Source organism: Cupressus sempervirens, chromosome 8 (assembly GCF_028749045.1).
Source record: "Cupressus sempervirens isolate cs-2001-9-10 chromosome 8, ASM2874904v1, whole genome shotgun sequence".
NCBI lineage: Eukaryota > Viridiplantae > Streptophyta > Pinopsida > Cupressales > Cupressaceae > Cupressus > Cupressus sempervirens.
Window position 1 is genome coordinate 383,951,856 of NC_143125.1, and position 576,716 is coordinate 384,528,571.

A 576,716-nucleotide genomic window follows, 5' to 3' on the forward strand; every position below is an offset into this window, starting at 1 on the left:
ATTTTCTCATTGAATCTTAATAAGGTCCATCTTCTAACAAGGAACTTATATATGGGTATATTATCTAGTGGGTATCATCCCCACCAGGGTTTTCCCTTGGCTAGGGTTTCCCCAGTTAACAAAATATGGTGTTATGAATTATCTTTGTGCATGGCTACTATTACTATTCAATATTATTTTATTACTTTGTTATGTATGGTTTAAAGTAACAAATAATATCTAGTTGGCAACTAAAGTTTTTAGATTACTGATTCTCACCCCCCTGACAAGTAATTCCCATTTCTAACAAATATTTCATGTTAATTTTGATAATTTGGTTAGTATCAGTAAGATGAAGAGAGTCAAAGGTTTGCCAAAACTAAAGATACCAGACAATGTAATATGTATATGATGTTAGTTAGGAAAGATGACTAAATCAAGTTTTAAAAAGAAAGACTTACTCTTCAAAGGAAATTCTTGAGTTAGTTCATACTAATTTATGTGGGCCAATTGATATGCAAAGATATAAAGGTGACAAGTACATTAACCTATTTGTTGATGATTATTCTAGGATTTTGACAATTATATTTTTTTTAAAAATATGATGCATTTCAAATGTTTAAGTGGTACTTGGCTAGAGTGGAAAAGAAAGCTAGAAAAAGCTTGAAATGTCTGAGATCTGAAAGAGGTGGAGAATTTACATCTAATAAGTCTAAGAAGTTCTAAAATGATAGAGGAATCAAAAGACAAACATTTTCACCTAGAACCCCTCCATGAAATGGAATTGCTAAATGAAGAAATAGATCTATGATGGTTTGTGCAAGAACACTCATCATGGAAGATAATTTTGCTTTCAAATAATGGAGAGAAGTTGTAAGTATAGATGTCTATACCCTAAATTGTGTGTAAGTCAAGAAAGGTACTCATTCAACACATTTTGAATCATGGTATGGATCTTGCCCAATGTTAAATACTTTAAGCGATTTGGAAGAAAATTTTATATTCTTAAGGATAAAAGGAATGGAAAATTTGATGCTAAATGTGAAGAAAGCATATTCTTAAGCTATTCCACAAGAAGAAAAGCTTATAAATGTTTAAATACTAACACTAACAAAGTTGTACAAAGTGCAAATATAAAATTTGATGAATTTATAGAAGTACATGAAGCTGAACCTACAAAGGAATTTGAAGATTAAAAATCTTTTATGTATTTCTATGATGACATGAGTGATGATGATGTTGTGAACCAAGATGCAAATCAACAACAACAAGTTTTAGTGATTGTTAAGTCACATATAGTGAATGCCAAGCTACATTCAAGAATCAAGTTACAATCAAGAGTTGAGTTGCAAAATAAAGCTAAGGTACATTCTGATAATGAGATTAGTAGATATGAAAGAAATATTGAATTACCTATTAACGAGGCACATAGTGATTTAGAAGTTGAAGTTGAGAGAACTAGTGACAACAATAGTTTATATATGAAGACTAAAGGTGGTAAAGATATTTTTCTAGCTGAAATTTTTGTAGATGATATCATATTTGGTGGTCAAGATCTACTTTGCAAGACATTTGCTATTCAAATGAAACAAGAATTTTATTGCAAGTGTATCAATTGCAATATGGTATTTTCATTACCCAATCTAACTATATGAAGGAAATATTGAAAAATTTTGGATTGCAAGATTTCAAATGAGTTAGCACAACTATAGTGACAAGACATAAGTTGTTAAAGAATGATGATTCTGATGATGTGAATGAAACTTTGTATAGGTCTATGATAGGAAAATTGCAATATGTAGTTCATAGTAGAACTAATATTGCATTATCTTTTGGGATTGTTGCAAGATTCTCTGCAAATCCTAAGGAGAATCATTTGATGGTTATTAAGAGAATCATGAGATATATGAAAGGAATAGAGAACTTTGGTCTATGCTACAAGAAAAATGAAAAGTTTGACTGAGAGCCTACATAGATGCCAATTGGGCTAGAAATGTTGATGACAGAAAAAGTACAAGTGGTGGATCATTTTTTTGGGGATGGAAAGTAGTTACTTGGACTAGTAAGAAAAAAAATTACATATCTTAATCTATTGTTGAAGCTAAATATGATGTTGTTGTAGTAAATTGTACAAACATTGTATGGATTAAATAGCTACTCAAAGGAACGAAGGAGGAGATTACTACACATGTTATATTTTTCTATGATAACACCAGTGCAATAAACATATCTAAGAACCCCATGATGCACACAAAGAAAAAACATATAGCTATCAAGTATCATTACTTGATAGAGATAGTTCAAGACAAAGAAGTAAAGATGGAATATGTCAATACCAAAGAATAGATAGCTGATATATTCACAAAAGCTTTACCTAAGGATACTCATGAGTATCTAAGAGGTAAAATATGGGTGATATGCCTATACAAAGCTATTTAAGAAGCATGTGAAGTGCCCTACATTAAAAGATATTAATGATATATGTTACACATTAATGCAGTGGATCATACTTTAGGAGCTACCTAAAGTAATCAAAGAGCTAAACAAATAGATCATTCACAAGTTAGGTGACAGAGGGAGAACCTAAAATTGTTTTTATCTATATGTTGAGATGATAAGTCTTTGGCATTTTTGTCAAAGAGGGAGAATTACTTTAATGAGGGAGAAATTTAGATGAATACAAAACAAAGTGCAAAAGAGGGAGAAATAAGTATAGCACACTAAGACAAAGATATACTTTAAAGGAAGAAATCTCTAATATCAACTCAAATGGAGTAATTCAGACGATATCAAATAGTTAGAAAGAGGGAGTCACAAGAAAGAAATAGTTTTTTAGCCTATACAAAAGATGCTGATAGAGGGAGAGATTTCAATACAAGGTATTATTTTCTTTTTGGTATTGTTGTTGGTATTGTATTTCCATCAATGCCAAAAAGGAAGATCGTTGAAAATAGATTGATACAAGTATGAGAATATGTTTCAATCATTGTTTTGTCACTAATGTCAAACCTAATACTTATTGGTAAGATAATTTCTTAGTTGATTTGAGTACTATCATTTGTTTAATTAATGAAGAGGATTTGATCAAATCAGATAACAAGAGCACCTAGAGGAAAGGTTGAGTTATGGATATGCAAAAGGAGTATAAATATTAGTTAAAATAGTGATGATATAATGTATTGATTATCTACTTAAGGCTAGAATGGATGGGTACACTAATTAAATTTAGAAGAATAGGTAAGAATAATTAAGTCTTCCAAGCTTGCCCGAGTGGATAGTAGGTGGCGAGAAAAGTTAGTGCAAGTTGAGCAAAAAATTTGTTGGAGCTGAGAAAAGTAAAGATTTAGTGTATGCCAAGTGAATATAGTATAATCTGAGTAAAGTTTAGTTGATGCTAAGCACTAGTAAAATTTAGTTCATGCTGAGTGAACTGCTAGTAGATGTCAAGCAATGTAGTATGTGGCAAGCATTAGAAGTTAGTTGATGTTGAGGGACAACATTATGAGTTTGAGTGTAAACTCAATGAATTTGAACCAACAATTTTGATTTCTTGAAATGTGTGAACCATGTGCAAGATGAGTTGGTGGCACAAAATTCAAGGTAAACCATTTTGAGGTGAATTCAATGAGGATTGTGAAGGAAGTTTCTAGAGGAAGAAAAGAAAAATAAGGGTAGATTACATGAATCTTACCTAATCCTAAAATGCATGATTGAGAATGAGTCAAAAAAATATAATTCTCTTTATAAGGGAATCTAGGGCATGAAACAAGGTTAGTGATAGTTAGAAATTAGTGATAGTTAGAAAATGTGAAACACCATAAGTAGACAAGGAGTCTAGGGTATTTCTTCATATGGAGGTCAAACTATAGAGTCTATAATTGGAATGTAAAGAAAGAAGGCTTAAGGGGGAGAAATTCTTGAAGGGAGAACAAGCTATCAGAGATGAAGCGAATAAAGCCAAGTAGAATGGAGGACTGAAATAGTGATATGTAATCTACAAGTGAGTTGTATTGATTTATTAGATCAAGCCTTACTATTACTCTTTAGCAATTGTATTAGCTTAGGTAAAATCCTTTGGATTAAGGTTGACCTAATAGTCATTTGTAAATCCTTTAACTAGGTGACATTCCAAGTGAATGGTCTAAGTCACATTTAATAGTGTATATTGTAACCTTTGATAGGATTTTCCTTTCATAGGGAATCACTTTAGAAGAGTGAGAATTCGTAGCTTGTCACTAGTCATTTTTCCCAAATTGGGTTTGCACATTAAATCCTTGTGTCATATGTGTGAATGATTCTATTATGTTTCATGTTTACATTTCTACAAAGTGGTTTTGACCTAGGACAATAATCTACATGTTTAAGTTTTGGATGATATTATGGATGCATGAAAGATACATGGCTAGAAGGTATATGTATGAGATTTGTTAAGAACTAAAAAGTTTCATTGGGATTTTTTAGGACCTTGGATAACTAATTCACCCCACCACTTATTCATTCTTAACAATTCCAATATGCTTTTGTGGAGATAGGGTCAAGTAGAACCCTAAGTAGAATTTGGTTATAGGGTTGTACATCTACAAATTTGATGTATAACTTGTAGAGGGTTATGATCTTGTAGGAACCTATTTGTAAAGATGGTTCAAGGCAAAGGAAATGTTGACACTACTATAATGGACATGTTGAGAAAAAGAAAGCTAGATTAGATGTTGTAGAGAAAAAATAGATGAGAGGAGTACATCTTGATGATGTGAGTGACGATGAAGTGATAGAATCAAACCCTAATCCAAAACTTGAGGAAGATCAATATGAAGAAAGAGTGTTAGGAGTATGTTCTAGGGTACATTCAATGCCTTCTATAGGATTTGTTCCTTATGATAGAAAATTGGACACCAATGCTATGTTGGATTGGATATCTAATATGGAGAAGTTCTTTGAATTTTAAAACACTCTTGATAATATGAAGGTGAGAATTGTAGTCACTAGGTTGAAAGGTCATGGCTCATTGTGGTGGGAGCATTTGGAAAATGATAGACAAAGGAGAGGAAAGGAGAAGATCAAGACTTGGTTGAAAATGTTGAAGAAAGTGAAGAAGAAGCTCCTTCCTTCTAAATACCAAGTTATCTTGTTGAGAAAGATGCAAAATTTGAGACAAAGGGAAATGATTTTGAAAGAGTATTCTAAGGAATTCTATAGATTGGACATAAGATCTAGACATGTGGATGATGAGGTTGAGAAATTTGTAAGGTATCTCAATGGATTGAGTTCTAGAATTCAAGATTAAATAAGCTTTGTGAAATTGGAAATTGTAGAAGAAGCATACAATATGACTTGAAAGCTAAAGAGATCTTGACAAAGAAGCATGAATAAAGAAAAAGTAGAGATTGTAGACTCTATAGAGGTAGGGGTAGATCTTATGGAGAAGGTGAAATATTTGACAATTTTGTGGAAGATAAGGGAAAATATGAATGTAAAAATGATGAAAAAGGAAAGACTAAATGGAAAGGTGGTGTTCTTACTAAGGAGGTACTAGTTCTTATCGAGGAAGATGTAATTCTTACTCTAGAGGTAATTTTCATGGTAGTTTTTTCATATGTGGTAAAGAAGGGCATAGATCCTTTGAGTGTAGATCCTTTGAAAATGAGAAAGGTAACATAAATGTTATGATTCATGTAGTGGACCTAAGATTGGAGAAAATTTGATGGTGAGAAGAACTCTTCGTAATAAGAGAATTGATTAGGAACTTGTATTAAGGAGAAGTCTTTCCAAGATTAGATGTAAGATGGTAGAAAAATATTGCAAAGTGGTCATTGATAGTGGATGTTTAATAAATTTGACATCAGAAAAATTGGTTACAAAGTTGCAGTTGCAAAAGTTGAAGCATCCTAAACCCTATCATGTTTCATGGATTGAGGATGAGTATAAGATATTGGTAAGTAAATAATGTGTTGTAAAGTTCAAGATTGGCAATTACTTTGATGAAGTTTTGTATGATTTTATGCCTATGGATTGTTTTCATATTATGTTGGGTAGACCTTGACAATATGATGGATATGTAATGCATGATGGAACATTAAATTAATAGACTTTTTGGGAAAATGGAAGAAAAAAAGTATTTTTGCCTTTGATTAAAATTACAAATGAGGTAAAATGTACTATTGTTTGAGTTTGTGTGGTCAATGGAAAGAAATTTGAAAAGAAAATGATGAAGAAGAAAATATGTTTTTCCATAATTCCTAGAAGATCGAGTTGTGTCAATCATAACTATGTGATATAAGTTTGTTGAATGGGTATAAAGATATTGTTGCAGAAGATATACCCAATGGTTTATCACTAGTAAGAAGTATAAGTCATTTTATGGATCTAATCCTTGGAGCTAGTTTTTTGAATAAAGCACCATATAGATTAACACCTACAAAGAATGAAGAATTTAATAGACAAGTGCATGAATTATTGTAGAAAGGTTTGATCAAAGAAAGTTTGAGCCCATCTGTTGTACCTACTATATTAGTGCCTAAGAAGAATGGAGAATGGAGGATGTGTATTGATTCTAGAGTTATTAACAAGATCACCATGAAATATAGGTCTCTTATGCCGAGGATGGATGACATATGGACTGTTTGAGTGGAGCAAAGTATTTTGCCAAGAATGATTTGAAGAGTGGTTATCATCAGATCAAAATCAGTGAAGGTGATGAATGAAAGACTTCTTTCAAGAAAAAATATGGTTTATATGAATCATTCGTAATGCATTTTGGTTTGACTAGTGCACCTAGTACATTCATGAAATTTTTGAATGAAGTTCTCAAGAGATTCTTGGGTAAATTTGTGATTGTTTATTTGGATGATATTTAAATATTTAGTAAGACTAAGAAAGATATCTTGAGCATGTCAGACAAGTATTGCAGAGATTGAAAGAGGAGAAATTGATGATTAACTTGAAAAAGTGTTCTTTATGCAAGAGGAGATTGTGTATTTGGGATTTTTGATTTAATTTGATGGTTTGAGAATGGATCCTAAGAAGGTTAAAGAAATTTTTGAATGGTCTACACCTAAGAATGTGGGTAACATATGATCATTCCATGGCTTGGATAGTTTCTACAAATAAATTATAACTAATTTCAATTATATTTGTAATTCTATGAATGAGATAATGAGAGAATATAAAAAGGATTTTAAGTGGAAACATGGAGCTAATAATAGTTTTGAGACTTTGAAACAAAAGGTTGTTGAGTTATCTGTATTGGCTTTGCCTAATTTCAATAAGGTATTTTAAGTTGAGTGTGATGCAAGTGGTAGTGCAATAGGAACTATGTTGATTCAAGAAGCTAAACCTATTGCTTTCTTTAGTGAAAAGTTGAATGATGCTAAAAGGAAGTATTATGTGTATGATCAAGTGTTTTATGATATTGTTGAAGCCTTGAAGAAGTGGAGACATTATTTGATTCCTAAGGAGGTTGTGTTATATACTAATCATAAAGCTTTACATTATTTGGGAAGCCAACATAAATCGAACCAAATACATGAAGTGGGTTAAGCACTTGTAGAGTTTCAAATTTTTGATCAAGTATAAAAATGGATTTACTAACCAAGTTGTTGATGCATTGATCAAAATATGTTCTTTGTTGACCAAGATAATGATTAAAGTTCTTGGTTTTGAGGAAATGAAAGAGTTGTAGGATATTGACTCTAATTTTTTTTGAGGCATTGAGAGAGTGCAGAGCACCAAATCTATTAGATCACATGAGTAAGTACATGATGAGTATTTCATTCAAGAAGGTATTTTGTTCAAAGGAATTTAGTTATGTATACCAAGAAGTGCTATGAGAGTCAATTTGATTAAGGAAAATTATTGTGGTAGATTGGTTGGACATTTTGGAATTGATAAGACATTGAGTTTGTTGAAGGAAAACCATTATTGGCCATAGATATATAATGATATTCATAATTTAATAAGGAGTTGTGGAGTTCATCAAGTTTGAAAAGGATTAAGTCAGAATACTGGATTGCATACACCTATTTTTGTTTGTAAGAAACCTTGGAGTGATATTGGTATGTATTTTGTTCTTGGATTACCTAAGACAACAAGAGGGTATGATTCCATATTTTTTGTTGTAGATATATTTTCTTAAACAAATCATTTTATATGATGTAAGTAGACATCAAATTTTGTGCATGTTGCTCAAATTTTTTTCAAAGAGATTGTTAGATTGTGTGGATTACAAAAAAGTATTATTTCTAACAGAGACAGTTTGTTAGTTATTTTTGGAGGACTTTGTCGAAGAACATCGATATCAAGTTGAATTTTAGTTCTACATTCCATCCATAGATAAATGGGCAGATAGAGGTTGTAAATAGAAGCTTGGGTAATTTTTTAAGATGTTTAGTTGGAGATAAGACAAGTATTGGTATACTATAGAATAACTAAGAGGGGAGGGGGTGAATCAATTATCTAAGGTCCAAATGTCTAGATTAAAACTTCTCAGCTCTTAACAAATTCATATCCATAAATATCATTACCATGTATCATGCATTCATCTAACAATTCCATAACTTAGTAGCTCAATGTCTTAGGTCAGAATCACTTTGCAAAAATGTAAACATTAAACACTACAAAATAATTCACATATTTTAACACAATGATTTTACTTGGAAACCCAATTTGTGAAAAACCATCAATAAAATGCTACTAATTTTCACTTTTTTGAAGTGATTCCTTGTGAAAGGCCAGCCGGCTCAATTAAAGGTTACAATATACACTATTAAATGTGACCTAGTTAAAGAATTCCAATCACCTTGTTATGAGTGAGCTTTGTTAGAGGAGTCTAGAACATTCCATTAGAATGTCATCCAATTAAAGGACTTAAAAATGAACTTTAGGCCAACCTTAATCCAAAGGATTTATCCAAAATGATATAATGATTAGAAAGTAATAATAGGACTTTATCTGATAACAAATCACAACTCACTTATAGATTATAGATCTCTAATTCTATTCTCCATTCTTCTTGATAATTCATACTATTCATCTCTAATAGCTTGTTGACCCTTCAATAATTTATCCTCTTTAAGCCTTTTTTCTTTGTATACCAATTATAAAATCTTCTATTCTTCCACTATATGAAGCAACATCCTAGAATCCTTATCTTCTTTGGGTTCTTGCACATGCCAACTATAGCTTTTGGACTCATATCCCCTTATAAAGAGAATTTAGGTCTTTTTCATTCAACTATAATTATTCATTTTAGGGTTAGGCCAGATCCATCAAATCTTCTCTCTTTCCATTTGTTTCCTCTAGAAACTTTTACATTCCTCTTTGACTTTGCCTCAAAATATTTTATCTTGAATTTTGTCCCTCGAGCTCATCAAGATTATCTTCCATATGCTTCACACAATTCAAGAAATCAACTTTATTGACTCAAATTTAGTGAATCTTTGATCAAACTCTTACTGTTGTCACTCGACAATAACTAGCTTCTGATGCTTGACACACACTGGGTTACATGGCATCCACTAAAATTTACTCAAAACTTACTATCTTTTTACTATCACTTTGCACATACTAAATTTTCTTGGCATACACTATTTCTTCACTTTTCTTGGCACCAACTAATTTTTTACTCAGCTTAAATGACATCACTCAGCTCTAACTAATCACTCAATCAATCTTAGCAAACACATTTTATTTTTCTTCTTCTTATTGAATTAGCTAGTATATCCATAAACTTTAACTTTAAGTAGATAAATAATACATCACATCATCCATATCTTACTTGGTCTTAGTGATCCTTTTATACACCACATAAATCAATCTTTTTTTAGGTACTCTTGTTATCCTTCCTTTCAAATCATCTTCATCAATCAAACAAATGATAGAATTAAAACCAAAAAGTAGTTGTCTCACCAAAAAGTAGTAGGTTTGAAATCATTAATAAAATAATAATTGTTCATGATAGATTCCACACATCAAACAATATATTTTCAATAATCTCATTCTTTGGCATTGATGGAAAACCAATACCAACAACAATACCAAAAAGAAAATTAATACCTTTTATTGAAATCTCTCCCTCTATCTATATGTGTCCTTCCTCTATGTAATGAAATGTGAGCTTTGTCAATCTCCTTCAATGTAACTCTCTTATCTTCCTCTTTTTGGCTTCCTTTCATATATCCCTCACAATGTCTCTTTTTCCTCTTTTCAGGTATATCTTCATTCATGTATTTTCTCCACGTAGATCTCTTTATCTATTGTTTGATCTCTCCTTGACTATCTCCTTGACTATCTCACTTACTCCCTCTTTAGGTTATCTCTCCATATTTTAATGTATATCACCATATTTGACAATAATGTCAAAGACTTTTCATCTCAACATGTAGATGTTATCAATTCAGGCTCTCCCTCTATCACCTTGCTTGTAACTATAAATCTTTTGTTTCAACTCCTTGATTACTTTAGGTAGCTCCTAAAGTAGGATCCACTACATCAAATTTTAAAATGTGACATTCAACTCAATTGATGTAGGACATTGCTCTTCCTTCTTAAGTAGATTTGGATAGGGGTATCACCCCTAGCTTACCTCTTTGATACTCATGAGCATCCTTAGGTAAAGCTTTTGTGAATATATCAGCTATTTGTTCTTTCATATTCACATATTTCATTCTTACTTCTGTGACTTGAGCCATCTCTCTCAAATAATGATACTTGATTGCAATGTTCTTTATCTTTGTAGGCATCAAAATTTTCTTAGATATGTTTATAACACTAGTATTGTCACAATAAAGTATCACAATTTGAGTAATTTCCTCCTTCATACCTTTGAGTAGTTTTTTGATCCATACCACATTTTTATAATTCATTCCAAAAATCACATATTCATGTTCAATAGTAGATTGTGATATACAATTTTGTTAAAATGCTTCACCAATTGCACTTTTTCTATAATCAATATTTCTAGGCCAATCAACAATATAAGTTCCTAATTCAAACTTATCATTTTTCTTATAGTATAGAGCATAGTCTTTTGTACCTTTACGATATCTCATAATCCTCTTGACAGAAGCTAGTAGTATTAATTGAGTGCCAGTAGAAATTATAAGTTTGTTGAATGGGTATAAAGATATTGTTGTAGAAGATATATGTGATGGTTTATCACTAGTAAGAAGTATAAGTCATTTTATGGATCTGATTCTTGGAGCTAGTTTTTTGAATAAACCACCATATAGATTGACACCTATAGAGAATGAAGAACTTAATAGACAAGTGCATGAATTATTGCAGAAAGGTTTGATCAGAGAAAGTTTGAGCCCATGTGTTGTACCTATTGTATTAGCACCTAAGAAGAATGGAGAATGGAGGATGTGTATTGATTCAAGAGCTATTAACAAGATCACCATGAAATATAAGTTTCTTATGCTGAGGATGGATTACATATGGACTATTTGAGTGGAGCAAAGTTTTTTTCCAAGAATGATTTGAAGAGTGGTTATCCTCATATTAGAATTATAGAAGGTGATGAATGAAAGGCTTCTTTCAAGACAAAAGATGGTTTGTATGAATCATTGGTAATGCATTTTGGTTTGACTAATGCACCTAGTACTTTCATGAGATTTTTAAATGAAGTTCTCAAGAGATTCTTGGATAAGTTTGTGATTGTTTATTTGGATGATATTTACATATTCAGTAAAATTAAGAAATATATCTTGAGCATGTTAGACAAGTATTATAGAGATTGAAAGAGGAGAAGTTGATGATTAACTTGAAAAAGTGTTCCTTTATGCAAGATGAGATTGTGTATTGGGGATTTGTGATTTAAGTTGATGGTTTGAGAATGGATCCTAAGAAGGTTAAAATTTTTTTTGAATGGTCTACACCTAAGAATGTGGGTAAGGTATAATCATTCCATGGTTTGGATAGTTTCTACAGAAATTTTATATATAATTTAAATTATATTTGTAATTCTATGAATGAGACAATGAGAGGAGATAAAAAGGGTTTTAAGTAAAAACATGGAGCTGATAAGATTTTTGAGACTTTGAAACAAAAGGTTGTTGAGTTACCTATATTGGCTTTGCCTAATTTCAAAAAGGTATTTTAAATTTAGTGTGATGCAAGTGGTAGTGCAATAGGAGCTATGTTGATTCAAGAAGCTAAACCTACTGCTTTCTTTAGTGAAAATTTGAATGATGCTAAAACAAAGTATTATGTGTATGATCAAGTTTTTAATGATATTGTTGAAGCCTTGAAGAAGTGGAGACATTATTTGATTCCTAAGGAGTTTGTGTTGTATATTGATCATAAAGCTTTATAGTATTTGGGAAGCCAACATAAATTGAATTAGAGACATGAAGTGGGTTAAGTACTTGCAAAGTTTCACATTTTTGATCAAGTATAAAAATGGATTTACTAACCAAGTTATTGATGCATCAAGAAAAAGATGTTCTTTGTTGACCAAGATAGATATTAAAGTTCTTGGTTTTGAGGAAATGAAAGAGTTGTATGATATTGACCCTAATTTTTTTAAGGCATTGAGAGAGTGCAGAACACCAAATCTATCAGATCACATGAGTAAGCATGATAATTATTTCATTCAATAACGTATTTTATTCAAAGGAATTTAGTTACATATACCAGGAAGTGTTATGAGAGTTAATTTGATTAAGGAAAAGTATTGTGGTGGATTGGCTAGACATTTTGGAATTGATAAGACATTGAGTTTGTTGAAGGAAAAGTATTATTGGCCATAGATGTATAAGGATATTCATAATTTTATAAGGAGTTATGGAGTTTGTCAGGTTTCAAAAGGAGTAAGTTAGAATACTGGATTGCATACACCTATTTTTGTTCCTAAGAAACCTTGGAGTGATATTTGTATGGATTTTGCTCTTGGATTACCTAAGACAACAAGAGGGTATGATTCCATATTTGTTTTTGTGGATATATTTTCTTAAGTGAGTCATTTTATACCATGTAAGAAGACATCAAATTTTGTGCATGTTGCTGAGATTTTCTTCTAAGAGATTGATAGATTGCATAGATTACCAAAAATTATTATTTCTAACAGAGATAGTAAGTTTGCTAGTTATTTTTGGAGGACTTTGTGGAAAAACATTGCATACTAAGTTGAATTTTAGTTTTACATTCTATCCATAGATAGATGGACAAATAGAGGTTGTAAATGGAAGCTTGGGTAATTTGTTGAGATGTTTAGTTGGAGATAAGACAATTGTTGGTATACTTTAGAATAATTAAGGGGGGGTGAATCAATTATCTAAGGTCCAAATGTCAAGATTAAAACTTCTCAGCTCTTAACAAATTCATATCCATAAATATCCTGATCACGTATCATGCATATATCTGACAATTCCATAACTTAGTAGCTTAATGTCCTAGGTTAGAATCTCTTTGCAGAAATGTAAACATTAAACACTACAAAATCATTCACATATTTTAACACAATGATTTTATGTGGAAACCCAATTTTGAAAAAATCATCTATAACATGCTACTAATTTTCACTTTTTTGAAGTGATTCCTTGTGAAAGGTCAACCCTATTAAAAGTTACAATATACACTGTTAAATGTGACCTAGTTAAAGAATTTCAATCACACTATTATGAGTGAGACTTGTTAGAGGAGTTTAGAACATTCCATTAGAATGTCATCCAATTAAAGGAATTATAAATGAATGTTAGGTCAACCTTATTCCAAAGGATTTATCCAGAATGATACAATGATTAGAAAGTAACAATAAGATTTTATCTGATAACAGATCACAACTCACCTATAGATTACAAATCTCTAATTTTGTTCTCCATTCTTCTTGGCATTGATACTATTCATCTCTAACAACTTGTTGATCCTTAAATAATTCATCCTCTTTAAGTCTTCTTTCTTTGTATGCCAATTATAAACTCTTCGATTCTTCTACTATGTGAAATAACATCCTAGAATCCTTGTCTTCCTTGGGTTCTTGTACATGCAACCTATTGCTTTTGGCCGTGTATCCCCTTATAAAGAGAATTTAGGTGTTTTTCACTCAACTAAAATTGTCCATTTTAGGGTTAGGTTAGATCTATCAAATCTTCCCTCTTTCCATTTGTTCCCTATAGAAACTTCTTCTACATTCCTTTTTGAATTTGCCTCAAAATATTTTATCTTGAATTTTTTGCCTTGAGCTCATCAAGACTATCTTCCATATGCTTCACACAATTCATGAAATAAATTTTTTTGACTTAGATTCAATGAATCTTTGATCAAACTCTTACTGTTATTACTCAACAATAACTAGCTTCCAATGCTTGACACATATTGGGTTGCTCGACATCCACTAAAATTTACTTGGAACTTACTGTCCTTTTACTATCACTCAATGAATACTAAATTTTCTCAGCATACTCTATTTCTTCACTTTTCTTGGCACTAACTAATTTTCTACTTGACTTGAAATAACATCACTCGGCTTCAACTAATCACTCAATAAATCTTAACAGACACATTTTGTTTTTCTTCTTCTTCTAGAATTGGCCAGTATATCCATAAACTTCAACTTTAAGTAGATAAACAATACATCACATCATCCATGTCTTACTTGGTCTTAGTGATCCTTTTATACACCACATAACTTAATCTCTCTTTAGGTACTCTTGTTATCCTTTCTTTCAAATTATATTAATCAATCAAACAAATGATAGAGTTAAAACAAAAAAGTAGTTGTCTCACCAAAAACTAGTAGGTTTGACATTATTGATAAAATAATAATTGTTCATGATAGATTCCACACATCAAAAAATATATTTTCAATAATTTCCCTCTTTGGCATTGATGAAAAACCAATACCAACAACAAGACCAAAAAGAAAATTAATACCTTTTATTAAAATCTCTCCCTCTATCTGTATGTGTCCTTCCTCTATGTAAGGTAATGTGAGCTTTGTCAATCTCCTTCAATGTAACTCTCTATATCTTCCTTATTTTGGCTTTCTTTCATATATGCCTCATAATGTCTCTTTTTCCTCTTTTCAAGTATATCCTCATTCATGTATTTTCTCCATGTAGATCTCTTTATCTATTGTTTGATCTCTCCTTGACTATCTCCATCTGACTTTCTCACTTACTCCCTCTTTAGGTTATCTCTCCATCTTTTAATGTATATCACCATATTTGACAATAATGCCAAATATTTTTCATCTCAACATGTAGATGTTATCAATTCAAGTTCTCCCTCTATCACCTTGCTTGTGGCTATAAATATTTTGTTTCAAGTCCTTGATTACTCTAGGTAGCTCCTAAAATAAGATCCACTACATCAAATTTTTAAAATATGTCATTCAACTCAATTAATTCAGGACGTTGATCTTCCTTCTTAAGTAGATTTGGATAGGGGTATCACCCCTATTTTAACTCTTTGATACTCATGAGAATCCTTGGGTAAAGCTTTTGTGAATATATTAGCTATTTGTTCTTTTGTATTCACATATTACATTCTTGCTTCTTTGTCTTGAACCAGCTCTCTCAAATAATGATACTTGATTGCAATGTTCTTTATCTTTGTACGCACCAAAAGGTTCTTAGATATGTTTATAACACTAGTATTGTCACAATAGAGTATCACAAGTTGAGTAATTTCCTCCATGCCTTTGAGTAGTTTTTTGATCCATACCACACTTTTATAATTCATTGTAGCAATCACATATTTATCTTCAGTAGTAGATTATGATATACAATTTTGTTTCTTACTAGTCCATGTGACTAATTTTTTTCCCATGAAAAAATTATCCACCACTTGTACTTTTTTTGTAATCAATATTGCTAGCCCAATCAACATTTGTATAGGCTCTTAATTCAAATTTATCATTTTTCTTATAGTATAGACCATAGTCTATTGTCCCTTTAAGGTATCTCATAATCCTCTTGACAACCATCAAATGATTCTCCTTAAGACTTGCAAAAAATCTTGCAACAATTCCAACAACTAATGTAATGTCAGATCTACTATGAACTACATATTGCAATTTTCCAATCATAGACCTATACAATGTTTGATTTACTTTAGTAGAATCATCAATCTTTGATAGTTTATGTCTTGTGACCATAGGTGTGCTAACTGATTTTGAATCCTCAATACCAAAAGTTTTCAATATTTCCTTCACATACTTGGACTAAGTAATGTAAATACCATACTTCATTTAATACACTTGCAAACCAACAAATAATTTAATCTCTCCAAACTTGGACATCTTGAATTCTTTCTTCATTTTGTTAGAAAATATCTTACACAATGCATTTTTTCCTCCAAATATGATATCTTCAACAAAGATTTCAGGTAGTGTAATACCTGTACCTCCTTCAATCTTCAAGTACAGATCATTGTTGTCATCAATATTCTCTTCATAATATAGTTACGAAGCATCTCATACCATGATCTTGTAGTTTACTTTAAACCATATTAAGCTTTGTGCAATCTACATACTATGTTCTTATTGTTTGTATCAACAAATCCTTTACACTATTCAATGTAAACCTCATCTTCTAGTATACCATTTTGAAATGAAGATTTCACATCGATTTGATAAAATTTGAAACCTTTGTATGTAAAGTAAGCAAGTAGAGTTCTTACTTATTTCAATCTTGAAATAGGGGCAAATGTTTCTCCATAGTCAATTCCTTCTTCTTGAGCATACCCCTTGAAAACTAGTCTTACCTTATTCCTTGTGACTTCACCATTCTCATCTAGTTTGTTGTTGTACACCCACTTAGTTTTAATAACATTCTTGTTATCTAGTCTGGGTACAAGTGACCAAGTTTTTTTCTTCTCAATCTAATGAGTCTCTTCTCTAATGGCTAGACACTAGTCATCATTTTCTAATTCATCCTTTACTAAATTATGCTCATGCATACTTAGAAAAAATGTATCACTTCTCAACTTGTTTCCTGTCATTGGTTTGGCTTCTTTGTCTCCAATAATTTGTTTAGCAGGGTGGTGTCTTCTTACATACATTGACAATCTTGGCTATGCTCTAATCTCTACAATGGATCTTTCAACTTAAGAATCACTTTGCACTTCTCTATTAGGTAACTCACCATTCCTTTTATGTACACTAATCTTAGTATTAGAATTTACCTCAACTTTTGACTTCAACTAAGCTCTTGAATGAAACTCGACTACTAAATATAGCTCAACTCCTAAACGTAACTTGACATTCATAATGTGTGACTTGGTAGTCACTCAAATTTTTTGTTGTTGATTTACAACTTAGTTTGAATAGCTTCATCATCATTCATGTTTTCATAGAAGTATACAAATTTTTTGTAGTCTTCAATTTCCTTCATAATTTCAACTTAATGTACCTCTCTATATTCATCAAACTTCACATTTGCACTTTCCACAACTTTGTTAGTGTTAGTATTTAAAAACATATAAACTTTACTTCTTATGGAATAGCCTAGGAATATATGTTCTTCAGTTTTAGCATCAAAATTTCCATGTCTATTGTTAACTTTTTTCCAAATATCTTAAAATATTTTACATTGGGTGAGTATCCATACCATAATTCAAAGGGTGTGGAATTTGTATCTTTCTTGACTTGTACTCAATTCAAGGTATAAACAACTGTACTAACAACTTCTCTCTAGTATTTCAAAGAAACATTCTTCTCCATCATTAGTGTTCTAGCATAGTCCATTACAATTCTTTTTTGCCTCTTAGAAATCCCATTTTTTACTTGTCACCTTTGTATCTTTACACATTTATTGGTCCACATAAATCAGTATGAACTAATTCTAGAATTTCTTTTGAAGAGTGAGTCCTAGTTTTAAAAATAGATTTTTCCATCTTACCTAATTGACATTGTTTACAAATTCTATTATCTAGTTTCTTCAATTTTGGAAAACCTCTGACTCTCTCTTTATCTTACTAATACTGACCAAATTATCAAAATTTACATGACATAGTCTTTTGTTCCATAGCCACACATCATCAAATTGTACTACAAGAAAAGTGGCATCATTCATGTCAAGATAAAATAAATTACTTTAGTTTGATCACCATTCCCAATTAGTTCTCCATAAACATCATAGATCTTAGATCTTTTCTTTCCAAATTCAATCTTATATCCAACACTATTCAATTGTGACACACTTAATAGATTATAGTTAAGTCCTTCTACATAGTAAGCATTGTCACACATGATGTTATTTGTCAAATTTATTGATCTTTTTTCTTTAATAAAAAAATGTGCATCATTACCAAATTTAACACTATTACCATCATAATGCACAAGAGAATTGAACTTACTTTTATCTCTAGTCATGTGATTAGAAAAACCACTATCAATTTTCCATCTGTCACTTTTGTTCATATATGACACCAATGTAGTTGCCTCATCTTCATCAGAATCATCCTTCATTGCAACATAGACAACTTCATCATCATGGTCATCAGATTTTTCATTGGATTCCTCTTTAGCAATGTAGTAGGCTTTCTTTCCTTTATCCTTGTAGTCTTTGTTGTTCTCATCTCTTTTATATTTTTATTTCTCTCCACTTTTATTGTTCTTCTTCTCAAGACACCTTGCAACAATATGAGCAACCTCATTATAACTAAAACATATAATAGGTAACTTACCTATGTATTTTTGTTTGTCTCTATGAAATCTCCTAGCCAACAATGCTTCAAGCTCCTCTACATCATCATATATATTACTGTCACTAGAAATATATTTGACTTTTTTCTTTTTCTTTTCTTTAGACCCTTTTAGTGATAATTTAGCTTTGAAAGAAGATTCAACATTTTCATCTTTGATATTACCAAAATTAGAGAGTTCAAAGGTAATGATTATAAACATCAATCGTTCAAGGGTTAGATCACTACCAAGTGTGCATCTTAGTTCTTGTATGGAAGAGATTCTAATAGAATAGATAGGAAGTAGGGTACTTAATAATTTGTTGATCACTATCTCATCTTTAATAATATCAATTGCACATGTGATAGAATTAACAACTTCTTTTACTCTTGCACATTATTAAACTATATTCTCAATTTCTTTTATTCTCATTTCATCAAACTTACTTGTGAAACTTTCAGATTTGGCCCTCAACATGTTCTTATCTCCTCCATAGATGTTTTCTATAGTATCCCACATCTTCGTAGCAGAATCAAATCCTTTGATGCCATCAAACTCTATGTAGGGAAGATGCAATCTCCAACATTGCTTGATTGTGTTCTTTCTTTTTTTCAAATCATCAGCAATAGGGGATCTAGTGGGGTCAACATGCTTAGTGGTAATGGTAGATTGTAAATAGTCTACAAGTCCTCCTAGATGTAGATTCATAAGACTCTTCCATGCAGAGAAGTTCTCCTTGTTAAGCTTGGGTACCTCTCTTTTGGACATCATGATATTTTAGCTTTTAGTACCTAATGAGGCTAATTATTGCCTCTATTTTATGTTAATTTTAAATACTCTATTTTAATGTTGTCAAGACATTTGTGAACTTATGCTTAGATTAACTTATGATTAAGTCTAGATAGAAATATTAACCCATGGGTAGATAGTATGTCATATTTTGCCAATAGTATACATATAATGTAGTATTTCATATAACCATCAGAATGTGTGTTCTAATTTTTGGATTTAATTTGATTATGCTTATTTGCAAATATTTATGCATCATAACTAACTTGTTAGGGAGGAAGCTGGAGGATGGTCGACAATATTCAAAGAGGAGCATTAAAGTCTAGTCACAGTGGAAGAACCATAATGGTACCAAGAGACACAACTGCTACAAAGGAGGAGCTATTATTCTAGGAATGCAAGGATGAAGTGTTTCTATATTCCCTCTGCATTTACTATTGTGTTGAATTGGTTATGCAAACTTTATTTGTTGTACTATAAACTATTATATTTTCTTCTTCTTCTCTAGTAGATTTGTAGTCAATTTATTTTCCTTTCTATTTTAGAATAAGTGTTAATCATCTATTTATAGGGATTGGATCAATAGTTTTTGTGGTTAGAGAAAAGTTTATGGAAAAATATTGTTGACTCTCATAGTGAGTTGTTTCATAGTTTTATGTATTGTTCTTATATATTGAGTTTTAGAATATAATGAAGTAATTCTAGGTTTACATTCTATGTTAATAGATTAACATAATCCTACCAAGGGGTCCCACATAGAAGGTGGATTAGACTAGAGTAGTGTAGATTTACTTCCAACATTTCTAGTATTTCTATAAGTTTCTTCCTGTAGCATCATACTTTGTGAGTGTTCCAACACCATTTGCAAGAGCGATTATAGTGGATGGTCTGAGTTGAAATATAAGTTAGCATATAATTTTATTTCCAACATTGATTTCAATAAAGAGTTAAGCGTGTTACTTTCCTACAACACTAGTGCAAGTTCTTTCTTTGCATTTTACTTTCATGTAGCATAAGCATAATGACTCCTTAAGAAACCTAGTGCACATACCATACCAACCATTTCAAGTATACATCCCTGGGTTGACAAACTAAATTCACCTCATGGTGGGCGAGGTAATTCTTATATTAAATGTACTATTCCTAAGTAAGGTCTTGGGCATGATTATCACACACCTATTGTGAGGCAGACCAGTACCTTTAAACTTTTTCTCACAAGCACCAATGTTGTAATACCAATTGTTGGAATACTTTAGAATAACTAAGGGGGGGTGAATCAGTTAGTTATCCAAGGTCCAAATGTTTAGATTAAAAATTTTCAGCACTGAACAAATTCATATACATAAACATTCTTACCATGTATCATGTATGCATCTAAAAATTCCATAACTTAGTAGGTCATTGTTCTAGGTTAGAATCACTTTGTAGAAATATAAACATTAAACACTACAAAATCATTCACACATTCTAACACAAGGGTTTTATGTGGAAACCCAATTTAGGAAAACCACCAGTAACATGCTACTAATTTTCACTCTTATGAAGTGATACCATGTTAAAAGTCAACCTTGTTAAAGGTTATAATAGACATTGTTAAATGTGACCTAGTTAAAGGATTTCAATCACCTTGTTAGGAGTGAGTCTTGTTAGAGGACTTTAGAACATTCATTAGAATTTCACCTATTTAAAGAATTTACAAATGACTATTAGTTCAACCTTAATCCAAAGGATTTATCAAACTAATACAATGATTAGAAAGTAATAGTAGAACTTGATCTGATAACAAATCACAACTCACATGAAAATTATAGATCTCTATTTTAGTCCTCCATTCTTCTTGGCATTCATACTCTTCATCTCTAACAACTTGTTCATACTTCAAGTATTTATCCTCTTCTTTATTTTTAAGCTAATTGTAGGCTCTTTTATTTGGCCACCATATGAAGTAACACCCTAGACTCTTTGTCTTCCTTGGCTTCTCGTACATGCTAACTATTGCTTATGGCCTTGTATCCCCATATAAAGAGAATTTAAGTTTTTTTTTTCAACTACAATCATCCATTTTAGGGCTAAATTAGATTCATTGAATCTTTTGTATTTCCATTTGTTCCCTCTAGAGACTTCTTCTACAATCCTTTTTGAATTCACCTCAAAATGGTTTATCTTGAGTTTCGTGCCTCCATCTCATCAAGCTTATCTTCCAAATGCAATTCAAGAAATCAAATTTGTTGGCTCAGATTTAGCAAATATTTGATCGAACTCTTATTGTTATCACTCAGTAATAACTAGAATTTGATGCTCGACATCCACTAAAATTTACTCAACAGTTACTATCTTTTTACCATCACTCAGCACATACTAATTTTTTTTGACATACAATATTTCTTCACTTTTCTTGGAACTAACATCACTCAACTCCAACTAATCACTTGGTCAAGCTTAGTAGACACATTTTGTTTTCCTTCTTCTTCTAGGTACTCTTGTTATCCTTCCTTTTCAAATCCTCTTCAACAATCAAAAAAATGATAGCATTTAGACCAAAAAGAATTTTTCTCACCAACATGTAGCAAGTTTGACATCATTAACAAAATAATGATTGTTCCATGATAGATTCCACACATCACACAATTTGTTTTGAACATCAAGTAATTAGAAGTTGGTATTGGCATAAGATGAGTTTGCATATAATAATTTTGTAAATAGAAGTATAGGGAAAACACCTTTTGAGATTGTTACTGGAATGCAACCTAGAGGAATAATAGAGTTGAGGGATGTTGCTGGTGAAGAAAAGAGAAGTGTTGAAGAGGAATAGTTTTTTGGTTTTATCAAGTCTTTGTATGAGGAAGAAAAGTTGAAGTTGGAACAAAGTAATCAGAAGTATAAGGAGAATGTTGATAAGTCTAGAAAGTATCATGTTTTTAAGTTGGTGATGAGGTGATGGTTCATTTAAAGAAAGGAAGATTTCCTATTGGAACATACAGTAAGCTAAAAATGAAAAAGTTTGGACCTTGTAAGATCTTGAGGAAGTTTGACAGTGGTAATGCTTATGAAGTTGAGTTACTTGATAACATGGATATATCTCCTATATTGAATTTTGTGTATTTTTATAAATATCATGAGTCAAATGATGAAATTTTTGTATCAAGTGATTATCCTAAAAAGTAGATTGAAGAGGTTGAACAAGTGTTGGATCAGAGAGTTAGTAAAACCACAAGAGGAAAAGATTACTATGAGTATTTGGTGAAGTGGAAGAATAGACTAGTTGAAGATGCCACTTGGATTTCTCAATCTGAATTGGATTTAGCTCAAGTTGTAACATCTTAATGATTTAGGATAATTATTTCTTTCAACCCTAGTTATCTAAATGCATGAGAATACTGGATTTTCTTGCTATCCTTCTCATCTTTTTTTATTCTCCATGTTGGATCCAAGTGGTGGTTTCCAAGTTTTTTTTGTTATTGATCTACTCAGTGTTAGCCGAGTTACTCTAGCTAGTGATGGCCATATTCTAACTAGTGTTGCTTGAGTTTCTATAGCTATTGATGGTCAATTTATTGTAGCTTTCTTGTATTGGTCAAGCTATCTAGTGTTAGAGATGAGTGTTACTTCATGGGCCAAGAAAACTTGATATAATTGATGCTGAGGTTCTTCTTGTAATACCCCAAAATTGGCTCATTGCCATAATCACCAATTTTGGTCTATTCTGATCAACTCTAAAGTCCTATTTCATTAGGCAATTATCATTTTGATTGTTGCTACTTGACTTAATTGTCAAATGCAAAAAACCCTAAATCTACATTAATCATGTTATTTATATTAATTCCTAAAGTATTGACTCATATTAGTCACATTAAACCTATTGATTAAGATTTAATTTAAATCTGAAGTATTTTTACTTTAATTAAATTTAATTATTTCCTAAGACTAATGTACTAAGGAATTAAATTTATTTAATTTAATAGTGCTCTCATTTTAATTAATTAAATATAATTATTAAATTAAATATAAAAGGCATTTATGAGGTCATATCTCATTTTATTAAATTAAATATCTTTCCCAAATTCTATTTCTTAGTTCAAAATGGAAATTCTCAATTAACTACTTGAATTAGAAATGACTTAATTCACTCACTCTCACACTAAAGTGAATATGAATTAACTATTTCTTGCACTTAGGATTTGGGGCAGTTAACTGCATCTATATTGGCAATCTTCCACTTTGACTAGATCTTGACTCCAATCCTAACTGTCGATCAAGGTGATCCTGACCATTGATTCATTCTAGGTATTCTATTTAAGAGGTTCCTAATTCCTCATTACAGATGTTGAATTGAATTGCTATCGAATCATTGCTAAATTGCATACTCATTTAAGTTTAATGCTTTCATAAAGCTCTCATTTTCTTAGATTAATATCATTTAGAATTGATATGCATTCATTTAGTTAATTCTATTTATATGTTCTTAGATTAATTGCATAATCATTTAGACTACCTACACAATCATATAGATTAATCATCTTTAAAACCTTTGTTCTAGAATGTTCTGATTACCTGTACCTCAAACATGAGAGCATAAGCTAGTAAAATCCGCCCAGATAGAAGAGAATAGGTCATCTTGCAAGACTTCGCTGGGGTGAACAATTTGTTGTTCATTCTAGGATGAATCCGCATACAAGGACCATGTTGAAGTGTGTATGTTAAACAGAAGCCACATTTTCACATATACATTTCTGGCGCTCAGCATGGGGCCAAGAAAGACAATTTTTTTGGCCTTATCTACATTAATTTCTATCATTTTCATTGTTCTATCATACTATTCCATATAGATTCCCAAATTTTTATGTGAAGATTTGAAGGGTTTCGCATGAGTCTATAAACTTTCTTGCATGAAAAAGTGCCCTATTGCACAAATTCTTGTGCAACACCTCATTTTCTCATGCATGATAGTGAAAGACTTTGCGTGGGCCTACAAATGATTTCGCACGATTCACACCATTTCTTTGTGTAGGTCTATGCATAATTTCATGTGGTGTACACCATTTCTTCACACGGGTTTGTGCATGATTTCGTGCAAAATTTTGCAACAAAAATACAAAATACAATTTTCCAGTTTTCTAAATAAAATAATTATATTAAAAAAAGAGTATAAAATAAATTTTGACTTTTGATGTTTTCATAGGTTTTGACATTTTCTAAGTTTTTTTATGGGTATAAAAAAGAATAGAAAAATTTAAATTATATTTTTCCATAGTTAAGCTTCCATTTGACTAACGCATTTTCTCTGAAGCATTTTTATTTCAGTTTTTCTAATTTTTTGCAGCCTAATAGTTGTCTGCAGGATGTTTGATGAAGACTCCTTTATAAAAACTCTCCAAACATGAATTGATTGTATGTTTGCAAGACACTATCAAAGATACATTTGTTGAAGATCAAATCTTAAAACCCATAAAACAATGTGTTTTCTTTCTTGCTTTCAAAACATAGTCTAATTAGGGCTTGTGAACTTCCTAGGGTGCAAGATAGAAGAACAAGGGATTATGATCTTCACCACTTAGAGGTCATGACCAAGGGTGAATCAAAAACCTAGATGCTTTTGAAAGACGACTTTCCAAAGAAGGCAAGCAGCTTAGTGGTTCTCTAGTGCTAATTCTTTTCTATGATGAGATGATGGTTTTCTTTCAAGGGAACCAAAATCTTTAGGAAGAATGATTCTAGATTGATTAAGCTAAGTTGGTAGTTAACATGTTCTGCATGTTTGGGTGAGAAAGTAAGGTAGAGGAGTATGCTCTTTCCCCTTGAGAAAAATTAGAAACTTTGACCCTTGCATTCAAACCACCAGTTCGAGTCAATCCTTTAGAGGGCCTACCAGAGTGATCCAACTTTCAAGAACAACCCAAGTGAGCACACTCCTTTCACTAGAGATTAGAACTCACTATAATCAAGATTCTTTGTAGAGTGAAAGACTCCAAAGCTAGAATAATTTCTTTACTTTGATTCTTGATATCACTTTTCAAGGGGAAGCTCTATTTGTTGTATTAGTTGGTGCCAACCCTAATCTTGCTAAGCAAGTGTGTGTACTTTTTAGATGTTGGTGTGGGCTTCTGGTCTCAACTTTTCTTGTAGAGCCACCAAGAATTAATACAAATGGAAGCCAAGTAAAAAACCTCTTAGTTAGAAGCTACCTGATTCACCTCTGAAAGGAGGCATAATCTTTGTGCAAGGAGGGGGAAGAATCTCTCCTATAGAACTCACCATAGGCATGCCACTAGATGTTGGAAGGTGGTATACATGTTTGTCCCTTGCCATAAGGGTGCTCATTTAGCATATACTATTGAGTCTTTTGAATACACCAAAAACATGGGCACCCTCTAGGGGGTGACAGAGCTGTGTAAGGTGCACGCATGCACATAAGATGTGGAACAAAGGTTTTGCCTTCTCTACCATTTTCTCTTTCTAGGGATAAAGCATGTTTTTTATTAAGTTCTAAACATGTCCAAACTTTCTTAAACAAACTAAAAGTCAAGACTCTCTCATCCCTCTGAGTTGCTTTGTCCTTAGTTGGATTATATTTGACTGTTGCTTGCTTCCTGTGTCCTATTGAAAACACTTGCCTTGTTCAAAACCAAATTCTATTTAAACACTTGAAAATAAACCTTGCTATCTACCTATTATCTGTCAAACAAACCTACAATCTATCTAAAAACATCCAAAACTATTGAAAATCTCTTCGAAATCTAATTTTGTTGTTAGTCTGGTCTTGAATTTCATGCACAATCTTGCATTTATTTGCAGGAGAACTCCCCTTTTTGCATGAGCCAGTCCAAATCTTCACATGATAACTTGCATATGCCCATGCGAGATCTTGCTAAGTGTCTTTGTTGAACCTGTCACTTCTTCAAAAAACTTGAAGCACATACTCACATGAGTTCAAATTGTTGTCCTGAGTCTTTGCACGACCCTTTGTACATTCTCATGTGCCTTTCAGAGGATCTTTGTGCGAGATCTTGAGTCTAAACTGTCAAGTTAGTCAATTAGAGCTATCTATGCTCTATACCAAGTCTATTTCCTACATCAATTTATTGCTTCTCTATTTGAAAGTCTCAAACAACAACATTTTTCTTAGCTAAAGATGCATGACCCGTACTTTGACTAGTCTCATCTTTTAACTATCTTGATTCTCATTCTTTAGTGCTTGTCATACTCTACATTACAATAGTCATAATATTTGGTTGTTCTAGCCTTCAAATCAAACTATTCATGCCTTAGTATACAACACTCTTATCTTACTTTTTTGAGACTATGTTCTAGTGTGGTCCTTGTCTAAGCTTTTTCTTTTCATCATTGTCTATGACAATGGCAACTTGAATTATGTTCTAAAACTTGGCTGCCACTACTTGAAACATAGTACATCAAAATAGCTAACAACAAATGCTCTAAATCCAATATTCCTAGTGAGGAAGAAAAGCTACTTATTGCAAACATGAAGCAACAAATCCAATTAATGAGCACTCAACTTCCAAGACTGAAGGAGGAAGATGAAACATCATTGAAAAAATTCTCCTTGAGAGAAATGTCCAAACTTTCTTAAACAAACTAAAAGTCAAGACTCCCCTATCCCTCTGAGTTGCTTTGCCCTCAGTTGGATTATATTTGACTATTGCTTGCTTCCTGTGTCCTATTGAAAACACTTTCCTTGTTCAAAACCAAATGCTATTTAAACACTTGAAAATAAACCTTGCTATCTACCTATTATCTATCAAACAAATCTACAATCTATCCAAAAAAATCCAAAACTATTGAAAATCTCTTCGAAATCCAATTCTGTTGTCAGTTTGGTCCTAAATTTCATGCACAATCTTGCATTTCTTTGCACGAGAACTCCCCATTTTGCGCAAGCCAATCTAGATCTTCAATGAGAACTTTCATATGCCCACGCAAGATCTTGCTAAGTGTCTTTGTTGAACCTATCACTTCTTTAGGCAACCTAGAGCACATCCTCACATGAGTTCAAATTATTTTCCTGAGTCTTTGCACAACCTTGTGTATGTTCTTGTGTGCCTCTCAGAGGATCTTTGTGCAAGATCTTGAGTCTGAACTATCAAGTTAGTCTATTAGAGCTATCTACACTCTATACCAAGTCTATTTCTTGCATTAGTTTATTGCTTCTCTATTTGAAAATAGTCCCAAATAGCAGCATTTTGCTTAGCTAAAGATTCATGACCCGTACTTTGACTAGTCTCATCTTTTAACTATCTTGATTCTCATTCTTTAGTGCTTGTCATACTCTACATTACAATAGTCATAATCTTTGGTTGTTCTAGCCTTCAAATCAAACTATTCATGCCTTAGTATACAACACTCTTATCTTGCTTTTTTGAGACTATGTTCTAGTGTGGTCCTTGTCTAAGCTTTTTCTTTTCATCATTGTCTATGACTGTGGCAACTTGAATTCTGTTCTAAAACTTGGCTGCCACTACTTGAAACATAGTACATCAAAATAGCTAACAACAAATGCTCTAAATACAATATTCCTAGTGAGGAAGAAAAGCTACTTATTGCAAACATGAAGCAACAAGTCCAATCAATGAGCACTCAACTTCAAAGACTGAAGAAGGAAGATGAAACATCATTGAAAAAATGATCCTTGAGAGAAAATCTCCCTTCCTATTGTGACAACCAAAAATAAAATTCTTGTGATCTTGAATCCAAGATATTTGAGAACACTTCACAAACACCCAAGAAATCTAGAAATATCTTTGAAGAAAAACCTTGGGAACCTAAACCAAAGCATGATTTCACCCCTTTGGGAAGATCTTATGAATCAACTTTGGAAGAACTTCAAAAGAAACTCATTGTGTTACCTAAGGTCACTTTGGTGGGAGTTTCCTTTATGAGTAACTACTGTGCTTATAATAGGCATAATTTACATAAAACTTCACATTGTAAGGAGCTGAAAAATGAGATCCAAGATCTCTTTGACAATGACATAATTCAAAAATCTAAGCTCTCATCTACTATAGATTATACTCTCAAGAAGGATCAACCTCATGAAACCATGTCTAGTAATGGTTCAAATGCAACTCCTACTTCTTCCAACATACAACCACCTTCTAAATTTTCCAATCTTTCCAACACATATTTTCCAAAAGAAGAACTTGCTACTCCCCTTGTTGACTATGTTTACCCTCAAGGACTTCCTTTGAAAGAAAATCAAGCCAATAGATACTAGGCTACAAGTCTTTTCACTACCTTCATAGATCATACTTCTTCATGCCCTACTATGCCTATGAAGTCCATTCCAAGTAATTTTCCTTCTGAACTTCAAGAGCATATTATGTAGATGCCATAAATAGATTCAAATACAGATTTAGATACTCACTCATCCTTGGAATTGGTTTCATGTCAAGAAGACTACTTAAATGATGAAGAAACAAGTGTTGATCAAGACCAAGATTTCTTCATCCCCTTTCAAATCTTCCAAGATCTTGTGCCTCCATCTCAAGAGACACATAGTCCTCCATCTCCCATGTCATGCACCTCTTCTAAGCAAGATCAAGATATTCCTTCCATCACCCTTAAGGAGACTATATAAGACCAAGAGAAGGATACTTTTCCTATACTACCTAAAATTCCTTTTGAAGATAAAAGTGTTCCCTCACCCTCTTGTTCTACCTCACTACATTCACTTCCAAACTATGCTAAAGCTTTAAATACTCTTTTCAAAGGGATTGATCCTATAACACTTACTCATAAATCTATTGATGGCATTGGTCATGTTGCTCACTCTAAAGATGCTGATATCTGTACTCATGGTCCATTTAGATTTTCTAAATCTATTCTTGGTCCCTATCCATCTAAGCTAAAACCTTCAAACCTTCCATCCATATTGGGACCTTATGTTCCTCTATCTTCTACTTTCACTCTTAGCTCATTACACATTCCTCCTACACTACCACAAGATCAACAAAGATACACATACTTGAACTCTTCACATCCACCTTTCCATCTAAACTAGTCATATTAGCCTCATTCATCCACAAGTCCCAAGTCCTTTGGAAGCAATTTGGATGATCAACTCAAACACAAGTGCATGAATCCATACTCAAAAGTTCACTATGTCTCCTCTAATCAACATGTGAATGTCAAGAAAGAAAATACACAAAAGAGACCACAAAGGTCCACTATTCAAAGAGCTTAACCAAAGAAAGTATGGGTTCTTAAATTTGTTATTGAAAAAATGCATTTCAAAGCATCTAATGAAAAATCAAAAGCTATATGGATTCCCAAGTCTCTTTTGAAGGACTCGAATATTGAAAACAAATCAATGTTGACATTCAAGCTTCCAAAGGCTTCCATTCCATCTTCTTCCCAACATCTTCCTAAAAAGGTTTCAAAACCTTCTACTCCACCCCTCTCCAAAATGGCTTTACTACCTCATATATCTAAGCCTCAATCTATTTCATCCATGATTTCCCCATAATTCCACTACCTTTCAAAGTCTGTGTCAATGTTGATCTTGCCCACTTTTTCTTCTACCCTTGCACATCCCTTTCAATACCCTATACACTCCACCTTCTATCCTCCACCTTTTATTCTTCCATCCCATTTATCTCATACATAGCCTAAAACCTTATCCTCCATATATCTTTTCTATTATCTCCCTTCCATTACCTTATTAACATCTTTGAGTGTACCTTGTTATGGCCTTGGCTTATCATAACTTATCTTTCTTATAGATGTGCTCTATAGCTTGAGAAAGGCTTGAACTCTTTCCAAAAACTCTAAAAATCTAAAAAAAGAAAAAAAGACAAAAGTGCCTTGGTGAAAACCTAGAAACAAGCGCCTTGGTAGCAAAAGTAAAGAAAAATGGATCCATCCTATGGTGAAAACCACTTCTTGTGGCACCTTGGATAAATACCATGATGAAAACCTGGTAAAAAAGCATCATGTGTAATTGTTCCATCCATGACATCCTATCATGATCTTGCTTATCCTTTAGATGTCCTCATTCCCAAAGTCATTCACTCATAACCTCCATAAAAAACTTTTCTATCCTATTTAGTTAACCCTTTGGTCTTGATCAATGAAAGAAAGAAGAAAACTCAGTTATTAGCAATCTCTTGACATGGGTATTTTTTTTGGATTACTTACATGACACCCTTCATTACATCATGAGCTTATATTGATATATCTCTTTCCCTAGCTTAGGTAATCTTGTGAAGACTTTCCTTGAGGGTAACATTCACTGCTTCATACTCCTTGCCTATCCATCTCCACTTATCCACTAGCTAGCTACTACATCTCATCCTACACCTTGCTAGACACTGCAACAAAATCAAGGTAATCCTTCTTGAGAGTTAGTAATCTCTAAAACAAATTCTAAAAATTTGAGAAATTCTTGAAAAAATCTAAAAAATCAGAAAAAGTCCTGAAAAAAATTGTTACCCTGATGAAAACCTAGCAATAGGTGCCTTGGTAACACAAAAAAATTTGAAAAAATCAAAAATACAAAAAAAGTACAAAAAAAAAAAAAAGAAAAACAAGAAAAATGCCATTGGTAAAAACCTAGAAAGAAGCATCATGGTAGCAAAAAAAAGAGAAATTTCCACCAAGAAGGTGAAAACTTGGTAAACAAACACCTCTTGTTGCTAATGCTCCATCTTGCAGTGCATCTTCTAGCTATCTATACAGTTCTTTACTATTTTTCCCACTTTTTGCTCATGTATCCATGGATTGAGTCTTGTCATAGCTCAGGGGCATTCCCCTTCAGTGCCACTCTTTTTAAGATTCTCCTCATAGAATCTCTTTTGCGACAGTCACCAGTCATTCTGGCTATGTCTGCTTATTGTTGCCAATGTCACTCTTTTTGAGATTCTCCTCATAGAATCTCTTTTGTGACAGTCACCAATCATCCTAGCTGTCTCTGCCTACTATCACCAGTGTCCCTACTTGTTAAGATTCTCCTCATAGAATCTCTTTTGCAATAGTCACTAGTCGTTTCAACTGCGTCTACCTATTGTTGCTCAAGTCATGTTTCTAGATTCCTTTATGGAAGATCTCTTTAGCATCAATCACCAGTCATTCTGGCTGTGTCTGTCTACTATAGCTCAATCCTCTTTAGGTTCTTCATCTTGAAGATTCCTCTTTTGACCTCAGTCACCAGTCATTCTAACTGCATCTACCTATTGGTGTCACCTTACTAAAGAGATTTCTTTAAAACATATTATGGACACTGACACTTGACATCAATCCCAAAAACATTGAACTCAAAATAACATACTTGTTTGGATATGCTGAGCATTTTCTTTGCTTGCTTTGTTTTTTCTCTATCATGTCTCCTCTAGAAACTCAATGATGTCATTTCTAACTAGAGAATTAATGACTAGGGGCATGATCTTTTCTTTGCTTTCTATCTGTGGTTTAGTTCCAATTAGTTGACATATTCCTATAAGAGGGGTGTCCAATATATTAGCCTCCATCTCATATTGGATGGTTAGGTGTACCTCGACTCCTTTTATATAGATACATCAATAACATTGGTTCTTCTCCTTGTTTGTTGGAGTGAACTCTTCATGCTATAGTAAATATCAATACTCGTCCTGCTAAGTGAATGTATGGGTTACTGCAAGTATATCTAGCACACTTATATCTCAAGTTATGAATACAAGGGTTGTTGTGGATAGAATACTTATTGAATTAGCATAAGATGGATCTCTCATGTGTTTGGTGTGTCTACCCTATAAGAAAAATTCTGGTCATCCTAGAATTTATGCTCTGATGCTTATGTTAACTTGCTACATTAAAAGGGATAAATGTTCTGGTCATCCTGGCTTCTTGTGCCTTGAATGATTACATTTAATCCTGATAAATTTATAAAATATTCCTATTCATATTCCCATGATTGTAATGTCAGTGGGAATTGTACAACATATGAGATTTCATCATATGCTCAGTGATGATAAATGGTCGAGGCTTGGTAATCAGACCTAGGGTTGCATTTAACATAGTCTTTCATTGCATACTTCACTTGCATAAGCACATGATTCAATTGCAACTCTCTTTCATCTTTTGTGATGGGGGATTGTGGATCTCTATAAATGTATCAGGATTCTCCATAGTTGCACAAGCATTTGGTTCTTTGATTTGTATTCACGTGCTCCTCGAGGGGGTACATGTCACTATCAAACAAAAACATACAACACTTCATGAGATGCCAATTCATTTCCATATGCATTACATCCATACACTCACTACAATAATAAACTCATATCATTCACATATCCATTACATCCCATTTCACATTTCATAATCAGCATATAAGCATCTCATATTCATTTTCATTAGCACTAAATCCATACATCAACATCACATTTTCATCTCATAATTGTAAGCATAAAAAAATCTCATGTACATCAAAAGAAAAGATAGACAATGACAATGACATGAACACAATGAAAATCAACTCAAAATCTCATATATATATCTTGATGACTGTGTCAGTACAAAAAATGAGCACTACTCAAGTACTATCAATCAAAACTAATACAAAATGGTACTGGCACACCAATGGATACATAGCCAAAATAAAAATTGAGGGTTAGAGTATCATGTAACTAGCTTTGACTTGCACCATCACCTCCAATAGTAGTAGTAGGAGGAGGAGGCAACATATCTGGTTTGGTAGGAGGATGTGCACCCCTAGAATCTCAAGCATACTGTGAAAAGAAAGGCACCTGCTGAGCCTCATTAGGCACAACTATAGAGTACATTGTAGAGTAATAAGCTCCTTGGCCCATATACAATTGGACCTCATCCGGCAGCATCTCTACCCTCTACTTGACAGCCTGTACTCTCTCCCTCAATCTAAGGATCTCCTGATCTCGCTTAGCCAATCATGCATCCCAACTGCTACATGTATCTATAGATCTCTAATCTATCGAGATGCTTGCTAGATCTTCTCCCTCTATCATCAAAATGCATGATGGGATCCTATGGTAGGCTACTCCTACATCTCCTAATCAAGCATCTCAAGTGCCTGCTATGTGGGTGCCTACTCCTCCACCCTTGATCTCTGTCGTTGCCTCTACTCTCTGCCACTACCCCCTGCACCTAGGTCTAACCCCATCTATTTTGCAGGGATCTGAACCTACCTGACTCTCTGCCATACCTCTAGTAGTGGGCCTTGTGGTGCCTACTATTGGGGTGCCTGTTGTTGAGGAACCTCCTACTACCATACTGGTGCCTACTGTGGGGCTGGTGTTGCTCCCCCCAGGGGATCTATGAACCATGGGATGGGTTGACTGATCAAATATGCCTGATACACTACCATCACCCCTACATCTGATACCTCTGGTAGGTAATCCCACTATGTCACAACTAGGTTGTACACATCGATCATAGATGGCCTTGCATCTAGCCTCATAGACCATCCTCATGTCAAGTCCTTCATGACTCACGCATAGGCACAAAACTCCTAGGAGATATCCTATTGTCTCCCATACTGCCTCCACACTCATGTGATGGAAAGCTGCTCAATAATCTATGTGGTCCTCCCCACCAGTAGCTATGAGTAGCACATCCACCCTAACTCCCTAGGAGCATCATCCCAATCCTCTGTCTCTCACTAGGGCTGCCATACAATGGAGACTAGGTCATCGAGATGGGCCCTCTAGTGCTCTGTCTTACCCAAACCTTCTTGGGTAATCTATCCCCTCTATCTACAAATGTATGGCTCTGTAGGCTCCCAAGCATCCTAAAAAATAGGTCATATGAATAGCAAGTGCTCCCATGCCTAGAACTAAAGAACATACACACCAATGGTCATACTCTTCCACTCATGGTATACTATCTCGTACATCTAATAGAACATATGGGCAAGCATGCACTGGCCCCACCCAAATCTCTCTAGAGAATTAAGCATCCTCTAAAGCATAACCCCCCATCCACACTCTAATCCTTGCTATCCTCTTTCAGGAACCAAGATATAGCTGATAAATATGGCCAATACTGAGGCTAATTTGTGTGTCTGCCCATATGAATGGATGAGCTAATCCCAAGTGATGGCTTGTCCAATCGCTAGCTACCTCTGAAAAATGGCACACAAGGCCTCTGTACCTACTCAAGGCACTATGTCATAGGATACCTTTGTTCCATGAAATGGTATGCACAAGATCCTATATATATCCTTGGGAGTCACAGTCATCTCTCCTTGTGGCAAGTGGAAAGTGTTCATTTTTGAATGGAAATGCTCCACCAAGGCAGTCAACAAATCATGATTCACCAGCAACACTGGGATCTAGCAAAGAGAATTGAGTCCCAATCTATCAATATGAGCCATGTCGACCACATCTAGACTCCGCAACAAAGCTTCATAGAGAAGATAATGTGATCTAAATGAGAAATCATCGAATACCTCCTATACACACAAACAACAAAAATGCACAAATAGTTAGTACTCACTCAAAAAGTCAAAGCAACAAAAAAAAAAGCAAAAAATCCAAGCTAAAACATCAAACATGCAATTTTTAATTAACCTACTGTCATGGATTTTCATGCAAAGATTCATTTCCTCACATGAGAATTCACTACTTTGTGCAAGATTGTGCATCTTCATGTGAGAAATCAAGTCCTCACACAAAGATATGTTAACCCATGTGAGAAATCAACTCCCTATGCGACTATCTCACATGAAGAATCAAGTTCTTGCATGAAGAGAGACTCTCACACGTGAAAATTGACAATCGCTCAAGAAAAATTCTTGCCTCTTCGTGCGAGAAGTGGGTATCTCCCATGCAAGAATCCCCACTGATGTGTGCAAACAAACACTAAGTTGGTGAATCTTCATGTGAGAAGAGACCACCTTCATGCGAGAAAGGACAATCTTGCACGAAGATCGATTGTGACTTCCTAAAATGTGCTAAAAAGTGCAATAAATGACATCAAAAAGCATGAAAGTGAAAATATGAAGGATGGTTATCGATCACTCATTGGTGGTCCATAGTCTGCTAGCTGGCTGTGTCATCGAGAGCGCTTGAAATGGTGATATCTTACATTGACTACCATCTTCCTCTTAGAGCTCCTATTCACTAAAGAGAAAAGGCTCAAATGATTTGAAAATGACCCCTTGGGCTCTTATATAGGGGTTGACCTAATTTTTCAAAGTGCTCTAATTCGTGCAAAAATCACCCCCTAGCTAATTTGATTGTTCTTAATCCATTTTCAGGATCGAATTTGAAATTTGACACACCAAAGTAGCTCAAAAACACATTTTAAAATTTTGGGACCGATGTGATCGAAGACTTGTGCAATCCAAATTTTTTTGATACTTTGAGATTCTTGGAATCTTTTCAGCTCAAAATTCTTCATGTTTCAAAATTTATTTGGAAAAAGTCAACTTTGTTCTAACTTGGTCTTTTGGACTTCAAAATCACTTCAAATTGACTCTAAATTTTATTTTGATCATTCTACTCTCTTCTCCATTCTACTGAATCTTGGAGTTCTTTATCATACTACTTTACATCATATTTTTGGCGTGTCATCTTTCAATTTTGCTTCCGAGGGGGCAAGATGATTACATCATTGAACTTGAAATTCAAAACAATCTGAATCCTTATTGCTTGGGGCATCTCATTCCCATCTCATGTCCTCATCACTTGGGGCATCTTGTTTCCATCTTTTTGGCATCTTTGTCATCTATTTCATCTTGTCTTCAATTGTTTATAGGTATCGAGACAATCTAAACCTTGACTCCTAAGGATCAAGCCTCATTTTGGGGATGATTCTATGACTTATAACTTGATCTTGCTATCTGCTATTAATTTTAGGTATCTAGATGTCTTTTTCTAGATCCTTAAAGATTAAGCTCCATTCTGTAGACAATCTTTTTATTGATATTAATCTTAGGTATCTAGATGTTATGTCTAGATCCTTAAAGATTAAGCTCCGTTCTGGAGACAATCTTTTAAATGCTATCAATCTCAAGTATCTAGATGTTCTATTTGGATCCTTAAAGATTAAGCTCCATTCTAGAGATAATCTTTTAAATGTTATGAATCTCAGGTATCTAGATGTTCTGTTTGGATCCTTAAAGATTAAGCTCCATTCTGGAGACAAGCTTTTAAATGATATCAATCCCAAGTATCTAGATGTTATGTCTAGATCCTTAAAAGATTAAGCTCCATTCTGGAGACAATCTTTTAAATGTTTATCAATCTCAAGTATCTAGATGTTCTGTCTAGATCCTTAAAGATTAAGCTTCATTCTAGAGACAATCTTTTAAATGCTTATCAATTTCAAGTATCTAGGTGTTCTATCTAGATCCTTAAAGGTTAAACTTTGTTATGAAGTAAACCATTAAAATTCTTATCAATTTGGGTATCTAGGTGTTCTACTTGGATTCCTTAGGATCAAGCTCTATTCTAGAGATGGTCCTTAAAAGCTTATCAATTGGTCTCCATATCATTAACTTTAGAACCAATCTTATCTCTTGATCTTTGCATCACACTTTCTAATTTTCTTTGAATTGAACATGTTGCTTGCACATTCATTCAAAGAGGGGCAAAATGTAATATCCCAAAATTGGCTCATTACCATAATCACCAATTCTAGTCTATTCTGATCAACCCTAAAGTCCTATTTCATTAGGCAATTCTCATTCTGATTGTCACTGCTTGACTTAATTGTCAAATGCAGAAAACCCTAAATCTTCATTAATCATGCTATTTATATTAATTCCTAAAGTATTGACTTGTATTAGTCACATTAAACCTACTGATTAAGATTTAATTTAATTTGAAGTATTTTTACTTTAACTAAATTAAATTATTTCCTAAGATTATGTACTAAAGAATTAAATTTATTTAATTTAATAATGGTTTCATTTTAATTAATTGAATGTAATTATTCAATTAAATGTAAAAGGTATTTATGAGGTCATATATCATTTTATTAAATTAAATATCTTTCCCAAATTCTATTTCTTAGTTCAAAATGGAAATTCCCAGTTAACTACTTCTCAAATTAGAAATGACTTAATTCACTCACTCTCACACTAAAGTGAAACTCAATTAACTATTTCTTGCACTCAAGATTTGGGGTAGTTAACTGCATCTATATTGGGAATCTTCCACTTTGACTAGATCTTGACTCCAATCCTGACCGTCGATCAAGGTTGATCCTAACCATTGATTCATTCTAGGAATTCTATTTAAGAGGTTCTTAAGTCCTCATTAAAAAGGTTGAATTGAATTGCTATCAAATCACCGCTGAATTGCATACTCATTTAAGTTTAATACTTTCATACAACTCTCATTTTCTTAGATTAATATTATTTAGAATTAATATGCATTCATTTAGTTAATTCTATTTATATGTTCTTAGATTAATTTCATAATCATTTAAACTACTTGCACATTCATATAGATTAATCATCTTTAAAACCTTCATTCTACAGAATGGTCTGATTACCTGTACCTAAAATTTGAGAGTATAAGTAGGTAAAATCCACCTAGATAAAAGGCAATAGGTTGTCTTGTAGGACTCCTCTTGGGTGAACAATTTCATGTTCATTCTAGGATGAATTCGCATACAAGGACCATGTTGAAGTGTGTGTGTTAAACAGAGGCCACATTTTCACATAAACACTTCTTTGATCAATTTTTTCATGATTGGTTCTTAGTTTGATCCAACTTATATATTTAATTTGGATCATAGATTTAATGATGGGATAGTGTCTTAGGATGAGTGCAAATTTCTTTAAGGTTGACATTTCTATTATGTAATGATCTAAAATCTTATGTAATCCATTTTGGCAAGTATAAGTAGAAGTTTTGGTTTAGTTTAGAAGTAGGACTTAGAGAGTCCGTGAAGATGTTTCTAGAATTACAAATTTGAAGCTAGATTGTAGATCTTGAATATGTATTATCTAGTGATAACCCAAAAGGCCTTATAGCTAGGCATGTATGTAGATAATTTGATGAATCAATAAAGTGGTGCTCTCGCTCTCTCTCTCTCTCTCTCTCTCTCTCTCTCTCTCTCTCTCTCTCTCTCTCTCTCTCCCCCCCCCCCCCCTGGTGTCTTTTGTATTTTTTCTTTCTCTATGTTTACTCCGCAGGTGTTTGGATAGTTAGGTGTGCCTTTGGACATAGTTTTTTATACCTTCCTTGAACCAAAATAGAAAAAGGATTATTACAAATATTAAATTAGTTGAAGGGGGTTATTTTTTTAATTATTATTTATAGCACATTTTGGCTAATTTTATGTATAAAGGGGGGAGTAGGCCTTTGAAAGGGTATCCCAGTGATGAAGAAGGAGATAATGATATATAACACTTGTGATTATTCTCATAAAATGGAGAATTATGTTCCTATTGTAGTTGAAGGGAAGATATTCTAAACACTTGTAATCAGATTGATCACCTTATTGTAGAGAAACTTGGAGACATGGTCTAACACCTTAACAAACTTCATTATCAATTATGATTTGTCTTCTATCTCTCTACTCTCTTCCTTTCAGTTCATTGCCTTATTATTCTTTGTTCATTTAATTATTATGTCAATTCACTTATTTAAACCTTCATATCAACTTTATGTATTTATGTCAAGTATTCCTCTATAATCATCCTAGATCCTAATCAAATAAATGAGAAATGTACACCTCATTGTGAATAACAAAAACATAAAAAAATAAAATTGTGTCACCCATGTACAAGACTTAGCATGTTGTGCTTAAATGTGTTACCTATATATAAAATATAGCAAGCTTATACACATTACTCATATATAATATTTATCATATATGTTTGGATGCATTACCCATATATGGGATTTAGCGAGGTTGTATGCATAACCCATATAATAGATTTAGCATATGTGTGTACAAAGGAGAGAGAGACACACACAATGTCAAGGATTCTCACCTCTAAAATTGAAGGTGTACATGGAGAAAAAAATGCTTTAGGATTTTGCATAATCCATAAAGGGATTCAAAAAATATATGCAAAAAAAGGATGAAGCAATAATTCATAGATTTGAGGATAACAAAGGAAGCATACCAAGTGTTCAAATCTAAAGTATTTTAAGCCATACTCAAAATCTATATTTACTACTACATAATATCAAGTAGAATGAGAAGAAATTTTGTCCCCACTTTAAAAAATTTTCTAAATTTTTAGCAACTGCAATGTATTTAATGGAGTATACATGCATCCACTAAGAAATGTTTTCCCTATGAGATATTGTCATTCCTAAAAGAATGTAGAATTACAACATAATAGAAGAAAGACACATAAGAGTAATGATTAAGATTCTTTTTGGACTACTACTGTAGAGAATGAAAATAATAGGTATTACAATATCACAAATCCAAGAAGATAATACAAGGATATGGTTAGGAACATTGGAATATGTACAACATAACCTATAACAATATGTCAAAGAAATGAGATACAAATAGAAGTTTACTATGGTATTTTAATTCACTTATCACCTTGTGCCAATAGAGAAAAAATGATCATCTAAAGAAATCTAAATAAAAATATATAAAGTACAATATAGGGGAAGAATATCAAAACATGAAAACACACAAAATCTACCATGCTAGAGCACTCACTCAAGCATATTTCCCTATTCCCCTATCTCAGTCAGTAGTATGTAGAGAAGGTGGAAAACTTACTAGAGGAGTAATGTAGGATATGACAGTAACAATATATAAGTCTAAAGAAGGCCCCCCTTGAGGGCCACTATGCTCAAGACAAAACATAAGTGTAAGCTACATAGAAAGAATGTTAGGAAAATCAACATCAAGATCAATAGTCTCATGCTCACCATCATCTAATGTATCCTCTTCATCAAGACTCATAGAAATAGAATCCAAAATATGAATGACACATATATCTATCTTATTAGTGGGATTAACTTCCTCTATAGACATGGGTTGATGAGAAGCATGCATATGAACCTTAACACAAGCTTGTTGGTTCTTTCAATGTCAATGAGCATATTGGTTACACTTAGTCCTACTAGAAATTTGTTGAGAAAAAGAAGACCAACATATATAGGTTCCTTGCCATTTCTAAATAGAATAGTAGGAGGAAAAACATCAAGTTGGGAACAAGAAGGAAGAACTACACTACAAGGATGGATTTCATTAGAAGGATCCTTAGGTGCAAGAGGTGGTTGACCACTAGAAATAGAAGAATTAGAAGAAATAGGTGTAGAAGGTGCAAGCAAACAATCATGAGAGATATCACTAGGCATGCACTTAATAATCTATTGATAGGATTAAAAGAGATAATTAGGATGAGTAGGAGGTTTAGTAGAAATAGAAGGCCAAAATAAATCAAGGGTAGCATAATTTCTTGGATTAGAAGGATGATAAAGACTATTTTTATCATCTTTATCTCACAATCATAATAAAATTTTATGCACTAATCAATATGAGAAACAATAGCTTGCATGGAAGTAAAGCAAGGTAAACCAATCTTCCCTTAGAATTTATTAGAAGTAGGAATGACAAAAAAGGTACTATTCACCACTTTACCACAAATTTCAATAGATTAGAAAATGGAACCATCATAGGAATACAATAAACCATTACAACTTTGAATCCAAGTATTAGTTTAATCATTAAAATCATGGTACAATTTCTTAGAAAATAAATGTTCCTCATTGATAACATTAACCATGGAAGTAGGATCAACAATATAACCATAAGGATACTTATAAATTGAAGTATTAATATAAAGAGGTCAATTAGGAGCATCAAAAAATATCAAAATCATCAAATAAAATAGTAAGGTCTTTACCACACTTAAGAGTAGGTTTAGGCTTAGGTTGATAATGAGATTAGATGGAACTTTCTTCTTAGCTAAAGGTGGAGGTTGAGGTACATGTTTTGTAGTATTAACAATATGATCATTCTCTTCTTGTAACCTATCATAAGAAACATATTGATTAGGGGTAGAAGAAAAAGGTTGACGAATTGTATTAGTAATGTGTTGATATAAAGGATTGGTATAGATTTGAAGGTTTTCAATTATGAGGTTCCAAAAATTTGTTTATGTTATCCTTACTATCAATATATTAAACATTAGAATTAATCAAGCCAAGAGTAGTATAGTATGCCTCAATATCATGGCGAGGATGACAATGACATTGACAAAAGGCTTTAGGATCAAAGCAGATACTTAATTTGGTAGAAGGAAGAAGTGGTTTAACCAAGGGAGTGTAATAATATTAGCACTAGCTAACATTCCCATAATGGAATGAAAAGACTCAAAAAGAGGAGTAAACTTATGATTCATCAAAAAATAAACGAAGTAATGATACATTTGGATACACCTATGAGTGCTAATTATTGGACTCTAAATCCATACACACTTCAATGTGATCTTTACATGTTATTGTTAGAGTAAATAATTAATGTATTAATTATTTATTCTATTTACTTAAGCTTACTTAGGTAAATGCATTTATTAATTAGTTGTAGTCTAGGAGTTAGCTATAAGTTGTTTACAATATGGGAGTTTGTTCTCTCCTAAGTCATACTTATCCTCTCACCTTGTTCGAGGACTTTCCACCTAATGTGGATGTATGCTTAGTTGTCACACTTATCTCCTAGCATCTTCTAGCTTGTTCTAGGAGATTCCATGAGGCCTCTATAAGTGGTCTCCCTCTTATTGTATCTCAACACATTCTCATTGTAAATACATTTTTTCTTGTGTTCACATATTTTCTCTCTCATGTCCATTTAGGGTTTTTCCCTTGCTCCATGCTCTTCTCTCCTTGGCTTCTCTTTGATAGGTTTTCACATGTAGGTGATCTTGGGTGTCTTTGGAGTTGAATTTCATCAACTCCAACATAGTATCAGAGCCTCCTTGTTGCTACTTCGTTGAAGATTTTTGAAGCCATGAGTTGAAGTCACAAACCCTAGTTTGTTTGTGCATTTTTTTCTTCAAATCAGGGGAACAAAATTTTTTTGAAGCACTTTGGACCCAAACAGGTGCTGCCATTGGATTCAAAAGGTGCTTTTTAGCTAGGATCCATATAAAATTCATCGATTTTGGAGACAAGGCTTCGGAAGGCAAAAAAAATTTAAATCAAGGGATATCATACAATCATACGGATGATCTGCGCATTAAAAATAATTTACGGGTGCATTGCCCAAAGGCCACTGCAAGGCTGCCTGCGCACCGCTCCCCACGTGGCTCTCCCCAATTTGCTCTACCAACACACCTCCTGCGCTCTGCTTATTTTGGCTATTGCCTATTTTAGTAGCTCTATCGGTGGTGCTTCCAAAATCCTCCACTCTGCCTTTATTCTACGCTCTAGCCTACATGTCACTCACTACACTTGCCACGTGGAATTCTTCTACTCCGCCAGCAAGTCTATTGCCTGCATAGAAGTTGCACAGTCTGCAACTTGCATGGCACTTCTGACAGCCCTCCAGCAGTACACGTTAGCCATTGTGAGGGTGACACATGGCCTAGGTGCCATGCGATAGCTTGCCACATGGACCCGCCACATCACCCCTACCATGTTGGATTTTTCCATGTGGCTATCATATGGACCTACCACATGGTGTGCCACATGGCTCTCTTTTTTTGTTGTGACGGGCTGCAGGCTGTCAATTTTTTTGCCGTAGTTTGTTGATGTTAGCATGATGTCAGCACTACATCATCTCCTATCTTGCCTCTCCTTCAAGGTCATTTTGGACCTACTCGTATTTTTTGGCCATAACTTGAGCATACATAGGTATTTTTCTAATCTAAATGAAGTGCCAGAAAGATGGTTCTGAGATGGAGACATTGGTATAGGTATTTTTAGGTTTTGATGCTTTTTTACTGCCCCTTTTTTTAGTTGAAGTCTGAAGTTATGTTTTTGACTCCGACATGCATATCTTTTGCATCCCATGTCAATTTTTTGAAAACTTTATATTTTTGGAAAGCTGGTTTTGTCACCTTTTCAAAAATGTGGTCCTTTTTTTTATTTTTTAGCCCATGCTCTTTTTATCATATTTTTAGCATTTTTTCTATATGGTGGATATCTTGACTATTTTACACCCGAGGATTGTTTTCTTGGCATGATTTCTCTTGTTTTGGGTTGTACTATGTTTTGTATTAGCTTGTTTTTGGTTTTGATCATTGTAGCTATCATTGTGAAGCACTTTTATGTATCACATTGAGATAAAGTACCACTCTTGCATTTCAAGAGTCATGAACATTATTTTTGAGTTAGTTGTACTTGCGCTATTTTTATAAATCACCATGGGGGGATAGTTGTTTTCTATTTTAGGCATTCTCCCTTTGTCAAGTGAGTGTTCCTTCCACAACATTATCTCCATGCAGTGTCATTATGACCATGTCTTTATAGGTGTATGTACCTCTTTCCCTCTCTCGTCGTTCTTGGTTTGTTTGCAGGAGACTTTGGCCCACCTTCTCAATTGCCTATCATCTCACCTCATCTGCATTAAGGGGGAGTTATGTTGTTGTTCTAATGCATCCATGGTTTGATGGTTCATTAGTGTGAGCTATGTATTTAGTGGTTGATCCTATATACAAGGCAATTGCAGTGGTTGGCTACCTATGCATTTTGGTGAGATGGATCATCTACCATATAGACACACTTGGTTCATGCCTTCTTCTTCCATGGAGGTTCTTTAGATCAGCAATTTTTATTTCTGATGGTAGATTTGCAACTTCTTCAAGCTTTAGTGATGCTCTTCATGATCACTCCTTGTTCATGTTTTAGGGGACATTCCCCTAGTTGGAGGCTTCTTCAGCTCTTCACTAGGTTCTTACCTCTTTTTGGGGGAGGGTTTTTCCTGTGTGATTTTCTCTCTTTCCCCATTTTTAGAGGTTGCATTTTTTTGCATTATTCATGGGTACCTAAAATGGCCTCATTGCCAGGACTCATTCTACATTTCATCTTAGTTTTGTGAGCTTAAGGCATTCCCCTAAGTTACACTTAAGGGGGGGTGTTAGAGTAAATAATTAATTTATGAATTATTTATTCTATTTACTTAAGTTTACTTAGGTAAATGAATTTATTAATTAGTTGTAGTCTAGGAGTTAGCTATAAGTTGTTGAAAATATGTGAGTTTTTTCTCTCCTAAGTCATACTTATCCTCTCACCTTGTTCGAGGACTTTCCACCTAATGTGGATGTATGCTTAGTTGTCACACTTATCTCCTAGCATCTTCTAGCTTGTTCTAGGAGATTCCATGAGGCCTTTATAAGTGGTCTCTCTCTCATTGTATCTCAGCACATTCTCATTGTAAATAAATTTTTTCTTGTGTTTGCATATTGTCTCTCTCATGTTTGTTTAGGGTTATTCCCTTGCTTCATGCTCTTCTCTCCTTGGCTTCTCTTTGATAAGTTTTCACATGCAGGTGATCTTGGGAATCTTTGGAGTTGGATTTCATCAACTCCAGAAGTTAGAAGCATCTCAAAATGAACATGGGTTTTCCATTCAATATGCTTGCACAAAGTGATGTATTGCCTTCTAATTAGACAAGGTTTTTCTACTCAATCTCATAATTGACAGATCAACAACCAGACCAAACTAATATAAAGGATTTGAAAGTACACAAATGTAATTTAATATATATTTTTGATGGTTTTCAAATGAAAATATATTAGATTAATACAAATGAAATTGAAACTAATCTAAGAAAAATGAAAAATAGTAACTAGATGAATGCACTTTAATCTAAATGATTGAGCATGTGAAAGCAAGAACAATTCAAATGCAAGGCACTTGAGTAATCAAATTAGAATAAATTCAATACTCTTCATGTGCAACCTCTAAAATTAGAGATTGAGGGTTTCATTTATAGAATCTTAACATTTGATCAACGGTCAAGATCAAAGCACATGTACAATCCTGATTGAAGATGAGATTGAATCCTCCATTTTTGATGGAGTTGCATGAGAGGAAATAGGAGATAACAATGATCCATTTAATTATGTGCTCATAACTAGATTTTATAACTAATTAAATAATTAGTTTCAATAATAATGATATATATTTAATTAAACCAAAGTATTTTAATTCCTTTTTTTGTGTATTAGCTAAAGGGGTAGATTTAATTAAATTATAAATACTTAAGGATTTATAATTAAATTAATTTGATTATGAGATATATTTAGCTAATTCAATTAATATTTAAGAATAAAGAAAAGTAAGTGATTAATATAGATTAATGAGTCTTTGCATTTGACACTTAGGTCAATTAAAGATAAGTGGTTAGAAATGTCTAGTGCAATAAGACTCTATGAATAAGAGATTGGGATTGTGAGATTGATGCATGAAATTGGTTCATAATACCAATGTACCAATGTGTGAGTAGCATATTAATTGAAAGAAATCAAAATTCTGAGAATATAAATCAAGAGCTAATATTGGTTCCAAGATTGATGACACATAGACCAATTGATAAGATTTTTCAGGTTGTCTCTAGAATGAAGCTTAGCCTTAAGTAATTTTGATTGAACACCTAGTTACCAATATGAAAGAATAAATATTATCAATCTTCATAGAATTATTCCTAGAATGAGATTCATTTCTTAGGAGTCAAGATAAGATTTTCCCAATACCGATCCATTAGAAGCCGACAAGATTAATCACAATTCATAAGATTATCCTCATAACGAGGCTTAATCCTATAGAATCAAGGTTAGATTTCCCTGATACTTGTATATGGAATAGTGATTAAAAGAAACAGTTTAGAATTATCTCCAGAATGGAGCTTAATCCTCTAGAGTCTAGATAGAATACCTAAATACTAGTCCATAATAAAAATCTAATAAGACCTAATTATGAGTTGTAGAATTATCCTGAAAATGAGTTTTAATCCTCATGAGTCGAAGTAGAACACTCAGATACCTATCCATCAAACTATGACAAGGACTATTATAAGGTTGATTAGTTGATCAAAATATGATATAAATGGCATATGATGTTAGATAGAGGAAATAAATATGCCCCAAGTGATGAGATGCCCCTAGCGAGTAGGACATTATATTTAGATTTGAAGTCATATTTGAAAGATTCAAACATGTTCAATGATGTAATCATCATACTACCTCCTCAGAAGAAAAATTGAAAGATGACACATTAGAATGAAGTTGATTTGAAGCATTAGAATGAAGTTGATTTGAAGAATTTTGAAGGTCTAGTTGACCAAATTTGACCAAATTTGACTTGAGTGTTCACTTTTTTTGAAAAGTTAGAAAAAATTGATGTAAAATTGATGATGTTCTAAAATTCACAAGGTATCAGTAAAATGAACTTCACAAGAATTCAATTGTGTTAGTCCTAAAAATTTAAAGTTTGATTTTGAGCTTTTTGAGTGTGTCATATTTTGAATTTGATCCTAAAAATGGATTTAGAGTAGGGAAATCAGCTAAAGTGGTAATTTTCATGTCAATTGGAGCATTTTGATAAATTAGGTCAAAACCTATATAAAACACCAAAAGGTAATTTTCAAATCATTTGTATATTTTTCTTTTGTGATGAAAAGACTAAGATGGAAAGATGGTTGTTCCCTTATAGTCTCATCATTTCGAGCATTCCAAATAACACAGTCGACTGATAAACTATTGACCTCCGGTGAGTAGTAAAAAATCCTTCCTCACATTTAAATTTTTATGCATTTTGATGATTTTTTTCTTTTTTTATTGTATTTTAAGTCATTGTCATCAATGTTCTTATGCAAGAACCCAATTTTTCATGCAAGCCACCAAGGAAACTCATCCAAGGAAGTGCCACTAAGGCACATTCTTGGTAAGGATGTTGGATTTCCTTGCACGTGAGGTACCCATTTCTTGCACAAGAAACCCTTGATTTTTATTTTTTCACATGTCTATACAAGTTTCTTCACATGATATTGATTTTTCATGTGGTCTAGTGAGTTACCTTGTGCGAGGAATTATTTCTTTGCACAAGAATGTAAAATCTTGCATGTACCTTTGTCAGTGTTTACATGAACAGTTTGTCAAGAATGTGATTTTTTAGTATTCAATTAGCATCGTTGTTAGTCATTGGAGCATGTATGTAGTATGTTGTTAGCACATTAGGAATAGTATGGTATTTTGGATGGAATATACTAACCATTTATGTTGTTTGCATGTTTGCAAGTTGTGTTTTCAAGCATTTCTTGTAGATCACATTATCTTGCCATTGGAGCATTGATTAGGTAGTTAGATTCCATAGAGCCAACACATATTAGCACTCTTGGCTTATCTTCTCTATGTGATATCCCTGATTTGTGGGTGAATCATGGATTATTGATAGAATTACTATATTGTTTCCATTTGGAGAGGAACACATTTCATTTGACCATCACACCAGAGAACATCTACAAGATACTTTGGATGCCATTTCACAAAGTTTGGATAGAGTATGATGTTCAATAGAGAGTTGGTACATTGGCATTGAGAGCCATCTTACAAGATGAGATAACTTTGGGTAGAGACAATCCTTAGGAGGAGTTGATTCATCTATATGGTGATACACATAGATTAGAAGTAGTACTTATAGTTTTTCTTAGTTTCTTTCTAATGCCTAATAGAGGCCAGCATGGATTAGAGTGTGGTTGGGGTCAGATGTTATAGAGGATGTTAGAGCAACCCGCACATTTTGGATGGGGTTAATGCATGTTATCTCACATGTATCACAAGATGCATGAGATTTTATATTTGGAGAAGAAGAGCACGGTATTAGGTGTTTATGTTTTATAGGTTTGGGCATGGGAGCACTTGTTGAATACTAGACCCATTTGTGACAATATAAGGCAGCCCCAAGAGCCATACATTTGTAGTTATCAAGGCTAGATAACCCAAACTACTCTAGGTAAGACTGAGATGTGGAGAGCATAGCTAGATGACATGGTGTTAGTGATATGGTGACCATGGAGAGAGATAGAGGCATGAGATGACTCGCAAGGAGAGCTTGGATATGTGTTTGCCTCTCGACCACAAATTGGTTGACTGACCTAGAGAGATTTCTATTGACATGTGTGTGGTGGTAGTACAAAAATTCACAAGATATATAAGAAGAGTATTGCAACTATGTTTGCTTCACTGAGGAGGTGAAGAAGGAGTGGTTAGTGAGGCTAGACCTTGGGAGGTCTATGATAGATGTATGTGCCATCAGCATGATGTGCTAGGATTATATAGTTGTAGTTGCAAATAGGGGGATGACTCTAACATACATGGAGCATTTTTTGAGTCATCCCTTTCCTCAATTTACTAATCCATTTGGGATGGTAGTGTTGATACAATCAGTATAGGTATCACAACAACAAAAACCTAGATAATGGACTACACAGGTTTTGATCCCTTCTTAGTATATGGGAGAGGATCTAGGTGTTAGTGGTAGTAGATGCAGGCATAGAAATACACGAGGCAAGTTGGGGACCTTAGGCATTATTGGTAGAGAGGGATAGAGGTAGCATGTAGAGGACCATCCCCCCTAGTAGCTAGAGTAGGATGTAGGTAATGAAGAGATGCAAGACTAGCCTATTCTAGAGCCACATAGTAGAGAGGCTTAGGTACAGACCTGGGATTCTCTAAGGAGGTTTAAAGAGAGTGTGGATGGCATAGTGACAACTAGGTGAGCTGGAGATTCAAATCATAGTTTGAGATATGCAGATACCGAAGCAAGATTTAGATATTTTTGAGCTTTGGAAGTAGTTGGAGCAACAAGAAGATGAGGCTCATTTATAGGGTTCCATGGTTGCTTATTGATATGCTCAATATATTTCACTAGTGCATGATGTTGTAGAGTAGATGCCTAGATTTTCTAAGTATGCTAGAGCATCAAAGGGTGTATGTTGGCCAAGAAGAGAAGATGCACCTCTTCCTCCTCTACTAGGGGATGGGGGAGAAGGACATAGTTATCTTTATCTCTTCTATCTTTCCTTTTGAGGATGTGTTTTGGATGTATCACCATCATTTTGTATCATTTTGAAATCAATGATGCTTGAGTAGTACTCATTTTTGTATCGATGTACACTTGACTCAATTGGAGAGATTATATATATCAGATATTTTTATTTGAGTACCTTTGTATGTGTCACTATTTCTCTTATAGTTTTTCATTCATGAGATGTTAGTGATATAATTGTGATGAATGTAAATTGATGAAATGTATGAATGTAGTGTATATGATATATATATAAAATGAAAAATGTGAATAAACTAACATCTCATGCAGGTTTCAAGTTTGTTGTTAATGTATAGGTGTTCTATGAAATTTAAAAGAAGTTTAACCAAGGAGTTGACTGCTTATGCAGTCAAGAAGAAACATGGTACTTTGAAGCAACCAACAACCTCTCCTTTCAAATGGTGCAAGTAAAGTATTGATCAAAACATACTCTTATGAAAGTGAAGTGTGAAATGCAACCTTATGCTAGATGTATCCCTAGGTCTAGTCACTAAGCTCATCAAATTATCATCACTAAATGTTTAATTAGATTCAAAAATTTCATACAATTCTCACTAACAATGTAATCATGAGAATATGAATATGACATGTCTTATTTTTTTCATGATTAAATGTAAGCATTAAGGCACAAGAAGCTAGAATGACTAGAAAATTTGTCCATTTTATTATAGCAAGTGAACATAAGCATTAGAGTATAAATGCTAGGATGACCATAATGTTTCTTGTGTGAAAGCATACTAGACATACAAGAGTTCATTCTTATGCTAAGTATTTAGTAAAGATTTTGTTCCCAATGACCCTTGCATTTGTAACCTGAAACAAAAGTGTTTTAATTATACTCTTAGTTAGCTATACATTCCCTTAACAAGATGAGTATTAGTGTTATACTATAGCATAAATAATTCACTCAAACAAGCAGAAACAAAAGAAAAAATCATGCCCCAAGTCCTCACTTCTCTAGTCAAAATAGACATCATCTAGTCACTCAAAGGAGAATGATAAAGCAAAAGAAAAATAAACAAAGAAAATCTTAGCATAGCTCAAACAATTTTGATGTTCCCATTTCATTGTTAATGTCATTGGATTGATGTTTAGAACATATGTGTAAGAAATCTCTTCAGTAGTAGGACAATAGTAGACAAACATAGTTAGGACAACTGGTGACTAAGGTTAGAGATAAATCATCAATGAGAAGAATTTCAGTAAGATACAAAGCAACAATAGATAGATACAACTAGAGCAACTGGTGATTGAAGCTTAAGATATCTTCTTCAAGAGGATTCTTAATAGTAAAGTAGGCAAAAATAGATGGGCACAACTAGAACAACTGGTGACTAAAGCTTAGGAGATCTTTGAGAGGATTCTTAATAGTAAAGTAAGAAACAATAGATAGATAGCTAGAACACCTAGTGACTGAATCTCAAGAAATCTTCTTCAAGAGGATATTCATTAGTAAAGTAAGAAATAGTAGACAAACACATTGTGAGACCTCACCTCGACCCATCATGGCATGGATATTTTATTTACATTTTGATATTTGAGACTTTGATATTTTGACATCTATTCAAGACTTAGATGAATGGTAGATTTTTTTATCTATTGATTTTGATACTTCAGTAGTGTTTTACATTTATGATATGCACTAAGAACTTGCTACTATGTAAGAAATTATCAAACACAAATGGATACAGTTTTATGACATGATAGTATGCAAAATGTTCATTTGATTAAGATGTTTCATGACTTAATGTGATATGCAGATAAATAATAATTTGATTATGATGATTTATGATATGTAGACTTGATATTCTAACATCTTAAATGATTTATTTGAAATGATTAGGAAAGGAAATTTAATTTGAATTTTGTTAATATGGATTTTGTAAAAATTTGAAATTTTATGCATTGATGATATATATGTTATATGACCTCCTTGGACTACTAATGCTCAAGTTTAATGTGCAAAAAGTGGAACCATGGAAATTCTTGGGGGAAACAAGTTCCAAACCTTTGTGAACATAGTTTAACCAAGGAAAATCTTTGGAAGATTCAAAAGCCTTGTTGTGAAAGTTTTTTTCTTTGTAAATGTGAGTTTGCTTGCATGTGAAAATGTTAATCATAAAGATGCATTAGGGCATATCATGGTGATGTGGAATGTTTTTTTATGTGTCACTTGACACTTGTGGAATTTTTTTGTAATTGACATTTCATTTAGGGTTTTGATCATGGTGGCAATTTACCCTAAAACTAACTACCTTATTAATGAGTAAGTAGACCCACTTGACAAGGGGTAGGATGGGTCACAATTAAAAAAAAATCAAATTTAGACTTGGCTAGGGTTTTGATGGATAATTAAGTGGTCCCAAAGTGTCCTTTAGGTGAAAATAAGTTATCCATATGATATTATATCAAGTTAGGGACCTAATTTTGATCATGTGAGTGCCTAGATAGTCTAGGGGGCCCCTTTACCCATGCATTCTTCTATCAATTCGAATTTAGAGATTTCACATATGTTTTCTCCCATGTTCCCACTAAGTCAAATATAGAAAAGTTAGAGGAGACAAGTTTGTGAGAGGAAGTGACTAGTTGTCTTTGTTAAAATAGTTAGTGGGAAAGCCTTATTAGAGAGTCTTGGTCAAATTAGTGGGTTGTTCACCCACTCTCTAAGTTTAGAGATAGTTAGGTTTTAAAGGGAGATTAAGGGAGATCTACTATGACTATCATTGCCTTTGGCTTGGACCAAGGTTGGTCTCTCAAACCATGTTTCATTTTCTTTCCTTTAGTATGGCAAAATAAATCTGTAAGTATGGAGGATTTGACAGTGGAGCATACATTGTATTGTTAATCTTGCATTGTGGACTTTGGTATTGTGTTGTTATAATGTGAATTTGTATTGTGTTATTGAAGATTTCTTGGTTCTTTCCTTCTTGATTTTCTTGTTTGAATTTGATTTTTGAATGTGAGCATGGGTGTGAAGGCTTCACTCACCCTTGGGAGGGAACAAAAGTTTTGGATGAAGGGACTAGTTGGGCTCAACATTGTAGTTGAGAGAGTTTACCTCATGATGAGGAGTTGTTATTTATTTCATGGAGTATGGGCTCCATTGAATCCTTTGTTGTTTTGGGAGTTACAAGGGGTTTTGTGTGAAGAACGAGGAGATGTTTATGATGGCCTTGAGAGGAAAAATGCAATTGCAATATGATGTTTATGTTTGGTTATGTCATCTCCTCTTTGAAGAGCCCACCTTCACCAAATGTGATAATGGTTCCAATGGTGGATCAGAGTGTAAACCTTGGGAGGGAGTGTTGAGTTTTGTTTTTTATGTTTCTCATGCATTATTAAATGTGGTATGTGTGTATCCCATTTGGATCTTGTTTCCCCTGCTTGGTGGGTGACTTTATAGAAGCATAGGATGGGAGATGAGCCTCCATAGTTACTAGTTTTTATGTGTATGTAGGTTCTATGAAGATGGATTCCTTGAAGATATTAGGGTTTTAACTTTGACAAAGTTGAAAAAAATCAAGTGTGTAAAAAGAGACAAATGTTTCATGTCATCTCAAATGTATTGTGATATCAAGCCCATTGTGATTTCATTGTAGTGTAAAAGAGAATTGTTATCATTGTCTATTGTTTGAAATTATGAAAGGAAGGATTAAGAGATGGTATATATTTTACTTGTAAGAAATATCCATTATGAGATTTGATGTATTATGATGAAATTATGAAATAAGATCCTTCTCCCTATTTCATTTGTAAATCATTTGGCAGAAATACTTCATAAATGTTGTGTGAAAACATTTTAGGTATAGTTTTAGATTACGGTAAAAACATGTTTTGAAGGGACCCCGAAACCCTTAAACATTTTAGGTATAGTTGATCAATTCAAATATAGATATTGCATTGTAAATACATATGTTATGAAATGGATGAAAGTTGTCATACTTTAATAGTTCATTTTGTGTGTTTTTAAAATTAGATTATTTGGTTTTCAAGTTCTAAGATAACACCACCTCATCTTTAACATAATCACTAAAATTCAATGGTAGGATAAGCAAAAAAAAAAAAATAGTTGAGAAAAGGAACCACCTAGTCCAAATCTATGAGAAAACTTGTTGTAGGTACCATTTTCCTCTTTGTAAAATTTATGGGGAAAGAAAATAAATCCTTCCCCATAATACAAAGCAATAAAATAATAGACAGAATATACCCTAGAATCTAGTACATTAAATATTAATAGAATGACATATATCCTAAGGGAACTACTTTAACATAACAAATACCTACTCTATAAGCCTTACAAATGGAGACTCAAGTGAATCATGTGACTTTCATGTCACCATCATGCCAATCAAAAAATAATAAACTTAGAAACTTAATGTTAAAACTAGGAGTACTAATGAGAAGTCCCCACAAAATAATAAACTAATTGCAAATAAATATAAAAATTTAAACTCTTGGACCAAACCAAAAATGCTGACATATTCATAAAAAAAACTTAAAACATTGATAAATCTTATATGTTACCTTTTTGCAGCAAGTCCATCATATTTGAATAAGGGAGAAGGGGTTGTGGACCCCACTAGGTGACTTTCCCTATTACATGTAAAGGGGACAATGATATGACATAGAATTCTTCCCTAGGTACCTACAAGTTGGAGTTTTTTTATAAGTTTAAACAAAACAAGACTTTTTACCACCCACCGCGCCTAGGAAGGAGGTCCCATACATTTGGAAAGTGAGAGGAAGGGATTGGTGATTGATAGACATCATGTTAAGTTACCTTGGGTTTAATGCACATCACACCATGAACTTATGTGGCATAAGGTGGAAGGAAAAGTTGTATGGGAAGGATAAATAATAGGCACGTGAGTCTAGGGGTTTGGGCTTGAGAAATTCACTTTGTGGGGGGGAGGTGTGGGATGGTGGTGAAGGAGTGTAGATTTGAGATGTATAAAGTAGTTTGTAGATGTTAGGGGGTAGATAGGTAATGTAACTCTAAAGTATGTTTATATTATTTAATTGATTTGTTTGTTATTTCATGTCATGTGTAGGTTAGGTTAGAGGTAAAAATTAGGACATAGAAAATTTTTGATATTGAATTTAATGAATGAAAGTATAATTAAGGGTTTATTAAATTAATAAAGTATGTTGTTTAATGGAATAATTAGGATGGGTGGGGAATGTATTTCATTAATTGGTATTATTAGGATATCTAAGAAAAGATCTTATCAAAGGGATTGTGGAATGTTGGGGTGGAATATTCTATGTTAGTATTTGGGATGAATATTTCAATAGGTAATTGGGTGTTTATAAGCATAACCTAGATTATTAGATTATGGTGAATAGACATGAAGTTGTAGGGTGCAATTAGTAAATTGAAAGAATAATCATAATAATAATGAATAAATTAATAATTAATTAAAATAAAATAAAATAAATTAATTAAAAATTAATCTTAAAATAAATATTTAATAATACTAAATTAGTAATGTATCTTTATGTTTGAAGTTGAAAAAGGGTAAAATGTAAGAAGTTCATTAAAGGGGAGGTACATATGAACAAATAAATGGAAATTGATGATAAATAAACAAGGCATGTAGTAAGGTTGTAACTTGTACTCAAAACTTTTAGGGCAATTATACAACATCTCTGCGCAAAACCTAGAACCATTGCAACTATTTTAATACAAAAATTGAACTTCACTGCCATATATGGAGTGTCTCAAATGGAGTATAGAAGGTGAAAGATCTATAACAATAACATCATTTTACTCTGTTATTATAACTTGACATTGCAATCAATGAGAGACAACCAAGTGACCCCTTACGAGAAGCTTGAAGTCCTAATTTTTGAATGGAACAAATCTCGTTACATCAACTAAACTTTATCACCTCCAAACTTAGTGAATGATTTAATAAAATCCCAACACCTCGAGGAAATATAAATTTGTTATCCAGACAACTCACCATTCTATGGAACATTCTTATCAAGCATGAACCTATACATAAAATCTATAGTATACCTTCAAAAGAAAATGAAAAAAATTTGGTTGTGTTTGCCTCATAAATTTAAGGCATGACACATAGCTAGAACAATTGGTGACTGAAGCTTAAGAAATGTTCTTAAAGACCATAGGGTGTTTTGCCCAAGACTATGACTAGATTCAATCCATATATATGCATGAGAGAAAGAAGAAAACTAAAGTAAGAAAGCAACTGTATAGGAGCTAGAAGGTGTGTTGAATGATGTAACATTTGAAACAAAAGGTACCTATTTACCAAGTTTTCATCTTCTTCACAAAAATTCTATTTTTGCTACCATGCTGCCTATTATCTAGGTTTTCATCAATGAAACTTTTCTTGTGTTTCAATTTTTTTGTATTTTTGAATTTTTTAGTATTTTTGAAAATTTTCATTTTATCAGTTTTTGGATTTTTAAAAATTTCAATAATTTTTGGATTTTTAAATTTTTAAATTTTTCTTGGTATTACCATGGTGCCTATTGCTAGGTTTTCACCAAGATAACAATTTTTTTTAGGACTTTTAAGTCTGTACAAAGAGTTGCAAAATCATCTCAGTTATAGAACCATTTCAGATGAAGAGTATTTATCAACTCTTTGATTGATTCACCTTCAATTGTCAAGAGTTGATAAGCACTAGATCCAAACATTGTAGTACTATGTATGGACCAACCTAATTTGGTTCAAACTTCCCTTTCTATACTTTTTGTTGTTGATTCTTAGGATTTTCTCTTAGAATGAGGTCACCCACTTGGAAGTCACAAGTTTTGACTTTCTTGTTATATATTTTAGACATTTTCTTTTAAAAATTTTTGAGATGATCATACACCACTTGTTGACATTCATCTAGAAATTGTAGCTCTCAAAGCTAAGATATTCTATAATCATCATCATTAATGAGGCCTTTCAAAGAGATTCTCAAAGTAGGAATCTCAACCTCAATACGAAGCACAATATCCAATCCATATACAAAAGCAAAGGTTTTTTTTCCCATTGGAGTTCTAATGCTAGTTTTTTAAGCCCATAGAGACAAATTGATCTAGAGGTGCTAGTCCCTTCCATATTTGTTGACTTTGTGATGTAAGATCTTGAGGATAGCCTTATTGGATGCTTCTACTTTTCCATTACCTTGGGGATAATAGATAGAAGACCAATGTTGTCTAATTTTAAATCTTTTTTAGTATACAGATTTGTCCTTTACTAGAAAGAAATAACTAAGAACTTCTATGCCCAAATTTGCAAGACAAATACAATTTTCCAACAGTTGAGGAATTTTAATTTTTTAATTCCTCTCTGAATTCTAGTAAAGTATTTTCTTTTGAAAATCTCTGAGATGATCATACACCTCTTTTTGACATTCAGCTAGAAATTGTAGCTCTTGAAGTTGAGATATTCTATAATCATCATCATTAATGAGGCCTTTTAGAGAGATTCTCAAAGTAGGAATCTTAACCTCAATAGGAAGCACAATATCCACTCCATATATCAAAGCAAAGACTTTTGTTCCCATTGGAGTTATAATGCTAATTTTGTAAGCCCATAGAGACAAATTGATATGGAGGTGCCAATCCCTTCCATATTTGTCAACTCTGATGTAAGATCTTAAGGATAGCCTTATTGGATGCTTCTGCTTTTCCATTACCTTGGGGATAATAGTTAGAAGACCAATTTTGTGTGATTTTAAATCTTTGTTAGTATATAGATTTTTCTTTTAATATAAAGAAATAGCTAAGAACTTCTATGTGCAAATTTGCAAGACAAATACAATTTTCCAATAGTTGAGGAATTTTAACTCTTTAATTTCTCTCTAAATTCTATTAAGGTTTAGCTCACTTATTAGATATTTGATCAAAAATTCCTTCTAAATGAGGGTTACTTTTAACCATAGAGTACTAAGGCTTTCCATCTATTCTTGGATAGAGGGTTGATTAGAAAACAACAAATAAAAAATCAAGAAGGAACAAAATAGAGAGAACTCATAGTTTCTCTATCAATCACTTCTCGGAAAGGCATTTAGAATAGAAAACTTATTTAATGTCTACCATGTATCTTCCAAAATAAGAAAGATATTTCAATAGTTTTAAATTAATTAAATACTAAATCAACAATGAATCAATACAAAGCATACAGTCTTCAAATAATCAGATCTTTCCCATTCCAAAAAGAACAATCCTATTCAAGTACAATGCTAGAAAATTAAAAGCATCTACATAACTATTAAAAGTTAGATTTAAGTTCACAGTATGATATCCATCAAAAATTGCCAACCCCTTATACTATTGATTTCTAGTTTAAATAAAGTGATGTCAACGAATCTCCATCAAAGCCTAATTCTTGAATAGTTTAAAAAACATAGTTAAGAAAACCAAGTCATTAATGGGTACACAGCCCCTTGAAGTAACTGATTTAAAATATGAAAGTAAAAAGAGCATAAAGTAAAGACTCCCTAGAGATAATCATCATCATGCTTCTTTAGTGGCTCTTCTTCTTCCTTGTCATCATTTTGAGAAGGAGGTCCATGAACCAATTTCTAGACTCTGTATGCACCAATGAATTATTCTATGGCATTCTTATTTGGGCTCTTTATGCTCTCTAGGCAGTTCTTCCACATGTCCCTATCTTGTTTCATTCTAGTGAAATTGTCTAGGTATTCTAGAAGTTGTTGCTTACACATGCTAATCATAGTTTTGACTTTACCAGGTTTGGTTAGGTCTTCCATAATCAAGTCAACTCCATTTGTAATCGCATATAGTCGTTCTTCGTACTATTTAACCAATGTTTCCACATCTGAACCTCCTTCTTTGAAAGCCATTGAGGGAGTTGAACTAATGGTCTACAAGTATTTTTTTACACCATCTTGGATCATTTTAAATTCTTTTTCAAAAGACTTAATGTAGGAAATGGCCAAACAACAATTGGAGACCCACCAGGCTATGTTCTTTTGCAGTATATAAATCAACCCTTCGTTGACCATCTATAATGAGTTCTCCTCTAGGAATTTATCAAGGCCATATTCTTCCACATTTTGTAAGTTGTGTAACCATGGTGGACAACCTTTTAGATTCTATTTTCCATATTTTCATCTAGATACAAGCCTCAATTATTACCACTTTAGGAAGAGTAAATACCTTATGTAGGTCTCTTACGCACTTAGCAAGCATATTTATCACATGATCTATCCAATTATGAATGTCAAATATTATGACATTCCCCTTCTTTAAATCATCCATAATTTTCTAATTTTCAAGTGCACTAGGATCAAATGTGAGCCAAGAGGAACCATCGCTTGCAATACTTTCCCCTTTTAATGATCTAATGTACTCTGCCATCATATGGATTTTTGCCTTCAATATCTTTTTCTCAATACCATTTTTCTATTATTGTAGGATAATTTTTTTTTCAATGACTCCACCCAATGCTCCTATGTTTCTGTATTAATTACCCCTAGATTGGTATGGGTAATCTCAAAGTTAGTTAGGTCTAGTGTACCAATATCATCATTTGGGTTATAGGTGGCCACCTCATCAATGTTGTAACCTATGTCTTGATCAAAGATTGTCCTAGCTAAACTTTTAGTCCTCTTAGATTTTGGGGCTCTGGTAGTGTATTTACTCACAATGTCATCAATGGGGAAGCACATTGGGACCAAACCCTTTTTCTTATTAACCAAGGCCACTAGCCAATCAAGTGTAGAATCATAAGCTTTTTGAAGTTCCTTATCTTTAACTAGAGTGTGCAAGCTATCTATCCTTTGTGGAGAAGATCCTACTATCATCTGAACATGATGAAGGTTATCAATCAGGATGCCACTAGAATCCTTATCAAGCTTGCTATAAACTTGAATGACTTCACTTGACCCAATGAGAATTGCCATTTTGCTTCTTCTCTAAGAATGGGCTTTTTTCACTAGTGGAGGATTACTACTTTACACCTTCTTAATTCTTGTGGACCTCCAATTACTTACAGGTTTGAAATGAACATTAGAACATGAATCAATTGATTTCCCAACATGATGTGCCTTTTCATTATGAACCAAGAATTGGTCCTTTTAAAAACTATCTTTGTTCTCTCAAGGAGGTTATCCTCTTCTTTAGATTACCAATTAATAATTGCTTTGCTAGAAATTAAAGATTATGTTATTTGAGTGTTTGTTAAAGCTGATTTATCTTTTTTATACAAGAGAATCAATATCCAAATTTAAATAGAAAAGTTTAATCTAGGAAATGTTGAACCTGTCATATTTCCTCCTCCAAACTTATAGTTCATCTCCACAATCCTCCCAGTAGTATTAAATGTTAGGATCATGTAAAAACTTCATGTGAGATTCAAATAGACTATGAGTTATCCCTTTTCTATCAAATTTATTCCTAACACAATAGGAGCCAAGATGGAAATTGGTTAAATCAGAACTTATACACATAGCATCCTCCATACTCTTACAGGTTAGCTTTCCAAGCTTGAGCAAAAAAATGGCATCAGAGGCTTCATCTATTAAAAAATTATTTTTGACTAAGACAATTTGTTGATATACTTTAGCCAATATTAAATAATCAAGGGAAAACCTAGGGAGTCTCAAAGGTTCTTCATCAAAACCACCCACCCTCACATAGGTAAACTTGGAAAACTAGATAAAAATGATGCCAAAGGCTTGAACAAATTTTAGAGATTCAAAAGAAAATGTATGGTGAGGAGGACCTTTCATTTCAAAATACAACTTCCTTGAAAAAGTGTCATGGACTTTCTTGAAATTTTCTAAAACTTTATCTTTGTGAACATAGGGTAATAGTTATATATTGTGATTTTTTTCCCTAGGGTTCATGAGGTAAGTACTACATATCTTGTGTATTGGACAGCATATATACCAAATAGGAAGACATATAAAAATCCTTCTTCATACTTAAATCTCCTCTAAGATGAATTTTTAGAGAACTAGCAATCAATTTGGCCCAGTCTAAGAATTGTGATCCTTTCAAAAAAAATTGAATATAAAAATACTTCCATTCCTCAAGGGAAGACACATCTATGGAACCAAAAATTTGATGCTATAGAACCATGACATCATGGACTTGAGGAGTCATCTAACCTTTCTTGAGAATCTTGGGTAACCTAGAGCCACCTTTATAAAGGGGTTATAGTCCAGCTCTTTGCAATGGCATTTCTATAAAAATCTACTTTTTTCTAAAAATATATCCCATGATAACATAAGAGTCAAATCAAAAAATTATTGCTCTTCAAGGTGGAACAACTTAGACATGGTCTCTCTAGACATATTCAATAGTATACTTTTATCTTTCTTCAAAATATTTCCACTAGGTATATCGTATCTCTGTATGCATTCCTGAATAAACTCTGGACATGGGTAGGCTTGTTTGAAATTGGAGGCCATAAGAAAGTTAGTGTCTAAGACTTTGGTGGAGAAGGGTTGGGCTAGACTTTTACATAATCTCTCCATTACCCTATCTAAATTGACCCCTAAAAGTTTTGTGCCTGATACAATAGGAGATTTATTATACAAACTACAGTTATTCCCAAAAATGTGCAGAGTTGATTTCATGGTTTAAAATTCCCTCCCTTTGCTTAAAATACAAAGTATAATACACAATTTCTTTTGCTAACAAGTGAAAAGGAAAATAATTAAAGGGTTCAAAAATTACCTAAATAGTAGAGATTATCATGACTATGAAAGAAAGTTCCCTTCTTCAAACTCTTGTTGTCGACACTAAATCAACTGAAGAAAAATATGTCTAAAAAGAAGGGAAATTTCATTTCTATATAATTCATATCCAAATCAGGACATTAATCATGGGAAGGAGATAGTTAATTAAACATGTCATAGAAAAAGGAGAATGTGACAAGCTAGTGCTTAATAATAAATGTGAAGCGAGTAACATAAATGACCTGTTGCCTCCACACATCCCAAACTTCTCTTTCACCCTTGGAAAATAACTCTCAACATGACATTTGATCATTACCTTACTTCAATTTATTAACCATCTGTGATTGATGATGTCATAGCTACTTCATGGTAGACCCAAAAAAGAATCCAACTGTAGTGTACTTTCTAAGAATCAAACTTCATGGCATGAAAAGATGTGGCCTATTAACTATATTGGATGTAGACCAAATAAAGGTTTAAAATGATGAGCCAATTGAACCTTTTGAACTTAGTTCAAATGGTACAAGGGGTACAAAAGGTTTGGGATATATCAAAGAAAAATAAATCACTGATAATTGCCTTAATCAAATTGCTTATAAAGGAAACTTGAGGGTTGAACTTGGTGAACAATTAGCTTGAGGAAAGGATGAATTGAAAGGATGAGGTTGGTGAATGGTTAAAGAAAATATTTTCATACCTCAAATTACATTTGATTTTTGATAGAACTGATGGTTCAACATAAATATTTGAAAACAAGAGTGAACCAAAAATAAAGAATTAAAATGGTGACTCTAAAAAATCATGAACTAACATAAGCTTTTTCTGGGGACTGGTTTTCGACTAAAAACTAGAGAACTTAGAAACTCAAGAAGGTAGACCTAAAGTGAGAAAAAGAAAAAGGAAAAAGGAAAATAGAAAAATAGGAACCTAGGCTAAATATGTACAAAAAGAAGGAACAACTTCAATACTTGAATAATTTAAAATCCCGCCTCCCTTTTGTTTCATTTCTCTTATTCCACAAGAGGACTTCATTACTAGGCATAAAATTCCTTGGCATTGCATTACAATCAAAAATCTTTTTTACCTTCATCTAATGCTCTATCCACCATTTTACTTCTTTCTTCTTCCAATTTTGTCAAGTACATAATCCTCTTTTGTAAGGAAGATTGGAAGAAGGAATCTTCCATTATTGTTTGTAATTTTGTAGCAGAAATATTTAAAGGCAAGGAGGCTTGTGCATTAATTCCATACACCAGTTCAAATGGAGACATACCTATCTCCCTCTTAGAAGAAGTCTTGTCCACCCATAGTGCTTCATATAATTTATTATGCCAATCTCTACCATTACTGCTTACCAATTTCTTCATGGTGGAAACCAAGTTCTTATTACTCAACAAGTCTTGACCATTACCCTATGGGAAATAATCTAAAGCATGTGCTAGGGTAACTTCATTTTCATAGAAGAACATAGTGATATCCTCAAAAGAAAAATAAGAGGCATTATCAACAACTATCTTTGTAGGCACTCTAAACCTCACCAGAATATGATTCATAAGAAAGTTGCAAGTTACTTAAGTGTTTTCTTTCTTGGTCAGAATAGCCTTGACCCACTTAGTGAAATAGTTATATGTCATTAGGATAAACATATGCCCTACACTAGATATTGGATATATAGGTCTAATGAAATTGATGCCTCATTGTTTAAAAGGTTCATCAATAACCACTGGTCTTCCAATTTCTTCATGATGGAAACCAAGTTCTTATTACTCAACAAGTCTTAACCATTACCCTATGGGAAATAATCTAAAGCATGTGCTAGGGTAACTTCATTTTCATAGAAGAACATAGTGATATCCTCAAAAGAAAAATAAGAGGCATAATCAACAACTATCTTTGTAGGCACTCCAAACCTCACCAGAATATGATTCATAAGAAAGTTGCAAGTTACTTAAGTGTTTTCTTTCTTGGTCAGAATAGCCTTGACCCACTTAGTGAAATAGTTATATGTCATTAGGATAAAAATATGCCCTACACTAGATATTGGATATATAGGTCCAATGAAATTGATGCCTCATTGTTTAAAAGGTTCATCAATAACCACTGGTCTAAGAGGTAGTGTTGCTAATTTAGGATTTCTTATGAATAATTTGCATATTTCATAATCCTTGACATACAAATAAGAATCTTAGAAAATTTTGGGCAAATAAAAGAATTTTATAAGAATTTTATAAGCTGTAATAGAAGAGGAGAAATGACCTCCACACACTTCTTCATGAAACAACTTGAGCAATTTCTTTTGTGGAGCTTCATCAACACATCTCAGGTAAGTCTCATCTACTCTTTTGTATAACATGCCTTGAGCAATTACATACTTTTTAGCTTTTAATCTCAAATATCAAATCTCTTTGGGGATAATTCCTTTAAGACAATCTCCATATGTTAGGAATATGCTACTTTGGAAAACCATGAGTGAGTGAGACTCACCAACAAAACTTGTGGTGATTCTTCCTTCTCATTTGTAATAGCAATATTTTCAACAATCAACTTACACAAACCTTTTCCTCTTACCAAGTTTGTTGGTTTTATATAAATGACATATTCGTGTAGTTTAACCATCCAAGTAGCCCTTTCATTCAATCCCACAACTTATTGAGTTAAAATACTTTTCATAGTAGTTTCAGGAACATAAAAAACAATATGGGATTGTAGAATGTAATATCTAAACTACTTAACTACATTTATTGCCACAAAGGCTTTCTTTTCAATGAGTGGATACTTCAATTCATGATTTTTCAAAGGTACACTCATGAATGCAATAAGGGATTCCTTACCTTGATTATTTTTCTATGTTAGGATACCTAATAACATATTCTTAGATGCATAACAATAAATGATAAAATCTTTTTTAAAATAGGGAGTCACCAAGGTGGGAACCAGAGTAATAGACATCTTAATCTCTTCAAATGCTTTCTCACCTTCCCTATTCCACCTAAAGACTTCTTTCTCATTCATCATTTTTATTATGTCCTTGGCAAGTTCAAAAAAATTTGGCATGAAGGCTTGAAGAAAGTTGACTTGGCCAAAAAAAGATTTGACTCCACTTCTATTCACCAAGGGACTTAGTTATTGGATAGCCTTCACCCTCTCACAATCTATCTAAATTCTCTTCTTTGACACAATGTACCCTAGCAACTTCCCTTCAAAAAAAAAAAAGACTTTTTAGGATTTAGGGATATCCAATGGTCTCTACATCTCTGAAGCATGGTAACAAACTCTTTAAATCAATCTTTTCTCTTCTTAGAGAACATAGTTAGGTCATCAAGATAGATAACAATGATTTTGTCTCTCAAGTCTATAAAAGAGGAATTCTTGGCTCACTGAAATGTGACACCAAAATTGATGAGACCAAAAGGAATTCTATTGTAAGAAAATGTGCCCCAGGGCATTATGAAAGTTATTTTATGTTGATGTGTCTCTGCTACACTGATTTGGTTGTAACATAAAAAATCATCAAGCATGGACATCATTTTCACTCCTGTGACTTTTTGAAGCAAATTCTCCATTATGGGAAGTGCATAGTTATCTTTGAGGCTAGCCTAATTTAGGTTCCAAAATTCCATAGAGATCCTTATTCTCCATCTTTCTTTCATACCGGGATAAAATTGGCTACCTAGGTAGAGTGGTGGATGGGATAAATGATTCAAGCTTTGAGCAGCTTTTCTACATCCTTAAAAATAGCTTTAGAAACTTTAGGGTTGTAGCTTCTTAACTTTTTTCTGAAGGGAACAACTTTTGGTTTCAATGGGATAGAGTGTCTATACTCTCCATTCTTGAAATTTTTCAAATCATCATAACTCCAAAAAAAAAATCCTTAAAGTTAGTTAATAATGATTTGAGTTTATCTTTTTCATTTGAAGAACATGTTTTCCCAATAGTAATCCACTTTTGATCCTCACTTCTTCCAACATTGATCTTATCATATTCTTTGATTACTTCAAGATCTAGCCCCTTTTTTGGTATAAAACCTTCACTCTTCTATCAAAACATATTTTCTAGAGGGACTAACCCATGAGGGATTTTGTTTCCTTTTAACTGAACTATATCTTGTTTATTAGAGGGACCTAAGTGATCTTCACTTAGTATTTCCAAAGAGCCTTCAAAATAGGAATTAGAAAAAATATCTTGTGCAAGACATGAACTATTCAATCTACTTATCATTGTCAAAGACCTTCTAATGATTTACATTATCAAGTACACTAGGATGATAAACCATCTCAATCCTATATTATTTCTAATCAAATTATAGATGTGGAAGAAGTAATGAAGTTGATATTGCTAGAGAATCCACTCTGGAGTTCTCACTTCAAGGGATTTCTTTGATGTTGAATGCATCAAAGAACTCAATATTGTCCCACAAAAAATTTCAATATTTCTTCAACTAGTGATTCTTCACATCATAAAGACCTCAAACTTGTTTTACAATTAGTTCAACATCTCCTTTCATAGTGAGTGATTTTATTCCTTTTAGAATTGCTTCATGCAATCCTAAAAGAAGGATTTTATACTCTAAAGTATTACTAGTGTTAGGAAAATCTAATTTAAAAGAATGTGCGAACATGTCTCCTTTAAGGAAAATTAGGAAAACCATAGCTCTTGATCTAGAACTAGAGAAACTTCCATCAAACTCCATGTTCCACATTTCTTCTTCCTCCAAGTGAGCTATCACTTCTTTAGACTGAATAAAGTAATTACCAAATTGGCATTCCTAATACAAAATGTGAGATTTTGAATCATCAGAAGGAAATATCGTGTATTTATTTTTCTCTTCAGGGGTTAACCAAACCTTGTTACTAATAGGGATAACAACTTGAGACCAATCAATCTTTATCTCACCGCCCATGTCTTTATAAAAAGTTTGACTAATTAACATCCCATAACTCACTGGTATCTTAGCCACTAAGATAGTTAGTTTTAACCTCTTGTCGAGGTATGCTGCCAAGATTACTTGTGCATCTTTCACCTAATCTATTAGATGTGCCTATTTACCATCCATAGAATACATTTCCTATAATTCTTGGTAAGATTCATTCCTAAGGCTTTGGCAATAGAAGAGGGCATTATGTTATCAGATGCACCAGAGTCAATGATGTAATTACTAAGTTTCCTTCCATTGAGTAATAGGGAGATATAAAAGGATTAGGTTTTCTATCTTGATTGTCTATCTCAAGGATCATTAGACTCTCAAGATCTATATTTGTTTTTGGGATATGTTCGTTAGTTGGGATAGGTGTTTCAAAAAAATTAGAAGTTTCTCCAATTAGTTCTGAATTATTATATGGTTCACCTTTTATAAACTCTACTAGTCTATCTAATTCCTTAGGATTCAATTTTAAGTAATCAATAGTAGATATAGTAATAATAGAAGATTTACAAAACTAAACTATATCAAAGGAAGTGGAAGAACTTGAATTTACAATACTTTTTCTAGGAGAAACATTTTTAGTACCTTTTAGAGGATCTTTGATAGGCAAAGATGAATCTTTCATTTTTTAACCTTGTAAACTCAAGGTTGCCCCCAAAGTAAATTTGGATGCCTTTTGACCTCTTGTTAATATAAAGCATGAAGGATCATTTATGGTTAACAGAACATCTCCACTTCAATCTAAATCTAACTTGTACTCTAGAAAGAATGTGTGTGAGGTAGTCATTTCAAGTGGATCTAATTCTACTTCAGTAATAATTTTATGTTGACCTTCTGTTTCTTTCATCTGCAAATGCCTCACAACCAATCTTTACATGTTTCACCATCATGATCTATAGATGAGAATAACACATTACTCTTTACTAAGATGGACTTCAATCTATAGTTTATTCTATAGACTAGGTAGTTGAGAAGCACCTCTTCCTTGCTGCGTAGGGAAACTGTTCCATCTAGGTTGATTCTGATATTGGTTTGGATAAATACCAAGTCTATCATGTTGTCTCTTCAGGGTGATAACATCATTAACTATCCTTTGGACTATAGGATCTATACTTTTAGAGGACTAAGGATTCAAAGTTTGAACATCCCTTCTCCATTTTCATATGATTATCAAATCATCCTCTAATTCAACATCTAATATTTAGGCAACAACCAAATCAACTATTACTTTCCTTCTCATATGAAAATAAATATTAAGGGGCATTTCTCCCACAAAGAATCATTTCCAATTTTCAAGATTGGGTCTTGAAGCTATAGGAATTCTTTCTATTTTTTTTTTAATATTTAGCCACAAATTTTCTCATAGGCTTGTGCATTTCTTACTTAAGCTATGACAATTGGATAAGCAGAGATTTTCCATCACTAGGGGTTTTGAAACATGCTTCAAATGCAAGGGTCATGGTATCCCAACTAGTTATAGAGGCATGAGGGAGGTGGTTAAACTAATCAATAGTAGCATCAATAAAGGTTTGGATGAAGAGTCGAACATCGACATCTTTAGTAGGGACATCTATTATTACATAAGTGGCCTTGAAAGAGCTTAAATGATCTTCAGCTAGAACTTTTCCATCTCCACTAAATTTGGGCAAGAAATCATTAGCACCCTTAGGAATGGTCCCAAGGTTCACTCCAAGTTTGAGAAGTCCATTTTGTTGGCCCCAAAAAGCCATAACTACAAGGATGATATTCAAAGGTTGGATATTTAAAATAGAGGAGGTAATAGTACTAGGGATATCAAGGGCTTGTAGAACTTGAGAAGATTGTTCTGGTGGTGGTGATATAGGCCTATTAATTGACCAAACTTTCTTCTTTCTTTTATGAGTGTGATCGGGCTTGAAATAAATCGACCTTAAAGCTTCAAAGTCATTGTCATTAAAACCCCTCTCTTTATCTATTCTTATAAATCTATTTTTAGCCAACTTTCTTATTCAGTTTCTCACTAGCCCTTGATCTAATCTATTCACTATGGTGGCTTCTTGAATCATAGGAACTCCTCTCAGTTGCTTGTCAATTTCTTCCTCTCTTTCTAGGGTGCTAGAAACTTGTAACTATTGTTGGTTTCTTGTCCTTTCTCTCCAAGCCACTGCATTCAAACTGGATATGATATCTTCCTAGGTGTAATTAAAGCCAAGATTGGGTTGAAGAATAGGAAAGATGTCATAATGTGGGAGTACCACATTGGAGCATAATCTCAACTTTTTAAATAGTGAAATGCTAGATCTTCTCCAATCAACTCCCCAGTAGAGTCGCCAAAAATCTGTTGGTATGCAATTTTTTTGTTAGAAGTAGTAGATCACCAATATAACTAAGAGGAGAGGGGGGTGAATCAGTTGTGTATCAATCTTTAAAAATTATTAATTAGTCAACCAAAGTAAACAATAATCACAAAGAAATGCACATGCACAAGTACACCAGAAATGTTGACTAGGGAAACCCTTGATTCGAAGGAAAACCCTAATGGGAATGATGTCCACAAAATAATGTACTAATTTGAATATTCCTTATTAGAGGATAGACCTTGTTAGGAGTTTGTTACAATACTTAGTACAAATATTCCCTATTAGGAGACTTTGAATCCTTGTTGGGAGATTCTAACCCTATTAGAAGTTTGTGGAAGGTAGTTGAACCCACTATCCAAATAGCTTTAGGATTAGATCAATGAACCCACTATTCAATTGATCGGGGTATTATTCCAATTAGAATAATAGATGTGAGACATTCTCTTTCTTCTTTCTCTATCTATTACATCATACTTCTTCATGTTCAAATCATGCAAATAGATATGGAACTCATCAGCAACCCTTAAGGTCACTTACACACATTAGCAGATTTCTCTGTTCTTCTACTTTGCAATCTGCAAGTCTTCTCTACTTGTCAATCTCAATCATAACAATCTTCAAAACTCAAAAAACATCTTTCCTTTATACCATACTCAATCATTAATCCCTTGAGTCAGCTCCATACATTTAACATTAATTTGAATTGGCTCCATATTTAATTAAATGAAATACACATTTAATTAGTGTTGTCAGCTCATAGTTATACACAAACTTCCACATGTGTGACTTCCATTCTTGCACACTTGCTGATGTCATTAGTTGTTAGTTTACTTCCTCAAGTTAATGACACAATCCTTAATTCCAAACATAATGTGTTATATCGATCATACAATAGAGACTATTTTCCCTATGCTCTATTTCCCTATGGTTCTCTATAAATCATTAATATCTTTCATACGCTATCGATTTAGGTTTTGCACTCTTGCCCACATGTCAAATACATGTTGTAGTGTATGTTGGAAATTATGCATAGGTAGATACATAATGTGATGTCCTCAATACATAAATCTCAGTCTATTGCTCTATCAATATTTTGCAATCTTATTGCTATGTTGTCATCAATGACAAACAAAGTCATAACATTGTTCTGCGATGTTCTCTCATAGCATCAGCATTCATGCTAACAATCTCCCCCTTTGGCATTGATGGAAACATAGATGAAAAACATCTAGTTCCAAGAATACCAACAAATTTTCTTCATCAATCAAATCTTGCTTCATGCAACACTTCTACAACACTTCTCTCCATAGTATAAATTCTCTCCAATGTTTTTCATGTCATTCTCTCCCCCATTGGCATCAATATCAAAGATAGTACAAAAGTTGAACATATAATAATTTATTAGTATGACCACAAGTCAGTCTGTTGCTTTACAACTTTTGCATATAGTTCTTATAAACAATACAAGTGTCAAAAGACATTGTTGCATACCAATTACCTATTACCAAGAGTCCTTGATTGAATTTGTTCATCACAAATACTCCCCCATTGAGGAAGCATCAACATTTAGTCTAGTCTAACAATGGTGTTGTGTACCTTGGAATGATGCACTTTTGCATCTTCTACTCTAAGCTAGGTAGGGGCATAACCCCAAGCATACCTCAAAGGTACTCAAGTGTATCCTTTGGTAAAGCCTTTGTGAAAATGTTTGCAATTTATTCTTTAGTGCTGATGTGCTCCAATTTGATTTCTTTCTCTGCAGCTTTTTCTTTCAACATATGATATTTTATAGCAATGTGTTTAGTCTTAGAATTCAAAATAGGATTCTTAGACATGTTGACTATACTTGTGTTATCATAGTAAATGATAATAGGTTCTATCCATGTTATTCCAATAGCCTTCATCATTTGCTTCATCCATATGACTTGATTGTGATTGTTTGCTACTGCAACATACTTTGCTTCTATAGTACTCTGTGAGGTACAATCTTTCTTCTTGCTGAGCCAAGAAACTAGTCTTCCTCCAAGGAAAAATGCTCCTCCACTAGTGCTTTTTCTATCATCTCTATCTCCAGCCCAATCAACATCTGTATAAGTACAAAGAGTAAAGTCATTTCTTTTTTCATACCAAATGTTGTAATCTGATGTTCCTTTTAGATATTTGAATATCCTCTTTACTACTACATAGTGATATTCTTTAGGATCAGCTTGAAATCTTGCTATCATTCCAACTGTATTAGCTATATCTAGTTTTCTATGAGTCAGATACTACAATCCTCTGATCATAGATTTGTATTTATTCTATTCAATAATAGGTATCTGATCCTTGAACTTATGACTAGTTACCATAGGAGTTCCAATAGGTTTATAATCTTTTAGACTGAATCTTTTCAGAAAATCTTGGTCTGAGAAATAAAGATACCTTCTTTGTTCTAAACAATTTACAATCCTAAGAAGAATTTCATTTCTCCTATGATGCTCATCTCAAACTCATTCTTCATGTCTTCTAAGAATTTGTTACTGCCTTCATCATTTCCACCAAAAATGATGTTATCAACAAATATAATGATTATTAGCAAACCATTTTCTATTTTATTTAAGTACAAGTTACTATTTGTTGTTCCTTTTGAAAATCCAAGCTTTGCTAAGTACTTGTCCAATCTTACATACCAAGTTTAGGTGCTTGTTTTAATCCATACAATGCTTTCTTTAGTTTGCAAACCATGTCCTTCTCTTCTTTTAAATGAAAACCCTCTGGTTGTTCAATATAAACTTCTTCTTCAAGTTCTCCATTTAAGAATGTTGACTTAACATCCACTTGATATACCTTAAAATTCTTGTTTGTTGCATATGCTAGGAACATTCTAACTTCTTCCATTCTTATTGTAGGTGCATATGTCTCTTCATGATCAATTCCTTCTTGCTAAGAGTAGCCCTTGCGTACAAGTCTTGCTTTGTTTCTGATCACTTCTCCTTTTTCATTCATTTTATTTCTAAATACCCATCTTGTACCAATCGCATTTTTTTCCTTTGGTTTAGGAACCAATTCCCATGTGTCATTCTTGATTATTTGCTAGAGTTCTTCCTCCATTTATTTTATCCAATGATCATCTTTGATTGCTTCATCTACACTTCATGGCTCTACTTGAGATATTAGACATAGTTCTTCATTAATTCTGCTCCTTGTCGTCACTCCTTTTTCTTTACTTCCTATTATCTAATCAGTAGGATGATTTCTTATCATGTTTCTATTTGGGGTAGGAGTTGCTACTTCAATTCTTATTTTAGGTACTATGCTCTATTCTTCTCTCACATCTTCAATTTGCACATTATTCTACAAGTCATTGTTAGTCTTGAAAAATAACTCATTAATTTTGTTAGGAATTCCAAAGTAATCATCTCCATTAGAGTTATAATCCATTATCATTTCCTTGGTACCAAACCTTTCATCAATTTTAACATTTGCACACTCTACTATAGTTTTTGTTCTGAAGTTGAAACATCTATAGGATTTACTTTTTAATGAATAGCTAATAAACATACCTTCATCACTTCGTGGATCAAACTTACCAATATCATCATCTCTTTTGATGTAACATTTTCTTCCAAATATCCTTAAGTACTTTACTGATGGTGAGTGGCTAAACCATAATTCATAGGGAGTTTTGTCTATACCTTTCCTAATCTGCACTCTATTTAGTGTGTATACTGTTGTATTGACTACTTCTCTCCAAAAGGACTTTGGTACATCATTCTCAAATAACATAGATCTTGCTACTTCAACAATTGATTTTTTTATTGTTTCAGCAATATCATTCTACTTAGGCGTATGGGGTGAGGATAGTTGTCTCTGGATGCCATGTTCTTCACAATAGATATTGAATTCTCTAGAGGTGAATTCTCCTCCTCTGTCTGATCTTAAGCTCCTAATTTTAACTCCAAATTCATTCTCAACTTTGTTTTTATATATCTTAAATTTCTCAAATGCTTATAATTTTTCTTTAAGAAAAGCTACTCATATCATTCTAGTGAAGTCATCAACAAAAATCATTAAGTACCTTTCTCCATAAAATCCTCTTGTTCTTGCAAGACCACTTAGATCTGTATGAACCGATTCCATCTTTTATGTAGTACAAAACTGCTTGCTAGGAAATGAGACTCTCTTCTACTTAGCCAAAATACATTCCTTACAAATAGTGCCAGTGGGCTTAGTGATCTTGGGTAAATCTCTCATAGCAAGTGTATTACTCACCTTTACAATGTTATCAAAGTTAATGTGACAAAATCTTCTGTGCCATAACCAACTATTGTCAATCTTTGCTACTAAACACATTTTTTTAGTGGAGTTTAACTCAAATACATTACCTCTAATTTTTTTTCTAGTACCAAGTAGTTTCCCTTCCTTGTTCTTGATAATGCATATGTCATTACCAAAATGCAACTAATAGCCTTTGTCCGTTAGCTATCCAACACTCAGCAAGTTATGCTTCAGTCCATCAATAAAATAAACATCATCAATATATGTTTTAACATCAAGTGTTATAGATCCAATTCCTTTAATATGACAAGCTGCATTATTTCTCACTTTGACAATTCCTCCATCATGGCTTCTTAATTTGACAAACTTGCTCATATCACCAGTCATGTGATGTGAACAACCACTATCAATGATCCAATCTTTCTTTTCAACTTGTGAGATCAGCACACTTCCTTCTCTGATTTCTCTATCAAGATCATCCTTTTTTATAGCTACAAATCCTAATTCATGTTCATTCATGTTTTGATTAGATTTCTCTTCTTTTTCTTCATTGGCATATAAACAATTTCTAGGTCTTCTAGATTTGAACCTTCCCTTAAACTTTCTTTCTCTTTTAGGACACTTAGATGCATAATGACCATACTCATTACAAGTCCAACATTTAAAGATATTCTTACCATCTTTTTCTCTTTCCACAAGAAGAGCCACTCCTTCCTGGATCTTTTCTTCAATGGACTTGCTACTGCTAGCAATGTCTTCCTACATTTTTGTGCTCCTTGCTAAACCAAGTTTGATGTTTAATGTATTGAATGCTATCTCAACTCTTTCCAATTCTATAGACTATTTTAGATTAAATTATATAGCTTCCAATCTACCAAGCAATGTCTCTTTGGTAAAATTAGTAGTATAGGGTACCATCTATTGAATCATTTGAGCTACTGACTTGAAAGGTGGTGTCATACTTTTCAAGATTTTCCATATCACTTTATCATCAAATTTATTTCCATCGTGAGATGTAATTCCTGCAACAATCTCAAATATTCTCCCAACATAGCTTCTTATAGATTCATCTTCCATCATTTTAGCATCTTGAAATGCTCAATACAAATTTTGCAATCTAACCCTTTTTGCATGTGTATCACCTTCATAATTTGCTTCTAAAGTTTTTTAAATTTCATGAGATATTTTGAGTAGTTTTACCTAACTGTGCTCACTTTTAGGTAATGTTAATAGTATTACTTCTCTTGCCCTTATGTTGCACATAAATACTTCTCTCTATTCCTTAGTGGAAGTTTCAAGATTGTCTTCTTCTACAATGTTCTTAGAACTCTTGGTCACAAGCCAATATCCTAGACCCATGTACAAGAGAGGAGTCTTCATTTTATCCTTCCAACTATCATAGTTTGTGCCATCAAATCTAGGACTTTCCTTCCTAAATATATTCGCCATGGATCTCCCAAAGTTGTTAAACTTTCCTTCCAGGACCTAGGGCTCTAATACCAATTGTTAGAAGTAGTAGATCTCCAATATAACTAAGAGGGAGGGGGGATGAGTCATTTATGTATCAATCTTAAACAATTCTTAATTAGTCAACTAAATTAAATGGTAATCACAAAGAAATGTGCATGCACAAGTACACTAGATATGTTGACTAGGGAAACCCTTGATTAAGAGTGAAAACCCTAGTGGGAATGATGCCCACAAAATAATGTACTAATCTGAATATTCCTTGTTAGAGGATAGACCCTATTAGGAGTCTATTATAATACTTAGTACAAAGAGTCCTTGTTAGGAGACTTTGAATCCCTTTTAAGAGATTCTAACCCTGTTAGGAGTTTGTGGAAGGTAGTTGAACCCACTATCCAAATAGCTTCAAGATTAGATCAATGAACCCACTATCCAATTGATCTCGGCTTTATTCCATTTAGAATAATATATGTGAGACAATTTCTTCCCTCTTTATCTATCTAGTATATCAGACTTCTTCACCTTCAGATCATGTAAACAAATTTGGAACTCATTAGTAACCCTTAAGGTCACTTACACGCATTAGCAGATTACTCTACTCTTCTACTTTGCAATTTACAATTCTTCTCTACTTCTCAATCTCAATCATAACAATCTTCAAAACTCAAAAAAATCTTTCCTTTATACCATACTCAATCATTAATCCCTTGAGTTGGGTCCATATATTTAACATTAATTTGAGTTGGCTCCATATTTAATTAAATGAAATACACATTTAATTATTGTTGTTAGCTCACAGTTATACACAAACTTCCACATGTGCCAATTTCATTCTTGTGCACTTGCTGACATCATTAGTTGTTAGTGTACTTCCTCTAGTTAACTATGCAACCCTTCGTTCCAAACAAAATGTGCTATATTGATCATACAATAGAGACTATTTTCCCTATGCTCTATTTCCTTGTGGTTATCTTTAAATCATTAATATCTTCCATACACTGTTGATTTAGGTTCTGTGCACTTGCCCACATGTTAAATACATGTTGTATTGTATGTTGGTAACTATGCATAGGCAAATACGCAATGTGATTTCCTCAATACATAAATCTTAGTTTATTGCTCTATTAGTCTTTTGCTATCTTATTGCTATGTTGTCATTAATGACAAACAAAGTCATAACACTATTCTGCAATGCTCTCTCATAGCATCAGCATTCATGCTGACATTTTTCCTTTAATAGAAAGAAATAACTAAGAACTTCTATGCCCAAATTTGCAAGACAAATACAATTTTCCAACAATTGAGGAATTTTAACTTCTTTAATTCCTCTTTGAATTTTGGTAAGGTTCAGATCCTTTATTAGATATTCGATCAAAAATTCCTTCTAAATGAGGGTTACTTTTATCCAAAAAGTAGTAAGGCTTCCCATCTATTCTTGGATATAGGGATAATTAGAAAAAAATAAAAAAACAAACAAGAAGGAACAAAATGAAGAGAACTCATAGTTTCTCTATCAATCACTTCTTAGAAAGGTATATAGAACAAAAAACTTATTGAACATATCTACCATATATCATCCAATGTCATAAAGAGATTTCAATAGTTTGACATTAATTCAATATTAAATCAATAATGAACCAATCCAAATCATACAATCTTTGAATAATTAGATCTTTCCATTCCAAAAAGAACAATCCTATTTAAGTACAATGCTAGAAAACTTAAAACATCTATGTAACTTTTTAAAACTTAGATTTAAGTTCATAGTATGATATCCATCAAAAATTACCAACCCCTTACACTACTAAGTTTCTATTTTAAATAAAGTGATGTCCGAGAATCTCCATCAAAACTTGATTCTCAGATAGTTTTTAAAAAATAGTTAAGAAAACCAAGTCTTTAATGGGTACACAACCCCTTGAAGAAACTAATTTAAAACATGAAAATAAAAATAAAATAAAGTAAAGAATTCCTAGAGATAATCATCATCATGCTTCTTTAGCAACTCTTCTTCTTTATCATCATCATTTTGAGTAGGAGGTCCATGTGCCAGCTATCAAACTCTACATGCACCAATGAATTTTGACATGACATTCTTATTTGGGTTCTTTATTCTCTATAGGTAGTTCTTCCACATGACCCTATCTTGTTTCATTTTGGTGACACTGTCTAGATATTGTAGAAGTTTTTGGTTACACATTCTAATCATAGTTTTGACTTCAGCAAGTTTGGTGAGATCTTCCATGTCAAGTCAACTCCATTTTAAATCTCATATAGCGGTTCTTCGTACTGCTTAACCAACATTTCCATATTTGAAATCCTTCTTTGAAAGGCACTAAGGAAGTTGAATTGATGGTCTACAAGTCTATTTTTACATCATCTAGGATAAGTTTGAATTCCTTTTCAAAATATTGAATGTAGGAAATGGCCGAACCATAATTGGAGACATACCAGGCTTTGTTCTTTTGCAGTATATAAATCAACCCAACATTCACCATCTATAATGGGTTCTCCTCCAATGATTTATTACTGCTATATTATTCCACATCTACAAGCTATGTAACCATGGCAGATAGCCTTTTAAATTCCATTTTCCATATTGTCATCTGGATATGAACCTCACCTATTACCACTTCAACAAGAGTAAATACCTTATGTAGGTCTCATACACACTTAGCAAGCATATTTATCACATAATTAATCCAATTATGGATGATAGAGATTACATCTTTCCCCTTCATCAAATCATCCATAAGTTGCTGATTTTTAGGTACACTAGGATCAAATGTGAGCCAAGAACTATTAATTGCAGCATTTTTCCCTTTTAATGATCTAATGTACTCCACCATCGTATGGATTTCTGCCTCCAGTCTCTTTTTCTCAATGCCATATTTCTATGATTATAAGACAAATCTTTTTATAGATGAATCCACCTAGTTCTCCTTTGTTTCTTTATTAATTGCCACTAGATTGGTACAAGTAATCTCAAAGCTACTCAGGTCTAGTGTACTAGTATCATCCTTTGGGTTATAAATCGTCACCTAAGAAATGTTTTTACCTGTGTCTTGATCAAAGACTATCCTAGCCAACTTTTAGTCCTCTTAGGTTTTGGGGCTCTGGAGGTGTGTTTACTCATTATTTCATTAGTGAAGAAGCACATTGGGACCAAACTCCTTTTCTTATTAACTAAGACCACTAGCCAATTGGGTGTACAATTATAAGCCTTTTGAAGTTCCTTATCTTTAACTAGAGTGCCCAAGTTATATATCCTTTGTATAGAAGTTCATACCATCATCTGAACATGATGAAGGTTATGAATTAGGACACCATTAGAATTCCTATTAGACTTGCTATCAATCTGAATGGCTTTATTTCACCCAATGAGTGTTGCCATTTTTCTTCTTTTATAAAAATGAGATTTTTTCACCAAAGGAGGACTACTACTTTGTACCTTCTTAATTCTTGTGGACCTCCTATTACCTATAGGTTTGAAATGAACATTAGAACAAGAATTAGTTGACTTCCCAGTATGTTGTGCCTTTTTCATTATTAACCAAGAATTGGTCCTTTCGAACACTATATTTTTTTCTCAAGGAGGTTATCCTCTTCCTCAAATTCCCAATTAATAATTTATTTTCTAGAAATTAAATATTCTATTATTTGAGTGCTTGTTAAATATGCTTTATCTTCTTTTATACTAGAGACATCAATATCCAAATTTAAATAGAAATTTTTACTGTTGGAAATGTTGAACTTGCCATATTCCCTCCTCCAAACTTCTAGCTCATCTACATGGTCCTCCCAATAGTCTTCAATGTTAGGATCATGTAAAAACTTCACACAAGAATTAAATAGGCTATGAGTTATCCCTTGGCTATTAATGTTCTGCCTAGCATGATAGGAGCCAAGATGGAAATTGGTTAAATAAGAACTTATGCACATAGCATCCTCCATACTCTTATAGGTTAGCTTTCCTAGCTTGAGTGGAAAAATGACATCATAGTCTTCATTGGTTGAAAACATATTTATGACTAAGATATGTTGCCAAGATACTTCAGCCAATATGAAACAATCAAGGGCAACCCTAGGGAGTATCAATGGTTCTTCATCAAAACCACCCACCCTCATGTAGGAAAACTTGGAAAACTAGATAAAAATGTTACCAAAGGCTTAAATAAATTTTGAAGATTTAGAAGAAAACCTACGGTAAGGAGGACCTTTCATTTCAAAACAGACTTCCTTGCAAAAGTGTCATGAACTTGCCTAAAATTTTCTAGAACTTTATCTTTGTGCAACACAAGGTAATAGTTATATATTGTGATGTTTTCTACCCAAGGTTGATGAGGTAAGTACCACAAATCTTTTGAACTATCCAACATATATATTAAATAGGAAGACATATAAAAATCATTCTTCATACTTAAATATCCTCTAAGCTAACTTTTGAGAGAACTAGCAATCAATTTGGCCCAATCTAAGAATTGAGATCCTTTCAAAATAATTTGAATATAAAAATACATCCATTCCTCAATGGAAGACACATCTGAGCAACCATAAATTTGATGCAACAAGACAATGGCCTCATGGACCTAAGGAGTCATCTAACCTTTCTTGAGAATCTTGGGCAACCTAGAGCCACCTTTGTAAGGGGTTATAGTCTAGCTCTTCAAAATGGCATTTCTATAAACATCTACTTTTTCTAAAAATCTAGCTTGTGATAAAGAAGGAGTCAAATCTACAAATTCTTTCTCTTCAAGGTGGAACAACTTATGGGTCTCTAGATGTATTCAGCAGTATATTTTGATCTTTCTTCAAAATATTTCTACTAGGTATCTCGTATCTTTGTATGCATTCCTTAATAAACTCTAGACATGGGTAGGCTTGTATGAAATTGGAGGCCAAAATAAAGTTAGTGTCTAAGACTTTGGTGGAGAAGGGTTGGCCTGGCTTTTCACACAATCTCTCCATTACCCTACCTAAATTGACCCCTAAAAGATCTATGTCTAATATAATAGGAGATTTATTATACAAACTGTGAGCATTCCCAAAAATGTGTAGAGTAGATTTCATGGTTTAATATTCCCTCCCTTTGCTTGAAATTCAAAGTATAAAACGCAATTTCTTCTACTAATTGGTGAAAAGGAAAAGAATTGAAGGGTTCAAGAATTACTTGAATAGTAGAGATTATCATGACTATGAAATAAAGTTCCCTTCTTTAGACTCCTATTGTTGACACTCAATCAACTAAAGAAAAATATGTCTAAAAAGAACAAAAAATTCATTTCTATATAATTTTTAGCTAAATTATGGCATTAATCATGGGAAGGACATATTAAATTAAGCATGCCACAAGAATAGGAGAATGTGACGAAGTGGTTCCTAACAATAAATGTAAAGCAACATAAATAATTTGTTGCCTCTACATGTACCAAAATTTACTTTCACCCTTCAAAAATAACTCTCAGCATGACATTTGATCATTACCTTACTGCAATTTATTAGCCATCTATGATTGAGGATTTCACACCTACTTAGTATCAGACCCAAAAAGGCATCTAGTTGTAGCACACTTTCTAAGAAATGGACTCCGTGGTACAAAAAGATGTGGCTTATTAACTATATTTTATGAAGACTATAAATGGTTTAAAATGATGACCCAATTGAACCTTTTGAACTTAGTTTAAATGGTATAAGGGGTACAAGAGGTTCAGGATAGATTAAAGAAAAATAAATCACGAAAAATTGCCTTAAACAAATTGCTTATAAAGGAAACCTAGGGGTTGAACTTGGTGAACAATTAGCTGGAGGAAAGGATGAATTGAAAGGATGATCTTGGTGAATGATCAATGAAAATGTTATCATTCCTCAAATTACATTTGACTCTTGACATAATTGATGGTGCAACACAAACATTTGAAAACAAGAGTGAACCAAAAATAAAGAATAAAAATGGTGACTTTGAAAAATCATGGACTAAGTATCTTGAGAATAGTTCTTTGAGATTCTTGTTTTTAAATTGTCCCCCATTATAAGTGATGATGGAGGATGGTACACCATACTTGAAGATGATATAGTTCAGAATGAATCAATCTATATTCTTTCCATTAGCCTAAAAAAGAGGGACTGCTTCTACCCATTTTGTAATGTAGTCTAAAGCTTTAATAATGAGTTTGCATCCATTTGAAGAAGATAGATGAATTTGACCCACTAGATCAAAGACCAATTGTTGAAATGACCAAAACATGATGACAATATTAAGCTCCTTTCCTAGAGCATGAATCAGATTACTATGGAGTTGGCATTTTTTGTAGGACTTGGCATATTTAATTGCCTCTTTCTCCATATCTAGTCAATAATAACCAGCCCTAATAAGTTTACAAGCTAGCGTTAAGCCATTAGAGTGAGATCTGTAAATGACTTTATGTACATAGATTAATGCTTGTTTTGAATCACAAGGTTTGAGACCCCTAAGGAGTGTTCCATTTAGACCTCTCCTAAACAAGTCATTTGCAATAAAGACATATCTTGATGCACTATGGATTAGGTGACATTTTTCATTTTGGGTTATATTATCCAAATTTATTTGGTCATGTAGGTAAGAATAGATATGATGGTCATGGGATGAATCATGTCCTATTATAGAATAGATCATCTGAGATTCAAGTGAATCATAAGCAAGGTAGTGTAATGTTTCCACCAAGAATTCATGTTAGAAATCATTTTCAGGCATTTGGAGCATGGAAGTGAGAGTATCCATTGTATTAGTCACTTTGTTATTTTCCCAAGGAATTTGTTGAAAAGTGATATGTGCAAATTATTTCTTCAAATCATCAACCATTCTTTTATACGATGCCAACTTCTCATCCTTTGTTTGATAAACATCGTTGACCTGATTGATAACTAGATGTGAATCACCAAAGATATTTATTTCATCCACTCTCCATTCCACTATAATTTTCATTCCATTGATTAAGGCTTCATATTCTACATTGTTATTTGTACATGGATAGAGAATCATGTATGCCTTAGGCAAAGAATATTTTTGTGGTGTTATGAATATTAATCTAGCACCTGATCCTTACTATGTAAAGGAGATATCAAAGAACATTATCCATGTCTGATGTGTTAACAATAGAATTGATTCATTAGGGAAATCAATATTTAATAGTATAAGACTTTGCATTGGTGCATCTACAAGTTGATCTAAATTTTTTTTCCCTTTGATATCTTTTCTTTTGACATATTCAATGTCAAATTCACTAAGAATCATGATCCACTTAGCTAACCTTTTTGTCAGAGCTACCTTGCTAGGAAAATACTTTAATGGATCAATTTTAGCAATTAGTCATGTAGTATGTGCAAGCATGTAGTGTCATAACTTTTAGAAAGTGCAAACCACTACCAAGCAAACTTTTTCAATAACATTGTAGTTCATCTCATAAGATATTAGTGTATGACTAAGATAGTAGCTAGCTCATTCCTTGTTATCATTGTCTTCTTGAGCTAGAAGGATGTCAAGAGATGATTCTATTGCCAAGATGTACAACATGAGAGGTTTCCCATGGATAGGAGGCATCAAGATTAGTCAATTTGCAACATACTATTTTATTTGTGTCAGGCTCTGATCATAATTTTTGTTCCAATCATATTGTATACCTTTATGTAAAGTCTTGGTGAAAGGTTGTGACTTATCCACCAACTATGAGATGAATCTATAGATAGATTAAAATCATCCTTGCAACCCCCCCATTTGATTTATGTTACAAGGTCTCCAAGGCATTTCCACGATTGCTTGAACCTTTTCTAGGTCCACCTTGATTCCTTTTGCAAATACAATATAGCTAAGAAAATTCCTTGATTGAACACCAAATGTACATTTCTTAGGATTTAATCGAGGATTGACTCTTTCCATATGAAGAATTGGCCCAAATCTTGAAGATGAGTTTTGTGCTATGTACTCTTGACCAAGGTGTCATTAATGTAGTCCTCCATTATCTTATGCATCATGTCATTAAAGATTGTTGTTACCACTCTTTGATATGTGTCTTGATCATTTTTTGGACCAAATGGAATGACATTCTAACAAAAGGTACCCCCATGCACATGTGAAAGCAATTTTCTCTTGATCTTCTAGTGTAATTTTAATTTCATTATAACTAGAAAAACTATCCATTAGTGAGTACATTTCATATCCTGCTATCATATCTAATATCATATCAATATTTGATAGTGGAAAATCATCCTTTGGACATGCTTTATTTACATCTCAAAAATCCATACAAACTCGGATAGACTTGTCATGTTTGGAGATTGGAACTATGTTTGAGATCCATTCAACATAATCAATAACATAGATGAAACCCTCTTTTAAAAGGTTTTCTAGTTTAGCTTTAACAAGTAATGCCAATAAGGATGTATTTTTCTAAGCTTTTGTTTGACAGGTTTCACTCTTGGTGCAATAGACAAATGGTGCATGATGAGATCAAGATCTAAACCTAGCATATCAGAGTAGGCCCATGCAAAATTAATCTTCTTTTTTTGGAAGAAAGTAACAAATTCCTCTTTTTCTTCTGTAGATAAAGATTAATGTGCAATGTGTATTACATGAGGATGTTCCACAGTTTCCAAGTTGATCGGTTGTGTAGGTTCTATCAACACTGATTGTCTTTCCTAAAAATGACTTGGAAGCACATCAACTATCTCATCCTTAGGTGCCTCAAAGAGGTTTTCATCTTTGGATATGTCTTTTTTTTTTGCTATTTTTGGTTCTGATAATGCCATAATGTTTTTTTCAACATTGAAACATCTATTTCTTTTTGTTTTAATTGTGTGACTTAGATATTTGATATCAACTTTAGTCATATTGACACTCTATTCATGGGTGGAGGATGTTACCAATTCAAAAACATGTAAATAGTAGGTGAGAGCATAGCCATTCTAGAATATAGGGACTTCAGTAGATGTAGTATTAGAATTCTAGTTTATTAACTTAGGATAGGTGAGTGAGAGAGAGAAGTGGTGGATTCAATGGCTTTCACGGTATAGTCATCAAATACGTTGAGAAGTAATTCTAGACCTAAAGTGATTTGATCCAAAAGTATATTTGAATTCCTTTATTTTCTAATGATGTTAATTAAAGACTCATCAACACTAGTAGGATGAGACTCATCTAACCAAACCCTAGATTTCTCCCCTATTTCAAGTTAATTTTCATATGTATGTACTTGATCTATATGTTTATCTGAAGATGCCTCTGAGAGAGAATCAAATTTTTAATCTTGAGAATTTTTGCTACATGGAGTCAGATTATAGAATTCTCCAATAGTTATGGGAACCCAGTCTCCACTTACATTATCATCTTGATTTTTACAAAGGTGTTCAACAACTATAGTATGACTGGACTCTCCCTATGCTTATTGAAGTTGAGGAATATTAGTAGCATCATTAGAGGAATCATTGTCAATTTTTGTAGTATTAACTTGTGGTACAAAGTCATTTGGTTCTACAAAGAACCTAGAAAATCTAGTGGAATGGGATAAGGAAAAGTATCCTCATCATCAAAGATTTCAACTTGATTACCTAATTCAATTTGTGACTCATATTTAGAAGAACCATCAGATTCAAGTACAAATTTATTAATCCTTAAATGACATCACTAGAGGAATCACTATCAACATCTATAGTATTGACTCATGGTACTAAGTCATCTAGTTCTACAAAGAATTTAGCAAGATCTAGTAGAATGGGGTAAGAAAAAGTATCCTCATTATTGGAGTATTCCACTTGATTATTTGATTTAGCTTGTGACTCATATTTAGAAGAACCATCAGATTCATATACAAATTTATTAATCCCTAAATGAAAGGGCACTTTCTTGAATCCTAATCCATTGTATCTTGTGGTCTTCCAAATATTGCTTTGATTGGATCAATCAAGCCATTATTTTTTATGTCTAATTTGACAATTACCTTTATAACTAAAATGTTTCATTAGATTAAGGCTTGGACCATACTTTTCTAGAGTTATCCCATGAGACTGGTTTGTAAGATTAGATGGAATTTTCTCTTTATATAACCATGTAGTGATAGCCCTATCTTCATCTTCTAGAGGTATAGTAGTTGCGACAAGGTACCATTGTATTTAGTCTCAAGTGGTAGCACAAAAGGTCTCTACACTTCATATGGTCTCCCATAATGTTGGGGAGATTCAGGAAGAGATGTCAAAGATAGTTCACCAGTTTACTGTGATATTCGCCCATCCTAGTTTCCATTAACTTGATTGACTTCTCCATTTATTTTAGCTTATTGACATGATGATCAATAAAATTTGTATTAACAAGAACAAATCTTTCAATAGATTTTAGCATGTGACAGGTGTAACTAGTACTAGCGGGTATAGTGACTTTAGATCCTTGGAACAAAAACTTGACACATTGATGATATGTTCAAGGCACTACTTGCATTTCATGCATCCATGGCCTTACTAACAATATATTGTATGGTAATGGAATATCTAGAACTTGACAAGTAACATCTCTTTCAGTTGGACCAACTCAACGAGGCAATGCAACAAGACCTAGGGATTTCTATTCTACCTTGTCATATGCTTTGATGGTCATTTTGTGAAAAGGGTCAATATATTCTTCATCATAACCTAATTTCTTGAGAAAAGTAATAGAATAGATATTTAGACTAGCTCCATTATCTATAAGCACGTGATGAACATGTTGTTATTGTATCATGACCTCAATGTGCAATGGTTGATTATGAGGACGACTTAATGAATTATTGTCCTCTTTAGAAAAGAAAAAATAATGGGATGAGGTCAAGTGACCTACCATAGATTTAAACCTATCAAGATCAAGATCTTGAGGTATACTTGCCTCATTGAAGGCTTTTTCTAAAATCTTCCTATGAGTAGGCAAGATTTTAAGTAATTCAAAGATTGTTATCAAAGCATTTGTCCATTTTTTAATTCTTCAAGAATATTGTAGTTTGTAATTGTGGAGGATTTTGTAGTTTTCATTTGTCAACTGGACCAGTAATAGGTTTTTCTTTATGTTGAGCTACCTCATAAGCAAAATATGCATGGCCTTTGAGTATTATCTTGGCACAAGAACATGTTACAATGTTGGCACAAGATTGTGATTTTTCATGATCATGTGTAAAAGATGTAGAACCATTTAAGACAAATGGAATCTTAGGTTTCATGTTGTCATTTGTTCCTTTTATTATGATAACATCACAAGATTCAAAGTCCAAAGGTTCAACCATGCTGATCACATTATCACCATTGGTGTATGTATAGTTGACCTTGTTATTGCTCTTTTGTTTAAAACTTTTTCCCTTGTCATAAGGTAGGAATGCCTCCTTAAAAGATTTATGATTTGAATTCTTGTTATGTCCACCTACAACTATTTCACCGTCATCAATTAGGTCCTAAACCTTATGATGTAGGTTAAGATAGATGTTTTTTTTGTGACCCTTATTTTGATGGTACTCATAATATGCATTGTTACTCCACCATGTAGACCATGGTTGTGGACCATAAGGATGAGAATTATCAAGTAGAGTAATGATCTAATTTTGGAGTAACATTTTATAGACCACATCTAAAGGTTCACCCAAAGGTGTGTGTATTCACATTTTGGTTGAGTAGTCCAAGATGAGTTCCTTTTTTTTCCATTTTTTTTTGTTATTTGAAGTAGATTTGTCTATGGTTTTGGATGAATTGATGTTATCCGTAAGATTGGAAGCCACTTTAGTATGTTTAGGAGTGACATTATCTACCACTCCATCATGTACTACTTCACAATTCTTGTTAATGTACTTAGAATTATCTTTGCTAGAGGTAGATCCTAGTTTGATATCCTTTTTGAAGATTTATTTCTCCCTTTTTGACCATGAACTCCTCTATGCAGGTAGCTTGTGTAGTTGTATCTTTGAAGGTATGTGGACCTTGACCCAAAATTAGGTAAAAGATTATGCATGAAGATATCAATTTTTTCTATTTTAAGATTTTTTCATGAGTATTTGGTATACAACTATCACAATATTTGGAGAAACATTAGGAAAGGTTCTCCAACATTTTTTTAAGGTTACACAAATCTCTTATGTTGACTTGGTGTTGTATATTGTGTGAGTATTTCCAAATAAACATGTTAGCAATCTCATCAAATGTTTTGACACCAAGAGGTAGTCTTTAAAACCATTCCATGGCTTCACCACCTAGACTCTAAGCAACCACATAAGATATGTTTGGTTGTGTATGAATTTCATAGACAAAGAACTGATCTCTCACAAGTTGTCTTGGGGATTATATGTTCCTAAGTATTTTTTGTATTTGGGTAACTCCACTCCTCTAGGAAAAGGAGGCATGTACAAGTCCTTGTCGAAAGGAAATGGACAAATAGTGTTATCATGTATGTTTTAGGGTGTTTATATTTACCATGCATCATTTGGGCCAATTTCTCTTGTATGGATTAAAGTTTTTTTTTGTAACTAAGACATTTTAGTTTCTTCTTCTTGTATGAGAATTGTTTCAACATTGAAATTTTGAGGCATTTTTTCTCCTTCTTGAGAAAGTTTGAGGAAATATGTCTCCTTCTCATCATGGAGTAAGATTTCCATCATTTTCTAAAAGTTTTTATCTTTACAAAATTTATCGATGTCTTCGTAGGGTATCTCTTTAGTTTCCCCATATTCATTGGTATAGTTGTAAGGAACTTTCATCCTTTCATTTCATTGGAATTCCTCTCTATTTATTCTCCTACTATTTTTACATTTTTCATGATCTTGATTTGCCATTCTAGGGGTGTTCTAGGTTTTAGTTTGTTTATGTTGTATAGGTGTTTCAAACAAATGTTTAGTTTTTCTATTGAATTATGTAGGTGTCTTATCAATATTTGGATGTTCTTGAAATGAGGGGTTCCTAACTTATCGTAAGTTAATGGAAAATACTCTTCAAGCACCACTTGAGGTAATAGGCGAAGGAGATCTTGAATAATCTTAATTGTACTCAAACTATATATGGTTGAGAATGACCTTGACTATGATTTTTACCTCTACCTCTATCTCATCTTGGTCTATGGGGAGGGAACACATTTCCACTCCTTGTTGGAATAGTCATAGACAATGACTTAGAAGAAAGTTTAATAAAGGATCACACTAGAACATTGTATCAAGGTAAGTGATTATTTGTATATCTAGGTACAAATAGTTAGAGAAATGGCTAGAACAACTAAGATTTTTTACTATTGTGATGCAATGTATAACAAACACAAGAGAGAAAAATAGAACAACCAAGTAAGGAGACTAGTTTGCATGAGAATTGCAAGTGATCAACTAAGTAAGAAATCAAAGTTTTAAAATGTTGTAGACATAGGAATGGCTTAATGTTTATAGATATAGATCAAATTTGGATTGAGTTTTGACAAGGAAGCTCAAAATATCTCACTATTTTAAAATAATTTTGGATAGACTCACATGAGGAAATAACTTTCAGGCAAGGAAGTACAGACAACCAAGTGAGGAAACACGTCTTACAGACTAATTTATACCATTTTATGACCAAATTTTGCATGAGGATTTAGATAGAACTGTGTGAGGAAGTACCATAAACCATGCAAAGGTCCAGAACAACACTTTTGTAGGTGATTTCTCGCATGAAGATTTAGATCAAGCCACACAAGGTAATGATAATTTGGCAACAAAGACGAGGTTTTGACAAAATTTTAGTGTTTAGTAAAATATGGCATGAGGATTCTCAAATTCTCATGTAAGGAAGTATAGAGTACTATGCGAGGAAATGCTAACTGATAATTCTAAAGGTGTTTTCTCACATGAAGTTTTGTTGAAAAATAGGCAAGGAAAGGACAAAACTAATAGTTTTGGACTATTCTCAAAGATATTCTAATGATTTTGATAGTTTCTAAACAAAGTACTAATAGTATTTAGAAGTTTCAATAAAAAAAGGAAAATATTTTCAAATTTTTGAACATCATTTTGGTTTTCATGTAAACTATTTTTTTTCACACAAGGGATGCAAATAGTAGTTGTAAACAATCCAACTAAGGACAAAGAAACTTAGAAGAGCATGGGAGTCTTGACCTTGTTTTGTTTGGACAATTTGGATAGTTTGCAAACCTTAAAAAGACACACTTTTGTCCCTTTAACTAGAAATGGTAGAGGTAGCAAAATCTTTGTCTCACAACTTATGCACACGCATTCACCTCACACAGTCATGCCACCCCACCAGAGGGTGCCCCTTTTTTTGGTGTATTTCAAGGACTTAATAACATATACACTCAATGAGAACCCTTTTGGAAGGGCTCAAGGGTGTGTACCACCTTCTAGCATCTAGGTACATGCCTATGGTGAGGATATATAGGAGAGATTCTTCCCCTCCTTGCACAAAGATTATGCCCCCTTTTAGAGGTGAACTAGGTAGTAACTCTCTTCAAAGTTTTTACTTGGATTCCATTCATATTAATCTTTGGTAGCTTCATGAATGAAGTTGAGGCCAACAACCCACACCAATATATGTAAGTACACACACTTGACTAGCAAGATTGGGGGTGGCGCCGCCCAGTGCAACAGACATAGCCTCTTCTTGATATATAATATTAGAATAGAGAAGAAGAAATTAATATGTCTTTTGAGTCTTTCTCTCTACAAATACTCTTTATTATAGTGAGTCAAAATCATCAGCATTAGGTGCATGCTCACTTGGGTCATTCTTGAAGGTTGGATCGCTTCGATAGGCCCTCTAAAGGTTGACTCGAACTGTAGCTTAGATTCAAGAATTAGAAATATGATTTTCCCAAAGGGAAAAGAGCATACTCTTCTACCTTGTCACCTTACCCAAACACAAAAAACATGTCCATAACTGATTTAGTTTATGAATCCCAACATGTCTTTTTCCAAGATTTTGATTTTCCTAAAAGGAAATCATCATCTCTTCATAAAAAGATTTTCTTGGGAGAACTACTAACTTTTTTCCTCCCTTAGGTACCATCTTCCAAAGGGGTCTAGGTTTTTGATTTACTCTTGGGAATCACTTCAAGTAGCAAAGAGAATGCTCTATGATTCCTTTTTCAAGAGCCCTACAAAGTTCACAAGCTCTATTAAACTATGCGTGTAAGAAAGTATTAAAATAGACACATTGTTTGAGTAGGTATAAATTTATTCTTTGACAAGTGAAACTTTGACTAAATGTTCTACAATCAAACTATTAGTATGGTTTTTATGTTTGTATCAAGGTGTCTTTGACAATCAATCTACAAACCACTGTTAAGCTTCTTCATAAATCAAAAATAAAAAAAAAATTCTTCAAAAGAAAGTGTCTAATCAATTAATAATTATGAAAAATAGAATTTAAAACTAGAAATTTTCCTTTATTAGTGTTGAATATTGTGCAAGACTCTACAAGGTTCCACATGAGGGTATACTATGTAACATGCAAGAAATTGCTTTCTTCATGTAGGAATACACTTTATCACGTGAGAAAGTGTAGGGGTGAATGTGAAGATCCAATTTCTTAATATGAGGAACTACCTTGTCACATGAGAATTCATTGAATTATATTCAGAGAAATTGCAAAATGTCAAAAAAATTCAAAATTGAGGCCAAAAAATTAATTTTACTACCCCATAGTGGGCACTAGAAATGTGAGTGCTAATTATGGGCCTCTAAATCCACACACACTTCAACATGATCTTTACATGTTAGAAACATCATGAAATGAACATGGGATTGTCCATTCAGTATGCCTGTACACAAAGTGATCTGCTGCCTTCTAATTAGACTAAGTTTTGCTACTCAGTCTTAGAATTGAGAGATCAACAACTAGACCAAACTAATATGAAGGATTTGAAACTACGTAAATGCAATCTAATCTATATTTTTGATATTTTACAAATGCAAAGATATTAGATTAATCTAAATGAAATGGAAACTAATCTAAGAATAATGAAAAATAATAACTAAATGAATACACTTTAATCTAAATGATTGAGCATATGAGATAAAGAATTTTTTTAATGCTAGACACTTGAGCAATCAAATTAGCATCAATTCAATATTCTCCATGTGCATCCTCTGAAATGAGAGATTGAAGGTTTCTTTTATAGAATCCTAGAATTTGATCAATAGTCAAGATCGAACTACATGTATGGTCCTGATTGAAGATGAGATTGAGTCCTCCATTTTTGATGGAGTTGAATGAAAGTAAATAGAAGATAACAATGATCTATTCAAATATGTGCTCATAGTTATATTTTCTAATTAATTAAAAAAAAATTCAATAATTATGAGGATATATTTGAATTAATCAATATTATTAATTCCTTTTTCATGTGATATAATATAGGAAATGATATTGATTCATTCAAACATGTTGTCATAATTAGATATTCTAACTAATTAAATAATTAGTTTCAATAATCATGACATATATATAATTAAACCAAAGTGTTTTAATTCCTTTTTATGTGTATTAGCTAAAGGGGTAGATTTGATTTGATTATAAATACTTAAGGCTTTATTATTAAATTAATTTGATTAGAATATATATTTAGCTAATTCAATTAATATATAGGAATTAAGAAAAGTAAGTGATTAATATAGATTAATGTTTTTCTTTCATTTGACACTTAGATCAATTAAAGACAATTGGTCACAAATTCCTAGTGCAATAGGACTTTATGATTAAGAGAGTGAGGTTGTGAGATTGATGCACCAAAATTAGTTTAGAATATGAATGTGCCAATATAGGGGTATTACAACACCAACTAATTTTTCATCTATTGTATTCATAGACTTGTAGATTTTGATGTAGTTGTTAGGATTCTAGATTTTTTTGTGACTAGGTATAGCATCACTCTTATCTATGGGTACATGATCCATTGGAGTGGTTCTCTTAAACCAATTCACTTGTAATTGACAGTGATGAAGTGTTGCACAAAGTTGAAAAAATGAAGTAAACTTAGTAAGTAGAATCTTGTGTCTAATGTCTTTTTATAAATTCACAATTAAAATATGTTAATAATCAATATTAGGTAAGGGATAAGAAATATAAGCATGCAAATGCTTGAATCTAGAAATAAATTCAATCACTTTTTTCATAGAACCTTGTTTACAATGCATCAAATTAGCCAAAGATATTTGAGGACCAATATTATTATGAAATTGTTGGATGAAATCACTAACAAGTTTGTAAAATGAGTCAATAGAATATGTTGCAAAATATCAATACCATTGTAAAGCTTTTTTACAATAAGTGTGAGAAAACAACTTAGCTGAAATCATATGATCATGAGAATAATAACTACATATAACTTGAAAAATATAAGATGAGTCACAAGGTTACCTTTATAAGCTTGTTGAGAAGAAAAAATATGGATAATGTCAAAGGATTAAGGACTAACCATATCATATGTAGACATATTAAAATTGGATTGATTAAGGGAAGCAAGTTACTATTGCACTGAAGAAATGGTTTGAGCAAGACTAGTGATTGTGGAATCATTAAAGGAAATAGGTCGAAACAACACATTTGACACACTAGGAAGAGTGTTTGAATTATCTTGAATTGAAGGTACTATGGGTGGGATACTAGGAATAGCAATAGGAGTATTAGGATGAGTGTAAGGAATACTATTGTATGAAGGCTACGAGGTAGGCAATGAAATAGGTGAAAAACTCATATGTAGAGAAGAAATAGGAAGACTACTAATAGGATGATTAGATGGTTGAATAGAAGTAGTCACAATAGGGGAAAAAAAGAAGTAGGAATGATAGAGATAGGTGTACTGAAAATAGGAAATATGAGATTAATATTAGTGATAAGTGGAGTCATTCCTATTTTAGATGCAATTTGAGCCAAAGAATTGTCATGAGAATAGTCAAGTTGAGTAAGGCCACCAAAAATGATAGTCCAACCTATATGAACTGAATAAAAAAGGACACAATATAATATTATGAAAGTAAATTCATAAAGAAGACAAAGATAATTCAAACACCACAAAAGAAAGAGTTAACAAGTCAAGTTAACCAAAGATGTATGGGTAGAAATGTGAATCAACGAAATTAAACCTATGTTCATCACATAACAACACATGAAGAGTGAGTCAAGGAAATTGATCCTTCCAATCCCTATTCTAACATGACTAGATCTAGAAAGATTAACTTGCAAACCAAGTGATAAAAAAGCACTAATGCAAGGTAGAATCTAGTGGTCAAAATAAGCAAAAAGATGCAAAAGCCCTTGAAACCCTAGTTGTAATAAGAGATATGAAATGAAATTAAGACACAAGATGTAATAAGTAGACATGTTGAAATAAATAAGGAAAGCGAAAGATCCACATTATGAGTAAAGAAACTGATTATTTTCTTGATATGCTACTCAAAATGGATAAACAACATGAGATTTGGGCCTAAAGCCACAAAATTTGCAAGACCAAGAAATTGTTTGACATTTTGACATGAATAAATTTTATGTGAGGGTAACTTTATGATAAAGTAGGGGCTAGTGCACCCTTGATAAACTATGTCCAAACTTGAATTTGATTTTGTAGTTGAATAAAATGATGAAAATGGTATCTGAATTTGTACCCTATTCACCTCTTCCAAATATAAAACCTACAATAAAAAGGGTTTTTGTTTGTCAATAGGGGGATTTGTCTTAGTTAAACACCAATTTAGAAATTAACATTAATTTGAAATAATTGAACTGAAAAATGTAAACTAAATTTACAAATTCACCTTACAAGAGTATTATGTCTCAAATTAAATGCAATGAGCTCTAATTACCATTTTAGTGGATGTAGAAGATGCAACAAAGTACCTTGAATAGATTAAGGGAGATATTGACGATAACCTCCTTTAATTGTTTAAGTTCTTGAATCCTTAATCTTCAATGAAGGAGTTTTCTTGGAGAGTGCTTGAAGACTTGAATGCTTGAGAACTTGAGTGCTTGAATGCTAGTATGAATTAATTCTTGATAAATTTTGAATGCATGACATAGAAACTAGAGAAAATGGATGGGTTTTAGAATTAACTTTATCTCACACATTTACATTACTATTCATTAACTCTAGGGATCAATTTGAACATGTAACCTGAGGGTCAGTCCCAAAATAGATCCCAAGTAGGGATGCACTAAATCCTTTCCAACTAGGACTCAGAACTCTTGGGATTCTTGTGGGGTCTCAAAAAGGGTCCTAGATCCTAGAAAATAGGTACATAATCTAATATATGATTTTTATGATGTGGAAAAGAGATTTCAAGTGATTGGATGAGGAAAAAGGAGGACCTTGGTAGTTAGATCCTTCCTAGAACTTCACACCATGAAAATAAGATCTTTAAAGTGGATCTATTAGGTCATACCCTAATTCTACTTAGGAGAAATAAGACAAAAGGGGAAGAAAAGATGAGAGATGTGATCTCACATTAAATAAATATTAAACTATCATTAAATTGAAGTTCATCTAATTTAAGATGGTACACAATGTTTTACCTTTCATATATTCTAATACTCTTTCAACTTCTTTGAATATTCCATCTACCCCTTGGATGTTCCCTCTGCTTCCTAAAACACAAATGCTACCAAATATAGTGTGTCTCTACCTACTATTTCATCTTCTAATCGCATAATCAATATCTTGCTCCAAATTATCTCAGCTTTGCAACAATAAGTGGTTGAGTTAACTCAATATAAGTACAACATTTCTACATGGGATATTTTTAATTCCCTATTTCTAGACATCTTTCATCCTATTATCTTCTAAAATGTTGAGATACCTCATCTTGAGACTTTTTGTGGTAAGGGTGATCCTATGGTTCATGTTAAGACTACAAGCTATACATAGTAATTTTTTTCATGACAATAGGCTCATGGATAAGTTTTTCACACATTCATTTAGGGATACTACTTTTGCAATAATATTTTTATTTACCCCCTTGTTCAATTGATTCTTTTGAAAATCTTGCTAATTCTTTCTTTAAAAAAATTTGGTCCTCAAATTTCATTAATTGATTTATTATAACTGAAATGTTAAATAAAAAGTTAGTGAATTTATTATTAGATTAAAAAAAAATAAAGATCAAATATCTTATCCTATTCCTGATCATGATATTTGATGTATTTTTATTTAAAATTTCCAAAATATATTAGAGATAAGATTCTTCTTAGTAATTATACTTCATTCTCACATCTTTGTGTAGTGCTTCACCATTATCAATTACAAGTTAACTACCTTAAGAAAACCACTCCAATGGCTTGAATGCCTCTGTTAGAAATAGGGATTACTAGGGGGGGAGGGTGAATTAGTAACCTACAAACTTTGGTTGCCAACTAGATATTATTACTTACTTTAAATCATGCATAATAAAGCAATGAAGTAATGCTGAATAGTAACAATAACAGTACACAAAGATAACTTATGACACCATATTTTGTTAACTAGGGAAACCCTGGCCAAGGGAAAACCCTAGTGAGGATGATACCCACTACATAATATACTGATATATATGTTCCTTGTTAGAGGATGGACCTATTAGGAGTCAATGAGAAAAATCAATATCTTTGAATCCCTATTAGGAGATTTCATCCCTATTAGGAGTTTTAGTATAATGTATGCAAGAAGAGACCACTGCCCAAACATGCAATTTCAACTACAAGAAGAGCTCATTGCTAAAAAAAGTAATTTATTGTTATTTTCCTTCCTTGTCTGATCTTTGATCTTCAGCTCAATTTTGGATCACCAGATAAGACTTCGCATATATCGCTTTCACAAAAGTTTTCTCACTTTGCAATCTTACAAGATGACACTAATGCACCAAGATTGCATACTTCTTATTGCAAGAACTCCTTTGCATAAATACCATGCCTTTACATAAAATATTATTGGGTCATCTAAGACCATAATTCACTTTTCCAAGTTAGAGTTAGGATCTAGGATGTCAATCCTAATTAGACAAGTAAGTTTTTCAATCAAAACAATTCTTTCCTTTAATTCTATTATCTTGCTTCATCAAAACATGATTGACTCTATTAGACTTCTAAGGTTATAAATGTCATCACCAACATGTATACTATTTTCATGTAACTTTGCTTGACATAATATGACATCAACAACATGTTATAAACAAAACAATACACTTCTATAAACCAAATTCTATACTTAGACAATTTTCTGATAGCCAAATACTAAGTATCTTTATTTCTGAGGTATCCTACAACATGTACATCATATGTTACCATTAATGACAAAAATTACATATCACTATTAGCCAATCGTCAACAATCTCCCACTTTGGAATTAATGGCAGTAAAATAGGAAAAGTTGGCTAAGTGACAAAAATAAAAGTAAATAACACCTTATACATGCTAAGTTTTTACATATGCTCCCCCTTACAGTATGCTTTACACTTTTACAATCTCCACATGTGCCTCTCCCCTTCGTATCTTTCCCAGCAATGACATGTATACAATTTTCACATGAATCTCTCCCCCTTTGACATCAATGACAAAAGTCAAAATGTCAAGATTTAGTCAAAAAATGTTGAAACTGTTGTCTTCCCTTATGCTGATATTATCTTCATACAATCATCAAAAATAATCTTTAGGCTATTCATACCTTTATTCCATGTCTCTTTGGTAGACTCTACTGATGTGAGAATTGCACATAATGCATATGATGTAATCTCGATTGCATTGATATCGAAATACAAAAAGTTGGTATATGTGTCCTTGGCCTTCACACATTCTTCTAGCTACTTCTCAATAAATGATAACTTTAGAGCAATGGATTCTCTAAAATTAGATGTTCTCCTTAATATCTACTCTTTTCAAAGTTCCAATTTCCTGATATTGATATTAACATTGGCAACTTGACTCTCAATATCATCAACTTTGCTAGATGGGTGCTAGATTAAGGTAGATAAAGCCTCTAGCTCATTCATCTTTGCCTCTATTTGAATGTCCAAATGCTTAGTCATTTTTTATGATAAGGTACACTTAAGATACAAAGCTTTCCCTTCCTGCTAAATTTTTCAAAGTTCTTTTATGCATGTATCAAGATTGACTAAGTCATTCTTGATGTTCTGGAAGATGGTGCTAAATAGGTTAGCATCATGGGAAATTTGAGCCTTCACCTCTACAAAATTTAGGAAATTAGTAAACTCTTCATCAAAAGACTATAGCACTACCTGTGCTCTTAGTTTAGGATCTGATTCAATATGTTGTAATATCAAAGTACTATGCAATCTGTTAGTCACTTCCATTAGTGATCTCTAGAAACCATTACACTTTCAATTAGCATTTAATTTGTTGTTGGTTTATTGGTATCACCATTTCCATTTATTAGATAGAAGTGTAGTTTAGAGATTTAATCTTTCTCATTACTCGCTTTGTGAGTAAGTGGATTCTTTCCTAAAAGAAAAGAGGAAAGAATATTGATAAACTCGATACAAAATCTCTTAGCTTCTTCCTTACCTTGATTTGATGCAAGAAATGGTGAGAAGGGGGAGCCTTCCTTAATGTAGGAGAGACTTGGTCTCATACATTGTGTCTGGTCTACCTATTTTATGACTGGATTTTTACAAAAAGCGTTGGTTACAATCCTACCAATAGTTTTTGGCAACTCTAATGGGGACATAATGCACATTTGAGAGCCACATGATTTCACTTGAAGTAGACTCCTATCCTTTTTCATTGTAAATATTCATTGTAATTTTATTTCTTGAAGATATTTCAAGGATTTTCTAAGGACATGTAAATGGTCCAAGGTCCTTGGGGAAATGCTTTTGGACTATTGAATCTGGCTCCACCTCTACATGATCTTCCTTATGGCTCACAAAAGAACTTTTCTAAAGTTATATGGTGATGAGAAACAACATCTAGATAAACATATTGTTACTTTCTACATTGCATGTGGTGTTCATGCAATTGAATATGAGGATGTGTATGTAAGGTTGTTCATGAAAACTGTATAAGATGTGGTTGATGATTAGTTCTACCATTTACCACCATTTATTATCATAATATGGGCTACTATCAAAGCCAAGTTTGAGGAAAGTTTCAAGCCTCCCGAAAATGTCCATACATTGTTGGCCCAACTTGCTCAGCTAAAGAAGTCATCTCATGTGCTTATGGGTAAATCTGTTGCTCATTTCAACAAATTGACATGCATAATTTCAATTGTTTCTCAACCTACAACTACCAATTTGAAGTGGTTCTTTTTTAGTCCTCAAATTCCTGGAGTTAGTTTTCTATTAAGGAGAGAAGCCCCGACTTCTCTCATAGTTGTACAAACATTGGTGATTGACATTGAAGATGACCTTATTCTTTCTAGAAAGATACAAATCAAAGAAAGTGGGTTTGAAGAAAGTTACTATCCTTCTAATTCATTTTCTTCCAGTACAAGGAGGGATCATGTAGTGCAAAGGTTAGCAAATGAGTTACCTACCCTCAAAAATCAAAGAGCTGAAGGCATGTTCTTAAGATGTACAAAGGAGGCCTCTTCTAACTATTCCTCATAGTTTTGTTGTTGGGAATAAACAAAGAATGGTTTCACCATCAAGAAGCTTGCAATTGAGGAACCATTAGTGAAGACAATAGTGAACCATCTCGTATCTAAAGTTAGTGATCTTGTTATTCTCTTCCAAGAAAAGGAAGATGTAGTTGATGAATCTCATATATGGTGCCCACAGTCTCAGATGGCCAAATATGAAAAGATGAGGAAGGAAAAGTTTTCTTTCAATAATCATGTCATAAAAAGGGACATGCAAGCAAGTTCTAATCAAGTTGAAAATAATGTATTTATATCTCAAGGTCATGAACTTGAGTGCACTTTGCATATTCTACCTCGAATATTGAAAAGAAATTTTTCATAAACAATAAAGACCTTCCCAAGTCAAATTTTTGTGAAAAGTATGTTGAGGGGGGCAGTGCAATAAGGAGTTTATCAGAAACACCTAAGCGAGGTTTTTATGAGGATCCTGAGATGATAGTAATTGATGAACCAATCAAGAAAGTTGTTGTTAGCAAGAATTTGCTCAATCAAGGCGATGTCCAATTTGACATCTTGTTTGGGTGGATGCTAACATAAAGATGGGCATTCTACATGTACTTGAACCTAAAAATATTACTAAAAAGGAAGTCAAAGAATCATATTTAATTTTGGAGGAGTTGTTTCAATTTATGGACATATCTTGGAGGAACAATACACAAGATTCATTTCAAAAAGTTAAATTCTTCCATCTGCACCAAGAGGTGTTACATCAAGCATTGACATCATTGCTCTATTTTTTTTTTGTTCCATCAATATGAAGTTGCATGTGAACATGCAAGATACCACAAGCTACTTAAAAAGGTAGCTATTTTGTTGAATCAGTAAATGGTTTCATCTAAGAATTTTCTTTTTTTGGCTAGTTTTAATTAGTTAGGTTTTTCTTTGATTTTAATAAGTAAGTTTGCGTGCACAAGTTTCTTTTGTTTTTAACTAGATTTTTTTTGCTTGACTCCCATTAGATCTTTTTTATTTTTGGTCGCCCAACTTTATAGCCCAATGGAATGGATGAAGACACCTAGAGAATTGGACTTTATGTTATTCTTTATTTTCAAGAACAAACAAGTAACATTCCCTAGACAAAAGCTAGTTGTTGTCCTGCATTTTGTCACCACAAAATGTAGGTAATAGTAGTAAACTTTTTCAACTTAGTTTCACATTTCTCTAAGATAAGCTCATTATTTAATCGGCTAACACTGATTAATCAATCGAATCCAATTTGTATGATGAATCGTTTTACTAAAGGCTTTTGTCAAGTATTTTTCATATTTCATTTTAGTAAGCATATGCTTGATTTAGTTTCTTTTTCATCTTTTGGTTGTGTTCAAACCCTTTCTTTCAATTTTCCCTTCAATTTGATATATCTTAGGGCTTAATTGGACTTGGCAATGAAAAAGATATGACAATTTCAGTGCCCAAAAGGTGGCCTCTCTAGATGCAATTGCATATTTAAAATATCATGTTATATTTTAATGTTGACATTCACTTTTTGAAAAATATAACATAAATTGACTTTATGTTATGCTTTTAAGTTACTTTATCACTTAAATGACTATAGAGCACTTTATGTTATATTTTCATGATGAGTTGCTTTTTAAAATTTTCATCAAAGTGATTTTATTATGACATGGTTTAACTTTTTTTAAGTTTATGTTTTATTTCAAAACATCTAAGTTACATATTAAACTTTTTGAATAATATTTGCACATAATATAAAAACTATAGTGTAAACATTGTTTTTGACCCAATTAAGCAACATTCCCTCAAAAACCAATTAAACATATGCTTAATTGGTATTTTAAGATGTGCAAACTCAACTTACACATCAATAACATGTTTACATGTTAATGCATTCCTAGAGTGTAATTTGCACTAGAAACACACGTAATGGACTTCCTAGAGCCCACTTTGCATGGAAAGTCTCCTTTACATGTAAATCACTTTACATGTAATTGCCTCTTGAGAGTGCAATTCAAACTAAAAAGAAATTTCAAGGACTTAGACACATTAAAAACTAAGTTTTTAAAACATGTAAATGCCATCCAAGGGTACTATTTGCACGGAAATGACCTTTTACATGTTAAGTGGTACATGCAATGCCCTTGGGAGAGGGCCTTTTGGCATTTTAAAACATGTGGTTGTATCCCAAGTTCACATTTTTGCCTTCCAAGGCCAAAATTATCCAATGCATATTACATGATACATATTTTCAAAATACGTAATGGAGAATGGAGAGTGTGATTTTTATTCTTTATCATATTACAAGTTTTTAAAATATGCAACAACACATGGAGAGTGCAATTCACATTGTTGGCCAAATACATGCAATTTAATAAATGTGTTTGGGCATGGAGAATGTGATTTGCCTTCTCAACCTCAAAATGCATATTTCTAAAACATGTAAAGTCTCCAAGAGAATGTTATTTGACATTTCAACACATGCATTTGCTATTGGAGACCACAATTTTTCCTTCCAAGGCCAAAAACTCCCATGCTCATGTAAGGAAATGACATTTTTTTGAAGAAAAATGTCCATATTTCTCCATTTCAAGCTATAAAATCCATCACAAGGAGGGTGTTCTTGAGCTTTAATACGTACACATGCATTTAGGGCTTATGATTTTGTATATCCAAAACAAAAATGCGCCATATTTTTTCTTAAAAGTGACACATTTTTGTTAAAAATACCCAGATTCATGTTTCTAGGTCATGTATATGCATTTAGAAGACACATTTTGGGTTTTGGATGTGTGATTTGTCATCCCAAGTACAAGTTTTTGCTCTATTTATTCAAAAATGACTCATTTACATGTATTTAGAGGGGACATTTTCCCAAAAATGTCCCAATAGATGCATTTCATCATAAATGTTTTGCATTTCCAGGTTTGAAGATCACATCTTTGAAATTTGCATACAAAAAATGCCTAATTCATTGACCAAGGAAGATCAGATTTACAAGAAATGATATAGTCAAATATTTGTTTGGAAAATTCAAAATTAAAGAGAAGTTTTTCATTTCAACTTCTTTCTCTTCCACATTTGGCTCTTTGATCTCCAAGCAAGTAGACATTTTCCACTTTGCTTGTTTATTCTTTCTTACTTTTCTATTTGGTTGCATAATTTAGCTTATCATTATACACTTGTTTAAAGACATTCCATGCATTTTGAAAATTTTATTAAATGATATATAAACTTCTATTTACAAATGCTTGGAATTTCCCCAAACTCCAAATTTGAAATCACATGTAGGAGAGAAACTTGATATTTGTCATTAGCCAAAGGTATGTTTTTTTTTTCGTGCGTAGTTTTTCTTGTTGTTTTCTTTCTTGTTTGGTTTCCTTTTTTGGAATAAAAATGAAGATTTTTTCTCAAGAACGTGAGTTCATAGTGCATCCATTTACATTTCACCTTTTCATGTGAGTACATATACATCCTTTCACTTTTCACCAACACATGTCAATACATTTTACATCCATTTGGCATATATGTAATTGCATCCATTCCCACTTACATGTAATTTTACCCTTCAAGCCTAATTGTATGTTTAAATTAAGTAATAGTTACATGTTTTACTTGTAATTCATTTTACTTATAATCACATCTAGAGAACTTGATTGTGGTAAAAGGTCACGCTTTTAAACACCAAATTTACCATTTTCATACATCCATATGTATCCCAACTTGCATTCTTGGCCATACCAACAAAATCCCATCTTTTCCCACATGAAATCCACCCTTGAGAGTTCGATCTTGGCCCATTTGGCCCAAATACATATGCGTTCTAGCTCATTTTCAGCCATCATATGTGCTCCATAAGTATCTAATCCATAGTTCTAACACTCATCCCTCATCGATTCATCACTGTGACTCAAATCCCAAAGTTTTTCATGGATCCAATCTCATTGTAAGATTTTTTCATCTTCATGTTGCGACACACTCTTCAAGATATGACATAAATTCTTCAAAGAACAGAGACATCCTGCCAAGAAGATATGCTTTGATTCTTAGGAAGCAATTATTTATTTGATCTCCATTTTTTCAAGAGTTGTCTGAGAACCTAAGTTCGTGTGGAATGCGCCAAACACTTTTCTTCAAAAAAGGAAAGAGAGAAAAGTTGAAGGTGTTGATGGAAAGTTATTCCAAGTTTACACCAGGACACCATTAAGAAGGTATAAAAAGTGTCAGAGACTCTAGAATGTGCCAATCTACAAAGGAGAGTTCAACAACAACTCAAATGAGAAAAAGCTTGATCACATCATTTTTTCATATGACAATAGACAATTCATCAAAGAGAGTCACAGGCTATCAAAAGATGCAACACCATAGTTATCAAGGTGAATTTAGTGGCACAAAATATAGGAACTCCCAATCCTATGATTATTCAGGATTGCATCATGAAGTATAATGTTTTTTGTCTACAAGATGATTCATTTAAAATCAATAGTTTCAAATTCTACTTCATCTTTTCTTCAAGTGTAGTTTTCTTCCTTGTAGATGTAGATGATGGGTTACATGTAATCCAATCGCATGTAACTCAAATGCATGTAATGCAATCACATGTAATTGGATTATATGTCCTTCAGACATGTAACCTTCAGACATGTATTCCAATAATTCTTCTGACATAGGTAGACTAGGTCAAACTTGGTTGAGTTGCTCCAACTTTTTCCTCCTCTTTCTCACTTCTCTTCCTATATAAGGAGTGCCCCACTCATTGTAAAAATCTTATATTTTTGTATGGAAGAAAGACCTACTAGACTTTTGCAAGCATAACTTTCATTATGTAGTACCAATTTGGGAGAAAAGTGAATTGTGATAGCACAAATTAGAAGCTTTGACTGTAATTTGAGCCTATTTTCTATGATTCATGTTACTATTATGTGTTTAATCATAGATCACAGTGAGTTGAGAAGCAATCAGAGTAGAAGGTTTGATCCGGAGTGGTTGTGGTAATATATAAACTAGATGCTTTGACTGTAGCTTGTGTTACCATCTCAAATTCACGAAAAATAGTTAGAATTTTCCTACTTCTGGAAGTCTTTTTGCCTCAATGGTAGAGGTTTCTCTTATATAATAGATTAAAACTAAAACTAAGTTATAGATCAACTACTTCTAGAAATCATTGTACCCCAATGGTAGTGATTTTTCTTATAAGTTAGAAAAATGGGACTTAGATCCAAAACAGTGCACTGCCAATTGACCTTTAAGTTGGTGTTGGTTTATCAGTATCAAAGTTTTCAGCTATTAGGTAGAAATGTAGTTTAGAGATTTAATTTCTCCCATTACATACTTTGCGGATAAGTGGATTCTTCCTAGAACTTGAAAAGAGGAGAAAATATTGTAACATCCTTTACAAAAACTCTTAGCTTCTTGAGTTGATCCAAGGAATGGTGAGAAGGGGGAACCTTCCCTAATGTAGGAGATAATTGGTCTCGTACACTATGGCCAGTCTACCTATTTGGGAAATGGATTTTCACAAAATCTATCTATTGTAAAATATCCACCCAACATAGATAATTAGGTAGAAAATCCTATGACAATTGGCCTATGAGAGTTAGTTGATTTTGATCTCTATATAAGCCCCTCCATTTTCTTTATTTTGCATAATCCAATCCTCAAGTTTATCATTGAAATATTCAACCATTCAAGCTCTCAAGCTTTGAGCCTTCAAGCATCCTTTCAAGCATTCTAATTAAGATCAAAGATTCAAGCAATTGAAGGAGTTTATCTAGCAAGATCTTCCTCAAGATCCTTTGGTACATTTTCTACATCCATTAAAGGTCATAGTAGTGAATTTATAAAATTTCTTCCTTGTCTAAACTTGGAGGTTAACCATTTTATTCGATGCAAATCCAACTTTCTTACTAAAAATATAAGGACCCTTCTATATCAACCACCACCCTACTATAATTAGTAAACCCTTGAATACCTAATCAAGACAATGGTGCCAAGGGTTGATATTGCAACTAAGACTAATCCAAGTGCCCTTCCAAATATAGAAATGTTGGATAAACAACTTACTATGAATAGTAAGTGTGACAAACTAAACCAAATAAAAAACAATATTGAATACTTTGATGCTCTAATATAAGATTAGGCCTCATGTGTTGCCAACTGCGCCCTCTAACCATCAGTCTTAGCCTACAAGGGCTAATGATAGGCTAAACTAATTATAAATTGTGGTGAGATGAAATAGTGACATTACAATAAATAATTCTCACACTTCCAACACCAAGAAGGTATAATCCATTAGAAAACATACACATACACTTTCAAGAAAGGGAGAGGTCCTAATCATGGATAAACATCTCCAAACAAGGAAAAAATCCACAAGAAGTATAAGTGATTCTATCTAGGAAAGGACACCCTTACAACAGATATAGTTGAACAAAGGTATATTGAAGCCTTAAGAAGGAGAGATACAAGGGAGAACTATCTTTGACTCTAGTATGGAGTCAAGAATATTAAGGCTATTATTTTTCTATCCAAGTATAATATTAGTGTCAAATAATGAGGATAAACATAATAGTGCCACAAAATGCTTAAAACACTAAAAACACTACACATATGTTCAAATTTAGAAATTTAATTAAATCACATGTAATATGAATACAAGATCTATCATGTAAATCTCAAACAAATTCTTCCAGATTTGTACAATCAACAAGAGCATGACAATAACTACAATGAAAGAGAACAAAATGTATCACCATTAATTTTCTTTTTACTTATGTTCTATGAAATGAAAAGTAATATTTTTATCTTTATAAAAATTCTACAAGATTCTCTGTACATGATCTAAGTGGATGTTTGACACCCACTTAGATCTTTTTTTCCTACAAGAAAATAACCCTAGATTATTGATCTCAATTTTAATGAATGAATAGTTGGGTTTTTAGCTTTTTCCCATTTAAGTAATGATGAGGGTTGCTTGGTTCAAAGGTGTTTTCTTACAAAGTTGAATCTCACAAATAAGAAATCACGTATATGGTGTTCTAATTAATTACCTAATAAGTGTTCACCCTATATAATATAATAAGTAATGAACTAAGTTGATGTTTGAATGGAAGTTATAGAGGAGATTATAGCTAAAGCCACCGGTCTTGAGCTGCATATGATCAATTTCTACAGGGATAGGAAGCTGTCTGATCGTATTGTCGATGACTTTGTGGAGACAACCAAGAAGAAATAGGTTGGTGCAAATTGGCAATTCCTATTTTAATCCTCACTCAATTTCTAGACCTTGGATATTTGTGATGTTTGTTGTGATTGAATACCTAACCCTTGATGACTGGTTTACCAAGACTTTTGGGCACCATTTGATGCCGGTAAACCATTTTAGGCATAGAGTTAGAAATAGTTTCTCTTTCTACCTAAGGCAGTCATTGGATAATACCATTCTGGCTATTCAGAACAATCCCGATGGGGGTCATGCTTGCCATGCGGGTTTGATGATGCTTATCACGAATCTTCTTAAAGCCAAAAAAGTGGATAGGCCCCGTATCAATAAAAAAAACCCTGGAGTGTAATACTGAGGGGAGTGATCAGGATGAGGGTTATGAAGATGAAACAGAGGATGAAGATGAGGAGATGATTGACAAGAAGAGGAAAATCCTCTCACCTGGGAGCTCGTTTGCTAAGAAAAGTAAGGGTAAGGAGGTGGATTATGAGATGGAAACAAATTCTGAGGAGGATCTTGAGAAGGTTAAAGGGAAGAAAACCAAAGGCAAATTGGTTGTCACTAAGGAGAAGAAGACTGACAGAGCCTTGAACATTCCCTTCAATGACGAGCCTCTTATTCATAGGATGGTGCTGAGAGGTAAGAAAGTGCATTCTCAAGGGAAGACTAATGACATTGGCACCAAGGACACAGATACTAAAAGAAACACTATGGATTTGGATGAGGAAAACTTTAAACAATGCAAGGACTATGATGAACAGGGGCATATGAAGGGGATCATTGGAAACCTAGATGTGATGAAAAATGACATAACCAGTTTGAAGGATCAAATACATGATATCAGGAGGGACTTCGAACAACTAAGCAAGACTACTAGAGGGGAGAGGACTCTTGGTCAGCATATAGACAAACTCTTTGAGGTTATTGGTAATGCTGAGGAAGTCAAAAATTTAATGAAAAGAGTCCCACCTCCGGAGATGAAGAGCAGAGCTAATGATCAAATGATTAAGGATATGCAAAAAAAGATGGATGCCATCGAAAACAAAGTTGACAACATGGAAAAAGTTAAACAATTTGCTGACCAGAGTTGCTCCATTTTGAAGACTGTTGCGAACAACATCAAAACTTTGTTGGACAAACTGGATTAGGGGAGAATTCATTGGTCTAAGAATAGGACAAAGGATCATGGCCCCAGTAAATGCACCAGAGAAAATTCAAAGAAATTAGAGGTTGTGGAAGACAAAGAAATTGATGACCTAAAGGCCTTTGCGGTGAACATGAATATCCTGGTAGATCAGGTTGTTGATTTATTAAAGACCCTGCAGTTGTCCTAGTGCTATTTTTTTGCTATTTTTTTCCGTTTTTTGTATTAAGGCTTTTGTCTTAGTTTGTTCTGTTTCTTTGGTGTTGATGCACAGTTCCTCATGGGCTTTCTTAGTTGTTTATGTCTGATACTTTGTAAAAGGTTTTAGGTCCTTTTAAACCTATTTTTACTTAATCAAAACAAGTAATGAACTCTTTCTTATGATATTATATATTTGAGAAATATTAAGAGGCACACCATGAGTTATGAACTTCATAACATGAAATCACATTGTATGAGCACCTGTAACTAGAAATTGAGTAGATCAAGGTTGCATCTTTCCTTTCTTCTTTGTATTTTGATGTGTTTTTAGTTTGAATATGGTTGTTGCAGTAGTAAAATGTCCTTATAGATTACACTTAACCAAGGACATTGACCCAAAGTATTGATTTTACAAGATTTGTGCTTGGAAAGTGAGCCTATTGTGTCCAACTTTTATTTCAACTTATTACATGAGTATGAGTTTACATTCTATAGAACCACATTGAGTGGGGTTTTACTATTTTAGACAATGAAAAATTAGTTAAGAGGCAACATGTGTATTTTTTTTTTCCAACATAGTTTGAGTTGTTTATAGTGTGGTGGGTATCTAGTTAGCTATATTTTTAGTAGGGTTCTAGTTCTAGTTTTCCCCTATCCTTGCTTGTTACTTGTTTAGTTAGTGACATTAGATTACTATTTTAATTTTGTTTTAGGTATCTTGGTTTAATGTTTGGTTTCAATTTTGAATCTTTGTTGTCTTCATCTCTTTTCCTAGGTTCTACCTGGTCTCACATTTATTAATGAGAAATGGAATTTTTCTATGGATCGACAATGTATTTATTTTGAATTATTTTGTGATGGGAAATTGATCATTTTCTTAGAATTTTTAGTTTTTACCATTCATACCAATTTGTGTGCTTTTAATCCAATTAGAGTCAAAGTAATTTTTGGATTTGAGATGATGTTTTCATAAAATATTATGCATTCTTACATATTAACTCTTCTTGAAGATTGCTAGAATGAATAGTTATAGGGAGTTGTTGGCTAGAAATTGTAGATTTTTCTTTCCACCTCGGGACCTAAGATTTTTTTTATTTTTTTAAATCTAGGTTAGCCTTAACCCCCAACTTATTGGCAAGTCCCATTGCTTACAAGTTGACAGGTACTCATGAGAGAATGATCTAAAATCGAAAAGCTAAAGGAAAGGAAATTACTGAAAGAAAAAAAGAGAGATCGACTATTTGGATAATATGCATAACCTCTATTAGGTCTATGGATGCGTAGATGTTAACTACGGAAGACCTTGGGAGGGATTAATGATATCATTTTCAAGGCTATAGTCTTCTAGCTAGTAGTGGATTTATGTCCTAGTAATCATTTTAAAGAAAAATCAGCTTCAAGTTATCAAATCTCTAATAAATAATGATAAGTTCTTATATGCTTAAAAAAAGATTAAGAGAAACATATGAACACACTCAAATTTCAAAAGCATTGATATCTAAACTTTGAGTAATATGCTATTAATTTATGTTGACACTCACTTTTTTTATGAGATTTTGGATCTTCATGGTTATTATTCCAACTTGAAATGCCCGAGTTTTTTTTTTTTGATTTGACTATATCACTTGATTAATTACTTTTAAGGTTCAATATATCCAAAGTTTGGCACCACTAAGTCTCAATCACTAACTTGTCCATTATAGGTATTGATTTAATAGTTTTTCTTAAAGGGACTTGCTTGAATGTAGGATGTTTTTATGACTTTTGATATCTTATTAATAGATTTTATCGTGATTATTTGGTTATATGTCAAATCAGAAAGAAAAAGTCAATTAAAAATCTATAGCTAATTTAAGTAAGAGGTCCGAGAGTCCATAAGCCTTCTCAATCTCCTAAAATGTCAAAAACTATTGCAACTTTACTATCAATCTACATAATTCAATCTCTATCTTCAAATTTTGATCACTAATGGTGCATTTAGTGTTGCATTTTTCTAATTTTCCATATTTTTAACTTAAATTTGATGACCACATTTTATTTATAATAGATAATTTTACATTTCAAAAGCTTGTATATGCATGTTATGCATGTCACAAGCTTTTTAAACATATTTTGAACATTTAAAATATTTAAAAATAATTTTTTTAATGTTACATTTTAGGCATCTAATTTCCTCATCATGTGTCCACATATGCGAAAGTGATATTGAAAATTATATATAGTATGTTTTTAATAATTTAGCTCCATTTTCATAAATATTTAGTAATATTGAAATTAATATGTTGTACCTTATTAATAATTTATTTCATGTTTATAAATATTTAATAATATGATATTTTTAAACTATGTGATGTACAATTGACTAAAATCCATTTTATTTTAAATTAAATAACAATTCAATTTGTTGTTCATCACAGCATCATAAATTAAATCTAATATTAGAACATTGTTCATTCATTATAAATTTGCATCCAATACCATAAAGACATAAATCTTTAACTATCTTTAACTCCATAACCTAACTCAACTTTACCCATCTGTCATTTAATGAATTCACTTAGAGATTTTTGCATCGAATGATATACCATAGTACCATCTACATTATTTGCAGTTTGATCTTTTTTAACCCCTTCCTCATTAGAATTCAAAGAACGTGTTATTTTGTTGCTATTATCATCTTGAATTTCTTGCGGAAACCCCTTTCTTTACTGTCACTGGTTTCTGTAAAATGTTGAATTTTCTTCTTCCGATTAATTAAAATCAAAGCACGGGCTGAATATATTGTATTTTACGTAACATGGGGAGGGAAAGATTCATGAAATAATTGATCTTCAACAACTCCATGTGCTATTGGCAGTGTCATTCAACGCAATCGAATAAAACTCCTATTTTAACATTCTTAAGTATAAATGATAAATGTAAGAAAAGAGCACAGCGTGAGCATAGGAGCTGACCGCAATCAAATAAAATTTTGTTGCAAAGTTTCCAGCTTTGGTAGTTAGGCCAGATCCGTCCTGCAGGGACTGTTAATCTTCTGAACGGGAATTAGATTAGCTGCGCTTCATTCTATCGAGTATTGTACTCAGACTGAAATATAGGTCAGATTCACTGTAGTACTAAATATATGTATAAAACGTCCCAATCTCATTTATTTTTATTTTTATCATGGGTGAAGAGGATAAGCCGCTGGGTCTCTAAAATATCAACAGCCTCCCACCTGCTGAAATGAAAGCCACTTGTTTGTTTCAGTGACCTGCATCACGCCTTATTCAATTAACTGCAAATTCCTCAGTCCAAAAGTCCTCTTATTTTCACAATTTTTAAAATAAAGAATCGAAACAGGGGAAAAAGATTGTTTAGTGCATAGTTAATCAAGCCAAGGTTGATAAGAGTAAGTCTTTACAACAGGAAGCAGATTACCTGGGTTTTCCATTTAACAGATTGTAATGAAGAGTAAGGTTGAAGATGAGCGTCAGTCAAAGATCTGTTCTCCTGTTGAAAAGGTGTTCCATATTACAGTTCCAAGCAGATACAACCCAACAGCCACCTTGAATACGTCATCCCAGGACCCTGCACAGCTCAAATTAATACGCATCTGAAAATCAGATCCGGATTTTTGAATTAAATCTGAGATAGGTATATCAAGATACATACCATTTTGTAGAATGTATCCAGTTGCTGCAGTACCAAGAACACCTGCAAGAACTCCCGCGGTATTTGACAAGCCCAGCAATACACCCTGCGCATGCATATATCTCTACATTAGACGGACATCTTATAGATGACAAAAGTGCCACTCCCAGCCTCACGTACAAGCTTTTTTAAGCCGATAAAAGAAGCAACTGATTCATTAGAATTAAACAAAAGAGGAATGTTCTCACTGCATCCACAGGATTTCTCAATTTACACAAACTCAAATTTTGAATCATGGATAAAGGGACAGATGCATCTCGATTTTATATTGAGAATTTCGTAGAATGGTGAATGTTGAGAATCGTATTCATTAAAAAAGATGCCAGGTCTACTTTAATTCACAAACTAAAACTATTAGTTCTTGAGGAATACAATATGCATTATTTCATCTTCTGCTGACGACTGGCCAAGGCACGGGATGTCCTGGCAACCCAGACTCGGCGAATATTCAGCTGTCAGTAACTTCCTTGGTGATTGGTCACAAGCGACTTAAAAGAACCCTTAAGTCTCAACTACAAAATTCCAGTACTTCCGTCCATGACTGGAAAATTGGAAATGATACCCTTCATGTGCAGGCGAGTCAAACATGGTTGTTTGAAACACCAAATGAGTGGCAAAAAATGAAACTACAAAAAATTGAGAGTAAATCATGTGTGCCTCTACTTGTGCTTTCTGCACAGTTCAGGGTTCAGGGCCTACAAATGGTGGAGACTGACGCTATAGTGAGAAAATTGAGTGTAAATCATGTGTGCCTATGCTTATGCTTTCTTTATTTTATAATTTTTTGAGTTGGAGTCCCAAGTCAAGTAAACAATTGGCCAAATAATCAGGAGCTGAATCCAACTCTTGTAATCGTGCATCACACTAAAATTTAGAAAGAAGTGCCCCCCTGAAGCCCTAAATACGGTGCAAGGATGCAAGGTGGTTTGCCTCCATCGTGGACTTGGAAATCTAAATTATCCTCATATACGAGATGTAATGTACTTGGTTTATAAAATGATGAGTGTTCTTCAATGGCTTCAATGACCTGTGCCTGTTAAGGAGCTAAAGACCTAAAAAAATGCTTCAATTGCAAGAAATTACCGCGGACTACCAACTCAAGCCAGGAAATTGAGTAGAAAAAAGCTACCAAATTTCAATACATGTCAAAATTTTATTCTGATTAAATTGTGTGAGATGCTATATACAATTGTGAACCCTAATTTCTCTTCATGTTCTTATCCTACATGTGGTGTCCACTGAAGCATATCTGCAGCTTCACTTCATGAATCCACCCTTTCACAGTGTTCATCTGCCATAAAACAGAGCACGTCTGCCCTTATGCATATCTCATCTACTCTTTTTGAGCATATCCACCATTTAGCTTGGCATTTCCACCCCTTCTCTTGTGCAACCCACATCCACCACCTGCTCGGCAAATCCACAACATTATTCAGCGCATCCGCCATGCTATATTGTCTGTCTATCCACCTGCTTTGAAGCACTGCCCATTAGTCATGTCGCATATGCTTCTTTTAATGAGCAATTCTGCCTTCGTAGCAAATCTGCCCTGCAACTCGTCATGATATACACTATACCACCCATATGCCTTTCTTCTTTGTTTTGTCGGGGCATTCAACATGGTGCTTCCACCAATTTTCAATGCATCCACATGATCGCATGTGGCCCATTTCTGCTGTATTGCAAGGTACATCCAATCCATGACAAGGCATTTCCACTATATTCTAATTCCCTCTTTGCTACTTTCTCCTCTAGTTTTCATTCTTTCATCCTGATAATGATAGATCTGTGTGACTCCAAACATCAGATGAAAAAAACACTTGCACAATCAAATCCATAAGCTACAATTATAGCTCTTAATATATTATATATAATTAATTTTATAGTTAATACATAATTATATTATCTAAATAAATATTTCAATATAATTATATTATCACAACCTTTGTGTTATCTATGTCGGCTTGAAGGAGTCCGACTATAGCTACAATAAAAGTAACACTCCCTCTTAACTAGGGAGGAATCCTTCTCGATAATTGGTTCTCATAGATAACCGATCATACCAACTCAATAGTCAATCATAGGCTGAAGACATCACTTGAGACAATTAGATGTTTCAGATTTGTACTCTCAACACTATCTTCTATACTCACTCTGAAATAGGGAGGATGTACTCAGATATCTATCATAGAGTAATGTCTACCATGGCTTCTCCTAGAGGGTGGCTCCATCATGGCTGCTCCCATGAATAGAAATGCAAACAAACATAAGTGTTCATGACGGTATCACTTACGTGATGTCTTCATTTGATGATGATGGTCACCATAGCTACTTCCAGAGGGTGATGCAACATGAGTGTTTAGTGCAGAGTCATTCAAATGACCTCCACCATGGCTACTCCCAGAGGGTGGGTCCATCATGGCTACTCCCATGCCTGGAAATTAGAATGAGCACAAGTTCCCATCACAAAATCATTCAAAGCGATGTCGTCCTATCATCATGACGTTCACCATAGCTACTCCCAAAGGGTGAATAAACACAAGTGCTAAGTCATGGATTCTCTCACACGACATCCACCATAGGTACTGCTAGAGGGTGGATCCACCATAGCTACTCCGAAGGGTGTAACAAGGGCCTTCACCTCAAAATTTTCCTTTACAGAGAAAAATGCACTACAAGCGCTGATACCTTAGTCTTAGAGAAAAATGCTACAAGGGCTGATACCTCAAATTTCTCCATCTTAGACAAAAATTCTACAAGGGCTTGCACCTCAAACTTCTCTCACAGAGAAGAGTGAATTAACAAGAGATTGACCTCAAACTTCTCCTTCACAAAGAAGAATTCATTAACAAAGGGATTGTACCTCAAGCTTCTCCCTCATAGAGAAGAATTCATTAAAGTACATCTCAAGGAATTACTGATGCTGAGACTTCCTCTTAGCAAGTGATTCATTCTCTACAACTCGAAGCTTGTCTTGAAAATGCACAAACTTCACTTTGGAAAGAGGCTTGATGAAAATATTGGTTGTCTATTCTTCAGTGCTAATGTACTTCAATTGAATAGCATTCCTTTGCACCATATCTCTGTCATGTCCCCTTTCTAATAACATAATTCTAATAGAGAATTTGCCTATCATCGACTCTCGTAGGCAAATGATTTTGGAAAGAGAGTCATTTTATTTTCAGATGATTACATTTTGCTCTCGAAGAATAATAATTCAGTAAGTGGGGCCTACTTGTTCTAATATTAAATTAAGGTTGTACTTTAACTTTATAAAGTTATTTATTTAATTTTATAAAGTTTAATAATTAAAGTACATCATAAAAGATAATTCCGGAAAACTTCCAGTAACTTCTTAGCAAAGTGAATAAATAGAGGACATAAGGCACCCATTTGGACAAGCGACTTTGTGGATTCGATTTGTATTTCAATTGAGGCAATTTGTAGTCATTGGTCTGCAAATTTCCATTAGGTCTTTGGGAATGAAAACTCCCTTGGATCTGTATAACTGAGGTGAAATATTCCCCCGAAGGGTTGCACATTGGAGATGGTCTTCAGCCATTTCATGTTGAAATTATTTACATATTCGGATTATTGGAAGGGTGACGTTTTGGAGTTTTGAGGATTGGCGAATTTGGAACCGGAAAACCCTCATTCAACCGACAAACAGTAGTTCAACGATTTGTCTTGCAGATTGAAAGCATCATTTCGGAGAGGCCAGCAAAAGGATCTAACGGGTTGGACAAATCGTAAATTGGTCTGGATCATCTGAGATAAATTTACAAAGGGCGGAGGCGCACTTGTTTTCCCTATCAGCTTCACCTTACCTTGCAACCAGCGGTCTCATCTTCTGAACAGTGCGGGCAAGAAGCGATTTAATTTTAAATAATTATGGACGGGTTACGAGCACATCACGGGTGTCAAGAAATAATGTAGCCGCAGTGGAAGAAGAAATGATCCATTGTCTAGCGGGAAAGGACCCCGTATTCCGACCTCTCTACGGCAAATTGTATAAAGGAGAGACGGCACCACATCCCGTCCAATCTGTGACGACTTTGAATCAAATTCTGTATTATCCGATTACCAGGTCGAAACTCTGGAAGCAAGCAGTATTAGAACAGAACCATTTTCGAGTAACCACGGCTCAGTCAGTTATCACCCAAACTGTGTGATATTGGTGTCAACGCGGTGTGAGAAAGTGAAATATAAATCGCACAAGACCAGGGTTTCCATATGGGAGTTTCCAGGAAGATGGCGATAGTATGAAGTGCATGAGTAATTACCGCACGGGTCCAGAAAAAAACGGCAGCTTGGGATGAATCAAGTTTGAAAATCTCATGAAATGGAAGATATTTAAGTATTGTTTGTTATGTATATTTTATTTGGATATTGTTATTCAGATTGTCAACATTTGTTATTACTGTGACACTTGCAATAAAATTATTTGAATGACTACTATCAATTTGTATTTGGAAAAGTTTTATGCCAAGTGTTTGTCAATCCGAATTGTTATTTAGTGACTCTTTGAGAGAGGGTCTTTACAGTAAATAACTTTATAAAGTTAAAGTACAACCTTAATTTAATATTAGAACAAGTAGGCCCCACTTACTGAATTATTATTCTCCGAGAGCAAAATGTAATCATTTGGAAATAAAATGACTCTCTTTCCAAAATCATTTGCCTACGAGAGTCGATGATAGGCAAATTCTCTGTTAGAATTATGTTATTAGAAAGGGGACATGACAGTCCGCCCTTCCTGAAATTGCTTGCCCTCAAGCAATCTCAAAGCTGGATGCTGCAAAATTGTTTCATTTTCCCAAGTAGCATCTTCAATTGGTAGATCTCTCCATTTAACCAAATATTCTTTGATTACCCTTCTGCGGAGCTGTTTTTCCCTGCTTTCTAAAATGAATTCCAGCACTAAGATCAATTTCCCTTCATCATCCAAAGGCGTTAATATGGTAGAAGGTACCACATTCTGTCCCAACTCCCTTTTGAGGCGCGATACATGAAACACATTATATACTTTGCTATCTGCTGGAAGTTCAAGCTCATAAGCCAATTCCCCTATTCGCCTGGTGATCCTGAAAGGCCCATAATACCTAGGCTTAAGCTTCTCTGACCCACTCTTTTTGAGAGTAGATTGTCGAAATGGCTGAAACATTAGATAAACCATGTCACCCACCTCAAAGCTCCTCTCTGTCCTCTTTTGATCTGCATATTGCTTATACTGATTCTGTGCCCGTGCTATGTTATCCCAGAGAGTGCTAATAATGTCTTTACTTTCTTGAATCAAATTCCCAGCATGAGGAACCCAGACGTCACCCATTAATAAGTCAATAAAGCTCGGTGCATCATACCCATATAATGCTCGGAAAGGTGTCATCTGAATAGACATGTGAAAAGTGGTGTTATAACAATATTCACACAAATAAATCCATCTTACCCAAGCCTTTTGCTGATCAGCCACGTAATTCCTCAAGTAGCCTTCCACCCATTTGTTTACTATCTCTGTCTGTCCATCAGTTTGCGGATGATAACTGGTACTGGGTGTGAGCTCAGTGCCACTTAATCGGAACACTTCTCGCCAAAAATGACTCAAGAATCTACTATCCCTGTCACTGATAACACTGCGGGGTATCCCGTGTAACCTGAAAACCTCTCTGAAGAATACTTCGGCTACCTGTATTGCGGTATAAGTAGTGGTGATGGGAAAGAAATGAGCATATTTTGTTAGTCTATCTACCACCACATAAATGCAATCACGACCTTGAGCCTTGGGCAACCCGGTAATGAAATCCATGGATATGCATTCCCACTTTTGATCTGGAATAGGAAGTGGCTGTAGGAGTCCTGCTGGGAAGGTGTGTTCTTGCTTATTCTGCTGACAAACAGGACACTCACAGACATACTGCAATACATCTGTCTTGAGTCCCTTCCAAGTGAATCGTTCTTGCACCTGTCTATATGTTTTAAAGTATCCGGGGTGACTAGCTATAGGTGAATCATGAAGAGCTCGCATAATGGACTGTTTCACCCTCGATCCTGGGACTAAAAATATCCTGCTCTTGTAAATAATCAATTCATCCATAAGTGTATACCTGGTATCAACAATTGTCCCATCAACTATCCCAGATGCCCATGGATCTCTAACATATTTTGCAATAATCAGATGCCTCCAATCCTCAAAAATCATTACCATTGTGCTAAGATGTGGTCTTCGTGACAAGGCGTCTGCTACTATATTCTGAGTGCCCTTAACATAGGATATATCAAAGTCGTATGCCTGAAGCTTACTCACCCATTTCTGTTGTCTATCATTGAGATCCCTTTGCCCAAGGAAATGTCTCAAACTGTTGTGGTCAGTTTTTATACAAAACTTACCACCTACTAAGTACTGCCTGAACTTAGCTAATGCATGCATGATAGCTAACATCTCCTTGTCGTAAATGCTGAATGTTTTCTCTGGCCCACGGAGTTTTCTGCTCTCATATGCAATTGGGTGTTTGTCCTGCATTAAAACAACCCAAATACCATCTCCTGAAGCATCACACTGGAGTTCAAATGGTTTCGAGAAATCAGGCAATGCTAGTACCGGGCATGAAGTCATGATCTCCTTAAATCTGTCAAAACAAGCCTGTGCCTTTGCTGTCCAAACGAAAGCTCCCTTTTTCAACAAATCAGTCATAGGAGCCGCGTGTCGCGAATATCCGCAAACAAATCTGCGATAGAAGCCACATAAACCAAGGAACCCTCTCAGCTGTGTCAGGTTCTTAGGAGTAGGCCACTCCATAATAGCACGAATCTTATCAGGGTCCATCCGTACTCCTCCTTTACTGATAATATGTCCCAAGTATAATAATTCGGTCATGCCTAAATCACATTTAGACTCTTTTGCATACAAGGACTCTGCTTGCAAGGTCTTCAATACTGTCTCTAGATGCTCCATGTGCTCATGCCATGTACGACTGTATACCAAGATATCATCAAAGAATACCAACACGAATTTTCTCAGCTGATGATGGAAGACCTTATTCATGGTAGACTGAAAAGTAGCTGGTGCATTGGTCAACCTGAATGGCATCACTACAAACTCAAAATGCCCATAGTGACATCTGAATGCAGTCTTCTCTATGTCCTGTTCTCTGACTCTAATCTGGTGGTAACTTGATCTCAAATCAATCTTACTAAAGTAGCATGCCCCATGTAGTTCATCTATTAGCTCATCAATCCGTGGAATAGGATATCTATTCTTAATGGTTTTCTTATTCAACATCCTGTAATCTATACACATCCGTAACGAACCATCTTTCTTCTTAACCAAAACTACTGAAGAAGCAAAAGGAGACTTACTAGGTCTGATGTGTCCCATTGTGAGAAGCTCCTTGATGGTTTTCTCTATTTCATCTTTGAGCCTCTTTGGATGCCTGTACGGAGTGATCATGACTAGTTTAGCACCTTCTTCTAATTCGATGATGTGCTCAATCCCTCTATCCGGTGGTGTACCAGGTGGAATATCGCTAAATACCTTACTACACTTTTCCCTCAATATCTGTATGTCAGGATGATATTCTGTCTTTTTTTGTTCCTCCTGTGTAGGCATGAGAGTACGCATGGCTGCCCATTCAATATCCTCATGTCTCGCCAATCTTTCTAATCATCTGAGAGAAATCGTTCGGATGTCACTATTCCTGATAGCTCTCAACACATGCTGTTTCCCATCTACTTCAAACTTGATCTCCATGTCCTTGAGTCGAAAAGTGACCTCACCCAATAAACGTAGCCATGTCATACCCAAAACGATATCCAAGTCACCCATATTGACCACATGGTAATCTGCTTTGAACTCATAATTATTCAGGCATAACGGCATGTCTCTAACCATCCTGTTACACTTAAGAATGTAACCATCAGCAACTTGTACTCGAAGACCTTCGAATTCTTTTGTCTTACTACCACGGTGCTCGACCAGTCGTGCATCGATGAAATTGTGCGTAGCTCCTGTATCAACTAATGTGATCACCTTCTGTCCTGCTAAAACACCACGTAACCTAAAAGATCCCTCCTGCTGAATGCTAGACAAACGCCCTTGCTGTAAATGCAATTCAGGTTCCTCTTTTTGCTCTGAATTCCCTGTTTCTCCCTCAGGCTCTGAATCATTGTGATCATCTTCATGTGCTGTACTGTCGGAATCTGATCCTTTGTAATATGCCCACATAACTCTATTGGCTTTTCCTTTAGGTCTCAAAGGACAATCATGATCCCTATCATATGGGCCTTTGCAATAGAAACATAATTTCTTCCTGCGCAAGTCGTTTAATGTTTCTGCATGCAGGGGTGTAGTAGATTTTCCTTTGGTTTCAATGCTCTTCCCTTTATTCTTATCAAACTTCCTATTGTCTCTGAAAGAGGTAGTACTCCGAGAGGTGAACCTACTAGAAGGTGCTGTAAGCTCCATACTCCGTGCTTTCCTCATGGCTTCCTGCAGTGTTGGTGGGTCAAATGCCTTAATCCATCCCTTGAGAGGTTCAGACAATCCTTCTGTAAATAAGATAACTAACCTTCTTTCAGACACGTCCTGTACCATGACTGACAACCGCTGAAATTCACTAATATAAACCTCCAAATTGCCAGACTGTCTCAACTGTGCTAGGTCGCGAAAATAAATCTTTGGATCCTTCTTATCAAAACGCTCAACCAATCTATCCACAAAGTCCTGGTAAGATGTTACCTGATTGTGCTGCAAGGTAACCATCCCATGTGACCACCACTCATGAGCTGTGCCTTCCAGATGCAGGGTAGCGTACCTAATGGCATCTATCTCTGTCATAGGCCTCAATGCCAAGAATGTATCCAACTTATGAACCCAAGCTTGCGCTGTCATCTGACCACTACCATCGAAAATTGGTAAAGTGAGTTTGCTAACAGCTCGCTGCAACTCATTATCATGGCCTCCTCTAGGTCTCCTATTCTGGCGGCTGCTTCTCATATGTTCTCTCCTTTGATTTAGATAGCGATCAAAGTTCAATAGTTCACGCACATGGGGGGTAATGCCTGCCATTCTGTAGTAGCAGCTCTGAGATCATCCTGGAAATCATCTGGTAAGTCATCTTCTCCTATCTCCTGAGCTTCTTCCCTTAGGAAGGTGGGACGAGTAGGCCTATTTGCTGTCCATGATCTGAGCCTAGGAGCCCCCTGTGAGCCTGCCACACTTCTATTATCATGATCAGATGTACCTCTTCCTTGTTCCTGAATCCTGGGCTGAACAATTCTTTCCATTGTGGCATTCAAAGCTTGTAGTGACTGAGCTATTTCTTCCTGTCTTGTAGTCATGAATCTGTAAAACTCTCTGGTTTCATCATCATCAATTTTGGGAAATCTTGGTGGACTCAGTGATTGTCTTTCCCCCATATCTCTGCCTTTATGTCTAGTCCTCCTGCGAATATAATATCTAGTATATGATTGCAGAAGATGTCCTACCCAACAGGATGGCAGGAAACTAGGCTTTGATACCACTGTAAAGATCCTCTCTCAAAGAGTCACTAAATAACAATTCGGATTGACAAACACTTGGCATAAAACTTTTCCAAATACAAATTGATAGTAGTCATTCAAATAATTTTATTGCAAGTGTCACGGTAATAACAGATGTTGACAATCTGAATAACAATATCCAAATAAAATATACATAACAAACAGTACTTAAATATCTGCCATTTCATGAGATTTTCAAACCTGATTCATCCCAAGCTGCCGTTTTTTTCTGGACCCGTGCGGTAATTACTCATGCACTTCATACTGTCGCCATCTTCCTGGAAACTCCTGTATGGAAACCCTGGTCTTGTGCGATTTATATTTCACTTTCTCAGACCGCATTGCCACCAATATCACACAGTTTGGGTGATAATTGACTGAGCCGTGGTTACCCGAAAATGGTTCTGTTCTAATACTGCTTGCTTGCAGAGTTTCGACCTGGTAATCGGATAATACAGAATTTGATTCAAAGTCGCCACAGATTGGACGGGATGTGGTGCCGTCTCTCCTTTATACAATTTTCCATAGAGAGGTCGGAATACGGGGTCCTTTCCCGCTAGACAATGGATCATTTCTTCTTCCACCGCAGCTACATTATTTCTTGACACCCGTGATGTGCTCGTAACTCGTCCATAATTATTTAAAATTAAATCGCTTCTTGCCCGCACTGTTCAGAAGATGAGACCGCTGGTTGCAAGGTAAGCTGAAGCTGATAGGGAAAACAAGTGCGCCTCCGCCCTTTGTAAATTTATCTCGGATGATCCAGACCAATTTATGATTTGTCCAACCCGTTAGATCCTTCTGCCGGTCTCTCCAAAATGATGCTTTCAATCTGCAAGACAAATCATTGAACTACTGTTTGTCGGCTGAATGAGGGTTTTCCGGTTCCAAATTCGCCAATCCTCAAAACTCCAAAACGTCACTCTTCTAGTAATCCGAATATGTAAATAATTTCAACATGAAATGGCTGAAGACCATCTCCAATGTGCAACCCTTAGGGGGAATATTTCACCTCCTCAGTTATGCAGATCCAAGGGAGTTTTCGTTCCCAAAGACCTAATGGAAATTTGCAGACCAATGACTACAAATTGCCTCAATTGAAATAGAAATCGAATCCACAAAATCGCTTGTCCAAATGGGTGCCTTATGTCCTCTATTTATTCACTTTGCTGAGAAGTTACTGGAAGTTTTCCGGAATTATCTTTTATGATATACTTTAATTATTAAACTTTATAAAATTAAATAAATAACTTTATAAAGTTAAAGTACAACCTTAATTTAATATTAGAACAAGTAGGCCCCACTTACTGAATTATTATTCTCCGAGAGCAAAATGTAATCATCTGGAAATAAAATGACTCTCTTTCCAAAATCATTTGCTTACGAGAGTCGATGATAGGCAAATTCTCTGTTAGAATTATGTTATTAGAAAGGGGACATGACAATCTCTAACATAGAATTTTCGATCTCCACATGCTTTGACTTGTCATGAAATACGAGGTTGGAGTTTGCATCACTCAAGCTCACCAAGTATCCATCTATCTAGAAATATCCCAACCTCGGTGTTAGTATAAAGACCTTCTAGCCTACATACACATGAAACTCCATCCCATGAATCATAATCCTCTGGCTGATATAGTTTCCTAATCACTAGAGAAAATATTCGACGTGGTCTACTCTCTTTGAACCAATATGCTCAAGTTCCTCAAATAAATCAAATCTTCTAGGTGCTCCCTCTGAAGCTCAAGTTCTTGCATTAATCTCCTGACGTGTTCGTTCGAGGTTGTCTCTAATGGATTGTTAGCCTCCCTCTTTTGAAGAAGTGTTAAAGTGAACCCTCATAAGGTTGCCAGTGTGTGTAACAAGAGCATGATTGCAAATCTTCAAGAAAGCATGGATAATGGCCTGGAGACACATGAATGGCATCATGAACCTAGAGCATTCGGTGGAGGTTGTTTGCGGGACCAATTGCTACCACTGATTGATTTTGTAGTCCATCCTTTGATGGTGCCCATGGCGTGCATAACTTCAATCTTTCCATAAGAGAGACTTCCTCATAAGAGCAACAGGATCTGACTATGCTACAAGATTTCAGAAGGGATTGATCAACCTAATGGCATTGATGTATTTTTACGAGTGGAATCTTTGAGATTCTCGTGACTCCAAATAGGGCAATGTTTATGTCAGAGTGGTGCAGCAGAAGTTTGTCAACAGTGTGACACAATGAAGTTTTGATGCCAATTCACTTGTACCCTTTGCACGGTTGGTTTGGACCTTGGAGTTGATGACCTTTTGTTCGATTAAAGATTGCTCAAGGGCAATCTATCTTTGGGCGGCGAGGATTTGTGATGTCCCCAATTTTATTGTAATAAATTAGTTAATAAATTGGTCTGATAATTAAATAAAATAATAGACCTTTAATTAATAAACATAGGTCCCAAATTAATAAAATTTATTATATTGTAGATAGCAGTTTTCTACAATCCATTAAAATTGTTTGTCTTTTCTAGGTAGATTGTGTTCCAATTTTTGCATCTACGTTTCAGATTACACTTTGTGATCCATCATTAGGATGAGAGAGCTAAAGGAGAAAAATGGTAAAGATTGCAGACCAAGGGTGAATGAAAGGAGAAAGGAATGGGGGTGGGTGCACAACAACCAAGAAAAGTTTGAGGTCCAAGAAATTAGAAAAAACATGAGAAATGGGGAATAATTTATATATATATATATATATATATATATATAAAGGTTTAAGAATATATATCTATATGGGAGTATAAAATAATATATATTTAAATTATAATTCTAAAAGTCGATAAATATTAGAAACCATAAAGTAAAAAATAAGGACAAACTATATAAACAAAGTGTAAAAGATAAGTAAAAGCCCATGTGTGGGTGTGTGTATATATAGAACACAAATATTAATATTAAAATAATAGCAAAGAACGAAATGATTGCAAAGCAATATATAAATATAAATAAGAGAAAAAACGAATAAAAACCTATAGATATGAAAGCAAAAAGTGCATAGTGTAGTCTCCTCTTATAGCATGTGGTTTTTATGCAATTTTCACTTTCATATCTATAGGTTTTTATTCGTTTTTCTCTAAATTATAATTATCTATTGCTTCACAATCATTTCGTTCTTTGATTTTATATTTATATTAATATTTTTTTTCTACTATATATATATATAATGCACTTTTATCTATCTTTTACATTATGTTTATATAGTTTGTCCTTATTTTTTGACTTTATGGTTATATATACACGCAGAGACACACACGCCCACACACACACACACACACATACACACATGAACATTTATTTATCCTTTAGATTGTTTTATATAGTTTGTCCTTATTTTTGACTATATGGTTTCCTATATTTATAGATTTTTAGAATTATAATTTAAATTTATATTGTTGTATACTCCCATATATATATATATATATCTCTTTTACATTATGTTTATATAGTTTGTCCTTATTTTTGACTTTATGGTTTCCTATATTTATAGATTTTAGAATTATAATTTCAATATATATTATTGTATACTCCCATATATATATGAATTTTTACTTATTTTTTACTTTATATTTATATAGTTAGTCTGCCTTATTTTTTACCTATATATATATATATATATATATATATATATATATATATTCATTTACTTGTTCCCCTTTTCTCATGTTTTTTCAAATTTCTTGGACCTCAAACTTTTCTTGATTGTTGTGCACCCACCCCCATTCCCTTCTCCTTTTATTCACCCTTGGTCTGCAATCTTATTATTTTTCTCCTTTAGCTCTCTCATCTTGATGATGGATCACAAAGTGTGATCCAAAACGTAGATGCAAAAATTGGAACACAATCTATCAAGAGAATACAACAAACAATAAATAATATTGTCTGCTTGTATTTGTAAATCTATAGATGCTTCTTGGAGGCCTTTATAAAGCGATGGCTGGGTATTGCAATTCATTATGGATTGGATTTAAGTTGCCTTTGTGTTTCTGGAGGCTGAATGCTGAAGGTAGTTCGTGCACAATTTCAGAGGCGGAAGATCCTCCCTATGCTGCCCTCGCAGCTTCGGTGGTTCATTGCCACCTTATTATGTCATTGGAGGTATTACACGGATGTCTTACTACTTTGTATCCGTAGATCTTGTCCGATGCATTTGTAACTTTGCATTAGTAGTGGATCTGCAAATATTATTTGGGTTGTTGGCATTTGGTGTTTGTTCTAGGAGTCTTATGTGTGTTGGCATATATCAATGTGTTTGGTGAATATCCTGTTTATATTTGACATTTAATCATTATATTGATTTGCACCTGTATTGGCATCACTGAAGTTGCACACAATACTATCTGCACTTCTTGGCGTAGGCTATTCCCACACATATGGCTTGCAACATCTCTCAATGTTGGCACCTTCACCGTATGGAATACTCTTCCTCCTCCACCATGCAGTATACCCTCTATTTTCACCGTACCTCCCTCCTTCCATATGAACTATCTTACATTGTACGGCCTTTGATATTTCTGTACGACTGTTTCCTTGGCCACTACAGTAGGTAGTAACTCTACTATTAGATTCGTGGGATAGTCAGGATTTGGGGTTGCCTCAGGGACCATCCTAATTGCAATTTCAATAGGAAATCCATCTCAAGAAGATGCCAATTTGGGTACATTACATTTTCACGTGTAGAGATTGTAGGTGCTTTCAGCTTGTAAGGTGAATCCCAAAAACTTTCTCCTGTCGATAGTTTGCAGTAGTTGTGACATTTTTAAAAATCGTTTCCTGGTTAAGCAAAAAAACGTGATTATGAAGTCTGCTTTCCATATTTTCGACAATGCATCTAGCCTATAGTCTATGAAACCCCAATATTAGGAGATACATCCCTCTTGCAATTTGACTTTGAAGATTTTAAGGAAAGGTCGAGAAACACGACGAAAGAAACCTTTATAAAAGAACTTGCAGAGAGTGGCCTAGTTGAAGTTGTCACATTTCCTTTGGCTATTTTGTGCCCATAACTGGTTAGAGAATGTGTTAATAGGTATGATGACAGGCATCCATGCATTTGTAAAGATGATGGAGGAATGTTGTTGTCAATAGACAAGTCAACAATTGTATTTGTATTCAGAATAAACGAGAGAGATTTTTTCTGAGTCTACTCCTTTCCTTTCAATCGCTAAGTTTAGTGAGAGTGTAGATAAACACATAAGTGTCATAGCTAGGAATTGGTTGCTCAAATTTCAGAAAGGTGGCTCCAGGTTGCCAAAAATTCTCACCCAAGAGCATATGAAACTGTATGCGAGGGATTTGGTGGTGTTATTGCATAGGGTAAAGGGAGCTTCTCAAGCCCTTGTTGCAGAATGGATGTGTTTTATACAAATTGTCCTGGAGGGAACTCAATACATAGACTGGGGAGAAGTATTGAGGCCATGCAAAACCAACTGAAAGTCGCATGCCTTTGTAACAAGGATTAATACATGACATCATAACTTATGTATTTCTTAGTCTGTACCAAAGAGTAGGTTGGCATTCCTCGTGAACCATGGTCTGAGTGTGTTAAAATCTATGAATATTACCCTCTCCTACAAAAAGAAAGAGCAATGGAGGACTACATAAGGGTAAACAATGTCTTTACTGGAAAATTGTTCTTTGAAATAACAGATGCATTGACCAAGAGGATGACTAATGAAGCAAAACGACTAGTGAGCATCTGTGGAAGCTATTATATTCAGTAACCCCATTTTACGTACATGTGTGTCGGAGGTTATGAAGGTGAGCCAGTCAAGTTACCTTGGGATGCCTTGGACTGATTTGTGTTTGTCAAGTTATGCAAACAACTGACATATGTTATCAAGAAATACCTACTAGAAGAAGAAAGGGAGAACCCTTTCCCTCTTCAACTAGGCCTTTGTTTGTGCAATACCTTTTTTGATGCATTGAACATAGGATATGATCTGAAGATATTTTATTTTAAATATTATAAAGCCAGGCACTGTTTTGATAAAAAGGGTTTCACTAGAAAACACTTAAAGTTAGGTGATTAGGCTTTGCCCATGCCTCATCTCAAAGATATCTAAGAGGATTGCCTTGATAAAATGGAAGTAAGGAAGAGACATTGGAGTAGATTTTGTTTGCAGAAAACTGTAACCTCTAAGATTGGAGATGGACAATAAAGAAGTTCAAGAAGATAGTAAGGATGTAACTGATCTAATTGATCCAATGTTCAAAGTGATAAAGAATCAACCTCTGCCTAAAGTGAACTGGATAGAAGCAGAGAAAGACGATATACAGATGAGGACTCTTGACGTATTAAAGAGAATTAAGAATTGACTTAGGGAGAAAAAGAAAATGAGAATCCACGATCCCAATGCCATGGTGCCTAAAGTGACTCCTAGATGCCCTTCCCCAACCTTGATTTATGATGATGATTTTTCAATGTGTGATGCATGTAAAACCAGGTCTAGAGCCAAGCAGACAACCACCAGAATACAACCTATGGGTTCTACAGTTACTTGTTTCATTGCACAGGTGACCAAGTCAAAAACAAGAGCTAGGGGGAAGCAAGAAACAAGCAATGACAAGATAGTGGACATAGAATCAAGATATGGAGAAAAGGGGAAAAGGAACAATGTAATAGCCCACTACCAATGGATTCAGACTAACTAAAGGATGATCTCCTAGATTTATACAAACTCTGTACTTAAAGCTGCGGTCATCGAATTCATAAATTTAGAGAAAGAATTACAAGACCTCAATCAATGCCTTGCAAATGATGCATGGTGCGTCAATGCGACCTATGTTTAGCATGATGGCACAGTGGAACACGGTATGTATGCCATTGTGAATATCTTCAAGGCCGAGGTTGGACAGGCAAAGAAAAGGAAACTCTAACCAGTACTGACTTTACCAATGTGGCAAGAGTTGAAGCCCTACTGTACTTATGTTTTGACCAACTGTCGAGGCATGCAGATAGAGTAGCCAAGCTCAAATAGGAGAAAGAGGCATGGAAGTTAAGAATCCTGTACAAAAAAGCCCTCAATATTCCAGTAATCCAGGAATTTGTTAATTCTTCCAAGGAATTGAAGGCCTTACATGACACCCCTCTAACACCAACCAATCCATGGACCAAAAACCAACTCCTGCTTATTAGATTTTTTTGCTTAGTTTTAATAGAAAATTTCTCTCAAACTATGGGATGTTTATCCTTGGACAGTATTAAGTTATAAAAACTTACTCAGACTATACCCTGAGGTTGGTTTTGAAACTTTTGTGGTGTGTGTTAATTATAATTTAGATAGTTCTATATATGCTGAAAACAAGGATATGTAAAGGGTTTGGAATTTTTGGTTCTCAAAAAGACTTTTAGTAGATAATACTGTGAATGTGCTTGGAAATATAAACTTGAGTGAGATTTCTATCTGTGAATGGGAAGCGTTTTGATCTATTGGATAAGTTTAAATTTGTGTGTTCGAACTCATGGAGTAGTTGTTTCTTTATAGATAGTTAACCCTATCCAATGGATCCATTTTATTTCAAGTTTTTGTAATATAGTACACATTTGCATGTTAATTAAATTGACAATCAATAAATGTTCTTGAATGTAGTTATGTACCTTATTTGCTTTCTGGATAAAAGCACATATATGTGTGTGTTAGGGATGATTCATTGAATATCCCACAAGGGAGCTATAGCTTACTTAAAATTCTGAGGGAAACATAACAAATGTTTACCCAATTGTTGTCTAAAGATCTATTTCTTGAGGAGGGACGGAGTCAGTAGATAAAAGTTAGTAAGAGACAAATCTTTTAGCCAACAACGTCATGGAAATCTCTCCATCATTGGGTATGGAAGAAATAGAAAATGAGGAGACTCCTACAAATCTTATTAAATTTCTGCAACCAACTATTTATTTATTTGAACTTTTAAACACGACTCTAATACCATGTTAATTTGCAGATTGTATGTATATAACTCTTGTTGCCAGGTGGTGAAGGTTTACTCCTCCTTTATATCTATAGGTGGTGCCCCTTCACCAAGGGTCACCACATTTCGAAGGGGGCCCAATATAATTATATTAATAAATAAATCATATAAATAATACATAATAATATTAAATATAATATAGTAATATTATCTTGATAATTACAATTCTGATAAATTTTTTTATATTATAACAATAGACATTATGATATAATTATATTATCACAATAATAATATAAGAATTATATTACCGATAATTGTCAATATAATTATCATATCACAATAATTATATCATGACAGCCTTTGTGTTATCTATGTCAGCCTGAAGGAATCTGGCCATAGCTACAATAACATTAACACTTTATCATAACCTTTATGTATATATCGGCCTGAAGAAATCCTACCATAGCTACAATAGCACTAACAGTCCCTCTTAGCTAGGGAGGGATCTGATGGAGTATTGTCATTGATGTCATTTACATTTTCTATAAACTTACAAATCCTAATTGAATACTATGCAGACATAAAGTTTACATGTAGACATATGAAAGAAAGGGTAGGCAATGTATACAGATTTCAAGGTGAAGAATGTGTTGTTATACAACAATAAGACAAACAAACAGTGATGGGTGCTTCCAGAATACAAAAGCATCAAGTGAAACATATACAACAAAAGAACAGGAATTTGTATTGGCATTTGAGCAGCATAGTTCAGTGTATTTACTGGCAATTGTGATATGAACCACTATGAAACAGTTGTTACAAAGTCCGAGCCCTGACATATATGCTTGAAAGAAATATCTGTATAAGGAATAATGAAAATAAAACAGCTATGGTGGTAATGGTCAAACCTAGTGCAGCAAGACATACACAATTCATGAATAAAGTCTTGAACGTAATCAGGACATGTGCATTATGGAGTGCGGTGAAAGACATCAGAGGTTGAAAACAAAGGCTTGATATCAATTTAGAATTTGTCTACTGAAAATATCAGAGCACGAACATATTCTACAGAATAAAGTTGATCCTATATTATTCAGTTTGAAATGCCTTGAATTAACATGATAAAAATATGAACATTACTATGCCTCCACTGAAAATTAAAAGCATGCTTGATTTCAAATCATAGAGAAGATCACAAATACGCCAATCAATAAGGTGGAGTTAGTGACGTTTATAAATAAATACCATTGTGGCTTGCTAGTTTAGAAAGCTTCAATAATCTGGAATGAATCAATCATCTAAAACAAGCAAAACAATGGTTATGAAGGAGAAAGTTTGTTCATACGCATAGTCAAACAACAAAAAGATAAGAATGGTGCCAATAATATGTATGCACAAAACAGTGGTAAAAATCGAAGTCAGCATAAAAAGGAGATTGTTAAAATTCAGTAAATTGAATGATGATAAAGTTGATGTCTGAACATTCACGGCAGCATATCTGACAAAGACAAACCCTTTCAAATAGCAGTGATGGGATTCCACAGCAATATAATGGCAAACAGAATTGATAAATTTGATACAGATAGTCTATGGATTGCAATAAAAGGAAATATGCAATAACCTGTCTATCGCATTCAATCATTGAGACCAGTAGTAAAAAGAAGACAGTGTCATGATGAAAGCAAATCAAAAGTATTTCCATGTCAGTGATAATGGAGTCTACAGCAACAGGGGTCCATAATATTCAAAGATCATGGAAAGTGCATCTTCTTTTTAATAAAGAGATAAGCAGTGATTACAAAGAACAGGGCCAACAGGGGGCTGCGTTCAGATTCAGATTTAACAATGACTGGTCAATAAGGAGATATTTTGCGCTGCCTAGAACAACAAATTCAAATAGCACATAACAAAAATTTTGAGGACAATAATAAGAAAGAGTATATCAGCAACAGTTCGGTAATTCCTCTAATCCTAAAAGCTCTAAAGGGTTGTAAGAGAACAAGATCAAAGAAAAACATTTCAAACACGTTCCCATCAAATCCATGGTATGACGAAGAATGTAAGGCTGCAAAAAGAGGTCTTAAAGGGAGAAAGGAAAGCAAAGCAATAATAAGGGAATACAAACAACTAATCAAATAAAAAAAAAGAATATGTGACAAACTGAAGGAAGGAGCTAATCAAGTTAGGAAAACTTTCCTAAAGGATTCTGGAGAGAGTTGCAACAATTTAGGAAACATGCTGAAAATTAAAATTATGGATTCTCAATAGTTGTAATACGCAAAATTGTTATATGAGAGACCGGAAGGAGAGACCCCCCCTCCTACAGTCAACAACTTGGTTGACTTATTCTCAATCAAAGACATCAACCTAGGGGTAAAGAGGTTAGCAAGTGGAGAACAATATAATAAAGGGCACCCAGAACAATAATCAATCGGGGAGGGGCCTAGAATTTTATGGGCTATGGCGAGTTGGGTTGGGTGGGAGTTAGTAGTTATATAGCTCCTGGGAACAATTCAATAAACCCATCCCCACCAACCACCATAGTTCACCGGCTCGAGCCCAACGATAGTTGGGAACTATGGTTGGGAAAGCCCAAGATATTGATGGGCTGCAGGCAGAATTCTTAAAATGGAGGGCAGATTTATTGGCAGCACACATGTAGAGCATTTTCAACAAAGTCTCACAAGGCTGCTTTCCCAAAAATTGGATTAGTGTAGTTATCCCACTGCACAAGAGCAGGGATGTCAACAACCCCTCCAATTACCACACAATCATGGTGAATCCTCTTTTGGGTAAGCTCTATGGGAGTATGCTAGAGCCTAGAATCAGCACTTGGGTAGAAAAAGAGGAAAGGAGAATGAAAAGGCAGGCAAGATTCAGACCAAAACACTCCACCATAGATCATTGCATTACCTTGAGGTACCTCATCGAGAAAGTATGGGAGAAACAAAGAGATGAAGCTTTTTGCAGCTTTGTCGACTACAAGAAAGCCTTTGATACTGTCCCACAAGATAAACTATGGAGTAGAATGGAAGAACTGGAAGTACCAAAAGAATACAGGGTTGTTGTTTACAAGCTGAATGAATAGGTTAAAGTAAAAATAAGAACTAAAGAGGGCATGTTAGAGTGGGCATGTTAGAGTGCTTCGGGAGTAACATTGGGGTCAAACAGGGATGCTCGCTGTAATGTCCTTGTTTTGGTCAATCTTTGTAGTTGACAGAGTTAGCTTATCATAGCGACCCTCATGAGCTGACAAGGTGTTTGGGGGTCTTAGTTGATTACTTACTATTTTAGTAAGTCTATTATGGGCAGCTACTATTTTCGGTAGTGCAGTGGATGGCTTGGTAGTTGGTCGTCACCTGCAGTTAAGCACGTAAATAATTGCATGAGCTCTTATTTATTTGTTATTCATTAAGCTGCATTATTATAATAATGCTTATATTATTATTATAATGACTTTAAGAGATATTTCTAAAAAGCAAGTTGGAAAGTTTCTAGTGTTGAGTTCTTTTGGGAAACTAACACGATTTCTGAAGTGGAGTTCTGTGGAAACTTCTACCAATGAAAGCTTGTAAATGAGAGCTCATTTCATTGGGAAAGACATGCTTGATTATATATTTGATTTTGTGCCTTCGTAGCTTTTTCCTGGGTTCTGAACTATATGCCATTGCTGATGTATAAGGGTTGGAAATTGTGAGAATCGCATTTGCAATTTAGTTGCTGAGGTATAGCTAAAATTTCCTAACTTCTCTACTGTTCATCACTGTATCTGAGAAGTGTTTTCATTCCATTGCTGAAGTATAGTGGATTTGATGTTTGCTAGAAATTCTCCTATTGTTGTTTGCTGTGACTAAGGAGAGGATTCTTTCAGTTGATTATCTGCACAGCTAGACTCATCGATTTCACCCAAGGGCACTATTACAGATCTGATTTGGCTGCCTGCTCCATTTCAATAGCAAAGTTCTTCCCAAACTGGAACACAGACCTGCATTTTGGAGACCACATGTGAGAAGAGTGAAGTCTGACATTGCGTGAGAGCTGTTGGGCCAAACAAACACAATCAACAAGGAAATCGATCATATTGTTGGACCTGTAGTTGTTTCTTAAGTGAGCTGTCAAATACATATGGCCTGCAGTTGTCTTCCTAAGTGGGCTGTCAAACACATATGGCCTGCAGATGTTTCCTAGGGAGCCTCCAAACTTCATACAATAACTGTCAGCTAATTATCAATTGTGGTAGCTTCATTGGGAATTCAAAATATATTTGGTATGTGGTCAAATATGTTGGGGACTGTAATTGCATTTCAAATATCTAAATAAGCAAGTGTCACACATAGCAGCCAAGTTTTGAGTTATATGTTTTGTTCTGGAAATTTAATAATATAAAACTGTCTCAAGTTTGGTGAATGATATTATTTGTCAAAAATAAGGAATTTGGAAATTATTGTCTGAAAACTAAATAAAATAAAGACACAGTTATATTGCTCATTGACATTGGCAATTTAGCTGGAGGTATACTTAGGGTTTTCTACAGTGGTATCAGAGTGGTTTCCTGCTAGCCTATAGGAATTGGGCTCAATTATTACCTTGGTCAATGCTTGGTTCAATGTGTAGTCAGTATTCGATTTGTTATTTTCTATATCATGGCTGATGATAGGAGGTTTGTGCTGGTTATGCACTATACCCGAAGGAGATATAATTCACCTTCCAGGGAAGGTGAACCAAAGAGTCAGTTTGGTAGTCTGAGTGGTTCTAGTGGCGCTGGACCACAACCCACAGATGTTGAGGTTGATAGAGATGCCCTGTAGGCATTTAGGAATATTGCAACCAAACAACAGTAGATGATAGATGTATTGCAACAATTATCTAATACTCTGCAGCAGATAGCACTTCCTTGAGGATGGAGTAGGGAGAGAGCTCGAGATGTTTCTGTTGGTTCTCATAGATCTCAATTCGAGGATGGAATTCAAGATGCTATTAGTTACAGAGGTGCAGATCGAGTTCAAGTTGAGGATTGTGGCGGATTAATTGACAGAGTGGACATTCATACTGGCACTCATGATAGGCTGTAGAGGCCCACATTTTTGAGACCTGAGATGGATGCAGTCAGTATTGAGCCTAAGGTCGTTCCTTTTGTTGATGACGTGTTGGTACATTTCACGGAGTGGGATGCATTACCACAGGCAAGTAAAGATCATCTGAATTTCGATAGGTTCTTGACTCAGAAACGGGAGTATTCTAGAGCAAGGCCGGGACCTGAGAGATAGTGACCTCAACAGAATAAGTTACAACAAGTTGCCAGTAAGATGAATTTGGAGCACTTTGATGGAACTGGGAGAGTTACAGCTCCAGCATGGATTCATAAGCTCAATACATATTTGCCTTTGTGTCCTATGTCTGAAGTGGACGCTATCAGATTTGGAGTGTTGCATTTGGATGGAGCTGCCCATGATTGGTGGTACCATGGGTTGGTTTCTTTACAACGTGATTAGATCACTTCCTACTAGGAGTTCATGGTTCGCTTGGTTGAAAGATTTGATAGGAAGTATCCAAAGGTGTACTTCCATGGGTTGGCTCAGCTAAAGCAGTCTGGTGGATTGGAGAGCTACATTAGTGAGTTTCAGAGGCTTTCAGTCATGGTTTATGATATTTTGAAGTGCAAACGAGTGATATTATTCATGGAGGGATTACTTGAGCCACTCCGTGGATGGGTGAAGTCATCGGACCCATATTCTCTACAGGTCACAATGAGGAAGGCAGGTGACTTGGAGTCCTCTTCTCGAAGCAAGGTTGCTTCAAGATCTTCTTCTCTTCAACCTGATGATGAGTCCCCACTAGTTCTTGAGGACAAGGGCAAGTTAGTGGGGAGGTCTGATGACACTATTAGAGAGGACTTGAGGAGGTGTCAGCTTTGCTTTTGGTACAGGGGGCCTTTCTCTAAAGGTCATACTTGTGCGTTGAGGGCGAAGGGAGCAGCAAATCGTGGTATGTGGGTTTACACTGATATGATTGAGGATGAGTCATCACAACATGAGGATGATCATACTGCGGATAGAGTTTATACGATGATGACGATTTACAAGGTTGGTATTTGACTCACATGTTCAAGATTTGCACTGGGTACAGAGTTGGCCTAAGCTTAAGTTGGATTGTTCGTAGGATGATTGGGTAGGCATAATGAAGGAGAGTGTGTTGAGATCTATCAATTCACCAGTTAGTGATGTTCAATCAGCATAGATATTCGGTGCCATGTTGTAAGTTATGTTATGGGTCCTGATGATGACATTGGCATTCAATTGGTTTAGTGAGGACAAGGACATCACTTGCTTTTTGTGGGATCCCGGTGGAGGTCTTTTTTCATACTGGATTGCTTGAGAACAAGCAATTTCGGGGAGGGAGGACTATAATGTCCCTGTTTTGGCCAGTTTGTGTAGTTGATAGAGTTATCTTATCATAGCGACCCTCATGAGCTAACAGGGTGTTTTGGGGGGTCTCAGTTGATTACTTACTATTTTTAGTAAGTCTATTATGGGCAGTTGCTATTTTCGTTAGCGTAGTGGATGGTTAGGTAGTTGGTCGTCACCTACAGTTAAGCAGGTTAATAATTGTATGAGCTCTTATTTATTTATTATTCATTAAGTTGCATTATTATAATAATGTTTATATTATTATAATATTGACTTTAAGAGATATTTCTAAAAAGCAAGTTGGAAAGTTTCTAGTGTTGAGTTATTTTGGGAAACTTCCACGATTTCTGAAGTGGAGTTCTATGGAAATTTCTACCAACGAAAGCTTATAAATGAGAGCTCATTTCATTGGGAAAGGCATGCTTGAATATATTTTTGATTTGGTGCCTTCGTGGCTTTTTCCTAGATTTTGAACTGTACGCCCTTGCTGATGTATAAGGGTTGAAAATTCTGAGAATTGCATTTGCAATTTAGTTGCTGAGGTATAGCTAAGATTGCCTAATTTCTCTACTGTTCATCACTGTATCTAAGAAGTGTTTTCATTCCATTGCTGAAGTATAGTGGATTTGATATTTGCTAGAAATTCTCCTACTATTGTTTGCTGTGGCTAAGGAGAGGATTCTGCTAGTGGATTATTTGCACAACTGGACTCATCGATTTCACCCAAGGGCAATATTACAAATCTGATTTGGCTGCCAACTCCATTTCATTAGCAAAGTTCTTCCCAAATTGGAACACATACCTGCATTTTGGAGGCCACGTGTGAGAGGAGGAAAGTCTGACATTGCGTGAGAGTTGCTAGGCCAAACAAATGCAATCAACAAGGAAATCGATCATATTGTTGGACCTAAGGTTGCTTCTTAAGTGAGCTGTGAAATACATATGGCCTATGGTTGTCTTCCTAAATGGGCCGTTAGACACATATGACCTGTAGATGTTTCCTAGGGAGCCTCCAAACTCCACATAATGATTGTCAGCTAATTATCAATTGCGGCAGCTTCATTGGGAATTTGAAATTCATTAGGTATGTGGTGAAACGTATTGGTGACTGTAACTGCATTTCAAATATCTGAATAAGTAAGCAAGTGCCACGCATAGCAGCCAGGATCCGATTTATATGTTTTGTTCTAGAAATTTAATAATATAAAACTTTGTCTCAAGTTTGGTGAGTGATATTATTTGTCAAAAATAAGGAATTTGGAAATTATTGTTTGAAAACTAAATAAAACAAAGACACAATTATATTGCTCATTGACATTGGCAATTCAGCTAGAGGTATACTTAGGGTTTTTTACACCCGCTCTCCCCTACCCTGTTTGGACTTTATATAGATAAGCTGGAGGAATGGATAAAGAAGGCCAATGTGTAATATTCTGTTCTCGTACACAAACTAGAAAATCTTTCTCTAGACAATTTTGGCAACCAGAGCGACTCAATATGTGATTTGGAGACTGGTATGGGATGTTGTGATGGTGTACGGATGGCAATAGCAATCGTACAAGCAAATGGAGGGGCGTACGAAACAATCCGTACGAAATGACAGGGGAAGGGAGTGTACCATACGGTGGCACAGAAGGGGCCGTACGAAAGTTAGACTAGTGTACGGTGAGGGAGGATGATGCCAAATGGTGTTGCCATAGGGTGGTCCGTATCGTGGAGGGTCTAACTAGGCTATATGGTGTCTATGCTAAATTCAAGTGGCCTTGCATAGATAGAATGATGGCGTATGGGGTGACAGCTAGGTAGGTCGTACAATAAGCCATATGGTGAGTGGAGGGAGAAAACAAGGAAGGTATGGAGTGTGGTGGAAGATGTGTGGGAGAGTGAAGGCAGTACGAGTAAAGAGGGAGTCACATGAAAATGTCTGGATGCCACACAATGTAATAATGAATGCAAACAGGTACTTACAAAACACAAGTAGATCAGACACAATATGTAGTGACCCTTATTACAAAGGCCAATAAAGTCTAATTCTGAGCTATGGCAAATTCATTAAATACTTATTATCTAATTGTTAAATTTTAAACAGATTCATCTTATAGATGGCTATAGCAATGTACTGATAATCGGAAGAAAACCCAACAGAACAGGACTGTGACAAACTTCAGTAATAGCAAGTTTTACATTATTTGTAACAATTGAAAATAAAGGATAATAGTGCCCATACTCAGTTTTCATACAATGAAGCAATTTCCAAAACCTGAGAGTTTAATGAATGCTTTTCTCCCTGTCTGTCTGCAAGCTGGCGATTTAGAGTTTATTGATGAATTCGGGTGGTCCCTGTCTGCTAATCAAAATGTGCTGATGCTGTCTCACATATTAACCAGAGCCTAAAAAAAACCGCCTCTATTGGTAGTCCTATGCCTATGAAAGGAAAACTAGTTCAACGATCTTCTGAGCTTCCAATTGTGAATGCCGACCGATCTGCGTCCTCCTGGTATGAGCATACAATTATGCTGGGTCGCATGCCATACGATTCAGTTTATTCGATTCTCCTGTGCAGATTCATTTGCAACGATAGTCTCACTATTGTTACTGAGTTCGCCTCCTTTCAGATCACCCGCAGAAATGATATGCCTTCTTTACCATGGAAAATCGAATTTCAACAAGTAATAATTAATATGAATGACCTCCTTCGGAATAGGGCTCGAACTGGATAGTACTTGGACTTGCCTGGTATCAACCCTAAGTCATATATGTTCAAACATATGTCCTCCGCCTTTGATTCTGAAAACTGACGGCCAGGAAAGAAACACAAACCGCGCTAGTATTCTTTAACATTTTCAGCCCGACCTTGGTTTCTGGTTGTGTCCCAATCTTAAGGTGAATCGATGCCCATAAATGTATCGATACTCCTTCTACAAACTGGTCACTCTGCGATTTACTAGTATAATTTTATTTCTTTATTGACGTGAATGACCAGGCAACAATTTACTTGCAAACTCGACCAGGTATAGGAAATTAATAATCACAATGGTCTCCAGTCCCCTTCAGATTCCTTCAATTCAGTACCGGTTAATTTCTTTCTTCACTGACAACAATCTACAAAATTTGGCCTTAGGCCACAGATTTTGCCCAGATGAAATGACTGAAATGTCACCTCTTGTTGTGCAATAATTCAGGTGATATTCCACACCCTCAAAATTGCTTATCAATGGGAGTTTTTGTTCCCAAGGATAACTCGAGAATTTGCAGACCAAATGACTACAAATTGCTCCAACTAAAATAGAAGTTGAATCCACAAAACCGCTTGTTCTAATGAGTGCCTCTTGTCCCCTTTTTATTCACTTCTTGAGAAGTCGCTGGAAACTTCCAGAACAACTTATTATAATGTATTTATTTATTAATTAACTTTATAAAATTAAATAAATAACTTTATAAAGTTAAAGTACAATCTCAATTCGGTATTAAACAAGTAGGCCCCACTTACTGGATAATAGCTTCTTGAGAGCAAGAATGTAATCATCTGTCAACTGAATGACTCTCTTTCCAAACTCATTTGCCTACGAGAGTCAATGATAGGCAAACTCCTCGGTAGAAGTCATGTTGCTAGAAAGGGGACATGACAGCCCGCCCTTCCTGAAATTGCTTGTCCTCAAGCAATCTCAATGCTGGATGCTGCAAAATTGTTTCATTTTTCCAAGTGGCATCTTCAACTGGTAGATCTTTCCATTTAACCAAATACTCTCTGATTACCCTTCTGCGGAGCTATTTTTCCTTGCTTTCCAAAATGAATTCCGGCACTAAGATCAGTTTCCCTTCATCATCCAAAGGGGGTAATACTGTAGAAGGTACCACATTCTGTCCCAGTGCCTTTTTGAGGCGCGACACATGGAACACATTATACACTTTGCTATCTGCTGGAAGCTCAAGCTCATAAGCTAATTCCCCTATTCGTCTGGTGATCCTGAAAGGCCCATAATATCTAGGCTGAAGCTTTTCCGACCCACTTCTTTTAAGAGTAGATTGCCGAAAGGGCTAAAGCATGAGGTAAACCATGTCACCAACCTCAAAGCTTCTCTCAGTTCTTTTCTGATCTGCATATTCCTTATATTGATTCTGTGCCCGAGCGATGTTATCCCGAAGAGTTCTAATAATGTCTTTACTCTCTTGAATCAAATCCCCGACATGTGGAACCCGGATATCCCCCATCAGCAAGTCAACAAAGCTTGGTGCATCATACCCATATAATGCTCGAAAAGGTGTCATCTGAATTGACATGTGGAAAGTGGTATTGTAACAATATTCACACAGATAAATCCATCTTACCCATGCCTTCTGTTGATCAGCCACGTAATTCCTCAGGTAGTCTTCCACCCACTTGTTTGCTATCCCCGTCTGTCCATCAGTTTGCGGGTGATAGCTAGTACTAGGTGTGAGCTTAGTGCCACATAATCGAAACACCTCCTTACAGAAATGACTCAAGAATTTGCTATCCCTGTCACTGACAATACTACGAGGTATCCCATGTAACCTGAGAACCTCTTTGAAGAATACCTCAGCTACCTGTACTGTTGTATAAGTCATGGTGATAGGAAAGAAGTGAGCATATTTCGTTAGTCTATCCACCACAACATAAATGCAATCGCGTCCCTGAGCTTTGGGCAATCCTGTAATGAAATCCATGGATATGCATTCCCACTTCTGTTTCGGGATGGGAAGTGGCTGTAAGAGCCCTGCTGGAAAAGTGTGCTCCTGTTTATTCTGTTGACAAACAGAACACTCACGAACATATTGCAATACATCCTTCTTGAGTCTTTTCCATGTAAACCGTACCGTTTCACCTTTGATCCTGGGACTAAAAAGATCCTGCTTTTGTAAATGATCAAGTCGTCCACAAGTGTATACCTAGTGTCAACAATTGTCCCATCAACTATCCCAGATGCCCAAGAGTCCCTAACATATTCTGCTACAATCAAATGCTTCCAATCCTCAGAGATCTCAATAATCGTATTAAGATGTGGCCTGCGTGACAAGGCGTCTGCTACAACATTCTGAGTGCCTTTAACGTACGATATATCGAAGTCGTATGCCTGTAGCTTACTCACCCATTTTTGCTGTCTATCATTGAGATCTCTCTGCCCAAGAAAATGTCTCAAACTGTTGTGGTCAGTTTTTATACAAAACTTACCACCTACTAAATACTGCTTGAACTTAGCTAAAGCATGCATGATAGCTAACATCTCCTTATCGTAAATGCTGAATGATTTCTCTGGCCCACGGAGTTTCCTGCTTTCATATGCAATAGGGTGTTTATCCTGCATAAAAACAACCCCAATACCATCTCCTGAAGCATCACATTGAAGTTCAAATGGTTTTGAGAAATCGGGCAATGCTAGTACCAGGCATGAAGTCATGATCTCCTTAAATCTATCAAAACAAGCCTGTGCTTTTGCTGTCCAAACAAAAGCTCCCCTTTTGAGCAAATCTGTCATAGGAGCAGCATGTCGCGAATATCCACAAACAAATCTGCGATAGAAGCCACATAAACCAAGGAATCCTCTCAGCTGGGTCAGGTTCTCAGGAATAGGCCACTCCACAATAGCACGAATCTTATCAGGATCCATCCGTACTCCTCCTCTACTGATAATATGACCTAAGTACAATAACTCGGTCATGACCAAATCACATTTGGACTCTTTGGCATACAAGGATTCTACTTGCAAGGTATTTAATACTGTCTCTAAATGCTCCATATGCTCACGCCATGTCCGACTGTATACCAAGATATCATCAAAGAAAACCAACACAAATTTCCTCAGCTGATGATGGAAGACCTTATTCATGGTGGACTGGAAAGTAGCTGGTGCATTGGTCAACCCGAATGGCATCACTACAAACTCAAAGTGTCCACAATGACATCTGAAGGCAGTCTTCTCTATGTCTTGTTCTCTGACTCTAATCTGGTGGTAACCCGATCTCAAGTCTATCTTACTGAAGTAGCATGCCCCATGTAGTTCATCTATCAGCTCATCAATCCGTGGAATAGGATATCTATTCTTAATGGTCTTCTTATTCAACATTCTGTAATCAATGCACATCCGTAGAGAACCATCTTTCTTTTTTACCAAAACTACTGAAGAAGCAAAAGGAGACTTACTAGGTCTAATGTGTCCCATTGCGAGAAGCTCCTTGATGGTTTTTTCTATTTCATCTTTGAGCCTCTTTGGATGTCTGTATGGAGTGATCATAACTGGTTTAGCACCTTCTTCTAATTCTATGATGTGCTCAATCCCTCTATCAGGTGGTGTACTAGGTGGAATATCGCTGAATACCTTACTATACTTTTCCCTCAATATCTGGATGTCTGGATGATATTCCGTCTTTTGTTGTTCCTCCTTTGTAGGCATGAGAGTACACACGGTTGCCCATTCAATATCGTTATGCCTCACCAATCTTTCCAATCTTCTTAGAGAAATAGTTCGGATATCACTATTCCTGATAGCTCTCAACACATGCTTCTTCCCATCTACCTCAAACTTGATCTCCATGTCCTTGAGACGGAAAGTGACTTCGCCCAATAAGCGTAACCATGCCATACCCAAAACGATACCCAAATCGCCCATATTGACCACATGGTAATCTGCTTTAAACTCATAATTATTCAGACGTAAAGGCATGTCTCTGACCATTCTATTGCACTTAAGAGTGTATCCATCGGCAACCTGTACTCGAAGACCCTCAAACTCCTCTGTCTTGATTCCACGACGCTCAACCAATCGTGCATCAATAAAGTTGTGTGTGGCACCTGTATCAACCAATGTTATCACCTTCTGTCCTGCTAGAACACCACGTAACCTAAAAGATCCCTCCTGCTGAATACTAGACAAACGCCCCTGCTGTAAATGTAACTCAACTTCTTCCTTTTGTTCTGACTTTCCTGTTTCTCCTTCAGGTTTTGAGCTACTGTGATCATCCTCATTTGCTGCACTGTCGGAATCTGACCCTTCGTAATATGCCCACATAACTCTGTTTGCCTTTCCTTTAGGTCTCAGAGGACAATCATGGTCCCTATCATATGGGCCTTTGCAATAGAAGCATAGTTTCTTTTTGCGCAAATCGTTTAATGCTTCTGCATCCAAGGGTGATTTTCCTTTGGTTTCAATACTCTTCCCTTTATTCTTATCAAACTTCTTATTATCTCTGAAAGAGGTAGTACTCTTGGTAGTGAACCTACTAGAAGATGCTGTTAGCTCCATACTCCGCGCTTTCCTCATGGCCTCCTGAAGTGTTGGTGGATCAAATGCCTTAATCCACCCCTTAAGGGGTTCGAATAATCCTTCTGTGAATAGGATAACCAACCGTCTCTCAGATACATCCTGTACCATAACTGACAACCTCTGAAATTCACTAATATAAACCTCCAAATTGCCTGACTGTCTTAACTGAGCGAGGTCGCGAAAATAAATCTCCTGATCTTTTTTATCAAAACGTTCAACCAATCTATCCACAAAGTCCTAGTAAGATGTCACCTGGTTGTGCTGCAACGTAACCATCCCGTGTGATCACCAGTCATGAGCTGCTCCCTCCAAATGCAAAGTGGCATATCTGATGGCATCTATCTCTGACATAGGCCTTAATGCCAGGAATGTATCCAACATATGAACCCAAGCCTGTGCTGTCATCTGACCACTACCATTGAAAGATGGTAAAGTGAGTTTGCTAACAGCTCGCTGCAACTCACTATCATGGCCTCCTCTAAACCTCCTATTCTGACGGCTGCTCCTCATATGCTCTCTCCTTTGGTTTAGATAGCGATCAAAGTTCAATAGTTCACGCACATGCGGGGGTAATGCCTGCCATTCTGCAGTAGCAGCTCTGAGATCATCTTGGAAATCATCCGGCAAATCATCTTCTCCTATCTCCTGAGCCTCCTCCCTTAGGAAGGTGGGATGAGTAGGCCTATTTTCTGTCCATGATCTGCGCCTAGGAGCACCCTGTGAGCCTGCCACACTTCTATTGTCATGATCAGGTGTACCTCTACCTTGTTCCTGAATCCTAGGCTAAACAACTCTTTCCATTATGGTAGTCAAAGCTTGTAGTGACTGAGCTATTTCTTGCTGTCTGGTAGTCATGATTCTGTAAAACTCTCTGGTTTCATCATCATCAACTCTAGGAAATCTCGGTGGACTCTGTGATTGTCTTTCACCCATATTTCTGCCCTTAAGTATTGTTCTCCTGCGAATATAATATTTGGAATTTGATTGCATAAGATGTCCTACCCAACAGGATGGCAGGAACACTGCTCTGATACCACTGTAGTGACCCTTATTATAAAGGCCAATAAAGTCCAATTCTGACCTATGGCAAATTCATTAAATACTTATTATGTAACTGTTAAATTTTAAACAGATTCATCTTATAGATGGCTATAGCAATGTACTGATAATCGGAAGAAAACCCAACAAAACAGGACTGTGACAAACTTCAGTAATAGCAAGTTTTACATTATTTGTAACAATTGAAAATAAAGGATAATAGTGCCCATACTCAGTTTTCATACAATGAAGCAATTTCCAGAATCTGAGAGTTTAATGAATGCTTTTCTCCCTGTTTGTCTGCAAGCCGACGGTTTAGAGTTTATTGATGAATTCGGGTGGTCCCTGTCTGCTAATCAAAATGTGCTGATGCCGTCTCACATATTAACCAGAGCCTAAAAAAAACCGCCTTTGTTGGTAGTCCTATGCCTATGAAAGGAAAACTGGTTCAACGATCTTCTGAGCTTCCAATTGTGAATGCCGACTGATCTGCGTCCTCCTGGTATGAGCATACAATTATGCTGGGTCGCATGCCATACGATTCAGTTTATTCGATTCTCCTGTGCGGATTCATTTGCAACGATAGTCTCACTATTCTTACTGAGTTCGCCTCCTTTCAGATCACCCACAGAAATGATACGCCTTCTTTACCATGGAAAATCGAATTTCAACAAGTAATAATTAATATGAATGACCTCCTTCGGAATAGGGCTCGAACTGGATAGTACTTGGACCTGCCTGGCATCAACCCTAAGTCGTATATGTTCAAACGTATGTCCTCCGCTTCTGATTCTGAAAACTGACGGCTAGGAAAGAAACACAAACCGTGCGAGTATTCTTTAACATTCTCAACCCGACCCTGGTTTCTGGTTGCGTCCCAATCTTAAGGTGAATCGATGCCCATAAATGTTCCGATACTCCTACAAACTGGTCACTCTGCGATTTACCAGTATAATTTTATTTCTTTACTGACGTGAATGACCAGGCAACAATTTACTTGCAAACTCGACCAGGTATAGGAAATTAATAATCACAATGGTCTCCAGTCCCCTTCAGGTTCCTTCAATTCAGTACCGGTTAATTTCTTTCTCCACTGACAACAATCTACAAAATTTGGCCTTAGGCCACAGATTTTGCCCAGATGAAATGACTGAAATGTCACCTCTTGTTGTGCAATAATTCAGGTGATATTCCACACCCTCAAAATTGCTTATCAATGGGAGTTTTCGTTCCCAAGGATAACTCGAGAATTTGCAGACCAAATGACTACAAATTGCTCCAACTGAAATAGAAGTTGAATCCACAAAACCGCTTGTTCTAATGAGTGCCTCTTGTCCCCTTTTTATTCACTTCTTGAGAAGTCGCTGGAAACTTCCAAAACAACTTATTATAATAACTTATTATAATGTATTTATTTATTAATTAACTTTATAAAATTAAATAAATAACTGTATAAAGTTAAAGTACAATCTCAATTCGGCATTAAACAAGTAGGCCCCACTTACTGGATAATAGCTTCCTAAGAGCAAGAATGTAATCATTTGTCAACTGAATGACTCTCTTTCCAAACTCATTTGCCTACGAGAGTCAATGATAGGCAAACTCCCCGGTAGAAGTCATGTTGCTAGAAAGGGGACGTGACATAATAATAGAAACTTGAATACGAATAATCCCATGGTTCTTTACATGTAAAACAGAGCTTTTTCCTCTAGAGTTCTTGCCGAGAATCTTCATTAATCTGAGGTTTCTTCTGAATTGTCTCCTTGTCCTTGTCTTCTTTTGGGGATGGTGTTGGTGTAGCTACATGAGTTTTGGAGGAAGATGTGGCCATGTCACACACCTTCTTAATAGCTTTGTTGAGTGTACATGGGTTGAACCCTTTGATCCAACCTCTCAAAGGCTCCCTCAGCTCATCCATGAATAACACAATTCGGCATCTTTCACAGATGTCTGTGACTAGGACTGACAGCCTTTGGAACTCAGTGATGTAGTTGTCTACGGTGCTCGTTTGCTTTAGTTGAGCTAGATCTTTGAAGTTTAGCTCAGGATCTTTCCCATCAAAATGGTCAATGAGTCTCTCAGTGAACTCGACATAAGAGGTCACTTGGTCGTGATTGAGAGTGACCAATCCATGATGCCACCACTCATGCGCCACTCCTTCCAGATGAAGTGCTGCAAACTTGATTGCTTCCTCTTCGAGCATTGGATTGAGTTGGAAATAGGTATCTGCCTTTAGGATCTTTCTCCAGATCCATCAAATGGTGATAAGTTTACTTTTTTGATCTTTCTCCTGAGATCATCATTAAAATAACCGCGATTTTCCCTACCAGAATATCTCATTCTTAGATCAATAGTCTCTGTAAGATATATCAGCTTCCATATTCGCGTTCTGCCAATCTTCCCAAAGTTTTTCTTGCATTTCCTCAAAAGTGGGCTCTCTTCCTTTGCGTGGTGCTTTCGTCCTTGGAAGGAAGATGGGTATCAAGGGTCGAGACCAAGAGGGTTGAAAATTTGTCCTTCCCGAAACAAAATCGTCACTATGCCCATTTTGTTCTCCTATCTTTCCCTCGACCAATTTTTGTAGAGTTTCCTACATAAGCCTTTGGGTTTCGTTGATTTGCATTTGGTTTCTGTTCAGCTCTCTTAAAAGATCCATGAGTTCTGTTGTGGAATCCTAATGATTTGCCATTCTATCAATAGGATTACTTTGCCTTCTCCTTCGAGTATAAACTTGCATTCACTTCCACAGGCAAGTAGGATCAAAAGCTCTAATACCATTGTAATATTTTGTGCTCGTGCACGAACTAGAAAATCTTTCTCCAGACAATTTTGGCAACTAGAGGGACTCAGTATGTGATTTGGAGATTGGTACGAGGATGTTGTGATGGTGTACAGATGGCAATAGCAATCGTACAAGCAAATGGAGGGGAGTACGAAACAATTTGTACCGTATGACAGGGGAAGGGAGTGTGCCGTACGACGGCATAGAAGGGGCTGTACAAAAGTTAGACTGGTGTACGGTGAGGGAGGATGATGTTGAATGGTGTGGCCGTACGGTGGTCCGTATGGTGGATGGCTGATAGGAGGGCTGTACGGTGGAGGGCCTAACTTTGCCGTACGGTGTCTATGCTAAATTCAAGTGGCCGTGCATAGACAGAACGATGGTGTATGGGGTGATGACTAGGTAGGCCATATAATAAATCGTACAGTGAGTGGAGGGAGAAAACAAGGAAGGTACGGAGTGTGGTGGAAGATATGTGGGACAATGAAGGCCATATAGGTAAAGAGGGAGTCGCATGGAAATGTCCGGATGCTACACGATGTAATAATGAATGCAAACACATACTTACAAAACACAAGTAGATCAGACACGATAATAGAAACTTGAATACGAATAATCCCTTCAGTATATGTTGAAAGATGGTGCTCCAATTTGCCAGATTTGAGCGAAGTGTTACACGCGACAAAATAGGGTGAGGGTTGAATCCCATCGAAACCGGAAAAGCCAAGTAGGGAAGATTTTTCACTTCCGAAATAGCAAGTTACAAAGAATCCCAACAGGAATTCGTAGTACACAAAAAAAATCCAAAATTGCATACCTAAAGACTACCTATAAGCCATGTTTAAATACTTGGGAAACTTTCCGAGGGTGTATAAAGATAGCCGACGACAACACAAACTATGGAAACAAAAATAAAAATGGGTCCAAGATATATTAAATCAATCGGCCCATTAACAAGGTTTAATTAAATACATTTATTATATAATGGAGACATTACACAATGGGGAAGGTATCCAACTTGTTGGTTATGTGATTAGACTGCTTTTTTATGCAGATGACATCATCCTCATCGTTAAGACTGCTAGAGGCTTGAGGGAACCTTTGACTAAACTAGAGAACTTTGGCATGGAGGTAGGGATGGAAGTCAACACATCTAAGACCAAAATCATGATCTTCTCCTTGAAGAAAAGGCAACAGCAACATACATTCATATTTAAGGGTAACACATTAGACATTGTGGAAGAATACAAGTATTTAGGGGTTGACTTCCATTATCAGCTAGGTTGAGAAACTTGCAGATCAAAAAGAATACAGGGGGGTTGCAAGTCCTCTTACCTCCTTCCGAACAGGTGCAGGAAAGCGGAGTTGTGGGATTGGAAGACTAGGAAAACCCTATTTGTGCTTTCGGTGATTCCGGTTGTCTTATATGGCAGTGAAATATGGGGGAGCAGCGTATCAGACCATAAATGGTGACAAATAGAAAGAATTCAAAAACATTTCATTACCACCAACCTCAAAGTCAAGTCAACGATTCCCTACGAGATTCTCCTGGCTGAAGTAGGCATGTTCCCGGTGGAAGCCTATGCAGTTATTCGCTTGCTAAGCTATATAAAAAAAGTAGAAAAGATGGATACGAACCACTGGCCTAAGTTAGTGGTTGGGGAGGAGCTAGACCATCGAAATAAGACATGGATGAAACAAAATAATAAATGGCTCAACAAGTGGAACATTGATTGTCAAGAGCACCTTGAAACCAACATAGAGATAAAAAAATGGGTATTAGAAAAAGTTAGGACTGTCATGTGGAAACATTAGGTAGGTAGAAAAAAGGCCTACTATGTCGACGAATTTAACCACACTTGCGAGCACGGTGACAGAGTACTTAGGAGCCAACATTAGAGGAAAGGAAGGAATCTTGATCACTCGACTGAGGTCCGGTTCACATCACTTGAGGTTCAAAACCAGCAGATGGAAGATCTCTAAAGAAAGGTGGGAGGAGAGAATTTGTAGGTTTTGCAACAAGGGCGTAATGGAGACGGAATGACACTATATCAAAGAGTGTATGGCATACAAAGACATCTGGGTCCAATTTATGGACACGTTACAAGTGAATAGTATAAAAGAGCTTTTTAAGGGGCCAAGACTTCACAAGGTGGCCGCTTTGCTAATGCAGCTCCACAAAAGAAGGAAGAGCTTGGAGAAATCCCAACAGAATATTAGTGGATCCCCTTTTGACCCCATAGAGCTTTGGTCTTGTGGACATTAGTAAAACTCATTTCATTTCATTTCATAAATTAATTAATCCAAAGATTGGTCCAAATATAAGCACAGCGATAGAAGGTGCAGATATATGATTTGAAGATTTCTACCCATTGGTAAAAATATGAAGTACAAGGAGGGTTTGCAATTATAAAAACAAGTGCCACATAGAGACATGTACTTGCCCTTTAGTCATAGTAGGTAGTTTAGAAAAAAATTCTTATGGTTTTATTTCAGTTTAAAAAATATTTTTTTTACAAATGTTAGTAAAATAGTAAAAATCAGTGTATATTGTCAAAAGAGATATAATGCTTAAAAACTTAACTATAATTATTTATTTTGATTAACTTAATGGTAGTAAAATTATATATGTATGCAAGATTGATTTTTAATATAAATGTAATATATAGTTCTGTGATGATTTAGAAAAAATATGAAATAGATTTAATAATAATATTAGTTTTCTTATTAATCTATCTCCTAAAATTGTGCCCAAATTATGGACACAGTCTCTTGGAAAAGGGGTCCTATAACACAAAAGCAAATTGACCAATCAAATTGATAAAAATAATTATTAGAATTTATGAAATTGATAAGTAAATTAAAAAAATTTAGAAATTTCTCAATTGCCCATAAATAATTGGTGGTGATTGTTGTAAATTAATTGAATAGCTGGAGAAAGTGAATATAATAGTACTATTGCCTACGGCAAGTACAATAAAGTGTATAAGTTAACCATTGAAGACTAATTGTGTATTTGTAAAATGGTGCAATCAAGTAATGACCTTCAACATTAAGATATATAAAATAAGGATGATTCATTTGTAAATAAGTATGTAGTTTGAAAGAGAGTGGAGGTTAAAAATAAGGAATATATTTCAGATTTTCTAATCTAATATATATTTAAAATCAGAATTATTATAACAGTGAAAGGAACTTTAAAAATATATTGGCTGACTTCAAGTGAAAGAAGTTTTAAAAGTTTTCATCATCAGGTTGAGAAAGCAACTACGTAAAGGTTGAAGTTCAAATTTACTATTAGAAGTGGGAGTAGGTGCGTCCAATGGATCGAAGCCTGTGAACTGTGGGAGTTGTAGCTTCCAGCAAGTTGGTGCTTGTAAAAACAAGGTTGGAGCCTCTTGTAGGTCGGAGCCTACAAACATTTTGTAAAAGATCAAAGATTATATAAAACCAATTGTTTTGCTATGGTTTTCTCTCTCATTGGGTTTCCACGTAAATCTCGTGTTATTGTGTTCATGTGCATAATTGTTCATTTCAGCATTCAAAGTTAATTGATTGGATAAAAGTTTTAAATTGACAAATTTTCTATTATACTGATTCATCCCCTTCTCTCAGTATATTCATGTGCTCTTCAAATGGTATCAAAGCTTGTGCCTCCTATAAAGCCTAACTGCTTGAGGGTAGATCTAAAAGAGCACAATGGGCGAAATCTTTCAAAACAAAATGCCAATGTTTAATGGGGCAAACTATTCTTACTGGAGCATAAAAAAGGAAACCTATCTAACGGCTATTGGTTTCGATGTGTGGCAATTAGTGGTAGATGGTTACCACACACCACTACAAAACCCACCAACAGATACACTCAGAAAGAGAAAATGTGAAAACAATGCCAAAGAAAAACATATACACCCAACGTAGTACAAAGACAATAAGAGGCATTCCAAGATATTCAATCTAAGGGTTAGAGGGACAAAGACAAATCTCCAGCAGTCAGTGAATAAGAAGAAAAGTAGGAAATTGCATGGATTACAAACTGGCCTCGATATAAGTCTGCAGCCTAGACAGAAGAACAGTTCATTAAATGCAATCAGCACTTTGAAAGGACCTGAGAATACACTCATATTATACGTTTGTTATCCATCAAACTGCCCCGTTATTGTCACCAAAGTCATGGCTCCATATAGATACGGATTGTCACATGGGTATATCGTAAGGACATTTTTTTAAGGCCTTTATCAAATGTAGATGTGAAGATAAGATCATTAAACATTTATATAGATATCCCAACAATATTGCCCCTTTACACTAAGTAGATATCAGCAGGGGTATGTTGATTGATATAATTCAAGATTCATAAACATACCATATCTAGGATCATTAATAATTTTGGGATACAAGTCTTTAGCATGCAAATAAGATATTTCTACAATTGCCAGCTTACCTTAAGATACTGGATTTAGTACAGCTTAAAATAGTCACTCCCTCCATTACAAGTAATTAACACCATCTAAAACTATTGGAGTATAAATTTTAATTGAAAGAGGTCCTTGAATATTGAATTTGTAAGAACATTGCTCCAACTTTTAAGGTGGCAGCATCGGGGACACTACAAGTTTCTTGCATATGTAAATCATTTGTCTTAAGTTAGTTACAAATTACATGATACTTATGCTACAAATTATGCATACATCATAACATGAACAATATGCATACATTGCAAAAAACATAACATTGTATACTTTTCAATTGGTTACCTTTACAAAAAACATATTATAAGTAATCAACACCTAATACATTTCCATTGATCATCTTCTTCGTCCATCTCATCATCATGAACTTTCACCATTATTGCCATCATCATCCAAATCGTCACAATAACCATCGTCAACACCATGATCGTCACTATGACCATCGTTGTCGTCGTCATCATCATACCAAATACCAAAATCTTTCAATCATCTCAGCAGGCTGGCAAGATCACCAGCTCTAATACCATTGTAATGTTCGTTTTAGAGTTGCCTTATGAAGTCCCATACGGAGCCCTTTTGCATGTTATCACTTCATTTTCCATCTTTCCGACAACCTCTTGTACTATCTTCAGTTAGTCCTTTCGTGTGCTTTAGGTAGTCTAGTTGTGTGCTTCAAGTAGTGTCCCTCAATGCTTCGAGTAGCCAGTACTTTAGGTAGCTCTCCCTCAGTGCTTCGAGTAGTCTTTCTTTATGCTTCGGGTAGTCTTCACCAGTGCTTCGGGTAGTCTTCCTCAATGCTTCGAGTAGATAGTGCTTTAGGTAGTTCTCCCTCAGTGCTTTGGGTAGTCTTTATTTATGCTTTAGGTAGTCTTCCTCAATGCTTCGTGTAGTCCTTTTCAATGCTTTAGCAGTCTTCCTCAATGCTTTGGGTAGCCAATGCTTCAGGTAGTTCTCCCTTAGTGCTTCGGGTGGCTAGTGCTTTAGGGTTGTGTGCCATTGAGGTTTTATCTGTACCTAAAATTTTGATTGCCACTGAGGTACTCTCCGTAGAGATTTTCTCTACCAAGGCTCACTTTGTTGAGGTACTCATGGTCGCCGTTCCCTTCGCTGAGTTACTCTCCATCAAGGTTCCCTTCACTAAGGTACTCTTCACTGAGTCTCCCATCATTGTGACACCCTTACCAAAGCTCCTGTTGTCGAGGTATGCACGGCCGAGCCCCCCTTCCCCAACATTCTCACCACTGAAACTCTCTTCGTCAAGGTTTCATCTATCAAGAATATAATAGTGGTCATTGTGATTGTGTCAGTGGCTAAGTTTGTGCCAACATCGACGTCTGTGTGCGAGACCATACCCAAAGAGATTTTTTAACACAATGACGTGAAAGATTTCATCAATGTGTCCTTGGGATCCTACTGAAGGCTACGATAATGTTTACATCAGAGTGGCACACCGGATGCTTAATGATAGTGTGGTGCAAGGGAGGTTTCATGACAATTCACTCATTTCTCCTGCGTGTTTGGTTGGGTATCTTGGTGACTTAGGACACAACAATATTTATATCAGAGTGGCGCAACAAAAGTTTGACAACAATGTAGTGCTATGAAGGATTGATGTCATTTCACTTGTCTCACCTATGCGTTTGATTTGGGACCCTAGAGCTGTTGGCATTTCGTCTAATGACAAATTGCTTGAGGGAAAGCAATCTTTGGGCAGTGAGGGTTTGTCATGTCCCCAAATTTTAATGTTATAATTTAATATAATTAATTAATTAATTAGTCACAGAATTTAAATAATATAATAAAAGGACCTTTAATGAGTTACTTCAATTAATTAATATGGGGCCCAAGTTAATAATATTAGTATTTGTAGTTCCGATTTGATTTTGTTGCACACAGAACCTTGGTTGAAGCCTCGATGATGGATAGAGCTTCGACAGTGAGCAGCATCTCAATGGTGACAAATGTAGCTATTGCGACTGACGCATCCACAATGACGGACACACAATGATGACGGAGACAACCATGATGACGTCAATGGACACAACTACGGTGATGGATACAAACTCGACAATAGATCCAGACTCGTTATTGGTGACGGACACGACATTGACAGATGCAACGATGGTGACGAATATGATGAAGGAATTGACAATAGATATGGCAGCGGTGACAACAACGGACACAATGAAGATAACAAACATGGTGACATGTTGATTGAAACATAAAATGAAATAAAAATCATTATTAAGATCTTGAGCTAATGACCTATGGAGATTATTCCAAGAATATGTTATTTTCTCCAGTCAAGCTATTGTTGTCAATCAAGATTGCGCCTATAGTGAGATGCAAAATCTAGCTATCTTGTTGAAACATGGAAACTCTCTCAGGTGGTGGGTTGTTTTAAAATGAGAGATGAATCTCTAGAAGCTAGGCCGGTTCCTAAATATTGATCACCTAAAACTTAATTGTATACGGGAAAAGGGATGAGAAGTGAATGAAAATCATGGATACTAAACCTAAATGAGGTGATACACCAATGATTTGTATACAACTTCAATTTAATTAACACCAATTATCCAAGATACAAATGATTCACAATACTCAGACAAACATGCAACTACAAAAGTGATTCTATGCAAGGACCCTAAATCTTTTGCTTTGAAAGGAAAACACAGGCTTTACCAATTTTCCAGCAAAAAGAATAAGGAGACAAACAAAGACTTGCAATTACAAGTATTGAGATTCTAACATACAATAAGGAATATAGCTTTAATGAAGGACGAACACAACATAAAAGCAAAGAACCCACAATATTGCACAAGAATCAATGAGAAGGAACCATTGAATCTATATAATCAATGCTAAAAAATCTCTACTACAAAGTACTCCTACAATCAACTCAAAAATATGCAATGTGTAAAAAATCTGAGTGAGAAAGAAGTCTTTGCAGTTTCGATGGTTCATTGTGGCCGTGGGTCTTTCTTCTCTTTCATGCCATGAGCTCTTCTCTCACTTGCTGGTTTATGTTGTGGATGCCATGGTTGCTGTTTGTATGGTCGTCATGTTTGGATTTCTCCCTGTTGTGCTCTATGATGGAAATCGCCATTTGCTGTAGCATCTTCTCCATTTCGTATGTGTTGGAGTTCTTTGCCCTATGGCTGCATTCTTTCTTTCTAGGTTGATGCCGTGAGTGGGTTTCTCCATACCGTGAGCTTATTCTTGTTTTGGCTGGGAAACATGTTTATTCATGGGTCTACTGTTGTAGAAACTATTAATGAGTTTTCGTATCTTGCACTCTATACTCAGTGAAACTGCTTGATAATATCTAAAACTGCTAGAACCATTTCTCCCCAAATACTTCAATCAAGCAATATTTGCTAGGATAACAACTTTTAAAAGTTACATAACTCCAAGATAAGATAGATAAGATAAGATAAGATAATAATACTAATGTCCAACAAAAGACCATTGCAACAATGAAGCTGAAAACAGTAGGAGCACACAAAGGTGTCCGAAAACAAAAGAATACAACAAAACAAATCAAACAAAGAAGCAGATAGAAGGCCGCGAAAAAGACTAGGAGTCCTTTCTAGGCAAAAAGAAATCAGTCACAGAAGGATACGCCTGCCAATTGGTAGAAGCCTTGCTCTGTCTTTGGGAACTTGTAGAGGAGTGTCGCTACTACAAATAGCTGGTACAGGATTTGACAAATCTGGAATTACCAGTAGAGCTGGTGGAACTAGATGACCTTTTCACACCATGCAAAGGAGATAAGGGTGTGAAAAAGGCAATAATGAGATGAATAGATGTATGCTTGTGGGGAAGTAGTGACTGTAGCATACTATCACAGAGCATAGTGACCTCCTGAAGATAAAGTGCAAGACACTGCTGATCATAGTAACTGAAAAAATCATAAAGAGAGAAACACTCCCGGAACAACCAGAAAAATCTCTCTGATCTCATAGTATATAGGGCAATGAAAAATAAAGTGAGTCTTTGTCTCAATCTCATCCAAAGTACACAGCTTACAGATCCGCTCCCCATTGTCAATATGATGGTCAGTCTAAGCCCGAAGACAGTGAGAACCAACTCTGAAGGATCTTAGGGAGATACACAAGGCATGAGACCACCGCCGAGAAAGGTAGCTAGGACGAACAATAATACCATCAAAAATCTCCAAAAAGTGCTTTGCATAAAAGGACATCCTCAAACGTAAACCTCAAGTAGTGGCAATGTACTGTCTATAAATATCAAATCTGACGTGCTCATGTAACTCCTGCCATGAGAGGAGAAGATGAGCAGGGGCATTCAGGAAGAACTGATAAGGGGGGAGGTAGTCAATATCAATCCCAATTGAACCCAACAAAGAAGAAGCCTATGCATACTAGCAGCGAGCATGAGAACAAGACTCAGAATGCGCAATTGTAACCAAAGAACAATATGACAAGTAGGAGTATCAATCACGTTCACCAACCAGATCTGCAAAACCACACAAGCAATGGAGGAACCAAATCAGATAAAAAAAATGGCCGCAAGATTGTAAGGATGAGTGTCGAACTTAGCAAGAATGATACTATGAGGAGTGAACCTGTGACATTTAAAGATGCACCATAAAAGCAATGTCTGAACTCACTCGATCGAGGCCCAATCAAAGCTAAGGAGAGACAGGCCCTAGATTGCAGATCCATAAAGAATTGTCGACCACACAAGGGAGTCCAAAAGGGATAGCTTGAACGAGGTATCTTGAAATTGATGTCTAAAACATTGTTTCTCAAGCATAGCAAGAGAGCCCATACCCTTGTTGACTCTGGGTTGAATAGTTGGTCTCATACTGAATCGTGGTCCAAAAAACACCCAGAAGTGAAGATGAAAAGTCTTTAACCAAATTAAAGATCATGACCCGAGTCTTACACAAGTTGCCGCTAATCACGAAAGGAAGTCAAACCATCAAGAAGCCTTTGTAAACTGTCTAGCAAGGAAGCAAGAAGAACCACATCATCTGCGAAAAGAAGAATGGAGATCAGGTCCTGGTGTACGTAGTAGCCATCACCAGGGAGTGAAGACTTCAAGAGGAAGTCCTCAAGCTCATCAATATAACCCAAACAAAGTAGGAGAGAGAGGACAACCCTACTTGACCCCAATGGTACTATGGATTGGATTAGAAAAACCCTCTGGTGTTCTAAATCTGCCAATCACAATCTCATATAATCTCATAATAGCGGTAAGCAACATCTCATAAATACCAATCTCCCGAAGCCTCTCAAAAAGAGCGATCCTAGGGACAAAATCAAAAGCCTTGCAAAATTCAACAAAGCAACAGTAAGCCTTCGCCAATCTATGTCTAGCCTCCTCAATAATAGCCTGTAAAGTGAAGATGTGATCCATAGTCTAATAGTCGGCCTGGAAACCAGCTTGTCCTCTAGCCCTACAACCTTTCCTGTCAAGTTCACCAGATAACATAGCATTAAGGGCTATTGCATACAGTTTGGCAAACGTGTGTCCAATCATGATGGTTCTATAGTTCCCTGGATCAGAGACTAGGCCAGTCTTGTGGATAGGATAAATCAGATGTGTGGACCAAGAATTTGAAAATCCAGTGTGAATCACTTTATTGAAAATAATAGAGAGATAGGGGCCTAGAATTAAGGCATCAAACTTGAAGAGCTCAGCCCGGAATCCCTCCTCATTTGTAGCTCTACTACATTTCATGGATCTGATGGCCTCAAAAATGCAAGAAGGGTTGAACAAGTGGTAGAAAGGAGGCAGAATGGGGTGGATAGAAGGCTTCCCAGGGATGCCATAAAGAGTCGTCGTGTGAGAGGTAAGGGAGTGAAAATCGAGGGTGAAAGGCGGAGGAGAGCAATGGGGGAAAAGAGTGCGACAAAAAAGTTGGGGGTTGTGGATCAACGTGGAACAAAGGGATTTGCACTAGGAAGCGGTAAAGGAACTTGTCTTATTACGAAGGAAACGAAGGTAAGATGAACGAAGGTGAGCCAAGTCGAGGGAGTGAGCCTCAAAAGAAAAACGCACAGAGCGATGGAAAGCTTTGCAGTCCACATCGAATCATTGGTTCATAGGACAAGTATTACGGTGTTTGTTGCAGAGGGGCAACGAAGGACAATGAGGAATGGAAAGGATGGAAAACTTCTAGATAGCTGTCGCAAGCAAGTTAAACATGGAGGCTGCCTCACACGAGTCAAAGAAACACGCAGGGTTGAGAAATCTTGAAAGATGAGCGGAAAAGAGCTCGCAATCGTCGTTGAGGAAGTGGAAGCGAATGGGTGAGTGAGCAGTGACAGATGGGAGATGAGGGGACTGAAGAGGGGGTGAGACAAGAAGAGAAACATGAGTATGAATACTAGGGAGAGCATGATCTGCAAGAGGAAGGTGTAAGATGGTGAAATTGTGGATGCAAGGAATGAAGGAGGGATAGGTGAGGGCATAATCAAAAACACTAGCACCACCACAATGAGGCTAGCAAGTGAAGAACTCAGATCCAGGAATGAAAGAAAGACCATTCAAGATCACAAGACCAGAAGACTCACATAGCTGCAGCAGATGGCAGCCATAATGAGAATAGCCCAAAAGCATCATCAGAAGAACATTAAAGCCCCAAAGAAGTCGGATCAATCTCAGTGGAGCAGATGGAATCAAAGCTACAGTCATATAGCAGAGTCTAGAGTTCTCTAGTCCTCACATTGAAATAACCGAGAAGAATGATGTACCCTAAAGCAACAAACTGAGAGATAATCTCGTAAAGGTCAATAAAAGGGTCCCCATCATCAGTGCCATGGATAGCATAATGGGAGGAAGTTGGCGGAAAATAATAAGCACTCAAAAAGAGATTCCTTTAATGGTGACACTTACGGTCAGTGTGGACCCACAAGAATCTGGCAAACATACCAGAGTGTACAATAGAAGTGCCACTAAAAATATCATCCCTAATCAAACAAGCCACATCGCCCGAACCACATACCCCACCAGAAGTACGAACCTCCTTCCTATATATAGATAACCATTGATAACCAATAACACACGGAAGAGGACACACAAGACTCTCATGAGTCTCAATAATGACAAGAATATCCGTAGACCCCACAACATTGCACAAAAGACTGGGTGATGACCATATCGAGCCATTACCATTCCAACAATTAACAAGAAGGGAGCAAGTGGGGGTCTTCCTCTTGTTCGACTGCTGGTAGGACATCATTTGGCCTTGGGGGCTTGTCTCTCTTACCAACCATTGATGGGAATCCCGAATAACTGCTTTGAGATTTTTTATAATTGCCCATTTACCAACCCACCTTGCCTTAGCCACAACACCACGAGCATGTTTCAACTCTGTAACCTGAGCCTTCATGAGATCTTCATCGAAGAAAATCTTGGAAGGGAGATAGAATAACTTCCTCTTAGCTCTGAGAACATGGAGCCTATCGACAAGTGAGAGAAACTTGATAAATAGGATGTCACCATGACCAACCCAACACTTGTCCAACATGATGTCAGAAAGATGAAGCTGATCACAAAGGAAAGAGAATCGAACAAAGAGAGGATTGGGAGTAGGAGGGAGTCCACGAACCCATAGATTGAGCTCACAAACCCATTTCACCCGCTCATCCTCAATCTTCCCTTGTACCATCTTGTCAATACTAACTAGAGGTATAGTGTCTGTGCTACTACAAAGGGAGGCCCATGACTTAACTTTTTGTTCGGCTTAAGATATTAGAGAAGAATGCTTTGCTGCAATAATTGACTGTTGTTCTTTGATGGCATCAAGTCCCTCAAGTTGCGCAATAATGGAGTGGATATTGGTTTGTAGACTTGCTGTCTCAAAGGTGAAAGTTTCCGAAAACCTATGGGTCAAAGATGAATTGTGTTACATCCCAATTTTTGACCTAATTTAAAATATAGCCATTGAGGTTCACATGAAGTTAGTTGATAGTTAAATTTGTTATAATCCTGTAAAATTAGCTGTTATAATTTCATGCGAAGATAACATGCTAGTTGATTATTTATCACAAATTTATGGAATTGAAAAGGTAGCTAGCCGTTATGATTATTTATAACTTGTTATGATAATATGATTTAATTGCAGAAAATTTCCTTGCAGGAAACACATCGAAGGGGTGAAAGCATTGTTAGAAAAAAATTAGGCATAGGAGCATCACCATCACTGGACAAATGGGTCGAGGACCTAGCGACTTGAACATCAGGATACAATCAATGAAACTATATGAATTGTTTAAATAAATAATTTGAGAAACATAAAATAATTGAGTTAAAACATAACAACATACCACAAGGGATTTTAATTTATCTTTCATCATATTATTATAATAAATATTTATATACGTCCATATAAATATAAAAATGAAATGGCACCATTATATTATAATAATTTAATAAAGTGATGTCACCCCATTAATATATTTACATGTACTTAAGTAAATATAAAATTATAATAATATTCAAAATATAATAACATTTGAATTATAATAATATTCGAATTATAACCTTCCAGCTCTTTTTCCATCTTTATTCTTTCCTTGTTTATAATCGATTAAACACTTGGCCTATTAAATTGACAAGTAATCTTTTATGTTACGGAAGCCAAGAAGTCTTGACTTGTCTTTTATATGGAAGCCATAAGAGAGTCGGAGATAACATTCATACGCCCGACTTCCTTTTATTTTCACGACTTGTTCATTTCTAACTACCATCTAAACAAGATGCTTTGCATAAACATCCGAATTTCTGTATATTCCATTGGAAATCTTTGCAGTTTGTAGCGGCATTTTTCTTGATACAAGTCTTCCGTACATTGTTTATGCTTGCTGAGGTCATGTATGGAAGACGAACATCTTTTTAATCACACCCAACTACCTTGTTGGGAGAAGATACATTCAATATAAGTTTTGATATTTTGTGCCTATTGCCGCACATATTCTTTATTATGAAGTTGAAGCTGCCATTATACTCTAAGAGATCGATTAAAGAACGACAGATATCTAGTGTCCAACAAAGCTCAGGCAACTCCAGATAATATACGATGCTATTTACCGCATAGGTTAATTAAGAATTGCACACAGATAATGAACCCGAACACGAACAGTAGAACTCTTCTTATTATTATTCGCATATTGCAGAACATTACATTATGCTTGAATGATATGATCTCCTGAATACAATGCTTCCCGAAGGGGTTATAAATACTTTCCGAAGAACTTTCCCGAAGGAGTCCGTCGGCCACATACAACATGTCGCTACATCACAAAAAACCTTTTCGAAGGGACCCGTCGGCTACATAACAAAAACCTTTCCAAAGGGACCCGTCGGCTGATACACAATTTCCTTCCCGAAGGGACCCGTCGGCTGATACACAATTTCCTTTCCGAAAGGACCCGTCGGCTGATACACAATTTCTACCGACAACAGATGCTACTAAAATTTATTTCCTTCATAATCAATAAAGCTTTCTAATTTCTATAACAATAGATTGCAAGCTATATTCGATCTTGAATAATCATAGGAAACCTTGTTATAGTTCATAGTAATGTACCAAGTCATGGAATCATTAAGTATTAAACCAATGTAAGCTAAAATACAAAGTGTTTTTGTAAGTTTTTAATCACAGAAATGTGAAATACTGGAAGCAATCCATTTGCCAATAAATTTTAAAGTCGGCTGATAAATTTTTATGCAAGTCTCTTTCTTTAAAAGAAGATTGTGAAATGCTAGAAGAATGCAATATTCTTGAATCGATAAGAGCCAGATGCTCTAAAAATCTAAACACCTGGGATTCATCGGCAATGTAGCCATGGAATGGTGAAGAGGTGTAAAAGGGAAAAATGCTCATAAACTTCTAAAAACACCTAGGATTCACCGGCAATGTAGCCATGAAATGGTGAAAAGGTGTAAAAGGGTAGAATGCTCATAAACTTCTAAAAACACTTGGGATTCACCAACAGTATAGCTATGAAATGGTGGAGAGGTGGAATAAATCTGCAAGAAAGCAAAAGAGAAATTTCAAATTAGACATGAATAACTTAAATGAAATAGTATTAGTTATGACATAACAATGTTTATCATTTTTAAAAGGAATATTTAATAGCTCATGCATGATCCTGTTTATTGTATTCTCCTGCCGTCAAGTCGAGCAGTGTGTTTAGATACCAGGATGCTCAGTTGTTTGACAAGATGCTGTCTGTTTTGGGTAGGGAGGGCCTTTCTCGTTAAAGATTGTGTGGGGGAATAAGTTAAGGTCCGAGGTCGGGTGGTTAAGCCCTTGACAATGTTTCACCTCTCCCCAAGTTGTCGGACGTACAACAAACAAAGATAAGCTATACATTCAATTGGTTGTCGGAAACAGGTATTTTTACTTTTATGATGTATATGCCAGACAAATGTAAGATTAATTGAGTTATATCATCATTGCAATTATTTTACACTTAGTTACGACAGATAGATTATCTGATGGATTATTATTTTAGTCTTTCATTTATATGAATATTGAATATGAGCATATCTTCTAATCTTAAGTTATTGCCATAGTTAAGAAATGGGAAGTAAAGAAATGATACAGTGGTATCTGAAGCTCTAATTGATTCAGTAATATCTAGAGCCCAAAATGATACAATGGTATCTGAAACCCTAATTGAAGCAGTGGTATATGAAGCTGTAATTGATACAGTGGTATTTGATGCCTTAAATGATCCAATGGTAATCGATGCCCAAATTGATATAGTGGTATGTGATGCCTTAACTGACATAGTGGTGTTTAATGGTAATCGTCATTTGATTCTGATAGAGCGGTATTGGATGGTGGTAGTTATTTGATATTGTTATAGAGGTATTTGTGGACTAACCTAGGCGGTTGCAAAAGCATCCCTAGAATGATTTCTTGGTTCAAATTCCATGGTATGTGGATTTTAATTTCTATAGTAAATTAATTGATGGTGTTTTAAGTTCTTAGTTAAGAAATTTTGTTTAACTGATTTTAACCGTCAATCTCTTTTATATGAATGAAACTAATTTAACTATCTTCCTATGAAAATGAAGTAATAACTGTATTTCTTTGAGTATGTTAGTTGTTAATTAAGACCCAGGAAGACTGGTTGTTACAAATTAGAGGTTGTGGTAGTTTTGAGTTCAAAAATGGTACCAGTCAAAGAGATAACTTGCTCTCTTAACTGCAGGTTGTCCATTTTCATCTTGGAAATCCTATCACCCAGTTGTTGATAGGTGAGAAGTTGCTGGCCTTGTGTTGAACAAGAGCCCCCACTGTCAGCCATATCCAGAATGTAACTGAAAACCAGCAAACGAGGATCCAAGAAAGCACCCGAAGAGGAACACAACTCAATGACGCAAGTATACCTTTGTCACGGTAGGAAAAATCAAGAAATCACATGTACATTCAACAGAGAGGAACCCACAATCGCCAAAAGCCCACAGTCACATCAGCTAGGCCAGCCACAATAGTTACACCTACGAAGACATGAAAATCCCAAAACAGGATGAAAATGGCCATTGGGAGGAGGGACGCAATGGCACAAATAGCATGTAGGGACGGGAAGAGGAACAGAAAGAACTCCCTCACGCCGCTGGACGAAGCCGACACCAAATGAAGCCACCTCGTAGCACAGGGCCTGTAACCAGTGAGAGAACACACCTTCAATGTCAAGTAGAAGTAGCAAAACAAAAATGCAGGTAACACATCGACACTAGACTCCTGCATTAACACTGTCAAACACACCTTTGATAGCAAGCAAAAAATATGAAGAGCAAATATGGGTAAAACTCGGACACTAGGTGCCCATGTTAACACTGTCTCTAGAAGCCATGAACGACTATAGATAGCAGGAATGTGGTGGTGGACGAGGTAATGGGGGAGGTCACGATAGACATTGCGGGAGGAGAGGTCGCGATAGCGGGAAGAGAAAAGAAGACTACGTAAAAATATCTTGTAATCTATAATCGACCAATAAATTAGTTTTATATATTCCCCTCATTTTGAAACTCATTGCGAGAATCATAGAGGACTCACCATATGCTTGCATAAGAATGACCAACTCTTCTTTTCTTCATTCTTTTCATTTTGTCATGACCCTGCTATTACTTGTCACTTTGCTGGTCTTGGACGGACGTCTCTAATGCCGTGAGGGTATTTGTTGTGAGTGCCTTGGTTGTTGTCTATAGTTTGTGCCATATTTTATGATGGGCTATTATTTGCTTTGCTATTTGAAATTGGTAGCCATGAGTGCTTGGACGCCATGATTGGTTGGAAATGCTATTGGTTTTCCTCCGTGGTTGTTAGCTCCCTCTTTGCTGTTTTGCATGCTAATATGATCATATGCACTTTAATGAGCATTGACATTCATGCTATTATGATATCCATATGCATGGTAGCCATACTTGTCATTTTACTGGTCTTAGATTTATCTTTTATCAAATTGCAGTTGCTGAAACAAGGCTTTCACTTTTATTTCTTTGAGATTTTTAATTTCTGGATTTGATTGTGTAGAGTGTTTTTACCATCAACATTTCAGATCATACTACACAATCCATCCTATTTTTGGATTTGATTGTGTAGAGTGTTTTTACCATCAACATTTCGGATCATAGTACACGATCCATCATCAAGATGGATCGTGTACTATGATCCGAAATGTTGATGGTAAAAACACTCTACACAATCAAATCCAGAAATTAAAAATCTCATTTTCATGGATTGTGGAAATCTAATAGATTTGATGTTTTATTTCCTTGATCTCCTGAAGATTCTGTCCACATGAGACCTGAATAGACCCACTCTGCTCATAACCTAGAAAGCATTTTTGTTGATTCTTCTTTGTTTGCCCAAAATGTCAAACACAATAATGAGTCTCATTTTGGATTTATCTCTCACTGTCATATACTTGATGTCGATAACTCATTACATTCACAAGGATGATAGCTCATTTATCTTTTACCATGCTTTGGCCTATTCATGTAAACATAGCTGAAAATAATTATATATTCCAAGCATACAATTACCTATGCTTGCACATAAAACAAAATATTAATTAAAATGGATGATGTTCCAATTACTTTCCCTCTCCTTTACTTTTTTGAATGATGTGATTGAAAACGAGCATGTATGGCTGCCAAATATAGAGATAGGAGTTAAGGTTTATCATTGCTTAGTTCTTTGAGTAATAAGAACTAACACCATTTTATCATCTCACAGGTACAATATCATGAGGACACAAAGCCAAGGGCGCTCAAGGAGTTAGCTTATCCAGATTAACAACTACGTCTGCCATTAATAGGCAATGGAAGACCTTACTTTCTTCCTTTATACTTGACCTCTATACATCTCTCTTTTCAATTTCATTGTTCAAAGAGCTTATTCCACACTTGTGTGAATTCTATGTTTACTTCTCCTTCACCATGTGAATGTAAAAAGTAGTTTGTATCTCCTTTTGTAAATACAATTGAATGAGTGTAATTGTATTAAGCAACTTGCAATAAATCTCCAAATTAATTGGAATGCATATTTCAAAATATAGTGAATATGATCTGCGTTAATACTTCTCTTTTTGTTACCTTCTGCACTTTGGATTTAGTTACATCTAAGTATATGGCTCAAATTGCAACACAAGATATGAAACTTCAAAAATTTCGAACAGTGCCGATGTACCTTAGCTATAACACTTGTATAGGTGTGACAATTTTAGCATGATGCTAAAATTGGTAACAGCTATAATGACCGCTTACTAGGAGTGAGTGTCAGCGAAAACCCTTAGCCCAATTATTTCTAGTAGGTTAACCAAGGTTTTATTGAGGGAATAATAAATAAATCAAAGTTGTCTTAAATTTCTATTTATAAGTTTAACTAATTATTTTTATAAAAAGCAATCTTTTAAGTCTAAAGTGACCTTGTAGGAGCCCAAAATTGAATCAAAAACTAAAAGGGGCCACTCTATGAAATATTAAATAAAGAATTTCTTCAAATCTTGGGAGGGATATAAAAAAGGAATTGCAAAGGACGTTACTCATCTTTGCTCATTTTCATATCCTATTGTGAAATTTGGTTGTTTGTTCAATTAAAACTCTATGATGAAAAACCTAGTAGTTAGAGTTATGGGAAATCTTTTTTCCTAGTCAATCCAATGGTGGATTCATATAGAATTTATACTGGAACTAAATGTGTTAACTTCGAGAAATAGATTGAATGAACATGATATACTTTTCAGGTTTTGTGAGGCTTTACAATTTATAAGTTTATTGAAAATTTGCAGGCAAAGGTGAATTTATAAAGTGTGTTAATTAATTAAGCTGGGCAATGCATTGATTTTTTATAGCTGTGCAATATTTCCCTCTGAAGAATTATAATTATGAAATTGTAAATTGTTAGCCTCTTATCTGGGAGGTCTTGGGTTCAAGTCTACTTGTGCTTAACAAATAATAATAACTTATCATGACAAAAAAAAATCTTGGCTTCAGCATATTATCCATAAAAAAAGTAGCCAGTCCAACAAATATTATACAACAGAAATGAATCAGAGAGATCTTAAAGGCTATTATAGGTTTTAGAAAGGAGTCATAACATGAATAGAGCACTCATTACTCAGCTGCCAGCCTTTAACTTCTAAAATAAACCACGAAAAATATATAGCAGAGCCTATTTCTGATTTTTGTGAACTCTATGGAGGATGTGGCACAGTAAAGCGAATTTCCCATGGGTTTGCAGAACTTCCATTGCTGTAAGATTCATTTTAGGGGAGCTTTGAGGAGATAAAAAGTATTGGTCCATCATAAGTTATAGCTGTATATTGCAGGGATTGAGTCATGAGCAGCATAAGGGAAAAATAATTAAGTGTTTCCACCTGTTGATCAGACTTGGCAGCTAGGAAAGATTATTTTTAATGAGTCCTTTTCAGTAAGGACTCTTGACTCAGCCAGTCCAAGGAAACCATATAATTATTATGGCATGTAGAGAGGTGTAGAGGATGTAAAGGACTACAACTAGCAAGGAGAAAACTTTTGGCAGTCCATCTTTGTAGGATAGAATATTATCCATTGTCTTTTAATATTAAATAGGCTGTAATAAATAGTTGATATGATGACATTGAATGTTGCCATTTGGGTTCTTTGTGACTCTTCATATTAGAGATACACGAACTTTCTTTGTTTTTACATTATGAATGTTGTTACAAAACAAAAGAAGGATCAATGAAATTACACAAGAAATGATCACCACTTGTTTAATGGCAAATCCTCCAGCACTTGCAAACATCTAAAACAAAAATGAGACCAATGTTTCTAACAAACTTGATCTGCATGATTAATACATGGTTCTTGACAAAAAGGATGATGCACAACCTCCACTTGTCTTCCCTACACTATTAGACGTTCATAGTCAGTCAAATTTTTACTTTTACCTTCATTCCTGACTGTGACTCTAATTCACAGTTCATCTCCAACTTTTTCTTTAATCACAAGGATGTCATTGCACTAGTGGATTTTCTTCACCCTTCATTCCACCAGTGTTAAAACAGTATGATCTCTTCAAATTATGATTTCTTCCTGCCTTTGTTTCTCTTTAGGCTTCCACATGAGATCAGCTTCTTAAATGCAATCACACAATTGTTTGTTCCCCTATCTAATAACTACTTGTAATATGAAAATAAATAATAAGCATACAAGAACGAGTAACAGATGTATGCCTTTAATTAGATGATAAACCAAGGATTCAAATGCCTTCACTTACTATATGAAACTTATTTTAAGTACTTGATGTCTCCAACTAGAATGCAACCATTAAAATTGATCAATACATTTGAATCATAATGAATACCCACAAGTTGAAAAGTAATACATAGCTGGCTACAATATAACAAGTTATTTAGTCAAAATTACAATAGTTATAAAATACATATTCTGTCTAGAGTAGAGGTGTTGAATCACCTTAAGCTCGAGCACGAGAACAGAAAGATATGTTTTTCACTTAAGTTTGTTCATATTGCACACTTAAGATCCCATAGGTTCTAGGTTTTGTAGACTGAAAGCACAAGGAAACTTATCATTTCCTTCATTGTCTGAAAAAGGAGCTGCCCCCCATTATTTGGAGAACAATTTTTCCATATACATCATTCCATTTTGTGTCTCTATTGAATGTGTTAATTAAATGTTAACACTACAGTCTTGAAAAGGAAAATTTAAATGCCAATAATACCAATGATTATGAAATAAATTGTTGAAAGTAATTCATCCACTTAACTGATGATGTTCTTGAATCTCTACTTGTGAATTCAAGAAACATTCTAATCAATATTGAAAATTATTCTTTGTCTAGTACATAGGAGAAACACTTCACAAATAGAATACTTAGTTCAAAATTAAAAAAATCCATCAAACAATTTTTAAGGGAATAATCATTAGAAGCCTTAATTGGAATGAAATATCTTTTTAAAGGGCATTAAAATCTTGAACTCTGCCTAATCCTCTTCTTGTAGGAACATGCATCTCCACAAGCAAGCATGCATTGATTTTGTTATAGAGGTGTCTAAAAAATTCATTGAATACTGACATTATTCAAATTTCATACAAATACAATGTGTGTGAACTGTAGTCTGCAGAATATATTAGCTTTGTAGAGAAGTGAAATTTTGAAACATCTGTAGCTGATGCTTTTATCTGTTTGTTTATTCAGGTTCCATATTCTTACACAGAAAAGAATAGCAAATGACTGTTTCATATTCCTAGGCATCAGAATAAGCAATGCATACTCACAGCATAGCGTGGACCAATATCCTGATGATTGGAATAAAGTCCAGACTGAGAAAAGGCATCACATCCCTGCATCAAAGACCAGGTCAATGATCATCATGGATCATGCACAAAAAGCATTCAACCAAATTTAGATTCTATAAAGATGCACATACATTGTGACTATCTATTGACATATTCAAATATTCAAATCAAGATGCTGTTTATTGATTGCATACTTGGCTGCATGTCATGCATAAAACTGCCATCGCTGGAGAATTGACATGGCTCAGTTGAGTCAAGAAAAATGCTGGACCAAGGAAGCCAATTGATTGCATAACCTGCACCATTTGTAACATATGCTCTTAAGAATTCAAACAAGGCTTATGAATCTCTATGGCTGAAATAGGATAATACCAAGTGTTGAATTAGAAACCACACAAATTTAGCTATCATTAAAAGAGAGAAAACTAGAAAATATTATATAGTAACAACAGAGGTAACAGATTGGAATGGTAACAAGGACAGCTTTTATGCACTAGTACCACCATCCAGATGAATCCATATTTCTTTTTGAATCCTAACAGTGAACAAAATTTTCCTATGCGTTTTGAACTTTAGTATACAAGTATCCATGACATATTGGAGCAGTGAAACACTAATATTTTAACAAGATCTAACTAACAAGAACATCAAAGAACCCTTAATTATTCAGAAAGGATACAAAAAACTATAAATTAAATTTACTGAGCACTTTGATCAATGAGATAAAAGGTGACTAGGAATGCCTGTACTTGCCTTCCAAACATTTCAGTGCTAGACACTAAATATTAAGAAAATATAATTCAATAATGATTTCAGGCAACAAAAAAGTCAATGCTTGACAGATATGTTTTGGGTATCTTGTGCTAGTGGCTCCTAGTATCTAGTAAACATTTAAATACACTACTGGAGACTTTGATCAATCGGATCAATTAGAGAGAAGGTGAATAAGAATGCCTTCCCTTTCATTCCAACATTATAGAATATATTAATTATTAAGACAGCATAATCCAAGAATTCTTTCAGAAAAGACAAAAGAACCAATGCTTGACAGATATGGCTAGAGCTTGGCATATCTTGTGCCAGTGGCTTAAAGTCATACATCTGAGCCATTTTCAGATCTGTAACCTGCTGAATTATTTCCAACACAAAGAAGCTCTGTGCAGAGAAATTGCTGTGCTTTTTGGCCACTAACTTCACTGCAGTGCATGGCAAGCTCCAAAAAGTAACCACCATCAAGAAGACTACTATTAAGCTGGAGTGTGCAGATGATCATATATGCTTTTGACCTGTGGAATACACCATGAAGAATATACAATCCTTTGGTTGTGATTATAATGTTCCCATTTTCAGGTTCTCTTGTAGTGCATCTAGTGTTGGCTTTCTAGGTTGGTGTCAATAGAATCAGAGTAGTATTTTGATATTGTCAATGTGTTCAAATGGATTATTGGAGATGAATGATACTCTCTGGAGTGATTTTGGACAGCCTGTCTGAGACTTACAATTTTTAGCAAGTATCAATTTGGACATTGACTGGGCACTTAGGAGTTTTGGACGACTTACTATTTTTATCTGTTCATAACTTAAATAAGTTCTGGGTAACTACTATTTTTGGCAACTAGTCATAGCTTCAGTCTCCTTTCAACTTTAGTATGTTGCATCTTCGACTTTAGGACCTTAGGGGAACATTTTTGTTTTTAGAATATTACTATCTATAGTAAATGTGATAGTTGATAGCTCTCCAACCCGTTCCACTTAGCTATAGAGCACAGTATCTTCAGTTTTAGGACTTGGTGAATTTCCTAAGGCTGGGAAATAATATTTTATTATTTCACTTAAATATTTCGATAGACTTTATCACTTAATTTAAAGTGGGCAACAAACTCCAGTTGGAAAAATAATATTTCTATATCACTTTATGTGGCCTCCTAAAGAGAAAAGAAAATAAAGTTTTAAGTGATTTTATGAAATATCCTACCTGGGATATATAACCAAGTTTCTCAAAAATATAATTCCCAATTTTCCAGAATTACATAACCATGATACATGCACAGTTTCCCGTTTAAACCAGCAAACAGCCAAATATTTCCAGATTTTAAATAAACAAACATTATTGAATTACAAATCAGCAATACAATAACAAACACCAAATATCCAATCTTAATACGGTAAAAAGAGTTAGATTGGGCAAACTATGAAATGCACTTGAACCAATGTGAACTCTGATGTGAATTGATCACAGCGGATGTTGAACCAGGTTTGTGTCTGATTCACGATGAGAAGCCTGCAACAATTGCGTCCTCAAGTTCTAAAAACTGAAAGAAAATGCTTCCACTTTCTCAAAGAGAAATCTTCCTTTGTTACTTTTTTGCCCTCTTTATAACCAAGCATGCTGAAAATGAACAGCCTTGCTTTTTTTCATGCTCAAAAATGTGACCTTTCAACTTCCTTCTCCTATCTTTTCATCTTATTCCTCCTTTGTCACTTTTTTGCCCACTTTATAATATTAAATTGACCTTTTTATAAATTTTCATTATGCTCTCATAAGCCAATTTTAATATTACATGAATGTCCTTAAATTTCCTAATGTCCCAAATAGTGGACATTACAGTCCCTCCTTGAGATTGCTTTCCTTTAAGAAGAGTTCGTAAACAAATACGAGAATCCCATATCCATTTGCTAGCATCTCTATGGCCCATATTAATAACTTTGAAGCTAGGACATGCCGTGCTATGGTACCAAAAGAAAGAATGCAACCCATCTATCACTATGATCTTTGGATCCCATGTCATCTTGAGAGATGCTACTGCTTCTGTATGTTGCACTACTCTGAACCCAACTATTCCCTTAAATAGTTAACCCAACATAACCCACAAAACACAAGGCACTCATCATGTCAACTCCTAGGTCCCATACCATCATGTCAACACAATATTGGGAGTCGTAATGGTGGTCCATCCATCCTCTATCATCTTGTATCATCCAACTGCACAAGTGTAATGTCCCCATTGGTTGCCAACATCAGTATTTCAGGGATTAGCCTAATATTGGATCCTCATAGGCTAATGAGGATGGTTAGAGGGTCTTTTGAGGATTGGTTCATCTCCAACATTCAGCGATTTATGGATTTGGCCTTCGTTCGATGTCATTTGGACTCCATTTGCCATACTTACTATGTATAGTAAGGCAGGGGTAATTGAGATGGACACTTTCTACTTTTAGAAAGTGTATTGGTCACATGGAGAATTATGAGGAGAGATTCCTATTCCAAACGGCATGGCAATCAGACAAGTATTTCAAGAGATATTAAAGTTGAAGTGACTTAAGTGATTTATTTAAATAATTTAATGTTATAAAGTTATAAAGTCACTTAAGTGACTAAAAGACGAAATTGGCTTTTAATCCCACATTGCCTAGTTGTTTGTGTCTTCCCTCATATCGAGCTTATAAAAGTGTGGAGCTACATCGGGATTAAAACAATGAATATATGTTGTTTTCACAATTCCCAAAGGTTGCTTGAATGTGACTGGATATTTCCTAAGGACAAAACCCCTTAAGGAAAATAGTGAGTTTGGACACAAACCTGGTACTCACATTTGCACTTTCAGAACTAATGACTGGATTGATACGTTGATATCAGGAGATTATAGCTCCATGGCAGAATGGTTTGAAGTCAGCATAACACAAAGGTTATTATTTGACAGTTGGAGTTTGGATGGAAAGGAATGAGATCAGTCACCCCATGGCAAAGAGAAGTCACATACGTAAGTACCATTTCCAATCCTAGCTAGGTGGGAACGGCTTTCTTTAGTAGCAAGCTACAGTAGAAGAATGCGTAGCAGTTGGGAGTAACTAGACGACACTCAGTTTTCCATTTGGTAAATCCTGCACGTGATTACCTCCATTCCTAATAGTAGGTCGGGATTAATATCAGGTAGAACTCATAGAGTTTGGAGGGTCTGCAAATCATAAAACATCTGCAGGTTGGGTTCAGTATCAATTATAATGCACAGAGGTAGTAGTGTATGTAAGGGCAATTAAGATTCTTGGGTTTGATTTGGAAGCAGCAAATTCGGTGTTGAGGAATCTTTCTCTCACAAAGCCTGCAGGGACATACATCAATGCAGGAAGTGGTAAATCTGGAGATAGGTGGTGAATATGTTTGCAATCAGATTTAGCAGGTACAGGTGAAAAACAGTACATAAGACCAGCAAACTGGACGTGGATGAAGAACATTCAAAACACAGTCAGACACCTTAGGGTATTGATAACGAGATTAAATGGTCAATTGCCATCCTGCAAATTTAATTCCAGTATGTTCATTTTACTTTGAAAGTTGGAAGTCTGCCATGAGGCATTTTGTAGATCTGCTGGTGGTCTATTATCATGGTCAAAAAATCAGTATTGTAACTTTGTGAATTTCGAATCATCATCTTAGCTGCTTGCTAAAAGGCATGATTTTCTTAGTGTAATGCAATTATTTCATAGCCTTCATGTTATGATCAGTACAGTGGGATGACTGTAATAAATTCAGCATAAGAAATGGGTTACCTTCCAACTGTTTGACGAAATACCATCAGCATAAGTATTGATTTTCTGATTAGATTAGGCAAGGAATATAACAAGTATAGCACTTTGCCTATGCCAAGAATACCTCCAATAATCATAAAAACCCACTCATCAGGTCTCCAAATGCTACTACCATAACCCGCATCAGCAACAAGATTATCAACAATGTTGTCACTAAGCCACTGAATTGGAAGGGTAAACATCTCATATGAAATATATAGCAACATTTGCTGTTTCCACTCATTTGTCTGCTACTCACTAACCCTTTCATGTCAAGCAAAATCTGAAGATGTACTAATAGTCCAATCATGGCAGCCACTGATAACTATAGCATGGATGACGAAAAAATCACCAACCAATAAATCAAACTGCAACAGCATAAAAGTTCAATAGAAAATCTATTAGTGAGCAATGGGGACTTCATTATTCCATGAAGACATTTCTCAAGTCTCTAACTCACTATAAATGACAATAGTCAAACTATCATCTTCACCATTGAGAGGTTTGTCATCAAGTGAGTTTCTAGAATTTGTATCACTTGCTTCATCCTGTACCTCATAATATTGTGAAAACATGCAATTGCTATTGTAAAAATCAGGACTCATGTGTTTGACTTCTTGCTAGTTCTTACAGTCTTAATTAGCAAAATGTACTTCATCAGGATGGAAAATGGTGGAAACATTGTGCTTATTTTCATGCTCACAAATGGTATTGATTCCTTCGACAATTTAGCATCTTAAGACCCCGTTGGAGTTGAACCATCATAGCCGCCTATATATATATATATATATTTGGCTATCCCTATTTTGGAAGGTCCAATGGATGCTGATGCTCTAGAATCTAGATAACTAGGAAAACCTCATTGGATTGCACCATGGATTATGCTGATGTCATGCACTCTTCTTGAGGTGATAATGGAATAGCATTATGTTCGTCTATGGATTCATCAAAGGAGTTTTTCTGTTCACTAGTTTTGTGAATAGTAATCAACAATTCACCGATTAAGAGCTTAAAATATCTATCATTAGTGGCAATGGGTTTTTCGATAATTTTACCCTCAGTTATTTAGAAGTTAACCTCCAGTTTGTTTTCAAGCGTATTTGTTTCAGCTTGTGACCCATGAATCAAGTCTTCACTTATATATGCTTCTATGTCCCTACCAATATTCCTCTGCTTTAATTATTCTTCTTTATTGACTTCACAATTATGAGTGTGTCCAAGACTCACGACATGTAAAGCAATCCTCTCTTCTCATTTGGTTCTTACTCATTTCCGGAGTTCTTGCAACATGTACACCTGGCAACATTAGCTCATTTTCAGTCATAAATCTCTTGAACCTGTCAAGCTTATGTTCCATAAATTCCTCTACGAGCTCATAAGCCATGGGTGAGATTCTATTTTGCTTTTTCCATATAGGAAAAAAATCTAATTGTAATTTCTTACATATGTCATCCTCCTCCTCTAGGCTTAATGATATGATGGTTTTAATGCAAGCTCTCACATTGTTTGGTTGATGTATTTTTGTTTAACCTTAAGAACTATAGGATCATTTCTTGTAACCAAGATGCAACATGAGAATAAAAAATATGGTCTTTGCTATGAGTTCAAAAATTTTGACCTTTGAACCAACAGTGGGGTCCTTGTTATCATGTAGCCCTCATAACTGTCCACAATCAGCTGGAATACCCTTCTTAATATATTGTCATCATAAGGTGTGACTAGTGTTGTTATTCTAATAGTTTCACTAACACATGCAGCGACTGATAGTCTCACATCTTCTCTTGTATGCTCCAATAACCTATGGTGCACTACGACAACCATTGAAGGCTGCAAGGCCCAATTTAGAGCCTCCAATCAGAGTGGTCCATTCTGGATAAATACGATTCCACCTCTTCCAACTTAGCAAGAAGACCATTGAGTGGGCTCATGGACTCCAATTGTAATCAATTGATATACAACTCATTTTCTCTATATTTTACTTTCTGCAAACAACAGTGTTGTTTCTAGTTGAATGTGTCATTAAACTCTTTTGAGAACAAATTGTTCTTCAAATTTTCCATTATCTTGATTTGTTTTGCTTTCACCAAACTAATGCACCGAAAATTATTTGTGTACTAGCACTTCCTTAAATCCGACCTACCTATGATGTACTATCCTTAATCACACACACTCCCTTAATAACACTATTGAGATCACCCATGCCAGTACTGCTGGTTTTGTATAGTTCTCCTGATTATTGCTTCTGTTACTTAAAAGATTTTTAAATGAGCAATTTGTTGGAGATATTGTCCTTATGCCATGTAAATGAGTTTTAGAGTTTAACTTCTATTGCAGGATTTCTTAGTAATAGAATACGAGATTGTGACTAGTAGATAAACAGTTCAAATGTGACTAGTTGATTTCTGATGCAAAGTGTTAGGAAAAATAATTCAATATCAAGGGTGCTATCAAAACTAGTTTATGTTAACCAATAAGAACCCACTCCTTTCATTAGGACTGTTCACTCCTTACCTAGGAATTAGTAATGATTAATAATTGGTTCAACTAAATGAACCTGTAACTCCAAACTTCTATGTGAGTGCTCATGTACTGCTTATAGTTACCAACAATTATTATAAATATATTCTTCGCACACTTCAACCAACGTTGACCCTCATGGAAAATTTTGGAAATACCCAACAGAATTAACTCCACCACCGCCTAGATTCGATCACATTTTTCTTTAATTTTTTAATTTCTTGCTCCACATCGCCCAGCTATTGTTTTTGCTAACTTCCTTGATATTGGTGAATGGAAAGATCTTTGAATTTGTTTAAAGAACACCTAATGTTTTCAATACCTAGAAAGGTCTTCATTAAATATTTGTTGGACTTTATTAATGCTTCCCATATATGTTATAAAGTTACCTTCATTTGTCTTGTGTGAATATTCTCCTCCTTCGATTAAAGCATAACCTGCAATGTAATATTTTTAATATGAATTCACCAATGAGACCAAATAACAAAGCGGGTCCCTTACGTTAATCTTCAAAATCTAATCTTTGCAACATTATAATTTAAAGTCCTTGTGGATTAATGAAGGGACCAGTATGTAATCATTTCCAACCTTCTGCAGGAGTATTTTTTGTCAAAACAGACAACCCTTGAGGATTTTAGTAACACTCATTCTGGAATAATCTTTACTGGAAAAGTCTTTGTTGGACAAAAGAAATAGATGGGAACATGGCTTGACACAATATCTAGAGATAAGGACATGCAGCGTAATAAACATTCCTCTTGGGGAAAGAGGTGGTATTCACCACTTTATCCTTCCGCAATGGATGTGTATTTATATTATTAGTGTTACAATGTCATGGTCTATCAAGGTCTTCAAACCACCAAATCAACTGTTGTTATTACTTTAAAAAATTATACATTGCAATGATAATTGGGGCATCAAGGAAAACATTACAACTCAATGATACACGCTTGAATCGGTTGTACCCTCTAGAGGTTCCCATTGGCTCCCAATTGCTGAGAACTTCATGACAATGTTTAATAGTGGACAATTTTGAATCAAAATAAATACCACTCAAAGTTTGTTATTAGTAATCTGGCCTTGGAATAGGCATTTAGTATCAAGCTCGACCCCTAGCTGAAATTCATGATACTTTCATTAACATGGAACTTCCATTATTTCCAGTTTATATGTCATCTAAGTATAACTTGTTCGAAGCAGCTTGTCTATTATTCTCGACAGAAGTAACGACCAATTCTTGAATCAAAGCCTATTGCACGTTGAAAGAAGTGCTATAAGGCTTAACCAAAAGTTGGAAAAGAAAAAATTGCTTCAACAATAGACGTTTGTTGATAGTTAAATGTGGTCTTTCCAATTCCATCACAACTCTTCCACACAAGTCACAATATCTCACCATAAAAGCAAAGCACTAGCAACATGCAAAGAGCCATTTGACGTGGAACACTGAATCTTCTATTATGTCAATAACCACATTGCACAAGTACTAACTATTTCTGCAAATTCTCAGCACTCTTCAACTTATTTATATCCTTTGCATTAAACCTAGGAAGCTTGACCAATATTATGGTTGTTGAAACAAACCAATAGGAAGGCCCAAATAAATATTTCTTGACTCCACCTATACTTGGCTCCACAAATATTTCAAATATACTCCACGCTAGTATATTGACAAGTCTGCAGCAAAACTTTACACATTCATATAAAATTGAAGCATTGCTCAAAAAAAGGTTAGAAAATTGAAGCATTGCTCAAAAAAAGGTGGCCCCCACTTAATCATTATATAAGATTTCGTGCACCAAACAGTAAAGAGGGAATAAGATCAATACAAATGCATTTCATCTCTAATACCAATGCATCAAATGTACATGGGGAATTCTTCTTTATTTGATTCATAATTAGCCAAATAAAGTCCAAATATCTCTAGAAAGATTTACCGTAAACATAAACATAACTCTTTGCTTTTAATAAGCAGCTACTTTAGGATGCATATCCCAATACACTCAAGCTCTTGGGCCTGATATTGTGTTAAATATAGTTCACCTTCATTCATTTTCCAATCTCATTTTTTACTTCAGGGCTTTTAATGATATATATCTCACTCCTCCAATACACATTCAGACTTGGAACTGCTTTGAACAATAAAGTTCAGAAACAATCAAATGATATTACTTTCAACACTATTCAAAATGATAAAAATCTTTCTTGTAGTTTAATGTCTCTGCTAAAACCTTTATTATTATTCCCAATACGATGGTAGGTCTGATGCTATAATACCACTAAATCATCCCACCTAGGATATTTAACAATGTTTCTCACAAACATAATTTCTAGAATTATAAAATTGTGAATACATGCATAGTTTCACGTTTGAACCAGCAAAACACCAAATATTCTAGATTTTAAATAAACAAACATTATTGTATTATAAATCAGCAATACAATTAAAAAAAAAAAAAATCCAATCTCAATACAGTAACGACAGTTAGATTGTAAAAACTATGAAATGTAACTAAACTTCCAATATGAACTTTGATGTGAATTCACCACAACCGAGTTTGCATCCAATTCACCACGAGAAGCCTGAAGGGATTGCATCATTAGGTTCTGAAAACTGAAAGCCAATGCTTCCACATTCTTAAGGAGAAATCTAAAAACAATATCCAAATCCAACCATACTAAAAATGACCCTTCAACTTCCTTTATCACGTTCTTGCCCACTTAATAAGATTAAATTGACCTTTTCATAAATTTTCATTATTCTCTCATAAGACAATTTTCATATTACATTCATAAGTCCTTAAATTCCTAATGTCCGAAAAAGGGGCCATTACAATTTATGAGAAAAAGGTAGATGTCCACTTGAGGAAAGAGAAGTGAAATATTTAAAAGGGAAAAGGTTATCATTTTATTATGTTTCAGTTGCCTTCATTTCTCATTGAGATTCTATATATTGAGGTTTTGGCCTTCATTTTAGATATGTCGATCTAGTAATTTCTAATATTTCCCTTTGAGAAAATCTTGTATGGTTTCGAAGACTGGATTTGGACAATCGCAAGCTTTGTGAGAACGGAAAGCCTTGCAAGGAACATCTTCTATGTCGATAAAAGTAGTCTTACTGGACTCGACGAGTCTTGAGCCGAGTTAGGGCTCTAGAGATTTTTGGCCTCTAGACTCTGACTCAGCCGAGTCCTGATAGAGTCCTGTAGGGTCTCCTATAATGTCCCCTTTTTTGGGATATGAGAAAAATTAATTGGCCAACCCAATTTATATTAATGTTAACTATTGAGGACTTAGGATAGGATTAAGAAAGCTCAAGAATCACAACTTGGATCCTTTAAAGATGAAGGAATTTGTTTTACACATACTTAGATTCGGGTGTTTTCAGTTTCCCTCTAACGAAGTGGAATTTTGGTTTAATTTTGTGTTCCTGAGGAAGAACACCTTTAGGCTCTTCTTGTGAATCAAATGTAAACCCAGTTCAGCCTTGTGGTGAATTCGGACGGAGTTCACACTATGCATACAGGTTCTTTCTAGGTGTTTCCAATCCAGTTTTAATACTATTTTTGAGATCGGATATTTGATGTGCAACAACCAAATTTTCTAATCCTAAATTACTTTTCATTCTATCAAATTAAAATAAGTTATTTACCTATTCACACACATGGGATTAATGATTGTAACTAATTAACTGCATTCACATGACATGCCTTAACTACCATTTGGAGATTTACTTCCCATATTCAATTTTCAAATAACCAAAATATGTTACAGAAGATGAGTGACCATTATCTAACTAAAATATTTAAACTACCATTTCATATAATTGAAAGAAGTAAATGTAACTACATATATATATATATATATATATATATATATATATATATATATATATAGCTGAAATTGAAATAAGATGTGAAAGGAAATGTAAATACTAAGTAAGTTTGGATCACACTATTGTTAAGAGAAAACCCAATCTGTCTTGTGCAAGTCTTGGCATTATTGTAGAGAAGCATTAATAGGGGCTTAACCTCCCAACCATGGACCTAGTGCAATCCCCACTCACTCTCAATGAAGAATGGCCCTACATTGTATGCGATAAGATATGGGTACACCATCTTGTTTGGTCACCTAAGCATCTTGGTGTTAGAGTGTCAACTACATAGATGGCTAGACTACGAAACCCTCCTAACAGACTATCCATCCAACTGTGAGTTATCCCAACCTCTAGTGATAGAAGCATCATTTGCCACTAAACCTACCTTTGCCAAGGATTTCAAAGATACTATGTGCTCGATCACTCACCACTCGACTTGACAAACCAAACAACACCCTTTTCCCACTATGAGCTAACTAGACTATCATTTTTAGTTTATAATTCATCTTAAGTTCCGGTATATTTCTTTGTTTTCTATATTCATGCTATCCATTCATATGGACCACACCATTCATCTTTTCCATTCTTAGTGTTGATGTTTTGGTAGCTTTAAGAGGATAAACATGTGAGATTGTGATGCAAGAGCATCTTGCATGGGAAAATTATTGGGAAAAAAAAAAAAAAATTTAAAAAAAATTTTAAAAATAAAAATAAAATAAAAATTTGTGGAGGAGAGAGAAAGTGACGAAAATTAGAGGAAAAATAATAAAAAAATAAAAAAGGGGAAAAAGGAGAAAAGAAAGAAAAAGAGGATTTCTATTTTCGAGGTGCATAGGTGGCATAATAGAAAAAATAAAAAAAATAAATGGTTGTCATTCCATTTATCGAGGTGTGTGGAAAGAATTCTAGAAAGTTATGAATATTGTAGAATGTTTTGGAAGTTGTAGAAGGTTGTGGAGGAATTCTAGAAGGTTGTGGATAAGTCATGCATGGGGTGGTAAGTGCCTATTTAAGCAAGGCATATGAGCATTTCTAAATCAAGCTCAAGGAGTAGCTTGAGAAGTGGAAGCTCAAGGGGAAGCTTGAGGAGTAGAAGCTCAAGGAGTAGCTTGAGGAGTGGAAGCTTGAGAAGGAAAAGCTTGAGAAGGAGAAGCTCGGGAAGTAGAAGCTTTGGAAGAAAAGCTTGGAAAGGTGAATGTTGTGGAAGGTGAAGCCTGAAAAGCTTGGAAAGCTTCAAGGTGTGAAAGAGAAGGAGAAAGTGAAGAGTGAGTTTTCCTGAGTCTGTGGACAGAGCGCCGAATGTGAGGCAGTTTACAGCAGGATTGTGGTGGAATTGTGAATGAGTGTGTAGAGTCTGTAGACAGAGTGCCGAATGTGAGGCAGTTTACACTTGGATCTTGGATAGAGTTTGTGAGAAGAGCTAGTGACTGCGGTTTAGAAACAAGGAGGTTGCTTGGTGGCTTGCGAGCACAAGTTGAGATCTCAGAGGTTTCTACCACAGTGTGGATCTGGACTCGCTTGGGCTTGGATTGGATCTTGAAAGATCTTTCAGAAAGGTTATTGTAATTGCTAAGGATTTTCAAGTTTAATAAAAGAGTTCTTTGGGAAGCATTTTATTTTCTTGGTCTTCATGTTGTTCCATTCTTGGTTGTGAGTTGGTAAGGGTGGTGTGGCCTTTCGTCAGTGGTATCAAAGCATACCAACATCAAGTGGTATCAGAGCATATCTTCATTAGTGGTATCAGAGCAGTAACTTCATCAAGTGGTATCAGAGCGGGTTGTTCCTGAGTGTACAAGCAGATCGCCGAAGTGTGAGGCAGTTTGTACCAAGACCTTGGTTGGGCAAAGTTTATCAAAGCTGGTGGATTGCAAATCTGTTGTCCTAGACTTGTGATGTGATTCCTGATTGTTCGTGCGAGGTGGCAAGTTGCGATCTGACTTGCAAACAATTTGGTTGTCACAAGAATTTGTTGCAGAGGGTTTACGAAGATCTTGGGAGATGGCTTCAAGAGGATTGGACCCTAAGATGATTGCAAAAATCCATGATATAGTGAAGAGAAATTTTTCTAAGATGATTTCTCGGTTGGATGCTAGATTGGCTGATCAAGCTAAGAAGGTCAAGGTGGAAGAGGTTGGTTTTGCTGATCAGTTTGTGGAGTCTAATGCAGAACTTGCAGAGCAACTAGAGGTTGTTGTTGAGGATATTCCTAACCTTGTTGATGTTGGGACAGAGGTTGGTTTTCATGATCAGTTGGTTGAGTCTGACATGGAGACTGTAGAGCATTTCGTCATGGATGATCTAGTTGATGTTGGTGGTGACTTGAATGTTGCAGAGCACTTGGTCGTGAATGATCTGATTGTTGGAGGTGAGTTATGTATTGCAGAGCATCTTGTTGTGAGCAATGAGGTTGCTGGTGTTGAGAGTTTGGCATGTGTTGATGGAGATCTACATGTGGCTGTTGATGTGGGGTTTGTTGCTATGGGTGTGAATTCACTAGTTGCTGATGTGGATGAGAGTTTTCTGTTGAAGCATTATGTTCAGTTTGTTTCTGGGAATGAGCATGTTGATTGGATGGTTGAGATGTTGGTGTGGAAGATTTGCATGGTGGTTTTGTTGTCCCTGTTGAGGTGGAAGCCTTTGGTGAAGATGAAAATGGTGGTAGATCTTACTTTTGGCGTCAAAGTGTGGGACACACTTTTCTATCTATCGGGGGAGTCTGATGCAAGAGCATCTTGCATGGGAAAATTATTGGGAAAAAAAAAAAATTGAAAAAAAAAAAAAAAAAAATTTGTGGAGAGAGAAAGTGACGAAAATTAGAGGAAAAATAATAAAAAAATAAATGGTTGTCATTCCATTTATCGAGGTGTGTGGAAAGAATTCTAGAAAGTTATGAATATTGTAGAAAGTTTTGGAAGTTGTAGAAGGTTGTGGAGGAATTCTAGAAGGTTGTGGATAAGTCATGCATGGGGTGGTAAGTGTTAAGCAAGGCATGTGAGCATTTCTAAATCAAGCTCAAGGAGTAGCTTGAGAAGTGGAAGCTCAAGGGGAAGCTTGAGGAGTAGAAGCTCAAGGAGTAGCTTGAGGAGTGGAAGCTTGAGAAGGAAAAGCTTGAGAAGGAGAAGCTCGAGAAGTAGAAGCTTTGGAAGAAAAGCTTGGAAAGGTGAATGTTGTGGAGGATGAAGCCTGAAAAGCTTGGAAAGCTTCAAGGTGTGAAAGAGAAGGAGAAAGTGAAGAGTGAGTTTTCCTGAGTCTGTGGATAGAGCGCCGAATGTGAGGTAGTTTACAGCAGGATTGTGGTGGAATTGTGAATGAGTGTGTAGACAGAGCGCCAAATGTGAGGCAGTTTACGCTTGGATCTTGGATAGAGTATGTGAGAAGAGCTAGTGACTGTGGTTTAGAAACAAGGAGGTTGCTTGGTGGCTTGTGAGCATAAGTTGAGATCTCAGAGGTTTCTACCAGAGTGTGGATCTGGACTAGCTTGGGCTTGGATTGGATCTTGAAAGATCTTTCAGAAAGGTTATTGTAATTGCTAAGGATTTTCAAGTTTAATAAAAGAGTTCTTTGGGAAGCATTTTATTTTCTTGGTCTTCATGTTGTTGCATTCTTGGTTGTGAGTTGGTAAGGGTGGTGTGGCCCTTCGTCAGTGGTATCAGAGCGCACCTTCATCAGATTGAAGAGAAATTAATATGATTATATACACACACACACACACACGACTATAATTAAGTTTTTCATTATAATAATTATATTGATGAATAAACATGTCTCTTCTCTTGGTTTATTCCTCATACAAATACAAGAGGATGCTGCCATTTGGAAAAAACATACCAGACATTATGGCAGTACTTAGTACATTTGCAGCAATCCTGAAAATCAACATGGTATCAAAACCTACTTACTGTACATGTATGCAAGAAGCAAAATCCGATGACATTTTGACTAGAAAAGCCCATGAGATGTTGCTAAGGAGGAATGCACAAACTTATTTGTGGATGAGTCAAGGTTGAGAAGTTCAGTCGTACTGAAGTCATAAACGCAAGGTTCCATGGAGGATTCCAGCAAGACATTATTGCAAGTAATGTCCTAGTGGATCACAATCGTGATGATGATACACCAAGGCAATCTTGTAGTGTGTTGTCCATTGTAAATCACTTGCCATGTCATTGAGTAAAGTATGTCACAAGCTTTCGTCTTCTACATAAACATTGAAAAATATCTAGAAAGAGCGCATTAAGATACCCTCGACGGGCGCATGACTTAGAATGAATTCAATAAAAGGTGGGCGACCTTTCATTGGCTCAACCCGTTCCCGCAAGTGAGAAACATGCTTGGGACCACCCTTATTGGTGGCAAATAAAAAAATTAATGAAAGGTAACTAAGGCACAAGAGTTAAGAAAAATAGACTTAGCAACATGCATTTTTTACAATGAAACAAGCCATGTCTGCACATGAGCTTCCGAACGGTTTTGGTAATGTTCCTGAAAGCTTCGAAGATGCTCCCAAGCGGTTTCTACTTTGATACCACTGTAATGTTCCCAAACAGTTTCAATAATGTTCCCAAAAGTTTCAGAGATGCTCCCAAACGGTTTCTGCTCTGATACGACTGTAATGTTCCGTTCTAGAGTTGCCTTATGAAGTCCCGTAGTATGCTTCAGGTTGTCTTGTCGTATGCTTCAACTAGTCTAGTTGTGTGTTCCAGGTAGTATCCCTCAATGCTTCAAGTAGTTCTTCCTCAGTGCTTCAGGTATTTCGAATTGGTAATGCCACAGTCATGCAATATCCAAGTTTGTACGATACTGAGCAAGCACATAGGAAGGCTGTATGGTGACAGAGAAGGCACAACAGGAAAGTCGTATGGTGACAGCTTACAGAAAGGCCGTAAGGGAATTGACGTACGATGTCAAGATTAGGTCCATACTGAATTGGGACAGGTGTACGGCTATGTCCGTATGGTGATGGCTTTAGTGTTGGATGGGAGGGAAAATGACTGTACGATGGAGTAGGTGCGGTACGGTAGAAGGTCGTATGGTGAAATAGCCAGGTAGTACGGTTGTCTTGGGTGGCCATATGGTACGCCCAGATAGCCGTACGGAATGGTGTTGAGCAAGTGTACAGCGAGGTTGCTACGCCACAGTGATGGATAGTGTATGGACAAAAAGAGAATGCTAAGTTCTGTAACCAAGACACTTATAGATCTGAATTCATAAATCCAAACAAAATTGAAGATTGAACACGTGAAATCCTTCAATTAATATTTGCCAAAAGATGGTGCTCTAATTTGCCAAATTCGAGCAAAGTATTACAAGTGACGAAATAGGGTGAGGGTTGAATCCCATCGAAACTGCAAGAGCCAAATAGGGAAGATCTTTCACTTTCGAAATGGCGAACAATAGAGAATCCCACCAAGAACTCGCAATATAAAAGAAATAATCAAAATGCATACCTACGACTACCTACAAGCCGTGCTTAAATACCTGTCGGGGAAAACCTTCCCAAGGGTGTACAAAGATAGCCGACGACAACACTTACCGACAGAAACTAAAATAAAAATAGGTTCGAGATATATTAAATCAATTAGAACCACAAATACAAATATTAACTTGGGCCCCATCTTAATTAATTAAAGTAACTAATTAAAGGTCCTTATATTATTTAAATTTTGGGACCAGTTAATTAATTAATTTAATTTAATTATCACATTAAAATTTGGGGACATGACACATCTTTGGTCACTAGTAAAGGCTTGTGCTGAGTTGAGCATGGAGGATTTGAGGTCAAGGCTGCAAGAGGAACCTTGTTACCTTGCACTCATAATTTCCATGGGAAACTATACCATGACAAATGATTTCTTTGTCATAGATTTGGTTGATACTGATATCATTTTGGGCATCCAGTGGTTGGAAACTCTTGACCAATATACCCAAAGTTTCAAAAGGATGGACTCTTCATTCAAGACAGATGGAAAGGTGTTGTTAAGAGGAATGTCAAATAAAGGATCAGGGGAAGTCACAATCAAGAAGATGGAGACCATTTTTAAACATGATTTGATCCCAGATGCTGCAAGTAAAAAAGGAAACTCAACACGTTACCCCATTCCTTGGATAATTGGCGGGCCCATCTATTGGTTGAGTACTCCAAGAACACTTTTGCATATGAGTTGACGGATGGCTATGTATGCGATGAAAGATACAAAGTTATTGATGACATCATTTACTTCAGCTAGAAGATCTACTTAGTACCTGACTCGGAATTGAAGAAGTTGATTACGAAAGTTTTCCTAGACCTTGATTTGCATTTGCTCGAGGACAAGCAAATTTTGGGACGGGAGGACTGTAATGTTCCCGTCATAAAATAAATATATTTAATTAAACTTTGTTAATGGGTCGATTGATTTAATATATCTTAGACCCATTTTTAATTTAATTGTTTCCGTAGGTAAGTATGGCCATTGGCTATTTTTGTACACCCTCGGAAGGTTTTCCTGATCGGTATTTAAGCACAACATGTAGGTAGTCGTAGGAATGCAATTTGGATTATTTTCTCTATACTGCAGATTCCTATTGGAGTTCTCTGTTGTTCTCCATTTCGGAAGTGAAAGACCTTCCCTATTTGGTTTGTCCGATTTCAGTGGCATTCACCCTCACCCTATTCCATCACCTGTAATACTTCGCTCGGATCTGGCAAATCAGAGGACCATCTATCTACGAATATTAATTGAATATGTTTGTGTTCACTTCTCCATTTTAGCGTGTTCATGTTTGTATTGTTTTCATCTTTCTCACAACACTATTTTGTCCGTACACCTTGATGGAGCCTAAAATTTAATGTCCATTATTGACAATGATAATTGAAACATGAGATTTGGAAGTTACAGAAACCGTCCCTTTAGAAAGTTGTACTTCATTATTTATTTCAAAGCAATGCTGCCTTTAAGAAAGACATACCAGCACAGTCATGGATTAAAAATGATAAGGATTTGAATTTGAAGGTTTCCCCAGCATGGACGGGCAAAGATGTAAAAAATATGGGATTTGAGAGGAAACCTTTGTGGACCTGGAAGGTGTGAGAGTTGTTGGATGTGTGTACCAGTATATAGAATTTGTTATAATCAAAGAAATTAAATATGCACATAATATGAGTGATCGCTAGTGTTTGCTAAGTCAAGTGTTGAGTTTCAATGGCAAATAAAAACGGAAGTTTAAGACTCAGATCAGTGGTGTATTAGAAATAAGAACTTTATGTCATCATAGACTCCATGGTACCTTCACATATATATGCATTGCCAGCTATGTCTAGAAATAATCAAATTCTTATGAGGAACGATGTTCTCAGCAAAAGTAAAACACAACATACTGTATGAAACAATACCATCAGTTATTCAGAAAAAATTTGGAATGATACCCTACCTCACTATCAACAATATTAAAAGGAACAAGTGATTCTATAAACTGGATACAACAATAAATATATGCCAATCGTTCAAAGTTGTTCACATAACACTGTCCATCAGTTTTAACAAATCAAAATCAAATATTTGAACGATAGATGTCAGTGCTTATAGGGAGACCTGGTCAAGAAGGTGCTAATAAAGGATCTCAATGTTAGGCTTATTGCAGTACAGGTAGTATCATATAAATGACCTAGAAACTTATAGCATTGAGACGAAGTCCAACATAGACAAGTGATAAGATGTACGCACAACTTAAAATTTGAAAGATGGGAGTCCGCTGAAGTTGGTGTCTGTAATCATGCGTGCAAGCAAACCCGCCAAAAGGAAGGGCATGGATATCAGGAAAGCAATGATGAATGTCCAATGGTAACCTTGTGATGAATCAGCATGAAATTGATGAAAGAAAGCTACAGTTATCAATTATCCTTTGACAGATTTGGCATAAAGGAGCAAAGAAAGTAGAAGATATTCTCGACAAATGAAGTATTGGTGTGGCACAATTCATGTTGAAGCGTGGACGCAGGGATTCCAATTTGTGCGATAATGATTATTGATGAGAAAATTTATGGAGTTGTGCTCTCACGCCATAGGATATTTATTTTTGAAAGAGCCCCAAATAAAACCATACACAAATGCCTAGTAATAAAAAAGCTCTACTTCAGATTATTTCTCAAACTATGATCACCCTTTGGAAGTTCACGACAATTATGAAGCCTATGGTAATGATTTTTTATTATATTAAATAAGCTTGCGGTGGAGTTTGTGATTGTTTAGAGGTAGCGATAAAATCAATTCATAGTATGTGTATGTCTTGGATGCCACGGGAGTTGAAAATAAACAAGGGCTTTGAAAAGTTCATTATGTGCCGAAAAAATCAAATTAAAATTAAAAGGTTGAATAGGTGCGATTAGTGCCATGATACTATAATAACATCTGTTGACAGCAAAGGATTTATCATTATGGATTATGAAGAAGTGTGTCTATCCAAAACAAAAAGACAGAACAATATTCGATATTCGAAAACATTCAAATTCATATTCTCAAAGAAGAAGCATTTTATATTATTTTGTATGGAGGGATAAGGAGCTCAATATGGCTTTTCTAATGTAAATTCTATTATTTTATTTTAATAATAAAATAAAATGTTCTTTGTTTATTATTAAAGGCATGGAGATTTAAACTGCAGATGAATCATCATTTGTAATTATTTTTTGGAATTTTGTATACAATTTAAATGGCAGATAAGTGGACATGGTCATTTAGCATTTTAAATTGGATCATCACAAATATTGTGAAATATATAGTTGTTTCCACATTTGTGTTTAGTTTGTCTCTCTACTAAAGGAGTTAAAGTTCAGTCTAGACAAGATTGCGTATATATTTGATCTATCGCATCTTGATTATTTAATTGTTGGTAGTAAAGTGTGTAAAACATTATAAAGTTTTACGTGAAAATTCGCTGAAGTTGACTCTATTGCCTGGATGATTAGAGGCACTGGTCTTTATATTATTGAAATCATAAAATCTATAACTTCCATCCTACAAGCATCAAATCCATTATTAACAAACCTTATACAAAACATTCAAACACTCAACATCCAATTTTCATTTTAATTGAGTTCAAGGACCTTGCCAACTGGAGAACTCCAAAGCTTAAATTCGCTTTAGAAAAGCTCTGAACCAAGTGATCAAGTTCGAGGAGAAGGTCTACCTACCTAGGTGTAGCAGAGCCTGAAGTGCAATGGAATCAAGAAGTATTCCCGTTCGTTGGCCAGAACTGATTGAAAAGTCCTATCGGAGAAGTGGCAGGCTCTTGGATTTCCAATTTGCAATTCTGGGAATCAACACACCTACACCATTGAACAAATTTGGGTTGGCAAACAAACACTGTACAACTCACCCTACTGTACAGCCTTCTAGACATCTTATACACACCATACGGATGCCTTGACATCACACGGGCTTGCAACATATATCATACGGCTTGCAACCATCACCATACGGATTGGCAATAGATATTGTACGGCCTACATCTTCAGTACGGACTCCTGCTTGTGGCCACTGTACAACACCACTTCCCCCCCCACCGTATGGCGTTTGGGTTGTCTCTTCCGTACAGCCATTTACACTAACCACCATACGACCTCAAATTCTCTTCCTGGCATAGTATATCGTACGGTTTCATTTAGGCAAGCTTACCCACTCTCAACCACTATACAACCTCTGTTCAGACATTCCTACGGACCAACCGCCTCCATATCAGTACAATTTTTGACCCTCTGCACTTAGGAACATCACATTATTATAATACAATATATCATATTAAGCATTACACAAGAACTAATAACATCAATATAATATAATAATAATATATGATTAGTACAATATCATATTATAATATATAAATTCAAATTTCTAATATAATATAATCTATCAATATTATATATAACTAATTCGACCCTTCAAATGAATATAACTGCATCCACGTTGGCTGTAGTTTGATGAGTCACATCTCATATAATGGAAGAGACACGACTTAGTTACAGGTATATATCAAAGATTGCCCATCAATAATGGGGGAATATACAGATGGAAGGAAATAGGAAGGCCGTAGGAACCAATATGACTGTGAAGGATAGATAATCCAATCAACACAACAAATATACATTCAACAATTACAAATAGGAAAAACCAATTCATATTGCATATCAACTCCATATCAGGAGGAGACGCTAAAACAACATGAAGAAGCTTCAACGTCAAACTTTAGATTCGGATACATTGATCTTAAGTACTGCTCGATACTTATTATTTGGACATTGATTTTGGGAATTGTGTAGTGCAATATGTATCCTCATAGAGCCATAACAATACCATATTAAGTTAGGATGCATAAAGATTGAAGACATTTCAAACTCTAATCGGCGGATGTATAATCCATATCTATACCTCAAATGAGCTGCTTGAATCACATCCTAGAAGCAATGACATATCATGCAACTTGAGTCCTTAGATGGAAAAAATAAAATTTGCAGATACTACTAATAGAGTGTTTCTAATATCCAACCACCAATCAATACCATGATCGAACTAGAGTTTCTATGAGACCCTTAATCATCGGCAGCAAATACTTAAGCAGTCATCAAGGGATACCACACAATCAACACCAAAAACTAGTCAGCATTGAAGCCAACAATTCATCAACCCATCTCTATCTATATTCTAGACATCCTCACTAGACCACAAAGGAAGTGGAAAAAGAGAATTAGCTATTACTTTGGCATCTATAGGCATCGTTGGGCATTGGATGTCAAATCTGAGAACTAAGATATAAAAAACTCTATACAATCAAGTCCAAAAATCTGATTGATATATATCAGAATAGTAAGAGGGCATTGAATACAATTTAGTTGTCCTCTTTACTAGTTAGAGATCATTAACTGAATGTTACTTCTTCTGATCAACGCACTAAACCAGAGTACTAATAAGTAATCAGATAATCTTATTATACAAGCAAAGTATCCGTGATCAATGCATTGCTGCACTAAACTAAAGCTATACTTCCAATTTTATTACAAACCCTCATATAAAGTAATTCCTATCCATGCATGATATTGATAGGATTGGGTCATTAAGTCATTGACGTTGCAAGTAGGTTTTGGGTATAACTTCAAGTGCACATAATACACACATATATACTAGACATTTTATCCCACAATAGCAATGTTTCTCTACCAGGGATCCAAGTGGTGATGGACAACCATTCTTGCATAATATCAAGATAAGCTCTCTTCGCATTACTTTGTTGAAGAACATTGTCATTATACGTTGGTGACAAGCTAAGCACAAGTCAATAGATTAAAAGGAGTTATTTGTAATTGAAGGAGTCAGTCCTAGAATATTGAATGTCATAACTAGGGTGATCACATACTTTTAGGTACAATTACCAAAGATCAACATATATATGTTACTAGTTTTCTTTGAAAGAAGATCAAGGTTAGAATTAATGTTGACAAAGGAGCATTTGACAATCAAATTGTGGGAAATTTTGCAAGGTCCAACATTTGGGACATTATAGATGGTCAATGGAAGACTCTAACCAATGAACACTGGTGAGCAATTAACTGAATGTATAATAATTCGGTATGCTCAGATTGGAAAAATAATGGAAGAACACAATGAAAAGTAGAGACTATGCTAGTTGAGATTATCAATGATCGAAATAATGGTAGCACTAATTAGTGTTTTTTGGATTGAATAAAAGGATGTCAAGAGAACCATGGGTCAAATACTTGCAAGGTAAATGACACTAAATTGAGGACTGTGTGCGCGTGAACCTCAGTTCCTTTGCATATGCAAGGAATTATAGATACAAGCTTGGCCATCGAAAAGAATAAGAGAGTTGCGTTGCATGCGAAATAACAAGGTGGCAAGGCATGCATTGCTTGATACAATCTTGGCCAAGAAAATATGTAAAACAAAGAAGGCTGAATATTAAATGGCACATAAGAGGCCGCTAGACATTTGTGAAAAAGGGTTATATTAATAATACCCATATTTTTTTCGTATGTTTATATGTGTTATTTATACATTACATATTCGTCATATCTCAAATATACGTAGATATACGTATACATTGCACTTTCAATTTTACGTATACATACATGTACATTGTATTTGAATATACACATACATATATGTAACAAATACAAATGTACATAAGTATTATGGGTATTATCAATGTGATAAGTCATGTCTGGAACTAGAAGAAAATATAGAGCATTTGGATCCAAATTAAAGGTAATCGTCTTTTTATTTTGCATAATGTTCACATGAATAGATTTATACATATTTTTTAGATTAGACAACCTAGTCAGCTCGTAGTGGACACTTGGCATTATCTAGTATGTCCCAATCTGCTTTTCCCTAACCAAGGTGGTTTAACGAGTTACCTGATAACTCAATGGAAGGTGGGTACTCGTGCCTTATATCTTCTCTACCAATGTTTCCCCCCTGCGCCCTATTCCTGCAAGAAGAAAATAACATGCTGAAAGCATATTTCCAAATCATTCCAATTCAATTTAGTTTCCATATCTATAACCATATTAGCTAGCCAAATTCATGTTATACCATAACAATTAACCAATATCTTCAATTTCATATGAAACATAACAAATAATCAATATTTCTATTTCACACGAAATCAAAATGAATAAGCAATTAAGCAACCATTCCAGTGTGCTTAAAGTCTCGATGGTTAAATAGAATATTTAGAATTAACAAAATAGGGGATGTCACATGATGTTTGTTTTTGTATTACTAATGTATATTGCAATAAGATGTTTATGAATAATTTACATGAGCTTTGCTAGTTATGATATTGTATTTCTGAAAATTATGATACAATAGACATTTCTAAGGGTTTTCTATATGCATTTATTATTTATTTAATGGTCAAGTCTGAAAGTTTACTGCATAAGCAATCTGGTTAAATTAAAAAACTTGTTTTTGAGATAAGATTGCAAGAATATCCATTTGAGACAATACAGTGGTATCAGAGCATCGAACTTGTCATCTTGTTGGTATAATCAGATGTTTCCTAAATAACAGAAGCAAGGTTATTGCAGTTCTGATTTTTCTGAAAAGTATGATTAATTGAGGTCACCTTGTTTGATTCGCACAACATAAAAGATTAATGTACCATGAGTTGTATATGAAATGTATTTGGTGAAAGATTAATGGAATATAGAGCTCGATCGGATAAAATCATCACATTTAGAGGAATTTGATTGCCGTAAGAAGTCTAAGGCGATATTCAATGATTTGGAAGGATTATTATTAATAAAATTATTGTTGGTCTAGAGTATTGTTCAGTAAAAAAAATATCATTGTTGAGAGACTATATTTTCCACTAGCAAGTGAAGCTAATTTTCTTGGAAATATTATATGCTAGTAGTCAAAGGTTGAGAAAAATCATATGGCATTTGATAGGTGATTTTTATTTTGTGAGCCATAACTCTTCACGCCTGGCACATTGGTTGAAATATATTTTTTGAGCTGTTAGATAGCGCTAGCGAGGTGAATTGATCTACACAAAAATTATTGGCATTGGTTATATACGCGTAAGTCGGCAAGGACAAAATTTTTGGAAGCCTTCAAAATATTATTTTGAAAATCATTTGCAATTCTAGAGCCCAATTCTCTAGCTTGACTGAGGCTATTTAAAAAATTAAATTGGCTATCGTAAGGAGTTATAAAACACAGAGGAAATATTTTGGTGTATAAGATAAGAGAAATATAGATGGTGGTTTTTACCTAGCTTCGTCTGGGCACCATGGAGAAATGCAAGCCACTGTTGTGAGCTTAGCAGATGGCATTTTATAGCCCACGAGCACAAATTCTACGGATGGGTGCCATATAGTCTACTATTTCCAGTCGTTTGACTCCTCGTAATTGTCTCTACGAACTAGTTTGTGTCTTCTATGTAAACTTTTGATACCGTAAAACTATTGGAGCCATTACTCCTGAAAGAATGCTTGCATTTGATAGCAATCTAGAAATTGGTGTAAATGGTTCTTATCCATGTAGCCAAGTCATTGAAGCAACAACTACAAGATACAAGTGTCCCTTATGTGTCGTGATCATTTCTTTTCGGAGCTACTTAGAGGTAATGAGTAAAGCAAATAAGTTATTACCTATATTGAAAGACATTGTTGTCATCTCATGCATCTTGTCATATGCAAAAGTGTGTCCAAAAGAAACCAAGACTAGATTTGTCACTCATCTCTAGGCGTCTATCAATGTTTGTAATGGTGCATGAATCTTCAAAGGCTGCACACCCATATTAGGAGTGATTCCTAGAGGTGGTCAGGGGATTCAAATGGAAGTAATATTGGGTTTTCTATCAGAGTCAAACACCAGGCATAAACGAATGATGAGATGTAGCTCCTCTTCTTTCATTTGTGCTTCCTGTCAGTGATGTAACTCGTCCTATATGGACAAAGTAGCCAACGTAACATCAATCTGTGATTACAGGTGTTAAGTGTGTTAGGATTAGAGAGACAAAAATATAACCAATATTAGAAAAAGAATAAAGCACACATAAGAGAACACAAGACACAAAGATTTAACATGGTTCACCCAATCCCTAGGCTATGTCCACCAAACAACAAATCCAATATTCTTATTATCAAGTGATTACAATCTACAATCTCTTGCAAGTCAATACCGTCGCAAGCTACTAAATCATCATACATCATAAAATTATTAACCCTAAGCCATTTTATACAAGCTTTTTGCCGCTTACAAAATTAGGGCTAGATTATGTTTTCTTAACAAGTTAGCCCTAAAAAATACTTGATGACTCAACCTTGGGAAATGGTTGACGAGTCAACTAAAAAATCCTGGACGAGTTGAGCAGTCTTAATGAAAAGCTTTATTTGGTAATTTTCAAAATAAAATTATAAATAGTTTTCCAGTCTGAATGTTGTGAAAACAAACTCTTGTTCCCTCTATTAAAAGTTCAATAATTTTCTACCATTACTTGTGTTGAAGATGTATTGTCTCAACATGCAGTCTGGAATTTAAATTGGGCTATTTTAATGCTAAATATTTGGCACCATCTCACCATTGAACCCGAATCAGTGTGAATTGAACATCAAATTGACTGGGTCAGATAAAGTTATTTTTGGTACCAAATTTGGGGTGGCTCATGAAATGACACAGAATCTGAAATATTTTGGGACAACATCAGGTCATCCTCAGGTGCTGAGATTGATGATTAGTAGTAACAAATTATAGAACGCTTGGGTGGCAGTCCTAAAACGGTCTAGAAAGATAGTTTTCTGTGGAGTTTGTTCATCTAACAAGTGAAGTTATGACCTTCCCCAATTCTGGCTCATTTTCAGAGCTAATGAAGAGTTTAGTTTGGATCATATGGTATTTTTCTCCCATTCTAGATGGTTGAATATCTATGTTCAAGTCCTTTGACTGGCATTTGGTTGCAATTCCTTTTGGTCACCTGATTTTATGCTCTGTATGCATTCAAACAGTTTGACATAATGTCCTCTCACTGAACATTGAAGAAAGGTAAAAGTTTTGCATACTATTAGTCATGGGTTCTTACAGATTATTGCTGATTCATTGAGTGTGCAAGGAAAGGAATGGTTCTGTATTCAGTAATATAACTACAGGTAGTGCAGGGGAGGGGCATTAATTCTTCAGATTAAACATACTAGAAGATTAAACGGATGGAAAAGTGCTAAGAGATTAATTGCAGCCAAAACATGAATGTCCTCTATGCAATTTTGTTTGGCAAAATAAGCAGGGAATAGTATGCAGTATATCAGTTCAACTGTATTTATTCTCATTTTCTCTGCATGTGTGTTCCTATGGAAAGCTACCTAGATTTACTTGATTACTGTAACAGCCTTCAGTTAGGAAAAAGAAGCTACAAGATGGACTAATGGAGGGAAAATGAAGGGAAGAGATTCCATTGACATAAGATATGTCCCAGCTCAACAAATGTGTTTATTGTCACTTTATCTACCTGCAGTGCTTGGGGAAATGAAGGGAAGAGATTCCATTGACATAAAGAAATGCCCCAGCTCAACTAATGGAGTAAGAGAAGAAGAGCATAATAACCATAGAACGTTCAAAAGTAAAACACATACAATACCTAACAAATTAATAAAATAAGAAGGTGGAAATAGTATACTTCATGCCCTTTTTTGCAGTCATGCTTTTTGAGAAAAATAAGAGGGAATATGATTGAATGCAGCATAGCAGTAATTCTTTCTTCAAAATCTCATGTTTCATGAGCATTATTTTATATAAATTTTGAACTTTACCCACTCATTGTTGCAGGCTACATGTAAAAGAAAGATGTAAAACTTGGACTTCTGCAACTGTTTCTCTTTGTATCTGCCTAGTGCTTGAAGAAATAAACATTGATTGAGATTATTTTAATTATCTAATAATGTACGATCTGAATTTCTGGGACACAAGAAAATGAGCATAGTATATGACACTTTTGCAAGTTGATCAGAGGTGTATTTAGTTTAAGTTCAAATTAAAGAGTACATTTTCCTGTACAATAACAAAATCTAACACACTGAAATATGTCAATGCACAAAAAATAGACCCAATGCTATACAGTTTGATTACAGATGTTTTTACTTGCAACCTGTAAATTTGAACTAGTAGAATTGACTGGATTCGAAATACATTCTGCTCAGCTTTCATCATTTTAAATGCCTGCATTTTATGGGTATCATATTGAGTATGAAGTACTCATCTGTTTGATTAGAAAATTGGGGCAATGTAATATTTTTTTTGAAATAAAGACTTCATACATGTAATTTGATTATACAATGTAAAAATATTTCATAGTATCAAATAATGATGTTTTACCTTGCGGACAACTGTGATTGACACGCCTCTACTCACTAGTGTATCAGCAATCCATCCTCCCAAATTAGCAGACAGAGCCATGGTAAACCAAGGAAGAACACAGAATAGCCCAGACTCGGTGAGGTTAAACTTTAAAACCTGTCCCCAACCCAAATATAGTAACAGAAGCATCAGTACTAAGTGAAAATAGTTCACATATCTAGGAAAAAATAAAATGAATACCAAATACATAAGACTAGAAACAAGGACAGAAACTGTTTATTCCATTCATTTTACTTTCTTGAAAAGCACGCATCTTGTATTGTAATATAGAACAAGAATTTCAAATAAGGATAATATCAGGTAACTGAGTATAACCCCATGTTGGGGTTTCCTATTAACAACTAGGAAGCATTTTAACAACTTTATGTAGTGCCTTGCCTTACCAGTCTTCTGACTGGGACTTGACTTGCCCATGCCTAGATCTTAAATACATGGAATAGGACATGTATTCTTAAAATGTTGGATACATCAAGAATACGAGTTGCAGATTATATCAGTTCAAGAATTTCTAGAACACTAATAAAAACAAAAAATAAAACTTTGTCATTAGGGGAAAGGACCTAGTAGCTGCACACCCTAACTTTGTGCACCTTTAGATCCTAAATGGTATTTCGGATTTCTACGATTTTTCAGTATGTCTTTGTGTGCGAATTAATTGCTTAAAGCTAAGGTTTCAGTTTTTGGGTATTCACAGATCTCTCTATAGAGATCGTCAAACATAGAGTGATAAAAAAAAGCCCATTCACTCAAAAATGACAGTACTTATGGCCAAATATCCCAGATTCGTTATGAAATGTCCCTACTTTATGTTTTAATTCGAAACATCTAGGTTAGTATTACTTTTTTAAAGATATTTGCACATTATATATTGAAACTATGTAGTGTAAATATTATTTTTGACCCAATTAAGTGATATTTCCTCAAAAATCAATTAAACATGTGCTTAATTGATCACTTAAGTTGTATAAATGCAACTTTCATATCCATTTACATATTTAAATGTAAAGGGCCTCTAAGAGTGTGATTTGCACTAGACATGTATGTAATGGACTTCCTAGAGTCTACTTTGCATGAAAACCCTCCTTTACATGTAAGTCATGTTACATTTCATCCTGAGAGTGCAATTTGCACTATAAAGAAAATATTATAGACTTGGACAAATAAAAGCTAGGTTTTTAAAATATGCAATGGTCCTCCAAGAGCGTGACTTGCATGGAAATGACCATTTACATGTTAAAGTGAAATATGCAATGAGGGTCAAAGAGTGTGATTTGCAATGTTTTCTCATGTTGCAAGTTTTAAAACATGTAATGAGGCATTTGGAGTTAATAACTGTTTCCATTATAATTCAGTGTATGCATTTGGAATTACTATGCATTTCAATTGTCCTTAGTATTTGCAACTGGAATTAAATATCAAAATATAGCTTTTTGATCAGCATTGTGGAAATTTTCGCAATGTCTCAAGTCACATAAAAAGGGACATTACACATAACATACAACTGCTGAATGTTGACATTCACATGCAACTTCTAAACATTGATAAGCCAAAATATTGAACACCCAACACACTTACAATACTTTTATCTATAATACCACTATAAGATGCCAAACCTTTTTTCCTTGCGTTTTGCAAAACGTTTGACAAAATTCCACTATACAACGATATATCTCTATGTTTTTTCTTTTTTATCCTTGTGCTATAGATCACAAATTATTTTATAGGGGCTTTCTAATGAATTGTTCATAAGGCACAACACTTGGTGAAGGTTTTGCAAATGAGGTTGCAAGCTTTGGGTTTAATTATGGAGGAAACTCTGTAGTTAAGCGCGCTCAGGCTGGAGTAGTACTGGGATGGGTGACCTCCCGGGAAGTCCCGGTGCTTCACCTCTGTGAGCATCACCTAGATCCAATGAGTGTTAAGTGTTCCATTTATTCTCATGAGAGATGGATTCATGTTGAATCACTACTCATGAAATATGGGTCAATGAGTTTGACTCAAAAATCACACAGTTAAATCCTGATATTCACATCACAGTATAAAAAGTAGTTTGACGATCAACTAATCCATGAATTTTTAAAAAGAATGAACATAGTAATAAAATTAAAATTCTAAAGCTCATTAAAAAAATATATTATAACGAATGCTAATACAAAGCTGAGCAATTTGTTGTCTACCCTCGATATGTGGAAGAAAACAAGTTACATAGGAAATACTTCCTCTATTAATTGTGACCACTAGATTGAAGGAATTCATGAAGCAAACATACAAGTGGATGGGATCCCACAACCACCTCCAAACAATATGAATGATTATTTTGTTGATATATCAATTAGATATACAGAGCAAGTGGGGCATTCCTTGTAGAGAAACCAAAAGTCAATACTCAATTCTATAATTGAGTATGAATTGGTGTATGCGAAAAATACTTATTCTTTCCACTCAACCTAGGTGTCTATGCAATCCAATGTATATTATTACTGATATTTTGATTGATTTAATGGATATTAAGAATTTCCCTCAATGGTGTTTCCTCTTCATGAGATCTCCACCACTCTTTTCTTATTGTCAGTACGTCTTTAGATGCATGTTCCCCTCTCATTCCTTATTAAAACCCTTAGGTGTACCTTGCTTGAAAAATATATCAGTTGTGGCCCTTATATTGATCCACATCCAATCTCCATTCCTATAACTTTATTGTATGTTTAAACTACCCCTTCTATTGTGTACTGACAAGGCATTCCTCAAAATGGCAACCAGGAATTACAAAGCTAATGACTTACTAAATAATCACCTAATCTCTCTTTTTGTAATAACCCCAATAGGTTATAACTTTTTCAAACACGAAAAATCTTTATACTTCAGTTGTTTGACATTTCATCAAACACTTTGCAAGCAAGCTCTGATAACACTGTAATGGTCCTGCTCAAATCCGACCTCAGAATGCTGATTGAAGGCTTGAAGAATTTTGTCAAACACTTTGCATACAAGGTGTCATATGACGGATATAACTTTTCAGATTGCTGTAGTGACTCTTGTTTCGATTTGCATCAAAGAGAATGCTTACAAAAAAAACTCCAGATTGTCTAAGCAATGACCTAACATGAATGTGCAACTAATTTTGACAATATTCAATACAAATATGTGACTTAACTACTTGCAATATGCAGCTACAACAACTAGTAATTATGACAAATACTTTGGATGCAACCTAAGATGGCATTAATGCACTTACAACCAATAAACATTTAGTATGCAAAAGTATAACATTATTTATGCCAAAAAAGAACTTACAGCCAATTGATATTTTGTCAAACAATTGGAATGCAAACTAATAAGCTGATCATCAACTCTAGGGTTGCAATATAGATAGTCTAAAAATTACAACGCTCTTTCAATTGCAAAATCCTAGCCTTCCTTTGATACCAATAATGCCAAATGGCAAACAAAGACAAGTGCAATGTAAAATAGTGAAGTGTTGATGCTATATTTTGTACTTAGCTGAAAACCTACATTTCTCAGGAAATATGCCAAATGAGAAGTGAAGAACCTAATTGTAGATGGCTGCAATAATTTTCTTCAATGTTACCCCTTCTACTTTTTTTTTTTCTAATCTGCTTTTTCCGCTTGCTTTTTCCGGATTTCCTTTTTTCGTTTTGCTTTTTCGAACTGCTTTTTCGGATCCGCTTTATTGAACTGCTTTTTCGGATCCGCTTTTTCGAACTGCTTTTTTCGGATTTCTTTTTTCGGAGCTTCTTTTTCGGACTGCTTTTTCGGCCTGCTTTTTTGGTTATGCTTTTTTGGCCTTCTTTTTTCGGACTGCTTTAAAATGGCTTCCTATAAATTCAGACCTGCTAGAAATAACCTCCAATAATTTCGGCCCTGCTAAAATTGCCTCCTGAAATGTGAAAATGGCCTTAGGCCCAATGATGCCCTAGCTGAAGTGACTGAAGTATCACCTCCAAATGTGCAACCTTTCAGAAGATATTTCACTTCCTCAGTTATGCTAATCCAAGGGAGTTTTCGTTCCCAAAGATCAATTGACTATCTGAAACCACTTGGCTCCAGAATAGACTATGTGACTAAATCACAATTTGATGTTAAGAGAGAAATAAACAACTAGATGATTAGAATGAAGCCCGGGGTGCCTATTTATTCTTTTTTCTCCACTTTCTCCAGAAGCTTCTAGAACATTATTTTATTTTATCTATTAGGTGACTTTATAAAATATTTTATAATTCAAGTCACTTTATTAAATTAATTAAATATAAAGTTACCTTTTAATATTTATTTATTTGATAAATTTATAAATAATTAACTTAATACCACTTATTTATTTAATTAAAATAATTAATTAGTCATCCTCATAAAATATTCATTATTTTGGACAACCTAATTAATTAAATTAATTAAATCAAATTGCCTCCAAAATGGGGACATGACAGTACCTTTTAATATTTATTTATTTGATAACTTTATAAATAATTAACTTAATACCACTTATTTATTTAATTAAAATAATTAATTAGTCATCCTCATAAAATATTCATCATTTTGGACAACCTAATTAATTAAATTAATTAAATCAAATTCCCTCTGGAATTAATAAATTAATATTTGTAACAATTAAATTTGAAACTCTTTATCTACAACATATTTATCAAACCAAAAATAAGCCTTAAATTGTTCAAATCACCTATGAATCTTAGCTGAGTGCATGTTAACCATTAAACTAAATTCCAAAATGGCTTTCATTCTTAACCTACATAATCTCCTTTTTGAATAAAATGCCAAGAATTTCTTTTCTTCCTCATTCATTTCTTTATATAACTTTTTGAAATAAAATAATATTATTTTCCATATTCTTTTTTATTTCCCACATAAAGTGACCTTTTTTATTTTATTTTATTTTCGAATCCGAAAACCAAGACTCTTTTATTTCTCTATATAACAATCCCCTTTCCAAATAACTATCAATTTTTATTAATGACTTAAATTGGCAATGATCCAATCCAAGTTCTGAGACTTGGGCTTAGTGAGGGTGACACGACACAAAGCTTGGTGAAAAAACTTTACATAGACTCGACAATGTAAAAATCCAAGAAATTTAGATATTTTCAAGGATTAAAATTGTTCATACACCCTTTGTTAATAAACCTAAAGACACAATAACATCATCAAATAGAAGCTAATTTGATCCAAGTACATCAATCATTTAAGTATAAATGCAAATTGTAGCTTAAGTAAAACATAGAGATATATAAATATTGTAAAATGACTCGAATGTATACAAGACTCATGGAACATCAAATCTACGACATTAAATGTTCCAAAAATCTAAGGCCACAATTATATGGCTCAGTTTCTTGAAGGAGCATGCTGTTGTCGATAAAATTATAAAATAGCCGACGGGTAGATTAGCATGTTGTTGGTGAAGTTATAAAATAGCCGACGGGTAGATTAGCCTCCGAAAGGACGTGTGACAGTTGAGTCACCCCTTCAGAATGGTATATGTACACTCTCCGAAATGGACTTTGGATCGTTGTTGTAATCATCATTGGAAGCACTATGTAATCTCTTTGGCATATATGTGAATAATAAAAGGAGTACTTCTGTGTTACATGTTCTTGTCTATTGTCTATATGCATTAAACTATTTACCCCATATGGTAAACATTTGGCACCATTGCCCAATGGACCTGGAACGAAGGCAGAGGAATGAAGATTAATGCGAAATCAGCTTAACAAGGATAGGAATAAGATAAAAGAAAAAGATGAAATACGCACAGCGCAAATTTTTTTAATTTTGGCACAATAAGCCGAGTGTAGACGGAGGCGTCAGCAGATTGCCGATAGACACCGAGAGGGTGAAAGGGCACAGACAGAGGGAGTGCATTCACTTAGCAGACAAAGGAGTGTCCAGGAATTGCTAGAAGAGATTCAACAGCGGTTGAATTTGGTGGAAGAAATAAGGGAGGAATTTCTTAACCTGTATACGCCGAGGGAAGAGAATCCAAACGGAAGGGAATTAACTCGCATGGCTCAGAGTGCCGAGGGAGCAGGAGTGTGGAGTGAACTCTTCATCCATGATACACTTCCAGAATGGACAACTTCGCTTAACGAAGACTCTTTTTCACCAAATAACACGGTTGTGAGAAATAAGACGACTATCTAAAACAGTGCAGGTGTTCTGAACAATGTGGGTGTACAGAATAGCGCGGGTGTGCAGAATAGCGTAGGTGTATAGAACAACACGGGTTTGCAAAATAGTGCGACCACACAAGTACCTCCAATTCGAATAGTAATGGCTGGACCAAAGAAAAAATTGTCAAAGTTTGATGGTGATGAAACAGCCAATCCAATCAAACATTGTAAGACATGCGAAACAATTTCAACGGCGAATGGCGTAACCGACACAAATGAATGGGTCCAATAATTTCTAGCAACCCTAAGGGGTGTAGCAATTGATTGGTTTGCCAATGCCGATCCCCAAAAATTAACATTTTGGGCAGCAGTTAAAAAGGAGTTTATCACCGAGTTTCAATTGTTGCGAGACGACAATGAGATCGTAGCAGAAATCTACACCACAAAGCAAAGAAAAAATGAAACAGTCTGTGTATATGCCAGAAAACTAAAAGAATTAATAAATAAAATGGAAAGTAAGTTGGTAGATAGGTTGAAAAAGCGATGGTTCATTGAAGGACTACGCCCAGAGTTAAGGAAGAAAATGAAGATTGTGTCGTCATCATCATACACCAAAGCATACAATCGGGCAATAAACATAGAGAGCGAACTTGAAAACGAAAAAGAAGAAAAGTAGCTAATCTGATTCAGATGACTCGTCTTCAGAAGGAGATAGCAATGGCGACGAAAAGGAAGTAAGAAGGTCCAAGCTCTCTAGAAGGATATGACTAGAATGATGAAGGAATTTAAGAGTATGCAGAAAGAGACAAAGGGAAATGAACTATGGTGCACAGAATGCAAGACAGAAGGTCACATAAAGGGGTCGTGTCCAAAAAACCAATTTTGTGATATCTGTTAGATTATGGGACATTCCACAAAAGAATACCCCTTCAATATGAAAACAAGAGGGCATTAACAAGTACTCCTGACACAAGAGGCTTCCGCATCAGAAGGGAGCAGAAACACAAGCAATGATGGTGCCACTTCGAGTGGGTACAGAAATAATAGAAGAGGGCAAAACAAGAATACCAACAATAATAATGGGGGCCGTAGCTAAATTCAGTACGATGCGAATGGCCACCCGATGGTTCAATGCCAAGCATGCAATTTGTGGGGCCACTTTGCATGGAATTGTGCATCAACAAACGTAGAAAAGTTGTTATGTAGATGGTGCAGTCCTAGAGATCATGAAGATGCCAAGTGCCCGAAATCAGGAGTGAACTTGACCATCATCGACACAGACAAAGAAGAAGTCTTGGCAATCATCCATAAACAAGCAAAACTGTACCCCGACCCGATGGAAGAAAAGAAGCAATGGAAGAAGCATGGTCAGAAATTGAGAAAGCAACGTAGGCAGAGAAATCACAATTTAAGGACACTACCGGTACCTCAACGAGGAACTGCGCAGAACAAAACATCATAAGGCAGATATTACAAACTGAAATACTAGTCAAGTTAAATGATCTGATCCTCACAATGCCTCAACTACGAACAACACTCACAAACATAGCCTCAACTGCTAAACTACAACGAGAACATGGAAGGGGAAAGGAAAGCGGAGCAAGTGCAGCGGACCCAATGCTGCTAGCCCTCACATCCGGACGACATCCGGCGGTCGTAGAGATGGGTATTTTAGGAACAATCCTCTTTTCAGACACAATTGTGAATGAAGGTTCAAGGGTAAACATCCTACCAAAAGATACTTAGAAAATGTTGGAATAGCCAACATTGTGGCCACCTACATTCCAATTACTAACGGCGGACCAACACGGCATTAAACCTCTCTGTATCCTGATGGCACAACCAGTGACTATTGGAACACAATTGTTCCTACTCAATTTCGTCATCATCCTGCTGAAGAGGAGAGGATATGACACCATTCTGGGCCAAGGATGGCTAGTACAAGCAAAGGTTAAGCATGAATGGAAGAAGAATACATTATCAATGAAAAGCAAAAGAAAAAAATTCATTATTGATTTACATACACAAATGGTGGGCGAAGAAGCTCTATCATCTGATTTCGAAGAAGAGGATGAAGGAAAGCAGTGAATGGAACTGAATGAGGAAGGAGTCCTACAGTTGGAAGGTGAATCGATGGACAATGAGTTGGATTCGATGAACGGATTGTTTCACTGGCAGATGGAGGATTATGAGCTATTCCAGAGCTGCAACATACTAACGATAGAGGAAGGGCACAACGAAGACAAATTTCAAAAAGAATTTAGGCAAATAAAAGAAGGGGATGGATTGCTGGATGAAACACCTGCACATGTATTCGATGAGGGAAAGCCGATAAAATATGATGAAGCCATAGTACAAACCATGAATTTGGGAGATGAGGCCAAACCAAAAAACATACTAGTGGGGGATAACTAAAATCCAGTACTAAAAGTAGCGGCATTTAAAATATTTCTAGAATACAAAGATGTATTTTCTTGGACATACAAGGATTTGAAAAGGAGTACTGCCGGAGCTATGTTTTCATCGCATTCCTTTAGTCGAAGGTGCTGTGCCTATATGGAAGTGACCTTAAAAGATGAATAAAAATTACATGGCATGGGTTACAGAAGAAATTAACAGAATGTTGGAGGTCAGTATTGTTTTTAAGGTTTAGACAAATGAATGGGTGTCACCCATAGTAATATCCCTGAAGAAGGATACCACCCAAATCAGGATATGTGTCGACTTCAGATGTCTCAATGCAGTAACAATCAAGGACCCCTTCCTGATACCATTCACAGATAGTATATTGGAGGAGGTAGCTGGACATGAGATTTATTCATTTATGGACAGGTTCTCAAAATATAATCAAATCTGCATAGCAGAAGAGGACAAACTTAAAATGACATTTGTGGTAGAAGGCGGGGTATACGCATACAATCGAATGCCATTCGGCCTATGCAATGCATCAGCTATGTTCCAAAGAATCATATTGCACATATTCGACAAAATGTCTCTCAGAAATTTCAAAGCATTCCTAGATGACTCGTCCGTGTTCAGCACCGAATACAAACATCTGGCGGCATTGGGCGAATACATGGAAAGATGTCAAAGGGCACAACTCACCTTAAATCCAAAGAAATGTAGATTCATGGTTCCGCAGGAAAATTATTGAGACATATAGTCGATAAGGAGGGATTGAAAATAGATCCAGAAAAAGTCAAAGTGATAATGGAAATGCAACCATCTACAAATGTAGCGGAGGTGAAGTCATTCCTGGGACACAGGATATTATAGAAGATTCATCAAAAACTTTGCCAAAGTATCATACCTGCCAGACAAATTGACATGTAAAGGGGAGCCGTTCAAATGGAAGAAAGAAAAGGATGAGTGATTTGAAGGGTTGAAGGTACGATTGGCTACAACACCTATATTGGCGTACCCAGATTGGAACAAGGAATTTCATGTTCACATAGATGCATCCAATTATGCAATAGGAGCAACTTTGGCACAGACAGGTAACCACGGGTTAGATCACCCGGTATATTTTGCCAGCTGACTACTGTCAAAAGCAGAGAAAAATTACAGTACAACAGAATGGGAAGCCTTAGGAATAGTCTATGTAGTGCAAAAGTTCTGACATTACTTGCTGGCGACACCGTTCGTGTTTTATGTAGACCATCAGGCTCTATTGTATCTGGTAAATAAACCTATCATTCAAGGAAGAATCAGTGGGTGGCTACTTTTGTTGTAGGAATTGACCTTCAAGATCATTGTACGGCCTGGGAAAAATCATGTCAATGCAGACCATCTGTCACGAATTAAAACAGGTGAATTGGCGGACGGAGTGAATGACAATTTTCCTGATGCACAATTATTTCAAATTGCAATACTGCCAAAATGGTACACGAGTATTGGGGAGTACCTTTCCACGGGACAACCACCGAAGGAGATGCCACAAAATGAAAGGCAGAAATTAGTAATAAGGAGCCATACATTTCAATTGATTAATGGATTACTATACAAAATGGAGAAATGGGACCTGATCACATCCTGCAATAGTGTGTGTTAGAGGAGGAAATACTGAGAGTGTTGAAAGAAGCACATGAGGGTCCAACGGGAGGACATATGGGACCTGATACCACAGCACCAAAAATATTGCTGGTAGGACTGTGGTGGCCAATAGTGTACAATGACGCACGCAAATGGGTCGTTGGGTGTAACAGTTGCCAAAGGGCTAGAAAGCTGCTAAAGAGAGACTTTATGCCTCTTAACCCTTCACATCCACAAGAATTATTCGAACGATGGGGATTGGATTTCGTGGGACCCCTGAGAGTAAGCTGAAGCACCAATGTCAATATATAGTCGTAGCTATGGAATACTTAACGAAGTGGGTAGAAGCACAGGCTCTACCAGATAACTCAATAGTCAATACAGCAAAATTCATATATGAAGAAACAATTACTCGGTATGGGATTCCACTTCAGATAACGAGTGATCGTGGTGGGCATTTTGTCAATCACGCCATTAAACTGTTAATGACGAAATTCAAAATATATCATTCTCTATTGAGCCTGTACTACCCACGAGCAAACGGACAGGCTGAGGCTACGAACAAGATCCTGGTAGTAATCATCTACAAGTCATGTGTAGTCGAAGGTGAAGAATAGGAGGAAAAGTTGTCGTCTGCCCTCTGGGCATACCGCACGGCATACAAGGTGACAACGGGACACACACCGTTCCAATTGATGTTTGGACAAGAGGCAGTGGTACCAGCAGAATTTATGATACCGAGTCTGAGGATCACGTTGGAGAATAAGTTAGGCGACATGGAAAGCTTGAGGGAAAGGTTGCATAACCTGAACAAACTCGAGGAGAAGCGGCTATTGGCACAATGGGCCACGAAGGTGACGCAAAACAGGTGCAAAGCGTGGTATGATAAACACCTAAAACTGAACAAGTTCCAACCAGGATAGCTGGTGTTGAAGTATGACGAACAGAACGATATCAAACCGGAAAAGTTTACAATCAAATGGGTTAGGCCATACAAAATCCGGGAAGTAGGTGATAACAAAGCAATAAAGCTATGGACATTGGACGGACAGAAAATTCCAAAAACGGTGAACGGTTCCAAGCTAAAAATATACCATGCCAGAGCTGTTCTCCCATCGACAAACAATAAGGAGCAGTAGTAAAATTTAAAAGAAAAAAAAATGACAGATCGAAACAGTTCAAAATGAGTAATGTATGATACTGAAGGGAAGGGAAAGACATAAAAGGTAGTAAAACATAAGCGGTTGGTTGAAAGAGTATGGCATCGGAAGAAAATCATAAAAATGGTATATTCCATGGACTTTTTGTGTGGGTTTGGGGGTGCTAATTTGGTCTTAGCAGCCCCGACCCTGCCCTGTATCGCGACCTGGGGACCTCACGGAGGCGTTGCACCTCAACCCCACTGGGGGCGTTGCCCCCTAGGCCCCCAATCACTTCAGTTATCAATCGTGGGAAGTATGACCAGTTGATGAGACTTGGAGCTGCTACAAGCATGGAGTGTCCGTATACTAGAGGTGGAGAGAACAATAGAGCAAGCCTTTCGAGAGGGGTGATATTCTTTGAGACACTTGGAGTAGGTGTTGGACGTGAGGTTGTCTTGGTGGATGCATAGAGAGCTCGAGAGGAGCTGATCATCTAGTTGAAGGCAGTACCGCGACACGTGGCTCAGTGTACCTAGGAGTTGGAAGTAGAGAAAGCGGCACGGGTGGCTATCAAGGTCAGCTTGACTAAGGAAACAGTAGTGTTAGCAAAGGCTGCAGATGCAACATATTTTGGAGACCAATTTGATGCAGGCATGGAACGAATGTGAAAGTGGTGTGATGGAAACATGTCTATCTTGTTATAATGTATCCCGTTTTGTTAATCTCTCTTGGATATTTTGTAATTGTCGTTCGGAGACGAATTTCGTTTTTGGGGGAGATGATGTTGTTGGTAAAATTATAAAATAGCCGACGGGTAGATTAGCATGTTATCGCTAAAGTTATAAAATAGCCGACAGGTAGATTAGCCTCCAGAAGGACGCGTGATGGTTGAGTCACCCCTTCGGAATGGTATATATACACCATCCGGAATGGACTTTGGATCGTTGTTGTAATCATCTTTGGAAGCACTATGTAATCTCTTCCGCATATATGCGAATAATAAAAGGAGTACTACTGTGTTACATGTTCTTGTCTATTGTCTGTATGCATTAAACTATTTACCCTATACGGTAAACACATGCATCCTTCCTAAATAGCTAAGTTACCAGATTCTCTCCAACAACCCTCAAAGTCTGGTTCAATTCTGTACAAAGTCTGGTCCTTCTCAAATTCTCCCCAAATTTGCCTACAAAGCCACAGATTCACTGCAAATTCTGTCAAAGGAATTTGAGCAGAATTTGGAGTGAATTTTGAAGAATTTTTTGTCCAGGAACCAAACCCAAGTTGAATTTGGTCTCAATTTTTTTTTAAAAACTGTTTTAATGTATTTTTTTGCTTAATATGATCTATTCGATCCTCCCAACCCTAGAAATGACAACTATAAAGGCCAAAAAAGATAGTATATATGTCATTTATGCATTTGTGAGTGAAAATGAAAACTTGCTTATCAAGGAAATCCAAATTGACGATTAATGAGGAATTTCTTTAAAAAAACAATGATATATTCTTTGAATCCAAGGCTTAAAATCTGAATCTTAACTTTTGATCTAGGTTGGTTAGAAATCCTTTAACCAATATTTTAAAAAATTCAAATAACTGCACTTATCTTTTGATGGTTCCTTTCATTCTCAAACTGTCCCTTGATGTGGAAATATGTCCCATGCATGCAACCAAGCAAGTGTATGATGTTGTGTGTATGGCTAAATGATGCAATTAATATCCTATTGAAATGAAACATAGATATGGTGGTTTGCTTTACTATTAGCAAAGTGGTGTATGGACTAATTTGTTGTTGCATGTTCTAGTATGGATGAACCGAAAACAAATCCAAACCCAACCCAAAAAATATTTGGACAAATTTCAAAACCAAATCTCGAACCCGCATCTGTATTGAAATCCGAACAAACAACTTAGCTAAAAAGATGTATAAGATAAGTCCTGAATGATGTAGTAGCTATATTACTTTTTAACTATGAACATGTAGAGATTCACAACAAAGGATATGTATTATGTAAATTTTTATCATCATGATTCATTATTATCCTTTTTACTTGCTTATAATTATAGTTTGACAGTGTTTTAAGGGAACTATCAAATTAAGGTTGAGTGTGGCACCTCTTGCAAGGATCTGAGGGAGGGAAGGAGGGATGGAGTGGGAGTGGGCGGGAGTGTCTAGTTATTAAGGGGAAGAGAGAGTGAGGTAGAGAGGGGTAGAGAGAAGAAGAGTAATAGGGAGAGGGATAGGTCTAGATTTCAAGGCAAATAAAGTGAATGACATAGAGCGAGAGAATGTTGATAAGAGCTTAATAATTATTGAAATTTGAATAAGTCTAAAATTTATAAAATCTTCTAAATCCTAGAATTTTCTTGGAGTTTTAGGGTTTTTATTTTACAAAAAGCTCACTTTGAGTAGTTGTCAACTTTTTTTAAGTAAACTAAAAAGACACTTTTGGTTTGTTTACTATCCTTGAACCACCCTAGAAAACACACTTGTTAGCAAGTGTATATTGTCTATATTAGAGAATTGGCCAATTTTACGTCTTAGAGGAGTTTCCCATTTTAATTCAAAAAATATTTCAGCTATACACACCATTCCATTTTGTGCCACATTGAAGGTGCAAATTAAAATGCTAATAAATTCAAGATAGTTTTCTATCGTACCCCATCTCAGCATACAATAAATTAAGTGTCATTCTTACAAAGTTAATTACATTATAACCAATGTTCCTAAAAATATCTTTAAAAATGAGCTAGAAATCCTTACTGATTTTTAGAGCTTGAAGCACAAGTCATGACATAAGAATATGCACAGATGTTTTGCAATGATTCAAGTCTAGATCTTCTTTTCCAAAATTATGATTATTTTAAAATTGCAACTTTGTATTATTTAAATAGCATTAGTCATAACATTTCATATCATTTGCTACCTGTATTATAACTATAAAAAACTAGACCCATCACAATGTGCATTAATAACATGATGTTATTTATGTAATAACGCATACTATATAGAGCTAGAAAAACTATTACAATCCAGATTTTCATGCATGAACAGTATTGAGGAAACCTGATTATAATATGTCGGCATCCAAGTGAGGAGAATAAAAGTTCCCCAATTGTGGCAAAAGTGTGATGTTATCAATGCCCAAACAGGTGGTTTTGACAATAACAATCTCCATGGAATCGATTCAACTCTTTCTTTAGGTTTGCTTTTACCCAAGATCAAATCCTTCTCTTCTACACGAATATTGGGGTCTTCAAGAGGTGAGCTGTATCCCTGAAAGATAATTGCAAAAGAAGAAATAATGACTATTCTAGTTTCTACTTACAACCTAGGAAAAATCACATTGCAAGGCTGGCTTTTACTAAGAAATCTCACAAGGCCTCAAATTTTACATTTGACTTCTCTAGGTGGGAAGGTGTTCATTAGAATATTCTGATACAATAAGAAAAATTCAATTTTATCATCATTAAACCTGGAGATCCTGATTTCTATAAAGAAGTAAAATGCTTGCAAAGTATACTTTCATTCATTATGAGAACAAAAGCCTTTCATATCTTAAATTGTTTTTATGCATCACTTGGCTTTGTAATTAACATATACTTTGAATACCATTCAAGAATAGTTTTTTGAATAAAGAGATTACATATCACACTACAGAATACATTTTTCAATTTCAGTTTGCAAAAGATAATTGTAACTGCTAATATTTAAACTGGAAAGCTGTATTAAACGTTGAAATGAGCTTTCCCCACTGAAATGAAATTTCCCCATCCTCAAAGCATTTCATATGTTTGTTTAATCAATTGAATGCTTGAGTTTGTCTGTGGATGTAATCATTAAATGCATGCATCAACCACAAAAAATTGCAATTAAATACAAACAGAAATCATAAAGTATTTGTAAATTATTTGTAATAAATAGAAAGGAAGTTATTACAAACTTATTGTGGTTGCCAGGAAACCATATAGACAAAACATCATCATTCAAAACATATTGACATAGTTTGCAGTTTAAGTCATAGCCATAAACAGAAAACAACTTTTGATCTTAACAGATAATCAGATGGATATGACCCTTTGTTGGATTGGCAGTAGTAACAGTATTTAGAGATAAATCCCATGTTGATGGCACTAGTTGCAGATTACAGTGGTGTTGCAAGCTACAAATTTCCCTTCTCAAGGCGAATTCCAACAAATAAAGAGCTGCCACAATCCCTAAGGTGATTGCTGTCTTGAATTGTGATGCAGAGGTGACTAATAAGCCCACGAACAACCCACAAGATCAACTTGTTTCTTAGTTCAAAGACTCAAGATGAGGAGCATCGCCCTTTAAAGACCCATCCAAACAACTAGGCCTTCTTCTAGGCCACTTGCCCAACTAAGACACCAATCCTCGACAACTTTTACCCCTTCCAAAACTTAGAACTGATGCAGAAGCATCCTTGGACAGCTGGCAATCTTGCATCAACCAAAAATATTTCCTTTTTGATCCTATTCTTATTTGCCATCTTTAGTGTTTCAGGTAGGGAACATTGTAATTGGCTCGTTTTCTTGTGTGATCCTTATGGTGTGTTCTAGACATCATGGTGATCCTACGTCTAGCTTCGCAGCTCAATCCGTTCTCTCCTCGTGAAGTTATCTTAAGAATGGTTTGGTCCTATATTTTTCCTCCTATAATAACAGCCAAGGTGGAAAGATTTATATTGCAAAAGCATTTCATGATCTGTGATGATTGATGACACATTGTTCAAGGATAATATGTGTGTGGTGGACCTCCATATGCAATCACATGATATAGCAACCTTATTTGATGGTGTTCTTATAGATTTGGGTCTTGACTTATATGTTGTAATACGTTTTCTTTATTGTTGGAATTTATAATTAGATAAGCCAACTTGTGGGTGGTGATCTTGTATATAAGTAGGGTAGTTGTTCCTTGTTAGACACTAGTTGAGGTAGTATGGTTAGAAGCTGATTTCCATAATAATCAAGGCCATATGCGTGGAATGTAAGACTGCATATTGGCAGGCCAATTTGATGTAAATTCCTTGGTTCTGTGCCTATGGGAATATTAGTTTAGCTTGTTCATTTTGTTGTTTTTTTTCTAAGATTGTTATTTCCATTGTATGACTCTAATTGCATGATTGGACCATCTCCATTAGGGAAACTCTACCTTGACTATATCAAGTGGTATGAGAGAAAAGCTTCACGATCTTGTGTCAAATGATTAGAGTTCCTAAGTTTGTGAAGCCCTAGATCACTTGGTTGTGAGGTGGCAAAGTGTGGACCTAACTAGCAATTGCAAAGGACTTGCACAAGAGAATTGTAGAAGGATTGTTGGCCTGTTCTAGAGCTTCAAGATTGTTTAAGTATTGTAAAGATGAATAAATCGCCAAATTGGAGGTAGGTTTCAGGAGTGTTGGTAGATTCCAAGCTTGGGTTTGGCAATCAACAAAACAATTAGATCGCTGAAGCTAAGGTTGTTGTACCTAATATTTGGGAAGATATCGCCTAGAAGGATGATCCTAGAAGGCTGGAACAGATCATGGAAGAGTTAAAAGATGATATGAGAACTAATATTGTTGTTCTTCTGCATTTTGTCACCACAAAATGTAGGTAACAATATGAAACTTTTTCAATTTAGTTTCGCATTTCTCTAAGTTGATATATTATTTAATTGACTAACTTTGATCAACTTATCAACCTCAATTAATATAATGAATCCTTTTATTAAAGGCTTTTGTCAACTCCTTTTAGTTTTTCTGTTGTTAAGCCTAAGCTTGATTTTTGAAGCCTTCAAAATCATTTTTCTCTTTTTTTAGTGTTAGTTTTGTTTTGGTCTTTTGGTTTTACTCAAATCGTTGCTCTCGGTTTTCCCTTCAATTCGGTATATCGTAGGGCTTAATCGGATTTGGTAGTCAAAAAATATGACCATTTTAGTGCCCAAAAGGTGGACTTTTGAGATGCAATTGCATAATTTAAAATATCATGTTATATTTTAATATTGACATTCACTTTTTGAAAAATATAACATAAATTGACTTTATGTTATGTTTTTAAGTTACTTTATCACTTAAATTTATCACTTAAGTGACTATATAGCACTTTATGATATATTTTCATGTTGAGTTGCTTTTTAAATTTTTCACTTGAGTGACTTTATTAACTATATAGTTTGATTTATTTTTTGAGTTACTTTATCACTTAAATTACTATATAGCACTTTATGTTATATTTTCATGTTGAGTTGCTTTTTAAACTTTTCACTTGAGTGACACTATTAACTATATAGTTTGATTTATTTTTTGAGTTACTTTAAGTTTTAATTCAAAACATATAAGTTAATATTACTTTTTGAATGATATTTGCAAATAATATATTAAACTATATAGTGTAAATATTATTTTGACCCAATTAAGTGACATTTCCTCAAAAAATAATTAGACGTGCTTCATTGATCACTTAAGTTATGTCAATACATGTATTTCAAGGCATTTACATGTTTACATGCAAATGCCTTTAGAGAATGTGATTTTGCACTAGAGGGGCATTTTGATGTACTTAAAACATGTAAATGCTTGTATTTTAAGACATACATTGGGTCTCCAAGAGTGCAATTTGCATCTAAAGGCTTCAAGACATGAAAATGCATTGTTTTTAAAACATGTAAAAGGACTTGGAGAGTGCAATTTTGCGCTACTTGCATTGTTTTGACAATTTTAAAACATGCAAATGCACTCCAAGAGTGCGATTTGCATCTTGACTCAAAAAGCATGTATTTTAAAACATTCAAAGGCACTCCAAGAGTGCAATTTGTATAAGACACCACGTCTCGTGCATTTTGAAAACATGTAATGCCTTCCCAAGAGTGTGTTTGGACTTTCCTACACATGTTTTTGCAAGTTCAGACCATGTTTTTGTTCTCCAAGAGCAAAACCTCCATGTTCTTGCCCTTAAAGAGCACATTTGTGCTAAAGTCTCTAGATATGCCCTTTCCATGGCATGAAATATCTCCAACCAGGGCTGTTTTTGCATCTTTTTGCATTCCCATGCATTAGACATTTGATTTTTGTAATGTCCCTTTTTGGGACATAAGAAAAGTTAAAGACATAAGTATATAATATTAAAATTTGACGTGGAGAGCATGGACTCAAATTGTTAAAGGTCAATTTAATATTACAAAGTGGGCAAAAAGGACAAGGAGTGATAACACGAAAAGCCAGGAAGGGTAGTCGAAGAGTCACAGTTGTGAAGATAAAAGGAGATGAGACTCTTTTCTTGGGATATGCTTGATTTATTATTCAGATTACAATCTCTCTTGGGAGAATAATCGGAAAGCTTAGCTTTCAGCTAGTGCGAGGACATAGCCCCTCGTGCCGGCAGACAATGGACGCAAACCCATTGTCAATGGAGACGTCATTTCAGGTTTCTCCTATGCACTTACATGTTATTCTCTTAGTGTTCCAATCTAACTATTAAATTGTGTTTAAGATTGGATTTTTAGTGTTGGTTATTGTATTGCTGTTGTATAATGCAATAACATGTTTTAAGGGGTTGTATAAGAGTTTATTGATTTTTAAATTATTGGTTTGTAACGCATGTTCATATGCTCAAATCCTGAATATTATTTTGGAAAGAATGGGTTATTATCTTGTGGAGAATCTTCTGGTTTCATTGTTCTATCGTATTACATTTGCATATGTTTAAGTTATGAACGTATGTTGAGGAAGAAATCGAGTAAGTATCCGGTTTGGTAATTTTCAATGGTATCAAAGCTGGTCTTCCTGCCAGCCTATGAAGTTATAATAGAGTCGTATATGCTGCCATCCTAAAGGGTCAGATTTGCATACTAGAGTTTTAGCAAAGATAGGTTTTCAAAAAAGCTTATCAAAACAAATTTTGTGTTGTATGGGAGGTTCTTAAACATTTACAGAATCTTACTAAGTTCAAGTATTAATATATCCATTGTCTGAGATTTTACATGGCTCTCTGAACATTAAGGGCCTTGATTCTAAGGGAAACTTGGTTGGAGTCTGAAGATGAATCTAGGTGTAATTTTGATATTCGTAGAGCTATAGATGGACATTAATCTCTAATAAGGAAATACCTATTTCTGGAAAGTTTCGATGAGCAAAATGATTGTCAGGAAGTGTTAAAGCTCTGTCGTTTCTTCCCCAAGCCACGAAGAAACTTAACGTGCATGCACAACACAGGTATGTCGATCAAAGTACAATGGTAGCATAAGTCATAAGTCAACCAACATAGCCTGGAAGCAGCCTTCATTGATACCAATGTTGTGGGAGATTGTATCGGCAAGTTTATATCTAGACGAGTAGCCGACTCACCACACAGAGGCAAGGAGGCGTGAGTAGTTGGCATCATCACCATAGGGAGAAAGTGGTGAAGGTCACTTACTATCTCAGTCCATAGGTGGCTTAACTAGAGAATAGGTCAACATGACCATCAGTGTCTATCATGGGTAGTAGAGGGAAATACAAATAGAATACATAATACAAGCAACTCTTAGTTCTTGCTAAGTACGGTGACATTTATGGACTCTCTGAGATTTTGATACGGAAAAGCAGTGTGACTAGGGGTTCTCTATTTAGTCTAATGTCCCCAATAGAGAAATGCTAGTCATTCAAAAAACGAGCAATCTGTGAGTTCATATCATGAGAATGTATCTTTGAAGTTTGGAAGAAGAAAACAAGCAAAGCATAAGGACACAAGATACTACCTCTATATAGGTTGTTTGTAAATTTCGGAGCAATCATAATGGGAAAGAACCGTATTGTGAACATTTTCATTGACTCTAATCTGTGAAAGTATTTTTGCATTATTAACCAGTGTCGAATGATAACCAAGTAATCAAAGATCAACGCAATGATTATTGAAATCTTATTAGGACCGACCATTGTATGTCATAAGTGTTGGAAGGAGGTAATTCCAAGAGTTAGCATTGGCATTATTATCTTTATAGGTGTATCATTAGTAACCGCTGGAGGAATAGTAGATGAGGTGTAAGTAAAATTTTGTGGTTATGACAACTGGAGGCTTTCAACTATCGAATGCTAGTGGAGAATCGAGGGGCACAATTAAGATAAAGAGATGTGTTATAATAATTCCCGACAGTTATAGAAGAGCACGCGTAGAAGAATTCAAAGAGCAGTGCTTAAAATGCTAATCGAGCCTTAGAGGAAAGAAAACATAGGTGAAGGAAATGTAGAGGAAATTTTATTACAAGTGGAAATTGGCATTTTTCTCTGACCTCGTATATGTGGACACCATATTGCGGGCACCAATAGAAGCTCGTATCGTGGAATTCATATTTAAGCTCTGCACTATTTCTATAGTTATTAACCACAAACTTAAAATTATTTGAAAAATATTTCTAAGAGAATAAAGTTAAAAACAAACTCCGGGTCTAAAAGGCATGTGATTTTGTATTAAATCGCCCCAATATATTTTACAAATATTCTTCTCCGAGACCTTGGAATATTATTTAATTTCTGAAAGTTTAATGGAGAGAATCAAAGGTTTATGATAACGCAGAAGTGGTATTCACCAACTATGATTAGGCTTTGAGAATCCCTCCAGAGGCACGCCTTTTTGAAGTAAGTGCAAGTACAGGTCACATACATCTTTACATGTGTGTTATCAATAAGGATTCAAGACCAAGAAAACTTGAGCTGAACTTTCGGCCTAAAGATTTTGAGTCTTCTATAGCAGTAGATGCGTTGGTCAAGAGTTCACTTCCGAAGTGTTTAAGTATAAGCTTAGCTCACAGAGAAATTGTCCTTACGTTCATCAAGGAGTGGAATGGATGCTTGGATATTACAATTGTGCTTGGAGCTATTGAAAAGACTGTAAGAGTGGAGCATTGTGAAAGAGTAAATGTGATAGCTGCTACAACATAGGTGATGCTGAGGAGATAAATGCTCCGTACTTGCAACCTATGACTCCTGAGGATATCCAAAGAACACAGAGAAGTGTTGCAATGGAAGCATATGCAAGTAGTGATGTTGGTGGTGGACAACAAACATACATGGACACCCAACTTCAAGTCTTTGCAAGAGGGAATATATAGAACAATGCTGAGAAAACAAGATCCCACAGGTTTTTGTCAAATGCAATGCTAAGCGGTGCAGATAATGAACATATGGCAGGATTGGGATACAGGTCCCTAAATATTATGCACTAGAAGAACAACATTTTCAAAGACTTGGGTTTGTTTCAAGAACCTTCAGATCTACAAAATAATCAGCTGATGAAGGTCGAGACACTGAACAATGACACCAATCAGCTTTTTGAAAAAGCAACAGCAAACCAAAAAAAATGTTATAACTCATTCATGCTTACAACTTGTGGTGATGGGTTCTCTAGAAAATCATAAGTGTGAAGAAGTAAATCCAGAGCAAGAAATTCACAATTATTCCAAGAGACATGTAAATACAAGAAGATTGTTGCCAACAAGTAATACTAATGTAAAGAAGGTTGGAGGCGGTAGCATAGAATTTGATGAGCATAGATGGTGCAGTCTAAAACATGAAGACACAAAAAGAGATATAGAAAGAGTTGAATATTCTAAATTGTGGGTGCCACAATCAACATTTATAAGAACAAAAATACTCAACATTTATAAGGAGTATTAAAAACTTCCTACCCGAATTCAGAATGATTTATCATTCAATGATTACTTGGGTCTTCATCTAGAGTAGCAAAATAAGACTGATATGGCAAAAAAGAAGTATTTTGAATTAGCTCAGGATCTCCTTGCAAAAGACCAAGACAAAAATGTGCATGAGGAATTTCCAGCAGATCAAAATTATCGAATAGAGGTTCTTGTTAAAGAGAAGTCAACTACCATTGATTTACAACCTTCTAGTGATCATGTAGAGGATGTTACTTAGGGTGAAAGTTTCTATGTTGGTGAATCGAAGGTTAGTGTTGACAAGCAGGTTGATGAGGTCGGTTGCACACAAGGTAAGGTTGGAAGCTTTCTATCATGAACCATATATTTCTAATACCCATGACATGAATTTAGAGGAATAACCTAAGATGACACTACAAGACGATGAACTACTTCAACATGACACTAATGAAATGCACACCTTAAAGAACCAGCTGAAGGTTAGTGAAGACATGATTTTGGCATCTTTGGTATGTTATGATAGCACTCATAAGATGGTTGAAGATCTCTATATTAAGGCTCAAAGGGAAGTGGAAGGAGTTTGTCCTATTGCTGATTTGCAAGTGGTCAAAACAGTTCTTAAAGCTATGAAATCAGATTATTTATATTTGCTATCCGACAGGAATTATATTCTTAAATTTGTTGAATACATGATGATCAGTCAAATAAAGAAAAGAATGAGATTAAGGAGCTCAACAAGGAGCTTAAGTATGTTCGTGAGGCATTGGTTGATACTCAGTTTTCTCTTTAGGAAGCGGAAAATTAGATTCGAAACACATCATTCTAGGGAACATGAGGATTCAAAGAGACAGGAATTTTTTCTAGAGGTAATTGATGAACTTGATAGCATTCAGCAGATGTATGATTTGGAGAGTTGCCCCGAGCGACCAAGTTCCAAAAATTCAGAACACATTCAGCTTATAGACAACCCTTTGTTTGAGGTTGATGTTGTTTGGATTTCCAACAACCCACTTTTTGAGGTAGAGGAGAGAGTTCCTCTTGATTTCTAGGAAGAGGATGACCGTGACTTCAGAGATTCAGATCAAGCTATAGTTTTTAACAGTGAACCTTGGTCACAAGATTGGTGTGGTGAGGTGACTACTACTGCCCCTCTTTCGTACAACCTTTACATAGTTCTGAATTCTTACTTACATATAGGTTGGATGGATTTCTTATTTCAGCATTTAAACAGGTCTTGGTGGAGGATTGCAGAGAGTTATGTGTTGATCATAGAGAATGCATTTTCAGCTTCATTCTTTCTCATGACCCCTATGTATTTAAGGACTCATCCAAGTGATGATGGCAGTATTATCTCTTATGTGCCCTTCGTGTTGATTTCAGCTTTTGGGCAGCTCGTTTCCTACATCATCTATTTAGGATGGGTCATCACCGCCTATTGGGATATGCATAGCTTTTGGATATATTTTTATCTCATTCTATTAGCTGGTTATGCCATCTGTGTTTGGGATCTAGGTGTTGGTCGTATGTATCTATGGCTTGTTGAGAGTTGGGTCACAATTCTATTTAGTTTGAGATTGGATACAATAACATTCCGAGTTTTACAGCCCTCAAGTGCAGTGATACTAACTGGATTAACATGGGATCTAGGAATCTGGTTGATGGATGGATTGCAATTCGACACATTGCTTTGGAGTATGGAAGGACTTGTTCTTAGATCAAGCTACAGAGCTACCTACAGATTTATAGGGATCCTGGTATTAATCACTTGACAAACAATTTTGAGGGGAGATTTGTAATGTCCCTTGTTGGGACATTTGAAAAGTTAAAGACATAAGTATATAATATTAAAATTTAACTTGGAGAGAGTGGACTCAAATTGTTAAAGGTCAATTTAATATTACAAACTGGGCAAAAAGGACAAGGAGAGATAACACGAAAAGCCAAGAAGGGTAGTCGAAGAGTCACAACCGTGAAGATAAAAGGAGATGAGACTCTTTCGTTGGGATATGCTTGATTTATTATTCAGATTTCAGTTTTTCTCTTGGGAAAGTAATCAAATGCACAACTTTCAACCAATGTGAGGAGGTAGCCCCTTGTGCCGGCAAACAGTGGACGCAAACCCATTGTCAGTGGAGATGTCATTTCAGGTGTCTCGTATGCACTTACACGTTCTTTTCTTAGTGTTCCAATCTGACTATAAAACTATGTTTAAGATTGGAATTTTAGGGCTGGTTATTGTATTGTTGTTGTATAATGCAATAATGTGTTTTAAGGAGTTGTATAAGAGTTTACTAGTTTTATATTACTAGTTTCTAGCGCATTTTCATATGCTCAAATCCTGAATATTATTTTGGAAAGAACGGGTTATTATCTTGTGGAGAATCTTCCGGTTTCATTGTTGTATCATATTACATCTGCATATGTTTAAGTTCTGAATGTATGTTGAGGAAGAAATCGAATAAGTATCCGATTTGGGATAATTCAATTTCTTGCAAAAAACGATTCATTTCATGGTGTTTTCAGGGCAGGTTTTAGCAAACAATGTCCATACTCAGCGTTTGAAGCCCACATTTTTTTCCAAAATGGAGTCGTTTCGGGTTTTCAAACCTTCTTATTGTTATATTTGATCATGTTTTTGCCTTTCAATACCAAAACCAATTCATGTAATGGGAGCTTGAGACTATGGTTTTGGTAAAAAAAAACCTAAATACTTGGTATTTTGCAAAAATGTCTTGTTTATTGGGAGTTATTGAGCACATTTTGTGCATTCATATGCAAAAAATGCCCCATGATTGATCATTAATATCCATCATTTGTAAGTATTGAAGAAGTCAATATAGTTGGTTGTGGATTCGAAATTGGAGAGCCATTCTTCAAATCTGTTAATCACCCATATTTGGCTCTTTGATCACTAGTAAGTTGAAGTTTTCATTCCTTGCTATTTCTTTGCACCTTTTTGTTCATCCTTGTACATTTGTCCAAAGATGTGCCATGTAAAGAACATTTTTTCTTTAAATAAGATGAGAACTTCCATTTTTGAGTGTTTGGAACTTCCCCAAATTCCAAATTCGAATTTGCATAAGATAGCAACTTGTTTATTGACATGTTTGAGTCAAAGACCAAAGGTATGTTTTTGTTTTGTATTTAGTTTCGTTGGTTGTTTTCTTGCTGTTTTGTTTTCCTTCTTTTTGAAGAAGTTGCAAGTTCTTTCCCAAGAGCGTGAGATCATTTCACTTCATTACACTTTTCATCTTTTCATGCAAGTGCATCACTTCATTCCGTATTCATCAACACATGCCAAGCACATTATGTCTCATTCTCCATATGCGTTTACATGTAATCTCATTCTCCATCTGCATTTACATGTAATTTCATCATTCATTCCCACTTACATGCATTTCCATCCTCCAAACTTGATTGCATGTTTGCATCAAAAACAACTATTACATGTAAATCACTTTACATGTAATTACATCCGGAGAACCCTATTTAGGTTAAAGGTCACTCTTAAAAAACCAAAAGTTATCATTTGCGCACATTCCCATGTGCCTACCCTACACCTCCCAAAGCATTTACATAAAAACCCACTCTTCAGCCACACACATTCCATCTCCTAAATCTCATTTCAGCCCTTTGCATATGCTTATCATTTCTATTCAAAGACAATGCATAAGATCTTTGAGTATTTAATCAATACCCCGAGCATATTGTCCTTCATAGATCCATTGTTGCAAGTCAAGAATCAACATCTTTATGGAATCGATATCCTCTAATGATGTGTTTACCTTCTAGATTTTTCATGTTGCAGCACAAGACGTGCCCTCACTCACAAAGTCCAAAAGAAAGATGAAGTATCGATATGATAGAGTTAGCTCATACATACCATCTCTCGTCTCGTCTCCTCTGGACCATGTTTCTGACACAAAGATTGGGCATGTTGATATGGCTGATTTCTTCTAAGGGTTGAAGATCCTTCTAATCAAGAAATGAAATGCATCAAGAAAAGTAACATTTATTTGGCGTCTACTTTCCCTATGGCTTCCTTGTAGCCAAAATTCGTCTTAGGATGTCCACGACATTTGAGTCCAAAAACCAAAACAGTCAAGGATGCAGATGGTAAGGTCATCATTAGCCTGAACCCAAAGGTTATTGAACAAATCTTTAAAGTTCCTCAAAGTGTAGAGTGTGTGAATCTATGAAAAGAGACGTCTCTAGAGATATGGAACAATAATAAGTTAGATTATCGAAGGTATATAAATAGATATTGGTTGGAGGTCAAAAGAAACAATTTTTTAAGATGGCCCAAACCCATTCACAGATCTAACTTCAAGTTAGAGCGTAAGGACTTGATTACTCTCCTTAGCAAGGTATGTGGTTTCAAAGAATCTAGCAACTTTGAACCATGGATGTACAAGTTCACCTTTCAAATTTTTGACAACAAAGAACCTATCTTCTAGGGAGAGCTTGTGAGTACTGCACTAAGTGAACAATTGTTCAATGTGGGAACGTCAACACCATTTCACATAAACTCATATTTGGTCTACATTGCTACATCCATGGGATCTTTCTCAGGGTTTTCAACCAAAGGAGATTGGCTTTAAGTTTCTATTTGGGACTACTATGATCAAACCACCTTAGCGCATAGCAAATATGATGCAGGAGCATCCTAGGTGTAAGAGCAATCTTGCATCATCCAAAAATATTTTCTTTTCAGTCTTTTCTATTTTAATAAGGACTAGTAGACAGGGTGGTTACTATTTATGGGAACTTGCTATTTTTAGTAAGTTTGTCATACGAACTTGAAATGTTCTCATTTTCTACATGAAGGTTCGTTTTAGAGTTGTAAGCATACCATAAAAATCTCATTGCTCCAACTTAAGTATCAGAGTTCTTGCAGATTTCCGATGAAAATATTTACAAAAAAATCTTCAGGCTCACCATTGGAGGCCTTAGAGTGCCCGGATGAGGTCTGAAAACTCGACAGAAGAGCACTTGCATGGATCTGAGCTTGTAGATCAAGAGCTGGTATTTCTGAAAAGTGATTATAATAGCCAATCGGAACAACGGTTCGTGAGTTATGGCCTTTCAAAGTTGGGCCACCCGAAATATCTAATATAATTGTCAAAAATGTATTTGGCCAACTCTATATGTATTATTAGGGTCTATCAGCCCTAGGTATTAAGTTTCAATGTTTAGAACCTTCCCAGGCAGCATAAAATTGTCTATTTAAGAAAAGCCCGAACATTGTCTAGAACAACTCTGGGTGATAGTTGGCAGCTTGTCTTGTAGATTACTATAATAAAGGCGCTCATGTGGTTTAGCATATTGTACTTGTGAATTCTATAATTTCGCATTTGTGGCGCAAATAAGAAGTCCATATTTTGTTCTCGCATTTGCTATTGTTTCTTGTTTCTGTTATAAGTTTATGGTTTTAAGGGAAGCACCCTTTATCAAGTGGTATCAGAGCTAGAGTTCTCGAGTGTGTGGACAGATCGCCGACTGTGAGGCAATTCACACCAAGACTGTGGTTTGGGCTGAGCATGTAAACAGATCACCGACTGTGAGGCAGTTTACACTAGGGTTTCAGCAGAAGCGCGAAAATGCCTCCACAAAGAGAGTGTGGCAGAAGAGTTGTAGGTGTTATACCTGAGGGTTTTAGAGCCCTCCAAAGACAAATGCAAGCATTGGAAGAACAAATGCGTAGAGGAATAAATCCTCCCATAAGAGATGAAAGCGAGGATGAGGACAAAGTAAAAGAAAGTGCCGAAGTAGAGGCAATTTTAAATCCAAATGGAAACCGCATCAATCATCACCTACCAATAAGGAGTCTTGTTACATTTATACAAAATATTTTAATTGGCAAATTTCAACATTAAGTCAAGATTATAAAAATTTATTTTAAAAATTGAATTTAAAACTTAAAACTTAAAATAATCAAATATAAATGAAGTTGAAGTACTTGGCTGCTATAAATGGAATGTTGCAAAAATACCAAAACTTGCAAATCGCTCTTCTTCCAGCTTCATGGATCTCTCTATTCTAGAACAAGCTCTCAAGTGAGGGTTGTGCACCAGGAGTGGATCGTGGTACAAAAAAAATTGTCCAACCTAGATTTTCTGACTCTAGGACAAAAGGTAATGCCAGTGCTACTATCAAGGGCAGCTCCACTAGTAGTGCAAGAAATAGATGTAGAAGCAATACCACTAGTAGAAGCACTAGGATCATAAGGGGTAAGGGAAGAACCTTCTCCAACACAACCTATTGAACCTAGGGGTGTAAAACTAGATACAGAAGCAATTTTAGATGAGTGTGGAAGGGAAGTGGAAACAATCTGAGCTAACTCTACTAATTGTGTTTGTCTAATTCCTTTTTTTGTTCATATATTTCATAGGCAACATGACAAAAACGTTGAGCCCCAGGAGTTGCAGCTTTACAAGGCCCATCATCACCACATATGCCAATGGTATGGTATTTCAATCTATTTATCCCCCCACTATTAATGACTTTACAAAATAGGCATTTCGTTTGGGTTCTACCTCTACCCGGAAAGTTTATGGTGTACTTCCAGCACTCATCTTTTTTATTTCCTTTAGAGAACTTGGGGTTTTAGCTAGAGGAGCCATTATGAGTAAGGAAAAATGTCAAGGTTGCTGCAATAAGACATTTTAGACCAAAAATTACCATTTAAGCATTGTATTTTATGAAGATCTCAAATAAAACAAAACTCATAAACATACAAAAAAAAATTCATCCAAAAAATCCATAAGCATAGAGAAAAAAATCATCCAAATCCAAAAAATCAACTCTTGCCTCTTTGAATTGATTTGACAAGTAATGAGAACAGCTCCTATAAACTCCTTGATGATCTAAATGCAAGTATATAGCTGCTCCAACATCACAAATGCAAGCTTTTCTCCTCTTCCTTTCAGCTGGTTGCAAAACAATTGCACTCTATTTCTCAGTGTAACTTGGGTGCGCGCACCTGGGTCAAAACCCCAGCGCACCCGATGCGTGTAAGCACCCGATGCGGGTGCGTCATGCACCCAAGCACCCCCGCTAGGAGTTTTTCCGCCGCCGCACCCCCACCGCACCAGTCAAGCACCCAAGGGGGACGTGGTGCTTCGGTGCTTCTAGGGTGCTCGGGTGTGCGGGTGCTTCCTGGGTGCTTGCAGGGTGCTTGCAAGGTGCTTCCTGGGTGCTTGCGAGGTGCTTCCTGGGTACTCACTTTGATATGGCTATAATACATTATTATTATTTCACTGTTTCATGCTATTCGGCTCATTGTCATCATGAGCATCTTTATGATATATGATATTCATAGAATCATATTTGAACAATGAATTTTGAATCTTGCATATTGAACTAAGTTAATTTGTTAAATGGTCATTAGTAATGGTTATGAAGTTTCAAGTTTGAAGTTTGAACTTATGGTTTGTGAATCACATTTCAGTTTTCTCTATTCATTTTATTCAACTATATTTGTTATGTTAATGTTATATAATATATTGAAGTATCATTTCATAATTAGCATTTTCAGTCATATATATTATATATATACTATGCAACTTGCTCCCCCCACTCCCCCTCCTCCCTCGCCCCCCGGCCCCCCCTCCGCTCCCCCACTGCTGTTCCCCTGCCATCCCAAAATTGAGGCTATTTTTTTTTTCGCACCTGAAACTCGTCCCGACGTCCCCCTGCACCGCCGCACCCCCACGCTGGGGTAACACTGCTATTTCCCCTGTTCCTCTCTTTCTTTTTCTCGCAATACAGTGTTATGAAAGCCCTTTTAGGGTTATAAGGATTAAAAAGAAAAAGAAAAAAACTTTAAAAAATAACCATTTAATATTATTTTTCCTTAGCCGGAATTTGCATGTCGTAGTCGGGTCATAACAATCATGACCCATGAGTCACGCCTTGACTCGTGAGTTAGGCAAGTTAGGCAAGTCACCTGACTTGACCCGCTAAGCCCAAATCATGGATCATTTTGACCAGGCAAGCCTTGCTTGACTCATCAACTCAAGAGACTCACCTGACTCATGGCGAATCTGATTACTCTACATAATATAGCAGGAGTACTGCCATCATAGCCAACCGAACATCATCCAACCATTCAGGCAATGAATGACCCTATTTTTCATGTACGCTTTCTTCTTTGCATACATGTATGCATATTTTGAATTCAAAATGATGAATTCGTTTCTAGCTAGTTTCACTGCTTGCGTGGACCATGTAATGTCCCCTTTCTAGCATTCATAGCATGATGTTGTCGTTGGCCTATTTCCCCACAGTCCCGTAGGCTAACTAGGACATTAAAGGGGCTTAGAGGCCATTTGGCCTAGACCGTTTCAGTTGCAAGTCTTTCTGAGGGGTTCTGAGGCAACTTTGGGCATACTTACTATTTATAGTAAGTCATCTTGGACATGGCCGGACATTCAGTCACAGTGGTATGTCGATGGTAATTGTTTAAAATCGACAGGAAGACTTATTTATCATTGATAAGATTTGTTATGCATTGATAAAGCCATTTTATAAAGTTAAATTTAAATATTTAACTTTATTAATGCATAGACTATAGTTTGTGGAAAATATTTAAATTAAAAGAGTTCCCTTTATTTTTATAACACATTGGAGACATAAGGTACATAAAGGGAGTTATGTTTTATCCCACATTGAGAAAACAAAGGATTGAACTCTTGTGAGAACACTATAAAAGAAATGGAAGAGCTTTTTTTTTGTATGCTTGGATGAGGATTAATGTTATGTTGCTGGATATCTGATTATCGGGCTTGGAGGACAGAATCCCTCTTTGCTAGCATTCTCTTCGTTGTTGGAAGACACAGTCAGGAGGATCAAGGGTGTTTTCACTTCAGGAAATACACTGGGTTTCATTTGGGGCGTTCACATAAAGAAATTTACAAGAGTTTGAGGTGCAGATCTGAAGTTAGTTATTGCTATAGTGCCGCATGAACAGTATTTTGCTACAGTCGGCATGAACAGTATTTTGCTACAGTACGGCATGAACAGTGTTGGTATCAAGTTTACTTGTTTTTCCGGCTGATTAGAAGTTTGGAGGGCTGCCGACTACATCTGCAAAATACTACGGCAACTAATTCCAGGTTTCTTCTGTCAAATTTTGATACTTTGCATAATAGTTGTTGAATACAAGTCTGAATAGTTGTTGCAGCCTTTAAGGCAGCTGTAAGTGCACATCTACATTTAAAAATCACCCTTTTATCAGCAGATTGAAAGAGTTTCCAGATTTTTCATATACTGTTGAATGTGTGCTAAGTGTTTGTGAAAATGTTATGATGTGTATTATGCATTTTAATGTCACTTCATAGTTGTTCGTAAATCTACTCATTGGAAAGCAATTTATTGAGGAAATCAGCTTTATGAGTTTGCATACAAAGTGTTTGACAATATTCCTTAAGTTAAATTTCTACAAGTCAAAGTTCAAATCAGGGGAGGATATTACAGACCAAAACAATATTTTGATAAATGAATATTACATTTTCAGAAAGGAATTTCAATAAATGAGTTGATTTCTATGTTACACTCTTTCCTTCATTAAATGTAATAATTATTTTCATTTGATTGGTAAAGCGCATAATATGGAACAAGTTTGAATGTGCCTTTTTGATTTTGCAATGCAAAGGCTCTACCTAAATTGAGTTGGGGGTGAAATTTATGTAACACTAACCTCCAATGGTATGCATTTCATTTCTAAATCATTCTCTGTTGTGTCTGAAGGTCGGGCTAACAAAGACCATTTATCCCAGTGCTAAAGATGGCAATTCTAGCCAAGCTCTACAAATAAAGAGGTTAACCCAGTCTCCTAACGAGCAATACATAGTTTGTAAATTCAATAATTTTCTCTCCTTGTGAGATGATTCATCCTTCAGGTTTTATTCATGGCTTTGCTGTAACGTCTTTGACTTCCTTGTATTCTCATTATCCCATGGAGTTTCTTCTTTCTTTTCTTTAGTTCCCTTTTATGTGTGTGTGTGTGTGTATTAAACTATAATCCTCCAAAATACTTTATATATATATATATATTTTATTTATTTATTTATTTATTTATTTCATATTTATTAAATGCAAAAAAAGAGGAAAGCATTTAATAAATTTGATCTTAATTTTCACAAACTGTGAGGGGACATTACAGTTTTAGATTGAATTTATTATAGACTATGGTCACATTTCTTGCATGGCAGGAGACCTAAACATATATGATCTAAAAATAGTTGATGAGCTGTAAATAGAAAATACTATAAATAGCATGGGTTCCAGCTAAAAATAGAGTGAACTTTAATAGCATAAGTAGATAGAGAAGAAAATAGAAAAACAAAAATATAATATTTTCTTTGAAAAAGGTGATAGCTAAAATAGTACAAGCTAAAATTTTTTTATAGATAAATGGCTTTGATGACCTTATGATTCTACAACTTCTCATCTGATTTTAAATCCCTTTGATAGGTGTATACTTCTGTTTGAAGCGGGCACCAATACACTATAAAAAAGATCTTAAACTTGCACTTTTGATAAGGTGTCCACTACCCTAGACACATATCTATGTGTTGGTTTTGAATATCTGAGTTTAAAGATTTAACTTTCATTTATGAGGTGTGCAGCGTGCCCTTGCTCCCAAGCACACACCTCTTAACTAGGTTTTTTGAACATTGAATTTTCACTTCTATGAGGTGCAACCCTTCCCTATAAATGTGCACCTGCATATGGAAGTTGTTATCTCTAAAACTGGTTTTCTTCTTCCATGCATGCCCTTTGTCATGCTACATATTTTACAACTAGCCTTTGCAACTTACAACTTGAACAAGACACTTCCTCAATGAATATAAATCTACATAGACTGAATAAAAAATCAAATACTGTTGTGAAGTGCTCTCTTGAACTTTTGATGTATAAATCTATAGTGTGTTTTGTTTTAGACAATAAACTATGCTTTATGAGATGTGCGTGTATCTTCCAGTCTTTTCATAATCTATTAAGTGTATTCTTCCTTTAATGCATGCTCTTAATTTCATCCTTTCTAGCCACCTTTCCATGAGGTGCATGCCCCATAGATAAACATGCACTATAAATAAATGGTCTTTTGAAAGCAATCATTTTGAAATGACCGGAGCTATGGTAGGCGGGAATCTACAAGGAGGAAACTAAGTGGTAGGGACTGACCCTAGAGGGATAGGGAATCGGAAAGAGGGGATCTTGACAGGATTAGCAGGGTCAGACATAGTCTGTGATGGATCCCTAGAAGAAGATAAACTATCAGGATCCTGCTCTGCAAAATGTGGGGACGGGAATGTTCTTTCCGTTCCTTTGTCCAACTGTCACGTTCACAAAAGGGACCCATTGCAGGAAAGGAATTTGTCGAAGGGTGTGGATAAGAATGCAAATGTTTGCAATGCAGAGGACCAAACGAAGGAGAAGTTGGCAATTGATCAACGCAAGTGGTCTTATTTGTTTGGGAGAAAACCTGGAGGAAAATCATCTTTCCCTCCGGTTACATCGAAATCTTGCTAGGAAAAAGGTGAGTTTCAAATCTTTATACCGGATTCGATTGTTGATTATCTCGACAATGGATTTTACTCTAGTTGGAAAATTTCTGGGCGCTAGGCCTAATATTGATGCATTGAGAAATATGATCAAAAGGAAATGGGTTCTTTGTGGTCAAGTGAACATTGCACTTATGATGAACGGGTTCTTTTCCTTTGTTTTTGAGGATTTAAACATGGTGGTATGTGGTGGACCTTGGTTGTTTGGTGATAGTACTCTTACAATTAAAAAACCCAATATGGATTTGTCTGATGCCTTCTTCCTAACTACTTTGGTTTGGGTTAGACTTCCTGGCTTACCCCTAGAGTTCTGGCATGAAGAAATCTTCAAGGGGATAGTTGGATCTTTTAGTGAACTTGTAGCTATTGACAATGGTACGGCTTCAAGATCAAAACTTCAGTGTGCCAGAATCTATGTAAAAGTCGCTCATTTGAAGAACCTTCCCCAAAAGGTGGAATTGAATTCAAAACTTGGTAAAAAATGCAAGAGATAATCTTTGAAGATCTTCCAATTGCTTGTTTTGTTTGTAAAAAACAGGGCAAAAATGTTGTCCTTTGAAAATCAAAAATCAAGCTAAGTTGGTAAATGTGGAAAAACAGAAAGAAACTAAGATCCAGAAAAGGGTATGGAAACCAAAGCAATATGTTTACCGTATGGGGTAAATGGTTTATAAATGCATGCAAACAATAGACAAGAATATGTAACACATAAGTATTCCTTTTATTATTCACATGTATGTCGAAGATACTACATATTGATATGATTGCTCACAATGATGATTACAACCATGATCCAAAGTCCATTTCGGATGGTGTACATATACCATTCCGTAGGGGTGACTCAACTGTCGCAACCATTCGGAAATAATTAATTCTACTCATCGGCTACATAATTATTACCGACTACATGCTAATCTACCTATTGGCTATTTTATAACTTTACCGACAACATCATCCCGCTCAAAAAGAAAAGTCATCTCCGGACGACAATTACAACATATCCACTCGTGCCGCTATCTCTACTTCTAACTCTTGTCGTCAGGAAATAATGTAACGGGATGTTCGTCGGGGTAACGGGATGTATGCATCAGTGTATCGGGATGTTCTCGACAGGGTATCAAGAGGTTCCCGATGGTGTATCAGGATGTTCCCGATGGAGTATCGGGAGGTTCTCGATAGTGTATCAAGATGTTCCCGACAGGGTATCAGGAGGTTCCTGACGGTGTATCAAGAGGTTCCCGATGAGGTATCGGGAGGTTTTCGTCAGTATATCGGTATGTATGCCATCAGGCCGACAGGTATCGAGATGTATCCGGAAGGTTCTATTATTGTAGTTGACATGTTGTATGTGGCCGACGGATACCTTCGAGAAGATTCCTCGGATAGTATTTATATCTCCCTTCGGGATCATTGTAATCATCATGATATTAGAACCTAATGTAATATCTTGGCGTATGCGAATATAATCGAAGGAGTTCTGCTATTCTTATCTATTATTTTGTGTTATTATCTGTATGCATCGTTTCTTTACCCAGTACAGTAAACATTTGGTGCCGTTGCCCGATGGACCTGGTACACAGACAGACGGATGAAGACTAAATGCAGAATCAGTTGAATAAGAATAAGAATAAGTTAAAGGAAAAGGACGAAATACACATCGTGCAAGAAAATTTAATTTTGGCACAATAGGCTGAACGCCGACGGAGATTTCAGCAAGTTACTGATAGAAACAGAAGCATTGAACAATTGTTGGAAGAGACTCGACAGCAGCTCAATTTGGTGGAAGAAGCGAGGGAGGAGTTTCTGAACCTGCATACACCGAAGGAAGAGAATCCAGACGGAAGGGGATTGACTCGCACGGCTCAGAGTGCCGAGGGAGCACGAGCGTGGAGTGAACTCTTCTTCTGAGATATACTTCTGGAACAAACAACTTCTTTTGACAAAAACCCTTCTTCACCAAATAGCGCGACTGTCAAAAACAGCACGTGTTGAAAATAGTGCAGGTGTTGGAAATAGCGCGGGTGTTGGAAACATCGCGGGTGTCGAAAACAAGAGGGTGTTCAAAACAGCGCGAGTGTTGGAAATAGCGCAGGTGTGATACAAAACAACGCGGGTATTCAGAACAGCACGAGAGTGCAAAACAACGCGGGAGCGCAAAACAACGCAAGTACACAACAAAACCCACAACATCTAGTAATGATGGCAGGACCAAAAGAGAAACTGCCGAAGTTCGATGGCGATGGTACCACCGATCCCATTCGACATTGCAAAACATGTGAAACGATCTGGAGGGAAAATGGGATAATTGATGAAGATGACTGGATGAGACAATTTCCGGCCACCCTACGGGGTGTGGCAATTGACTGGTTTACTAGTAGAGATCCACAGAAGCTGGACAGTTGGAATAACATTAAAAAGGAGTTTCTGGCCGAATTTCAACTGTTGCGTGACAATAATGAAATTGTCAACGAGATATTCAATACCAAGCAAAAGAAGAATGAAACAGTACAGGTCTTCGCCAGGAGGTTGAAAGACTTAATAAGTAAAATGGAGAATAAGCCGGCAGATGGGCTCCAAAAAAGATGGTTCATTGAAGGCCTTCACCCGAAGCTGCAGAAAAAGATGAAGATCGTGCCACCATCGACATATACTAAAGCATACAATCAGGCATTGAACCTCGAAAGTGAATAGAAGACAAAGAAAAAGAAGAAGACCAGCTCATCCAATTCAGATGACGATGAGTCTTCAGGAGAAGATAGCAGCGACGATTAAGGCAGCAGCAAGAAAGTTCGTGCTCTTCAGAAGGACATGCTTCGGATGATGAAGGAGTTCAAAAACATAAACAAGGAGACTAAGGGCAATGACCTATGGTGCACGGAGTGCAAGAAAGAAGGCCATATGAAGGGATCCTGCCCGAAAGAGCAATATTGTGAGATCTGCTAGATTATGGGACACTCGGTAAAGGAATGCCCTTTCAAGCTGAAAACAATAACACCACAGCAAGTGTTCCTAACACAGGAAGTGTTCCATCCGGAGGGAGCGAGAACAACAGTACCGAGGGTGCCATGTCGAGAGGATATAGAAATAATCGGCGCAGTCAAAACAACAATAATGGCAGGAGTCGAATCTAGTATGATGCGAATGACCGACCGATAGTCCAATGCCGCGCATGCAATCTGTGGGGTCACTTCGTTCAAGAGTGTACAACGGCGAACACACCAAAGTTGCTATGCCGATGGTGTGGACCTTGCGATCATGACAATGTTAAATGCTCGAAGTCTGGAGTAAACTTGATTATCGTCGAGACGGACAAGGAAGAAGTTCTGGCAATCACTAGGAAACAGGTGAAGCTCTACCCTGATCCGACGGAGGAAAAGAAGAGACTGGAGGACGCACGAGCAGAGATCTAGAGAGCGACGCAGGAAGAAACGCACACCTAAAGGACACGCCTGGTACCTCCGTATGGAACTACGCAAAACAGAACATCGTACGGCAAATATTGCAGGCCGAGGTACCCGTCAGGATAAATGATTTGTTGCTCACTATGCCTCAACTCCATATGGCACTCACAAATATAGTCCCGATTGCTAAGCAACCAGTAGAGCGAGAAAAGGAGAAACAGGGAGACGCAAGTGCAGAAGACCCGATGTTGTTAACTCTTTCATCCGGACGCTATCCGGCGGTTGTCGAAATGGGCATTCTCGGAACTGTGTTAACAAACACAATCCTGGATGGAGGGTTTGGTGTCAATGTGCTGCCAGAGGATACTTGGAGGAAGTTGGGACAGCCGGCATTGTGGCCACCTACCTTCCAATTGTTAACAGCAAATCAAGATGGAATCAAGCCATTGGGAATACTCATAACGCAACCAGTGACGATTGGGACACAACCATTCTTGTTGGATTTCGTCATGATTCCATTGAAGCGAAGAGGATATGATGTCATTCTGAGCCAAGGGTGGCTGATACAAGCCAAGGCAAAACACGATTGGAAGAAAAATACTTTATCACTTGAAAACAAAGGCTGGAAGTATGTCATCGATCTACACACTCAGATGGTTGGAGAAGAAGCTCTATCGTTGGACTCCGAAGGAGAGGAGGCAGAGTATGGAACCCGATCAGGAGGGAGTCCTACGATTGGAAGGAGATGACGATCTGGATTCAGTAAACGGTCTTTACCACTGGCAGATGGAGGATTACAAGCTCTTTCCGAGTTGTAATATGCTAAGAATCGACGGAGGTAAGAAAGAAGAAGGAAATGAATGTCTGAAGCAACATAGACAAGTCGAAGAAGGAAAGGCGGGAATGACTAAAGCTGAAAGAAAGAACATACAGTACGAACCCAAAAGAAGGAAAGATTCCACTGTACGACTGTGTCGGAAGAAAGTATCACATCGAGTCACAAATATAGTAGAAAGGTACTGGCAGCAAGGAAGACACACGATACGGTCTGCACAGGCAACAAAGAGGAAGGGTTCAATAAAAGTTGTAGCAGTACAGAGTGAATGTGTTATTGACGAATAGAAGGGGCAGCTGACAGAGTCCATGGTAGCGAACTTCAGGAACAAACTGGGCGATATGGAGATGACACAAAACAGGCATAGCAGGTATCAACTCAAACAGTGGGTGTTGAAGTACGATGACCGGAATGAGATCAAACCAGGCAAGTTCAAAATTAAATGGGTCAGGCCGTACCATATTCGGGAAGTGGGTGATAACGGAGCAATAAAACCATGGATACTAGATGGAAAGGAGGTGGCCAACGCAATGAATAGGTGGAAGTTGAATGTCTACCATGAAAGAAGTAATGCACCTCCGTGGATGAACAACTGAGACAAGAAAGACTGTAAGTACTGTATATATGTAAATATTGTACAGAGTTATCTGCTATAAAAAAAAAAAAAATTAAAAGAGAAAAAAATATTAAAATAAAAATAAAGGACAAAAAAGAAAAAAAAAGGGAAAAAAAAGAGAGAGAAGAGCATCATATGGTCAGTGACCATACGACATTGTGAAGGAGCAGTAGAAACCGTACGGTGGAAAGGTTGCATCACCGTACGGTATCATCTTATATCACCATTCGGCTTGGAATGAGAACATAAAGGCAAGTTGGAAGCATTCATCACCGTATGAACTTAGAGTCCAAATGGCCACCGTACGGTGTTCCTAGTCACTCACCGTACGGTTTCTAAATTCATATCATCGTACGGCTTGGAATTGAAAAATGAATCCCGTACGGTTTCCAGTCTGTCCAACAAGTCATTTCTTCCTGAAGCACTGAAGGCATTCGTCACCGTACGGACACAACTGGAGTACAAGTTGAACATCATACGGCTTCGAAAGGTGTCCACATTGAGCCGTACAACTTCTTTCTGGATAACAATATTCAGCATTGAAAGTGGTAATCTCGTACAGCGTATTCAAGTTATATCACCATACAGTAGCACATGTTGGAAAATTGAAGAAAGAATCGAGGCACATTAGCCATACGACGATGCAAAAGGACCGAAGCACAGTAGTTGTATATTGGCAATGCAGAATAATGATGACAGGAGGTTTTCAAAAAAAAAAAAAAAAAGAACGTTGAGAAATCAAGAATGCTCAGAATAAGTATCAGATGATGCCTTAGGGAAGGGGAAGTACCAACGGTTGCCAGAAAGAATGTGGGATTAGGAGAAATTGCAAAAATAGTGTGTTCCGTGCATTTTTCTATGGGTTTCGGAGTGCTAATTTGGTCTTGGCAGCGAGGGGCGCTACCCCTCGACCTCGCCCTGTATTGTGATAGGGAGCGCACCTGGGGCGCTATCCCAGGACCCCACAAGGGCGCTGCCCCTCGACCCCGCCGAGGGCGTTGCCCCTTGGACTCCCAATTGTTGCGGATATCAGTTGTGGAAAGTGTGACCAGTTGATGAGACCTGGAGCTACTGCAGGCATGTAGTAGGTGTTGGACGTGAGGTTGTCTTGGTGGATGCATAAAGAGCTTGGGAGGAGCTGATCATCCACTTGGAGGCAGTATAGCGACACTTGGCTTAGTGTACCTAGGAGTTGGAAGCAGACTAAGCAACACGGGTGGCTATCAAGATCAGCTAAGGAGACAGTTTTTGTTGTCTAGTCGTCGAGAGACTACTTTTCTTTTCGGGGGGAATGATGTCGTCAGAAAATAATGTAACAGGATGTACCTGTCGGGGTAACGGGATGTATGCGTCAGTGTATTAGGATGTTCTCAACGGGGTATCGGAAGGTTCCCGACGGTGTATCGGGATGTTCCCGACAGGGTATCAGGACGTTTCCGACGGTGTATCAGGAGGTTCCCGACAAGGTATCGAGAGGTTTCCATCAGTATATCGGTATGTATGCCATCGGGCCGATAGGTATCGGGGATGTATCCGGAAGGTTCTATTATTGTAGTTGACATGTATGTGGCCGACAGATACCTTCGAGAAGGTTCCTCGAATAGTATTTATATCTCCCTTCAGGATCATTGTAATCATCATGATATCAGAACCTAATGTAATATCTTAGCGTATGTGCATATAATCGAAGTTCTGCTATTCTTATATGTTATTTTGTGTTATTATCTGTATGCATCGTTTCTTTACCCAATACAGTAAACAACTCTTGGGTACACTGAGCCAAATTGGATGATCAGCTCCTCCCAAGCTCTCTATGCATCCACCAAGACAGCCTCACATCCAACACCTACTCTGAGTGCCTCAAAGCGTGTCACCCCTCTCGAAAGGCTTGCTCTATTGTTCTCTCCACCTTTGGCGCACGGACCTACGTTTTACTACCTTTTATGTCTTTCCCTTTCCTTCGGTATCATAAGTTACTCATTTTGAACTGTTTCGAACTGTAATCGATTTTTTTTTTTAGTACCTCTCTTGTCACCCTTCTTCTGTGTCATATGGCAGTCCTTCTTGTACTGCAATCCTTCCTTCCAGTCCATATAATATACTTATGATGCACAATTAATACTTGCACTGCTTGGCCGTAAGGTAGATATGTCCCTAGGCCGTATGGTCTTACTGTTGCTAGTAGCCACCTGCTTATCCGTACAAGTTATGCTTGCGATGTCCATCCGTACTTAGTATCTGCTTGATCGTATGGGTCTTCTGTTCTGGTTGTACGTTGTCTTCTGTGCTATGGTGATAGCTTCTTGTCCGTATGTTATTTGGTTGGCCGTACGTTTACCTTAAGCCGCATGGTGACTTTCTGCATCCGTACAGTGTCCTCACTAGCTCCCCATGCCATACTATGTCCTTATGTAGTCGTACAGAGTCTCTGATATGGTTTCAGCCTTCCATACGGTCTTGCATGATATACCCGTACGGTCTTGAATATCTCTGCTTCTGTAATGGACACCCTTGGATGTCCCAAAAAACTAAACCAAATCGCTGAAAGGAATTATGTCAAACAGTTTGCATTCAACTTCTTAAAACCCCTTATAACTCCGGAAATCAAACGTTTATTTGTTTGTTGTGTTTCATGCATGGAATTGGTATCATACAACATAAACAAGAAAGAAACTACAATAATATGCAAAGTGGAAATGAACTGCTGCTAATAAAATGTTATTTTCAGTATTCATAAAACCAAATACATGGCAGATTTATCAACTCACTAATTACTTCAGCAATATTGTCATAATACTCCAGCCCATGCTTACGAACTTGCTGCTACAATACTTTGTCTTCCAATCAGTCCACTACCTTCATAATACCATTCCCTCCAAGCGGCATAAGCGTCGGACAAGTAGTGAAGAAGATATGAGCAAAATATCAAATCTGCCTGTAGCCGAAAATGCAACTAAACTACCTGTTAATGAAGCCAATAAGAAAGAATTCCAAAGGCCAAACCCCAAGGGAATGACGTCTAGAATGTTACAAGAGAGGATAGACGTCCTTAAATGCCAAGAACAAAGCTGCAACTCACACACCAATTTCTTCTCATATTCAACCTATCTAATGAAGCCACAAATGCTTCCTTTTATTCTATTCCCAAAGGTTCGCTCAACTCATATGGGCAATGTGGGATAAAAGATGTGTAATATATAAAACATATATTAAAATACCCCTTATGTCTCCCTTGGGTACACATCACCATAAAATAAATATTAAAGTAACACTTTAATATTTTACAATTAAATTAGACGTTACTTTTATAAAACTTCAGGCATTAAAATGTATTAGCAATCAGACTCCGAATAATGCGAGTGATAGCTCATCGGAAAGCTCTCACCGAGGAGTATCGAATCCAATCACCAAAATTGACCTGCACTGTGTCCTGCCGACTTACTAAAAATAGTATGCCTGAAACTGAGTAAATCAACTTCGTTTTGGCCCAAACTGGAAATGACTAGGCCAAAACACTCCAGGATCCCATTAAACCCTTCGTTAGCCCTTGGGACCATGTAGAACAAGGCTAACGCACACACACACTTGGTCAACTACTAAAAGAACGTGAAGGCCAAAAGATGGGATCATTACAGCTTCAGTCGTATGGTGTCCGTACCCTATCTTTATAACCTTTTTCTTTTTTCTTTTTTTTCTTTTTTTTTCAATAATATTGACCTCTCTTTTTTTTGAGCACTCCATGTCCCCTTCTATCAGTCACCCTACCCCCGTTCAATAATAGTCATTCTGTCCTCTATATGACAATGCCTCCTTCATTCTCCCATGAATCCTACAAGGGTCATACAACTACTTCTTTCTTGGGCGTACAATCCAACTTTTCTCTTCTAGGCCATACGGTTGTACGGAATATTTTCATATGGCCACTTCCATGTCTTTCTGTTGTTTTAATTGCTCCTCCGTACGACATACGGTACTTTCTTCCTCCCGATAATGCTATTACATGTTTATATAGCCCTATGTTTATCTTCTTCCGTACAGAAGTTCGTACGATGCTTTCTCCTTCACAGACAGTGCATGTATGTCCGTACGGTAGCCTCTTCTGGTTCTCCATATGGTTTCCTTGTTTGATCGTATGGTGTTGTCTGGCAATTTGTATCCTCATCTATGGCCGTATGGTTTTGTTCATGTACCATACGGTGATGTTGTACTCCTGTCCATACGGTACCATATGGTACCCTAGCTAGTTCATACAGTCCTTTCCTAAATCCATATGGTTTCTTTGTCTAGGTCATACAGTACTTCCTTGCCTGCTTCCAGAAGGTCGTACGATGGTAGCTCCTTGTCCATATTGAGCCTCCAGTCTGTACGATATTTTTCCTTTGCCCTATGCTTGCCATATGGTGCACCTCCAGGTCTCTTCTTGCAAATTTCCAGCCATACAATGTATTCTTCTCTTCTCTACGTGGGTCAAAGCTCTCTCTTCTCCCACCAATATGTTTTTTGGTTCAATATCATCTCCGAGGTTCATGGTTTGTACTGTGGCCTATTCATATTTTATCGGCCTATCTTTACTGAACGTATGGGCTAGTGTTTCATCCACCCGCGCTTCTCCTTCCTTTAGTTCACTATATTCCTCCAGCAACTCATTTCTTCCTTTTTCTTCTTCGACGCCCAACATGTTTCAGCTCGAGAAAAGTTCATAATCCTTCATCTGCCAGTGAAATAGTTCGTTCATCGAATCTAGATCGTCCTCATTCGACCCTTCTTCCAATCTCAATACTCCCTCTTCATCATTTTCCATTCTCTTCTTCCCCTCATCATCCCCTCCACCTTCGCCTTTGGAATCCAATGACACTACCTCTTCACCTACCATTTGTGTGTGCAAGTCAATTATGAATCTTCTGCCTCTGTGCTCCATTGATAGGGTATTCTTCTTCCAGTCATGCTTACCCCTTGCTTGTACAAGCCATCCTCGGCTTAGAATGTCATCATATCCTCTCCTCTTCAGTGGGATGACGACGAAATCGAGTAGGAATGGTTGTGTTCCAATAGTCACTGGTTGTGCCATCAAGATTCCCAATGGTTTGATCCCGTGTTGGTCTGCTGTGAGCAATTGGAATGTAGGTGGCCACAACATCGACTATCCCAACTTCTTCCAGGTATCTTCTGGTAGGACGTTTACCCCTAAACCTCCGTTCACAATTGTGTCTGAAAGGACCATTCCTAATATACCCATTTCTACAACCGCCGAATGCCATCCGAATGTGAGGGCTAACAGCATTGGGTCCGCTGCACTTGCTCCGCTTTCCTTTTCCCTTCCATGTTCTCCTAGTAGTTTTAGCTGTCGGCGCTAAGTTCATGAGTGTTGTCTGTAGTTGAGGCATTGTGAGGATCAGATCATTTAACTTGACTGGTATTTCAATTTGTAATAACTGTCGTATGATGTCTTGCTCTGTGCAGTTCCTCGTTGAGGTACTGGTAGTGTCCTTCAATTGTGATTTTTTTCCCTGCGTTGCTTTCTCAATTTCCACCCACACTTCTTCCAATCTCTTCTTTTCTTCCATCAAGTCGAGGTACAATTTTGCTTATTTACGGGTTATTGCTAAGACTTCTTCGTCCGTGCCAATGCTGATCAGATTCACTCTTGATTTTGGGCATTTGGCATCTTCATGATCTCCAAGACCGCACCATTGGCATAACAACTTTGTTGTATTCGCTGATGTACAGTTCCATGCAAAGTGGCCCCAAAAATTGCATGCTCGGCATTGAACCATCGGGCGGCCATTCGCATAATACTGAATTCAGTTGTGGCCTCCATTATTATTGTTGGTATTGTTGTTTTGCTCTCTTCTATTATTTTTTCACCCACCCGAAGTGGCACCATCATTATTGGTGTTTCCGTTCCCTCTTGACGCAGAAGCCTCCTGTATTAGGAGAACTTGTTGAAGTCCTCTTGTTTTCATATTGAAAGGGCATTCTTTTGTGGAATGTCCCATACTTTGGCAGATCTCACAAAACTGGTTCTTCGGACAAGATCCCTTCGTGTGACCTTCTATCTTGCATTCTGTGCACCATAGCTCGTTTCCCTTCATCTCTTTTTGCATATTTTTAAATTTCTTCATCATTCTGATCATATCCTTCTAAAGAGCTCGAACCTTCTTGCTGCCATTTTTGTCACCACTGCTATCTTCTTCCAAAAACACGTCATCTAAGTAAGATGAGCTACTTTTCATTTTTTTTCATTTTCTATTCACTCTCTGAAACCATCGCCTGATTGTATGCTTCGGTGTATGACGATGGCGGCACAATCTTCATTTTCTTCCTTAACTCCGGGCATAGTCCTTCAATGAACCATTTCTTTTTCAGCCCATCTGCCAGCTTACTTTCCATCTTATTTATTAATTCTTTTAGTTTTCTGGCATATACACAAATTGTTTCATTTTTTCCTTGCTTTTTGGTGTAAATTTCTTCTACAATCTCATTATCGTCCCATAGTAATTGAAATTCGGTGATAAACTCTTTTTTAACTCCCGCCCATGTAATTAATTTTCGGAGATCGACGTCGGCAAACTAGTCAACTGCTACACCCCTTAGGGTTGCTAGAAATTGTCGAACCCATTCATTTGTGTCAATTATGCCATTCGCCGTCCAAATTGTTTCGCATGTCTTATAGTGTTTGATTGGATTGACCATTCCATCACCATCAAACTTTGGCAATTTTACCTTTGGTCCAGCCATTACTATTCGAGTTGGAGGTACTTCTTGTATACTCGCGCTGTTTTGCACACCCATGCTGCTCTGCACACCCGCATTGTTCTTAACACCCGCACTGCTCTGCACACCCATGCTGCTCTGCACACCCGCATTGTTCTTAACACCCGCACTGCTCTGCACACCCATGCTGTTTTGGACAGTTGTCTTATTTCCAACAGCCACGTTACTTGGTGAAAAAGGGTTTTCCTCAAGCGAAGTTGTTTCTTCCGAAAGTGTATTGCAGATGAACAGTTCACTCCACGCTCGTGCTCCCTCGGCACTCCGAGGCATGCGAGTTGATTCCCTTTCCTCTGGATTCTCTTCCCTCGGCTTATATAGGTTCAAAAATTCCTCCCTTGTTTCTTCCACCAAATTCAACCACTGTCGAGTCTCTTCCAACAATTCCTCGGTGCTTCGGTGTCCGTCGGCAATCTGCTGAAACCTCCATCTACGCTCGGCCTATTGTGCCAAAATTAAAATTTCTTGCGCGGTGCATATTCCATCTTTTCCCTTTATCTTATTTCTAACCTTGTTAAGTTGATTCGACATTAGTCTTCATTCCTCTGCCTTCATTCCAAGTCCATTGGGCAACAGTGCCAAATGTTTACCGTATGGGGTAAATAGATTAATGCATACAGACAGTTAAACAAGAACATGTAACAGCAGTACTCCTTTTATTATTCGCATATATGCCGAAGACATTACATAGTGCTTACAATGATGATTACAACCATGATCCAAAATCCATTTCGAACGGTGTACATATACCATTCTGAAGGAGTGACTCAACCGTCGCGCCTATTCGAAAATAATTAATTCTACTCGTCGGGTACATAATAATTACCAACTACATGCTAACCTACTCGTCGGCTATTTTATAACTTTACCGACAACACAATGCCTGAGAAGGTGATTGAGGGTAAAGGTATCCTAGATAATCAAGATTCAAGAAAGCAAATGGAAGTAGAGGAGACTTCAAGTGTGTAGGAAAAAAAGAAGAATGTAGATCCAATGAATCAGTTGGTTATTTATCAAAAAAAAGAGCTAGAATGGGAAGATTTAGAAGAATTAGAAGAGACAGAGGAAGGAGAAATTCTTGAGGAAAGGAATCGTATTTTGGCTTTAGAGAATACTAAAGGCTATCCAGAAGATTATGAAGATCGATTGGCTGAATGGTGGAACATAAATATTGAAGGAACAGCTCTATTTCGTATGGCTTCTAAACTCAGAAATGTTAAAAAGAAAGTAAAAGTTTGGAACAAAAGATGTTTTAGGAACAGTTTTGATATCAAATCTAAAATTAAAGAGGATTTGCAAGTTATCCAAGACAGAATACAGTGGGAAGGGTACTCTATGGATTTGGTAATGGAAGAAAATTAGACGATGGTGGAGTATCATGATATTGTCACTAAAGAAGTGATTTATTGGAGGCAGAGATTTAGATCTATTTGACTAGATGAAGATGACAGAAATACAATTTTTTTTCATTTGTCAACTTTAAAACATAAAGCCAAAACTCGAATTTCAAGTCTTAATATAGGAAGAACAAAGTTAATTGATGAAAAGGAAATTTCGAAGGAAATGGTTTCCTTTTTCTCTTCTTTGATGTCCTCAAATCCTGGAAATGATTTGACTCATCAGGCTGAATTGTTGGATGTTATTCCTTCTTTGGTTATTGAAGATCAGAATAGAATGTTGTGTTATTCCTAAGGAAGAGGAAATTTATAAAGTTGTTTGCTCGTTAGGAGGGGATAAGTCACCAGAGGCGAATGGTTTTCCCATGTTGTTTTTTCAAAAAGGATGGAATCTAGTTGGTAAAGATGTGTGATGTTAAAGAATTCTTCGGGGCTAAAAGGATGCTGAAGGAAATTAATTCTACTTTCCTATGTCTTATTCCTAAGAAGCTCAATGCAAATTCTCCGGATCAGTTCAGGCCTATCAGTCTCTGCAATTTGATTTATAAAATTATTTCTGAAGTCCTAACTTTGAGATTATTGCATATGCTTCCTTCTCTTATATCTGAGCAACAGAATGGTTTTATTCCTGGTAGACAAATCCTTAACTCTATTATCTTTGTGCATGAGAATATCCATTCTTTATCTCTTTCTAATAATAAGGGGTTTATTATGAAAGTTGATATTGCTAAAGCCTATGATAGAGTAGAATGGTCCTTTCTTCATAAAATTTTATTATCTTTTGGTTTTAGTGTCGATGTGGTTAAGCTTATTCTGCAAATGATCTCTACTACTATGGTTGCTATTCTGGTTAATGGGCGTCCTTCTGCTTTCTTGAAACCAACCAAGGGGTTGAGACAGAGAGATACTTTATCTCCTATCATCTTCACTATTATGGCTGATTGTTTGGGCAAATATATTGGGAAATTGGTTTCTTTAGGGGAAATCAAAGATTGCAGCCTTCTTCTCATCCTCTTATTTGTTCTCATGAACAATTTGTGGATGATACTATTTTTTTGTGTAAAGTTGAGGTTACGGAGGCAAGGAGCCTCAAAAAGGCCCTTAATCTCTATTCTTCTACTTCTGGTCAATTGATTAATTGGAACAAGAGTTCCTTGTATTTTATTAATACCCTTGTTTCTAGATAGGGTAAGATTGCTAATATTCTTGGTTGTTCTATAGGGTCTTTTCCTTGTAAATACTTAAGTCTCCCTCTCGGACCTAATCCTTCGGATTCTTTTTCGGAGGATCTCGTTAAGAAATTCAACAAGAAATTGGCAAGTTGGAAAGGTAATTTGCTGAGTCAAGCTAGTAAAGTTACTCTCCTAAAGACTTTCCTCCAAAGTATTCCTACTTATGCTTTGAGTCTCTTTAGGATTCGAGCTAAATATGCTAATACTATTGACAAAATCCAATGGAATTTCCTCTGGTCTGGTTTTGAGGAGAAGAGAATGGCTTTGATTGCTTGAGAACAAATTTGTAAGCCTAAATTGGATGGTGGTTTGGGTATCAAGTTTGTTAGGAGCATGAATAAAGCTCTACTTGCTAAGAAGGGTTGGAGAGTTTATCATGACAATAAGTTGTGGAGTTCTATTTGCATACATAAATACCTCTTTGTTGCTCCTTCTTTGCCTGATTTTCTTTCTTATCCTAATGTCCAGTCTCCTTTTGCTATTTGGGGTGTTGTTTAGGGAGCCAAAAATATTTTAATCAAGGGTTGAACTTGGAAAGTGGTCAATGGGCAAAAGATTGGGTTTTGGGATCATGTGTGGCTTCTGGATCATTCTCCAATTGAGGATTTTGAGGATAGAACTCTTGTTGACAAATGTAAACAGACTTTTGGTATTTTAGTGGAGCATTATTGGATTAATAATGAATGGGTCAATCTTGCTCAAAGTAATATGGTTTTTACTAGTATCTAGTTAATCTTGAATGCTTTTAGCCTTTATCCTCATATTGAAGATAAAATGGTTTGGGGGACTGCACCAAGAGGTTGTTTTAAAGTCTCTTCTGTTTTTAGAACTAAGGAAAAGGGAATTAGACCTTTATGGACTCAAACTTGGATTAAAGGTCTTATTCCTAAAATTAACATTTTTTTCTAGATCTTGCTTCAAAACAAAATCTTAACTTTGGACAATCTGCAAAAAAATAGGGGTTTATGTGGTCAACAGATGTTGCCTATGCAAAAGGGAATCTGAAGATAGGAATCACCTTTTCTTAAATTGCAGGTACAGTCAAAAACTGTGGAGTTATATCCTTCTCTATTGGAACTTAGATTGGGTTCAGCGGAATAATATTGATCAATGTTTCCAGAGTTGGACATGTCCTTCCAAGGATGCTTATATTGGTTTTCTGTGGAAAATATCTCTACCCCATCTCTGATGGGGAATCTAGAAAGAAAGAAATAATAGAATTTTTAGAGACAAAGAAATTCTTCAATGGGTACTTGGTCATAATATTATCAGAGCTATCAAAGAAAACTTCAATTCTCACAGAAAGCTGAGTGATGAAATCCAAATCAATTATCCTATGAAAACTAAAGGCCGTAAAATTAAAATTGATGATCAAAGGCTGAATGTAAAATGGGATTCTCCTCCTATGGGTTGGATTAAAGGTAACTTTGATGGTGTTGCTAAAGGTAATCCTGGTAAAGCTGGTTGTGGAGGGGTTTTGAGGGACCATACTAGCAGAATTGTTGATGCTATTGTCATTCCTATCGGGATTTCTACTAGCCATAAAGCAGTAGCTACAGCTGCTCTGTATACTATGAGGCTGGCAATGGATTCTGGATATCAAAATCTTTGGTTGGAAGGAGATTCACTCAACATTATTAATATGCTTAATAACAAGAGTTTGGTTACTTGGACAATCGAGGGAGGTATATTGGAAATCAAAAACCTTATTAATAAATTTGATAATGTATTATTTTCTCATATTTTTCGAGAGGGTAATTCAATTGCTGATTGGATTGCCAACCAAGCTGTCTATAGGGAAAGCAAATTGAGGTGACAAGCTGACCTATGAAAGGAAGTGGAGCTGATGGCGATAGTTAATTATGATAAGACACATGCTAGAGAAGAAAAGATTTCCTAAGATTGGAAAATTTATGAAGAGGAGTGATGGGTTTACAAAGGCCAGTTTGAGATTCCCTAGGAAGTACTTTTATGCTATTATGACTTGCATTTGGCAAATAAGTAAGGTTAATAGCTCCTCAGTAATCATAAAAACTTTATTCTTTTTTCTAGTTTCTGCTTCTCAGGTGATTTGCAAGGGAAAACAAGATTTTGAAATGGGAGAGGAACCTAGAAAGCAAGAGTCGAGCAATTGCAGGGAATGGAAGGCAAATGCTTCTATGTGGGAGATTTTGCAGAAGGGAAAAGTGACGACCTACATTGAGAGACTCCATGTGTATAAACCTCACATTATAGAGACCTTTAAAAATTGGTTTGAAGAAAGGGTCACTTTGCATGGGGTCACAATGAACTTGACTGAAGAATTTATTGCTGAGCTCACAGGGCTTCCTATGGAAGGGATAGAATTCAGCAAGAAGACTAGTATCTCGAACCCGGCTTTTAAAAAATTTCAAAAGATGGAAGATGAAGAGAAGAACTTGGAGAAAAATGGCGACTTCTATGACCTGAAACAAATAAAGGTCATCTGGAGGGATGTGTTTCATGTATCCATGAGTATTTTATTCTTGATAGTAGGGCATAGAGAGTCCATAAATTTCACTTTGTTTTCCTAAATCATTTTAGGCACAAAGATAGGATTTCCTTTCCGTTTTATCTAATGTACTCTCTACTTCAAAGCCTATATGCTCATAGGAAGAAAGATTCTCGTCCTATGCTTCATGAAGGTTTAATATACTTCTTGAAAACTTCTATAAAAGTAAGGCTATTAAGCCCTCTCCGGTTTCGAAGAAGAGGAAAGGGTCTGGTAATGATCCTCACTCTAAGAGAATAAAGGTTAAAAGCGAGGAAGGGACTTGTGATAGCAAGAAGGTTTTCAAACGGGAGAGGAATAAGAAAAATGTTGAGGAAATCATAGAATCTGAGAATTCTGACAATGATGACAAGACGGAAATGGGGGAACTTAGTTCCAACCTGGATGGATATTCTGGGAGCAAAGGGGTGTCGACTAGTAAAGATAATGTGGAGGGAAGTAACAATAGAAATACTGACTCATATGTTGGGTTGGAAGCCCTCGGGGAGGATGAAGAGAAACAAAGTGATCACCCTCCCCACTTGAAGAGGAATGCCAGCGAGGAGAAAATGGAGGAGGATATTGGGTAGGAAATTAAGGATAAAGACCTTGCTGTTAAGGACAATAGCCAGAGTAAAGAGGAAAAAGAGGAGAGGGTGGAGAAGTAGGATATCAATATTGATATCCCGATCAATACTGTTACTACTGCGATTGACTCTGAGCTTAGGGCTATGGTAGATGGTAGGGATGACTCTCAAGAAGTGAACTATCCTTTCTTCACACTGCTAAGCTTAAAGTGGAGGTTTCCCTTCAAAGCAATTCTTGGTTGTATAATGAAATAATGTTACTCAAGAAGAAAATGGGGGTTATATACAAAGAGTTGGACTTTGAACACACTAGGAGAGCTCAGATGGAAATAAAAATAACATCCCTAAAAAGCTTAAAGAATATGAGCAGGAGCTTCATTAATTAAGGAAAGTGGTCAAAGAATGGAACGAGTCACTTCTAGTTTGTGTGTTGCAGCAGCCAGTTTGGGTAAGAAGAGTAACAAGGAGATAATGTCTCCTGGTAATGCTGGGATGGTGAGTCTAGGAGGTCCTAGTAAGAGAACTAGATAGAGTGTGAGGAAAAAGATCACTGAGGCTCTTGAGGCTCATGTTCTTGCTTCAGGTGACATTATCCAAAGTACTGCAAAAGCAAGTAAAGAGGTGGCAAACATCATCAAAGAGCTGTTGTAGGTGGTGGTTGTGGAGTTGGTGTGCTAGTTGCTAGTCCAGGTGGTTTTTCTAGTTTTTACTTTTTGTTTTCCAGCTTGTTTTAAAACTCTAGGTTCCAAGTCCTTGTAAAACCTGACTTCTTTTTATGGTTTAAACTTTTGGTTCCAAGTCCCTATAAAACCTGGTTTCTTTGTTTCAAACTTTAAGTTTCAGGTCTTTGTAAAACCTAGTGGTGCTTTGATGTTTATCTTTAGTTTTTTATAAAGGGTTTCAGGTCCCTTCAAAACTTGTTTTTACCTTAATCCAAAACATGCACTATTAAATGAAAATTCTACTTTTAACTTTGGACACATTCCCATTATGATGTGTGAGCCAATTTATTAGAAAAACACCTATGAGCTGTATTTTTCCTTTTACTTATGTGATATCAAAATCTCTTAACTGCACACCAACTTTCTACTTTCTAAGAGTGAGCCTATGCATCACCCTCCAACCAAGTGCATCACTTTACTTTTTGTGCAAGCACTAAAAAAAGAATTTATTTACCAAGGTGTGTCTTTTTCTTGCAAGTGTGCACCTATGTGAGCAATTTTACAAATTTGGAGTTCATTGAATGGTTCTTTGATGAGGTGCACACTTGAATTATTGCAGGAACTTGGGTATTCACCTCAATTTTAGAAATAGAACTCCTCCATCAAGTGTGCCTGTCAACCCCAAGTGTACATGTGTATTGGAGTGTGACTTAATGTCATTTTCCTTTTGCTTGTATAGGTGTGCATCTATTTCCACCACGAAAACCTCTAAACTAGAATCTAATATTGATTCCAATTATTCATGCTTAGATGTACCTCTTCCTCAATTGCATCCTTGTACATTAAGAAATCATGTTACTACTAAAACTCATGCAAGTGTACCCTATAGTGTCACCTTAAAAAAATCTGAACCTGATAATCTCATTCCTTTGAAGCCTCTTTCTTTCCATTAGGTGAGCATTTGATATCACATTTGGTAACTTTTCTATCAATAACCTCACCATTACAAATGAATTGAGAAACTCAGTTCGATGACCCTGCCAAGATCAGAAAAGCACAAGGATGACAAAAGAAAAACAAACTAGAATAGGCCCGACACATGACTTGCACTCGTGATAACAATAGACCACAGTTGGGATGCTTGACACGATATGGCAGTTTTATATGGGCCCAAAAGCATTTTTACAATGTCTTCACTAAATATTTTCTTTCTGAAGTCCCTGGAGTGTATTGATAAGACATAAATTTTCATATGACTAATGCTACCAAACATCCATTATTTTATTGGAAATGCATAAAATTCTTATGAAAAAAGGTTCTACTATAGCTTAAAGTAAAGTAAGAGCAATGACAGAAATCTAACTCAAACATAGAAGAGGGAGAGGGGAATTTGTTTTGTTACATTAAATCAATTATGTAGGAACTATTTCCAATTATCATATGAAAGAGATATACTTAACTCATTGCCATAGGTGTTCTTCCAAAATGCACAAAATCTCTTAATATTCTTTCAGAAAAATAGAATATAAAAAGAAACCTTACATTTTTCTGCCAGGTAGCAAACCAAACTGCACCAAGAGAACCAAATGAGAAAAAGACAGAGGGCCAGCCAAAATTGTGTATAAGAGTTGGAGAGAAGGCCAGCCCTGTTACCGAACCAAGGTACATTCCACTATACACTAAAGCCAATGATCTGCTTCTTTCTTCAACAGGAACCCACCTAGAGAGTAAATTGCTCATGGAAGGCATTGCAACACCCTAGAATGCAGAAATATACCAACAAGATACATGAATTATCAACATTGTATTGCATCAAATTTAACAAAGTTCATGTATAAGTCAACCCATACAAGTATTTGCAATGAATGCATTAGTTCCAATCTGAGAAACAATTTTTTTTAAATCAGGAGCAGCCTTAGATGCAGATCTCTAGACTACCAAGTATGTAAAGTAATACAGGATTCAAAATATTGCATCAGCATTACTATTAGCAGAGTCCAAACAAAGAAAATGTTTTTTTATCAAGATATGATTCAATGCATGTCTGTGTATTTACAATATGCTAGGCCAAACGAAAACTGGAAGGAAATCAACAGCACTCACAAAGTTCTGCATTATCCATAACAAAAGCAAATTGCAAGGGCATTCCTTGTTAAATAATCCAAATATTATGATACTTTATGGAAGTTGTAGCATATCATTTTCCTGTACATGTGTTTTAAAACAGATTATTTTGGCAAAATAATTCTGCAAATATATAAAATGAAGGCAAAAGACCGCAGCTGCTGTTCAGGATTCGGAATCGGATCCTAATGATGAAACAAAGATATCAGTTGTGGGTTTGAAAGGTAAATCTTTCATTGGTAATGATTCTACAACTAATGTTTCATGCACTTCTACTTTCAAAAGTCATATTGTTTTGTTTCATAAAAGGTCGATTTCAAAGAACATTAAGATTGACACTCTCATAAATAGTGGTTCCCAAGTTAATTTAATTTCAGAGGAAATTGTTAAACAGCAAAGATTGGAAACTAAGCCACATCAGAGGCCTTATCCGTTAGATTAGGTGTGCAAACATAATAGATTGCAGACAACAAAGCACTGAAAGTTAAGATTTGCAATAACATCTAAGTTCATAGATAAGGTTGAATTTGATGCGGTGCTACTAGATATCTGTGGGATTGTATTAGGAAGTCCATACTCATACGATAGGAAAGCCATCTTCTACAAGAAGCCTAATAAGTATCATTTGCTTCCGGATGATATTGAAGACATTGTAAAATCTCATCACAAGAATGATGGATTAATTGTAAATATAGGGCATTTGAAAATGATTGTAAATGCGAGCAATAACCGACTCTCATGTCTATAGTAGTTAGTGATGATCAAGCATCATCGACAATGGATCTAAGTATCAATTGCAAGCAGAGACAAGTCTTCAGCCAGAAATGATAAATGAGGATTTGAGTGATTCATTTTCTAATGGAGTTTTTGAGGATTTGAGAGATCTAGGATGTTGATACTTTTTCCATTTCATCGGTTTGTTCAATATCGCTACTTATTTTTCTACTACTTGGTACTATGTGGTTGCTAGATGTAATAATCAATACTAGTGGATGTATAGTTGATAACTTGATTGTATCAGTAGTGGTATCTCATTTTTCACTATGTTATTGATGAGCCAATTGTTTAGAATTCCAACAGGGTGTAAATATGATATTGGACAAGCGAGGAGAACATGCCATCACTTAAATTGTATGTAAAATAGACTTTTGGATGTCCAAGAGATTCTCAGTGGGGAAGAATGAGAAACCTCAAAAGTAAATCTTATAAATACATCTACATGCAAGTAGATAAATATATTATAATTTATCCTTGATTTATAATAACCTTCAAATTCTTTTCTTTATTTATTCAATTCTTCACTAGAAACCGAACTACACACTAGGCATATTATGTTGGCATCCAAGAAGGCAAGACATTCTTTAAGAGTTACGGCTTTTTGAAAGCTTGGAGATATTAAATGCCTCTTTATAGTTGGGAGCCGTGAGAAACCAAGGACATGAACACAGTTCCTCTCCCCATTCTATTCCCGACTTATCTCTGCAATGTTTGTCACATCCTTACCTTCTCTTGTCTACCTCTGCTGAAAATCATGATTATTAATCACTTAGAGCTGTGCGTTCGAAATTTCCCCAATGGAAGAACTGGATTGTTAGCGCCCAGCCAAGACTCTTCCTTCGTCAGCAACCAGTTTATGTGGTTGACTTTCCATAACTCGATTGATATGTTTCCTTTATCAATTTATTACTGCATTTATACTTTCAGCAGTAAGGTGTATTTCCACAAATTACTCTAACTTCATCTTGTTTGGTGTCATTGAATAGTTTCTTTATAAGGCAGATATTCCCTTGCTAAGCCAAGATCATTTGTTCATGACAAGACTATACATCATTAATTTTTACTGTTGTATGACAGAATCGAATTGCAATTGCTGCAAATCTTAAGATTATTTTCCTCAAGTTATAAAGCTGACTATATACTGGAACATTTAATTTTCATACACTAGCTGAGTATCAATAGAATGAGTTGGTTTACTCTGAGATATAAACACTAGGAACTCACCCGGCCAGATGGCCAAGGAAGGAGTAAAGAGGTGATAAAGAAATCTACAATAACATGGAAACAAAATCAGATACAACAACTATACATATTATTTAAAAAAAGGAAAATCATTTAATAGCTCATGCTTGTTTTATTTATTATTTCCTTGTTGTCAAGTCGAGCGATGGTGATCGAGTAATTGAACACATCCGAAAACCTTGGCCAAGGTCGTTAAAGGGCATGTTTGCCTTCATAAGATCACTTGATGTCGGTAGTACCAGTTATTCAAACATGTCCGTCCATAACTGTGCGGACATTGTAAACACCGAAAATGCTCAGGTGGCAGGACTAGTAGTACCCCAAGCCTGATTCCGAGGTAGGGAGGGTCTTTCTTTTCAAAAGAATGTGTGGGGATAGAGATAGTCCAAGGTTGGGAGGTTAAGTCTAAATCAATGCTTCTCCTCTTACCTAAAGCTGGGCTTGCACAACTAGTTAAAGAATCGTCAGTTACTTTTTGTATGTTTCTTCTTTCCATTCCTGATATGCATTTATATTCTTCTTGTAACTGATCATTTATTTACTTTACTATATGCAAGGGAAGATAGTTAATCATTATTTCAGCTACTTCATTTAATTGTTATTTGAGTTACTTCAGTTAATTGTTATTTTGATTACTATCGTCGATAGATATTGTGTAGCCGACAGGTTGATGTCATTGATAAATATTGTGCAGCCGACGGGTAGATTAGCATGTAGTCATTAATTGTTATGTAGCCGATGGGCCCCTTTGGGAAGGTTCTTCAGAAAGTATATGTACACCATCTGAGATCATTGTAATCATCATTGGAAACACTATGTAATCTCTTTGACACATGTGAATAATAAAAGGAGTACTGCTGTTACATATTCTTGTTTATTGTCTGTATGCATTAATCTATTTACCCCATACGGTAAACATTTGGCGTCATTGCCCAATGAACCTGGAACGAAGGCAGAGGAATGAAAACTAATGTCGAATCAACTTAACAAGGATAGGAATAAGATTAAGGAAAAAGATGAAATACGCACAGCACAAGGGAATTTAATTTTGGCACAACAGGTTGAGCACAAATGGAGGTTTCAGCAGATTGCCGACGGACACCGTGTTAGTAAACAGATTTGTCTTCTCCAAAAACACCTTTACAATTGACTCTTGAATACCCAAAAGAAAGAGAAACTTTGAAACTAACAATAGAGTCACTTGCAATTATCTTGTCAAGTGCTCTCTGAATTTTGAAATGAAGGTACAACTCCCTCCTTTTGATTTACAATAAATGATTTTTTGGTTATGCCTTTAACCTAGAAGGCAATAAAGGAATATTAACATCCATTCATCAACATGACTGAATATTAAAATAAGAAATAGATGGACAATTTTAACTTCCTCCCTCAGAACCTTTAAACCCCAAAATACGTTTCCAATATGCAACAAAAGAAAGCTAAACTTTCACATGCAATTAATATCCACAAGAACATGAATCATAGTAGAGTAAACAATAGTATCTACTCCAGAAAGTTTAACATAACATATAAAACTGTAGAATTTTATATACTTTGCCACAACTTCAGAAAATGTATTCAAAGTTTTAAAGCATAGAATACTTAGGCAAAAATAGTTTTGACTCAGTATTCTATGGAGAGATGAACTTTTTTGATACAAGATTCAAAAAAACTAAATTGTCTTCCCCTTCCTTCAGAAGTGCAAACTCCTTCAAAATGGGAGGAACCCATTTACAATAGAGTTTCATCTTTTTAAAGAAATCCTACCCAAGTCATTTCTCAACTACCCTAACTCCCTTTCTTTTAAAATCCATTTTCCAATCCCGTATAACCTTTCCATAAAACCCCCTTTACATTAATAATTAATTCTTTAAAGAATTAATCATTTTTAAAATCTCTTTCCAATTTACCCTACCAATACTAATTATAATAATAATAATTAATTCCTTTTAAAAAAGAATTAATTATTTTAAATCATTATTTTCCAAGTATAATTCTTCTACTTTCACCCTCATATTATAATTAATCCGTTATAGAATTAATCATATGAGAAATTAGAGTAATGGTTTAATAATTAATGACTTTGCATTTAACTTGAATATATTTAATTCATTAAAGAATTAAATAATATAAATGCAAAATAATTTGTAAATTTTAAAGGTTTCTGATTTCTCATGTTGTTGAGCTAAGAGGGGAAATATTTAGGGTTCCAAAACCTTAGCTAACACACCGAAGCACCAAGGAATTGTTGGAAGAGACTCGACAGCGGTTGGATTTGGTGGAAGAAGCAAGGAAGGAATTTCTGAACTTGTATACGCCAAGGGAACAGAATCCAAACGGAAGGGAATTAACTCGCATAGCTCGGAGTGTCGAGGGAGCACGAGCATTCGTCCATGATACACTTCTGGAACGAACAATTTCACTTAACGAAAACCCTTCTTCAGCAAAAAATGTTTCTGTTGGAAATAAAAGGACTGTCTGAAACAGCGCCGATGTTGGAGTGCAGAGCATCGGTATTGGAGTGCAGAGCACTGGTGTCAAATTGCATAGTAGCGCTGGTGATGCAGTACCAAACAACGCCGGTGTCACAGTACTGAACAGTGCCCATACACAAAATCAAGTAATAATGGCAAGACCAAAGGAGAAATTGCCAAATTTTGATGGTGATGGAACGGCCGATCCAATCAGACATTGTAAGACATGCAAAACAATTTGGACGGTGAATGGCATAACCGACATAGATGAATGGGTCCAACAATTTTCAGCAACCCTAAGGGGTGTAGCGGTGGATTGGTTTGCCAATGTCGATCCCCAAAAATTAACTACATGGGCGGGAGTTAAAAAGGAGTTTATCACCGAGTTTCAATTGTTGCGAGATGATAATGAGATCATAGCAGAAATCTACACCACAAAGCAGAGGAAAAATGAAATAGTTTGTGTATATGCCAGGAAACTAAGAGAATTAATAAATAAAATGCAAAGTAAGCTGGCAAATGGGATGAAAAAGAGATGGTTCATTGAAGGACTATGCTCGGAGTTTAAGGAAAAAAATGAAGATTGTGCCGCCATCGTCATACACCGAAGCATACAATCGGGTGATGGACTTAGAGAGCGAACAGAAACGAAAAAAAAAAAAAAAAGTAGTTCATCCGACTCAGATGACGCGTCTTCAGAAGAAAATAGCAGTGATGACAAAAAGGGCAGCAAGAAAGTCCGAGCTCTCCAGAAGGATATGATCAGAATGATGAAGGAATTTAAGAATATGTTGAAAGAGACAAAGGGAAATGAGCTATGGTGCACAGAATGCAAGACAGAAGGTCACATGAAGGGATCCTGTCCGAAGAACCAGTTCTGTGAGATCTGTCAAATTATAGGACATTCCACAAAGGAATGCCCGTTCAATATGAAGACAAGAGGGCATCAACAAGTGCTCCTAATATGAGAGGCTTCCGCATCAAGAGAAAGCGGAAACACCAGTAGTGATGCTGCCACTTCGAGTGGGTACAGAAATAATAGAAGAGGGCAAAACAACAATACCAACAATAATAATGGGGGTTGCAGCCGAATTCAGTACGACGCGAACGGCCGCCCGATGGTTCAATGCCGAGCATACAATTTGTGGGGCTACTTCACACGGAACTATACATCAACGAATACACCAAATTTGTTATGCAGATGGTGCGGCCCTGGAGATCATGAAAATGCAAAGTGCCCAAAATCAAGAGTGAATTTATTAACTATTGGGACGGACGAAGAGGAGGTTCTGGCAATCACATGGAAACAAGCAAAATTGTACCCCGACCCGACGGAAGAAAATAAGAGATTGGAAGAAGCGCAGAAGGAAATTGAGAAAGCAACGCAGGCGAAGAAATCACAATTGAAGGACACTACCAGCACCTCAACAAGGAACTGCGCAGAACAAAACATCATACGACAGATATTACAAACGGAAGTACCAATCAAAATAAACGATCTACTGCTCACAATGCCTCAACTTCGATCGGCACTCACAAACATCGCTCCAACTACTAAATTACTAGGAGAACAAAGGAGAAGGAAAGTGGAGCAGGTGTAGAGGACCCAATGCTGCTAGCCCTCACATCCGAATGGCATCCGACGGTCGTCGAGATGGGAATTCTAGGAACCGTTCTGATAGACACAAGTGTGGATGGAGGGTTAGGCGTGAATGTGTTACCAGAAGATACCTGGAAGAAGTTGGGACAGCCGATGTTGTGGCCACCTACGTTCCAATTACTAACGGCAGATCAACACAGCATTAAACCTCTCAAGGTCCTGATGGCGCAACCAGTGACTATTGGAACACAGTCGTTCCTACTCGATTTTGTCATCATCCTGCTGAAAAGAAGAGGATATGACGCCATTTTGGGCCGAGGATGACTTGTACAAGCAAAGGTTAAGCATGACTAGAAGAAGAATACTCTATCACTGGAAAGCAAAGGATGGAAATTCATTATTGATTTACACATGCAAATGATGGGTGAAGAAGCCCTATCATCGGATTCCGAAGAAGAGGATGAAGGAAAGCAGAGAATGGAACCAGATTAGCAGGGAGTCCTACGGTTGGAAGGTGGATCGATGGACGATGATTTGGATTCGGTGAATGGATTATTTCACTAGCAAATGGCAGATTATGAGCTATTCCAGAGCTACAACATACTAAGGATAGAGGAAGGGCATAGCGAAGACAGATTTTCAAGAGAGTTCAAGGAAATAAAAGAAGGGGATTCACCGCTGGATGAAACACCCACACACGTATTTGGCAAAGGGAAGCCGATCAAATATAAGGAAGCCACAGTGCAAACCTTGAATTTGGGAGATGAGGCCGAGCCAGAAAACACACTAGTGGGAGATAACTGGAATCCATTACTAAAAGTAGCGGCATTTAAAATATTTTTGGAATACAAAGATGTATTCGCTTTGACATATAAGGATTTGAAAGGAGTTCCACCACAGCTGTGTATTCACTGCATTCCGTTGGTCGAAGGTGCAGTGCTTGTACGGAAGCGACCTTACAGGATGAATAAAAACTACGTGGCGTGGGTTATAGAAGAAATTAATCAAATGCTAGAGGTCAGTATTATTTTTAAGGTTCAAACAAGTGAATGGGTGTTGCCTGTAGTCATATCCTTCAAGAAGGATACCACCCAAATCAAGATATGTGTCGACTTCAAATGCCTCAATGCAATAACAATCAAGGACCCCTTCTTGATACCCTTCACAGACAGTATATTGGAGGAAGTAGCTGGACACGAGATTTATTCATTTATCGACGGGTTCTCGGGATATAATCAAATTTGCATAGTAGAAGAGGACAAACTAAAAACGACATTTGTAGTAGAAGGCGGGGTGTATGCATACAACCGAATGCCATTCGGCTTGTGCAATGCACTGGCTACGTTCCAAAGAATCATGCTGCATATATTCAACAAAATGCCTGTCGGAAATTTCAAAGCATTTCTAGATGACTAGTCCGTATTCAGCACCGAAGACAAACATTTAGCAGCATTGGGCGAATGCATGTAAAGATGTCGGAGAGCACGACTCGCCTTAAATCCAAAGAAATGCAAATTCATGGTTCCGCAGGCAAAATTACTGGGACATATAGTCTATAAGGATGGATTGAAAGCAGATCCAGACAAAGTCAGAGTGATAATGGAAATGCAGCCATCTACAAATGTAATGGAGGTAAATTCATTCCTAGGACACATAGGATATTATAGAAGATTCATCAAAAACTTCGCCAATGTATCATACCCATTGGACAAATTGACATGCAAAGGGGAACCATTCAAATGGGAGAAAGAACAAGATGAGTCATTTGAAAGGTTGAAGGTACAATTGGCCACAACACCTATATTGGCGTACCTAGATTGGAACAAGGAATTTCATGTTCACGTGGATGCATCCAATTATGCAATCAGAGCAACTTTAGCGCAAACAGGTAACCACGAGTTAGATTACCCAATATATTTTGTCAACTGACTACTGTCAAAAGCAGAACAGAACTATAGTTCAAAAGAATAGGAAGCCTTAAGAATGGTCTACGCAGTGCAGAAGTTCCGACATTACTTATTGGTGACATCGTTCGTGTTTTATGTACACCATCAAGCTCTGTTGTACCCAGTGAATAAACCTATCATCCAAGGTAGAATCAGTTGGTGGCTACTATTGTTGCAAGAATTCACCTTCAAGATCATTGTACAGCCCGGGAAGAATCATGTCAGTGCAGACCATCTGTCACGAATTGAAATAGGTGAACCAACAAACAAAGTGAATGATGATTTCCCTGATGCACAGTTATTTCAAATTGCAGTACTAGCAAAATGGTACACGAGTGTTGGGGAGTACCTTTCCACAGGACAGCCACCGAAGGATATGCCACAAAGTGAAAGGTGGAAATTAGTAATAAGGAGCCGTACATTTCAATTGATTAATGGATTATTGTACAAAATGGGGCTTGATCACATCTTGCGACCATGTGTGTTAGAGGAGGAAATACCGAGGGTGTTGAATGAAGCACATGAGGGTCCAACAGGACTTATGGGACCTAATACCACAACGCGGAAAATATTGCTAGCAGGACTGTAGTGGCCAACAGTGTACAATAACGCACGCAAATGGGTCGTCGAGTGTGACACTTGCCAAAGGGCTAGAAAGCTACTAAAAAGAGACTTTATGTCGCTTAACCCCTCACACGCACAAGAGTTATTCGAATAATGGGGGTTGGATTTCGTGGGACCCCTAAGAGTAAGCCAAAGGCACCGATGCCTATATATAGTCATAGCTATGGAATACTTAACGAAGTGGGTGGAAGCATGGGCTCTACTGGATAACTCAACGATTAGTACAGCGAAATTCATATATGAACAAATAATCACTCGATATGGGCTTCCAATTCAGATAACGAGTGATCGTGGAGGGCATTTTGGCAATCACGTCATTAAACTGTTAACGACGGAATTCAAGATATATCACTCTCTATCCAGCACGTACTACTCGAGAGCAAACAGACAAGCTGAGGCTATGAACAAGATCTTGGTAGCAATCATTTACAAGTCATGTGCGGTCGAAGGTGAAGACTGGGAGGAAGAACTACCCTCTGCCCTTTAGGCATACCCCACGGCATACAAGGTGACAACAGAACACACATCGTTCCAGTTGATGTTTGGACAAGAGGCGGTGGTACCAGCAGAATTTATGATACTGAGTCTAAGGATCATGTTGGAGAATAAGTTGGGCGACATGGAAAGCCTGAGCGAAAGGTTGCATAATCTGAACAAACTCGAGGAGAAGCGGCTATTGGCACAATGGGCCACAGAGATGATGCAGAACAGGCGCAAAGCGTGGCATGATAAACACCTGAAACTGAACAAGTTCCAACTAGGACAGCTAGTGTTGAAGTATGATGGATGAAACAAAATCAAACCGGGAAAGTTTAAAGTTAAATGGGTCAGGCCATGCCAAATTCGGGAAGTAAGTGATAATGGAGCAATAAAGCTGTGGCCCTTGGATGGGCGAGAGATTCCCGAGGCCATCAATGGATCGAAGCTAAAAATTTAGCAAGAGCGACGAGGCAAAGTAAGTAGTAATCGCCCTATGAAGCCAAGTTAGAAAAAAATCAAAAAAAAATGAAAAATGAAAAAAAAGTGTAAGTGTGCCCCATGGACAAAGGTGTTCTATGGACACCTATGCCCCGCAATAAGATTTCCTCGTACTGTGTTTTAGATCTCCACGGATTGTGTTTTACATTTCCACAGACTGTGTTTTAAACCTCCGTGGGATGTGTTTTAAATTTTTGCGGCTTATGTTTATACTTTAACCTTCCACGGCTGATGTTTTAAAGTTCTGCAGGTTGTCATTGACGGCAAGAAAATTACAGTTGGTAATGTACTTATTGGACTTCCATCAAGCGGAATACATTCAAATGGATTTTCTCGTGTGCAAAGTTTGACAAAGATTACCACCCGAGGAGGAAGGGGATTGGCAGTAATTACAAAGAAGGCATGTATGAGCTTCGATTCGTATATCTAGGCCAGATTTATGAAGGGCATGTGACAACTGTGCACTTGTACTAGGGAGCATTTGTTTTCATTGGCTATGTTCATGATGGGTTGGGTATAAACTTCCCATGGATAGAGTGATGTAATTTCGCAACGACAACATTCCTGACAATTTTCCAGCCGCTAGTTAAAGGAAACGTTGAAGCATATTATCCACACGAAGACAGAAGAAAAGAGGAGAAACCCTACATTATAAAGGCAAAGCAAGAAGCCGTTATTATGAAAACTGCAAGGACAAGAAAGCAGTGGAAAAACCAGTTGAAGACAAATATGGAGAAGAATGCCAGAGTCTTGGCTTCCGGAATTCGAGTTGTAGGGCCAACAGCATCTAGCAGTAAGAAGCAAAGAGTAAGGGCTGACCTCTCACACCTTACGGTTCAGTTTAAAGAACTGAATGGCAACGAGTGTCGGAAATGGTGGCAAGAAACTCCGGACACAGAGGTAATCAAACAAATTCCAGTACGAGCACAAGTGCATTGGGCCATACAGCTTCCAGTATTTTCCATTCGATTGTTTGAATCGGTTTTGCGAACCATGATAGAATCATACAATAGGAACAGCAGATCTAGTACATGTATGTACAAGAAGCACTGCATGACAGTTACTTTCAAATCAAAACATTTCACTAGGGTTTTTGGCATCCCAGGCCAAGGAGGTCAAAAAGTGGAGATCAAGAACCGCAAGTTGTCACAGGAACAAAATGAATATTGGGTGAAATTAGTAGGCCGCGATTTTACGCCAGAGGAAATGGAGTCAGTGCTAAAGGGTACCAAGAGCAGAGGGCTAGGGAGAGATTTTATTCGGGAGGGCCATTGGAGATGAATCATGGATGTCATCAAAAGCAGGTTGACAGGGGCAAGTCGAGCTTCAGATATTGTTGTGCCGCAGGTTACATTCATGAAAAGCATTATGAATGGCACAATGTACGATTGGGCTACAGTCCTCACTGACAAGATGGAGGAGTTCATGACACTCCAGCACCGGACGTTCTTCATGCCACACCATGCCATTGGTTTGTTTTTGGAGGCAGCCATTAATCAAGTGCCACTGGAGGATTGTTAAGTTCCACCAAGGGGGAAGTTGGCACCAAGAGAGCCCCCAATATTCTATTGGAGACATTTGGACACAGGTGGAACAGCGACCAGGTAGAAAAAGGTATTCCAAGTATTGGAGGCATACGAAGACACGGACAACAGACGAGAGGACACTTCAAAGAGCAATGAGGCCGATTCAGAGGAAGACAGTACTTCGGTGGAAGTTGGCAACGACGCAACAAGCAGCGGGTCCACATTGTTCACCCCTCCTTAGTTGCCAACTTCAGCGCATTTGACCGCCACCACTTCCCTCATTCCTCCGTTTGACCAACGGCATGCATTGGTTGTTATGACTCCACTAACAACGATAGATGTTTTCACGACAGCCGCATCAAATGTTGTTCCACCATTGTCCACGACCAAGGGCATGCCTTTCTAGAGTTGTTCACCAGACTCCATTGCACTAGCAGAGCCAGCCTCAAAGATGGTAGAGTCGCCAACGCCAAAGCCCGAACCTTAGGTTCGATTACATGTGATTGGCTCGGATGCTGTGGTCACCATTTCGTCCTCCTTGTTGGCAGACGCTCAGCCAGCACAGTCAGTGCAACTGCAACCAATACAGCCAAATCTGCCAATACAGCCAGCAGAGCAAGATGAGAGCATTGAGTCGACATAGACAGCATGGCTGAAGAAGATGGAGGTGATGGACAGAGCGATTGCATTCCTGTGGCAGCAGTTCCGACTCATTCCTACAAAGGTCGGTCTGTCCATTCAGTCCCCGAGGCATGGAGGGGTCTACCCAGGAACAGCTGCCATATCGGCACCACAGGAGGTGGCAATTCCACAGTCCAAGGATGCGCCCAGAAAGGAGGAGGCAGCACCAAATGTGGACATGGCTACCATAGGAGTGGCAGAGATGGATACTGATAGGGAATGGATGATGGACGATGTGGCAAAGGAGGATTATGGGTCAGATGAGGATAGATGCAGGGACTACCTTAGAGCCATGCAGGTTGTGCTAAAGAAAGGATACACTTGCATTATAGGCTTTGACTTGTAGGAAAGAGTTGCATTTGGTCCAGGCTTATATCTAGGGGGTTTGTCGTAAGCGGTTTCACTCTTGCTTTGAGGACAAGGGATGGCCAATAGTTGAGACACCAGAAATGTTTGCTGATTGGGCCACCAAGCCTGAGCTGGGACAATGCAACACTCCGATGGAGAAGTGTAATGGGCATCCCTGGATGTCCCAAAAAAAAACTAAACCAAATTGCTGAAAGGAATTATGTCAAACAGTTTGCATTCAACTTCTTATTTCTCCGTTTAATGTTTTAAACCCTTTATAACTCCGAAAATCAAACGTTTATTTGTTTGTTGTGTTTCATACATAGAATTGGTATCATACAACATAAACAAGAAAGAAACTACAATGATATGCAAAGTGGAAATGAACTGTTGCTAATAAAATGTTATTTTCAGAATTCATAAAACCAAATACATGGCAGATTTATCAACTCACTAATTACTTCAGCAGTATTGACATAATACTCCAGCCCATGCTTTCGAACTTGCTGCTACAATACTTTGTCCTTCAATCAGTCCACTACCTTCATAATACCATTCCCTCAAAGCGGCATAAGCGTCGGACAAGTAGTAAAGAAGATATGAGCAAAATACCAATTCTGCCTGTAGCCAAAAATGCAACTAAATTGCCTGATAATGAAGCCAATAACAAAGAATTCCAAAGGCCAAACCCCAAAGGAATGACGTCTAGAATGTTACAAGAGAGGATAGACGTCTTCAAATGCCAAGAACGGAGCTGCAACTCACACACCGATTTCTTCTCATATTCAACCTGCCTAATGAAGCCACAAATGCTTCCTTTTATTCTATTTCCAAGGGTCCGCTCAACTCATATGAGCAATGTGGGATAAAAGATGTGTAATATATAAAACATATATTAAAATACCTCTTATGTCTCCCTTGGGTACACATCACCATAAAATAAATATTAAAGTAACACTTTACTATTTTACAATTAAATTAGACGTTACTTTAATAAAACTTCAGGCATTAAAATGTATTAGCAATCGGACTCCGAATAATGCGAGTGATAGCTCATCGGAAAGCTCTCACCGAGGATTATCGAATCCAATCACCAAAATTGACCTGCACTGTGTCCTGCCGACTTACTAAAAATAGTAAGTATGCCTGAAACTGAGTAAATCAACTTCGTTTTGGCCCAAACTGGAAATGACTAGGCCAAAACACTCCAAGATCCCATTAAACCCTTCGTTAGCCCTCGGGACCATGTAGAACAAGGCTAATGCACACACACTTGGTCAACTGCTAAAATGGGGACATTACAGTCCACCCCCCTTGAAATTGCTTGTCCTCAAGTGTCGTCGGTAGAAATTGTGTATCGGCCAACGGGTCCCTTCTGGAAAGTTCTTGTTATGTAGCCGACGGTAAATAGTCTGCAGCGGACATGATGTATCTGGCCGACAAATACCTTCAGGAAGGTTCGTCGGAAAGTATTTATAACCCCTTTGGGAAGCATTGTAATCATCATTATCATATAAGAAAAGCATGATGTACTATTAGTATATGCGAATAATAATAATAGTTCTGCTATTGCTATTCGGTGTTCGTGTCGATTTCCTGTGTGCGTTGCTTAACTAATCCATATGGTAAACATTTGGCGCCGTTGCCCGATGGATCTGGCACACAGGCAGGCGGATATGAATTAAATGCCGAATCAATTGAATAAAGATAAGAGTAAGCTGAAGGAAAAAGATGACATACGCGTTGCGCAGGAAAATTTAATTTTAGCTCAGCAAATAGAGCGTCGAAGGAGGTTTCAGAAGATTTCCAACGGAAAGAAGAGCGCGGAAGGATTGTTGAAGGAGACTCGACAACGGCTTGATTTGGTGGAAGAAGCGAGGGAGGAGTTTCTGAACCTGCATACGCCACAGGAAGAGAATCCTGACGGAAGGAGATTGACTCGCACAGCTCGGAGTGCCGAAGGAGCACAAGCGTGGAGTGACCTATTCATCCGAGACATACTTCCGGAACGGACAGCTACGGTTGACAAACCCTCTTCTTCACCAAACAGCGCGGAAGCAGAAAACAACGCGGGTATTGAAAACAACGCGGAAGCAGAAAACAGCGCAGGTGTCTAGAACAGCGCGGGTGTGCAGAACAGCGCGGGTGTCCAGAACAGCGCGGGTGTGCAGAACAACGCGGGTGTCTAGAACAGCACGAGTGTACAGAACAGCGCGGGTGTGCAAAACAGCGCGGGTGTCCAGAACAACGCGGGTGCTCAAAACAGCGCGGGAGTGCAAAACAGCGCAGGTACACAAAAAAACCCTCGACATACAGTAATAATGGCAGGTCCGAAGGAAAAATTGCCTAAATTTGATGGTGATGAAGCAGTTGATCCCATTCGACATTGTAAAACATGTGAAACGATCTGGAGGGCAAATAGCATAACAGATACAAACGAACGGATCCGACAATTTCCCGCAACCCTACGTGGTGTTGCCATTGATTGGTTTACTGATGCCGATCCACAGAAATTAAATAGTTGGGATAACATTAAGAAAGAGTTCATCGCAGAATTTCAACTTTTGCATGATGATAATGAAATTGTAGCCGAGATATTCAATACCAAGCAAAAGAAGAATGAAACAGTAAGAGTCTTTGCTAGGAGATTGAAGGACTTAATCAGTAAAATGGAGAATAAACCGGCAGATGGGCTCCAGAAAAGATGGTTCATTGAAGGCCTTCACCCGAAGCTGCGGAAAAAGATGAAAATCGTGCCACCATCCATATACAATGAAGCGTACAATCGGGCAATGAACCTCGAAAGTGACCAGAAGACAAAGAAGAAGAAGAAGACCAGCTCGTCCGATTCAGATGACGATGCATCCTCAAGAAATGATAGCAGCGATGACGAAGGAAGCAACAAGGTCCATGCTCTCCAAAAGGACATGATAAGGATGATGAAGGAATTCAAAAACATGAACAAGGAAACTAAGGGCAATTACCTATGGTGTACGGAATGTAAGAAAGAAAGCCATACGAAGGGATCCTGCCCGAAAGATCAATTTTGTGAAATTTGTCAGATCCTGGAACACTCGGTAAAGGAGTGCCCTTTCAATTTAAAAACAAGGACACCACAGCAAGTGTTCCTGTCACAGGAGGCATCCCCGTCAGGAGGGAACGGGAACACCAGTACAGAAGGTGCCACATCAGGTGGATACAGAAACAACCGGCGCGGACCAAACAACAACAGCAATAACAACAATGGTGGCAACAACAACAATGGAGGAAGGAGTCGAATTCAGTATGATGCGAATGGTCAGCCGATTGTTCAATGCCGCGCATGCAATCTGTGGGGTCACTTCGCCCGAGAGTGCACAACGACGAACACACTGAAGTTGCTATGCTGATGGTGTGGACCTGAAAATCATGATGATACTAAGTGTCCGAAGTCCGGAGTAAACTTGATTACCGTAGGGACAGACGAAGAAGTTCTGGCAATCACTCGAAAACAGGCGAAGCTATACCTTGACCCAGCGGAAGAAAAAAAGCGACTAGAGGAAGCAAGGGCAAAGATCCAGAAAGCAACACAGGCAGAAACGGCACACTTGAAGGACACGCCGAGTACTTCCGTCCGGAACTGTGCAGAATAGAACATTGTACGACAAATTTTGCAAACCGAGATACCTGTCAGGATAAGTGATCTGTTGCTCACTATGCCTCAGCTCCGATTGGCACTCACAAACATCGTTCCCACTGCTCAACTACCAGGAGAACATGGAAGGAAGCAGGAAAGTGGAGCAAGTACAGTGGACAAAAAGGAGAAGGAAAGTGGCGCAAGTGCAGAAGATCTGATGTTGTTAGCTCTTTCATCCGGACGCTATCCGGCGATTGTTGAACTGGGCATTCTCGGGACTGTATTGACGGAAACAATTGTGGAAGGAGGGTCCGGTGTCAATGTGTTGCCTGAAGACACTTGGAAAAAGTTGGGACAGCCGACATTGTGGCCACCTACCTTCCAGTTGTTAACAGCCGATCAACATGGAATCAAGCCATTGGGAATACTCACAGCACAACCAGTGACGGTTGAAACACAACCATTCATGTTGGACTTTGTCGTGATCCCACTGAATCGGAGAGGATATGATGTCATTCTGGGCCGGGGGTGGTTGATACAAGCCAAGGCAAAACACAATTGGAAGAAAAATACTTTATCACTTGAAAGAAAAGGCCAGAAGTATGTCATCGATCTACACACTCAGATGGTTGGAGAAGAAGCTCTATCATCGGATTCTAAAGGAGAAGATGATGAGAGGAGGCAGATTATGGAACCCGATCAGGAGGGAGTCCTAAGATTGGAAGGAGATGACGATCTGGATTCAGTAAATGGTCTTTACCACTGGCAGATAGAGGATTACGAGCTCTTTCCAAGTTGTAATATGCTAAGGATCGACGAAGGTAAGAAAGAAGGAAATGAATGTCCGAAGGAACACAGAGAAGCCGAAGGAGGAAATGAATGTCCGACGGAACACAGAGAAGCCGAAGGAGGAAATGAATGTCCGAAGGAACACAGAGAAGCTGAAGGAAGAAATGAATGTCCGAAGCAACACAGAGAAGCCGAAGAAGAAAACGCGGATATGACTGAAGCTGAAGGACAGAACATACAGTACGAACCCAAAAGAAGGAAAGATTCTACAGTACGACTGTGCAGGAAGAAAGTATTATGTCGAACCACAAATATAGCAGAAAGGTACCAGCAGCAACGAAGACACATGATACGGTCTGCACAGAAAACAAAGCGGAAGGGTCTAATAAAAGTTGCAGCAGTACGGAGTGGACGTGTTATTGGTGGCCAGAAGGGGCAACTGATGGAGTCCATGGTACGGAGCTTCGGGAACAAACTGGGTGGTATGGAGATGACACAGAATAGGCGTAGCAAGTTTCAACTTGGACAATGGGTGTTGAAGTACGACGATCGGAATAAAATCAAATCGGGCAAGTTCAAAATTAAATGGGTTGGGCTATACCAGATTCGGGAAGTGGGCAATAACGGAGCAATAAAACAGTGGATGCTAGACAGAAAGGAAGTATTCGATGTAGTGAAGAGGTCGAAGTTGAATGTCTACCATGAAAGAAGTAACGCACCCCCGTGGACAAATAACTGAGAGAAGACTGTAAGTACTGTATATATGTAAATATTGTACATAATTGTTCCAGAAGTGAGATTTCAAAAAAAAAAAAAAGAGAGAAAAATAGCACCGTACGGTTTCTGGGAAGCACCGTACGGTTTCTGGGAAGTACTGTACGGTTCCATATTTGCAGGAGATAGCACCGTACAGGGTTTTCGTCTGAAGGGAAAAGGAAGTAAGTACGGTTTTTTTCATATCTGAAGGAGGGCGTATGGTTTTTCAGACAATCCAAATTGCAGTACGATTTTTTAAGAATGTACGGATTTCATGTTGTACGGTTTTTATTGTCAAGGTACGGATTTCATTAGTACCGTACAGTTTCCATGGCTAAGGTATGGATTTCATTGCTACCATACGGTTTCCATTGTTAAAGTACGAATTTCATTGCTACTGTACGGAATTCATTGCCAGAGTACGGATTTTATTGATACCGTACGGATTTCACAGTAAAGGGCATTGTACGATATTCAGTATATGCAGGAAGGAGCACCACCATACGGATTTCACAATAAAGAAGGAATACCGTACGGTTTTAACATCTGAAGAATGGTGTACGATTTTGTAATACGGTTTTTTTGCAGTATGGCTTTTTTCAGACAAGGTACGGGTTTCAAATTTGAAGTACGGTTTTTAGGCAATGTACGGTTTCCACCTTCAAAGTTGCTCTGTGCCTCAGAAGATTAACGTACGGTTTCTGGAGCCAAAATTTGTTAATTTTCATTGTACAGATTTTCCAAGACGGTGGGATATTGCAGTACGGTTTTTTAAAGCAGATTGGAATCCAGATTGTGTCAAATTGGAAGCCGTACGGATTTCATCATAGAAGGGTGACAGGAGGTTTTCTAAATTTAAAAAAAAAAAAAAAAAAAACGACGACAGAATCAAGTTGTTCAGAATGAGTGACAGATGATGCCAAAGGGAAGGGGACGCATCCGTGGTTGCCAGAAAGAGTGCAGAATCGGCAGATAATGACAGAAATGGTGTGTTCCGTGCATTTCTGTGTGGGTTACGAAGTGCCCCAGGACCCTGCGGGGGCGCTGTTGCCCCCTGGACCTCCAGTCGTTGTGGATATCAGTCGTGGGAGTCTGATCAGTTGCGAAGACTTGGAGCTGCTGCAGACATGGAGTGTCTGTGTATCAGAGGCACTGAGAGTAGGTGTTGGCTGTGAGGCTGTCTTGGTGGATGCATAGAGAGCTCGGGAGGAGCTGATCATCTAGTTGGAGGCAGCGCAGCGACACTTGGCTCAAGGTTCCGAGGAGTTGGAAGCAGAGGAAGCAGCATAGGTGGCTATCAAGGTTAGCTTGAGGAGTCAGTATTGTGTTAGCAAAGGCTATAGATGCTACGGGATGAATGTGAAAGTAATATGGCAGATCAATATTGTTGTATTAGTTGTTTGAGTTTTGTTCTGTAGTCGTCAGGAGACGACTTTTCTTTCTTGGGGGGGATGATGTCGTCGGTAGAAATTGTGTATCGGCCGACGAGTCCTTTCAAGAAGGAAATTGTGTATCGGCCAACGAGTCCCTTCGGGAAAGTTCTTGTTATGTAGCCGACGGTAAATAGTTTGTAGCGGACATGATGTATCTGACCGACGGATACCTTCGGGAAGGTTTGTCGAAAAGTATTTATAACCCCTTCGGGAAGCATTGTAATCATCATTATCATATGAGAAAAGCATAATGTACTGTTGGTATATAAGAATAATAATAATAGTTCTGCTATTGCTGTTCGGTGTTCGTGTCGATTTCCTGTGTGCGTTGCTTAATTAATCCATACGGTAAACATCAAGCAATCTCAGTCCAGCCTGCTGAATAACCTGCTCACTCTCCCATGTAGAATCTTCCTCCGGCAGGTCTTTCCATCTGACCAAATACTCCTTCACTATCCTGTTTCTAAGCTTCCTCTCTCTGGTGTCCAGAATAGCCTCGGGTAGTAACACAAGCTTCCCCTCCTTATCCAACGGGGGTAAATCTGCAGAAGGCACTACACTCTGACCAATGGCTTTCTTAAGCCTAGACACATGAAACACATTGTGTACTCGATTGCCCTCTGGAAGCTCAAGCTCATAGGCGACATTGCCCACTTTGCGAATCACCCTGTAGGGACCATAAAATCTAGGTTTCAACTTTTCAGCTCCGCTCTTCTTGAGCGATGACTGTCTATATGGTTGTAGCCTCAAGTAAATCATATCCCCTACCTCAAAGCTACGCTCTATTCGGTGCTGATCAGCATACAATTTCTGTTGATTCTAGGCCTGTTGTATATTCTCTTTGAGCACTTTCAGGATGTCCTGACTATCCTGCAATAAGTTTTTGGCTTTGGGCACTCTACTGTCCCCCAAAACTAAATCCATGAAGCTAGGTGCTTCATAACCATAGAGTGCCATAAAAGGAGTCATCTTGATGGACATATGATAAGTGGTGTTATAACAATACTCTCCCATATGCAACCATCTGATCTAAGCCTTTTGTTGTGTAGTTACATAGTTCCTCAAATATCCTTCTGCCCATTTATTCACAATCTCTGTTTGACGATGATAACTAGTGCTAGGTGTAAGATCTATACCACACAACCTAAACAACTCTTGCCAAAAAACACTCATAAATTTACTATCCCGGTCAAAGACAATGAATCTGGGCAGCCCATTTAACCTGAATATCTCTCTAAAGAAAAGATCTGCCACCTGTGTTGCTGTGTAAGTGGACGGAATAGCAAAGAAGTGAGCAAACTTCGTCAAGCAGTCCACCACCACATAGATGCAATCCCTTCCCTGCACTCGTGGTAAACCAGTGATGAAGTCCATCGAAATACTTTCCCATTTCCTATCAGGAATGGGCAAGGGCTGTAATAAACCTGCAGGAAATGTGTGCTCTCCCTTATTCTGTTGACAAACCACACACTCCCTGACATACCTCTGAACATCATCCTTTCCATGAAAACCACTCTCGGATCTGCCTGTAGGTCTTGAAGACCCCCGGATGTCCAGCTGTGGGTGCATCATGAAATGCCTTCAGTATCGCCTCTCTCAAATGTGATGGCAGAATCAAATAAACCCTGTCCTGAACTCTGATCAATCCATCTATCACCTCATAGCGATCATCCTGTATGGTACCTGAAATCAATCCAGAAGCCCAAGCATCTCCGACATACTCTGCTATAATCCGATCTCTCCAATCTCCTGAAATCTCTGCCAGAGCACATAAGTGAGGTCTCCAAGATAAGGCATCAACCACCACATTTTTCTTACCTTTGACAAACTCTATGTCAAAGTCATAAGCCTGCAATTTAGTCACCCATTTTTGTTGCCAGTCATTAAGATCATGCTGGCTCATGAAGTATTTAATACTGTTGTGATCAGTCTTGATCACAAAACGTCCACCTACCAAATATGATCGAAACTTGGCCAATGCATGCATTATGGCCAACATCTCCCGGTCATAGATAGAATAACTTTTCTCAACTCCCCGGAGCTTCCTAGTCTCGAATGCAATGGGATGCTTCTCCTGCATCAATACTGCTCCAATCCCATCACCTGATCCATCACAATGAAGATCAAAAGGCTTCATGAAATCCGGTAGAGCTAGAACTGGACATGAAGACATTACCTACTTGAAATGCTCAAAACACCTCTATGCTGCCCCTGTCCACACGAAGGCTCCTTTCTTGGTAAGATCTGTCAAGGGTGTACCAATCTGTGAGAATCCCTTAACAAACCTCCTATAAAAACCACATAAACCAAAGAATCCCTTAAGCTGTGTAAGGTTTGTGGGAGTAGGCCACTCTACAATAGCTCTAATCTTTTCGGGATCAACCCGAACGCCATCTGCACTAATGATATGCCCAAGGTAAAGGAGCTCAGTCATGCCAAACTCACATTTAGATTCCTTGGCATACAATGACTCTCTCTCTAGAATAGATAACACCTCCTCCAGATGATGTAAGTGCTCCTCCCAGGTCTTACTGAAGACCAAGATGTCATCAAAGAAGATCAAGACAAATCTCCTCAGCTGCTTCTTGAATACCTGGTTCATACAACTTTGAAATGTAGAAGGTGCATTGGTTAGACCAAATGGCATAACCATGAACTCAAAGTGGCCATAGTGACATCGGAAGGCTGTTTTCTCAATGTCCTTTGCTCTCATCCTGATCTGATGGTATCCGGATCGCAAATCAATTTTGGTGAAGAAGCATGCCCCATGCAACTCATCAATCAGCTCATCAATCCTAGGAATGGGATACCTGTTTTTAATTGTTTTCTTATTCAGTGCCCTGTAATCGATGCACATGCGCATCGTCCCATCCTTCTTCTTTACCAATACTACTGCTAAAGCAAAGGGGCTCTTACTGGGCCTAATATGCCCCATCTCCAACAAATCCTTAATCGCCTTCTCTATCTCATCCTTGTGTTTCTTAGGATGACGATAGGGAGTAATCATAACTGGTTTGGCTCCCTCCTCGAGCTCAATAACATGTTCCATCCCTCTGTCAGGAGGAACCCCATGAGGAATATCGCTAAATACTTTAGTGTGTCTATCAAGTATCTTCTGGATATCTAGTGGATGACTCTTTTCTTGTGGCTCTGGTGAAGTTGGCATAATGTAGCACTCTGCCGCCCACTCTATGTCATCATGACGAAAAAGTCTCTGCATTCTCCTCAAGGACACTACTCTGTAACCTCCATCTGAAAGTCCTCTAAGTACCACAGTTCTGCCCTCATGCTGGAATCTCATCTCCAATTTCGCTAGATTGAGTGTGAACTTAACTAGTGAAGCCATCCATGTCATGCCGAGGATGACATCATAATCTCCCATGTCCACAACATAGAACTCATCCTCCAACTCGTAGCCATCTCCAAACCTAATGCGAAGATTAGATATCTTCCGAGTGCATAATAACTTATCACCGTTAGCCACCATGACTCTAAACCCATCATGCTCCTCTGTCTGTAACCCTCTCCTGGCTACCAACTGTGCATCTATGAAGTTATGTGTAGCCCCAGTGTCAATAAGAGATATCACTTTCTGCCCCTGGATAGTACCCCTGACCTTAAATGTGATTGCCTTTTGGGCCCCTGTCAAGCATGCCAACAATCTATCATCCTTAGGAATGTTGCTCTCCTCTATAGTGTTACCCTCATCTGAATCGGAGTGTTGATCCTCCCCTTCTGACTCTGACTCTTTTGCTGAAAAATACTCCATTTGATTTGCCTTAGCCTTTAGAGAACATTTATGAGATAAGTCCCAAGGCTCTCTATAATGGAAGCATAGCTTCTTCTTTCGAAGTTCATTCAAGGTTTCATTGTCTAGTCCTTTTGATCCTTCTTTGGGTTTGCTATACTCTTTCTGAAGCGGTTTTTTGTCTTTGTCCTTACGGTAGGAAGAATCTATTGAATGGTTTTTTCCTTTGTATACCTAAGGGGCTAAATCTCGTGCCTTTTTAGTTGCTTCAGCTAAGGTGAGTGGATCATATCCCTTCACCCAACCTCGTAATGGATCAGCAAGACCATCACAAAATAACAACACCAATCTCCTAGGAGAGATATCAGTAACAAGTACAAACAAGCGCTGAAACTCGGCAATGTAAGCATCCACAGAACCTGACTGTTTTAACTGTGCTAGCTCCTTGAAATGTAACTCGGGATCCTTAGTGTCAAATCTCCCAATCAATGTTTCAGTGAATTCCTCATAGGATGTAATCTGATTATGCCCCAAAGTCACCATGCCATGATGCCACCATTCATGTTCAACGCCATCCAAGTGCATAGCCGCATACTTTATAGCCTCCTCCTCAGGCATAGGATTTACTTGCAAGTATGTATCTACCTTCTGCACCCAAGCTCGTACAGTCATCTTCCTTGAAGCATCATAATAAAGTAAAGAAAGTTTTCCAACTTTCTTCCTCAGCTCAAAGTGTTGATTCCTCCCTCCTGCTTTAGGCATGTGTCTCATCCTCAAGTCCATATAATCTCTAAGAGAAATATCCGCCTGAAACTCCGGTCCACTAGCCTCCCAGTCCCTCCTGAACTGATCCTGTAACTCGGTAATCTGCGGTTCGTTTACTGGTTGAATTGGATCTCTGGGTGGGAAAGTGGGCAGAAGAGGTCTCAAGCTCGCAGCCCGCGCTGGGCATGCAACGTGTCTAAAGTTATCAGCCTCATTCCCATTGTTGCCATGTCCATTATTACCATTAATGTTATTCTCAGGACCATTGTTGTTGCCTTGGCCTTCATGGTTATTGTTTCCCTCGTTGTTATTGTTTCTGTTATTGGCATCACCTAGATTAATATTGACACCCATCTGTCTAGCCATGAGCTACAACATCATGTCCATTCGCCTATTCTGCTCTTGCTGCATACCCTGCCCCTGTTCTAATGTATCCAGTAACTGTCTGAACAGTACCTCCCCCTGATCTAGACCAGCATTTCCGCCTTCGCCTAATCTTGTATTCCTGTCATCTCGATCACCCATATTATTGTCCTGATCAAAGAATATCTCCTCTGTGTCTGTATGGTTGGATTCAATGTCCACCTGCACGGATGTACTAGACTGTTTGCTTTGCAAGTTTGAAATCCTATTTTGTTTTGCTCTGGTATCGCGGAAATTATAAGAACCCTGTCGCATGCTCAAACATAAATGCTTAGCCTGTGTTTTTTATTTATTTCTGATTTTAGTGTTTTGACATTTCGTCAAACACTTTTTCCCTCTATCCGGCTATTCCAAACTCCCTATAAGACCTCCACAGGATGGCAGGACTTATAGCTCCGATACCACTGTAATGGGCACCCCTGGATGTCCCAAAAAAAAACTAAACCAAATTGCTGATAGGAATTATGTCGAACAGTTTGCATTCAACTTCTTATTTCTCCGTTTAATGTTTTAAACCCCTTATAACTCCGGAAATCAAACGTTTATTTGTTTGTTGTGTTTCATGCATGGAATTGGTATTGTACAAAATAAACAAGAAAGAAACTACAATGATATGCAAAGTGGAAATGAACTGCTGCCAATAAAATGTTATTTTCAGAATTCATAAAACTAAATACATGACAGATTTATCAACTCACTAATTACTTCAGCAGTATTGACATAATACTCCAGCCCATGCTTTCGAACTTGCTGCTACAATACTTTGTCCTTCAATCAGTCCACTACCTTCATAATACCATTCCCTCAAAGCGGCATAAGCGTCGGACAAGTGGTGAAGAAGATATGAGCAAAATACCAAATCTGCCTATAGCCGGAAATGCAACTAAACTGCCTGATAATGAAGCCAATAACAAAGAATTCCAAAGGCCAAACCCCAAGGGAATGACGTCTAGAATGTTACAAGAGAGGATAGACGTCTTCAAATGCCAAGAACGGAGCTGCAACTCACACACCAATTTCTTCTCATATTCAACCTGCCTAATGAAGCCATAAATGCTTCCTTTATTCTATTTCCAAGGGTCTGCTCAACTCATATGGGCAATGTGGGATAAAAGATGTGTAATATATAAAACATATATTAAAATACCCCTTATGTCTCCCTTAGGTACACATCACCATAAAATAAATATTAAAGTAACACTTTAATATTTTACAATTAAATTAGACGTTACTTTAATAAAACTTCAGGCATTAAAATGTATTAGCAATCGGACTCCGAATAATGCGAGTGATAGCTCATCGGAAAGCTCTCACCGAGGAGTATTGAATCCAATCACCAAATTTGACCTGCACTGTGTCCTGCCGACTTACTAAAAATAGTAAGTATGCCTGAAACTGAGTAAATCAACTTCGTTTTGGCCCAAACTGGAAATGACTAGGCCAAAACACTCCAGGATCCCATTAAACCCTTTGTTAGCCCTCGGGACCATGTAGAACAAGGCTAACGCACACACACTTGGTCAACTGCTAAAATGGGGACATTACAAGAAGCTGGCGCATGAGATAGTTAGGTTGTATAAAGGCATCTATTATGCTCATAGGCACACAGAGGTGGACAGGGCTTCAAAAAGATTACAACTGAGAGATCTCTGACAGTAGAGAGGGAGACTAGAGAAAAGTTAACTGCAGACTTGGCCAACCAGTAGGCAGTGTGGGCAGCTGAGCATACAGCACTGTTGTAGGACAAGGAAATGGCCGAGCAGGAATTGCAAATAGCTAAGGCCCGAGCTATGGATGCAGCGCTTCTTTTGAAGGAGGCCGTAGAGGTCAATACGCGGACTCGGAAGGATTTGCGCATCTGGATGAATCAAGTGTACGAATTGCGCCAACAGAAGAACTCTTTTGGGACGCAACCTCCTCCCTAGTGTGCATTCTTTCTATATTGTATGTTGTTGTCTCCTATTTTATTAGTTTTGAAGTTGCCAGGAGATGACTTTTCTTTTGTGGGGGGATGATGTCGGTAGACATTGTGTAGTCAACGGGTTGATGTCGTCGGTAAATAGTGCAGCTGACGGGTAGATTAGCATGTAGTCGTTAATTGTTATGTAGCCAACGGGCCCCTTTGAGAAGGTTCTTTGGAAAGTATATGTACACCATCCGAAATCAATGTAATCATCATTGGAAGCACTATGTAATCTCTTTAGCGCCTATGCGAATAATAAAAGGAGTACTGTTGTTACATGTTCTTGTTTATTGTCTGTATGCATTAATCTATTTACCCCATACAATAAACAGTTATTTCATTTAATTGTTATTTCAGCTACTTCATTTAATCATTATTTCAGTTATTTCAGTTAATCATTATTTCAGTTACTTCATTTAATCGTTATTTCAGTTACTTCATTTAATCGTTATTTCAATTGAATGGTCATCTTAGTTAATCGTTAATAGTTAAATCAGTTATTGTCTCATGAAAAGGATTTAGAAATGTTTTGTTTCGAAAGCTGGTTGAAGAAAACTCTTTCATTTCTATGTGAAAACAAATACTAGTTCTTTATTTTGTTATGAAAATCTGTTTGTTACAATAGCTCTACCATCTCACAGTAGTCCAATCCCATCTATAAGTGCAACACTACTCTTACCAAGTAGTCCTCAAATTCAAGTGGTTAATCTTGGAGATGGTGGGAGCAGCAAAAGTGAATCTACGAAATCGAATGAAGCAATGAAGAAAACATCTGAAGCAGAGAAGATTCCTGAAGCTCCAAAATTCATTTCCCTTGCCCTAGGAAACCCTTTCTCCTCATCTTTGAAGGCCTTGACTCCTGTTAGGAGAAAGATGTTCAATGTGGACACACTAGGGACTGCGTCCAAAGTAATCGACACCAAGTCATGGCTTGAGAATATTTTAGACAAAAGAGGAAGAGGATAAAAGATGGGGCTCCAAACGAAGAGACTCTATCTCTGGCCATCCGCTCTGGGTCAGCATTGAGAAAAGTGAAGAAGTAGAAGACTTTGTCTATCCTCGGCCGAGATCTAGACACGGGACACCTAACTATGGAGATCACCAAGTCCACCAAAGAATGTAGGATTGAAGTTAGGCATGACACCAAAGTGGGCTTATGGAAATCAACTAATGAAATGATAGAAGAACTTGAAGGCCTCAAGCTTGCCAAAGTCAGGATGAAGGTGGAGGTCCATGAGCTCAACAGCTTCATCAGGCAATTAGTTGCCCCATTAGTAAGCATTTCGGGGGTACAACCCACCATCGATCCCACAGCTAAAGACATTTAGGCGATCATCTCTCAGTTGCAACAAGACAAGCATTTTGGGCAAAACGATAGGAGTTGGAGTGAGAAACTCAAGTCTGAAGGACTTGCAATTATAGATCAACTTGGTAGTGGAGTATTGAGGCTTGAGATAGAAAAAGATAACATCCTAGCTGACCGAGCAACTCTAGCAACAGAAAAGGAAAAATGCGAAGATTGCATCTCTCTCCTGCATATGATCATCCAAATGAAGGCTAAGGAAGTAGTTGAAGCCACGATTTTACAAAAAGGAGACAAGCCTTTGTTTGAATGGCAATAAAGCTTGCATTTCAAAGCTGACATGATCTCTGCAACAAAGGAAGGGCTATAGAAGACAGAGAGAAAAGTTGAGGAACAAGATAAGGATTATGAGTTGTTGAAAGGCCTACACACTAACTCCCAAATAAGTGGACAATGGAAAGGAGTAGTAGGAGTCGTTGTTATGCAAAAGACTTTCTCTAGCTACTCGGATAAATTAATAGAGAAATCTACTAGCCATCAAAACAGGGTTAGATCTCCAATGGTTCGATGGATGAATACACATAGCGATAGAGGAGATGCAAGAGCGGTTGAGCGCAATCAAGGACTTGGCCAGGGAACACTCCAAGTGGCTCATTAGATACATTCACGTCCATGTCAATGGACAAGAGAAGCTCATTCCAATCATCATCACTGCCAAGGCCTATAAGGCGAAATTAGAAAAGGAGAAGAAAGCTAAATGATATTTCTCCCACTCTTTTGTATTCTGATGTGAAATTGTAACTGATAATTGGCTTCTTGCCATTTGTCATTTTTTAGAAGATGAACCGATTCAGTTCCTTTTTGTAACAGTTCATCTCAGAATCCTATATGTACTTGATTGAAAAATTAATGAAAGGTTGGCTAATTTTTGGTGTGAAATACTTCATATTGCAAAGACAAATTGAATGTGTTAGGTATCAATCATTTACGGTTCCATTGCTGGTCTTAGTTAGAAGTGTCGTCAGTAAATATTATGTAGCCGACAGGATGTATGTTGTCGGTAAATATTGTATAGCCGACGGATTGATGTCGTCGGTAAGTGTTATGTAGCCGACAGGCCCTTCGGGAAGGTTTTTCGAAAAGTATATATACACCCTTCGAGATCATTATAATCATCATCATAAGCATTATGTAATATCTTTAGCATATGCAAATAATAAAAGGAGTACTACTGTTCTTGTCTATTATCTATGTGCATTAATCTATTTACCCCATGCGGTAACATTTGGCGTCGTTGCCCCATGGACCTAGGACAAAGGCAGAAGAATGAAGACTAATGCCAAATCAGCTTAACAAGGATAGAAATAAGATAAAGGGAAAAGATGGAATACCCACCGCACAAGAAAATTTAATTTTGGCACAACAAGCCGATTGTAGACAGAGGTTTCAGCAGATTGCTGACGAACACCGAAGCATCGAGGAATTGTTGGAGGAGACCCGACAACAGGTGCAATTGGTGGAAGAAGCAAGGGAGGAATTTTTGAACCCGTATTCACCGAGGGAAGAGAATCCAGACGGAAGGGAATTAACTCGCACGACTCGAAGTGCCCAGGGAGCACGAGCATGGAGTGAACTCTTCATCTACAATACACTTCCGAAACGGACAATTTTGCTTAACGAAGACCCTTCACCAAACAACACAGCTGTTGGGAATAAGACATCTGCCCAAAACGTCGATGTTGGAGTGCCGAGCAGTGGTGTCAGAATACAAAGTGTCGGTGTCGAAGTGCAAAACAGCGTCGGTGTCGCAGTGCCGAACAACGCCTATACACAAAATCAAGTAATAATGGCAAGACCAAAAAGAGAAGTTGCCAAAGTTTGATGGTGATGGAACGGCCGATTCAATCAGACAATGTAAGACATGCGAAAAAATTTGGATGACGAATGGCATAACTAACACAAATGAATGGGTGCAACAATTTCCAGCATCCCTAAGGGGTGTAACAATCAATTGGTTTACCGATACGGATCCCCAAAAATTAACCATTTGGGCAAATGCTAAAAAGGAATTTATCACCAAATTTCAATTGTTGCGCAACGAAAATGAGATCGTAGCAAAGATATACAACACAAAGCAAGGAAAAAATGAAACATTTCAAGTATATGCCAGAAAATTAAAAGAATTAATAAACAAGATGGAAAGTAAGACGGCAGATGGCCTGCAAAAGAGATGGTTCATTGAAGGACTACGCCCGAAGTTACAAAAGAAAATGAAGATTGTGCCGCCATCATCATACACTAAAGCATACAATCGGGCGATGAACTTAGAAAGTGAACAGAAAACAAAAAAGAAGAGTAGCTCATGCGATTCAGATGACGATGCGTCTTCAGAAGACGATAGTAGCGATGACGAAAAAGATAGCAATAAGGTCCAAGCTCTCCAAAAGGATATGATCTGAATGATGAAAGAATTTAAGAACATGTAGAAAGAGACGAAGGGAAATGAGCTATGGTGCACAGAATGTAAGACAGAAGGTCACATGAAGGGATCCTGCCCAAAGAACTAGTTCTGTGAGATCTGCCAGATCATGGGACATTCCACAAAAGAATGCCCCTTCAATATGAAAACAAGAGGACCTCAACAAGTGCTCCTAACCCAGGAGGCTTCCGTGTCAGGAGGGAGCGGAAACACCAGTAATGAGGGTACCTCGTCAGGAGGGTACAAAAATAATAGATGAGGGCAAAACAACAACAATGCCAAAAATAATAATGGGAGTTGCAGCCGAATTCAGTACGATGCAAACGGCCACCCGATGGGTACAATGTCGAGCATGCAATTTGTGGGGCCACTTTGCTCGAGACTGCACAACAACAAACGCACCAAAGTTGTTATGCAGATGGTGCGGTCCTGGAGATCATGAAGATGCCAAGTGCTCGAAATCAAGAGTGAATTTGATCACCATCAGGAAGAACGAAGAGGAGGTTCTGAATATCACAGGAAGCAAGCAAAATTGTACCCTGACCCAATGGAGGAAAAGGAGATTAGAGGAAACACAGGCAGAAATTGAGAAGGCGACACAGGCAGAAAAAGCACACTTCAAGGACACTACTGGTACCTCAGCAAGAAATTGCACGGAAAAGAACATCATACGACAGATATTACAAACTGAAGTACTAGTCAAAATAAATGATTTGCTGCTCACAATGCCTCAACTCTGATTGGCACTCACAAACATCGCTCCAGCTGCTAAATTATCAAGAGAACAAGGAAGAGGGAAAGTGGAGCACATGTAGAGGACCCGATGCTGCTATCCTTCACATCTGGATAGCATATGGCGGTCGTTGAGATGGGAATTCTAGGAACTCTTCTAACAGACACAATTGTGGACGGAGGGTCCCGTGTGAATGTGTTACCAAAGGATGCCTGGAAGAGGTTGGGACAGTCGATGTTGTGGCCATCTACATTCCAATTGCTAATAGCAAACCAACATGGCATTAAACCTCTCAACGTCCTGATGGCAAAACCAATGACGATTCAAACACAGCCATTCCTACTCAACTTCGTCGTCATCCCGCTGAAAAGGAGAGGATACGACGCCATTCTGGGCCGAGGATGGCTCATACAAGCGAAAGTGAAGCATGAATGGAAGAACACCCTATCAATGGACCGCAGAGGTAGAAGATTCATAATTGACTTGCACACACAAATGGTAGGCGAGGAGGCAACATCATCAAATTCTGAAGACGAAGGTGGAGGGGATGACGAGGGGAAGAAGAGAATGGAACCTGATGAAGAGGGAGTATTGAGACTGGAAGTAGGGTCGAATGAGAAAAACCTAGATTCGGTGAACGAACTATTTCACTGGTAGATTGAGGATTACGAACTCTTCCTGAGCTGCAACATGTTGGGCATTGAAGAAGGAAAAGGAAGAAACGAGTTCCCGGAGGAGTATAGTGAACTAAAAGAAGGAGAAGTGCAAGTGAATGAAACACCAACCCATACGTTCAGTGAAGATAAGCCGATAAAATATGAAGAGACCATAGTACAAACCATGAACCTCAGAGATGATATTGAACCAAAATCATATTGGTGGGAGATAATTAGAATCCGGTATTAAAAACAACTGCATTAAAAATAGTACGACCTTTTAGGAGAGTAAAGCAAGTACACCATATGGACATGCATCAAAAGAAATCCTGGCCATACGAGCACGTGTGGAGGAGAGTAGAAGGGCCATAAAACAGGGTCATACAGCCTATTAGGAGCGTAAGCAAAAAATGAAGGCAATAAAATAAAAAAAAAACACTATACAACCTAGGAAGTGTTGGCTCCCAAAACCGCAGATTGGAATCCTACGATCCTTGCCTACTCGATGCTGGGATATCCAACCGGTTGAGGCCAACTTGACGGGATTGATCAATGTGATCTAAATCCCCTGCACTTCCGGCTCTGCAAGACCGAGGCGGGTGTACCTGATCCTGGACGAAACACTTAAAGTCCAAGATGCTTCAAGCAGATCGATTAGAACATGAATACAATAAAAGTTTCTAAATGGCAAGAAATATAGGAAAACTTTAAACTTGCAATTTATGAACTGAGAAGAAAAGTAAATGATTGAAATAATGTTTAAATAAAGAATAAATATAGATTAATACAACAGATGAATATATTAAATCCTCAAAGGCAAGAAATAAAACATTTGCCAACATATGGATTATGAATTAAGAATAAAAGACCAGTGCTTGATTAAATGGGTAATCAGAGTCAATATTATTAGTTGAGACATACAACTTTATAAAGTTTAATATATTTAAACTATAAACAATTTTAACAATTCAAACGCAACGAATCAATTATATAAATGCAATTTAAACTAGTCTAAAATGCACTTTAACTCCTGCAGAGAGAAATTAGACATAAATACGGAAACAATACAATATTTCACAATATCTATGTTTATCAAATTTTAAATGCAATAATGATCTAGTCCACTTATCCGAATATTAAAATATTTATAGAAAATAATAAAAAACACTTATAAAGAACAAAACTTAATAAAAATTTAAAACTCTAATGCAAATAAATTAAATAAATACTTCTTACTGATCCAAAAATAAAATCGTAGTGGAGACACTCCTTGCGGATGATCCATCCAATACAACTCGACTCCAAATCTCGCACAAGAATTCAATCTCAAATCCACCATCCACAGACTTAGTTCAAAAATTTATTTCTCCGCCAATTTGAAAATATAATACATCATGGAGCATAGGATAGAAAAAATTAAAAATATAAGAATATGAATATGAATATTGTCTCTCCGGTTTTGATTTTTACATCTCATATATATAGAGGACCAAGGGGCATCAGTTGCCTTATTGAATCGTTCACACCTTTTCATAACATATAACCGATCATGTTTAATGGTATTATAACCTTTGCAAATTACTTAATATAATTTAAATTATACGCCAACAAAATTGATGGTCCAATAATTTCCACAGCTTATAATGTTGAGACAATATTTCTCACTCCCATGAGCACTCCTACTGTGAGATCATTCACATCCACGCTAAGCCTCCAGATAATTCCCTAGATTATTCATTTTGCACCATTTACTTCTCCGTTCACGCACAAGAAGACCTTTACCCTCCACGTATAAGATTGATGTGCTCCCGGACTGGGGATGCATGGAATGCAGAATAATATTGGAACGAGTACCCTTGCCGCAAGAAGGTTCTCACATCTTCCCACGCACTCAGCCCTGCAATAAAATGAAAGAAAATATTAGAAGCAAGCCATTGGGCAATGTTTAATATAAATTCACGTTTTAATGGCTCTTCTCCAACGAAACTCGTTCACACAGTGACTCCTAGATGCGGGATGACGAATATCATTTATATGAATGTCACTGCTGTAGAAAAACTCCCATATTCTCCCACGAATTCAGCCACATCTCCAGATATCTCCATTTAATACATTCTTGCAGCATTTTAGAAATGATCTCCATGTTTTAACACACCTTGTAAATTATTCCATGCTGCAGATTCATTCTTTTTTACTTGAAACAGGGAAATGATTCAAAGTCTCCAAAAGACGAGAGGTATTTGCATCCATGCTACTCACAGGACTCATCTTCTGGGATTTCCTATATTTCCTCTTCAAAAAATTGCAGTGACTCCTCTGTGTGTGCTTAGAGATCTGGTTCGGACTCCTTGTTCCCATGGTGATTCTTTATACAGCGGGAAACAGTTTTGTCTCCATTTTCCAATATTCGTGACTCCAGTTATCCTAGCGGATTTCTCAGATTTTCATGCACACGTAAACTGCTTGTGTCGTGCTTCAAATTCCTCCCGTATGCATCTCCAAACACAGACTCCACACTCCAGACCTCTGTATTTCTGTACTGAAGTTTAAACTGTGGTGTCCAGATCGTCCGTGTTTATTTATGTTCTAGCATAATCTCTATCTGCACAATATAATACTGCATGAGCACTAACAAGGTTGATTGAAGGGAGTTTTGTGAGAAAGAATTCTCCTAGTGCTTCTGATTCCATCATAGCAGGATAGGAAACCTCTGTTGATTTCCTTTCCATTCTGATGCACTTCAAAATTACATTATCTGTGGTTCCTGATGATCCTAATAGAAAACAATGCAAACGGATCCCCATTCTGACAGAAAAACATACAAATCATCTGATGCTTCAATTACTTCAGTAAGAAAAGTATCCCCGCCTTCAATGATCATTATACAATCTTGGAAAGAAAGATTTAGTGACATTTAGCAGATTATCTGCCACATTTGAAATGCCCATGGATATGGTACACTCCTGTATGGGGAATTTGTAATGCCCAAGCTTTCTTGCAATATACCATACTAGGCAGATAGAAGTGCCAAATATCAGATCAACTGAAAGATTGTACTCCCTCTCTATCACCTGTAATCCCTCTTTTCGAAAGCTAGAAATTCGACAAAAACCAATCATTTCTTCATCACATTCTCTGATGTTTATAATAACTTATCATATGATTAACTTCATTCCCATCAACAAAATATAACTCTCCCAATGAAGATTTCATTGGAAAATCTGCATTTAAACCCACAATATTAACACGTACATTGCTTTCTAGAACCTCACTTTTAAAATAACCAAAGTGCATATAGCATGGCTAGAAAAACACCCATTGAAATGCCTTTCTCAGGCCTCTGTACTGAACTTCACATCCAATAGCCCCAGCACCTACAACTAGCCACTGTCCGTCAACAAGCTTCTTTTGGAGATCCTTCCCAAATATTGCTACATAAGAATCATAACGGGAATCACAAGTAGACCCTTTTTGAAAACAAGGTGCTACTGATGGAACGCATTCTATGGCATCTATGTAAAGCCACTGAAAAAATACTCCTATTACAACTTCCTTATTCGATGATGACACTTCCTTTCTTTGATCATGAAAGCATTATTATACAATCAACAATGGCCAAATCTGTAAACTGCATACCCAAATAAAATGCCAAATATGAATTAAGCATCCTTTTCTACATTCTCCTGATCATGAATTGGGGTTCTAAATTTGCCAAAATAGTAGAGTTCCATCAGTATCTAATTCATATAAATAGAACTCATTACTGCATCATCAAATTTTGCGGGTTCATAAGATGTGTGGATTCATAAATTTAGTTGGTTTTAAAACTGAAATTCTAGCCTGAGTTAGTTCCTGTCTAAGCCTAACTTAGTTTTCCTCTCTTGTTCTCTAGTCAAGAACAAACCCCCATTTTAGAATTGGGAACAAACAAATTCATTGCAAACCACAAACTCAAGAGAGCTGTACCTATAAAATTCAGAGGGAAATTAGTTGTTTAGTTACGATTTCTCAACTATTGTAATCAATCATTGTTCATAGATATTGGGCATTCAAAGAGTTAATTCAAAAAGAACACTCTGTTTACCGACAATAGTTTGATTTATTTTTGAATTACTTTATGTTTTATTTCAAAACATCAAAGTTAAATATTGCTTTTTGATTATTATTTACACATATAATATTTATTATATTGTGTAAATGTTATTTTTGACCCAATTAAGTGATATTTTCTCAAAAAATAATTAAACATGTGCTTAATTGATCACTTAAGTTGTGCAAATACAACTTCCAATCAATTTACATGTTCACATGTAAAGGCCTCCAAGAGTGCGATTTGCACTGGAAAGGCACTTTTAAACACTTAAAACATGTTTTTAAAACATGTAATAGACCTCCAAGGATAGGATTTGCATGGAAATCACCCTTTACATGTTAAAATGTTACATGTAATGCCCATGAGAGAGTGCGATTTTGCATTTTTTAAACATTTAATTGCATCCCAAGTCCACGATTTGCCTTCCAAGGTGAAAAATGCCCAAAGCATATTACATGATACATATTTTTAAAATATGTAATAGAGGATAGAGAATGCTATTTGCATTCTTTATCATATTACAAGTTTTTAAAATATGCAATAACACATGGAGAGTGAGATTTGCATAGTTGGTTAAGTACATGAAATTTTATACTATGTTTGGGCATGGAGAATGTGATTTGCCTTCTCAACCTCCAAATGCATATTTTTAGAACACGTTATGGCTCCTTGAGAGTGTGATTTGCACTTCCAACCATCATATGAATTCATTTGAAACATGAAAATGCATCCATAGACCCTAATTTTGCATTCCAACACTGATGCAGTGCAAGGCGGGAGTATCCCCAAAGGAGATGTCCTAGCCCCAAGCAAATAACCACACAACGGAAACACAGCAACAAACCAAGATCTGATACCAAATCACAATACTTTATTCACAGATATAACCGTTTACATGCAATATGCCTGACCGTAAAGCCTTTCCAGGTTAGGGCCAAATACAACAGCAATTACAAAACAGTTTTGCAAGATCCCACAAGATCCAACTCACAATCCTAGAAATTTGCACTTCCAACCCATATGTTTGCAAATGGACAAGGCATTTTGGAGTTTTGAGAATCACGGTTTTTACCAAGAGCATCTAAACTGACCCATACTTGTGCATTTGGAGGGCATGTTTTTGCCAAAAAACATCCTTCTACACACATTACATCAAAACATTTTTGTACTACATGGGTTTTCTAACTTGCATTTTGCCTTCTACATTTGAAAATGCCCAAGTATATGAGCATGGAGATCATCATTTGCAAGTTCTGAAAAGGTCAAGAAGTTGTTTGAAGATTCGAATTTGGAGAAGAAACATTATTTCAAACCTATTAATCTTCCACATTTGGCTCTTTGATCACCAAGTAAGTCGAAGTTTTCAATCCTTTGCTATTTCATTGCATATTTTGGTTCATCCTTGTACATTTGTCCAAAGATATGCCATGTATTTTGCAAATCTTCTTTAAATAAAATGAAAACTTTCATTTTTTAGTGTTTGGAATTTCCCCAAATTTCAATTTCGAATTTGCATAGGAGAGCAACTTGGTATTTGTCATGTTTGAGTCATAAACCACAAGGATTTTTTTGTTTTGTGCATGTTTTTGTTTTGTTGTTTGCTTGGTGTTTTGTTTTCCTCTTTTGAAAAAGCTAAGGTTTTTTTCCCAAGAATCCAACAGTGTTTTTCACCATTTCACTTCCCACCTTTTCATGCAAGTGCATCACATCTTTCCATATTTCACCAACACATGTCAAAGCATAGTACTTCCATTTCCCCAATATATGCAATTACATTCCAAGAGCATTTACATATAATTCCATCCTCCATCCATATTTACATGTAATCTCATCTTTCATACGCATTTTCATGTAATTTCATCCTCCATACCCACTTGCATGTAATTACATCCTCCAAAACTAATTACATGTTTACATCATGTAATAATTACATGTAATTACCTCCAGAGAACCTGATTTTGGTGAAAGGTCTGTAATGTCCCCATTCGTTGCGAACATCAGAATTTTAGGGATTAGCCTAATATTCGATCCTCATATGCTAATGAAGATGGTTAGAGGATCTTCTGAGGATTGATTCATCTCCAACAATCAGCGATTTATGGATTTGGCCTTCATTTGATGTCATTTGGACTCCATTTGCCATAGTTACTATGTATAGTAAGTCAGGGGTAATAAAGATGGACCCTTTCTATTTTTAGAAAGTGTATTTGGTCATACGGGGAATTATGAGAGATTCCTATTTCAGACAACATGGCAACCAGACAAGTATTTCAAGACATATTAAAGTTCAAGTGACTTAAGTGATTTATTTAAATATTCTAAGATTATAAAATTATAAAGTAACTTAACTAAAAGATGAAGTTGGCTTTTGATCTCACATTGTCTAGTTGTTTGTGTCTTCCCTCATATCAAGGCTCTAAAAGTGTGGAGCTACATTGGGATTGACACCACAAATATATGTTATTTTCTAAAATCCTAAGAGTTGCTTAAATGTGACTGTATATTTCCTAAGGACAAAACCCCTTGAGGAAAAGAGTGAGACTAGATGCAAACCTAGTATCTCACATTGTGTTTTCAGAACTGAGATTCAAACTGATATTGAGCTACAAGAAGTTGGAGTTCCACAACAGGAAGGAGAGCAGGAGATTAAAATCTACACAGAGTTCTTGCATGTATAGGACATTGTCCAACAGTATTGAGCTTGTTTGGCAGGCAAGGTTGGCAAACGTTCAAAATTGAGAGGTAGATACAGCGGTTAAATTTATTTACGATGGCATTGATTCACATTACAGACAGGGAATAGTTTGGCAGCAAATTGTCGAGTGCTAGGGAATATATAGATTGGGAGCAATAAGGAGTCACACCTCATACAATCAACATACTTATTTCCTGCAGCCAAATATTAGTATCACACAAGAGTATAAGGCGTGGCTAGGTAGCAGATAGTGAGGTGGTCACAGCAATTTTCTAACATGACTAGGTCACTCTCACTCCAATCTTGCAGCGGCTCCATTGTGAGCATCACTTATAATCGGGTCCGACAGATAACCATACGTAGGTGAAGCAGTGGTAACGTCATTCCCTTTCAAAAAATAACTCCCTCTTGGCACTCTAATCTCCAAGGAAGTGTTCTTCCCAGATTCCAACCCTTTCTGTTGTCTTTCTGTCGCTAGCAAGCTTCATCAGACTAGATTCTGAAGATCAGAGTGATAAAGGCATTTGTAGCTATATTTTCAGTTGGATCATGGTGAGATGATCAGGAAAGCATGGATTTAAGGCTATGGAACTCTCAGAGCAAAAGTCCAAACTCAAAATCTTAATTCCATACAACAAAACAGAGTTCCATTTGTTCAATTGCTCCTCCTTTGGAAGAAAAACTGTTCAAATATCTTTCTGAAGCATTAGATAGAAGAATTCAAGGTCAATGATTGATTTGATGTTATAAAGAGGTAAACCTAGGGTCAACAATCCACCTTAAAACTCAAAAGGAAAAGTAACCAAAGTGATGGAAATCCTTTTGATTGTTGAGTCCTCTAGAAAGTATAGGTTCCCATGGTGATTTCCGGCCTAAAGAGGTATTTGCAAAGCTTGTCTTCCAAAGGTTAAGAAGATGAAGATTTTCGAAGCGGCATCATCTCAGATGCAAAAGATGTTCTTCGGAGATGCTAATATAATGCCATGTGTTAAGAGTAGTTGCCCAAGCTCGAGCTTGATACAAAGGAAATGTTTCACTCAAATACAAAGCAGAAAGGTACTATCGGGGATTTTCCAAGTCATTGTGATAAAGTGAAGGAAAAGCCTTGTGTGGAAAAGAAAAGAATGAAGTCTCCCAGGTACTACAGGAGAAGCCCGCATGATGTGCTCCCAAATCAAAGGAAATTCATAATAAGCTACGCTTGCAAAGAGATAATATAATGTTGTCGTAAGTAAATATTGTCTAGTTCACAGGTTGATGTCGTCGATAAATAGTGTAGCCGACGGGTTGATGTCATCCGTAAATATTGTGTAGCTGACAGGTTGATGTCATCGGTAATTATTATGTAGCCAATGGGCCCCTTCGGGAAGGCTCTTCGGAATGGTATATGTACAACTTTGGATTATCAGTGTAATCATCATTGTAAGCACTATGTAATCTCTTTGGCATATATATGAATAATAAAATAAGTACTGCTGTTAAATGTTCTTGTTTATTGTCTATATGCATTAATCTATTTACCCCATACGGTAAACAAATGCCTCCTTTCCCATGCTTAATGAGTTTAATGCACATTAATGTTCCAAATTCTACAGCAAAAGAAGTATCTTTCAGAAAGCTTAACTATAAAGGGGTTCGGAAAGGAAATAATCTTGCTACCCCAGGAGATTAAACTAAGTTTATTTGTTCGGATTTGTAAGCCATCATGTGGGTAGGCTTAATGTCAATTTCAGGGCCGTTGATCCACCTACTTAAATGCAAATCCAATTGTTATGCCATTATATATGAGTTATTTGGTTTGTGTGGCACCAACGTTCGAATTCCCGAATCTATATGATCAGATTTCAGCCGAACAAAGTTCCTCATTTCTTAACGGCTATTTTCTACAAATTTGTTAAGCCTTTCATCTTTCTGTGTCAAATATATGCAAATGGCAGTCAAATCAGCTGGGTATTATCGTCTGGTTGGACTAGAAAGTGAACTTAAGAATTGCACTAATAGGTCTCTCAAATTCTTTGATCTTGGCAATTTACAAAGAAGATTGAACGCTCAGCCCATCCATCCAATCACACAAAAGCTAAAGGAGAGTGGATTAGTTGAAGCTGTTGGGTTTCTCATAGCTGTACAAGAGCCAAAATTGGTGAAGGAATGCATCGAGAGGTATAATCCAAAGATGAAGGAGATTATGTTGCTTGATCGATCTATTCTACTTTCAGTGAACAAAGAATTGTTTCAGTCTACCTTCGGAATTCAAGTGAAGGAGGAAAATTTTGATATTGATTCTCCTCTGCATAAATGTTTAATGAGAAGAAAACTCAGAGGAGAGGATATATACAAAGTACATGGTTCCAGACACCTCAAAGTAAGAAGAGCAAAATGCCAAGGACTCTCTTTGGAACTAATCTAAAGAGGGAATTTGTGGATATCTTGGCTCTGTTGCTAAGATTAAAAGGAAAGGAGTAGGTCTTGGATTTCATGGAGCACCATTTTTTTCTTGGTTCAAGTCATTTGTGCTGATGAATTCCAAATTGATTGGGCTCAGATAATCTATGATAAGCTTGCCTCGTGGCTAAATTCAGCAAGGGCAATTAAAAAATTCTATGTCTTCCTATCTGATATATGTCTTAGCCATGCATCATCTATGGCCTGGTTTGCGTAGTATTGAATATTTTGATGAGAATACTAAGTTGTATGAATTCTATCCATCTTTGCAATTGGAGAAGAGCTTTGAGGAATATGGGAAGGTGAATGATGCCTTTACCATGAGGCTATGTTGGGAATCACAAGGATGCCCTGAACAGAGGTTTTTACCTAAAGCCATATCTGTGGTAAGCCAGTTCGGATGTTGTTTTATTCAATTTCCATCTTTCTCCTGCATTAGGATCGGCGCATTCGATGGATTTCCAAAGAGACAACCTAGGTATCCAGAAGATAAGGTCGTAGTTGTTGAATGATGTAGATAAATATTAGAGGTTAACACCTTATGCTCTAATGTGAAGAAGATAGCCGACATTTCTTTTCCAATTGTAGTAGGACTCTATTTGTGTGTCTCTAGGTCTAATGTCCACAATTTAATCCAGGCCCTTGAGAATAGAATTAAACTGATAGATTATGAAGTTACAAGGCACCAATATGATCCTACTAGCTTTGTAAGAGACCATATTAAGCTTGGTTATGCTCATAGGCATGTCTTGGATATAGAAGACTATTGGGCCAGATGTCATAATGAATACCAAACCAAGAGAACTATTGGTCTAGACTGACAATTGACGAGATTAAATTGTATAATGACAATGTTGATGTTAGTGATATCATAGATGATGGTTCCTACATGAGGCTCACTACCTATGACAAGATCAAGGACACTCCCATAGTGTCAATTCTGCCTGATGGTCCTGTGATTGATACAATGGAAGTCCTGATGGATGACATCATTAAGAGGACAGAAAAATGGGTAGAATGGACCAGAGCAAGGAAAAAGATAACTAGAGCCACAAGTTCAGCCGCTGGACTAGCATCTAGAGTAGCTCAATCCCCATCAGCAGCCACTTCCACTACTGGAGCAACATCAACATCAACTGGACCAGCACAATATGTTGGCCGAGGAGACCAACCTCCTAAGAAGAACATTCAAGTCCCTCCAACCTGTGGAGAAGGATCTTTGCCAGATACCAGAAAAGTTGGAGATGAAGATGCAGAAAAAGATAAGCAGAAAAAGAAGGAGAAATCAGTAGTCATGGTTTCCTCCCAAGTGCCACTCATCAATCTTGATGGTGACAACAATCCTCTAGATGGTCAAGAGCAAGGAGCATATGAGCAAGGTCAAACACTAGCCTTATCTGTTACTAAGACAATTGCCCTTCCATTTGCTAGCAAGAGCAAGGTGATACCCCCAGTTGCAAGGAATCACTTTGATCCATCATCATTGTAATCAGCACTCAATGTCCTTTCAACTGAATCTTTGTTGGAAGAGATTATTGATAGAAAGAAGAGGAGATGTGGGGAAAGTGCTCCATCTAAAGATCTAATTGCACAAGCAACTCTAGCCCCAACCAGTGTCATAGAAGGCAAAGAAGCAGAAGACCCTGGCAGCATTGGCAACTAATGCAACTACTGGACACATGCTTGTGGAGATTGCAGAACCTCAGAAGGAGGGTAGATTTCATGAGTTAACTCCAAACCCTTTCCAAATCAAAACTGTTGACATGGGTATTCTAATACATGATTCTATGGTCAACATCTGGAAATCAGCTAATGGGCAGATTGAAGACAAGTTAGAGGAGTTAAGGACAGACAAAGAGGTATTGAAAGCCTCAAACAAAGAATTAATGGATTACATTAGAGAAGCACTTAGAGATACATCTATTAGTACCTTCGACCCAAGTGCAGAGGAGAACAAAAATCTATTGACTAAGCTACAACAAGAGAGGCAATTTGGTCAACTTGGCCATGCCTAGATTGAAGAATTGAGGACCCAAGGTCCCCCTCTCATAGTGAACCTTGGAAATCTGTTGTTAGACACAGAGAAATTGAGAGAGGCAGGGCTAAGTCCCCAGACCTCAATGAGGAAGGGATCAGCAAGCTTAATAGAGCAATTGGCTCTATTACAAGAGGTCATTGATATGAAGACTAATGTTGCTGTGACACATGGGATCCTTAAGTCAAGTCAAGAACCATTGCTTCATTGGAAGTAATCTGTGGAATTTAAATTTGAAAACTTAGTGAAATCAGAAGAAGAATTAAAGGGAGTCTATGATTCAGTAAAGAGAGTTATGGACAAAATATTTGAATATCTAAAGGTTCAACATACTGAATCATATGTCACTAATAATAACCAGCTGGTAGACATTGAGCGAATGAAGACTAAGTTTCTAGCATTCATTGAAGAAACTATTAATCTAGCAAACTTGCAAGTGGCAAAGATGTTGGAACTCGCAACACTTGATTGTGTCCTCAAGCGTATAGCAGAGAAGCTCCAATCAAAGATCTCCAGAGTTGAAGAATTGACAGAAATGCATGATCATTGGGTTATCAAAGCTGAAGACATCCTTATCCCAAGTGTAAAGGAGGTGAAGAATGTAACTGATGCTATGAGGGCACACAGAGCTAGAGTTGTAACTCCAAAGAAGAATCGATGCTCTATTGGAGGTGTTGCATTATTCCCAGAATGAATCTACTACAATATGTGACAAGTGTCACCCCCCCCCCCTCTCTCTCTAATTTTGTAGCCAAATCTGGCATTCTCCTCGCAGGCATAAGCTTTCTAACAAATGATTGACTAGTCAATCCTATTTTTAAATACATCTACTCAAAGATGCTTTGTATTGTAATCATGAAATATAACTAGCCAAAATCTAAGGGCCTATAAATGTAACTTTTGAAGAAGTTAATAAGATCGACAAATTTTGGTGTAAACAAACCCCTGTAGCTTTGACTATTGTGTGAGAATCTACATCTACATTTTAATTTTGTTGTTCAAGTTAGCATAGTTTAGTTTTGTATAGTGCTTTGGAGTGAACCCTGCTGTTAATGAAAGCTTTGAGATTGAAAATAAACTATGTTATTGCTTTCTTTATAGTCGTTTTATGTAGTCTTACTATCATTTACAGTATTATTTCATTTCCTTTGTTCTATGCAAATTAGTTTCATGTACATTTTCATTGTTGTGTGAGACATTAAGGATATACGTGATGTGAGTTATTGAGTTAGAAACAATCTATTGTTGTGGAATCTTAGCAATTTGGGCAATCAATGGGTTGCTTAGTTAATCACATTTTCTCTTCTTATGCAATGTGTATCAATAGTTAGGCTTGCATTGTTCCATCCTGCATTCAGTAGTCAGATTAGATTACATGTTAGGAGTTAGAAGAACTTTAGAAAGACTCATATATATTCATGGTCATGGAGCTTGTGAGTTATCATCAGAAATCCGCCTGGGTTGCTTGAAGTTTTGGGCAATTTAGTCATATCCTGTTCTGCTCTCTTGTTAAGAGCATACCCCTAAATTCGTTGATCCACTAAAAACATTAGTCATTGCAAATTCTTGCACATAAGGGAGTTGTATCTTCCAACTAAGGGGTCCTTGATAGAATACCTACATTAACTCATTATGTTGGTTTCAACTTAATCTTCCACTTCTTTGGGCAATTAAGAATCAGAGTATAAATCAAATTCAAGGAAGACAAATTGTTAACCAAATGTTTTGGGGGACCCTATTGGGGAACAAACCAGAATCCGCCTAGGTTGCTTGAAGTTTTGGGCAATTTAGTCATATCCTGTTCTGCTCTCTTGTTAAGAGCATACCCCTAAATTCGTTGATCCACTAAAAACATTAGTCATTGCAAATTCTTGCACATAAGGGAGTTGTACCTTCCAACTAAGGGGTCCTTGATAGAATACCTACATTAACTCATTATGTTGGTTTCAACTTAATCTTCCACTTCTTTGGGCAATTAAGAATTAGGGTATAAATCAAATTCAAGGAAGACAAATTGTTAACCAAATGTTTTGGGGGACCCTATTGGGGAACAAACCAGAATCTCTAACATCTATTTTGCAACTCATATGTTATCTCATTAAGCTTGTCCATGGCTTCATTGAGAAAACACGAAAGTTTGGCACATCTCACATCTGTTTGAGTTGTATCTAATGACCCATGAGGGAAAATGGTGCTTCCTCATTAAGGGCGGATCCCAGTAATACAACCCAATCTTGGTTTCTAAGATAAACAAGAATATATCATCAATCAATTGAATACACTCGCCTGGAAATATAGAAAATCTATCGAGTATAGATGAGTGAGCTTTGTGCTTAAACAAGAGGAAGCCAACATTGAATACTGGGAAGGCGTGCTTCAGCAACAAAGGTTGAGGCAGGCTTGAAAGAGCACCAATCTTTGAAGAAGCTAGTTCATCCAAGATCCCAAATACAACAGGGGTGTGCGTGATCGTGGTCAAATTGATCTAGTGTATGAAGAACTTAGAAAGCTGATTTTTCTATATTAAAAGATCCTCTGAGGAGTGGAAGAGCTCGCTTAAGGGACCTGATGTTGGAAGATATTTGTGGAGCTTTGTTTCCATAACCTCATCCTGCTTGCAGAAGACAAAGTAAGTCCTCTTCTCCTCCCATTTTTCGAACACAAACTCCGTCATTGTGTAACGCCCTCACCTTACACGGAGTTGTAGCTTGAACCACTGTCACTTTCCTGCCAATACCTATTATTTTTCCTGCATCAATGGCAGTACCATGGGGCAACGTTATTGGTCCTCTACACCTTGTTGCTAACAACGATCTACCAAGAGCTTCCCAGAGGAATTTTCCCAAGTTTCATGGTGATGGGGAAGGTCTCTGGCACTTTGCAAATGAACAATGCAGCTTGTAGTGTTGTGTCCCCTCGACATGAAGATATGGTCGTAAGAATGTTTGTTGAAACACTAGTATAGCAATTAGCATTGTGTGCCAGCTCCATATTCTTTAAGAGCCAAACGTCGTGGTATCAACCTCGTCCAGTCCTTCTTAGCATCCATTTTTATAGACTTTCTTTCTCATCTACCAAATGAGGATAGCAACCTCTACCTGCACAAGGCAATACTCATCCTTCAAGCAGGTTATGCATTATATTATTCCTTCATTTATATTATGGCAGAAGGATCGAATGATGATATAATAGATGTGAATTTTCTATGTTGCCAATTTATTACTGCAAGTAAACTCACCATGCATATGTTACAAAATTCTCTGTATGGTATTGTTAAGTCCTGAAATTTGCAAATGAACAATGGGGATGGTCTCTGGCACTTTGTAAATGAACAATGCAGCTTGTAGTGTTGTGTCCCCTCGACATGAAGATATGGCCGTAAGAATGTTTGTTGAAACACTAGTATAGCAATTAGCATTGTGTGCCAGCTCCATATTCTTTAAGAGCCAAACGTCGTGGTATCAACCTCGTCCAGCCCTTCTTAGCATCCATTTTTATAGACTTTCTTTCTCATCTACCAAATGAGGATAGCAACCTCTACCTACACAAGGCAATACTCATCCTTCAAGCAAGTTATGCATTATATTATTCCTTCATTTATATTATGGCAGAAGGATCGAATGATGATATAATAGATGTGAATTTTCTACGTTGCCAATTTATTACTGCAAGTAAACTCGCCATGCATATGTTACAAAATTCTCTGTATGGTATTGTTAAGTCCTGAAATTTGCACCCAACTAGATTCACTGAAAAGAACTAGAAATTTCAGGTAACATTGAACCACTCATAGGTAGTAGGATTTTCCTATGAAACTGAGTGGACCTCCGAGTTATAGGTTGGCTCCTTGTGATAATCACCTAAGCTCTTGTAAGTAAAATGAACTGAATTTGATAGGAGAAGGGAGGAAGATGCAGAAAATAAAACCTTAAAACTAGACCTAGCTAATAGGTGATACACCAAAAACTTATTGATACTGAAAATATGACTGCTAACAAATAGTGAAACTTCCCTTGTTGATCAACACTTCGATCATATACTAGTTTGCATCAATATTTTATAATATGGTCTTGACAATGAGAGTTAAGGAAAATAAAGACATTCACATAACAATCCCAAACACGGAAGACACAAATTATAACCTGTAAACAAAGTACAAACTGCAACTAGGTGATGACTGAGACAGAATGATAAGGAATCCAAAAATTCAATTTGCCAAGAAATAAGGAAAGAAATAGAAGGAAAAAAGGATATAATTCAAGAAGCAAACTGTCGCAAAATGATCATTCCATATATTAAGTATCCCCAAAACTGAATTACAAAGTATGCAGAAAATACATCAAAGACAAGACTATCACAAAATTTTCCTTTGCATAATCAGAACTCCCTCAACAATAATAGTCCAAAAGACTAAGTACAAACCCCTTGGGGTCGAACCAAAAAGGGAGTCAATCCTCATCAAAAATGATGACAACTGACTGGAAAACTGCACTAAGTCATAAAGGAACCTATGACTCATTTCTAAATGCCCATAAAATAATCCAATTGGTCATAAAGACCCCCAAATTAACTAGGCAAAGTCAAATTCGACCCAAACTAATCCCTAAAACCTCTCTTCATAACTCTATCTTACTCATAATACGAAGTCTTCACTTAATATCTTTTCTCCTTTCCTTCCTTAGACATATGTTAAATTTAAGTGTTAGTCATAATCAAAACAATGAGTCATAAAGAAAGAATCAACACATTTTCTAAGGACTTTGCATAATAATAATAATATAAAATAGCTTATAAAAACACTATTGTATATCTTTATTTGACATATAGCATGCAAAACATAACAAGTGTTATTTAACACTTAAATCAAACCCCATGACTTGTAACCATATAGAAGGAAAATATTTACAGGAAATAGAATGCCACCAAATGCTTCGGATTTCAATTTTTATGAATTTTGACTTAGGGCAATATAACTCCATATCTCACCCTAAAGTCATTATTTCATTTATCAACAGTTTCAAATCTAGCAGGATCGAGAGAGAAGGATACGGTTTGAGCTTCAGTTTCCTTCATCCGCAACATTTGACGGCTGAATCTGAGGTTTTCTTCTTTCTCATTTTCTACCTTCAACTGTAGATCTGCTTTGACCATGAGCTTCTGGAGCTATTTTTTGCGATTTGGAAGAACATTTGTTATTTCCATTGTCATTTTTAACCATTATGAGTACCTCAGGTACTATCGTCACTTGTCTTGTGCGAATGGAGATTTGGTTTTATGGTTACCATCGAGATATATGCAATTTGCTTGGTCATTTTGCTACCGTGGCTGTACATCTGCTAACTTTTCTTATTTCTGAATTTATATGATCTGCTGCTCATGGGTATTCTGAAAGATGTCGTCATTTGCAAGGGTTTTGAGCATATATTTTACATCTGCTACACTTGATGGCTGAATCTGATGTTGGAGTCTTTCTTAGAGAAGTCGCTACTTGTCTTGTGTCATTTTTCTAATCTAAGCCACCACTTTGATGGCTAAATTTGGACTTTTGAGGAGCCGTTCATGTAGCCATGGCTGGCAGTTTCTTTTGGCTGCCATTTCTGAAGGCTCTCTTGTGCTTTTGCTGTCAAAATTGGGGATTTCATGCATTTTTCTTCTCTTGGCACGATTCTCTTGTAAGTATACAGCTTGCAATGGTTCTGTCTAATTGTTCCATATCCTTTAAAAGTTACAGCTACATTTTTACCCTTCTCTGTATTTCTGATATTCAACCCTATGAGTACATTTCATGATGTTGAAGCTGCCATTTTCTGTTCTTGAACTGAACCCGAAATGGGTTTTTAGCTGTGGTTATTTTCATAACCCAAATTGCGTTCTTGCTTTTTGTTGCAGCATTACCTTGGGTTCTCTTCTGCCATTAAATTCGTGAAAGATCTCTCAAATGTGCTTGCGAAATGCTTTCTATTCTGTATATTTCCCTACTGTTTTAACTTTTTGTGGAGCAGCACTTGTGCATTTTTCAAAGCTGGAATTTCTTTGATTCTTTTGAACATTACTAGTGTGAAAACATTTATTTGGTAAATCTGGAACTTTGCTTCTGCTGGTTAGTTGTTTTACAGTTCTTTTGTATGAAATTTTCTTTCCTTTGCTACTATGATTCTTTAACATTTCTCTGTTTTTCTTTTATGTTGACATAGTGACCTAGAGATTCTGCTGTAAAAAGAATGACTATAATCCCCTATAGTCCCAAATATTGTTAAATCAACTTCAGTTTGCTTATGGCTGAATCCCTTTCTTCTCTTTTAATCATTACCCCTCGTCACATCATAATCGTTATCTCTTATCATTAATTCCATCATTCTGCAGCTTTTCATCCCTTATTTTCAAGTTTGTAGATAGTTTCTTGAAAATGTTCACTTGAGAAGGCTTCTTTTTGATCCCTTCCTCCCTCTGTAACTTTTTGTGTTACGAATAATAATGTCAAGATTTCTCTGTATTTGACATGACTAACCAGAAAATGTTGTCTTTAGCTCTTTATTGTGGCGAATCAAGGAGAGGGTCAGATGGAGTCCTCCCAAGAAGGCAATAATGAGAAACAAACTTATTGAGGCATGGAATGCCAAGCAAATGAATCCTCTTATAATCTATCATAGACCATGTAAAGGGTAGGATAAGCCCAGAGATGAAAATGGACAAAATACCCAACAATAGGGTGTCTGATTTTGTTAACGACATTCTTTATAGTGTCCTCAGGAGAGGAAAAGTTTGTAAATAATGTAATTGTAGTTGCAACCCGCAAATTATGCTAAACAAAATAAAATGAATACTTGTTGCATTTAATCTTTGTATGCAATCATTTATTTTTTTTGTAAAACAAATACAAGCATGGTATTGATTAAGAAACAAATACATATTTTAGGACACTTTAGAACTTAAAACATGGCTAGCAACGGAAACATTATAGAAAATGAGGTGACTAGCAGTACCAACCCTCAGAAAACTCCTCAGATCTATTGATCCGAGTTTTGCAAGATATGCAAACGAAGTTAGAAAACATCAAAAAGAGAATGAACTAAATGGCAGCCCAGAATGAACGAGGTCAGGAGGAAACCCACTCCTCAATTCCACCTAGAACTGAACCTAAGAATTCTGGCCACAATGAAAGAGGTATTCAATCCTCACCAACCCAAACTGAGAAACAAAAGAAACAAGAGATAGTGAATTATCCATCGATATTAAAAAGATCAAACCTCCTAGGTTCTCAAGCTCTGAGTCTGGAGAAGATGCAGAGGCCTAGTTAACTGAGATGGAACATTCAAAATCAAGAGTTTTTTTCTGAAACCTCCAAGGCAGTATGGGGAATATATCATCTCTCCGAAGAAGTAGCCACTTGGTGGGGAAACACCAAAATAGAGATCAACATTAAGACAACTGAAATCACATGGGAAAGGTTTGTCTCCATTTTCAAAAACTGATGACTACCCCAAACCTCCTACAATCGAAAACTGTTAGACTTCCAGAATCTTAAGCAAGGGAATCTAACTGTGCACAAGTACTAGGAAAAGTTCACCCGATTGCTAAAGTACGTTCTCCCTTATCAGCATGAGAAAAACCTTAAGGTTAGAAAGTTCGTCATTGGCTTAAATAATAGGATCGAGGGATCTATGGATGTTCTCACTCCATGAACCATAGACGAAGCTCTCAAGAAAGCCATCCGACACAAAAACAAAATCAAAAGGGATGATTCTATTTGAGATAATAAAGAGAAGATTAGATGGAACATAGAAAATCAGATGCAGGACTGCATAAAAAGATTTTTAAGGAACTTTAAGACCAGCAAATTAGAACTCAAGGGAAATAGCTGGAAGGAGTTTAAGGGTCACTCTAGTTTTAACAGAGGCAACAAAGGGAATAAAAAGAAGGGACCACCGTTAGAATGTTTTACATGTGGTAGGGACCACTACGCCAACAAGTGCCCTGATGGATCTCTTTTGCTGATCTGCTGTAATTTTATATTTCTAAATTTGTTTTCCTGTTTATTTATGTTTTCTTGCTGAACTAGACAGAAGTGCAGAAAGGTTTGTTTGTTTTTTATGGTTTTATAACATAGAAAGGAATAGGGAACAGCAACCATGAAACAAGACTGAAATAAATAAAGTATTCAGTAGAAATCAGAATTATTGCAAAACGTACCAGGCAGATTTGTCTGAATTATAGAGCCAAGCAATAAATCCAATGCATTTCCCAAAGCTCACATACAAATTTGATATCAAACTGGAAGGTGAAGATTGTTCTTGAATCCAGCATACATTTGGAGGTGAATACAAGCAATACTCTATACACCACATGGTGTATTTGCTGCAAATGGCGTTCCACAGGCTGCAATAAACCACGTCCCAACTGGAAAGATGATATGCCACGCTGAAACCCCAATGAGAATTGATGCCTCTATTCTTAATCACCATGCAAAATGCCTAACAGATTCGGCACCAAAGATTGCTGAGGGCTACGTCCCAGCCAATCACTAACCTGGGTTTTGCATCCCAAACTAGAAATTGCCCATTCAGAGCAATTTCATAAACAAGTTGTCAAATATGCAAAAGATGATCTTTGAATGAAGCTTCTATCTCATTATAACCCCTCTCAATTGCAAATTGAACCCTAAGTGTCTCCAAGTGGCATTGGGTAGTGAAAGTGTTATAATTTCTTATTTTAAAGTGGTCATGTTACTAGAAAATGACCTTTTTCCTCGTAGACAAAAATCTGTTCACTGAATTGCCCTGAGACGAAAGAGAAAGATTTAGAGAATTTTGAGACCTTTCCAATGAGCTATCACACCATAGGATGCGCATCCGAATTAGGCCAAAAACCCCTTATTACTCCAAAATGGCTAATAACTTAGCCTTATTTAATTATTAAACGCTAACTTAGGAAATATTAAAAATATAACCCAAATAGCCACAAAATGCCCAACTGACATCACAAACCATAAAATCATCCTGTGACTTCTCTGTGACTAAAGTCGGAAATCAAGGATCCACTGGCAGTCTCATTCGTAAAATCTAGGGATGCTCCTAAAATTTAGGAAACAAGCCCTATCCCTCTGAAACTGAACCCAAAGAGTAATCTCATGGAGACCCAACCCTAGGCAAGATCATACCTCCTGAAAAGTAGGAACTGCCTCCTAAAAACACGGAACATCTCCCAACTAATCAATAACTACTAAAACATCAAGTCCCCAACACTGAATAACCATACTGGGTCTCTATCCAACCCTGTCAGCCTACAAGACCCCATAATAAGCTGACTCACATGTCTCTGTTAGACCGAGCTAAAAGAGGGAACATGACAGTCCTTCCCTCTCGGATATGCTTGCCCACAAGCAATACAACACTAATGCTCCACTATCCCAAGCAATCCAAATACAGAGCACTGATCAACCCCAAACCTGAAGTGTCTTGTCAAGACAAACATACTCCCCACTGTAAGGTGTAGAAGTGAAGTAGATCACATCGTCACAATAGAGTATTCGCCCCTGAATACCCTCACGCCCAAGAATCCAAACAAATGGCCATCCTATCCTCCTGTCAAAATTCAAACCAGTAGCCGGTCCCAAAACAATCCTGTTATGCAACCTGTCCCAAACCTCATACAATCTCCGTGGCAAATCTAAGGCACCCGCTCCTGTGTGTTGAGCTTTGAAGGGACATGGGGTTATGATCAAATCACTGTTACTATTTGAGTCTTGATCAGTAATTATACTCCTAGCTGATCCACCCTAAGATAGAAGTGGGCATGCCTTGAGCATGATCTTCCTTCTCCCCACCATTAATTCCAATTGTCTCTTCCTAAAATCTTGGCTATATCTCCCCAAGTATTGCAACCACTGTACACCCAAAACTACATCCGTGCCCCCTAGATCACACATGTAAAAGTCATCTATCAAGGTGTATCCCTTCATGCCTATGCTCAACTGTGGGATACCCTTGACGCATTGCAAAGTAAGACCATTGGCCACAGTCACATCAATTCCTGGAAAATTATGTGCTTGCAAACCACATCGATCTACCATTCTTGTATTTATAAAATTATGTGTAGACCCACTGTCCACCAAACAATACACAGTATGCCCATGGATCATACCCAAGATGTAGAAGAGGTGAATCATCAGTGCACCTGACAACGTAGCCATAGTCCCCTGTGTTGCGACTGCTACCTTAGCATCTTCGAGCTCAATTTGGACACCATCATCTTTGTCATTTATATCTCGAACCTCCTCATCGTCCGCATCTGATATGACCTCAATAAGATGTGCCTTTCCCTGCCCAAGGCACCTATGTCCCGATACCCATGGCTCCTTACAAAAAAAACATAATTTCATCCTCCTTAGTTCATTTCTAGAATCCAGCTCTACTTTGGGAGGTGGAGGTGGCGTATCCTTAGCCTATAAAGGTCTCTGTGGTGCCTGTATATTCCCCGATGGTTTCTTATCAGTCTGATAAGAGGTAGGAGTGGTGTCCAATCTCAATGTCACATCAATAGCATCCTTAAGAGTGGCTGGCTAGAAAGCACGAACCAATCCCTTAAGCCTGTCCTACAATCCCTCAATGAATAGCATCACACTACACTTCTGTGTCATATCAGGTACCATAATTGCAATGTGCTGGAACTCATTAATATAAGCTTCTGCATGACCAGTTTGTCTCATATGAGCCAACTCTTTATAATAAAGTTCTGTATCCTTACGGCCAAACCGTGTAATAAGTCGCTTAGTGAACTTAGCATAGGAATGCACTAAGGCATGATCCTGGGTAACCAATCCATGGTGCCACCAATCACAGGTAATCCCATCTAGATTCAATATAACAAATTGAATAGCCTCAAGCTCAAGCATGGGCCATAATGAAAGATATATATCCAGCTTGTGAACCCAAGCTCGTGCACTCGTATCTCCTGAGCCATTATATGTAGCCAATGTGATCTTCCTAGTAGCTCTATTGAGGTCATAGTTTTGTTGCTGTTGTGGTGGTCTATAACCACGATCTCCCCTGAACCTAGTTGTATCTCTACGCTATGCATAATACTAGGGAAGAGGGAAGACATCCCTAACCTCAGGGGGTAGAGCTCTCCAGTCAGCTATGGCTGCCAAAACTGACTCCTGAAACCCCACCTCTGGTGGTTCCACCTGTGCTGACCGTTCACCTGGTATGAACTAAGGAAGCAATGGTCTATTCGTAGTAGGTGTACAATGGCAATGCCGCCTAGAGGAATGAAAGGAGCTCCCAACTGAAGAATGGGACTGATGGCTATGCTGACTACCGACCACTGAAACCGATCTACTTCACCTGCCTCTATGTCCACCCATCTCCAAACGCTCCAAGGTATCATGTAATCTGTCTAAAGCCTAAGCTATCCTGGGTTGAGTAGTGAATAGGGTTCGCACCATCTCGTTCTCTTCATCATCCTGATTCCCTGTGCCGCCCAACTGTTCTTCTACGATAATAGGTTCCTGGTCTATTCCAAACCCTTGCTCAAGTTGAGCTCTCCTACGCATATAAAATCTGTGTATCTCAGCTCTTCGATGCATAGATTTGTATTCAATCCACCAACTAGTGACTACCCAGATGCTAATATGAATTATCAAAACTTTTTAGCCACTACCCAGTTGCTGAAATGAATTATCAAAACTTTTTATCCAATACCCAAATCTCAAAATGAATTATCAAAACCTTTTAGCCAGTACCCAGATACTAAAATGAATTATCAAAACTTTTTATCCAATACTCAGATGCCAAAATAAATTATCAAAACTTTTTCGCTAGTATCTAGATGCTGAAATCTATTGTGACAATTTCTCACAAACCTTATAGGCTGGCGAGATGTAAGCTCTGATACCACTGAAAGATCCCTAATGGATCTCTTCTACTGATCTGCTGTAATTTTATATTTTTAAATCTATTTTCCTGTTTATTTATGTTTTCTTGCAGAACTAGACAGAAGTGCAAAAAGCTTTGTTTGTTTTTGATGGTTTTATAACATAGAAAGGAATAGGGAACAGTAACCATGAAACAAGACTGAAATAAATAAGGTATTCAGTAGAAATCAGAATTATTGCAAACCGTACCAAGCAGATTTGTCTGAATTATAGAGCCAAGCAATAAATCCAATGCATTTCCCAAAGCTCACATACAAATTTGATGTCAAACTAGAAGGTGAAGATTGTTCTTGAATTCAGCATACATTTGGAAGTGAATAAAAGCAATACTGTATACACCACGTGGTGTATCTACTGCAAATGGCGTCCCACAGGCTACAATGAATCACATCCCAACTGGAAAGATGATGTGCCACATTGAAACCCCAATGAGAATTGATGCGTCTATTCTTAATCACCACGCACAATGCCTAACAGATTCAATGCCAAAGATTGTTGAGGGCTACGTCCCAGCCAATCACTAACTTGGGGTTTGTGTCCCAGACTAGAAATCGCCCATTCAGAGCAATTTCATAAACAAGTTGTCAATTATGCAAAAGATGATCTCAGAATGAAGCTTCTATCTCATTACAACCCCTCTCAATTGCAAATCGAACCCTAAGTGTCTCCAAGCGGCGTTGGGTAGTGAAAGTGTTATAATTTCTTATGTTAAAGCGGTCATGCTACTGGAAAATGACCTTTTTCCTCATAGACAAAAATTTGTTCACTGAATTGCCTTGAGACCAAAGAGAAAGATTTAGAGAATTTTGAGACCTTTTCAACAAGCTATCACACCATAGGATACGCATCCGAATTAGGCCAAAAACCCCTTATTACTCCAAAATGGCTAATAACTTAGCCTTATTTAATTATTAAACGCTAACTTAGGAAATATTAAAAATATAACCCAAATAGCCACAAAATGCCCAACTGACATCACAAACCATAAAATCATCCTGTGACCTCTCTATGACTGAAGTCGGAAATCAAGGATCCACTGGTAGTCTCATCTCTAAAATCTAGGGATGCTCCTAAAATATAGGAAACAAACCCTATCCCTCTGAAACTGAACCCAAAGAGTAATCTCATGGAGACCCAACCCTGGGCAAGATCATACCTCCTAAAAAGTAGGAACTGCCTCCTAAAAACAAGGAACATCTCCCAAATGATCAATAACTACTAGAACATCAAGTCCCCAACACTGAATAACCATACTGGGTCTCTATCCAACCTTGTCAGCCTACAAGACTCCATAATAAGTTGACTCACATGTCTCTGCTAGACTGAGCTAAAAGAGGGGACATGACATGCCCTAACAAGTTGATACCAGCCAGCCACCACAACCCCCACTACCTCCACAACAAGCCATCTATCAATAAAGGATACATGCAACACTGGACAACAAGCAGGTCAAGCAGCAACTGGGTCCTATAGAAACTACAGATAAGATCTATGGAAACCCTATTTCTATATTAATTGATACAGGAGCAACATAATGTTTTATCTCCCCGAAATTGTTGAGTAGATTTCCTAATAGAATTGGATTCATAAAAAAACCAAGGACAATTGAGAATGCAAACTAGACAAGGGCTAGGGTAGAGCAGTTTCTGTTTGAAACCTAAGTAGACTTTCCGAGCTCTCTACAGAGGTAAATTTGTATGTAGCACCTCTAGGGTCCTATGACATCAGTATGGGGATAAACTAGCTCAGTCAGCATAAATCAAAAGTAGATTGTCTTGCAAGACAGTAGTATTTAGATGATCGAGGAAAACCTGTAAACATCCAAGGAATATTACATGAGGTAAAACCTTGTCAAATCTCAACTATGCAACTTAAAATATGCAGAAGAAAGGGGTGTGAAATCTTCGATGTAAAGATAGAAGACTTGAGGGAACCCCCAAAAACCACTTATTAGGATGACTACATCTTTGAAATTAGAAAAAATTGAAAGAATCCTTTTAGGAAATGTATCCATATCTTTAGAAATTTTAGAATGTGTTTCTAGAAGACCTCCCCGGCTTACCTTCGTCTAGAGTTTTTGATTTCACTATAGATTTTGTACTTGGGGCAGAACCCATATCAAGAGGGTATCAAATAACGACTACCGAACTAATGGATTTACAAGTGCATTCATTACCATAACCTTCAGAATTCAGAACTCGTTATGTTCACTATGAATTTTTGTTCATTTTTATTGATGATATTCTTATCTACTCTTGGAATGAAGAGGAACACCAAAGGCATCTAGAGATAGTCTTGCAGATGTTATGGAAACATAAGCTATATGGGAAACCATCCAAGTATTCTTTTTATCAAAAGGAAATTCAGTACCTAGGACATATTATATTAGCCCAAGGAATAGCAATAGACCCTGCCAAGATCAAGGCAATCAAAGAATGGCCAGTACCTAAGAACATGACAGAAATCAAGAGTTTTATGGGTTTAGCAAGTTTCTACAAGAAATTTGTTAGGGATTTCTCCAAGATCGCATACCCTATCACTTTACTTCAAAAGAAAGAGAAGTTCTCACGGACTAAAAAATACCAGGTGGCCTTTAAGTACTTGAAAGATAAATTAACTACTACATTGATACTTAGGTCACATCACCCCCAAGGCCAATTCGTAGTTATAATAAATGCTTCAAGATAAGGATTGGGAGGCGTATTGACGCATGAAGATTATGTTATTGCCTACGAGTCCAGAAAATTGAAAAATTACAAACACAATTATACACCACATGACCTGAAACTAGCAGCCACTATTCATGCTCACCAAATGTGGAGGAACTATCTAATTGGGAAGCCTTTCGAACTCCGGTTAGATCATCATGAACTGAAATACATATTTACTCAGCCTAACCTCAATGCTCGTCAATGAACATGGTTAGAATTTCTAGCAGATTGACTTTGACATCAATTATATCAAAGGTAAAGAAAATATGGTAGCAGATGCTTTAAGATGACAAAAGCATATATCAGCTATGGTAGCAATAAATATTGCGCTCAAGGAGTGAGTAATACAGTGTTTGCCAAGAGACGACCTCTATAGCGAGATCCATCAATCACTTCAAAGGAATCCTCAAGACCCCAGGTATGAGGGATACCAACTAGAAAATTATGGACTCTTGAGATATAAGGGTAGGTACATACCCAAGGACGCAAAACTTCAAAGGATGATCTTAGGAGAAATTCATACTACTCCATATTGAGGACACCTTGGGGTAACTAAGATGTTGGCTCAATTGAGACCCTTGTATTTTTGGAAGGGGATGAAGAGAGAAATAGTGGAATATGTGGCAAGATGCCTCGAATGCCAGAGGATTAAGGCAGAGCACCGTTACTCTACTGGGTTATTACATCCAAATGAGGTTCCAAAATGGAAATGGCAAATAATTACCATGAACTTTACTCAAGGGTTGCCCATGACCCAAAATAAACATAATACCATCCTAATAGTCGTGTACAGGCTAACCAAGGTGGCTCATTTTATACCAGGTAATCTAACAAATAGAGCACCAGAAATTGCTCACAAGTTTGTGAGAGAAATCTTCAAACTCCGTAGAGTTCCAAAGAAAATTATATCTGATAGAGACATCAAAATAACATCCATATTTTGGCAAACCTTTTTCTCAGCCTTGGGAACCAAATTAAATACCAGTTCCGCCTATCAACCTCAAAACGATGGCTAGACAAAAGGGATGAATTAGGTATTAGAAGATTTCGTAAGAGTATATTGTATGGATTGGCAGTACTAATGGGAAATGTATCTTCCCTTGGTAGATTTTACCTATAACAACTCTTACCAATCTACTATCAAGATGGCACCTTTAAAAGCCCTATCTAGGCAGAAGTGCAAAACCCTTGTAAGTTGGAATAGAATTAAAGACAAAATCATCATCGGACCCGAGATGCTTCTAGAGATGGAGGATTAGGTAGTTCAGATTTGTCAGAGGCTAAAAGAGGCAAATAACTGACATAAAAGTTATGTAGATGCAAAAAGGATATTTGGGAGTTCTCAGTGGGAGAAAAGGTTCTTGTGACGGTAAAACCACATAAAAGCACTATCAAGTTTGGGAGAAATGTCAAACTAGCCCCGAGATATGTGGGACCATTTGAGGTGTTAGAAGTCGCAAACTTGGTAGCCTACAGTATTGCTCTATCTCCATCCCTTGCCAAAATGCATAATGTATTCCATGTATCATAGGTGGTGGAAATAGAGTCGCTAAGAACATTCGAGGTCCATAAGCTTAGCTTCCAGAATTGGCACATAACCGAGTGCAAGGTCCAATAAGACCAGTATACTGAGGAAAATGCTACTTGGGAAGACTACGATGAGATCTTCCAAAAATTTCATCTTTTCTCAAGGACTTGAGAACTATGAATAAATTTTGATGGAATACAACATAGAACTTTATATTGTTTTATTTGATTAGAATGTTTCGCTTCTTTTATATTGTAAACATCATCAAGGACAATGAAACACAAGGGGGAGGGTATGTTACATCCCAAATTTTTGTCCAATTAAAATAATCATATAGTCATTATGTAATTCATGTGAATGTTAGTTCACTAGTAAACCACTTGAATATCATGAACATGTGAAATAGAAATATCGTTGTTCATTTTAATTCATGTGAAGATGACATGTGAGTTGTTCATTACAATTTAAACAAAAAAATAATATTTATTATTTTTGGAAAAGTTATTTGCTTATTTGAAATGGTGGTTAGCCATTAGGATGATTATAAAAATGATTTTTTATTATAGTTGCCTTGATTTATATTAAGGAATATGTTATTATCATGGAAATTCTTCTTGATTGTAGAATACGATGTAGGGGGGGAGGGGGTGAAGTATTGCCAAAACGAGAACTAGGGTTGGGGCACCAAAAGTCCACTGATAGGCCATCAAGTATGGATTCTAACCATCTTGGCTAAGGATTTAACGACTAGGCAAGCAAAAGTATACCTTGTAAAACCATGAGCTAACTTGTCAGTTCATGACACTTATCAAGAAAAACATTAAGATTTAAATAATAAGATAAATTTTTACCTTTTCTATCTCAGATCATTATGGAGCCTCTTGTTATACTTAATATATTGACAGCATGATATCATGACATCTATACTTGCACATACATGTATATAAATATCATAGTAACGAGAATCACAGTGATTCACACGATTCGGCAATTTGATTCAAGCCAAACAATTTTTCATGGATCAGTGAATCGAATCAGCGATAAAGGGTTTATGAAATAAGGTACTCACTAAATTTCAAGTTTTTTTGAATTTGCCGATTCATGGCCAATTTGCAATTCAATTTGGCCTTGCCGATTCCAATTCTCGTTTATATATATATATATATATATATATATATATATATATATATATATATATATATATGCGTAAATCAATATAATGATACAAAAGAAATAAATGATTAAATTTATGTATATGTGTACAAACAAATAGAGGTGGCAGAGATACCATGATGCCAATATATTTAAAAATCATTTGGAGGGAGAACCTTTATAACCATCATTATTATTGTTTCCAATGGATTTGGGTGACTACCTAACTTTCCATCGAGCTTTTTATGTTGAAATGTTCTTTTCATATGTTATAACTGATGAAGTTTATTTATTGTTGAGGGATCGATTGAAATGCAATTCTTTATGGAACCAGTGCTTGGCTATGTGTCCGTCACCTTGTCCTTTCTTGTAACCGGGCATGCATATACTAACGCTTTAATATATATCTCTTGCCATAACCTACGAGAATTCTTCTTCTTCCAATTTTTTTAGCTCTGTGATTCTATTTCATTTTTAGAGCATTATACATAAGCCATATATGACGAGTGCAGCAGTTAGCATTGCGTGCAAGCTTCATATTCTTTAAGAACCAAGTGTTGTGGTATCAGACGCAACCTGTCCTCCTTAGCATCCATTTTCGTAGACTTTCTTTTCCATCTACCAGACAAGGATAGTAATCTCTAACTGCACAAGGCAACACTCATCCTTTAAGCAGGTTATGCATTATATTATTCCTTTATTTATATTATAGCAGAAGAATCCAATGATGATATCATAGATGTGTTTTTCTTATGTTGTCAATGTATTACTACAAGTAAATCCGCCATGCATATGTTACAAAATTTTGTGTGTGATATGATGTTTCAGAGCACCAAATTACTTATTGTGCATATTGATAAAATACACTAACTTATACACAGGTGTTGGCAATATGCCTCTGAGATAAGTACGGTATTTGAAGCCATGATGAAATCCCTTTGCAATGACATGGATTTAGAAATGCAAATTGATACTAGAACTAAACTATACTCAAGGTATCTCCTAAGACGCCCCCATAAGGACCAGAATGGTCAAGATAAATCAGTAATGTACTTATAACTATAACAGCATTAAATAATTGAGTCTGCTCATGGTTGTCCAATATATAACTCTTGTTTTCAAGTCGAGCGGTGGGCGATCGGGCGTAATTAGTAGCCCACTAAAATCCTTGGCCAAGCTAGGTTAGTGGCATGCTTGTCACTATGATCACTAGAGGTTAGAATGCTAGTTGACAGAGGATAGGTTGATGGAGGATATCCATAGCTTTGTCTAATTCCCAATCGACACACTAACACCAGAATGCTCAGGTGGCAAGACCATGGTGCCCCAAGCCTAACCCTGGGGTAAGGAGGGCCTTTCTCGGATGAGATTGTGTGGGGACAAATAAAGGTCCTTGCTTGGGAGGTTAAGCCCATGGAAATGCTTCTCCTCTCCACCAAATGTCAAGGCTTGCTCAACATAGTAACCGTTATCTGCTTAATATCTGGTACTTGATTCTTTTGTATTTTTTGTTTATCATTTGATATATTATTATGTAATCATGATACTTAAGTTTCTTATTTCCTTAAGTTATCATTCGAAAGTTTGTATTGGGAGTGGAAGAGAAATAGATATGGAAGTTATAACATATTTCATGTGAATTAAATTAGTTCGTCATTGATCTTTTTAATTATGAATTGCAATATCTGAATAAGTTTGTTAAATTCCTCTTTCATTCAAAGTAGCTGTTACAACTGTCACTTAGTCATTTTGTTATGAATATAGATATATCTTGAATTATAGTTTTAAACGGCTTTGGGAAAATAGCATGTTACAGCTGGGCTTATTTTTCTTTTCCTCTCATTCATGTTGCCACTGTAGGAAAGATTTGGGTTTATCACTGTGCACATTCACATTCCATTTTATCATTTGGGCTCCATGATTACTTTTACAAGAATTTGTTGAGGGTTTGCCATTTCCATTTGATGCTTGTAGGAGTACGCTTAAGTTCTTGTTGTTGAGGATTTTATCTTTCTTTTCTTCTGAACAGTTGCAGCTCTTCTATAGCCTTGATAGCTTTTGGATAGGTTCTCCAACTTTGTGGCTACATTCTTGTGCTCCTATGCATATTCAGACCCAAAACCATACTCCCTTTACCAGATCTGATGATGTTGAGATTTTCTAGGTTCTTAACATAACTTGCATTTTGTCACATGCATGCATCACTTTGAGCATTTATTGTTATAGTCACAAGTTCTGCCTGCGGAAGTTTATATTCAAACTTGGGTTTTTCTGCTACAAGCTATGTGACAGTTTGCATGTTCTTCTTTGCATTCTCTCCACATTCAAACCCTCATTTTCTTGTTGTAATCATTGATATCTTTGCTTGAATGTATAATCAGGAAGAACTCCCTTATTGTTGTGGATGTGCACTCTCTCTCCTGTCTTCCTGTAGATATCACATGATATACCATTTATAGTTGGTCAGAAATACCATTGTACTGATCTTGGACATGCCAAACTATATTTCAACAGAAATCCTCTGAGACACAGCAAATACTATGTTGGATTTGACACCTTTTCCCCTTGCAATCTTAAAAATTCTGGAAAATGGTAGCATAATGACCAATGTATCTTATATCATCATCGTTCAAAATTCATTCATTTGGTACTGATTGCTCTGTTTATGGTTGAAGACTAAGCCTTGTGCTAGATGCTTTAGCTGTTCATATATGATTTTCTGAAAGATTGCAATGACTGCAGAATAAAATTTCTCCAGATTGTTCAAAACTTCACCATTGCATTGTGCTGCGTGCATGAAAACATATAAGCACTGTAATTTTCTGTCATTTCTTTCGCCAGACTGTCTCTTTCTTACACATTTATATCATATATTTTTGTGACACGTGCACTTCCTTCTTTAGTTACTTATCTACTGTTCTTTCTGCAGATTATCTTTGAACATCAATGCCTCTTTAACCATGTTGCTATGTTGATAAAGAAGGATGCCCACTGTCTACTTGCAGCACAAGTTGATGTATTAGTTAAAACTCCTCTGCTGAAATGTGTTTCGTAACATGTAGCTAACTTGCAGCTGGCTGCTATCTTTTGTTCAAGCCACTGTTGCATGAGCTTCATGTTAATATTATGATAATGTTGCTGCATATGCTTCTCACTTTCTTTGTTTACTTATCCTGTGCATTCCAATTTATATTGTTCAAGCTCGAATATATTTGCACATTGGCATTGCGAGGAAGTTTTAACTCTCAATGCTACAGGAACATCATCTTATGCTGTGAAAATATGACAGCATATCTTTAATAGTTTATCATGTAACAATGGAATGTTATATAGTCCCTAAACATATCAGAGATCACTTGCAGCTGGAAAGAAAAAAACCCAAGTTCGTTGTTATTTGTCCTTTCCAGCTGTGATCACCCTTCTTGAAGTTTCAATGCATTCTTTCCTTTTTAATCTGTAATGCTGATATGAATATACCTGTACTGTTGTTGTAATGTATGTCACCATTGGGCTTAGGAACTTTACTTGTTGCAACATACCAAAGCTATATGTTTTTTTCTCTCTTGCACACTTTCAATGTAAGCAATGTCTACATTTCTTTGTTTCAGCATTGTATCATTCATATATCATAGGACTGTAATTTCATTGCTGCTGTAAATGCTGAACATATTACTTCACTAGATTTTCTAATTCCTTTGAAGGATTAGATTCTAAATGTTTTTGTTGTATTACTTACGTGATATGCACCAGATTCCCTTTATTCCTGTGATTAACTCTGTGATGTTCTTAAGATTTTCCACCTCTGAACTCATTCTTATCTCAAATTCATGCACCAATCCACATCAAAATCCCCTCCATCACAGCTATTGAGATTTACATCACTTCACCACTCCCTGCTCTTGTTCCAGTCTATAAGGTTTCAGCATGAGATTGTGTAATGTCCCTTTACTGATTTTTTATGATATTTCCAGCCTCAAATCAGAACTTTAAAATCAAACAACCAATATTACAAAGATCTGCCAATTTTCCAATAAAACCCAAATTGGGTATGTCCAAATTAGTGCCAAAAACTTCACAACTTCACAAATTATTAATAAATCTGAAAATGGACATTTTTACAGAGATTTCAGCAGCATAACAGCCTACAAAATGACATTTCCAGATTTGTATAGCCCTTACACAACAGATCACAAATGTAGGGCAAAACTATGCTCAATCGGGCTCCCGAAATTAACACAAAATGCCCGGAAACACCACAAAACACTCATAAATTATCTCAGAAGTTTAATCACGACCCAATACATATATTCAGCTCTATTTTAACATCATAAAGTCTGAAATACAACAGCAAACCAAACTGATATGAAACACTCAACTGAAAACCCAAATTCAAACCAAAAACAACCCCGAAAACACCCAAATCGGCACTATTCAGCACAAGGGCAAACTCTGTATGAGCATGCACATGGAATGGCTTCAAACTCCCGTCCTTAGCCTTCTTGGAAACCTGCAAACTCCCGTTCTTGGGTCTCCTTCTCCACAGGTTTGGCAGCCTCTGAAGAACTCTGAAGAACAACAAGAAAATTATCAAGAATCAAGATGTAGAATGAGCCCAAAATGCCTCCAAACCCCTTTTAAAGAGAGCATAACCCTAACTCACGTCCAAGAGGGATTAATAAAATATAATTTAATAATAATTTTTATTTATTAGTCCATTGGTTTCCAAAGATTAACCCTTTTTTCCGAAATTTCACCTTTTTGGAGCCTGCCTGCCTTAACAAAGTTTATTTTTTTTCAATTATTTGAATGGGGGACATGACAAGTCCTCCCCTTCCAAATATTGCTTGTCCTCAAGCAATGAAGGTTGGAATTCTCAAGAATATGTTCTCCTTCCCAAGTTGCATCCTCTAGTGGTAATCCTTTCCATTTGACCAAATGCTCTGTGATGCTCCTATTTCTCAACCTTTTCTCTCTTGTATCCAAAATCTCTTCTGGTATCAAAACTAATTTCCCTTCATCATCAAGAGGTGGTAATTCTGTAGATACTATGGTTTGCTGGCCTAGAACCTTCTTTAAGCAAGATACATGAAAAATATTATGTATTTTGCTGTTTGGTGGGAGTTCCAATTCATAAGCTACCTCTCCTACCTTCTTGATGATTTTATAAGGCCCATAGAACCTTGGCTTGAGTTTCTCTGCCCCACTTCTCTTCAAGGTGCTTTGCTTATATGGCTGTAACCTAACAAATACCAAATCTCCCACCTCAAAAGATCTTTCAATCCTTTTCCTGTCAGCATATATCTTTTGTTGGTTTTGTGCATGTTGTAGATTATCCTTGAGGGACCTTATTATGTCTTGGCTTTGCTTGATGAAATCACTTGCTGCGGGTACTCTGCTATCGGAAAGTATTAGATCAACAAAGGAAAGGGCATCGTAACCATAAAGAGCACGAAAAGGAGGCATACCAATAGACATGTGATGAGATGTATTGTAACAATACTCCCCTAGGTGTAACCATTTCACCCAAGCATGTTGTTGATTTGAAACATAGTTCCTCAAATATCCTTCTATCCATTTATTAACTATCTCTGTTTGTCCATCTGTTTGAGGGTGATAGCTAGTACTGGGAGTGAGTTCAGTTCCTGCCAAATGAAAGAGCTCCTTCCAAAAAGAGCTGAGGAATCTACTGTCCCGGTCACTAACAATGTTTCTAGGCAAACCATGTAATCTAAAAATTTCCTTGAAGAACAATTCGGCCACTTGTGATGCCTTGAAATCAGATGTGATAGGAAAGAAATGTGCATACTTAGTCTATCTACCACCACATATATGCAATCCTTACCTTGAACCTTGGGCAACCCAGTGATGAAATCCATGGAAATACTTTCCCATTTTTGTTCAGGAATAGGAAGTGGCTGCAACAACCCTGCAGGAAAATTTTGCTCACTCTTGCTTTGTTGGCATACCATACATTCCTTAATGTGTTTAAGGACATCCTCCTTCATACCCTTCCATGAAAACCGCTCTCGAATTTGCCTGTATGTCTTGAAGTATCCCTGGTGACCAGCCAAAGGTGTGTCATGAAAGGCCCTCAATATCCTCTCCTTAGTTTTTGACCCTGGCACTAAGAAGATCCTGTTCTTGTAATAAATCAATTCATCAACAACCTTGTACCTGTTATCATCCACTAACTTATCCAAAATCTTGGTGGCAAATGAATCTTTAGCATACTCTAAAATTATGGAGACTTTCCAATCAGCAGAGATAGATGATAAGGAACACAAAGTGGGCTTTCTTGAGAGAGCATCAGCGACCACATTATTCTTTCCTTTCATGTATTCAATATCAAAATCGTAAGCTTGCAATTTGCTTACCCATTTTTGTTGACGATCATTCAAATCCCTTTGGTTCAAGAAGAACCTGAGGCTATTATGGTCTGTCTTTACAATGAATCTCCCACATACCAAATATTGTCTAAACTTATGAAGTGCATGCATGATTGCCAGCATTTCCTTATCATAGATGGAGTACCCTTTCTCTGATTGATTTAATTTTCAACTCTCAAATGCTATTGGATGTCCCCTTTGAGTTAGGACAGCCCCTATACCTTCTCCCGAAGCATCACATTCAACAACAAAAGGTAAAGAGAAATCTAGAATTGCAAGCACAGGGCGTGAACTCATTACCTCCTTAAGCTTATCAAATGTTTTTTGTGCCTCTTCTGTCCAAACAAAAGCTCCTTTCTTTGTCAAATCAGTCAAGGGGGCAGCAAGCTGAGAAAATCCCTTGGCAAATCTCCTATAGTAGCTACACAACCCGAAGAAACCTCTCAACTGTGTAAGATTAGTGGGTGGAGGCCAATCCAAAATTGCCTGGATTTTTTGTTGATCAACCTGTACTCCTTTAGAGCTTATAATATGTCCCAAATATAGGATCTCTGTCAAACCAAACTCACATTTAGATAGCTTAGCATAGAAGGATTGCTGCTCCAAGATTCCCAAAACAGTGTCTATGTGCTTTAGATGCTCTTCCCATGTTTTACTGTATATCAAGATATCATCAAAAAATACCAAAACAAATTTTCGAAGATGCTGACTGAATACCTTATTCATACAAGATTGGAATGTTGTTGGTGCATTAGTGAGTCCAAATGGCATAACAAGAAATTCAAAGTGCCCATAGTGACATCTGAAAGCAGTCTTTTCCACATCTTCACTCCTCATTCGGATTTGATGGTAGCCTGATCTTAAGTCAATTTTTGAGAAGTATACAGCACCATGTAACTCATCAATGAGTTCATCTATGCGTGGTATGGGATACCTATTTTTTATGGTCTTCTTGTTTAGAGCCCTGTAGTCTATACACATTCTCATTGTACCATCTTTTTTCTTGACAAGTACCATAGATGATGCAAATGGACTAGAGCTAGGCCTTATGAATCCCATGTCCAGGAGTTCTTTAATAGTTTTTTCAATTTCTTCCTTATAACCTCTTGGATGGCGGTATGGGGTTGTTATAACTGGTTTGGCACCTTGTTCTAACTCTATAACATGCTCAAAACCTCTATCTGGTGGTAATCCTGGAGGCAAGTCATTGAAAACTATACTATGCTTATCAAGAATATTTTGAATTTCAAAATGGAAATTACCTTGATTCTTGGGAGAGCTTGTTGGTTGGATTATGACTCCTGCTGCCCATGTTACTTGTCCTCTTCGAAAAGTCCTCTCCATCCTCTTTGCAGAGACCGCCTTAGGTGCTCCATTCGATAACCCTCTCAATATGACTTCTTTCCCATTGGAATGAAATTTAAACTCCATAGTTTGATGGTTCATGTAATAGCCTCTGATAGAGTGCAACCATTGAACACCCAATACAAGATCTGTCTCCCCAATACCAACCACATAGAAGTCATCACATAACTCATAATCTCCTAAGGTCATCTTGAGTTGTTTCACCACCCGTGTGCAAGGCATAGTGAATCCATCAGCTACAGTAACATTGAATCCCTCAAAATCTTCTGCTTTAAGCCCTCTTTTCATGACAAATCCCTCATCAATAAAATTGTGAGTTGCCCCACTATCAAGAAGAACAGTCAACCTTTGCCCTGCTAGTACCCCTCGAATTCGGAAGGGATGGTATCTTGGGACTCCTGATAATGCTGCTAAAGTGCCATCCTTGCTGATTTCTTTTACTTTCTCTTCTTCTACCTCCTCCTTAGTATCATGAAATTCCTCATGCTCATCTGAATCAGATTCTGAAGCAACTTCAATATAGTGCACTTGACCTTTCCCCAAACATCTGTGTCCTAGAACCCATGGTTCTCTACAAGTAAAACAAAGCTTTTTCCTTCGTAATTCACTCCTAATCTCTTCATCTACCTTCTTTTTTGCCACATTTGTCACATCTTTTGGTGGTAGTGTTGGGAAAGTCTTTTTCTGAAAATTTTCCTTATGTTGCCAAAGATTTGGGGGTTTTTGATTAGTGATTGATTTCATAGGCACGCAAGTTTCAAGTTGCAAGCTTCTTTTGATAGCTTCCTGTAAGGTTGAGGGTGAGAAAGCCTTAACCAAACCCTTAACAGAATCTTCTAAACCATCAAGGAAAAGATAAATGATCCTCTTTTCACTCATATCAGGTACCATAACAGCCACTTTTTGAAATTCTTCTATATACTCATTAACTGATTTGGTTTGCTTCAACTTTGACAATTCTTTAAAGTACTCTTCATCATCCTTGAGGTCAAATCTATCTATCACCCTTTGACTGAAATCTTCAAATGTAGTTACCTGATCGTGACCTTGAGTAGTCATTCCATGATACCACCAATCATAGGCTGCATCTTCCAAGTGTAGACTTGCAAATTGAATAGCATCACTCTCTTTCATGGGGTTAAGTGTGAAGAAAGTTTGTAATTTTTGTAGCCATGCTCTAGCTGAAATTTTATTTGTTCCATCAAAGTAGGCGCTGTAAACTTGCTTATTTTATTTTTGAGCTCTCTTCCACTTGTGTCATGCTCCCTCCTATTCTCTTTCTTGGGCATCAAAGCGTTCATCATATCCACATATTCTCTAAAAGGAACTGAACTACGAAAGTCATCATCTAAGCCATTGTAAGTAGCTCTTAATGTAATCAAATTACCTGTAACCTCTTCCACTGGATTAATGGCTGGATTTGGTACTGGTGGCTCATCTGCAGGCAAGAAAATGGATTTGGTTGATTTAGATGGTGTGGATCTCCCATTTCTCGGCTCCTCTGAAGTGCTCCCTTTCTCATTAATAGATGCAATTCCTTGTAATTTTTCTGTCAATATCCGCAAAGCCTCTCTAGTTTCCGCCAAACCATCCACTGTTTGCTTCTGAGTATTTTGGATGTCTTGGAAGAATTTCTTTGCCATCTCATCTGGATCAGCCATACTTTTTTCTTCCTTGGATTTTGTACTTTTGCTTTCAACTGGGGGTTTAATCAAAATTTCTTTATTCTTTTCTCGCTGCAAATATCTTTTTTCTCTTTCACTTAGTTGCATGCAATCATAAAATATGACATGCAAGATCTGGGTAGTTATCAAAACTTGACATGCAAGATCTGGGTAGTTGTTAAAACTGATATACAACTTCTACAAACCCTCAGGCTGGCAAGATCACGGCTCTGATACCACTGTAATGTCCCTTTACTGATTTTTTATGATATTTCCAGCCTCAAATCAGAACTTTAAAATCAAACAACCAATATTACAAAGATCTGCCAATTTTCCAATAAAACCCAAATCGGTTATGTCCAAATTAGTGCCAAAAACTTCACAACTTCACAAATTATTAATAAATCTGAAAATGGAAATTTTTACAGAGATTTCAGCAGCATAACAGCTTACAAAATGACATTTCCAGATTTGTATAGCCCTTACACAACAGATCACAAATGTAGGGCAAAACTATGCTCAATCGGGCTCCCGAAATTAACACAAAATGCCCGGAAACACCACAAAACACTCATAAATTATCTCAGAAGTTTAATCACGACCCAATACATATATTCAGCTCTATTTTAACATCATAAAGTCTGAAATACAACAGCAAACCAAACTGATATGAAACACTCAACTGAAAACCCAAATTCAAACCAAAAACAACCCCGAAAACACCCAAATCGGCACTATTCAGCACAAGGGCAAACTCTGTATGAGCATGCACATGGAATGGCTTCAAACTCCCGTCCTTAGCCTTCCTGGAAACCTGCAAACTCCCGTTCTTGGGTCTCCTTCTCCACAGGTTTGGCAGCCTCTGAAGAACAACAAGAAAATTATCAAGAATCAAGATGTAGAATGAGCCCAAAATGCCTCCAAACCCCTTTTAAAGAGGGCATAACCCTAACTCACGTCCAAGAGGGGTTAATAAAATATAATTTAATAATAATTTTTATTTATTAGTCCATTGGTTTCCAAAGATTAACCCTTTTTTCCGAAATTTCACCTTTTTGGAGCCTGCCTGCCTTAACAAAGTTTTTTTTTTTTTTAATTATTTGAATAGGGGACATGACAGATTGCTGTCCCATAAATAGCTAGTTAGTTTGTTTTCCTTACAATGTGTATTATGAATAATAAAAGGTTGCATGCATAATAAGCACGTCCCTTTGATATTATATTTCTCTTACTTTTAGCTGATATCTGTTGATTAACGACACGCTGAGCTCAAACCCTTGTGGGAGCCACATATTACATCCATGTGTCATTAATTTTGTTTCTGCTGCACATGACACAAACCAATTAGAAAATAAATCAGGCCTTGGGATTTTGGGATATGAATGTATATGCGGAGTAGGATGGTGAGATAGCTAGTTGTTGCTTAGATCATTTCGATCTAACTCCATTCTATTTCACTTCCAAGATCTGGCATGGGACAAGGAAAAGCAGGACAGAGGGATGCAAGGGTGCAAACAACCATCAACATGGCTAGTCAATCAGGCAATGAATGGCCCCATGAACCTTGTGGTTGGTTTCAGAGCCTATGTGAAGCATTTAATAAACACTTGCTGAATAAAGTTTACATTTTCAGAAAAGAGGATATGGTATCAGTTTCCTTTATAAGATGTTGCTTTACTTTTTGTCGTCAGGAAATGGTGTATCGGGAGGTTCACGACGAGGTATCAGGAGGTTCCCGACGGGGTATCGGGAGGTTTCCGTCAGAGTATCGGGATGTATGTCGTCAGGCCGACATGTATCGGGATGTATCCAGAAGGTTCTATTATTGTAATCGACATGTTGTATGTGGCCGACGGATACCTTCGGGAAGGTTCCTCAGATAGTATTTATATCCCCCTTCAGGATCATTGTAATCATCAGCATCAGAAGCATAATGTAATACCTTTGCATATGCAAATATAATAAGGAGTTCTGCTATTCTTATCTACTATCTTGTTCTATTATCTATATGCATTGTTTTCTTCACCCAGTACAGTAAACATTTGGCACTGTTGTCGAATGGACTTGGAACGGCAGGCGAATGAAGAGTAATGCCGAATCAGCTAAACAAGAATAAGAACAAGCTGAAGGAAAAAGACGAAATACACACAGCACACGAAGATCTAATTTTGGCACAGCAAGCCGAACGCAGAAGGAGGTTCCAGAAGATTGCTACTAACGGACGCAGAAGCGCGGAAGCATTATTGGAGGAGACTCGACAGTGGGTAAAGTTGGTGGAAGAGGCAAGGGAGGAGTTTTTGAATTGGTGTTCACTGAGGGAGGACAATCCAAATGGAAGAGAATCGATTCGCACGGCTCGGAGTGCCGAAGGAGCAAGAGCGTGGAGTGAACTCTTCATCCGAGATCCACTTCCAGAAGGAACAAATTCACTTAACGGAGACCTTTCTTCACCAAACAGCACAGCTGCCGAGATACCAAGTGTGAGCATCGGGATACCAAGTGTGAGCGTCGAGATGACGGGACCAAAGGAGAAGTTACCTAAATTTGATGGTGATGGTACGGCCAATCCCATTCGACATTGCAAAACGTGTGAAACAATCTAGAGGGAAAATGGGATAACTGATGAAGACGACTAAATGAGGCAATTTCTGGCCACCCTATGGGGCATGGCAATTGACTGGTTTATTAGTACAGATCCGCAGAAGCTAGACAGCTGGAATAACATTAAAAAGGAGTTTCTGGCCGAATTTCAACTGTTGCGTGATGATAATGAAATTGTAGCAGAGATCTTCAATGCTAAGCAAGGAAGAACGAAACTGTCCGTGTCTATGCAAGAAAATTAAAAGATTTGATAAACAAAATGAAAAATAAGTCAGCAGACGGACTTCTGAAAAGATGGTACATGGAAGGTTTACACCCAAACTTGCAGAAGAAAATGAAAATTGTGTCGTCGTCGTCATACACGGAAGCTTATAACAGAGCATTGAACCTTGAAAGCGAACAGAAGACAAAGAAGAAGAAGAAGACTAGCTCATTGGATTCTGATAATGACGATGCCTCTTCAGGAGAAGATAGCAACGATGATGAGGGCAGCAACAAGAAGGTTTGTGCCCTTCAGAAGGACATGATTCGGATGATGAAGGAATTCAAGAGCATGAACAAGGAGAGTAAGGGCAATGAACCATGGTGCACAAAGTGCAAGAAGGAAGGCCATACAAAGGGATCCTACCCAAAAGAGCAATTTTGTGAGATCTGCCAGATTATGGGACACTCGGTAAAGGAATGCCCTTTCAATCTGAAAACAAGAACACCGCAGCAAATGTTCTTGACACAGGAAGCGTCCGCGTCCGGAGGGAGCGAGAACAACAGTACGGAGGGTGCCACATCAGGAGGATACAGAAATAATCGGTGCAGTCAAAACAACAACAACAACAATAATGGCGGGAGGAGTCGAATCCAGTATGATGCGAATGGCCAACCGATAGTCCAATGCCATGCATGCAATCTGTGGGGTCACTTCGCCCGAGAGTGCACAACGGCGAACAAACTGAAGTTGCTATGCCAATGGTGTGGACCTGGCAATCATGATGATGCTAAGTGCCCGAAGTCTGGAGTAAACTTGATTACCATTGGGACGGACGAGGAAGAAGTTCTGGCAATCACTCGGAAGCAGGTGAAGCTATACCCCGATTCGACAGAGGAAAAGAAGAGACTGGAGGAAGCACGGGCAAAAATCCAGAGAGTGATGCAGGCAGAAATGACACACCTGAAGGACACGCCTGGTACTTCCGTACAGAACTGCACAGAGCAGAACATCGTATGGAAAATATTGCAAGCCGAGGTACCTATCAAGATAAATAATCTATTACTCACTATGCCTCAACTCCATACAACACTCACAAATATAGTCTCGAATGCTAAGCAACCAACAGAGCAAGAAAAGAACCAAGGGGGCACTAGTGCAAAAGACCCGATGCTGTTAGCTCTTTCATCCGGATGGCAGTTGTCGAAATGGGCATTCTCAGGACTGTGCTAACAGACACAATCGTGGACGGAGGGTCTGGTGTCAATGTGCTGCCAAAGGAAACTTGGAAAAAGTTGGGACAGCCGACATTATGGCTGCCTACATTCCAGCTGCTAACAGCCGATCAACAAGGAATCAAGCCATTGGGAGTCCTGACAGCGCAACCAGTGACGATTGGAACACAACCGTTCCTATTGGACTTTGTCATGATCCCACTAAAGCGGAGAGGATACGATGCTATTCTGGGTCGGGGGTGGCTGATACAAGCCAAGGCAAAGCACGATTGGAAGAAAAATACTTAATCACTTGAAAACAAAGGTAGGAAGTACGTCATCAATCTACACACTCAAATGGTCAGGGAAGAAGCTCTATCGTCAAATTCCGAAGAAGATGAGGATGAAAGGAGGCAGAATATGGAACCAGATCAAGAGGGAGTCCTACGGTTGGAAGGAGGATTGACAAACGACGATCTGGATTCGGTGAACGGTCTTTACCACTAGCAAATAGAGGACTATGAACTCTTTCCGAGCTGTAATATGTTAAGGGTTGATGAAGATAAGAAAGGAGGAAATGAATGTCCGAAGGAATATAGAGAAGCGGAAGAAGGAAAGGCAGTTACGGCTGAAGCTGAAGGGAAGAACATACAGTATGAATCCAGAAGAAGGAAAGATTCCACCGTACAACCACACAAAAAGAAAGTGTTACGTCAAACCACAGATATAGCAGAAAGGTGTCGGCAGCAAGGAAGATACATCATACGATCTGCACATGATACAAAGAGGAAAGGTTCAAAGAGGAAGGGTTTAATAAAAGTTGCAGCACTATAGAGTGGAGGTGTTATTGACGGCCAGAAGGCGCAGTTGACCGAGTCCATGGTACCGAGCTTCAGGAACAAACTGGGTGATATGGAAAACCGGATGGGGAGATCGTGTACCTTAAATAAACTTGATGAGCGACAATTGCAAACACAAGGGGCCACGGAGGTGACAGAATAGGCGCAAAGCATGGCATGATAGACACCTGAAATTGAACAAATTCCAACTAGGACAGTTGGTGTTGAAGTATGACGAATGGAACGAGATCCAACTAGGCGAGTTTCAAGTGAAATGGGTCGGGTCGTACCAAATTCGGGAAGTGGGTGATAACGGAGCAATAAAACTATGGATACTAGACAGAAAGGATGCGGCCAACGTAGTGAATAGGTGGAAGTTAAATGTCTACCATGAAAGAAATAACGCACCTCCGTGGATGAACAACTGAGACAAGAACGACTGTAAGTACTGTATATATGTAAATATTGTACAGAGTTATCTGCTGAAAAAAAAAAAAAAAAGCACCATACGATCTCTTGACCGTACGGAGGAAATGAAACCGTATGGCATAATGGAGAGGAAATGAATACCGTATGACATCTTGTGAGAAGGTATGCTGAAGCGTACGATTGATATAATGTCATTTCTCGTTGGAGGTATTAGTCACGTTCCCGGAGGCAGATGGCTATATCACCGTACAAGTTTTGACTATAGTTGCACAAAAAATACCGTACGACATCCCCAGGTGAAGCACCGTACGGCATTCTATATGAACCGTACGACATTTTATCAGCAACACACACCAAGCACCATACGTTGAGTGGGCGTCAAGAATACTAGCGAACAAGAATGTATGTACGGCGACCAACACAATTCTGGAGGCACTCATGTGAGCACCGTACGGCATCATTTTGGCCTGAGCACTTTCATCACCGTACAGCATTCCTAGTTGAAACACAGTACAGCATGACCATCTTACTCTCACCTACACATATCATCGTACGGATTGAAGGAGTGTATCTCCCACGGATTGGAAGATGTATCACCGTACGCCTTGTAGATTGGAGGCATAGCATTAGCCATACGGCCCCTTTATATCAAGTGAATGCATTCTACAGTATGGCACCACAAGCATAACACTGGCTGGAAGATAGATCTATGGCACTAGTATACATATCGATTTCTACTAGTAGAAGAATTCATGAGGGGCTATGTGAGTGATGGATGACAGGAGGTTTTCTTAAAAAAATATTTAAAAAAAAAAAACGACGACAGATTGAGGCAAATTCGGAATGAGTAACGGATGATGCCAAAGGAAAGGGGAAGCATTAGTAGTTGCTAGAAAGAGTGTAGAATCAGAAGTAAATCACAGAAATAATGTGTTCCATGCAATTTTGTGTGGGTTTCGGAGTGCTAATTCACCTAGGGCGCTGCCCCTCAACCCTGCTGGGGGTGTTGCCTCGTAGACCCCAAGTCGTCATGGATTATCAGTCATGGGAAGTATGACCAGTCGATGAGATCGGGAGCTGCTGCAGGCATAGTGTGTCAGAGGTGGAGAGATAACAGAGCGAAGCAAGTCCTTAGCAGAGTTGATGCTTACAGAGCGAAGAAAGGCAGAGGCTGGGCAGAAAGCTCGAGAGACGGCAGAGAAGGCTCAAGAGGAGATGGCCGACTAACTTACCACCCAACAGCTTGCATGGGAAGCAGAGCGGACAGCCCTGTTAGCACAGCTCAACGAGAATGCTCGAGGAAAGCAGCAAGCAGAAAAGCAGTTAGCTGCAATGGAGCAGCAACTAGCAATAGCTGAGCAGCGATTGGTAGCAGCACTTCAGGAGGACTCAGCATAGCAGGCTCGTGATCAAAAGGAAGCTGAGTACCAGGAGGTTGCGTTGATGTTGAAGGAAATGGTGGAGGAGAACTCTCAGATTAGAGCTGATTTGCAGGTTCGGACAGATCAAGTGTATCAGCTTCGACGCAACCGGTCTTCATAGTCGGAGACAACCTTTGGGCTCATGATTTATCAGTCCATGTTCTTTTGTTTTATGAATAATGTAGTTAGTTGTGAGTTTTTTTTTGCCTCTTCGTCGAGAGACGACTTTTCTTTCTGGAAGCGATGATGTCTTCAGGAAATGGTGTATCGGGAGGTTCCCGACGGTGTATCAGGAGGTTCCCGACGGGGTATCGGGAGGTTTCCGTCAGAGTATCGGATGTATGCCGTCAGGCTGACATGTATCGGGATGTATCCAAAAGGTTCTATTATTGTAGTCAACATGTTGTATGTGGCCGACGGATACCTTCAGGAAGGTTCCTCATATAGTATTTATATCCCCCTTCGGGATCATTGTAATCATCAGCATCAGAAGCATAATATAATACCTTGGCGTATGCGAATATAATAAAGAGTTCTGCTATTCTTATCTACTATTCTGTTCTGTTATCTGTATGCATTGTTTTCTTCACCCAGTACGGTAAACACTTTTCATCATAAAATGTGAACTTATATGCATGGAATAACTCAAGTGATTATCATAAGCTTTAAACATGAAAATTTAGATTACCAGTCATTTTTGCAAGCATGGCTCTACTTGATTGAGCCGATAGGTGAAAAAAAGTAACAGTTCTATGGTGTGGGGTCCCTCTCTCCTTGACTCAGATTGAGCCTCGATCAAGAGGGTTTAGACGTTTTTCCTCCAACTTATCATCAGATGCCATCAGTCCACCCCACACAATATTATTCTTGCTAAGTTTGAAGCCCACCCCTCAGACTTGGAGCCATCTTAGATTTGATATGGCTTCTTCATTGTGTCCATGGTTTTGCGGACTCTTAAGAAGGGTCATTGCTACTACTCCTACTTGGCCTATTGCTCCTCTCTTGTCATCGTTGACTCAATACTGCCACCAGGGCCCGTTGTTGGTACGCTTAGGCCACCACTCCCTTGAGGTTAATTGGGATTGAGATTTACAACCTCCCACCTTCTAGTTTTTGCTAGATGCTCCCGCTCACCTCCTTTATTTGCAACAATTGTTGGACGAGCATATCAGACTTGATATTTATAAACGATACATTACCACAACTTAGAGTAATCCCCCAAGGAGTTTACGTTCGCGGATGGCCCTCTATGCTGAGTAGTTTTTGGATATCCGGGATGGGATTATTACGAGCCCATGCTACATTTCTCGGCACTAGAGCCACACCCTAAGTATACATGGGTTCCTTTCATGTTGGTTCTTACAGGTTTTGGATTTACACTGATCACCACATTAATAGAGGACTGGATTTGTCAGTTTTGTACCTTGGCCAACGTGGAAACAAAGACCCACTTCGTCTTTAGGTACCCCACCTACCACAAGATTAGAGGGAGATACTACTTCTTGTTTAGAGATTGTCAATTTCTTTACTTTTTTCAGATACACAGATCAAAAGTGTCTTGTGCTTTACCTTTGGGAGGCTACACAACTCCGTGATCACACTCTGTAGCTCCCTTTTCCCTAAAGCCAAGCCTCTGATCAGCTTGTCATTGCCTTTTTCTCGCCCTTGCATCCTGCTTGAGGGGTGAAGCATTCGTCCAACACTTTTACCACATATCACTCTAGGTCTGTAAGTCCTTGCAGTAGATTCGCTCGACAGCGCTACCTCTCCAACGGTACTCGGTACTCAAAGATGGGCTAGGATTCTTGGTCACCCTAGACCATACCCTTCAGTGCTACATTTATTTCCACCAAGGAAGGACCCCTCCTTGCCTTGGTGGTTCTCTCTCTTTTTTTTTCTTGTTTTCTCTTGGTTGGCTCTTTCCAGGTCACCATGTGATATTCCTGTTGTTTGCTATCCCCTTGGTTGTATGCTTTCAATCCCTTAGACCCTTTTGTCATGTCCCCAAATTTGAATGTAATAATTTAATTTAATTTAATTTAATTAATTAATTAACTGGTCCCAGAATTTAAATAATATAATAAAAGGACCTTTAATTAGTTACTTTAATTAATTAATATGGGCCCAAGTTATTATTTGTATTTATGGTTTTGATTAATTTAATGTCTTGAACCTATTTTTTATTTTAGTTTCCGTTGGTAAGTGTTGTCGTCGGCTATCTTTGTACACCCTCGAAAAGGTTTTCCCCAACGGGTATTTAAGCATGGCTTGTAGGTAGTTGTAGGTATGCAAATTGGATTATTTATTTATACTACGAATTCCCAGTTGGGATTCTCTGTAATTCGCTATTTTAGAAGTGAAAGATCTTCCCTACTTGGCTATTCGGTGGGATTCAACCCTCGCCCTATTCCATCACCTATAACACTTCGCTCAGATCTAGCAAATCAGAGCACCCTCTTTCGACAAATATTAATTAAAGGATATTCTTGTTGACATCTCCATTTTTGTTTGGTGTTGATAAATTCAGGATTGATAATTTATGGTGCATGATTGAACTTGTTTACCATCTGCACCCCATCTGTCACTCACCCCGCTCAGTGCAATGTCCGTACCACCCTCAAAACCTACCGTACGTCCTCCATTACTACACCGTACGGTATGGACACTCCACACCTCCCATCCGTACGACCTTATTGGCTGCCTTCTACCATACAACCACTACACTGTACGGCTCCTTTGCCTCCATCTACTGTATGACCCTCTTTCCCTCCATCTACTGTATGCCCATCACTAAATACACCGTATGGCCATCAAACATCCATTGTATGACATTCTTGTTTGTCACCGTACAACAACAATATCACTACCAGCACTACCGTATGGCCCTCCCAATCATTCATCTCTGTATAATCACATCGTCTTTGCAGTCACCAATGGAGGTCAGGAACATCATAGTGGTATCAGAGCAATTGCCTTCAAATCGAGTTTCCCTTTGGACCGAGTTCCCCTCTGGATCTAGATCCCCTTCAGATCAATTTCCCCCTTCGGACTGAGTTTTCCCTTCGGATCAAATTTTCCTTCGGATTGAAATCGCTTTCAGGCTAAGTTCACATTGGGAACATTATAGTGGTATCAAAGTTGGTGATCTTGCCAGCCTACTAGGATGATTTAGAAATTTTGGCAATTGGATCACACTATGGCCCCGAACAGCGATGGACAGTGGTGGTTGAAAGCACTACAAAGGATTGGCAAAGAGCTCAGTGAGAGTGTTGATCTTCCAATAGATATATTGGAAGTTTGTTTGTATCAGGTGAACCAATTACCTTCAAGATTTATACAGAGAATCCTCTCGCCAATTAAGGAGGCTTTAAGTCAACCCAGGCTTTTGAGACACCATGATAAGGATAAAAGATTGGCAGTTGCAGCATGTCTCAGTGAGGTCTTGAGAATTTTGGCTCCTAAAGCACCATATGATGATAACACCATGATAGAGATATTGCAATTGATAGTTGACAGCTTTCAGAGTCTTAATGACTTCAGTAGTGACCCTTTTGGTAGGAGATCTACAATATTGGAGAATTGTGCAAATGTCAAAGTAAGTAACCTTCTCTTAGATCTCGAATTGCAAAATTTGGTCAACGATATGTTTCATCACTTCTTGGTCACCATCAAGGAAGATCATGATACTAAGATTCCAATTGCTATGGAGAGTCTTATGATTTCGTGCATTGAAGAGATGGATGAAATATCCCAACCCATCACATCTATGTTATGGGCTATTCGTAATCTAGAATGTATTCCCTCTATAGCAGCATATAGATCGGTCAGTAATGTTTTCAAGCATTGTGAAGAAAAACTAATATCTCATTTGCACAAGTGGGAGAAAATGACCGACAACGATAAGGGTGATGCTTTATGTGAGGAGAATAAAGGCATGATTACAACACCCCTATAGGAGGATTCGCTAAATCTTTCTACTACACGAACATGGGGAGAACAAAAAAATGAAGTTGCTTGCATGGATCTTATGAAGACATGCACAGATCAAGTTGTGCCCCCCATCACCAAAATTGTGCCCGATGTTGTGTCTGTCACGGAGGTTGTGTTTGTTGTCGAGGCTGTGTCTGTCATTGAAGCAATGCCCATCATTGTGGTCTTTCCCGTCGCTAAGGTTGTATGTCTATCACCATCCTTGTGTCTGTCACCATCATGTCCATCATAGTCATGTCCGTCATCGATGTCGAGTTCGTCTCCATCATCGAGTTAGTGTCTGTCACCGTCATGTCTGTCACCGATGCAGAGTCCGTATCCGTTGTCGAGTTCATGTCCCTCACCGTCATCATGTCTATCACCGTTGTTTACCACATCGATTATTTAAGAAATGCATACAGATAATGAACACGAACAGCAACAGTACTCCTTTATTCGCATATGCCAACAGGTTACATACAAAGCATAAGATAAGATCCGATAAGATAAGATGATTTACAATTTACCCAGACGAGGTATAAATACTTTCCGCCGAACCTTCCAGAAGGGGCCCGTCGGCCACATACAATACTAATCTATTCATCGACTACAAATCTTTACCGATGACATGAACCTGTCGGCTCGTCGACTACAAAATCTTTACCAACGATAACACCCTGTCGGCTACAGTTTCTACTGACGACAACCGTCGTGTCCGTCACCAATGCTAAGTCTATGTTCGTCGTCGAGTTCATGTTCGTCACCCTCCTTGTGTTTGTCACAATCATGTCCATCACCATCATGTCCGTCACCGATGCTGAGATTGTGTCCGTCATCGAGTTCGTGTCCGTCACCGAAACTAAGTCCGTATCAGTCGTCGAGTTTGTGTCCCTCACAGTCATCATGTCTATCACCGTTGTGTTCATCACCGATGTCGAGTTTGTGTCTGTCATTGTCATGTCTGTCATTGACGCTGAGTTCGTGTCTATCACCGTTGTGTCCGTCGCCAATGCCGAGTCCATGTCCATCGTCAAGTTCATGTTTGTCACCATCGTGTACATCACCGATGTCGAGTCTGTCTGTCATCAAGTTCATGTTTGTCACCATCGTGTTAATCACCATCATGTCTGTCCTCGATGCCGAGCTCGAGTTCGTCACCATCATGTCCGTCACCAACACCGAGTTCGTGTCCATCACCATCATGTCCGTCACCAATGCCGAGTCCATGTCCATCACCGTCGTATCTGTCACCAATGCCAAGTTCGTGTCCATCACTGTCGTCGTATCTGTCACCATTGTCTCTATCACCATTGTGTTCGTCACTGTCGTGTCTCTCACCATCGTGTTCCTCACCCTTGTGTTTGCCACCATCGTATCCATCACTTTCATGTCTGTCACCAATGCCAAGTTCATGTCTAACACCGTCATGTCCGTCACCAACGCCAAGTCCGTGGCCATTGTCGAGCTTGTGTCTGTCACTGTTGCCATGTCTGTCACCGCCGTGTTCATCACCGAAGCAAAGTTTGTGCCCGTCATCGTCGTGTCCATCACCGGCATCGAGTTCCTGTTCGTCATCGAGTACATATCCATCACTGATGTCGAGTCCGTGTCCATCATCAAGTTCGTATCCATCACTGACAAGTCCGTGTCCATCATCAAGGTCGTGTCTGTCACCATCATGTCTATCACCGTCATGTCTACCACCAATGCCGAGTCCGTGTCTATCATCAAGTTAGTGTCCATCATCATCATTGTATCCGTTGTCATTACTGCCGCCTTGTCCGTTGCCTTTTCTGACATCATTGTCGTCATCATGTATGTCATCTTCATTTTTTCCATTGTCGTCACTACAGCGGTGTCTATTGCCAAGTCCATCATCATGCTTGTCTCCATCATTGTGTCCATCATCATGTTTGTCTCCGTCTTTGTGTCCATCAACCATGTCAAGTTTTGTAGCCGTCACCGTAGTTGTGTCCGTCAACAATGTCATGGTTGTCTCCATCATCATTGTGTGTCCGTCATTGTGGTTGCATCGGTCGCAATAGCTACATTTGTAGCCATTGAGACATTGCTCATCAAGGCTCTATCCATCATCGAGGCTTCAACCAGGGTTCTGTGTGCCATTGAGGTTTTATCTGCAACTAAAATTTTATTTCTCACCATGGTACTCTCTATTGAGGTTTTTTCTACCAAGGTTCCCTTTTCTGAGGTACTCTTTGCTGAGGCTCCCATCATCACGGCACCCTTCAATGAAGCTCCTGTCACCAAGGTACTCACAATTGAGGCCCCCTTCGTCGACATTCTCACCACTAAAGCTCTCTTTCTCAAGGTCTATCAGAAATATAATAGTGGTCAGTGTGATTGTGTCAGTGGCTAAGTTTGTGTCGACATCACCGTCTGTGTGCATGACCATACCCAAAGAGATTTTTGAACATAATGACATGAAAGATTTCATCAATTTGTCATTGGATCCTAGTGAAGGCTACGACAATGTTTATATCATAGTGGCACAGCGGATGCTTAATGACAATGTGGTGCAAGGAAGGTTTAATGACCATTCACTCATTTCACATGCGTGTTTAGTTTGAGTTCCTAGTGACTCAAGATACGACAATATTGATATCAGAGTGGCACAACGAAAGTTTGATAGCAATGTGGTGCTGCGGAGGATTGACGTCATTTCACTTGTCTTGCCTGCACGTTTGATTTGAGACCTGGGAGTTGTCGGTGTTTCATTTGATGATGGATTGCTTGAGGGCAAGCAATTTTGGGCAGCAAGGATTTGTCATGTCCCCAAATTTGAATGTAATAATTTAATTGAATTAATTAATTAACTGGTCCTAGAATTTAAATAATATAATAAAAGGACCTTTAATTAGTTACTTTAATTAATTAATATGGGCCCAAGTTATTATATGTATTTGTGGTTCTGCTTGATTTAATATGTCTCAAACCTATTTTTTATTTTAGTTTCCTTTGGTAAGTGTTTCCGTTGGCTATCTTTGTACACCCTCAGAAAGGGTTTCCCCAATGAGTATTTAAGCATGACTTGTAGGTAGTCGTAGGTATGCAATTTGGATTATTTATTTGTATTGCGAATTCCAACTGGGAGTCTCCGTAATTCACCATTTTGGAAGTGAAAGATCTTCCCAAATTGGCTTATTTCTAGTTTTGGTGGGATTCAACCCTCACCCTATTCTAGCACCTGTAACACTTTGCTTGGATCTGGCAAATCGGAGCACCCTCTTTCAACAAATATTAATTAAAGGATATTCTTGTTCAAATCTCCATTTTTGTTTGGTGTTACTTGATAAATTCAAGATTAATAGTTTATGGTGCATAATTGAACTTGTTCACCATCCGCACCCATCTATCACTCACGCCACTCAGTGCAACATCCATAACACCCTCAAAACCTACCATACGGCCTCCACTGCTACACCGTATGGCCTTCCCTGTTCCACCATACGGACACCCCACACCTCCCATTTGTACGGCCTTATTGGCCACCTTCTACCATACCAACACTACACTGTACAGCCCGTTTGCCTCCATCTAATGTACGACCATTACACCATACAACCCTCTTGCCCTCCATCTACTGTACGCCCATCATGACTACACCGTACGACCATCAAACATTCATTGTACGACATTCCTATTTGTCATCATACAACAACAATATCACTACTTGCACTACCATACAACCCCCCCAGTCATTCATCTCTGTACAATCACATCGTCTTTGTAGTCGCTTATGGAGGTTAGGAACATTATAGTGGTTCAAAGTAATTGCCTTTGGATCAAGGTCCCCTTCGGATCGAGTTTCCTTGCGGATCTAGATCCCCTTTGGATCCATTTTCCCCTTCGGACTGAGTTTTCCCTTCGGATCAAGTTTTCCTTTGGACCGAGATCACTTTAGGTTGAGTTCACCTTGGGAACATTACACTTTTGGTGGTCTCTTGTTAGACATTAATAAATTTATCTTATCTTATAATTTCACTTAAGTTGAGGCTTGAGTCATCATTGGAAGGGATCATTCATTTAATCAATTAATGGAAGCCTATGTCAAGGTATCAATTAAAAGGCACATGGAGTAATTATATTTCAAAATTCAAGTATTCAACCAAAAAGCAACATTTGTATTTAAGTGAAAAGTGTATGGAGGAAGCTTTTAGTTGTTGGTGTGTTGAAGAAGATTTTGGTCTTAATTGTTATTAAAGTAGGCCTCTAGATTTGGTTTGTTCATTCAATTGCATTTTGATATTTTGTGCTTAGAAGTTACCAAGGGTTTGAGCATTTTTTCTACTGAGGGAATGGTGAATTCTTTTAGTGGCGTTTGCACTTTGAGTTAATGATCGTTATGCCAATGAATCGAGCCTAGATTTGATATCTACACTACAGATCGACCAAGGGTTTGGAAGGGGAATTTGTGCAAAATACAGATTTAATATTACTGCTATCTACTTGGTACATGGAAGGCTCACATGTTTGATCATACCACTACATTTAAGGGCCGAATCTGATGAGTTTATGATTTCCAGGATTGGTAGCATTTGTCTTTTCTGAGGCAGCATTGGGAATTCAAATAGTTTCCTTTTGTATACTACTGCATCCAAGTGTGAGAAAGGGTATTTTCCTTAGTTGGTGGCTTCATAATTCTTCTCCAATATCCACGCCAACTCTGGGAAAAGAACTAGTTGCAGCAAGGAGCTAATGTCAACATTCTACCACTACCAAGTTCTTTGAAAATTCCGAAAATTAAATGTGTGCATTATTTGTTACTTTGGCATTGTAAATATTTGCAAAATCTCATACATTGAATAAAATTGGCGAGCTAGTTCTGATTGCATTTTAATTTCATGCATTATCTTTCAAAATTCTAGAACAAAACAAAAAAAACATATGTATTAAGAAACACAAAAAAATTGCAAACTTTGCAAAGGAAAAAAACAACCTACTAGCATAGAACCAGCAAGGCTCTTACACCAATCACTATCTATGCTTAACCATCCAACTCTGGTCTGAGGTTTTTTCTTCTCAGACTTCATCTGAAGTCTTTTTTTGTGAATCGTCATCTGTGCAGATCAATGTCTATGCAAAACAATGTCTATGTCTGAGCTCCGTCATCTCCAACCTCACTAGATTGGGTCTTTTCCAGACTTCACCAGTTTCCAATCAAAATCTATGCAAATCGACATCTGCACAGACCAGTTGTCATCTATTCCTGTCTAATCGACGTCTCCGCCCAGCATTAATTTTTTTTCTAGTTTTGAGTTGCAGGCTTGATTTGCAAACTTCTATGTTTGATTCCCAAGTGTCCCTCAGTGTCACGAGAGCCTTCTTATTTCTCATATGATTGTTTAGTTAAATTTTTGCAGTTAGGATGTGATTTAAAAAGGCAAATGAACTTGAATTCTTAACCATCGTAGAAATTTGTACTTTGGGCTTTAAATGAACTGCTGTTCTGCAGATATCTCTGCAATAAGTTCACTTATCATGAGAAGTTCTAGGGTGTGAGAAGTTATGTAACTTTCTTGCAGGGAAATATCACAGACAAACTGACAAAATATCAGCCATAACTTGATATTTTATAGCAATAAGTCAGAAATTTATCATGTGTGGATATATATACATAGCAACGGCCCAAAGAAAGGGAAAACATAATTTTTTTGATTGCAAAAACAGGTTTAGAGAGGAGAGAAGGTGTAGACTAGTTTGATATTGTACTTGTATCTGCTAATAGTTTCACAAAGACAATTTTCTATTTTTAATTTTCTTCGGCATTCAGACTGTGACTACTAGCCACCAGCATTCTACATTAGGATGCCATTATGTTACCTATGTGCATTTATATAAATCTATATCTTTTTTGGTTTGTTTACTCATTTACTAACTCATTAGATGCACTTATTGAATTTTGGAAAAAAAATGCATTTCTAATTAAATTTATGCAAAAATTCCCTATATTTTTCCAATAAGTTTCTAACCAATCTCCGATATTTCCTAATATCTTTTTTCTTGCCCTTGGCGATAAGTTGTCGATAACGCCATCCTGAACTATGACTGTTGAGATTGATGAACTAGTTGTGGCTTGGGAATCTTTGGAAGTGTAGTAAGGCTTCCACTTGTTTAAGGACAAGTGAATGTATGACATGTTCCTTATGTTACGTTTATGCCTGTTACATTTGGATTCTTCAATGTTGTTGTAATGTAACTTAACAAAAAAAATATTGAGTACATCGTTTAGTGTTGTTTCCCAGGTTCTTGGGTGGGGCATTACACCATGACTTGGACAAATGGACTTTTTTTGCTTGTTCAAATTGCTTTCAGTCCAGTTTTCCAAGTGCTTTGATATGGTGCTGAAATCCAGAGTTTGGGAGACAATTTTCAGTGAAGAAGTATCCCACAAATCAAATAAATACCTGGATCCATCTGATCATGGATATTTGAATAAGTTATAAGTTGTTTTTTAGTTTTTTATTGTGCAACTCTATGGTTGGGTTGTACAATAATACCCCCTACCATGACTATGTCAAAGCTCAAAAGATCTTATTCAATCATTTTGTTGTTTTTTGTATGCATTTTTCCTACATTTAAGGAGGTTTAAATTTACTGAAATGACTGAGTTTTGTTATTTGTATTTTCTAACTTTGATTACCCTGTACCTCATTTATCTTTTAGCTAAGATTCTCTGGAATCTACCTACTTTCTTACAAATCATCACACACTTTACAATGAATATAGAAGTATTAATCTTTCCTTAGATGTCACCAAATTCTTTGGAAAGAATATCGGAGTTAGACTCTTTTACTTTGCACGCATGTGTGCATAGCTTTTGTCATGAGGAATAAGACACATACCCACACAAATGCAAAGTGACAAACCTAAAGGATTGGAGTTACATGCATAACTCCCCTTCACCTTCATAAAATAGAGTTTCTCAATCCCTTTTTTTGTGGCAGTATATAGGCATCTTTTTATCTTAAAAATCATGTATTTTAGTGGACAAATTGTAAACATCTCAACATTTCATGTTTCCATCTTCATCAATGCATGTGCAATTGTGTTCCGTCAAATAGTATCTCCAATTCAAAAATATAGTCTTACCTTTGCTATGTTTCTTTCAATTACTTGACTTATTTGTGTTTATTATGATTCAAATTGACAGATTTTTTTTTTCTTACTATTCAGCTTCATATATTGTTGCATAAGTTTAGCTTTCCTCATCCTCCTTTTAATACTGAGACCAGTGTTGAAATGTTGACACTCTATACAATCGATTTAAGCCTTGTAAGGCTTATGACTGTTCACTAGCAAAATTATTCAAGAGTACACTGGAATTTCAAACCTTCACCACAAAGTTTGTATAAAGTTAGAGAGAATTTGGGGCACTCCTTTTGAACCATAGAGAACACATTTTGTAAGGTGCCTTTTAAACCAAAATATGATTTCTTGGGAAAGAATCCTATCCACATAATATGAGTTCCACTGTATATAAGAAAAAAATGTGAAACAAATTTTGAATAAAGATCTTCTAGGCAGAAAGCCAACATATTAACCAATTCCATGAACTTGAGTCAAATATACTGACCTCACCAATCCCCATGCAGGCACGAACTAAAAGCAATGCTGGAAGTCCAATTTTTGCAGCTACTGGTGTCAGCATTGTAGCAATTGACCACCATATTACACCAAAACCCAACACTAACTTCCCTCCAACTTTGTCAGCCCATATTCCTCCAGCAATCTGCAATTACATCCATGGACTAATATCATCAGAGTATTATAGAGTAGATTGTGGAAATTTGTTGCATTATGAACTTTTGCAAGATGGCCAATATCCTTTTGAAATAAATGTAGTACAGATTAAGCATAGAAGTTGTGAAGCTAACAAGTACTCCTGATGTCATTGTTTTCATTATTATTATTTTATCTTAAATCAAAGTTCAAGAGAGCAGCCTTCTCCCCACAAATAGATAAATAAAGAGGAGATTAGCAAAAATAATGATGTTTTCTAACAAGTTTTCTGTAAAATGTTAAGAAGATATCAGAATTTTAGATTCATATTCGACACTGAACTTTTCCTAGGTTTGATCACCTATTTCAAAAAAATCTGATACTTTCCATTCATGGAAATTGGTGTTTTGTCATGATTTACAGTCCTTTTCAAATCTCATGCTAACAACCAGAGATGCCATATCTTGAGAAATCTGTAGTTAAGTTTCTTATTTGCATTGGATATTGTTCATGTTATAGAAATCCCCACTGGCAGTGATCACGTATTTGATCAATTACCATTTTAATTTGTCCCTTCAGTACAGCTCAAAATGAAACAGCATCTAAGGATGTACCTATCTTCAATTAGTAGGTGAAGCTTCCTTATAAATAAAGAAAAACTAGGCCTAGAACTATTGAAATAGATTTTTTCTTTCGCTGTGTAAACAAACACATATTAAACCCATGTTTATGCTTTCAAGTCACAAGGCTCATCAGCTCTTTCGTAAAAGATGAAATTTTATGGCTTTGTCTAACACAGAAAAACCTTATCTGTAGAAAGTAAAGAACACCTCAATTTCTCAAGATTTAAAAAAAATCCAAAAGGAAATTAGTACAAACTAGAATAATATTGAAGAAAATACACATATTTTAGCAAATTCAACAAAGGAAATTGCATGAAAAGCTCCAGTTATTTAATGAAAACATCAATACGAAGCCTTTTGTCTGCAATACAAGCTATTCAATTCACTAAACACAAGATAACACAAAGCCATCATGAACAATAACAAGTAAGCATAAAATTACCATTCCATCCCAAAAATATAAATGCAGAAGCATTTATTTATAAGGATTTTCTAAAGCTTTCATGGAAAATATAAACTATTTGAAATAGGTCATCTAGAAAGAAAGCCATGAACCATGAAATAAATGTCACTAAATAGATCTTCTAAAAAATCTCAGAACAGAAACTCTCAAATAACAGAAATACCAAAAAAATTAATCTAATAGCTTCCTTCTCTTAGTGATTATGATACAGCACCTTAGTTCTAACCATAGTTTTAAAGCTTGCAACTTTAAAAACCTCAGTGAGCCCAATATGGACAAAGACTGGGCAAAAACTCAAATCAACTTGACAATTAAAATACATAAAGTGAATATGCACCAAATCAATGCCAGAATTTGAATCGTTGTCAATGTTTGTTGTGCAAGGATGACAATCCCTTTCTGATCAATCTACCACCATAAGCAGATGAAATCAGCTTTCCAATAAAATATTTTGGTTATGCAATGTTAATATTATATGCTCAAGTTATGAGCAAAAAACCAACAGCTACTTTTTATAGCTTGGTGATCGATTTAGTCAGCTAAGCTGACAAGGAAAATTTTGATCGACATCAAACCATCATGGAATATTCTGGGAATATTTTTTTCTACCAGAATATTTCCTAAGCTACTGGAATAGTTTTCTCTTGATGGAATATGCTAACAGATTATTTCCCATTATCTGTAGGGTGTCTTTCTAAAAAAAATTCTCTTTTTAAAAGACATTGAATAATTTAATAAAAAATGTAAGATCCCTGTCTAACTGATCTTATATTCTCAGTCTGGGGTCATATGTATTTCCTCAAACAGTTTTTATGTGAAGTCTGTTATAAATTTTTCTCATTGTATTGTCCGGTTTCAACTGAGATTTAATGCCAAATAACATATAGAGCATATAAAATGTAAAGTGAAGTACATGAACAATTGTAGTAATAAAAAGTTCCACTCTTATTGCTTCAAATCAGTCAAAATTAATACATGACAATTCTGATAAAATGATTCCCTCTCACTATTATTATTCTTTGATTGCAAGAGTTGTTTGAATCATGTATTTCACGTACCCAGAGGTTGTGCACAAGTAAGGACTGCATATGAGCTAAAATCACCTGCTGACTGCTGTTAATGATCTGATTTTTATAATGGCAGCATTCTGATTGTTTTCTAGGTTTGCAAACTTACTGAATACCATGTGTAGGGGACTCTTGTTCACCAGTCATTTCAATAACAACTGCAGGCTGTCTCAAACAGTCAGCAGCTGATGAATCTATGTTTCCTTCACATGTCGAACCCACCAAAGTTCTTGATCACCCACAAATAAAAATATAAGCAAGCTCAAGCTGTAGAGAAATAGCAGGGCATTTGACTTAGCAGAAAATCCCTTAGCTTAGTTGTCTATTTTGTAAATTTCAGCTCATATCATAATCTTCGACTACAAAAATTATTGAACTGTTTAGTCTTTGTTCTACCTAAACCTTGTACAAAAACCAAAAACATTGCATTGCAATATATGTTTCTCTATTATGCATCAAACCTCCAAATTAGAAATCGTGTAATTGTTCTAAGTTTGCTTTGATTTTTGCATAAGGGAGATGTTCCCTTCAACATAGAGGGAAATTAGATTGTTTATGACTGATCTCCCCACATATTGCCGGTAGAAAATGTCAAGTATCTATGACTTACAAATTTTCAAATAGAAAGAGGTCATAATATTAAATACTAAACCTTCACACAACAAACAAGATTAAAAATCAACATTTTGCGAAAATATGTTAAGCCTTGATAGATAATCCATGCACTGCTTAAAAGTCTTTAGTTTCCTCAAACAAAAGGGGGAAACGTAATGTCCACTGTTTGATTCTATGGGGTTCAGGACTGATTTCTTCAAATTCAATTGCAAGAGACTCTTTCTATCTGAGATTTATAATCTTATACACACTTCTTTTCTTAGCAATTACTAAATTGATTTTCAATATTATTTAAATGCCTGATGGCCTATTCTTCTATCATGTAAATTTATAGCAAGGGCTTGATAGATCAACCAATAAGATTGACAGTTCCGTGCTTCAATTGATAATGTGAAACTGCTATATAACTTCTGATAGTTCATAATTCTGATATAGTGTTGCTCCGATTAGAAGATATCATTATATCTTATATCAGGAATGTATATATGCAACTATATCTGCTATATCATCAAATTGATAATATTCTTTGAATGACAGTTAGAATTTCTGATATGATAAATTGATCTGCAAGTATAGAGGGAATAGATGTCGATCTACAAATATAGGGATAAAATGGACATTCTGCAATATCTGCTTTGACTTTGCAGAAATGCTGTTTATGGTGATTGTCCAGATTAAACCAATGCAAAATAAATGCTACTGTGATGAGGATCAATCTGAATTTATAACAAGATCGTATATATATTCTACTGATCAGAATATAATAAAAACATATCATATATTTTTCATACTTTGTATGAATCGAATAAATTGCAAACCTAATCGCTATAGTACCAATGTGCAACGAGCCTACAATTGATACAGTTGTCACTATATCTGAATATTATCCATCTTATTCATGCAATGGTCTTCTTGTATCACTCTCTCTAATTCTGTATGTTCTTGCTTATGTGATGTCCTTATGATGGTCTTCATCTCACCAATTGGCCTTTATAGATGCTTCTGGTTTGGAAGAATTCAGCTCTTCTCAACCAAAAAGATTTTTGCATGTGTAGTAAGTGAAACATAGCCTAATTCTTGAGCACATTCTGAAATAAGTTTAACATTGGAATCAATGAGATAAGAAATGCTACCCAAGCGATGAAGGCCATGTTTATTATTATGAGTATGTAATGTTCCGTTCTAGAGTTGCCTTATGAAGTCCCGTAGGGAGCCCTTTGCATGTTGTTTTCTTTTTCACTTTATTTTCCAGCTTTCCAACAACATCCCATAGTATGCTTCAGGTAGTCTTGTCATGTGCTTCAGGTAGTCTAGTTGTGTGCTCTAGGTAGTATCCTCAGTGCTTCAATTAGCCAGTGCTTCAGGTAGTTATCCATTAGTGCTTCGAGTAGTCTTTCTTTATGCTTTAGGTAGTCTTCCTCAGTGCTTTGGTAGTCCTTTTCAATGCTTCGATAGCCTTCCTCAATGCTTCGGGTAGCCAGTGCTTTAGGTAGTTCTCCCTCGGTGCTTCGGGTAGTCTCTCTTTATGCTTCAAGTAGTTTTTCTCAATGCTTCGATAGTCTTCCTCAATGATTTTGGTAGCAAGTGCTTCAGGTGGTTCTCCCTCAGTGCTTTGGGTAGCCAGTGCTTCAGTAGTTCTCCCTCAGTACTTGAGTAGTCTTTCTTTATGCTTTAGGTAGTCTTTCTCAGTGCTTCAGGTAGTCCTTTCTAGTGCTTTGGTAGTCTTGCTCAATGCTTCGAGTAGCCAGTCTCAGCCTAACTAGATTTGAGATTTGAAAGAACAAACACCCAAGATGTGCTTAATACCCTTTGTTCAGCCTCCAAGCCCTACTGTACAGCGTAAGAGACTAACTGACGACACACCTCGAAAATGGGTCGTACGGTGATTTCAATGTGACCGCACGGTGCTTTAAGGACTGCATACACTATACCTGATTCGTACAACACAACTAGACCATACAGTATAACTGGGTTGTACGGTGGGTTGGCCTGAACCGTATGGAGGTAGGATTCACAATTTGTCAGACAGTAGAGGAGAGTTGTTGTTGTGCGGTGAATGGACGTACAGCCAAGATTGCCAAGGATGGAAATTGTACGAAAGTGCAAACGATTAAATGTTGACACCAGATGAATGCCCAGACTCAATTGCAGAATTACGCATAAACCAATAATAGAACAAATCGTACAAGTACCAAAAATGAGTGCCAAATGCCAGAGGTGGTCAGAAGTAATTTATGATTCAAACAATGATCGCACTTCAGATTTGCTAGATCTAAAACAAAGTAATACAGAGCCAGAATAGAGTGAGGGTTGAATCCCAGTGAAACCGGATTAGCCAAGTAGGGAAGATCTTTCACTTCCGAAATGGCAAACAATACTAAACTCCAACAAGAATTCGCAGTACAAAGAAATAATCCAAAATCACATGACAACTACTACCTTCATGTTGTGCTTAAATACCCTTTGGAGGAACTCCAGAGGGTTTACAAAGAGAGCCGACGGCAACACCTATGAAAAAAATAAAAATAAAAATGGGTTCGAGATATACTAAATCAATTGGAACCACAAATAGAAATATTATTAACTTGGGCCCCATATTAATTAATTGAAGTAACTAATTAAAGGTCATTTTATTATATTATTTAAATTTTGGGACCAATTAATTAATTAATTAAATTAAATAATTACATTGAAATTTGGGGACATGACAGAATAAGCTTCCTTAAGCCTTCTACAGCAGAAAGAGCCTCAAGATTATGATTCTCTCTTGCTAACAATGCTCCATATTTTATAAATTATGAATGAGTTTTTCAACTTGAGAAAGAGGAACCCTTAGGGCTTCATCTTTGTCATGAAAAGAATGAGAAGAGTTTTTCTCCGTGATAGGATTGGTATCATCAAGATGCATGTTGGTTTCACAAAGATTCCTAGTAAAGAAGGAAGGTTCAGGATCAAAGGAACCCATAAGTCTATGACTTCTAACCAAAACACTATAGGTTGGTCTCAAAGTGATAAAGCCCATTCAATGAAAGAGAAATGCAATTGGAAAGAAACTAACAATGTATCAAAGACGTAATATAAATAGAGAGTATAACAATGCATACAAAGTAGAATCTATATCTAAAACCACACAATGCAACCAAAGTAAAGTGGATAAAAAGTAGATCTAAATATGAAGATATAAGGATCAATGCACAAAGAGAATCTTAGTACCTAATGTTGTCCTGCATTTTGTCACCACAAAATGTAGGTAACAGTACGAAACTTTTTCAAATTAGTTTCGCATTTCTCTGAGTTTATTTCATTATTTAATTGCTTAATATTGATCAACCAATCGGTACCAATTGAGACAATGAATCTTTTTATTGAAGGCCTTCGTCAAGTCTTTTTTGTTTTGTTTTTTGTCGAGCCTTTGCTTGATTTTTGAAGCCTTCACAGTCCGTTCTTTTCTTTTGAGTTTGCGTTTGTTTGTTTTTAGTCCTTTAGTTTCGTTCATCTTATGCCTTTCGTTTTCCCCTTCAATTCGGTCTAACTTAGAGGTCAATCGGAGTTGTTAGTCAAGAGATATGGTCATTTTAGTGCCTCAAAAGTGGACATTTTAGGTGCAACAGCACAAATTAAAAATATGATGTTATATTTTCATTTTGACGTTCACTTTTTGAAAATATAACATTTTACTCACTTTTTCTTATGTTTTTAAGTTACTTTATCTTTTAAATTATAACTTAAAGTGACTATAGTGCACTTAATGTTATAATTTTAAGTTGAGTTACTTTTTAAATTTTCACTTAAAGTGACTATAGAACTATATAGTTACTTTTTAAATTTTTTATTTTTAAATCAAATACTTATATAAATGTCACTTTAACTTAATGTTTATGACTTATATTGATTAATATAATACATAAATATTATTTTTGACCCATATTGTTGACATTTTTATAAAAATAAGTGAAATGCATAACTTAAAAGTCTAAAAGTGGACATTTTATGTGCATATGCATGTAAAAAACTATGAAAAATGGAAACTTTTCATGCTAATGCATATAAAAATTCATTTTGAGGACCTTTTTCAAGTCATTACATCAAAAGCTTGTAAAAGTGGACCTTTCTAATGCAATGACATGAAAAGTTGAGTTTTTATGCTTGTGCATGAAAAAAGTGAGATATGTTTATAAAATATGTGACTCCAAAAAGTGAAATTATAACCAAAGATATATTTTAAAACATGCAATTGCATCAAAAAGGTCCTATTTTACCTTATTACATGTTTTAAAATATCCAATGAACACAAAAATGTCCTATTATGTGAAGAAAACATGTTCTTGCTCCAAAAACCTCCTATTTTGATCATAACTTTTGATTCTCTTCATGGATTTGAATAAAATCAATTGCATTCATCATGTTTTGGAGAGGTGATCATTTTGCCCTCATCAAAAATCAAGTTATTGCACCCAAAAACGTGTTTGAAACTCCCAAGCTAGGGCACGTTGTTTGTATAAAACTCCATAAATCTTCAAAGTTTGATCACATTTTTGTATGGAATCAAATCGTTTTGGCCCTATTTGCTGATTACATCACATAGTGATCACAATTTTTGGGTTTAAACATCAAATCGTTTTGTTTGGAAGATCACGTTTTTTGCTTGGAGAAACATGTTTTTGCTTAAAATGCCTGAAAAATTGGGGTTTTAATCCACTTTTATGCATTTTGAAGTCACTTTTTTGCATTTTGATCCATGTATATGCATTTGAGGAAGTCGTTTTTGCATTCACAAGTCAAAAATGACTTTAAAACATGCATTTTTTAGTCACATTTTTGCAAAAACGGCCCAGATTTTTGAATAAAAAAGTCACATTTTTGTTCAAAAAATTGCATTTTCAGCCCATACATTTGATCAAAAGGGATTTTTTTGAGTTTTAAATGCATGATATTGTTTTTGGAGACCATTTATTCGGCACTTTCATGTCAAATCCGACTATTGAATGTCCATTACATGCAAGTGCGGAAAAAGTCAAAAGGTTGTTTGAAAATCCGGATTTAAGGGAGAATTGGTCATAAGACTATAAAACTTGCTATTTTAGCTCTTTCTCCTTCATTTTTGGCACATATTCTTCATGTAAGTGGACCTCTTCTTTCATACATTTTAATTCGTGCTTATCCTTGCTGATTTTATGCATGAAATTGTTGAATGGATGCCATTTGTAAGAATCTTTGCCTTAGAATATGCATTTTTCCTTTAAATATGAATTTCTTTTTCATTTTGATGTCTTTGGTTCTTCCCCAAGTTCCAAATTCGAATTTCATCTTTGGAGTGCATTGCATCTTGGCATGTTTTGAGTTGTTTTCAAAGGTATATTGTTTTTCTTTTGTTTTGGTTTTGTGTGCTTGTTGCCGATTTTTCTCCATTTTGGAGAAGTTGCAAGTTTTTTCCCAAAAACTTGTTTTTCCTTAAATACATGCGAAAGCGTTATCATTTTTCATATTCCATTTCCATGTCATTACATCTCACATTTCATCCGACAAATGCGATTACATGTTTTTCACTTCATTCGCCATCCACATATGCATGTAATCCCATTTTCCACTTCCGTTTTCACCCATCTCACCTTTCATTTCCATTCGCACGACACGATTACATGAAATGCCTTACGTGTAATTGCATCCAAAAGGTCCGATTTTGATCAAAAGTCATATTTTGAAAAGACAAAAAAGATGTTATTTTCGCTTTCCGTGAATTTTGACTTCTTTCTTCCTCCAAAAGTGACTATATAATTCATTATCTCACCTCCATTGTTTCATTTCCATCTTCATATACGCATTCGCACTTACATGAATAAGTACATGTTTCCATATCTTTCCATGCTTTCCATCTTAGCCTTCATCTACATATGCATGTAAAGCTTATCTTTCACTCACACTTGCATCTCATTTCACCCTCCACCTTCCGTTACATGTTGCATTTACATGTAATCCATTTTCCATGCAGTGACATCTTGAAAGCCCAAGTCACTTTTTGAAAATTGGCAATCTCCATTTACACGCATTCTTGTGCACTGAGCACTTTACTTCAAAAAAAAAAAGGGAGTTAAAGGTGCTGATGGAAAGTTGTTTCGAGTGTACATCCGAACATCATCAAGAAAGTTTTCAAAGTGTCGAAGACTCCAGTTTGTGCTGATCTATAAAGGAGAATTCACGAGAACTTGAGCGAGAAAAGATGGATCACATCAAGTTTCCACATGATAATGGACAATTCATCAAAGAGAGCTAGAGGTTGTCAAAAGACACAACACTATGGTTATCAACGTGAATGCAGTAGTACAAGGTACAGGAAATCCCAATCCTATTATCATCTGGGATTGCATCGTCAAGTACAAGGCCTGTCAGAATTGTTCTTTTCTCTTCCGTCTTCTTTCTTCTTCTTTCATGTTTGTAGTTGGAGAAGATGCATTACATGAAAAAGTGTAATTACATGTAATGCGAATTACATGTATGTAAAACGATGTAATGCGAGTTGCATGTGTAGTTGCATGTAACCCTTTATTTTCTATAGTTAGACTTGTTCAAAGTTGGTTGAGTTGCTCCCACTTTTTCCTCCCCCTTTTTCTCAACTTCTTTGCCTATATAAAGGAGTGTCCCCCTCATTGTAAAATCATCATTATCTGTATGCAAGAGATTTGTGGAGAAATTGTGCCAGCAAAACTTTATTTATGTAGCACTATTTTGAGAGAAAGTGAATACAAAGGAGCATTTGAGACTTAACTTTGATTAAGTGAGATTGTTATTTGTGTGAATTGTAAGCTTTGTCTATAATTCATTCAAGTTACCTTTGATTCATACTATCTTTTGTCATTGATATTGTATCTTGTGATTGATAGAAAAGAGTTAAGAAACAATTGAATCCCGAGCTTTGACTGGGAACAATTGTGAAAATCCATAGCTAGAAGCTTTGTCTGTAGCTTTTATTTTCATCTTGATTCGCAAAATAGTTAGATTGTTGTTACTTTTAGGAGTCTTTGTGCCCTAATTGTAAACATTTTACCACATAGAAGTACAACCGGACTTAGAGCCAAACCGGTATGTTTTAGCTAGCCTTTGAGTTAGTGAAAATTTATCGGTATCACTGTTTCTAGCTCTTGATAGAAGTGTAGTTAGAGATTTACCTTGCCCATTATTCGTTCTACGAGTAAATGGATCCTTTTTTGGAAGTTAAGAAGAAAGGATATTAGTAACACCCTGTTTAAGATCTCTCGACTTCTTCCTTACCTTGAGTCGATCCAAGGAACAATGAGAAGGGGGAGTCTTCCCTTTAAGGTAGGAGAGACTCTGTCTCAAACGCTATAGCTAGTCATCCTATTTTGCGACTAAATTTTTACCCAAAACTGTCGGTTGCAAAATATCCACCCAACACCTAATCAAGAAGATCCAATGCATACAATAAAGATCCTAACTACCAAATCAAAAATTATGAAACTTGAAAGCGACTTGTTCACCAAAAATGTAATATATAAAATGATGAACCAAATGGTAAACTGCCAAGTTATATACATTGGGAAAAGGGCCCTTGTTTACCGTACTGGGTAAAGAAAACAATGCATACAGACAATAGAACAGAATAGCAAAATTCTTTTGATTATTTGCATATGCTAGAACATTATATTATGCTTCATCAGATAAGATCAATGATAGAAGATAAATTACAATGATCCCAAACGGGATATAAATACTATCCGCCGAACATTCCCGAAGGAGTCCATTGGCCACAAACATTATGTCCGCTACAAACTATTTACCCGTCGGCTACAAAATACAGAAACACCGACAACAATCACCCCGTCAACTACAGAAACACCAACGACAATCATCCCGTCGGCTACACAGTTTCTACCGACGACAGTCATAAAATGTGACACCTTGGAGGACCTAAAGCAGATTAGCACAACCTAAGTGAATGTAAGAGTGCTAATTCAAGATCTAGGTCCTTTAGGGATGCTGGTTCTAAAGTCCCTTTCCTATTAAAATGTGTGGGGATGAATAGAGATGTGCAAGTAAAACAAACACTCGTACAATGATAAACAACAAGACTTCTAATCTACTGTATCAAAGTAAGTGCTATGAAACGACAAAGAATGAAAATGTACTCACCTTGAGAGTTAGTAGAGGATACAAATTCAAATCTGCAAAAACACGGTCAAACTGTATCAAAAAATACAAGTAGTCTAGATCAAAAACCCTGAAGGCAAAATCCACAATCCATGAAAATCTTGAAGATCCAAGAACAGGTTAATTTTTTGGGTATATGTTGAACTTTCTAGGTTTAGGTCAAACCAATTTTGACCTACAACTGAGAGGTTGAAATTGAAGGTCTTGAAACTATGACATAAACTGCAACCCTAGATTTGTTAATCCAAATCCAAAACTCTGCGAAGCTTTCTTGTTGAACCTTCATGGATAGACCTGGGTCTACCATACCCACAAAGATGCATGTGTTTGTGGAATGTAGGATGTCAATGGATCTTGAATGGATAGATGGATGTGATGGAGCCTTCAAATTTTTGCAAATTATAGTCTCCACTCACATCATATAAACAACAGTGATAGCGAAGAAGAAAAAAAATTTGGTTTTGTTACTACAATGAAGTCCAGAAATTGTCACTTGTCTTAGACAAATATGGCAATGATTATAATGAAACAAACCAGTATTTGAAGAGAAGATATTCTAATCAATCAAATTATATAGTCAACTATAGGTACATAGTGGTAAGAATGTTCAAACTTTGACCCAAATGTTTGTCGTCGGTAAATATTGTGTAGCCAACGAGTTGATGTCGTCAGTAAATACTATGTAGCTAAGGGCCCCTTTGGGAAAGTTCTTGTTATGTAGACGATAGACCCCTTCGAGAAGGTTCTTCGGAAAGTATATATACACCCTCCAAGATCATTGTAATCATCATCACAAGCATTATGTAATCTCTTCGGCATATATGCGAATAATAAAAGGAGTATTGTTGTTCTTATCTATTGTTTGTATGCATTAATCTATTTACCCCATATCGTAAACATTTGGTGCCGTTGCCCAATGGACCTGGAACGAAGGCAAAGGAATGAAGACTAATGCCAAATCAGCTTAACAAGGATAGAAATAAGATAAAAGGGAAAAGATGGAATACGCACTGCACAAAAAAATTTAATTTTGACACAACAGGCTGAGCGCAAACGGAGGTTTTAGCAGATTATTGACGAACACCGAAGCACCGAGGAATTGTTGGAGGAAACTCGACAGCAGGTGGAATTAGTGGAAGAAGTAAGGGAGGAATTTTTTAACCTGTATTCATCGAGGGAAGAGAATCCAAACGGAAGGGAATTAACTCGCACGGCTCGGAGTGCTCAGGGAGCAGGAATGTGGAGTGAACTCTTCGTTCGCGATACACTTCTGGAACGGACAATTTCGCTTAACGAAGACCCTTCCTCACCAAACAACGCAGCTGTTGGGAATAAGACGACTACCCAAAACAACGTCAATGTCGGAGTGCAAAGCGTCGGTGTCAGAGTGCAGAGCGTCGATGTTGGAGTGCAGAGTGTTGGTGTCAAAATATAAAGCATCGGTACTGGAGTGCAGAACGTCAGTGATGGAGTACAGAATAGCGCCGGTGTCACAGTGCCGAACAATGCCCATACACAAAATCAAGTAATAATGGCAAGACCAAAAGAGAAGTTGCCAAAGTTTGATGGTGATGGAACGGTCGATCCAATCAGACACTATAAGATATGCGAAACAATTTGGACGGCGAATGGCATAACACACACAAATGAATGGGTGCGACAATTTCTAGCAACCCTAAGGGGAGTAGCAATTGATTGGTTTGCCGATATGGATCCCCAAAAATTAACCAATTGGGCAGAAGTTAAAAAGGAATTTATCACCAAATTTCAATTGATGTGCGACAACAATAAGATAGTAGCAAAGATATACAATACAAAGCAAGGAAAAAATGAAACAGTTCAAGTATATGCCAGAAAATTAAAAGAACTAATAAACAAGATGGAAAGTAAGCCGGCAGATGGGCTACAAAAAAGATGGTTCATTGAAGGACTACGCCCGAAGTTAGGGAAGAAAATGAAGATTGTGCCACCATCGTCATACACTGAAGCATACAATCGGGCGATGAACTTAGAAAGTGAGTAGAAAACAAAAAAGAAGAGTAGCTCATCCAATTCAGATGACTACGCGTCTTCGGAAGAAGATAGCAGCAATGACGAAAAGGGCAGCAAGAAGATTCGAGCTCTCCAGAAGAATATGATCTGAATGATGAAGGAATTTAAGAACATGCAGAAAGAGATGAAGGGAAACGAGCTCTGGTGCACAGAATGTAAGATAGAAGGTCACACAAAGGGACCCTGTCCAAAGAACCAGTTCTGTGAGATCTGCCAAATGACGGGACATTCCACAAAAGAATGCCCCTTCAATATGAAAACAAGTGGACCTCAACAAGTGCTCCTAACCCAGGAGACTTCCGCGTCAAGAGGGAGTGGAAACACCAGTAATGAGGGTGCCACGTTGGGAGGGTACAGAAATAATAGACAAGGGCAAAACAACAACAACAATGCCAACAATAATAATGGGAGCCACAACCGAATTTAGTACGATGCGAACAGTCGCCCGATGGTTCAATGTCGAGCATGCAATTTGTGGGGCCACTTTGCCCAAGACTGTACAAAGGAAAACGCACCAAAGTTGTTATGCAGATGGCACAGTCCTGGAGATCATGAAGATGCCAAGTGTCCGAAATCATGAGTGAATTTGATCACCATTGGGATGGACGAAGAGGAGGTTCTGGGAATCACATGGAAGCAAGCAAAACTATACCCCAACCGGACGGAGGAAAAGAAGAGATTAGAGGAAACACGGGCAAAAATTGAGAAGGCAACGCAGGCGGAGAAATAACACTTGAAGGACACTACTAGTACCTCAGCAAGGAACTACACGGAATAGAACATCGTACGGCAGATAATACAAACTAAAGTACTAGTCAAAATAAACGATCTGCTGCTCACAATGCCTCAACTTCGATCGGCACTCACAAACATTGCTCCCACTGCTAAATCATCAGGAGAACAAGGAAGGGAGAAGGAAAGTGGAGCACGTGTAGAGCATCCGATGCCGCTAGCCCTCACATCCAGACGGCATCTGGCGATCGTTGAGATGAGAATTCTGGGAACTGTTCTGATAGACACAATTGTGAACGGAGGGTCAGGCATTAATGTGTTACCAGAAGATACCTAGAAGAAGTTGGGAAAACCGACGTTGTGGCCACCTATGTTCCAGTTGCTCATGGCAGACCAGCACAGGATCAAACTGTTGGGAATTCTGATGGCACAACCAATAACTATTGGAACACAGTCGTTCCTACTAACTTTCGTCATCATTCCGCTGAAGAGGAGAGGATATGACGCAATTCTGGGCCGAGGATGGCTCATACAAGCAAAGGTGAAGCTTGACTGGAAGAAGAATACACTATCATTGGAAAGTAAAGGGTGAAAATTAATCATTGATTTACACACGCAATTGGTGGGCGAAGAAGCTCTATCATCTAATTCTGAAGACGAGGATGAAGGGAAGCAGCGAATGGAACCAAATCACAAGGGAGTCCTATGGTTGGAAGGTGGATCGACGGACGATGATTTGGATTCGGTGAACGGATTATTTCACTGGTAGATGGAGGATTATGAGCTATTTTAGAGTTGCAACATACTAACAATAGAGGAAGGGCACAACAGAGACGGATTTCCAAAAGAGTTCACGAAAATAAAAGAAGGGGACGAACCGCTAGATGAAACATCCGCACATGTATTAGGTGAGGGGAAGTCGATCAAATATAACAAAGCCACAATACAAACCATGAATTTCGGAGATAAGGCCGAACCAAAAAACATGGCTACATAATCTGAACAAGCCTGAGGGAAAGGCTACATACTATGAACAAGCTCGAGGAGAAGCGGCTATTGGCACAATCGGCCACGAAGGTGACACAGAACTAGCACAAAGTGTGGCATGATAAACACCTAAAACTGAACAAGTTCCAACCAGGACAACTAGTGTTGAAGTATGACCCAAAATGAAATCAAGCCAGGCAAGTTTAAAGTCAAATGGGTCGAGCTGTATCAAATCCGAGAAGTAGGTGATAACGGAGCAATAAAGTTATGGACGCTAGATGGGCAGGAAATTTCGGAAACGGTGAATGTTTCCAAGTTGAAGATATATCATGCCTAAATTGTTTCGTTGTCGCCGAATGTCGAGAAGCAGTAAAAATGTGAGTAAACAAAAAAAAAATCATTAAAGTCACTGTACGACAGTATGAAGACATCGTACGGAGATCAAGTCGACACCATGTGCGAAGTCGAGTGTACCATATGGCCCCTCCACTGTATGCCATGATAGGATGCCACCGTACCGCATTTTTAATGTCACCGAATGGTGCTTTTTAATGCCACCGTACGGCATATAGAAGCAGAAAAGTAATAATAAAAATACATATGTGGCCTGGGGTTGGTACCATCGAAGGTCAAGAGGGAATTTTTGTAGTAGACAGTTGTCCGAAAAAGTAACTGATTGAACAGTAATTTATTCCGCAGATTGAAAAAGGAGTATTAGGTATGCAGTCAACCAAAAAAAGGGCTTGGAGGAAGAAACTTGATCACGATTCAGCTATGAGTCAGAATACGCAAGCAGGGCCTTCTGGAGCACAGGCAGGCGAAAAAGACAAGGGCAAACAAAGAGCCAAAGTGTAGAACCAGTTGGATGTATAGATAACACCACAGAACGTAGCATTCAAAGGGTTGAATGGGCTGGAATGTAGGAAATGGTGGAACGAAAATCCGAATAACCACCTCATCAAAGCAAGTATACAAAAGGCATAGGTAGAGTGGGCAATCCAGATGCCAGTTTTTTGTATCCGAGATTTCAAACGTGTATTGCGTATCATGATTGAGGCATATGACAGGCACTCTCGTAAAAGTACAATTTCGTACTTGGGATACGACGTAGTGGTATCATTCTGGCCAACTGACTTTACCAAGGTATTCAGCATACCAGGAATAGCACAAGGAGGAAGAAAATTGACAATAAGCCAAGAAAGATGGACAAGGAGAGAAAATGGAAGCTGGTGGAATTAGTGTGCAAGGATCAAGTACAGAAGCAAAAAGATGCCATTACTGACACCTTGAGGGGAAGAGGGTTGCGGAAATCTAACATCAAAGAAGGCCATTGGAGGTGTCTCATGGACGTGAGAAAAAGTCGACTTATAGGGTCCAGTAGGGCGTCAGATATCTCCTTTTCGTTGGTCAGTATGATGAACGGACTCATGAATGGGAGGGTTTATGACTGGGCTTCTCTATTGGCCACATGCATGGATGAGTTCATGACATTGCAGCATAAAACATTTTACATGCCGCATTACGCCATTGGATTCTTTTTGGAGGCGACTACGAGGATGATACCCAAAGAAAAGTTGGAAATCCAGCCAAGTCCGATAGTACCCTGCGAGCCTCCAATAATGCAGTGGATGCATTTAGACACACTTGGAGGGCAAAAAGGCATTGGCCAAAAGAGGGTACGACAAGAGATGGAGGAATTCAGAAACACGGACAATGGCCAGCAAGATAAATCTTGTGAGGAGGACGACTCAGAGGAAATGAAGGAGGTGGACCAGGATGAGGAGGAAGATGATGAGGAAGTCAGGGTGATTTCAGCAACCCCACTTCGCTTTCTACGGCAGTTGACGGCTACACCAGTAATAGCTACGCCATCATTTCCAGCTCCACATATGCATACTATGGAAAATGTTCACATCCCAGGGTTCGGGCAATTTAGACATCCAGTAGTGATGACCCCAATCACCCTAAACCCTAGATCATAGTTACGGGACTCGCACTCGCCTCTGACTCGGACTCGGTGACCGGACTCAGCCAAGACTCAGCAAGGACTCGAAAAATCGAAAAACCCATGAAATTCAAAGATTTTTAAGGATTTAACGATTTTCAGAATTAATATACACTGAAAAAAAAAAACACCTAGAAATCTTTATCTTTTTAGATTTTGAAAAAAAAAAAATTTTTTTTTTTTGGAGTCTTGGGCTCAGGACTTAGCAGAGTCCTTGGACTCGGCGAGTCCACATGGACTCTGCCAGGACTTGGCTAAGTTAGAGTCCAGAGGCCATTTGCCTCGGAAAGGCTGCCTCTGCCTCGAACTCACAAAGTCTCGTTACACTGCCCTAGATCATAGACAGCAGCAGGAGTAGCAGGATTAGTTTCACATTCAACGGCTGCCCAACCTTCAAGAAACCGGAGGACAACATCACCAGTGGACACACCTACAGGAACACAACCTCAGCCAACGGTTCAGCAATCAACTTCCGTACCTCAGGAGCAAGGATCACTTCAGTCAGTAGCAGTAAGTTTGCCTTAGCCACATCCAATAGCAAAGTCAATAGCCACAGAGGGAGGAGATGATCAGGGAAGGGCACAAGACCAAGTCCAATTAGAGGTGATTCGGACGAATGCAATAGTCACGATAGCCAACACACTATTGGATGATACAACGGATCAAGGTGCTGATTTGAGCATGTCGGAAGCTAAACACCACACGCCAACAACCACACAGATTAGCTCAGCAAGTCGAGCAAGTATCTGAGACAACTACTTGCCCCTATTACCAGAGGTCCTTCCATTAAGTCTCCCATGCGAGAGGATCTTCAGTTAGAGAAGAATTGGTCGAACAGCGAGGTTGTCAAGGTCCGCACATCACCAGAAGCAAGGGATCAGAGTGCAACGGCACCAAAGAAAGCAGAAGGAAGGGTTCAAAAGCAGGGTCCTATACCAGTAGCGGAGGAAAAGGATAAGGATATGCATTCATGCCTTAGCGACATCACCAAAAGAAGCAAGTTCCTGGCGGAGTTGTTGCTCACAGAGAGGCGACAGGCAGAGGCTGGGCAAGAAGCTCAGGAGGAGATGGCCAACCGACTTGCCACCCAGCAGATTGCATGGGAAAGAGTGGATAGCACTGTTAGCACAACTCGAGGAAATTGCACGAGGGAAGCAGAGGCAAATCAGCAACTTGCAGCTGCACTACAGGAGAGGGAAACAGCAAAGAAAGCACATGATCAGAAAGAAGCAGAATGCCATGAGGTCACATTGATGCTGAAGGAGGTAGTCGAGAACTCACAGATCCAAGCTAATTTGATCCGAGCTAATTTAAAGGTCTGGACGGAACAAGTGTATCAACTACGACGCAACCCGTCTACACAGTCAGAGACACAGCCTTCTAATTCATGATGTTTATGTTGTCTTTTATCTATGAATGAATGTAATTAGTTGTTTTTGAGTTTTGTTGTGTCGTCGTCCGGAAACGACTTTTCTTTTTGGGGAGATGATGTCATCGGTAAATATTGTGTAGCAAATGGGTTGATGTTATCGGTATATACTATGTAGCCGAGGGCCCCTTCGGGAAAGTTCTTGTTATGTAGCCGACGGACCCCTTTGGAAAGGTTCTTCGAAAAGTATATATACACCCTCTGAAATCATTGTAATCATCATCATAAGCATTATGTAATCTCTTCGGCATATATGTGAATAATAAAGGAGTATTGTTGTTCTTATCTATTGTCTGTATGCATTAGTTCATTTACCCTATACGGTAAACAATGTTTAACCAGTAACTAAGAATGGATGAACAAGAATAACAGAAGTAGATCAAAGTAATGCAGTAGCAGCACCTGTGGTGGCATTTCCAGATGTTCGATATAAAGAGAAAGTCATTAAAGGCATCAATATCTAATGTTATGAAGTCAATTTGCAAGCAGATCTTCCATATCAGAGAATAAAACAAACATCTTTGGTGAACAGAGTATATTATCCTCATCCTCTCACAGACCACATCAGATATCATGTTTGGAGGAGTGGAAGGAGCTATTACAGAAATCACAATGCATTCTAATTGCCTAGTATGGGTTCGTGTCTTGCGCAGTGACTTGCATCTAATGAATATTTATGTTTTGCCGCAAGTATATATATATGATGCATTCGAGATGAAAGGAATCTCCATCAGAAAGTTCAATATCTCCCAGGAGTATTTAAGGATCTGTTGTGGTTGATGATGAAGGTACAAATGTCCAAGACACGCCAGTGAAAGGAAACAAATATTGAAGCCCGCATGTGTGATATTGCAAAAGCAAACATCTCCAGTATTAGCATAATACTAATCTTACAAGTGAAACCACGGGACAGCATAAATTCCTGAATCAAATCCCACTTGGGGAGGATTTCCAAACTTAATGGTTTAAAGGATATGTCTGCTATAGGAATGGCCCAATTGCACAATGATTGGAGTCAGCCTCGCTCGATGTCTTCAAAAACATAGAGATACGCAAATTCCTTATCAGTACTAAAGACGCTCAAGTGCCAGTATTTTAGAGGATATGAATATTTGCAGGATGCCCGGCATGGAATGGTTAGAATCATCTGGAAGGGTCCTTGGTAATTGCCTTCCCACGAGAAAGCTAGTTAAAGGAATAAATTCAAGAAATACAATATAGTGCCATCAGAGATAAATGTTGCCTTTCAGCTTTTAGAGGAGTTTGTTAAGTGTTCCATTCTATTGATCCATTATTATTTGGGAAGGGAAGATAAATATATGATTACAAATTATAACTAAGATTGATCAGTTTTATTTCTAAAGGGATACGATGGTTTGGGGAACCTTTCCCACTTTTTTATTCGGCTATAAATAGGAGATTTAAAAATCAAAACGCAATTTTCAATTTTATATACAATTCATATTTATTTTAAAATTTTACATATTATGATGCACTTATGATGTATTATATTCTCCGATTGGCAAAGAAATGAATTCTTGATTGAAGCCTGTGGATTTAATTATTGGGTGAATTTTGTGCGATCCGGGTAAATTCGCAATAGATTGATCATCTATAAGGAGTGTCTTTATTGTGATTTTATTTCTGGCATAATTATTTATTTTAAATTTTGGAGATTTAAATTATTATTAAGTTGTGTCCTTTATAAATATTTTTAAAATTCTATAAATATTTTAATGTTTAGACAAGTGGACTAGGTCACTATTGCATTTTAAATTTGATAAACATAGATATTGTGAAATATTTAATTGTTTCCATATTTATGTCTAGTTTGTCTCCATATCGCAGGAGTTAAAGTGCATCCTAGACTAGTTTAAAATTGTGTTCATATAATTGATTCCTCGCGTCTAGATTATTAATTTGTTTATAGTTTAATTACATTGAATTTTATGAAGTTGTATGTGTCAACTTATAATATTGACTCTGATTGCTCATTTAATTAAGCATTGGTCTTTATATTACTCTTGATTCATAATCCATATGTTGGCAACTGTTTCATTTCTTTCTATTGAGGAATTAATATATTCATTTGTTGTGTTCATTCTTTATTTAAAATGTTATCACATTTATTATTTTTAATTCGTAATTTGCAATCTTAAAGCTTTCTATAATTCTTGCCATTTTGAAAGCTTTCATTATATTTGCATTCTAATCAATCTGTTATAAGCATCCTAGGCTCAAGTGTTTTGTTCAGGATTAGGTACACCCGCCTAGGTTTTGTAGAGCCAGAAGCACAGGGGATTTGGATCGCATCGATCAATCCCATCAAGTTGGCCTTAACCGGTTGGATATCCCGGCATCAAGCAAGCAAGGCTGGTAGGATTCCAATCTGCAGTTTTGGAAACCAACAGGATGAACGAGGACTTCGAGACCTTGAATGGGTGGGAGCCTTCAAATCTTGGAGAAAATTTTCTTGCTTTCTCGCTAGAAATTGCCAAAGGGAGCTCATGAATACACCTTGGACTTGAATGCTTGATAGTGGATGTCATTCAATTGATGGATGTGGAAAATGGAAGGAGGAGGCCTCCTTTTATAGTGATTTGGGGCTCCAAATTTGAGAGGGCTGAGTGCACTGGCTGGGAAAACGAAATATCTGAAAATGGACCCCGAAACCCATTAAAATTAAACTCCCAAGGTATAGGTCAAACATTGAAGTTTGAACTACATTCGATTTATACTCAAGAGGCCCTAATTTCAAGGTGGAGTCATAGGGATCAAGGTGTGATAAGTGGTTCGGAGGAAAATCAGAAATAAATATGAGAAAATCAAGCATAAATGCATCTATAATCTAGGAGATCACTAGAATGGGATCCAATTAGTCCTTGAGCTTCCAAATTAATGGTTGCTAACTTTTAGGACTATACACATGTCTAAACATCATTAATCACAGAACTTAGCACTTTTCCAAGGTATTTTTCTAGATTTTATCAACCTTCCTATCAAGCTGATAGTTTTTAAAACTTCCTAGGGGAATCTGCCCAGTCATAAACTATGATTATTTAATAAGTACATTTTGGCTACCTTACAGTTCTCCCACGACATGGTTAACAATGTCTAAACATCATCAATCAAAGCACTTTGTACTCTTGAGCTCAAATTCTTTGAATAAACAGTTCAAGAGGAAATGAAGGGATAAATCTACAGCTTTAATCAACCTTCCTATCACACTAATAGTTCTTAGAACTTCATAAGGGAATGTGCCCAGACATAAAATGATAGTATTTAATTAATGCATTCTTCCTACCTTACAGTTCTCCCACAACATGGCTAACAATGTCTAAACATCATCAATCAAAGCACTGTATACTTTTGAGCTCGAATCCTTTGAATAAACAGTTCAAGAGGAAACAAAGGGATAAATCTACAGCTTTAATCAACCTTCTAGTCACACTAAGAGTTCTTATAACTTCATAGAGGAATGTGCCCAGACATAAAATAATAGTCTTTAATGAGTGCATTTTCCAGACCTTAAAATTCTCCCACAACATTCCTTACCACGTCTAAACATCATCAAAAACAAAACTTTGGGCTTTTGAGCTCAAGTTCTTTGAAAGCTCCATGAAGGAATGAAAGGATAAATCTGTAGAGCTTTATAACTTTCCTATTAAGTTAATAGTTCTTTTAACTTCACAGGGGAATGTGCACAGCCATAAAATAATGACTGTACAATTCTCCCACAACATTGCAAATGAGCCTCATGGTGGCCACACCCTAACACAATTCCTTATTGGTAGCAAGAGTAAGGAAGTTTAGTAGTGGACTAACTTACTACACTAACCTTGAGGAAAGGGTAATGTAAAAGCTTCCTCAAATCTTTATAACAGTTACAAAAACTTAATAATGTGTACAGCCATAAAATAATATTCGCTTAATGACTGCATTTTTCAGACCATCCAATTCTCCCACAACATTGTTAATGAGCCCCATGGTGGCCACACCCTAACACAAATCCTTACTGGCAGCAAGTGTAAGGAAGTTAAGTAGTGGACCAACTTACTACACGAACCTTGAGGAAAGGGTAATGTAAAAGCTTCCTCAAATCTTTATAACAGTTACAAAAATTTAATATAAATAACATAAAACAACATACATAGAACAATATACTGACTTATTTGGGGAATACAGGGGAACATAGTCTATTGCATAGAGAAACCTCTATCATCACCTCTATAGCTCTAAAAGTACTAGAAACATTATTTTATATATATATTTCCTATGAAGCTCTCATTTCAAAGGAAAATTATTGCTCTTTAGGACATGGGGAACATAGTCTAATACACTTCCTATACTATCAACAAATAAGCCATCCTATTTCTATATATGAATTCCTAAGACAATGAGTTTCACAATCTTAGAAGTTTTGAATGCAATCAAATTTCCATTAATTCAAACGTTTTAATTGACTATAGAAAACAATAAAAACTGCAACATGTATAAAAGATGTCAAAATGCATTATAAAAATTCCACTTGTGACTAAAAAATTTGCAATGCCCATTTTCATTCTTGAAAACATACAAGGAACAAGGAACTCATATTTCAAAGACTTGTAATACTTGCCAAACTCTTGTGTCTCCAAACTGGCTTAGCCAAGTCAATCAAACTCCCATGCCAAGTCTACCCAAGTCTTGAAGAGTTGTCCGTTGATTCCTGCTGTAAGACTCCTAAGTCTTACACTTAGATTCCTGAATCTTGATCTTGAATGCTTTTAGTGATTGAAAATTGAAATTTTTAGAGTTTGAGGATTTATGTCTGAATTATCACAAATTGATTGTCAAATTAGACTTCTATGTTCTCTAAATGTATTGACTTCTTTTTGTGTGTATGTAATTATTAGGTATTTTTTTCCTGCCAAGTATTTTGCCAAGTCCAATCAAAACTTTGGGCTGCCAAGTTGAGTTTGACTCCCTGTTTTCAAGGTATACAGAAAACAATAAAACATACACACGTGAGGCTGTTCTTTAGCCTCACATAAACTTATCACCAGCGGTCAATGTCATAAGATCTACCTGAGTAAGGAGATATCCCCAAAAAAATGAAGATTGTATCAAACCAACTGTTGTAGGGCTCCAACCGAACTCTGCAGACATAGGCAGGATTGCAATACTCATATTTACCTGCACAAAAAGAGTCAATGTGGATTAGATTACACACCTACCTTGATAATATCATAATATATAGAACTGAGAAATCACAAGTAAGAGCAATAATTGGATTGTAGTAATATTCTGCCATGCTCCAGTTATTCTTCATTTCATATTTTCACGTACCATGAGCATACAAGTACGAAAAAACATAAGCAAACTATCAAAAGGTAATTATGATTCAGAAGGAAATAAAATTACAATTGCATACATGCTATAAAAATGGTCAAGAAATGATTAAAAAATGTACAAACATCTCAGGGAGAGGTTTTCATGGAAAGGACTAGCTACCACCCTCAAACAAATGCTCAAACTGAAATAGTTAATTAATGGGCTAAGGGATATCTTTGTAATTATATAGCTAGGCAATAGAAGGCATGGGTGAAGTGGTTGCACCTCAGTGAATACTTATGTAATACTATGCATCACATATCTATCCAAATGACACCATTCATGGCCCTTGATGGGTATGATGCTCCTGATTTTTTAAGTTTATTGCTCAACGATAGAAAGGTGTCGAAGGCTAGAAATATGTTGCAAGAGAATCAAGATATCATGGGATTTTTAAAGAAAAATATATAGGTGCAAAACCAAAAAAACAATATGCAGACCAGCATAGAGTAGAATACAGGCGGTTCTCTCTTAAGAGGAGTGGTGCAAAAAAGTTGAAGCCATGATACTACAGGCCATTCAGAGTGATCAAGAGAGTAGGGGAAGTGACCTATAAGTTGGAGATGCCTAAGAGTGGTATAATACATAAAATATTCCATGTGTCCCACCTAAAAGAGGCTTTGGGATACAATGTGGTGCCTTCAGCATAGTTACCTTCGCTCGATGATGAGGGTAAATTGGTTTTGGTTACTAAGGTTGTCTTGGATACCAAAGAGCGTACACTTTGGAGGACTATCAGAGACTACTTGGTACAATGGAGAATCTGCTGATTGAGGATGTGACATGAGATAGGGAAGACATCTTGTAGCATGCAAAGCTGAGATTTCTTGAGGACAAGCAATTTCAAGGGGGTCAGACTGTAATGTCCCCTTCTAGCCAGTCATGCCATGCTTTGTCATTAGCCGGTCTCATCATGGTCCCAAGGGCTAACTAGGACTTTAGAGGGATCCTGAGATTATTTGTCCGGGTTAAAATCAGTTTCAGGCCAAATGGAGTTCATTTGATGGAGATGGACCTTACTGTTTTTTGTGAGTCAGGAGGAGCTCAATGTTTTAACATTTTCAGTGATGGGACTTGGATCATCTCGTTAAGCTCTTTCCAACAAGCTATATTATACATCTGGTTCCGAGTTTAATTGATATTTTATTTTAATACCTGAAGATTTAGATAGTTTATTTAATGAAATGACAAATCTATCGAAGTAATTTTATTAAAAAGTCACTCTATTATGTAAAGGTATACTTTATTCATCTAGTGGGAAGTGATATTTTATACAGTACCGACCGCTGCTATAGTACTGCTGCAAACAGTAATTTATACAATCTGTTCATTCTTGGAATTCTCCAGGTCCCATCTATGGCAAGGAAGACCGCATTCATCTCTTGTATGTAAACTTAAATTAGCAGGTCTACAATGCTAATTTTGTATGCACTGTATTCAGAAGAAACTAATGAAATCAGAATGAAGTTTGTTATCAGTAATTAGCTTCTCAAAGTATTATAGAAGCATCTTTATTTGCAAATATTGTTGTGTTATTTCACATTTAAGGAAATTTGTGATAGTTAGCAAGCAACCACAAACACAAAAAATCAAAATACATTTGCATATTGAAAAAACAAACCACACTCCCAGCACCCAAATTGCATGCAAGCAGTTCGAAAATTTCCTAAAAGTTGTAATGGGTTGTCTTTACAATAAACTTCAAAATTCTGGTTCGCAAATCTAAATAATTACAATGAAAGTAATTTGCAAATATCTACTCTAAAACCATTTAACATATAATAATGGAACTGATAATCAAAGAAGCTTTTAAATTACATCATCAAATAGAAAAGAATCTGCATCATCAGCAAACATCGAAGAATCTTCCAATGCACAAAATGTGCCCTTTCCAAGCACTCATGACCCCTTCATATTTCACACGGCTGACATAGAAACTGTGGCTGCTAATATTAAACCCATACACTGACTTCTATGGCTCAAAATATGCATTGCAAACTGATTTACTAAATCTGCAATAAGCTCAATCATGGCTTATGTATTAATTAATAGCATGTCTATAATTTTGTCATGTCCCCCACCCGTTTTAGCCACCCAATCCATCACTTAGCCTATTCTGAGCATCCCGATAGGCTAACATGACTTTGCAAGGGATGTGGAGCTCAGGAAACTTCTCTTCTGCCAGCTCGAGTGGGGCCTCTTGGTATGTATCCCCATCAACAATACCTATTCAGAAACCTTGCCATGTGTTTGGGATGTGGTCGACTTGGCTCAGCAGTTGCACACACCTCTCCCTCTCTATTTTTCATTTTCTGTTGATTTTGTGAAACTTACACTTACATGTTCAGGGAGTTGTAACACTCGTGGTTATGGCTTCCTCCATCTTATGGCTGGGTGAACATGGGAAGGATACATCAAACATTGGATATTCTCTCAAGGTAACAAGCGGAGCTCTGTGAATTGTTTACTAAAGGACAGCAGCCCTTCGTACCCATGTTCAAATGAAAACCTGACCATAATGGTTTTGATTTGATCTTAACTGTGAATTGATATGATACGCAGGTTTGCAGACAAGATATTGACAAGGGAAAAAAGTGGCTGTTAGATTGACAAACGGTTCTTATTGAAGCCTAACGTCAAGGCTCCATCGAATCATTGTGGCTAACTATCGTTGGTTATCACAAACTCCATCAGCTTACTACTACAGGTGAGTGACAAGAGTCGGGTTGAACCTTTCCCAGCAGGATTGAAGGGTTTGTGAAGTTGCATGGCATTAGGAATGCGATTGGGTAGTGATACTTCGGAGTGATACTTCGGACAGTCTATGCTATTAGGACCACTGCCAACAAGTATTACATATGAAGTGTAAATGGCATACTGATGCTCCAAAAGTATCCACAGGACACCCAAATATGCCTACTTGATCCATTTGATTCAATCTTCTTACTCCTCACAACTTCAATTTCCAGGTGCTTACCATAGGTTTTGTGTGATTCTGTTTTTTTAAAGATATTGCCACTTGAATTTCCTATTCCTCCCCTATTCGAATTCATAAGTATTGAGATAAACTAGAATAAATTACAAATGTATGTATATTGCGAACTATTTATTAATGCCTTCCAACGGTCACTTTGAATTTGCATGCACCCACCTACTACCAGACCATGTTATTTTGACTTACATGTTGTACAGCCTAATAATACAATGTTATCATTAAAGAGTGTTAGTTTGGGGCTGGGTAGTTGTTAGTGAGGTATGAGTCGGTTGCTCTTCCTAACCAACCGACCTCTATATAAGAATCTTGAAATATGAATGATGCACAGGTTGTTTTGGTAATCAAAAAAATATGGTTTCCTTCACCAACTTTGGTACATATGGTAATTGTATTAAATGTTCTTTAGATTCCTATACAATTAAATGTGTGTTTTGTTATTCTGGTTGATGTTCATTCTACATTTTGGCGTTGTTGCCTAAGTTTGATCCTGGAGGTCATTTACTAGATAGAATGGAGAGATGGGTAGACCATTCCTTCCATGAATACAAGCAACAAACAGTGACAAAGAAGAGGAGGAAATCAAAAGGGAGGATCAGATAACACAAGATTTGGTGGTAGCCTTGGAAGTCTCTTTCGACCAGTACGTGCAAAGGAAAGCCCAAGTGAGAGCCGTTCCAGAGAGCACATATAGGACAAACTTTTGCTACCACCAACAGTGTATGACCTTCTTGGACAAATTCCTTGGTTGTTGGCAAGAAACTTGGTACGTGTGGAGGAAGAAAGAGCCCAAGGACAAAGAGAGCGAGAAAGGCAACAAGTGCTTCAAAAATTCACTGAAAGAAGTACACAGGAACTTCAAGAGGGAGACAATCAAAGGAGGACAAGCATACAATAAAATAATTCATGCCCCTAATTCCAAACAAGGACACAAGGTGAGTACAAGAAGAAGAGTCTGAGGGGGAAACTGCCTTAAGGCGACTCCTACAAAATAGGGAACAGGAAGAAAGATGTCGCCACTCAAGAGAACTTGTAGATCGATCCCAAGAGCCAAATCATGAAGAAGAGAATCTAATTGAAAATACAATAAAGAACATATCTCAAAAGGTCTGGGAAGGAAAGAAGGGTGGATGGATCTTGAAACCCCAGTACATAGGGAATATCATTATAATTAGGAACAAAGCTCTAGTCATGGAGAGGAAGAACTAGGGGGAGAAGGAGAAGCATCTGAAACCAGCACCCAAGAAACCCTCCCACAAGAGGGAACACTGTCCCAAAAGGAAGGAAAACAGCTCTGGCAAGAGGGAAAAAGATGGCCACTGAAAAACAAAAACTCCCAAGGATCACAAGAGATAGAACAAAAGACCCTGCAAGGCATTGTAAAACTTGCATAACTATATGGCAGGCTAACAAAGAAAATGACACGAATGAATGGCTAAAGGCATTTCTTGCCACTTTATGCGGAATGGCTATTGATTTGTACACAAACTTGGAGCCTAGGAAAAAGGCTATATGGACGGACCTATGTACTGCCTTTGAGGAGGAATTTCGGCTTTTACGGGATGATGATGAGATTAACGGAGATATACAACACAAGGCAAGAATAAGTAAATTTGTAAGAGCATTTAGTAGGAGACTGAAAGAGTTGATAGGGAAATTAGATAACAAACCTGTGGATGGGCTAAAGAAAAGATGGTTTATTGAAGGGTTAACCCCGTCCTTGCAAAGGAAAATGAATATTGTCCCACCATCATTTTTTTTTGAGGCACGTACGTGCACGATGGATATAGTGTGAAAGAAAGACTTCTAAAGGAAAGAGGCATGGAAACGAAAGCGAGATTTCCCAAGAAAGTGGGGGTGAATCTAAAACTATACAAGTACTGTGGAAAGATATGATGAGGACGTTGAAGGAAATAATAGGAAGAAAGGAGGAGAAAAGGGAAGGAGAAGGACTATGGTGTACAAACTGTGAAAAGGAGGGACACGTGAAGAACACTTGCCCCACGAAGGCATTTGGCGATATATGTAAGGTAATGGGGCATTTTGTCAAGGATTGTCCCTACAATTTGAAAGAGTGCAATGCCCAAGTATTTTTTACTCAAGGAGAACCATCCACACCTCCTTCTACTCCCCCACAAAACACTAACACGGAGGCATCACCTCGAGGGTACTGAAATATAGGAGGGGTAGCAACAATAACAGCAATAACAACAAACCAAGGAGCCGAATATAGTATGACTCCAGAGGATGGCCCATGATACAATGCAGGAGATGTAACGAGTGGGGGCACTTTGCCCATGATTGTCAGAATGGAGGACAAGGTAGGGGGATGCTCTGCAAATGGTGTCAGCCCAGAAATCATGAGGATGCTAACTGCCCCAAACAGAAGAGCGTAAACGTGTTGGAATTGGCAGAAGAAGAAAAGGATAGAATGGACAGCTTGCACCTACTTCAAGGAATTCGAGCTAAGCACATGGCTGCGGAGCGAGAGTTATAGCATATTCGCCACCGAACCTCTAGTCCAGGGACATCCTCCCACCCTACTTCTTGAAGTAGAGGTTTTTCTCGTTTTGCTCAATAATCATCTGGAAGACAACTTTTTTGGAGGGGATAGATTTAGGGCCTAATAATACAATGTTATAATTAAAGATAGTTAAGTTGGCATTGGGTAGTTGTTAGCGAGGGATGTATTGATTGGTCTTCCAACCAACCAACCTCTATTTAAGAACCTTAGAATATGAATGATGCTCTGGTTGTTTTGGTAATCAATAAAATATATGGTTTCCCTCACCAACTTTGGTATGTATGATAATTGTATTAAATGTTCTTTTGATTCCTATACAACTGAATGTATGTTATGTTATTCTGGTTGATGTCCATTCTACACAAGTGCTTGACAGTGATTTTTTGGTATCTGAATAAACTCTTGCATGAGCACTAGTTATATGTTGTGTTATAATAATTACTCAACTACATACTAAAAGGTGATTTCTTTTGTTGAAGTTTTTATTTTACAAATTGCAAATATGTATGTAAACCCAAACTTCTACATGATTGCACTATAAATTATTTAGGGGAACTACAATTTTTTATCAAAGTCTATAGACAGGGATATTCAAGTTTTCTGGACATTTACCGATTCAAAGTACTAGAACAACTTGGAAGAAGTTACAATTCGTCAAGCTTAGAACTTCAAACCCTTATTCCAAATTTCTCTTCACCCAAACACAATAAACACATGCATCAAGAATGAATCCATTTCCTTTTTCCTTTGGCTTTTATAATTCCTAAGTAATAAATTGATCATGAGACTTCATAAATACACTTCTCATAACATATAAGTGTATTTTCTTTTGGAATATAACATTTACTTCTATTCTCCTCCTTTTAATGCACACATTATAATATAAAGAATACTTTATTAAACACTTATATCTCCCTTTTAAATGGCATTTTATCACTTATTATAAAGTATACTTTTAAAACATTTAAAACTCCCTTCTAAATAATGTCTGTTTAATTTATCAATGATATGAACTTAATAATTAATTATTATTGTCAGCCGACTGGATGGTCCCGGCGGTGTTTCTGTAGCCGACGGATTGACTATCGTCGGTGTTTTGTATTTTGTAGCCGACGGGTAAATAGTTTATAGCGGACATAATGATTGTGGCTGACGAACTCCTTCAAGAAGGTTCGATGGGTAGTATTTATATCCCGTCTGGGATCATTGTAAATCATTTTCTACCATCATACTCTTATGAAGCATAATGTATGTCTAGCATGTGCGAATATAATTCTGCTATTCTGTTCCATTGTCTGTATGGGTTGATTTGGTTACCAGTACGGTAAACATTTGGCGCTGTTGCCTTATCAATCTGGAAGGTGGGAGGAATGAAGATGTAATGTCCCCATTTTACCAATTGACCATGTGTGTGTGCGTTAGCCTTGTTCTACATGGTCCCGAGGGCTAACGAAGGGTTTAATGGGATCCTGGAGTGTTTTGGCCTAGTCATTTCCAGTTTGGGCCAAAACGAAGTTGATTTACTCAGTTTCAGGCATACTTACTATTTTTAGTAAGTCAGCAGGACACAGTGCAGGTCAATTTTGGTGATTGGATTTGATACTCCTCGATGAGAGCTTTCCGATGAGCTATCACTCGCTTTATTCGGAGTCCGATTGCTAATACATTTTAATGCCTGAAGTTTTATTAAAGTAACGTCTAATTTAATTGTAAAATATTAAAGTGTTACTTTAATATTTATTTTATGGGGATGTGTACCCATGGGAAACATAAGGGGTATTTTAATATATGTTTTATACACTACACATCTTTTATCCTACATTGCCCATACAAGTTGAGCGGACCTTTGGAAATAGAATAAAAGGAAGCATTTGTGGCTTTATTAGCCGGGTTGAATATGAGAAGAAATTGGTGTGTGAGTTGCAGCTCCGTTCTTGGCATTTGAGGACGTTTATCCTCTCTTGTAACATTCTAGACGTCATTCCCTTGGGGTTTGGCCTTTGGAATTCTTTGTTATCGGCTTCATTATCAAGCAGTTTAGTTGCATTTCCGGCTACAGGCAGATTTGGTACTTTTCTCATATCTTCTTCACTACTTGTTCGATGATTATGCCGCTTTGAGGGAATGATATTACGAAGGTAGTGGACTGATTGAAGGACAAAGCACTGTAGCAGCAAGTTCGAAAGCATGGGCTGGAGTATTATGTCAATAATGCTGAAGTAATTAGTGAGTTGATAAATCTGTGATGTATTTGGTTTTATGAATTCTGAAAATAACCTTTTATTGGCAGCAGTTCATTTCCACTTTGCATATTATTGTAGTTTCTTTCTTGTTTATGTTGTATGATACCAATTCCATGCACAAAACACAACAAACAAATAAACATTGATTTCCAGAGTTATAAGAGGTTTAAAACATTAAACGGAGAAATAAGAGGTTGAATACAAACTGTTTGACATAATTCCTTTCAGCAATTTGGTTTAGTTTTTTTTGGGACATCCAGGGGTGCCCATTTCAGACTATTTGACATAATTCCTTTCAGCAATTTGGTCTAGTTTTTTTGGGACATCCAGGGGTGCCCATTTTAGTGGTATCAGAGCTATAAGTCCTACCATCCTATGGAGGTCTTATAGGGAATTTGGAACAGCCGGATAGAGGGAAAAGTGTTTGACGAAATTTCAAAACACTAAAATTAGAAATAAAAAAAACACAGGCTAAGCATTTATGATTGAGCATGCGACAGGGGCCTTATAATTTCCACGATACCAGAGCAAGACAAAATAGGATTTTAGACTTGCAAAGCAAACGGTCTAGTACATTCGTACAGGGGAACATTGAATCCAGCCATACAGACACAAAGGAGATATTCTTTGATCGGGACAACAATATGGGTGATCAAGATGACACGAATACAGGATTAGGCGGAGGCGGGAATGCCGGTCCAGATCAGGGGGACGTAATGTTCAGACAATTACTGGATACATTAGAGCAGGGGCAGCGTATGCAGCAGGAGCAGAATAGGCGAATGGACATGATGTTGCAGCTCATGGCTAGACAGATGGGTGTCAATATTAATCCAGGTAATGCCAACAACAGAAACAATAACAATGAGGGAAACAATAACAATGGGGGAAACAATAACCATGGAGGCCAAGGCAACAACAATGGTCCTGAGAATAACATTAATGGTAATAATGGACACGGCAACAATGGGAATGAGGCTGATAACTTTAGACACGTTGCATGCCCAGCGCGGACTGCGAGCTCGAGGCCTCTTCTACTCACCTTCCCACCCAGAGGTCCGGTTCAACCAGTAAACGAACCGCAGATTACTGAGTTACAGGATCAGTTCAAGAGGGACTAGGAGGCTAGTGGACCGGAGTTTCAGGCGGATATTTCCCTCAGAGATTATATGGACTTGAGGATGAGACACATGCCTAGAGCAGGAGGGAGGAATCAAAACATTGAGCTGAGAAAGAAAGTTGGAAAACTTTCCTTACCTTATTATGATGCTTCAGGGAAGATGACTGCATGAGCTTGGGTGCAAAAGGTAGATACATACTTGCAGCTAAATCCTATGCCTGAGTAGGAGGCTATCAAGTATGCGACTATGCACTTGGATGGCGTTGCACATGAATGGTGGCATCATGGCATGGTGACTTTGGGGCATAATCAAATTACATCCTATGAGGAATTCACTGAAACATTGATTGAGAGATTTGACATTAGGGATCCCGAGTTACATTTCAAGGAACTAGCACAGTTAAAACAGTCAGGTTCTGTGGATGCTTACATTGCCGAGTTTCAGCGCTTGTCTGTACTTCTTACTGATATCTCTCCTAGGAGATTGGTGGTGTTATTTTGTGATGGTCTTGCTGATCCATTACGAGGTTGGGTGAAGGGACATGACCCACTCACCTTAGCTGAAGCAACTAAAAAGGCACGAGATTTAGCTCCTTCGGTATACAAAGGAAAAAACCAGTCAACAGATTCTTCCTATCACAAGGACAAAGACAAAAAACCGTTTCAGAAAGAGTATAGCAAACCCAAAGAAGGATCAAAAGGACTAGACAATGAAACCTTGAATGAACTTAAAAAGAAGAAGTTGCGCTTCCATTGTAGAGAGCCTTGGGACTTATCTCATAAATGTTCTTTCAAGGCTAAGGCAAATCAAATGGAGTATTTTTCAGCAGAAGAAGATTCAGAGTCAAAGGGGGAGGATCAGCACTCCGATTTAGATGAGGGTAACACTATAAAGGAGAGCAGCATTCCTAAGGATGATAGATCGTTGGCACGCTTGACAGGGGCCCAAAAGGCAATCACATTTAAGGTCAGGGGTACTATCCAGGGGCAGAAAGTGATATCTCTTATTGGCACTGGGGCTACACATAACTTCATAGATGCACAGTTGGTAGCCAGGAGAGGGTTACAGACAGAGGAGCATGATGGGTTTAGAGTCATGGTGGCTAATTGTGATAAATTATTATGCACTCGGAAGATATCTAATCTTCACATCAGGTTTGGAGATGGCTACGAGTTGAAGGATGAGTTCTATGTTGTGGACATGGGAGATTTTGATGTCATCCTCGGCATGACATGGATGGCTTCACTAGTGGAGTTCACACTCAACCTAGCGAAATTGGAGATGAGATTCCAGCATGAGGGCAGAACTGTGGTACTTAGAGGTCTTTCAGATGGAGGTTACAGAGTAGTGTCCTTGAGGAGAATGCAAAGACTTTTTCGTCATGATGACATAGAGTGGGCGGCAAAGTGCTACATTATGCCAACTTCACCAGAGCCACAAGAAAAGAGTCATCCACCAGATATCCAGAAGATACTTGATAGACACGCTAAAGTATTTAGCAATATTCCTCATGGGGTTCCTCCTGATAGAGGGATGGAACATGTTATTGAGCTCGAGGAGGGAGCCAAACCAGTTATGATTACTCCTTATCGTCATCCTAAGAAACACAAGGATGAGATAGAGAAGGCGATTAAGGATTTGTTGGAGATTGGGTATATCAGGCCCAGTAAGAGCCCCTTTGCTTCAGCAGTAGTATTGGTAAAGAAGAAGGATGGGACGATGCGCATGTGCATCAATTACAGGGCACTGAATAAGAAAACAATTAAAAACAGGTATCCCATTCCTAGGATTGATGAGTTGATTGATGAGTTGCATGGGGCATGCTTCTTCACCAAAATTGATTTGCGATCCAGATACCATCAGATCAAGATGAGAGCAAAGGACATTGAGAAAACAGCCTTCCGATGTCACTATGGCCACTTTGAGTTCATGGTTATGCCATTTGGTCTAACCAATGCACCCGTTACATTTCAAAGTTGTATGAACTAGGTATTCAGGAAGTAGCTGAGGAGATTTGTCTTGATCTTCTTTGATGACATCTTGGTCTTCAGTAAGACCTGGGAGGAGCACTTACATCATCTGGAGAAGGTGTTATCTATTTTGGAGAGAGAGTCATTGTATGCCAAGGAATCTAAATGTGAGTTTGGCATAACTAAGCTCCTTTACCTTGGGCATATCATTAGTGCAGATGGCATTCAGGTTGATCCCGAAAAGACTAGAGCTATTGTAGAGTGGCCTACTCCCACAAACCTTACACAGCTTAAGGGATTCTTTGGTTTATGTGGTTTTTATAGGAGGTTTGTTAAGGGATTCTCACAGATTGCTACACCCTTGACAAATCTTACTAGGAAAGGAGCCTTCGTGTGGACAGGGGCAGCATAGAGGTGTTTTGAGCATTTCAAGCAGGTAATGTCTTCATGTCCAGTTCTAGCTCTACCGGATTTCACGAAGCCTTTTAAGCTTCATTGTGATGCATCAGGTGATGGGATTGGAGCAGTATTGATGCAGGAGAAGCATCCCATTGCATTCAAGTGTAGGAAGCTCCGGGGAGTTGAAAAGAGTTATTTTGTTTATGACCGGGAGATGTTGGCCATAATGCATGCATTGGCCAAATTTCGATCATATTTGGTAGGTGGACATTTTGTGATCAAGACTGATCACAACAGTATTAAATACTTCATGAGCCAGCGTGATCTTAATGACCGGCAACAAAAATGGGTGACTAAATTGCAGGCTTATGACTTTGACATAGAGTTTGTCAAAGGTAAGAAAAATGTGGTGGCTGATGCCTTATCTCGGAGACCTCACTTATGTGCTCTGACAGAGATTTCAGGAGATTGGAGAGATCGGATTATAGCAGAGTATGTCAGAGATGCTTGGGCTTCTGGATTGATTTCAGGTACCATACAGGATGATCACTATGAGGTGATAGATGGATTGATCAGAGTTCAGGACAGGGTTTATTTGATTCCGTCATCACATTTGAGAGAAGCGATACTGAAGGCATTTCATGATGCACCCACAGCTGGACATCCGGGGGTCTTCAAGACCTACAGGCAGATCCGAGAGCGGTTTTCATGGAAAGGGCTCAAGGATGATGTTCAGAGGTATGTCAGGGAGTGTGTGGTTTGTCAACAGAATAAGGGAGAGCACACATTTCCTGCAGGTTTATTACAGCCCTTGCCCATTTCTGATAGGAAATGGGAAAGTATTTCGATGGACTTCATCACTGGTTTACCACGAGTGCAGGGAAGAGATTGCATCTATGTGGTGGTGGACCACTTGATGAAGTTTGCTCACTTCTTTGCTATTCCGTCCACTTACACAGCAGCATAGGTGGCAGATCTTTTTTTAAGAGAGATATTCAAGTTACATGGGCTGTCCAAATTCATTGTCAACAACCGGGATACTAATTTTATGAGTGTTTTTTGGCAAGAGATGTTTAGGTTGTGTGGTACAGATCTTACAACTAACACTAGTTATCATCCACAAACAGATGGGCAAACAGAGATTGTGAATAAATGGGTGGAAGGATATTTGAGGAACTATGTAACTGCACAACAAAAGGCTTGTATCAGATGGTTGCATATGGGAGAGTATTGTTATAACACCACTTATCATATGTCCATCAAGATGACTCCTTTCATGGCACTCTATGGTTATGAAGCACCTAGTTGCATGGATTTAGTTTTGGGGGACAATAGAGCGCCCAAAGCCAAAAACTTATTGCAGGATAGTCAGGACATCCTAAAAGTGCTCAAAGAGAATATACAACAGGCCTAGAATCAACAAAAATTGTATGCTGATCAGCACCAAATAGAGCGTAGCTTCGAGGTAGGGGATATGGTTTACTTGAGGCTACAACCATATAGACAGTCATCGCTCAAGAAGAGCGGAGCTGAAAAGTTGAAACCTAGATTTTATGGTCCCTACAGGGTGATTCGCAAAGTGGGCAAAGTCGCCTATGAGCTTGAGCTTCCAAAGGGCAATCGAGTGCACAATGTGTTTCATGTGTCTAGGCTTAAGAAAGCCATTGGTCAGAATGTAGTGCCTTCTGCAGATTTACCCCCTTTGGATGAGGAGGGGAAGCTTGTTTTAATACCCGAGGCTATTCTGGACACCAGAGAGAGGAAGCTTAGAAATAGGATAGTGAAGGAGTATTTGGTCAGATGGAGAGACCTGCTGGAAGAAGATTCTACATGGGAGAGTGAGCAGGTTATTCAGCAAGCTGGACTGAGATTGCTTGAGGACAAGCAATTTCAAGGGGGGCGGACTGTAATGTCCCCATTTTAGCAGTTGACCAAGTGTGTGTGCGTTAGCCTTGTTCTACACGGTCCCGAGGGCTAACGAAGGGTTTAATGGGATCCTGGAGTGTTTTGGCCTAGTCATTTCCAGTTTGGGCCAAAACGAAGTTGATTTACTCAGTTTCAGGCATACTTACTATTGTTAGTAAGTCAGCAGGACACAGTGCAGGTCAATTTTGGTGATTGGATTTGATACTCCTCAATGAGAGCTTTCCGATGAGCTATCACTCACATTATTCAGAGTCTGATTCCTAATACATTTTAATGCCTGAAGTTTTATTAAAGTAACGTCTAATTTAATTGTAAAATATTAAAGTGTTACTTTAATATTTATTTTATGGGGATGTGTACCCAAGAGAGACATAAGGGGTATTTTAATATATGTTTTATATACTACACATCTTTTATCCCACATTGCCCATATGAGTTGAGCGGACCCTTGGAAATAGAATAAAAGAAAGCATTTGTGGCTTCATTAGCCAGGTTGAATATGAGAAGAAATTGGTGTGGTGAGTTGCAGCTCCGTTCTTGGCATTTGAGGACGTCTATCCTCTCTAGTAACATTCTAGACGTCATTCCCTTGGGGTTTGGCCTTTGGAATTTTTTCTTATGGGCTTCATTATCAGGCAATTTAGTTGCATTTCCAGCTACAGGCAGATTTGGTATTTTGCTCATATCTTCTTCACTACTTTTCCGACGCTTATGCCGCTTTGAGGGAATGATATTACGTAGGTAGTGGACTGATTGAAGGACAAAGCACTGTAGCAGCAAGTTCGAAAGCATGGGCTGGAGTATTATGTCAATATTGCTGAAGTAATTAGTGAGTTGATAAATCTGCCATGTATTTGGTTTTATGAATTCTGAAAATAACATTTTATTAGCAGCAGTTCATTTCCACTTTACATATTATTGTAATTTCTTTCTTGTTTATGTTGTATGATACCAATTCCATGCACAAAACACAACAAACAAATAAACGTTTGATTTTCGGAGTTATAAGGGGTTTAAAACATTAACGGAGAAATAAGAGGTTGAATGCAAACTGTTTGACAAAAATTCCTTTCAGCAAATTGGTTTAGTTTTTTTGGGACATCCAGGGGTGCCCATTTCAGAAGATTAATGCCAAATCAGCTTAACAAGGATCGGAATAAGATCAAGGGAAAGGATGGAATCCGTATTGCGCAAGAGAATTTAATTCTGGCACAACAAGCCGAACGCCGACGGAGATTTCGGAAGATTGCCGACGGAAACCGGAGCGCTGAAGAATTGTTGGAGAAGACTCGGTAGCGGGTAGAGTTGGTGGAAGAAGCGAATTTGTGTTCGCCAACGGAAGACAATCAACTCACACGGCTTACAGTGCCAAGGGAGCACGAGCGTAGAGTGACCTCTTCGTCCGAGATAGACTTCCGCAGGAAACAACTTCAAAAGATCCTTCTTCTTCACCAAGGTTCGCAACTGTCGACACCTCCGGTGTGGGAGTACAGACTGCTGGTGTGGGAGTTCAGACTGCCGATGTGGGAGTGCAGACCTCCGGTGTGGGAGTAAACAACGCCAGTGTTGCAGGACCCAGTAACGCCTCTTTACCAAATTCAGTTGTGATGGCAGGACCCAAAGAAAAGCTGCCGAAGTTTGAGGGTGATGGTACAGCCAACCCCATCCGACATTGTAAGACATGTGAGACAATCTGGCGGGCAAATGGAATCACAGATGCCAACGAATGAGTCAGGCAATTTCTGGCAACCCTACGGGGTGTGGCGATTGATTGGTTTTCGGGTACGGATCCACAAAAGCTAAATAGCTAGGATAACATTAAATAGGAGTTCCTAGCGGAATTTAAACTCTTGCGGAATGATAATGAAATCGTAGAAAAAATTTCCAATACCAAACAGGGGAAGCACGAAACTGTCCACATGTACGCCAGGAGATTAAAAGACTTTATAAACAAAATGGAAAGCAAGCCGGCGGACGGATTGCAGAAAAGATGGTTCATGGATGGCTTACGCTCGAAGTTGCGGAGGAAAATGAAAATTGTGCCACCGTCGTCATATGTGGATGCGTATAACAGAGCACTGGACCTTGAAAGTGAGCAGAAGACAAAGAAGAAGAAAACTAGCTCCTCTGATTTTGATGACGACAAGCCTACCGGAGATGATAGCAGCGACAACGAAGGCAGCAGCAAGAAGGTTCGTGCCCTACAGAAGGATATGGTTCGCATGGAGTTTAAAAACATGCAGAAGGAGCCAAAAGGCAGTGAACTGTGGTGCACGGAGTGTAAGACCGATGGTCATACTAAAGGATCGTGTCCAATGAACCAATTTTGTGACATTTGTCAGATCATGGGCCATTTGACAAAAGACTGCCCCTTTAACATGAAGACAAGAGGATCTCCGCAGGTGCTTCTCACACAGGAGGCTTCCCCGTTGGGTAGTAGCGGAAACACGAATACCGCCGGTGCTACATCCGGAGGATACAGGAATAATCGGCATGAACAAAACAATAACAATACCAATACGATTAGAAGCCGGATCCAATATGATGCAAATGGACGGCCGATTATTCAGTGCCGCGCATGTAACTTGTGGGGGCATTTTGCGCGGGAGTGTCCAACAGCAAATACACCTCAACTATTGTGCTGATGGTGCGGACCCGGCGATCACGACGACTCAAAGTGTCCAAAATCCGGAGTGAACTTGATCACTATCGGGGCGGATGAGGAAGAAGTTCTGGCAATTACGCGGCAACAAGCAAAACAATACCCGGACCCCGCCAAAGAAAAAAGGAAATTTGCGGAAGCACGGGCAAAGGTTGGAAAAATATCCCAAGCAGCAACACCGCCGACACTTCAGCAAGGAATTCCGCAAAACAAAACACAGTACAGCAAATTTTGCAAACGGAGGTGCGAGTAAAGGTAAATGACTTGCTTCTGACCATGCCTCAACTTCGCTCTGCTCTTTCAAATATTACAAGAGAATCAAGTCAAGGGAAGGAAAAACCACCGGGAGAACCAAGTCGAGGGAAGGAAAAGGAAATTACTGGAGGAGAAGATCAGATGTTGTTGGCGCTGACATCCGGACGGCACCCTGCAGTCGTCGAGATGGGGATCCTTGGACATGTTCTCACAGACACAATAGTTGACGGAGGGTCCAGCGTAAATGTATTGCCCGAAGATACCTAGAGGAAACTGGGACAGCCGACATTGTGGCCTCCGAGATTTCAGCTGCTGACCGCCGATCAACATGGCATTAAAACACTGGGTATTCTCATGGCACAACCGGTAACCATTGGTACTCAGCTGTTCCTGATGGATTTCGTGGTGATTCCGTTGAAGAGGAAAGGCTATGACGCCATCCTGGGCCACGGGTGGCTTATCGAAGCAAGAACTCGACACGACTGGAAGAAGAACACCTTATCACTGGAAAGTAAAGGTCGTCGATTCGTCATTGATCTGCATACCCAAATGGTAGGGGAAGAGGGCCTGTCATCAGATTCTGAGGGAGAGGAGGATGAAGGCAGACAACGGATGGAACCTGATCAGGAGGGCGTCCTCCGATTCGACGAGGGATCAATGGATGACGACTTGGATTCTGTCAACGGTCTCTACCACTAGCAAATGGGACTATGAATTATTTCACAGCTGCAATGTTCTGTCGATTGAGAACGAATATCCGAAGGAGTTTAGTGAAGTAAAGGAGGGGGAGGCACCATTGGATGTTACAACCGCCCATGCATTCAGTGAAGGGGAGACAATCAAGTATAATGAAGCTACGCTGCAAACGATGAATTTGGGGGACGAGGCAGAGCTAAAGAACATACTGGTCGGAGATAATTGGGATCCAGTACTCAAGGTCGCGGCATTTTAAATATTTCTGGAGTACAAGGATGTGTTTGCATGGACATACAAGGACCTCAAGGGGGTACCACCGGAATTGTGTGTGCACCGCATCCCGCTAGTGGAGGGAGCTGTACCTGTACGAAAGCGACCCTACAGGATGAACAAGAACTACGCGGCACGGGTTACGGAGAAAATCAATTGGATGCTGGAAGGTGGCATTATCTTCAAGGTACATACCAGTGAATGGGTGTCGTCGATAGTCATCTCATTAAAGAAGGATACTACTTAGATCTGGATATGCGTCGATTTCAAATGCCTGAATGCAGTAACGATCAAGGACCCTTTTCCAATTCCATTCACAAATAGCATTCTGGAGGAGGTCGCAGGACATGAAATCTACTCCTTTATGGACAGGTTCTCCGGATACAATCAGATTTCTATAGCGGAGGAGGATAAGTTGAAGACAACGTTTGTCGTCGAAGATGGGGTCTACGCGTACAACCGGATGCCATTTGGGTTGTGTAACGCACCGGCCACATTCCAGCGGATTATACTACATATCTTCGACAGGATGTCCGTGGGAAACTTCAAAGCCTTCTTGGATGATTGGTCAATATTTAGCACGGAGGACGGACACCTCGCAGCACTCGGTGAATGCATGGAGAGATGTCGCAGAGCCCGGGTAGTATTAAATCCCAAGAAGTGCAAATTCATGGTTCCGCATGGAAGACTGCTCGGACACATTGTCTGTAAGGAAGGATTAAAGACAAATCCTAACAAGGTGAGAGTCATTCTTGAAATGCAGCCATCTACTAATGTGACAGAGGTAAAATCTTTTCTCAGGCATATAGGTTATTACAGGAAATTTATTAAAAATTTTGCCACGGTGTCCCACCCGTTGGATAAGTTAACCTGCAAGGAAGAATCATTTAGATGGGATAAAGAGCAGGACGAGGCATTTGAAGGGCTAAAGGTACGACTGGCTACGGCACCCATCCTAGCATATCCGGACTAGAATAAAGAGTTTCATGTTCATGTGGATGCCTCCAACTATGCGATCGGCGTGACCCTGGCACAAACTGGTAACCATGGACTAGATCACCCGATATACTATGCCAGCCGACTGCTATCAAAGGCCGAGCAGAATTACAGCACGACTGAAAGAGAAGCGTTGGGAATGGTCTATGCTGTGCAAAAATTCCGTCATTATTTGCTCGCTACACTGTTTGTGTTCTATGTTGATCACCAGGCCCTATTGTACATGATTAATAAACCTCTCATCCAAGGGAGGATCAGCAGATGGCTACTCCTGTTGCAGGAATTCACTTTCAAAATCATTGTCCGGCCAGGAAAGAAACATGTCAGTGCCGACCACCTGTTGCGGATCAAAACAGGGGAACCAGCAGAGGGTTTGAATGACAACTTCCCTGACAAGCAGCTGTTTCAAATTGGGGTACTGCTGGAATGGTACAAGAGTATTGGCGAGTACCTGTCAATAGGACAGTTTCCCACGGGGATGTCACCAAATGATAGGCGTAAGTTGATAATCAGGAGTCGCACGTTTCAATTGATCAATGGATTGCTCTACAAAATGGGGCCGGATCATATTCTTCGGCGGTGTGAGCTGGAAGAGGAGATACCGCAGGTATTAAAAGCACATGAGTGTCCCGCGGGAGGACAGATGGGGCCCAACACCACTGCACGAAAGATATTGCTCACAGGTCTCTGGTGGCCAACGATGTACAATGACGCGCGGGAATGGGTCGTCGGATGTGACACTTGCAAACGGATCAGGAAGCCGCTGAAGAGATTTCATGCCACTTCACCCCTCACATGCGTAGGAACTTTTTGAGAGATGGGGATTAGATTTCATTGGACCACTGAGGGTGAGCAAGACTCGACGGTGCCGGTACATCATTGTTGCAACAGAGTACCTGACCAAGTGGGTGGAGGCATGTGCGTAACCAGATAACTCGGCCATCAGCACTGTGAAATTTATTTATGAACAGATCATTACCAGGTATGGAATTCCGTTACAATTAACAAGTGATAGGGGAGGTCATTTTGTTAATCATGTTATTCGACTGCTCACCACTCAGTTTAAGATTTATCATTCACTGTCGCGTCCGTACTATCTAAGAGCAAACAGATAGGCAGAGGCCACCAATAAAATCCTAGTATCCATCATCTACAAATCTTGCACGGTTGAAGGTGCTGATTGGGAGGAAAACTTACCCACTACCCTCTGGGCTTACCGCACGGCGTACAAGGTGACGACAGGGGACACACCATTCCAGTTAATGTTTGGACAGGAAGCGGTAGTCCCAGCGGAATTCATGATCCCGAGTCTCCAAATAGCGTTGGAAAACAAGCTGGATGACGATGGAAGCTTACAAGAGCAGTTAAGCAATCTGAATAAGCTGGAGGAGAAGCGATTGCTGGCACAGTGGTTGACGGAGGTGGCACAGAACAGACGCAAGGTCTAGCATGATAAGCACCTGAAACGTAGCAGATTCTAGCCGAGACAGTTAGTATTGAAGTATGATGGTCGCAATGCAATCAAGCCGAGAAAATTCAAGGTGCGGTGGGTTGGACCATACCAGATCCGAAAGGTTGGCGACAATGGAGTAATCAAACTAGCAACCTTGGACGGACAGGAGATGGCTCAGGCGGTTAACGAATCCAAACTGAAAGTATACCGAGTGAGAAAAGTGTTGTCGTCCCGGTCGCCATTGCTCAAGGCTTGCACCAATCCTCCGTCATCATCGTTAAACGACTACGATGTGTCGATGCAAAATTAAGGTACCTTTGTATTATTGAAAAAATAAAAAATAAAAAAAAAGGGGGCTCGCGGGCAGTCTATCCGCGGGTAAATGAAAAGCCCCGCGGTCAGCAGTCTGTCTGCGGGTAAATAACAAGCCCCACGGGCAGCAGTCTGGCCGTGGGTGTAAAAGCAAAGCCCCACAGGCAGCAGTCTGTCCGCGGGTAAATAACAAGCCCCGCGAGCAGCAGTCTGGCCGCAAGTGTAAAAGCAAAGCCCAGCAGACAGTCTGTCCGCGAGTAAAGAAAAGCCCCGTGGGCAACAGCCTGTCCGCGGGTAAATAACAAGCCCCACGGGCAGCAGTCTAGCCACGGGTGTAAAAGAAAAGCCCCAAAAGCCCCACGAGCAGTAGTCTGTCCGCGGGTAAATAACAAGCCCTACGGGCAGCAGTTTGGCCGCAGGTGTAAAAGAAAAGCACCGCAGACAGTCTGTCCACGGGTAAAGAAAAGCGCCGCGGACAGAGTTTGTCCGCGGGTTGAATAAAAGACTCCCGCGGGCTTAAAGTTAAAACCTTCTTCCGCGGAATATACAACGCAACCTCCTTTTCCGCTTTATTCAGTCTTCGCTGGTGCTAGGAGATGCTCGATGGCAGAACGAGAGGAGAATGAAGTTTACTTTCCGCAGATGTGAAAGATTCTTGGAGAGTCAAAAAGCGGAGTTGTTCCTGTTGGTCAGTGCCATCTTGCACGAGCAAACTGTTTTTAGTGGGAAGGAGTAGTAAGTTGGTATGAATCATTGTTGAAAGTCTGTTGCAAGGCCCCACAGCAGCCGAGGGACACTTTGGCAATCAAATTCATGCAGTAACATTCTTCTCCTTGGACGGACTGTCTTTCCAGACGGGGTTATTAACACGCAGTGCAGCGGCTTCTTTTGGCTCTGTGATATTTATGTGAACATGGTGACTGGCAGATTTCCTAGGATAAAGAATATCATATTCATTCTAAGCAAGGAACATCATTCCCGCGGCTATCTTTTCTCTCCCACGGAGGAGATTGGGTGGCAAAGTGGATGCGGAAGTATCAAAGGAGGATTAAATTGAAAAAGAACGCATTCGATTGGTGGAATCATCACCAGTCAGGCAACAGAGCAAGTGCACTAAACAAAAAGAGTTCAAGGAAGAGAGGAAGGGACGTGCCCATATCTGCACCTAGAAATTATTGAAGGCAAAGTTGGGTTGTTTGTGTATTGTTTTCATTGGAAGGCCTGTTGATTAAAATTTGTCCTCCAGTATCTTTCCGCGGGATAGGTGTGGTTGTACAGCATATTCTCGGCCTCTTCCATGGGGTAAGATTTTTTGTAATGGACGGAGGAAATATATATAAGGAGGAATAAGCCATTTTGCATGGAGTCAACGGGCAAGCGGAAGCCGTGGAAGAGTCAGTTGGCAGCAAATATGAAAAAGAATTCAAGAGTTTTGGCATTAGGGATTCAAGTTGCAAGCCCCTCGAGTTCTAGTAGCAAGAAGCAGAAGACCAAGGAGGAACTTACTTATCTCACCGTCTAGTTCGAGAGTCTTAGTGGCAGCGAATGCCGAAGGTGGTGGCAGGAGACCCCAGAGGCAGACCAGATTAAGCAGATTTTGATGCGGGCACAGGTACATTGGGCCATCCAGCTTCCCATTTTCTCCATCCATTTGTTCGAGTCAGTATTGCGCACTATGATAAAGACATATAGCCCGCGGAGCAGAACAAGTACATTCCTGTACAAGAACCAGCAGATGATGGTGTCCTTTAAACCTAGAGATTTTACTAGAGTTTTCGGCATCCCTGGCCCCGATGGTAAGAAAGTGGAGATCAAGAACCATAAACTCTCACGAGAACGGAAGGAGCATTGGATAGATCTAGTGTGCCGGGACCTTACACCCGTAGAGAGGGAGGCAGCGGTTCAAGGGACAAAGTGCAGAGGGCTTCGCAGGGACTTTATTCGGGAGGGTCACTGGTGGTGTATCATGGACATCATCAAGAGCAGGTTGACAGTTGCCACTCAAGCTTCAGATATAGCATTGCCGCAGGTTGTGTTTATGAATGGTATCATGCAAGGAGTGGTATATGATTGGGCCTCAGTCCTGGTTGACAGGATGGAGGAATTTATGACCTTTCAGTAGCGAACATTTTTTATGCCGCACCATGCCATCGAGCTGTTTCTGGAGGCTGCAGCTAGCCAAATTCCATTGGATAATTTTGAGGCTCCTCCAAGGGGCAAGTTGGCAGACGGGGAACTTACCATATTCTATTGGCGACACTTGGATACAGGAGGATCAGCAGCAGGCCACAAGAAAGTACTCCATGGACTGGATGCTTCCGGAGAGACAGATAGCGGACGGGAGGGCACTTCGATGAGTGACGGGGCTGAGTCCGTGGAAGAAGAGGAGAGAACTTCGACGGAAGTTGGCGGTGAGGCAACGGGTAGTGGGCCCACATTCTTTTCCCCTCCTTAGCTGTCAACTTCGGCGCACTTGACTACCTTTCCGACAGTTATTCCGCCGTTTGGCCGGCGCCATACCTCGGTCCTCATGTCTCCTCCAGTGGCGATCGATGTCCCACGGACAATGACAGAGATGGTCCCACAGACAGCGACAGATGTCCTGCAGATAGTCGCCGAGATATTGCCGACGACTGTAGCGAAGGTGATTCCAGTTGTACCAGCAGATGCCACCATCGCAATCTCACAGAGAACACAGTTGCCACTGCCGGAGCCTGAGCCACAAGTTCGGTTGGATGTCATTGATTGTGATGCAGTTGTCACTATTTCGTCATCTTTTTTAGTAGAGGCTGAGTTAGCCCAGCCAGTACCGGAGGAGAACATGGAGCTCGCATAGTCAGACCAATCGAAGGTGATGGATAGAGCTGGTGTGTTTCTGAGGCAGCAGTTCCGACTCACTCCTGCCAAGCAAGGTCCGTCCATTAAGTCTCCTAGGCGTTCAGGAACATCACCAGCAGTACCAAAGCCTCAGCTTCAGGAGGAGGGAACGCCACATGCCGTAGTTGCGCCAACAGCAGAGGAGGCAGCACCGGATGTGGGCATGGCTCCCGCTGATGAGGAGAACAGTGATGCGGAATGGTCATTGGAGGACTTCACCAAGGAGGATTACGAGTCGAATGAGGACAGGTGCCGGGATTACCTCAGGACTATGAAGTCTGCATTGAAGAAGGGACACGATGTGGCAATTCAGGCCCTGACTCAGCGGAGGGAGTGGCATTTGATTAGAGCATATATCCGTGGGATCTGTACTCGACGATTTCAGACTTGTTTTGTATACAGGGGTTGGCCGGCAGTGGAGACAGCTGAGATGTTGGTAGATTGGGCTACTGAACCGGAGTTGGGACCTAGTGACACCCCTATGATGAAGTTGGCACATGAGATTGTGAGATTGTACAAGGATGTTTACTATGGTCGTCGGCGTGCGAAGGCGGACAGGGTTGCAGCAGAGAGATCATTGGCAGCTGAGAATGAGGCTAGAAAGAAGCTAGCCACCGACTTGGCCGACCAGTAGGCAGCATGGGCCACAGAGCAAGCGGCACTACTGGCAGATATTGTAGCAGCGGTGCAGGAGAGGGTCGTGGCTAGGCAAGGTACAGAGGCGACGGTCCGAGATAAGGATGCGGCTGAGCACAAGATGCAGTTAGCTAGGACGCAGGCTATGGATGCGACGCTTCTTCTAAAGGAGGCCGTCGAGGTTAATTCCCAGATTCAAACAGATCTCCGCATCAGGACAGAGCAGGTGTATGAGTTACGCCGCCAGCAGCACACTTCTGGGACGCCCCCTTCTCTCTAGTATTTTTCTGTTGTCTATAAGTTGTCTCCTAATTTTGTTAGTCGTCAAGAGACGACTGTTCTTTTTGGGGGGGATGGTGTCAGCCAACTGGATGGTCTCGGCGGTGTTTCTATAGCTGACGGATTGACTATCGTCAGTGTTTTGTATTTTGTAGCCGACAGGTAAATAGTTTGTAGCGGACATAATGATTGTGGCCAACGGACTCCTTCAGGAAGGTTTGGTGGATAGTATTTATATCCCATCTGGGATCATTGTAAATCATCTTCTACTATCATACTCTTATGAAGCATAATGTATGTCTAGCATGTGCGAATATAATTCTGCTATTCTGTTCCATTGTCTGTATGCGTTGATTTCGTTACTAGTACGGTAAACAATTATTTTAAATATAATTGAAATAATAGTCATAATGATATAACTCTATCACTAATCATTATTATCGATTGTGACTAAATCTTAGAGTTAACCATTGTATCCACTATGTATTCAGTTACCTCACTAAAAATAGTAAGGGTTCATCTCTATCAACCCCTAGCTTGGTATAATCACTAAATCTGTGAATACCCAATAAACAAAGATGCTAAGGGTCATCATTCCAAATAAAGTTGATCCAAGCGCCTTGCCAAATGAAGAAATGTTGGATAAATGACTTACTATAAATAGTAAGCATACTAAACTAACTCAAATGAAGAGCAAGCCTGAACATCCCTAGCCTTTGGAGTGGGAAAGTAGCCTCTAGCACTACCAATAAAGATCCCCTATCCATTTGATCAGCCTACAAGATGCTCACAGAAAATGAGGACAATACACAAAGGACCTTGAGCTCAACTTCAAGGAGTTGGCACAAATGAGGCAAAAAGAATATGTGGATAGCTGAATTGTTGAATTTTTAGATACTCTGTTTTTGTGATGACATTTCAGAGACTTATATCCAACAATATTAATACCACATGCAATGTAGAAAGCAGCAATATGATCATTAGGATGTTGTTCGTCACCAAAGAGTTTGGGAAAATTCATCTGTGAGCCATCAAGAAGATCATGTAGAGGTGGAGCTAGATTCAACGGTCCAAAAGCATTTCCCCAAGGACCTTGGACCATTTACATGTCCTTGGTAAATGCTTGAAACAACTTCAAGAAATAAAATTACAATGAAAAAGGACACGAGTACGCTTCAAATAAAAGTATGAGGCTCATAAATCATGTCCCTAGCAAAGTTGCCAAAAACTGTAAGGTGGATATTTTGCAACTGACAATTTTGTTAAAATCCAATTGCAAAATAGGTAGACCAGCCACAGCTTATGAGACAAAGTCTCTCCTGCCATTAAGAGAAGGCTCCCCCTTCTCACCATTCCTTGGATCAACTCAAGGTAAGCAAGAAGTTGAGAGATTTTGTGAGGGGTGTTACCAATATTCTTTCCTCTTATCTTTCAAGAAAGAATTCGCTTACCCGCAGAACGAGTAACGGCCAAGATGAAATCTCTAACTACACTTCTATCTAATAGCTAGAAACAGTGATACCAATAAACCAACACCAACTCCAAGGCTGATTGAAAGTGTACCCGTATAGCTCTAAGCCCTATTTTAATCTATTCTATAAGAATAACCTCTACTATTGGGACACAAAGACTTCCAGAAGCAGGGAATTCTAACTATTTTTTTGGATTGAGACTGTAATACAAGCTACAATCAAAGCTTCTAGTCTATGCATCACCACAATCACTCCCAGTCAAAGCTTTGACTCTGATTACTTCTTAACTCGTTATGCTCAATTATTTAAACATACAATAACAACATGAATTAAAGATAACACATGCAAATTCTAGTCAACGCTTTTAATTTGCGCTATCATAATTGCTCTCGATCAAAGTTTCAGCTCCAATTGCCTATTTGTATTCACTTTTCTTCAAAACAGTACTACACAATCAAAGTTATGCTTACACAATTCTTCAAAGCTTTCTTGTATATAATAAAAGATGATTTTTACAATGAGGGGGGCACTTCTTATATAGGAAAAGAAGTGAGAGAAAGGAGGAAAACGTAGGAGCAACTCAACCACTTGGACATGGTAAAACTAGGTGAGAAGAATTATTGGATTACATGTCATGAGGACATACAATCGAATTACATGCAAATGGATTACATCCAATTTATCTTCTTCAACTACAATAATATGAAGAAAAAGTTGGATCTATTGAATCAATCGTGTAAAAATCCTTTGTACTTGATGGAAATGTGGATGATCACCTGATTGTAAGTCTTATATTTCATGCTACTACACTCTCTTTGATGTATTGACATTTTTAATTTGAAAATTCGATGTAATCAAGCTTTTCCACATTCCCCAGTTGTGAATTCTTCTTTGTCAGAATTGTACATTCTAGAGTTTCTGATACTTTGAAAAACCTTCTCAATGATATCTAGATGTAAACCTGAAACAACTTTCCCATCATCTTCAAATGATTCTTCTCTTAGTTTTTTGTACAAATCAAAGTGCTTTGGCGCATTCTCATACGAACTCGGGTTCTAGGCCAATCACTGGGCAAGTGGAGGCCAAATTAATTATTCCTTCCTTTAATTCGAAGCATGTCTTCTTGACAGAATGTCTCTATTCTTTGTAGAAGTTTTGAAATATCTTGAAGAGTGAGCCGCAACATGAAGATGAAAACATCTTCCAATGAGATAGGATCCATGAAAACTTTGGGATTTGAGTTACAATGACGGATCCATGAGGGATGAGTGTTAAAAGCATGGATCAGATACTTATTGAACACTTTGGAAGGCTGGAAATGTTTAGGACAACTTGTCTTTTGGGAAAGAATGACCAAAATCGGGTTTAAGATGGTGGATTGCATGTGGGGAAAATGAGGCTCTTGCTTTGGGTGACCAAGAATGCAAGTTAGAGGCATTTGAATATGTAAAAGATGAGAGTTTTGGCATTTTAAAATGTGAGTTTTCACCCAAGTTGGGTTCTCTAGAGGTAGTTACATGTAAAAATGCATGATTTTTACTTGAGATAAATATGTAATTGGGCTCAAAGGATGGAATTGCACGTGTTGGAGGATGGAGTTTGGAAAATAGATGAAGGGTGGATTGACATAGAAGATGAAAGCATGTATATGCACTTGCATTCTTGGGTGGAAATCCTCAACTTTCTTCCAAAAAAAAACCAAAACAAGCAACAAACAAGAAAGAAGAACTAAAAACAAAACAAAAACTTACTTCTTGCTTTTGACTCAAACATGACAAACTTTAAAATTTCTCCATACATGCAATTTCATTTTTGGAATTGAAAGACTTTCACATTTGCAATAAGAAGGGTTCAAACTTATTTAAGACAAAATGCAAAAAAACAAGGGATGCATTTGAACAAATAGCCAAAAAAGAGCCAAAGAATGCAATATTGTAGCAAAACAAGTAAGAAATACAAACAAAGTGGAATCCTTATATTTACTTGGAGCTAATGAGCCAAAACTGGAGGAAAGAGAAAATTGGATGAATAAGTCTTCTCCAACATTGGGTTCTCCAAGTGCAAATGCATGCAACAACCAAAAACCTTTGAAAAATTCAAAGCTTTAAGTAATCATGGTCTCCAAGGGAAAACACATGTGCATGAATGAGCAAGATGTTGTTGAAATCTTCTTCCTTCAAATGTTTTTGGTGTAAATCGGACTTAGAAGGCCCAATAGCATGAACATTTTTCCTTCAAAATGCCAAAATGTGGTCTCCAAAGTGATTTACATGCAAAACGATTCTTGGGAAATGGATATATTTGAGCATTTTTTTAGAAAAATGTGCCCTAAAAATGCATTTACAAGGTTCATTTTTGCTTGAAATGGTCAAAAACATGGTCTCTCAATGTATTTACATGCATTCAAATGCTAAAACATGATCTTCAAATCAAACACATCGGTAAAAACAAGTGTCTTTGGGATTTTTTGGATAAAAATGTGCCCTTTGGATGCCTTTACATATGAGGTTTTGGTGTTCTTTGAGGAAAAATGTTATTTACATGCATCCAAGAGATAAAAAGTACTCTTGGGATGGATTTGCATGTTTTATTTCTTCCCCAAACTCCAACATTTTTGCTTGGAGAGCAAAAATACATTCTCAACATGCAACGACATGTAATGTTTTGGCTGGGAAGAGGCAAACTGCATTCTAGAGGAGCCACTACATGTAACACCCACGTGTACAAGGCACTTTTCGTCCAAATTGGACTCTAGAGAGGGCATTGCATAGTTAAGATGACTTGGAAATGAAATGTTTTAGTGCAAATCGCACTCTAGGAGACCATTTGCATGTCTTCCTAGGCTGGAAATGTCTCTTTACATGCAAATCAAACTCTAGACATGCAAATGCATGTTTTACTTTTTGCCTTTTCATTTGTCTAAGTCAAAAATATGTCTCCAAGAGACAAATTTGCACTCTCCAAGTGCATTTGCATGTGTCCAAAATATGCTTTGACATTTACATGCATTTGGGTGTGACAAGATAAATCTCAATCTATAGATGCATTTGCATGTTTTAGTCATTTGCATTTGCATGCAAGAGGTAAATCTCACTCTCTAGATGAATTTGCATGTGACATATTTCAAAAAAAAAGACATGTTATTGAGTTGCACAAATGAAACTTCCTATTTAGCACATGTCTAATTGATTATTGAGTAAAAATCACGTTAAATGGATCAAAATAGAATATTTACACTATATAGTTTATATATTGTATAAATATTTATTTAAAAGAAACTTTTTACTTAGATGTTTAAAATAAAACAATAAAGTAAATCTCAACATTAAATTAGACTATATAGTGCACTATAGTCACTCAAGTGAAAAATTAAAAAGCAGTTCAACATGAAAATATAACATAAAGTGCACTATAGTCACTTAAATCACTGAAGTGATAAAGTAACTTAAAAACATAACATAAAGTCATTGTAAGTTTTATTTTTCAAAAAGTGAAACTCAACATTAGAATATAACATCCATATTTTAAATAGGCGATTGTGCTTGGAGAGTCCACTTTTTGGGCAGTTAAATGGTCATATCATTTGACTACTAAGTCCAATTAAGGCCTAAGATATTACCGAATTAAAAGGAAAACTGAAAGCAAGAGAATGAGCGAAACAAAAAGTTTAAAGCAAACTAAACAAACACTCAAAAATGCAAATAAGGACTTTGAAGGCTTCAAAAATTAAGCATAGGCTAATAAAATGAAAAAACAAAAAGAACTTGCCTTCAGTAAAAAGATTCACTACGTGAATTGGGAACAATTGGTTGATCAATGTTGCTCAATTAAATAGTGAATCATCTCAAAGAGATGCAAAACTTAGTTGAAAAAGTTTTGTATTGTTACCTATATTTCGTGGTGACAAAATGCAAGAGAACAAAACAAATTCAAGCATACATTTCTAGCAGGAATATTAAAACCCTTTCCTATACCAAATTAAAATGTGAGGGAGCCCAATGTATAGGGCAAGAACTACTTGTAAGTGACGGTTAACCATATGACCAAGTATACTCACTTCTTCACCATTTCAACTAAGTTTAGAGTAGTTTAGATTGTGGAGTTGTTCTTTCAAGAGATTTTTAGGTTAGACAGGCTTCCTCATGAATACAGTTAGTAATATAGTAGATTTCTCTATGCTTTTTGGATGGATCTTTTAAGGTTGGCACACATTGAACTAACTCCAAGCACTAATAATTACCCCCAAAAAGATGGATAAAGATGATGCATTGATAAATATTTGGGTTAAGGGCTACTTTTATGACTATGCGGTAGTGCAACAAAAGGCATGGATACATTGGCTACATCTAGGAGAGTACTACTATAACACCACCTATCACATATCAATTGGGATGTTGCCTTACAAGGAAATTTATGGCTACAAGGTTGCTCCATTTTTAGATTTTGCATTGGGACATAGTAGGGCCTCTAAGGAAAAGAACTGGATCAAAGAGAATCAAGATATCCTTCAGTCCCTCAAGGGTAATCTACAACAAACACTAAATTAGAAGATGTATGTAGATCAACACCGGAATGAGCGGAGTTTTGATCTGTGAGATTTGGTCTATCTTCATTAATAGTCCAAAGGTAGCCTTATTTGAAGAGAAGTGATGCAGAGAAGCTCATGCCTTGCTTTTATTGTCTCTATTAGGTGATTAGGTAGATTGGAGAGGCGGCATATGAGTTGGAGCTTCCAGAGAACGGTGCGACACATAATGTGTTTCATGTCTCTTGCGTCAAGAAGAATCTTAGGCACTAAGTCACAATTTTGGAGGAGCTCCCACCACTAAATGATGAAGGCAGGCTTGCATTGGAACCAACTGAGGTCAAAGATTCCAACAAGAGGTGGCTCAGGTCCCATACGATCAAAGAGTATTTTGTCAAGTGAAATGACTTGCTGATTGATGATGCCACACATAATAACCACCCTATTTTTATTTTTATTTTTGAAATACATGTAATAAGATACAATTTAATGCTAAGGGTTAGCTAAAGATTACATGCATTCAACTCAAACTCACATTGACAAAAGATAAAAATTAGTTGAGTGGAAGATATCCTTGCCAATGTAAGTAGTTTAATAATATAAAACCCACAAATGCAATGCTCTTTAAGATAAACAAATTGATGAGTGGGGAATGTTCACTCCAACTCATTCAATGTAATAACATAAAATAGAGAATGAGCATGTAACTAACCTAATTGAGCAGGGTTTGCCACCATCACCGCATTGATGACTGTTTACAATGTGTAATAAACTTGGAAATACAATGCAGAGATCAAATTTTGAAATACCCAAATGGTGAGATTTTATTTTAAACATATATTTAGCAAACCCAGTTGTTGATAAGTGAAAATGATGGACATGCAGCAGCAAATCAATCAGAAATGTCACTCAAAACTCTAGATGTCCAAGTCAAACTCCTCAAAGTGAAATGGCATAAAGAAATCGGATCTTACTATACTCAAAGTGCCTCCCAAATAGCATATTTTTGCATGCTAACCCCAAACGACCAACATTGGGAAGTCACGCACCCAACTATGTAGTAGCACAACCAGCCTAAGGAAGTAAAGCCAGCAAGGGAAGTGGTACTGCTACTGCCAGCAATACCAAGAACAAACAACAATAATGCCTCCCAACTTTCCTTCAATTACCAAACTCTGAATTTTATGTCTAAAATCTGCAATCTTGGGCTGAAGAAGATCACCAACCAAGCACCCTTGAAGCTCAACTATGATTTCCGCATGGAAACACCAAGTTAATTCCCTAGATAGTCTCTTTCAACAACATGAGGCATGATGCTTGAAAGGGGTTACATCTTCACAAACCAAGCAGATGTTGTAAATCCTTTGAAAAATCAGAAGCGTATCAATATCCAAATCCTTGAGAACCCCAAATGAGCCCAGAAAGTAACCTTTATATCAATTCAAGAGGTTTGCCAGAATAGAAACCGACATTTTTAGAAGTGAAAATTGTTTACCGTACTGGGTAGAGAAATCAACGCATAGACAATAGATATGAATAGCAGATAAGAATAGCAGAACTTCTTCGATTATATTCGCATACGCCAAGATATTATATTATGCTTCTCCTATCATGATGATTACAATGATCCCGAAGGGAGATATAAATACTATCAGAGGAACCTTCTCGAAGGTATCCGTTGACCACATACAACATGTCAACTACAATAATAGAACCTTCTGAATACATCCCGATACCTGTCGGTCTAACGGCATACATATCGATATACTGATAGAAACCTCCTGATACCTTGTCGGGAACCTCTTGATACACCGTCAGGAACCTCCCGATACCCCGTCGGGAACATCTTGATACACCGTCCGGAACATCCCGATACCCCGTTAGGAACATCCTGATACACCTTCTGAAACCTCCCGATACTCCGTCGAGAACATCTCGATACACTGACGCATACTTCCCGTTACCCCGACGAGTACATCCCGTTACATTATTTCCTAACGACAAAAATTAAGATAATATTGGCTTATTTTAAAAGGGGGCATTACATAATCCCACAGTATAGCCGCAAAACCACAACCATTACATTTTTCTTGTTACAAATATGCAGCACTCAATGCACTTACAGATCATATCATTCTGCACCAATAAATGTGTGTTCCCTCTAAATTTATTTCTAATCTGGAAGATCATATTTTGTAATTGTTTAAGTTGTATACATATGTTGATATATGAGTTGAATATCTTGCATAGGGTTTAATTATAATATGCTTGTGGTTGTAAAGAACATAGGTTCAAGGGAAAATTGCATTGAAAACTTTCAGCAAATATAAGGTGTTCAGTGGATTAGTAGCCTTTTTCAGTTTCTCAACTGTAACCATTTTGCTGAACACTTTGCAAGAACATATAAAATATTGGAATAAAAGAGCACTTGTTGCTAGTTTATTAAACCTTTGTCAATATAATAGAGAACTTAGCTTAGCACTCTATATAAACGTGTCAAAAAAATATAAACGTGTCAGAAAATCTGAAGTGGTATTCCAACTTACCAAAAAGAGTTTCAAAAACTACAAGCATATATGTCAACTTAACAAGACTTATCAAAATTATCTAAAAAAATGTTTTTTATGGCTTGAACTTGCACAATGTAGAGTTGGAGAACTTCTTGTGATAATGTTGTAGAGTTGAAGGGATTATTGAGGGCTCCTGGAAAATGGGAATAACTTTTTGTTTGAGCTAATTTTATGGCCATAGATTAGGTTGTTTGAGGCTAATGTCAGTTCTGGGTGATACTAATGAAGTTGTTTGGGGGAACCTACTTAAGTGATGCTGAAAATTTTGTGTTATTAATATTATTGGTTTGAGCATTCAACCAAGGGGTTTCCTTCAAATTACCTACTAGTGGATTTCCACAAAATAAAATTGCCCACCTATCTGTTCTAGAGCATTTAAGAACTAAGTAGTTTGTTTCGTAGAAATGACGAGTTGAAATTTCCATAAATATTCCCAAAGAAGATATGAGGTGACTTGTAAAGTTGTTTTTTCTTGAGGTAATAGAATTTTGAGTTCCAATGAGATCTAGATGAATTTGGGTTTTAATGCTTTGCTATCCATATTTTATTTTAAGGAGTCATGGGTTATTGTCGAAATGATGTTTGAAAGATATCTTGACATGTAGATTCAAGGTAATTCGGCAGTTATTTTTTTCATGGCTGGAGATTGAAAAATAGTTCAAAGGGAAAAATAGTACAGGCTAGCATGAGGGGGACACAATGTCAAAGAAGTGATTCTTTTAAACCGTGGTATAATTTTTAGATAATGAAAAATTAGGATGGAGATAAATTAAGAGACAAAGTATAGAAATGTAAAAGGACACAAGACTTACATTAAAATTCATCAGATAAAAATTCATTATAAATAATGTTGTGCATTGCTTCTTGTAGTGCATTATATTTTGTGTATTGTCTCTCCCTTCTCTCCCCCTCAACTTTGTGTTGCATTTGATTGTGTGCCATTAATTTTTATAAATATTTCAGGTGTAATGATAGCATATACTATCTATGAAAAGATATGATTATATGTCATGTCCCCATTTTGGAGGCAATTTGATTTAATTAATTTAATTAATTAGGTTATCCAAAATAATGAATATTTTATGAGGATGACTAATTAATTAATTTAATTAAATAAATAAGTGGTATTAAGTTAATTATTTATAAAGTTATCAAATAAATAAATATTAAACGGTAACTTCATATTTAATTAATTTAATAAAGTGACTTGAATTATAAAATATTTTATAAAGTCACTTAATAGAAAAAATAAAATAATGTTCTAGAAGCTTCTGGAGAAAGTGGAGAAAAAAGAATAAATACGCACCCCGGGCTTCATTCTAATCATCCAGTTGTTTATTTCTCTCTTGACATCAAATTGTGATTCAGTCACATAGTCTATTGTGGAGCCAAGTGGTTTCAGATAGTCAGTTGATCTTTGGGAACGAAAACTCCCTTGGATTTGCATAACTGAAGAAGTGAAATATCTTCTGAAGGGTTGCACATTTGGAGGTGATACTTCAGTCACTTCAGCTAGGGCATCATTGGGCCTAAGGCCATTTTACAACATTTCAGCATTTCCGGAGGCATTTTTAGCAGGGCCAAAATTATTGGAGGTCATTTCTAGCAGGTCTGAAATTATAGGAAGCCATTTTAAAGCAGAACCGAAAAAAAGGCAAGCCAAAAAAAGCAATCCGAAAAAAGCAGGCCGAAAAAGCAAACTCGAAAAAAGAAAGCGGAAAAAGCAGCTCCGAAAAAAGCAATCCGAAAAAGCAGTTCGAAAAAGAAAAAACGAAAAAAGAAAATCTGGAAAAAGCAAGTGGAAAAAGAAGATTGGAAAAAAGCAAAGCAGAAGGGGCAGCATTGTAGAAAATTATTACAGCCATCTACAATCAGGTTCTTCACTTCTCATTTGGCATATTTTCTGAGAAATGTAGGTTTTCAGCTGAGTACAAAATATAGCTTCAGCACTTCACTATTTGCCTATTGTACTTGTCTTTGTTTGCCATTTCGCATTATTGGTATCAAAGGAAGGCTAGGATTTTGCAATTGAAAGATCATTGTAATTTTTAGACTATCTATATTGCAAACCTAGAGTTTGATGATCAGCTTATTAGCTTGCATGCCAATTGTTTGACAAAATGTCAATTGGCTATAAGTTCTCTTTTTGGCATAAATAATGTTATAATTTTGCATACTAAGTGTTTATATTAATGCCACTTGGTTGTAAGTGCATTAATGCCATCCTAGGTTGCATCCAAAGTATTTCTTATAATTACTAATTGCTGTAGCTGCATATTGCAAGTAGTTTAAGTCACATATTTGTATTGAATATTGTCAAAATTAGTTGCACATTCATGTTAGGTCATTGTTTAGACAATCTGGAGTCTTTTGTAAGCATTCTCTTTGATGCAAATCGAAACAAGAGTTAATGCAGCAACTTGAAAAGTTATATCAATCATATGACCCCTTGTATGCAAAGTGTTTGACAAAATTCTTCGAGCCTTCAATCAGCATTTTAAGGTCGAAATTGAGCAAGACCATTACAGTGGTATCAGAGCTTGCTTGCAAAGTGTTTGATGAAATGTCAAACAACTGAAGTATAAAGATTTTTGGTGTTTGAAGAAGTTATAACCTATTGGAGTTATTACAGTGGTATCAGAGCAGTTTCCTGCCAGCTTGATTGGGTTATTTCAGATTGAATTCAATTATCAGTATGGCTTTAACAGGAGACAAGGATTTGGAAGAAAGAATGCACAATGTAAAGAAGAAATTAGATTGTCCATTTCGGCAAACAAAGGACCTTCTAAGAACTTTGGAGGAGTTGGAAACTTATTTAGGCAAGTTTGATCAGTTAAGACCCGATGCTATACAAACAGCTTTATCTCCAACATTTGGTTCGTTGGTTAAGCCCCAATTATTGAGACATCATGATGAGGTAATAAGACTTACAGCTCTCTCTTGCATTAGTGAAATCATGAGGATAATAGCTGGCCTTGATTCTTATGATGATCAAAATTATGAGAGATACTTCATGCCCTGGTAAAAAGCTTTGAAAAGTTGGACAACATTCGGGACCCTTATTTCACACAGAGGGCAAGATTACTTGAAGTATTTGCGAGGTGTAGATTTGAAAATATTATGCTGGCAATAAGTTGTATTGGTGACATTCGTAGGATGTTTAATACATTTTGGAATATTATGGACGAGTTTCATCCCAACAGGGTATTGGCATCAATGCACTCCATCATGTTCACAATCCTGTTTGAGGAGGATGAAATTTCTAAACTTTTGGCAAAAGACTTATGGTATTTTTGGACAAAAGAGAGGAATTCGTCACCTATGGCACGTACGTGGTTAAAGAGCCTGATTGATAGGCCTAAGGATCGTACCTTCCCTATGACAAGCAGAAACTTGTATGAGGAGTTTAACAGACATGCGGATTCGATACAGGGAGACATTAGCACATCTTCAGGTAATGGTTTATCTGCATCATCTTCACAGGCAGAAGGGGTTACAAATGTTGTGCAGGTTGAGCCAGTTGCATCAAAAGGTGATATCACAAGCACACCGGATTGCGTGATTGACACAGATAGTGATTACAGTACAATTGGGTTGGATGAAGTTACAGCAATTAGGGATACTGTCATGTTTGAGGCTAGTAGTTCTTCACTTGGTTTGGCAAGCCAACTGAAGACAAGGGACAACGATATTGTCGCGGCTTTATCTCATCAAGACAGGATGCATGGATTGATTGAGAATCACATTTGGATGATTCAACTGCAGGAGAGATAGAAAGGAGTCACAACAGGTTCTTCTTGTGTTGACTTACAGGCGATTAGGGAAGGAATGGGAACGATGAAGTTGAGTTATTTACATCTTCTATCAGATCGTGACCATCTTCTTAGCCTTGTCGAAGACTATTCAGATGCCTTGAAGAGAAAGGAGGAGGAAGTTGACAAGCTTTCTCACGAGCTTGAGGACACTCGAGCTTCTTTGGTGAATACTCCATTGGCATTACAGGACTGGGAGAGACATGGGAATAAGCATGGCATGGAGTTGAGTTTAGTTTCATCTTGCACTCCTGATACTCAGCTTTCTACGGCACGTAAATCATATGTGGTCGTTGATAATGTTGTGAGTTCATCTTGCATTCACATCCAGGATACAGGGACAATGTCAGATAGGGATGTGGAGTTAGTTGGTATTGGTCATATTACTCAGGTGAGGAGTTTGCTTGAGTTACCAACTAATTCTAGTTTACGGATATGAACTCGAGATTGTTTCATTGGCGTTTGGGATTCAGTTGACTGGAGATCTTTAACACTTTTTGGTAGTAGTGATTGTTTGGGTGCTATCATGGATTTGATTAGCAGATTGCACAGTGTTGTCTTTTCTTGTGCCAGTAGCTTGTTCGATGTTGGTATTAGGTTTTATACACCGGTGTTGGGCTTTGTTCATATATCCAGTCGACCATTCTTGCAAGAATGTGTTGATGATCTTTCATATTTGGCAGTGTGTACAGATGAGTCCCAGGATCATATTGGCATTGATGACATCCAAGAGGATGCAGTGGGCAGTTTTGAAGACTTAGTTTCCTTGGCAGTTTCTTTTTTGGTACAGAGGAGTTGGATAGCGGTGCTACAGTTTTTGATACTCCGTATGTTGATATGAGCTTTGGAGTTGATTCGCAGGATATGGATGGTAATACTCTAGAGACCAGTAACTTTGAGGATACTCCTTTAGACAGTGCGTCAGAGGAGGTTGGTAGGAGACAGTCTAACCAGTGCCATCATGTGTCTAGTCAGTTGAGAGTTAGTGAGCGAGACATTGCTATCGCTTGCCAGCATTTTGATGCTGCTCGTCAGTTGTTAGCAATTTATGGATGGGGTTCTCCTACTAGTGATGAGCAGGGAGGCAGTTATCTTTCCTTGACAGAGATCCACTCTTTATGGGAGGCTATTCGGATTCTGAGACAGAATTATATGCAGTTGGTAGCCGACAGAGATTATCTTATGGAGTGGGGGAGTACAGCATACGATGCATTATTGGCCAAGGAAGATGAGATGAGTGAGCTTACTCAGCAGCTCGAGGTGACTTCTGAGATTCTTGAGAGTACACAGTTGGCTTTCGAGGAGTCACAGTTTCATTTGGCTAAGGTGACCATGGAGTTAGAGCGACTGCAGTCTTTACCAGATTCTGTACAGTCACAAGCTGTGGTGTCTAGTGATTCGAGGATGTCCATGGTCAAGATTGTCAAAGACAATGGAGATGGGGATGCATCCATCCTTGATACTAACATTGGCATATCGGGTTCATTCCCACTAGAGTCAGGTTCAGTTGAGTTGGGTGCTGCAGCAAATTATTGTGATATGCCTGACATGGTGGTGGCCTCTAGTACTGATGACACGGAGACTAGAGATGTTGTATTAAAGATCATGTGTGATGTTGGTGAGCCGACAGTTGGCATGGTTCTTGCTAGTAATACTACTGCCTTGGTGATATCTTCGGAGGTAGTAGTCAGTTCCAACATGGTTAATGATCGATTGCCGTTAATTTCATCTGGATTGCAGTCTAAGCCACTGACTGAGATTGGCGCATTCTATCGGCATTACATTGTGAGGTACACTCATCAATTTACCTTTGATGACCATGTTGATGAGATGATGATACAGAGATGTACTTTGGTTCCTAGTGCTTGTCATCAGTTATGGGACGGTGTGACGCCTCAGGATGAGAGTTGTGATGGGCATGACATGGCGATAGGTTTTGCGGTTGACAGCTTGATAATACCTGACTTAAAGCAGGAGTTTGGGAGTGATGCTTCAACGGTTGTTGTTATTGATTCTACTCCTTTGGCTATGACATCTCCTGAGTTAGCTGGTGATCAGTCACAATGGGTTGTATCACTTGTTCATGGTGAGCTGTTGACTGAGGTTGGTTCTTTTTATCAGCATTATACTGTAGGGTATGTACATCAATTAGCATTTGATCCTTGTGTTGAGGAGTTGATGGCAGGCAAATTTGGTTTGGGTTCCATTTCTTGTTGTTTATCTTGTGATGTCTTTTCACCATCAGCGGTGCATGGGAGTTATGGTTATGAGACAGTGGCTGGTGATCTGCAGAGTTGTGTTGATTGCAGGAGTTGTACAATGTGTGGATTCTCCATACTTGGTACAGTTTCATTCGAGAGCGTTCACCATTATTGTAGAGTTGGATTGTACATTCCATATAGGTCAGTGGGATGCGTTGATGGTATTTACTATGCTGGCAGTTTGATTTGTCCACTTTACTTGGGTTTTGATTTTCTAAGAGTTTGTGTCTCGTGGGTTTCTGACTGTGGCAGTTGTGATTTTGGAGTTTGGTTGAGCTGTAATTGTCAGTTTGATTATGGATTCCTCTTGGTTATATTGCAGAGGATATTACAAGAGCCTGTGTTAATTGACAGTAGTATAGTTCATGACGACATTTGGGATCCAGGCGGATTGATTGGTTTATTGTTTAGCCATTGCTTGGGGACAAGCAATTTCAGGAAGGGCGGACTGTCATGTCCCCATTTTGGAGGCAATTTGATTTAATTAATTTAATTAATTAGGTTATCCAAAATAATAAATATTTTATGAGGATGACTAATTAATTATTTTAATTAAATAAATAAGTGGTATTAAGTTAATTATTTATAAAGTTAGCAAATAAATAAATATTAAAAGGTAACTTTATATTTAATTAATTTAATAAAGTGACTTGAATTATAAAATATTTTATAAAGTCACTTAATAGAAAAAATAAAATAATGTTCTAGAAGCTTCTGGAGAAAGTGGAGAAAAAAGAATAAATACACACCCCGGGCTTCATTCTAATCATCCAGTTGTTTATTTCTCTCTTGACATCAAATTGTGATTCAGTCACATAGTCTATTGTGGAGCCAAGTGGTTTCAGATAGTCAATTGATCTTTGGGAATGAAAACTCCCTTGGATTTGCATAACTGAGGAAGTGAAATATCTTCTGAAGAGTTACACATTTGGAGGTGATACTTCAGTCACTTCAGCTAGGGCATCATTGGGCCTAAGGCCATTTTTCAACATTTCAGCATTTCAGGAGGCATTTTTAGCAGGGCCGAAATTGTTGGAGGTCATTTCTAGCAGGTCTGAAATTATAGGAAGCCATTTTAAAGCAGAACCAAAAAAAAGCAAGTCAAAAAAAGCAATCCGAAAAAAGTAGGCCGAAAAAGCAAACCCGAAAAAAGCAGGCGGAAAAAGCAGTCCGAAAAAGCAACTCCGAAAAAAGTAGTTCGGAAAAGCAAAAACGAAAAAAGCAAATCCGGAAAAAGCAAGTGGAAAAAGAAAATCGGAAAAAAGCAAAGCAGAAGAGGCAGCATTGTAGAAAATTATTACAGCCATCTACAATCAGATTCTTCACTTCTCATTTGGCATATTTTCTGAGAAATGTAGATTTTCAGCTGAGTACAAAATATAGCTTCAGCACTTCACTATTTTCATTTTGTATTTTTCTTTGCTTGCCATTTCGCATTATTGGTATCAAAAGAAGGCTAGGATTTTGCAATTGAAAGAGCATTGTAATTTTTAGACTATCTATATTGCAAACCTAGAGTTTGATGATCAGCTTATTAGTTTGCATGCCAATTGTTTGACAAAATGTCAATTGGCTGTAAGTTCTCTTTTTGGCATAAATAATGTTATAATTTTGCATACTAAGTGTTTATATTAATGTCACTTGGTTGTAAGTGCATTAATGCCATCCTAGGTTGCATCCAATGTATTTGTCATAGTTACTAATTGCTGTAGCTACATATTGCAAGTAGTTTAAGTCACATATTTGTATTGAATATTGCCAAAATTAGTTGCACATTCATGTTAGGTCATTGTTTAGACAATCTAGAGTCTTTTGTAAGCATTCTCTTTGATGCAAATCCAAACAAGAGTTATTGCAGCAACCTAAAAAGTTATATCAGTCATATGACCCCTTGTATGCAAAGTGTTTGACAAAATTCTTCGAGCTTTCAATCAGCATTTTAAGGTCAGAATTGAGCAAGACTATTATAGCAGTATCAGAGCTTGCTTGCAAAGTGTTTGATGAAATGTCAAACAACTGAAGTATAAAAAATTTTGGTGTTTGAAGAAGTTATAACCTATTAGGGTTATTACATTATAAATGTCAATGAGTTGAAAGTATGTTGTCAGTACTCAAAAGTGCATTTCTTTAGGAGTCAATCTGCCTCTATATGCTATCAGGGGACCTAACATAATGAGCAACAATACATTGCAAATATAAATTTGAATCATTTTTAAAAACTTCATTTGTGATGCTTGAAACTTATTTGAATGTTATCTCAAATAGAGGTCAAACAGGTTTTTAACTGATAGAAAGAGAGAACAAAATTTCTGATCCATCCAAAGGAATTTCATATATACTATTAAAATGAACAGAGGCACATTCTAATTTCGAGCAAGATGAAACAGAGAAAAAGACATACACGATCCATGTTGCATAGGAGAAAGGCAAAGAAACAAAGAACCACTATCACCCATCGCTTTGGAAATTCCTCCCACCATGAAGATCCTTCTATATCATTCTCAGAAACAACACTGTGTAGTGCTTTATTAAAATTTAAAGAATCACTTTTTGATTTGAGTACTTCTGTGCAGTTTGCAGGTATATCATTTCCACTATCTTTCGGTGACCCAAGCTTCAAATCAATTATTTCAACACCTTCTGAATGTTGGCTCTTTACATTACAGGTGACATTAATTTTTCTCAAGTTTCGAAACTTTGTACAGTTAATACTAGACTCATTGGCAGGAATTAAAATGCCAAATTTTCCAAAATACTTTCTCTTAGACTGTATACTTCTTGAATATCTGATAACTGTTTTGTTAGATCCCCCATGAAATGAATTCAGCTTCACTGTCCCAGGAAAAGAAGCACACATGCAATGGTATGAACATGTGGCTAAGAAACATTCTGTCTTGCACTCTCTTGTACCTATCACTTTAATACAAAATCTTCTTCTCAAACTTGTAGAGAATGATGATGATCCAGCTGTGAATATGCATCTAGCATTTTGATTGTATTCCTTCCATTGTATCTGAGAAGCACACTCAAGTTGATATCCTGTACTAATCAACAAACATTAGATATTGACCAGTTAATTAACAGATTAAATATTGTGAAGCCCTAAATTGTCAATCCCAGTCCATAAATAAAGTATACAGGGATAAATTTACAACAGCTTAAAAACCTTTGCTGTGACCCACATTAACAACACACTACAGCAAGAAGAAAGTGGTTTCCAAAATTACTGCAGTAATTAATTTCTTTCTGGAATACCGAAAGAGGTCCTAGTTTCATCTTCAAGAATCCAAAGAGTTGCAAAATTAAGTTGGTGAAGAACATTTAAGATGTCCTTGCAAATATCCTTTCCAAGGAGCAACATAAGTTTTTCTCAGAAACTGGATTGAATTCAAACTTTATTAGTGTACCAGTTGGATTGAGCATAATGGAACACTTCAAATGAGAATTTCAAAGTTACCTACAAATAGCTATTGTGGATGCAAAGAAAAATAGGTGAAAAATAGTCAAAGATGGAAAAATCACAACCAATGCATGAATTTAATGCAGAACAGTATTATATGTAAATAGAAACTAGCAAGTGAAAATAATTACATTTGGGGCCTGTTGAACCTACAGAAAATTTTCCATATAATCATTCTCTGAGTCTAACAGGAGCAATTTCTCATGTAACAAATTATTGAGCAATCCTTGTCTTCCATGTTTATGAATGTGATGCATTTATGCTGTAATCAATGTTCTTGCATAACCAAAAGAAGACATTTTCCAATGCATCAAACAAGATGATAAGTGTAGTTTTGATGCAATGAAGTCTAAATTGTCCAGAAAAAGAATACAATTGTTATACCAAAAATCTTTGATATACAACATGAATGTCCAGGAATCAATGTTCTTGCATAACCAAAAGAAGACACTTTCCAATGCGTCAAACAAGATGATAAGTGTAGTTTGATGCAACAAAGTCTAAACTGTCCAGAAAAAGAATACAATTGTTATACAAAAAATCTTTGATATACAACATGAATGTCCAGGTAGCAGGGATGCCTCGAAAAGGTCTGAAATACAGTAGCCAATTATATCCATCCAAAATTTCATACTTTTCCATTCACTTAATACCATAGATGTACCAAAAAGATATATTTCAAAAATCGGAACAGAGACATCCATCTTCATAATCCATTGCCAAAAACAAACTGCGCAGAATGAATTTGATTTACACATAACCAGAACACAACCAACCAATACAGATATCTAATACAAGGGTTTTGACATCAATGACAAGAAAGTCAGCGTCACAACACTCAACACTTTTCCCCTTTAGCATTGATGGAAAAATAGAAAAAACTAAAAATCTCCAAAAAGCTCAAAACATCCAAAAGCCAGAAACTCCCCTTGAGTTGGATATTCCTTTTTAATTTTTCCTACTCCTAATTTTCTCTCCCTCTTTTTGCCACAATGGACAAGGACCACAAACATCCTTCAGATGAGTAGACTTTACCAAATATATTTCTTGTACCTCTCCTTGATAATAGGAAGATTCCTCTTCCACTCATACACAACCGAACTCATCCATGACGCTCATTCTTCTGCATCAGAAAGAATCCCAGAGAGATGTTATAACGGTACCTAAACCATGTTCTTTACCAACTAGAATGTTTTAACCAGATCTTCCCTCTATCTCTGCATTAACAACAATTCAGCCTGTAGCTCACCAGCTCTGATCCTCTATTTCTTGTCTCTAACCTTGAATAAATCATAGCTCTTACCCATCTCACTCAACTCAGACTCAACAACTTCAATCCTTTCTTTGAAATTTTCAACAACAGTAGGCCATCGGAGACAATACTGGTAAATATCAATGTCATGGGGAGACTCGTCTCCCCCCTAGGAGACACGTCTTAGAGACACATCTCGGAGACTTTTTGCATCTCCAAAGACCTCAAAAAAGGGTGGAGCCTTCATGACAAAGTCTCCTGGAGTCTCTAAGCCTCCGAATCCAAAAGCCAAGTCTCCCCGGAGTCTCCTAATAAAAAACTATATGCAAAATATATTATTAAATTATTTTATGCCCTAATTTTTGTTTGCATATCAGCAGTTTAGCATCAAATTATATTTTTTTGAATTGAAATTTGAATATGTAATGATAATCTCAGTGATTATTAACCTGATATGATAATGGCCATATGCAATATTCAAAAAGCAGATATGACTATGAGATAAAGTAATGTGATTGCATGAGTTTTGAACTATTTGACTCTAAGTCTATATTAATGTGTCACATGTGCAATTGTGGAACCAATTGCTCAATTAAGTTGGGGGGGAAGATATTCTTTTTTTGTTTTATGTGATTATCATTGTTGTATATGCTATTTTTTCCAAATCATCGTAAATCTTGCCACATATCCAGTTTTCCGTATGACGTGACAGCTCTAAAGATTTATTATTTCACACATTATTTGCTAAGGTGGCTGGTACGTGGAGTCTGAGGAGATAATTATGAGACATTAACTCATGATATGTTGAAGATTTGCAATTATGTTTCCATAACAACTTAACTTTTGAGTGAAAGATCCCCAATACCAAAGGTCTTGGAAATTGTTGTTTGTTTCACAATTTGAGTCTTTAGCGTTTGGCATCTGTGGAATTTTTTGTTTTCTTGCTGGTTTTTCAATTGTTTTTGGATTTTTGAAGATATATGCAAAAATAAAAAATAACTAACAAACAAATTTGAACTACATATAATAAACAACATTCATTATTGAAAATACTTGACAATCTGGAAATGCCTCAAACCGTACCAGGAATAATAATCAGATTTCTGCATTCAAATAGAATGATTGCCAATGTTGATTGGTGCCTCAAATACCGACGCCTTAGCTGCAAATGATGGCTGCCCAGCTGAAAATGGGTCTCCCACAAATGCACAATTGTCTAGGAAGAAATCGATTGCTCCTTTGATCTCACTATTACCAATATCTCACAATTCAATTATCCAAACACTTGTTGAGGTTTGTGTCCCAACAATCTAGACTTAAGGGTTTCATTCCAAGCCATAAAATCATTCTCCCAGAGCAATTCCAAATATCATAAGCTTCAAATGTCAAAAAATGATCAGCAATTACATCTTCATCTCCTTATAACTCCTCCCAAGTACAAATAGAACCCTAAACGAAATTCACAAGTTGCACTTTTAAATAAAATATAATAAAATATCATTTTCCCAAATAAAGGTGTCCATGCTATAGGAAAAACATTATTAAAATTACACAACTCAAGGCACCAAAAAGTCTCTGGATAGTGAAAAATGTGTATAATAATCCGAGACCTTTCCAATGAGCTATAACACATAGGCATACCTGACCAAATGAAGCAAATATCCCCTTATTCCTTCAAAATGGCTATATAAATGGCCTATTTGAATTTATTTAATCGCTAACTTAGGAAACATTTAAATATATTAAAATATTTCCCATATTGCCTATACTAGCCCAAAATAATCAATCAAACATGAATCTGACCCTGAAACCTATCTGTGACTGATGCCAGATAAAATGGATCAAGTGGCATGTAATGTCCCCTTTTTCTGGGACATTATAATTCTATGTTGCTGGCTCACTTCGCCTAGGTTTCAAGGCAAGAAGGTTCTTTATGGGGTTCAGTTCGAGATTTGGCCTAAACATTTCCAGTTTCAGACCCATCAGAGCAGTTATGGCAAGTTGTCTGGATGCTTACTATTTTTAGTAAGTGACCAGAGCTCAGTATTCATGATATCTCAATGTTGGTTTGGAAGCGTCTCGTCGAGAGCTTTCCAACGAGCTATTCCATGTGCTTATCTGAGTTCGTTTGGTCAGTTATTTTAATGTCTGATGATTATATGGCTTACTCGCTAAGTGACTTTAAAAGTTTATTTAACTTGTCATTTTATTTAAAAAGTACTATGTTCATTTAAGTGACTAAAGGACAAAAAAGGTGCTTTATCCCACATTGCTTAAATATGCGTGCATCACATTGGAAAAAGTGATAAAAGTACAACAGACTCTACATGGGAGGATATATGAAGATTATAATATTCAAGCAAATATTAATCTGGGAGTTGGAAACAGTTGCTGGTTATTTCTTCTAGGACGCAAACCCTTGAAGAAGTATTTGAAGGTTGGACGCAAACCTAGTCTTCTTACAGGTTTCATCTATATTGCCAATCTTACTGTTATTTCTATTTATAAGATTGGATTTTTTTGGATTGTTGAATGTTATTGTATTGCTGTTGTATAATACAGTAACATAATTGGCAATTATTTGTGTTAATTCCTGGTGCATATATGTATTTCTAAATATTGGAGGAAATAAGAAACTTTTCTGAGTTTTCTTGTATTGAAATCTGCTGGTTATAAATCTATTAAAGTTCTGGAAATTGTATCAAGTGTTGGTTTTCTGTTCTGTTTTTAAATCTGCACTTAATATCAAGGTTTTTGGGTAAAATATCTGGAAAGGGATATTACAGTGGTATCAGAGCTGGTTTTCCTGCCAGCCTGTAAAATTAAAATTATATCAGCAAATAAAGTACAGTCAGAATTTCATGGTGTAAATCAGATTACTTTATTTTCTATGTAGAGGAACAGTGTTTGATTGATCAAGCCAAGCAGTTCCGAACTGAATTTTTCATAGCAAAGACCATACTATACGTTCCTGCGGGTTAGTAGTATTCACAGTTTGCAAAAGTTCTGGAAGGCACGTTCAGGTCTGAACCAACAACCATAGCTTTGTCCCCGGAGCCATCCTCCTCTCTGAGCAGATGTACAGGGAGTAGCACCTGTTATATGGTGATGGACTGAAGACAATGAATCACAGCTGAGTCAGTTGGAGTTTTTGGTGAAGGATGTGGTTGTGTTTTTTCTTCTTGCATGAGCCAACATTCAGTAGCTGAAAAGACGTGATAACAGTTGGAAGAGACTTGGCTGGGACATTAACACTTGCGTCCACCGGCCTGCAGTTAGATTCACGGCATTGTTGGAGAGACGTTAATCTTCCTTTGTCCAGCAAATACGGGTTTGTAACAGAGATTTTATCCGCGGCTAGGAACTAGCGTGAATGAATGGTAGAGGAAATTATTTTCCAGTCTGAGTAAAGCATGGGATTCCACATTTTGTTGGACTGAGAAACGACTGTCCATTCACACGCAGTAGGAACTCGGGTTATTTATTTTTCTTCCTATCCACGGCAATACACGAGCTCATGGCTGGTTATTAAGGACAGAGCAGACGTTAACGAGATTGGGTGCAGATTTAACAATATTTCCATTAGTTGCCGGTTGGGATAAGGGCACGAACTGGAGGTGTATTCACTGGATGTTATGAAGTTTGCATGGGTATATTCATCTTTACGCGTCTGTCATTCTTAATACCCTATATTAACTTAATCGTTTGTACTGTCATTACATTTCCTTATACATGGTCGGCTGTTACTTACATATGCAAAGTAATGAATAAAAAATGCCCAAACTCAGTGTGGTTGTTATTATTAAATTTCCTTGGGTTATTAATGTGGTTCAGTCATTGATTCTAAAATTTCTGAGCATTGGAATTTTGATACTGAATATATATTCAATGCTAGAAGGTCTGAAATTCGTGGTTGTTTATGATGACATCTACCAAATATAAATTCTAGATTTGTGTTTGAACTGGAAGTTTCCTTTAATGCTGAGAGAGTGGTATATTCAAATTGTCTACAAATTGTTTAGCGAAATTCCTCCATACATAGAACAGCAGTGTGTATTAAAGGAAGGTTCAGCAAAAAATTATTACAGTGGTAATGCAAAGACACTTAATGATGCCCAATTCGAAATCTCAAAATAAATTGTCTTGGTTATATCATTGTTATCAGATTTTCGATCTCACTTTATGTGAACAGAGAGATTACTATCTTTGCTAATTTATATGTGAAATGTAAGCTCTCATAAATGGTTCTCAAAACATCAAAGCAGTTTTGGAATTCCTTGGTTATGTATAGAACCTAAAACTATCTATACAGTGGATTATATTGTTCCAGTGGGCTGTGAACTGTTTGACAAAATCACAATTCTATTATTCAGTTTTCCCTATTGATATAATTGCTCCAGAATAGTACAGTGGCAACAGGGTATATTCAGGCTAATTATGAAATGTTCGATTTAACGTCAAATGCCAAACATTCAGTATTTCTAAGGAAGTTTTAAGTGCGGATTAGTATATTATTAATCATTTTCTGATATTACCTATGGTTCTTTATTCATCTGTAATTATTTAAAAGGGTTGTCCTGGTTGGAAAAAAGCTGCATTTTGTCTTAAGCTTCAACAGGTAGAATTGTTTCCATTGCCCGCTTGCAGAAAAGGGTCTTGTGATCAGGTATAACAAGTGCAAAGACTGAAATATAGAAAAGAATCAGTACAGTAATCTCTGAGCACACCCAGGGTTCTATGAAAACTCTTTGGCAACTCCCTGTCCTATTTAGACATGCAATACCTGAGTTCCAGAACAGAACTCAGTGGTCAAAATTTGTGAAGTTTATTTCAAGGGTTGGCATTGAGTCGGAATCAGATTTAGGAAGTGGGACGGTGCTATCTATTTTTCGTAGGGGCATATCTCAATGCAAGTTATCCACAGGTGCCAGTTCAGTAGCTATTTCATACAAGCAGCAGTTCAAAGCAGATCTTGTTCAATCCTTCAATACAAATATAGAAGACAGGAAATTATTGAATACACAAAACATGGCTACAACAGACCTTCAAAGAAAAAAAAATTCAAGTACACTCGTGATGGGCAAGTCAAAGATCCTTATGAATGTAAAACGGAAGTAAGGAGACTGTACGATGATTATAACAAATTCCCACCAAAGCTTCAAAAAGAATTTCCTTTCATTGATTATGTGGGCCTTCAGCTAGAGTTGCAAAACAAGACGGACATGATGAGGAACAAGTACCATGCATTGGCTCGAGCTCTCCTTGCAAAGGACAGTTACAGATATTTGCATAGTGCTGATATCAATCAACCTAACAATAGTACTAATAATGGCACAAGTATACTAACAGGTACTTGGGAGGCAGAATTATCTTATGGAGCTGTTTACACTAGTCTTTCTAATGAGCAGGTTAATGGCCCAGGTAGTAGAGCTGACCAAACCACCAATGTTGGCAACTCCAACATCTTTTTTGGTGACATGGAAATTAACTTGGATGAATTTTATGATGATACCAGGCTGGAAATTATGTCAAGTTTTGAGGAGGGGAATATGGAAGGCAATGTTGGCAGGATAGATAATCTAGCACACAATGAGTTAGAGGATATATCTAAAAATGTTGTTCTCCCAGGTGATGAAAAATCAAAAAACTCTATGGAGAACAGCCCATTTGCGTGTGAAGGAGATGGTCAAAAACCATTATCACTCCTTGACTTAGTGGATATGCTTTTGGTCAAAGAGGACAGGATTGTCCAAGTGTTGACAAGAATGGATGATTTTTCCAAATTGGTTGAGGATCTCATGCAAAAAGTTGCGATAGAAGAAAGACACGGTAGTGTATGTGATGTCACAAGTCCTCTCTTACATACTATATTTGAAACCTTGAAAATGATAAAACATGAGTACTTGCAACTATTAATGGACAAAGATCTAGCAATAAAATTTGGACGGGACAAGGAGAGTGAGATAGATGAGCTATACCTTCAATTGAGCCTAACACATTATTCCATCCACAATGCTGAAAATCAAATGAGTAGGGCAATCACTTATGAAGAAGATAACCGGGGTTCAAGGGCACAAGAAATCACGCAAATCATTGAAGGAATTCATAAAGTGGGTAGATGTGAAGGCAAACAATGTGATTCAATCATGTGTTCCCCATTTGAAACTTCTTATGGTGAGAAAAATTCTATGGATCAGCAAGTTGATGAGTCTAAAAATTTTGATTTTTATGACAGCAGCTGTACATCTTCACATGAGCCGATGGTTAGTGTTACAAGTGAGGATAATTCAGAAATTTCAATTAATGGTGAACCATCCTCTTGCGAAGACGTAGACATAAGCGAGAGTACTTATGGTGGGGTAGGAAATTCAGATTTATCCTTCACATGCACTGAGGGATTTTTCAGCTTACCCAGAGTTTTATCACCTAGCTCTTATGAGATGGTCACGAGCTACTTGTTGATTGGTGATTTTACTTGTTGGTGTATTCCAGCTATCAGTGGTTTGCCTGTGTATGATGGTAGTATATTCGCTAATTCTATTTGGCCTTCAGGGGTTAATGAGTCATTTGTAGATGAATGGGGAAAGCATACATTACTCTACATACCACATGAGGTGTCTACATTTTTTACTCAGCAGTATACTGGAGACAGTGTTAGCATTCATGATGTTGGTGATTCACCAACCACTCTTTCCTTTACCCAGGATCATGTTGATTGGGTGATCAAGAATCCAGATGTTAATAGTATCTTACATCTGGTGGTTTATGTTGTGTTGTTACACAGTCATAGAGTTATGATCTGTGTGTTTCAGCCTTCTGACATATCAGAGATCCAAAGATCAAGACTACTTCGTTTTCACCTAGGTGATATAGTGATTGAGATAGATTGGCCGGATCTATCATTGTCATTGGTACAAGTATTACAGGAGTGGTACAGTGGTACAATGGTATAGATGTTACAAGAATTGGTCAGCGGTATTTCGAACAGCACAAGAGTTCTCACTTGGGATCCAGGTGAAGCATCCCTATGTATTGCTTTTTATCAGGGAGCTTGTTGGAGAGTTTGGTCGCTATCATCTTGGGGTAGATCTTGGTATATTTTTGAGCTTCCATCTTCACTTGATAGTAGAGACTCTCAGGGTCACTCATGGAGGGAGGCTTTCATTCTAACTGAGGGTATTGACACATAGGACAGCAGCAAACGGCTGTTGGTGTCCCTTTATGGTGAGACTTGGGATCTTGGCATTCAGTTATTTGGCACATTGATTCCTATTGTACTGTTTCACCATTTTGAGTTTGGGAAGATGTATGCCAAGGCATATCGACTAAGGAGTAGAACCTCATTCTCGAGGCAAGTATGAGATCCTCGCATTTGATTCTTGCAGGTATGAGCAGATTGCTTGAGGGCAAGCAATCTTTGAGAGGGGAGGCTTTGTAATGTCCCATTTTTCTGGGACATTATAATTTTGTGTTGTTGACTCACTTTGCCTAGGTTTCGAGGCAAGAAGGTTCTTTATGGGGTTCAGTTCGAGATTTGGCCTAGACATTTCCAATTTAAGACCCATCAGAGCAGTTATGGCAAGTTGTTTGGATGCTTACTATTTTTAGTAAGTGAACAGAGCTCAGTATTCGTGATATCTCAGTGTTGGTTTGGAAGCGTCTCGCCGAGAGCTTTCCAACGAGCTATTGCACGTGCTTATCTGAGTTCATTTGGTTAGTTATTTTAATGCTTGACGATTATATGGTTTACTAGCTAAGTGACTTTAAAAGTTTATTTAACTTGTCATTTTATTTAAAAAGTACTATGTTCATTTAAGTGACTAAAGGACAAAAAACGTGCTTTATCCCACATTGCTTAAAGATGCGTGCATCACATTGGGAAAAGTGATAAAGGTACAACAGACTCTACATGGGAGGATATATGAAGATTATAATATTCAAGCAAATATTAATCTGAGAGCTGGAAACAGTTGTTGGTTATTTCTTCTAGGACGCAAACCCTTGAAGAAGTATTTGAAGATTGGACGCAAACCTAGCCTTCTTACAGGTTTCATCTATATTGCCAATCTAACTGTTATTTCTGTTTATAAGATTGGATTTTCTAGATTGTTGAATGTTATTGTATTGCTGTTGTATAATACAGTAACATATTTGGCAGTTATTTGTGTTAATTCCTAGTGCATATATGTATTTCTAAATATTGGAGGAAATAAGGAACTTTTCTGAGTTTTCTTGTATTGAAATCTGTTGGTTATAAATCTATTGAAGTTCTGAAAATTGTCTCAAGTGTTGGTTTTTTGTTCGGTTTTCAAATCTGCACTTAATATCAAGGTTTTTGGATAAAATATCCGGAAAGGGATATTACATTGCAGTCCCTTACCTAAAATCTAGGGATGCTCCTAAAAAATAGGAAACGCATCCTGTCATCCTGAAACTGAAACCATGAACTAGTCCCAAGAAACCTTATATGTGGAAACTGCCCCATCCTCCTAAATTTTAGGGAAACCTCCTCAAATCAAGGAACTGCACCAAACTGGCCCAAAACTGTCTAAAATGCCATGTTCGGCCACTAAATCCCCTATGTGTCTTTGTCCAATACTGCTAGCCTAGAAGACTCCCATGACTCTGATAGTCAAACTAAGGAGGGGACATGATAGTCCTCCCCTCTCGGAGATGCTTTCCCTCAAGAAACTGGAATGTCGGGTGTTGTAAAATGGATTTACCCTTCCAAGTGGGCATCCTCTATGGAAAGACCCCTCCAGCGAACCAGATATTCTTGAATCACCCTACTTCTCAGTCGAGGTTCCCTCACCTCAAGAATCTCCTTAAGAACCAATGTCAGCTCAACCTCCTCATCCAAGGGCAGCAAATCGGGTGATGCAACAATATGTTGTCCCAGTGCCTTTTTCAGGCATGACACATGGAACACATTATGAATCCGACTGTCAGGTGGTAACTCAACCTCATATGCAACCTCTCCAACTCATTTGAGTACTTTGTATGGTCCGTAAAAACAAGGCTTGAGCTTCTCAGCTCCTCCCCTTTTTAGGTTTCTTTGTCGAAAGGTTGTAAACGTAGGAGAACCATGTCACCCACCTCAAATGTCCTCTCAATCCTATGTCGATCAGCATAGATTTTTTGTTGATTTTGTGCATGTTGTAAATTCTCCTTGAGAGACCTCATGATATCCTAGTTCTTCTATAACCCATCCTGTGCCAAAGGAACACAGTTATCACTCAAAGCCAAATCAACAAAAGACAATGCCTCATAGCCATAAAGAGCTCTAAAAGGAGTAATATCAATAGACATATGGTGTGTAGTATTATAACAATACTCGCCCAAATACAACCAGCGCACCCACGCCTTTTGTTGTCCTGACACATAGTTGCACAAATACCCCTCAATCCACTTATTGACTATCTCGGATTGTCCATCCATATGAGGGTGGTAGCTAGTACTAGGGGTCAATTCTATGCTTGCAAGCCTGAAAAGTTCTTGCCAGAAAGAACTCATGAACCCGCTATCCTTGTCACTCACTACGATCTTGGAAAGACCATGGAGTCTAAACACCTCCCTAAAAAATAGCTTAGCTACCTGAGATGCTGTGAAATCAACTGCAATCCCCGACAATGGCGCCAAATGTTTACTGTGCTGGGTGACGAAACAATGCATACAGATAATAGAACAGACTAGCAGATAAGAACAGTAGAACTCCTTCGATTATATTTGCATACTCAAGATATTACATTCAGTTCTGATATGATGATGATTACAATGATCCCGAAGGGAGATATAAATACTGTCCGAGGAACCTTCTCGAAGGTATCCGTCTACCACATACAACATGTAAACTACAATAATAGAACCTTCCGGATACATCCCGATACATGTCGGCCCAATGGCATACATACCGATACACTAACAGAAACCTCCCGATACCTCGTCGAGAAACTCCTGATACACTGTCGGGAACCTCCCGATACCCCGTCGGGAATATCCTTGATACACCATCGGGAACCTCCCAATACCCCATCAGGAACATCCTAATACACCGTCGAGAACCTCCCGATACCCCGTCGGGAACATCCCGTTACCCCGATGGGTACATCCCGTTAACCTAACGGGTACATCCTGTTACCATGACGCATACATCCCGTTACCTCGACGGGTACATCTCGTTAAATTATTTCCTGACAACAGATGTGGGCATATTTTGTTAGCCTGTCTACCACAACATAGCTACAATCTTTCCCCTAAACCCAAGGAAGACCTGTAATGAAACCCATCAAGATCCCTGTCCACTTCTATTCTGGTATAGGTAATGGTTCCAACAAATCGGTAGGGAAAATATGTTCTGACGTGTTCTGCTGAGAAGTCATACACTCACGAACATGACGTAAGACATCATCCTCCAACTCTATCACTTGCTTAAAACCTCTATCTAGAAGTATGTCAGGGGGTATATCACCAAAAACTCTACCAGGCCGGTCCATCACTCACTGTATATCAACATGGAATGCCCTGAAATCCTGACGTGTGGGAGTTTTGGTCTTCACATAACATTGTGTGGCTCAAATTACATCTTCATGTCTAATAATAGATTCCATCCTATGAGAAGACACCTCTATAGGTCCACCATATGAAGCTACTCTCAAAACTATCTTCTTCCCTCGAGAAATGAACTCTAACTACATATGGTGATGGTCAATAATATATCGGCCAATACCTTGTAACCACTGCATACCCAAAACCACTTCATAATCCTCTAATGGTAGCGCATAGAAATCATCTGTCAAAGTGTAATCCCCCATCTGAATGCTAAGCTGAGGAATCCTCCTAGTTCAGCCCAATACTACACCATCTGCAACCTTCACTGCAAACCCAACAAACTCCTCATACTGGAACCCACGTACATCTATCAACTGACCTCTAATCAATAAAATTGTGTATGGTACTGTTACACTTATATTTTTCTTCAGCCTTAACGTCAAACATTCAAGTCGTGGGAGTGCCCAAGTTGAAGTTGAAGTTGAACCTTCGGATCAGTTCAACTTCAAATTCAGTGAGTTCATAATATACTTTCGAGTGTTGAAGTCGAAGTTGAATCTTCTAGCCAGTTCAAGTTCAACTTCAAGTTCATGCTGGGTCGGTGCAAAGTGCAGTGTTAGTTCAAAATTTCAATTTCAGCCCTAGCAATCAGAAGTTCGAGAATCATTATGATTCAGTCAAGATTGGGAGCTTCAAAATTGTATTTGAAATGGTGAAGCCTGAAAAGAATCCACCGTTCTTAAGTTCAAAGCTCATGGACAGTTTCAAGTATGCAGTTCACAGATCAATGACCCAGATTCAGCAGTTGGAATGTGTGGCTCAAATTCAAAATCAAGCTCAGACCCTGTTTCAAGGTTCCAAGTGTAAGCCCCGAGGCCAGAAGAGGATGGTGGATAATGAGATGAGATGGAAGTCAAAGGAAATCATTGTTATCTGACGTGAAAGATGCATTGATGATAATGGACATTGTCAGGTATCTCCTCCCCCATCTCATATGTTACCTCAATCAAATGAACCTTGCCTTAACCAAAACAATGGTGGTCGGGCTCTCATAGCTCCTTACAGGAGAAACATAGTTTTCTCCTTCTCAGCTCATTCCTAGTCTCTTCGTCAACTTGGAAGGTATGAATAGTGGTCCACCTCTACCCTAAGGGGTGTTGGCCTTCTGTATAGGTTGAGAGTCCTTGAATAGCTTCTTATCTGCCTGATAAGAAGTAGGAGTGGTGTCCAGTCTCAATGTCACATCAGTAGCCTCCTTGAGAGTGTCTAGCCTAAATGCTCACACCAAACCCTTAAGCCTATCCTGCAATCCCTCCATAAAAAGCATCACAATACACTTCTGAGGCATATCAAGTACCATGACTGCAATACGTTGGAACTCATTAATATAAGCCTCCACGTGTCCTATTTGTCTAAGAAGTGTCAACTCCCTATAGTAAAGCTCTTTGTCTTTCTGATCAAACCTAGTAATGAGGCGTTATGTGAACTCTGCATAGAAGTGAGCCAAGGTATGATCCATGGTGCCACCAATCATAAGCAACCTTGTCTAAATGCAAGACCACAAATTGAATAGCATTACGCTCAGGCATAGGCCTCAAAGATAAATATATGTCTAGCTTGTGCACCCAAGCTCGTGCACTTGTACTACTAGTACCATCATATGTAGCCAATGTGACCTGCCCAGTTGCTCTACTGAGTTCATTGTTCTATGGTGGCCTATGGCCTCTGTCTCCTCTGAACTTGACAGCATCTCTTCATTGTGCACAATATTGGGGAAGAGGAAAAGTGTCCCTAACCTCTAGAGGTAGGGCTCTCCACTCATCTATGGCTGCCATAACTGAATCCTGGAATCCCACCTTGGGTGGCTCTACCTGTGTCGGTTGCTCACCCAGAACAAACCGTGGAAGCAAGGGTCTATCCCTAACTGGTGTATGAGGGTGTGCCTGCCTAGTGGAATGAAGGGAGCTCCCAACTTATGTGTGGGATCTATGACTATGCTGACTTCCTGGGATTGAAACCAATCTACTCTGCCCTTGTCTCTCAGGCCTGCCTCTATGTTTATCCAACAACATCCATTCCAAGGTATGTTGTAACCTTTCCAAGGTCCGAACTATCCTAATTTGTGTAGTGATGAGAGTTTGCATCATCTCCCTCTCTTCCTCCTACTTATTCTGTCTGGCACGTCTTTGTTTATCTGCCATAGTGGGTTCCTGTTCTGTACCAATTTCCAAATCGTTCTAAGCAATCCGACGAGTGTAATACTTGTATAAGTCTTCTCTTCTTGGATGATATAATATGTATTAATCCACCAATTAGTGACTACCCAGATGCTAATATGAATTATCAACAAAACTTCTGATCTAGTAAGCAGATGCCAAAATGAATTATCAAACTTTCTAGCTAGTACCAAGATGCCGAAATGAATTATCAAAACTTTCAAGTCAACACCCAGATGCCAAAATGAATTATCAAAACTTTCTAGCCAAAACCCAGATGACAAAATGAATTATCAAAACTTTCTAGCCAGTACCCAAATGCCAAAAGGAATTATCAAAACTTTCTAGCCAGTACCCAGATGCCGAAATGAATTATCAAAACTTTCTAGCCAGCACCCAAATGCCAAAATGAATTATCAAAACTTTTTAGCCAGTACCCAGATGCCGAAATGAATTATCAAAAAAATTTAGCCAGTACCAAGATGCCGAAATGAATTATCAAAACTTTTCCTGAAATCTGTTGTGACAATTTCTCTCAAACCCTATAGGCTGGCACGATGTAAGCTCTGATACCACTGAAAGATCCACAATACCAAAGGTCTTGGAAATTGTTGTTTGTTTCACAATATGAGTCTTTGGCTAGCGTTTGGCATCTCTAGAAGACTTTGCTCAATTCTGAAATTTTTGTTTTCTTGTTGATTTTTCAATTGTTTTTGGATTTTTGAAGATATATGCAAAAATAAAAGATAACTAACAAACAAATTTAAACTACATATAATAAACAACATTCATTATTGAAAATACTTGACAATCTGGAAATGCCTCAAACCGTAGCAGGAATAATAATCAGATTTTTGCATTCAAATAGAAAGACTGCCAATGTTGATTATTGCCTCAATTACCGACGCCTTAGTTGCAAATGATGGTCGCCCAGCTGAAAATGGGTCTCCCACAAATGCAACGTTGTCTAGGAAGAAATCAATTGCTCCTTTGATCTCACTATTACCAATATCTCAGAATTCAATCACCCAAAGACTTGTTGAGGTTTGCATCCCAACAATCCAGACTTGAGGGTTTCGTCCCAAGCCACAATATCGCTCTCCTAGAGCAATTCCAAATATCATAAGCTTCGAATGTCAAAAAATGATCAACAATTAGGTCTTCACCTCCTTAGAACTCCTCCCAAGTGCAAATCGAACTCTAAATGAAATTCACACCTTGCACTTTTAAATAAAATAATATTTTCCCAAATAAAGACGTCCATGCTATAGGAAAAACATAACTTTATTAAAATTCCACAGCTCAAGTCACCAAAACGTCTCTGGATAGAGAAAAATGTGTATAATAATTCGAGACCTTTTCAACGAGCTATAACACATAGGCATACCTAACCAAATAAAGAAAATATCCCCTCATTACTGCGAAATGGTTATATAAATAGCCTTATTTTAATTTATTTAATTGCTAACTTAGGAAATATTGAAATATATTAAAATATTTCCCATACAGCCTATAATAGCCCAAAATAATCAACCAAAAATAAATCTAACCCTATCACCTATCTGTGACTGATGCCAGATAAAATGGGTCAACTAGCAGTCCCTTCCCTAAAATCTAGGGATGCTCCTAAAAAATAGGAAACCCATCCTGTCATCCTCAAACTGAGACCAGGAACTGGTCTCGAGAAACCTCATATCTGGAAACTACCACATCCTCCTAAATTTTAGGGAAACCTCGTAAAATCAAGCAATTGCACCAAACTGGCCCAAAATTGTCTGGAATACCATGTCCGGCCACTAAATCCCTATGTGAGTCTCTGTCCAATATTGTTAGCCTACGAGACCCATGATGGGCTTACTCCCATGACTCTGATAATCAAACTACAGAGGGGACGTGACACTGAGCCTTTTTCATTTTCTCATACGAATATTGCCTTGTCGTCTCCATGTTTTAAATTTTTTTCTGCAACAATCCCTTGTGACCTTGAATTTCATCTGTTGCTGTAAATTTCTGTCTTGTGTGTGTTTTATACTCTGAGAGGATTGGGAGGAGGTTTGGTTCATAATCAACCTACAATTCATAATGTCTTTTTGGGGGACCAAGCATGTAGGCTGATTTTTCAAGCCTGGGGTTGGTTTGACTACATTCAAAAGCTTACCAGCTAGGATGATGAAGTGGCTACTCAATTTTTTAGCACATTTAGGAATGGTGTAGCTATGGTCAAAGGTTTAAGGGTGCCATTCACTAAGGAAATTGTTGCAAAAGTCATGGGATTGTCGCAGGAAGGGGAGGAGTTTTCAGAAAGTTTTGATCCCACAATAGCTAGAGCTCATTTTACATTGTATACAAACCCACCATTGGACATTGACAAGAAACAAGGTATGAAAAGATTGTCATTGTCAGACCCCTACAAGGATTGTGTGATATATATCATAAAATATTTTACTTGTGAAGGGCGGAAAACATTTCTACATTATGTTCATTTCAAGTTTTTAAGTTGCTTACACCATGACAATCAGTCGGTGAATGTTCCTAATTTCCTATTCCACATTCTGAAGAAGAGTGCTTCACTCGTATAGGGAGGTAAGCTTAACATTGTTTCTCACCATTGTTTGATTAAGCTAAATATGGAAAAGGCATTAAGGGAACAAACAGACATGTCATGAGAAAATTTTATTTTAGGAGAATTTGAAAAACGAACCCCAAGTCCTATGGGGCAGAGAGTAGGAAAACGAGTTCACACTGAACATGGGGTTAAAAAGATAATCTAGGAATTAAAAGCCTCTACGTCTGGGTCAGACCAAGCTATAAAGGCAAGAAGAAAGTCAAATTTTCTGAATAAAAGACTACACCCTCGTCTGTAAAAACTAGGGCTTTTATGAGGAAAGAACAAGAAAAAAGAGAAATGCCCTCCAGTCCTTGTCAAAAGACAAAGGAAGATGTTCCTATAGCCTCACCCGTTTCCAAAAAGCAAAAAAAGCATGTAAAAGCAAAAGAAACACCAGTAAGGAGAAATCGTAGGGAGAAACAAAATTTACCTGCAAATGAACCACAGACTAGGTCAACAATTAATCTTGAATCTTCTAAGCCACTTAAGAAAGGGATAAATGAACCTAGTAGTCATCAACAAAATTTGTCTGATTCACCACCTGAGGTTGAAATAGAGCAACCCTCTGTAAATGAAAGAGTGAAGAATAGATAGTGATTAAAGATGATTCTAGTTTTGATGAACAAAAATTTAGGTTTTAGAGGAAGGGTTCATCTTCACAGGAACCCCAGTTATTAAATGATCCTATGAACTTAGAAAATGACAATGTGTCAGAAGAAAACCTCCCTATGGAAGAAGACATCCCAAAATCACCTCCTGTAGCATCAAGAAGAAAGTTTTCTGAATGAAGTAGTAGAACAAATACTTAAACAAGGTTTAGATGCGCTAGCTTCAACTGCTTAGCAGTTTGACAAACCTAAGAAGACTAGAGTAGTGAAGACACACTCTTCAGAGGTTAAAATTCTAGTTCATAATGAGATTGTTGTTTCATATACAGTAGGAGGAAACCTTAGCATGAATACCAAGTCAAGTGCCTCTCATTCTATGTCATTACTCTGTTATTTCTCATTTGTTCAATTAGTTGACTTTGGAATGAGAACAATAGAAGTAGCAACAGAAAAGGTTGAATCAAGCCATTGATAATCATTATCAAGATCTTTTGGAAAAGGAGGAAGAAGTAGAGCAGATACAAACAAAGCTTACCAAGGTAACCTCAATGATACCTGAACTTATGAGTTGTCTCTCTCCATCTCCCATTTATGCATTATACCAAAAAGAACAATTCCTGAATTATCAAATGACTTGCATAATGAGGGACAAATCTCCATTCTTGGTTGAACCCCTTGAATTTTCACAAGCTTTTCATAGTTCTCCTGCAGCAATACAAAAAAATTTGTGTGAAATTTTTGTTCATAACCTTGCAGTACCTGACAGTAGAGAATGGAACCCCTTGTTGTATGTTGGGGATATTCAATTAAGAGCCCTGATGTCATGGATAAAAATGAACTAGGGAAGTACAAGCTATGCCTTATAGGGAATCAGAGGAAGAAATTCCCCTATACCTAAGGCCTGAAGCTAGAGATCCTAAGACCTGCTATTATGACTCGTTAAAAATCACTCCATCAAATATAGGAAGTCATGCAATTTATCCCATTATTTCTGAGTACTAGGTTAGATTGCTATTTCACTCCTTAGTTTGGTATTTCTTTCAGCATTTATTTTGCATAGATACAATGACATATTTGATGAATTAGAGCATATACTTTGCAGGTATCATTTCAAGTTTACATCCCTAGTCGATAATTTAATGAGTTTAGTATTATTCCAGTATGATATTTGGCACTGTTGAGATGTAAAGTCATTATAAGAAGAATGTCCAATCCTTAGTTACAGAGTCGTTATACTCACCAACCAGCCTCAACACATTATCTTTAGCTAGGATGATAAGCTATTGGTAAGTGAACAATGTTTGGTGAAATTTAAGATAAGATTTTAACATGACGAAGTTCTATGAGATATTATGCATATGGATGTATGTCATATCTTGTTGGGTAGACCGTGGCAATATGACAAACAAGCATTGCATGATGGTAGAAAGAATAGTTATACTATTGTTGAAAATGGAAAGAAGCAAGTATTGTTTCCTTTGGAGGAGACTTCTAAGAGTGAGATTCATACTAGTGTTAGGGTCTTCTTGGTTGAAAGCAGTAAATTCTTAGATGGATTGAGAAACCAAAAAGTATGTTATGATTTGATTTGTAAGAAGTCTGATATAGGATCAGAACAACAACCTAGGGAAGTAAAAGAGTTTATGAAGGAATATGAGGATATAATCTTAGATAATGTACCTATTAGACTACCGCCTGTGATGATTATCAGTCATTGCATGGACTTAATGCTAGTTTGTCAAATAAGGCAGCACATCAGATGACACCTACAGAGAATGAAGAATTGAATAAGCAAATGCGAGAATTGTTGAATATGGGTTCGATCAGAGAGAGCTTAAGTACTTGCATAGTACCTGCAGTATTAGCACCTAAAAGGAATGTAGAATGGAGGATGTTTGTTGATTCAAGAGTCATAAATAGAATCACAATGAAGTATAGGTTTCCTTTACCAAGGAAGGATGACATAATGGATAGTTTATGTGGAGCAAGATATTTTACAACGATAGATTTGAAGAGTATAATCAAGTCAAAATCAAAGAAAGGGATAAATGGAAGATAACATTCAAGACAAATGAAGGATTGTACGAATGGTTGGCGTTCCCTTTTGGATTGACCAATGCACCAAGTATTTTTAGGAGGTTGATGAATGAGGTATTGAAGAAATTATTAGGCAAGTTTGTGATTATGTATTTGGAATCTTGGATGACATTCTGATTTTTAGTAAGGTGAAAGAGGACCATTTGTTGTATCTAAGACAAGTGTTGCAGATATTAAGAGAAGAGAAGTTGATAAACATCAAGAAATGTAGTTTCATGAAGAGATAGTATACTTGGGACTTGAGAAGTTGATAAACATCAAGAAATGTAGTTTCATGAAGAGAATGAAGAATTGAATAAGCAAATGCGAGAATTGTTGAATATGGGTTTGATCAGAGAGAGCTTAAGTACTTGCATAGTACCTGCAGTATTAGCACCTAAAAGGAATGTAGAATGGAGGATGTTTGTTGATTCAAGAGTCATAAATAGAATCACAATGAAGTATAGGTTTCCTTTACCAAGGAAGGATGACATAATGGATAGTTTATGTGGAGCAAGATATTTTACAACGATAGATTTGAAGAGTATCATCAAGTCAAAATCAAAGAAAGGGATAAATGGAAGATAACATTCAAGACAAATGAAGGATTGTACGAATGGTTAGCGTTCCCTTTTGGATTGACCAATGCACCAAGTATTTTTAGGAGGTTGATGAATGAGGTATTGAAGAAATTATTAGGCAAGTTTGTGATTATGTATTTGGAATCTTGGATGACATTCTGATTTTTAGTAAGGTGAAAGAGGACCATTTGTTGTATCTAAGACAAGTGTTGCAGATATTAAGAGAAGAGAAGTTGATAAACATCAAGAAATGTAGTTTCATGAAGAGATAGTATACTTGGGACTTGAGATATGTGCAGAAGGATTGAAGATGTATCCTAAGAAGGTTAGAGCAATTGTTCAATGGCCTACACCTAAAAGTGTTGGAAAGGTAAAATAATTTCATGGATGGCTAGTTTCTAGCGAAAATTCATTAGGAATTTCAATTCAGATTGTAGCCCTATGACTAAGACAATGAGGGGAGATGAGAACTATTTCAAGTGGACAAATGGCGTAAATAGAAGCATTGAGATGTTAAAACAAAAGGTGACTAAAAAAATAGTGTTAGCCCTACCTGATTTCAGTGAGGTATTTCAAGTTGATTTTGATGCTAGTGGGAATGCAATTGGAGCAGTATAAACTCAAAAAGGAAGATTTGTTGCTTATTTCAGTGAGAAGTTGTATGATGCAAAGAGAAGATATTCAGTGCATGATCAAGAATTCTATACCATACTTCAATCTTTGAAGAAATGTAGACATTACTTGTTACCTAAGTAATTTGTGTTATATATCGATTGTCAAGCATTGCTATATTTGAACAATCAAGATAAATTGAACCAAAGACACGTGAGATGTGTTGAATTTTTATAGAGTTATGCCTTTATATTTAAGCAAAGGAGTGGTAAGTCAAATAAGGCTGTTGATGCATTCAATAGAAGGAGGAATTTGCTGATAGAGATGCAAGTTGAGGTGTTAGGATTTGCTGAATTGAAGACCATGTATGAGGATGACACTAAGTTTTATGAACCTTGGAAAGCTTGTAAAGAACGTGTTGCAATAGACCGAAGCAAGTGGTTGGATAATTTCATTCAAGATGGGATGTTATTTAAAGGAACTCAGTTGTGTATACCTAGAAGTTCAATGAGAGATAATCTTAAATTAAGGAAGAGCATTATAGAGGATTAGTTGGACACTTCGGCGTTCACAAAACAATGGCCTTGGTAAGTGAGAATTACTTTTAGCCTCAAATTCATAAGGATGTTAGGAAATTTGATCAAAGTTATGGAGTTTGTCAAATTGCAAAAGAAAGTATTCAAAATGTGGGACTGTATAAGCCTATGACAGTACTAGATAGACGTTGGGAAGACATTAGCATGGATTTCATACTTGAATTGACTAAGACATAAAGAGAGAATGATTCTATATTTGTGGTAGTGAATAGATTTTCAAAGATGGCACATTTCATACCTTGTAAGAAGACATCAAATGTTGTACATGTAGCAGATTTATTTTTCAAGGAGATTGTGAGATTGCATGGATTACCTAAGAGTAAAGTTTTGGACAAAGACAATAAATTTGTTGTTTCTTTTTGGAGGACACTTTGGATGAGAATGAAGACTGATTTAAAGTTTAGTTCTAAATTTCACCCACAAATAGGGGTAGTGAAAAAGAGTTTGGGAAATATATTGAGACGTTTGGTTGGAGATAAAGTTGGGAATTGAGATTTAGTTCTTGCTCAACCAGAGTTTACATCAGTGTAACGGGACTCTGTGAGTCCGAGCAGGACTCTGCAAGTCCGAGGCAGAGGCAGCCTTTTCGAGGCAAATGGCCTCTGGACTCTGACTCAGCCGAGTCCTGGCAGAGTCCACATGGACTCGCCGAGTCCAAGGACTCTGCTGAGTCCTGAGCCCAAGACTCTCCAAAAAAAAAAATTTATTTTTTTAAATTTATTTTTTTCAAAATTTAAAAAGATAAAGATTTCTGGAAGGTGTTTTTTTTTTCAGTGTATATTAATTCTGAAAATCATTAAATCCTTAAAAATCTTTGAATTTCATGGGTTTTTCAATTTTCCGAGTCCTTGCTGAGTCTTGGCCGAGTCCGGTCACCGAGTTCAAGTCCGAATCAGATTTTGACTTTCCGAGTCAGAGGCGAGTCAGAGTCCTGTAACTATGGTTTACATATAACAATATAGTGAAGAGGAGTACACAAGACACCATTTGAAACTGTTACAAGGATGAGTTCTAAGGGAGTATTAAGAGTGTAGAGATATTAGTCAAGAAGGAAAGAGGAGTGCAAAATAAAAAGAATTCACAGAGCACATGAAGTCATTGCATGATTAAGTGAAGCATTTGAAAGACATGAATCCGAAATTTAAGAAGGCGGATGAGAAGAGAAGATATAAGGAATTTCAGGTAGGAGATGAAGTGACGATATATTTGAGGAAGGGTAGATTTCCAATGGGAACTTATCATAGGTTGAAGACAGGGAAGTTTGGACCTTGTAAGATCTTGACGAGATTTGGTTGTGGTAATGCATATTAAGAACATTTGTTAGAAGATATGGATATATCACCTAAACTCAATATTGCAGATATGTATGAATACCATGAGACAAAATTAAATGATGATGGCGATGGATTAGAATTGGAAAAGCAATTTTGTAAAAGGATATTGTATGAGATTAAAGAGATCTTGGATCGCAAAGTTGGTAGATATGTTAGAGGCACACAGTACTTTGAGTATCTTGTAAAGTGGAAGAATAAGACCATAGAAGGATTCTTCATGGATTTTTCAAGTTGAGGTAGACCTTATTGATTTTCTTCAAGCAACAAAGTGAGACACTCACTTTTCAAATAACCCCAAGTGTTTGATGCAGGAGCATCTTGGGTTCATGAAAATCTTACATCAACCAAAAATAAAATTCCTTTCAGTTTTGTTCTTGTTTGTTCCTATTCAGCAGTTTCTATGTTTGTAGTGGCATTCCTTCAAGCTGGCTCGTTTCTATCTTTGGCTAGGTTCGGATGTCGATCCATTACGTCTCATTTGAGATCTCATGGATTCTTGGAGGACCTATTTGTTCTTCATGTTTCATGGTCAATTCAACTTCTCCAATCTTGCAAAGAAATTTCCCGATTGGCAAAGCTTTGTGGCTCATTTCTCGATGATGCTGCACTTGTGGCCAACCTATTTGAGGCATTGCACTTCATTTCACATCTTATTGAGAGAGACCTTATGATTTAGGTCCTATCCTATGTTTTGTAATACTCTTTCTTCACCTTGGAAAATGTAATCCTTCTAAGACGACTTGATGCTTGCGAGGCTGTATACTTTCAAGTAATTGTTCCTTAAGATAGGTATCCCTTAGAAGATTGGTTTTTGGAAGTCCAAAGCTATGCAAATTAAAGGATTTTTGTTGTAATCAGGCCTGTAAGCCTGCATGTTGTTGGCCAATTTATGTAATTTCATGAATCTAGAATAAAGCGAACATTTGATCTTGCTTTCTCTTTGTTCCTTGTGTTAGCATGAATGTTGATGATACTACTTTGGGGGAGTATCCTAAACATTGGAGAGTATTGACATGTTGCTTTCATAACTGTGTTTGTCATTGATGTCAACATAGCAGTAAGTTTGTGAAGCCTGACAGAGTAGCAGAGAGAGGTCTTAGTTGTACAGACAAGGATTTGATTGTCTGATGATGCGCGGCCATGGACATGTTCTACACTATGTCCTGGTGACATGGTTAAGTGTGTGTGTGATGTAAGTCGAAGATGTACACAAGTTATACCTGATTTACTAAGAGCAGTACAGAGACAGAGTGCTTGGAAAGTAGTTTCTGATGTTTGTATTATATATTTCATTTGAGATGTAATAAGATGTGCAATCAGCCAATGAATCATGAGAGTCTGATGATGATGATAGCGAATGCACAAGCCCTAGTATCACACTTGTGAGAAGTTGTATAGACTGTGAGCCGACAATGCTATTGTAATTGTAAATTAATTAATTATCTTATTATAATAAATTGAGAAAGCCTCAAGGCCGACTCAAGGAATTATTTTAAAGATATGGAATAAAGGAAAGTTGTTTTTCTTGTTTGTAATGCAAGTGGAATGAGAAGGAATTAACTAAGTGCCAAAAGGATTAGAGTGTTTACTAAATGCGAGTAAGAGATCCAAGGGATTGTGAAATGCAAGTTTTATGATCTAGTTACAAGATCTGAAGGAGTAGAAGTCTAGTTAATAGGACAGAGAAAGAGGAAGGGCATTTCATTTCTATTATTCTGCAAGGAATAATACAAAGATCATTTGAATAGTGGATTCATTGATCTTAACCTTGATGTTGTTTGGGCAATGGGTCCAACTACCTTACACAACTCCTAACAGGGTTGGAATCTCCTAACAGGGATTGATATGTATTGAATGTTGTTATAGACTCCTAACAAGGTTCATCCTCTATCAAGGTCCATCCTCTATCAAGGAATATTTATATTAGTATGTCATCTTGTGGGTGCCATCCCCACCGATTTTTTCCCTCTGATCAAGGGTTTCCCTAGTTAACATATTTGGTGTTATGTTATGTCCCCTTTTTAGCAACATAACTTAAACAGGAGATTTGCCTATCATCGACTCTCGTAGGCAAATGATTATGGGAAGAGGGTCATTTTTGTCTTCTGATAATTACAATTTTGCTCTCGAAGAATAATAATTAAGTAAGTGGGGCCTACTCGTTCTAATATTAAATTAAGGTTGTACTTTAACTTTATAAAGTTATTTATTTAATTTTATAAAGTTAATAATTGAAGTACATCATAAAAGATGATTCCGGAAAAACTTCTCAGCGAAGTGAATAAATAGAGGGCATAAGGCTCCCATTTGAAGAGGCAAGCGATTTTGTGAATTCGATTTCTATTCCATTTGGAGCGATTTGTAGCCATTCGGTCTGCAAATTCTCAGACTATCTTTGGGAACGATAACTCCCATTGATAAGCAATTTTGAGGGTGTGGAATATCACCCGAATTATTGCACTTTGGAGGTAGCATTCAGCTATTTCAAGTTGGGCGAAATTTGTGGCATAGGGCCAACATCCAAAGGATTTAAGTTAGAGGAATAAAACGCCACTTTCAGTGGTTATTGCAAGATTTGGGAAATTCAGTTCGAGCAAGGAGGCGGAATTATTTTCAGTAACTCGAATCACCAGCAGAGTCTCCTCCCGGCTAACATACGAGCAATCAGAACTACTGGCATCACGTGATTACTGGTGCCTTATTAAAGATTAAACCTTGGGCCGAATAGAATATAATCGGCCACGCGATTGTGAACCAAGGCGAATTATAGTGGTTAAAAACGGCAGCCGCACCCAGTCTGGAAAATCGGATGGTATTTCGCGCGATTCTGGCAGCGAGCTAAGTGTTCATGAAGGGCATTCGGCGGCTTAAGCTGGGTACGATCTGATCCTATATTAACTGGCAGGTTTAATCGAACTTCTCTGATTTGGGCGAAACGACTAGCACACCATTACAATAAGAGCGAGAAGTACATCAATCCCTAGCCGCTGGAGTCGGCAACTCAACACGATTTTAGCAAGAGCCGGCAGGGATTAATTCGACAGCCATCAGCAGGTTTACGGCTGAACAAAAAGGTGCTATTCAACATTCATGCATTGCGTATTCCTTGATTTTCTTTAAATAAATCTAAGTGCGGTCTGTATGGGCTGAGACACTGTTATCTAGCATTCCTTGCTATTTCCCTTAGATGGTTGTACAAATCATTTATGAATGCAAATAACGATTATTTTTTTGAACATTGTTGTTATTCACTATACCTACACGCATAAATGATTGCACGCTAAGTGTTTGAGGAAAAAATCCAAAGTCAGTTTGTAAAGGGCCATCTCAGTGGTATCAGAGCAGTAGTCCTGCCATCCTGATTGGGTAGAAATATTTTATGCAACCATATTCTCAGTATTATATTCGCAGGAGAACAATATTTAAGGACAGAGATATGGGTGAAAGACAATCACAGAGTCCACCGAGATTTCCCAGAGTCGATGATGATGAAACCAGAGAGTTTTACAGAATCATGACTACCGGACAACAAGAAATAGCTCAGTCACTACAAGCTTTGACTACCATAATGGAAAGAGTTGTTCAGCCCAAGATTCAGGAACAAGGAAGAGGCACATCTGATCACGATGATAGGAGTGTGGCAGGATCACAAGGTGCTCCTAGGCGCAGATCATGGACAGCAAATAGGCCTACTCGTCCCACCTTCCTAAGGGAAGAGGCTCAGGAGATGGGAGAAGACGATGTACCGGAAGATTTCCAGGATGATCTCAGGGCTGCTACTGCAGAATGGCAGGTATTACCCCCGCATGTGCGTGAACTATTGAACTTCGGTCGTTATTTAAACCAAAGAAGAGAACATATGAGGAGCAGCCGCCAGAATAGGAGGCCTAGAGGAGGATATGATAGTGAGTTACAGCGAGTTGTTAGCAAACTCACTTTACCATTTTTCGATGGTAGTGGTCAGATGACAGCACAAGCTTGGATTCATAAGTTGGACACCTTCCTAGCATTAAGACCTATGTCTGAAATAGATGCCATTAGGTATGCCACCTTGCATCTGGAAGGCGCAGCTCATGATTGGTGGTCACATGGAATGGTTACGTTGCAGCACAATCAGGTAACATCATATCAGGATTTCGTGGATAGATTGGTTGAACGTTTTGATAAGAAGGATCCAGAAATTTATTTTCGCGACCTTGCACAGTTAAGACAGACTGGCAATTTGGAGGTTTATATTAGTGAATTTCAAAGGTTGTCAGTCATGGTACCAGATGTATCGGAAAGGAGGTTAGTATCTTATTTACAGAGGGATTGTCTGAACCTCTTAAGGGATGGATTAAGGCCTTTGATCCACCAACACTGCAGGAAGCTATGAGGAATGCACGAAGTATGGAGCTTACAGCACCTACTAGCAGGTTCACTTCCAGGAGTACTACCTCTTTCAGAGACAATAGAAAGTTTGATAAGAATAAAGGGAAGAGCATAGAAACCAAAGGAAAATCTACTACACCACTGGATGCAGAAGCATTAAACGATTTGCGCAGGAAGAAGTTATGTTTCTATTGCAAAGGTCCATATGATAGGGATCATGTTTGTCCTCTGAGACCTAAAGGAAAAGCCAATAGGGTTATGTGGGCATATTACGAAGGGTCAAATTCCGACAGTACAGCAAAAGGAGATGATCACAGTAGCCCAGAGTCTGAGGGAGAAACAGGGAATTCAGAGCAAAAAGCGGAACCTGAATTGCATCTACAGCAGGGGCGTTTGTCTAGCATTCAGCAGGAAGCATCTTTTAGATTACGTGGTGTCCTAGCAGGACAGAAGGTGATCACATTGGTTGATACCGGAGCTACACATAACTTCATTGATGCACGATTGGTTGAGCGTCGTGGTATTAAGACAGAAGAATTTGAAGGTCTTCGAGTACAGGTTGCTGATGGATACACTCTTAAGTGTAACAGGATGGTTAGAGACATGCCTTTACGCCTGAATAATTATAAGTTCAAAGCGGATTACCATGTGGTCAATATGGGTGACTTGGATATCGTTTTGGGTATGACATGGTTACGTTTATTGGGTGAGGTCACGTTTCGACTTAAGGACATGGAGATCAAGTTCGAAGTAGATGGGAAGCAGCATGTGTTGAGAGCTATCCGGAATAGCGACATCCGAACGATTTCTCTTAGACGATTGGAAAGATTGGTGAGACATGAGGATATTGAATGGGCAGCCATGTGTACTCTCATACCTACACAGGAGGAACAACAGAAGACAGAATATCATCCTGACATACAAATATTGAGAGAGAAGTATAGTAAGGTATTCAGAGATATTCCACCTGGTACACCACCTGATAGAGGGATCGAGCACATCATCGAATTAGAAGAAGGTGCTAAACCAGTCATGATCACTCCATACAGGCATCCAAAGAGGCTCAAAGATGAAATAGAGAAAACCATCCAGGAGCTTCTCGTGATGGGACACATCAGACCTAGTAAGTCTCCTTTTGCTTCTTCGGTGGTTTTGGTTAAGAAGAAAGATGGTTCGTTACGGATGTGTATAGATTACAGGATGCTGAATAAGAAAACCATTAAGAATAGATATCCTATTCCACGGATTGATGAACTAATAGATGAACTACATGGGGCATGTTACTTCAGTAAGATTGATTTGAGATCAGGTTACCACCAAATTAGAGTCAGAGAACAGGACATAGAGAAGACTGCATTCAGATGTCATTATGGGCATTTTGAGTTTGTAGTAATGCCATTCGGGTTGACCAATGCACCAGCTACTTTCCAGTCTACCATGAATAAGGTCTTCCATCATCAGCTGAGAAAATTCGCGTTGGTATTCTTCGATGATATCCTGGTATACAGCCGAACATGGCATGAGCATATGGAGCATCTAGAGACAGTACTGAAGACCTTGCAAGCAGAGTCTTTGTATGCAAAAGAGTCTAAATGTGACTTAGGCATGATCGAATTATTATACTTGGGACATATTATCAGTAAAGAAGGGGTACGGATGGACCCTGATAAGATTAGTGCTATTATGGAGTGGCCTACTCCTGAGAACCTGATGCAGCTAAGAGGGTTCCTTGGTTTATGTGGTTTCTACCGCAGATTTGTTTGCGGATATTCGCGTCACGCGACTCCTATGACAGATTTGCTTAAAAAAGGAGCTTTCGTTTGGACAACAAAGGCACAGGCTTGTTTTGACAGATTTAAGGAGATCATGACTTCATGTCCGGTACTAGCATTGCCTGATTTCTCAAAGTCATTTGAACTCCAGTGTGATGCTTCAGGAGATGGTATTGGGGCTGTTTTGATGCAGGATAAACACCCAATTGCATATGAAAGCAGAAAACTCCGTGGGCCAGAAAAAACATTCAGCATATACGACAAGGAGATGTTAGCTATCATGCATGCATTAGCTAAATTCAGGCAGTACTTAGTAGGTGGCAAGTTTTGCATAAAAACTGACCACAACTGTTTAAGACATTTCCTTGGGCAGAGGGACCTCAATGATAGGCAGCAGAAATGGGTAAGTAAGTTGCAGGCTTATGACTTTGATATATCTTATGTTAAGGGCACACAGAATGTGGTAGTAGATGCTTTGTCACGCAGACCACATCTTAGTTCAATGATTGAGATCTCTGAGGACTGGAAACATCTGATTATTGCAGAATATGCCAGAGACTCATGGGCATCTGGAATAGTTGACGGGACAATTGTTGATACCAGGTATACACTTGTGGATGAGTTGATTATTTACAAAAACAGGATATTTTTAGTCCCAGGATCGAAGGTGAAGCAGTTTATTATGCGAGCTCTTCAGGATTCCCCTATAGCTGGTCACCCCGGATACTTTAAAACTTATAGACAAGTGCGAGAAAGGTTTACATGGAAGGGACTCAAGAAGGATGTTTTGCAATATGTTCGTGAGTGTTCTGTTTGTGAACAAAATAAACAAGAGCACACCTTTCCAGCGGGACTTCTACAGCCACTTCCCATTCCGCATCAGAAGTGGGAATGCATATCCATGGATTTCATCACCGGGTTGCCCAAGGCTCAGGGTCGAGATTGCATTTATGTAGTGGTAGATAGACTAACGAAATATGCTCATTTCTTTCCCATCACCACTACTTATACTGCAGTACAGGTAGCCGAGGTATTCTTCAGAGAGGTTTTCAGGTTACATGGGATACCACGCAGTATTGTTAGTGACAGGGATAGTAGATTCTTGAGTCATTTTTGGCAAGAGGTGTTCCGATTATGTGGCACTGAGCTCACACCCAGTACCAGTTATCACTCGCAAACCGATGGACAGACAGAGATAGTAAACAAATGGGTGGAAGGCTACTTGAGGAATTACGTGGCTGATCAGCAGAAGGCTTGGGTAAGATGGGTTTATTTGTGTGAGTATTGCTATAACACAACTTTCCACATGTCTATCCAGATGACACCTTTCCGAGCATTATATGGCTATGATACACCAAGTTTCATCGATTTGTTAATGGGTGATGTTCGGGTTCCACATGCCGGAGATTTAATGCAAGAAAGTAAAGACATTATTAGCTCTCTATGGGATAACATAGCTCGGGCACAGAATCAGTATAAGCAATATGCAGATCAAAAAAGGACGGAAAGGAGCTTTGTGGTAGGTGACATGGTTTACTTAATGCTTCAGCCATTTCGACAATCTACTCTCAAAAAGAGTGGGTGAGAAAAGCTTAAGCCCAGGTATTATGGACCTTTCAAGATCATCAGGCGAATAGGAGAATTGGCTTATGAGCTTGAGCTTCCAGCAGACAGCATAGTATATAATGTGTTTCATGTATCACGCCTCAAAAAGGCGTTGGGACAGAATGTGTTACCTTCTACAGTATTACCTCCCTTGGATGATGAAGGGAAATTGGTCCTAGTGCCGGAATTCATTTTAGAAAGCAGAGAAAAACAGCTCCGCAGAAGAGTAATCAGAGAATATTTGGTTAAGTGGAAGGATCTACTAGTCGAAGATGCTACTTGGGAAAATGAGACAATTTTGCAGCATCCAGCTTTGAGATTGCTTGAGGGCAAGCAATTTCAGGAAGGGCGGACTGTCATGTCCCCTTTTTAGCAACATAACTTTAACAGGAGATTTGCCTATCATCGACTCTCGTAGGCAAATGATTATGGGAAGAGGGTCATTTTTGTCTTCTGATAATTACAATTTTTCTCTCGAAGAATAATAATTAAGTGGGGCCTACTCGTTCTAATATTAAATTAAGGTTGTACTTTAACTTTATAAAGTTATTTATTTAATTTTATAAAGTTAATAATTGAAGTACATCATAAAAGATGATTCCGGAAAAACTTCCAGAAACTTCTCAACGAAGTGAATAAATAGAGGGCATAAGGCTCCCATTTGAAGAGGTAAGCGATTTTGTGAATTCGATTTCTATTCCATTTGGAGCGATTTGTAGCCATTCGGTCTGCAAATTCTCAGACTATCTTTGGGAACGATAACTCCCATTGATAAGCAATTTTGAGAGTGTGGAATATCACCCGAATTATTGCACTTTGGAGGTAGCATTCAGCTATTTCAAGTTGGGCGAAATTTGTGGCATAGGGGAAACATCCAAAGGATTTAAGTTAGAGGAATAAAATGCCATTTTCAGTGGTTATTGCAAGATTTGGGAAATTCAGTTCGAGCAAGGAGGCGGAATTATTTTCAGTAACTCGAATCACTAGCAGAGTCTCCTCCCGGCTAACATACGAGCAATCAGAACTACTGGTGTCACGTGATTACTCGTGCCTTATTAAAGATTAAACCTCGAGCCGAATAGAATATAACCGGCCACGCGATTGTGAACCAAGGCGAATTATAGTGGTTAAAAACGGCAGCCGCACCCAGTCTGGAAAATCGGATGGTATTTCGCGCGATTCTGGCAGCGAGCTAAGTGTTCATGAAGGGCATTCGGCAGCTTAAGCTGGGTACGATCTGATCCTATATTATCTGGCAGGTTTAATCGAACTTCTCTGATTTGGGCGGAACGACTAGCACGCCATTACAATAAGAGCGAGAAGTACATCAATCCCTAGCCGCTGGAGTCGGCAACTCAACACGATTTTAGCAAGAGCCGGCAGGGATTAATTCGACAGCTATCAGCAGGTTTACGGCTGAACAAAAAGGTGCTATTCAACATTCATGCATTGCGTATTCCTTGATTTTCTTTAAATAAATCTAAGTGCGGTCTGTATGGGCTGAGACACTGTTATCTAGCATTCCTTGCTATTTCCCTTAGATGGTTGTACAAATCGTTTATGAATGCAAATAACGATTATTTTTTTGAACATTGTTGTTATTCACTATACCTACACGCATAAATGATTGCACGCTAAGTGTTTGAGGAAAAAATCCAAAGTCAGTTTGTAAAGGGCCATCTCATGTTAATTGTGCATGAGTATCTTATTATGGTTTCTGATTATATTGCTCATATGGTTAAAGTTTAATAAGGTTGATAATGGTGATATTAGTTGGATAACTGATTCACCCCTCCCCCCCAGTTATATTGATGGACTATATATTCTAACAATTGGTATCAGAGCATTAGGTCCTTGAAGGATAAGCTTAACAGCTTTGGGAGATCAATGGCGAATCTTTTCAGAAAGGATAGTCCTAGATTTGATGGGCCAACTATGACAGTTGGAAGGAGAAGATCAAGACTCATCTATTATGCATGGGTTTGAGTTATTGACTCTTGACAAAGAGTAAGAAGGAGATTGTGAAAGAAGAAGAGCTCGAAGAATGCAATAAAGCAGAAAAAGATCTATTCATGTGTAACATGAGAGCTAGGATTTGTAGTTATTAAGGAAGATGATCTTGATAGAGAAATTAGAGAAGAAAAGGCTCTAGTTTCCCAAGTTGAAAAGAAATCTGACTAGATAATAGATAGTGGATGTTCACATCACATGACTAGTGATATGAGTAAATTTGTTAAGTTCAGGAATCATGATGGAGTATTGTTAGAGTTGGTAACAATGCAGCCTATTATATTAAAGGGATTGGATCCATTACTTTAGATGGAAGAACTAACACTAATGATGTTTATTTTGTTGATGGACTAAAGCATAACTTGTTGAGTGTTGGACAATTGGTGGATAAAGGTTATTAATTGCAGTTCACAGGAAAGACTTGCACCGTCATGGATAAGAATGATAAGATGTTTGAAATAGGGGCAAGGTCAAGAGTAATGTATTTCAATTGAATCTTACTGATTTAGTTGCAAAAGTGGATAACAGTTGGTTAGGGAATAGAAAATTTTGTCATATAAACTTTGATAATATTGTGAAGATTAGATATACATTTACATTTAGAGACTTGCCTAAGATTACAAAGCCTACTAACATTGTTTGCAAAGAGTGTATTTTGGCTAAGCAGAAGAAAGTATCATTTCCCTGCAAGAAGTTCACCACTACAGAGAAGTTGGAAATTGTTTATAAAGATTTGAGTGGTCCTACCAAAACAAGAGGATTCTATGGTGAAAGGTATTCCATGATTTGTGTTGATGATTTCACTAGAATGATGTGGGTAGCATTTCTTAAAGAAAAATCTGAAGCTATTGAGAAGTTTAAGATATTTAAGAATAGAGTTTAGAATGAATCTGGTGTTAAGATAAAATGTTTGTGATCTGATAGAGGAGGAGAATTCACATTACATCTAGAGAGTTTAACATGTTTTGTGAAGAGAATGGAATCAAAAGACAGTTATCTTCACCCAGGACTCCTGAGCAAAATGGGATTGCAAAAAGAAGGGTCAGATCAGTTTCAGAGGTAGCAAGAGTGATGTTGTTTGAAAATGATGTATCCAAGACATTTTGGAGAAAAACAGTCAATACATTAGTGTACACTATGAACAAAGTACAAATCAGAAAAGGTATGAGCCAAACCCCTTATGAATTATGGTTTGGTCATTCACCATCAATTAAATATTTCAAAATATTTGGAAGCAAATGTTACATTAAGAGAGATGATGACATTGGAAAGTTTGATCCAAGATGTGATGAAGGTATGTTTCTCGACTATTCATTGAAAAGTAAGGCATACAAATGTTTTAATCACAATACCAAGATTATAGTTGAGAACGCAAATGTAAAGATTGATGAAAAGTTTGGAACTAAGGAAAAGATGGTAGACTATAATTCTAATGAAGAAGAAGATAATTCTGGAATTGTTAGAAAGGATGTTGAAGTTTTCTTTGAGACTAACAATGATCTGCAGAATGATGTACAAATTGTTGAGCAAAGAGGAGAACAAAGATCTAAACGAGGAGAAGAGATAAGAGTTGAGTTAGCAACTCCTACATCTAATAAGAATATGACAAAGAATCACCCTCCAGAGCAGATAATTGGAAGTAAAGACAAAGGTGTGATGACAAGAAACAGAGTTAATGAGGAATTACGTCTGATTTCTCAAGTTGAGCCTAAAAGTGCAGATGAAGCATGTAAAGATGATCATTGGATTCAAGCAATGAAGGAAGAATTGGATCAAATTGTGAAGAATGAAACATGGGAGTTAGTTCCTAGACCTAAAGATAATAATGTGATAGGAACCAAATGAATATTCAGAAACAAGATGAATGAACAAAGTGAAGTCATGAGCAACAAGGCTAGACTTGTGTGCAAAGGATATTCACAACAAGAAAGCATAGATTATGAGGAGACTTATGCCCCTGTAGCCAGAATGGAAGCAGTAAGAATGTTTTTGGCTTATGCAGCAAATAAGAAATTCAAAGTATATTAGATGGATGTTAAATCAACTTTCCTGAATGGAGAACTTGGAGAAGAGGTATACATTGAGCAGCCTGAAGGTTTCCCTCTGACAGAAGACCAAGAGATGGTATGCATACTATAGAAAGCTCTATATGGTCTAAAACAAGCACCTAGAACCTAGTATGCAAGGTTAGATAAGTATTTGACAAAGCTTGGATTTGTTAAAGGTACGACAGATGGTAATTTGTATTTGAGAGAAATTGAAAATGGTTTGTTGATCATAGTAATATTTGTTGATGACATAATATTTTGAGGCAATGATGAAGCAAGTGATAAGTTTGCTAAAGCGATGAAGAATGAGTTTGAAATGAGTATGATAGGAGAAATAAAGTTTTTCCTAAGATTGTAGATTGTACAAAATAGTGATGGTATTTTCATTTCACAAGCTAAGTACTTGAAGACTTGTTGAAGAGATTTGGATTGGAGACTTGTAAATCTGTTGGTACACCTATGATAACTGGTCAGAAGTTATTTAGCAAGGATGAGACACCTACAATTTAGCAGAAGAAGTACTGATCCATGACTGGAGGTTTGCAATATTTGATGCACACCAAACCAGATATAGCAAATGCAGTTGGGATTGTAGCTAGATTTCAAGCTAATCCTAAAGAGTCATTATGCAATAGTAAAGAGGATATTCAGAGATTTGAAAGGAACGTCTGATTATCAAAATTGTTATGATAGATCAAATGATTTTACTCTATGTGCTTATATTGATGCGGATTGGGGGCAGTATGGATGACAGAAAGAGCACCAGTAGTGGAGCATTTTTCCTTGGAGGAAGATTGGTTTCTTGGTTGAGTAAGAAACAAGATTGCATTTCACAAAGTACAGCTGAGGCAGAGTATGTAGCAACAGCAAATAATTGTAATCAAGTTATGTGGATGAAGCAGATGCTGAAAAATATTGGGATTGAGTTTATAGAACCTGTTATCATACTATGTGATAACAAAAGTACAGTAAGTATGTTTAAGAATCATGTATTGCACTCTAAGACTAAGCATGTATCCATTAAGTATCATGTCTTGAGAAAGAAGGCAGCAGAAAAAGAGATCAGAATGGAGTATGTGAGTACTAAAGATTAAATTGCAGATCTCTTTACGAAGCCCTTACCTCAAGATACATTTGAGTACTTGAGAGGTATGCTTGGGGTTATGCCCTTCCCTACTTCTGAGTAGATGATGCAGAGAGTGCATCAGTCTAGTGCTACAAAGCATGAGAGTATCTATGATGAAATGAGTCATTAAGGACTCTTGGTATTTGGTATTTGATATTTGGTAATTGAATAGTGTCTTTGGACACTCGAGCTGGTTATACATTGGAGCAATATATTGACATAATGAGGTCTTTGTCATTGATGTCAATGGTGGAGAAATATGCATGAAAAACATCTCCTAAGAATGTATGGGGGAGAGATATTTATTAGAGAAATTTAGAAAGATTCATGTAAGGATGAAAGAGGAATATCTCTATGGGGGAGATATATATGGTTAGTTGTTTACTGTGAACAACTGTGGCCAATCCTAAGAAGATGATGAACAGAGCAGTGCTCCAGAGGATTTCAAATTTGATTGATAAAGAGGATTTGAAAAGTTGAGAACAGCAGCTGCAGCAGAGTGCTATTTGGTATTCTTGGAACTTAGATGTTTTTCATCTATGTTGCCATCAGTGTCAAAGGGGGAGATTGTTAGCATGAATGTTGATGATACTACTTTGGGGGAGTACCCTAAACATTGGAGAGTATTGACATGTTGCATTCATTACTATGTTTGTCATTGATGTCAACATAGATCTTAGTTGTACAGACAAGGATTTGATTGTCTGATGATGGACGGTCATGGACATGTTCTACGCTATGTCCTAATGGCATGGTTAAGTGTGAGTGATGTAAGTTGAAGATGTGCAGAAGTTGTACCTGATTTACTGAGAACAGTACAAAGACAGAGTGCTCGAAAAGGAGTTTATGATGTTTGTATTATATCTTTCATCTAAGATCTAATAAGAAAATGCACGGTCAGCCAGTGACTCATGACAGTCTGATGATGACAACAACAGATGCACAAGCTCTAGCATCACACGTGTAAGAAGTTGTATAGACTGTGAGCCAATAATGCTATTGTAATTGTAAATTAATTAGTTATCTTATTATAATTAATTAGGAAAGCCTTAAGGCCGACTCAAGGAATTATTTTGAAGATGTGATATAAAGGAAATTTGTTTTCCTTGTTTGTAATGCAAGTGGAATGGGAAGGAATTAACTAAGTGTGAAAAGGAGCAAAGTGTTTACTGAATGCGAGTAAGCGATCCAAGGGATTGTTGGATGTGAGTTTTGTGATCTGGTTACAAGATCTAAAGGAGCAAAAGTTCGATTGACAAGATAGAGAAAGAGGAAGGAAGGACATTTCATTTCTATTATTCTGCAAGGAATAATACAGAGATCATTTGGGCAGTGAGTTCATTGATCTTAACCTTGAAGTTGTTTGGGTAGTAGGTCCAACTCCTAATATGGTTGGCACAACTCCTAACAGGGTTGGAATCTCCTAACAAAGACTAATATTATCTATATTCCCCAGGGACGCATCCCCCCCCAAAAAAAGCCAGTGTTTCGGGGACGGGGACTTCCCCGTCCCGGAGACATCATTGGAGACTTGCATCCATCCCCAAGTTTTTAACACAAAAAATTTTAAAAATAAACAAAAATGTCACTTTTGTCATCCCCATTTGTTGTCCCTCGCCGTCCCCAAAATCGGCAAAAAAATTGCCATCCTGGAAACCCGTCCCACTGTCCCCTACCGTCCCCATCCCAGAAACTCGAGGGAACATAGGATATTATTGAGTGTTGTTATAAACTCCTAATTAGGTCCATTGTCTAACAAGGAATCTTTATATTAGTACATCATCTTGTGATACGATCCCCACCGGGGTTTTCCCTCTCATCAAGGGTTTCCCTAGTTAACATATCTGGTGTTAATTGTGCATGAGTATCTTGTTATGATTTCTGATTATATTGCTCATATAGTTAAAGTTTAATAAGGTTGATAATTGTGATATTAGTTGGATAACTGATTCACGCGCCCCCGTCCCCCAGTTATATTGGTGGACTATATATTCTAACACCTTGTTTGTGATTATATTGCTCATATAGTTAAAGTTTAATAAGGTTGATAATTCTGATATTAGTTGAATAACTAATTCAAACCACCCCCCCCCCCCCCCCCCCCCCCCACCCCCACCCCAATCCTCAGTTATATTGGTGGACTATATATTCTAACACCTTGTTACTCCTAGTTGTGGTTTTCATTGTGTGATTCTTGTTGCATGGCTTGGACAGATCTCTTTGAGGTCCCTCCAACTATGAGTGCACCATTATTAGTCAAGTGAGGTACAAAGAACACATCATTGAAGGGGCCACCTCAATATAAATAGATCCCTTCCCAAATACATTCATATATGTATGATTGACTATTAAAACAAGTGGCATGCTGCAAGGCTCAAATGATGATAACATAGACTACAAGTAAGCCACACGATGAGAATCTCTTGAATTTAGAAGCCATCTCCCAAATCATGATTTGTGGTAGCACAAAGAGCTTGTCCTTGTTCTTACTCATCCCAAAAGTGTGACTCTTTTCCTTATCATTTTTTTTTGTTTTTTTCATAAGGAGCTGAAGCAGAAATAGACATTCTTGAAGGTCGAATGATTTTAATTTTCTCAAGAAGATGCTTCAATTCATCAATATCCTTATAATAATAGTGTTCTTCAAGTCCCATCTTCTTGCAATATGGGACAAGTGGGCTTCTCATTCTTAGATGATTCCTCCTTAGGAGAGGATGTACAAACTCCTTAAGGAGAGGAGGATTATGCTCTATCCTTGTGTTGTTTAGGCGTTGATTGCCTCGGATTCTTAATGGAATCTTTGTCATGGCTAGCCACCAAAGCATTTTAGTTCTTAAGAATATGCAAAATAATAAAACCGTACTGTCTTCCATAAATTTTGAAGCTTAAACTTTGAAACTTAAACTGCACTATAAAATTCAAGCGACCGCAACTTTAAATAAGTACTCCTAAAAATATTCACAGCACCCACTGAAATTTTTAAGGGGGCTATTTCCATGGTACCGCAGTCTAATTTTCATCTGAAGTAAGGACTTTATAGTTTTGTAGTGTATTCACAAACCAGAAAGAAAAAAAATTAGAACTTAAGAAAAAATAGAATGGTAAGCTCTCCTCATTTAGCTGCAAATGAGTAGATTGTGTTAATAATTTGTCTGGCCCTCATGTAGAGACACAGAGCAAAGCCCTCGCTAAATTTGTAATTGTATTCATATGCATCTATAAAAAAGTTATGTTCTTTCACTCTAAATTTTACTTTAACTCGCTCAATTCGTCCTTTAGCTCATTTATATGTATTCCATCAGCAATCAAGAAGCGCTTTGAACACACCCTAGAAAAACAATATGTTGAAGATGCTAAAGTTGGACAACATCACCCTTAACATGTACATCGTCCTCTGATTTGTGCACGTAGCATAAATGTCCAGAAGCAGCTTCTCCCGTTGTTCAACAGTGCATGTTATCTAGTTAGTTTGTCATCTACATATAAAAAATTGAGTGACTGTTTGAGGGTATCTTGCTTAAAGAACATGCAATAAAACCAATCTAAACAAAATTACAACCAAGAATGAATTGATGGAAATGCTTCGTGATTGCAACTCGAAAGGGCCTGAATGGAAGTTGACGCAGTTTGCTGAAATGTATTGCTGTTTATATTTATTTGCACACTAAAATGCTATTGATGTGATTGTCCTGTTATATTATAAGCGTCAATTGTTAAATGTCAACCATATACAGCTTACTTTAAATGCTACAGAAATAAGCTAAAAGAGAGGTAAAACTAAAATGCATTGCATTTAATTTCCTAACACCGTCTGTATCTCCTTGATTGAAGTGTGCAGAAGGAAAGGAGTACCTGGACGTGAAATACAAGCGAGAGGTCCGTGGGAGAGAAATGCTGTGGTACCCATGTCCGTGCCTCTGCCTTTGCTTTTGCCTAAGCCTGGGCAAATTTATTTAATGTGCAAAAAAGCACGTATAGGAAGAGCAGAGGCCACAGCCCACACATACTAAATGTGTGGCTCTTCTTCCTGTCTCTTGCCATGTCCGCATTACACGTGGAACCGTCTCTCCCTCTCTTACCCCTCCTCTGTTTCCTCTTCCCCCTAAATTCATTATTTTAGCACAAAATCACTCTATACTATATTATCCTTTATGTAGATGTTTAAATTCTTATTAGTTCTGCCAAGAATACTTATGCATCCATGTCAATTCATTAACACTAACCAATCAAATTCAAGAATTTAAAAAATTATATGAAATTTCAAATGTTTATTTTTTTCTAATTTTTCATTATTTTATAAATCACATTTTTCATCCATTCTATTGATTCATACTATTTTTGGTGGAGAGAAAATTAATTTTCTTCAACAAAAAATACAAATATTTTCTAACAACTTCATCTTGCATTAATGAATGTATTAATTATAACTTTATCTTTTCCACATTTGTAACAAGTTGATAAGATTTTTTTTTTTTAAACACCTCACACAACATGTTTAATTAATATTAATTATCACAATCTATTAAATATTTTTAATTTCTTATTTTAAATATATTTATTATTAATTTTACATTGATGTTTTTTTTGACTATTTGATATAACTTGTTCCTAAAATTTTATGTAATGCATAAGTTCAAATTAATTGTGTGTGTGTCTTTTTAATATAATTTCAATATGTTATATCTTTCTATTTGAATTTCTAATTTTTTTAAAATTTTGTTTTTTAATAAAAGTGGTTAAATTATTACTATTATTTTACTTTTATAAAAATAAATTAAACAATATTATTTTTAAATATATTTTATAATAGTGTTTGTAATATGTATAATTGATAAGTGTTACAATTTTTAAATTATATTTTTTTTATTAATAATAATTTTTATTTAAACAATTTATCACTCAGTTTAAATACATTTAAAACTTAAATATATATTTTAATATTAAATTAATAATTATATTTTATATCAAAAAACATACTAAAGAAATAACCACAAAATAGAAATAATTCAATTCTGAAAAATATATAAATTATTATTAGGTTTTTATAAACTATGTATTAAAATTAAATAGTTATATTTTATTTCTTATTTATTACATCAAATTTATATGTATTACATCTATTTATTATTTATAAATGTACATATTAAATTATATAGATATTATTTCATAATTAAAAATTACTTAATTATATGAAAAATTTGGAAATACAAAACATTAAATAGTAAACCTTCTCTAATTGTGTAAAATTAAACAATTAGTTTTACTTATAAAATATTTTTATATTTCAATACATTTCATTTTTTTTATAGAAATGTGAGTTTTAATATAAAAATTAAATTCTTAGTTTTATTAATTAAAATATAATAATTTTAATTCTTTATTATAACCATGATTTTATTTTAAATATTTGTTTTATTAAGAAAAATAATTATATTTAATTCTCTCTCACACACACAACTTATGTTGGTATCACTCTATCTTACTTTTTTTTTCTCTTCCTCCTCCTCTATATTATCTATCCTTTTTTCCTCTGCATATATGTTTATGTTGTTACTGTTGTATACTGTTATTTATCTCTATCTATATCTATATCCTAGTTTTTGTTGAGTGCTAATAATTAAAAATAGTGTGAGTTCCATTTGATAATCAAGATAAGAATAATATATAGTTGGGGAGTTATTCCAACTACTTATGGTTGTCTAGTAGCATGCATGGTATGTTTAAACATATAATGTGATACTTCAAATGCTTCATCACTTCTTCAAGTTCTATAATTCAAATATTGGTATGGATATATTTCCTCATTGCACATAATTTAACTTGTCAACTTAGAAGGTGCAAATTTGTCTAAAGCATATGTATTGATTGTAGTATGATATTAAGTACTTAGTGCCATATTGGAGAGTTTGGCCTCTTATTCTTGGGCTTAAATGCCCAAAGATATAATAATATAACACGAGAACTTAACAACAAAATATGAGTCATCCTATCAAATCACAAGTGCATTTCTAGGACGAGAATTTAACAATAAAATATGAGCAATCCTATCAGATCACAAGTGCATTTCTAGGAAAAAATGAATGCATTCATAATGTTAATTTAGATTCTCACTCATCTACACCTCTACAACCATTATGCATTAGGCAGGAATTATGACGCATTGCGTCTCTTGTTAGTACTTTCAATAGGCTAAGTACTATTGTAACACATTTTTTAACATTTTAACTGGTGATTAAATTTTTTGTGTAAAGTCATAATTAATTTGATTTTAATTTTGTTATCAAATTTCATAAGCATAGGTAAATTTTTATTAAGGTGACTGTGATTCATTTTTTACATTTTTTTGAATGTAAGTTGGTTTACATTTTTGCCTTTTAATATTGCATTTTTTTTATAATACAATTTTTATCATTTGATTAAAAATACTAAAAAAATGATATTTCTTATATTATATAATCTTTAAGAAATATTATTATATATTATTATTATAAAGATATTATAGTTTATTTATGATATAATAGTATCACGCACATATATATCAATAATTATATTAATAAATAAAATTTAAATTTAAATTATAGTTAATATCATTATAGAAAATTATAAATATATAATATTTTATTAATTAAAATAATTTATAAATTATAAAAAAATTATTAAATTAAAATTATATCTATAAAAAAAACTAAAGGCAAGTACTAAGCCACTATGTGGCACTTGTTATGAGTTCTCGGGCAAGTTGAAACTTTTTAATTTAATTTTTTAACAAGAAATATAGTTTTAATATATGTTTTATATTTATTGTGTGTGTGTATATATATATATATTTTTATTTTTTATTTTATTTTAAATTTATTTATTTATTTATTTAGAAAATATTAATTTTTAGTTATAGTGTTGACTTGAGTAACACTATTGATTTTGGTTAAATAAAAATTAGGAATTTATTTTAGAAACTATTGTCCAATCATAATACTTTTCAAAAACTTTTTGTAACTATATAATTTTAATATATATTGATTTTGTGAATAGAAAATATTTATCTCTAATATTATAGTATTATTGGTTGAGTGTTTATCTTTTGGTCAACTTTATACATTCTAGTGTTTTGTTTGACAACTTTATACAATACATTAATTGAGAAAAGACAGTTAAAAAATCTACAAACCAAATTTACATTTAAACTTTATCAAATACTACTTGACAAAAGATAATAAAAAAATCTACAAACCAAAGTTACATTTAAAAGTTTGTAAACTCTAAAAGATCTTTAATCACACTATCCATAAATTTACATACATATAATATATTGATTTTGAGTAAAAAGTCAAACACTTCAATTACTATATTTCTTACTTATTAGTTTTCAACATATTACATTCAATTATATTAAATATTATAGTATGATTATGTCAATTGCAATTTTTTCTATTATAATTCATATTTTCTTTTCTACTATAATTCATATTTCCTATCTTAAAAATACAATTCAATTACTATAATTTCATATTCATTAGTTATTAACATATTACATTATTTGGCATAACTTTGACACTTTGTGTCCTTATTAGTACTTGTCAGCTAAGTACTAACTAGTGATTAAATTTTTTAGTTTCTACAACTTAAAAATTAATTGATTTTTTAAAAAATTATCCAACTAATATATTGTGTAGGATAGATGTATGATTGTTAAGATTTCAATTTTAAGAAATTTTTTTTCTAAGATTTGATTGGTTGAATTCATTTAGCTTTTATATGACCGAGATATTTTTTAATATAAATAATTTGATTTAATTTTTTTATATTTTAATATTGTATTCTTTTATAATATAAAATTTGTCATTCAATTAAAAATACTAAGAGATGTCTTTCATATATTATAGAATAGTTTAAGAAATATTATTATATATTATTATTATAAAAATATTATTATTTTCATATTTTAATATATTTCTAATATAATATTATCAATATATGAATAATTATATTTATAAATATAATTATAATTAATATCATTATAGAAAACTTTAATTATCTAATATTTTTATTAATTAATATAATTTATAAACTATAATAAATTTATTAAATTAAAACTATATTTATATAAAAGCTAAAGGCAAGTACTAAGTAAGTCATTATGTGACACTTGTTAGTATTTTTCATAGGTTATATTAGTATTGTAATCAAATTTGCTAAATTATTATTATTTAAATGTGTTATATAATCAATTATAATTATGCATTTTTGTTGTTTAACCAATTTTTTAGATAATATTATTAAATTTATATATTTTATCAAATAAAAAGATAATTAAATATATTTTTATAAATATAAGAAAATTATTTGAAATAGAGAATAAATCTTATATTTATTTGACTTTTCTTTATATTTATCATATCTAAATGTATTTTAAGAAATTTATTTAAAATAGAGAGAATAAATCTAATATTTATTTAACTTCTATGAAACAATTGTTGATTTGAAAATAATTATAATAATATATTATTATTCTATAATTGTACACTATATAAATTTTTTATCTTTAAGAGAATATGCTAGTTTGCTTAAAATTATTATTTAGATGATTATTCTAATTCAAATGATATATAATTTAAAATCTCTCACTTATTATTAAATTATTATCTTTTTAATAGAATTGATTGTTATTATCATTAATTAAATATTATTTAATATTATAATTATAATTATTATTAAGCAAATACTTGTCACTATGTGGCACTTATTTTCTTTTATTTTGGGTTTATAGTTTTTATATTTCTTTATCTAAAAGTACATCTATTATTCATAATAAAAGTGGCTCTTTTAAGATTATTTAAATTGGAGTACCTTTAACAATTTGCCTCATAATTTGAATCTTAGATATTTACTTCTTATTTGTTCATATTTGTTAAGGTTGAAAATCATTCATTTCAAAGATTTGACTACAAATGTAATCTTTCAAAGTCATTTCCTAATTCTAATCTCAGTTCATCTAATGGTTGAGAACTTGTACTCTTGAAGTAGAGGTCATAGATTCAAATCTTAAGGGGGCCAGATATGCACACCTCATATTTGAAGCATACTTAGGTGCCTCCTACATGATAGGAATTTGGGAAGTCTCATGTATTATGTCATTTGTAGACCCAAAAACATATTATCTAGTATCATGGACTAGTTTTAAAAATTGTATATTATTTTCCATTTTATTTTAGACATAATCATCAACAAATAGTAAGGGGTAGAGTAAATTGAGTTGTAGAAGTACACATTCAACCAAGACAAATCCATATGTTATGATAGATATGTGTTGCATAGACTAATCCAAAGCCACAGAAGACTTCAATAAAAATATGCATTCCAAGGTTATTATTTAATTAAGTGTAACATCAACTTTCACATTCCACCTGAATATAAGAACTAAGTCTGTCATTTGCTTACATTTAATATTCTAAAATTTAGCACTTTATATTATGATGCTTATCTAATTATCCAATTTATATAAATGGTGTAAGTTATGTCAAATAATTAAATAGCTGGCATAGCCCATAAGAAAACAATATATTTCCACTACACACAATCTAAGGCATAATGAAAATTTATTAATATTTGTGCCAAAAATAATTGCACTATATAAATATGTTTAGGTTAATTAAAGAATGTAGTCATTAAGTATTTAAATTGACCTAAATTGAATTTGGTTAAAGTGATTGTTTCAATAAATATTTAGAAAATGAATTATTTTTACATAAAATATGTTTTCACTATTTCAAAATGTTATGCACTCAATATGATGATTGTCTCATGATCATAATAGTAGAAACCCTTGAGGTTTAATCCCAAACACAAGATCATTGGTCATGGCTACTATACATTTGAACTCTAGCACATGTATTTGATTTTGAAAAAATAATCCTTAAAAACATATTTTTTTTGAACAATTGGTATTTAATAACCTTCTAAGGAGTATACAATTCAAAAGATACCTTTAGAGAATATGTTAAATGATTGGGATCAAGTTTTCCTAGGTCAAACTCTTGGATAAAATAGATTTAAGATAAGTTATATATTAATAATGATAGACATTACAACAAAAGAATATAAAAAATGCCTTTCTTTACTAAAATTCACTTTGCTCACTCCTGCTTCCATCCTTCGGCCTTTGTGGCATTGTGGGATAAAAAAGCTCCTTGAGAGGCTTTGAGAAGGTTTTGAGGATCCAATCTTGCTCTTCTTCTAGAAGGAATTCCTACTGGTAATTTTTTTTTTCTCTAATGGGCAAACATTTTGACTCTAGAAATGATTCTTTGGCCCCCCGAAGGCCTATCTCTAATCATCAGTTTGTGTCTCATGGTGGTTTCTTGAGTTGAAAATGAAGGAGATGGATAATACCTCAAATCTAAGAAGTCAAGGCAAAAAGTGTGAGGCCTATAGAGGGAAAATTTTGGAGGATTGTAGAAGAAAATCTTTGTGGGAGAAAAATCCATAGGTCCTTCCTGTTAAAATATATCCCTTGATTATGGGTGCCAATAGTATCCCATTAGGTAAGAGTGTGCCTTGTAATCAATCAAAATGCCCCCCTCAACCTAACCCTCCCTTGGCTTTTTTGACTCTCATGGATCCTTTGTCAAGACTATAGGCTAATTATGTGCCTAAGAAAAACCCTAATCTTCCTCCTCTTGTGGCTACCAATGAATCCAACCCTTTTTCGAAGGGGCTTCAAACCATAATTATTAGTAATGGTATCTCTAATGGGATGTGAAACTATTGTAAAACTAATAGACTTTTTGCTAAATCATGTTGATCAAATTCTTCAGGAGCCAGAATGAGGGAATGGTTGGAGGTTTCCTTTGATGACCAACTATTTATCTCCTCTCTTGGTAATGATGTTATTTTTTAGGTTGTAAATCAAAAGAGCTTCATATGAAATTTCTTCATGGTAACCCTATTTTCCTATAGGTTCGTCATATCAAATTTATTCATGGGTATCCTAACTTTAACCCTATCTCTTTTAATGAAATTAAAGTATTGAAATGGGTCGTTATTAGAAATCTCCTAGTTGAACTTTTCTAGAGTGAAATTCTAAGGATAGGAGATATTTTGGGTAACTATAAGGGGTTAGAAGAGAATTTTTCTCTCCTCAACAAATGTTAAAACTTTGGTCAAAATAGAAATTTCCAAAAATGCATTGGATCCCATTCAACTTATTATAAATCAATCAATTTTTTTTTGAATCCTAAGCTCCTCTTAGCTAAACTATTTGGAAATATTATATGGGAATCCCTCCTTTGTGGAACTTGTAATAAACATAAAGACCAAGTGAAAAATTGATCTCTTGTGTATTAACAAGATGAAAATTAATTTAACTATCACTCTAAATACCCAAGGTAGGGGATTTATAATTTCTAAAGGTATCCCTTCTCCACCTTTGGAGGAGTACCCTAAGACATCAGATCTTGCTCTTAACCAAATAGTAGAGCACAAGAAAATTCTAGAACACCCAAAAATAGGTGTGGTGACCCCCTTTGTCCCTTCCTCTCATATTTTGCATTTACCTTTCCCCCTAAGAGGAAGAATCCCTTTTCCTTGGATCCTACCTTGAGTCTTGTTGTGAGGGAAGAATCCTTTGGAGTTTGTAGAAGATGTATAGAGCAACCCCTAGTGACCACCTTGGATAATCCTCCCTTGATAAAGAATAATGTCCCAGGGGAGTCTCTTCAAGAGGTTGCCTCTCCTCTTCTTAATGAGCTTCCCCCCTATATGGAGGTACCTAAAAGTCCTAGCCCTTTGACATGCAAGAATTTATCTCCCCATAGATCTTAATCGAAAGAAGTGGAGTCCTTCTGTGATGAATTAACTAATGAAGTTATCAATGCTTTCACTAATGAAATTGTTGACAAGGAAGCCAATATCCAAAAAAAACTATTAGTTGAGAATCTCCTTAAGCTAGGAGGGGAAAGTTACACCACAGAAAACCTAAGGGAGACTTGGTTCAAATGGATAATTGGGAGAATTTAAGGGGTTAGATAAGATTGAGGAAGAGTTGGCATCATCGAATTGTATAAAAGCTAACAAAAGAGGGGACATAAATATTTAAATGAGATATGATCTATGGATGTCGAGGCTAAGGGTCAAGTAAAATTAACTAATATATTCTATGCAGGGAAGGGGAAAGTCCTTCCCAAGGTAGGATGAAGATCCTAACCTAGAATATTAGGGGCCTTAACACCCCTAACAAGCAATGCCTATTGAAGTGTTGTATAATTAATTATAAACTAGACATTATTTTAATTGAAGAAACTAAAATGAATCAAGATGAACTAAAACCCTTTAATAAGACAATTGAATTAAGTAACAATATTTTTGGAAGTCCAACTATGGGAGTTTCAAGGTTTTGGCTATTATTGGGAAGCTTGGCTTTAGAGTAGAATTGGATGAGTGTTTATATAAATTATTTCAAAATGAATTTAGAATTCACATGATTTAACATGTATGGGCAAACATTCAATAGTTACAAACAAAGACTCAAGTAGGATGTGGACCATCATCTTCACTCCCAAAATATCTTTAGTACTATATGGGGTAATTTCAACCACTATATATTTCAAGAGTTGGATCAAGAATTCTTCTTTGCTAGAAGTAATAAAAAAGGATGGTGCTTTTACTTGTTATAACATAAGAAAAGGCTTTAGTCAAATTGCATAAAAACTTGATAGGTTTTTTTAAAAAAAATTGGTAACTATAATACCCCTAAATTAGCACATTGGTATTCTAAACCAATTTTGGTCTATCAATCTTACTTAAAATCCTATTGTACTAGTCAATTCTAATTTCGATAATCTCTACTCAAACTAAGTGTCAAATGCAAAAAATTATTAATATGCATTAATCACATACTTTATTTAATTCCTAAAGACTAATTGAATTAGCTAAGTTAAACCTATTAATTTAATTTAATTATAAGTCTAAGTACTTCATTAAATTAAAATCACCCCTTTAGCTAATATACATGAGGAATTAAATATATATTTGATTTAAATAATACACCCTCATTCTAATTATTGAATTTAATTATTCAATTAATTAGACTATTCAATTATGAGGTCATATTTAACCTTTTAAATCAAACATCTTCTATTGTATTCTCTCTTCGGTTTAAAATTGGAAATATTGAGTGGACTAAAATCAAAAAAGGAACTAGATTATTTAACTCCTTATTACACTCATAAGTGAGTAGTCAACTTCCTTTTCATAAGGGAATTTTCTATTATGACTAAATCTCATCTTCAATCTCAACCGTTCATTCAGTTTGATCATGACCATTGATCAAATTCTAGGATTCTATATAAGAAACCTTCAACTCCTCATCAAAAAGTATCGAATTAATGCCAATTTGTTTACTAGAGCACTTTGCATTCACAACTTCATTGATTTCACATGGCTTTCTCATGTAGATTATAATGCATCCATTTAGATTAATTTTCTTATCATATTCTTAGATTAACTTGCATACATCTTAGCTTAATCTTGCATTCATCTAGATTAAATCCTTCTTACTAGTTGGTATGGATGTTGACCTCTCAGTTTTGAGAGTGAGTAGAAAAATTTGTCTAGCTAGAAGGCAACATATCGATTTGTTGGACCATACCGAATGGACAATCCCATGTTCATTTCAGGTTGTTTCTAGCATGTAAAGATCATGTTGAAGTGTGTGGATTTAAAGGCCCATAATTAGCATGTACATTTTTGGCGCCCACCGTGGGGCGAGAAAAATCAATTTTCTAGCTTCAACTTTTAATTAATTCTCGGTATTCTGATATTCTAACATTTTTGTCTGTACGATTTAGTGAATTCTTGCACGATAAGATCAATTCTTGCACAAAGAAACATAATCCTCGCCTATATTGATGTACTTTCTCATGTGAAAAAGCATATTCTTGCGTGATTTCTCGCACAGTGCACAACATATTCTCGCGTGGGACTATTCAAAAGCTTGCATGAAACTTAGCACCAGTAAAAGTAAATTACAATTGTTAAATGCTATTTTTCATAATGTTGATTGATCTAACACTTTTTTCTGAAGCATTTATTTTTTATTTCTAAATTTTGAAACAACCTAACAATGGTGTGCAAATTGTTTGTCGAATATACCTTATCATGAACATACAAACAATAGTGATGGTTTGATTGTAGGATGTTTAGTCAAAGATTTTCTTGTCAAAGAATGTATTCTGTCTATTTTTAATGCTTTCTTACACACATAGTTAAATAGGGCTTGTGAACTTCGTAGGGCTCTAGACAAAGGTATAGGGGAGTATGCTTTTTACTACTTGGAAGTGATGCCCAAGAGTAAATTAGAAACCTAAACACCTCTGGAAGATAGTACCTGAGGGAGGCAAGAAAATTAGTGGTTCTCCCATACAAATCTTTTTATAAAGAGAATGACTTCCTTTTATGAAAATCAAAATCTTCGAAAAAGACACATTGGGATTAATAAACTAACTTGATGATAAACATGTTCAGTGTGTTTGGGTGAGGTGACAAGGTAGAGGAGTATACTCTTTTCCCTTTGGGAAAATCAGAAACTTTGACCCTTGAATCCTAGCCACAGTCTAAGTCAACCTTTAGAGGGCCTACCACAACAATCCAACCTCTGGGAATGACCCAAGTGAGCACACACCTTTCACCAGCGATTCCAACTAACTATAATAAAGAAGATTTGTAGAGCGAAAGACTCCAAAGCCATGTTGATTTCTTGTTCTTCATTCTAATATTGCATATCAAGAAGAGGCTCTGTCTATTGCACTGGGCGGCGCCATCCCCAGGCTTCCTAGTCAAGTGTGTGTACTTATAGATGTTGGTGTGGGCTGTTGGCCTCAACTTTATTTGTGAAGCCACTAGGGATTAGTGTGAACCAAAGACAAGTGAAAACTTTTAGAAAGTTTCTACCTGGTTCACCTCCGAAAGGGGGCATAATCTTTGTGCAAGGAGGGGGAAGAATCTCTCCTGTAGATACTCACCATAGGTATGTACCTAGATGTTGGAAGGTGGTATGCACCCTTGAACCCTACCACAAGGGTGCTCAAATTTTTCTTTATCTACCATTTTTGGTTTTAGGGATAAAAAGTGTATTTTTTTATTCTATAAATTGTCCTAATCATTCAAACAACAAAAGGCCAAGACTCCCCAGTCCTTTCGAGTTGCTTTGTCCTCGATCAGATTGTTTGTGACTACTGCTTGCATCCCTTTTCTAAAAAATAACTATTTACTTGCAAACCAACATGATGTCCAAAATCTAAAAATGATGTCCATACATGCTTAAAACTTACAAATACTATTAGTCCTCTATTCAGAAATTACCAAAATCATTGGAAATCTCTTCAAGTGCAGTCCTAACCTATCAGTTTTGTCATTTTCTTGCCTATACTTCTACAAAATTTCGTGTGGGAAAACACCTTTACAATTGTCTATTTGTGTTTCCTCACATGGTTCTTTGTACTTCCTCACACATAAGGGTGTGAACCTCACACAAAAGTTTACCAAAATGTTGATTTGTTGAGTCAAAATCTACCTTTGTTCTCAATTTTTCCTTTCCTCACGTGCCTTTGTCCAAATTCTTGCATGAGAAAACAAGTTCAAATTTTTTGTTCTAAATTCTTGCCTAGTTCATTGTGCTTCCTCACGTAGCTCTATATGAATCTTCATGTGAGCTTTTGTCCTAAAATTTTCAAAATTGCTCTACTTGAGGTGTTTCCCCGCATGGTTTTCTATATCTCCTTGCCTAGAACTCATTTCCTCACGTGAGTCTATCCAAATTTGTCAAAAAATAGTGAGCTATTTTGAGCTCCCTGATCGAAACTCAATCCAACCCTAATCTATGTTTGAAAAAATTTAGTTATTTCTTTGTCTGCAATAATGTCAAACTTCAATTTCTTTCTTAGTTGATCACTTGTAATTTACACATGAACTAGTCTCCTTACTTGGTTGTCCTATTTTGTTCTCTTATGTTTGTTATACCTTGCATCACGGTAGTCATAAGTCTTGGTTGTTCTAGCCATTACTTAGACTATTCATACCTAGATATACAACACACTTACTCATCTTTGAGACAACATTCTAGTGTGATCCCTATTTAAACTTTTTTTTTAAATCATCGTCTATGATTGTTGCCATAAGGAGTAGAAACTTGTTTTCTTCCTATAGACCACAATGTAGTAGAGCTTGAGGTAGAAATCGCGGCAGAGGTCACTCCCAAGTTTGCGCATAGTTTGAATCTAGTGAAGGATCCTCATGATCTCTTTCACCTATTAATCCACCTAGTCCTCAAAGAACATTTTCTATAAACTTTCAGCAAACTAGGAATCCATTGTATCAAGAACATCCAAAAATTGATAGAACACCTACATCTTTGAATGAAACAATTGAATTCTTGTTTAAAACACCTTTTCAACTAACATATACTAAAGCCTTCTACTCTCCTAAAATGGTTGATCAAGATCAAGAAATAGGAGACCATAGTAGGAGACAATATAATTAAGACTACCAAAGAAATGAAAGACTAAAAGAACCTTACAACTACACGAATGAGTATGGGGATATTGAAAAGATACCCCCGAGGACATAGAGAAATGTTGTAAGGATAAATTTTTTTTGAAAGTGATGGAGATCTTGCTCAATGAGGAGAAAGAGAAATATTTTCTCAAGCTCACTCAAGAAGGAGCAAAACTACCTTAACATTTCAATGTTGAAACAATTGTTACACAAGAAGAAGAAACTAAAACATCCAAGTTACAAAAACAACTTTAGGCCATTCAAGAACAATTGGCCCAAATGATGTGTGACAGGGATAAACCAATGAAAACATACACTTTTAGACACCATTTGTCCATTTCCTGTGTACAAGGTTTTGGACATGCCTCCTTTTCCAAGAGGAGTTGAGGTACCCAAATATTAAAAATACTTTGGAATATTCGATCCCTAAGATCATTTGAGGGAATTCGATGCTTTGTTGATAGAATTCATGCACAATTAAACGTATCTTATGTGTTTATTTCCATAGAATCTAGGTGGTCAAGCCATGTAATGGTTTTCAAGGTTACCTACTGGTATGAAAACATTTTTTGAGATTGATAATATGTATATTCATCAATACTCACACAAAATATAATGTCTAGTCAACATACGCAATCTGTGTAACCTCAAACAAAAGGTTGGAGAACCTTTCCTCACATTTCTTCAAAGGTGGCAACAATTGTATACCAAATATTCATGAAAATTTCCTAAAATAGAAAAACTTGATATGTTCATGGATAATCTTTTCCCTGACTTTGGGTATAAAGTACAACTTCAAGGTCCACTCACCTTTAAAAATATGATTACACAAGCTATCCAAATAGAGGATTTTATGGTCAAAAAGGGTGAAATAACCCTTCAAAAGGACATTAGGCAAGGATCTACCTCTATTAAGGACAAATTGAAGTATGTAAACAAGAATTGAGAGGTAGTACATGATTGAGTGGTTGATAGCATTACTCCCAAACTCATTAAAATGACTTTCAATTTGATATACCACATCAAAGCATCTAAGGCTATTGACAAATTTTGTCTCGATAACAAGACATTTGGGAAAAAAACAAAGAATTCATCTTGGATTACATGACAAAAATGAGAGTACACACCCCTTGGTGAACCTCTAGATGTAGTCTATAAGACCTTGCTTCAAAACAAGATCATTACTCCATTCGATAATTCTTGTCCTTATGATCCACAACCATGACCCACATGGTGGAATGATAATGCCTTTTGTGAATACCATCAAAACAAGGGCCATAAAACAAGCAATTGCATCAACCTATGTCATAAAGTTCAAGATTTAACTGATAATGGTGAAATCATTATGGATGGACATAATAAGAATTCAGACCACAAGGCTTTTAAGGAGCCATTTCCACATTATGAGAAAGGAGAAAACTCTAAATAGAAAACCAATAACAAGGTCAATTATACATACACCTATGACGATGATGTGATCAACATGATTGAACCCTTGAATTTTGAATATTGTGATGTTATCACAATCAAGGGAAAACATTGAAATATGAAACCAAAAACATCTCTTACAACTGATCAAGAATAGTCATAATCTTGTGCCAAAGTTGTTATGCATTCTCATGCCAAGATAGTACTTAAAGGCCCTACGCCTTCTACTCCTAAGGTAGATCAACATAAAGACAAACCTATTATTGGTCCATCTAGAAAAGGTACAAACGTCGCAACATCTTCGTGGTTAACAACTATAGTATCCTTGACCAATTGCAATGGACAAGCACTCAAATAAAAATCTTTGAATTACTTAAAATCTCGCTTGCTCATAGGAAGATTCTTGATAAAGCCCTCAATGAGGCAAACATACCTCAAGATCTTGATCTTGATAGGTTCCAATCAATGGTAGGTCACATGAACTCACCTCACTACTTGTCCTTTCTGAAGAGGATGATAATTCATTGAGTCATCCTCATAATCAATTGTTGCACATTGAAGTTATGATACATCAAAAATGTGTTTGTCCCATGCTCATTGATAATGGAGTTGGTCTAAACATATGTTCTACTACTTTCCTCAAACAATTGGGTTATTCGAAAGAGTCTATTAATCCTTGTCACAAAATAACCATCAAGGCATATGATGAAGTCAAGAGTAAATCCCTAGGTCTTGTTGTGTTGCCTCTTCAAGTTAGTCTAGTAGAAAGAGATGTTACTTGTCAAGTCCTTGACATTCCATTAGCATAAAATATCTTGTTAGGGAGACCATGGATACATGAAATGCAAGCTATGCCTTCAATGTACCATTAATGCATCAAGTTTCCATTCCAAGGCTCTGAAGTTACTATACCTGCTAATGCTAGTTACACCTGTAACATGCTAAAATTTGTTGAAATCTTTGTACCTTCTAATAGGGAATCTACAGATCATCATGCCAATAAGCTGAAAGAAATGAGAAGTCACTCAACTTGATATAAATTGGGATGATCGAGTATCACATAGAACTTGTTCAATCTTTGACATCTCTTCTTGAGTCTTCCTATCATTATGGGAGACCATCTGGAGTGAAGAGACCTTTTGTGCTATCACCTTAGACTAAGTTCAACGATATCTTTGTCAAAGTTATTATACCTCTAGAAGAGGAAGATAAAGACAGAGCTATCGCTACATGGATATATAGAGAGGAAAATCTAGTGTATCTCATAGAATAGTCTTGTGAGATTACTTCTGAAAAGTACGGTCCAGGTCTTCAGTTCATGAAGTGCTTTTGTTATAAAGGAAATGATCCAATTGGACATAACAATAATGGATTGATTGATCCTATCCAAGAAATATCTAGAAGGTCTCAAGATACAATAGGTCTAGATTTCAAGAAAATCCCCTTTCATCTAGGGATTAATATATTTATGCCAAAATTTGAAATTTCATCTAAACATGAGTCACAAACTGAGTCAGATAATCATGAGGACAACTCTAATGATGAGGATACTTATTCTTATCCAATTCCTTTTTATCCTGCTAAATTCTTTACAAAACCAAATGACTTTGTACCATGTGTTAGCACTATGGTTGTTGTCAGTGATTCTTCTTAAAACATTACTAATACTCCCCCTATTTGATATGAACAAGGAGAGTCTAATCATACTATAGTTGTTGAATGACTTTGTAAAAATCAAGATGATAATTTAAGTGGGGAATGGGTTCCCATTACTGTTAGGGAATTCCATAGTCTGACGGCATTTAGTAGAGATTCTCAAGAGTGCAAATTTGATTCTCTCTTAGAGGTAACTACAAACAAGGATGTATATCGAGTTCACATATATGAAAATCAGCTTGAAATAGGTGAATAATGTAGGGTTTGGTTGGATGAGTCTCATCCTACTAGTGTCAATGAGTCTTCTATTAATGTGATTAGAACTCAAAGGCATTTGAATATACATTTGGATGAAATTGCTTTAGGTCTTAAAAGACTTGTCCAAGCATTTGATGACTATACTGTTAATGCCATCAAACCTTCCACATCTCTCTCACTCACTTATCCCAATCTCATTGACTAGAATTCCAATACGTCTAGTGAAGTCCCTATATTGCAAAATGACTATGCTCTTTCTTGCTACTTAAACATTGTCAAACCAATAACATCCTCTACTAGTGAATAGAGTATCAATATGACTGAAATTAACATCAAATATCTTAGTAATGAAATTAAAAGAAAAAGAGATAAAAGGTTTGATGGTGAAAACCATATTGTGATAGTATCATAAGCCAAAATAGTAAAAACAAAAGACATATCTAAAGGTGAAAACCTCTCTAAGGTGCCTAAGGATGAGATATTTGATGCACTTCCTAATCATTTCCATGAGAGATCATCGGTGTTGATAGAGCCAACACAACCAATCAACTTGGGAATAACATAGCATCCTCATATGATATGCATTGCACAATCTTTATCTATAGAAGAAAAAGAGGAATTTATCACCTTCTTTCAAGAAAAGAAGATTAATTTTGCATGGACCTACTCAGATATGCCAAGCTTAGATCTTGACCTCATAATGCATCATTTATCTATTGCACTAGGAGTCAAACTAATTAAACAAAAGCTTAGGAAAATGCATCTTCATGTGGAATTAATTGTTAAAGTTGAACTAGAAAAGCTTCTAAAAGTTAGTTTCATTTGTGCTATTGATTATGTTGAATGGATCTCAAACATTGTCCGAGTCTCCAAGCATGAGAAGTTTATTTGAGTTTGTATAGATTTTTGAGATTTACAATTAGCACATCCAAAGGATGACTTTCCACTTCCCAACATTGATATTATAGTGAATATGATAGTAGGATATGAAATATACTCACTCATGGATATTTTTCTAGTTATAATCAGATTAAAACTGCACTAGAAGACTAGGAGAAAATTTCTTTCACTTGTGCATGGGGTACCTTTTGTTGGAATGTGATGGTATTTGGTTTGAAAAATGTTGGTGCCATGCATCAAAGGGTAGTTAGAACAATCTTCCATGATATGATGCATAAGACGATAAAGGACTATGTTGATGACAACTTGGTCAAGAATAGACAATGCAAAACTCATCTTCAAGATTTGGGACCAATCCTTGATCAAATGGAGAAGTTTAGTCTCAGACTAAACCCCAAGAAATATGCATTTGGTGTAACTTCCATGAAGCTACTTGTCTATATTGTCTCTGAAAAAGGAATCGAGGTGGACCTAGAAAAAGTTCAAGAAATCATGGAAATGTCTCCACCACATAATATTAGCCTAATGAGGGGGTTGCAAGGAAGATTTCAATCCATTCATAGATTCATTTCACATTTGGAAGATAGGTCACAACCTTTTACTAAGAGTTTGCATAAAGGTGTAAAATATGAGTAGAACAAGGATTGTGATCAAATTTTAACAAAGATAAAAGAATATCTAGCTAATCCACCAATCCTAATGCCTCATATTTATGGGAAGCCTCTCATTTTGTATATCTTAGCAACAGAGTCATCTCTTGGTATCTTCCTAGCTCAGGAAGACAATGGTAACAAGGAACAAGCTATCTATTATATTAGTTACACATTGATTTCTTATGAAATGAACTATAGCATGATTGAAAAAGCCTACTTGGTGGTCATCTTTGCTTCTTAAAAGTTGAGACACTACATTCTTGCTCACACTACATGACTGGTTTCCGAAATTGATCCATTGAAGTAATTACTTAGCAAGGCAGCTCTAATAGGGAGGTTAGCCAAAAGGGTCATGATACTAAGTGATTTTTATATTACATATATTGAAATGAAGGCTATCAAAGGATATGCAATTGCTAATTAATTAATAGAAGCACCAATGCCAAGTCTTCTCCTACTAAATATTGACTTCCTCGATGAATCTATTTTAATGCTAACACATCAAACTTGGGTGAGTTCTTTGACGATTCCTTCATAGAACACGGATCTAGTGTTGAGCTCTTATTCATAACACCACACAAGTATTCATTGCCAGAGGTGCACAAGATTTTTTTTCCTTGTACAAATAATATTGCAAAATATGAAGCCTTAATCAATGACATGAAGATTGTAGTCAAATGTAGAGTAGATGAATTCACAGCTTGTAATCAACCAGGTCAATGATGTGTATCAACCAAAGGATGAGAAGTTGATAACTTATAAATGAATGGTGGATGATTTAAAGAAATAATTTTCTCATGTTACTTTGTAGCAAATTCCTCAGGCAGACAAAAAGGTAGCCATTGCAATGACTACTCTCACTTCCATGCTATAGATGCTTGAGAATGATTTTCAACACAAATTCTTGATGGAGATGTTACTTTACCCTACTTATAATTCACCTAAATCATGGATGATTTGTTATATTGTAGGACATGATTCATCCCGCTACCATCATATCTATTCTTACCTATGTGACCAAATAATTCCAAACAATCTAACCCCAAATGAAAAATGTTAGCTAATCCATAGTACGCCATGATATTTATTATTGTCGACAACTTGTTTAGGAAAGGTCTTGACGGAACACTTCTTAGGTGTCTAGAACTTGATGAGTCCAAACACACATTAGGCATTTGTAGATCTCACTCTAATGGCTTGGCAGTAGCTCATAAACTTATCAGTGTTGGTTACTATTGGCCAAATATGGAGCAAGAGGTAATTAAATATGCCAAGTCCTACAAACAATGCCAACTCCATGGAAATTTGATTTATGCTCTAGCTAGGGAGCTAATTCCATCTATCATGTTGCCATTTCAATCATGGGCCTTTGATCTAGTGGGTCAGATTCACACAACTTCTTCAAATGGACACAAGTTCATTATTACAACTACAAACTACTTCACTAAATGGGTGGAAAAAATCACTCTTTTTGTGGAAATTGGAAAAACTATAGCTCTATTCATTATTAACTACATCATATGCAATTATGGTGTACCATCATCATTACTGACAATGGGGGACAATTTAAAAAAAAGTATCTTAAAGAGTAGTGCTCAAAGTTTAGAATCGAGCAACATTGGTCTTCTATTTATTACCCATAGGGTAATGGCCAAGCGTAAGCATTCCAACAAGGCTATCCTTAAGATCTCACATCATACAGTCAAAAAATATGGAAGGGACTGGCACCTTCAGATTAATCCAGCTTTATGGGCTTATAGAACAAGCATCAAAACTCCAATAGGAACAACACCCTTTGCTTTGGTATATGAAGTAGATGGTGTGCTTCCAATTGAGTTCAAGATTCCTACTTTGAGAATCTCTATGAAAGGCCTCATTACCGATGATGATTATAGAATATCTCAACTTCAAGAGCTAGAATTTTTAGATGGACATCGAAAAATGATGTGTGATCATCTCAAAGCTTACCAAAAGTGTATGTCTAAAAGCTACAACAAGAAAGTCAAGCCACATGAATTCCAAGTGGGTGACCTCATTCTGAAGGAAAACCCTAAGAATCAATAACAAAGGATACAAAAAGGGAAGTTTGAACCCAACTAGATTGGTCCATACATAGTTACTATTGTGTTTGGATCTGGTGCTTATCAACTTTCAACAATTGAGAGACAATCACTCAAAGAGCCGATCAACGCTCTTCATCTAAAGTAGTTCTATAGATGACATTCTTTCAAAAGCTCTTTGTACATACTTAAATTTCTCAAAAAATCATTATCTTGGTGAAAACCTAGCAATAGGCACCTTGGTAATACCAAAAAATAGTGAAAATTTAAAAAAGGAAAAAAGAAAAAAAAAGAAAAAGAACAAAAAGAATTGAAAAAAAAAGTGCCATTGATGAGAACTTGGAAAATAGGCATTGTGGTAACAAAAATAGCATCTCTACCAAGAAGGTGAAAACTTGGTAAACAAAGACCTCTTTTTTCAAATGCTACATCTTGTAGTGCATCTTCTAGCTCTTGTATAGTTGCTTTCTTGCTTTCATTTTTTTCTTTCACTCATGCATCCATGGATTGAACCTTGTTATTGTCTTAAGGGAAACACCCTATAGTGTCATAGAGGGTCTCTTAAGATTTAGTCACTAGTTGTTCTAATTGCATCTACCTATTGTTGCTTGCTTCACTACATATATTCCTCTCGAAGAAGATCTCTTAAGCTTGAGTCACCAGTTGTTCTAATTGCATCTGTCTACTGTCACTTGCTTCACTATAGAGATTTCTCACGAAGAAGATCTCTTTCATGTTAGTTACCAATTGTTCTAACTACATCTATCTAGTATTGCTTAGTTTCCCACTGAGATTCTTCTCAATGAAGATTTCTCTTTGATGTCAATCACCAATTGTCCTAACTAAGCCTATCTACTATCATCCTCATACTAAAGAGATCTCTTTCACATATGTTCTGAACATCGACACTTGACATCAATCTTATAAGACTATTTATGTTATTTTGAGCTTTTCTTTGCATGTTTTTTCTTTTTCTTTATCATTTCCCTTTGAGCAAGTCGAGGATGTCTCTTTTGACTAGAGAAGCAAGGACTAGGGGCATGATCTTTTCTTTTCTTTCTATTTGATAGTTTAGTTCCAATGATCTGGAGCATCCATCTAAAAAAGGTGTCCACTATAAGAGCCTCTATCGGATGGTCGTGTGTATCTCAACTCATTTTGTATGAATTCTTTGGTGATGTTGGTTCTTCTCCTTGCTTGTTTGAGTGAATTCTGTATGTTATAGTAACTATTGATACTCATCCTGCAAAGTGAATCTATAAGTCACTGCGACTATTCTTAACACAATTCTGTCTCAAGTTAAGAACACAAGGGTCATTATAGACAAAATCTTTACTAAATACTTAGCATAAGAGGGATCTCTCATGTGTTTGGTGTGTTTTAACACAAGAAACATTCTAGTCATCCTAACGTTTATACTCTAATGCTTATGTTAGCTTGCTACATTAAAAGGGACAAATGTTTTTGTCATTCTGGCTTCTTGTGCATTAATGCTTACATTTAATCATGAAAAAAATAAGACACATGTCATATTCATATTCCCATGATTGCAATGTCAGTGTGGATTGTATGACATTTGTGGGTCTAACTAAACACTCAGTGATGATAATTTTATGAGTTCAATAACTAAATCTAGGGATGCATCTATCATAGAGTTGCATTGCATACTCCACTTACATAAGAGCATAGTTTGATCACTACTTCACTTACATCTTTCAACATGAGAGGTTGTTGGTTTCTTCAAAAAGTATCATGTTTCTTCATGAATGCATAAGCGTTTAACTCCTTGGTTTGTCATCTTGAATTTCAGGGGATACCTATCATTCACAACAAACTTGAAACCTACATGAGATGTTAGTTCATTCACGTTTTGCATTTCATATACATATTTCCATATTCATCTCATCTACACTACATTCATACATCATATCATTTTGCATTTCATCACAATCACATTAATATCTCATGTATGAAAAACTATAAGAGAAAAAGGTGAAACATGCAAAGATACTTAAATCAAAAGATCTTATATATATAAATCTCTCTGATGGAGTCAAGTCTACATTGATACAAAAATGTGTGCTACTCGAGCACTACCAATCTCAAAATGATACAAAATGGTGCTAGCACACCAATTGATACATAACTAGAAAAAAATAAGAAGAGAATGGCTAACTCTGTACATCTCCTACATCCTTAGGTGGAGGAGGAGGGGGAGGAACATCTACTCTAGTCGGAGGATGTGCACCTTCTGACTCCCTCACATACTCTGAGAATCATGTCACCTACTCTGATGGATCCAAAACTACCCCAATATAAGTCACATAATAGTATGTTTCTCTTACTGACTGTAGTTAAGACTCATCCTGATGTCACTTCATCTTCTCTCATAGATCATGGTTCTCCTGCTTCCACTCTAAAATATGGGTATATGTCACTGCAATCTAGATTTGAAGGTTTCCCAACTGCCGCTGTGCTTCCTGGACTTGATCTCTCACTCTCCTAAGGGCATCTTGAGTCTATGGCTAGGATGTCTTCACCCTGTGGCTCAACAATAGGCTAATCTTGCATATCCTCATTGCCAAATCTGGGCTTAGCCTACTGAGTTGGCTGCTCCTCTATACGTGGCCTCTGCACATAATCACCAATGAAACCCAAAGTACCCATCTCACCCTAAGGAAATCTATGTCCTACCCCACTCCTACTAGCATCTAGATCCAATCTCATTTGACATGGAGAGATCTACACTTGTGTCATCCACGGTCTCAGACTCTACTGTTGTGCTACTTGCATGGGTTGTATTGGCACTGCCATCCCCACTAGATCTATGAATTGAGGGAAGGGATGACTTGACTCACAAAATGGTCCCTATTTATCAAAGTTATCCTCCAATCTACAACTATTGGCATGTAATCCCAATGAACCATGATGATGGAGTGCACGTCAATCATCAATCTTCCAGTGTCCAATTTGACAAACCACCCCTTCTCCACCTCTAAGGTGAAGTAGGCATAGGTGCAGTACACCTGAGATATGTCCCATGGTCTACTATACTGCAGCCATACATGTGTTAGGGGAAATCTCTTGATCACCTCGATCGAGTGACCAACTAGTGGTCAAGAGGCAAACATGTGTCTGACCTCCACTCATGTGTCATCCCACGCCTCTGTCTCTCTCCATTGCCACCATACTACTGCTATCAAATCATCTAACTATGTTTTCCACTACTTAGTCTTACCTAGAGTTGTCTAGGTCATTTTTCCTCAATATCTGTAGATATAAGACTCATGATCTTGCCTCATGTTAGCACAAATCAACCTCGTAATGGGAAAGTGCTCCCATGCCCATACCTGTAGAACATACACTCCTGTAACCATGCTCTTCTTCTCCTGATATACCACCTCATGCATCTCATGATACATATGGGCCAACATACACTAACCCCATCCAAAACATGCTAGCTCCTCTAGCATCCTTTGTAGCATCCTCTCCCATCCACACTCAAGCTCATGTTGACCTTTGTCAGGCATCAGAAAGCAACTGAGGAATATACCAAGCATTATTGCCAATCTATGGGTGGGACCATGTGTCTATACCAACTCCTCCCATGGGATGGCTCTACCCATAATGAGATCCTCCTAAAATATGGCTCTTAGCATCAAGGTACCTAGTCATGGCTATATGTCATTCTCAAGCCATGGCCCATGGAAAGGTGTTCGTAGAATCTTGTAGATGTCCTTCAGTGTGATGGTCATCTCTCCCAAGGACAAGTGAAAAGTATTCATCTTCGAATGGAAATACTCAATAATTATTGTTAATAACCCATGATTCACCCACATATTGGGGATATCACAAAGATCTGAGAGGCCAAGGGAATCAATATGTGCCATCTCTGCAACATCTAACTAATGAATCAAAGCCTTGACAAGGGGATAGTGAGATCTAAATGAGACATCTGGAAAGCTAACCTACAAACACAAAAACAAAAATAACATGATCAGTATCTACTATCTAAAACATCATAATATCTCTACATGCGCAACAACATACTAAATACATTAAACATCGACTGACGAATATGCAAAAGAATAGCTAAAAATTCAAGCTTTCCTCAAATTCAACATAAAAACAACACTCAGATTTTATGTGAGATTTCACTTTCTTGTGCAAGTTTTTACTTTTCCACGTGAAGCTATAACTTCCTTGTGCAAGAAACCCCACTAAAGCATGCAATAAAAATTTGGCATGCGAAGAATCTCATCAATAGAAGTGAAAAACAATGACATTTAGGGTCTCTCACGCAAGAGATGGGTACCTCCCATGCAAGGAAACCATGCACCCTACATGGTGCCCTAGTGGTACTTCCTCACGCAAGCTTTCCTATAGGTTCATGGGAAAAAATTAGTTTCCATGCAAGATGTGATGACAAAAAATTTAAAACACTTCAAAAAATGCTACAATATGTAAAATTTTCAATGACAGGAAGGATATTCGGCTACTCACTAAAGGCTCGTAGTTTGCTAGCCGGGTGTGTCACCTCGAATGCTCAAATAGATGAAGATGCATAGGAAGCACAATGTTTTTTCGTCAGAGCTCTTTTCTTCACAAAAGTCAAAATTCACAAATAAATTGAAAATGACCCTTTGGGCCCTTATATAGGTTTTGGCCTAAGTTTCTAAAATGCTCTGATTGACATGAAAACAACCTTGTTATCTAATTTAGCTTCTCTAAACTCATATTCGGGATCAAATTTGAAATCTGACACAATTGAACAACTAAAAATCACACTTTAAATTTTTGGGACCGACACAATTGAATGCTTGTGTAGTCCATTTCATTGATACTTTGTGAATCTTGGAATATTTTCAAATCACATATTTCTTCAAATTTTCCAATTTTTTTTGGAAGAGTCAACTTAGATCAACCTTGGTCAATCTTGGTCAAACTTGTCTTTTAGACCTAGAAATCACTCTAAATCAACTCCAAATTTTCTTCATGCTTTTCTAGTCTATTCTATATTCTTTTGAATCTCTGATCACACATGTGTTTTCCAATCTATGGCTCTGCATCATTATTCTAGTGTGTCATCTTTCAATTTCACTCCTGAGCAGGTAGGATGATTACATCATTAAATCTTTCAAAAATGGTTTCAACTTAATCTGAACATTATGTTCAAAAAACTAGGGGCATCTCATCACTTGGGGAATCTTTGTTCCCCCAATATGACATCAAGTGTTATATAACTTATCAATCTTATAATAGCCTTATCATAGTTCAATGGATAGGTATCGAGGCAATCTAACCCTAACTCTTGAGAATTAAGCCTCATTCTAGGGACAATTCTACAACTCATGATTAGGTAATGTTAGCTTTATATGGACCAGTATTCAAGTGTTCTATCTGGACTCTAGAGGATTAAGCTCTATTTTGGAGATAATTCTAATTATTGCTAACGATTAAGCTTCATTCTGGAGATACTTCTAAACTCTTGCTTTCAATAACTATTTAATGGATAGGTATTGGGGCAATTTGACCCTTACTCTTGAGGATTAAGCCTTGTTCTGGAGATAATTCTATGAAACATGATTAACCTTGTCATCTTCTAATGGACAGGTATTGGGGAAATCGAACCTTGACTCCTAAGAATTGAGTCTCATTCTGAGAATAATTCTGTGAAGTTTGATAGTCTTTGTTCTTTCATATTGGTAGTAGGTGTTCTATCTAGATTCTCTCAGGCTAAGCTTCATTCTTGAGATAACCTTAAAAACCTCATCAATTAGTCTTTGCATCATCAATCTCAGAACCAATTTCAATTCTTGGTCTATATTCTTAGACTTCTGATTTCTTTGAGTCAATGTACTACTCATAGATTCATTCAAAGAGGTGTAAATGTAATACCCCTAAATTAGCACATTGGTATTCTAAACCAATTTTGGTCTATCAATCTTACTTAAAGTCCTATTGTACTAGGCAATTCTAATTTCAATAATCTCTACTCGACCTAAGTGTCAAATGTAGCAAATCATTAATCTACATTAATCACATACTTAATTTTTTTCCTAAATACTAATTGAATTAGCTAAGTTAAACCTATTAATTGAATTTAATTTAATTATAAGTTTGAGTACTTTCATTAAATTAAAATCACCCCTTTAGCTAATATACATGCAGAAATAAATATATTTGATTTAATTAATACACCCTCATTCTAATTGTTGAATTTAATTATTCAATTATGAGGTCATATTTATCCTTTTAAATAAAATATCTTCTATTTTATTCTCTCTTCAGTTTAGAATTGGAAATATTGAGTGGACTAAAATTAGATCGATTAACTCCTTATTACACTTAGAAGTGATTAGTTAACTTCCTTTTCATAAGGGAATTTTCTATTCTGATTGAATCTCATCTTCAATCTCAACCGTTCATTCAGTTTGATATTGACCATTGATCATATTCTAGGATTCTATATAAGAAACCTTCAACTCCTCATTTTAGAGGATGCACATGAAAAGTATCAAATTAATGCCAATTTGTTTACTCAAGAACTTTGCATTCACAACTTTATTTCTTTCACATTGCTTTCTCATATAGATTTTAAAATTCATCCATTTAGATTAACTTACTTATCTTATTCTTAGATTAAATTGCATACATCTTAGCTTAATCTTGCATTCATCTAGATTAAATCCTTCGTGCTAGTTGCTATGGATGCTGACCTCTCAATTCTGAGAGTGAATAGCAAAATTCGTCTAGTTAGAAGGCAACAGATCAATTTGTTGGACCATACCAAATGGACAATCCCATGTTAATTTTGGGGTGTTTCTAGCATGTAAAGATGATGTTGAAATGTGTGTGGATTTAAAGGCCCATAATCAACATGTACAGTAACCTTTTTGCCTCCATTGCCTTCCTCTTAGTTATGACCCTTCATTTCTCATATTCAAATCACTACTCTTTTCTTTTGAGCCTTGAAATAGAGGGTTCCCATAAAAGAAGTCCTTTCAATTTTAAATAGATGTGGCTCAAAAATAATTCCTTTATTAACAAAATAAATATGTGGTGGAAGGATTCTAAGTTTTTTGGTTCTAAACTTTTCAAAGTATTCCAAAAACTTAAAATCATTAAATGTAATATTATCCATTAGAACAAGGATCAATTTGGAAAAATATTTGATTATAATTGAGATATATAACTCTAGCTGGAGGAGGTTAACACTTAAATTATGAAATTTGGGATGGACGAGTCTTGTTATTTGATGGGAAAAAAGCCTTAGACTATGATTGGAGGATATTTTGGTCAAAGAGGAAATATTCTAGAGGTAAAAGTTAAAAGAATCTAAGCTTTTGGAAGGCCAAAAGAATACTATTTTTTCCCATAATATAACTAACATAAGAAGGTTGATTAATAGAATTCAAAATTTTAAATAGGGATGACAAAACTCTAGTTAACCCAGTTGAAATAGCAAAAGAACCAATTCACATATTTTAAGGCATTCTAAATAATTTAGAGGGTTCTTCCTACTCTAACCAAATGTTTTTTCTAACTAATATTCTTAAGATTATTTTAAATGAACATAAAAAAATTCTTCAAAGTAAGTTCACAAAGGAGGAAATTTATTTAGCCCTTTTTCAAATGCATCCTAATAAATCCCTAGGGCTGAATGGATTCCTTGCTTGTGTTTTTCAACAATGTTAGAATTTTTTAGGGGATGAGGTTTGCAAGGCTTTTTAAGGATTCAAAAACTTAGGGAGCCTCCTTAAGGAAGTTAATAACAATTTCTTATCGCTTATCCTTGAATAGGATTGACTAGAAAGTTTTAAGGAGTTTAGATGTATAGCCCTTTGTAATACCCTATACAAATTACTAACTAAAACTCTAGCTAACTGCATTAAAAAACTTCTCCCCCTTATCATTAATGAAGAGGAAAAAGGGTTTTTCCTAGAAGATAAATCTATGATGGTATTGTCATCACCCAAGAAGCTTTCCATTCTCTTTAGAAAATTGTTCTCTGAAGTATGCTTATTACACTGGACATGAGTAAGGCCTATGATAAAGTAGATTGGAGGTTTCTTTGAAAATGCCTGAAAGCTTTCAATTTTTCTAAAAGATCGATTAATTTAGTCTTTGTATTTATCTCCGATACAAAATTATTGGTTCTTATCAATGAAACTTCAGAATGTTTTTTCTCCTTCAAGGGGGCTTGGACAAGGAGACCACATCTCTTATTTCTTGTTTATCCTATGTATGAATCCTTGGTAAGAACTATCAGTAATAGATGCTCTAATAACATCATTAAAGGAATTTAACTCTCCAATTAAGTAGACCCTAACACACATTAACAATTCATGGATAACAGAATCCTATATGGCCAAGCCAACCATAAAGAGGCTAGGGCATTTGAAGATATCCTCCATAGTTACATGTTGGCCTCTGGTCAAGAGATTAATAGGGAGACTCTAGGATTTAGTGGGTTCTGCATTTCTTTGTTAGGTAATCACCTTCTATTTTCATTTAATTATAATATGGACATATAACTTCAAGATTCAGGGTGGAAGCATAACCTTTAAGCTCATCCCTAGAGTTCCCAAATCAATTTTGGGTAAGATTAATTTTCCTTCTAAGTAACACCTTCCCCACATCTCCAAGACTTGTTCAAAATCTATCATGATTCAACCAAGAGAGTGTTGTTATGTAGAGCCTAATAGGTTAATTTTCCCCACTTTATTAGACATAATTTCTCCCTAAATTAAACTACGGGGACTTAGGGACAATACCCCCAAGATGGGGTCAAGGGGCAGTGCCCCTTGTGGGGTCCTAAGGAAACTTCCTTTATTATTGTAAAAGACAACACCTGTTATTTTTCTATTGGATGACTTATTCTAGCCATTATTTTGTAAGAGATAAAAAAGCATGTTTAAAATGGCTTAGGGTTAGGGATTTCATAAAGCATGATGAGATTATAGTTTCTCGCAATGGTATTGAGTTATAAGGGATTACAATTTATAATCAAGTTGTAATTACTAGATAATCAGAATATTGGACTCATTGTTGATGGACATAGCCTTGGAAATGAGTGAACCGCATTAAATATTTGTGTCCTGTGTTCTTTTTTATATGGTTTATTATTTTCTAATATTATTTATATTTGCTTGTAAATTTTCATTTTTGTCTCTTTAATCCTAAAAGAGGGGATTGACCCCAAACACATCTTTTTCCCATTTTTTCAACTCAATTTGATAGATTCTTGGACCCAAAGTTCACTAATTACAAAGATTGGTAAGAGTTTCCTAGTAGGATAGAGCCCCAATTAGCCCTTTATTTTTTTATTTTTTTTAGATTTCTTTCAAAATATTTCCAAATGACTTGAAAAAATAACCAATTTGAATACCCTTTAGGGAGGCTTTCAATATTTTCTAGGGTTTAGGATCCACGCCATCGTACAATTCCCTAAATCAAAATTGAGCCTATTTTTCTCTTATAAAGCCAAGAAATAAAACTTCTTCTACAAAGCTGACAAAATGGATGCAAATCAAAGTTTGAACCACTCTCATGGATTCATCTAACTTCTCCCAGCACATTTCATTTATTTCCTTTTACATACCAATCCACCCTTGTGTATAAACTTATCTATTATGCTAATTACCTAGCCACACATACTATCAGCTCGTTTGGGGGTTGACGAAAAAATAAAAAACTCAACACACCTAAAAAAGGCAACTTGAAAACTATAGTTCACTGACCTCTCTTTCATTTTCCCAAGATTCATTAGGTTTCCATGGTGAAATTTATAGTTAGGGTCATTTTTGTATCCAAACACTAGAACTACCCATGAAATGAGAATTTTGGTTTGAATTTTGTTGAACACACAAAAACACAAAGAAAAAACAAGAAGTTGTACACAAGATAATTTCTAATAGAAATATAACTATTTACAATCAATAGAAGTCTTATTTAGTCGATTCATTACATGTTGCTATTTTTGCAAGGAAAATTGTTACTTGATTCAATATTGCAAGTGTGAAACACTTACTTCTAACCTTTCAAAAATAGATCTAGAGGTCTTATATAACTAACTCTAGGTGTTCATAATTGAATTTGGACCAAATGCAAAAAATTGTAAAAAGTTTCCTGAGAAACATTGCAAAGTTGCAATGCAACATTTTATCCAACTCTCCAATCTTCCTACTTTTTTTCTATAGAATCATGTGATTTGAATCCCTAATAATTCTCAAACTCTAACCTTTACCTTTTAAACCATTTTACCTCAAAGTGCATAAGTGACAACTAATTTGCAACTTTTGCAATATAACAACTTGACAATATCTTAACCAAAAATGATCAAACTTGAGTCAATTAACATCAAACTAGATTCACATAACTTAATTGACTTCACACTTACCTTTATTATAACCAATAAGAACCCATTCAAGGTTTTTCAAGCCAAAGTTTGAGGGTTTATTTCATAAAACCCTAGGTGCTTATGCACCATTCTCTTAAGGTGAAAAGAGCCAAAGTCATGTAAGGTGACAACAATAATATATCAATGCCTATATTTTTGAAATCATCTTCTTAAACCCATGTAACCTCTGCATCTAGTAAGTCCTTCCATTTGATCAAATGTTCCATATAAGTTTGTTTCCTAGCCATTTTTTCAACTTTTGATCTTAAGACCTTTGCAACTTGTGGTTGAACCTAACTATGAAATTATTGTAGTTTACTACATCAACTATTGGCACTGGACCTTTATTCTATATTAAAGACGGAGAACAATTTTATGTCTTCTAGAAAATCAAGCTCTTATGCATTTGCTCCATATTTACCTAGGATTTTACATGGTCCAACATTCCTTCTCATTTGCAACTTACTAAAAACTTCTCTAGGAATTTCTTCTTTGTTAAAATGGACCATCACAAGATCACCCACCTAGTATTGGATAGACCTCTTCTTTATTTCAACCTTGTCCTTAATATTTTGGGTGTTCTCCATTAGTTCTTGCATAACTTTCTCATGGAATTCTTGCATGAATTGTGCAAAGTCTTCAACATGTCTACTCTTCATATCTATACATTTTAGGTCTCTCACCTCAATCACTCCCCTAGAATGTAATCCATATACCACCTCAAATGGGTTCCTTCGTGCTCATGTTTACAATGTCATTATAGGAAAATTCTACCCTGATAATAACTTGATCCCATGACTATCCATGTGCCTTGGTCAAACATATTACAAGGTTACCAAGGTTTTATTGACCACCTTAGTCTAACCAATAGTTTGATGATAGTATTGTTTACATATCAGTCAAGTTTGTTATTAGTGACACACACTTATTTAGATTGTATATAACTACTAAGAAGGTTCAATTAATGTGAAGACTAATAGTGTAAACTATGTATTTTAGTTGATGTTGAGTTTATCAGTGGTTACCAAGCAGTGCAGTGCTTACTTAACTCATAGTTCATGGTGATGTGAATCCAGTATTAACCAAGCCATTTTGTGTTAACCAAATGATTTAGTTTATACCGAGCTCAAGGTGATAATGTTTACTGAGTATTGGCATGGTAAATAAGTGATTCAATTTAAGCCAAGTTGTACAATATCTACCGAGTCACCAATGCAAACCAAGTTCAAGACTACTTAGAAGTGATCAATATGGACTAAGCTTCTATGTCTACTGAGTACATGATGATGCTGAGCAATGACAATGGATGTCATGTATCAGAACCTCACCGAGTCAGTCTTCACAACTCGAGTGTTTTCATATGGGCCGACTTTGTAATATTTGTGTAAACTTGAATGATAACCAACTTTATAATTTTCATAATTGGATTGATATATATGTAATGCATTGTATCATATCCAAAATGTGCATATGTGCAAGTTATGAATAAAATTTGAATAGAGTAGAAGGAGAGAAAATTGTAAAGGCCATAACAACATAAGGAGCAATAGAGACATATCTATCACTAAAAGGTGATCAACACGTAAAAGAATCTCATTTAGCAAACCAAGTTGCAGATCAAAGATCTACTACTGCTTCATCCTAACAGGTGCAGTCAAAATCCTTTAACAAGGTAGACCTAATAGTCTTTTGTAAATCTCTTTGTTGAGTGCATACTTAATTGTATCTTTGTAAATCCTTTCACAAGGTGGACCTAGCAGTCCTTATTTCTCCCAATAGGGTAGATCATTAGAAGTGATCAATGTAAGCTTTAATAGGCTAACTTTATATGACAGTACTAAAGTTGTGGGTATCATCCCCACCCTAGTTTTACTTTCTATTTGGAAGGTTTTTGGGTCACCAAATCTTTGTGTCTGAGTGTTATGAATGCTTTCATGTTTTTAGTTTCTTATGCATGCAATTATATTATAATTTATATGATGAATTAAATGCTAATTGAATGGTTGGATTAAAAGTTAAAATTGTTGAAGTTTTAGAAGTTACTGATTCACCCCTCCCCTCTCAGTAACTAAGCTTAGTCTTAAAAGTTTCTAACAATTGGTATTAGAGCTTGTGGTTCTAAGGAGATAGCTTAATAGCTTGAGCAAAGATCAAGGCCATGGAGATATTTAGACTTGACAAAGCTATTGATAACGAGAAGCTAGATTTAGAAATGGCCATTGCCCAACTCAAGAAAGCAAAAGAAGAAAAGAACTTGCAATTCAAATGAGTGATCATCTCTACATTGAATAAAGAATTGAAGATAAGGAAGAAATTAATTTAGATGAGAAAAAAGTAATCCCTAATTGGGATATTTACAAGCTTACTCCAGATCAAATGCAGACATTTAGTGAACTCCTCCAGAAGAAGGCTAAATAGCAAAGGCTAAAAGAGGAGTGAGATAAAGAGTACAAGATAATTGAAGATGCTAAGAACATTTTGGTAGAGGCCATAGGAATTAAGATTGATTCTTCTCAAGCTATCTTGTATCAACTAGCAAAAGTAGTCCAGAAATTTAATGAAGACAATGATGGAAAAGAAAAGCTAGTGCAATAGGCTGAAAATAAGTTTGACAATAAAGTGCTGGAGCACATTTCTCAGCAAATTACCATTCATCAAGTAGAGCTTTCTACAATTTTGGACAATTTAGAAGCATCGTGTTCAAATGTGTCATCACTTTTTGGGAAACCATGTGATGTTTATGAGTATACAAAGGAAATAAAGGACAAATTGTCCAAAATAGATGAAGATCTAAAGGCCAATGCTTAGTAGCTACAACTTGACCCTAGTTCAAGCTCTGTACACTTCAAGAAAATAAGATTTTTGTCAGATATGCAAGTAGAATTGCTAAGGGAAGAAGCAAGGATCAAATCCACATTGATTGACATACAGAACATGATCCTTCCCTACATGGATGTACTGCAAAAACATATGACATATTCAAAAACTCTAATCCATGACAATAAGTTCTCTATTACAAACCATATGATAGAATTGTCAGCAGAGGTACAAATTGCACTTCATACATGTAAGGTCCTATAGAAAAATTGGGATAAAACCTTGGCAATCATTCTCAAGGTACATTCTGAATTTTTATCTGATTTTGGTGTCTCTATGTAAATAAAATTGAATAAATCTTTGCATTACTATCAAAAAGGGGGAGAGAGACACATAGTATGAGGATAAATATGCTATGGGGGAGAACTTGCAAAAAGTAAGACATGTACAGAAAGACATGTTGTATATAGAAAGAAGATGTATAATATACTATATATACCTCACAAAATCAATTTTGAAAAATCCCAAAAATAGTATACTCTACCGAGCTAATATCACGTGGTGATGGATATAAGGTATTTAGTTTTGGTTGATAAGTGTTTTTTTCACTAATGCCAAAGAGGAGATTATTGACATATTAGTTAAGTTTGTTTTTAGTGACACACACTTATTCAGATTGTATATAGCTATTGACAAAATTCAATTAATGTGAAGACCAATAGTGTAAACCATACATTTCAGTTGATGCCGAGTTTATCAGTGGTTACCAAGCAGTGCAATTCTTACCGAGCTCACAGTTCATGTGATGTGAGTCTAGTGTTAACTAAGCCATTCTATGTTAACCAAATGATTTAGTTTATACCAAGCTCAAAGTGATAGTGTTTACTAAGTATTGGCATGGTAAACAAGCGATTCAATTTAAGACAAGTTGCACAATATCTACCAAGTCACCAGTGTAGACCAAGTTCAAGACTAATTAGAAGTGATCAGTATGGATTGAGCTTCTATGTCTACTGAGTGCATGACGATGTTGAGCAATGACAATGGATGTCGTGTATTAGAACCTCACCGAGTCAATCTTCAGAACTTGAGTGTCTTCATATGGGCCGACTTTGTAATATTTGTGTAAACTTGAATGATGGCCGACTTTGTAATTTGTATAATTGGATTGATATATATGTAATGCATTATATCATATCCAAAATGTGCATATGTGCAAGTTATGAATGGAATTTGAATAGAGCAGAAGAAGAGCAAATTGTAAAGGCCATAACAACATAAGGAGTAGCAAAGACATATCTATCACTAAAAGGTGATTAGTACTTAAAGAAATCTCATTCAACAAACCAAGTTGCAAATCAGAGATCTACTACTGCTTCATCCTAATAGGTGGACTAGTGAAAATCCTTTAACAAGGTAGACCTAACAGTCTTTTGTAAATCTCTTTGCCAAGTGCACACTTAAGTGTATGTTTGTAAATCCTTTCACAAGGTGGACCTAGCAGTCCTTATTGCTCCTAATAGAGAAAATCATTAGAAGTGATCAATGTAAGCTTTAATAGGATAACTTTATACTACAGTACTAAAGTTGTGGGTATCATCCCCACCTAGTTTTACTTTCTATTCAGAATGTTTTTGGGTCACCAAATCTTTGTGTCCCAATGTTATGAATGCTTTCATGTTTTTAGTTTCTTATGCATGCAATTAGATTAGAATTTATATGATGGATTAAATGCTAATTGAATGGTTGGATTAAAGGTTGAAATTGTTGAAGTTTTAGAAGTTACTGATTCACCCCTCCCCTCTCAGTAACTTAGCTTAGTCTTGAATATTTCCAACAAATATGTAGACCCAAAGATAAATTAGTGTCTAACCTCTTCCATAATGTTTTCCAAAAATGTCCCACAAACTTAGAGTCTCTATCTTACATTATGCTAAAAGGTAAACCATGAATCCTAATGACCTCCATGATGAACAAGTTGGAAATATGAAATCCATCGTTTGTGACATTTCATGGGATGAAATGGGCCATCTTAAAAAATATTTCCACAAGAACATAAGCATTTCATACCCACTCCTAGTCTTAGGTAAGCCAACAACAAAGTCAATGGTGACACATTCCCATGGTCCATTAGGAATGGGTAAATGTTGATAAATCCCAACATTTGTGGGTGTTCTCTTTGCTCTTTATACAATTGTGCATCTCTTAATGTTCTTTATGATATCCCTTTGCATTATAGGCCAATAATAGTTTCTTTATCACCTTGGCTTCTCCATTATTTGACTTAATGTATTCCCAAATCAATCATGCATTAGACAAAGAGGGGAAAGTTTAATCACCCAAAAATGGTCCTCTAGACTAAGAGCCCCCTTTCTAGCACTTTTGCATAATTTACCTATCACTTATTTTTTTTATCAAATCATTGCTTTGCTATTTATTTGATTATAACATATGGTTTGACCATTTTATCCTAATTCTTTTTTTTAATTGAAATAACTTGTCCCCTTTTAATTAGATTAAATACTTAAAGTCTCTTTATCCTAAGTGTGCACATGAAAAGTATTATTCCTATTTTGAGAATAAAAAGAAAAGACATTTTTGTCTTACATGAGGTGTACACGTCCAAGGTGGGTGGATCATTTATTTTTCTCCATACATAATTTTCCTCTTAAACACATCCATTGACCTTTCTTAGGTGAAATTATTGTGCACATGGTTCACTCAAGACTCATTTCCCACCCTTGATTTTGCTTTTTATTCTCTTCTGACCACTTCTCTTTGAAAAGAGGCTCTCCCTCACTCTCTCATCTCTCACAATCTTATGCTACTAATATGTTGCAAGTTTTATTGGTGATTTTGAAGGACTTGGAGCATTCTTACATTTTTATCTTAGTTTTCATTTTGCTTATATTATGGCATAATTTTTAGCTTACTTTCCTTCATGCTTTATCTTAGCCCACATAGCTTAACTAGGAGGATATTGTAACTCTCCTTTTTATCTCTTTCATTTTTTTTGGAATAGATTGAATTTTTATTGCATCCACCATTGATTCTTGGATATTGACATTCTTTTCTCTACTCTTTGAATATTCCATTCTATGGTGCACCTTGCAAGGGTTGCTTTAGCTAGGTTCATTTGAGAGCCTCATATCATATCTCTTGCACATCATAGATAGGAAGTTATAAGACACCTCTTGAGATGTTCTTCATCAAATTTACTTTCAATCATAATGGTTTATATAATTGTACCTTCTTTTTGGTATACATTTTTGGCACCCATTCTGGAGACCAAATCAAGTTTCTAGTTCCATTTTCCTGTATTTATTTGAGTTTAGTATTTTAATTTTCTTTTATTTTAGTTGCATTTCTCATTTATAAAATTTGAGAGCCACATATTTGATCTAATCAAGTGGTTTTGAAGGATTCTTACTTTGGTTTTAATGCTAACCCTTGTACAGATTAATTTGAAGGCAAAAACCCTAGCTTTTGAAAGATTTGACCATATCTTAAAAATGGCTTGCAATTTGGATCTAATTTTTTTTTTTTTTTGTAGGTTGGAGATGGATTAGGGATGACTCAAGCCAAATTTTGGATTTTTTTGAGCTGATTTATAGGAGTTTTAATTTTTTCTCTATTTTTTTATGAAAAATCAATTCTAGTCACATATTAGTAAGTTTTTCAGAAACCTTTAAATTTTTTTAAATTCCTCTAAATTATTTATGGGTTTATTTCTTTGAGTTTTTTTATTTAGATGCAACAAAATAGCTCACAAACTTGATTTAGAAAAGTTGGTTCGCTTTGATCAAATGGAACCCTAGGGCATAAATTAAGGGATATTGCTAAAATTCTTGTATTTTTGGAAAGAAATCTATTTTTTACTATAGGTATCTATATTTTATTTTCATTTTTTATGCCAAAATCATGACATAAAATCCACTCTTGTTGACTAGGTAAAAAAAAGTGCATTTAGTGATTAACTTGGACTTTATTTTCACAAAGTTCAATGCATGATATGAGTTGTCACTTCATTTGGAATCAAATTGTTCATTGTATTTTAGTTGAATTTTTCTATTTCTTCATTATTTCATGCACTTGATTGAAGTTCGTGAAGGCAACTTGGAGATCAAATGAGCAAAAAATGGATTTTTTTGGAAAGCGTGAAATCAAGGTGCACATTCCTAACCTTCTTATTTGAATTATAAAAAGTGATCGTTGTCTTCTTTTTCATTATAAAATCATTTCTTTCTTTTGTCAACTTGTTCGCTGTGTTTTCCCAACATTGAAAAAAGGGCTTAATATCAATCATTCACACTTGGATTTGGGCTTAAAATAAACCATATCGTCTTTTAATCCCCAAGGTTTTCTTATTTATGTTTTCTTCTTACATGATTTTTAAGGAGTTTGAGAGAAACATAAATAAGGCATCTTGGTTTTTTTCTGAGGGCTTTCTTTGAGAATTGATCACTCTAGGGGACAAAGTATAAATAGTAAGGGTTGAATCTAAATACATGCCTCTTAGAAGAAGAAATTTTATAAATCTTTGCTAAGCCCTAAAGAAATTTATACCTTTGGTTAGTAAAGGTGGAGATTGGGTTACCATTTCCTATCAGTTGTTTAGTATTATTCTCTTTCATCTACTATTTTGGGCCTCATGTACCTTGCATATATTGAAATCATCCCATAGTTGAGCTTGTGCATCCTAGTAGAAACCTGAATAGGTTTTTGGTGTGTTTGATGTGCTTGAATGTTTAAAACCTTTCCCACTTGGAACAAAAGGGAACACATCAACCAAATTGAAACTTTGGAATTTTCTCTTTATATGTTTTCATTGTTTGCTTTTGTCCAAAAATCCAAGAAAAACCATAAAACTTCAAAAACACAAAAAAACTCAAAAATAAAATAAAATAAACATTTTCTTCCAAGTCAAAACATCAAGTCCAAATATTTTTCTTGTGTTTCTTACTAGGGGGAGTTTCATCTTTTTTTGACTTGCTTTTCAATTCCTCTAGTGTTTGAACTTGCTTAAAATGGTTCTGTGGTCTTACCACTCTTGGTCTTTTTCATTTTCATGGACTATGTTGGCAAGCTAGGACCTTCTTTTTTCTGAAAGGTTACTTTGATTTCTTGACTAGACTCTTTGGTTCGAAAAGTTGTTCACTTATATGTTTGTCATAAATTACTTGGACACTTTGGTTGACAAGTTACTTTAATTTATCTCTACTATCTTGGCAAGTTAACATTCTACCTCCCTATTTTAGACATCAAGCTATCTCGTGCCATCTTATCAGCTTTCTCTAGTCTCCTTCATGCTTAAATTTCTATCCACCACTACGGGCTTCAAACCTTTTTCTTCCAAACCTAAACCAAGTTTACATAATGTTGAGTTCCTACATGTTGGAAAAGAGTTTTGAGACATATAAATTGAATATAAAGAGCTAGAAGAAAATAAATGATCCTACTTACCTCCATCTCACTAAGTGCATAATGGGAATGCACTCTAAATTTGAAAAAGTGATAGAGGAGAAGATAACACCATTACATGAATCTTCCTTAAGGCCTTTTCATGCATTTGAGTCCTTTTATTTAAGGTCATCATCTTATTCAAGGTCTACATATTCCAATCTAAGACAATGATTTTCTTCATCTATTGGATCCAAAGACCTCTCTAGAGAACATGCAAGTGATACCTCCTTTGAGCCTATGCCAATATTTTATGATGGACCTATCTTTTACAAAGACAATGATGAAGACATGAAAACATCCTATTCACTTGATGAACAAAAAAAAGATCATAGACATATTTTTGAGAGAGATTTTATTCCCTTAGGAGATTCTTATGATGTCATTTTGCAAAAACTTCTTGATACTAATTTCATCACATTGCCTAAGCCTATCTCATATAGAAACCCATTCTTGGAATTTTTGTGTGCTTACCATTTACATAATAGAAATTGAATTATAGATTACATGGAGTTGAAACATAATGTCCAATATCTCATTGATTATAGGATGATTGATGCTGAAACCTCTCATGATTCATGTGATGATGATACTGCTCTTGAGAAAGATAAAATTATTGAAACTACATCTAATACTAGTCCCCTTGTAGCCTCTAGTTCTTCAAACACTCATACGTCTCCTAAAAATTCAAGGCTTTCTAGCACACCTCTATCAAAAAAAGAACCTAATGATTTATGTATTGACTATGTGATATTACTGATATTAAAGATTCAACCTTCATACAATGTTATGCCTACTATACCAAATCCAATAAGTCTTTCATTATCTCTTGAAGATCCTATCATGAGAACCCCACATTTTACCTTATCCTTAGAAGTGGCTCCATGTCAAGAGAACTCTCAAAAAGACAAACATATAAATATCAAGAAATATCACGATCAATCACCCTTTCATCTCCTTCAAGATGTCACTCCTCCATAGCTTATGTCTTTCCAATCTCCCAAGTATGATGATGACACTACTCCCAATATTTCCATTAAGCTTAATGAGAATCATGAGAAAACTATTGTGCCTATGCTATCCAAAGAAACTTGTCAAGATCAAAGTATCCCCTCTTGTTCTAATTCTCCATATCCACTTCAAAATTATGCTCCTATCAAAGATACTCACGAGTCTATTGATGGCTTTGGTCACTTTTCTCACTCTAAAGATGTTGATATCCCTACTTGTTATCTATTTGCATCTTCTAAACCTATCCTTGGTCCTTATCTATAGAAGCTAAAGCCTTTAAACCTCATGTCCCTCCATCTCTTACTTCCACTCCTATCTCTCCTATCATACCCTAATATCAAAAAAGACATTCAAACTTGAAACATTTTCAACCACCCATCCATTTGAACCAATCATTATATCCTCCTTCTTTATCCATAAGTCTCTAGTATTTTGGAAGAAATCTAGATATACAATATAAAAGAAAGAAATACATGAATCCATTCAAAAAATGAACATCACTATGTCCTATCTAATCAACATGTGAATGAAAAGAGATAACAAATATTCAAGAGATTGCAAAGGTCCACTACCCAAAGAGTTAAATTAAAGAAAATATAGGTTCCTAAATCCATTATTGAAGAGATATGTTCTAAAGCATCCAAAGGAAAAGAAAAATCAAAATTTATATGGATTACCAAGTCTCTTTTGAAAGACTTGACTATTGAAAACAAACCAAAGTTGACATTAAAGCTTCCAAAGGCTTCCATCTCATATTCTTCCAAAAATATTCCTTAAAAGATTCTAAAGTCTTCTACTCCATCTTCCTCCAAAATTACTCTACCACCTCATACATTTAAGACTCAAGTTGTTTCCTCCAAGATTCTTCCATCATCTCACAACCCATCAAGGTGTGTGTCAATGTTGATCTTTCCACTTTCCCACCTACATTTTGTAATCCTTTCAAGCTGACACTTACTGACTATCCATTCTCTATCTATCCCTAGCTCCAAAGCATGAACTCTTTTACTCAACATACTTTTTATACTACCATCTCCCTTCCATCACTTGATTAGAATCTTTGAGCATACCTTTCTATGGTCTTGGCTTATCATGATGTATCCTTCTAGTAGGATTACTATCCATTCTATCTAAAAATATAAAAAGGGTAAAAGAGTAAGTTTCTTGGTGAGAACATGGTAAACATGCCCCTTGGTAGAAAATGTAAAGAGAAATAAAATTTTTCCTATGGTGAAAACCACTTCTTTTGGCCCCTTGAATAAGTGCTATGATGAAAACCTAGCAAATAGGCATCATGCATAATTCTTCCATCATCTATATATTCCCTCTTCTTTCTTTGATCTTAACAATGTTGAGATGTTCAAGTGTATTGGCTATTTTACCCATCAACTTCCCTAATATGATCTTAATTATTTCCTCATAGCCTTCATATCTAGCTTCATTATTATTTCTCTATCTTGTCACTACCCTATCCACTTGACCCCTTGGTGTTAACTAAAATAAGAAAAAAAAATTATGGTTCTTAAAATCCCCTTGACATATCAACTTTTTTTGGGCTATACACTTTCATGACATCGTTTCATTATCCTATATGCTATCTTTAGCTTATTATCTTCCATCACTTATCCAAAACATGCTTTATATGTCTATATTTCCCTAGCTTGGGAACTCTTAAGAAGTCAGTCCTTGAGGATCACTTTCACTCATTTCATACTCTTTTCCTATCCACCTCTACTTATCCACCAACTTTCTACTCTATCATACCCTACACATTGCTAGACACTAAGACAAAACAATGTGATCTTGCTTAAGAGCTAGTAAATCCTACCAAGAGGTGAAAGCCTGGAAATAGGTTCTATTTGAGACCCTTGCACTTATGTCTATTAGATTATTTCTTTTTACTATGAATCATTCATCTCATAATGATTTTCCTTTCCTATCTTGGAAATAAATCTTGTTTATGTCTAGGGGGCACAAAGTGTATAACTTTTTAGGGTCTTTTAGTTGCATTAGTGTTTCTTTGGAAACTCTCTAAATAATGTTTTTTAAATCTTCCCCTTGACATTGAGTATTTCTTAACACTTATTAGATACTAAGGTTAGAGCCTAGGATGTTGTGATATTTCTCATTGGTAGACTTAAGTTCTAGGAAGATAGTCATGTGACTTTCACACACACACTTAAACTGAAAATTGATTGACACTTGATTGGATTTTTTTTTTTGGTGTGATGTCTATGCTGATTTTTTTGATGAGTGTTCCCTCCTTAGTATCTCAAGGATGTATTGAGCTAGAAGACTAGGGGCATGGAGCATGGGGCATGTCTTCCTTTGATTTTTGTCTATTGGTGTACTTTGTTAGATCTTAGGTATCTTGAGCATTTTCTTGACCCACTTGACTCTTAGAATCTCCAAAGATATGTCCTTATCTATTCATTGTGTTTTCTCCCACAAGGCCATGCTTATGGCCATCTCAAAATTTTTTCTCTATACAAACATACTATTTCTACACTAAACCTTGGGAATCTTACTACACTTTCATCTTGACTTTTATGTCTTTTGATGCATAGGTTGGGTTCCTACACTCCTATTCAATATAGATCATATTCATATCCACATAGTTTATGCTAGTGATTATTGTATGATATTCCAATGTCCCTAATAAAGATTGATGATAAAAACTTACTTATATAACCCTAGCAATTTCACCTTGCATACTAGCTTGCATTCTATGATTCATTCTAGCTTATCTTGCATTCGAGTGTTTAGTGAGTCTTCTTTATCTTTCAAGGACATGTCAGTTTGTTGCCTTCATCTCCTTGATTCTCCTAGATCATGTCTTCATCTTCTTTTAATATTTTCATCTCATTATCTTTTCATTTGGTGTCATCAAAATGGTTAATCCTATCATCACATTTATCCATCCTTTTGGACCCCTTATATAGTATTGTGACCTAAATTTTCAAAGTTAGATTTTTGCAAAAATTGCACCATTACCTAATTTTGACATCTTGGATCCATTTTTGGGATCAAAATGGTCAAAATTGCAATTTAAAATTCTAACTTCTTTTGTGCAGCTGACTAAGTTTTTGAGGTTTAATCTTTTGATCTTTCTGAGAAAATCATCATTTAATTCTCCTATAACATTTCCATCTTTCTTATCATAATTCCTCTCTATCTTTCATCCTAATTTCATCATGATTCTTATTTCTTTAACCTGATTCTTGTGTTTTATCTTTTTGCTCAAATCTAGTCACATTGGGGCATATTTTCACCACTTAATGGTCATTCTTTGGTCTTAATACCTTATTTTTCATCATGGACTTTACTTTATCTCAATTTGATCTATCTTATTTCTACATCTTCTCTACATCATTTTGGTTTCGATCCCAAGGGGCTAGGAATACTCTATCATTTATGTTATCAATTTTCCTATATCTATTTTTCAGGAGAATATGCTTGACCTTTCCATTTTCTCTTGATCTATCTATTTGTTAGGAACATAGTCTTGAACTTTTCATTTTATCTTGATCTATCTACCTCTCTAGGGAATATTCTTGAAATTTCCATTTTCTCAAGATCTATTTTTCCTAATGTTAAGTCCTATTGCTTATTGATTATGCATTTAGGATCATCTATTTCTCTGTGCTTCATTATTTGGGGTCATATTTCTCTATCATTTTAACTTCTTCATTCTTTGAGTTAATGTGTTCCTAGATTGATCATATATTAGTCAAAGAGGGGGAAATGTAATCACCCAAAATTTACCTAATTTACTTATCACTTATTTTTTATCAAATCATTTCTTTTCTATATATTCAATTATAACCTATGGTTTGACCACTTTATCCTAATTCTTTTATTTAATTGAAAGATATTGTCCCCTTTTAATTAAATAAAATGCCCAAAGTCCCTTTATACTAAGTGTGCACATAAAAACCATTATTCCTATTTTGAAATTAAAAAGAAAGGACATTTTTATCTCACTTGAGGTGCACACTTTCCAAGGTGGATAGAATATTTATTTTCCTCCACACATATTTGTCATCTTAAAAATATTTATTAATCTTTCTTAGGGAAGACTCTTGTGCATATAGATCACTCAAGACTCATTTTCCACCCTTGATTCTGCCTCTTATTCTCTATTGTCCACTTCTCTTTAAAATGAGGCTCTCTCCTCACTCTCTCAACTCACACACTCTTATGATATTATTATGTTACAATTTTTCTTGGCAATTTTGAAGAACTTGGATAATTATTGCATTCTTATCTTAGTCTTTTTTTTTCTTGCATTATGGCATACTTTTAAGCTTAGTTTCCTTCATGCTTTAGCTTAGCTCACATAGCTTAACTAGGAGGATCTTGTAACTCTCTTTGTTAGCTCTTTCATTTCATTTAAAATAGCTTTCAACTGAGTTGCATCCATCATTTATTCTTTGATCTTGGAATTATTGCCTCTACTCTTTTAATCTTCCATTATATGGTACACCTTGTAAGGGTTTCTTTGGCTAGGTCCATTTGAGAAACACCATCTCATAGCTCTTTCATGTCATAGATATGAACCTATAATTTTCCTTCTGAGATGATCTTCATCATGGGTAATCTCAAGTATAATGGTTTATAGAAGTGTACCCTCTTTTTGGTCTACACCATTGTGATTCTCTTGAATTAAGTACTCTCTCACATACCCTTTTGATAAACATAACTATCCACCTCTAATCAATAAACCATTATGGAAGATTTAATAAAAAAATATGCTGTGAAAATAGTTTTCAAAGGCTTTGCATACCTTGTATGCTTCAAAGAAGTCTTCATATTCCTTGTATAAATCCTTGAATTTGTCAATTCTAATGCTTTGCAAGTATATCTCTTGGAGAGCCAACACTTTTTTGGTCAAAGCATACGAAACCTTATTGGTATGCCCATTTTTATGTATAATGGTGAAGTTATAGACTTGCAAACACTCTATCCGCTTCATATGCATGTGATTAACTTTATCTTTTGATTTCAAGAAACTAGGTTTGATTGTCAGTATAGACCACAAACTCTTTGGGTAGTATAGAGTGCTTCCACTTCCTTAATGCTTGAAAAAGAGTAGACAAATCTAAATTATATGAAGAGTTCCTTTTTTCTTCATTGATCTTTTCACTAAAGAAGACTACTTGTCTACCTTCCTAGCTTAAGACTACTCCTACTATAACATTGCTAGCATCACACTCAATGATGAACAACTTATCAAAGATTGGAGATTTCTAGGGCTTGTTGTGGAGCTATTGTTAAGTTCTAGAATTTGCACCTAGTATTGAACTAAATTTTTTTAGTAATCCTGACCTAACATGGAAATCACTTCTTGGTGAGACATGTAGTGAAGTGAAACCTCTGATTTCTAGGCTAGTGCCTATTGAGTATTTAGTGACATTTCCATGATCCTAATTTAAACTTGTGGGAAAAGGGGAGAAATTACTGAAAATAAATCTAAAAACCTACAGTCTAAACTAAGAGATGGGTGATACACCAAAAGTGATATGAAAAATTTGGATACAACTGACAAAGAAAGATTGTTCAACTACTTGAAGCACAAACAAAAACACTTCTTTTCTATAAAGATTTGCATCAGTAATTTGTAATAAGGTTTGAAGAATGAATTTTGCAAAGGGAGGAATACAAATGCCTCTCTTTTACCAATTTCACCTTTAAAAAAACATATTACAACTTGCAAATAGACTTACTCCTCTACAACTAGGTACTAGAATGAGACAAAATAATAAGGAACATTAATAGTTCACTAATTTCTTTATCAAATCATTTTGACATTACACACAAAATTGCTGAAAGAAAGAAGGTTTAGAAATTGACACAAATAGCATAACTCAACTGCTATCACCTGTATTAAACTTCCCAAAAATGAATTACTAACTTTTGCAAATAAAAGTTAAGGACTACAAATGGTCACAAAAACTTCTCTGTATAATTAGAACTCCCAAAATGAGTTGAAAAAATTCACTAAATACAATCCCAACACTTGGGTCGAATGCAGAAAGATAGCCCAGAAATGAGGACTTAGAGACTTCTAAAATGAAGTCTTATTACTCATAAGACTCCACTAACTCATTATGAAACCTATGACTCATCTTCAACTGCCCAAAAAAGTCTCTAACTGGTCATCAAGACCCCCAAACTAACTTAGTAAAGACAAATTTGACCCATCAGTCCTATATTCCCTCCTAGAAAGACTCCTAATGTTTCCAAACCAATTCTCCTCTTAAAGGCCATAAATACAGAGTCAAACCTCTTGCCTTCATTTTGCATCAAAAAATAGAAAAAATATTTAATGACTTATAAAGATTATCATTAAAATATTTTCTTGTGTTCAATACAAAAAAAATACTTGGAAAAGGATACAAATCCCATCTATGTGCTCGCGGACTTCAAAAGAACATGAAAATTTGAAAAGGAGACATTATAATTTCACAACCCTAAAAGAAGAGTTTCATTTTCATGCTCACATTTGAAGAGTCTAGAATAATGGAGAAAGGGAAAAATGAGGGTTTGCATGTCGCCATGAATATTTGCTGAATTTTTTTGATTGCTGCCATTAGATGTCTTTATGGGGGTAGCCATGAAAAGGATTTGTTGGTTTACAGATTCCTGAAGCTGCCACTATTTAATTTGTAAGGTACATTTCTGGGAACATATACATTCCAATTTTTGAAATTTTTACATAAGGGTTTTGTTAAAAAATGAATTCTAGAAATTGTTTTTTGGTTCCCACAAAACCCAAAAGGGGTTTTTCTAGTATACTTATACGAGCATTATGCTTTTGTCTTGACACTAGTTTGGAATGTGAAGTACTTGTTTGAATCATGTCTCTAGGTTGAGTGTGCTGGCTACCTTTCATTCTCACTGATAGCAACATTGCTGCTTGACTTAAGGCTTGTGAAAATGCTTTTTTAAAAAAAAACTCTTTCTTTCTTTTACCATATGCTTTACTGACTGCTATAACTCCTTTTACATTCATTTGTTTCGACATCAAGATATATAAGAATAGCAATATAGTGCATCTTTCATCATTTTTACACATTTTTCTATCAAAACCGGTATTCTGTCTACCAATCCTTGTATAGAAGTCAAGAGGAGAGTAAGTATAAAGATGAGTTTTCTTGAAGTCTTGCGACCAACCATTTCCCATATAGAATTTGACCTGTTAGATTCATAAAATATCCTAAAAATGGAAGCATTTCTACAACAAGTGTGTTGATTGTTGGGTATGTCCCTCTTTCCCCACTAAATGAACTACTAGGTGACATTGTTGAGTTATCCTTACTTCTTCCCCAATTTTTTTAGTTTTTGTATCAAACTCAACTTTTTGAGCTACTATATCTATTAGATGAACTATCAATAGATGCATTATCAAAATAGTCACTCTTAGAAGGTGTTGATGGTAACAAAGATACACTCTCAAAGTCATTTTTTATATTATTTTTTTTCATATGCATGGACACAGAAAATGATCACTATTTGAAAAGAACTTTTCTTTTGCTGAATTTGCAAGTTCTTTGTCCTTCACTTTGAGAGTTTTCTTCATTACTGTCATATCATCTTTGTTTGATTGATTTGTGATAGCACCTAGTGTTGCTTTCATAAAAATCTACCTTGCTATTAATATCCTTTTTTTAGATTCTCTTGCAGTTAAATTAACAACAACACCAATAGCTGCTATAGTTCCCAATTTGGAAGTCCCATTTTTACTCAAAGATTTCAAAATGTGATGCCCTGCTATTGTTTGCCTTTTAAAAGATCTTGTGCCACTAATCTTCTCTATTGCAGCTTTTGTTGTTCTTGTTGCCATTGCAAAAAAAAATGTAGTTTTTCTCTTAATGCAGTGGTGTGTTCTTTGACCTTAATATTGTTCTTCCTCTACTATTCTAAGATTTTTTCTTATAACTTGAAGTTGTGCTAACATATTCTCCTATACAATAATTGTAGCATGGTTCTCCATAAACGTATCCTAGAGAACTTTTCTCAATAAAGGCAAATCATTCCCTTTCTTATAATTTGGTATAACATATAATTTTTCAACTTTATTCTTTGTAACAAAGAGATCGCTATTAGCCATTTGTCTCGATCTTCAATATTATGACCATGCATCAATTCTCTCATGGTACCAATAACAAAAGAGGGTTCCTCTTCTTGTTTTCTTTGTTTCTTTTGAGTGAATTGTGAGTTACAACAATGATAATGATGTTCAATGTGATAATGATAATAATGAGATTTTCACTATGCTATTTCATGGTATTTGAAAACAATATTTCATGAGGTTTGAGCATGGGCTCGTGACACTCATGAAACTATTGTTTTGTGATTACAAGCTTGTTCTTGATTATAATGAAAGGTTTCATATTAGAGTTAATATGTCCCTTTAACATTATGTTTTTTGCTTTTTCTTACTTGGACACTTAGAATACACTTTACTATTTTTTAAATGTATTCAAAATTAGAAAGGTATTGCATGTGTGGGTACATAGTTGTAGGTGATCAGTCATTGCTTAGATCTTTTAAGATCTAACCCCACTTTTTCCAATGTAGGAGAACAAAGACGCGAAGCTATCAGATCGAGTGCTAGACTAGGAGCAACATCGAAGATCACGTAACTAGTCAAATGCTGAAAAGGAAATGACTAGTTACCTCTAACTTTACCTTCCTGTGCTATGTTTTTCTCATTCTTAATATGTATAAAAGGTAGTAGTTAGACTCACGACTTGTGTGAGATTTTTCATTTCCAGCATTTTCCATTCATTCCATATCTTGTAAAACTAAAAATTTTACATATCAGTTGATGATTTATACAATGAACATTGTACTTCCTTTTGCTCATGATTTCTATATGATTGCAAAAATATGAAATGTAAATGAAAATGAATGATTTGGATGTTTTTTGTAATATCATTATTTAAGGTAAAATTCCAACATGTGTAGAATTTTAGTAACATTTTTGGTGACTTCTATTGTATGTCTGCTTGCTAGACATTTGACCAGTTTGCTTTATTCATGGGCATAGAGTATGAAATTATGCATCCCTAGCACCTAGACCTAACAAAAAATGACTTCTAAAGTTGCTGGTTTAGTTTTGAATGCATGCATGTGAGCTTAATAAGACTCTTATTAGGTTGATGGATATGCATAATCAAACTCAAGTAGTAGCTTTAGAAGCTGAAACCTTCATCATTTGATCATATTAGTTATTTGTGGATGGATGCGTGTGTTTGAATGCATGCATGTGAATAGTGGATATTTGGATATGCATGTATGTAAGGTTGTTGGAAACATGACTTTGAGTAGCTGCAACATTATGTATATGCATATGCATGTGTATACTAAGTATGTGTAGGCATTTACACACATGTATTTATGTGAGATTGAATGGGATGGGTGAATTATGAAGCTTAACAACATAAACCAGCAACTTGAATAACTTAAACTACAAAACAAGACAAGAAACTAACCTAGGACAAAAAACAAAAACTGACATGTGCTTGGACAACACTTAGGGAAAACTAAACTAAAATATAGATGCACTTATTGAAAACAAGGAAACTAACCTAGTATACACAAGGTAGGACTGAAACTCATACCTCAAAACATGGCTTAAGGTGGATCCCATTTACAGGGATCATTAGAACATCTCCTTCCATTGTGGCCAACTAGTAAGCATTATGCTGTTTGTATTCAGCAATAAAAAATGGCCCAGCCCACACATGATCAAACTTATTGTGATGGCTTGGCTTGCTTTTAGGAACATCCCATTTCAACACAATGTCACCTATGCCGAATTCTCTAGCTTGTGCTTTCTTGTCAAAGCTTTTCTTAACTTGTGTTTGCTGAAACTCCATAGTTTGCATAGCTTTTCTTCTGCTTTCTTCCAAATCCATCAACTGGGCACATTGTACTATAATAGGATCACCTTCTTTGAAAAGAACCAATTGAGTAGCAAGATCAAGAGCTAGTAACTCTATTTCAATTGATAACTGAGCTTCTTTCCCATAGACCAATTGGTAGGGTGAATTTCTAATATTTTTTTGTGGGGTGATCCTATCAACCCATAAGGCGGCCTTCAATTTAGAATGCCAATCTCATTGATTCTCTCGTAGAGTTCTTTTGATAATCCTTATCAGATTCTTATTGGAGGATTCTGCTAATCTATTACCTTGTGGGTAATAATTAGAACTAGTGCTAGGATAAATTTCATGTTTGAGTGCCCAATCAGTCACTTTCAATCCAATGAAAGCAAGTGCATTATCAAAAATGATAGAATTAGGTACCCCAAACCTATTCACAATATCATCATAAAAGTTAAGGACTACTATTTCATTTGCGTCCTTTAGCGCTACTACTTTAGTCCAGTGTGTAAAATAATCAGTAGTAGGAATTATCCATTTGTGACCTGTACTTGACGAAGGGTTAATAGGCCCTATAAAGTCAACACCCCATTTTTGAAAGGGTTGTTCTATCTTAATTGGTTGCAAAGGCAAAGCTGGCAGCCTCTCTTTTCCTATAAACATGGCACACTTGACACATTTTATGACATATGCATGACTGTCCTTAAAAATATCAGGCCAATAATATCTAGCTCTAATAATTTTATATGTTGTTGTTCTAGGGGAAAAATGACCTCTTGAATGACCATCATGGAATTTGTGCAATATATTTGTAACCTGATTTGAATCAATGCATCTGAAAAGTACACCATTATGGTCTTTCCTATACAAAACATCATGAATTAGGACAAAGGAGACAGATTGTAATTGATAATACCTCTATTTTTCTTTGTCCAAAGTGGCTGGACACTCACTAGTCCTCAAAAAATGAACCATATCTTGTAACTAGCTTGTTGCCCTATCATTATCTCTTGCAACACCAATCAACAAAATGATGTTTACTTGTCCTTCAAGTTCTAAGACCTCTTTCTTCATAATCTATTCACATAAACCTTTGCCTCTAACCAAATTGGTTATCTAGATGTCCACATCATACTCCATGACTTGTGTTATCCAACTAGCTCACTTTTCATTCAAATCCTTACTTAAGAGAAACTCCTTAACACTTGGATGTGCCACACACAAAATTACTTTATTATGTACCAGAAAATGCCTAAACTTTTAAAGGCTTTTGACAATAGAAAGTACATGTTTCTTAACAAAATTGTACCTTTGCTCATATTCCTCAAGTCCTTTGCTAAAAAAAATGATTGTGTTCCAATCCTTTTGGATTTTTTTGCACTAACATGGCTAAAATAACATCAAAATCACCATATGCATAAAGAATAAAATCCTTACTAAAATTAGGATTTATTAACACTAGGGCTATTTCCTAAGCATCTTTGATGGCCTGAAAATTCTCTTTTGCCTCTTTTTTCCATGCAAAGACTGTGTTTTTCTTAAGCATAGTTGTTAATGGGTTAAGTAATGCTGCAATATCAGGCAGAAATATTCTCACAAAATTTATGTGGCCAATGAAGCTTTGAAGCCCCTTCTTATGCTGAGGTAGAGGTAGCTCCAAAATTGCTACAACTCATTCGAGATCTACAATGATTTCTTCTTTTGATACAATATACCTAGGTAATTTACCTTCATGGATAGAAAAAATGCACTTCTTTGGGTTTAATGAGACACCAAATTCTTTTTAACACTCAAAGATCTGCCTTAAGTGGTAAATATGATCAATTGTTTGTTGAGAGTAAATAGTGATGTCATCAAGGTGTACTAAAAAAAACTTATAAAGGTATGATCTATTGTTTGTTGAGAGTAAATAGTGATGTCATCAAGGTATACTAAAACAAACTTATACATAAGATTACTAAAAGCCATCTCCATCACTTTTTGAAAAGTTGCTCCAGCATTAGATAGTCCAAATGACATTCTTTTATATGCCATTGTTCCCCACTTTGTTGTAAAGGTTGTTTTGAATTGGTTTTCTTCTTTCACCAAAATCTAATTGTAACTTGAGTATCCATCTAGCAAGGAAAATCGTTCAGCCCGTAACACATACTATAAGATTTGCTCCATTGATGGAAGTGGGTGTTTATCTTTTAGTGAAACTCTATTCAAGTCTCTGAAATCCATGCACAATCGTAATTCTCCATTCTTTTTCCTCACAAGGACCAAATTAGCAACCTAGCTTGTGTGCTTGATAGAAAAAAATATTTTACTCTCAATTAGCCTAAAAACCTCCTTTTGCATCAAAGGATCCAATTTAGGATTAATTGGCCTTTGTTTCTACTGAACTAGTTTAGTTGTTGGTTTCAACTCTATAGTATGTTGTGCAAGCTTTGGATCAAAACCTTTCAAATCATTGTATTCCCATTAAAAAACATCACTAAATTCCTAAAATAAATGAAGAAAAGACTATTTTTCTTCAATAGAATTCACTTTACCAAACTTAAGACATTTTCTAGGTGCAATCTCCAAGTCTTCATACTAGTTTTTCTTGACCAACAAGTTTTCTTTACCAAGTTTTAGCTGATCATTAGAGTTAAAAACACTTTCTAGCATTACTAACCCTTTAGGCAACTTGTTATCTTTTAGCTATAACACTTGATCTCCATACTAATCTTTGTACCTCTACTGGTTTGAATTAGCAAAAATGTCCTCAAACAAGAATTGCAAAATTTGCTCATCACTTTAAAAAACTTGGCAATTGACATTATTATCAGGTATTGAAGGCCTAGTAATAATCTTTATATGATACTAATCATATTGTGCTTTAATGTTGTTTACAATGTCGTACTAGGCACCTACAGTTGCTAACCTATCAAAATGCTCATTTTTATTTCTAGAAACAACAAGTATGTTAAAGGCATCAAAATTCTTAAGAAGATCCCACACTCGATGTCGATAAGACTTAAGAACATCATTTTTTACAACATTTAGGCCTCTTACTTGGTTTACTATCAGCTCACTATCACCATATACCCTTAAACATTTGATAGCACACTTTCATGCCCATTGTAAATCGTGAATCAAGCCCTCATATTCAGTTGTATCATTTGTGCAAGAAAAATTGAATCTAAAAGCGGCATAATACTTTTGATTTTCAGGTGAAACTAACGTAACACCCCCACCAGCACCTTGTTTGCCCCTTTAAACATCAAAAAACATACTCCATATCTGATTTTGTGATTCCTCCAACTGATTTTCTGGTTTGACCAAATTAGGAATGACTGCATCTTGCTCATGTATGACATCAGTCCCTAAATCAGCATTTTTCAAATCATAAAAATGATTTTCATAAGTTTGACTTAATGCCCATTCATCAAGAAGGATATCCAAAACATTATCTAGTTGGGTTCTAGATTCAGTTGTTATGCCATGATTTTCTTCATCAAATGAAAGCAAATTTACATTCAAAGCACTAGGTACGTATGGCTCTATATGATTTCTTGCAAGTAATTCAGACTTAATTGTTACCTTTGTACCATACCTAGTCCTAAAAAGCATGTGAGACCAATTAGATGATAAATAGCCCCCAATTTTTGTAGTAAAGTCTCTAGACAAACAAATGACAAAATATGGAGGTAAGTCTATTACATAGATATCTTGCTGAATGACAAAGTTAGGACAGGCATGAAGAGTAAGACTTGCATCCTTGATCAGACCTATAGTAACAATAGATGTTCCATCAAGTTGAACAACACCTTTTTCAATGGGCTGATACTTTAATCCTAACTAGTCAGCTATCTTTTTAGGCATGTTTGAACTTGTAGCCCCACTATCAACCATACAATTATGAACTAACTTATCACCAATAATCAATGAAAGGTAGAAAGGAGGAGGCTTAACCATCTTACTTGTTTCCTTGGCAATTTTATTGTTGTCTTCCTACTTCTCATCAACATTCATCAAGATAGCTTTTGCTAGTTCATCCACAGTTCCCTTAGGATTTGCTTCATTAGATAGAGCTTTCTTCAAAATATCAGTTTTACCAAGAATAGCCAATGTCTCCCACATTGACATAGACATGTTCATCTTCTTCATATTCTCCATAATATTGAAAGATACAACATGTGATTTTTGATGAGCTTTAGCAGCAACATGTTCTGCTTGCTTGTGAACATTTTCCTTGGTGATAGGAACATGAGTATCTTCCACAGTATTTGTGGAATGTAATGGTTTAGCTGTATCAAGTGCTTTACTTTTACTTTCCATCTGCTCTATTTCAAGAGCTCTTTTCTTGGCTCAAGTATTGGCTGATATTGGTAAATCATTATTTACTACACAAAACTCATCTTTTTGACAGTTAAGGAAGGTAGTTTTAGGAGTGTGTGAATCATTTTTCTATTTATGTGCATCATTCATTACATTCTATTATCCTACAACTTTATTTTATACCATCAATGCCTGATTAATCACCACATTGGTGCAAGTAGCTTGATTGTGTGGTTCATTATAGGGATAACACCATTCAAAATCTGCTGCAAGGTTATTTTGCATAGGCACAATATCTCTTACTAGATTAGTAGCATTGAGAGGGGTTGAGTTATAAGGCCGAAAAGGTCTTTGATTGATATTTTGCCTATAACCCATTGCATTACCCTGATATGGTTGTCTATTAACTTGGGCTTGGCCTTGGTTTTGCTACTGATAAGGTGGATTTATAGCTTGATTGTTCTATTGATAAGGTGGTCTAACTTGAAATTGCTATTTTTTCAAATTAACTAGCTCATTGCTAAATGCTTGCATCATATTCTCAATCTTGATTTGACTATTTTTAATCTCCTGCAACTCTTGTGAAGGGCCTGCTACAAAAATTTCTTGACTAGGAATAGCAAGAACAACATGTAAAGGATTAAAAGGTGGGATTGTTAATGGCATATTTTGTTGAATATTTGGAAAAATAGGCATTGGAGGCCTAGAGGCTATTTTTCTAGCTTAGATAAGGCTATTTTTAGCTCTAATAGCAATATCATATGCTTGAGGCAAGGAAACACCTCCCATTGATTGAATCATTACATAAATATCATTATTTAAGCTTTTCAAGAAATACATAAAAGCATGGTTTGTTGAAGGTCTTACCAAGATAGGTATTCTAGTCCAAGTCCTTTGAAACCAATTGTTGAAATCCATTAGTTTCTCTTGGGGAGCATGCTTTATAGTTGTGAGCTACTCTATTGGAGACAAATAATCTAACTTATTTTCAAAATGCCTTGTTAAAGCATCACCCAAAGCATCCCATGAATCGATTAAACCAACAGTCAGACTTCTAAACCATTGAAGTGCCTTTCCTTTAAGAGATGCTGCAAGTAACATGGCAGCGACGTCTTCTTCTATAACATGATGAACACTAAAAAATGTAGCAATGTCTCTGATATGTTCATATGCTATAGTTTGATTCTCTCCAGTGAAATCTGGTAAACTTTTTAAGGTAGCAAGGGGTATATCATGATGCTGGGCAAAATTTAAAGGGCTCCCCTGATCAAATGGCACAAAAGTAATTTTCTCTTGCCATTGGAGGAAGTAATGGCACTTGTTGTTGTGCTGATATCTGGATAGGAACAAGTTGTTGTAGAAAAATTGTATGTGTTGTAGTTGTCGGTATGAAGCTAGCACTTACAGTTGAAGTAGTAGAAATATCAGTTTCAAATGATTCAGTTCTCATTGTTGGAATTTTTGAATGCCTAACTTTTCTTTGACATCTTCTACTATACACATGAATACCAGGGGCTGAAAGCTGCCTTCTTGATGCTGGCTTAGTTCTGGCAAGAGTTCTTCCATGCCTTTTTGGAGTTTCTAGCTATAGATATTCAAAAGAAGTGGAACTCCTTGTCTAATTTTTTTTCATTAGTTTATTGCTCTTTGTTGGCTAGTTGAAATATGGCTATTTGCTACATTAGTACAGTTGATATTTAGCCAAAAATTGTGCTCATGTCCCACTGGACATGCCAAAACTATTAAGTTCTAGAATTTGCACCTAGTACTAAACTAAATCTTTTTAGTAATCCTAACCTAACATCTGAATCACTTCTTGGTGAGACATGTAGTGAAGTGAAACCCCCAATTTCTAGGCCGGCTCCTATTGAGTATTCAGTGACATTTCCATGATCCTAATTTAAATTTGTGGGAAAAGCAAAGAAATTACTGAAAATAAATCTAAAAACTTATAGTCTAAACTAAGAGATGGGTGATACACCAAAAGTGATATGAAAAATTTGGATATAGCTGATAGAGAAAGATTGTTCAACTACTTGAAGCACAAACAAAAATGCTTCTTTTCTATAAATATTTGCATAAGTAATTTGTAATAAGGTTTGAAGAATGAATTTTGCAAAAGGAGGAACACAAATGCCTCTCTTTTACCAATTTCACCTTTAAAAACATAGATTACAACTTGTAAATAGACTTACTCCTCTATAACTAGGTGCTAGAATGAGATAAAATAATAAGGAACATTAACAGTTCACTAATTGCTTTATCAAATCATTTTGACATTACACACATAATTGTAGAAAGAAAAAAGGTTTAGAAATTGACACAAATAGCATAACTCAACTGCTGTCACCTGTATTAAACTTCCCAAAAATGAATTACAAACTTCTGTAAATAAAAGTTAAGGACTCCAAATGGTCACAAAAACTTCTCTACATAATTAGAACTCCCAAAATGAGTTGAAAAAACTCACTAAATACAATCCTAGCACTTGGGTCGAATGCAGAAAGATAGCCTAGAAATGAGGACTTAGAAACTTCTAAAAATGAAGTCTTATTACTCATAAGAATCCACTAACTCATTATGAAACCTATGACTCATCTTCAACTACCAAAAAAAGTCTCTAACTGGTCATCAAGACCCCCAAACTTACTTAGTAAAGACAAATCCAAACCATCAGTTCTATATTCCCTCCTAGAAAGACTCCTAATGTTTCCAAACCAATTCTCCTCTTAAAGACCATAAATACAGAGTCAAACCTCTTGCCTTCTTTTTGCATCAAAAAATAGAAAAATATTTAATGGCTTATAAAGATTATCATTAAAATATTTTCTTTTACAATATTAGAATTTATGCAAAAAGAAACAAATAAACAAGAACCCTAAAAGAACCTAAGGCATAAACATAACCCCCCCTCCCCCCCCCCCCCACCCTCTATGTATTCAATACAAAACAAATACTTGGAAAAGGATAAAAATCCCATCTATGTGCCCATGAACTTCCAACGAATATGAAAAATTGAAAAGGAGACATTATAATTTCACAACCCTAAAAGAAGAGTTTCATTTTCATGCTCGCATTCGAAGAGTCTAGAATAATGGAGAAAGGAAAAAATGAGGGTTTGCATGTTGCCATGAATATTTGTTGAATTATTTGATGGATGCCATTAGATGTCTTTATGGGGATAGCCATGAAAAGGATTTGCTAGTTTACAGAGTCTTGAAGCTGCCACTATTTAATCTGAAAGGTATGCTATTTTTGTGAACATATATATTCTAGTTTTTGAAATTTTTACATAAGGGTTTTGTTAAAAAATGAATTCTAGAAATTTTTTTTTGGTTCCCACAAAAACCTGAATGGGGTTTTTCCTGTATACTTATATGAGCATTATGCTTTTGTCTTGACACCAATTTGGAATGTGAAGTACTTGTTTCAATCATGTCTCTAGGTTGACTGTGCTGGCTACCTTTCCTTCCCACTGATAGCAACATTGCCACTTGACTTAAGGCTTGCAAAAATGTTAAAAAAAAAAAAAACTCTTTCTTTCTTTTACCACATGCTTTACATACATTCATTTTTTCGAGATAATAAGCAGAGCAATAGAATGCATCTTTCATCATTTTTACACATTTTGCTATCACAACTAGTATTCTATCTGCCAATCCTTGTATAGAAATCGAGAGAAGAGTAAGTGTCAAGATGAGTTTTCTTGAAGTCTTGTGACCAACCATTTCCCATATATACTTTGACCTATTAGATTCATGAAATCTCCTAAAAATGGATGCATTGTTGCAACAAGTGTGTTGATTGTTGGGTATGTCCCTCTTTCCCCACTAAATGAACTACTAAGTGACATTGTTGAGTTATCCTTACTTCTTCCCCACTTTTTTTCAGTTTCTATATCAAACTCAACTTTTTGAGCTACTATATCTATTAGATGAACTATCAATAGATGCAGTATCAAAATAGTCACTCTCAGAAGGTGTTGATGGTAATGAAGATACACTCTCAAAGTTAGTTTTTGTGTTGTTTATTTCATATGCATGGATAAAGAAAATAATCACTATTTGAAAAGAGCTTTGTTTTTGCTACATCTGCAAGTTCTTTGTCCTTCACTTTGAGAGTTTTCTTCATTACTATCGTATCATCTTTGTTTGATTGATTTGTGATAGCACCCAGTGCTGCTTTCATAAAAATCTGCCTTACTATAAATATTCTTTTTGTAGATTCTCTTGTAGTTGAATTAATAGTAGCAACAACAGCTGCTACAGTTCCCAATTTGGAAGTCCCATTTTTACTTAAAGATTTCACAATGCGATGCCCTACTGTTGTTTTCCTTTTAAAAGAACTTGTGCCACTAATCTTCTCTATTGCAGCTTTTGTTGTTCTTGTTGCCATTGCAAAAAAATGTAGTTTTCTCTTAATGCAATAGTGTCTTCTTTGGCCTTAATATTGTTCTTCCTCTACTATTCTGAGATTTTTTTTATAGCTTGAAGTTGTGCTATCATATTCTCCCATACAATAATTGCCACATGTTTCTCCATAAATGTATCCTAGAGAACTTTTCTCAATGAAGCAAATCATTCACTTTCTTATAATCTCATATGACATATAATTTTCCAACTTTCTTCTTTGTAACAAAGAGATCACTATTAGCCATTTGTCCCAATTTTTAACATTATGACCATGCATCAATTCTCTCATGGCACCAATATCAAAAGCAAGTTCCTCTTCTTGTTTTCTTTGTTTCTTTTGAGTGCATTGTGAGTTACAACAATGATAATGATGTTCAATGTGATAATGATAATAATAAGTTTTTCACTATGACTACTATTTCATGGTATTTGAAAATAGTATTTCATGAGGGTCGAGCACGGGCTTGTGACAATCATGAAACTACTATTTTGTGATTGCAAGCTTGTTCTTGATTATAATGAAAGGTTTCATATCAAAGTTAATATGTCCCTTTAACATTATATTTTCTACTTTTTCTTACTTGAACACTTAGAATACACTTTACTATTTTTTTATATGTATTTAGAATAAAAAAGGTATTGCATGTGTGGATACATAGTTTTAGGTGATCGGTCATTGCTTAGATCTTTTAAGATCTAACCCCACTTTTTCCCATGTAGGAGAACAAAGACCCAAAGCTATCAGATCAAGTGCTGGACTAGGAGAAGAATCAAAGATCACATTACCAGTCAAATGCTGAAAAGACAATGACTGGTTACCTCTAACTCTACCTTCCTGTGCTATGTTTTTCTTATTCTCAATATGTATAAAAGGTAGTAGTTAGACTCATGGCTTGTGTGAGATTTTTCATTTCCAACATTTTCCATTCATTCCATATCTTGTAAAATTGAAAATTGTACATATCAGTTGATGATTTATACAATGAACATTATACTTCCTTTTGCTCATGATTTCTATATGATTGCAAAAATATGAAATGTAAATGAAAATGAATGATTTAGATGTTTTCTACAATATCACTATTTAAGGTAAAATTCTAGCATGTGTAGAATTTTAGTAATAGCTACCTTGAGCTTTAAGGTTTCAAGTATGTTAGTTGATGCCTATGTTCACCTAAACTTAGTCTTTACATTGCCTTTAATTGTGTCAATGATGGGCGAGTACATTTCACTGATGTTTCTTATAAACTTTCTATAGAACTTAGCTAACCCATGGAAGCTCCTTACATCACTTGAAAAATTGGAAGGGGTCCATTTTGAGATTTGCTCCACCTTATAGGGATTTAAATTTCCTTTCGAGGCCACAAAACTGAGGTATACTAGTTTCTACTTCATAAATTTAGACTTGTCCAAATTTATAGTTAGTTTTCATTATGCAACTTCCTTAGTACATGGTCTATGTGCCTAAGATGATATTCCTTAGTAATTAATATATCATCTAAATACACTAACACAAATTTACTAGTATAGTCCTTGAAGACTTCTTCCATTAGCCTCATAAATGTGCTAGGGACATTTGTTAGCCCAAATGGCATAATAAGTCATTCATAGAATCCTTATATGGTTTTGAACATTTTTTTCCACTCATCTCCCTCTTTAATTTAGGTATTGGAAACCTATATCTGATAGTGATCCATGTACCCCTTCTTGGGCACTTTTATGGGAACTACACAAGAACTTTATAAGCTTTTCCTAATCAAACCATTGTCTAACATTTATTATACTTGTCTAGCCACTTCCTAATTTTGTTTAGGTATCATTTTATAGGCTACTTTATTAGGCAAGGAATCACTTGGTATGCATTAATTTGATGGCTAATTTCTTTATGTGATCAAAATGTAGCCAGTGTCTGTTCACTTACTTTATCATGAAATTTGTCTAGCAAAGTTTTCACATGTTTAGGAATCATTGTTATCTTCTTGTCTCCTTTCTATACCTTGGGTTCAAATACTAGGGAAAATACTTCCTTATCTCCCTCTTTTAAGGTGTTTAAAAACTCTTTTTCCCCTACTAGTAAAACACTGGGACTAGTATGTTTAAGTTCTTTCCCATCTATTATAGGCTAGATTTTATAGGTGACACTATCTTTTTGAAATGAATATGAGTTTTTATCTCTATCATGGATTTTTTTTTTCATATTTCCATGACCTACCTAATATAGGTGGAAAACATCCATGGGTAAAATATCAAAAAGTATCTTGTCCTTGCACCCACCTATGGTAAACTCTACCCATGTTTGTTCATTCACCAGTAAATATTCAAATGAGTCACCTCATCTAAGTTTCTATGAGGAATCCTACTTAATTTCACTTTTCATCGAATCCTTAGATAGAATATTATCAATTGAACTAAAGTCTATCACTACTTTCAATACCTTGATAGCTATTTTACAGTTGATCCTTAATGAGGACCTTTTCTTATTAGCCTCCTATTTGACTAGTTACTTGCATATTATTATTCTTACCATGAGGTTCTCTCCAACCTTTGAGTCTAATTGTACTTCAAGTGACTTCATATTGACTACATCCTCTTCCACATAACTCACTCTCATATCACCTCCTTGGGATGAAGAATACTTCTCATGGAACCTAAAGGAAAGATGTCCTAATTGGTTAAAATTATAACATTTCATAGTTTAGAAGTAGGATACTCTCCTTAATCCTCCAGACCTTCCTCTACCACTATTAGATACCCTATCTCTGTAGCTTCCTTTGCTACCAGAGTCTCCACTCTGCTCTAGTGGTTTAGACTCTCCTTGGAATCTATAGTATGTAATTATCCCTTCATAGCCACCTTTGTGACCTTTTTTAAATTTCTTCTGCCTCTATGTCTTTGCTCCTACCTCTTCTTATTTTGATCCTCCACTTTAAGTGCCACCTAATAGAACATTTTAACTATGATAGAACTTAAAAATTCAACATCTTCTTGAATGTTCCATCTTAGTCCATTCAAATACCTATCCACTTTAACACTTTGTTCTTCAAAAACTTAACCTTATACAAATCCTCAAAAACTCCTTAGTATAAGCACTAACATCTAAGTCTTTCTTCTTCACATTTTGTCTCTTTTTATGCAATTTGATCTCATAATCACTTGACACATAAGTTTCCTTTACCTTTAATTTATAACCATGCTCTTCCATGTGACAATAGGTTTCTTTCCTTCTTTCTTCCTCTCTACTTGAAAAAATTCTACTAAGTTAGAGAAGATCCCCTTAATCTAGATTAAGCCACTTTAGCCTTTTGGGCTTTACTGATGCCCTCACACTCAAAGTGATTTTTTAAAGCTTTAACCCTTTCCATCACCAAATCTAGTTTTATCTTTCCACTAAAGAGAGGCATCCCTTTAGAGGATTCTTCACTCATATCCTTATTGGATTTGAGGAATATTTATTTAGGTGAAACTAGATTAGGTTCAGGGACATCATCATCCTCTACAACTTCCTTCTTTTCCTCCCTTTTAGTTACCTTCTTAGTAACCTTTTCTATCTTTTCCTCTACTTCTCTAATTTTATTATCTTGCAAGTCCAACCTTTTTTTAAAGAAGAATGTTCTCATTTTATTTGTCTTGTAATTTCTTGCACAATTCCAAATTAGTCACTATACTAGTTTCACCTACTATTTTCCCACTTGAAATCAACTTAGGGTTTTGCCCAAATCTTTAGGCATTGATACCACTTTGATAGGGATACTTTAGTATTCTATGTGTTTTAGCTTTATTTTTTAGAAAATCACCTTCTATGTTCTTTTAATTTGACTATGGACACATAACTTCAAGATTTAGGGTGGAACAAAACCCTATAATCTCATCCCTAGAGTTTCCAAATCAATTTTAGGTAAGGTTACTTTTCCTTCCAATCTATTTCTTCCCCGTATCTTCAAGAATTGTTCAAAATCTATAATAAATCTAGCAAGAGTGGACTAGCTCCAAACAAATATTTTCCCATTTTTTTCAAATCAATTTGTTAGGTTCTTGAACCAAAATTTCACTAGTTACAAAGATTAGTAAGATTGGCCTACTAGGATAGAGCCCCACTTAGCTCTCTATTTTTTCAAATTTTGGGTTTTCTTTCAAACTATTTCCAAATTACTTGAAAAACATAGCACCATCCTAGATACCCATTTGGGAGGCCTTCAAAATTTTCTAGGATTTGGATTGACATTGTTGCACAATGCCTTAAACCAAAATTGAGCCTATTTTTCTCTTATAAAGCCAAGAATTGGAGTTTCTTCTACAAAGCTGAAAAAATGGATTCCACTCAAAGTTTCAACCATTATTAGGGCTTCATATGAATTTTCCCAATGTCTTTTGTTCATTTCCTTTCATAGGCCAATCCACCCCTATAGATAAATTGCTCTATTATTCTAATTACCTAGTTGGACTCATAGTCAACTTGCCTAGGGCTTGATAGAAAAATAACAAATGTGATTGACCTATAAACTACCACTTGGAAACTATATTACACTAACCTATCCTTCATTTAACCAATATTTTTAAGGTTTCCATGGTGAATTTTAGAGTTAGGGCCAATTTTGTATCCAACCCTTAGAACTGCTTGTGATAGGGCAGTTTTGGTTTGAATTTTATTAAATACATAAAAATATGAAGACAGAGAAAGAAATTGTACACAAACTAAGTTCTAATGGAAATTAAACTATTTATAGTCATCATAGCTCTTATTTAATCCATTTATTGCAAGATTCTCAAGTTACAAGAAAAATTGTGCAAGAATTGCAAAATTGACACTTGATTCAATAATACAAGGTATGAAGAATGACTTCCAATCTTTTAATAATCAATCTAGAAGTCTTATATATGCTTTCTATGTTATCTTGAAAAAATCCTAGAACCATGTTGGTGTAATGTTAATGTGATTTTGTCATTGCTAGCAAAAATATCTAATACAGACTAAAGGAGATATGTTATATTGGGTTGCTATGTTTAAGTATAGATCACTACTAGAGGTCAACATGTTATCTCAAACCTATAAGGCTTGGATTATTAGAGATGTTTATACACTTAAAAATTGCCAAGTCAATTAATTAAATATTTCAATATTTAATTATTTTTTGCTTCTATTGACTTTAAGAAATTATTTAGTTTATTTAAGTTAATTCACCTTTTGTTAATTAATTGAATATTTGTATATTTAATTAATATTCTTCTTCTTTTAGTATTACTAAATTATTTAATTTATTAAGTTATTTTACTTAAGTGAGTTATACTATCCCAAGTCTTCTAAATAATCCAAATAAGTGATTTATTTAATTTTCTTAATTATCCACTCACTTAAATGACTAAGTCTTTTAGTCCACCTAGTTAGTCCATGTCATGTGTCATCTCATAGTTGGACCAATAATTGATTTTAATTAATTATTAAAAATCCTATTTATCCTCACCCACGTGTCCTATTATATGGGACTAAAAGAGGATATGTGGCCTTTATTAACCCAATCTCTGGATGACCAAGTCCTCTTCCACTTCCTCTATTAACTTGGAGTCTATCAATCCACCTCATGAAATCAACAAGGGCTCATGAGACACTTGTCCATGGAGCCTTTCTTAAAGCTAGAGTCCTCTCAAGACGTCTTAATGAGATGTCTGCCAAGTGTCTTTTTGGCCCCTAACTTTTCTCTCAAATCTCAAATAAATCATTCATCCCTCCATTTCTCTAACCAAGTCAATCTCATCTATCTATGTGTCTTAAATAGATGTACTTACTAAATACTTTGTTGTAGATTGCCAACAATCTTTTATATATTAGTGCTAAGTGTCCCTAAAGACATCCCACACCTCTCATAGCTTTTTTATGGCTAGTGGTTCCTTGGGAATTTATCACCCTTGGAATTCATAGCTTGGTGTGCTCAAGAAGTGAGTGCACTATAGGGGGGAGCTTGTGCCCCCAAGCCACCATTCTATCCACAGTGAGTTAGTATGGGTGGACTTAGTCCAAGTCTAATTCATCAGATACTATCCTAGACAACCTAGGATTGTTGTGAGTTTGTGCATTGCATTTTAGAAACACTTTTAGGGAATCATTCATAGTATTTTATGTGTGCATATTTTCTTACAAAAAATTAGAGAAAACAAAAAATAAATCAGAAAACTCTCAAAATCAAAACAAAATTTCCAAATTCCAATAGAGTTGTGCATTTTTTATAAATGACTACACTTTTGTCCTATACCTATGCATTTATTATTTATTTTTGTACTTATACTTTGTAGATTTTCACTTTTGACTATGGTGTTGTGCTTTTATTTTTTACTTTTATTTTTTACTTATGTGCATTTGTTCACTGTATTTGCACATTTGTAATCCTTAGTAGCCCACATCTATCATTGTTATCTGCACATTTGGTTAGTCTGTCTGAACATCTTTTATTATGCATATATGATAGAGAGATTCAACATTTTTTTGAGGAAAACAAAAAACATTTTTGGGTACCCATTTGATTGGTCCTTCCACTCCTGTCAACAATTGAAACTTTCAAATAGTAAGAACTATTTGAAACAATAGTCCACCAAGATAACTCATGGGGGTGGGGGGGGCTAAATCAGTTATCCAATAATTAAAACATTTATCAACCTTAAATAATCTTATCCATTCAACCAAAGTAAATAGTAAACATAACAAGATGCACATAAACAATTACACGAGATATGTTAACTAGGGAAAACCCCAGTGGGAATGATGCCCACAAGATGATGTACTAATATAAATATTACTTGTTAGAGGATGGACCCTATTAGGAGTCTATTATAACATTTAGTACACATGAATCTCTATTAGGAGACTTTGAATCCTTGTTAGAATATTCCAACCCTGTTAGGAGTTGTAGAAGATAGAAGGACCCACTATCCAAATAGCTTCTATGGCAAGACCACTAAACTCATTGTCCAACTGATCTCTCAACTATTACTTGTAGAATAATTGTGTGTACTATACTTTAAACTTATTTCCTTTGTCCTGTCAACTAGACCAATCACTGTCAGACCTTGTAGACTAGGTCATGAACCTTGGACCCAAGTAACCAACTTCAGATCACATAATAAAACATCGGCAATGAAGTTTCCTTCACTTTTGCTCTGCTCTACTTATCTTCACAATTTTCTCTTTAATAATTCACATTCATCCGTACATCCTTTATTCATGATAAAGGAAAATGTCCTTCCTTTATCTTGAATCCATAAAACAATTCCTTGAGTTGGCTATTACACCTTCTCAATTAATTATTATAGGACCACATTAAGAACATGTTATACTTAGCGATAACATTAATCTTTTGCTTTGGAACTTGAATAAATTTCTATACAGATAACATTATGACAAGTGAGTTGAGCCACATCATTACCAACATGTCTTCTTCACATCTTTAGCTTTAGCTTTTTAGAATAACAAATCTGCTAAGAGATATAACAAGTTTCCCAGAACATGCCTCTATAAAATTTATCTCAAAATAGTCTTCACCAAAACTTACATAACTTCTTCCAAAATTAATATCTCATGATTATGAGGTTAGCTACATATACTAGACACATAGTACAATCTCCTTTTAACCTCACTATTGAAAGTACACAACGATCTATCCGTGCTAACTTGATCTTTCCATTGTTCTTCTGTCAGATACCATAGAAAACTACTATCATGTCATTAGTGAAAAACATTGTCATGAATGTAACATATCATCATGATAATGATCTAATCCTATTTCTAAAATACCCACCATAGAAATATCATCAACATTCATGCTTCTAATAATCTCCCCCTTTGGCATTGATGGCAACATAGATGAAAAGCATCTAGTTCCAAGAATACCATCTGCAAAAGACTATTAACCTTTCTTTTCAAATCCTCATCAACAATCATTCTCCCATGTTGTACTTATCCCAAACTATTTCCTTCTCCCTTCAATGTAATCAAATTATTTTTTATGCAATACTTTTTCCCAATTGACATCAATGTCAAAGGTTTCAGTAACCATCAGACTCTGCAACAACTAATTCTTACTAGCTGAAGTGTCCAAAGACACTATTAAAAAAATAAATCCAACAAGAGTCCTAGATGACTCTATCCATCACAAATACTCCCCCATATAGGAAGCATCAAAATTCAATCTAGACAAACAATAGTGCTCTATTACACTATACTAATGCATTATTGCATCTTCTACTCTAATGAAGGAAGGGACATAACCCATAGCATACGTCCCAAATACTCAAATGTCTCTTTTGGAAGAGGCTTAGTGAAAATATCTACAATCTATTCTTTAGTGCTCACATACTCCAATCTAATTTCCTTTTCTGCAACTTTTTCTCTCAATATGTGATACTTGATAGAAATGTGCTTGGTCTTAGAATGCAACACTAGATTCTTAGACATATTTACTATGCTTGTATTTTCACAATATATGACAATAGGTTCACTGAATTCTATCCTTATATCCTTCAATATCTACTTCATCCAAACAACTTGATTGCAATTATTTTTTTCTACAAGATATATACTTCTGCTGAACTTTGTGAGGTACAATCTTGCTTCTTGCTTAGCCAAGAAACTAATCTTCCTCCAAGAAAGAAGGCTCCGCCACTAGTGCTCTTTCTATCATCCATAATACTTACCCAATCAACATCAATATAAGCACATAAAGTGAAATAATTAGATTTATCATACTACAATCCAAACTCAAGTGTTCCTTTTAGGTATCTAAATATCCTTTTGACTGCTGCATAATGTGCTTCTCTAGGATTAACTTGGAATCTTGCAACAATTCCAACTACATTTTCTATATTTGGCCTTGTGTTAGTCAGATATTACAAACCTCTAATCATAGATCTATACTTCTTTTGCTCAACAGTAGGTGTCTCACCCTTTGTAGATAAATTGTGTCTAGTTACCATAGGTGTTCCAATAGGTTTAGATGTTTCCAAACCAAACATTTTTAGTAAATCTTTCAAATACTTAGTTTGAGAAATAAAGATTCTGTCTTTATGCTACACAATGTGTAATCCTGAAAATTTTTTCATTTCCCCTATCGTACTCATTTCAAATTCCTTCTTCATTTCTTCTAAAAACTTGTCACTTTCATCATCATTTCCTCCAAATATGATATCATCAACAAATATTACCAAAATCATTAATCCATCATCAATTTTGTTCCAATAGAGATTTCTATTTGCCATACCTTTGCTATATCCAAGCTTTGTCAAATGCTTGTCTAATGTTGCATACCGAGTTTTGGGTTCCTGCTTCAAGCCATACAATGCTTTCTTCAATCTGGATAATATTTCCTTGTCATCTGTTAAAGGACAACCTTTAGACCATTCAATGTATACCTCTTCTTCAAGTTCTCCATTTAGAAATGCTGACTTAACATCCATCTGATATACTTTGATTTTCTTATATGTTGCATATTCTAAGAATAACCTTACTACTTCCATTCTTGCCATAGGAGCATAGGTCTCATTATAGTCTATTCTTTCTTGCTGTGAGTAACCTTTAAATACCAATCTTGCCTTGTTCCTTACAACTTTTTCTTGTTCATTCATCTTGTTCCTGAATACCAATTTAGTTCCTATCACATTCTTATCTACTGGTCTAGGGACCAATTCCCATATCTCATTCTTTACTATTTGATCCAATTCCTCTTTCATAGCATGCTTCTAATAGTCATCTTTACATGCTTCATCTGCATTCTTAGGTTCAACTTGAGATATCAAATATAGTTCTTCATTGATTCTACTTCTTTTCATCACACCTTTATCTCTACTTCTGATGATCTACTCAGGTGGATGATTCTTTGTCATATTCTTACCCAAATTAGGAGTTGTTATCTGAACTCTTGGCTCTATTGAAGGTTCCAAGCTTTGTTCCTACCTTAGTTCTCCTTCATTCTGCAAATCATCGTTAGTCTCAAGGAATACTTCATCATTCCTTGGTGGTTTAGTAACAACGTCATCATATGAATTGTAATCAACTATTCTTTCTTGTATCCTAAATTTCTCATAAATTCTCACATTTTCACTTTCCATAATAGTCTTAGTTCTCAAATTATAACATCTATAAGCCTTTCTTTTCAATTAATAACCAAGAAACATACCTTCATCACTTTTAGAATCAAACTTACCAATATCATCATCTCTTTTGATATAATGCTTACTACCAAAAATTCTAAAATACTTAACTGTACGTGAGTGACCAAACCATAGTTCATAAGGGATCTTATTTGTGTCTTTCCTAACCTATACTCTGTTCATAGTGTAGACTATTGTATTCATAGCTTCTCTCCAAAATATCTTGGATACATCATTCTCAGCTAACATAGCTCTTATTTCTTCTCTTATTGACATGTTTCTTCTCTCTGCTATACCATTCTATTCAGGGCTTCTCGAAGCTAATAATTGTCTTTTGATTCCATTACCTTCACAAAAGATATTAACCTCATTTGAAGTGATCTCATCCTCTATGTGATCTTATAATTTTTAATATTCATACTTGATTCATTCTCAACTCTATTCTTGAATATCCTGAACTTATCAAATGCCTCAAATTTTTCTTCAAGAAATGCAACCGACATCATTCTAGAAAAGTCATCAACTAAAATCATGAAATACCTTTCACCATAGAATCTTTTAGTCTTCATAAGACACTGAGATATGTATGTACAATCTCCAATTTTGCTGTAGTAGTAAACTTCTTGCAAATAAAAGAAGTTCTATTATGCTTTGCCAAAACACACTCCTTGCAAATTGTGTTAGTAGGTTTTATAATCTTAGAAAAATATCTAAATGAAAATATACTACTAGTCTTCACAATGCTATCAAAGTTTATATGACAAAATCTCTTATACCATAACAAACTATCATCTACCTTTTCAACCAAACGTCATTTTAGTAGGATTTAACTAAAATACATTACTTCAAGATTTGGTTCCTATTCCAATTATCTTTCCATCTTTTTCTTTGATCATGCATGTCTTTTCTATGAATTGCAATTGATAACCTTTATCCACTAGTTGTCCAACACTCAGAAGATTGTGCTTCAAACCATCAACAAAATATACATCCTCAGTGTTAGTTTTACCATCAAGAGTTAAGATCCAGTACCTTTAACATGGCATGCTGCATTGTTTCCAACTTTGACAATGCCTCCATCCTGACTTTTGAAGTCAACAAACTTGTTCATATCAAAATTCATATGATGTGAACAACCACTATCAATTATCCAATTAGATTTCTTTTCAACTTGTGATACTAAAGCTACTTTCTTTGGACTTTCTTCTTTGATTGCTACAAATCTTATTTCATCATCACTAGCACTAATTGCTTGTTCATCAGATTCATCTTCTTCATTTGCATATAGACACTCTTTGCCTCTTCTAGGTTTGAAATTTCCTTTATACTTTTTCTCTCTTTTAGGAAACCTGGTCGCATAATGACCAAATTCATTGCAAGTCCAACATTTAAAGATTTTCTTACCATATTTTTCTCTTCTTACCAGAAGGGCTACTCCTTCAATATTTTTGTTCTCATCAGATTTGCTACTACTACCAAAGTCTCCTCTAACACTTGTGCTCCTTGATAAACTAGTTCGAATATTCAAGGCACTCAAAGCTGTTTCTATTCTGGTCAATTCTTTGAATTGTCTAAGCTCATTCTCAAATGCTTCAAGTCTTCCAAGCAACACCTCCTTTATGAAACCTTTGGTACAAGATATCAGCAATTGTATCATTTGAACTACTAACTTAAATGGTGGTTTTAAGCTCTTCAATATCTTCCACATAACCTCATCATCTTCTTTTATTCCTTCTTGAGATTTAATATCTATAGTGATTTCTGATATTCTTCCTACATATGCTCTTACATATTCATCTTCCATCATTTTAGCATCTTGAAATACATAAATCCAACTTTGTAGCCTCAATTTCTTAGAATGCTCATCACCTTCAAAACTAGTTTCCAAAGCTTTCCAAATCAAATGGAAAGTAACAAGTGACTTTACCTAATTGTATTCAATTTTAGGAAGTGAAGTCAATAATGCTTCTCTAGCTCTCATGTCACACATAAAAAGATCTCTTTCTTCCTTCATACAAGTTTCCAAATCTTTTTCAGAAATGATTGTCTTTGATGATTTTGGCAAGATCCAATATCCTGGACCCATACACAGTAGATGTGTCTTCATATTTTCCTTCCAGCTATCATAATTTGTTCCATCAAACTTTAGACTATCTTTCCTAAACATGCTTGCCATGGATCTCTGAAAGTTGTTAAACTTTATCTTCAAGGACTTGATGCTCTGATACCAATTACTAGAAATAATAGTCCACCAAGATAACTAAGAGGGGGGAGGGGGGTGACCTAGTTATCAAATAATTAAATTTTTTATCAAACTTAAACAATCTTATCCATTCAACCAAGGTAAACAGTAACCATAACAAGATGCACATGGACAATTACACTAGATATGTTAACTAGGAAAACCCTTGATCAGAGGGAAAACCCTAAAAAGAATGATGCCCACAAGATGATGTACTAATATAAATATTCCTTTTTAGAGGATGGACCTCGTTAGGAGTATATTATAACATTTAGTACATATGAGTCCCTATTAGGAGACCTTAAATCCTTGTTAGAAGATTCCAACCCTGTTAGGAGTTGTAGAAGATAGAAGGACCCACTATCCAAATAGCTTCTAGGGCAAGACCATTGAACTCGCTGTCCAACTAATCTCTCAACTATTCCTTCCAGAATATTTGTATGTACTATACTTTAAACTTCTTTCCTTTGTCCTATCAACTAGACCAATCACTATTAGACCTTGTAGACCAAGTCATGAACCTTGGATCTAGGTAATCAACTTTGGATCACATAATAAAAACTCAATAATGAAGTTTCCTTCACTTTCACTCTACTCTGCTTATCTTTGCATTCTACTCTTCAATCATTCATATTCATCCATGCATCCTTCATTCATGATAAAGGAAAATTTCCTTTCTTTATACTAAATTCATAAAATAATTCTATAACTCACCTGTTACACCTTCTCAATTAATTATTATAGGACCACATTAAGAACACATTACACTTAGCGATAACATTAATAGTTTTCCTTGCAACTTGAATAACTTTCCATACACATAAAATTATGATGATTAAGCTTAGCTACATCATCACCAACATGTCTTCTTTATATCTTTAACTTCAACTTTTCAAAATAATAACTTTGCTAAGAGATATAACAAGTCTACCAGAACATGCCTTTGTAAACTCTATCTAAGGATATTCTTCACCAAAACCTGTATAACTTCTTCCAAACTTAATATCTCATGCTTCTAATGTTACCTATGTATACTAGACACATAGTATAATCTCCCTTTAACCTCACTACTAAAAGTACTCAATGATCTATCGGTACCAACTTGATCCTTCTATTGTTCTTCTGTCAAATACCAAAGAAAAATGCTATGTTGAAATCAATGACAACATAGTCATGAATGTAACATATAATCATGATAATGATCTAATCCTATTTTTACAATACTCCCCCATAGGAATATCATCAACATTCATGCTTCCAACAAGAACACTAGTTTGAACATCATTTTCATTTTACATCCTTCTAGTCTACCAAATCAAAAATCCTAAAAATATCCACCATCCAATTTCTAGTGTTGAACAATTCATATCTTAGTGAGTTTCCTTATCAGGATTTATCATCCTTTACCTAGAAGCTTAGATTGACATTTTGAATCCTCTTTGTCAACATCATAGTGAGTACCTATCTCCTATAGACTTAGAGTTTCATTGTTTGCAACCAAATTTTCAAACACTTTAGAAAATTCTTTAACCAAACATCTACACTTTGACATTTTATGGTAGTTCAAACAAGAGTTCAAAAGCTAAAGCCCAACAACAAGAAACTAATAGAATATACAAACACATATGAGAATTCTTGACCTAAAGAAACTCTTAGGTCCTCTAAATACTCAATGGATGATGATCCAACTAAAGCTAAGATTAAGGAAGCAATGAAAGATCTTATATTTCAAAAGACAATGGAAAAGATATTAGACCTAAATGAATAACGATACTTCATGGTACTTGCTAGACAAGGTGTCAAACTTCCAACTTGTTTTTATCTCAATAAAATTAGGACTACCTCTACTGATCAAGGATGCTCTCAACAAAGGTTAACCCATAAGATCTTCTTCAACAATGTTCAACTTCACAAGGTCCTTTACCATCAAGTGATCCTTTACAATAAAATATTGTACATTCAGGACCCATTCAAAATAGTCCATCTTCTTAAGGTCCTTTATTAGTTTCAACATCCTAAGGGTTAATCCAACAAGATACTATTCAACAAAATTTACACTTTCAAGGATCACCTCAACAAGGTTATACCCAACAAGTGTCTCCTCAAAAAGGTGTAACCCAACAAGGTCATAGTCCACCAATTGTAACCTTACAAGGACCTCCTCAAAAAGGTTATACCCAACAAGGATCTCCTTAACAAGGTGTAACCCAACAAGAACTAGTAAATTTTGACTCATTTTTTTACCAAAATTGGTCAAATTTTTGACTCATATTGGTTGACATTTTGACCAATAGTTTTGTCATAATTTTTGTTGTCAAAATTTTGACCAAGTTTTATGATCATCAAAATTTCAACCAAACTTGGTCAAAAAGTCACATTAAAATTTATATTAAAAAATAATTTTAAAAATAAAATGAAAATACTTTCGACCAAGTTTGGTCAAAATTTTGACCAATTGACATCCTTGATTGACTAGGATGCTAAACCCATGATGACATCCTTGTTGATAAAATGGCAAGCCATACAAATGGAAGAATGCACAAGGAGAGGCCTTCGAGGAGCTCAAACAATGATAGTGTGTATGCTCATTTTGGCATGTCTAAATTGGGACAACGATTTTTATGTTCATGTGGATGTCTCTAACATAGAAATCCTTGTCCCAATTCACATATGCCAAAATGGGCGTACACACTAGCCTTGTTTGAGCTCCTTGAAGGCCTCTCCTTGTGCAATTTCCCATGCATATGGCTTTCCATTTCGAGTCAACTTATCCAACCAATAGGATTTTTATGCAAAGTTCTTAATGAACTTCTAAAAGTACCCAATATGTCCAAGAAAGAGTTAAGTCCAGTGACATCTGTAGGGCGGCTCCATATCAAGGAAAAATCTCACTCTTTTTTTGGTATCATCCTCAATCCAGTAATCTTACACAAAATGATTTTCTCACTAGGGAATTTATTATGCCAACTCTAGTTTTAGATGGTTAAGCCAAATTCACAATATTATATGATTTATTTAGTTTTCAATGGTTATATGTTTATCTTTTCATATATTTTGTATTTGTTCTGTACATACTTGCATGATATCTGGTTGAGTATATTTGCTTCAGATTTGTAGTAGAAAGATTAATTTCTAGGTGAACATGGAAGACTTATAGGATTATATCCAACCATACAAATCCATCATCTACTAGAAGGAATTTCTAGTAGGATGTAGAGTTTAAGAAGCATGTATTTCATACTTCAACTATTTGAATGAAGTTGCAACATATTAACATATGGAATTGAATAAAATATTGTATGTTTGGCACGGTTCAATTCAATGTTGATCATTTTGATAGGAATTTATGGTGTTTGGTAATTGCATTAGATACATCATTGTAAACCAAAAGTTGAACTTTGTCTTGTCATTTCATTGTGTAAGCAATTTTATTACATTCTAACATTATTATAGTCACAAGGAGTTTAAATGTCAAAAGTTATCTCTCTCATATTTAGTTTGCACGACAATTGTCTGTATTAATGTCTAGCTACATATTTACATAGTGTGGATCATCTATATGTATTCAAAAGTAAAAAACAACTGCATCTACATTATCATTCTTTACATAGACATCTTAGTAACAATTTGAGAGCATTTAAAACACATTTGACATCATTTCAAGCAATCATTAATGGATTAAAACATTGAAACAACATGTATAAATATTGTTTGCAATGTATTTAACAAAGTTCCTTAAGTCTCTACTTTTGAGGCTGAATTTACTATAGAGGTTGAGACTTTATAGAAATCCTATCAAGATTGATAGTGTATGAAAATTCAATTAGAATTATACAAATATTGTAGTAGGAATGACATCTGGAAGTTTATATTTGGAAATACTGACATTTATTTTATCACACAACATGCTTAGAACATGAAAAATTTAAACATAAATCATACCAGATTAAAGGAAATTGTATGTAGTAATTATGCTTTGAAAATAAAATGGTAGTGACAAAGAAGTTTCAAAATTTAAAGCAAGTTTTAAGTATGCTAAAGCATGGCATTCATATGTATAAGTTCCATCAATGTTATTTGAAGATGAATCTACTGATGAGTAAAAGAGACTTGCAAGATAGGAGAAAAGTGGATGTATTGGAGACAAACCCATTTTGAATAAAGTTGAGTCTAGTTAAGAAGTGCCTCCAATTTTCTAAAGACCAAAACACCAATTTTTTGAGTTCCATTATTTTTTTGTTTTTTGTTTTTCTCCTCCTTTTTTTCTCATTCTTCCTCTAGATGTTTCTCTTCTATGACTAGATATTCTAGAACCTGCAATATTTCCCCATCACATGGGGATTCATTGTCCTCCAAATCAATATGCAAATCACTTCCATACTTTCCCTATTAAGAGGAAGTAAAATGATATTTCAATCAAGATAGAATAATCTTGATCAAAAGAAAAAAATCAAACATCAAAAGAAAAAAATATTTGAGCTTTACAACAAGATCCAACCATAGGATAATAAACTAAAAACTACAATTAAAGACAAACAAAATCAAATTAAGCAACCCTCTTGCAATTTCACCAAAGCACTCGAAGCTTGCAAAACACATTTATACCATGTAGAAACTATGACAATTCTTCTAAAATAAGAAAAATAAAATAAAAAAGGAAAAATATTCATCTCATCTTCCAATATAGATATTGGTGAATCAACATCTCCTTCAACCTTGGTAGCCACAACATTGACCATTTTCAAAATTTGCATGACAAAATGGACTAGAAAGCATTATGTGTTCACAATATTGGTGTTGACATCCATTTTTAGAAGATTATATTTTCTCAATAAAGTTAGAACAATATTAAGGATTCACAATATTTCAGCACATGTCTACGAACTCCAAAGTAGGAGCAAAAATACCATACAAATTAAAAAACCAAGTTAAAACTTACCATGAAGGAAATAAGTTCTGCTAGAATGTTGCACCCATGTGTTCATAGTAAATAATAATTAGTTAATCACAATATTGGTACATAAATGAACTGTACTTGGTTCCCCAAATTAGACATGTACAAAGTTCATGTGAACATAATCATTTAATAATATTTAATCAAACTTAATATATACCTTGAGACAGATTACATGGGATTCCACATTTTTGGATGAACTAGACAATACACAAGTAAAGACAATAATAAAATTTCTAAATAAATTATTAACATTCTAGAAAGCATAAGAATAAGAAAAGTTTGTAACAAATCGAATAATGCAGAAAACCATTATAAAAAATTACAATCACTCATAGACATGCATATCCTCTTTTGAGTTGCAAAGCACCCACTTGGTGTAATCATGCTGCAAGAGAGGTGAACATAAACATTGTAATTAATGCATCAATTTATTGTGAATTCAAAAAACTTGAAAATTCAAAAAAGGAATCAACTATTATTTAATAACATTCGTCAACAACTAAATTTCATGTACACGAATGTCACATTTCATAGGAGAAGATAAGAAAGATACCTGATGCTTGGAGGCTTATATGGGTACTCAGGTGGAAATTTATGTTTTTCATAATATACTCCTTTTGATCAAATTTAAAATGAACCATGTATGTCATAAGGAATATGATAAATATTAAATATCTTTGCTAAATAATGTTCAATATCTGGAGCAATAAATGTCTACAATTAGACCAAGCAACATGAGAGTATAAGGCATCTAAAGTAAGCCCACAAAAAAGTGCATGAATAATCTATAGGTGCATGTGCTCAAGCAAAAACTTATTACGATACACAAATAGAAGAATTTGAGTAGAACAAAACCCATGTGTCAATCCCACATTGCATTCCCAAAACCACATTAGACATATAATTGAAGAGCTTATAGAAGATAATTGTGGTAAAACTATGAACTTACTTTCAAATGGTGTGCCTTCACTTCCTTCTAATACATAAGCTACACATTTTATACACAATGAACATTTAAAAAAATGACCCCACCATGTAAAGAAAGACAAGAGATTCTAATACAATGATCTAAAAAAATGCGTAGTTCATTTGTATGTAAAATCAAGAAAACTTTACAAAGCATAATAAAATAATTTTTAAATTTAAATCCAAACAAGAAAAAGAGAATTGTAAGATAAAAAATGTAACATCAATGCACTTCAAAACTTTCATAAGTAGGATATCCAATTAGCTCCATAATTGTAGCTATTTGTCACCAAACAACTAAGCATGGACTAGGAGCAAATTGAAAATATAGGTGATACTTATGCCATTCTAAAATGCCAATGGAAGAAGGATGAGATAAGCATTGGGAACTGGTTCCTGCATGTATAATGGACATGTAAGTGATAAAAAGCCAACATAAAATTTTAAAAATAATTATAAAACATGTCCAAAACTACATTATTAAGCTCAAAAATCTATTTCCATATGCAATCCACCTAAACAAGAAAATCATAAAGAGTTTGTGCACTAATACATTAGAGGTCAATTTGTGACGATAGGCAAATGTAATGTGTTTTTGGCTTTTTTTTTTTTCAATTATAGCTTGACGACGTCGCAATTGTGATGCTAATGGGATATAAGAGGGAAAAAAAAAAAAACGTTGTGTAATGCCCCGCCAAGGGATCCAAAGAATTAATCTATAATATCACTAAGTTTGCCAAACAATTTTTTTTCCACATGAAAGATAAACCATTTACAACTTATGCATAGTAACAGAAGCAATAACAATAGTACAAGTGAAAGTAAACATAACATACATAACAGGTTATATTCCTTAAAGATCCCTTAATGTTGAATCACATCTAAATTATCTATTCATTTAACATCACATCCTTAGCAATGATACATCCAATGTTCTTAAACAATATAAAAGTGTCTTTTTTGTAATTACATTTTAGTTTAGCTCAATCATCCACTGTACATGTTACAAGGTATGAAAAGCTTAAAAGAATATACATCCATGTAAATTAAGTACATCATCATACTAACTCTTAATCCATGATGCAATAACATAAATGAAACCACAAATCATACATGATACATAACCATCAATAATCATAATAGATAACCTTTTTGTTCCACAAACATAATTAACTAAGAGCATAGTTCCTCCCAACTGTTAATAGCATCATTAGACCATCATGGATCCTAGCCATCCCTCTGTGCATAACATTCCAAATCATCGAAGAGATCATTGGTATTAACATAGTAGGAATGTCACACCTAAACATAATACATCATATGCAGAAAGTAATCTAACATGCAAAGTAAAGCATACGATAACATCATCTAACATATGCAAATCACCAATGAAAGGATACATATCCACCATCATAATCCACGAACAAAAAATAGATGCCAACAAGAGAATGCATTAGCCACGGTGTCTACAGATGAATCTCAAATGATAAGAGTGATAAAGCACTACCACCTGACTACATGGAACCTAAATGGTCTACTCCCACTGCACTGAGGAGATAATCTCAAGTCCCAAATGGGATATCAAATCACATAAAAACAAGATAACAAATCACTAGTACTCTCTAAGTCCAAGAATCCTAAAAGTATGTTAACTCAAGGTTCCAATCACAAACCGACATCTACTTCCCAGAGGCACACAAAGACATGTAGGAAACCTACTATGCAAGTGAGAAAGTGTCATCACATATATCATGTAGAAGTTACCCTGGCAATTAGCTTACAACTCCATGGGTCCCTACTAATCCTTATGTGGCCATTAGTATCCTCTCATACTGACAAGGCATACTATGGAATGCAAAGTCACAACCAAGCATTCTCTCTACTCCCGTCCTAGTTTGTACAAGCACTCGAGGCATGGGCAAGAAAAAAACAATTATCTTTTTAGGTTCATTTAATCCCCATTTAATGTAAATGTTATCACTGATTAAAACAACTTACAATGAGTTACCTTGGCAGCCACTTAGGGCCCTGACCCCCATTGCAAGCCACTTCCTAACACTACAAGTAGATAACCTACCCTAAGCTCATAGAATCATAAAATCACCCCAGTCCTATACAAGTGACTAAAAAGAAATACCAAAAGATAATCCATAATAAGAATCATCAAATATCCACAATAAAAGCATCAAATCTCCATGAGCATCTAAAAAGCATCCATAAATAATCATGACTACAACAGTTCTCTATTTTCAACTGAAGGTATCATTGATAATCAAAAGTATCCATTGGTTCTCAATAACCAAAATATATCTCAAAATCATACTGATCGAAGACCCCAAAATGGTTGAGTCAAAACATGTCACAACATGACATCACCAAGAAATAAATCAACATTTCAGCCCCATCATGGCAATTGGAAAGTAATCCAAGGATAATTGATCGATGACTCAAAAATATGGTTAAGTCAAGTGTCTCAGATACATATGACTCAGCTTCACTCAAGAAGACTGATGAGCAATAATAATCAGTAAATACAAACATCTCATAGAGCATACCATCACATTGCCATGGTTGGGTTTATAAAGATCGAGACCAAATAAGATCAACATGCCATCACATCTCATAACCCTCGAGCCTCTGGTAACAACCTAAGACTAGTCAACACTAGTCAACCCAAAAACCCAAAACAAGAAGCATAGAGAAAACACAATGCAAACATATGTTTTGGTTTACTAAAATCACATAGTTGAATTAAGTATGGAAGTTTTAGTTTCTATTTGCAAGTATACTTCAAGTGTCTAAGTTTAATTATTTGATCTACAAGTCAACTCGTTTATTCCCTCGATAACATTATCCTTCCATTATTAAAATAATATTCTAAGAATAACTTAAGGATAAATATCTACTCATTAAATCATTTGACATTTAATAAAATTATTCACTTTATTTTGCTAAGATCAATGTTCTAATCGAATAACACTTCCTTAATGTTATTTCAACTTTTCAACGTAAACAAATGATCATTATTCGTTTAAATATAAGAAAGCCAATTATCAATCTTCAAATAAGAAGATTATAACTTTATTTAACTCAATCAATTAACATAGGTACACAATCCCTAACCTTTTAACATTCTAATAGTTCTCAATTAAATATTACTAAGTCTCACTATTAAAATATCTAAGGTCATTATTCAAGTCAATAGAATAAGACTTATCAACTTTGATGTAAATACTTAACAACTCTTTGTTAAAATAATCATATTAGCATATCAATAAAAAATTTATTCCATAACTTAATTATTAATTAAATTAATCAACTCTAATTAATTAATTTAATTAATAATTACATATCCATATCAACAACCCAATAATAACTAGTCATAATTTGTAAGTTAAAGGCCAACCATAATCCAATTCTTTAATATAAATAACAAGTTATATCTTATTAATAAATCTATATAATGACCACATTCGTCATTCTTTCAAAGAATACTAACATTTCCTTAACAAACCCGTATTACCGATAATCATTTCAATTAAGACTCTACCGCACAACTTCATTATTAATAAAATAGTTATATTATCAACTCAATGAATATCAATTAAAAATCAACTATACTCCAAATCCAAAAATTAATATCTTTTACAAAACTTCAATCATTAAATAATTTCTACTAGATTAACTCTAATCAGATTTATTGATAACTATTTAAACCATTTATACTATTATTTATTAATAGTTTGTTAGACCTAACAAACATTAATAAATAATAAACTCATCAAAACTATTATTAATCAATCTAGAGAACCTTCCATAAACTTCATTAGTTAATATTTAACTAACTCTTAACACCATTAAGGTATATCATTAAGGTCTCTTAATTTAAATCAACACAATATAAATTACCATCTCTTAATTATTTAATACATATATTAAATAATATTTAATATACATTAAATAATTAATATTAAAAGTCAACCATTAGACTCAATTTTCTAATTGTTCTAACAATATTTTGTTTAGATAAACATTATTTGCAAACGTCCCCCTTTAAATTTAAATAGTAAATTTAAACATCTTTTCTTCATCATCCAAATTATTTAAATCTATATAGTTAGACTGTGATATTACAAAATAATGCATTACTATAAAAGGTGATCCTTTATTTCTAATCATTTATCAAATTATGATAATTATTAATTACTAATAACTTATTTACATACTTACATATATATATATATATATATATATATATATATATATATATATATATATATATATATATATATATATATATATATATATATATATATATATATATAAAAATAAATAAATAAATAAATAAATACGTACATAAATATATATAAAATTATTAATATTAATATTTTATAAAAAATGAAATATAAAATTGAATTATGAATCCGAACCATATAACATGTCATTATTGTTTTTAAGAAATTGAATACGATTTTAAAATCGCTGCACATCCTTATAAATATCGGCTCCCTCTTTTAAAGGGAAGCTGTGCGGCTTAGCCGTGTGGCCTGCAACTGTCGCAGGGCCTACAACGATAGTTGCAATACCTGCGACAATAGGCACAGTTGCCGATGCACTCATAAGCATGGGTGGGGTGGGTAAAATCCCCCCCCAAGTTTTGATTACAATGTTATTTTTTTATAACGTTTTCAATAACATTTTTTTTAAAATCGCGATGTGATATATCATTCGTTCCTTCAATAATATGTGTGTGTGTGTGTGTGTGTGTGTGTGTGTGTGTGTATACATATGCAGAGATTTATTAAGCATAACATATATATATGCAGATCTGAATTAACATGTCCATATCTACAATTTTAAAGGCTTTCAATTTTAAGAAAACCATAAAATATTTGTTCTCCAAATTTACTCAATACATTTTCTACTGGATTTGACTATAAATTAAAAAACCCTTTTCAAATCTATTTAACAATTTGATTCTAATTTGAACCCAAACTCGATTTAGATATAATTTTCTCCTTAATTGGATTTAGGGTTTTCTATTGTTTTCTTCTCAACCAATTAACATACATATATAGATTCCAATTTCAAAATTGCAGATTCAATCACGGAGAATATTCAGACACATATAACAGACATGATGAAGACAGGAAGAGAAAGAGTGCAAATAAAATAAGCGAAAATCACAAGTGCACTTGGACACTGATGCTAATTTGCCATGCCTCAGAAGTCCATAGAAAATCCTTTCCTTCTCCAACATTTGCAATTCCTCCAAGATCCAAGCCAACCGAAATTCTCATGTGATGTGCTTGAAGAAGCATAAGAGCATGTAGAAACATATGAGCATGTAGAAGCATATGAGCTTCTCAATTGCATGTAAGCTTTGAAGCTTGTCCAAACACACTAGGAGGGCCTCCATTTAAAGGCCTCTAAGATGCATCTAGAATGTGTCTAAAAAGAACTAGAAGATAAGTATGACAACTAAGCATGAGTCTTCTCCAACCTTCTAGATGTGTCATAAGGTTGTAGATACCATGTGTTCAAATAATATGCTAACTCCTAAGTGTAGACAACTTGTGCATTCTTAGAGTGCAAACTCCTGTGTGAACAAATATTAAAATAATGCACAATAATTAATATAATATTTACTTTACTCTTTTCAATTTAATTTATTAATTTTTAAATCTCATGCACTAACTTTAATAACTCCACTTGTTTTATCTTAATATATTTATATTTTAATCACATGTACACATCATGCAATCTAGAATTTTTTAATAATTTTAATATCTTTTCCACTTTTAAATTCATTTTCGAAACTTAATTGATAAATATTTATTAACTTAAATAAATATTATCACATTCCAACTTTAAAATTATAACTTTTATCTTCAAATTTAATTATTTTATTTAATTAATTTCATAATTAATTAAATAAAATAAATCTTAAAATATCATATTAATTTTTCATTAAATTAAACCATTAATTAAATCTTTGAATTAGGCTTAATTAATAGAAAATACACCAAAGACTCATGAAATAAAATACGAAAAACTCACTATAGCAAAACACATACAAAATCAAACCAAAAGAGTTAATATCATAAATTACGTCATTTGATGCATTCAGAGGGTACTCAACTCAAATACTTGTACTAATTTTCAATTAGGACAAAATGGCTTAAAGGGTTGGGATTTGGACTTGAGAATTTATCTCCCCTCTCTTACCATTGAGATAACGTGATAGGGTATGCTCATCTTGGCAATTCAGGGAAGTTGATACTCGGTACCTGCAACCTGCATAAAAACTACGCATGTACAAGCACAATATATACTAAACTAAACAAGCAATGGTATGAAGTGGTGCATCGTAGATTCCAACTAGTAGGTGACTACGACTCCCTTCCTTAACCATATCAAAAATGCCATACATAAGAGCAAACACGCACACCATACACATGCAAGTATGGGGTAAGTATCCATAAGAAAAACACATATAATAATAAACCTGTAAGAATTTTCCTAAGAGAAAAATTCACCTAAGAACTAAGAACTCAAATACAAGCACAATTGTAGATAAAAAATGGAGAGAGTATGATCAGAATAATAATGTATTCAATAACTTGATGCTAGAGTACATTAAGAGTGCCTAAATATAAAGACCTCAGGAGAGCTTCTAGAATGCATAGAAGTTAGCACCATGAAGTGTCATACAACCAAGCACATGTCCACCAGATATGGATTATCTTCCATTAAGCACGGAAGTAAGTGCGGTGATGAGAGGATAAGTCTACAAGGGTGGGACACGCAAAATAGTGTTGTAGACACTATGTGCTCAAATAGAGTTGCATACTCCTGTGCTGTCAACATGACAACTCAAAAGGTGTGAAAACTCCTAAGTGTCTCATAAATAAAAATAATAAAATAATGCAATATAATTAAATAATGCATTAACTTAAGTAAACTTAAGTAAGTGTAAATAGTAAAGTACTTATTTACACCAACACCCCCCCTTAAGTGCAAGTTAGGGGAATGCCCTTAAGCTTATGATCTAGGATGAAGATGCATAATGGGTCCCAACTACTAGGCCATATTAGGTACCCAAGTACATAGTGAAGATGCAATCTTCCATAAAGCGGAGAAAGAGGGAAAACCTCATGGGAAAAACCCTCCCCCAAAAAGAGAGATAGAAGAGGATGCATCAATGGATGGAGTAATCAAGACCCCCCCATTAGAACATACATCCAATATATACATAAGAGAATGAGAGAAGGAAGAGAGACATAATAGGCTCCCCCCCCCCCCAAAAGAAGAATGCCAACAAGTGAAAGTTGCTCTGATGAAGAAGCTAGTCCATGAATGTAGAATAGTGTTCCTCCCCTTAGGAAGAAATAATGCCCAAGGTATAGTCCTGAAGATGTATGGTGGCCCTGAAACCTACTCAAGTATCCTTGTACTGATGCTGAAGTTCACCCCTTCCAACTATGCTAAAAAGAATGAATGCAGATATGTCAAAGATGTCTGTTGAACCTGTTCCACTGAACCATCTGTCTCCTCAACTGACAAAGAGACCTCCACTAATTGTTGTTCATAAGTATCCATAATCAAGCCAACCTATGAAGATTGATCATGCAGAGAATGGACATGAGGGTTAGAGTGATCCCTCACAACAACTGTAGAAGAATCATCCTCAATGAGAAGATGTAAGTCCTCAAGATTGTCTCCCAAGTCAAGTGAAGTTGGAGCTGGAAGACGAGATGTACAATGCTGAGATGGACCTTTCATTGTGGTAATGTAAGCACGTGGACTGGACTGATGTGACCTCTCACTACAATTGTCCATAGAACCCCATATGTCTAAACCTGTTGAAGCACTATCACTAGTGTCACTATCAGTTTCCACTATGTATGATGTGCAGAGAGGAGTAGAGGACATGCTCGGTGAACTTTTCTCAAAGTGAACATCTTTCTCCACAAAAAATTGATGTGTCTTAGGATCTAGAAGTTTGTATGCCTTCACACTTTCTTCATAACCAATGAAGGTACAAGGCCAATATGTCTATGCCTTGTGACCCTTGGAAGATTTGTTTTCCCATACAGGACAACCAAAGACTCTGAAGTGTGTCATAATAGGTTTTCTGCCGCACCATGCCTCAAAAGGAGTTTTTCCATCTAAGGCTGGATAAGGAGAACAATTAAGAATGTGAGTGGCACTGGAGATTACTTCAAATTCTAATGATGGATTGAGAGACTTGGCATGAATCATGCAACTTTCCATAGACTTAAGGGTTCTAATCCTCAATGCTGCAACATCTGTCTTGTGTAGACTGAATGCTGAAGGAGTCTGAAGATCAATTCCCTCATGTCTGCAAAAGTCCTTAAGTCTTCTGTTCACATCCATGTTTTCATTGTCCATTCAGAGTACTTTGATGGCCTTTTTGGATTTTTGTTCTACATTAGCCTTGAAGTCTAGAAATGCGTCCAAAACTTCATTCTTACTATGTAGAAAGTAGACCCAAGTGAACCTTGAAAAGTCATCAACAAAAGTGAGTATGTAGTGACCCTGGATGAATGCAAAAGGACCTGCTAATACCATGTGAACCATTTGAAGAACACTTGTTTCTCTAGAAGACTTCCCTCTTTGTAACTTCCCCTTTGGATGCATATCTAATGAATTTGATGAACATTTACCCTTAGAAAAGTTGATTTGAGGTAGACCTTTGACCATTTGGTATGTGCAAAGTTGCTGAAGATAGTGGTAGTCAAGGTGACTAAACCGCTATGCCATAAGTTGATGTTTGAATTGGAGTGAGTTAACAAGGCTTGAAAAGAACTCTTAGGCACAAAATGGGAGAAGGAATAAAGCCTCTTGTCATCATTGACTTTCCCCATTGCTACCGTTGAATCATGTTTTAGACTTCGCACCATCACTGAATCTGGAAGGAACTCAACCTTATGACCATCTCCAAGGTTAGTGATTTGGTAAAATGATAGTAGATTGGAGCTTAGATTTGGAACATAGAGAACATCTTTGAATTCCCCATATTCCATTTGACCATGTCCTTTCCCTTCAACTTCCATCTTAGCATCATCTCCCATGAAGATGTGTGGTACCTTTGATTGCTTCAATGAAGAAAATTCTTGCTTTGAAGAACCCATGTGGTAGGAGGCACCTGAGTCAAGTATCCATTCCAAAGAAGAATTTGTGTTGGCCATAAGTGCTTGACCTTTACCCTTTGAAGAGTGAGGATTAGAATCCTTGAAAGTACTTGGCACTTGAATCTTATTCTTCTTGAGTAGATTTTCTAACTCATCGATTCTTTTTGTCTTGCAATGATGCTCGTCATGATTTTGCTTTTTATAGTATGCACAAAAGAGTTTGTCCTTCTTTTCATTAGTTCCTTTCTTGTTTGAAGAAGAACCTCCTTGTTGAGAGGAGTCATGTTGTGTCTCAGATTGTGTTTTTTGCTTCCACTGCTACTTCTTGTTGTTGCTTTTTCCCCCTTGACTAGATTTATGATCATCACTAGCCACTAAGGCTTTGGTCTTAGATGACTTGAGAAGACCAAAATCCACCAAGTGAAATTGTTCAACAATCAACATGTTTGCAAATCCATCAAAAGAAGGCTTCTGGTAAGCAGATCCCATGGTCAACTTGTGAGTATTAAAACTCGAAACAAAGTTGGTGTACTCAGAAGGTAGCCGCTTCAAGATGTGATGTATCAACCTGTCATCCTTCATGGGATTTCCACAATCTTTCAGAAGTTCCCTATACTCATTGACTTTGATGATATAATCCTGAATTGTGTCATAATTTTTAGGATCCAAGAGAAGTAGATCATCCTCAATCTAAAATCTCTTTTCTTCATCCCTTTACCATACAACTGTTCAATTTTATCCCAAGCTTCCTTAGATTCTGAACAATTTTTAATGTGGAAGAGAAGATCGCTATGTACACAACTCCTAATAACACCTAAAGCTTGTTGGTCTAGATTTGTCCAATCAATGAGTTCTTTAGCATCAGTAGGTTTGGTAATTGTACCATCAACATAAATACTATATCCTTTTTCCATTAATCTACTCCATGCAATATCTTTCCATGTAGAATAGTTGCGTGAAGTTAAAGGAGGACATTTGAAACCCATGATGCAGAAATGAAAGAGCATAAAATAGAGACATAAGAACATAGTACACAACCCCCCTTTTCACTCAATCAAAAGACCCCCCCCAAAAAGATGATGTTGGCACTTTATAAGTAGTGCGTTTACAATGGGCCACTTGTCAAATGACCAAAGTGGACTTTCTAATTTTGCTTTTACAATTGCCTTATGAGGCTTAAATCTGTCACTTAAGTACTATAGCTTAGTTTTACAACAATTCTAAAAAAAATGAAAGCTTTACAATGCAAAAGAAGGCCTAATTCTGAAAGTGAGAAATTGGTCCACACAACTCTAGATTCTGACTTTAGATCTGGAAAGTATCTAAAAAAATATGCACTTTCAAAAAAAATAGAACCTAAAAAAGTGACTAGATGTGCCTGGACGGAGCTTTTGAAGTTGCAAAATGCAAGATTATGCAAGTACAGTCACGAAAAAATGCAATTTCTACAAAATTTGTGCACCAAAACTAGAAAACAACACCACCACTAGAAAATTTAGGAAATTCTACTTGATTTAAAAGAAAAATGCACCTAAATCAGAGTCTGGATGTCCAAGTTATGGGCTCACAAAGTCAGGTTGCCAAATTGAAAAGCAATTTGGAGAGGGATCTGGAGGAGAAACTGTGAGTCTAAATTTGATGGTCAAATGGTCATCACTACAGCTCTAAAATGTGTGAGAATGACATCCCGATGGGTATCAATTTTAACATCATAAAATGATGACGTCAACAAAAAGTTGGCGCCCTGGGCTGACGTGGCAGATTGAGTCATCGTCCATGCGTACTGTACAGACTCACACATGTCAAATTCTATATTGTCCACATGGAAAAAAGAATCTGGCTATCCATGGGTGACATGGCAATACCAGTGACGAGGGTTAAGGCAGTTGTACAGGAATACGTGGTAGCCTGGTAGATGCCTAATCGATGCTGACTTGGCAATCTACATGTGTGTCCATCGTGGTGGTGACAGGGCTTCCACCATGGTAGGAACAATAAAAGAGATCATTGAAATCTCACCACAGGGAAAATGCTATTGGCTCGCATGGAAAATGGGTTCGTGCCATGTGTTCGTGCCTGCGGAGTACTGCACAGGGGAGGTTCGCCAAGAAGGATGCCAGAAATGTCTGCTACTGCCGGTGATTGCTTTTTCGTCAACAAGAATTGAGCAGCGAGCGTCGGAGGTGTGGGAAGTTAATCCCACATTCGTGGGATGTTTGAACTTTGTGGTTTTTATATGACAGAGTCTGGACCAATTTAATGAAAAGTGGTCGCATGTTAGGCTTAGCTGGTCAGAGTTTAATGAGCCGACAAATGTTGTGGTCGGGCCGGTGGATCATCCTTCCAAATTTAGTAGGTGCAGTTCATGGTTTATATGATTCCTTGCAATAAAATAATATATATCCACCAAAATATAGATCCGAGATTTGATCGTCCAGGTCTGTAAACAATTTTTTCTGCTAATTTCAAAAATTAAAAATTCGAAAAATACCCAATTTTCTCAGCTGATTTCAAAAATTAAAAATTTGAAAAATACCCAATATGGGAAAATAAATTGCAAAGAGGAAATAATATTTAAATTTGAAAATAACAATTAAACAGATCCTAAATTAATCATACCCATATCGCAAATCGAGGCCTCTGGGTTTCGATTTGCAAATTTTTTTTGCCTCACGGTCAACTATGGGCCATGGTAGGCGTTCTTATAGTCAATTTTCACCAGTTCAGCATTTTAGACACAATGGAGAGGTTAGATCTAGTGCTGGATGCTTCCAATTTTTGCAGCACTCCAGATTCAGGCTGAGGTGATGAAGCAAGCAAGAGGTCTCGAACGGCTTGTGATGAGAAAATCTCTATGCTCTGATACCATGTAAGAATTTTCTTAAGGGAAAAATTCACCCAGGAAATAAGAACTCAAACACAAGCACAATTGTAGACAAAAAATGGAGAGAGTATGATCAGAATAACAATGTATTCAATAACTTGATGCTAGAGTACACTAGGAGTGCCTGAATATAAAGGCCTAAGGAGAGCTTCTAGAATGCATAGAAGTTAGCACCATGAAGTGTCATAAAACCAAGCACATGTCCACCAGATATAGATTATCCTCCATTAAGCACGAAAGTAAGTGCAGTAATGAGAGGATAAGTCTACAAGGGTGGGACACACAAAATAGTGTTGTAGACACCATGTGCTCAAATAGAGTTGCATACTCCTGTGTTGTCAACATGACAACTCAAAAGGTGTGCAAACTCCTAACTGTCTCATAAATAAAAATAATAAAATAATGCATTAACCTAAGTAAACTTAAGTAAGTGTAAATAGTAAAGTACTTATTTACACCAACAAAACCATCTAACTAATCATCTTCAATAACTGAAATCACCGAATAATCATCATGCAACCATGAAATATAAAGTACCAAATAATCTCATCATATATTAGCTGAATATGAAACAATATCTGATAATCTTAGAACAATGTTACTAATAATTATCAACATAAACTAGCCCTAAAAGAGCTCGACAATGACAGCAAAAATGCGACCTAGAGGTAGGCACTACATGTTGCTCATTTGTATATATAGATAGAGGATATTGAACCTATTTTGCTACCAAACACAATGTCAATGGATATACAGACAAAGGATATTGAACCCGTTCCAGACAGAGGATATTGAATGCTAACGAGATATACAGATAGAGGATATTGAACCCATTCCACTACCTGACGCAATGTCAATGGATGGATGGATGATTTAGGGAAAGTTTTAGTTGAGGCCATTTTCGGACTGAGTTGGCTTCGGCTTTGTTGGTGAAGGGGAGCAATGGAGCTACTAAAGAAGTAGACAGAGTGGAAAGCCTCCCAGGCCAACCCCCCATAGGTTTTGCTCAGTTTTGCTCTGTAGGTCTTTTATTATTTTGTGAGCATCCACACTTCCCTTATTTCATCTTTTGGCTTCTTTAAATGCCCTAGCAATCGACTTAGATTTGTATTTATTCTTTTCAAACACTTATCTTAGGTTAGACATCTCTGGTCAATTTGTACATCAATGTAGACTTGAAATTCTCTTGCAGCATTAGTGTTTAGTAGAATTGTTTTTTGGGTAGCATGGTGATGATAAGATGTCTAAAGATAAAGGTAAATATGTTGTTTTTTGTGAACACTTGATAGAAATGGAACAATCAAGCTTTAGAAAATGAATAATATCAAGGAAGGGCTATTAAAGGCAATTTTCTATCACACTGCAACTCCATAAACTTATGTCAAAGGAAATCTCAAATGAGATCTAAAAAATATTAGAGGAAAAAGCATCAATATAATGCCTAATTCACTAGATGATTAGGAATGTGATCTTTGCGATGCAAGATTAGAGTCTAGAGAGAACCACTTGTGAATTTTCAATTTAGTTGTCTATAGAATTGATTGTTCATATGGTTCCCTTAATATTGGAGAAACTATCCACTTTATTGCTCTCAGGAATAAAGAACATAGTGCTTACATTACACATGAATACATAAACTAATATACACTTTTAAGCATTGTTTCAATATAAAATACCACATTGATTTAGAAGAAACCAAGTTTCTCCATAAGGAAGAATATTATTGCAAGTGGAAATAAAGAGGTATTGTTGAAATTAATAGGCATTTGCATAATCCCAATAGAGACGAATGGTGAGGTTTAAGTTACTCCTAGCAACCTATTGTAAATGCTCACAAATAAAGTTGTACACATTCATTGGTTTCTTCTTCCTCCCAATTTATTGCAATCTCTTGGCTTTTTTAATGTAATTTTTTTGTACTTATTAATGCACCTTACCTTAAAAACATTGTATCACACACTTGTTTTTTCTTGCAATAAACTTTGGTATCAGCAATGTTAAAGGTTTTAGCTGTGATAGAAATCTTTATCTCTAATTTTTCTCTATGTATTGAAATTGAGATAATACCTATGGATTCTGTTTATAGTTGGATATTTGAAATAATATTATATGAAGTGACATACATTTGGGAATATGAAGAGACTTGTATTTGGAAATTGAAGAGAACATTGGTTGTGACATGACGAGTCCCTCAGTTATATATATGTGATTGCTTTGTGTGTTGAGATAACGTATCAAGTTGAAAGCATTGTACTTGAACATTTTTATATCAATAAAAGATATATTTTCCTAGTGTGGTTGGGTCTTTCCCTTCAAGCCGAAGTGTTCTCCCAGAATAAATGTCTTGTGTCTTTTGTACCTTTTTTGTGTTCTTTGTTGTTTTTTATCCTTACTTTTGGGAAAAACATTAACAATCAAGGGGAATGAGGCAATTTGTACCAAGATTATTTGGGAATGGAGAGATTTATGGTTCAAGTGTGAATGGGTAATGAAGGTCTAATACAACACACAATGTTTGAATCAACATTAGAATTAATTAGTCTTACAAAATGGTTGATATTAGTTCCCCATGTTGATTGTGTCCTAGGTATAGTTGGTTCTGGTATAAGTCTATAAAGATAATACAAAAGATAAAGAAACTTAAGATGTGTCAAGCAACTATTTTGTCAAGGGTCATAGTTATCCTTATTTGGGATTGCCATAAAATGATGAATAGAAAAACCCTTGATCTCTCCTTAGCAAATAAATCATATACCAATAATCTAAATGCATATCAATCCATTGAACAAAAGTCATCTTATGTAAACTAAACTTTTTTTGTTGTTGCAAGATGTCCAAATAATTAATCGGATGCATATATGCAACAAATTGAATAAAAGATAATTGAGGTAAACTTTGAAAAAAGTAAATGAATGTAGAGCTCATAAGTATATTTCTAATTAAAGATAGTAGGCTTCCACAATCCACATTGAATTCTGTAGTATGTTTCTAGAATTTGATTGTGTAACATTATTTTTATAATTAACGTTTCAAATCATACACCATGATCCAATTTTTGGTTCATTGAACTCTTTCATCTTGATGATGGATCATGGAGTATGATTCAGATGGTAGAAAGCATGTTTTGGAGCTAGAGACTGCTATCTCAGTAGTATGAGTAGCAAAGCAATTAGGAGCCAGAAAACTTCATGTAGAGGGTGATTCACAAATCATTGTAAATGCAATAATAAAAGGGACATGGCGGCTTAGCACTTGTATAACTACATAGATCGAATTAATGCAGAATTAGCTTCTCTAGATGACTCCAAATTATCACATTTGAGAAGACAAGGCAATAAAGAGGTCAACACCATGTCCGATTGGGCACTATCAACTTCATCCATTGATTATTTATGTCCTTTCTTTTATTGGCCACCACCAACTTCATCCATTTAATGAGGTATGTAGGCAACGATAGTGATGTGATGGGAGTTCTTGGTGATCCTTGCCAGAAGTGCCATGTAAGTACCATAAATTAGGTTGATAATGATTGAGAATGTTTGTCTTGTGTACCCCCAGAATTGAATCCTCGATACAAGCTGGATTTGGTAACCACATTTTTGTTTGAGAGGCTTTTTGCAATTGGAGTGATGGAAATTGCTTTCACTCTCACTTGCACCAAGCAACAAAATTCTTATCATGGGAAGAGTAAGAAGACTAGGGTTGATAAAATGTTCAATTTTATGGACAATAAATTAATGGAGAGTGTTTTTCTTTTGTTGAGGGAGCTATTCCACCAAGTTGAGAAATGTCACAAAACAAACACTGACATCCATTCCAAGATCATGGTATGGGCTTTGCAGTTGGATGATCATGGTATGGGCTTTGTAGTTGGGCATTGGGTGGAATGGAGGAGCTTTTTGCAAAGTCCATTCCAAGAATTGGGGTAAATTTGGGTGAAGAGAAGAGTGGACTGTCGAGGACTAAGGCACCAAGTACATGTCATTTTTGGTGGTTTGATGAAAGATTCAAAAATAAGAGGTTTATAGAGGCCAAAAAGGGATAATTTACAATGAAAATGGCAGTAACGATCAAGTTCTTGGATGAAGACAGAGAGAGCTTTTTTTTTCACTTTGTGTCACATTTTTCGTATCATTCAACATCCCTGAACTCTCAAGAATCAGTCCTCATAAATTATTATGAGATTAATCTAGAATTTGAAGATTCTTGAACATAAACAACTTTGGTGAGAGAATGTTTTACAACTCATTAAAAGACAAGCTGAGAAATCGTAACTTTGCTAGTTCTCCAATCCAAATTGAGATACACCCCTGAATTTTGTTTTGCAAGTCAAATACTTGAAGTTTTGTGCAATTTGAAATAGGAGGAAGAATAATAGCTTGCAATTTTTTCTTTACTCAGATTTAGTGTCTCAAGTAGAGGAAGATTCCCTAACTCTTCTAGTACCCCACCTTTGAAATAATTTTGAGTCAAATTCAAAATTCTCAATTGAGAACATCTAACCAGATTTGTAGGAGTGACATCACTTATTGCATTCTTTAATAAGTCCAAAAATACTAAAATATTATTGGCAAGACATATAGATAGCGGAATAGAGCCAGTTAACAAGACAGTTGCAAATTTTGCATCACTGGAAATATATTGAAGAGCCTCCATGTTTTACTTGTTGTAATCTTTGTAATATATTGCTACAGATTGCTAACCAAAGCTCCAAAAAAAATTTCAGCAAAAGGAATATCAACAAACAACATTAATCATATTTAATTCAGTACAAATAAGCTCTTATGTTTGCACTCTTGAAATGCAAACTGTTAAGAAGATTCTGTCAAGAATATGTATCTAGGGCAATTGAAATGTATTTTGAAATTCTCACATACATTCTACTCATTATCAAAATTATGCAAGAATTATATATTTTATTGTGTAGATCCACCAAATATTGGTCAGCTTTCAAAGTGATAAGAAGTTGCTTCTTGAATAAAATTTGATTGTGCAAAATTATTTTGATTGTTAACAAAATGTTATATCTTTAATATTCAATTGCAAGCATTTAGGGAAAACTGGAATCAAATGCAATATGTGAGCAGTTAATTTTGATAAATTTGGTCAATAAAATATAGGAGAGGAAGAATCAGTTCAACCCATATAACAACTACTTCGTGGGACTTCTAACTGTATGCAAGAAGTTAACTATTAAAATTCAAATACATTAGGACCAACATAAAACCTTCATGAATTTAGCATTCAAAAATATATTGGATAAAACTATCCATCAAAGTAAAACACTTGTACCTTAATTTTAGGTGAAAGCACAACATTGCAATCACGCTGGCAAATCTAACTCCAAAACACAACCCCACTGACACTGCCCACCATCGATCCATCTTGTCTACATCTCCATCTGCATCTGTCACTATTGTGTTGTTCCTTTCTGTTTGGCCACCTATTTCACCCCCACCATATCTCATTGCTCCATTTTCAATATGCCCTATGGATGTCCCTATCTAACTATATATCTTTTAATTGCATATAATAACTAATTTATGTGCTTTTTCATGACTATGTTTGACTCATATAATTTTGATCTCTCTAGCACTATTATGTCATTTAATATGGCTTGCTAAAGCTTGTAAATTTTGTTCCTTTTACCATGTCAGGTAATATGTCTTGCCTTGTCACTTATATGTTTTGAAATTTCTATTAGGCCTTGTAGCTTGTATAATTTGATTGTTGGAGAGCTTCTATAGCTAAGCAAGAAGGTCATTGCACAAGTTATAGCCACATGCTCGAGTATGAAAATTGTATATTTTTTAATCTAATGTATATTTTAACTAGACTTTTAGCTTATATGTTTTGAAATTTTTTTTAGTGGCTTATTGTTGTAAGGTCTCTTGAAAGTATTTTTAAAATATTAAAGTATTTAGCTAGGTCTAAGAAGATTTGTGTACTTTTGACAATTTTGCTTAGTTTTTGAAAGTTGTAGACCGAAGTTTTCATAGCCCAATTTTTGCTTCCTGTGAAGAACGATCATTTCAGATAATATAAGTGAAGAACAAAATAGGGAGACAATTGCTAGATTGTGGTCTAACTTGAAAAGAAAAGGTGATGGAAAATGTTATTGTCCTTGCAAAATTTGTAAGGGCTTAAACTGTAGAAGAATGTTAATCAAAATAGTTAAGAGACATTGTAGGGAGAATGGTCATATTGAAGGGGGGCATGACTATCATTCATTGGTAAGTTGTTCATTATATCATTTTAACAATTTATATACATATGAAATCACTTGATGATGAGTTGATTATCATGGTTTATTTATGTTAATCAATTTTATATAGGTTGATCTCCCCAGGGAAGTACATGATATGAACCACAACAATCCAAAGAATATGGTTTTCGAAGTGGAGGAACATGGAGGTGCGAATATCCAAGGTGAAGATAATGATCCCGTGGAAGATGACGATCATGCGCTAGAAAACACAATTGAAGATGATGGTATAAATACATTGATCCATGACACATTTAGTCCAAGTGTATCTGATCATGATGATGATGATAGCCTTGATGTACCTCTACTTGAGAAGGCATACAAGCCCCTATACAAAGACTCCCAAACAATTCTTCTCTCTGCTATATTGTTGTTGTTGAACTTGAAGGTTATGAATGGTTTATCCAACATAACGATGTCACATATGTTAAGGTATGCCATATATGTCTTTATAGTTAATAAAGGGTGAATAATGTACCACTAATATTGTTTATATTAACAACTTATATTTTTTGCTGTAGATTGATAGGCAAGTTTCTGTTACCACCATCAAATATTCTACCTAGCTCATATCGAGAATTATCTGCTATTATGAAAGATATTGGAATTGAGTATGAAGCAATACATGCTTGTCCCAATGATCATATTATATATTATAAAAAACATGAATTTGCAACACAATGCCTTGTATGTCATACGAGTAGATATCAAATAGATCAACTAAGGTGCCTCAAAAGGTTCTTCGTTACATCCCCATTATTCCACAGATGCGACAATTATTTAGGTGTAGTAGCTTGGCTCAATTTATGGATTATCATGTACACAATAGAAGTCGAGATGACATTATTCAAATCCCTGTGGATGGTTTGACATTTATGCACATAGAGGAAAAGTGGCAACATTTCAAAGAAGAACCTCATAATCTCAGGCTTTCATTGGCAGCGGACGATGTCAATCCATTTGGAGAGATGAGATCTGTTTACTTGGTGTGGCCTATTTTTGTTATCAACAATAACATTCCTCCGTGGATGTCAATAAAGAGGGAGCACATTATGTTGGCAATGATTGTTCCAGGTATCTTATCATTTGATAGTTATTAATTTACATGTACTTACAAATCTTGCATTAAATGGTCACAATAATTATGTAATGTTACTATTCATTCAAGTAGGTAAATATCAAGTAAAAGATATGAATGTATATATTGAGCCTCTTATCAATGAGTTGGTGGAGTTATAGAATGGTGTCACTATGTATGACATGTCTAGACCAATAGGACAAAGACAATTTCAATTCCATGCAATACTTGCATGGACAATACATGATGCCCCAGGGCTAACATATTTTTGTGGTATGTTATAGTGAATTTAAGTTATGCACAATAATTCTAATTATAAAAGTCAACATATTTAATAATCCAATTATATCATTATCTTGTAGGTCTTCAAACAAAGGGAAAATTTGCATGTCTAGTTTGTGGTCCAAAGATGAAATCTTGTCATTCAAAAAGTTTAGGAAAGCAGGTGTTTGATGAGTGTAGACACTTTCTCCATAGGAATCATAAGTATCAAAGTACGAAAAAACATCTTTTCAATGGGAAAGAAGAGACTACATCAAAGCCACAAAGAATGACACCTCACCTATGGAAGTTGGAATATAATAGAATTAATCATCGAGGTAATGTCGTTCCACCTAATGGTTTATGTTTGTAATTTATATATTTGTATTATGATTTTTGTTTACTAATTGTGTAATTGATGATCGTGAAGGTCGTCAAGGTAGTACTGACAACCTTCCAAAGGGACTAGAAAGCTATCCCAAACAATTTAGTAGGTTTCCCTACTATGAGTACTTACAAATTGTGCATTTGTTTGATACTATGCATATTGGAAAGAATATAACAAATACATTGTGGAAAATATTGGATGGAAGGCGTGACAAAGAAAAAATTGTCAAAATTTGTAATGACATTCATGAATCCAATCATGCATTGAAGAATTTCATTCACTCAAATAGCAACATAAATTAGATTAATATAAGTGCCCTTCCTTGGTTATTAACGGAGTGGCAAAGTGATGCCATAAAAGAAGTCATACGAAAAATTTGATTTCCCACAGGATTTGCTACGAACATAAACAATCTCATATAAAAAAAAAGTGAATTTGGGCAAGGGCTCAAAACACATGATTGACATACTTTCATCAAGGTAAGTTATGTTCTTCTGTATTTACAATATATTCATAAGCTACGTGTACTATTCATTATGTTATGTTAGAAAATAATGAAATAATTGGTTTATAATTACTGTAGTACGTGCTTCCTCTATCTCTCCCAGAGCAATTCAACAATAACATCAAACAAGTGATATACGATCTTGGAAAATACATAAGGTAAGTAGTAATATCTGTTCAATTTGTTGTATATATTTATTATATTCACGATTTGTTTTTCTTGCTATGTAATCTATTGTATATTATTTTATAAAGTCTCATATCTATATATTTTTTGTGACTTGAATTTCTTAATGTAGGTGGTTGTCATCTAAAGAAATCCATAAAGAAGATATAAACTATTGGAAGAGAAAAATTCCTCATTTACTATGTGAAATGCAAAAGTGTCTACCGCCAAATTTTTTCAATGCACAGGAACACTACCTCATACACCTAGTTGAGGAGATTGAATTGTGTGGATCTATACACACTAGGTCAATGTGGATGGTTGAGAGGCACTTGAAATATTTGAAGGCTTTGGTTTGACAAAGAGAACATCTTGAGGGTTCTATGGTAAAGGGATATATGGTATACTAGACTATGGTGTACATTACTGAATATCTTCCTAAGTTTGCATCAAATATCCATGTAGATAGCATTTGGGATCTTGAGCCTTTTAAAAATTAGAAGGGGAGTACTTGATGGGGAAAGGTACATTGAGGAACGTGAGAGGTAATAAATTATAAGATGTTATTGTAATAAATTATTTCTTGATCTTCAAAATAAATCAGTTGTAAGTTGTCAATTTTTTTTTGTATAGGTGCTCAAGAGTGGGATGCACTACATTTGTATATTGCAAACAATCTTGATTGGATGACAGTATGGATTGAATGATGTCAATATTGTGGTTGCACATTAACATGGGAAGGTGTATCTTCATTGGTTAAAAAATTTCATCATAATGGAGATTCCAATGTTACACAAAGGGAAATAGATTTAGCACGTGGTTCAAGATATTTCTAGGTACGTACAAATTTATTAATCAGCCGTATGTTTATCAACTCATGATACAATAATTTTGACATGTTTCACATATTATTGCATGTTAAACACCACAGGGCTATGGTCTGTAATGGTCAAAAATTTTGCGTCAAATTGTTGGATGATATGAAGAAAACTTGTGATTCAAGAATAACTGCAGTCTTTCAAGTGACTAATATTTCATCTAGAAATGACTTACATCCTCGAGAGTCTAAAAATCGCTACTATGACATTTTGGATGATATACTTGAGTGTGACTTTAGTTCCTTAAAATTAGTATTCTTCATTGTCAAATGGTATAGGCTATGGCTTAATCCAAATGATCCTAATAGAACTGTTATTGAACATGATAATGGATTTACAATGGTTAATACAAGGTCATTTGAGCTAGTTAGGAATGAGCCCTGTGTTCTTCCAAGCCAATGTGAGTAGGTATTTTACTCAGAGGTGCCACATAAATTGGTTTGGTCATTTTTTATTAGACATGAACCGAGAGGAAGGCCAATAAAGTATAATGTGATGGAAGAAGAAGATACCGAAGAAGTAGAAGATGATGTAGATGGTGATCACAATTGACAGTTATTGGATGATGTTCCTGACACAAATTTTCATGAAGAAGAAGAAGAAGATGACGACGATGATGCTACTACTAATGATGATGATGAAGATGATGTTGATGTTGATGATGATGATGATGATGATGATGATGATGATGATGATGATGTTGATGATGACAACGATGATGACAATGATGACGACGACGATGGTGAGGATGATGATAATGATGACGATGACGATGATGATGAGGATGATGATGATGATGATGATGATAATGATGATGATGAAAAGGATGATGATGATGAAATTTAGAGGTATTCCATCAATCCTTAATATATTTAATATTCATTTGTTGATAGAAATATATTTGTCTTTTATGGTTACATAGTTTATTCATTATCTATTTAAAAGATACATGTTTCAACTACAAATGGAATAATGCTAATCTAAATTAACTATTAATCTAAATTAATTAAATAAAACTATTTAAAACACATATTGATGTGTGAATGTATTGAGCCTTATTTTCTTTCAGGTCAAAAGCATTTGTAAGTGTTTAGTTTAGAAAAGAGAATTCATTAAATATCTATAAAAGGGAGTTGTACCTAGAATAAAATTCATAGGGAAAACATAATATAAGTGCTTACCCAATTTGTTGGTTAATAATTTTGCCTCTATAGGTGATGCAGAGACCCTAGGTGAACTTGCAATCATTCATAACAAGAGGGACTTCCATAGTGTTTTCACAACACCAACCAAGCATCTTCATAAGATCCCTCTCCTTGATCCAAGCCAACTCCATAACCTATCAGAGTGCACACAAAATCCTTATGCCACCTTAGGTTCTACATCTTTGGGATAAGCCCATGAATGTCCCTTAATCCATCCAATGGATTCATTCAAGCAATCTAATCAACAAACTATCAAATGCTCACAATGCCTCAATAGGTGCCAAACTTGACTTCACCTTAACTAGGTGTTTCCTCCACCTCCACACACATCAAACAACTTCAAATAGCATGTCCCCAAGGTGACTAATCCCTCAACTCATCAGCTGATACAAAAACCCAGTTTTAGCCCTTCACTAGGCCTACTTCCCTAGTAGGCTTATAATGTGAGCCTGATTTAAAGTGTTATATTATGTACCTTTTAATGTTTTTAATTTTTATGTGATGCTTATGATGGATGTGATTATGATTATAATTTGATTATGCTCACGATAATTGAATTACATTTGCAAGAAATTGAACCCCTTTCAGGAGCATCCCACACAATCTCATGGATCGACATGTATAAGTCAATTCTCCTTATAGACAGTCTATTTAATACACTTATCAATAGTAAGATTGATTTTTTCTAAGATCTCTCCCATTTGTAGGTACCAACAAATAGGTATTTGTCAGAAGTGTCTTCCTTGAGTGAGGGAAATATAGGAATAGAAGAGGAAAGTGAGACATGCAGTTTATCTAGAATAGGGAGATTAGCTAGAGGTCAAAGGACTAGAAGGAAATTCAATAAACACATGAAATTTTTCCTTGCTCAAGGGGGGTCATGTTCTTATGATGATAAGATGGAAGGAAACATTAAGGTGCCTTGAGGTACCAACATCTACAGAAACATTGGGTACCCAAGGAACTTCCTCCAATAAACACTGATTTTTGTGTTAATGAGAGGATATATCGCATAGCACCATCATCATTACATGGTTTGGGCCTATTTTCTATGGATGGCATAAAAGTGTCTTACAATAAAGTTTCTGAATTGATGGAGCATGTTGGACCATGATACGATTACAAAAGTTGGATTCATATTGTTCAATAAAAAAAAAGTATGCATAGGTATGCCCTCTCAAAAAATTATATACAACAACAAGACAATAATCAAAGTAAAAGTGTGGCTATATACATTGATGGAAGGCCAAAAGCAATAGGGAATATTGCAGGTTTTATAAATAGTACATGACCTGGGTCAACTACAAAGCAACCCAATTGCATATTTGAGGCCTGCGAGGGGAATCGTGTATTCATCTATGCGATAAAATCAATACTTGTAGGGGAAGAGCTTCTTATTGATTACAATTTGAACTGCATAGATACAAACAAGGCTACTATCATGGGGGTGGTACATACTATTAAACCAACTTCTAATCAATGACTCCAACATACCATTTAGTTAATAAATTTTTGGCTAACATTTTTATACTTGATCTTTGACATAGGGGCACAATATGGAGCAACCGCCCAGAGGGGATGTTGGCGATGTTCCCAGCTCATCTACACATGAGCAGGTAAAAATCATTGTAATTGTGCAAACTAGATAGAAGCAAAATGTTATTTTTTAATGTTGTTTTCTTCATTGTTTTGGAGTAATTTTGATAATACTAATACTATTGTTGTCACAGAGGGCTAGTGGTCAGAGGGAGGGAAAGAAACCTGCAGTCCCTCAGCAGCTGGGCCCCCCTAAGGAGGACCCTTTCTATATTGATTTAGTAGAGACCGATGACCTGATCGGTTCGATTAAAAAGGTGCTAAAAAAAATTGGCAGAGAAATTATATTTTTGGCAACCATAAAGCCTACTACTCAGGAAATAAAAGATAGGGGATTTGAATTTTTGCACACCTCTGAAACCTTAAAAGTAAGTATTAATGAAATTTTTAATTATAAAAAGAGTTCAATAATGGTTTTTATGTTATGCTCTTTTATGGCATGAATTAAAATATGGATGCATTATCTTTATAGAGTTTTTTGCGTGATTTTGAGCCCCATTCCCATGATGAGGGTGCTGCAGGTGGTTCAGGTAGATCGCATGTTCCATTCCCCACTTGTGTTTTCCATTGAATATATATAGGAATGATCATAATGATTGACAATACATGCCCAAAAAATCCTTTTTTTTAATGCTCTAACAATCTTGTCCATGCTAGTCCATGCATTCTATATTTATGCATGCTCTAACAATTTTATTCTTCAACTTCAAATCAATTGTATCCTATGAAGATGCTGCCTCCATCTAGGACAACCAAAATCTCGTTCTGACTACTGACTCGACAACATGTAGCTTACAGGCATTGATTGTTGCACCATCTACTGGTACACAAATCCATCTTTTTCTCTCTTATGATAGCAAAAAACAATTTTTTTTACAACTTTTTAACATCAATTATCATTTGTTCTTTTATACTTCATGACAAAGACTTATGAAACTTATGAAACTTTTTGCAATAGGAGTTGCAACATCATTTCTTGGATGTTCCTTTTGTAGACACCTAAATTTGATTACACCACTTTGATAATACTATTTAGCTATCTCTAAAGGCATCATTAATTAAATTCTTATTTAATTAAATCCTTTGCCATCCCCTAGTTGATTAATTTAATTAATCATCTATAGTCCTAATTGATAAATCAAATAACCCACTATATGTCAATTAATCCTATTCTCCTATCTAATTCCAAAACCCTCATTTATTAAATAAATCTATTTGATAAATAAAGCCCTCAAATCTAATAGCCCCTAAACTATCCTAAATCCTCCATTTAGCCTAATCCACCCCCTCCACCCATACTAACTAAGCTTAGCCTCTAACTCACCCACCCTCATAAATTCCATCCACTTGCCCATCTCTAACATCCCTAATCTAATCCTAACACAAGCCTAACCCATCCCCTAATCATTTGCACAATCCTAAATGAGATTAAGACTTTCCTAAACCAAGCTAAAGTCTCCCCTCAAAATATCCCAACAACCAAGCCATGAATGCTCTTACAAAGCTATAAATGGCTCTTACATCCTCACTCATGACTCTTACATACTCAACCACCCTCATCAAGCCCTTGACCAACCCATTTCCTATCCTCTCACACTCATCCTCCTTGTGACAAGTGTCATTTCCGTATTGGTGCTAAACAAGCACAATCCATGTGCTCCCCTTTGAATGCATCCTAGCCCTTCCTCACCATCTTGCCATCCTTGCATCTTACCCCTACATCCCTCAAGCCCTTAGCCTATAAATTGGATCCCCTCCCAAGCCATTTCATCACAATCCTTAAGCTAAAGTTACCATGTCAGTTTGAGAAGCCAAGTTCATACCATTTTCACATATCCACACCACAAATCCCAAATCCATCTCCATTAAAGCATTTTGAAGCTTGAGCATACATCCAAAATCCATATCAAAGGAAACATCTACTAATTAAGTGATCATAATCATTGAGAGAGCCTATCCATGGCTCATATTCTCATTTGAGGACCTCACTTTGTCTCATCTAAAGTTTATACTAGTTTTTAATGCTTTTGTTTTTAAATAGATTAGTGTTTCTTGCTAACATATTAGTGTACACAACAGGAATTATTGATCCAACTAAGGTAAGATGGTATATTCATTTGATGTAATTTATTTTTATTTTTTCAATTTTCTAATTGGTGAAATAAATGCAATATAGTGTCATTTAAGTCCTTGCAAATATTTTTTATCAAGATGTTCATTGATTGTGTATTTGCACAGTGCCCTTGTTATAAAGAAAGAAGGAAAATGCAAGCCTAAGTTGGATGTGATGCCAATTGTCTTAGGTCCTCTACCCTTTCTAAATTATGATGTGTATTGTATGTAGGTAGGGATTATACTATGTCATATTAAATTGAATGAATACCAATATCTATCATAATTTGATAGGCAACTAGTTACTTGCAATTTGTTAGGAAGCTCACAAAGATAAATTGTTACGATAATTTTATCCTTTGTGAAATTAAAATGTTGGTACTTTTCTTTTGCTACATTACTAGATGATTTAGTTATCTTGTTATTTGCCTCTGTGAAATTGATACAAATCTAGGTATGCTAATATTTATTTTGTTGTATCTGTATGCATTGTGGATACATCAGTGTGTATCTACCTTGCATTGAATCATTGGCCTTGCATCAAACTCAAGAATCAACATGGGGAAAAGATGTCATCTATTTTAGTGACTAATCAAAGATAGTATTTTATGATGGATTTTAATGTTTCTTTTGCATATGGTACCCATGTGGTGATGCATAACATAATTAATTGTACTTGGTACAAATACAAATTTCAGTTTCACTACCATTTCTATGAACAATATATTTTTTGTGCTCACAATCAATGTCCCTTACTAATGTTTTTCATCCTAATTGTATAAACTTGTATAAGTCTTTTCTTGTGAACCATATTTAATTAAAGGATGCTTTTCCTTGAACAAGGTTGTTATGATGGGACTAATGCTTCATGCAAAAGGTTGACATTTAATTGAAAAGTCACAATATAAAGAGGCTCTTGAAATAATTTCCATGGGAGAGGTATCTAGTGCATAGACAAGCATTTGTAGGACAAGCATTTCCAATAAATATAGATGTTGCATAGAAAAGCATTTAAAGTAAACATAGATGTTGCAGTTGGTGTCCCTCGCCATTTGGCTTGCCCTTCTCAATGTGATTGTAGCATCTAATGTAATAGTAATAAGTTATAATTGAACTAAAAAGTTATTTATATGCTTGTGACAAATGACTAATTCATTTACAATAACCATGATTGAAGTTTCTCGTTGCAGTCTAGGAAAATTTGCACTAACCTACTTTGGCATTGTTTGAAGGTTGACAGATGGGGAAGTCATGGATGTATGAAATTTTTGCAATGACTTTATTCATCTGGGTCACAACATGGGAGCCTTTAACTATGATGATTTTTGTCAATCATATCCATTCACTACCAAACAATTCATATTCTACAAATTTGAGACACTAGAAATTTTGTGGATGTGCAGGCCATCAAAAACTACTACAGGGAGGATGACAAATTTATTCTCAACTGTCAGACTCAGGAAAGTGATACAAAATGTAGAATCTTAACATATGGTTGTTCAAATTCTATATCCCCTAAATGATTTCCTTTTAGCATATAACTTGCTATGCATAGTTGCCAAGTTCACTTATTGTATTGGGCATATTAATGAAGAAGCATATTAGTTACTATTGGTGTTTAAGACAATTTGATTAGTTACTGTCAATTTTTTTCAGGCATTCTATAAAATAGTTCACATGCCTTGCATATGATTTGACATTTTGCATGCATCTTGCACTCTCTCATCTGGTTGATGATGGATTACGGAGAGTGATCTAAAATGATGATGCTAAAAAAAACACACAATCAAATCCAAAATGAACTTGCATTACAAATGGATTGTCAACAAGCAAGCCAACAAAGGTAAGAAGCCATGAAAATTATTATAACTAGGATTATAATACAAGATATAGCTATCACTATTGTCAAGAATATGGACATGTCCCTAAAAATTGCATTCAGACTCACTTTAGTGGTAATTACAAGAGGTGGTTGAGTCAAACTACATATTTTAGCTATTTGAAGATTGGTCACATCAATAAACATTGTCCAACTAGGTCCAAGGCACCAAGTTGTGAATTTGATAAATTCAAAGGCAAGGTAGATGTTGAACACATAAAAAATGAGATGAATAAGACATGGAAAAAGAAAGATGGTTGCAGTACATCAAATGGAGAAGCGATCACTTCACCTAATGGGTCAAGTGGTCACACCTCATCAAATTAAGAAGACAAGAGGTATGTAGGACTAATACTTAAAGTATTATATCATACATCAGTTCCAAAAGAAAAGAGCACTTAAAAGTATGGATCAACATGAATTAAGATGCAAGGTGTCATGAAAATTTAAGTTAAATCCTCAAAGCTTTCATGTTTTTTTCGAGCATGAAAAGTTCTCTGTGTTTGTCAAGTGAAACACTAGTTAGTGCTGAGTTGCAAAACTAAGTTAGTTGACACTGAGCTTGTAGTAGCTACCGAGTAAAACAAAAATCATGCTGATGCCAAGCTTATAGTTGTACAAGCACTAAGCATTAATTGCAAGGTTTTTATAGGGTATATGGTTATTTTTTTCCCATTTTTTTGTCATTTCAAAATCTAAGAGAGAGCAAGCAGTGCCAAAGGTGATTCAAAAGTTTGTTTAAAGTGATTATAAAGATCATAATGATGATCTCATTCACATTCTTTGAATCTCAAAGGTATTTATTCGCAAGCTCGGCTACGTAGTTTGAGATTTGTATAAACCCTAGTTTGTCAAATGGCATCCAGCTCAAGGAACATAGAGGGAAAAGAAGTTTTAAATATTCAATTAGTTAGCAATGAAGTGAAGCAACCATATTTTAGAGCAATTCCAAATGATGCTTATAAACAAGACCCATCAAGCATGCTATCCATGATTCCCTTAAAAGTTATTATGGTTTAGGATGTTAGAAAATGTTATAATTACAAGATAGGTGGAATTGGTGATATGGAGATAAGGCAAGCATATGATAGATTGTGCAAAAATAGGTTCTTAAAAGAAGAGTTCAAAATTGTAGAAAGGAAGGGGTTGACCCATGCCCTAGATTTCCCCATGATGTTCAAAACATAATGGATAAAGATCATATTAAGTAGAATACAAAATGGATCCCTATGGTTAGAAGATGGACCAATCAAAATTTCAAAGAGAATAATTCATAGGGTGAATAGTTTTCCAACCCTAGATTAGCCAAAGAATCAACGAAGTGACTCAAAAGAGGTTATAGAGAAAAACATAGGAGCCAAATGGAAGAAACATGGAATGACAATTGGTACCATCATAGATCCTCTGTTGGACTTTTCCATAAGGATAATTTCTCATAAGTTTTATCAATCAAGTGGATTTAATAGTTTACCCTATATTGTAGTAGATGTGGGCAACAAAATTGTAAAGAGGGATCATACCTATGATCTAGCTGAACTTCAATTGAAACAATTAATGGAGAACCTAGGTGCCATTAGAAAAATCAAGAGTGCACAATACAAATTTGGATCAATCCTAATTTGCATATTTTTCTATGTGCAAAATACATTTCTATCTTTTGGCAAGGTGAGTTGGAAAATGAGCAGGTCAGTACTGTACAAATCAATGAATACATTGATAAAATGGGTGAAAACTTTGAAACTATCATGACAAGTTATTTTGAAGACTTTCAGAAGTCTATGAAGTAGAGGACGAGAATACATGTTTGACTACTTTAATAGTATTACAATGACTATGCTTTCTTGTTGATATTGAGTATACATATGTACAGGCTACCATACCTAGGGTAAGATGGCTAAGACCCTTAGGATACGAGATTAATTTTGATGAAGCCTCAACTGCCATCACTACACTTCTTCCTAAAGAATTTGATAAAACAACCAAAATATTTGGAAATTATGATGTGATGAAGTCCAAAGTAGAAATGGAGTTGAAGAAAACCTCCATACTGAAGAAGAAAGACAAATTGGTGAAGAAATTAAAGGCCAAATTTGGTGAAGATGTTGAAGAAGAAGAAGAAGAAGAACAAGAAGATGAAGAGGATGAAGCGGAAGAAAAAGATAAAACTAAAGAAACTCTTTCATTAACCCAAGGCATGGATGAGGATAAAGAAGAAGAAGAGGGTGACAAGGAAGAGGAAGAAAAGGAAAAAATAGCACATTTTGAACCTAAGAATAGAAAGGCTAAGGCATAGCCTATGGCAAAGACAAAGCCAAAGAAAATTGCAAAGCCAAGATCAAAAAGTTCAACATCACCAACAACTAGAGCAAGCACACAAGCCACCACACAAAGGCCAAGGAGAAAGCCAAAGAAAAGGCCAAGGCTATAGAACAAGGAGGTCAGGATTAGAAGAAACAAAGAAGGAAATACATTGCACAACTAGCTACTAATGATGAGAGAACAAAATCTAAGGATACAAGCCAATTTAAAGTGGTAAGTCATACACCTCAATCTGATCTTGAAAATATCTATGAGAATGTTAGAAATAATGCATATTTGTCTGATTTGAAAAATATTGATTTTGAAAAACTTGAAAAAGAAGAAAAGACTTTAGTTGAAGAATCAATATATGCAATGATGTCCAAATTCAAGAATACTCCACTTGAGTTTGGCAATACTCTACCAAAAGGTCTATATGACATTGTTGAACAAAAGTGGTATTATTGTTTAAACTTAGAGAAACAAATTAGAGAATCTACATTAGCACAAGTTATGCCAAAATTGACAAAAAGATAGATTATCAAGGAAAACAAGAAATATGTTGGAAGATTTGCACCTAAATATAGAGCCTTCAACATTCTTCAATAATACATTGAAGATGTTGTGAAGAAATCCACCCAAATGTGGAAATTGATTTATGGGTTAACAACTATCAAACAAGGAGAAGAAGATCCCTTTGAGGGAAGAAATAATGGTGATGATAATGATGATAAGGAGGATGAAAAGGAAAAAGAAAATATTATTAAAAAGGAAACACAAAAGAAAGATGAAGACATGGCAATAGCTAAAGAGTAATAAGAAGAACAAAGTGTACAATACACACAAATGTCGAGTGTTAGCCCTCCACATGACACCAATTTAACTGAAAATTTTTTAATTGTCAAGGATGTTCCTAACATTTCAACTTAGAACATCAATCCTTTAACTAAAAAGATCTCAAAAAGATACTAGACCAATCTACACTTCAGGCAAGATTATGTGAAAACTTAGTATTAGTTAGTGTAAATGAACTTCAAAAGGCAATAGCTGACATTAAAAGGGATAAGGTGAATACACAAGAACCACCTTTTGCTATCCCTTTAGCTACTAGTGATCAACCTTTGATTCAAACATCAGTAGACACATCCACAAAGGTTGACACAATTGTTAAAATTGATTTGGTTGAATAGAGATAGACTGCAACAAAAGAGAAAGAAACAACCAACAATCAACCTAATGCACAACTACAAGGTGCAAGTCCAATCATTATGATTGACCAAAGTGGATCTAAAGAAAGTAAGGATGCACCAAGGGAAAAGGAGCAAGAAGATATACAAGCATTAGTTACCTTACCAACATTCGACACTCCTACAAAAGTCCTTTAGAAGTCATGAACAAAAGCTATACCCCTACAAATTTTAGCACCAAGCTCGAGCTCCTCTAAGATTAAAAAGGTAATTCACTATGGAGATGTAACTTTAGATGAAGAAATAGTGATACCTCAATTCAATTATGCAATAATGACACTAGAAAAAATAAGCATTTTTCAACAAGTATTAGAGAAGAAGAAACACCAAGAAATGCTTAGAAAGGAGTATAGACAAAAGAAAGCATTACAATAAATTAAAGACATCTTTTTAGATGCATTCATCTTGACTACTTCAAAAGAAACCAAGCCACTAATAGAACAATTGTTAGATGTTGTGCAAAAGGTTAATAATGAAGACCTAGATACAAATGCCAAACTTTTGGAATTGTCTAAAAGAAAGTTTCAAGGAAAAGTGAATGAAAAGATATCTGGTTATATAGTGCTGTTACAAGTTGCTTTGGAAAATAAGGTTAAGGATGTGAAGAAGGCACTTGAGAATATTTTCTTATTGTAGACCAAACTATGTGATACCACACTCTTCACCCAAGACATCAGACATATTATTCTGAGCCTCAATAAGAATCTAAACATCTTAGGTATGCAACTACCTCAAAACCCAACTTAGAGTGAGAAGCATTTCCACACATTGCTTCAGTCATATAGTAAACTAGCTGTGTTAATAGTAGAAGAGGCTAATATAAGAGCTAAACTAACACAAATTTAGGCCTCTCTTACCCCACATATAGGGATAATTCATAAAGAATTAGGCTATGTAGAAACCTTGTTGAAGAAAGATCCCAATCTTTCTACATTAGATGGCCTAGTATGTCTTGCATAAGAGCTAACCATCTAAATAAAGTCATTGAATGTTGCATGTGACAATTGGGATGCTACTTTGAAAATAATCTTGGATGTCCATAAATAATTTTTGGACAAATACACCCTAAGCATATAACCCTTTGACATAAGTGTCAAAAAGGGGGAGATAAATAAGCAAGAGGGAGATAAAGAAGTAAGGGAAATAAATCATAGGAATAAATATGCAAGGAGAAAGGGGGAGAATAATGAAAGGGGGAGAGATACAATTGAATCAAATAGAGAGATGAATAGAGCAAGAGAGGAAGCATGAATAAAGGGGGAACTAATCACATTTTGACCCTAGTGATATACATTTTGAGGAATACAATGCAGAAACAGACACAAAGCAGAGTAGATATCAGCTAAATGTAGAGCATAAAGAGTATAGTCTATTGAAGACAAAGAGAATCAAATAGTAGAGACAAATCTACTCAGAATGGAGAACAAATTTTTGATATAGAATAGAAACATTAACTCAGAGGGAGTTACACATTTTGAGGTACATAAGTTATTGTAAAATTTTGAAACTTTGAAGTTATGTATATAAGACAAGTCATGGTTATGTTATAATCAAGAAGAATAGATTGTTTGTATATACTCAAGTGTTTTTGACACTCATGTCAAAGGGGAAGATTATTGATCCTAGATTGGTTTTGACAATTGAGTGTCAACACACTTAAAAGATTTACTTAGTTTATGCCAAACTAGTAATGCATGCTAAATATAATATGTAAATACAAGATTGTGTCGAGTTACAATGAGTATCAAGTCACTAATGTGACCATGCCAAGTGAATAGTAGATGTTGAGCATTTTAGGTGGCAACTCAAAAATAGAATTACCATATGTGTCAAGCATCAATAACTTCAAGTTCCAAGTAACATAGATTGGATATATTTATTTGTGATTGCACAAACAACTATGTAAACCATTTTCAAGCTAACCTAAAGTTAGATTTCAATTATTTGCATGAATCTATTTGTAGAATCCCTATGTATTTGCATGTAGCCAATAAAAAAATAGGAAGGATTAAGTGGAAAAAAGAATGAATCTCAACCGTAGGTTCATAACTAACCCTAAGCCACCAAAGTCTTTATAAAGAAGACAAAGCCCTAAAGGTTTTAGTGAGAGAGATCAAGTTATAGGAAGGTAACAAGGGATGCGTGATTAAAGGTGCAAACGAGATAGTTTTTAGAGCATTCAAGGTGACTTAGCAGTGAGAGTGAATTATAGAATCATTTAGAAGATAACAAAGGACAAATAAAGATACAACATTGATAAATCTAATCATAAAGGATCAAGAAGGATATTGTGCAGATTTGATCTTTAATTAGGCAATCCAAAGCCAATCACAAGATCTATGCTGAGATATTTTGATAGGTAATTTCAATTAAATCTCCTAAGTAGAGTGGTCCTAATAAGCCTTATATTCCAAGTGAGTGATTAGAAGTGCTTCAACTAGGCACACTTCTAATAGGGTGTTGAAATCCTCTAACAAGGTGGGACTTAATAGTCTTTAACAAGATAAGCCTTTCATAGAGCAAATCATGTTTCATGGTCAAACCATTGTAGCCTTAATTGGCTACACTTTAAAACTATAGTAGTGAAGATTTGTGGGTGTCATAAGCACCCCAGTTTTACCTTCTCATTTGGAGGGTTTTTGGGTAATCATATTTGGTGTCAAAGTGTGTGTGTTTAATTTTTTGCTTGTTTTAGATACATTTACTTTTAATGTTATTTTAGTTTATCTATTGAATGCATAAGGTGGATGTAAGGTGAAAATTTTTATGGGTTCATGTTTTAACTTCTGATTCACCCCCTCCTCTCAGAAGTTTACATTTCCCACTTGTAATTACAACAAAATTAATCTTAATAATTGAATTAAAATAGAGAATACTAGCAAGTAGTAGAAGTAAATCTAACAAAAAAGTTATGATATTTAATATATATGCAATTTGTATTTAAAATGTAAAAAAATATATTAATATGAAAGCTTGAACATAAAATTAACAAATTTAAATCAAGCCTCCATGATTGTAAGCTTAGAATCCATCTTTATAGAAGAATGAATAGATCTTGAAGATGAACAAAGGATCTTGAAGGAATATCACACCACCATGATGGCTAGATCTAGGGTTTTGAATGATGAACCTTGAATACTTCAATCCTTGATCTTCAATGGAAAATTTGAATGCTTGATAATATCTCCTTATGAATAGTAGGTAGTCGCTCATAAATCATGAATGTTCTTATGAATCATGGATGCCAAAGTGAGGGAAGAAGGCTTCCTTATATAGAGATCTAGGGCACAAACTCCTAGAGAAGGCTGACATAGGAGAATTAAATCCCATTTAACCTTAACCCTAGGAATGGAACTAGATTAAATGTAATTTAAGAGTCTACCATTCTAAAACTAGAAACAGGCAACCCAAAAGTGGGAAAAGAAACTTTCTGAAGCCTAAGATCTCAAAAATTTTAGAAATTGAAAATGGGACCTGGGTTAGGGATGAGGTTGACCCTACCCTAGGTCAAGGTCGAGGTCATCCTTAACCTAGGTTAGGGTCAAGGTTGACCTTGACTAGAAGGTTGTCCTTGACCTAGAGGCCATAGTCCTCAGTTTCATAGAGTAGTTTATCAGGAATAGGATGGAAATAAAGAGAGAGAAGTAGAATAGGGGGAAAATAGCAAGATCCATGCAAAGACCCATTCAAGGCACTTAATATTACCCCAAACCACTTACTCAAAGGGCTAAATTCTCTTAATATGAAAGTGATTCCATTTTAAGATGATACATTAAGCCCCCACTTTAGCAAGAGTATGGACTCAATGCAAACTCTTGGTAAAGGAAGAGAAGAAAGAAGAGATCCAAGTAGATTCATAATGAGATAAAATAAAACTTAGCTAAGGACATGAGCCCCCATGATAAGGATTCTAACTCAAAATACACATACAAGAGTGCAAAAAGAAAACCAAAACAACAACATAAAAGGGTTAGTACAAAAAAAACCAAATCAACTAGCATTGAAAACCTTGCTAAGAAATATTTCTCACACTAATATCATATCTGGAAAGATATCATAAAAACATAAGTGATTACATAAAAATAAAAGAGAAACACTATAAATAACATAGCTTCATGATCCAATCATACTAGCATGAAAGAGAAAAGAAAGAAAGGAAAAACTGATTAGCTTGCCCAATAAGATACCACCTTACTAGAGAGCGAGAGCCAAATAGGTGGCCAAACCTGATAGTTCACCCATAGACTATGCTTGCAATTCTAAATGCATCTTCTAATAGCTTCTAGAATATTCATAGATCCACCTTCTTGTATCACTATGAAATGTGTATTCTTAAGATTTACCAACTTATGTGTGTTACCTTCAAAAGATTTAGCATATTAAAAATTTGAAAATGTGTGTATCTCTTTAGGATTTAGCAACTTATGTTCATTACCCTTAGAGGATTTAACAATGTATGTCCCTTCAAGATTTAGCAACTTATCTGTGTTACCTTCAAAGGATTTAACATATATATAAAAAATTAGAAAAATGTGTGTCTCTTCAGTATTTAACAACTTATGTGTTTTACCTTCAAATATTTAGCATATAAAATATAAATTACATTATAAAGGAGACCCTATATATACCCCCATCCTTATAATGCATGTCTACTAGACATGATAAGGAAGAGAAAGAGGATATGTACTTCACAACATAAGGAGATATCCTATTAACAACAATGTACACTATGGTCTTAACGAAGGGTATTGACCCCTACATCAAACAACATGGATAATTCTAAAAAGGATATGTGACTTATGGAAAAAAAGGATTAAAAAATAAAGAGATATTTTTTGGAATTATGTTGTATTTTTCATTAGTGATAACACTTATTTGATTCTCAATGGCTACCGAGTGAGTGTGCAGTTCAACAGTTTATACCAAGCATACAATGTTCACCAAACAGATAGTGTTTACCAAGCTTCATAGTGCCTACCAAGTTATTAGTTTGTGTGATGTAAAGTTAGTTTCTATTGAGTGATGGATGTGTAGTGTTTACCGAGTGACAGCAAGGTAAACAAAGGATTCAATATCTACCGAGTGACACTATATCTACCGAGTCTCCAATGGTTACCAAGTTCCAAGCTACATTGTGTGATTAGTATGGAGTGAGGTTCTACTTCTACAAAGTGCATGACAATGCCGAGTAATACAGTAGAGGTCGAGTATTAGAAGGTCACCAAGTCAACTTGAAGAACCTGAGTTTTGTACTATTTGGCCAACTTAGTAATATTTTGTTTACTTGTATTTTAGCCAACCTTGTAATTGTAAATATTGGAATGGTATATATGTAATGTATTGTATCATTTGCAATGTATGGATGAAATAAAAAAAAGGAATGATATGTAATGCAAATTAGTAGCAAAGTAGAATATTCAGCAAGGTCTACAAGGAGTAGCAAAGTGTTGGAAATATAGATGAAGTAACTGAGAGGGGAGGGGTAAATCAGTTACCACAAAAGCAATTCCAAAATCCCTTAGATGTCAATAATGCTTACTTATTGCTGATACTCGATAAACAGTGCAGGAATACTGTAACTCGGTAAATTAACTAATTAGTGATCATCTAGCATTCATAGTTATTAATATTCTTGCAAAGGTTAAAATAAATGAACACAAGAGACACTAGATTTAACGTGGAAACCCAATATGGGAAAAACCACCAAGTAACTAGTTACCAATTTTCACTCTTCTGAAGTGAGCCCTATTAGGAGCCAACCCTGTTAAAGGTTACAATACACACTGTTAGTTACAACACACACTGTTAGGTGTGACCTTGTTAGAGGATTTAATCACCCTATTAGGAGTGGCCTAGTTAGAGGTCTTTAGAACAATTCAACTGAACTATCACCTTGTTAGAAGATTTACAAAATGGCTATTAAACCAACTCTGTAAAGAGATTTTGAATTCACTGTTACAATGATTAGAAAGCAACAATGAAATAACCTGAATAATATGGAACTTATCTTTTTCTGATTACAAATATCTATTCTACTTTACTAGATCCTAACTAATCAAATACAACTTTGCATCTCCTCTAGGATATCTAATCCTTCATCAAAATTTGCTCAATATTCGCTTATTCCATTCTCATCCATATATTCATACACTTCAATTCACAACTTGAACATCTAAATATATACCTTTTAGATTATCAAGTCAGCTCAAATATAAGTTACAACAACTAAAAAAATCATTATATTAGTCGGCTACACGAAACAATTGAACTTAATATCAAAACAATAAAATCCTTCGCTGACCGACCCAGCTTGGTAACCACTACTCCAGAATGATTTTCTAGTGTTAACCAAGTGAGGCTCGGTAAACACTAAAAACCTTGCAAAAATCCTTTGGAGACCGAGTGAACTTGGTTAGCACTCACCTTTCTTTACTAACCTTGTGAGCTCGATAGACATTAACTTGATCTTGTGAGCTCAGTAGACATTAACTTTCCTTTGTTAACCTTGGGAGCTCTGTTAACACTAACTTTCTGCTACAAAATCCTTTGATGCCTGAGTGATCTTGGTAGCTTTCCTTTGTTAACCTTGGGAGCTCGATTAACACTAACTTTCTGATACAAAATCCTTTAATGCCCGAGTGAGCTCAGTAGACTCTGTCTGATGACTGATATGACATTTGTATAACATCAAAGACAATACACAATTAACAATTGTATCCAACACAAAGTTATATCAATCACAAGAGGTGATCTGTACTTCAAGGATCTAATCAACAATCAAGTTGTAAGTTAGATCTATTGTTTCATCCTGATAGGTGAATCAATTTTGTAAATCCTTTAATAGGGTAGACTTAACAGTCTTTGTATAAATCTCTTAATAGAGTGCATACTTCATTGTATGTTTGTAAAACCTCTAACAAGGTGGATCTAGCAGTGCAAATTGCTCTTAACAGGCAGATCATTTGAAGTGGTCAATGTAAGCCCTAATAGGCCAAGTTTATACTACAATAGTGAAGTTTTGTGGGAATCATCCCCACCCTAGTTTTACTTTCTATTTGAAAGGTTTCTGGGTCACCAAAATATGGTGTTCATGTTTTATGAATGTTTATCTATTTCATGCATGCAGTAGATTATATAAATGAATGATGAATGATTTATTGCTTAAGTGTTGAAATGATCTAAAGTTTTTGAGGTTACTGATTCACCTCTCCCCTCTCAGTAACCTAGCTAGTCTTGATTATTTCCAATAATTAGTTTCATAGCTCTATGGTTCTCAGGATAAAGTTTGACAGCTTGATAAAAGATCAAGGACAATGGAGATATTTAGACTAGATAAAGCTATTGTTAATCAAAAGCTAGATTTGGAGATGGCCATAACTCAACTCAAGGAAGCAAATGAGCATCTTTCCCAATCATTGAAAAGAAGGAAGGAACTTGCAAAAGAAATGAAAGACCACCAGTATGTTGAAGAAAATATTGAAGACTTTTTCCCATCAAGCAGTTCAAATGAAGCTAATGAAGCAATCAAAGAACTCTTAGAAAAGAATGGCTCTCTATAAGAAGAGGTAAGAAAATTGAAAAGAGAACAAGAAGTTCAGTCAATAAGAATGCAAGAAATCTTGGAACAAAGGAATAAGGTAAGTGAAGACCTAGAGGCAAGGAACAATGTAAATCAAAATCAATCCCTTCAGCAAGAAAGTCTCATCAATCAACTCTCCAATGAAAATGAGGAAATCATGAGTCTGAGATCTGAAAATGAAAGTTTAAGGAATGATCTAATCACTAAAAGACAGATCAATGAAAGATTGAAAGCTGATCTAATCTCTAAAAAAAAACTCAATGAAAGGATGATGAAATCTCAAGTAGATATGGATCAATTGAATTAGTCATGTGAGGAGAATCTTCATAGGCAAAAAGGTAAAGTAGGACTTGGATACAAAGAAGAAGGTGAATATTCCAAACAAGGTGCCCAAAGGAATCAAAGACCTACTTGCAATCATTGTGGTAAGTTAGGTCATACATCAAACAAATTTTGGAACAATGGAAAGGAAAAATTCAATGGAAAATGCTACAATTGCAGTAAACATGGTCATAAAGCTAGTGAATGCAAGGAGAAACCAAAAAATTTGAAGGAAAATGTCACAAATGCAAGAAACAAGCTCACAAGGCATCTGAATGTAGATCCAAATCATTCAATCTAGCTAAAAAAATTATCAAAGCAATATTTGGTTGGGATTACAACACTTGGTGTAGATGTCACTCTAGCAAGATCACGAACCCGATTGCAGGAACGCGGGTACCCTTGCGGGAATGCTGTTTCTTGCATTTTCTCTGTGGGAATGCTCCCTTTTTTTGTTGGTCTTGTCAAAGTCATTGTCATTTGTCTTTGAAAATTGGAAAAATGAACTTGTATGTCTAAAAATGCCATAAACCAAACACTTCATTTTGGTGCATTAAAAAGAACAAACAAATCTCTTTTTTGCATGCAACTTAGGCAAGTTTGATTTTTGAACACTTACTAAATTGGTTAAGTTAAAAAAAAATCAACAAGAGTAAAATTGAGTAGTTTTTCATTAGACTCATCCTCTTTGATCACCCATCATTCTAACCATTGGTTGCAATATCATCGCCATATATGGGGATGGGTCTACCTAAGAGAGTGTTAAGTGTTCCATGATCGAATTCTTCTTAATTAGTTGTTGAGGGTTTGTCTTAACTTATAAGATTTCTTGAATGTCCAAAAATCTAGATTAAATCGATCACACTTCAAGTTTGGGCTTTAAAACTAAACAAGACCGGGCACGCGATTGAAATCAAACTTTACCCACATCTTTATTTTGGGCTTAAAACAAAATCACACTCAATCTTGAATGCCTTAAAGAAAAATCAATCGATACTTGACGTGGAGGGCCTCCAGGCACACAAGTTTACTTTTTGATGACCCTAAATCTTCTTGGTGTATTCATTCTTCGATCACTTCTCTTTTGTTGGCGCATTTCAAGTTGGAATTGAACCTTTGCATCTTAAATCATGCATGTTTTCAAAAGTTTAGATCAGAAAACTTAAGCGTCAGTTGGGAAAGAACTCTATCTTTTAGCCCAAGATCATCCAAGTCTTCTCTCTCCTTATCATCTTTTGAGGCCATCTTGGGTGCATAAGATTAGGATCCAAAATCTTGTTTAAGTTTTAGGAGGCTTGCTTGGGGATTTCATCACCCCTTGGGACGACCTCAACTCCAGTGTTCCAATAGAGTATAAAGATCGAGAGGTGAATCCAAAGATACCTCTCTTGGGATCAAGATTTTTTCATTTGGGTTAACCCTCAAGGAACTTTATACCCTTGAGAAGTGAAAGAGGAGAAGTGGGTTACTACTCCTCTCAATTGTGTTACATCTTTTTGGTTTCATCTATGGATTTGGGCCTCACATACCTTGCGTATATCAAGGACTCCCCAGATAAACCAACTTTCAGCTTTGTAGCCAACCATCTAGGATGTTCATGTGCTTGAAGTGATTGCTCAAAACATTTTTAAAAACATACACACTCCTTGGCGCATGTATCACATTTTGGGAATCAAAACTTCTATCTAGTTGTTCTTATCTATTGCTTGATCTTTTAATTGTTGAATGAATGTTTGCCAAACTTGGTCAATCCTAGCATAGGGAATAGTTAGCGTAGTCACTGCCTCCAAAGAACCCCATGGTTGTGATCTTAATCCTTGGAAATATCTCATGTCAAGCCATCCTAAGACTAAGTTTAAGAAGGCTAAGCTTCCTCAAATACCAGCCTATAAGGAAATCAAAGCAGAACATAAGAAGTATACCCCCAACCCTAGGATTGCCAAATTAGATCAAATTGAGAAAGACTGAGCTGAAGTAGCATTGCAAACTGAATGGGACTACAAAATCCAAAACCTAACCCTTCGACATGGTGTTAATACAAGCCTTATTGACAACTCTACTATTAATCATTGTGATTAGGTCCTTCCTTTTTTTTGCACACACTCACACACTTATAGGTTTAGTCTCTCATCTAGTAATCACACTATCCCATTCAAGAATTTGAAGTTAGACCATCTCCTCTCATCTTAGGTTGTTGAAGAAGAATCCTCCATCTACATTGTTAAAATCTCAATTTTATTTCCTCACTCACTTAGAAAAATCTTTGCATCACATCTCTCATCATCCTGAGTATCCTTGAAACACAACACCTTTCTAGGAATAGGTTGCTTTTGGTGTCCCACATCACCTTAAGCCAAAGGTTAGGGTCACTCCTTTTGCATCACCATCACATTTCCCACATTCATATTTTAGGAACACACATGCTTCTTTCTCTTAGTACCATATCCTTTTAGCACCCTTAGTATCATCCCTTGCTGCATTTAGGAGAAGCATCCTTTCATGCCACCCACCACACATTTTGGTAGGCACACACGGAAAAAAGACATGGATCCTAGTCATAGTGGTAACACATCTCAAGCTTAGCCATACTCTATGGTATCCATGACACCATCAGACCCACCACCGCAAACACCAGAAGAACCAAGATCATCCATAGATATTGAGGCTTTCATGAACCAACCTGGTCATGCTAGTATCATAAATGCCATCATAGATCAAAACAAGGAAACCATCATGGAAAATTTCTTATGAGACAATGTTGGTGTATTTGAGTTTGGACGTCCACCACCTATCAACATAACAAATCCTACTCACCCATTGTTTGGATGGCAACCACCTCAGGTAGAACCAGTGGACCCAAATTTCCCCTCAACCTAGGTGCTAGTTCCCATTCCACACACTCATCGCATTCTCACTCAACCTTTAGTGCATACTACATCTCAACCAACCTCAAGTATACCATTTTCATCTACTTCCACCACCCATTTTTTTGCTCCACCAAATCCTCCATTTGCATCTAGCAGCACTACCTTTTCATTTCCTCTGCATATTGCATCTAGTCCATTTGCTACTCAAATACCACCATTAGGGTCCAATACCTCATCCTCCATCCCACCAAACATCACTATCAACCCATTTGTAACTAGCCAAAGCTCTTCAGCCACTTTTTCTTTGGGACCTTGGAATTTTGCTGCGACATAGGCACCCATCATTAGTCTTCCCTCTAGCACTGTAGTCGCATTCACACCTTCGACACTATCATCTACCACTTCACATAGCTATTCACTCCCACCCCTCACCAACTATTTCTCCATGCCACCTCTAGGTAATAGCCCAAATCTACCACCACTGCAGTTCTCTACAATAAACACTTTGTCTCAAATTAATTACCTTGTGCCTACTCCAAATTAGTCTTGCTCCCAAGTAGGCACGCAACCCACATATATTGGGCATAGTATATATTCCCAGAGCATAGCGCAAGCATCACCTGCATTACCACCATTCCAACCGCAGTCTTCACATCAGCAGTATGTCCAAGCACCCACACAGAACCACCTCATAGGGCAACAACCTCATAGTTATCTACCACACCTACCATAACAGATGCAACAATATGCACAACCCACATTCTAGCAAACCATAGCATCCACTCCATCGGTTATGCAAACTATTTTTCCATAGATTCCATATGGTCATCAAAGTTCTCCATATCACACGTCAGGTTCTGGCACATATCCTACACCAGGGGCACCTGGATCGAGGGAACCCACTCTTCCACCTATAAAATCTGAATGGGAAGAGATGAAAGATGCTCTAAAAGCCCTCAAGGATGGGATAGACAACAAAAATTTAAAATTTGAAAATGATTGCCCATACCCTTTTGATAGGACTATCACATTGACTCCATTTCCTAAACATTTTGAGACCCCCAAGTTTGACAAATTTAGGGGGAAGAGTGATCCAGTCACTCATGTTAAGGAATTCTACATGCATTGTTAGGAGGTAGCTTATAATGATGTGTTCCTCATGTGGCTCTTTCCCAAAAGCCTAGCAAGACCAGCCTTGGAATGGTTCTATCATATCCCTCAAGGTACTATTAAAACTTTTGCAAAACTTTCTGAGGCCTTTGTTGCTCAATATACCCATCTTATTGAGACTGAATATTCTGTAGTGGACCTTGTCCACACTAAAAAAAGGGAGGAGAAAGTCTTATAGAGTACTTACAATGCTGGCAGATCCTCACAACAAGGATCTCTTGCACCATCCCTGAGCGCCATCTTGTCAAGATGTTCATAAACAATGCACACCCTAGCCTCGCTCATCATATGGTTATGAACTATTTGCAAATAGATAAGGACATCAAAGAAAAAGGAATGGGCCTCAAGAAAGGCCTCATTAAGGATGGTGTCATTAGATTATATAAAGAAAATACCCAGGACCATGGGTCAAGCAATGACAAAACTTGATATTGGAACAAAAACAAGAATATAGTAACAGATGGTGCCACTGACACTCGACAGGTCCATATTGTTGGGGTGGCTACCAATGTTCCCACCACATTTTGCCAACAAAAAACTTATCAATAGCAACCTCCTACATATCACCAGCCACCCATGCAAACTCATCAGCAAATACAGGTTCCTCATAATCAAACTAATGCTATCACACTGTTGGCAGGTAGTAAATCTCGTGTTTAGAGGCAACCACGAACATACACCCCATTGGGGGAACCTCTTGATACAATTTTCAAAAAATTGGCCAAAGATAACCTTGTTCGATATCCACAAATGCAACCCTTGGAACCCAATCATTCTAGAGCATCCTGGTACAAAGATAACAAATATTGCAAATTCCATCGTGTCAAAGGGCACACTACCCTTAAATGCATGCAACTTAAGGATTATGTACAAGACCTCATTGACCGAAAAGAGATCATAGTGGGGGCACAACCCTCACCTAATGCAAGATTAATGATGTATCAAAATACTTTCCCTACTCATTACACCAACTCAAGAAAGGCACCTGCAAACCCTCCTATCAACAAACCTAACAATGCTCTAGGTAAACAAGGTGACAACCGACACACCTCTCAGAATTATACCTCAGCATACTTAGACTATGGTAGCTTAATTGGTTGCATATCCCAAGTTGAACCATCTGTTAATGTCATCAATATCAAAGGCCTAGACACGCAGTGTGTAGTTGCTACTTGTCGAACATGACTCAATATAGTTGGTCCACCTATATCCACACAAATCAGACCACCATTAGCACAACCACCTCTATCTTGAGCTTCTCCATTAGAATCACCTTCACTAGGGCCATAGTATAACATCTTGGAACACCTTGGGAACGCGCTAGCCCAGATCTCCATCCTGGATCTCTTCCGGACAAGCCCACTCTATCAAGAGATCCTTGACAACACTCTACATGAGTCACATGTCCCCTTCGACATAAAAACCACTGAGTTTTGCAACTTGGTTGGCCATCTTTCAGCCTCCTCTACCCTATCCTTCAAAAATACTGATATCCTAGCAGTTGAACCTAATCACATCCTCCCACTTCACATCATTGTTATGGTTTCTAAATTTGCAGTTAAATGTTTCATGATAGATAATGGATCAGCTCTAAACCTATGTACTCTAAAGTTCATCAAGTAGGTATGATATACTGAAGCATATATCATCAATGAGGTGATCACCATTAAGGCATATAACAATTTGGAGTGTACCAGTGAAGGAACCATCTTGCTCCCCATTAGAGTCAGCCCAGCCACTCAAGAAACACTATGTCATGCAATTGATCTTAATCTTCCATATAACATCCTCCTCGGTCATCCATGGATTCATGCCATGAAGGTCATTCCATCGACATACTTCATACACCAATCACTATCCTGGGATCAAAATTGGCACCACCATGGCTAGCTCCTCTGGCACCTGCCATGATCCAGACACCATTTTAGCCTCCACTCTCTCCACAGTTAAGATCAACTACCAAGGTTGTGGTGAGTATAGTCTCATGAATTCTTTTTTCATTAGTGCTCTACCACTTGACCCACATACTCAAGGATGCCCAATACATCAAGGGCCTATACCAAAAACCACCTCTCAACTTCACCAGTTGGGCCCTACCACATTTGTTACCAAAGGTATCCTTGATGGAGCAAAAAATGCACCAGACATTGACACATGGCTATACAAGGAGCCACCTCCTAAGACTGAAGCATTTCTTGATCACTTTAAACAGAAATATCCCTGGTCACATCACTTGACCACGAAGCAATGGGATTATCAAGGAGGTGGTTTAGGCTGCTAGGAATCAAGTATGAGATAGCCTATAGAAGCACACCAAGGGCCGAAAACCAAAGGCTTGGGCTATGGACTCCTCGCAATTAGGGGCACTACAACGGAAGGCCATGCTTTTATGAACATCCAAAAAACTCTTGTTGAGGTTGAAGACATCCCTGAGGAAGTTGAAAAGAAAGCTTACAATGATATTTTCCTTGAAGCCTTTATGCTCTGCCAGTTATCCTTGAATGTCATAGATCTCCCCCTCGCTCACCCCTTGCTCATAGATTAGGACCAACCAAGTGTCATGCATGTTGATGAGTTCTCTATTGAGCACATGATCCTTAAATTCATGGGGGAAGAAATGCCACATAAACGACTGCCTCCACCATTGACATATGTCTACAAGCTGGATCCTGCAGGTTACTTCGAGGAGGAGGAAATCTCTAGTCGCAAAAATGAAATCCCAAAAGAAATGAAAAAGCAAAAAAAAAAAAAGAAAAACATCCCATGGTGAAAAATCCTCTGGAGCTCCATCGTCTGACTCAAAAAATGAAACAAAAATAAAGGAAGTATCCCACGGTGAAAACCTCTCAGAGGCACCTGAGGATGGAGATATCAGTCTGACAAAGATACCACATATCACATACATTGCAACCTCTTTACCACTTAAACAAGCAGAGCTTCTTCTTGAAGTCCTCCATGAAAATATAGGCTGCTTTGCATGGTCATATCAGGATATGCTGGGGTTGGACCCCAAACTAGTTGTACACCATCTGGTAGTAGATCCAGGGGCCAAGCCTGTTAAACAGAAACTCTGAAAAATGCACCCCAAGGTGGCTTTATTAGTCAAAGTAGAGTTAGAGAAGTTGTTAGAGGCCAAAATCATTCGACCAATAGATTATTCTGAATGAATTTCTAATATGGTACCTATTACCAAGCCCTTTGGTGATATCAAAATTTGCACCAATTTTTGGGATCTTAATAAAGCTTGTCCAAAAGATGACTTTCCATTGCCAAATATCGACATGATTGTGGACCTCACCGCAGGTCATGAACTCTTGTCACTAATGGATGGTTTCTCTGGATATAATCAGATTCATATAGCAGAAGAAGATTAGCATAAGACAACATTTACTACACCTTGGGGCACATTTTGCTACAATATGATGCCCTTTGGGTTAAAGAACATCGGGGCAACCTACCAGCGCACGATGACGGTCATCTTCCATGACCTAATCCATAAGATACTTGAGGATTACATGGATGATATTCTAGTCAAATCTCTCAATGCTTTGGACCACTTATCTCACCTCGAGGAAGTGTTTAATCGACTGGCAGAGTATCGTCTCATGCTAAATCCAAAGAAGTGTGTCTTCGGTGTTACTTCAAGAAAGCTCCTAGGCTTCATTGTGTCACAACGCGGTATTGAAATTGACCCTAAGAAGGTCAAAGAAATCATGGATATGGCTCCTCCTAAGACACTCAAGCACCTTCATTCTTTGCAAGGAAAACTCCAATCAGTCTGACGATTCATTTCTTAGCTTGCTGATAAGTGTCAACCTTTCACTCACTTGCTTAAGAAAGATCAAAATTTCCAATGGGACCCAGCTTGCCAATGCAATTTTGAGCTCATCAAATAATACTTAGCCAATTCACCTACTTTGGTTCCTCTAGTTGTAGGGTGACCACTCATATTGTACATCATAGCTACTCCTATAGCATTATGTGCTTTGCTAGCACAACTTGACGATGTAGGGAAGGAACAAGCTATTTATTACATCAATCAAACATTAGTGGGATATGAGCTCAACTACACACCAATGGAGAGGGCATGCTTAGCAATAGTGTTTGCCACCTAGAAGCTATGTCACTACATGTTGAGTCATACTATACAACTGATATCAAAGATTGACCCATTGAAATATATGCTCTCTCATACAGTACTCACTGGGCGCTTGGCAAAATGGGTTATGCTTCTTAGTGAGTTTGACATTCAGTATGTTGATAGAAAGGCCATCAAAGGCCAGGCTATTGTAGATCACTTGGTTGATGCCCCCTTAGTTTCAAATCACCCACTCATCATGGAATTCCCAAACAAATACCTCTGTTTGATAGAAAAACAATCACTCTGGAAGCTATATTTTGATGGCTCCTATACATCTCATGGCTCTGGTGCGGGCATACTTTTGGTTACACCTCAAGGTGATTATATCCCTAAATCTTTCAAGCTACAATTTTGGTGTACCAATAACATTGTAGAGTATGAGGCCCTTGTTGCAGGACTAAAAATTGCCATTGAATGGAATATCATAGAGCTTCAGGTCTATGGTGATTCTCAGCTTATCATCAAACAAGCTTTGGATGAATATCAAACCAAGGATGACAAGTTACTACCTTACAAAGACCTGGTTGACCAACTAAAGGAGCATTTCACTCAGATCCAGTTCATACAGATACCTCAACTCCAAAATAAGGTAGCTGATGCTATGGCTACTATTGGTTCTTTCTTGGAAATACCACACAAAGCTACGTATTATGAATTCTTGGTTGAGCAGCTACATGAACCCACATATGAGAATGATGAATCAACACAGGTCTGTATCTTGGTTGACCCCCAATCTCCATGGTACCACAAAATTCATGCTTACTTGCTAAATGGTATCATATCTCCTCACCTCACACAAACCCAATGCCAAAACCTTATTTGTAAAGCTTCTTGTTACACTATCATTGCCAAAACCCTATATCATCATGGTTATCATGATACTCTCTCTCCATGTTTAGATCAAAATGAGGCTACGATGGCTTTTAAAGAGGTACATGCTAGACTTTGTGGTGTTCACACGAGTGGGATGGTGCTAGCAAAGCAGATCCTTCGAGCTGGATATTATTGGCCTACTCTAGAACAAGATGTGTGTGAATTTGTGAAATGATGTTTAACTTGTCAACAACATGCTAATTTAATCTGAGCTCCAGCACAAGACTTGCAACCCATTGCACCACCATGGCCTTTTTCCTACTGGGGATTTGATCTTGTTGGTCTTATTGTGCCACTTTCTTCAGAAGGGCACAAGTGGATAATCATTGCCACTAATTATTTCACTAAGTGGGTCGAAGCAGTTCCCCTTGTTACTGCCATGGGAGTTTAGGTGTCCAATTTTATATTGTATCATATCATATGTCACTTTGGCATCCCAACTACCATTTTCACAGACCATGGAGCTAATTTTGAAAACCTAACTATGGAGGAGTTGTGCACTTCCTTCTACATCCACCATCGCTTCTTGAGCCCATATTTCCCACAAGGTAATGGTCAGGTTGAAGCAACTAATAAAACCCTCCTTAAAATCCTCAAGAAAGTTGTCAATGACTCTGGCCTTGGCATTTGCAAATTGATCCCACCCTATGGGCATACCACACTTCATTTCGAATAGCCACTGGCACAACTCCTTACTCCTTGTTCTATGGTGCTAAAGCAATCCTGCCTATTGAGGTTGAACTCCCATCACTTTGCATTTCTCTTCGATGATAGATATTTGATGAAGAATACAGAGTGGCTCGACTTACTCAACTGGATCTACTTGATGAGAGAAGACAAAAGGCCTACGACCATCTCATGGTCTATCAAAGTTGCCTCAAGTGCAATTTCAATAGGAAAGTCCATCTGCATAGTTTTCAGGAAGGTGACATGGTCCTTAAAGAGAATATGAAGGTTCAAACTGACAGAGAAAAGAAAGGCAAGTGCGAGCCAACCTAGCTTGGTCCTTATGTAGTCATGACATCTTTTGGCTCAGGAACCTATCAGCTATCTACCCTTGAAGGTGAAGTCCTAAATGATCCTACTAACATTATTCATCTCAAGAAATTCTATGCCTAAAGGACAACATTTACAAGTCAAGGAAATAAAAAAGGCATAAAGTAAAAATAAAGCGTCCAATGGTGAAAACTTGGCAATTCAAGCGCCTTGGATAGGTCCCTGGTAAAAACCTAGCAAATAGGTGCCAGGTGTACTATAACTCTTCCATTATCTATCATCGACACAACCCCCTTTATCACCCCCCATAATATATCACTCATTTCCCCCCCCCCCCCCCCCCCCCCCCCCCATTTTTTCCAAGGTGTTCCTTATCATTATTCACCATGCTTTGCCACTGCATCCTCTAAGACTTTTCACTATGCACACATCCCACCTCATTCCTATATTATAGCATCCCATGTATTATACTCGTTGTATCCTACCATTTTATTCTACTAGATCCTCCCTATCATGTTCTTTTTTATCCTTACCATATGTAGCATATACGAGCCATATAACATGTGTCTCATACCCCCCTGCACTAACCTTTGTCTCCCATAAATTGTACCTATGTGAATACAGCAATATCCGGACCCTTGTACATAAATCATGCTTTACATAAACCCACCTCAACAACACCATGTATTATAACAATGTTATCTTCTCATCCTGAGCTTTCCCCCATCACACACATACCTACTACTATGTTTTACTACCCAGTCTCGAGTTCCCATGTCCTTAACTAGTCTCACTTGTACATACTATCCAGGTCTTGTTGCAACCCATTAGTAGCTCGTCAGTTGATCTCTTTGGCAAAAGGTTTCTTTTTCACTTTGTAGAGTCTTTTGTTGTTTCTCTTTTTGGTTGATTGTTTCCATGTACCTTTTTTTGTTTCCTCCTCAAGATTGCCATGATCATTTCATACCATGGTGTGTTTTAACTGGAGCAACTAAGGAGGTTGGTTTCGATCACAATCTTTCACTGCTTCAGAGTTAGTTGATATTATCCTTGCATATTTCCAACATGCTTTCATCTTTTTGATAAAACATGATGCACTTGGGTAATATCGTTTGTTTGTGGATCATCCAGCATCATTCCAACACCTATCTCTCCATGACTCATGTGTGATGCTGGTGCAATCCTTGCGTGCTTGTTTGAGTCCATCCTATGGAATTTTGGGGAAAAGGCCTTGACATTCTTAGTAACCTTGGTAGATCCCTGAAAAATCCTATATCAAATTAAGTGTTCACACTACATAGTGGTACTTCCTCATGAAGTACCCCATGCTCAAGTTTCCTCCTCCTTGCCATCACCCCTCTATCACTTTTTTCACCCTTAGAATCATTTGATTCAAATCCTCGAACATAAATTCTCATCTTATTCTCATCATGATGTGATCCCTATCATACGTTACTATCCTAGCTCTAAAAATCTCTACTATCCTCCTGACTGCGAGTTTGTTGGTCACTCTTTTTCCAACATTATTCTCCTTAGAGTTAGTATCTCCTATAATCACTTTTTCATATCATAGAATGCTATCATAAGTCAAAAACATTAGTTATCTTATTCCACCATCATTGTTTGTCTTGCATCTCCTAAGAACTCATATGCTATACTATCATAGCTTGTATCCTTTATCATATCGCGGAATATCATTGCATTCGATCTTTTTATGTTGTTCTCACATGATTATCATAAATCCTAGGTGTATCTTTTAGTTTGTGTTCTTTTAGCATATCATAAATTCACTGTTCTCTCTTAGGGTTCATTTTAGCATAGTCATTCATCATTAAAATATGGTTCATTTTAGCATCATCCTTCATCATTAGATTATCAATCATTTAGCGCAGTCGCTCATCATTAGATTGTGATTCATGTTAGCATTATAGTCATTATCATTAGGTTAGGTTTCATTTTAGCATTGAGTTTAATCATTAAAGTTCTACTTCAATTTTTATTTTCATTTTTAATTTTGTCAATTCATTTGTTTAAATATTTTATCCATCTTTAGTTTGTGTTAAAATGTCATAACATTATTCATTTTTTTTCCATATCATAAATCCATTGATTATCCTTAGTTGGTGATTCATTTTACATTTGTCACTTATTTTACAGTTTGTACTTATCATCATACAACATCATATCAAATACCCTCCAAAGCAATTAATTTCTTGGGATCACATCACATCTATCATAAAGAAACATCACATCATCAGGATCATATACAAAACCTATCATACTACATGATATCTATCATATAGAAAATCTCATCATCATCACATCTACAATATCATAAGGAAAATCACATCATCAAGGATCACATTAAATCACATCACATCTACGATATCATAGATCAACATCACATCACATCATATATGCACTATCATAGCTGAATCACATCAAAATCATATTATACCATGTATACAATATCATCAAAAATCACATCCTGCATCACAAACTCTCAGGGCAATCAAAAAAATCATAAAGCATCTACCACATCCTACATCACCAATTGTCAGCAATGCCATCAAAACCTCACTATCAATCACTATACATAACATCACCAGTCCATAAACATAAATAACACTAGAATCATCATATCTATATATCAATGACAGAATGAAAGAATAAAAGTCCATCAGTGTACAATGTCCATATAGTACAAACGGGTCTAAGCTCGCACAAAATGTGTCTTAAAAAGCCAATATATACATGATACTCAGTATCCCAAACAAAAGATGCCTGCTCATCAATGGTCAACCCATCGACCCTACATCATCAGTCTCCTCTTATGCCCCTCTCCTGGCCCCTAGTGCTGGTAGTAGTGGAGGTGGTGGCCCCATCAATCCTCCCCCTGTCCTAGAGCTCTCTGCCTCCTCTCCCATCCCAGGCCGCTAGCTTGGCCCTACCCTCTGACTATGCCTTGTGCACCGGGACCCACCTACACTCTCACCCCAGTGCTCCATCCACTCTCCCCTCCTCCCTACATCCCTGTGTGGGTACCTATTGTGCTTGACTGGGTCGGCAACCTGTAATGCTCAATCTATGATGCTGGCACTGCAACATGGTACCTCCCCTGGTAGAACCCAGCCCTCTCCCTCAACTGCTCCATCTCTTCCCATAGTCTCAATAGCTCCTCCAAACCCCCTCCCATTGCCACCTATGCCCGTAAGGTCACCCACCTACACCACTAACCTATCTCGCTCCTACTGGAGGGCATCTAGTCTAGCCTGCACCCCCTGCCACTCTGCAGTCATAGCATCCAACCTCCCCTCCATCTAGCCCACCTCTGTCTGTAGCATCCCCACCTCCACACCCACTCTATCTGCCTACCCCTGGGCTATATCTCGCTCTTTTCTGAACCGATCTTTCTCTACTTGGAGCTGATCTCTCTCCTATTGCATATCCTAGAGTAGTTGTCTTGTCACTGCGTGTGCCTACTCTAGCGAGGTGTACCACCCTGCCAACTCATCATCTCCTCCCTCAATAGACGATCCTCCTACCTCACCCCCTACCACCCTTTGTCACCCCTGTGCCTCCTCTCCTCCTCTCTCTGGCTGGGCTCCCCTCTCCTCTACTCTCCTCTTTGGCTTAGCTCTCCTCTTCTCCCCCACCACCTTCCTCCTCTAATGGGCAAGCTCCTCCTCCTATAACACTGTTGTTGCACGCTGTTGCAACCCCCTCACCACATATTGCCCCTATCGGGCTGCTCGAGCTAGCTCCCCAACCATCGCCATTTCCCTCATGCCCTATGCTCTCCCCACTGGTCTCAGCCTCACAAAAGTATCTCGATACTCCTGTGTAGAGCTTGCATCTGCTAACCCATTGAATCAATCCCACTGTTGCGGCTCCAGCTCTCGCCATGCCCTCAACAACCCATCCCTCTATAGGGATGGCCCATACATTGACACTGGCTCATGTGTAACCTGCTGATACCAGTGCAGATCTCCCACTACCACCTACTGCCACCCAAACTACCGCAATGCCTTGTCCGGCCTATACTACTCTGCAATGTGCTCCCATCTCTTGAACATGAAGCATGGAGAAATGGTGTAGGGGAGTTGCTCTTCCTCCTCTACCCACAGTCCCAGTCCCATGTATGGCCTCCACACCACTGCTACTATCTCATCAATCTACACTCTCCAATAATCCACTGAATCTGTATGATGATATGTCAACAGCTCAACCCAGCTGTATGCCACTGGCTCCTCTGGCTACCTATCCCTGTGTCCCAATGGCCTAAGCACTGTAATATGCTTCCATGCCCACACCTATAATAGTGTTGGGAATTTGATGCTCCTCCCCTATCGACCGCCGCCCTAGTAAATTATCTGATGCAAGTCTTGGTAGAGCTCGACCAACATCAAAGAACCCCATGCAGCTGGGCATCCCACATCCACAATCTACATCACCATTGGAATCAACACCAACGTCACACCTGTACCACCTGTATCTGGGGCAATATATGTCGAAACTAGCCCCAAAACATAGAAGTAGATCTGCATCTCCGCTATCACACAATTCAGATGCTCGTCCAATGCAAACTATTCTCACCGGATCCTGTACTCCACTCCTGGCCCCATCAGTCTCTACACAACCACCTCTACTGTCATCTCTCTAGTCGTCATGACTGGCATCCCCCATACTAATAGTTTGAATATCTAGTACACATCCTCCAGTGTCACTATCATCTCCCCCATTAGTAGGTGAAACATCACTGTCTCATTGTGCCATCTCTCGCACAATGCTATAACCATCATCATATAAGTATGGGTATGGGGCAACCTCGCCAGGTGGCCTAGCCCGATCGCCTCGACCTGTGCCCAGTCAGCCAGTGTCAGCATCTCTCCTGCGTGCAACACTACTTCTCATTGCTCTCGTGACACTAATGCATCCAGCGACCACTGCACATAACCAAAACTAATTCAACCATCAATTTTCTATCTCCTTGTTTATCCTACACCCTCCCTTCCCTCAACCCTCTCTTTTTCTAAATTTATTTTGCCAAAAACTACATTCTGGCATAAATAACATTCCCACGAAGCCTATCCTCTCGTGTTCCTGTAGAACTCTATTCCAGCGAGATCAATATGTTGACTCTGCTCTAAATCCCTTGACCTTTTCCCCTGCTCCCACTAGCTCGTTCCTATGATTGCTCTAGCTGGTGATCCCGCCGACCCTTTCTCCTACGAGATTGTGTTCCTCCACTATCCCCTTTTAACCCCTTTTCCATTGTACAATGACCTTAACCCGTGGGGATGCGTTCCTTCTACCTGAATCATGTTCCTCGTCACAGGGACGCGGTCCCGCTGACTTTATCCTGTTCTCGCATGAAATTTCATCTCGAGATCGCTTTCTTGCAAATGACTGTTTAAACCCCCACATCCTCCCACCCGATGCCATTTTTTGTGAGATCACGATCCCATTGATCTCACTCGCATTCCCGCTAGACCCATGCCTATGAGATCACGTTTCCACTTTCATAGGAATGATATAACACATGTATAAAAAAAATTACGAAGAGGTTTTAGACCCTACCAATTGATCAAGCATCCCTCGTACTCATACTCATCGCACTATGTCTTCTTGGTGCTCTAGTCGCTCAATACCTGCCATCATAATCTCCACTATAGAGCTCCTAATCAGCAATATCTCCTCCTTAATCTGACTACAAATGACCCCTTCTAGCCCCCTCTTCGCCCCTTATAGCCTACCCCAGTGCTCTGCCTACCCCTCTTGGTCATCCCACCCTTCCAAAACACATTCTCATCTTACAAAACCAACACCAAACAACTTTGTACACTTGTAAAAAATCTTGATTCACTATTCCACTACATCCTTTAGCTCGTTCTCCTATTCCCAAGGTGTTCTCCCTTAGCTTAGGTACTCTTCGATGGATCCTTGTAGGATATAGCTTTCCTCCTATCTGATCTTGGTCCGTTAGTACCTCATCCTACCCATCTCATTGGCAAACATTTCTCTTTTAAATTTTTGCTTTATTTTTTTATTTGGCTTCTTCCCTTTTGGGTCTTCACATATCTTTTCCCAACACTCTCCTTGTTCCCTCCTCACGGTTGCCAGAATCTTCCCTATCATGGTATGCTATGAATGGGTTAATCTGTGTGTAAGGTCTTGATCCGATATTTTGTTTATTTTTCTTTTCTGCTTATGGGTTACCAAGTATTGGTTCCATGTTGCTTCCTCTAGGATTCATGTGTGATGTTGGGGCAATCCTTGCGTGTTTGTTTTGCATCTGTTCATACATCCTCTAAAAATTTGGTAACAAGGCCATGCTCTTCTTAGTAATGGTGTAAGATAAAACTCCAAGGCTTGTTTTCACACCCTCCAAGAGACTTCACTTGCCTCCTAGTATCCTATTTCTCTATAGGATCTTTCAATAGGATTAGATCATTAACTAATACCTATTCAAACTCTTCTATAAGAGTCAATCTCTGAAAACTTCACCTTGAATGATCAACACCCTAGTTTTGATTCACTTCTCCACACTCCCTTAGAAGGCTCTAAGTGCCAAATCTCTATAAAAATGCTCCAACATTGCAAGGGTCTTCTCCATCATGTAAAAAATCATAATATTTCCCATTTTAACTATTTTGGAAGGATCTTGAATCATCTTCCAATCAGCTTCAGCAATTCATCATGTAGAGACCTTAAAATAGGTTTATTTCCTTGTAGCCTTCACCAGTCCGTTTTTCCCCTTTTTAGTAATTTTTTTCCAAACAACTCAAAAAAATAAAACTTTATTTGGATACCCTTTTGGAATTTTAAAAACTTTCATTAAGGGTTCTGGGTCTGAAAGTGATCATACAGGGGGTTCCTATAAATAAGGACAAGATGCCTAATAGGCTTGATTTCTAGGATTGAACTGTGGTTTTGATAGCAAACTTGCTCAAAGTAAATCCTAAATGACTGGTATGACTCCTATATGCATATAATGGATAGATATGATTTTTATCTTCATGAAAAATTTCTGGAGCAGTATGGATACGTACAACCATACAATGTTTCTTCACTCTTTTCACCTCTAAACCTCTAACCGGGTTGCACAAACTCGCCTAGGGCCTAGCATAATATATAGTTCTTCATGATTTCACAACTCCTAACTCCTAAAAATATATACAAAAATGACTCCTCTTCCATTTCCATCTATCATGAATGATTATCCATGGTTAGATTTCATGGAGGAGTCATGACTCTCTAAACTACTCAAAATAAGCTGAAAATAGACTGCCTGAACTAAAACGCCCAAAACCAGTACTTAGATGAGCTCAAAATGACCTGATATCCAAATTAAAAATTTCATAAACAACCTATAGAACACTAATCAAGAATTATATTTAGTCTTTCAGTCCATTAAATATGACTGTCAACAGAAACACCAGTAAAAATCTGTTAAAAATGCTTGCAGAGCTCTCTAAACTTTCTCTAAACTATTACAATACTTCCATCATACTTTGTGTTCGAGTATTAGGTCTCATTAGATGCCATTTACTTCATTTTAGGGCCTATTGGATGCAGCATAACCATCCTATAACTTAGGGAATCCAAAGATACCTGAATGGCATGCACTCTTTTGCAATAATTGCAAAATTGAAGACAACTTCTTCTCAACACTTGGCAACTTTGTCATGTGCCTCAATCCTATATTCTAGGACTCATAACCACCTATTTTTCATGGATCCAAATCCATTTATGACCTTATGGAATCTTTACAACAACCATTATGTATTTAGAACACATTTAAGACTCCAACTTAAGCTAAGCTCCTAACACTAGGAAATTGAAATAACAACAAACAAAGGTTAATTAGTGACCTTAGTCCTAGTGACTAATTCACCTAACCAACATAAAAAAAGACCTTCTAAGGTCCTCAACAAAATTACACTAACTTCTTGACTTGGCTAGAGTCAAGTACAAGCCAAAATTGACTAACTAGTAGAGGTTAGCCTAGGTGCTCCTACACCATCCTCCCCAAAATAAGAAGTTCAATCCATCCTTGGATTGATGATGGTAGGATCAAATCCCATATTTTTGAACTCTGATTCTTTTATCCAAACAGCATCAACATCATTTTGTCCATGCCTTTTAATGAGATGCTCCTTGTACTCTTTAGTCCTTGTCTTTTTATAGACTCTTGTATCTAGTACGATGTCTGGGCCTATGACTGTAGTAGTAGGTAATTGGAGATCCTCCACATCTCTGATCACTTCATGAAGAGTATGATCCATTTCTTGTTGTGGTCTTTTATAATGGACTAAGTCAGCAATATTAAAAATGGGTGACAATCCATTGTCTTTTGGCAGTTCAACCTTGAATGCATTGTCACCATATTTAGCCAATATAGGACAGGGTCCTATCCTTCTCATTTGTAGCTTGTGGGGGACTCCTTTTTGTAGTCTTGACTTGTTGAGATGCACCATAACCAAGTCACCAACATTAAAATCAACTGTCCTTCTACTTTCATCCACTTTGGCTTTATGTTTTATAGTGTTCTCTGTCAATGTTTTCCTCACTGTTTCATGAACTTCTTGCATAGCAAATGCAAAGTCATCAGCATATGCACTTTCCTTGACTCCATCTTTTAAATCTCTCAACTCATAGACACCTCTATGATGTAGGCCATATACAATTTCAAATGGAATCTTGTCGGTTGATCTATTTATGGAGTCATTATAGGCATATTCAGCTTGCCCAATCAACTGATCCCATTGCTGTCCATACTCCTTAGTTAGGCATCTTAGAAGGTTTCCAAGACTTCTATTAACAACCTCAGTTTGACCATCGGTTTGGGGATGGTAGGCTGACCCAAAGGATAAGTTAGTTCCTAATCTTTGCCTAAGAGTCTTCCAAAAATGACTCATAAATTTTGTGTCTTTGTCTGAAACAATGCTGATTGGTAGTCCATGTATTCTCACTATCTCTTTGAAGAATAGAGATGCTATTTGACTTGCATCATGTGTAGTCTTTCATGGCACAAAGTGAGCCATCTTGCTGAATCTATCCACAACCACATACACACTATCCATTCCTTGTCTTGTCTTGGGTAACCCAACTACAAAATCCATGCTTAAGCATTCCCATGGCCTAGTAGGAATAGGTAGTGGTTGGTAAAGACTAGCATTTTTTGAAGTGCCCTTGGCTTTTTGACATACTAGACAACTCTCCACATACCTCCTAACATCAAGATTCATTCTAGGCCAAAAGTAAAACCGTGAAACAAGGTCTTGAGTCTTAGTGATCCCAAAGTGACCACTCAAAGCACCATTATTCTTTTCTTTAATTAAATTCTCTCTAATAGAACCTCTAGGAACACACAATTGATTCCCTTTGAACAAGAGATCACTTTGCAAAGTATAATCAGCATATTTGCTATGAAAATGATTCTTGTATTCAACACATACCTTATAGATGTCAGTAAAGTCCTCATCATCTACATATAGATCCTTGAAATGATCTATCCCCATGCTTTTCAATTGGATTTCTTGTAGTGTGAGGGTTCTTCTTGACAATGCATCAGCCACCTTGTTTAGTACATCCTTCTTGTGCTTGATATGGAAGGTGTAGGCTTGTAGGTACTCAACCCACTTCATGTGCTTGTGACTCAACTTCTCTTGTGAATTCAGGAAGCTATGTGCTTGGTTTTCTGAATACACAATGAACTCCTTGGGAAGCAAGTAGTGCCTCCATTTTCTTAGAGCTTGGACCAATGCATACATCTCTAAGTCATATGAGGAGTACTTCCTCTTAGCCTCACTTAACTTCTCAGAATGGAAAGCCACCGGTCTACCCTCTTGGCTTAGAACAGCCCCAATTGCTACATTGCTAGCATCACATTCAATGGTGAATAGCTTCTTAAAGCTTGGCAGCACCAAAATAGGTTGGGCAGCTATTCTTTCCTTCAACAACTCAAAGCTCTTGTTAGCATCTTCATTCCACACAAACTTGGTTTTCATTCCTCCTCTGAGAGTATCCAACATAGGAGCACAAATTGCACTAAATTGTCTTATAAACTTCCTATAGTATTGTGCAAGACCATGAAAACTCCTTACCTCAGTTGCTGACCTTGGAGTAGGCCAATTCATGATAGCCTCTACCTTGCTCTTATCCATTTTCAGATTGCCATGAGATAAAACAAACCCAAGATATACCAGTTCTGATTTGATGAACTCACACTTCTCCAAATTGATCATCAACTTCTCTTCATGCAGCTTCTTGAAGACAATATCAAGATGTTTCAAATGCTCACTCTTTGTCTTGCTAAAAATCAGTATATCATCTAGATATACAACTACAAACTTGCCTATGTAGTCCTTGAGTACTTCATTCATGAGCCTCATGAATGTAGAGGGGGCATTTGACAATCCAAATGGCATGACAAGCCATTCATACAATCCTTCATTAGTCTTGAAGGCTGTCTTCCACTCATCTCCTTCATGGAATCTTATTTGGTGATAGCCACTCTTCAAGTCTATCTTGCTATAGTACTTTGCTTCACTTAAAAAATCCATTAAGTCTTCAATCCCAGGGATAGGGAACCTATACCTTATGGTTATCCTATTGATAGCCCTTGAATCAGTACATAGGCTCCAATTTCCTCCCTTCTTAGGTGCAAGTACGATGGGTACAGCACATGGACTCATACTCTTTCTAATTAGGCCTTGGTCTAAGAGCTCTTGTATTTGCCTTGCTATTTCCTCATTTTGTTGAGGGGTCATCTTATAGGCTGCTTTGTTAGGTAGGGTAGCTCCTAGGATAAGGTCTATCCTATGACTTATGGCTCTTTGAGGGGGTAAGGCTGAAGGTTGACCATCACTTACAATGCCTTGGTAAGTTTGCAACATACCTTGAATCTCCTTTGGTAATCCAGTCTTCTTAGTCACCTTGTCTTCATCTCCTTCTCTTGGTTTCAACATCAATGCATACCCTATGCCTTCACCTTCTTCCATGGTTTATAGGAACTCTTTTTCACCTACCATAAGAACATTTGGACCTGCTGTCTTTACTTCAGCATCCTCCAACAATGACTGAATTTTGAAGGTATTATTATCCTTCTTGAAAGAATAGGAATTCTTTCCTCCATCATGTATGGCTTGACAGTCAAATTGACAAGGTCTACCTAGGAGCAAATGACATGCATCCATAGGCAACACATCACATAAAAATTTGTCTTTGTACTTTCCAATGGAGAACTCCACCCATGCTTGTTCATTTACTAACACATGTTTGACCCTTATTGAGCCAAGTGACCTTGTAAGGATTGGT

General features: G+C 36.3%; 1 protein-coding gene across 4 annotated transcripts; it reads right to left on the reverse strand.

The window, feature by feature from the left end:
* Positions 1-108,806: 108,806 nt before the first annotated feature.
* Positions 108,807-439,354, reverse strand: LOC149542907 (sodium-dependent phosphate transport protein 1, chloroplastic-like). 4 transcript variants are annotated; one of them, XM_089797826.1, is made up of 13 exons: positions 439,282-439,354; positions 399,008-399,645; positions 358,050-358,157; positions 334,701-334,856; positions 246,987-247,202; positions 208,278-208,487; positions 193,852-193,989; positions 189,393-189,466; positions 166,227-166,328; positions 166,012-166,077; positions 109,743-109,827; positions 109,509-109,658; positions 108,807-109,308 (listed from the first exon to the last, which is right to left on the reverse strand). In XM_089797826.1, exons 1-8 carry the CDS (start codon positions 439,334-439,336, stop codon positions 189,461-189,463), a joined length of 1,527 nt encoding a protein of 508 aa, XP_089653952.1. In that variant the 5' UTR covers positions 439,337-439,354; the 3' UTR covers positions 108,807-109,308; positions 109,509-109,658; positions 109,743-109,827; positions 166,012-166,077; positions 166,227-166,328; positions 189,393-189,460. The 4 variants fall into 4 exon arrangements, with proteins under 4 accessions (XP_089653952.1, XP_089653950.1, XP_089653949.1 ...); XM_089797824.1 differs by lacking the exon at positions 189,393-189,466 and having other exon boundaries at positions 108,807-109,305; XM_089797823.1 differs by lacking the exon at positions 189,393-189,466.
* Between the last annotated feature and the right edge of the window lie 137,362 nt (positions 439,355-576,716).

Bases quoted from the DNA above. Each gene is read 5' to 3' on its own strand.
- LOC149542907 (XM_089797824.1), bottom strand. From the start codon at position 439,336: ATGGGTACCACAGCATTTCTCTCCCACGGACCTCTCGCTTGTATTTCA. The intron at 208,488-246,986 runs GTAAGGTTTCTT...ATTATCTTTCAG, and splicing joins TTGCTACCTGGCAGAAAAAT to GGATACAGCTCACCTCTTGA. The intron at 193,990-208,277 runs GTTTCCTCAATA...GGTTGGGGACAG, and splicing joins TGCCGACATATTATAATCAG to GTTTTAAAGTTTAACCTCAC.